Source organism: Dasypus novemcinctus, chromosome 1, assembly GCF_030445035.2.
Source record: "Dasypus novemcinctus isolate mDasNov1 chromosome 1, mDasNov1.1.hap2, whole genome shotgun sequence".
Classification (NCBI taxonomy): domain Eukaryota; kingdom Metazoa; phylum Chordata; class Mammalia; order Cingulata; family Dasypodidae; genus Dasypus; species Dasypus novemcinctus.
In genome coordinates, this window is record NC_080673.1 from 129273648 (window position 1) to 129716574 (window position 442927).

At 39.6% G+C, this 442927-nt stretch overlaps 7 protein-coding genes, 2 long non-coding RNA genes, 2 other non-coding genes and 3 pseudogenes across 22 annotated transcripts; 7 read left to right on the forward strand and 7 right to left on the reverse strand.

Annotated features, from left to right (window-relative positions):
• The first annotated feature begins 34025 nt into the window (after nucleotides 1-34025).
• Nucleotides 34026-126887, forward strand: SCARB2 (scavenger receptor class B member 2). Its single transcript, XM_004472584.4, has 12 exons — nucleotides 34026-34727; nucleotides 74616-74773; nucleotides 91579-91726; nucleotides 92778-92966; nucleotides 101520-101611; nucleotides 104325-104444; nucleotides 110231-110400; nucleotides 115008-115126; nucleotides 116587-116660; nucleotides 118150-118201; nucleotides 123130-123288; nucleotides 125038-126887. Exons 1-12 carry the CDS (start codon nucleotides 34611-34613, stop codon nucleotides 125074-125076), a joined length of 1437 nt encoding a protein of 478 aa, XP_004472641.1. The 5' UTR covers nucleotides 34026-34610; the 3' UTR covers nucleotides 125077-126887.
• Nucleotides 60487-63975, reverse strand: LOC139439255 (uncharacterized). Its single transcript, XR_011649151.1, has 2 exons — nucleotides 63658-63975; nucleotides 60487-62300 (listed from the first exon to the last, which is right to left on the reverse strand). It is a non-coding gene; the product is annotated as an uncharacterized lncRNA (long non-coding RNA).
• LOC131278466 (uncharacterized) lies at nucleotides 65952-69740 on the reverse strand. The gene is made up of 2 exons (XR_009185757.2): nucleotides 69379-69740; nucleotides 65952-67669 (listed from the first exon to the last, which is right to left on the reverse strand). It is a non-coding gene; the product is annotated as an uncharacterized lncRNA (long non-coding RNA).
• Nucleotides 98355-99591, reverse strand: LOC139439262 (ethanolaminephosphotransferase 1-like; annotated as a pseudogene).
• Nucleotides 125371-174116, reverse strand: LOC131278462 (uncharacterized). Of its 2 annotated transcripts, none has more exons than XM_058296756.2 (3): nucleotides 174017-174116; nucleotides 172675-172755; nucleotides 125371-139024 (listed from the first exon to the last, which is right to left on the reverse strand). In XM_058296756.2, exon 3 carries the CDS (start codon nucleotides 139022-139024, stop codon nucleotides 138059-138061), a length of 966 nt encoding a protein of 321 aa, XP_058152739.1. In that variant the 5' UTR covers nucleotides 172675-172755; nucleotides 174017-174116; the 3' UTR covers nucleotides 125371-138058. The 2 variants fall into 2 exon arrangements, with proteins under 2 accessions (XP_058152739.1, XP_058152736.1); XM_058296753.2 differs by having other exon boundaries at nucleotides 173911-174084.
• Nucleotides 174117-174202: 86 nt separating this feature from the next.
• On the forward strand, nucleotides 174203-229105 carry NUP54 (nucleoporin 54). The gene is made up of 12 exons (XM_004472581.5): nucleotides 174203-174317; nucleotides 178057-178140; nucleotides 178229-178387; nucleotides 192142-192368; nucleotides 194593-194780; nucleotides 196635-196831; nucleotides 198347-198401; nucleotides 198847-198940; nucleotides 214207-214314; nucleotides 216924-217043; nucleotides 217429-217539; nucleotides 228278-229105. The coding sequence occupies exons 1-12, from the start codon at nucleotides 174251-174253 to the stop codon at nucleotides 228404-228406; spliced, it is 1539 nt and encodes a 512-aa protein (XP_004472638.1). The 5' UTR covers nucleotides 174203-174250; the 3' UTR covers nucleotides 228407-229105.
• Nucleotides 181652-181754, reverse strand: LOC111758934 (U6 spliceosomal RNA). Its single transcript, XR_002793053.1, has one exon. It is a non-coding gene; the product is annotated as a U6 spliceosomal RNA (small nuclear RNA).
• Nucleotides 229106-230922: 1817 nt separating the features above from the next.
• ART3 (ADP-ribosyltransferase 3 (inactive)) lies at nucleotides 230923-415274 on the reverse strand. Of its 10 annotated transcripts, none has more exons than XM_058296721.2 (11): nucleotides 415172-415274; nucleotides 413901-413995; nucleotides 292253-292330; nucleotides 285863-286574; nucleotides 248085-248117; nucleotides 247133-247165; nucleotides 245949-245978; nucleotides 237033-237065; nucleotides 234272-234304; nucleotides 233017-233049; nucleotides 230923-231318 (listed from the first exon to the last, which is right to left on the reverse strand). In XM_058296721.2, exons 3-11 carry the CDS (start codon nucleotides 292319-292321, stop codon nucleotides 231164-231166), a joined length of 1131 nt encoding a protein of 376 aa, XP_058152704.1. In that variant the 5' UTR covers nucleotides 292322-292330; nucleotides 413901-413995; nucleotides 415172-415274; the 3' UTR covers nucleotides 230923-231163. The 10 variants fall into 10 exon arrangements, with proteins under 10 accessions (XP_058152704.1, XP_058152699.1, XP_071072081.1 ...); XM_058296716.2 differs by having other exon boundaries at nucleotides 292253-292335; XM_071215980.1 differs by lacking the exons at nucleotides 413901-413995; nucleotides 415172-415274 and adding an exon at nucleotides 340096-340227 and having other exon boundaries at nucleotides 292253-292335.
• On the forward strand, nucleotides 325188-325289 carry LOC111758927 (U6 spliceosomal RNA). The gene has a single exon (XR_002793048.1). It is a non-coding gene; the product is annotated as a U6 spliceosomal RNA (small nuclear RNA).
• Nucleotides 352754-354533, forward strand: CXCL11 (C-X-C motif chemokine ligand 11). The gene is made up of 4 exons (XM_004472579.4): nucleotides 352754-352847; nucleotides 353452-353578; nucleotides 353678-353750; nucleotides 353974-354533. The coding sequence occupies exons 1-4, from the start codon at nucleotides 352787-352789 to the stop codon at nucleotides 354013-354015; spliced, it is 303 nt and encodes a 100-aa protein (XP_004472636.1). The 5' UTR covers nucleotides 352754-352786; the 3' UTR covers nucleotides 354016-354533.
• CXCL10 (C-X-C motif chemokine ligand 10) lies at nucleotides 390269-392985 on the forward strand. The gene is made up of 4 exons (XM_004472578.4): nucleotides 390269-390390; nucleotides 390937-391063; nucleotides 391257-391346; nucleotides 392204-392985. Exons 1-4 carry the CDS (start codon nucleotides 390330-390332, stop codon nucleotides 392238-392240), a joined length of 315 nt encoding a protein of 104 aa, XP_004472635.1. The 5' UTR covers nucleotides 390269-390329; the 3' UTR covers nucleotides 392241-392985.
• A 1585-nt stretch (nucleotides 415275-416859) lies between the features above and the next one.
• CXCL9 (C-X-C motif chemokine ligand 9) lies at nucleotides 416860-420981 on the forward strand. 2 transcript variants are annotated; one of them, XM_004472577.5, is made up of 4 exons: nucleotides 416860-417001; nucleotides 418140-418266; nucleotides 419574-419658; nucleotides 420780-420981. In XM_004472577.5, exons 1-4 carry the CDS (start codon nucleotides 416938-416940, stop codon nucleotides 420882-420884), a joined length of 381 nt encoding a protein of 126 aa, XP_004472634.1. In that variant the 5' UTR covers nucleotides 416860-416937; the 3' UTR covers nucleotides 420885-420981. The 2 variants fall into 2 exon arrangements, with proteins under 2 accessions (XP_004472634.1, XP_058152761.1); XM_058296778.2 differs by lacking the exon at nucleotides 416860-417001 and adding an exon at nucleotides 417964-418030.
• A 4547-nt stretch (nucleotides 420982-425528) lies between these two features.
• Nucleotides 425529-425643, forward strand: LOC111758933 (U6 spliceosomal RNA; annotated as a pseudogene).
• Nucleotides 425644-436284: 10641 nt separating this feature from the next.
• On the reverse strand, nucleotides 436285-437381 carry LOC101447213 (disabled homolog 2 pseudogene; annotated as a pseudogene).
• Nucleotides 437382-442927: the final 5546 nt, after the last annotated feature.

The window sequence follows — 442927 nt, forward strand, 5'->3', positions numbered from 1 at the left end:
AGAATATATTTTATTTTATTATTTTTTTAAGATTTATTTTTTGTTTCTTTTTCTCCCCTCCCCCCACCCCCCAGTTGTCTGCTCTCTGTGTCCATTCACTGTGTGTTCTTCTGTGTCCACTTGTATTCTTGTCAGCAGCACCAGAAATCTGTGTCTCTTTTTGTTGCATCATCTTACTGCATCAGCTCTCCGCAGGTGCATTGCCACTCCTCAGTAGGCTGCGCTTTTTTCATGCAGGGAGGCTCTCCTTACAGGGTGCACTCCTTGCGCATGGGGCTCTCCTACGCAGGGGACACCCCAGTGTGGCATGGCACTCCTTGCGCACATCAGCACTGTGCGTGGGCCAGCTCACCACACGAGTCAGGAGGTCCTGGGTTTGAACTCTGGCCCTTCCATGTGGTAGGCAGACGCTCTATCTGTTGATCCAAATCTGCTTCCCAGCAATCAGAATTTATGAGCATCTGCTTAACATTGTATTACTTTCTAGGGACACAGATAAAAGTAAAGCTAATGTCTTGTTCTTATAAAATTCATACAGAAATAGAAAGCTCAAGCCTGGTAGTATTTAACCCCCAAAGTTGATTGCTTATTGAAAGCATAATGGATGAGGACAGGTATCTAGGAAGTACCATATATACCCCCTATACCATATATAGGGAGCAACTGAACAATACCAAGTACAAAGATGACGGTGACAATAAAATGTATCATACTTCCCTAACTGAAAACTGAACTCGTAAATTCTTCTCACCTTAGTTAAAGTTTTGACACTCAACTTTCAACAAATATCAAGAATCTACTGTGTTCCAGAAACTCTTCCAGGCACTGCAGATATAATCTCAAGGGTTGATTCTTCCTACGTCTAAGTTTCTCCATTTTTATACTGTGTCACACATATAACACAATGGATTTTCAATATTCTCTTCTGCTCAGTACTTGCTTTCAATTTCTGGGAGGAACCTCTGAGGACATTCAGCAAAGACCTTCATCTCATTTTCAGAATTCATAATATCTGGTATTACTAGTAACATGGTCTGTGCATGAATTCAAACTTATCTAATTCTATATCCAAGTTTGCCTAGTTTCTGGAAAGCCAATTAAGTGATATAGACCCTTTAGGCTTTGAATATTCAAAAAGGATGTAGACTGAATGTGTATTCAAACTTACATCCAGATGGAATGTGGGCGATATGTTAATTCAAACTTACCTGGAATGTGGGCGATATGTTAATTCAAGCTTAGCTGGTATTCAAACAAACCCCTAAACCCTAAAAAAACTAACAAAGTCTTTTTGACCCCTAAACCTCTCCTGGCCCTGCCCCAGGTGTCTCTTGTTTAAAAATAACCTAAAGGCCCTACTCTGGGCTCAGCTTTTTGGACAGGAGTCTGCCAGGCCTGGTCGGTCTTAATAAATCTTCCTTCGCGGAGAATTCCTGCATCCTAGCCTTTAATACATGATCACCAACTTCTCTCTGATGTCACAACACTAGTATCAAGGATTTTTGTTTTGCTCAAGATCTAGACAAATACTTTCTTTTTTCTTATACTATCACCATAAATGATTTTTTCCCCTATCTGGTTGTGTCATCATCTTTTTGGTGTATCGCTTTGCCCCATGGGGGCCTGTGCCTCACTGTACAGGTCTAGGATGCCTTTCTTCAGCTCAACTCCTTGAGCCACAGCCTCTTCCCACCATAAATGATTTTTAAAATTATCTTCACAGTGTCATTTGGAAAAATTTTAATAACCTTCTGAGTGAAAATAAATTTAGGAAAATGTCCAGAAGAAGGAAACAAATATTGGTAAGGCCATGAACTTGAATCCCAGTTCTACTATTATCTGTGATTAACTGATTCATTGTTATTATTATCCGTCTTTTATCACAGTAATTATGACCCATTGACTGGACACATGACACTTATTGACAAGAGCTTGGGCTTCACTGGGTATTTTTGTAGTTGTGATAGATGTCATCATGCTTTAAAGTCTTACTCAAATTAACTAGTTGCCTTTATCAGAAGCTATGTCTGTTATCTCTTAATGATGTGGGCTATGGGTGGGAGACACTTTGTCTCTTCAGAGATAACCTAAACTGTGACTTGTGGGTGTGGGATGATGAAAAGTTGCAGTCCTGCCCTTGGCGAGCAGGAGACAGTTTAACAATGCAAGGTCTATAAACTTTAAGTATTCAGGGGAAATGCAAAGCAAATATGCTAAAAGCTTACTAAGATGTGGAAATATATGCTAATTCAAGCCTATTGAGAACTGAAACAAAAGGACCATTTGGCCTTTCCTCTCTGTATAAAAGGGACTAAAAAATCTTGTTCGGGGCTCGGGATTCAAACAGAAAGTTCCCGAGTCCGGCCGGCAGTCAATAAACCATTTTTCCTTCTCAAAATCATTCCTGAGTCCTGGCCTCTCTATACTCAAGTAATTGAACTTCTCTCAAATTCTACAACATTTTTGGCGGCCGTCAATAAACCATTTTTCCTTCTCAAAATCATTCCTGAGTCCTGGCCTCTCTATACTCAAGTAATTGAACTTCTCTCAAATTCTACAACATTTTTGGCGACCACGGCAGGACAACAAACGAAGGCCAGAGACGGTAGCATTTTGCTGCCCCTTCCAAATCCCCGAGGAAGCCGGGAGGACTCGGGTGAACCCCAAATCTGGGTGCCCCTGGATTAAATTTAATCCAGAAAAGATGTGGGCTCCACCAGAATCTTCCCAACAAAAATCGAGGGCAATGGAAGGTCTGAAGAGAAAGATTCTGGGAACGAAAAAGAACTCCAAACATGGAAGAAGGTAAGACTCCCCAGGTGAGCACAGTCTGGAAGGCCTTAGCTTTAATTGCTAGGAAGGGGAGGCTGATCACCTCCCGAGAGAACCCTAGTAGCCCCAGAAAATTGAGGGGAAGCCGTTCTCTCTAGGCTTGGGAAAAGGAGAAAAACCGGGGAAAAGCCCTGGTGTTTTGGGTTTGTCTAACTGCATGTTAGAATCTGGTACTAGTGTTATATCCACTAAAGGAGTGGAGTCTTGATTTTAATAGGAAGGCCTGTTTATAGGTTCGAGTCCTAATGTCCTGGAGAAAAAACAGGAAAAAGCCCTGGTGTTTTGGGTTTGTCTAGTCTTATATCCACTAAAGGAGTGGAGTCTTGATTTTAGTAAAAAGGGCTATTTATAGGTTCAGGTCCTAATGTCCTGGAAATTGGTCTAGATTAAGAAAAACAAAACTTGGTTACAGGAAAATGGATCGGCTTTTCTGGTGGAGCTTGGTCTGGGTGTAAAGTTTAAACAGTGGAAAAAGTCTAGCTGAAATCTTTTGTTATGGTGCTAAATTGTGAATGAATTCGCTTTATACCAAATGTTAAGTGTTCTGAGGTTTGTGATGGCTGTGGGGGCAGCCATGGTGAAAATATATATAAACTTGTGGGTCAGATTAGTGACCTTTGTGCTTCTGTCTGTGTCAGCTCAATGCTAGTGTTGGAGTTGTGTCCTTATGTAGAGTGGAATTACAGCTGAGCTGGAGCCCTCCCTTGCCATTGGCAAGGGGGTGAAATGATTCTGGGGCAAAAGCTGAGGAGTCTGGATGTTTGCGGAGTCTAGATGTTTGTGCATGCTCTGCTGTCTTGTCTCTGGTCTGGCCCTTTGCCGGGGCTTGGAGGCCATCTGTGTCCGCGCCACGCACCCAAGTTTGTTGGGGATGTCCCAGTCAGGGTGGCTGGGTCCCCTGGAGAGTTGCTGAATTTGAGTAGGTTCTGTCTGCCCATTTTGGCCTGAAAGCTGGGAAGGGGGGAGCAGCTTGCCCCTTTCCAGTGAGTCCACACCTTCTATTCATAAGCTGCATTCCTGTTTGATTGTTGTGCACCCGACTGCCGGGAAGGGGGTAAAAAGCAGAATCAGAATAAATGCAGTAAAGTTCCCTCCCTAGGGTGTCAAAGCCAAAATACCTTTGCATTCTTCCCAGGTTCTTAGAAGGTACTGTAGTAACTTTAAGTAAGAGAATGTGTTCTGTGAAGGTAAAATTTGTCTTAAGGGTATAAATAATTATAAATGTTTTACAAAGCATTGTTTAAATTAAGGTATTTAAATGGCTAATTGCAGAAGGTCATTATTTAACAAAAACTGAATTGATAATAATAATAATAAAAGGCAATTTTATAACAAACTTATTTGGCAGCCAGTCTCCCCTGCCAACTTGCTTCCAAAAAAAACTGTTTCTGGTATTACATGCTACTAAGTATTTAAAGTGAAGAAAAGTTCATTATTTTAACAAGCTTGTTTAGTATTAATGGCAATTATATGTTGTAAGAAGTTTGCCTGGTAACTTAGTATGTGGGATATATGGAGTGTGTTTTTATTGTTAAGGAAACAGATGATTTTGTCCTAAGATAAAATGATTGATTATTGGAAAGAGTAGAGTGTGGGACAGAACCTAAATGAATACTGAAAGTGTAGAAGGTTTGTGGAAGGAAAATTTTTATGATTAAAATTGAGTAAGATCAATATACAAAGAAAATCTTTTACAAAATAGCTTCCTGTGCTTTAACCTCATCATTTCCTCAGTGTTTGAAGAAGAGTCTTACCTCTTTTAAAAGAACATTTATGTTCTAGAAATCAAATCCTGAAAAATAGCTTTTTATTTCAAACTAACTGCAAGAGATTTATTCTTTTACTTTAAAGGAAAAATTAAAGTAATGGTTAAGTTCATTTAATATGTTATAAGTCGAATGAAAGGTATTTAAAGGTGTTATAGGGAAACGGACTTTGGCCCAGTGGTTAGGGCGTCCGTCTACCATATAGGAGGTCCGCGGTTCAAACCCCGGGCCTCCTTGACCCGTGTGGAGCTGGCCATGCGCAGCGCTGATGCGCGCAAGGAGTGCCGTGCCACGCAAGGGTGTCCCCCGCGTGGGGGAGCCCCACGCGCAAGGAGTGCGCCCGTGAGGAGAGCCGCCCAGTGTGAAAAGAAAGAGCAGCCTGCCCAGTAATGGCGCCACCCACACTTCCCGTGCCGCTGACGACAACAGAAGCGGACAAAGAAACAAGACGCAGCAAATAGACACAGAGAACAGACAACCAGGGGAGGGGGGGAATTAAATAAATAAATAAATCTTTAAAAAAAATAAAATAAAAAAAATAAAGGTGTTATAAAATTAATAGGTTTTTAAAAAATTAATAAAAACTGTAACTAAGAGTTTAAATCATTTATAAATGCATTTATATTATAAAACAGTGGAAAGGTAATAACTGAAATTATAGCTGGGGCTAAATTATTAAGTGTAAACTCTAAACTTTACCTTTCCTTAGTATATGGTTACTTCAAGTCTAACCTCACCCCTTGCCTTTGCCTATGGTTATTTCATAATAGCTTCTGCCCCTATAGGCCAGAGAAGAGCTGGGACATCACTGTCTCCTCTCCTGGTATTAGTAACCCTTTCTCTCATGAATTCAAGTGTAAACTAAATAAATTGCTGCCTGCTGGAATAAGGTTAAATGACCACTGGAGTTTTATTATCTCCAAAATCAAAAAGGGGGGTGGAGGGGGAGAAGTCTCCTGCCTTGACGGTCAGTGTTCCTAAGAGTGGCAATTCATGAGAGAAAGCAGTCTGTCTCCCTGAGGCTTCAAATAGCCTCAGTAAATATATATAAAATTAATCTTGTTGCTTATCCAAAATTCTGCTAAATTCAAAGTAAAATATAAAGTTCTGAAACAAAGGAATAGCGCTAAAGCATTGAGAACATTTTGGTTACAATCCATTAAGAAAGAAAATTCTTGTGTAAAACTGCATAGTCATAGTATAAAACTGCACAGTCATAGTGCAAATTAAGAGTTTCAAGAGTCTTTGGAATGTTTTGCAGCCACACTTGTTTTGTAAGAATTAGAAGTTTAAAGTAACTAAAGTCATGTTGTTGTGTCAAACTATTCATGTCTGCCTATTTGCTCAAATTGTTGAGGTTAAATATGCAGTTATAAGTAAAATATATTTCGGGACCCCAAATTAAGCTAAACAGTATATAAAATAATGCAAATTATAAATAATATCAATGCGTTTTGTTTCTGTGTCTAACTCTTTGTGTCTGCCCATTTGCTCAGTGTATGTCTTCATATATCGGGATAATAATATCAAATTAACAAATGAAAATTCTTAAAAGAGCTCTATTCAAATTGTTAATTAAATATGCAGTTATATATGTAAATAAATATTCTTAAAGCCCAAATTAAACTAAGCAGGATGAAAAAGTCATAGAAATCTGATTATAGAAACAATTGGGAAAGGGCCTTCTCTTTGCAAGAGCTTTAAAGGCAAGACTAGGTGTAATAGATTAAACCTATCTACTAGGCTAGGGAATTAAGAATCAGTTTGCCTAGTAATTTCCCAGTTTAAACCTTTTGCCAGCCATAAAATGTAAAAAACAAAGATTAGGTTAATTTTCACATAAGAAAAATGTTGATGTAACCTGGTGGCCTGCTGCCTCAGTCTCCCACTCCCGGGTTGGACAGCAGTAGAGGAGACCAGTTTAGGCCAGTCCTATGGGCAGTGGAAGGATGCCCAAGAAGGAGCTAAATTGGTGCCATTTCAGCACTAAATTCTATTCTTTATTTGACAAAGGGGAGCAGGTAAAAACTAAAGTGGTTGGAATGTGATAGAGGAAGCAGTTAAATCACAAACTTTTGCATGGGAAAGTTAAATCTCAGATAAGCTGTAACTTCTGAAGTATCCAATCTATGGAAAAACAGAGGAAGAGCTTGCATGCTAGGCTTAGGGGTATAAATTGTGTCATTTTTCTTTGTTCGGGGCACCAGCCATATCTGGCTCTGCGCCCCTTCTTGCAAGATTGAAAATAAATTCTTTTCTTCTCCACAATCTGGTGAGCCTTATTTTCTTCCAGAAGATTTCTTTCCAACAAAATAAAGGTTATTAGTGGCTCTATTAACAAATTTCAGTAAGTAAAGGAAAGTCCATAAAAACTATGGAGAGATCTTTCCTGGGTTATGATTTTAAAAAATTAAGTAATTGTGTAATGTGTTTTAAAACCTGGTAGTCAGTATGCTTTTAAATTATTAATTTTCATAACTTAAGAAGTTTTTAGCTTCCTGTAAGGGAAAAAGAGAACATTCCTTGCATAAACTATTATGGTTTCAATTTTATTTAATTTGAGTGTAATCTCCCATAGTTAATTTATAAACTAAATTAACATTATATATACAAAATCTTTAGAGTAATGAAAATTGTAAGTTCACATTGGTGAAATTAGGCTAAAGGAAAAAGACTGTAGATATGCTCTCTTAAATAATAGAGTAAATTTCTTTGGTAATTGTAATTTAATAAGTTTATTTAAACATGAGGTGTCTAGTCAATGTGGTTATAGTCAATTATAAGGAGGTTGTAAAACATCTGCCAAACTGAAAATGTTTAAATAGTTCTAGTTCTAGAAGTCATTGTTAACTAAAACTTAGATGGGTATTGGTAGCAGAAATAACTTAATGATAATAAAACCTGTCTGAAGGCCACCGCAAAGTACATATATAAGTAAATGGTAATAAGTTATCTTGATTCTATTGGAAATCTTCTGCTTTCATTTTAACAATGAAAAATAATATTTTTCTTCTATTACTAAAGTACCTACTGTTATCTTCATAGTAAAATTGTGTAAGTGAACAGTCATTTGATATATGTGTTGCATTAAGTTGTTTAAAATATATATGAAAACAAGGAATAAACTTTAACATTGTCAAACTCTTGTGCATTCAAACCAGGCCTTGAATACATTACAGGTGGCCTCTCCATGTGAGTTATTGGCGAGACTGGTCACTGACCCCTCAATTAAAAATATTTGCTATCAGCCTCTGGTTCTGCTCCTGAAGTCGATGGAAACTACATTGCAGTTTCAAGCTCCTGCAGCAGCCAATAATGACTCGGTGCAGCCAAGTGTACAATGGATATCGCCTCCAGACTGGCACTGTTCCATAGTGCCAGAGAGCACTATGCACCAGGCTAGTAGAATACTGGAAATTCTCTCTAAGATCAAGGATGCTGCGACTTGCTCACTGCGTTGAAGAACATGCTAAGTGGAGCCATGATACCAGGATACAGTAAGTGAAACTTAAACACAATTGGCATTATGGCCTGCTCTCATGGAGAGATAACATGTAAAGTATTACAAACCTGAAACTCAAAACTAATAATTGCAACTCTGAATCCTTATGCATTAAGTAATACATTAGTTAATATTAAGTGCTGTACTTTTATCCTGTACTAAATATATGCCTAATAATTATAACATTATATTTTCTATTTTGGATCAAGTGCAGAAGTATATTAGACATGTTAAATTCCTGGTAAATTCATTTTCTAAACAGTTAAAAACATGTCTATAGAATAAGGTGGCAGTCTCAGTCAGTCTCAGTCAACTTCTATATTCCACTGTACTCTGCTGTGTAGCAAAGGTGAGGCTTGCTTGCTGATGGTGAGTCACCTATTGAACAAGTCAAAATTGCTAGAAATTGTACAATTAAAACCAAGGTATAAAAAAAAACAAACCTTTATACTGTAGTTCTGATCACTCCCACAGGTGAAAACAAAGAGAATTTCCAACTTAGTGTTCTAATCCTGAGTGAATCCAGTTGCCCAAGGAGTGCCAGTTGACCAGGAGCATCTGACAGAGCGAATGAGTGCCAATCATTGAACAGCTTGGAATGTGTCTTCAGACAAAGCTAAGTGTCTTGCAATTTCTCTCTAAAGATGAATAACTTAAAAAAGAATATATATGCTGTTCCCACCAGCTTTGAAGGAGTGCCATCTTTATAGGCACCTAACCTTGTCTACCTCTGTAATCCAATGTGTCCTCTTTTAAAAACAGGTATTCCAAATTTTTAATTAAGTTTGTTTCTTTCAGAGTGAACATCTTATTAACCATATGAAAACTTCATCCAACTTCGTACAGAATGCCAGATCCATCTTCCTCCAGTTAGAATAAATTAAGAGTTTTACACCTTATTAGGCAATGACTACAGCCCATGGCCAGCAGGAAGCAGTTACAGAAAAGAGATCCGTCTCCCTTCAGCACCCCTTTTAAATTAAAGGTGTAAACTCTTCAAGGGTAAAATAAAATTAATAAATGGATCTGGAACCTGACTGGAAATCCATGTGAGCACCGGTGGCCGCAGATGACTGCAGGAGGCCCCCGCCACAGGATTCTGCTGTCCAGAATGAAAAATTCTAAACTCTTAAAGAAACAGTCCTGGATGCTACACTAAAGATTAATAAATATCAATCAAAACAACAAACAGCCATCCACCTCATAGCTCCAACAATAATTATGCCAAAGCTTAGCAAGTTAAACTTTGGCAAAGGGGGGGAATGATGTGGGATATGGGTGGCAGGCTCTTTGTCTCCAGAGGTAATCTAAACTATCTGTGACTTGTGGGTGTGGGATGATGAAAGGTTGCAGCCCTGCCCTTGGTGAGCAGGAGACAGTTTAACAATGCAAGGTCTATAAACTTTAAGTATTCAGGGGAAATGCAAAGAAAGTATGCTAAAAGCTTATCGAATGCCTGAGGTCCATGCTAAAAGCTTACTAAGATGTGGAAATATATGCTAATTCAAGCCTATTGAGAACTGAAACAAAAGGACCATTTGGCCTTTCCTCTCTGTATAAAAGGGACTAAAAAATCTTGTTCGGGGCTTGGGATTCAAACAGAAAGTTCCCGAGTCCAGCCGGCCGTCAATAAACCATTTTTCCTTCTCAAAATCATTCCTGAGTCCTGGCCTCTCTATACTCAAGTAATTGAACTTCTCTCAAATTCTACAACATTTTTGGCGGCCGTCAATAAACCATTTTTCCTTCTCAAAATCATTCCTGAGTCCTGGCCTCTCTATACTCAAGTAATTGAACTTCTCTCAAATTCTACAACATTAACAGTACATTATTGATTAAACATAGCAAAAAAGGCCAGAAAGCACGGTGTGCCTCTGGCAACCACCCCTCGGGCATCTTGGGCTTCTGCAGGTTCTCTCTATCTCTGCCCTGTCCAGAGGTACTTGTCTGAATCAATTGAAGGAAACCCCACAGGGGTCGCTCTGGGTTCTTGCCTGGAGCAGATGAATTGGAGTCCCCACCAGGATGGTCATGAAAGAAAGCAGGTTTTATTAAACCCACCAAAGTACAGAAGACAGGGGTGTCTCATATCAGCCTTCTCTAAACCCAGTCAAGCAGAAATTTTTATGGATTCAGAGGAGAGTAGAGTGGTTACCATCACAAAGGCAAGTATACACAAAGGTGAGGCTAGATTTGAAATAACCATAAACAAAGGTAATTTCCGTCTAGAATTACCATCACAATAGTATGCATACACATGAGAGAAGCTAAACAGGGTGAGACTTGTTTAGAATGACCATCACAATAGCAGGTCTAGGCTAAATCAAGCCAGGTTCAGCAATTTCAGATAGTATCCTTTTGCTATTTTATAATATAAAGGCATCTATATAATGTTTTTGCAATCATAATTATTTGTTCATTCTTAACTTTCAGTTACAGTTTCTTCATTTTCACATCAAAACAAATTGGGCACTTCTGTTTATCAACTAAACAACTAAAAGTATTTTAATGTTAGGTTACAGAGGACAGGGCTATTTCAGCCACGACCTTGGTGTTGCAGGAACCAAAGTGGAGTTGGATTCAAATTACTGTAGTTCACCATCTACATCTTTCTTCCAGCTCACCTCCCCTTAGATTGCTCTCCTGCCTCTAAGACTTCTAAGTCCAATTAGACTCTGAAGGGAATGGTGGAGGGGTGGGGGAAATGTGTTGCATAGACCGCTCAGCTTCATAGAGACCTTGGGGAAAGAGTGGGCCACAAGGGTGGGAAAATAGTGCCCACTTTATAAAAAGGACATGGAGAAAATAAAAAGTTTAATTATTCTAACCCATAATTGTGAAGCGGGCTAGTAAGATAGGGAATCAAGAGATGGATCTGGAACCTGACAAGACGTCCACATGGACATCAGTAAACCCAAGATGGCTGCTGGAAGGCACTCCCCAAGATTCTACCACTCAGGAGAAGACTTCATTTGGAAGGGAGGAGAAGCCCAGGATATTCCCTAGGGACTTTATCATTGGACCTTCCTGGGAGATTGATGGGAGAAATAAGCAAAACAGTAAACAGCTGAACTCCACCCCTGCCATTAGCAAAGGGGTGGGATAATTGACAGTTCAAAAAGTGGCACCAGGCCTGAATTCTCTCTCTCCTGCTCTCTTCCCTCTGGACCTGGGCTCCAGCTGCCTTCTCCCCCACTTGGATCACTACACAAGTAAACCTGGGGATTTATAATCTATAATGGATATTTGTAATCTGTAAATCACCCCTCTTTTTTACTTTTCAGCCCTTTCCTCTCTACCTGTAACCCCTGATCTGTTATTTTCTCCCATTTCTCTTCCCTCCCTACCTGAATAAATTACTGGCCTAACTCACCCGACATGCTCTTGAAATTCTTTTCTGCCATATAGTCAAAGAACCTAAAAGAAATCCGGTAACAATTGGACTGGTATTGAGACCTTGCGGATAACAGGAGATGAAGGGAAATAGTACATGAAGAAGCAGAGTGGGAAACAGAAAAAAAAACCCTAAAACCCAGGGTATACTAGAGAGAAATTAGAATTCTGTTTACCAGGTCTGGGAATAAAAAATGATAGGGATGAGTGGGTATGATATAACAAATCTTAATTTGCATTGTTTATCCTATAATTCCCCAATTAAATTTTAACAGCCTTCAGATGAGAGTAATTAATAACCCAATGGTCAAATTTCAATAAGTAAATAATTTCCATGAAAGCTATGAAGATATTTTTCCAAATAATTAAAACAATATACTTTTGAGGTTACTTATAATTCTAAAGTGTTATGAAAATAGGTTTTTATCTATGGAAAACAAGAAAAAGAAAATATTTCTTATGTAAACTAACATTATTTTGATTTTATTCTACTTGGGTGTAATCTCCCTAGGTTTATATAGATACTAATAAAATAAGGTAGCATCAAGTCTGTTAAAAATATTTAAGATGATAAAAATAGTAAGTTTTTAGGTAAAAATAATTATTGTTTCACCCAAAGTGAAATGATTAGTTTTTCACAGAACAGAATGAGAATGTAAGTGAACTACAGCAATTGGAATCCAGTCCCACTTTGGTTTCTGCAAACACCAGGGTCTTGATTTAATTAGTCCTGTGCTCCATAACCTAACATTAAAATAGTTTTAGTTGCTTAGTTGATGAACAAAAGTGCCCAATTTGTTCTGATGTGAAAATGAAACCTGAAATCATAACTGAAAGTTAAGAATGAACAAATAATTATGATTACACAATCATTATAAAGATACCTTATATAATAGCAGAAGAATAATACCTGAAATTGCTGAACCTGGGTGGGTGTAGCCTAGGCCTGCTTATTGTGATGGTCATTCTAAACAGGTGTCTCACCCCCGTTTATGGATACTCTAGACTAACCTCAACCTTGTGTATACTTGTCATTTTGATGGTCATCACTTTACTCTCCACTGTTTGAATCCATAAAATCTCCTGCTCTGCTTGGTTTGGAGAAGGCTGACTTGAGACAACCTGCCTCCTGTCCTGCTGGCATGACTAAACCTGCCCTCTCTCATGAGCATCCCAGTGTGGGTTCTGATTCATCTGCTCTGGACAAGAACCCAGAGGGAGCCCTGTGGAGTTTCCTTCATAAGATGAAACTTAAGACAGGGGAAGAAGTAGAAGGTTTGTGAAAGTTTGTTTAAGAGAGCGTGTGTTGTCATAAAATCAGGGTAGAAATATGTAGGACAAGACTTGAATGGATATGGAAAGTTGTAGAAGGGGATGGTGGAAGTAAATTTTTCTTGTTGCTGGTAATGGGAAGTTTGGAAAAGCATTTTCTAAACTGAAAGATTACAGTATAAATGACTGATTCCAGGAAATCATTATTAGGTAAGAAATCCAGGACTTGATACTGAGAACAAAATGTAACTTTAGAGTAGAAAAACCTGTCAGATGCCACCTTTATCTATTATGATCTATGCTCACTAGGTATGTTGACCTTACTATATCCTTAATGGGTTTAAAAAATACAAAGCTGCTGCTATTTTGGAAGTTAAGTCTTATACAACTTATTTGTCACCGTGATAAATAGAGGCTTTTTAAAATATAATGTCCAAACCTGACAACTTTAATTGCAAACAGTTACAGAGGAATTTGTTCTTTTACCTTGTAAAAAGTGAGGTACTTAAATATATACATTTATGGAAAGTAACCTTATCAATATATTTATATTTTAAGTCACAAAGGAAAAGTATATTCCAAAACTGAAAAATATAATGCTTGTGTAAACTGTGGAAAATATTTGAATGGGATGTTATTTTAACAATGTTTTAAATTTTAGCCACATTTTATCTTGATCAGAATTTTTACATCTGTTGTTTTTATAACTGGCTTGTCATAAAATATTTTGCATAATCACAGTATTTATTTCCTTTTTTTGTCTTTATTTATTTTTTTAATATTAAATTCAAAAAATATGAGGTCCCCATATACCTCCACCCCCCTCACCTCACTTCTCCCCCCATAGCAACAATCTCCTCCATCATCATGAGACATTGATTGCATTTTATTTCCTAAGACTATTGTTAATGTGTACATTTATGGATTTATATTTACTAGTAAAGGAAATCACTTAATACTTGCCATTTACCACCCTGACAGTTTAAGAAATCACCCTCATTGTCGAAAGTAATATGTTCTTAGGGTCAGGATATTAATGTTCAAATAAGCAAGTAATTATATTGTTTGTTGTAACAGTGGTAATAGGAAGATAATCTTGATTCCATTGGGAATCTTAGCATTTTATAAAATTTACTAGAAAAATTGTTTTTTTCTGGTACTGCCAAAGTTTCTTTGTGTAGACAGTAACTTTCTAAAACAGAAAACATGAAGGAGAAATTAAATGCAATTTACTGGGAAGCAGACGTGGTTCAACTGATAGATGATAGAGCATCCGCGTCTGCCTACCACACGGAATGTCCAAGGTTCAAACCCCAGACCTCCTTGACTCATGTGGAGCTGGTCCATGCGCAGTTCTGATGCGCTCAAGGAGTGTCCTGCCACGCAGGGGTGTCCCTCGCGTGGGGGGGCCCCACACACAAGGAGTGTGCCCTGTAAGGAGAGCTGCCCAGCGCGAAAGAAAAGTCCAGCCTGCCCAGGAGTGGTGCCACACACACAGAGAGCTGACACAGCAAGATGATGCAACAAAAAAGAGACAGATTCCTGGTACCGCTGACAAGAATAGAAGCAGACACAGAAGAACACACAGCGAATGGACACAGAGAACAGACAACTGGGTGGGGGGGAGGGGAGATATTGAAAAACAAAATAAATAAAGACACTGGGAGAGAAGAATCCACTTTTGCTCCATATTGCTGATCTCTATCACCAACCATTTTCCACCAGCTCCTACAAATCTTTACCTGTGATGTTGAACAAATCTTAATCAAGGGAAGCGGACTTGGCCCAGTGGTCAGGGCATCCGTCTACCACATGGGAGGTCCGCGGTTCAAACCCCGGGCCTCCTTGACCCGTGTGGAGCTGGCCCATGTGCATTGCTGATGCCCGCAAGGAGTGCTGTGCCATGCAGGGGCGTCCCCCGCATAGGGGAGCCCCACGTGCAAGGAGTGCACCCTGTAAGGAGAGCCGCCCAGCATGAAAGAAAGTTCAGCCTGCCCAGGAATGGCGCCACCCACACGGAGAGCTGACACAACAAGATGATGCAACAAAAAGAAACACAGATTCCCGTGCTGCTGACAACAATGGAAGTGGACAAAGAAGACGCAGCAAATAGACACAGAACAGACAACCGGGGTGGGGCGGGGGAAGGGGAGAGAAATAAATAAATAAATAAATCTTTAAAATAAAAATCTTAATCAGCTCTGCTTTGAAGGAGTGCAAATTATTTTTAGTTTGGGGCACCCTCTTGTCTACATCTGACCCTTCCAGAAATCCAGTTTCCTCAGCTGGACCGTCCATTTCCGTGCATCCGCCTTCACCTGCATCCCTCCACACCTGTGTTTTTCTGAGCTTCAGTTTAGAACTCATTCCTAGCCAAGTCCTGCTTAGCTGGGGCTTAAAAGTCCTCCAAGGCAGGAATATAAGTAACCAGATAAGGTTTCCTTCCCCCTCAATCCAGCCCTTTAAAATATTATTAATGTATGTGTAAAGTCCTTAGAACAGGGCCTGGTATGTAGAAAGTAATATTTAACTTTTGATAAGACAAAATAAATAATTTTAGAAGTTCTCAACATTAGCAAGGAAAGGATGACTTTGTGCTATAGACTTCCCAAAGAATCTGAAGGACTTAATAACCCTCTCCATTGAGCAGGACTGGAGTGACCCCTCTAGACATGTTACCAGATTTCATTTAGGTTCTTTGACTATGCTGGAGAAATGAATTTCAAGAGCACATTGGGTAAGTTAGGCCAGTAATTTAATTTATTCAGGTAGGAAGGGAAGAGAAATGGGAGAAAATAAGAGAGCAGGGGTCCCAGGTAGAGAGGAAGGGCCTGAAAAGTGGTAGAGGGCTGATTTATAGGCTACAATTCCCCATTATAGGTTATAAATGCTCAGGTTTTACTTGCGTGGTGATGCAAGTGGAGGAGAAGCAGCAGGAGCCTGGGGCCAGAGGCCAGAGAGCACGAGAGAGACAACTTGGGCCTGGCACCGTTTTTTTTTTTTAAGATTTATTTATTTATTTATTTATTTACTTATTTATCCATCCCTCCCTCCGCCCCCGCCCCGGTTGTCTGTTCTCTGTATCTATTTGCTGCGTCGTCTTCTTTGTCCACTTCTGTTGTTGTCAGCGGCACGGGAATCCGTGTCTCTTTTTGTTGCGTCATCTTGCTGTGTCAGCTCTCCGTGTGGGCAGTGCCATTCTTAGGCAGGCTGCACTTTCTTTCGTGCTGAGCAGCTCTCCTTATGGGGCACACTCCTTGCATGTGGGGCTCCCCTATGTGGGGATACCCCTGCGTGGCACGGCACTCCTTGCGCGCATCAGCGTTGCGCGTGGGCCAGCTCCACATGGGTTGAGGAGGCCCAGGGTTTGAACCTCAGACCTCCCATGTGGTAGATGGACGCCCTAACCACTGGGCCAAGTCCGCTTCCCATGGCATCGCTTTTTTTTTTTTTTTTTTTTTGACTTTGTAATAATATTACATTAAAAATATATATGTGAGGTCCCATTCAGCCCCACCTCCCACCCCCCCTCGCCCCCCCCAACAACACTCGTTCCCATCATCATGACACATCCATTGGATTTGGTAAGTACATCTTTGGGTACCTCTGCACCTCATAGTCAATGGTCCACATCATGGTCCATACTCTCCTCCATTCCATCCAGTGGGCCCTGTGAGGATTTACAATGTCCGGTGATTACCTCTGAAGCACCATCCAGGGCAGCTCCATGTCCCAAAGACGCCTCCACCTCTCATCTCTTCCATGGCATCGCTTTTTAAACTGCTAATTATTCCACCCCTTTGCTAATGGCAGGGGAGGAGTTCCAGCTGCTCACAACTTTGTTTGCTTATTTCCCCCATCAATCTCCCACGCAGGCCCAATGATAAAGTCCTTGGGGTACACCTGGTTCTGGAGGAAGTCTTTTTCTGAGTGGCAGAATCTTGGGGAAGGGACTTCCAGCAGCCATCTTGGGGTTGCTGATGTCCACATGGGCTCTCTGCCAGGTTCCAGATCCATCTATTGATTCCCTATCTTACTGGCCTACTTCAGATAGAGCTGGGCAGAGGGAACAAAAAGATTTAAGGACACAGGAGGAGAGGAGATCCTCAGTTGTCCACAGGTAGACACTGCAAGTACTGGAGACAATTTAAAAAGTAATATTTTGCATTATCTAATATTAAATTTTTATTTCAGGTTAAAGATTGGGCTTGTCCAGCTTCCCAAAAATTCTAGGTAGAACTGTGGTATTATCTTATTTTTTTCCCCACACTTTATCCTCAATTCACTTCCCCGCCAGTTTAGATTTTATGATCCATTACTTCTCTTTTTCACAATATCAACCCTTTTGCTCCCAATGTCTTCTGTCACATTTGTTTGGCAAAATCCCAATCCTGGATAAACCCATCATTTAGCACCTGATCCTGTTGATTAGAAAATCTTACTTCTCTTCCCAAATATATTGGTGCAACCAAAGATCTAAAGCTTCAGTTGGGTTCTCAGTCCTGCTTGGGCTTGACTCCCCGCCACACCCCAGGTCTGGTTACCCCCTCTCCTATGCACTTCCCCAGCAACTGCATTTAACTATCACTTGTTCCACTGAATCGAAACTATTGGTTTAACCATCTGGCCTTCATTCTTAAATGCAATTTTTTGTTTTTGTTTTTGTTTTAGGTTTCAAACACAAGTATTAGCACGCCAGGTAGATCTTTCAGGATTGTCACCTATCATGCAAGAGTTGAGGGTAAACTCTACAACATTATGAAGCTTAGATGAAGGAAAGGGCTTTACTGAAGAGGAAAACTCAAGGTCAGGGTCAGTGAGGCAGTGGTCACCCAACATAACCATTAGGGTCAGGGCACAGCTGGTCAGTGTGTGAGCTCTACTCCAAAGGAGAATGGGGACTTGCTCTTAAAGGAATAAACTGATTGCACAGGGTGCTAAGCAGTCTGGATTTAGAGTGCTAGCGTCTTATAGAGGTTGCTTTAGAATACCAGTGTTGTAGCAGAGAGAAGTCTGGTGATTGTGGTACTGAAGGTCAGGACATGAGAAATCTCTAAGAAGGAAGATTTATTAACAGCTGGCCAGGCCCAGCCTACTTCTGTCCAAAAAAAAACAAAACAAAACTGAGCCTTGAATAGGATTTGTAGGTCCCTTTTATACAGAGGATGTAGGAGCAGGAGTCAAGTGGTACTTTTATGTAAAAAGGACTTTCTTTTTTAGTTTCTTAGAGTTTTAGGGGTTTGCTTGGATACCAGGTAGGTTTGAATTACCATATCGCCCACAATCCAGGTAAGCTTGAATTAACTTACCACCCACATTCCGTCTGGATGTAACTTTGAATACACATTCAGTCTGCCTCCTTCCTGAATATTCAAAGCCTATAGAGCCTATATCACTTAATTGGCTCTCCGGAAACTAGGCAAACTTGGATGTAGAATTAGATAAGTGAATTCATGCACAGGCCGTATTACCAGCTGCCTTGCGCCTGGGCACCTTGAGGCCTGTGAGATGTACTGTCACCAACGAGTCGTGGGAAAGGCGGAGAGGAAGCCTCCAGTCTCACAGGAAGCTGAGTGTGGGTGCTCTTCCTCCTGCTGAGAATGAGGTTGCCCCTGGGGTCCCAGCTGAACCTGTAAGAATTAACAAATGATAATGATTACTGAATCATTATATAGATGTCTTTTTTTCCTCATTTTTTTCCCAGCATATTATAGAATAGCCAAAAGTTAATACCTGAAATTACTGAAACTGACTATATCAGCTTCACCCGTGTGTATATTTACTATTGTGATGGTAATTCTAGACTGACTTCACCCTTGTTTACACTTACTTAGAAACTAGGCTCACCCTTGTATAGTGATGGTAATTCTAGAATGACCTTACCTTTGTTTATGGTTATTTCAAACTAGGCTCGCCCCTGTGTTTACCTACTATTGTGATGGTAACCACTCCACCTTCCCATGTTTGAATCCATAAAAACCCTAAAATCCTAAAAATCTGGGAGGCAGTTTTTGGTTATTAGGTCAGTACACTCCTTTACATGAGCAAACAAATCAACTCTTTTCTATATGAAACCAGGAATTGGTCTATAATGTGAATGGGATAGAAAGAAACTGCCATTGCTTGGTATCAACCCTAGCTGAGCACCCAGACCTATTCATGTATTTCCATGTACCTATTGTTGCCAGGGTGGACCACCAAAGACTTCAAGGACATGCCATAGGTTAAGCAAGTAAGTAAAGGGTTTAATGAGACAGGAAAGAAAGCAAGAGTACACACTTGGAGACTTAAGTGGGCCATGCTCAAGGAGGAAGCACGAGCTGGACTGTGAGCAGGAATTTTACACAGAACTGTTTTTTCCTTATCACCTTAGCACTTGCCTACCACACCCTTTTCCCCCCCAGGTCCGGGGTATTGTAGCCTGCCTCACTAATACTGGTTATCTTTTATTTTCTCTCTGAGGGAAAAAGGTGCCAGAATTTTCTAGAATTTTCTTCCCATTGCTGAATTTTTAAAAGATCATATTCTAAAAGTGGACCTCACTCAAATTAGAAAAGGCATATGATAAAGAAAAGAAATCTTGGAAACATTTGATACCTATATATCTCTTTATACCCTCCCATCTTCTTATAAATTCCCCTTGATTTGCATTTTTTACTGAGGTGAAATTCACATAATATAAAATTAACCATTTTAAAGTGTTCAAGTCAGTGCATTTAGTTCATTTCACATTGTTGTGCAACATTACCTCTATCTAGTTCTAAAACATTTCCTTCACCCCTAGAGAAAACCCCATACCTCAATCACTTCCTATTCCCTCCTTTTCCCTGCCCCTGGCAACTACCAATCTTTCTTCCCCCCTCCCCCCTCCATTTTCCTATTCTGTATATTTTATATAAATAGTATCACAGAATATGTGACCTTTTGAACCTGGCTTCTTTCACTTACCGTACTATTTTCAGGGTTCACCCATGGTGGAGCACATGTGTCAGAACTTCTTTCTTACTTATAGCTGAATAATTCATTGTATGTAGATACCACATCTGTTACCCATCCATCTGTGGATGGACATGTGGGTTGTTTCCACTGCTTGACTATTGTGAATAGTGCTGCTATTAGTATTTGTGTGCAAGTGTTTGTCGAGTACCTGTTTTCAATTCTTTGGGCTATATAGTTAGGAACTATAGTTCTATATATAGTTCTAACTATAGTTAGGTCCTATGGTAAGTCTATATTTAACTTATTGAGGAACTGTGACTTGCATTTTTATCTTTTCTGCTTTAATTCAGATGCAGAAAAACAGTGCTGCTCAATATAGATTGTTATGAACTTGGCACAACCATTACTCATGAATATTCTGAAATAGTCTTCATTGAGGCTAAAAAGAGATAGTACATGTTGTTTATCAAATATCTGAAAATTATTCTAACCAGTTGAGAAGTTAATCTTCCTTGAAGTTAGGTCATTTCGGGAGGCGTCAGGGTTGTTGGAAACTGAGTCATAGTGGTCTTGCAAAGAGAGACGTGTTGTTTCCATGGCTACGCTTTCAAGATAGGAATGCAGCAATTAAGCCTTTTGAGTCAACAAGATAAAGCTGTCTCAGGCAGGGAGAAATACGACGAAAACCACTTTGTAGTTTGAAAGGAATACTGAATCTTTGTACTCTAAGTTCTTTAATTTACGAGTATTGTTAATGTGTAGTTACACTGCTTGTTATCTTGATAGTCTGAGTATATATAAAGCCTCATGTAGAAAATAAAGTTGTCTGAGGAGTCATTACTCGCAGACTCCCTGATCCCAGCTCGTTAGTTCTTTCTCTTTGTTTCCTTCTCCCCCCCCCCCCCCCTTTCTTTTCTTTCATTCCCGACACCCTTTGGGTCCAAATCTCCAACACAGGGTAGTGATTTCAAAGTGGTGAGGGGTCAGCAGGCAGGTGGAGCCTACTTACAGGGGAGGTACAGGCCGTGGCAAAGCCAGCTTGTCCTTCCCATCTTATTTTTAGTCCTTTCATAGTCTAATACCTTACTCCCTTATCCGCCTATCCCTCCCCATCCTGGTCAAATACTTGCTTTCCACCACCCCTCCCACCCTCCACTGTGGCAGTTAGAGATTTTTTGTGTGTGAATCCTAAAAAAGAGAAAGATTATGTTTGTAAACTGGTCTGTTCTTCTGGGTGTGAAGCAGACTAGTAAGATAGGGAATCAATAGATGGATCTGGAAACTGGCAAGAAGTCCAAGTGGACATCGATACCCCCAAGATGGCTGCTGGAAGACCCTCCCCAAGATTCTGCCCTTAAGAGCAAGACTTCCTCTAGGAGCCGGGAGATGGGAGATGCCTGGGTATTCCCCAAGGACTTTATCATTGGGCCCTCATGGGGGATTGATGGGGGGCGGGGTAGTCAAAACAGCAAACAGCTGGGACTCCTAGGCCTCTAGCAAAGGGATGGAATAATTAACAGTTCAAAAAGCAGGCACAAGGTCTGAACTCAAGCTGCTCTTGCATTCGGACCCCTGTTCCTGCCTTCTGTGCCCTGCTCTCGCCGTTTTTCCCCGCCACCACCACGCAAGTAAAACCTGGGCATTTATAATCTATAATGGTGAATTGTAGTCAGTAAATCAGCCCGCTTTATCACTTTTCAACCCCTTTCTCTTTACCTGGGACCACTGACCTGTTATTTTCTATTTCTCGTCCCTCCCTGCCTGAATAAATTACTGGCCTGACTCACCCGACGTGTTCTTGAAAGTCATTTCTGCAGCACAATCAAGAACCTAGACAAAATTTGGTAACAGGTGTTATACTCTTTGATTGTATTAAATTCCTTATGATTGTATTAAATTCAAAGGTTTTTTAGGTTTGCTTGATAAAATCAATTTAGGGCTTTTGATTCGACTTCCTCAGTAAGGCAAGACTGGGGTTGAGTCTCTGCCCCCTTGGTGGGCTGATATAAATGGACACTCCCTCAAGAAGATGCACAAGAAGAGAGTGAGCGAGAGAGCTCTATCACGTTTGATCCTGGGGCGGCGGGGGGCCGGAATAGCCATTCTATTCACCTGATAGTTTGCAGCTGAAGAGAACAGAGCAGCTGAATAGACCCAGAAAGAAACAAGCCCCAAGCCAGAGACTGATGTAGGAAGCTCTGAGAGACCGACCAGGCAGGGATCACCTGCCATCTAGCTTCACCACGCGGCAGCTGACTTCAGGGAGAAAGTACCCCTTAGGGTACCTTGAGCTGAACTTTTCATGGCCTTGGGACTGTAAGCTTTTACCCAAATAAATACTCTTTATAAAAGCCAACAGATTTCTGGTACTTTGCATCAGCGCCCCTTTGGCTGGCTGATAGACCCGCCCAGGGCTGATAAGGACCGCCTTGCCCCTCAGGCTGTCCCTGGTTCCCTTCTCACCCGGCTTTCTCCCCTCACCCCACTGTTCCCTGAGGCCTTTTCTTCCAGAGGTAGATACTGAGTAAACTTGGCTTTCTCACTTATTAACTCTGCATGTGGAAGAAATCATTGAAGAATAACTGTAAACTCTTGTGTTGTTGACTTAGGCCCAATATTTCACAATGTGCAGAAATCTGACAGCCCTGATATTGCATAATATGCTGGCTTTGCAACAGAGTTGAACGGAGATCTCCATCCAAGCTGGGTATGTTTCTAGAAAGTACAGTCAAATTTCTTCAAGCAAGTAGAATACTTTTCAACCAGATGAGAATACCTTTCATGTCAGAATACCTACTGGAAATTCTTAGCCACCTGGAGATTGAGGGACACTGCAGTCCATTCCTGGCTCATGGTTCTAGTCCAACCCTCAAGTCCAAAATGCAAAGTTATTCTCTCTCTCAAACAACTAGTCCCAGCCCCATTCCCTCTCCTGGCCACCCACATCACTGAGAATGCTCCTGCTGTCCTGCTGCTGGGCTCCATTTCCACTGCTTCCCTTTATTTATTTATTTTAACATACATGCGAGTGTGTGTGTGTGTGTGTGTGTGTGTGTAAAGCAAGAGATTTTTTTGTAAGGAACTGGCTCATGTCATTGGGCAGGCCGCTGGTAAGCTGGAAATTCTGCGGAAGGTGGTGCTGGCAGAATTTCTCTGGAAAGCCTGCTTTGCTCTTCGGGCCTTCAACTGACTAGGTGAGGCCCACCCATATGGTCATGGATGATTTCCTTAGGGTCGGCTGATTGTAGATGTTAACGACATCCACAAAATAACATCCCAGCAGCACCTAGGCCAGCATTTGATTAAATAACTCGGTACTGTTGCCCTGCCAAGTAGACACAAACTAACCATCATGGTGGTGACCAGGCCCCTGGCAGGGAGATCCACAAGCTCTTGGAAACCATCCTTCCACCCCACATCCCAGAGCAGGCTGGGTAGAGAGCGTGCCCTCTGCAAGGCAGGTAAATCGTGGAGCAGCCTGTGTGACTGCCCACTTCTCCCTGGAACTCTGCTCTCCTGAAACTCTGCAGCAAGTCCCAGACCTCACACTTCCTTTCTCCCCCGGAGCCGGCCCTATGCATCTGCTTGCCCGGCTCCGCAGTCCAGACAGGCCTTGGCCAGGGGGCCCTAGAGAAGCTGGAGCAGCAGGGGCGGCTCTGCCCCCTCCACTGAAGCCAGGAAAGCCATCGCTGCAATGCCCGTGGGCCAGGCCCTTTAGGGCCCAGGTTCAAGGGAAACGCCATTCTGGGCAAGTTGAAACTTGGTCACATTAATGGACCCAGGGCTCCAAGAGTCATCCCTTATTCTTGAGGTAACCTATGAGCAAGCAGGAAAAAAACACCGACTGTGCTTGCCTAAGTAGCCCAGTGAGTGACTCACCAGCTCAAAGGACACTCCTGGGGAACCTCCAGGTCCAACAGCTTAGATGGGTGCCGCGTGGCCAGGCCTCCAGGCAGGCCATCATCAGAGTCCTCTCGGTGGGTCCAGGACAGCTCCCTGACTCGCGGGGGCACAGCCATGCCTCCCCTCTCCCACCCTGTCCCAGCTCTGCAGATGCCTTGGACCCTCTCCCTGGAAGAAGTGGTTGGGGGTGCACAGCCTCGGGATGCAGCCCACCCACCTGTCCACCAGCTGAGTCCGCGAAGTGCCAGAAGAGAGCAGGGGCACGGGGGCCTTGGGGAGTGTGGGAAAGCTGGGCCTTCTGCGTACCAGCTCTACAGCCCGCCCGGCCTTTCTTCATCTGTCTCATGGGGAGAACAAATACAGCTCCCCACAAGCACGGCCAGAAGTTTCAGTGAGAGGCTGGCTGAGGCACTGGCCTGTGCCTGGCCTGCTGGTGGCCAGGATGCTCAGGCACCTGCCTCTGGGTCCCTTGTGGGCTGCACTGGCTTGAGGTCCCCTCCCCCACTTAGGCTCAGTGGTGAGGTGCACTGGCCCAGGGTCCCATCCATGCACCTGGATCACCTGTGGAGATTTCCTGGACCGGGACAGTGCCCTACTTGGACTGGGTCCCAGCACAGGGTGGTGAGCAGGTCAGGGAGATGGCCTGAACAAGGGGCAGCTTCTGGGGTCCTTCTGAGTTTCAAAAAACACCCCCAGTTGTGCTTTCCAGCCTTTGGAACCTCTCCCCCAGCTTCACATTCTTTGGGGAGGTTAATTACATAGAACAGCAGGGCTGGACGCGATCCTGGGGACAGACAGTAGACGAGCAGCAACCAGACCCCAGTCCAGCCCCAGCCCCGACAATGGGGGCTGAGTCACAGGGCAGGGGCCCAGGGGCAGCAGCCTGGGTGCTGGGGAGATGTCCCATGCCCGTTCAGGTCTACTGAGCAGTTTGTAATAAGATAGAACACCACGATCCATTCAACACTGGACTGGGCACTGCAGTGATTAGAGGGCAGGGAGGGACAGGGTAAGGAGTAATGAATGTCCAGGGCAGAACCCTCCAGAAGACATGCCCCTTACCCCATGTGTCACAGGGAAAAGTCACATGAGCACCGTTGACTCAGATTAGAGGGGAGGAAGTGAGCCGGGGCCTCGGCATGAGGCCAGCACCAGAATGGAGGTTCAGACTCCTCAGTGAAACAAAGCCCTGCACCTGCTGCCTGGCACCACGGATGCCGGCAGGCAGCACAGGGGGTAGACAGCCGACCAGGGAAAGGAGACAGGCTTTTCTTGCTGGGGCCTCACCTTTATTCCCAGGACCCCTTCCCCCACTGCAAGGCCAGGAGGAGGCTGCGAGCTGGCCCTAGAACTGAGAGCCCCAGCTAGGAAGGACCTGAGTCACCCCGGCTGCGCTGGCCCCCGCTGCTCCTTCGCACCTTCCATTCCAGGCTGGCAGGTGCAGCACTGCCGGGACAGCCTCTGAGGACCACTGGGGCTGCTCTGGGAGTTACTCTGCCCCCCTTGCTGCTTTGGAAGGTAGGGAGGCAGCAAGGGGCTTTGGGAAACATGGGTGAAAGATGCCAGAGGCACACAGCGTATGCATGCAGTGTGCTCCAAGCACATTTTCTGGCACTGATGCAGAGTCTCCCATCACTGCCCGGAGCCTGCTGGGCATGGGACTGCCGCTGCCCCCCACAGGCCAGGCAGCCACAACGTCACCGTCCACTGCCTCCTTTTTGCGTCTTGCCTGGACTCATAGCTGAGGCTCATGGAAGGAGCCCGGGGAGGGCTAGGTGCACTCCTTGCGCGTGGAGCTCCCCTACATGGGGGACACCCCTGCGTGGCAGGGCACTCCTTGCACGCATCAGCACTGCGCATGGGCCAGCTCCACACAGGTCAAGGAGGCCCAAGGTTTGAACTGCGGACCTCCCATGTGGTAGACGGACGCTCTAACCACTGGGCCAAGTCCGCTACCCAGGTCCTACTTTTTATTTCAGCTACTATCCTTCCCACGATGGCGCCTCTACAAGATGCAGCAAGGGAGAAGAGCTTGTTTTGGATGTGATCTCATAGTACAGTGAGTCTGGGTATTTGATGGGGAACGAGATGCCACAGAGCTGTGCCTATGTCATCGTGGCTGAGGAAGTGCAGGCTGACTTCTCTGAGGGCATTGAGGGCATTACCTCTGTCATTCACACGGTTATCCGGTTATTGGTTCACATTTCCTTCCTTCATATTTGAACTTGAACTTTCATTTCCTCAGTTTCCAGCTGGGTGTGGATGCGTGGTAAGCATGATTGAATGAAGCTGTCTTCACTGCCTTCCTTTTGCTCTCAGAACATAAGTCCCAAGCAGTGATTAGGTTAGGAGCCTGGCATAGGTGTCTGACGAACTTGCATTTTAATACTAGCTTTGCTTCTCACTGGCCATGTGACGTTGAACTTCTTAGTCAACTTTTCTGTGCCTCAGTTTCCTCATTCTTAAAATAATGACAGAGTTTTAGTTCATAGGGTTTTGTGAGAGTTAAATGAAGTAATGCAGGTCCTGTGGCTAGCGTGGTGTTTATTATCACATGTGCAGGCAGCAGAAAATATTTTTTATATTAACCAATATTCCCCACTATTTCCTTTCTCCTCTTTGCCCTCTCCCCTACCACTCCGTTCCCACCCCATTTTACCAGTTAGGACAGACTATGCTCGTGACTTCCGAAGGGGACAGGGAACAAGGCAAATAGGTCATCTCTTCCTAGATTTTGTGTTTCAAGAGTCTGTGTCTGAGAAGTAGATGTGGCTCAAGTGATTGAGCTCCCACATACCACATGGGAGGTCCGGGTTTAGTTCCTGGTGCCTCCTAAAGAACACGAGCAAGACAGCAAGCTGACGCAATGGGCTGGCACAGCGAGCTGACACAAGATGATGACATGACAAGAGACACATGGAGGAAAACATAATGAAAGCACAAAGCAGGGAGTGGAGGCAGCTCCCTTCCACATGGGAGGTCCCAGTTTCAGTTTCCAGTGCCTCCTGAAAAAAAGACGACCAGCATATAACAAACAGACACGTCAAATGCAAACAATGAGAGGGGAGAAATAAATAAATAAAATAAATCTTTAAAACAAAAGTCTGTATCCCTAGAACCAAAAAAACAAAAAAGCATTGGGGAGGGATGTTTCTCATTTTCCCACAAACTAAACAAAATAAAAATAAAAACAAAAGCAAAAATAACTAGGAAAGACTCCTGTAGCTTGGGATACAAAAGATGATAGTGGGGAAGCCATGAGGTTTCCTGGTTGGAAGAGGCAGCAGGCAGGGCCACAGACAACTTCACAGAGCTCTTCCTGCCCTGGCATGGCGTGGGCGTGCCAGACTGATTCACAATACCCTGATCACAGCCTCCAAGTAGTGACGCCTGCAAGGTCTGATGACATCAGGGCCAGGGGTCGTACCAAGGCACACTGGCACTTTGTAAGCCCCATCCTCATCACAAAATTGAGAGAAAGAGGAAAGGATGGGGGCTCAAAATTGAAATAGAATTGTTATAGAAACAGAACTGGGCAATTAAATAAATGGATGGCAGACAGTGGGAGTGAGAGGTTACAGACCAACCAGGGGAGGAGGCTAGAATGATCCATGTAGTAAAGGATTAGAATAGAAGACAACAATAAGACCTCCTGTTTAGCTTAATATAGATGCAGATGTTTATATCTAGAAATATTCATAGGTATATTTACATGCATGAGTTAGTATATACACATATATGCTCTGTCAGCTGAGAGGGCCTAGAAGCTATGACACCCCAGTGGCAAGGAGCACATCTAGCACCAAGATCTTGGTTTCTAAGCCCAGTGTCCAAAGGATGAACCCAGGTATTCCTTGGAGAAATGACTGATTTTAGAACTGGAGGGTGAAATCAACACGATGAGCCTGGGAGCATTGTATAGTGCCAGAAAGTAAGGAAGTGTCCTCCAAACCCCCACAATGATGGGAGTATATTAAAGGGGCACAGAAGCCGCTGAAGGACCTCTCCATGGCCAAATTTGGAACAAATTGAGCAAACAAAATATAGTAGTATTGGATTGTGCCCCAAAGTATAAAATAAATGCCCATGAGTCTGATACTGATATACTAACATAAGTAAATATCAGATATAATACTGCTATATAAATGATTGGATATAACAATAGATGGAAGAGAACAGACCAGTCTATGTGGAAGAATTCCAAATAACTTGTATAGTTACTCTGCCCTCAAGGAGATGGAGAACAATTCTCCACTCTTGCTTTGTAAGCTGTGTAGAGTGGCTCCCATCCAGAGGGTACAGTATGAAAAGGAGGAAACACAGTTAAGTGTGCAGAGGAGAAACCTGATAAGCACTCAGGCTTGATCAACCAGGAGATCAAGATTAATAAATAAATTAATAAAGTGATAAGTCAGATTGATAATATGCATTCTTTATGATTCCATGACAATGAATGGCACTTTATCCATGTGGTCTTCCTCCTGAAAGCCCATAAAACCATCTAATTATGAGGAAAGCATCAGAAAACTGCACTGGGTCTGAGACATCAATGATGGTCTGTCATTCTCCAGAATCTTTCTCCTTGTGGCCTCTAAATACTTAGTAGTCTAAATCAAGCTTCTGACATGCCAGTTGAGGCCCAAGAAGGGAAAGGAAGGAGCTGCCATGCCACAGTTAACATCATACTCAACAGTGAGAGACATCATACTCAACAGATGACATGATCCTATATATAGACTATCCCAAAGAATCCATGAGAAAGCCACCAGTGCTAGTACATGAATTCAGCAAAGTGGCGGATACAAGTCCAACTCACAAAAATCAGTGGTGTTTCTATTCACTGGCAATGAACAATCTGAAAAGGAAATCAAGGACACAATTCCATTTATGATAGCAACTAAAAGAATAAAATATCTAGGAAAACACTTAACCAAGAATATAAAGTGCTTGTGCACAGAAAACTACAAATTACTGCTGAAAGAAATTAAAGAAGACCAAAATAAGTGGAAAGACGCTATGTGTACATGGCGTTCATGGATCGAAGACTTAATATTGTTAAGATGTCAATACTGGGAAAACGGACTTGGCCCAGTGGTTAGGGCGTCCGTCTACCACATGGGAGGTCCGCGGTTCAAACCCCGGGCCTCCTTGACCCGTGTGGAGCTGGCCATGTGCAGTGCTGATGCGCGCAAGGAGTGCCATGCCACACAGTGGTGTCCCCCGCGTAGGGGAGTCCCACGCACAAGGAGTGCACCCATAAGGAGAGCCGCCCAGCGTGAAAGAAAGTGCAGCCTGCCCAGGAATGGCGCCGCCCACACTTCCCATGCCGCTGACGACAACAGAAGCGGACAAAGAAACAAGACAGCGAAAAGACCCAGAGAACAGACAACAGGGGGAGAGGGGGGGAATTAAATAAATAAATAAATCTTTAAAAAAAAAAAAAAAGATGTCAATACTACCCAAAGGGATTTACAGACTCAACACAATCCTGTTCAAAATCCCAGCAGCCTTTTTTGTAGAAATGGAAAAGCCAATCATCAAATTCATATGAAATGGAAAATGGTCCCAAATAGCCAAAACCATCTTGAAAATGAAGAACGAAGTTGGAGGACTCAAATTCTCCTACATAAAAACTTACTACAAAACTAGAGTAATCAAAGTCTGGTGCTGGCTTGTACTAGTAAGGACAAACGTATAGGCCAATAGAATAAACCTGAGAGTTCAGATATTAGTGCTTACATCTTTGTCCAAATGATTTTTGACAAGGTTGCCCAGTCCACACAATAGGGAAAGAAGAGCCTCTTCAATAAATGATGCTGGGAAAACTGGATATCCACATGGAAAGGAATGAAATTGAACTTCTACCTCACACCATAAACAAAACTTAACTAAAATGGATCAACAACCTAAATATAAGAGCTAAAACTATAAATCTCTTAGAAGAAAACCTTCAGGACCTTGTATTAGGCAATGGATTCTTAGATATGATACTTCAGTGGCTTGGAGCTGTAGGTAACCCCCCAAAAAAACATGTTCTTAAATTTAATCCATTCTTGTTGGTGTGAACCCATTGAAAAAAGGACCTTTTGATGAGGTTACTTCAGTTAAGGTGTGGCTCACCTCAAACAAGATGGGTTTTAATCCTACTACTGGAGTCCTTTATAAGCAGAATGAAATTCAGACAAAGAAAAGAAAGCAACAGAGGGAGCAGACAAGCTGAACATCAACGAAATCTGGAAGGGATGGGAAAGACCAGGAGACACCACCATGTGCCTTGCCATGTGACAAGCTAAGGACCAAGGTTTGCTGTCAGCCAGCCCCAGAACACCACAGTCTTCAGGGAGAAAACATCACCTTGAACAAACCTTGATTTGTAATTTTTTTTTTTTGCCTCAAAACTGTGAGCTAACAAATTCCATTGCATAAGCCAACCCGTTGCTTCATAGTATTTGCTTGTGCAGCGAAGGAAACTAAAACAGACACCAAAAGCACAAGCAACAACAGAAAAAAAACAGATAAATTGGACTACAGCTAAATGAAAAACTTCCATACATCAAAGGACATTATCAAGAAAGTGAAAAAGGTAAGTTACAGAATGGGAGAAAATACTTGGAAATTATATGTCTGAAAAGGGCATAATATCCAGAATACACAAAGAACTCCTACAACTCAACCACAAATGACCCAGTTAAAAAATGGGCAAAGGACTTGAATAGACATTTCTCCAAAAAAGATATACAAATGGAAAACAGCCCATGAAAAGATGTTCAATATCATTACCTGTCAGGGAAATGAAAATAAAAACCACAATGACATACCACTTCACTAAGATAACTATTATTTAAAAACCAGAAAAAAACAAGTCTTGGCGGTGGACTTGGCCCAGTGGTTAGGGCGTCCGCCTACCACATGGGAGGTCTGCGGTTCAAACCCCGGGCCTCCTTGACCCGTGTGGAGCTGCCCATGAGAAGTGCTGATGCGCACAGGGAGTGCCCTGCCACGCAGGGGTGTCCCCCGCGTAGGGGAGCCCTACGCGCAAGGAGCGCGCCCCATAAGGAGAGCCACCCAGGGTGAAATGAAGTACAGCCTGCCCAGGAATGGTGCTGCACACACGGAGAGCTGACACAATAAGATGACACAACAAAAAGAAACAGATTCCCGTGCTGCTGACAACAACGGAAGCGGACAAAGAAGATGCAGCAAATAGACACAGAGAACAGACAACCAGGGTGGGGGTGGAAGGGGAGAGAAATAAATAAATAAATAAATAAATAAATAAATAAATAAATAAATAAATAAATAAATAAAAACAAGTCTTGGCCAGGATGCCGACAAATAGGAGGCATTGCTGGTGGGAATGCAACATGGTGCAGCTGTTGTGGAACAGTTTGGCAGTTCCTCAGAAAGTTAAATATAGAATGCCAAATGATCTGGGATTCCACTTCTAGGTATATACAAAAGCAACTCAAATAGATATTTATATACCAATGTTTATAGCAGCATTATTCACAGTAGACAAAAGGTTGACTCAATCCAGTGTCCAGTGTCCATCAACTGATGACTGGAGAAACAAAATGTAATAGTATATGCACGCAATGGAACATTATTCAGCATTAAAAATGAATGCAATCCTGATGCCTGAGACAACATGGATGAACCTTGAAGACACCACGTTGAATGAGTTAAGCCAGACACGAAGGAAGAATATTGTATATTCTCCCTTATATGAAATACATATAACATGCAAATTCATAGAGACAGAAAGTAGATTATAGGTTTCCAGGGGCTAGGGGTGGCAAATGGGGAGTTATTGTCTGATGTGTTCAGAGTTTCTGTTTGGAGATGAAAATGTTTGTTAATGCATGGTGGTGTTGGTAGTACAATACCAATTATATTAGTGAATATAATTAATATTACTGAATTGTATGCATGATAGTAGTAAAACAGGAAATTTTGTGTTGTATATATATTATCACAATTGAGAAAAAAGTAGGGGAAAAAAAAAGCTGCCAGACCTCACCAGTATCAGTTCCATCACCTTCTACTGGTCAGAGCAAGTCACAAGGGCAGCCCAGATTTACAGGAAGGAAAATATCCTCCGCCTTGATGTGAGGTGGACCTTGAGCTTACAGATATAGCAAGAATTGCTGGCAGTCTTATTTGGAGACTGTCTATCTATAGGGTTATAAAATTCTAAATGTTTGCATTTAACAAATTAACACTTAACATAATGGTAGAGAATAATTATATGATTAACTTTTTTGAGTATAGTATCCAGATTCTTAATTTAAATTGGGGCCCGAATAATCCTTCATGTTCCCCCATTGAAAGCCTATCAGAGTCAGGGAAAGAAGTGTTTTTTCTTTCTTTCTTTCTGAGTCCTGGATGACTGTGTACTTTGCAACAGGCACCAGCAGTTATTAACTCTTAAGTGTATTTGTTTTTCTTGGATGAAGTGTTCCTATTTCAGGTACAGAGAGGTCATCAGGAAAATTCCTGATTGTCTCTTGCCAGAGATTCAGCCTCCTCAGCTGGACAGCGGGAAAGTAACCTCTTCCCTTGATTGACTGACCCTCCAGACTGTGTTAGGGGCTTACTGGTCTATGTACCTGCCGTGCAGCAGCCACTCCTGTGTGAAGAGGGTGAGTCTTATCTGCAGTGCTGTCTGGGTGACCTTGGGCCCCAGATTATTGTATGGCACACACAAAAAAAAGACCCAATAATGCCAACTAGTGGTGGAGTGATGTACTCTATTGATCAGAAATGAGGAGGCAGTCCAAGGGGCTTTAGAAAGCATGTATCAGAATTTTAGGGCTTTGAGCCAGGCAGGCTGTCATGGAATGGAGAAGAGGATGGAAGTGAACAGAATAGCCAAGCCCAATACTAAAAAGTTCTGCTGGCCCCATGTGATAAGACAGAAATTACAGTTGGATCATAGACTGTGATTTTGGGGATACGAGTTCCTTTTTTAAAAAGCTATTTATATTTTCTGTAATTTGGTCCTCTTTGTTCTCTCAATGTTTAGCACACGTTTACAATTCTAGTCTGGTCAGCTGTGCTAAGAGGAACCAAGAAAGAGGTTTTTGTCCAGCTTGGACCAGAGTTTTAAAGGGGAAGTGGCTTACCAAGCGCCTGACATAGTGGAAAGAGTGGTGTTAGCAGAGTGAGAGAACCTCAAAGGGAAGGTAAACTGAGGGCAACAGAATTGGAAGTACTTGTCAGAAACTCCCCACACCCAGATAGGTTTCTCTGATCTGGCTCTGTCTCCATCCCCTGGTCTGTTATTACACTAGCTGGCCAGATAAGCATGAAGGGACCTCCCTCAACGTACAATGGGAAGGAAGAGGGCACTGGGATTGGTGACCCCAGCTGGAGTGGGTGGGTAACTACAGAGTTTGCTTTTAAGAATGGAGCCAGCAAACAGAAAACCTGGTTTAGTCATGGGAAGGAGGCAGTGTGTTAGTGTGAACATGAATCTCTGGGTACCGAGTACTCAGGGAAGCAGGTTACTCCATCTTTTTCTAGTTAGGGAAAAGGAGTACACACAGATTGCAGCAGGAACCCAATCCATTCCTGAAGAGTGAATAGTTGGTCGGCTGGCACCGCCCCACAAGCAGACTGGGGCACAGAGCAGACCTAAGTCAGAGAACTGGAATCTTAAAAAGAGGTAGAACCAGATGGACTGTAAGTAGATAGGAAAAGGGCCGCCCGTTAGGGGCACATGAGGAATTAGGGACCACCCTGGCACACTGGCCACAAGGCTTGGAACAGTTGAATCATTCCAGACCCCACCAGGTTCTAATTATGCCCAGGCTTGGTTCTCTGGGGCTGCTGCTTGAAGACCTGTGGTAGCTGCAGCTGGGTAGAGTTGGGGTGGGCCACCACTGTCATTGCCAGTGTCCAGACCATGACTGAGCACAACAGGGATACTGAGGCAGGCCCCTTCTGGGAGCCCCGGGACTCCTGGGGCAGACCAGTTTGTCTGGAGGACTCCCCCACAGCCTGGTTGAACTTTCTTAGAAGTGGGTTGCTTCCTTCCACCCAACCTCCTCTCCAGTCTTCTCCATTTTCCCTCTCAGGCGCTGTTCCTAATAAATCTTTTGCACAGGTACTCTTGTCTGGCGCTGCTTCCGGGAGGACTGGCAAAAACACAGCCACCTACCTACTCACAGGGTTTCTGTGGACATTAAATGAGTGGGTAAGTGTAAAGTCATCCCTTGCCTGGCACATTTCCATATCCCCAAACCCCAGTTCGCCTGTGGGGCCCAAGGTCACCCAGACACCGCAGCTTGTAGAAGCACTTGATACATTGTGCTATATTTGCTTGTAACAGTGTAGAGTCGAAGAAAGGTCCTATCCATCCTTGAATCCCCAGAGCTTGACGTATAAGGCCTGGGTAACTATCTGCAGAGTAGGTACTTGAATGAGCAACGAAGGAAGGCGTTTTTCCTGGAGTGATCGCAGGGACTGCGGCGGCGACACAGTAGGGAGGCGGCCGGGCCTAGCTCGGGTCGACGAGGGAGTCACCGTCTCCCTGGAGTCGCTCCGGCCGGGTCCCGACGCCCGCGAGCCGAATCGCCGCGGCGCCGCGGGGCACATGACCCGCGGCTCGGCCGCCCGCGCGCCCCGCCCGCCTCCCCGCGCCGAGGCCGCTCCCGCCTCCCGGGGTGCGGCGAGCGTCACGGCCTGCGCGCTCCCTCTCTCCGGAACTGAGCCGAGAGGGACGCCGCGGCTGCCTCTCGCGTGCCCCGCGGAGGAAAACGAAAACAAAGCCGGGGCTCTCCACCCCGCCCCCGCGGCCTGTGCGGTGCAGCAGGGGCCGCGCTCGCCCCGCCGCGGAGCCAGAGCCGCGCGCACGGCAGCGGCTGAGCGCGGCGAGAGCGCGGGCGCCGCGGGTCCCCAGGTCTTCGGGTCGCTGCTGCGGCGGAGACGGCGACAGCTGTTCCTCCCTCGTCCCTGCTCGTCGCCGGCGGGCGCGGCCCGGGGCTTGAGCGGCGCGCGGAATGGGCAGGTGCTGCTTCTACACGGTGGGGACGCTGTCCCTGCTCCTTCTGGTGACCAGCATCACGCTGCTGGTGGCGCGGGTCTTCCAGAAGACCGTGGACCAGGCGATTCAGAAGGTGAGTTGGTGGGCGCAGTGTGTGCGCGCGCAGGGTAGGGAGGGGGAGCTTGCAGCCCCCCTTCCCAAGGCTGTGCCTTGCACGGGCAAGTAGCTGCACTGGGCAAACCGTCCAGCCTAGAGCCTTGCTTCTTCCCTTTCCTTCTTGGGGTTGACGAATGTGGAGGGATGGAAATGACTCCGTTCACTTTATAATAATAAGACTATGGGTTTACACACAGACAAGAGCTTTCATTATGTTCTGTCGTTTGCATCACCGCTCCTGCCCCTCCGCCCCCCTACCCCGTATACGCCCCAATCTCTGTTGCGCCCAGACACACTTCCCTCCCACCTCATGAAGAAACAAAACTATGTGAAGGCACCATAGAAGAGAGAGGTTCTGTTGGCTGCTCGCTGTGGCGTCTGAAGCAGTAAGGGGCTGGGGATGAAAGCGGCTGTGTGGTCCATTGTGTTCTTGCCTTCCCCGGCTGGGCAGGGCAGGGCAGTTGGCAGCCAGTTAAGGCCTTTAGACTGGGGTGGCATTTCAATCCATCATAGTCGGTGTTTACCCTCCGTGGTTTCATACCGTGTATCGCAGTCTGTTACTTTGTCTCACCATCCATTCTCGCTCTTCATAAACAGCCATAATCTTCAGGCAAAGATGCCTTTAGCTGAATCTCTCTTATACCCCTTAGATGAGTGGACTGGGGAATAAGTCATTTCAGAATACTTCCTCATCTTTTGACCTCATTGGTTCTTTCTTCTGCCCTTTCACTGAGATCCAGCAAGCTTTGTGGAAGGAGGAACAAAAGAGAGTTCGTGGGATCACTTTTTCCATAAAACAAACAAACAACAACAAAAAACTTTGGAGTGGCTTTTCTCATTAGCTCCCTAACCACAAGTGTAATGTAACAACTTCTCCTGGACTGTACTGGGTGTTGGCCAGATTAAAAAGTCCAGGCCTAGTCCAGTTTGAGCACTACACTGTCCAGTTAGTAAATTTGTCCTTTTCCAGGTGGTAAGGGATGTATTCTTTTAACAGAAGTTTCCAGAAGCAAGCAATTACTCAAAATCTGGCAGTTAAAAGCAACTTAAAAAAAAAAAAAGCACCATGGCAAGGCATACTTTGAGTTTTAAAAAGTTTCCTTGTTGCCAAAGGAAAATAAGTCCTACCACCTAAGCTTATCAAAGATCAGTACTGACCTTGAGCACCCATGTTGAAAATAAAAACACACTGAATTCTTTCTCCATTTCTGTCCGTCTCCAAATCCACAGTGAGAGACTTCGAGGATGTATATGACTTTTTGTGTGTGAGTTTGAAAAGGTCTTTCCCAGTGCTCAGATGTAGCTGGCCCTCAGCTGTGCTCAGAGGCTGTGGGTCTCTTCCCAGGGTGAGAGGGAGGTGGTTGTAAGGTAGCTTGGCTGACGGCATCCGGGTTTGTATTGATATTTGGTGATCAGCTCTTACCAAGTGTTTTTTTCGATAAAGAATGAACTCTTTTCTGCCTGATAAATAATGTACACGGAAAGTGAACTTTCAGAATTGCCCAACTTCAGCTGAGTAACACGGCTGGTGTGGTATGTAAAACAGAATGACAGGACTAGGTTCAGTGAGCAGATTTGGGTACACTGTAAGTCAATCAAGTCACACATTACTGGTAGTTCTACTCTTTCCTGCAAGACCTGCAGGAACAGTAGGCAAGAGTAAGGACTTTGCAGGGAAACACTTTTTGGGCATGAATCCTGACTCCATCATGCTGAATGACCATGGGCTAGGTAGATAATGTTTCTTGATACTTGGCTGCCTCGTCTGTAAATGTGGGTCATAATGACTAATGTCTTGAGAAGTTTTAAGAATTTTTAGAGAAAATGAATATAATTTTCCTGGAATATAGTCATTGCTTAATAAATGATTATTTTATTTTTTTATTTTTTAGGAGGTACAAAGGTTTGAACCAAGGACCTTGTACGTGGGAAGCAGGTGCTCAAGCACTGAGCAACATCTGTTCCCACAGATTTATTTTTATTAGAAACCACAAAAACAAAGAAAAAGTACGAGATTTGGAATTAGACACGATGTTCAAATCTAGGCCTTGCCATTTACAAGCTCTGTGACTCAAGGCCAATTACCTAATTTCTCTGAGCAGTGGACACGTTAACGGTCTTGGGCAGGGTGGTGCATTCACCGCGAAGGGCCCCTCACTGACCCAGGTGCTTCCTTGAGCCTTGGAGGCCCTTCCCATCTTCTTAGGCAAAATTTTGTGTTCTTTTTCTTAGAGAAGGCCCCTTCAGATTATATAAGCTTCAGGACTCACAAAACCTGGATCTCCTCTCTGTGTGTGCTATTGTAGGACACAGAGAGGTAATTCATGTAAAGCCCTTAGGACAGTTATCAGGCACAGAGTAGGTGATCAATATTTGACAGCTGTCATTTCCACGATTATTATGGAACAATTAATTCAAACGGGGCTCCGATACTGCCAGTTCTTAGCTATTTCGTTTGAATATCATCCATCCCCCTGCTTGTCTGTGTTGAAAAAAGAAGAGAAAAAAGGGATGGAATTCAATGAGTACATTTGACTAATTATTGGAAACTTACTAAAATAGTTATTAGCAGAAGAATTTGTCTAAAGTGATCATTGTCCTTTAACCGTGCAGTGACCAAAGGTGATTGAAGGGAGATTTTTATTTTGGCCAGTGAATATAGTGAAAGGAACCAAGACAATTTGATTCATTCTTGACCTCACTTGAGTAAGACCTGTGATTTTTTTCTGCTTCAGTTTTCTTGTTTGCAAAAGAGACCTGGTCCTACCTCTCTCCTCTTTTTGCCCGCACCCAGCTGAGCATTAGTAAAGCCCTCTCTGTCAAGTGTTTTGACCTTCCTGAAAACAGCTATGCCGAGGCTCACCGTCAGGTTCCTCCTTTAGAGCCTGAAGGCCGTCTCTCTGCTGGGGCTCTCAGGCCTGGGTGGGGGACTAGCCCGGTGCTCGGTGAGGGGGTTGCTGGGAGAGGATGCAGCTAGGACTGCTTGAAGTGGCTACTGAGTTGTGACCCTTCCCCACACCCCCCAGAACCCTTGGACATGCCTTTTCAGACCTGATGAGAAGAGAAGACGGGGCGAGGCAGCACTGAAGTAGGCATCCTGCCAGCTGCCTGGAAGAGCAGCCCCTCACTACCGTTAAAGCAGTGGTACAAGGTGCTGTGCTAGCCGGCTTGTGCTGCGCTAGGAGAGCCAGGGCATTAGACCCTCTCTTTCCACTCTCTTTTTGAATAAGACCCTCTCAGAGGTTTTCACTCGGTCTAACGTGAAGCCACCCCTCCAAAGCCTTGGGAAAATAACTGTTTTGTATTAATATGCACATAAACCTTACTTTTTATTAACACCCCCCCCCCCCCCCCCCCCGCTTTCTGGCTTTCTTCTGTCTGCTCTCTGTGTCCATTTGCTGCGCGTTCTTCTGTGTCTGCTTATCTCCTTTTGTCGCATCATCTTGCTGCGCCAGCTCTCTGTGGGCACAGGCCATCAGCCCTCCACGGGTGTGGGCCAGCCCACCTTCACAAGGAGGCCCCGGGATGCGAACCCAGGGCCTCCCATATGGTAGACGGGGGCCCAACTGATTGAGCCACAGTCGCTTCCCTACACTTTATCTTTTAAGCGAGGGTAATGAGGGCTATCCCATCATATAAATTACCTTTTCCTACTGTATATATAAGAAAATGCAACCTTCCTTAACAAAATACAAAAAACTATTTGTTGAGCAGTAGGATGGAATGAGGATTACCAGGCTGCCCTCCTTTTGCCTCCTTAATATAGCACCACTGAGATACAACTGGAATCTTCAAAGAGGCTCAGCTAAAAGCTAAGGAATTAGGAAAGGGAAATGAACAAAGAACAGTATACGAATTAAAATAATCTGGTTAACTGGGAGGCTTGGTTTCCCTTCCAGAAAAGACTTGCATTATGGAAGCTCCTGGGAGAGGACCTAGGCTAGGGTGGGAAAGGCGTCTCAGAGTTAACATCTGAGCTGCCTTGAAGGACAATTGGCCAAGCACTGAGGGAAAGAAACAATTCACACTTTTTTGTTTCTTCTTCACTGGCAAAGGAGGGCCTATAGCATTCAACCTCAGGGATGAGATTCACAGCACAAATATACTTACTCTTTGCCGAACTTGGTTCTGGGCAAGTGAATACTAGCCAGTTTTTTGGGGGGAGCTTTAGCAACTTTGGAGCTGTTTTATTGATGCCTCAAGAAATAAAATATAAACTGTGATTATTTAACCAAATAGAATTGATTGGTGTTTAGTTTCCTGGTCTGTTTAAAACAAATATCATGAAATTATTTGGCTTGAACAATGGGAATGTATTAGTTTGCAGTTTTGAGACTAAGAAAATGTCCAGATGAAGGCATCATCAAGGCGAAGCTTTCTTCCAGGAGACTGGCTGCTGGTGATCCTTGGCTCCTTTGCCACATGGCAAGGTTTCATTGATTTCAGCTTCTTGCTTCCATGGTTCTCTCTCTCTCTGTCTCTCTTCATGCCATTTACGAAGGCCTCCAGTAATAGATTAAGACCCATCCTGAATGAGGTGGGTCACAGCTGAAGTAGTCTCATCAAAATGTCCTACCTACAATGGGTGCACACCCACAGGAGTGGATTACATTTAAGAACATGCTTTTCAGGGGTACAAACAGCTTCAAACCACCACAACTGGTGAATATGTGGGTCTTTTAAAAAAAATCAAATCAGTAAAATACTTTCATTGTCCTTTATGTAAATATGATCAGCTACCTATAGTCTCAGAAGCCTCCTTCTTGCCTATCTCCTTTCTTGAGTTGTCTCTATTCAAAGTTAAGAAAATTTAGAATAAGAAAAAACCTTAAAGATCACCTGTTCTGTTATTTTACAGTCAAAGAAACTGAGGCCCAAAGAAATTAAGTAACTTATCTAAGGCCAAATGGAAAGGGAAGGGCAGTTAGGACATGTAAGCTGGGTCTCCCGACTTCAAGTCCATTTTACACATAGCGAGGATGACCATATGTCCCTTTTGCCTGGGATCATTCTGGTGTATTTACGCCTGTTTTCCTGGCCTAATTACTAGCACCCTCTTGAACTCTCACAAGGTTCTTGGTTTGGACAATTAATTCTGTGGCCACCCTCCGACATTGCCTGTCGTCCTCTCTTTGGCATTAAGGAGAAGCAGTGCTCTTTAAGGAACTGATGTCCACTCAAGCTAGCTCAAGAAAAAATAGGATCTTTTTCTTTTTGTAAGCTAGAAGAGGAAGCTCATAGAAACCTGAGGGAGAGAACCACAGCACCAGAAGTTCTCCTGAGAGTACTGTAGAAACTGGTAGGTCATTAGGAACCACAATCAATCTTTGCCTCCCACTCTCTCCACTGCTTTCTCCAACCAGCTTCCTCTGCTTACTCACCCTGCCCAGGCGTTTTACTCATCTGAGGCATCCCTGGCCCTGACCCTGTGGGCCCTTCCAGCTCCTGAGCCTTCCATGAATATGTTTCATCTTTTAGCTTTTCTTTCCCAAATTGGTAAGAGAGCAACGTGACTAGCTCAGCACAAATAGAAATTGTACACAGAGGCAGTATCATTTATTTCCTTGCAAGATTCTTTAACTCCTAAGCAAAATTATCATCTTGCCTAGCTTTTAGAAACATGATCATGTGATATGTCTCTTTCGGCATCCTACTAATCCATGTTGACCACGAGTACATGCATTATTACTGATTAAGACAATGGAGTGGACCGGTAGTTCTCAGTGTAGGCAATGAACTTGAAGGAGATGCATCAAAATCACTTATGAAGATTTAAAAATACCAGACCCCCATCCCCAACCTGCTGAATCAGACTCTAGGAATGGCGCCAAGGAATCTGTGTTTTAAAAAGCTAGTTATGAAACCCATTCTGGTTTAGATAATGATTATCTTGGCCCATATCTTCATTTTTTGAGATAATAATTCTAGTTGAGTGTATTTCTATGAATAATTACTCCTCTTCTACAAGTTTCCATTAAAAGAAAGATTGAAGGGGATGATGGTTCTTGCCTGTGGGAAACATTTTGCTTTCTTGTTAAATAAAGTACAAGAATTCATTCTGTTGGGCCACAGCAAAGGCTCCATCTGTTCTGCCAGACATTTACTTGTTTCTCAGGGAAGAATCTGCAGGTGGGGAATATAAATTCATTAATGAAAACACAGGATGTCGATCGAATGACTAGGCATTTATGGCATATATCATCAAGGTGTATATTATAAATATATATTATATAAATGATATAGAAATCATTTTTTAAACAACTCAATTTTGTTGGTACATATTAATAAAGCATAAATCCATCCAAAGTGTACATTCAGTGGTATTTGGTATAATCACATAGTTGTACATTCATCACTTCAATCATTATTAGAACATTTTCATTATATTAATAGTAATAAACAAAAAACAGACAAACAAGAAAATTCTTCACTCTCAATCTCTCTGTGCTTCCCCTGCTATAGAGAGCTGCTATTTCTGGCTATTCTTGCACGATTATTTATTAAGCAGTATCACTGAGATATATTCACATACCATACCATCTATCAGAAGAGTGTAATCAATGGCTTGTAGTATAATCACAATGTTGTGCAGTCATCACCACAGAATATTTTAGAACAATTTCATTACTCCAGAAAGAAAAACTCCATACCCTTTTGTAGTCGTTCCCCAGCCCTACATAACCACTAATCTAATTTTATCTTCATAAATTGTTTTTTTTCACATTTTATACAAATGGAATCCTCCAATATGTAGTACTTTGTGTCTGGTTTCTTTGTCTTAGCGTAATTTGTTTTTTTGTCTGATATTAATATAAATTTGTTCAGTTTCAAAGAAAGATGGTCTTATAGATGCAATTTTACCCATATTCATATTTCACATACAGTTTTACTATACAGTCTCATGTTACATTTTTTTAGCTTTCCTTGTAGTAACATACATGACCTTAGACTTTCCCTTTTAATCACTTTCATATACCCACATAACAGTACTGCTAGTTATAAACATTACATAGGCCTTTCACTTTTTGTATTCCTTTTTGTATTCATTTTCGAAGGTTAACACACATCCTTTTTACCAATTCTTCACAAGTTAATCCTTAACTTTCCATTCTGTAACCTCATTCTCTTTTCTAGCAACCCATATTCAAGTTATTAACTCTGTGACATTACATAATATATTTAGTTCATAGTAGTGCAATCATACAGTATTTGTCCTTTTGTGTCTGGCTTGCTTCATTTAACATAATGCCATCCAGGTTCATCCATGTTGTTATATGCTTTATGACTTCTTCTTACAGCTGCAAAATATTCCATCATGTGAATACACCACAGTTTGTTTATCCAGTCATCAATTGATGGATACCTAGGTTGTCTCCAGCTTTTGGCAATTGTGAATAACACTGCTATGAACATAGGTGCGCAGATGTCTGTGGTACTGCTTTCAGCTCTTCTGGGTATATACCCAGTAGTGGTATTGTGAACTATGATGCTTGCTGTGGGTTTTTCATAGATGACTTTTATCATATTGAGAAATATTCCTTCTATTCCCATATATATATTTTATATATATATTTGGTACTGGGGCTGGGGATTGAACCTGGGACCTCATATGTGGGAAGCTGGTGCTCAACCACTGAGCAACATCAGATCCCCTGAGTTGGTTTCTTCATTTGCTGGCTTATTGTTTTCAGGAGGCACTGGGAACAGAACCTGGGGCCTCCCATGTGAGCAGGAGCTCAGCTTCTTGAGTCACATCCATTCCCTTGATTCCTATGTTTTGAAGTGTTTTTATCAAGAAAGGATACTGGATTTTGTCAAATGCCTTTTCTGCATTATTTGAGATGATCATGTACTTCTTTTCCCTTCAATTGGTTAATGTGGTGTATTATGTAAATTGGTTTTCTTAAGTGGAACCACCCTTGCATACTAGAATAAATCCTACTTGGTTGTGATTTATGTCTTTTGATACGCTGTTGGATTCTATTTGCAAGTATTTTGTATAGAATATTTGCCATCTATGCTTATTAGAGAGATGGGTCTGTAATTTGCTTTTCTTGCAGTGTCTTTATCTGGCTTGGTATTAGGGTGATACTGATTGCATAAACTGTGTTGGGTAATTTTCCCTCCTCTTTAATTTTTTGGAAGAGTTTAAACAGGATTGGTGTTAATTCTTGAAATGCTTGGTAGAATTCACCTGTGAAGCCATCTGTTCCTGGATGACATATTCCATCTCTTTAAATATGATTGCCTTAGGTTCTTGTATTTCTTGTAGCATAAGTGTAGGTTGTTTGTGCATTTCTAGGAATTTGTGCATTTCATTTAGGTTGTCTAGTTTGTTGGCATACAGTTTCTCATAATATCCTCTTATGATCCTTTTTATTTCTGTGGGGTCAGTTGTAACTTCACCCCTTTCATTTCTGATTTTATTTATTTGTATCTTCTCTTTCTTTTTCTCTGTTAGTCTAGCCAGAGGTTTGTCTATTTAATTCATCTCAGAGAATCAGCTTTTGGTTTCTGTTGATTTTTACTATTTTTTTTCTGTTCTCAATTTCATTTATTTCTGCTCTAATCTTTTATTTATTTTTATTTTATTTATTTTTTATTTCTCTTTCCCCCCTCCCCCCAGTTGTCTGTTCTCTGTGTCTATTTGCTGCATGTTCTTTGCCTGCTTCTGTTGTTGTCAGTGGCATGGGAATCTGTGTTTCTTTTTGTTGCATCATCTTGCTGTGTCAGCACGAAAGAAAGTGCAGCCTGCCCAGGAATGCCGGCTCTCCTTACCGGGCGCACTCCTTGCGCGTGGGGCTCTCCTTCGGTTTTGCCAGAGTCTGCCTCATGTGTTTTGGGACACCCTGGTCAGGTGCATAGATACTTATGACTTCCTGGTGGATTGTCCCTTTTATTAATAAATAATGGCCTCTGTATCTCATAACTTTTTTGCATTTAAAGTCTGTTATGTCTGATATTAGTAAAGCTACTCCTGCTCTTTTTTTTGTTATTATTTGTGTGGGAGTATCTTTTTCCAACCTTTCACTTTCAGCCAGTTTGTATCCCTGTGTCTATGGTGAGTGTCTGGTAGGTAGCATGTGGATGGCTCACATTTCTTTATCCATTCTGTCAGCCGATAACTTTGGGTTGGGGAGTTTAATCCATTCACATTCAATAATATCACTGTGAATGCATTATTTACTTCCACCACTTCAGTCAGCTATAGTTTTTCCTAATTGTTCATATCACTGTCTTATGGTTTCTGAAGAGTAAGCAGCACAGTCTTTTTTAAAAATTTTTATTTATTTCTCCCCACACCCTTATTATTTGCACTTGCTCTGTCTGTTCGTTGTGTGCTCATCTTCCTTTTAGGAGGCACCAGGAATTGAATCTGGGACCTCCCATGTGGGAGGGAGATACCTAATTGCTTGAGCCACCCCTGGGCCCTGCTTTGTTGTGTCTCTCATTATGTTTTCCTCCTTGTGTCTCTTGTTATGTCAGCTTGCTGTGCCAGCTGTTATGTGAGCTCACTGTCTTGCTTGTCTTCTTTAGGAGGCACTGGGAACTGAACCCAGGACCTCCCATGTGGTTGGTGGGAGCTCAACTGCTTAAGCCACATTTGCTTCCCTGCGCTAAGTCTTACTGGGGTCCCTTGTGTGTATATGTGAAAGTTTGCTTCTCTTTTTCTGTTCTCATAATTTTCTATCATTGGCGTTTGACATTCTGAGTAGTATGTGTCTTGGAGTAGGTCTATTCACATTCATTCTGATTGGAGTATGCTGTGTTACTTGGACATAATAGTTCATGTCTTTCATGAGAGTTGGGAAATTTTCAGCCATTATTTCCTCAGATATTCTTTCTGCCCCTTTTCTCTTCTCTTCTCTTTCTGGAATCCCCATACACATATGTTATTGTGTTTCATCTTATTTAACTACCTGAGCCCTGCTCTATTTTTTCCATTCTTTTCCCTCTGTGTTCTTTTCTCTCTTCAATTTCAGCTGTTTTGTCTTCTGTATCCCTTATTCTTTCTTCTATCATTTTGAGTCTGGTTTTATTCCTCTGTGTTTTTAAAAATAGATTTATTTATTTATTTCTCCCTCTTCCTCATTATTTTGCACTTGCTGTCTGCACTGTGTCCATTTGCTGTGTGTTCTTCTGTGTCTGCTTGTTTTCTCTTTAGGTGGCACCAGGAACTGATCCTGAGACCTTCTGGAGTGGGAGGTGCTCAATCTCTTGTGCCACCTCAGCTCCCTAGTCTCCTGCACCCTTATTGTCTCTTCTCCATGTCTCTTTTTTTTGTAACATCTTGCTGCACCAGCTTTCCTCTTGGGCCAGCACTCTGTGCAGGCCAGCCTTCTGCATGTGGGCCAGCATTCCATGTGGGCCAGATCTCCACTTGAGCCAGCTCACTGCATGGGCCAGCTTGCCTTCACTAGGACATCCCAGGAATTGAACCCTGGACCTCCTATATGGTAGACAGGAGCCCAATTGCTTGAGCCACATCTGCTTCCCCTAATGTGTTTTTGATCACACTGATCATGTCTTTCATTCCCATGAGCTCTGTAACTTTTCTGTTCAGGTTTTCAAATTCTTCTTTGTGCTCCTCAGGGACTTCTTGATGTTCTTTATCTCTTTAGCCATATTGTTTGTTTGTTTTTTAAAGAATTTATTTTATTTTATTTCTTTATTTCTCCTCATCCCCTAGTTGTTTGGATTTGCTGTGTCTGATTATCTTTCTTGTTTCTTTAGGAGGCACTGGAAGATGAACCCAGGACCTTCAATATGGGAGGGAGGTGCCTAATTGCTTGAACCATCTCTGCTTCCTGCTTTGTTGTGTCTCTCATTATGTTTTTCCTCACTGAGTCTCTTATTGTGTCATCTTATTGCATCAGCTTGCTGTGCCTGCCTATTGTATCTGTTCACTGTCTTCTTTAGGAGACTCTGGGAACCCCTGCTCCCTGCTTTGTTGTGTCTCTCATTGTGTTTTTTCTTCTTGTGTCTCTTGTTGTGTCATCCTGTGTCAGCTCACCCTGCCTGCCCATTGTGCCATCTCACTGTCTTCTTGAGAAGGCAGTGGGATCCGAACCAGCACCCTCCCATGTGGTAGGTGTGGTAGGTGTGGTGTGGGTCTGTTGCCACATCCACTTCCCAGCCACATCCTCTTCCCAGCCACATTGTCTTTCAGTTCATTATTTTGATTTTGGAAATTTGTGTGCATCTTGTGATTAGTTTCTCAAATCCTATGTCTCTTCTGGGGCTTTGAAATGTTCCTTTTCTTGGGTCATTTCTTCCATTTTCTTAGCATGTCTTGTAATTTTTTGCTGATGTCTAGGCATTTGATTAGGATGGTGATATTACTCGGATGTTCATTTCCTCTTTTTTATAGGGATTTAGTATCAGGAGGCTGTGTGTTACTGCTGTTCTTTCAATCTTGTTTCAACCAGTTCAGGATATTTAGGATTGTCCCTATTACTTGCTCAAATCTGTTCCCTAGACCCAGTAATGTGTTGCAGACCTGCTTCCAAGGGCCTTGTGGAGGGAGACTGTAAAGACTGGAAAAGCCTTTCTTACTTATTTAAGTTTCCAGAATAATAAATAAATAAAAATTTAAAAAAAGACTGTGCTGCTTACTCTTCAGGAACCATGGAAGCAAGAAGACAGTGATATGAAACAATTAGGAAAAACTGTAGCTGACTGAAGTAGTTTTGACCTTGTGGATACCATGAAAGGAGTTGTAGAGATCCCTGGGGGTGTTCAGTGTGGGAACTGCAGATCTAGTTTTCATCTAATTAATTATGTTAATTTAAAATAATTTAAAAATATATTAATATCCCTATTTTTTAATATCTCTGTAAGGCCATATTGGAAACTATGTCATTAATGCTTTCAAACCACCAAGATTCTGTTTACTGTTATTTATTTACTATGTTCTTTAGCCTCAGTGATACCAGGGTTAAGGACAGTAGTTTGAGCCATCGGTGATTCAGGCCCTGCTAAACTATCTTTCCAGTGTGCTGATAAATTAGACTAGAACATTTTTTTACATCTCTATAATTAAACTGCCCCATAATTCCCCTCTAGCTTCAACTGGCCAGAGATTTTTCATCCAAGTGACATGGTTTAGTATTTAAAGTTAGCTGGAAAGCTCTCTGAAGTAGAGGCCCTGTAATATTTAGCTTTGTCTTATCTTCCCATAATGTGAAATCCAATGCCTTATACAAAATAGATGATCAATAAATATTTGTTGGATGACTAGACGGAAACATCTCTTTGGGATGGCTTTTTTAAGCTATATTTTTATTACAGAAGTTATGAACTTACAAAACAATCATGCACGTGTGTTGAATTCCCATATATCCCTTCACCAACATACAACACCATAACACCATTGTGGAACATTGTTACAGATTATGAGATAATGTAATCAGATTATTACCACTAACTATGGTCCATGGTGTACATTTGATATATATTTTTCCATACCCCCCTATTATTAACACAGTTCATCTTTGGCATTGATGCAAGAATATTACTGTATTGCTGTTAACTATAGTCCTAGGTTACAGTAATTGTTTTTTTTCCCATGCTTCTACACATTCCCACCACTCTGCAATAGTGATGTACATCTCTTCTAGTTCACAGAAGAACATTCTTACATTTGTACTATTAACCACAATTCTCATTCATCTGGGGGTTCACTATGTTATTCAGTCCCTAGGTTATTTTTCTAGGTTTCTTTCAATTGACTTCTACATCCCTAGACTACCACCCTTTTCAGCCACAATCCCATTTATAAACCAGTTCCTACTCACTATAATGTGTTACCATCAACTAATTCCATTTCCGCACATTTTCAGCCATGTTAATTAAAATTTCTACATACATTAAGCATCAGTACTCCTTTGCAGCCCTCCTCTTATTTCCTAATAACATATACTCTAGGTTTTAACTCCATGTGTTTATTATTCATATTTAGTTCAAAATAATGAGACTGTGCATATTTGTCCTTTTGTGTCTGGCTTATTTCACTAAGCATAATGTCTTCAAGATTCATCCATATTGTATGTGCCCCAATTTCATTTCTTCTCACTGAAGGAAAGTGTTCCATCATATGTATATACCACATTTTGTTTATCCACTCATTGGATCATGGGCACCTGGGCTGTTTCCATCCAATTGTGAACACTGCTCCTATGAAAATTAGTGTACAAATGTCTGTTTGTGTCAGTTTTCAATTCTTCTGGATAGACAGTGGTACCTCAATATTCATTGACAATTGGTTCCAGGAGTCACAATGAGTACCAAAAATGACAAGTACCATACAACTTTTTTCTGTATGGAATAATGTAAATAAATTTAATTTGTTCCCAAACCAAAGACAATGTACATTTTTAAGGCAATATGCAAAAAGGTAGGGTTGTATATCATTACTTTACATGAGAGCTAAACTTAAAAATTAATGAATACTTAGATAAAATAAAATAAAATCTTCATTTTACCTGTACTGAAAAAAGTCCATGGCCTAGTGGGATGGTGGAAGGAGAGTAGTGATGAGGAGAGGTTAAATGGAGTGTTGCTTAGACGGAGAGTCCTCTTCAATAGAACATTGGGCGCTTGCACTTCAGGTGTCCTTTCTCTTTTCTGCCTTATTTCAACATGTACCACAGGCTCTGACAATTCTTTCTCACCTTTACTAAAAAACTTATCCATGAGGACTGCTTCTGTCTTCTTTTCAGAATGCCTCAGAAGTGTGAAATTGTTTGGTCACTCAATAAATTCACATTTCTGCTTGTCAGAGCTTTGTCCAGATGATACTTCTCCATAAAGATTTGAACTTCCGCCCATTTTGCAAACATTTCTTTTATCAAGGAAATGGGGCCATCCTACTTTATTTCCTCCTCACCTCAAGAAATCTCTTCAGCCACCTCTTATTTATTTATTTATTTATTTTAAACCAGTTAATTAATTAATTAATTTCTCCCCACCCCCTCATTGCTTGCACTTGCTGTGTTTGTTCATCTTCCTCATTTTACAGGAGACGCTGAACCTGGGACCTTCCACGTGGGAGGGAGGCCCCTAATTGCTTGAGCCACCTCTGCTCCTTGCTTTGTTATGTCTCTTATTACATATTTCTTCCTGTGTCTATTGTGTCATCTTTTTTTTTTTTTTTGAGATTTTAATTTAGGAGATTCTTCTTTTTTAATTTTTATTTTTGTCTTTTTTTTTTTAAAGATAAACAGATACACAAAACATTAAAAAAACATAAGAAGTTTCCATATACCCCACTCCTCCCACATCAACATCCCCTTTCATCAATAAGGCACATTCATTGCATTTGGTGAATACATCCTGGAGCGCTGCCACACTGCATGGACCATAGTTTACATTGTAGTTCACACTCTCCCCCAGTCCATCCAGTGGATTATGGCAGGATATACAATGTCCTGCATCTGTCCCTGCAATATCATTCAGGACAACTCCAAGTCCCAAAAATACCCCATATCACACATCTTCCTCCCTCTCCCTGCCCTCAGCAACTCCTGTGGTTACCATCTCCACATCAGTGATACGATTACTTCCATTACTAGATTCACAACAGTTCTGTAGTAGATTATCAGTAAGTCCACTCCAAACTGTATTATATTTCTCCATCCTGTGGACACTTGGATGGTGATGTTCACTCCACCTCTAAATTGAGAGGGGATTTAGATCCCACATGGCTGATGGATGTGATTCTCCTGCTTGTAGTTGTAGACACTCTCGGTTCCCTGGTGTGGTGGTTAAGCATTCTGGCCTCCCCATCAGCTGACCTGGGTAAGTCCAATGAACCAGTGAGTAGGTGTTACAATTCTTCTGAGGCTCAGGGCCCAGCTGGCACATAGACATTCAAGAGATTCAAGTCTCCTGAGCATACACAAACCACAGTGCCAATCACAGGTTCAGTAAAAGTGACAGAACAGGCATGTGTAGAGAGGTGACATCTGAGTCCAACTCCATCACAATCAGGAGCACAAATTTCAAAGTAGGGCCCACTGGCAAGGCACTGAACTCCAGAGCCATCTTCATGACTGTAGAACCTGTGTGTCTCCATAGCCCTCAGGAGCACCAGTACCTGGGGTTGTATCTACTTTGGCTGTCTCTGGGGTCCTGCTGAGATGTGTGTTAAGTGCAACCCCTCTGATGACCTCCTGACTAATTTTGAAGTCTCTTAGCCATATAAACTAATGTGTCTTTACCATTTCCCCCTTTTATTCAAGGTTTTTTTCTAGCTGCATCACCAGGTGGTGATGAAAGTAATCCCTTGGCACCAGGGAGGCTCATCCCCAGGAGTCATGTCCCATAATGGGGGGAAGGTAATGCATTTACATGCTGAGTTTGGCTTAGAGAGTGGCCACATTTGAGTAACATGGAGGCTCTCAGGAGGTAACTCTTAGGCACCCTGCAACCCTAGGCCTAGTTGAAATTTCAAGCACACAGGCACATAAGCTGTTATGTTATCTTATGTCAGTTCACTGCCCCTTACGCATTGCATCAGCTTGCTTGCTCGTTTTCTTTAGGGGGTATGGGAACTGAACCCTGGTCCTCCCACGTGATAGGTGGGAGCTCAGTTGCTTGAGCACTTCCACTTCCCTCTTCAGTCACCTCTTATTGCTGTTCCTTCTGTAATTCCTGCAGCTCCTCAATGCTCAGCATTTCATGATGTTCCTCCACTAACTCCTCAACATCAGCAGCATTGATTTCTAGACCAATGGATTGGTCCAAGGATATAATATCCTGCACAACTCTACCCTCTGTACCTGCAGGTTTGGGGTGGTCAGCCTCAAATCCCTCGAAGTCTCCCTGAGTCTAGCTTCTGGCCACAAATTCTTCCATGCTGATTTCAGGCCAGTCCTCTTTTTAAAAACGTCAACACTCTCAGCACTCTGTTTCAGTGTGTTTTCCAAAAGATGGGCATGTAACACTTTTGTTCTTTCATATATCATGGTTTCCGATACATGGTTGCCCACTAACTGCTTCTTGTTTACCCAAATTAATAACAGCTTTTCAACTTCCTGGAGTGTGGGGGAATGCTGTTTTGTCACTGATTTAACTCCTTTCATAACATCAGGCTTTTTATCACTTCTTTATTCTTAATGATGGTGAAGACCGTTGTTCTAGGCATACCATATTCCCTAGCAAGATCAGTAATGTGACTACTGCCCTCATATTTACCTGTTATTTCTTTTTTTTTCTCAATGGTGGCGTGAAGTAAATTTTCTTTTCTGCTTGGCGCTATCACTGCTCATTTTCTCAGGAGCCTTGAAGAAGGAAAAACAAAAAACAAAAAAGACACAAAATGACCACAGAAGCTAAGATAAGACCGCAGTGGGATGTGCACAGGGCAAGAGCTACTGTATGACTAATGCGTGACCCTTTGTTTTGGCTGGAAAGGGTAGTAAGTCATAAGGCAACCGACACTGACAAGTTCTAACTTGCAAATTGATTATCAAACTATGAGTACTAGAACAAAATTTTTACATCAAAATGTGCGGAGTACCAAATTTGACGAGTTTCAAAGCAGTAGAGTTCCAAGGTATGACTGTATTCCTAGTAGACTAATTGCTGGGTCGTAGGGCAGTTCTATATTTAGCTTCCTGAGGAACCACCAAATTGTCTTCCACAGAGACTGCACCATTTTAAAATCCCATGAACAATGAAGGAGTGATCTATTTCTCTACATCTCCTCCAGCACTTACTGTTTTCTGTTTTTTTTAATAATGGCATGTAAGATGATATCTCACTGTCATTTTGATTTGCATTTCCCTAATAGCTAGGGATATGGAACATTTTTTCATGTGCTTTTTGGCTGTTTGTATTTCCTTTTTGGAGAAATGTCTATTTAAATCTTTTGCTCATTTTTAAATTGGATTGCTTATTCTTTTATTGTTGAGTTGTATGATTTCTTTATATAAAATGGAAATCAAACCCTTATCAGATATGTGGTTTCCAAATATTTTCTCCCATTGAGTGGACTGCCTCTTCACATTCTTGATGAAGCCTTTGAATCGCAAATGTATTTAAGTTTGAGAAGGTCCCATTTATCCAAGTTTTCTTTCATTGCTTTTGCTTTTGGTGTAAGATTTAAGAATGCAGTACCTACCACCACATCTTCAAGTTGTTTTCCTACATTTTCTTTTAGGAGCTTTATGATTCCAGCTTTTACATTGAGGTCTTTGATCCATTTTGAGTTAAATTTTTTAAAAGTTGTGAGATAGGGGTCCTCTTTCTTCTACTTATGGATATCTAGTTCTCCCAGCATCATTTCTTGAATAGACTGTTCTTTCCCTGCTGGGTGGGTTTGACAGGATGTCAAAAGTCACTTGACCATAGATGTGAGGGTCTGTTTCTGAACCATTCATTTGGTTCCACTGATCTATGTGTCTATCTCTATGCCATTACCATGCTATTTTTACCACTGTAGCTAAGTAATAAGATTTAAAGTCCAGAAGTGAAAGTCCTCCAACTTTGCTTTTCCTTTTTAAGTATTTCTGGCTATCCAGGTCCCTTACCCTTCCAAATAAATTTGATAATTTGTTTTCCATTGTTTAAAAAATGCTGATGGATTAAAAACAACAGCTGGGGGGGTACTGGGCTCCTGGCCGGGGGGTCACTGTTGTGGGCCCTGGGAGAGCAGCGGCAATCCTCCAGGTGCAACGGCAAAAACCAGGAAGGAAGGAGGGCCCAACAGTGGGCTCTTGATACTAATGGCTACACTTTTGAGCCTATGCACCTGCAATAAGAACAAGGCCTAGAGTAGCATTGTGCCTGGGGGTTTCCTCCTGACAGCCTTCATGTTACTCAAATGTGGCCACTCTCACAGCCAAACTCAGCGTGTAGATGTGATGCATTCCCCCCAGTGTGGGACACGACACCCGGGGATGAGCCTCCCTGGCACCGAGGGATCACTACCACATACCAGCTGAAGAAGCAACTAGAAAATGACCTTGAATTAAAGATTCAATGTGGAACAGCAGAATATACCTATCTGCATATAATAACATGACTTCGGGAAGCGGTTTGACCTAATGTAAGGGGGAAATGGAAAGGAGAAATGAGATTATAAGGCTGTGAGTCTCTAAAAAAGAGTCTGGAGGTTGTCAGAAGGAATAGCCCTATGTACAACTGAACAGAGTCTAAGAGACAGATAAGGTAGATACAACCCCAGGTATTGGTTCTTTTGAGGGATAAAGAGACCCACGGGTTCTATGGTCATGGCAGAAGGGGTTCACTGCCATGACAGATGGCCCTTCTTTGGAGCTGGTGTTTCTGCGTGATGGAAATGGACTCAGAGGGGATCTCTTTTCACAAGACTTGCATGCTACTTTATTGGAATTGTAGTTGGTGCTGGGTTTAAGATATATGTAAGGGATTTGAATCTCTGGACTGATAATATGACACCCAGGCCCAGAGCCTCAACAGACTTCAGCTCCTACACTTTGACTTATTGGACTTACTCCACTCAGCTAACATGGAGTTGAAGAAGGTCAACCACCACAACATGGAGCCTAGAGTGTCTACAACTAGAAACGGGAAGAGTGCATCCAGTACCCAAGTGGAATCTAAGCCCTCACTTGACATAGGTGTGCAATGGACACAACCAATCCAATGTCCACAGAGAAAATGTGGAATGGGTGTGGGAATGGTAGCCATGGGGGCTGCTGGGTGTGGGGAACAGGAGGAAGAGATGAGATGTGGAGGCGTTTTCGGGATGTGGAGTTGTCCTGGATAGTGCTTCACGGACAATTACGGGACACTGTAGATCCCCCCAGGGCCCACTGGATGGAACGTGAGAGAGTCTGGGCTATGATGTGAACCATTGACTATGGGGTGCAGTGATGCTCAGAGATGAACTTACCAGGTGCAATGGATGTATCACGATGATGGGAGAGAGTGTTGCTGTGGGGGGAGTGGGGGGCGGGGGCGGTGGGGTTGAATGGGACCTCATATATTTTTTTTAATGTAATTAAAAAAATAATAAAAAAAAAATCACTTAAAAAAAAATGCTGATGGAGTATTTATCAGCAGTTGCATTGAATCTGTATATTAATTTGGGTGGAACTGACATCTTAATGGTATCTAGTCTTCCAGTCCATAAGCATGTAATGTTCTTCCAATTATTTAGGTCTTTTAAAATTTCTTTTAGCAATGCATTGTGGTTTTCTGAATACAATTGCTTTATATCCTTGGTTAAGTTTATTCCTAAATATTTAATTCTTTTAGTTGCCATTGTAAATGGAATTTTTTTCCTGACTTCCTCTTCAGATTGCACATTACTAGTTCATAGAAACACCACTGAGTTTTGCACATTGATCTTGTATCCTGACAGTCTACTGAAATAGTTTATTTGCTCTAGCAGCTTTGTTGTAGATTTTTTGGGACTTTCTAGGTATAGATCATATCATCTGCAAATACTGAAAGTTTTACTTCTTTCTTTCTGATTGGGACACCTTTTATTTCTTTTTCTTGCCTGATTGCTTTAGCTAGAACATCTATCACTATATTGAACAACAGTGGTGACAGTGGCATCTTTGCTTGTCCCTGATTTTAACAGGAAAGCTTTCAATCTTTCACTATTGAGTATAATGTTAGCTGTAGGTTTTTAATATATGGCCTTTATCATGTGGAAAAAGTTTCCTTCAATTTCTATCTTTTGTAGTATTTTTATGAAGCATGGGTGCCGTATTTTGTCAAATGTCTTTTCTTCATCAATCAAGATGATAATGTGATTTTTAAAAAAATTATTAATGTGGTGTATTATGCTGATTGACTTTCTTGTGTTGAAAGTCACCCTTGCATGCCTGGTATAAAGCCCACTTGATCATGATGAATAATTCTTTTAATATGTTGTTGGATATGATTTGCAAGTTTTTTTTTTGTTTTGAGAATTTTTGCATCTGTATTCATTAGGGAAATGGGTCTGTAGTATTTTTTTCATAATATCTTTACCTGGCTTTGGTATTAGTGTGATATTGGCTTCATAGAATGAGTTTGGTAGAGTTCCTTCCTGTTCAGTTTTTTGGAAGAGCTTGAGTAAGGTTAGTAGTAAATCTTTTTTGAATGCTTGGTAGAACTAACCTATGAAAAAAATCTGTTCCTCTACTTTTCATTTTGAAGAGTTGTTTGATGGACTGTTTCAATCTCTGTAGCAGTTTGAAGTCTCCAGATATTATTGTAGAGATGTCTCCTTTCAGTTTTGCCAGTGTTTGCCTCAGGTATCTTGGGGCATCCTGGTTAGGTGCATATACATTTATGATTGTTATTTCTTCATGGTGAATTGCCCCTTTTAATAATGTATAATGTCCTTCCTTGTCTGTAATAACAATTTTGTTTTTAAAGTCTATTTCATCCAATATATGTATAGCTCTCCAGATTTTTTTGCTGCATTCATGGAATATCTTTTTTCAGCTTTCACTTTCAATCTCTTGATATCCTTGGGTCTAAGATGAGTCTATTGTAGCCCCATATAGATGGTTCATATTTTTTTATCCATTCTGCCAGTCTATGTGTATTGATTGGGGAGTTTAATTTGTTAACATCCAATCTTATTACTATATAGGCCGTTCTTTTTTTCATGATTTTGACCTTTGAGTTTTATCTGTCATTTTATTTTCACCTCTCCTTTTACACTTGTAGTTAATTTTGTAATATAATCTTCATTTCTAGACTCACATTCAAGCCTTTCTCTCCTGTCTTTTCTTTTTTAGACTGTAGCACTCCCTTTATTATTTCCTGTAAAGCCTCTCTCAGTTTCTATATATTTGTGAATATTCTAAACTTGTCCTCATTTTTGAAAGATGAAATTGCTAGATATAGATTTTTGGCTGGCAGTTTTTCTCTTACAGTATGCTAAATATATCATACCACTGCCTCCTTGCTTCCTTGGTTTCTGATGAGAAATCAGCACTTAATCTTATTGGATATCCCTTATATGTTATGCATTGCTTTTCTTTTACTCCTCTCAGAATTCTCTCTTTGTCTTTGGTATTTGGCATTAGTATGTGTCTCGGAGTTTGTCTATTCATATTTACTCAGATGGGGGTATGTTGTGTTTCTTGGACACAGATATCTATGTCCTTTAATAGGCTTGGGAAAATTTCTACTATTATTTCTTCCAATATTTCTTCTGCCCCTTTTCTCTTCTCTTCTTCTGGGACACCCATGACAAATATGTTTGCACATCTCTTGCTGTCATTTAATTCCCTGAGACTTTGTTCAGTTTTTTCCATTCTTCATCTCTTCTTTTGTGTGTTTGCTTTTTGAGGTCATATCTTCAGGTTCACCAATATTTTCTTCTGCCTCCTCAAACCTGCTGTTTAATGCCTCCAGTGTATATTTTTTTCTTTAGGAGGCACTGGGAACCAAACCTGGGACCTCCTATATGGGAGGCAGGTGCTCAACTTCTTGAGCCACATCTGCTCCCTGCTCATTTGTTTTTGCTCCTTGTCTCCTTTTGTTTTTGCTTGATGTCTGCTTAGTTTTTTTCCCCCCTCAATGACTGCTTGTTGTTTGTCTTCTTTAAGAGGCATCAGGAACTGAAACTGGGACCTCCCATGTGGGAGGTACCAATGTATTTTTAATTTCATTTATTGCACCTTTCTTTCCCAATGGATGTGCTATTTCAATAGGTAGGCTTTCAAATTTTGTACTCATCCAGTGTCTTCTTAATATTCTTAATTCCTTTTGCCATCTCATTGAATTTTTAAGGAGATTTATTTGAACATCTATGATTAGTTTTCTTAACTCTTTTATGTCACGGGAGGCTTATCTTGCTCCTTTGACTGGGCCATATCTTCCTGTTTCTTGGTATGATTGTAATTTCTTCTTGGTGTCTTGGCATCTGGCTTACTAGATGTATTTATTCTGGGCACAGTTTCTCTCTTTACTTTAGGGCTTTCTTGCCCTTTCCCCTTTGCTGGTTGTGTAGTAGGCCCTGAGGATGTAGTTGGTGCTGTAAGCTGTGGAGGCTGAAGCTCCCACATTGCCCCAGGGACCGATGAAGCCTCTCCCATCTTTCTTCTCTGCCAGGGGCAGGGACAGAGCCGTAACCATGTGTAATAGCCAAGTCATGCAGGCCAAGACTGTCTGTCATTTCCCAGGGAGACTGATGAAACTTCATGCCCCTTCCTCCCCTGTTTGGGTTGGGATGGAGCTGCAGGTGTGGGCAATGACTGGTACCATGCAGGTCCAAAATGACTGCAATTGTCCGGGTAGACTGATGTAACACCAGTCCCTTCCTCACCTGTCTGGGGAAGGGATGGACCCTCTGGAATGCCCAACAATTTAATCCATGTGGGCCGAATGTGCCTGCAGTTGCCCTGAGAGGCTGAGGGAGTACTGTCCCTTTTGCTCTTTATGGGATAAGGATGGAATCACTGGCACCCAATTATTCAGTCCGTGTAGGCCAAGTGCCTGCCATTACCCAGAGAGGCTGAGGCAATACCAATCCCTTCCTATCCTATTGGGAGGTGGGGGATGGATCCACAGGCACCCAGCAGTTCAGTCTCTATAGTCCAGAAGTATGTGCAGTTGCCCAGAGAGACTGAGGAAACACCAGTCCCCCCCGCATCCTATTGGGGGTGGGGGTGTATCCACAGTTACCCAGCAGTCTAGGTTGTGTGGGCTCAAAGTGCCTGCTGTGGCCTGGAAAGCCTGAGGAAACACAGCTCCCCTCCAATCCTACTAGGGGGCAATGATAGGTATCCGACTATTCAGCCTGTGTGGGCTAAAATCACCTGCAGTTATCCAGAAAGGCTGAAGAAACACTAGCCGCCTCCTATCCTGTTGGGGTTGATGGGTAGAGATGGAATCAAAGGCACTCAAGAAACCAGTTTGAGCAGACTGAAAGCACCTGCATTTGCCCAGAGAGGCCAAGAAAACACAGCTCTTCTCTTATCCTATTGGAGTGCAGGGATGGAGCCTCCGGTTGTCTGACTATTCAGTCTGTGCCAGGTGAAAGTGCTTGCAGTTACCCAGAGAGACTGGTGCACATCCCCCCAGCTTCCTCCCCTCTGGAGGTGGGGGTGGAGTGTAGGCTAGAGCTGCAGTCCAACCTGGGTGGAAAGAAGCCAGTCCCTCCTGTCACTGTGATTTTCAGTCAGCCCCATTCCCCTCATGTTGGGAGGAGGGTAGAGTTAAAATGGCAGCTACTGGCCTCCTTTCAACTTGGACAGGTTCAAACTTTAGTTGTTTTTAGGGTTATACTTTAGCCCGCTGAATTTACTCATCAGTAGTAGCTGAAGTTGGTGACCAACCATCTCTTTTCCCATTTTTGGGAAATGGAGCATCCAACTCCAGCCAAGGAACAGCTCCTGAGGCTGCTTCTGCCACCTGTGGAGATGGGTGCTGGCCTCCCTGGCGTGAAATGATCTACTCAGGCGATTTCACTGCAGATGGGCAGTCTCCTCTTTCCATTCTTTCAAGGATGTTGCAGGATGCTCTTCAGTTGCCTGGGTCCCCCAGACAGGTGTTTTAGATAGCTCTGGATGATTACTAACTGCCCTGCAGGACTAGCTCTCTCTGCTGCCATCTTGCCCCTCCTCTTCTTTGGGGTGATTGTGCTTATGCACTGTTGTTCTTGTTGTTGTTGATTAGCTTCATATTCTGCCCTTTGGTCATGTGTTTGCCTCACAAGTAGTTTATACAATTTTGACCTACCGAGCTTTTAAACAGGAAATTGCACCCAACATTCCAGACTTCCAGCTTCTCTTGAAACATACAGATGCTCTGCCAGTGCTGGTCCCACTTAAGTGCTGTGAGGCTGTAGTCAAAGCCAAATAGTGGCTGCCCCTTTAGATGCCTTCCCAGTTCTCCTTCCCGCACACTCCTTGGTTTCCTGACTTAAGGCCCAGCCAAGGTTCCCCTTTGTCATTGTGCTTGCTCTTTTGTTTTTCTTACAGTAGAGAAATATTCCTCACTATCTGACCCTCTTTGTCAGAAGAACAAAAACAAAAGCCAGAGACAGTCTTGTGTTTAACAAAAAATAGAAGACATCCTATTTCTGTGGAGAAGTGAATACTATTACCCTGGTATGACATGCGAATAAATGCACACCTCCCGACCTGCTTCATGCATGGACCCACCCACCTGGCCCTTCAGCGTCTAAGCTTTACACTCTTCCTAGAGAGAGTGAGGCGGAATGCTTTTGTTACAATAATATAATCTTTATTGTAAATCCCCTTCTAATGAGGCAGGATAGATTAGGGATTTAAAGGAGGAGGGGCAGAAAACACAACGAGTTTCACAAACTCCACCTGGAAAGAAATCCTGAGGGACTGCCTTCAGCCTGTTAGCTCACTCAGGCAAGTTAACACAGCAAGTTATCATAAGGCAGCTAGCAGCTCCCACCCACAGCCCCCACCCAGCAGCTGCCTTATCAGAGTGTAACTTGCCACATTCTCACAGAGCAGGAAGAAGTAAAGCAGAAAGGCCCCCCGCCCTGCATACTTTTGTAAATCCCGTCGCATCAGCTCAGGGCTCTAGGACAGTAGCCAGGAGCCAATTACCATCAGGCAGAAACCCCTAGAAACCAAACCAGCCAATGAACTACCCCACCTCTTGTCCTTAATACTCCAATCAGTGTAAACCTTAACCCCCAGTGATTGCCAATAACCAGAAACCCCGAGAGAGGGGGCCGTGTCTCACCCTGTGGCACGGCCTACACCCATTTCTCAGGTGTGTAACTAGTTCTTATCTAATTTCTTAATAAACTCTTTACTCCCTTGCCTGCCCTATGGAGTGTCCTTAAATTCCTTTATGTGACATAGTCAAGAACCTAAACACCATCTCTGGCAACACTAAGGATGTGTTCTTTTAACACTATACTTCTGGTAATCAGCAGTAATGGAAGAAGAGCCATAGATATGAATAGGCAGGTGGTGGAGCATCATTTGTTTCTACTTTAAGAGACATAATCATACCCAAGTAGCATGTAAGTATAGAAAATGAGACTGCTGACTTTGTAAGTTAGACATAGAACCCAGTCATGCTTTCCATGGCCACATCTCATAGTTATTTATGCTTTAAAATATTTTTTCTCACTCATCCCTTCAATTGCTCCCACTACGTACACATATATTTCCCCGATTTTTACCTGGTTCTTATGATTAAGTTTCCATTTCTGGGGGCTGCTTCTTTGCCTTTTAAACCAGCAGTTCTCTACCTTGGCTGTACATTAGAATTATTTAGATACTTTTAAAAAACTACTGTAGTGGGTGTTTTGTAGCAGGAGGTTTCTCAGAAAAGCTTTTCTACCATATTGTCTTGTATGTAATTTGTAATCAGAGTAGTAGCTTACGTGTGAACTAACAGTTGTCTGAACTGTCAGATCTCATTAGCTGAAATTATCACAGTTGTAATTAAAATGAGTTAAACAACAATGACATAAAATAAAAGGAATGCTGTTCCATTTAATATTGAGTTAAAATAGGTCATGGAATAAGGAGAGAATGTCAGTTGCAGTTTATTTCTTTTAGCTCAACAAAAGAATAATGTTGAACAGTGCAACCATAAATTACTGCAAGAGTGTGGGTTGGGTCTGCTTAATTTCAGGGAGCAATTTAAAAACACAAAGTAAACAATTGTGCTTTTGCTTTTGTTAATAAACCTTTCATTTTGAAATAACTTCAACTTACAGGACAGTTGAAAAAATAATACAGAATCTATTCAGAGAACTCTGATATACATACCCCTATCCACATATTCATATTTACCAATTTTTAAAAAAAGATTTATTTATTTATTTATTTCTCTCCCCTCCACCCCCCACCCCGGTTGTCTGTTCTTTGTGTCTATTTGCTGCGTCTTCTTTTGTCCGTTTCTCTTGTCAGCAGCACGGGAATCTGTGTTTCTTTCTGTTGCATCATCTTGCTGTGTCAGCTCTCTGTGTGGGCGGCGCCATTCCTGGGCAGGCTGCACTTTCTTTCACGCTGGGCAGCTCTCCTTATGGGGCGCACACCTTGCGTGTGAGGCTCCCCTATGTGGGGACACCCCTGTGTGGCAGGGCACTCCTTGCACGCATCAGCACTGCGCATGGGCCAGCTCCACACGGGTCAAGGAGGCCCAGGGTTTGAACTGCGGACCTCCCATGTGGTAGACGGATGCCCCAGCCACTGGGCCAAGTCCGCCACTTTATTTACCAATTTTTAACAACCTGTCATGTCTGTTATATTATCTTTCTATCATCAATCATCTATCTACTTATCAATCTATTTTCTAAACATTTGAAAGTAGGTTGTAGAGATCAGGCTTTAAAAAAAAAATTTGAGCAATTGTACGTTTACAGAAAAATCATTCAGAAAGTACAGAGTTCCAAAATACACAGTTTTCCTTATTATTAATGTTTGGTGTTAGTGTGGTATCTTTGTTCCATTTGATGAAACTTTAATATTAAAATGTATATTAACCATTTTCTACAGTTTAAATTAGTGTTCACTCTGTGTAGTACAATTTTATGGGATTAAAAAGTTTTTATTGTGGTAGCATTTATACAACCAAAATTTTCCCATTTCAACCACTTTCAAGTATATAATACAGTGGTGCTAATTACATTCACAGTGTTTTGGTACCATTGCCACCATCCATTACCAAAACTTTTCCATCACCCCAAACAGAAACTCTGTACCAATTAAGCATTAACTCCCCATTCCCCATCTCTACCTCTGTCCCTGATAACCTATATTCTAATTAAAGACTCTAGGAATTTACATATTATAATTATTTCATATAAATGTGTTCATACAATTTTTGTCCTTTTGTTTCTGACTTTTTTCACTAAACATGATCTCTTCAAGGTTCATCCATATTGTAGCATGTGCTAGCACTTCATTTCTTTGTATGGCTGAATAATGTTCCATTGTTTCATTGTTCATCTGTACTACATTATGTTTATTCATTTTTCCAAATTGCAAACATCATGCTTTTTGTCTTGTCTTGTTTATATATATATATAACACTAAATATTTCCATGTATATTGATTAAGGACAAGGATTGTTTTTTTTTAGTTGTAGGAATTTTTTATATATTCTGATATGTAAAACCCTTAATATATATATAATATATATGGTTTCCAACTATTATCTACTATGCTGTAGGCTTTTTTCTATTATTGATAATGTCCTTTGATGCACAAAAATTTTAAATTTCGATGAAGTCCAATTGACCAACTCTATTGTTGCTCATGCTTTTGGTGTATCATATAAGAATCTTTTGCCTAATACAAGGTCCTGAAGATATTTCACTATGTTTTCTTCCAAGAGTTTTTTTCTTCTTCTTTTATTTTTATTTATTTTTTTCTTTTCCAAGAGTTTTATGTTTTAGTTTTTATATTTAGGTCTTTGATTCAGTTTGAGTTAATTTTTGTCAATGATGTGAGGTAGGGGCCCACTTTCATTGTTTGCTTGTGTATATCCCAGTACCATTTGTTGTAGAGTGGACTTGGCACTACTGAAAATCACTTGGTGTGGAACGGGTGTAGCACAGTGCTTGAGTGCCTGCTTGACAGTTCTGGGGTTCAATCCCTGATACCTCCTAAAGAAGAAAAGAAAAGGAAAAAAATCAATTGGCCATAGATGTGTGCCAATTGTTGTTTTGATATTTGGTGAGTTTTGTTAATCTGGAGTCTAATAAGAATCATTAATATACTAATTGGCCAGATTCTTAAAGTTGGTCTGCCATTATTTCTGGGTGAATTTGAACTGTATAGATGACAACATGGATGCTGATGCTGTTTAATTATTAAGTAGAACATTGTTGACTTTAAAGAACTATCAACAGTACTTTTTTTTTTTTAAGATTTATTATTTTTTATTTATTTCCTCTTCCCTCCGACCCCAGTTGTCTGCTCTCTGTGTCCATTCACTGTGTGTTCTTCTGTGACTGCTTCTATCCTTATCAGTGGCACCGGGAATCTGTGTTTCTTTTTGTTGCGTCATCTTGTTGTGTCAGCTCTGTGTGTGTGTGGTACCATTCCTGGGCAGGCTGCACTTTCCTTCGTGCTGGGCGGCTCTCGGTACAGGGTGCAATCCTTGCGCATGGGGCTCCCCTATGCGGGAGACACCCCTGTGTGGCATGGCACTCCTTGCGCACATCAGCATTGTGCATGGGCCAGCTCCACACGGGTCAAGGAGGCTGGGGATTTGAACCTCAGACCTCCCATGTGGTAGGCGGATTCCCTATCCATTGGGCCAAGTCTGCTTCCCTCAGCAGTACTTTTAAATCCTGAAAGTTTCCCTAAATGTATTACTTATTCCCATCAGAGCTTAATGCAAATCCCTGAATGCTTATTTTTATCATTTGGAAGTGGCTTATACTGGGACTGATTCAATGACTATTATAGAGTTACCTCTGCAAAAGATCACTGTCAGGCTGACCTGGATGAAATGTGTCATGTAGTTGTTTTCAGGTCATGTCAGCACCTAGCAGCAGAAGTTGATTCTGCCTGTGTCTCATTCATCAGTCCAGATCAGGTATCAGCCTGGTCTGTGACTCCATGCCCACTGCATAGTAAAGCACTGAGAGATAACTGTGCTTCTGGTCAGCTTTCTGGCCACTCAACTTTAAGAATTTATACTGGTTGAAGATCCTTTTTACCTTTGTTTAGAAATAATCTCATTTCATACATGGTAAAAAAAAATATTATGCTTCCCTAATGAGCCAGAAAAATACATGTTCAAACAACAAAATATTATTTTTCTATTATGAAATAAATATTTATAAAAATCAATAAAACCAGTATTGATGTGTGTATTAGTCACCCAAAGAGGTGCTGATGCAAAGTACCAGAAATCTTTTGTTTTCTCTAAAGGGTATTTGTCTGGGGTAAAAGTTTACAGTTATAAGGCCCTAAAGAATCTACCGTAATGTACCATAAGAGGTTCTTTCTCACCCAAGTCAGTTGCCGTGTGTTGAAGTAAGATGGTGGGCCTGGTGTCTCCTTCCTTCTTCCTCTTAAGGCTCCGAGAGCCCAGCTTCTTCTGATCTCAGCTGAAGGCTGGCATAGGGCTTGTTTCTTTCCAGGCTTCCTCAGCTCAGCTGCTCTTTGTCTTCAGCTGCAAACTATCAGGCAAATGGCTCATCTCTCTACCCAGGGCTTTAGCTGTTTGAGCCTTCTCCTTTCTGTCCCATGGCAGGACTGAAATGACCAAGTTCTTTCCTCTCCGTGTCTATGGAGCTCTTTTCTTTTCCGTGTATCTTCTGTGTGTCTTCTTGAGTGAGTGTCCGTTTATATAGTCCACCAAGGGGGCAGGGACTTAAATGAGTTACAACCTACTGACATGGTCAAATCAAGCCCTAATCATAACATAATTTAATCAAAGACATCTCAGCTGAATCTAACACAGGCAAAGGGGCTCATGCCCAGAGAAACAGACCAGTTTACAAACAAAATCTCTTTTTTTTGGAATTCATAAATAATCTCAAATTGCCACAGTGTAGTTATATTGAAATGGTTGCTTACACACTGCTTAGTGAAAGTAAGTCAGAAAAGAATTCTGTAAAGCAATTTGGCACTACTTAAAGGCTCATTACTGCCTGGAATATTTTGTTCTGACCGAATAATTCTAATTTTTACATAGTCCATGTAATATTTGGGAAATACACTAAAAAAATCTATTTGATCTGTAATTCAAATTTAACTGGGCATCTTGTATTTTCTGGCATGTCTACTCTGGGGACAAGGTGGGGTGGTAGCTTCTCGGTGGCAAAGCTTGGGTTTTGCAAACCCACAGACCAGTATTTGATCAGATTTTATTTGATTTACTGGCATTTTGAGCCTGGGAAAGCCAGTGCTGTCATTTCCTGATATGCAAAATGGAGATCTTAATTCTTATTTTGCGGGGTGGGTGTAAGGCTCAGAGATAATGTACACATAGCACCTGACTCCTAGTAGGCTTAGGGTAAATAGCAATTGGCTGGGTAGTAATGGTAATTGTCCTTCTCTTAGCCTCAAGTCAGGGGAAGGAGATAAAAATAAAGAAGCACCTGTTTTAGAAATATTGGCAACTGTGCTTATGAACTTCCTTCTCTTCTCTCCCTGTCTCCGTCCCTGCACATACACACACACACACAAAACACACACACACACAAACACACAGAGCTCTCGGATTTACAGTGGATTGCTTGAAAAACGCCCTGCCATGTGCAGTGGACTGTAGGAAAAGAGACACATTAAATTTGCAAGAACAGCCAAAACCCTTGAGAGCAAGATTTGAATTGAATAAAAGGGGCTTTGTGACTCAGCTAAGTGTCCTTGGAGAGAACTGTGATGGGTCCTCTAGGGGGGAGGATCTGAGGTTGTAACAGAATCTGCTATCAGCAGTGACCCTGGCAAAATGTCAAGGATTGTTTTTCTTGTTAATGTTAAGTTTATTTCCTTTGTTTAGTTAAGGAATCAAATCTACCAAGTGTTTATTTCTATCTTGTAAGTTCCTTAGTCAGCTTGAAATTTGGGGGAATACACTCAAGCCTGACTTATTTATCGATGTCAAAAGAGTGGATTTTTAAACCTCCCTTCTGAAAGGGGTTTTGCCTTCCTCGTTTCTGGAAACGTTTCCACTTGTCTTTGGACTCTTGGTTGTGTGAAAGCTGGATGCAAACCAGGCTCAAAATAAACTCAGGAGTTTAACCCTCTGTTCATTCCTACTCGCTGCCTCCTTCAGGGTTCATAATTCTGAGGTGCTTTTTTTCTTCTTCAGTAAATAAATGAGATCTCAAATCCTTTCTCACTATAAAATACTCTATATACTTGTTAGGGTTGCTTGTCAGGAAAAGTTCGGAATACAGAGCTAAAAGCTAAATCCAGGCTCCTGATAGTAATAGGAAAAGAAATGTAAAGCCCAGGGTGGCGGATGACTCTTCTCCGGGGCTTTTGTTTGTCAGCCTGCTGCAGCTGAGGCAGCGTCAGGCTTATCTTTGTTTTGCAAGGACAGAGGAAAAGCCAGGATGTGATTGGTTCTCTTTGTATATAAACATTTTCCCTTCCCTTACGGTCTCTGAATACCATTTTATAGAATTTGAGTTTCTTTCTTAGATTTTAATTTGTTTTAAAAAGATAAGAGAACAACGAAGTTTTTATTTCTGCTTACAAAAGTAATTTATGGGAGAAGTAGCTCAAGCGGTTGAGTGTCCGCTTCCCATGTACGTCGTCCTGGATTCATTCTCTGGCACCTACTTTAAAAGATATATATTTTTCTTGTTAAAAAATCGAAACCATGCAGAAAAACATAACAGAGAATGGAAGACCCTTCATAATCCTTTCCCATAGAGATAAGTGCTGGTCTTGTCCACACATATTTAAGGTTTACATTGTTTTCTTTTTCCATTTAACATAGATCATAGGTGTTTCTTATTTTTGTGTAGCCTTTCTGTTTATGATTTGAATGGTTGTTTTCTACCCCTACCTACGAATTACCAAAATTTCCTCTTACTCCTTTCCTGTTGCACATTTCTATTAATTCCAATTTTATGCTGATTCCTTGTTAGTTCAACCTAAATTGGATTAAACATAGGACTGGAAGAGAGAATCATGAATAAAGGCTTTGTGGGGTTTTTTGCTTTGTTTTGTTTTGTTTTTCTCTCTTTTAGTGCTTAACATTTGCTGGGTCGCCTGTGTTTGAGCAGATTTATGAGGGTGACATGATTCCTTTTTGCTTCAGATGAACCTCAAGAACCCTCTTACCCCAACCTAACTTGGGAGGTCACAGTCACCATTTGTTGAGCCCTTTGAGTGTACCCTGAGATAAACTCTTTGCTAAAATCTCATTTGATCCTTATAGTAATCCTATGCAGTGGTGTTTTCTTCATTATGAGGAAATAGACACACTGAGAACGAGCAATCAGTTCATTTCTTTTATAGGGACATGCCATTGGGAAGATCTTCAAGGTCATTTTTGCCTTTCCGTTTTCAGCACCTGTTGAGACCAGTCTGGTTAAGTCTCCTAACTCCAGTCTCTCTCCTCAACAAACCTTCCATTGCACTTTTTTTTTTTTTTAAGATTTATTTGTTTATCTCCCACCTCCCCCTCATTGTCTGCTCTCTTTTGTCCATTCGCTGTGTGTTCTTCTGTGTCCACTTGCATTCTCAGCAGCACCAGGAATCTGTGTCTCTTTTTGTTGTGTCATCTTGCTGTGTGGAGCTCCCCTATGTGTGAGGCTCCCCTGAGCAGCATGGCACTCTTTGCACATGGGCCAGCTCACCACATGTACCAAGAGGCCCTCCTATATGGTAGGCAGACACTATATCAGTTGAGCTACATCTGCTTCCCCCAGCATAGCCTTTTAAAATATTTCTTTCATTGTGTCAATTCAAAATAGGCAGCGTGTGACAATGTTAGGAGTACAGGTTGGAGCAGGTCTAGAGTCTGAGGCTAGTGCCTCCCCTACCATTGAAAGTAACCTTAGGCATTCTGCCCCCTACCCCGCTGCAGTTCTTTGAACTTTGCTCTCCTAAAGAGTAAAATGTGTAATAGTCAATAAATTTTATTATACTGTTCTGCAGCCCACAATCCTTTTATGGTTTCCTGTGTGAATCTGATAAAATCTAGATTCCAAAGATCCTAGTCTCCCTTTCCAAAAGAATCTCCCTTGTCCTTCTAAAACCAATCACATACCTAATACACTGTTCTGCCTCTGTGTCTTTTTTTTTTTTCTTTCCTCATTCTCTACACCTATGATCAAAATCAAGCTCCAGGAGAGATGGATGCAGAACAAGCAGGGAAGAAGGGATCCCTCTGGTGACCCAGCCAGGATGGCTGAATAAACCCTGGCTGTCCATTTGCTGCGTGTTCTTCTTTGTCTGCTTCTGTTGTTGTCAGCGGCACAGGAATCTGTGTTTCTTTTTGTTGTTGTTCTTGCGTCATCTTGTTGTGTCAGCTCAGCAATTGGACACAGAGAACAGACAACTGGGGCGGGGAGTGGGGGAGGAAGGGGAGAGAAATAAATAAAATAAATCTTTAAATAAAATAAAATAAAATAAGCCCTGGCTGTCCATAAGGCATCTACTTCTGCAGCCTCCTCTGCTTGCCAAATTTTTACTCCTTCCTGGCTCACACTAAGTACCACTTTTCCCCCTCTCAGTTCATAGAATTCGTTTTCTGACACTGTAGAATCTGTTCTCTGCTATACTCATTTGCCATCTATTTATATAGTTGGTTATCTTGCATGTGTGTATCAATATTCCCCTAGAGAGTAAGCTCCTGGAATGTAAAAACTTTTATCTATGTTGCTGGGTACCTCCCACAATGTCTAGTATATACCATAGTGCTTTGATGGTTTACGTGCATAGTTCTGTACTTTGCAAGAAAACCATTGATGGAGCATGGCTTAAACAGTTGTTAGGAAAAGGCGTCATGAAAAAACAAAGATTTCTCTTTTCAACCACAAAAGGAAGTGGCTGCATTTAGCTCTTTAGGGTGTGAATTACTGATAAGATACAGGAACTGATAGGTGCTATATCTCTGTATTCTGTGATTCTGATGAAGCTATTGCTTTATCCTTGTCTGAATGTGACCAAGTGGCCAGTGACCAGTCTGTTCTTCCGCCTCTGGGTACACTTTAAAGACCCTCCTTGGGGTTGTAGCTATAGAGCTGCTGTTATAAGGTCTGGCATCATGGCTTTGCCTTTCCTCCAAGATCTGCTATTTGATCACCACCTACCAAGTTATTTCCCCACCCCCACCCCCAGCTTCTTATTGACAAAACTGCATGGAAACTGGCTTGTGAAACTTTCTACTGCTGTATTCAGTTGATTCAACAAATATTTAACCATGAACTGCACTGCCCTAGGCACCGTGGGGAGTGGTAGGAGTGGTATAGGGGAAAAAAGCCTCCTCTTTTTCTTAGATCAGCACTTTCTGTTTTGAGAAGCCTCCTGTTAACTTAATATGTTGCTAGAATAGTCAGTAGCTAAGCTTTCATTTTCACTTAGTTGTGTTGTTCTGAGGAGACCTCCTACTTGCCTGGCTTGTATAAGTGAGGCTCTCCTTGGTTGATCAGGGTTTGGGAAATCTCAACAACCTGTTTATAAACTATCACTCACAAACCTTTGGATTGCTATTTTCATCTTCTTCATGTTGATGCCTGTTAACTTCAGTTTTAAAGAATATTTTCTGACCACTTTTTCCCTAAGAGCTTCCTATGTAATGAGTTCTGGGGTTCAAAGGAAGGAATTTTTACTTGTTGAAGGTGTATTCAAAGAAGTCATGGAAGAGGGGAAATTTATTACCCTGCCCCCTTCTGGAAATTTATGGATAAGAAAAAGAGGCCCCTATTTTAATGTAATTAGACAACTTTTTAAACATCTACATGTCTTAAAATCCTCTAGAAGACCTCCAGTTTTTCAAGAAGACAAAATCATTATTATTTGCATGTTAGATCCTCTAATGGTGAATGTATTACTTTTAGGTAGGCTAAATTTATCTTACTGAGCTGTTTTTAAGTGCTATAAGCCTAAAACAGAGACTCCTTGAATACCAAAATGGGTAGTATATTTATGCCCATTTAATAAAAACGTTGCACACAGAGGTAGGATGGTAGAGTGGAGAAAAGCTGTACAGGGTTGCAGACCAGTTCTGACATCAAGTAGTTGTACGACCTTGAGTAGGTCTCTTACCTTAAGTCTTAAAACTCGCTGGGCCCTCTGGCTTCTGTTGTTCTACTCTCTGAACGTGAGTTGGTCCTCGGTGATTGCTTCCCCACAAATAACTTAGATTCCTGTTTAAGGTAGAAGATGACAAAACTCTTAAATAACTGGGTGGTGAAGTACATACATGCTGCAGTCTGAAATGACTGATTAAGCTGCTCACAACTCAGGAGCAAGAGGACGGTTGGGGGCGGGGGAGGCGGGGCAGACTTCACAGAGCAGAGAGTGGTGAGTCAGACCCTGAAGGTTGGAGAAAGGGGCTTCCTGATTTATCTTTAAACTTTTCCATCTCATTCATCTGATCTCAGTTCAGCCACTGACTACTGATAGTACTAACCAAGAGTATTTCACTGATGTATTGTTTGGTTAGAAATCTGATGATAGAGCGTTCTTAGTGTATGCCAAGCTACAAACACTCCTCCGTCTGTGAAATGGTCAGCTGGTGGGGGTGAGTTTACTTCCAATCCTCCAGATGACTAGCTTTGACTCTACAGTCATTTATTCCAGAGCCACTTTCCCTCGTGGAGATTCTTGTTATTTTCTGTTTAATAATAGAACTATATCCTTAAGTTCCCTTGCAACATTGCACCCATGAAATTGGAGGCCTAGACTATTAAAATTTGGCATTCTGTTGTACGCTTTATCACTGTACATTTTTAGTGTGTGGTTTCTAACACGTTCTGAAGCTGGTCCCTTTGTGTGTTGTCGCTCAAAAGCATTGCCAGGGCAGTGACAGGGATCTGCATCACTTGCTATATATAGTTGTTATTCTTTCACTAGTGGCCTCATGTTGTCTGTTTTGGTAGACCGCATTTTCCTCCTTTAATTTTCTTTTTACAGTTCTCTCAATGTTAATTTTTTCCTGTTTGTTATAAAAATTCTCACCAATAAGAAAATAAAAATTATCCAGATTCCTCTACTCAGAGTTAATCACTGTTGATATTTCATACTTAGCTTGTTTATTCTACTTTGCACTTTTATCTTTCTTATGTTCTTTGGTCATCTTGGGGGGTTGTGGTCTTTTTTTCTTTTACTCTTGTTTTTATTAGAGAAGTTGTAGGTTTACTGAAAAATCATGTATAAAATAGAGTTCCCAAATACCCCCTATTATTAATACCTTGCATTTGTATGATATATTTCTTAAAATTGATGAAAGAACATTATTATAGTTGTACATTAACTGCAGTCCGTGGTTTACATTAGGGTTCACTGTTTGTTTTGTACAGTCCTATGGTTTGTTTTTTTTCAATTTTATTCTAGTAACATACATACAACCTAAAATTTCCTTTTTAATCATATTCATATATATAAATTCAGTGCTGTTAATTATAGAAATGGGTAAGGGAAGCAGATGTGGCTCAAGTGATTGAGCTCCTTCCTACCACATGGGAGGTTCTGGGTTTGGTTCCTGGTGCTTTCTAAAGAAGACGAGCAAGATAGCGAGCTGACATGATGGGCTGGTGTGGCAAGCTAATGCAGTGGGCTGGTGTGGTGATCTGACACAACAAGATGACGCAACAAGAGACACAAGGAAGAAAAGCCAATGAGAGACCCAATAAAGCAGGGAGCAGAGGTGGCTCAAGCAATTAGGCACCTTCCTCCTACATGGGAGGTCCCGGGTTCCCTTCCTGGTGCCTCTTAAAAAGAAGATGAGCACACAACAAATAGACATAGCAAGTGCAAACAACGAGGAGGGAGGGAGAAAAATTAAAAAAATTAATCTTTAAGAAAAAATGGGTTAAGATTAAGAATGTATTTTTCTGGGGTACATAACACCAAGTTACCACATATGGTTTCCAAATATTTTCTTTCTCTTTCTTGATAATCTCCTTTGAAGCACAAAAGTTTTCAATTTGAATTAAGTTCAGTTTTTTTCTATTTTTTCTTTTGTTGCTCGTACTTTTAGTGTAAAGTCTAAGAATCCATTGCCTAGTACAAGGACTTGAAGATATTTCCCTATGTTTTCTTCTAAGATTTTATGCTTTTAGCTCTTTTATTTTTAGGTTATTGTTCCATTGTAAGTTAAGTTTTATAAATGGTATGAGGTATGAGGTCCTTTATCATTCTTTTGAATATGGATAGCAAGTTTTCTCAGCATTATTTGCTGAAAAGACAGTTTTTCTCCATTGTTTGGACTTGACAACCTTATAAAAAATCTATTGGTCATATATATAGAGAGAGGTTTATTTCTGGACTCTAAAGAAGTAAGTAGAAATTTTATGAGTGCATTAAATCTGTAATTTGCTTTGGGTAGTATTGGTATCTTACTACAATAAGTCTTTCAATCCATGAATATGAAGTATGTTTCTATTTATTTAGGTCTTCTGTAATTTCTTTCAGTAATAATGTAGTTTTGTGCATATAAGTCATTTACATTCTTGGTTAAATTTATTCCTAGCTATTGCTATAGTAAATGGAATTGTATTCTTAATTTCCTTTCCAAATTGTTCCTTGCTGTTATATGGAAACACCACAGATTTTTTTAAGATTTATTTTATTTATCCCCCCTCATTGTTTGAGCTTGCTGTCTTCTGTCTGTGTCCATTCACTGTGTGCTCTCTGTGTCTGTTTGTCTTCTCTTTAGGAGGCACTGGGAACAAACCAGTGAGCTCTCACTTGGGAGAGAGGCACCCAATTGCTTGAGCTACCTCTACTCCCTGCTTTGTCTCTCTCACTGTTTCCTACTTGTGTTTCTTTTTGTGTCTTCTTGTTGCATGAGCCTGCTGCACCAGCTTGCTGTCTTGCTTATCTTCTCCAGGATGCCTGGAACTGAACTTGGGACCTCCCATGTGGTAGGTAGAACCTCAGTCACTTGAACCACATCCACTTCTGTCCCACAGACTTTTGTGTATTGATTGTGTACTCTTTCACTTTGCTGAAATAATTGATTAACTCTGGTACTTTTCTTGTAGATTCTTCGGGATTTTCTATATATGGGATCATGTTACCTGCAAATAGGGATAGTTTTGCTTCTTCCTTTCTGATCTGAATGCCTCTTACTTCTTGTCTAGTTGTTCTTGCTAGCACTTCTGTAAAATGTTGAAACAGTGGTGAAAGCTGGCATCCTTGTCTTGTTCCAGATCTTAGGGAAAAAGCTTTCAGTTTTTCACTGTTGAGTATGATATTAGCTATGGGTTTTTCATATATGCCCTTTATAATATTGAGAAAGTTCCCTTCTATCCCTAGTTTTCTGAGTGTTTTTTTTATCAAGAAAGGGTGCTGGATTTTGTCAATACTTTTTCTCTATCAACTGAGATGATCATATATTTTTTCTTTCATTCTATTAATATGGTGTTTTGCACAGATTGATTTTCCTTTGTTGAACCCTTGCATACTTGGGATAAATTCCACTTGATCATAGTATATAATCCTTTTAATGTGCAGTTGGATTTGGTTTGCTATATTGTGTTGAGGATTTTTGCATCTGTATTCATAAGAGATATTGGCCTGTACTTGAGATAACTCTAGCTGACTTTGGTATTAGGATAATGCTGGCCTCATAGAATGAATTAGGAAATGTTCCCTCTTCTTCAGTTTTTTGGAATAGTTTAAGAAGGACTGGTGTTAATTCTTCTTTGAATGTTGGGTAAGATTCGCCAGTGAAGTCATTTTGCCCTGGGCACTTCAATCATGTTTACTGTAAAAATGCAAAGGTTTTCTCCATTAACAGGTTGAGGACTGTTAGGGCTAGTAGGTATTAAGTTTCTTTATATTGGCTTGGGCACTGTATTATTCAGGCTTCTGTTGCAATGCCAAATGATAAACAACCCCCAAATTGCTGTAGTTTATAACAGTAATGTTATTTCACACTTAGAGGTCTGAAGATTGACTGTAGTTTGGCTGAGCTTAGATGACTCAGAGGGGCTAGGTTGGACTCAGGCTTCTGGCCAGCGTCATCTGGTCAGGACCTAGGCTGAAGGATCAACAGCTACCTGGGGCATGTTCTTTTCATGACAGAGGATGGAAGTTCCAAGATGGCTAGTGGAAACTTGCTGTGCCTCTTTTTTTTCAGATGTATTTACTTATTTATTCCTCCCGTTGTCTGCTGTGTCCTTTTCTGTGTGTTGTTCTGTGTCTGCTTGTCTTCTCTTTAGGCAGCACCAGGAACCGATCCTGGGACCTTCCAGAGTGGGAGAGAGGTGCTCAATCTCTTGCGCCATCTCAGCTGCCTGGTCTGCTGTGTCTCTTATTGTCTCCTCTGTGTCTCTTTGTTGCATCATCTTGCTGTGCCAGCTCTCCACTTGGGCCAGCTTGCTGTGTGGGCCAGCACTCTGCTTGAGCCAGCTCACCACTTGGGCCAGCACTCCACGTGAGCTAGCGCTCTGTATGAGCCAGCCTGCCTCCATTAGGAGGCCCTGGGAATTGAACCCTGGACCTCCCAGATGGTAGATGGGAGCCCAATCGCTTGAGCCACATGTTTCCCTGCCGTGCCTCTTAAGGCCTCAACTCCAAATCAGGGCATTGCTATTTTGCCCACATTCCATTGGCCAGAGCAAGTCACTTGCCCAAGACCAAAGCTAGTGGGGCTGGAAAGAATACTCCTCCTACAGGCGAGCCTTGGCAAGGGGAGGGAAAGTGAAGGAAGGATTGTGGACGAAGAATACAATCTAACATGGACACTTCACCTCAGAGAGGCTCAGCTTCTTCATCTTTGAACTAAAGACAGGCATCTCTGCTTAATGGTTTTTTTAGGGACTGAATGAGAAAATGCATGTAAAGCCCCTAGCAGGGATAGATGTGGTTCTACTTCCAGTGGAAGAACCAAAGCTGGCCTTCTCAGGCCTATCCCCCTGTTCCTTTCTTACCCAAACAAGCTTGGAATGCATGGTGCTTCACAGACTGGGCTAACTTCTACAGCAGCTGTACCTACCACCATTGGAATCTTCAATTATAACCAAGCCAATGACTTGTGGATACTCAGTCTATGGTCTTGGTTTTGGTAGCACCATGTCCCCACCCATGAGCTGTGCCTTTTGCATCCTTCCTTTACAAACAGATATTTATTGACGAACTTCTCTGGCTTAATAGAGTTTGGGGGAGGGAGTACTGGGGGCTTCATATTTATGTAAGACAAGGCCCTGCTCTCAGAGGACTGTAGTTGAATGCCTGTGAAACAGTTACAATGAAGGAGCTAAGAGATCTGCCTCCTTTGTTCAATGCAGACTGCCTTATATTTTTGTAAATCTCCTTTTGTTTTTCTCTCCTAGAATATTGTGTTAAAAAATGGTACTGAGACCTTTGATTCTTGGGAGAAGCCCCCTCTGACTGTATACACCCAGTTCTATTTCTTCAATGTCACCAATCCACAGGAGATCCTTGAGGGGGAGATTCCTCAGGTAAAAGAAGTGGGGCCGTACACCTACAGGTGAGTCCTGACTACCACCTTGTCATGCTGAAAATATGGAGTGACCCCACTGTGGCTGAGTCCTTGTCCCTTCCCAGAAGCCTTGAGAACCACTCTGTAAGCGGTGCTGGGAACACAGATTTTGTTACATTCTACCTGAAATGCTGCTACTCTTTAGCACACCTTTGTGATACACCTCAACAAAATGACTTTGTGGACCGGGCTAAGTCTCAGCTCGTTATGCTTAGAAATGCAGCTTCTTCCTCTTGAGTTGGCAGAAAGTGATTATTAAGCCATGAACATGGAGCTACTTTCCATCTCTGACCCTTTTAAGGTTGCCCCTTGATTCCCTTTGGTGACTTTTCACTCCCCCCATACCTCCTCCATATGCCAGGTTTAGACCAGTTTCCAGAATTAGTTGGTGACCTATAAGGAATCTCTTGCTGCTGTCGAGCCTCGGTCCCGGATGGCCTTTACGTCTCTTACCCACTCCTTTACCTCTCTGCTTCTGGGTACAAGAGAGAGTCAAGTTGTAGGGCTGGTTAGATTCTTTTCCCAATTTCAAACCTGGGGAGTTTAGGATAATTTCTTGTAAACATTAAAAAAAAAAAGATTAGGAGAAGAAGCAGACAGCAAGATCTTTCTCCTTGGAAACTACTGAATAGTAAAAATGCCTCACAATTCTGCCATCATCAATTACTCAATAGATGGTTCCTGACTCAATCATATATTATATTATGAATCAGTACTATTCTTCGTGCTGGGAAATCAGAGATAAAAATCTCAGTTCCTATGGGGGCGTGGTTTCTCACAGTCTGACTCTGGAGTCAGATGATCTGTTTTGAATACCACCACCACTTTACTATGTTTCTTTAGTTGTTGTTTTTTTTTTCAGGAGGAACTGGGGATTGAACTCAGGACCTTGTACATGGGAAGCCAGTGCTCACCACTTCAGCTACATTTTCTCCCCAATTTTACTAGCTTTCTGTTCCTTGATTTCCTTATCTATAAAATGGGTATAAAAATAGAACCTCCAGCGGAGCGGATGTGGGTCAAGTGATTGAGCACCTGCTTGCCATGTACAAGGTCCCAGGTTTGATCCCTGATACCTCCTAAAAACAATACAAAAACAAACAAACGAAAAAACCATCTCTCATTGGGGCGTGGATGTAACTTAGTGGTCTAGCGCCTGCTTCCCATGTATGAGGTCCTGAGATCAATCCCTGGTACCTCCTAAAAAAAATAGGACTTCTACCATAAGGGTGATGTAAAAATTAAATGAGTCAGTGAATGTATATTTATATAAAGTTCTCACACTAATGCCTAGCACATAATTGTTAATTAAATGTTGCTATTATTATTATTCATCTAAGTGAATTGTCTTAGTCTGTGTAAATTAGTATCTAAAATTACAAAGACGAACACAGTTGTTACATGAAGGAATTTTATTTTTTATTTAATTTCGCTCCCCTTCCCCGTCCCCAACCCCGCCAGTGTTGTCTGTTCTGCTCTCTGTGTCCATTCGCTGTGTGTTCTTCTGTGTCTGCTTGCATTCTTGTCAGTGGCACTTGGAATCTGTGTCTCTTTGTGTTGCTACGTCAGCTCTCCGTGTATGCGGCGCCACTCCTGGGCAGGCTGTGCCTTTTTCGTGTGGGGTGGCTCTCCTTACGGGGTGCACTCCTTGCGTGTGGGGCTGCCCTACGTGTGGGGATACCCCCATGTGGTACAGCACTCCTTGCGTGTGTCAGCATTGCGTGTGGGCCAGCTCATCACACAGGTCAGGAGGCCCTGGGTTTGAATCCTGGACTTCCTACATGGTAGGCAGATGTTCTATCAGTTGAACCAAATCTGCTTCCCTGAAGGAATTTTTAAAAACATGCAGGTCCTCATGTTTTTAAAATTTATTTATTTTTATTAGAGAAATTGTGGGTTTACAGAACAATCATGCATAAAATACATGATTCTCATATACCACCCTAGTATTAACATCTTGTATTATGTGGTACATTTTTATTTATTTATTTATTTATCTAATTTTTTAATGTGGTACATTTTTATAGTTGATGAAAGCACATTTTCATAATTGTACTATATTATGTATGTAGTTAATAAACTATATCCTTGGTTTAATTTAGGGTTCACTGTTTGTGTCCTGCAGTTTCATAATTTTTTAAAAAATGTTTCATTTTATTAGCATATGTATTAGTCAGCCAAAGGGGTGCTGATGCAAAATGCTGGAAATTGGTTGGTTTTTGTAAAGGGTATTTATTTGGGGTAGGAGCTTACAGATACCAGGCCATAAAGCATCAGTTACTTCCCTTACCAAAGTCTCTTTTCACGTGTTGGAGAAAGATGGCTGCCGACGTCTGCGAGGGTTCAGGCTTCCTGAACCCTCTGCTGCTGGGACACTGGTCTCTGGGGGGAGTAAATGGTCCTGCATTTTGATTTTCAATTTTTTGAGGTAAGAGATTTCCTGGAATTCCTTTGGGGTCACCCATTCCTTTCGGCTGGGTGTCTGTGTCTTGACTGTACACTTGGTCTAGGCAAGGCAGCGACATCCCCGATACAGTAATAAGCATGGCTCTTAGACCAGCTGGCCTGAACATTCCTCACAGGGAAGGAGGTCCCCAAATGCCATCCTATCAGCAACGGGTCCAAGATCACCAACTCCCCGGAAGGCACTTGGTGCTTGTTGAGTATAAGGAGCTCTTTCAGGATATTAGTTGAGCACACTTTCTTTCGCTTGTCCTTGATGTTCCAGATCAGGTCGTTCTGGGCCTTGGGGGCCTTTGCAAGCTTACTATCTTGTCTTTTTCTTTTTTAGATTTTATTTATTTATTTGTTTGTTCGTTTCTCCCCACCCCTCATTGTTTGCATTTCTGTGTCTGCTTGTTATGTGCTGGTCATCTTTTCAGGAGGCATTGAGAACTGAGCCCAGGTCCTCCAGAGTGGGAGGGAGGCGCCTAATTACCTGAGCCACATCTGCTCCCTTCTTTTCCTTTTTTAGATTTCTTATTGGCCACTTCATCAATTCCATCCACCTCATCACCTTTTCTTTTTCCTTCATTCTTTTTCTTTTTTTTTTTTTTTTAAGATTTATTTATATTGTTTATTTCTCTCACCCCTGGTTGTCTGTTCTCTGTGTCTATTCACTGTGTCTTCTTCTTTGTCCGCTTCTATTCTTGTCAGCAGCACTGGGAATCTATGTCTCTCTTTGTTGTGTCATCTTGCTGTGTCAGCTCTCTGTGTGTGTGGCACTTTATTTTGCTGTAGGTGGCTCTCCTTACGGGGCACACTCCTTGCACGTGGGGCTCCCCTACGTGGGGGACACCCCTGCATAGCATGGCACTCCTTGCGCACATCAGCACTGCTCATGGGCCAGCTCCACACGGGTCAAGGAGGCCCTGGGTTTGAACCCTGGACGTCCCATGTGGTAGGCAGATGCTCTATCAGTTGAGCCAAGTTCGCTTCCCTCCTTCATTCTTGACTCCCAGGAGCTCCTTCTTCAGGGCTTCTTTGTCCTCCAGAGTGAGGAGGCTGAAGCTCTGGAGCTGTCTGGTGCTATACTCAAGCCAGAAGCCCAGCTTTTCCTGCTGCTGACCAAGCAGTGTAGGTGGTACCAGCAGTTGGTGGTGCCAGTCTGTGGCTTCTCCACATCCAGCATCTTTTTGGACAGGCATTTCTGGCCCTTTTCTATCTTCTCCACACACCCTTTCACGTGGTTCTTTTGGACTTGGCAAACCCTGCTGCAGTCACCCAGTGTCTTCTCTGTCTTGCTGCCACTTCCTTCCTGGCTTTAGCACGTCATACCCCCTGATCTTCTTGATATTCTTCTGGTTATCTCACCAAGTCTCAGAGAACCTATCCACTTCAACATCAGGGTGCTGGATGGAGTGACCAACAATCCAGAAGCAGGAAAAGTGGTTCCAGTGTGGGACTTTCCTGCCAAAATGGTGGACTGCACCATCATGGCCATCCACAGTGAGGCCTTCGGGATGCTATTTCCACATTTCTTGGAGGAGGTGCACCCACTCTTGGCGTATTCCCCCCAGTAGAGCCTGTCTTGAGGCCTTGGCCATCCTCTTCCTTGTGCCACTACACTGGCTGCGCTGAGCACACTTCTGTTTCTTTTAGCAATGATTTGTAGTTTTCTGAATGCAGGTCCTTTATGTCCTTGGTTAAGTTTATTCCTAAATATTTGATTATTTTTGCTGCTATTATAAATGAAATTTATTTTCTGATTTCCTCCTCAAATTGCAAATCAGTAGTCTATAGAAATGCTAGTGATTTTTGCATATTAATCTTGTGTCCCACCACTTTGCTGAACTCATCTCTTAGTTCTAGTAGCTTTGTTATGGGTTTTTCATGATTTTCTAGATATAGGATCATATCAACAAATAGAGGAAGTTTTACTTCTTCCTTTCCTATCTGGGTGCCTTTATATGTCTTTGTCTAGCCTAATTACTCTAGCTAGGACTTCTAGCACGATGCTGAATAACAATGGTGACAGTGGGCATCCTTGTGTTGTTTCTGAACTCAGTGGGAAAGCTTTCAGTCTTTCTCTGTTGAGTATAATGCTAGCTTTAGGTTTCTCACTTATGTACTTTACCATATTCTTATCTATTCTTATCTTTTGGAGCGTTTTTTTTCAAGAAAGTGTGTTGTATTTTGTCAAATGCCTTTTCTGCCTCAATAGAGAGGATCATGTGATTTTTGTGTCTTCAATTAATCAATGTAGTTTATTATAGTTATAAATTTCTTGTGTTGAACCTTCCTTGCATTCCTGGAGTAAAGCCCACTGATCATGGTATGTAATTCTTTTAATGTGTTTTTGGATTCTGTTTGCAACTATTTTGTTGTGTATTTTTGCATCTATTTTCATTAAATATTGGTCTATAATTTTCTTTTTTCATAGTATCTTGATCTGGTTTTGGTATTGGGGTGATGTTTGCTTCATAGAATGAGTTTGGTAGCATTCTTTCCTGTTCAATTTTTTGGAAGAGCTTGAGCAAGATTGACATTAGATCATTTTTGAATAATTGTTTAATTCCCCTTGAAGCTGTCTGGTCCTGGGCTTTTCATCTTTGGGAGGTTTTTGATGACTGTTTCAATCTCCTCATTTGTGATTGTTGGGATCTATTTCTTCTAGGGTCTTAAGTGGTTCGTGTGTTTCTAAGAATTTGTCTAGTTTTTTGGCATACAGTGGTTCATAGTATCATCTTACCTCTGTTATTTCTGTGGGGTCAGTTGTAAAGTCCCCCCTTCCCCCCATTTCTGATTTTATTTATTTGAGTCTTCCCTCTTTTCTTTGTCAGTCTAGATAAGGGTTTTAGATTTTGTTGATGTTCTCAAAGAACTAACTTCTGGTTTTGTTGATTCTCTCTATGTTTTTTTTGTTCTTGATTTCATTTATTTCTGCTCTGATCTTTACTATTTTCTTCCTTTTGCTTGGTTTTGGATAAGTTTGCTGTTCTTTTTCTAGTTCCTCAAGGTATGCAATTAGAGCATCAATTTTACCTCTTCAGTGTAAGCATTGAGGGCCATAAATTTCCCTCTGAGCACTGCCTTTGCGGTGTCCCATAGGTTTAGATATGTTGTATTCGCATTTTCGTCTCAAGATACTTCCTAAGTTCTCTTGTAATTTCTTCTTTGACCCACTGATTATTTAAGAATGTGTTGTTTAGTCTCCATTTATTTATGAATTTTCCCTTTTTCCATCCATTATTGATTTCTAGCTTCATTCCGTTATGATTAGAAAAAGTGTTTTGAATAATTTCAATCTTTAAAAATTTATTTAGACTTGTCTTGTTACCCAACAAATGGTCTATCTTGGAGAAGGATCCATGAGTGTTTGGAAAGAATGTATATCCTGCTGTTTTGCAGTGTAGTGTTGTATAGATGTCTGTTAGGTCTAGTTCATTTATCATATTATTCAAGTTGTTTATTTATCCTCTGTCCAGATGTTCTGTCCATTACTGAGAGTAGTGTATTGAAGTCTCCCAACTACTATTGTAGAGACATCTATGTCTCCTTCAGCTTTGCCAGTGTTTGTTTCATGTATCTTGGGGCACTTAGATTATGTGCATAAATATTAGATATCGTTATTTCTTCCTAGTGAGTTGCCCCTTTTATTAATATATAATTACCTTCTTCATCCCTTATAAAAGTTTTTCATTTGTCTCAAGATATTTCCTAATTTCTCTTGTGATTTTTTCTTTAACTGATGGTTGTTCAAGAGTATGTTGCTTAATATCCACATTAATTGTGAATTCGCTCTCCTTCTGTTATTGATTTCTGGTTTCATTCTCTGTGGTTGAAGAAGTTACATTGTTTGATTTCAATACTTTTTAATAATATTGAGACCTGTTTTGTGACCTACGATATGGTCTGTCTTCTGGAGAACAATCCAGGTACAGAAGAATGTGTATTCTGTTGTGTGAAGTGTAAAGATGAACCCTTTTGTTACATGAAGGAATTTAAAAAATGGGTCCTCATATTAAGAATCATTTTCATATGCCTTTTTTTTCCCTTAAGAATCTTTGTTCGTAGGGTAGAGCATGCCTGCAGCTGAGTCTGTCTTGCTCAGGAATAATTAGAAGTTGAACCAGGAGGACACTGCTTTTTTTTTTCCTTTTTAAATTTTTAAACAGAATTCCTTAGGATGAATGGGGAGACTCTGCCGTCTTTCAGGGATGTTCCTGAGAACTAAAGAAAAATCCTAATTTTTCCTCTGGATCTCCTAGGCCTCTTCCTCTGGTCATTACCTTCATTGCCTGAGAAAAAGATGTGGGTTCCCTAATCATAACCTCAAGGAAACCTGATATTCTTCACCTAAAATGTCTTTTGGGTCATTATGTCACTGACCTAATGTATTTGCTTAGGAGTGGACCCTCACATCTGCAGTGCAAACCTGCTGAGAGTTTCCATCTGGGTTGAGTGGGTTGTGAGATCTGGGGTTTGTAGAAAATACAGCTGTTTAGGGAGACTTCAGTGCCTCTATTGGGCCTGTGGGTCTCTATATTTGCTTTTTCTCATTTATTGTATCTGATATCTGTCACTCATGACTTGTGAATAAAGAAGAACTTTTTAACAACATGAAAATAAGGATATCACAGCTTGAGAAATTCATGAATTGGGCAGCATCTCATCCAGAAAGTAGAAGAGCGCTCCACTGACTGGGGTAGAAAGGAGAAACTTAAATAGGGCAACAAGAAACAAGTGAGAAAGTGTTTTGATTGGCTGATGGTACGATTCCAGTTTACACAGGGGGTTCTTATAAAGTGGGAAGTAGATAATATACATTGGTTAGTATAGGATACTCATCCATCTTTAATAGACTATTTCTACCAGACTAAGACCAGCTAATCACTAAACGTTGCAAAAACTGTAACTCTTTGGGACTGCTCTGCTCTCTTAGAAAGTCCTGTCCTTGGTCAGCCCCTTCCCCGCACTCCCATGGCTCTGTCATCGGTTCGCTTGTTGTTTTCACTCATTTGTCTGCTTGCTCCTTGTTTGTTTGTTTTTTTTTTTTTTTCTTTAAGGAGTTGTTATGGGGATGTGAACCTGGGGCCTCCCACACAGGACGCCCAGGCTTAGCTGCTTGAGTCACATCCACTCCCTGCTCATTTTGGTTTTTGTTCATGAGTCACATCCACTCTCTGCTCATTTTGGTTTTTGTTCATTATCCGCTCATTGTTTTTGTTCATTGTCTGCTTGTTGTTTTGTTTGTCTGCTTTAGGAGGTATCAGGAACCAAACCCAGGACCTCCCTTGTGGGAGGCTGGCACTCAATTGCTTCAGTCACATCCATTCCCCTTGGTCAGTTTTCATCTTAAAAAAAAACACCTGCCATGTTTTAGAAAGGTGGCTGCTCCTGGCAACTCCCAGTGAGGTGGCCAGTTATTTTTATTTAATGGTTCATTATACTGTTGTTTAGGCTATACAAGAAAAACAAGATATTCCAGTACCAGTTCCCTCCCAGCCTAATTAGGGCCTTGGGGCAGAGGATGGGGAGGGCACGAGGTCAATCTTACTGTTAATATGGATTGGTCTGGTGGTGGGAAAATCTCTGAAATGGGGGTGGGGGGTGGAGACCAAGGCAGGCTGTGGAGGGCCTGATTAATCTGACACAAGAACAACCTAAGCCTCACAGTGGCATTTCCCAAAACTTCCACGTTTGTGGTGGCATGGTGAGTTCAGAATATTAATGCATTTAGAAAATGATGATTGCAATTCCACCTGTAGATAAAAACCAGTCAATTTAGTTTAAGGAGTGTAGTGCATTATTTACATGACTTTGAGCATGTCTGTTAAGCCAAAGGTTAACAGGCCTTATTTGCTTAGTAAGATATTTGCCTATAATGTGTATCAAATTTATATTTGATACTTCCAAAACGTTTGTGTGTGTGTGAGAGAGAGAGAGAGAGAGAGAGAGAGAGAGAGAGAGAGAGAGAGAGGATTTTAAAAAAAGTCAAAGGGTTCTTTCAACTAATTTTCATTGTTTCCATGATGTATATGTTAAATTTACAATATCCCATTAAATATCTCCATTTTGAATATAGTTTATTTTTATTGTTTTTCTTTAAAGATACATAGATCACACAAAATAGTTTATTTTTTATATTTTAGGAGGTACTGGGGATTGAAACCAGGACTTTGTACATGGGAAGCAGGCGCTCAGCCACTTGAGCAACATCTGCTTCCCTATTATTTTCACTATTTTGATTGTTCATTTCTATTTTAGGCTGGTATTACTACTTTGATTGTTTGAAAAAAGATGTGTGGGTTATATATCATAAGTGGTTTTTAAAAATATTTTTATTTTTTCTTTACCATAAGTGTTTTTTTAATTATTCATTGATCATTAAGTAATACTGGATTATGAAGTAGTAATCATATACAATATCATAATATGGCATTATCATAAAAATTTAAATTATAGTTTGTATTATAAAAGGACTATATAATCACTAAAGAAAACTCGAAAATGTAGTAAAATAAAAGAAGGAAAACCACAATGGTTTATTGTCTCAAAGATAACCAGTGCTAATATTTTAGTGGATGTTCTCCCAGGTATTTTTCCATGGGCGAATTTTATTTTTACGTTTTTATCATACTTTTTATGTATCTATATAGTGTAGATATTTTATTCACTTACTATTACTTCATAAATATTTTTCCATGTATGTCTTGGCGTTTATAAAAATAAAATTTAATGGTAGTGCTCAGTAGAGTGACATACTACTACTCGTTTTGGGCATGTATATCGATTCTCATTTTATCTTTTGATTACCACAAGGACTGAATGTTTTCCTCATGTTTGTGAACCAGTTGTGTTTCCAAATTTTCAGTCCATGTCCTTTGCCCATTTACCTGACCTGACATTCTGGTATGTTCACAGCACTCTGTGATCTGTATAAACAGTATAAATACGCTGTATAATAATGGTGTTAAACAGTTGTCACATTTGCAACAGCTGTTTTTCCAGTTTGCCTTTCTAATTTTTAAAATTTATGTGTAGTCGAGTGTACTCTTTTATGAACTTTTTTCTGTCCTTTCTGAACTTAACATGCCGTACTCTTCAGAATTTTGATAATCAAATGTTTTCTTATAGTGTCATTTTTTCACATTTCTTATCTAATTGGCAAAGGTGGGAACTTTGTTTATACTTTTCTGTCCTCTTAGCCTCTTGATGCTTAATTCATCTCTGAGTCAAGCTGTATGAATCTTTTTTAAAAAAATCAAAGAGATAATAGAAAATTCAGAAACACCATTATCCCTTTTTCTAACCCTGACTCATTTTCTTTGATAACGCCATTTAAATTGGTAGCTCAAAATGTATTTGTTTTCTTAAAATAAAAACGAAAGTCTGTAGATAACTTAGTTTTTAAAAATCCTTGAACTGCTCAAAGGAGACTAGGAGACGCATCCTCACACCTTTCCGATGCCTGTGGCAGCACCAGGTGAACCGCCTGCGGGTCCGGCTGCGGGTCGGCCCAGCCTGCGGGACGCGGAGCCACTTCACTTGCTCACCTCCCCAACGAAGGGGGCGAAGGCCTGCCCTGCTCCACTCACTCGTCTTCCTCAGGGTCCTGCTCTGGGCTCCGGGTTTTCAGTCCTCCGTTTAGTCGACTAGGCGGTGGTAACAGAAAGTTAATGAAACCTCAGCGCTCGCTCCTCGGCGCCCTGCCCTCTGGCTCTCCTCCCGCGCTCCGCTCTTCGCGGATGTTTCATCCCTCTGTGGCCCATTTCTCACTTCTCGGTCCCGCCCCGCCTCGCGGGAGCTGTAGTGTGGCTCCGCCCTACGCACAGCTTTCTCGCCCTGCGTTCCGGGCTTTCAGGCCTGGCTCTGTCAGGAAGGCCCCGGGACCCGCCTGCGCCGCGCGTTCCTCGGACGCCCTTTCCCGGGCCCTCCCCGCCGCCCTCCCCGCCGCCCTCCCCGCGCCCCGCTAGCCCTCGAGTCAGCCCAGCGCAGCGCGAGCCAGAGTGAGGTGGCCGGGTAAATGACGGCTCCCGTTCCCCCTGTGAATCCCCGAGGGCGGAAACCGCGTCTTAACACCTCTCCAAGCCCCTCATCGAGGTGTCAATGGCAAATGCTCCTGAGAATTTATTGCGTGCCAGATACGGTTCCAAGTATTTTATGTGGAGTAACGCATTTGATTTTCACAGCAGCCCTGTGAGATAGGTATATTGTCATCTCCTTTTTACAAATGAGGAAACTGAGGCACCGAGGCAATATGTAATTTGTCCTTAGTCGCAGAGCTAGTTAGTAACTGATGAAGCCAGGATACAATTCAAAGCCTGGCAGTCAGATCTCAACCCACCTCCTATCCACTGTACTCAATGTTATCAACAAAGAAGAATTGGACAAATGAACAAAGGAATGGAAATGACTGAAAAATAAGGTTATATGGTAGTGTTCTACGCATCCAATTTATCAAACATCTCTGAGGAATTAGGTATTGCATGAATGTTAATTTTATAGCTAATTGTGAAAGGATTCCTTTTGATCTCTGCTCTTTATCTTAGGTTGTTTTGGCTTCTATGATGTTGAAGTTTTGTTTTGTTTAAACATTTAAGAGTTAAAAAATTTTTTTTAAAATAACGTTTTTTTCCCTTGTAACAGAAATTATTTTAAAGAAAATATTTCTAAAATTAGTAATACTTTCCTGCCAGAATAAATGCATGGAACAAAACTCAGCGTTTTCATAATGACTGGGACCATCAAAACTTTATACTACAATCTGAGGCGGTAATGCTGGGGGCATTCAGCATCAACTATAATTTATGAGCATCTGCTGGGGACCATACCAGACCCTTTCAAATATAACCTTAATTGCCTAGACTCAAGATTTGCTTTGCTGTTTTCTTTCCCTCCCTCCTTCCCTCCCTTCCTGTTTCTATCTCTGGAATTCCTTTGGTCTTTTCAGATACTGTAAGACAATAACAGGTCGCTTCTGGCTCTCAGTCTGCTGTTCAGGGGACCTCCCTGCTTGAGGTTGACTGTTTTTTGGATCAGCTGTGGGGGAGATTTGGGTAACCAAGCTTACTGGTATTTTACTCTAACCCCATCTTCATGAACTGTGGCCTCCTTAGGGCTGCCGGAGTGACAGGAATGCTTGGGAGAAGAAACATTTTGGGCATCCTCTGACTATCCTATGTTGTTTTCAGAGGAAGGCCCCTTGCTGCTAGTCCATTTAGTGTTCTTTGTCTCTGCGGAGAGTGAGGCCGCTTCTCATAGCCTGGGAGCACTGCCTTCCTCTAGGGAGATCCACTCTGTAAAGGCCACTGGCCAGTTGTGACTTGGGGTGGTTGGTGACAGAGCCCAGGCTGCTGAGAGATACCATGTGTTTACTGTTGAGTGACACGATCAGCTATTTGAGAGAATTAAATTTATCCATTTAAAGTAAAAAATCTCCAAAGTCAGTAAATATAAATACAAATTAAGTAGGTCCTAGGTTTAGAATTATTCAGGCGTTTAGAGCCATGACCCCTAGGGCTTAGTTTTTAAAAAAAAGTTCTTGGCAGGGTCATCGTGAGAAAAATGTTGTCATTAGTGAGAAAATGTTGGGCAAAGTTCACCCCTGGGTTACTGGACCTATTTCAATCCCAGCACTAGGTTCTCCTTACCTGCCTTTCTTTGAGTGCAAATTGTTTTTCACCTTTTGGTTATTTTTTCTACTTCTAGTTCCTTAGTGGTTAGCTAGGTCAACTTGGGACCCTAAGCACACTCATACACAGCCACAGAGGGAAAGTTGTTTCTCCTTATCTTCTCTGCAGGGAGGCTTTCGGGGTAAGGTGAGTGAATAGGAATGGCACGTGTGTCCTCTGCAGGCACCAGCCTTTACTGAGGCCGGGATTTGTCTTTGAAATCTCTTCTCCTCCATCTTCTAGCAAATCAGGATTTTTAAAAAATTGTGGTAAAACATATGGTATAAATGTCTCCATTTTAACCATTTTAAAGTATACAGTTCAGTCACATTAATTACATTCATAATGTTGTGTTACCCTCATCACATCCTTTACCAAAACATTGTCATCACTCCAAACAGAAACTCTTTACCAATTAAGCAATACCTCCCCCTTTCTCCCCACCCCCAGTCCCTGATAACCTCTATTCTATTTACTGTTTCTATGAATTTGTTTATTCTAGATACTTCATCTAAGTGGAATCATACAATATCTGTCCTTTTCTGTCTGGTTCATTTCATTAATGTTCTGTTTTCACAGTTAATGTATCAGAACTTCATTCCTTTTTATGGCTGAATAATATTCCGTTGTGGTCATATACTACATTTTATTTATGCATTCATCTGTTAATGGACCCTTGGATAGTTTCATCCTTTTGGCCATTGTGAATAATGCAGCTGTGAATGTTGGTGTACCTGTACCTGTGTGAACAATTCATATTTGAATGAACTTCTCTGTAGAGTCAAAGACAACTATGGATGTGGAGTCAGGAGACCAGGATTCTAAACTGGTTCTGACACCATCTGGTTAGTCCTGGATTACTTTCTGAATCTCAGTGTTCTCATCTATAAAAAGGCAGGGTTTTGGTGTCTCTCAGTAGTTTTTGGTTACAAACAAATTTAAGTAAAAATTAAATTTGGTTAATATAAGTAAAAAGGGAATTTATTTGAAGGATTTAGAGTGGGTTACAGAATCAGAGGATGAGGCTTGAAAGAAAGGGGTATGGTCCAGGACAGTTTTAAAGATCCTGGCCAGAGGGACTTATTGATGACCACACCCTTTGCGCACCACAGGTTGGAATCTGATCCTCCCACGTGTTTTACATCATGAGTGCTCAGGATTGACAGGCCAAGGGAAAGGAAGTGGTTGAGCTCTGGTCCCACACCACTCCTTCATTGACAGTCCCACCACAGCTTCGGAGGAGAGGAAAGGGAATCAGGGACTATTACCAAGAGAAGGGGGAATGGATGCACAGCAACCAAAAGTGTACTGCAAACATCCTCGAACCCAAACTCTAAAGTGTTTTATTTATTTATTTATTTTTTAAATATTTATTTATTATTATTTTTTTAAATTACATTAAAAAAAATATATGAGGTCCCATTCAACCCCACCGCCCCCGCCCCCCACTCCCCCCACAGCAACACTCTATCCCATCATCGTGATACATCCATTGCACCTGGTAAGTTCATCTCTGAGCATCACTGCACCCCATAGTCAGTGGTCCACATCATAGCCCAGACTCTCTCACGTTCCATCCAGTGGGCCCTGGGGGGATCTACAGTGTCCCGTAATTGTCCGTGAAGCACTATCCAGGACAACTCCACGTCCCGAAAACGCCTCCACATCTCATCTCTTCCTCCCGTTCCCCACACCCAGCAGCCCCCATGGCTACCGTTCCCACACCCATTCCACATTTTCTCTGTGGACATTGGATTGGTTGTGTCCATTGCACACCTATGTCAAGTGAGGGCTTAGATTGCACATGGGTACTGGATGCACTCTTCCCGCTTCTAGTTGTAGACACTCTAGGCTCCATGTTGTGGTGGTTGACCTTCTTCAACTCCATGTTAGCTGAGTGGAGTAAGTCCAATAAGTCAAAGTGTAGGAGCTGAAGTCTGTTGAGGCTCTGGGCCTGGGTGTCATATTATCAGTCCAGAGATTCAAATCCCCTACATATATCTTAAACCCAGCACCAACTACAATTCCAATAAAGTAGCATGCAAGTCTTGTGAAAAGAGATCCCCTCTGAGTCCATTTCCATCACGCAGAAACACCAGCTCCAAAGAAGGGCCATCTGTCATGGCAGTGAACCCCTTCTGCCATGACCATAGAACCCGTGGGTCTCTTTATCCCTCAAAAGAACCAATACCTGGGGTTGTATCTACCTTATCTGTCTCTTAGACTCTGTTCAGTTGTACATAGGGGTATTCCTTCTGACAACCTCCAGACTCTTTTTTAGAGACTCACAGCCTTATAATCTCATTTCTCCTTTCCATTTCCCCCTTACATTAGGTCAAACCGCTTCCCGAAGTCATGTTATTATATGTAGACAGGTATATTCTGCTGTTCCGCATTGAATCTTTGATTCAAGGTCATTTTCTAGTTGCTTCTTCAGCTGGTATGTGGTAGTGATCCCTCGGTGGCAGGGAGGCTCATCCCCAGGTGTCGTGTCCCACGCTGGGGGGAATGCATCACATAAAGTGTTTTAACACAACATCTCTGTCATTTTTAATATACCCCTTTCTCCTAAACTGGAAGGGTGTGCAATTTTTTTCTCTCTCATAATTACGTAGGTTTGGTTTTTGTTGGAAGCATTCATTGATTTTACTCCATAGGCATTTATTAAATCCACAGGCTAGACAGGGAAGAAAGAGCACTATGCTCAAATTAGAAGGCTTGGGCTCAAGTTCTTGCTCTGCTAGTGCCCATCTGTGCCCTGTGTCCTGTGGGGCAGGAATATTTGCTCTCTCTCTACTCCAGGCTTGTTGTAAGGATTAAATGAGACAAAATTAAATCATGTCGGTTAAACCCTTTGAAGAGCTATGCAAAGGTCAGATATTATTACTGTGCATAACTTTGTGCTATAAGAGATACAAAGACATATCTGTTTTACACATCTGTATGTATGCATTTATTATTTGCTTGTCTGTTTTTATTTTAAAATTAAGGATTTAAGAGTTATAAAGAGGTATAACATACAAGTCTCTGCCATTAGTTTACTTTTGTTAGCTTCTTCAGGCCTGCTTACTTTAACTAGCTGTGGCAAAAGATAATCCCTTCACAATTTAATATCTTTTTATCACAATTTAATATTTTTTTTAACTAAGTGCCAAAAAAATGGTACATATACCAAATACCATTGATTGTACACTTTGGGTGAATTGTATGCTTTGTTAATATGTATCAATAAAGTTGATTTATTAAAAAAAATGGTACAGACAGTAAGCTCTAGGGGTCTTCAGGGATGGGAAGAATCCCCTTGTGCCATGGTCAGGAAAGGTTTAGGGAGGAGGTGGGAAGTCTAGCTTCCTAATACCTTCCTATGTCTGAATTATAAACTCTTAGATCAGTGTTTTCCAATAGAAATATGATGTGAGTCACATATGAAATTTTAAGTTTTCTAGACATCACATTAAAAAAACCAAAAAACTGGGAAGTGGATGTGGCTCAAGTGATTGGGCTCCCACCTACCACATGGGAGGTCCATGGTTCAGTTCCTGGTGCTCCTAAGAAGACAGTGAGCTGGCATAGCGGGCAGGTGCAGCAAGCTGATATAACAAGAGACACAAGAAGAAAAAAATAATGAGAGGCACAATTAATAGGGAGCAGAGATTTCCTGGTGCCTCCTAAAGAGGACAAGCAGAACAGCGAGCTGATGTGACAGGCTGAGTGAGCTGATACGACAAGATGATACAACAAGAGACATGAGGAAAACATGATGAGAGACTCAACAAAGCAGGGAACGAGGTGGCTTAAGCAATAACCCACCTCTCTCCTACATCAGAGGTCCCAGGTTCGGTTCCCATGCCTCCTAAAGACATAAAGAAGATGAACAGGGTGGCGAACTTGGCCCAGTGGTTAGGGCGTCTGGCTACCACATGGGAGGTCCATGGTTCAAACCCCGGGTCTCCTTGACCCGTGTGGAGCTGGCCCATGCGCAGTGCTGATGTGTGCACAAGGAGTGCCATGCCACGAAGGGGTGACCCCCTGTGTAGGGGAGCCCCGTGCACAAAGAGCGCGCCCCATAAGGAGAGCCGCCCAGCGTGAAAGAAAGTGCAGCCTGCCCAGGAATGGCGCTGCACAGACGGAGAGCTGACACAAGATGACGCAACAAAAAGAAACAGATTCCCGTGCCACTGACAACAGAAGCGGACAAAGAAGATGCAGCAAAATAGACACACAGAACAGACAACCGGGGTGGGGGGTGGGGAAGGGGAGAGAAATAAATAAATAAATAAATCTTAAAAAAAAAAAAGACGAATAGACACAGCAAGTGCAAAACAATGAGGGGGTGGGGAGAGATAAATACAGTAATAAATTTTTTTTCCAAAAAAACTAAAAAGAAACAGGTGAAATTAATTTTAATAATTTATTTTATCCAATATATTTTAAATAGCATTTCAACATGTAATTAATTAATCTTCAAAAGACATATTTACAAAGGGTTCACACACATAGGGATGTGGATTAAGATCAAGAACATGTGTTTGTTGGGGAACATAATTCAGTCCACCATGTTGTGGTGATAGTAGGAATATTATATTAAAAATAACTTAAAAAGTGCTGAAAGAAAGGAAAAGTCTTATTTGTTAAAGTGATGCCTATTTTCAAACAAAACCCTTCTCTTTCTTTTAGAGAGCTCAGAAGCAAAGCAAATATACAATTTGGAGATAATGGAACAATAGTATCTGCTGTTAGCAACAAGGCGTATATTTTTGAACAAGCTCTGTCTGTTGGAGACCCTAAAACTGACTTGATTAGAACATTAAATATTCCTGTAGTGGTAAGTAAGCATTTTAATATTATTATTGTGGATTTTAGAAAAAAAGGAAAATGCTAAGTTAAGGCAATTCTGATTTTTACATGTAGAAGCTATTAAATCATGTCAAAAATAAACATATAAAAAGAAAATGATATTTTCCCTTCCCTTCTTTAAAGTTCATCTTAGATTTTTCTCAAGGTCTATCCAAGTCTTTTTAAATGGTGACAAAATGCAACTTTTAGGAATTGTTGTCACAATATTTTGCTGCACATTCAAGACAGTGCTTGTAAAAATAATTATGTCCCTAGGATATTTTGGTAGCCAAAATATATATATATTTGCCCCTTGTTTTAGTTTAGAAACTCTAGCAGTAGAATTTGCATACCAGTTCTTAGTTCAGATTTTTATCTTGGATTTTAAAATTCTCAAAGTATGTATTGACTTTTCCGCCCTTTCCAAATAGCAGAGACTGGGCTGTTGATGGGGCTCTGTTTAGAACGGCAATCCCATTTAATAATCATGTCTACACTATACACTTGAGACTCAGGAAACATTATTTCTTATGTCCCTACAGCACTGCCCTCTGAGGTTCCCAACCTGACTCCTAGGTGACCGCTACAAATACAGCTGGACCCTGGTGATGGACCCGCGACCTGGAGGGTATTAGGCCCCATATTGGTCCACGCACTCCTGAATAGTGGTGGAAGGCTGTATTGAGCTCCCAGTCTCTAGTCCTGCTCAGAGGCTTATAGTGCCACCTTGTGGCCAAAAATGACAATGTATTTACAAGAACTCCTCCCTCTCCACGTGAGATATGTGATCTGAGGATAGCTTCTAGGGCCTGGAATTTGCAGATGCTAAGGTCACATTTACAAAATGTAATACCGAGAAAAAGACAATATCTGAAGGATTATATGCAGTCAGAGAGGCGCTCACTGACTTATTTTTTCAGTTATTTAATCTCAACCCTTACATTTACATTTTCAGCCACCTTTGCTGAAGGGATAGAAGAGAATGGGGTGGCTGTGCTTTGGAGGGGTCACTGCTCTCTGAATTTGCCTTTACTCCCCAGACTGCCATGGAATGGGCCCAAACTCCCTCCCTCACCATCTTCATCAAGGCCATGTTGAAAGCCTATAATCAGAAGCTGTTTGTGACTCACACTGTCCACGAATTGCTATGGGGCTACAAAGATGAGATCTTATCCCTTATCAGCACTTTAAGACCAGACATCTCTCCCTATTTTGGTTTATTCTATGGGGTAAGTTGATTTTTCTTTTCAAAGACTCTTTGTTTTGCTGTGATGGAGTTTCATCTTAATGTTGCTTTCTTTTGGGAGAAGTTTCCATGATTTCCAGATGTCTAGTACATGAAAAATAAGAGGGTGTTTTAGTGGGGGGAAAAAAAAACAAAACTAAAACAACTTGAGTTAAATGGATAGCTGGAAGGTTGCAAAAGACAAACATGACCTCAAAAAGAAAGTGTTAGATTTGGGTTGGAATCTGGGATTGTGCTGAGCTTGTTCATCTTTAAATTTGTTGGCTCTGCCTGTTCAATAATCACCTTCATCATCTAATCCTATAGCATTTCCGTTCCTCTGTGGAAAGGGCTCCCTTACCTTTAAGGTTATACAAAACTTAGAAGTTGTTCAAACAAAATTGTAGAAAGTCTATAATACTATCTGTGCAGAGGAGGGGGTCTGAGGAGCTGGGTTCCACCAAGGGAAAGGTCATATACCTTCACCTAGGTGAGCAGACTGGACAGCTGTTCCCTGAAAGGTCTCATCTCATGGGAACACAGCTTTCCACAGACCAGAAGAAAGACTGATTTCTTGTTAAGCTGGGATTAAATAATTTCAGTACAGCTTCTTAAAGAGGTACCAGGTTTCCCTTCAGACTCTTTTGGTCCCAGTGGCTTCCACATCTGACAAGTAGATCTTGTTCCTAATAATATCAGTATTTCCTAGTTAATTTTCATTGTATAGTTTGCTTGTTTTTTATATCATTGAACTTATCAGAATTACAAGCAATATCCTTATATATCTTCTAAAAATTTTAACCTACATTTACAGACTGGTTAAGAATTTGGCACTTGTTTTCCCAAGGCAAGGATGTGTTACTTTATTTACTTTCCGTCTCTGATCTTGCCCTTTTCCTATCCTTGCAATCACCACTCTATCTCTACAAGGCCCCATTAGTGAAAACTCCTTCAACATTTATTAGATAGGTAAGTACTTTGAATGGATTTCCTACATCTGAGAAAGAGCATGAGACTTAGATTCAGATGCTCTAGATTTGAGTTCCACAATTTTTTCACTTAAAACTATGGGACTTTACTGTACCTCAGTTTCATCATTGCATGTTGTGGCTAAACATACCCACACTTCATAGGTGGTTGTAAAAATTAATTGAGAAGAAGACCATAAAGCACTTTGCAATATACATTTAAGGAACGATTATTCTTTTTATCTTCCATGATTGGCTCAAAAAATTGAATTAAATGAATTCAATTAAATGAATTAAAATATATGACTGGTATATGCTTCCATTTTGGAGTCAAATAAACTCTGTAGTGTGGGTGGTAAAAGACAGTTTCATCTTTGTCCAGTTTTTCATCTGCTCTTTAGCCAGTAGCACAAAAGTTCACACTTGAGCCATTGTTCATTCAGAGACAAAATAGACGACAGGGTTGTGGCCTGATTCTGCCAGACCCTCACTGCATCTTCACTGGCATTCATTGCTTCTGCACCCACCCAAGCCCAGCCTCTAATCTTTTCTCAGTCTTACTGGCATTCTGCCCACTTTCCCCTCTGATGTTCTAGGCCTGTATCCCTATTCTACCTGGTTGCCTACACATTGCGATGAAGAAAGAAAACCTTAAGTTAACATGATGGGATATTTTTCCTTCAAAGATTTTAATGATGAAATATCCAGACAATTAATGGGTGAGGCAGGGTGTAGAAATGAGTAGGATGACAGGACCATATCGACAGAGTACTGACACCGAGCTCCTTAGAAAAACAGACTTGGCTAAATACCAGATGCTCTTTTTGTCATATTGCAATTCCAATCAGCATACTCTACGCCCATTGGTTATAGAGCACCTCCATTTTTCTTGGCATAAGAGAGTTCAGGCACCTCACCGAGAGTGGATTCTTAGGACTGAAAAAATTAGAGTTGAAAAGTATCTTTGAGAGGTCATCCAGTCTCCTGGGAGGATGGACTATGTTTAAATCATGCCAGTCATAGAAATGCTGTACAGTCTTATTCTTAGGTCTCTATATGAAAGACTATTTCTTACCTCCCTCAGTAATAAGTTCCCTGTATCTAATCCACATCCCTGCTTCAACAACACAAAACCCATTTATTCCTGCTTGTCCATAAATAACAAAAGTTCTAGCAAGTAACAGGGAAGAATTCATATTCAGCATTTGACTCTTGTGCAGATAACAGCACAAAAGGGGAGAACTCATTTTTAATTACTCTGAAACTTTTAAAATGCTTAACCACTTGGCTTAGCCGACATTTGACTGAATTACAGGACTTCAAAAAGCAACATGTATACATTTTTAAAATTTGTGGCTCAGCATTTTTTCTGCAGGCATTTGAATATACCTTTAATTGTTGTAATGTTCCCAAGCTACTCAAAGTAATATCTTAAAATAAGGTAAAATTTCATATGTGGAACATGACATGGTTATTTTGTTTGCAGACTATATTGATAGAGCTGTTGAAATATTGCTTAGTAAAAAAAAGAACCCCAAAGAGGGGAAAAAAAAAAAGACAAAAAGTCAATTCACAAAGGGTATGAACGTTCTTAAGGAAAATGGCTGAATTGCATGAAAAGAGTTCAACCTCAGTGAATAAAGAAATGCAAAAAGAAATAAGAAACCATATTTTGCCCATAGAATCAGCAAAGTTTGATAAAAGTCATTAGATTTGGTGCTGGGAGGGTGTCATGAGGCAGGTACTTTGAGGAATGTAAATTAATTTATTCACTGACTCTACCACTTACCAGCTAGGTGATGTTGAACAACTTGATGATATATATCAAAAACCTAAAAGATAATCATGCTGTTTTTCAAAATTACTAATAATAGACTTTTTAAATTATCAGTTTTAGATTTACAGGAAAATTGACCAGCCAGTACATAGAGTTCTCATATATTTCCCCACTATTAATATCTTACATTAGTGTGGTAAAAAGCTCCCCCAATTTAACCTTAATAGTACATACAAACTATGTTCCTATTCCCCCATCCCCACAGCATTTAGTTCTTGTCACAAATTACAAGTCTAAAACCACTGATTTATGATTATATCTTTATTTCTTCATGCAGCTTCCATCTATTGTCTCTCAAACGATAGAACTTTCTTTAGTATCTCTTGTGGGGCCAGTCTAGTGCTGGTGAAGTCTCTCAGATTTTCTCAGATCTGAGAATGTCTTAATTTCTCTCTCATTTTTTTGTCATTTTGTAAATATTTATATCAGTTCTTTTCTTAAAATACATATTAATCTCATTCTTGTGAACAAGGTAAAACAAAAGAGTAAAATGATCAGAAACTTTAAAACAAAGTTGTTTTTTTTTACTATCCCAAATTAACACTTAACGGTTCAGTATGATACTATCATAGATGACGGAGAACAAGGTAAACAAAAAATAGAGTTATCTTCATTTAATTGGTATGTTCTCTTACCTCCATGATGGTAATTTTTTTTACAAACATGGAGTTACTACGCCCTTTTTCCATTGGGCCAAGTCCACTTCCCCGCCCTTTTTCCTGCATTAGTTTTTCATCTATTTTCAGTGTTCACTTTTGTCTCAGAGAAAGTCACCAAATATACCTCAACCTTTACAAACCATTTTAAAATGAGTATGGAACTATGAGCTGGCATCTTGGCTCCTCATTTCTAATAACTTGGATGACAATGATTCTAATTTACAAATTTAAAAAATGAAATATCAATTATACAGTTATTTTTACAAAGCAGACTGAAATTCAACAAAGGAATATGCTATAGTTAAGTTTAACAATAGTCACAGTCATAGATAAATAATGGTTATGAATTTAATCACATATCAACATAGTAGTGCCTATTTTATGCACGCACAACCTGTCTGAAAAACAAGGGTTTTAAGATACACTCTTCATTCAAGCACAAATTTCTTTTGGTAGAAAATAGAAGAAAACCAGCAAGTAAATTTTTCACTGCTATTAAACTAAATAGAGACAAAGTTAAAAAGAAATAAAAGAAAATATCCACATTCATGAAAGGAAGTGAGCTATAAAGCTACCACATTAAAATCAAAGGGATTTTTCTGTTTCTCAGTAAACTTCAAAAATTACTCCAAGTTTTATTAAAGGGAGTTCATACTCAGTAAGGCATACATATCAAAAATTGTCTCAAGTCGGGCAAGTGGACAAATTGTGGAAGAGAGAATTTCTCTCTGCTTTATCCTGTATGGAAGTTAAAAAACAGTGCCTATTCCCCCCAACCACCACACCCAGACAAACGAGTTTTAAGGAAGAGCAAATTGAATCAGAGACTATTTTTGGTCATGAATTCCTAATTCCAAATTAATTTTCCCTTTTAAGGTACTTTATCTCCATTCCTTACAAGTAATTATCATAAGGCTGGGACTGTCATGTGCACTTACACAATCATGTTCCTCAGGCACCAAAGCTCAGCATACCTGCCATGGAAGGGGAAATGCCACATTAAAAAATGACCCATGCTACAGGTGGAGTTCTAATCACAACCCGTTGTCTATCAAGTTTCAATTTAATATTTTTCTCTAAAAGAAAATTAAACAATTTATCAAGATGTGTTCCATAATAGAGTGAGCCAGAATATTATTAGAGAATCCAAGTACATCTTAGCTCTCTTAGTACATGAGAACAAAAAGCATTTCCATGCAAGAGAAACCAGTATTTGGCAACTGTATTAAGGTTCTGTAATTATTTGATCTCTCTTGCTGAAGGTGACTTGCTCTTTCTTTTTCCCTGTGTTAGATCTGAGCAACGGATAACTTCATAGCTAAAGACTATTATACAGCACCAAATTTGAAAACATATTGTGGTTTTCTGAATGTTATCAGTGTTCCTAAAACAACTTTTGGGTTTTAAAAAATAAAAACAAAACATTTTTAACTCAAAATGAACCAAAACACTAAGGACACATGAAGTAAAAATCAATAGGAAGTACAGGTGTAGCTCAGTGGTTGAGCACTTGCTTTGCATATATGAGGTCCTAGGTTCAAATCTTGGTACCTCCTGAAAAGAAAAGGAAAGGAAAGGAAAGGAAAGGAAAGGAAGGAAGGAAGGAAGGAAAGAAGGAAGGAGGGAGGGAGGGAGGGAAGAAGGGAGGAAAATCAATAGAAACATTTTTCTAGTTTAATGTATTGTATGTGTAAACAAAATGCCACATGATTTTATAAAAAAATAAAATAAATTGGAAATAGGCCCCAAATTTTATAAGTTCAGTGCATGTTTCATTCCTGGTGTCCAAGTGCCACCAACGCTGAGGTCCCATGTCTGTCAAGCATATTAGTTTAGTTCAGTGGTGATGGATGAAATATTTACAAGCATCTTATTTACAGTACTTCTTTCTGTAGATTACAGGCCAATTTTTTCTCCTCCATTCCTAGTCAATCTGAGTTTGGTTTCCTCAGTGAGAAGGGGTAAATCTGAAAATGGCTGCTCAGCTGCTTTACTACTCCTAATGGATATGGGCCAGAGTAAAAGAGCTATTAATTTATGTAGAAGAATGTTCTCGATGTATGGGGCTACTTCTAAGTATATCACCACAACAAACAAGGATAGTGGAACAAGAAACCAATCCAAACTCAGGCACCAGGTACTGCTCATTTGACAGTCAGCTGGCATGTGATGTTGGCTAAAGCCTGTTCCAACCATAAAGTACAACACTCTAGGATGTATCTCTAAAATATCTGAAGGTGACAGAAAGATCCATGCTGTAGACAAAATGAAGAGCAAACATGGAGAAAAGAAGGGAACCATGGCTTCATAGACCAAATAGTGTTTCAAGGTGTTATTTTTATAGCTTCTTAAAATTAATAATTCATTGGTAGAGTCACGCATAATGTACCACCAATAATCATTGCAGTGAATGGGTCTTTATATAAGAAATTAAACAGGAAAGGTTCATACCAGGTCCTATAATCACAGTTACTAAGTAGACAAAAGAAATAGTCACCTGGCTATTGTCATATCACGATGGCAGGAAAAGAATCCCTATGCTGTGTTTCTCCCAGTGAGACAGGATGAAAGAAACAAAACTACCTATAATGGGAAATTAAGAACAAAAACAATGATCCCAATTGATCCCTGTCCAAAGATGGAATACACAGTTACAACATAGTAAACACATGACCAATTATCAAGGTCTTGGTCGAAAAGCTCCTCTAAGGGGGTGCTGGAATTGGTTCTGTCCAGTTCTTTCCATCCACACCATCAAGAGTATATGCTATGCCACTACAATCCAAATCCAGTCAGGTACATGCCTGTGTCCTGGCACTGAAGCATAAAAGTCAGGATCAAAGTATGTTGTAGGTAGGAAATTGAATATAACCAGCAGAAATCCAGAAACAGTTATCAGATTTGGAGCCAGCCAGGCAGGAAATACCTTTACTATAGTATTCTAAAATGGATGCATAGTAGCAGAGAAAGTAGATTGGTATCCATAGCACTGTACATGTTTCCTTCTGTACCAAAAACCAGTTGTCTTCCAGTTCCTTATTATGGAAAACTTCATTTTCCCTGCCTTTTCCTTTCAGCAGTTATTTTGTATAACTGCCAGGTTGCCAATATCACTCTCAGGTGTACCTGGTATTTATCAAAGCCAGCCAGCTGCTTCGGGCTCATGTATCTGTAGTCGACATCGTGAGGAGCTAAGAACCAAGCGACTCTCCGTGATGAGGCTGTGAAACACGAGTCATTCCCTTGTCCAGACCCTGATGCTGGATATAGAATTCTTGACTGGCAATTCTTTGCTCTCAGCACTTTAAATATGTCATCCCACTGTCTTGTCAATTTTCAGTGAAAAATTGGCATTTAATCATATTGACGCTCCTTTGTCCATGAAACATTGCTTCTTCTTGCAGCTTTCAGAATTCTCCATCTTTGGCATACAGCACTTTGATTATAATATATAGCAATGTGGGTCCTTCTGGGTTTATCCAGATGGTTGATCTTCCCATCTCAAAATCCTTAATTTAATCACATCTTCAAAGTTCCCTTTGCCATGAGAGATAATATAGCCATAGATTCTGGGTGTTAGGATGTTATTCTGTCTACCATCCCATGTTATTGGGTTATTGTGAGGATTTCATGAGATCATTCATATTACATAATAGTTCTGATGAGCTATAACAAGTATAAAATACTAATACAGGCTGTTAATAATCAGGTGGGTTGGGGGAAAATACACCAAATGTAAGATATTGGCTATAGGTAGTAGTAATATTTTAATGATGCTCTTTCTTAGTTTGCAACAATTGTTTCACAACAATGCAAGGTGCTGTTGGTGGGGTGATGTATGGGAGTTCCATATGATGATATGCATGTTTGTTTTGTAAGTTTACAACTTTTACTATACACTTATGGTTTATGTATATTCATGTATAAATGATAAACTTCCATTTAAAAAAAAAAAGAAGCTTAATAGAAAATGAGATTATATTAAAACCATTTTCTCGTATAGCCATAGATCAATTATGAATCATCAGGTCCTAGGCTTGGGCTTATACTTTTAAAAATTGAGATATAATTCACATACCATAAAATTCACTTTTTAAAGTGAATTCATTGTTTTTTTAGTATGTTCACAAGGCTATGCAACGATCCACCATTAATTCTAGAACATTTTCATCATTTCCCCCAAAAGAAGCCCTGTGTCCATCAGCAGTCACTCTCCACTTTTTCCTTGCCCCCCTACCCCATCCTTAGGAAATCACTAATCTTCTTTCTCTTTCTATAGATTTGCTTATTCTGGACATTTAATATAAATGGAATTATACAGTATGGGACCTTTCCTGTCTGGCTTCTTTCACTTAGTGTAATGTTTCAAGGTTCATGCATGTTGTACCATGTATCAGTACTTCATTCCTTTTTATTGCCAAAGAAATTACATTGTATGACTGCACCACATTTTGTTTATCCATTTATCGATTGATGGACAATTTCATAGTTTCTACTTTAGGGCTAATAGCTGCTCTGAACATTCATGCATAAATTTCATTTCTCTTGTGTACATAACTTGGGGTGGAACTGCTGAGTCATATGTTAACTCTGTGCTTAACAACCTGAGAACTCCTAAACTGTATCCACAGTGGCTGCACCCTTTTACATTCCCACCAGGCATGTATGAGGGTTCCAATTCTCCATAGCCTCTCAACACTTGTTATTGTCCTTTTTTATTACAGCCATCCTAGTGGGTGTGAGGTGTTCTCTCACTGTTGTTTTTAAAATAAATTTTGATACATTTTAATAAAGCATACAATTCTCATTGTTGTTTTGATTTACATTTCCCTAATGTCTAATGATTTTTGAGCATCTTTTCATGTTTTTATTGGTCATTTTGTATATCTTTTTTTGAAGAAATTGAAGTCCTTTCCCCATTTTCATAGGGTTATTGGGCTTATACTTTTTAAAACCATCAAATAACAATATGGTTTTTAACAAAATACTCTGTTCCATATTCCTGGTAGAGTCTCGAGTAGGAGGTAGGCCTACTAGGGCAGTTTCATTAAGGAGATTAAATTTGTTAATCTATCGTATTCACTTCTTTTCAGAAAAATGGGACAAACGATGGAGATTATGTTTTTCTAACTGGAGAAGATAATTACCTTAACTTTACAAAGATTTTGGAGTGGAATGGAAAAACGTAAGTTTTATTAGTGTAATTATTTAGTTTTTGGAAGAACAATTCTGTAAATGTATAAATATTCTTATAATTATTATATTATAAAGTAAGGTTTGGGTAATAGGACTTTATAAATTAAATTAAAATTTTTGATTTGTAGATTTTTGATTTTCAGATGGTCGGGCATGAATTATAAAGCAGTGAAAAGTCTCACTCTTCCTGCTTAGTAGTAGTCATTGAATAAGTTGTAGCTATAGTATTTGTTGTTTTTGTGTATGTATGTATTTTCCTCTTTTCAATTTAATTTACTGGTTGTGGGGTTTTGGTGTATTTTTCTTTAAGGATAAAATATATTTGATTTCAGTGTTATAGCATCTCAGAAATATTTTTTATTTTATACTTTAATGTGCAATTTATAAAAACTACTTCTAAAAAGGAAGTGAGGCAGTTTACAAAACTACATGTAAAACAAGATGATTTTTTAAGTCAGAGAAATTAGAAACCATGAAGCAAAAAAGAGGCTAATTCTTAATGGCCTCTCAGGTAAGAGGAGTTCTGTTCTAGAACATTAAATTTACTTCTAAGCTTCTCAACTATCCATGCAAAAATGGAAAGCACATTGGAGCTTTGTGTTTTATATTGCCTGTAGCATTTCAAGAAAAATAGACTTCATTGTAGCTTCAAATTCTTGGATCTTTTGTAAAAGAAATTTAGGGTAATGAAAAATTTCAAGCTCATTTATATATATGTAAATATAAATATTTCACATAGGCATTTCTGTTGGTCATAATCCATTGAAATATTCTGACAGAAAGCTTAGCTCATATCAGCTTCTTTCTGCTCACCCAAGTAGATGCAAAGGTAGATTCTACAAAACCTTTGAAATTAATGGTTAACTTGTCCCTTAAATAATTTCAAATACAGTTGTCTGGCTGGTAAAAAGAGCAAGAGAGCCTATCTCCAAGAAATATAAAGGGCAAAGTTCAAGGTGCAGAACAGCATGCCTAGTATACTACCCTTTTAAAATTATTTTTTTAAAAAAGCATGCCTACATACCTACATGTGTTGTGCTGAAAATAAAAGACTTAAAAAGAGCAGATATAGAGAAAGTTTATTGAGCTAAAGCTGCATTAATGCAGGAGCAGCACCAAAAGAGGTTTCTGCTCAAAAGGGTGAGCTGGGGAAACAGCTTATATGGCTGCTTGAAACAAAAGGAGGGGTGTGGGGGGTATGGGAGGGCTAAAGGGGGCATGATTTATGGTTACTACAGGAGCTATAGGAGCTATTTGGGCAAGGTGTCCTTTTTTTTTTTTTAAGGTAGATTTATCTTTTTTTTAAGATATGTTTTTAATTTTTTAAAAAGATACTTATATTACACAAAATGTTACATACAAAAAATTAGGGATTTCTATATGCCCCACTCCCCACACCTCCCACCCTTCCCCACATTAACAAGTTCTTTCATTAATGTGGTACATTCATTGCAATTAATGAACAGGTTTGGAGCATTGCCACTAAGCATGGATTATAGTTTACATTATAGTTTACACTCTCTCCCATGCAATTCTGTAGGTTATGGCAGGGTATATAATGGCCTGTGTCTGTCATTGTAATGTCATTCAGGATAATTCCAAGTCCCAAAAATGCCCCCATATTACACTTCTTTTCCCTTTCCCTACCTTCAGCACCTCCAGTGGCCACTGTCTCCACATCAATGATATAATTTCTTCCGTTGCTAGAATACCAATAAGTCTATAGTAGAATACCAGTAAGTCTACTCTAGTCCATATTTTATTCCCCAGTCCTGAGGATTCTGGGATGGTGATGCTCACTTCACCTCTAATTGAGAGGAGGCCGCAATCCCATATGGCTGATGGATGGGACTGTTTTGCTTGCAGTTGTAGACTCCCTTGGTTCCTTGGTATGGTGGTTGTCCATCCTCACCTCCTTGTCAGTTGTCCTGGGTGAGCGCAATGAACTGGAGAGTAGGTGTTGCAACTCCACTGAGGCTCAGTGCCCAACTGGCACATGGACAGCCCAACGATCCAAGTCTCTTGGACATACACCTATCAACTCCGGCACCAACTATAGGTTCAAATTGAAGGGACGGAAGAGGCAGGTGGAGAGAAGTCACATCTGAGTCCAACTCTGTCACACTCAGGAGCACAAACTCACTCAGAAGTAGGGGGCTCCCTGGTGAGGCACCAAACTCCAGAGCTATCTTGGGCAAGTTTGTTAATTAGCAAGCAGGATGTTGATATAAGATTGTGGCCATTCAGTGAAGCTTAGTAGGCCTTGCTTGTGTCAACTTGAACTCTTTGTTACAGTTCTTCCTCCCAAGCTGGAGCAGGGATTTTTATTAGCACCACAAAGGATAATTGGTATATCAGCCTGCTTCAAATAACTTCCATTTCTTCTGCCTGTGTGTTCACCATGAACAAGGTTATTATTAAGGCTAAATTGGATCACTGCTTTTAATAAATATGTATTTCTTATTCTCTGTGTAGGATATACTTTTTTTTTTTTTTTGAGAAAGGAAAGAGAATTTGCACTCCCCTCTGTCAAAATTGATGTGGGGGTTGGGAATCACTAACCAAGAGCTCCCTTGTGTCTATGCATGAAGAAGATGCTGGGGTAGCCAGCTCCCAGTTATGTTTTGAAAAGTCCTAACCATTTAAGAAAATCTAAAAGCAAATTTTATCAACTTTACCCTTTCTGTACTTATTAATTTTAGGTCACTTGACTGGTGGACAACAGAGAAGTGCAATATGATTAATGGGACAGATGGAGATTCTTTTCATCCACTAATAACTAAAGATGAAATCCTTTATGTCTTTGCATCTGATTTTTGCAGGTGAGAACTTTAAAAAGAAGTTGTTTAGTGCAAGACCACCAAAAGTGAGGAAGAGATGTAGCCACACTTACTAAGCATGGATATTTATGCTAATAAATGATAAATGCTGATGTCATAATATTGAGAGGCAGTATAGTGTAGTGGTTCACAGCATGAACTCCAGGTCTGTGTGCACTGGTTTGAATTCCACCACTTAAAGCTGTGAGACCTTGGGCAAGTTATTTTAACATTTATGGGTCTCACATTCCTAATCAGTAAAATAGGGATAGAGATAGTTACCTACTTTAAGGGTTGTTGTGAGAACAAGGAGTTACTATAAGTAAAACTCTCAGCACAAAGCTTGTCACACAGTAAGGAATATTTAGTGTTGGCTATTATTAAGATATGCTCTGTCAAGAATGAAATTTGACTTGGTCTTCTGCCTGAGAGCAAGTAACCTCTACATAGAGCATAATAAATCATCTATTGTCCATATTTCATAGTTCTAGGTATGTTATTATCTTTCCATTGATCATATCTACTATCACTTGCACTGTAATCTATCCCTGTATCCTGCCTACTCCCTCTCTACAAATGAACATGACTAAATCTCTGCTATATGAAGAAGGCATCCTTCTCTCAACCCTGATTCCCCTTTACCATGGTGCCACTGCTGCTTCTCATGTGCTTCACCTTCAAACTGGTTGAACAAGTGACTGATTCCTATGACCTCCAACACTCTTTTGCTTACTCATGAAACGCTGACTCCTTGCAGTCTGAATTATCTTCAGTTTTCTAGGAAACTTTTCTTCCAAGTCAGAAGTGACCTGGAAGCATTTGACACTGATGAGTCATTGTTCTCACACTTCTCCAAATTGCTCTTCTTTTACTGTTGCATATCTCACGTAAGTGCACCATCTTTCCAGTCACCCAAACCAGAAACATTGGTGACAGTATACATTCTGTCTCCTCACTTGTATTTAATTAGTCTCCAAATACTATCAATTTTTCCTCAAAAGTAGCTTTTGAATTAACCCCACCTCTCTATCCCCACTGTCTGTGCCACATATCCTTTCCATCTCTCATATAGACTATCCTAGCCACCTTCTAACTGGCTACCCTATTTAGTAAATATTTGTGGAAGGATTAGAGGAAGAAGGAAATATCAGGGAGAAAATGCAGTTAAGAAAAGTGACTGAAACAAGAGAACCTAGAAGGGCAACAGCTTTTTTTGTAAAAAGATTTGACATTCCTATCTGACATGATCACTTTGGAGAGCCATTTGACAATATTTAATAAAGCCAAAGATGTCCAAACTTGGGATTCTGCATTTTACTCCTACGAAGGTTTCCTGACCTGAAGAATTTTTGTATATGTATACACAAAGAGACGTATAAAGAAATTTTTATTACAATACTGTTTATAGGAGTGGAAAATTGGAAACAATCTAAATGCTTATAAAAAGAAGAATGGATATATAAATTGTGGTATATTCATATGATTAGTATTGTAGAGGAATTAAAATAAAAACCAGAGCCATGTACATTAATGTAATAAAACTCAACAATATAAATGTTAAATGAAGAAGCAAATTATAGAAAGAGCAAATGGAATTCTATATATATGGCTTTTAAAATTAGCAAATGCCACATATTATTTATGAATATGTTCACATGTAAAAGTATAAAGATCTGTATGGAAATGATAAACTCCAAATTCAGAGGTTACTTCTGGGAGGCAAAGAAGGAAATATAATCAGAAGAGTTATATAGGGAGTGGCAGTTGGTGGGTACAAAAGTATATTTGTAATACTATTTTCTCTACTTTTCTGCTTGCCTAAAATATTTCATTAAAAGTAGTGTAGGCAATAGATGAGATTAAAAATTACATTAGAGGCATATAAGAGCAGATTCGAATTGCTCAAAGACAGAATTAGTGATTTCAAAGACAGAACATTTGAACTGGAAAAGATAAGAATACAGAAAGAGAAGACAATGAAAAAAATGGAAAGAGTCTCAGGGAATTGAATAACGACACAAAACACACAAACATTTGCATTATCAGTGTCCCAGAAGAGAAGAGAATGGAAAAGGGGCAAAAAGAATATTTGAGGAAATAGTAACCCAAAACTTCCCAACCCTTATGAAAGACATAAATATCTTTATCCAAGAAGGACAGAATAAATCAGAATAGACCTAACCTGAGACACCTGCTATTCAGAATGACAAATATCAGAGATAAAGAGAGGATTCTGAAAGCAACAAGAGAAAACCAAAGCATTACATAAAATAAAAGGGAAACTCACTAAGATTAAGTGCTGACCTCTCACCAGAAACCATGGAGAAGAAAGTGGTATGATATATTTAAGTTACTGAAAGGAAAAAACTGCCAGCCAAGAATTCTGTTACCATCAAAACTGTCCTTCAAAAATAAGGGTAAGGGAAGTGGCTGTGGCTCAATCTGTTAGACTCCGGCCTCCTTGTGAAGGCAGGCTTGCCCATACTCTGCAGAGAGCAGCCGGCCCGGGTGCGTGGAGTGCCACCTGGCCCGCAAGTGCTGCAGAGTGCCACCGACCTGCAAGTGCCTCAGAGAGCTGACTCAGCAAGGTGACGCAACAAAAAGGGAGACAAGCAAAAACGCAGAAGAGCACGCAGTGAATGGACACAGAGAGCAGACAGCAAACAAGCAGCAAGGGCGGGTGGAAGTAAATAAAAGTAAATACAGACACAGAAGAATGCACAGCGAATGGACACAGCAGACAGCACACAAAAAAGCTGTGGGGTGGGGGGGATAAAAAAAATAAGGGTGAGTTCAGAGTCTTCACAGACAAACAAAAACTGATAGAATATATTACCAAAAGACCAGAATTACAAGAGATAATAAAGTAAGTGCTGAAACCTGAAAAGAAAAAAAACAAAGATAAGAGATTTGGAGAAGAGTTCAGAAATAAAGATTATTAGGAAGGGTAAACTAAAGGGTAAGAAGGCAAACAATAGAATGATATGACAACAAAGAGCCAAAGGACAAAATGGATGAAGTAAGTATTGCCTTTACAGTAATAACATTGAATGTTAGTGGCTTGAATGATCCAATCAAAAGACATAGACTGATAGAATTATAAAAAAAAATGAGCCATTTATATTTGTCTACAAGACACCAGACGTAAGGACACAAACAGGTTAAAATTGAAGAAAAGAAGTTGGAGGACTCATTTCTGTACTTTAAAGCATATTACTTAGCTACAATGGTAAAAACTGCATGGTACTGGCATAAAGACAGACACATTGACCAATGGAACCAAATGGAGAATTCAGAAATAGACCCTCACATCTACAGTCAAGAAATTTTTGACAAAGCAGTCAAGCTCTACTAGCAGGGCCAGAACACTCTATTCAACAATAAACTGGGAGAACTGGGTATCTTTATCCAAAAGAAAGAAAGAAGACCCCTAGCTCACACCTTAGGCAAAAATTAACTCAAACTGGATCAAGGACCTAAATATTAAAGTGGCAACCATAAAACTCGTAGATGAAATTGTAGGAAAATATTTTTAAGAACTTGTGGTAGGCAGGAGTTCTTAAACCCTACTTCTAAAGCATGAGCAACAAAAGAAAAAATAGACAAATAGGATCTCCTCAAAATTAAACACTTTTGCACCTCAAAGGACTTTGTCAAAAGGGCAAAAAGGCCGCCAACTCATTGGAAGAAAATATTTGGAAATCATGTATTCAACAAGGGTTTAATATCCATGATACACAAAAAGACCGTACAAGTCAATGATAAAAAGACAAACAGCTCAATTGAAAAATGACAATTGAAAAGACAATTGTCCAGAGAAGAAAAAAAAATGGTAAAGAAACACATGAAAAAATGTTTAACATCACTAGTGATTAGGGAAATGCAAATCAAAACTACAATGAGGTATCATTTCATACCTGTTAGACTGGCTACTATTAAAAAGTTGGAAAACTATATATGTTTGAGAGGATGTGGAGAGATAGGATAACTGTTCACTGTTGGTGGGAATGTAGAATGGTGCAGCCACTATGGAGGATGTTTGGCAGTTCCTAAGGAAGTTGAATATGGACTTGCCGTGGGACCCAGCAATACCATTACTAGCTATATACCCAGAAGAACTAAGAGCAGAGACACGAAGAGACCTCTGCACACCAATGTTCATAGTAGCATCATTTCTGCTTTCTAAGAGTTTTAAACAACTAGGCGTCCATCAACTGATGAATGGATAAACATATTGTGGTGTATACATATGATGGGATATTAAGCAGCTATAAGAAAAAATGAAGTAGTGAAGCATATGACAACATGGATGAACCTGGAGAACATTATGTTAAGTGAAGCATGCCAGATACAGAAGGACAAATACTGTAAGATTTCACTATTATGAACGAAATATATTGTTGTAAACTCATGGAGTTAATAATTAGAATATAGGCTACCGGAAAATAGAAGGCAGGTAGAGAATGGAAAGCTGAGGGTTAATCTGTGCAGAATTGGTAAAAAAGTTGTTTGTAAATCTTCAGAAATGAATAGAAATGGTAAAAGCATATCATGGTGTTTGTAACTAGCAGACCTATTATAAGGGTAACACAATGGTTGAAAGGGAAAGCCTAAAGGCATTTATATTACTAGAAGGAAAGTAGAAGGAAAGCTAAAAACTGGAACAAGGGACTGTATAAGATTGTAAAATCTCATGTAAAACATGAATATGGGTGATATTGCATATATAAGACTGCTTTTACAAATCATAAATGCAAATATACTAGAAAGAAGGAAAAAGAATAGCTATGTTCAGCAGGGGAAGCATAGAAAGATTGAGAGATGATAAGTTATTATTATTATTATTGGAGTAACGGAAGTGTTCTAAGAATGATTTAAGTGATGAGCACACAAATATGTGATTATACCAAATATCATTGATTTTATACTTTGGATGGATTTATGCCTTATTAATAGGTATCACTAAAATTGATTTGTTAAAAAAAATGGTGTAGGGGTGGGATGTGCAGTGGAAGGCAACTCCCATGTGCTTAGTAAGTATGCGAGAGAAGTATCGTTGCTTGTGGTTCAAAGATTTAAAAAAGTAAGGGTCAGAAAGCAGTTCCTCTTGGCCTTCAGAGGAAAGGCTGAAAAAATCAATTAAGACAGTATACATGAAAGTGCTTCATCCATCATTCATGTGCTATATATATGTAAAAGTTATTTACTATTTTATGGGACCGCTGTGAAACTTAGTAAGGACTAAAGCCAGAGTTATGTTGAGCACCATTGAAATAAACGACTCAGACTGACTATATAAACTAATTGTTTGTGTTTGGGGAAATGGATATTAAAGTATATATTTTAAACTAATATCTGTCCAAATTGGCACTTTTTAATCTACCAGGCTGAGCCCTTTGCTGCCTTTTCTGCTTTTACTTTGCCTTTGCCTTGCTTTTCTTTTCTTTGCTTCTGGTTCATCTGCTATGGGATGTTTCCATGCTGGTATGGAAGACTTAATTTCTTACATTAGTCTTCCTTCTAACATCAACTTAAATTTTCACCATACATTTGGTTTTCTCTTTGTCCTGTTTGGGTATTACCATAGCTGATACTTCTTAAACTTCTTTCATTAAAATTGATCTTCTTTATTACACTTTGAGTTGGGTGAGCTCCTTTGAAGCATTCTTTCGCATCTTCCTTTTCCACTTACACTGTAAGCTTTTGCCTGAGAACTGTTGTTAACTTACTGGTTCAGGGCAGATTATATGGAGTAGAGCTCACACTGGCTTTTTATTATTTCTTAACAGGTCAGTGTATATAACTTTCAGTGACTTTGAGAGTGTGCAGGGAATGTCAGCCTTTCGGTATAAGGTGCCTGCAGAAATACTAGCCAATTCCTCAGACAATGCCGGCTTCTGTATACCTGAAGGAAACTGCCTTGGCTCAGGAGTCTTGAATGTCAGCATTTGCAAGAATGGTAAGAACTTAAAAGAAGGAACAGAATTATCAGTGTCTAGAATGCAGAAGGATTAAGAGTTCTTCAACAAAGAATAAGTTGTCAACCCCGTAGAAAAAAAGACCTTTCAAGAGTAATGCTTTATAACATGGCTATTGAATAGTCAAAATTTATTGATTGGCTTTTCTGTAATGCTTTTTATTTCTAGAATGCCATGAAATTTTTCTGGGCAGTAGTTGAAAAGTTTGAATAGTAATAGCTAATGTTTACTGAGAGCTTAATATGTGGCAGTCACTGTTCTAAGTGCTTAACATATTTACATGTAGCGTATACATGTAAAGTATTAGCTGATTTTGTGCTTAAAACAATGCTAAAAGGGAAAATGGGAAACTCAGTTATAAGAAAGTACATATCTTGGCAAAGATTTCAATTATTTAGGACCAGGTTTAGTTTCGAACCTTGGCCACCAATTCCCCAGTGTTTCTTAATGTCTGAGCTACTATGCTCCTATCTGTGAATGAGGCTGAATTACCTTAGTGTTACAATAAATGTATTTCTTCATCTTAAAAACTAGTCAATTTTAACAATCATATATTGCATAATTATTCAGGATAGCCTTGCCAGATTCTGTAATTGTAGAATCAGAGCTTAAAGGGGACCATGGTTATTATAAAAATCCTCTTGGGAAGCAGATTTGGCCCAATGGATAGGACATCCTCCTACCACATGGGAGGTCCATGGTTCAAACCCCGGGCCTCCTTGACCTGTGTAGAGCTGGCCCATGCACAGTGCTGATGCGCGCAAGGAGTGCCGTGCCACGCAGGGGTGTCCCCCGCGTAGGGGAGCCCCATGTGCAAGGAATGCACCCCAGTGCAAAAGAAAGCACAGCCTTCCCAAGAATGGTACCCCACACACGAAGAGCTGACACAACAAGATGATGCAACAAAAAGAAACATAGATTCCCGGTGCTGCTGATAAGGATAGAAGCGGTCACAGAAGAACACACAGCAAATGGACACAGAGAGCAGACAGCTGGTGGGGAGAGAAATTTGAAAAAAAAAAAAAAATTCTCTATGAGTAAAGTCCCTGCTAGAACTTAGGGTCTTCTCATATGTGTATGGTGATTGTCTTCTTGAGCTGTAATTCCTCTTTAAAGGTTTTCTTTGAGATGTTCCTCTTTGTAACTCAGCTTTCAACTTAAAAAGTTGCCCTTTTCTCCTGAATAAAACATAATGTGCTTTTGCTTCCTTGTCTAATTTGTTTTACAATCTCTTTTGGGAGTAAGTCTGAGACCACTGGTCTACCTTTCTAGCCTTGTCTGGAGACCAGTGGCTCCCAACCTGGCCTTGTATCAGAATTATCTGTAAAGTTGTAAATACATGTCCCAGAGTCCCACCCAGATAGACTAGGGCCCAGAATTTTTTTTGTTTTTAACAAGGACTCCAGGTGATTCTAGTGAAGATAGTGTCTAGTTATTTGAAAACCACCTTGCCAGGGAATATGGTATCTTTTACCTGGAGATAAAGAACAAGGGTGACTGGTTCTGCAAGTGTCCCTGCCCGCTCAGCCAATGTACATCTGGCTCAAGGCACAAATGTAGATACATTTTTCATGTTGTTTTCATAACATTCTGCTTCCTCAAGAAGTTGGTGTCAGAATCAATAGAAAAATTCTACTTTGCAAGACTTCAACTTTTTGCTATAATTCTTTGCCTCTTATGTATCCCCAAAATTTGGACTGAAAAGTTAAACTCTAAAGGATTATCCTCAAGTTGTTTGAATTTTCAGGGGAATATTTTGTATAGTGGGATGAATGAATTTTTCTGTTGTCAGGCAGATTTGGGTTTGTGTTGTATTCTAATTGTTAGAAAATTGGCTGAATTGATGAAAGATTACAAATATCAGTCTCCTCGGCCATAAAATGAGGGTGATAACTTCCTTGGAAGGTTATGTGAGGGCTAGAGATTTATTAAGTCCTCAGTGTATTTTATTTTTTTTTAATTTTTTATTTAAAAAAAATTTTTTTTAAAGATTTATTTATTTATTTTAATCCCCCCCCCTCCCCCGGTTGTCTGTTCTCTGTGTTTATTTGCTGAATCTTGTTTCTTTGTCCACTTCTGTTGTCGTCAGTGGCATGGGAAGTGTGGGCGGCGCCATTCCTGGGCAGGCTGCACTTTCTTTCGCGCTGGGTGGCTCTCCTTACAGGGTGCACTCCTTGCGCATGGGGCTTCCCTACACGGGGGACACCCCTGCGTGGCAGGGCACTCCTTGAGCGCATCAGCACTGCGCATGGGCCAGCTCCACACGGGCCAGCTCCACACGGGTCAAGGAGGCCTGGGGTTTGAACCGCAGACCTACCGTGTGGTAGACGGATGCCCTAACCACTGGGCCAAGTCCGTTTCCCGAGTCCTCAGTGTACTTTAGAAATACATTTTAAAGGTCACTGTAGTTCAAAGAGAAGGAAACTGTGACTTTGTGGAACAGTTTAACAGTGAAAAGCAAAACAGTTTGACCGTTCCTCAAAAGTTGAAACAATTACCATATGACTCGGAAATTGCACTTCTAGGTACCTACACAAAAGAACTGAAAATTGAGGTGTGAACAGATATTTGTACATCAATACTTATAAACATCATACACAATAGTCAAAAGGTGGAAGTAATTCATGTGTCCATCAACAGATGAATGATAAACATAAGGTGCTATATAAATACAATGGAAATATTAAGTTATCAAAAAGGAATGAGATTCTGATGCATGCTACAGTGTGGATGAACTTTGAAGATATGTTGAGTAAAATAAGCCAGACATTTAAAAAAAACCACAAATACTGTATGATTCTACTTTTGTGAAATACCTAGAATAGGCAAATTCATAGAGATAGAAAATGGATTACAGGATACCAGGGACTAAGGGTGGGAAGGATACATCTGTTTTAGTTTCCTAAGCTGCTGAAAGCAGATACTATAAAATGGCCTCATCAAGGCAATGCTTTTTTCTCAGAGGCTGGCTGCCAGCGATCCTGGACTCCTCTGCCACATCACAAGGCACATAATGGAGTTTGCTGGTCCTTCCCCTCTCTTTCAGGCTTTGTTACTTTCAACTTCTTGCTTCCTTGGCTTTCTATCTCTTGGAATTACTTTCTCTGATAAAGGACTCCAGTCAGAGGATTAAGACTTACCCTGGGCCGTGCCTTAACTGAAGTAACCTTATCAAAAGGTCCTACTTACAATAGATTTACATCCATAAGAATATGATTTTCTACGGTACATATAGTTCCAAACCACCACAAATGGGGAGTTATTACTTGTTACCGTTTCTGTTTGGGGTGATGAAAACGTTTTGGTAATGGATGGTGGTGATGGTAGAACAATATTATGAATGTAATTCATATCAATGAATTGTACACATAAAAAGTGGTTAAAATGTAAAATTTTGTGCTGTGTATGTTACAGAGAGAGAGAGAGATCCACACACATACACAGTTGTACTTTTTCTCTGAGTTTGTGAGCTGTATGGAAAAGTAAGGCAGGAACTGTCAATGGTGTCATAACTATCACATGGAATGAGGCAGTCAGAGAATGAAACCAACACAGAGGGACTCAGAGTCAGGAGACGGAGAGAGATGAAGTTTTGATAACATCATTTGAACCTCTGGATCAATCCATGCCTAAAGCTAGACCCCCTCTTTGGTCAATTATGTGAACTAATAAAATATTTTTATTCCCTTAAAAATAAATATTTTATTCCCTTAAAAAAAACACAAATGCATATCTTGAGCCATGGACTGTTGGATATGTAAGCAAATTTTAAATACTTGCCGATGAGCTCATTTCTCCAAAAATATATTGGCAACAATTATTACATGCCTCTCACCTCTTCAATAGCAAGAGCTAGAATATGTTTCCTTTAATAACCTGTTAAAGGAAATATTTAGTTTTTAAAATGAACAGGAAAGTAAATAACAGCCATCAGAGTCTTCATGTGAGCCACTTTGATCTAGTCAGAAGCTGGGCATGTAGACTTAAATATTTCTGCATCAACATATTCAGGAAACCAAGGCCCAACTTTGGGAAAACAATAAAAACAGAAAAATGAGCAAAAAAAAAAAAAGACTCCATTTACTGGTCTAGGTTTGTAGTTGAAACAAGTGCTTTGAGGTGAGACAATCCTCATTCATCAGCATTCTGCCTCCATCACCTGATAGCTGGATGCTCTTGGGTAAATTTTTTAACTTCTCAAATCCTCAGTTTCCTCAAATATAAAATGAAATTATATTCTCATAGGACTGCTGGGAATATTACTTAAAATAATGTATAGATAGCTCTTGACACTTTCTAGGATCAGTAGGATCAGTAGATATTTGTTGAAGAATAATTTAGCCAGGCCTTCACTATTTATTATAGAATAAAATAATTTGGGTATGAATGAGATATCAGAAAATGAAGTATAGCTCCTGAACTAGGAAATACAGGATCATTTCTGCCTTCCTATACCTCAGCACCATGTTTAGTTACGTACAGCTATTTTTTTTCTTCTTAGGAACCAGGTGTGTGGTCAGGAACTTTTATTTATTTTAGACTTTCAAATCAGCACCAATAATTTCTCTTTGTTTTCCTTAAAACGCAGGTGTACCCATTATTATGTCTTTTCCGCACTTCTACCAAGCAGATGAGAAGTTTGTTTCAGCCATAGTAGGCATGCATCCAAATGAGGAATATCATGAGACATTTGTGGACATTAATCCTGTGAGTACACACGTCATCCTGGTGACAGAGCAGACATTTTATTCGGTGTCTCCAGTGTACATTGGTTTAGTCCTGAGCATTCTTAAGAAATAGACTATCTCCGTTTCATGTGTGTATTTAAGTGGGGAAAACTCAGCTCAGTGCAATGTGATGCAAAGCCCTTCAAGAGTCCTGTCATAGAAGGCTGATTGCCATAGCTCAAACGTGCAGCCATCCCAGCAATACCAGGTTCACAAAAAAGCAACAGTGAAAGTTCAGTTATTGGAAACAACAGATTGGACCCACGCATGCAATGTGGCCAGTCTTCTCTCCCAGCCTCGGACCCGAGTACATAAACATTTTCCCCACTGGGGCACAGAGTGGTAAGATAGATGATGGCATTCCTCTGCTTACTGAGAGAAATACTTTGGTTGACATTTAAACATATATATTAAAATATATACTCATGGCAAACCTCTTTCTACAGTTACTTTTGAGAGTTTATTATAGGATATTAATTTTTTAAAAGCATGAGATTAATGCATATACTTTAATCCTGTGGTCATTGAGGAGAAAGACTAAAATCATGCCAAAAAAAGATTTGAATATCATTTCAAGTGAAAGCCTTTTATTGTAGGAACCAAATTGAAGATCAGATATCTTCGTCCTTGGGCTTTTAAACACCATGCAACAATTTTAAAAAGTAATAACACTTTTTTAACACCAGATTTTATGGGCACTTCACTCTTAGCTACACCCATTGCCTGTGTATCTATGAAACCAATGGTCGTATCCTTTTGTGAATAAGATCAGGTATGGTGTCCTCCCTTTCCTCTCTTAGCCATCAATCAGTCAATTTGTTTTTATCAGCCAAACGTAGCAGGTGCTCTTAATTGCCAAGGGAGAAGCACAGTGCCAAAACCTTAGTGCAAAGATGGTGCCGTCGTGGGGAAGACAGCTCTTGGAGCTGTTCCTCCTGTGACCCGCTGGGTGGGCCTGAGCATACTTAAGCTCTGTTCCCAGGCAGTGCACACCGTCCCCGTCCAAGCTCTCTGGACATCGAACTGGATATCCAGACCTGGCAGGGTGTCTGTTGGGTCTTCCTCCTATTGGGGTTCTCTGGGGCCTTGCTATTCAGTGTGGCCTGCTGACTGCAGCATTCTGGAATCTTGTTAGAAACACAATCTAACCACCCTCCCCTCAACCCCCTTCTGACCTACTGAATCAGAAATCTGCTTTTTAACAAGATCCCTAGGCCCACAGGCAAATTATAAGTTGAAGAAGCCTCAGTCTACCAGGCATCTAAAACAACAGTTCCCATTTTGTTGTGGGGATTGGTTTTCCCCTGTTCCACTCTGCATATCAAACACTGTAATAGCCCCCCTTGTTCAGTAGAACTACACAGAAATGGTGCACTACTGAAAATACTGTTTGTGGTTTAATAAATTCTAACATTTTCTTTTCACTGGTCTGTTTTGCAGTTGACTGGAATTATCCTGAGAGCAGCTAAAAGGTTCCAAGTCAACGTTTATGTCAGAAAACTAGATGGCTTTGTGTAAGTTTTGCTTTTGTTCTACAGAGGCGGAGGGAGTTTTGCTACATTGACTTTCTGGTGGTTTTGGGGTCAGGAGGAATACAGCTCACTTCTAACTGCTCACCCCTGCCCTTCAGGAATGGGGCATGATCAGCATTTTCATAGGGAGCCTTGATATTGGAATTTACTTGTTTTATTTAACCAGATTCTTATAGAGGGCTTTCCATGAACCAGTGCTGTTCCAAGCAGTTTACTTGCATGAACTCATTTTTTCCTTACAACAATCCTGTATACCCCCAGTTGACAGATGAGGAAACTGAGGCACAGAGAGTTTAAGTAACTTGCTGGAGCTCACAGAGCTAGTAAAGTTGTACAGCTCCAGAGTCTTACTCATTTCAGTAGGCATCCCCTCAACATGGTTCCCGTCTTTCCTTTCTGTTCTCACTGCTCCCACCTGAGATAGCCATATGCTTTCCTCAGGATGGTTTAAATAGCCTCCTGACTACATTCTTCCATCCAGCCTTTCTCCCCCAACTCCATCTAAAAATCACTACTTAATCATGAGTCCTAAAATATAATCTCCCACTCAAAATTTTCAATGGGAATTTTTTAGATATGAGAAAATGATTATGTGACAAAACTGGACACAAAACTCTACATATGTAGAACAAAACTATATATATTATATATATGTATACACACATATATATAAAATACAGACACATATATATCTCTATATATACACATGCACACACACATACACACACACATACAGATAAACCTGGTGTATTCTTCAATCAGATTTGCCAGATTTAACTCTACCTGTCAGGAACCTTTCTAAGAAGCAAATGTGGTTTGCAAAAATGACTTTTGAAATCACTGTATGTATTCCTGAGATAGTATAACAATGAGTAAGAGCTGGGGCCGTAGAATCAAAATAGAGTTTTACTCCTGACTCCACCACTTATTCATGGTGATGCTGGGCAAATTACTTAGCCTCTGTGACCCATAACCTCCTCGTCTGCAAACCTGGGACAATAATACTTATTGCTGATGAGTTTTGTGAGAGTTGAATGAGGTAATGTCCACAAAACACCCAGTGTAGTGCTGGTATGTGCTAAGTGCTCCGAAATGACTGTTCCTGGCTGTTACTCTGAGGACGGTAACTAAGTGGGCTAGGCACAGAACATTCTGAGGAACAGCAGCACTGTTCTTGGGTGTGTAGCTTCCTCCAAGATGACTCTCATGACAAGTAATCATTTTGATGAATTTTTGCTTTCAGCATCTTGTGTTTTGATAGTTAACACTTTAAATACATGTGTAGGCTGAATATTGGAATCTTAACTTCTTACTTACATGTATTTGCAAAGATAATTAAGAAGTCGGCAGTAAAATCTGGGTACTTTATGAAATAGGTGTGCTGGAATTCCCATATAAACTTATCTCTCCAGATTAGTGTGCCATCATAATGACGATATCTACAACATAACTTTCTCTTTTATCTTTGTAGTGAAACAGGAAATATTAGAACTATGGTTTTCCCAGTGATGTATCTCAATGAGGTAAGTCCTGGGAGGGAACCATGGATATGTTTTTACTACCCAAGCTTGGAAAACTTCCATTGTAAGGTCTACTGTGTATATATGCTGATATCTACAGTTGATAAAGGGGGAAAGATGATTTTTTAAAACTTGCCTGTCCTCAGCAAATTGCTGTTTAAATGCTTACATGAACTTGCCTGTCTCAGATTTTATTTGGAAAAGTGGAAGAAAGAAATTTCCCTTCTCAACATTATTTGGGTGAAACTCCCTTCTAGGGAGCTAACTATGTTAGAAACAAAATGCAAACGTAGAATGAAACACTGTCAGACACTGCTAAAACAGGATAAATAGTCCACATCTAGGTGTCCAGGGTAAACCTTTTTTGGTTGAAACCCTTTTTTCAGAATCCTGCCAGCTTGTAAAACATTAATTTACTGTTCATTAATTGAGGAGGAGGAAAAGAGAGAAGAAAATTAAAGTCTTGGCAACACTGCATAAATTAAATAAATGTGATAGATGTCTACTAATATTAGTGATACATGGTTGCCTTATCCATCAGCATAAAATGTAATTTTTTCTACTACAGGCAAACATATAACATGAGTTACAGGAAACAGATCCTGCCTTTGTTCAAGCAATTTATTTCTCTGAAGCAGTACTTTTTCCCCTTAAAATTCCAATGGGTATTGCTTCAAAAGATACACAGCATTTCCACTGTATTTAACCTTATACATCTTTTAAAATCTTGAAAAACTTAAGCAATCTAAAAAGCACCTAGCAAGGTTAAGTCTACATAATGGAATTCTAGTCACTACAATATAAATTTTACTTTGGGAGAAGGTGGCTGAAACACTCACTATTACACAACATGCATAGACTATACTGACCTCCTTCACAACTATCACTTGACCACAGTTGTGCTTTACTATATTAGGAAAAGTTGTGGAGATCCAGAGGGTGGCAGAAAGAGGATCTGGCTTCAAGCATTGCACAAGATCAATAGGTTCAGATTAGTTAACTGCACTGATCCAATCTGAGGCAAAGTTTCATATGATATTAACAGCTTGAATCCTGGGTCGCTAGATTTCAAAACAGGCTAGACAAAAGAGAAAACAAGGCTCTCATCTTTGGTTGGTCCATCTTTCCTTTGCTCACATAAGCAGGGATCCAGTTAGTGTAATGCACTGCTTAACTTACTTCTGGTGTGCAATTACACCAATAGTACATGTGATAGAAGACAGAATAGGGCATAGCTGACATTTAAAGCGACAATGAGCACTCTTACAGTGGTGTGTTTGAGAAAACTTTATATACACAGAAAATAACTGCTTAATTAGTCTACCACAGTATGTTTTTAAAACTCAACTGTTCTTTCATTTTCATTTTATGATTAGAGGTTTGTGACCATCAAAGGGTCTTACGCTTTGAGGAATCAGCATCTTGGTAGGCACAAAGGTGGCAGGAAGGCACGGCAGACATGTCCCACTAACCTCTGGCTCCTGCTGACACCAGCATCTAATTAGCACAGCTGAGGCATGGGTGCTTTCTGGGTTAGAAGAGCTATATTACAAAATCGACCAGTTTCAGACCAGTCAACACAATATTCAAGTAACAAGGTGTTTAAATGGATAAGTGAAAAATATTTTTTTTATCTAACACTACACATATACACAAAATTAAATAAAACAAGCTTTTAATACACATGTAATACAATTTATATCTTTTAGAATTTCTAAACTAAAAGTTACACTATCATTTGTGAAGCCATACTTCTTTTCCCAATCTACGACAGAAATTTTACCCCTAAATGTTAAGTATAAATAGAAGTTTTATAAATCAAAGTGTATTCTGCAAGTTCCAAACATTCCATTAATTCTTTTAAATATTTATTTATTTATTTCTCCCAACCTCCCCCGTCCCCCCTTCTTGTTTTGTGCTTGCTGTCTGCTTTCTGTTAATCTTCTTTTTAGGAGGCACCAGGAACCGAACCTGAGACCTCCCATGTGGGAGGGAGGCATCCAATCATTTGAACCACCTCTGCTTCCTGTTTGTTGTGTCTCTCATTGTGTTTCTGCACTGTGTCACCTCATTGTGTCATCTTGCTGCATCATTTTGTTGCGTTAGTTGTCAGTTCGTCGTGCCAGCCCATCTTGTCAGCTCACTGTCTTGCTCATCTACTTTGGGAGGCACGAGGAACTGAACCTAGGACCTCCCATGTGGTAGGCAGGTGCCCAACTTCTTGAGCCACATCTGCTTCCCCATTATTTTTTTATTGTATTTATTTATTTTTGTTGTATATCTAATACAACATACCCATTATGTATGACACCCATGAGAAATTCTTTCCTAAATCACATATTATATACATAGTTACATATCCTCAGTTTCCCCTCATTCACCCACTTTTGAGGGAAAAATGTAGGGTATTATTCCTAAAGAAATTACTCATTGGTGGACTTGTTTTAACATTTTCTTAAAGCTTTTATTATTTTGTTCTCTAAAAATACTTGTTCTTTGTAGAAAATTTAATAACAGCAATTAGCAAAAAAGGAAAATTAAAATTTAATAACTTCACAAAATCTGAGTCTTACTGACATACTGTTTTTTAAAAATATTTTTAGCTTTTTTAAAAAAGATTTACTTTATTTCTCTCCTCCCCCTCATTGTTTGAGCTCACTGTCTGCTCTCTGTGTCTGTTTGTTGTGTGCTCTGCTTGCCTTCTTTTTAGGAGGCACTGGGAACTGAACCTGGGACCTCCCGTTTGGGAGGGAGGTGCCCAATCACTTGAGCCACCTCTGCTCCCTGCTTGTTGTGTCTCCCATTGTGTTTCCTCATTGTCTTCTTGTTGCATCATTCATTGCATCATCTTGTTGTGTCAGTTTGTCATGCCAGCCCATCATGCCAGCCTGTTGCATCAGCTTGCTGTCTTGCTCTTCCTCTTTATGAGGCACTGGAAACTGAACCCAGGACCTCCCATGTTGTAAGCAGGTGCCCAACTGCTTGAGCCCTATCTGCTTCCCATTGACATACTGTTTTTGTTTTATTTTATTCAATGTGTTCTAAAATTTTTCCTAATAACAATTTTTTAAAATATAATTTTGCATTTGTCATCTTGTAAAACTAACATGCTGTTTATAGAGAACTCTTAGGAAATTAAAAAACATTTAAAAAGTAAATCAGCATAATGAAATTGTTCTGAAATTTTTTGTGGTGATGAATTCACAATACTGTTATACTAAAAGCCATTGATTGTACACTTTGGATAGGTTATATGGTATGTGACTATATCTCAATAAAACTGCTTAAAAAAAAATAAACCACCAGTCAACTATCCTTCAGAGACAAATGCAGCAGACGTCTTCCCATGTTGCTTTCTAGTATTTTCCTGGTTTTGATATCACGTAGTTGAGATCACACTGTTGCAGTTTTGTATCTTGTCTTCATTTAATATTATAGTAATAGCCACATTTATAAACTTTTGAAGGGTTGTGATTATAACTCAAGATGAGGTTTTTATTGTTTCATAGGAAAGTATTTACCAGCTTGTAGTATACCTTTTCGTGATTGCTCCTGGATCGTCCTTGTTATTGTTTGTGGGGAGGGATATGAAAGCCAAGTTTTGTGAAAATGCAGAAGGTCCTGTTCTGCTGGCTCTGCTCATAGTAATGGCACATGTGAAGTCTCCTCAACTCCCAACTTTTGCTGTGCTTTTTTTTTTTAAAGATTTTTATTTAAATTTTTTTTTTATTTGGCCTCCCCCTGCCCCCTTGCAGCTTGCTTGCTGTCTGCTCTCGGTGTCCATTCACTGCACGTTCTTCTGTGTCTGCTTGTCTCTCTTTGCTGGGTCATCTTGCTGCGCCAGCTCTCCGCGGGTGTGGGCCATCAGCTCTCCGCAGGCACAGGCCAGTCTTGCCCTCACCAGGAGGCCCTGGGCATTGAACCCTGGACCTCCTGTATGGTAGATGGGAGCCCAAATGGTTGAGCCACATCCATTTCCCCTTCCACCTCTTTTTAAGAGGAGGAAACTCTGGTCCAGAGGAACCTTGGCCAGTTAGTGGAAGAATCAGCCTGAGAACCTAAATCCTCTGATTCAGTCCAATGCAAATTAAGTCTAAGTTAAGCCCAACCTCCCATTTGTGGCTCATAATTTCTTATAGGCTTATGTTCTTCAGCTATCTCACCCATGACGGTTTAAGGTAATTATACCTCTGCTCTGAGTAAAGAAAGTATTATTCTCATACATTCCCTTAGTTATCAACACCCTCTGGAATTCTGGTTAGCCTCACAACTTCTCTGAACATTTTCTGTCAAGATCTCTGGTCCTGATTACTCTATAGATCTAACTGAAAGGAAATTATACTTGCCACTTTTCATTATTGGAGCATTTCATGCATTCATTTGCTCAATCAACCAACATTAGTTGAACATCTACTGTGTTCTGGGTACTATACTCAGTTGTTTACTGAGATAAAAGTTGTTTGCTTCAGGGACCTCAAACAGTCAGGGGGAGACCAAAAGGCAATGCAGAATGTAAGGACAAGGTAGAAGATTTTAGAGAGGTGGATGGAAGTACAGAGAAGGAGCCTTTAACTAGGCCCTGGATGAGCAGGGAAAACATGGAAGTTATACTGAGCTGGATTTTGAACAGTGAGTTGGAGTGATCTGATAAAAAATAAAAGAGGCTATTATCTCAACATTTCCAGATACTCTTTCCCTCCTTTTCCCAAACTGTTTTGAGAGTAATAAATGCCACCATGAGAAAAGATACAATGTTAACAAATATATGACCCTCTGGTTATTCTAATTTATCAAAAAAGTTTCAGTGTATCTGGTTTGCTGATGGGAGGAGAAACCCAAATTGTGTTTAGTGATTTGGAAGAAACATACAGCAAAAAACATTACACTTGGATTTTTACTGATTAAGGGAATGCGTTTTCTTTCCCCTCCAGTCTGTGCTTATTGATGAAGAAACTGCAGGTCGATTGAAATCTGTGATTAACACTGCTTTAGTCATCACGTACATACCCTACATCATTATGGCTGTAGGTGTGTTCTTTGGTCTGATCTTCACCTGGTTAGCATGCAGAGGACAGGGATCCAGGGATGAGGTGAGTAGTGGCTGACGGAACTCCCATACTGCATAAATTTACCTGAGGAATTCCTCAACTGGGCTTCATTGAAAAGCTGTCAGCTGGTTCTGTAGGGTGGGTTCTGGGGTTTTATGCTGGGCACAGTAATTTCATGGCCATACTGCTGGGAAGGAAGGGAAATGTGTCAAAGAAGATGGTATGATGAATGGTGCCATTTAGTATTTGGGGCTCTCTTGGTGAGAAGAGAATCCCTGAATGTGTTCTCTGGGAGTCAGCTTTACCTCTTTGAAAACAATAACCTGAAAGAAGAGGAAGAATACATCAGGGAAACACCTAGGCTCTGGTGTCAGACTTCCTGGGTTCAAATCCCAGTTCTGCCATTTAACAGCTATGTGACCCTGGAAACTATGCCTCAGTTTCTTTATCTATAAAATGGGTAGGGGAGTGGCTGTAGCTCAAGTAGTTGAGTGCCTGCTTCCCTTGTATGAAGTCCCAGGTTTGATCCTAAAATCAAACAAACAAACAAATGAAGAAAACCTACTCTCATTGGGGAGCAGGTGTAGCTCAGTGGTTGAACACCTGCTTACCATGTACAAGGTCCCAGGTTCAATCCCCAGTACCTCCTAAAACAAAAGACAAAAGACAAAAACCTAACAAAACAAAAACCTGGTGTTAATAATAAAGCCTACCTAATGAGGTTTTTGTGAGAATTAGATTATGTAGTAAACATAAAGCACTCGGCCCAGTATAAGAATATTGTAAGACTGTAATAAACATTACTTGTTATTAAATATGATTAAAACAACTCCAAGATTATACAGCAAGGTAGCTAAAGACCTGCTTGGAAAGAATCCCTGATATATCAGAAGATAACTGTCCTTGAAACATCCTTGTAAAGTAAAGATTGGAGCATGGAAGTAGTTGATTTCCTACAGGGATGGGTATAACCAAAATGGATAGGGAAAACAGATTAGCCATCCTAAATGATGAGCAAGCCAAACCAGAGGTTCAAATCCCTTCAATGGGGCTAAATACCATCAACAAATATTCCTATAGAATCCTTTCTTAAATTCTCAGCAGCTTCACTTTTTGACAACAAAGACTTTTTTCCCCTAGCCACTTGAACAAGTATTGGAGGCAAATATGAAGTAGGAAATGAAGTAGGTTGAAACCATTTGAAGATATTAACTTGGATTTCCCTACTTTCCAGATTCTTCCAGTGTGCTTCTTACCCCATGCCAGTAACTTTAGCCTGAATGAAATATTTTGAATAAACTATTTTGCCACTTTTGTCTGTGTATGTTACTTCTAGTCCTACTTTGTACGATTACTGAGATTTCCATATGAACAGATGAAACCCTATGTAAATGCTACTACAATTAACCATATTCTTGTCTTTAACAAGCAAGTAATTATTGAGCACCTACCATCTCCCAGACATTGTTATCCAGTGGGTTTCAAGCCAGGAGGGAGAGAAATTCAGTAGGGTATAACAAGTATATAGCTTAGATACCAGACAAACACAGAGAAGGGGTACAACTCTGGTATTGGGGGCGGGGTGGTCAGGAAAGGCCCCCTTGAGAAGGTTAGGTCTGAATTATAAAGAAAGAGCAAGAAGAGACAGGCCAAGAGAGGAGGGCAGTGAGTGAGGACAAACTGCCTTTCCTCTTCCCACCACCACCACCACCACCACCTAAGTTTTCACATCTGGGGAAAAGTTTTTGACATGAAACCTAACTTTCCTGTCCTTTTTCTCCTGTGTCTCAGGGAACGGCAGATGAAAGAGCACCCCTCATACGAACTTAACCATCGAGCATGGCGAAGGAACCGTGTGCACTGTCCTATGCGGAATCATGGTGTACGGAAACCCTGAGCATCCTCACAGGCTTGTTGCCTGTTGTTGGGAGAAGGGAGAAGATCTGGTGCTGGCAAGTGTTGAGAGTATTCCAGCCAGCAGGTTAAAGAACAGGCTGGCATGCCTGGCCATCATGCTTTATAAAATCATATGGTCCCTGACAAATTGTTTTGTTTTTCATGTGTCTAGTAAGTATTTAATAAACACTTCTATAGGAATTTTTTTTTCCTGTTGGGTGCTGGTAGCTCCCAAAATGTATGGCCACTGTTGTGGTTATGATGTCTCTGCATCACTTGTTAATGCTACTTGGGCTAACCTTATTCAGTATGCTTTCTTCAACAGACTATGTGCTCAGAATACATATATACCATTTCATGTTGTGTTCCTCCATTCATTTCACACTAACCCAGAAATAAGCAGCTCGGAACCCAGGGTAAAATGGTAGCTTCATTCAGTACATCATTTAAGTGTATCTGATTTCCTCTTTTAAAAAGTCACGTATTTCATATTATGCTCATTTTCAGTTCATAATTCATCCAGGAAAACAACTCAGTCTTCTGGCTACTTTTATAATGGGTAGAAATCAAGAGGGGAAGAGGCTGGGTAAGGTGAGGGATAGGGTGGATGGTATAGGGGTCTATGAGTTGACATAAATACCTGAGGATTTTTTACTTGTACTTTTGTGTACTAAGAGAATGTACAAATAATGTTGGCAAGAAAAGTAAAGATGTTTCACATTGAGTAGAACTAAATGCTAGTTGTGGCACTTGTGAATCGTTAACTGTTTGAGTTAAAATGACCCTGATGTGGAAAGATGCTCCTGGGAAAATGTGATCAGTAATTGATCCCCCCTCTTCCCCCAATCCTTGCCAAATATAAAACTGTATTAACTAAAACACTATTGAGTGGTTATTTGTAAAATTATTTATGAATATAGGAAATTCTTCCATCCACTGCCTAAGTTACACATAAATTTCACAAAGTTTGACTATGAGGTATTTCTTTTGGGGCAGTCTTTAATTATTACATAAGGCAAACTACTTCTCAATAACTCTGAAGTTTTTTTTAGTAAGTATTCTCCTGAGATTCAGTTCCTTGCAGTGTTTTGTGGCTTGGTGTCACTCATCAAATAGAGAAAAATATACCCTATACTTCCTCTGACAATCATTTGATGACAGATGGAGGGGTTTTAAATTATTATGTGCAGAGTTCTTTAAAGAAAGGTCCCTTGGGATCACAAGCAGAACCACCTTTCTTCAGAAGCCCTCTTCACTTTACAGTATAATCTAACTCAGAGGGTTGGCAGCCATCTTATATCTAGTGTGCAGAATTCAAGCATAGTTCAGGGAATTTTCTTTGATTCTCAGAGTTTACCATTCATTTTTAATTAGGAACCTTACACAGTTATCTGGCAAAGGGTTTAGAGAATTTCTTAATTTATTTCTTCATGTTCTGAAAGATAACTAATAGTTAAATGGAACAAGTACTATACACCTAACCTCTATGGCAATTTTTACTTAAGGGAAGCTACTTTTTAATTTATATTGCTCGTGATATGAGTTCTGTGAAAGGGGACCCTCATACTTGACCCTCTGGGCTATTAACGGAATTAATTGCTTATGGTTATTAAAGAGAATCCTGATCAGAATGTTATTCATGTAGGTTACACATTGATTAATTTCATGTGATTCCTGACATGTTCTTTTCCTATCATTAATGCAAATAAAATGTTCCACTTAATAAAAAAAAACCTTATATAAAATTTCAGTGGAAATTGTGATGTTATCAGATGTCCAATTGCCTAAGGAGCGTCATCTGAAAAATGCTCTTTACTCTCTTCACAGATGCAGCCCTGAATAATACCCTTTGGGTAGCCTCTGATTTCAGCTCAGCTATGGTGGGCAATTACAGGCAGAATGGCAAGTCCCACTTTGAGCATGTCCCACACTCTTCTGCTTCAAGGGCTTTCTCTGGAGCCCTGGAAGCCCCCTCTGCCTTGACACAGGAACACAGGGGAGTTAATATCCATAGGGCAACCATCAATCAAAGGGGGCAGGAGCAAGCTGATAAATGCTCCAGTCCCCCAGAAGGATTGTGCCTTGATTGCCCACAGCGGTAACCTACGTTTTATTAGCTTTTCTTTATTCCTTGTCTCTTTCTTCTCCCTCACAGCCACTTTATCCAAAATACTTCACCTGCACTAACATCTTTAGCTAAGGTTCTGCTTCCAGGTGAACCCAAAAAAAGTACAAAAAAGTCCACCCAGAAGGCCTTGGTAGGAAAGAGAGCTATTACAGATGTACTGGGCTTTTTGTTTCTGGGAACACTTGGACTAAAGTGTTTAGTCCAAAAATTCAGATTACTTTTAAAAACTTTTCTATTCCATTAATGATTGCACCTTATTTCTGAAGTCAGAGTGAACCTAGTTCAGTCATAGAATGTCTAGTTCAATGTTACAAATGTCCTCATGTATAGGGACCCTTGATCCCTAGCCTAGGTCTTTCAGGGAATCCTAAATCTGATTTCTGCTCATACTTGTAACAAGGGAAGCTCCTTATATGTATTTAATACCCAAAAGTATATTGACACCTGGACATTTGTTACAAACGAAACCTAGTTTATTTCAAATCAGAGAGTAAGAAGAATCCAGAAAAGATTTTTTAAAGAATATTAATGAGAAGTGACATGTACTTCTGTCATTTAAAATATTAAGAAAGTATGGCACAGAATGAGTGGTACAGAATACACATAGCAGAAACGTATACACAATTAACACAAGATAGAGGTGGCATTCCCATTAATAACTGTATTCTCTTATTCAACTAATACATTTTTATTTAGTTATTTTTAAACAAGTCAATTTTATTGATACATATTAATAAAGCATACAATTCATCCAAAGTGTAAAACCAGTGGTATTTCATATAGTTGTGCATTCATCACTTCTGTCATTATTATTAGAGCATTTTCATTATTTCAGTAGTAAAAATAAATAACAAACAAGAAAATTCTTCACCTCTCAATATCTCTGTTTCCTCTGCCTGTACATAGCTGCTATTTCTGGCTATCCTTGCACAATTATTATTTATTAAGCAGTTTTATTGCATACTAAATGATCTATCCAATAGCTTTTAGAATAATCACAATGTTGTGCATTCACTGGTACAAAAAATTTTAAAACCATTTCATTACTCCAAAATGAGAAACTCCATACCCTTAGAATGCCTTCTCCAGCCCTACATAACCACTAATCTGATTTCATCTTCATAAATTGATTTATAAATCATTTACATTTTATATACTACTATTTGTGAACAATCTGAGGAGGATATCAGGGAAAAACATCCATTTACATAGCAAAAATAATAATAATAAGGGTTCAATACCTAGGAATCAAAAGAAGTACAGGACCTATATGCAGAAAGTCCTGAAGCAGAAAAAATCATACAATATGTTACACAATATATTTAGTTCATAGTAGCACAGTCATACAGTATTTGTCCTTTTGTGTCTGGCTTACTTTGCTCAACATGTCCTCCAGGTTGATCCATGCTGTCATATGCTTTACAACTTCATTTCTTCTTCCAGCTGCATAATATTCCCATTGTGTGAATACACCAGTTTGTTTATTCATTCATCAGTTGATTACCAACTTTTGGCAATCATGAATAACGCCACTGTGAACATTGGTGTGCAGATGTCTGTTCATGTCACTGTTCTCAGTTTTTCTGGGTATTTACCTAGTAATGGTATTGCAGAGTCACATGGCAACTCTATAGCCAACTTCTTTAGGAACTGCCAAACAGTCCTCCACAGTAGCTGTACCATCATTCTACATTCTCACCCACAGTGAATAAGTGTTCCTATCCCTCCAACACTTGTAATTCTAGGTCTTTTTAGTGGTGACCATTCTGATAGGTGTGAAATGATATCTCATTGTAGTTTTGATTGGCATTTCCTTAATCATTAGTGATGTTGGACATTTTTTCATATGTGTGTGTGTATGTGTGTTTTGCCATTTGTATTTCTTCTTTGGACAAATATCTATTCTTTTTTTTTTTTAAGATTTATTTTACTTTGTTTTATTTTATCCCCTAACCCCCCACAGATGGTTCTCTTGCCTGTCTACTCATTGTTTGCTTGCCTTCTGCAGAAGGCACTTGAAACTGAACCCGGAACCTCCCACATGGGAGGAGAATGCCCAGTGGCCTGAGCCACATCTGTTCCCTTCTATTCCAGTTTTTTGCCCATTTTTAAATCAGGTCATTTGTCTTTTTATTGTTGAGTTGTAACATCTCATATGTCATGGATATTAAATCTTTATTGGACATGTGATTTCCCAATATTTTCTCCCATTGAGTCAGCTGCGTTTTCACCCTTTGACAAACTCCTGTGAAGTGCAAAAGTGTTTAATTTTGAGGAGGTCCCATTTATTTTCTCTTCTGTTGCATGTACTTTAGGTGTAAGGTCCAAGAAAGAAACACCTACCAAAAGGTCTTTAAGATGTATCCCTGGGGGAGCAGATGTGGCCCAAGCAATTGGATGCCCATCTCCCACATGGGAGGTTCTGGGTTCAGTTCCCAGTACCTCCTAAAGATAGATGTGCATCTAGAAATATGCTGCAACTGCAACCATCTCAGGGTGGGGGAATAAAAAAAAAAAAAAAAAAAGATGTATCCCTACCTTTTCTCCTAGTAGTTTCAAGGTCCTGGCTTTTATTTTTAGATCTATCATCCATTTTGAGTTGATTTTTTTTTTTTTTACAGTTTTTTTTTTTGTCTTTAGTTTTTTAATATTACATTAAAAAAAATGAGGTCCCCATATACTCCCCACCCCCCTCACCCCACTCCTCCACCCATAACAACAATCTCCTCCATCATCATGAGACATTCGTTGCATTTGGTGAATACATCTCTGAGCACCGCTGCACCTCATGGTCAATGGTCCACATCATAGCCCACGCTCTCCCACAGGCAACCCTGTGGGCCACAGGAGGACATACAATGTCTGGTAACTGTCCCTGCAGCACCACCCAGGACAACTCTAAGTCCCAAAAATGCCCCCACATCTCATCTCTTCCTCCCATTCCCTACCCACAGCAGCCACCATGGCCACTTTCTCCACACCAATGCCACAATTTCTTTGATTACTAATCACAATAGTTCATGAATAGAATATCAGTAAGTCCACTCTAATCCATACTCTATTCCTCCATCCTGTGGACCTTGGAATGGTTATGTCCACTCCACATCTGTATCAAGAGGGGCCTTAGATTCCACATGGATGCTGGATGCAATCCTCCTGCTTTCAGTTGTAGGCACTCTTGGCTCCCTGGTGTGGTGGTTGACCTTCTTCAACTCCATGTTAGCTGAGTGGGGTAAGTCCAATAAACCAGAGTGTAGGAGCTGAAGTCTGTTGAGGCTCAGGGCCTGGCTATCACATGGTCAGTCCAGAGATTCAGGTCCCCTGGGTATATATTAAACCCCAGCACCAACTACAGTTCCGGTAAAAGTAACAGGAGAGATTTGTGAACAAAGATCACATCTGAGTCCAGCTCCATCACACAGAAACAAAAACTCCAAAGTAGGGCCAACTGACATGGCACTGAACTCCATTTGCCATGACCATAGAACCTGTGGGTCTCTGTAGCCCTCAGTAGAACCAATACCTGGGGTTGTATCTACTTTATCTGTCTCTGGGACTCTGCTGAGGTGTGCATAAGGGCAACCCCTCTGATAACCTCCTGGCTCTTTTTAGAGACTCATAGCCATATAAATTCATTGTCCTTTCCATTTCCCCCTTTGATTCAGGTCAAAAAGCATTTTTAACTCCTGGTATTATATGTAGATTGAGATATTCTGCTGGTCCAAATTGACCTTTTCATTCAAGGTCATTTTCTAGTTTCATCATCAGCTGGTACTTGGTAGTAATCCCTCAGCACCAGGGAGGCTCATCCCCAGGAGTCATGTCCCATGCTGGGGGGAAGGCAATGCATTTACATGCTGAGTTTGGCTTCGAGACTGGCCACATTTGATCAACACGGAGGCTCTCAGGAGGTAACTCTTAGGCACCCTGCAGCTCTAGGCCTTGTTCTTATTTTAGGTGCACAGGCTCATAAGCATAGTCATTAGTATCAAGGGCTCATTGTTGGACCTTCATTCTTTTTTGGTCTTTGCCGTTGCACTTGGGGGGATTGTTGCTGTTCCTTTAGGGACAGTGATAGAGCTCCCCTGGCTAAGAACTCAGCACTCCCTCAGTTGTTGTTTTTAATTGTATCCACTATGAAAATATCCAAACATTTTACGTACCCTGGATATATGCCCTGTAGGACTCCCTGCCAACCATGTGTCCCCTGTCAATAACATCCCACACCAGTATTCCTCCTCTGCCATTGTTGAACCTCTCTGTGATCCAAAACTTCTTGAAAAGTGAAGCCCAATATACTGCCAGGTTCCATTAATAGTAAAATGGAGTATAGTGATGAGTATAAAGGTTAGATATAGAATACATATTAATTTAGAAAAATTAAGGTAAAAATAAATGGGGGTATCAAAAAATTTAAAAATGCAAGAGCTTTGTTTTTGATGTTTGCCTTCCATCACTGCAATGAGTGTTGCCCTATATGCAAATTGGCAAGGCAACTACTTCTGTCTTTTCCTCAGTGTCTATGTCCTATTGAGTTGATTCTTATAGAGAGTGAGATAAGGGTCCGCTTTCATTCTTTTGGTTATATAAATCCACTTTTCCCAGCATCCTTTGTTGAAGAGAGTATTTTGTCCTGTTAACATGGACTTGGTAGATTTGTCTAAAACCAGTTGGTTGTAGAGGTGAGGGTCTATTTCTGGGCAATGAATTCTATTCCACTGATTGATGTGTCTATCTTTATGCCAGTATCATGCTGTTTTGAGCACTGTAGTTTTGTAATATGTTTCAAGGTCAGGCAGTGAAATTCCTCCCACATCACTTCTTTTTTAGAATGCTTTTGACTATTTGGGTGCACTTTCCTTTCCAAATGAATTTGGTAATTGCCTTTTCTACTTATATAAAATAAGCTATTGGATTTTTTATTGGTATTGCATTTAATAGACATCAGTTTGGGTAGGGCTTAAATCTTCATGATGATTAGTCTTCCAGTCCAAGAACATGGAATGTCTTTCCATTTGTTTAGGTCTTTACTGATTTCTTAGCATTGTTTTGCAGTTTTATGCATATAGGTCTTGTACTTCTTTGGTTAAGTTAATTCCTAGGTATTTGCATCCTTTTATTGCTATTGTAAATGGAATTTTTCTAATTTCTTCCTCAGATTGTTCTGTATGAGTGTACAAAAATACTGATTTTTACACATTGCTCTTGTATCCTGTCACTTTGCTGAACTCATTTATTAGCTCAAATAACTTTGTCAGAGACATTTCAGAATTTTCTAAACATAGGATCATGTCACCCACAAACAATGAGAGTTATACTTCCTCTTTTCCTATTTGGATGCCTTTAATTTTCTCTTCTTGACTAATTGATCTAGCTAGAACTTCTAGCACAATGTTGAGTAACAATGGTGATAGTGTGAATCCTTGTCTTGTTCCCAATCTTAAGAGGGAAATCTTTCAACCTTTCTTCATTGGGTATGGTGTTTGGTGCCTTTTTTTAAAAAAAAAACTTTAGTTGTTGTTTTCTTATTGTTGTTTGCACAATCTGTTTCTGTTTGTCTTCCTTGTTTCTTTAGGAGGTGCCAGGAACTGAACCCGGCCCTCCAATGTGGCAGGGAGGGGCCTAATTGCTTGAGCCACCTCTGTTCCCTGCTTTGTTGTGTCTCTCATTGTTTTTCTTTTTGTATCTCTTGTTGTGTTATCTTGTTGCATCAGCTTGCCATGCCTGCCCACCTTGCCAGCTCACTATCTTCTTTAGGAGGCACTGGGAACTGAACCAGGGACCACCCATGTAGTAGGCAGGAGCCCAATCGCTTGAACCACATATGCTTCCCTCATAGGCCTTTTATCATTTTGAGGAATTTTCCTTCTTATCTTTCCTTCTTTCCTATCTTTTATCAAGAAAGGATGCTGAATTTTGTCAAGTACCTTTTCTGCATTGATTGAGCTCATGTGGGTTTTTTCCTTCAATTTGTTAGTTTGGTATATTACATTGATTGATTTTCTTATGTTGAACCAGTCTTGCTTACCAGGAATAAATCTTACTTTGTAGTGATGTGTAAGTCTTTTGATATGCTGCTGGATTCGATTTCCAAGTATTTTGTTGAGAATTTTTTCACCCATATTCATTAAAGAACTTGGTGTGTAATTTTCTTTTCTTGTAGTGTTTTTTTCTGGCTCTGGTATTATGGGTATGTTGGGTAATTTTCCCTCCCTTTCGATTTTCTGGAAGAATTTAAACAGGATTGATGACAAATCTTTTCTAAATTCTTGGTAGAATTGACCCGTGAAGCCAACTGGTCCTGGACTTTTCTTATTGGGAGATTTTTGATAACAGTTCTTGTATTACTTGTAGCATCAGTGTAGGTGTTTGTGCATTTCTAGGAATTTGTCCATTTCCCCTAGGTTGTCCAGGTTGTTGGCACACAGTTTTTCATAATATCTTCTTATAATCCTTTTTGTTTCTGTGGAGTCAGTAGTAACTTTCCCCTGCATTTCTCATTGTACTTATTTACATCTTCCTCTTTTCTGTTAGTCTAGCTAGGGGTTTGTCAATTTTATTGATCTTCTCAATTTTGTTGATTTTCTCTTGTTTTTTTTGTGTGCTCAATTTCATTTATTTCTGTTCTAATCTTTATTATTTCTTTCCTTCTGTTTGTTTTGGGATTGGTTTGCTATTCTTTTTCTGGTTTCTCCAGTTGTTGTTAAAGCTTTGATTTTAGCTCTTCTTTTTTAATATAGGCATATAGGTCTATAAATTTCCCTCCTAAGACTGCCTTCCCTGTTTCCCATAAGTTTTGATAAGTTTTTCTCATTTTCACTTGTCTCAGTTACTTTACTGAGTTCACTTTGCAATTTCTTTTTTGACCCACTGATTATTTAAGAGTGTGTTGTTTAGCCTCCACACATTTGCAAATTTACCTCCTTCCTGTCTATTATTGATTTCCAGTTTCATTCCATTATGTTCTGAGAAGGTGCTTTGTATAATTTCATTTTTTAAAATATTTATTGAGAGCTGCATTGTGACCTAATATGTGGTCTATCCTAGAAAAAAATCAATGGGCACTTCAGAAGAATGTATAACCCATTGAGTTTGGGTGCAACATTCTATATATTTCTGTTAGGTCTAACTTGTTTATCATATTGTTCAAGTTCTCTGTTTTCTTGTTGATCTCCTGCCTAGTTGTTATACCTAATGATGTGAGTAGTGTGTTGATGTCTCCAGCTGTTACTGTAGAGATGCTTATTTCTCCCTTCAGTTCTGCCAGAGTTTGCCTCATGTATTTTGGGGAACCCTGGCTAAATGCATAGTTATTTATGACTGATATATCTTCTTGGTGTATTGTACCTTTTACTAATAAATAATGGCCTTCTGTATCTGATAACTTTTTTGATTTAAAGTCTGTTTTGTCTGCTCTTTTTTTGGTTACTGCTTGCGTGGACTATCTTTTTCCAACCTTCCACTTCCAGCTGGTGTGTATCCCTGGGTCTAAGGTGAGTCTCTTGTAAGCAGCATATAGGCTCATGTTTTTTTATCCATTCTGTCAGCCTACATCTTTTGATGGGGGAGTTTGGTCCATTCACATTCAATGATATTACTATAAATGCATTATTTATTTCCTCCATTTTATTGTTCAGTTTTCATATGTTATATCTTTTTTTGTCTTTCATATCTTTTTGTCTTTTTTACTCTTTTGGTTATCCTTTCTGCTAGTCTTTCTTCAATACTCTCCCCCCAAGTCCCTCTCTACTGTCTTTTTCTTTTAGGCTATAAGGCTTTCTTTAATATTTCCTGCAAAGGTGGATTCTTTCTGTGAACTCTCTCAGTTTGTTTGTTTGTAAATATTTTATATTTACCTTCATATTTGAAGGTCAATTTTGCTGGATAAAGAAGTCTTGGTTGCCAGTTTTTCTCTTTCAGTATCCTAATTATATCATACCACTGTCCTCTTGTCTCCATGGTTTCTGATGAATAGTCTGCACTCTTACTGGACATGCCTTGTATGTGATGGTTTGCTTCGCCCTTGCTGCTCTCAGTATTTCTTTATATCTTTGATGTTTGCCATTCTGAGTAGTATATTGCTTGGAGTAGGTCTATTTGCATTTATTGTGACTGGGTTATGTTGCACTCCTTGGACATATAAGTTCATTTCTTTCATGAAATGAAAGTTGGGAAATTTTAAGCTAGTAATTTCTTCAAATATTCTTTCTCCCCCTTTCCCTTCTCTTCTTCTGGAATGCCCATGACACATATGTTATTGCATTTCTTGTTGACATTCATGAAAAAATGAGTACCTGCTCAATTTTTTCCATTCTTTTCTTTCTTCAATTTCAGCTGTTCTATCTTTGGTATCACCTATGATTTCTTCTGTCATTTCAAGTCTGCTTTTGTATTCCTCTTATGTATTTTTTATCTCACCTATTGCATCTTTCATTCCTATGAGCTCTGTTACTTTTCTATTCGGGTTTGTCCTTGCTCAATGTCTTCTTTCTTTTTTTTTTAAGAATTTGTTTGTTTGTCTCACCTCCCCCCTGCCCCCCAGTTGTCTGCTCTCTGTGTCCATTCACTGTGTGTTCTTCTGTGTCCACTTGTATTCTTGTTAGCGGCACTGGGAATCTGTGTCTCTTTTTGTTGCATCATCTTGCTGGGTCAGCTCTCCGTGTGTGCAGACCCAATCCTGGGCAGGCTGTACATTTTTCCATGCAGGGCAGCTCTCCTTATGGGGCACATATGGGGGACACTCTTGTATGGCACAGCATTCCTTGCGTGCATCAGCACTGCACGTGTGTTGCACTGCTCCCGCTGGTTGCGGAGCTCAGCTGGCTCAGGGAGAGCTTCCGGGGGGCCGGGGGCCCTTTGAGCCGGCAGCAGGCTGCTCAAGGTGTGGTGGGAACACGCAGCGTGATAGAAGAACGCCACGGAGACGAGGACTGTGCGCAGGTCTGCTTTATTGAGGAAGTGCACTTGGTTATATAGTGTCGGGTGAGGGAGGGGTTAGTGCAGGGGTGGGCTAGCTACAGGGTGGCGGTGGATAGGTGGGTAAGGGCGGATGGCTATGAGGTAAGCAGTGGCTAAGGAGGGAGGCAGATTACATGTTGGCAATGTGGGCGGGAACAAAGGCTAGGAGGAGGGGTGAGGGGAGGCAGCAGCATAAGCTGCTGCTAAAGAGGGCTATGGTGTAAGGAGGTTACTAATGGCTAGCGGGCAGGGGAAGTGAGGTGGGGAACAATTGTTCCCTTTTTTGTTTTTGTGGGGAAGGGAATGGAGAGAGGAGGAGGTGATTTTGGCCGTGCACCGAGGTCAAAGGAGCCCTCGCAGTTGGGCAGGCATGACCAGTGAGGGGGGGCGGGTGGTACGGCCCAAGATCCCCTCTACACAGAGGGCGGTACACCCATGCCTGTGGGTCAGGCGGACGGCACTGGGCCCTAGTGCGTGTCCGTCTTTGCCATTCCCAGCGAACGGACTCCTGACTGGGTGGCTGGCGGGGCGATGGGAATATGGGGACAGTTGGGGAGGGGGCAGGGAGGCAAGGAGGGCGGCGACTGGGGTGTGGGCCGGTGTAGACAGGTGAGGTAACGATGGTGGTGGGCGGAGAAGGCCCGAACGGGCGCAGGCGGATGGCTAGGCGAGTCTGGAAGTGCTCTGGGTGGATTCTGAAAGACAAAGGAGAAGGGCACGGGGGGAAAGAGGAGGGGGTTTATAGGGGGGTGGTATGGGCTGCGCGGGTGCGGCCTGCACGACCCAGAGGGTTTTCGTTGGTGGCGAGGCGTTGGTAGTGAACTTGCACGAAGGAGCTGAAGACTGCGTTTGCTTGATCTTTGGCGAGACGGACTATCCTTCGGACAGCCCAAGGTCCCACTGTAAGGGCTAAAATGAGAACAATAAGCAGGCCTAAAAAGGGGAGAAGGTACGGGAGGAGAGTGTGGAAGAGATTAGGAAAATAGTTTGCATTTTCTCGCTTTCGGCGGCGCCTGTCAAGTCCCTCTTGGACCTTTTTTAGATTGTCTTCGGCCAGGCCGGTGGAATTGGCGTAAATGCAGCATTCTTCTCCAAGGGCGGCGCATAGGCCCCCTACTTTAATAAGGAGAAGGTCAAGGCCACGACGGTTTTGGAGGACTACTTCGGAGAGGGAGTTGAGGGAGTCTTTGAGGTATTTGACTGCATCTCGGAGGTAGGTGATGTCTTCATCAACGGCTTGTCTGAGCGAGGAAAAAGCAGAGGACTGTGTGGCGAGGGCAGCGATGCCAGTGCCTGCCCCTGCAAGGCCTAGGATGGTACCCACTGTAAGGATGGCAGTGATAGGCTCTCTTTTTTGGACATGGGTGGGAAGCTCGTGCCGTTGAAGAGAGGAGAAGAATTCGTCGTCACTATGGAAGAGGACTCGAGGGGCTAGGAAGATGAGTAGGCAAGTTTCATTAGTGGCGTTGAGCGTGGCGACGCTGAGGCAGGGGGTTAGTCTGGTGGAGGTGCAAAGCCATTGGGAAGTGTTATGTGGGATTAAAAATTTGGTGAGAACGTTGGGAGAGGAATAGTTGGAGCAGGCGCTTAGTAGGGGATGGGGACCTTGACGAGAATGTACACAGTGTCTGGTGGAGGAAACAGATTGAAAGGTCAAAGGGATAGAGGAGACATTCCAATTGCATTTGGTAGGGTTCTGATTGGCGGATTCGGTGAAGGAGAGGTTGGTAGCGATAGGTTCATAGAGAGGGAGAGAGGGGGAGAGACAGAGCCAACAGTTTCGAGTTAGGTTGGGGTGAGAGGCGTTTAGAGAGGTATATGCAGCGTTGATCAGTTTAATGAGGGGTTGGAGTATCGCACAGGGGGCAAGCGAGGCTTAGGGGCATGAGAGCTGAGGGAGGTGCTGGCAGGGGAGGTGCCAGATGGAGAGGGAGAGGGAAGTTGAGCCTTAGGGGAGTCGAGAACTCGATTTGGACCGATGGCAGAGGAACGTGTTGAGGTGGTTGTATGGCGCTTTTGTATAGTGAAGAGGCTGCCGTGGTGGTAACCATGTGCATATAGGCGAGCTCCCCACGTGCGGCCAGTCAACCATTGATCATCATTGGGATTTTTGATTGAAAACGTGATGCCGGCAGACAGGCTGGTTTGTAGGGGGGTGGTGCTTGAGAGAAAGAGATGGGGATCTTTGTTTGGGGCTCCGGACCAGCCGTAGGCTATTGTTTCACAGCCCCATGCGGGGCAGAAGAAATTTGTCGGATCTTGGCAGCCAAGGGTGGAAGCAGGGCAAATATAGAAACCAGTGGCGGATGAGACTATAGTTTCCTTGCGAGTGGGGCCAAGTTTTTCACAATTGACAAAGGAGCGCAGATTGGCTATTTGACGCTTGGGCTGGAAGCCGGGGAGCTGACAAAAGGGGAGGGTAAAGGAGGGGGCGCCTACAGTCACATTGAAGGAGATGAGTTTGTCAAACTGAGAGAGAGTCCAGTTGAAAGGTTGGTGATTCGGGTTGGCGGTAGTGGAGGAGGCGAGAGAAAGCATGATGATGAGGATGTGAAGGAGGATGGGAGTATTCTGGGCAGGGGGAGTGGTAGAGGATGCCTGGGCACGGGCGAGCCGGAAGAGGCGAAGTATTTGCGGCTGGAGGAGATCCTCAGGGCTATTGATGGTTAACTGGTGCATGCGATGGGCAAGGAGGCGGCAGCGGCGGCGTTCACGGCGGGTGAGCCGAGGAGTAGGCTCTGGGCTGGGCGCTGATGGGCGGTTAGGCGAATCTGAAGGCGAGGTGGTGGGCGGCATCTGCAAAGATAAGAAGAGGAGAATGGGGAGGGGAGGAGAAGGAGAGAGGAAAGGAGTTTGACTCTTATCTAAGGCATAGGGGCGTTGTTGGTGGGGTTGGGGTCTCCGGTTGGGAGATTAGCCGGACTGCGAGGAGTGAAGGGTTTGATAAGTCGGCTCGAGACCCAAATAGGTTGTGGCTCTGATTCCGGGAAGACACAGGTGAATCCACGTCCTTGGGTCAGGAGCGGTACAGGTCCGTTCCACTTATTTGTGAGCGGGTCGCGCCAAAGAACGAGGGGCGTGGGGGTGGGCCGAAAGGAAGGCCCCCAGTTCTTGTGGATAGGTGATAGTCCCTCAGAGTCAAAAGTCATTAAGTTGTGCTGGATGAGCATTTGTGTGACAGTCTCGTGGGGGGTGAGGCGAGGTTGCGTGTTTCTGATTTTCTGGATGAGGCTTTTGAGGGACTGATGGGCGCGTTCAACGAGCCCTTGTCCTTGTGGGTTGTATGAAATGCCGAAGTGATGGGTGATATTGTAAAGCTTAAGGAAGCTGGCAAAGGCGGTGCTCCGATAGGTGGGGCCGTTATCAGTTTTTAGGTCCCATGGAACACCCATGAAGAGGATGGCTTCCCTGAGCGCTTGGATGGAGTACTTGGCCGACTCTCCAGGGAGGGCAGTGGCATAACAAAGGTGTGAAAAGGTATCTATTGCAACGTGGAGGTATTTCCATCGGCCAAATTGTGGGACATGGGTAACGTCGAGTTGCCATCTGGAGTTAGGGCGCAGTCCACGGGGATTAACCCCTTGGGGCTGAAGCGGGCCCAGGGGCAACAAGGGGGCGCACAAGCGACACGCATGCACCAGATGCTTGCAGGTTTCAATAGACAGATCTGGAAGAAGTCGATGTAAGGCGGGCGCTCCAAAGTGGAAGCGCGCATGTAATGTTTTGGCTTGGTTGATAAGGTCCCCAGCTATCGTGGCCGGGGCCACTGCGTGAAGGGAGATTGTTTGGACTGCTTGGTCGGCTAGGTGATTGCCGTGGGCTAGAGGGCCGGGGAGGCCAGAGTGGCTCCTAATGTGGGCAATAAACCAGGGGTGTCGACGCTCTTCAAGCAGGCTTTGAAGGGTAAGGAGAGCCGTGTTGATGGAGTCTGGGTTGGAATTGATGGGTGCTAGGAACGCTGAGAAGGCGAGAACCTGGCAAACTTGCAGGCAATAAAGGCTGTCAGTGAAGATGTTTACCGGGCGGTCGGCAAGGAGGTGGAGGGCTAGGGTAATAGCTCGGAGCTCGGCGACCTGTACGGAGGACTGATGGGGATGAGCATGACAGCAGGGCCGAGGGTGGTTGGGGCAGTAAATGATCGCTGCAAATTTGCATTTGGAGGCATCTGTAAAAGCATCGGTAGCGTTGGGAAGAGGCTTTGAGGATGGGAATGGGAAGTGGTTAGGCGCTGCTATAGGGAGCAGGCGTAGGCCTTGGAGGAGCCGGTGTTGCGGGAAATGGTTGTCGAAAGTTCCTGAAAACATAAGGAGAAGTGCCTGCATGTCGGGGGATTCTCTGAGAAGGAGGCTAACTTGTTGGGCTGTGAGGGGCCAGACAACAGAGTCAGGCTGGCGGCCAAAGTGATGGGTGGCGCGCTCGACAAGAGCAGTGGCAAGCTGGATGAAGAGAAGCGACTGTGGACTGATTTTCCGAAGCTTGCTCTTGGCTAGATGGGCCCAGAGAAGCGGTCCATCCTGCCAGAGGAGGCCGGTGGGGGTACCTCGTGTGGGAAGGACTAGGCCCAGCATTGGCCTGTCGGGGTTGAATCGCTGTAACTCGCAATCCGAAGGGCATCGTTGATATATCCGATTGCGTCGCTTGCTTCCTGGGTGAGATGAATTCTTTTTGACGGCGCCTGCGAGGGAGGGCCAGTGGTGCATAGAAGTCTATATAAAGGCTGTAGCTGGTCAGTGGTAACTGGCAGAGCTGGGCGGAGCCAGTTAATTTGGCCGCAGAGCTGCTGGAGCTCATGGAGTGTTAAAGTCATTGGAACATTGATTACTGGCGCTTGAGGGGTTACAGTTTCTGAGATTTCGAAGCCCAGAAACTGGAATGGAGGGTGTGTAGCTACCTTCTCTTGGTTAACGGTGAGGCCAATGTGTTGGAGGTTTGTGAGTAATTGGTTGACGATAGAATGCAAGTTCGATTTTTCTGGGTGAGCTACAAGGAGATCGTCCATGTAATGAACAATGGTGGCTTGGGAGCAGAGAGGCTGTACTGCTGTATGTACAAACAGTTGGCAAATGGCCGGGCTGTTTTTCATGCCCTGGGGGAGGACTTTCCATTGAAATCGCTGGGCGGGCCTCTGGTGGTTGGGCTGGGGCACCGTGAACGCAAACTTTGGGCGGTCATCAGGGTGAAGAGGAATGGAGAAGAAACAGTCTTTGATGTCAAGGACGGCTATGTGCCAATGTCGCGGGATAGCTGAAGGGTGTGGCATACCTGGCTGCGGGGAGCCCATTGGCTTGATGTGTTTATTGAGCTCACGTAGGTCATGAAGGAGCCGTGGCTTGCCGGACTTCTTGATGATGAAGAAGATAGGAGTGTTGTATGGGCTGATGGAGTGCTCAATGTGACCAGCACGGAGCTGCTCATCTACGAGGCCTTGAAGAACAGCGAGCTTTGAGACAGTCAAAGGCCATTGCTCCACCCAAATGGGTTCCTCTGTGTCCCATTGCAGAGGAACGGGTGCGGGGGGTTGAACGCGAGCAATGGCCGAAACTATTGGGGGGACGGCGACGGCTGAGACGTGGAAAGGATAGCCCCTGTTTGGTGGAGAATGTCGCGGCCCCACAGGATTTGGGAAACTTCTTTAAGGATGAGTGGACGGAAGAAGCCTTGCTGTCCTTCAGTGTCTTGCCAAGAGATGTCTCTGGCTGCTTGCTTGGATGTGGACTGGCCGGTGGCCCCGATGACGAGAGGCCCGTCGACGAGTGGAATGCCTTCAGCCTGGTCTAGCGGTATGCAGGAGATTTCAGCACCGGTGTCTAGAAGTCCGGTCATCCATTTTCCATCCACGCAGACAGTGAGGAGAGGCTTTTCCGTGGGCGTGATGGGGACGGACCATTGGATGTTTACGGGCGTGGCTGGTGACGAGTTGGCACGCTGGCATTGGGTGGGGCCTCTTGGTTGCGGGGCTGAGGCTTGCCCCCATGTCCGTTTAAAGGCTGGCGATTGGGGTTGGTGGCACGGCAGTCGCGGGCCCAATGGTACCCTTTGCCACAGCGTGGGCAGGGGGTAGATGGCAGACGAGGGGCGCGCGTTGTGGCTGACGGGCCTGGAGGTTCGGGTACAGGGTGACTGACTGGACGGTTGGTGCACTGTCTAGCATAGTGGCCGAGTTCCCCGCAGCGGAAGCATTGGTTGGAGGCTTGAACTGCGGCGACAACAGCGGCGGCCATGGCAGAGGCTTGGCTGGAAACGCCGGAGCAGGCAAGGACCCAGTCGTGGAGGGGCTTATCGCACAGCGGGCGGATGATAGCTTTACATGCAGGGTTAGCGCCCTCTTGTAGGAGGTCTTTGATGAAAGATGTTTGGGCCTGAGCTCCGACGACCTTACGCTCGGCGGCTGCTTGCACCCGGGCAACAAAGTCATTGAAGGGCTCCTCAGGTTTCTGGAAAAGCTTAGTTAAGGGCTCCGGAGCGGAGGCAGCGCAGGAGCGGAAAGCTCTGAGTGCGCATTCCCGAAGCTGGACAAAGAAGCCGGGCAGAAGGCCTATGTAGGCCTGAGGCTGGGTGAAACGACCGTGGCCGAGGAAGGCGTTGGCCGGGAAGGTGATGCCGGCACGCGCGTTTTCGGCGATCTGTGTCTCGCAGAATGAGCCAAAATGAGCGTGCCAATCGACAAATTGGCCGGGCATTAGCGTGCCCCGAGCGAGGGTGATCCAATCATAGGGGACACAGCGGGGGACGGCCATGCGCTCAAGAATGTCTTGCGCATGAGGGCTGGCCAACCCATCTTCCTTAATGGCTGTTCTAAGGGCCTGCATATCTTTGGGTGAGAAGGGGATCCAAATCTGTGGGTTAGCTGGGCTCCGGACAGGGTTTAGAGGGAACATATCGGCAAGCGGGGCAGTAGGAGGGCGGAGAAAAGCACCGTCGGCGTCTGGCTGAGGCATGTTAGGGTGGTCGCTAGGATCATCATCGTCACCGGTAAAGGGGGGCTGAGGGGTAGCCCACGGGGAGAATGCTCCCGGATAGAGGTAAGATGGCGGCTGGCTAGCGTAAGATGGCGGCACGGCCGGAAAAGGAGGGCAGTTGTAAGGCGAGTTCCGAGAAGAAGCAGGAAGGGGTGGGGCGGTGGATTGGTCCCTTTTTCCGGCTGGAGCCGGCCAAGATGGCGGAGCAGTTGCATCATTTCCGGGTGCAGATAAAGATGGCGGCGCAGCCCTATCCGGTGGTGGAAAAGATGGCGCCGAAGGAGCTTCCGGCTTAGCGGAAGATGGCGGCCATGCATTTTCCGGGGCAGGACCGAATGTTGACTGAACAGGAAGAGGCGGGTAGAGGCGGGACGAGGGCATAGGCGAAGGAGGAAGTGCGCCATGTTTATCAGGCGCGGAGGGAGACTTCCTTTGTTTGGAGGAGGAAGAAGGCGGAAGTTCTACATCTTGCTCAGCGTCTGCGTCAGAGGCGGCGGGGGGGTCTAGCTCAAGGGCGGCCTCGAGCTGAGCGGAGAGAGAGCGGGTTTCGCAGTCATCGGGCGGGTCAGGGCCAGTGGGGGGGGGCTCCTCGGAGGGAGCGCAGACAAGCGACTCGGCGGGAGACGGGATGCCTTGCAGGCAGGCGCGGATAGCAACTAAGGCTGGGATGAGTCCGGGGGGAAATTGCTTACGCTCATGTTCCATGGCAGAGGTAACACGGGCAATAAGAGTCTCATAAGTCTTAGGGCTCCATAGAGTACAAGTGGCGAGCCACGGATTGAAAGGAAGAAGTAAGTCCCAGTACCGCTGCAGCTGCCGAACCGAAACTCGAACGTTATTGGTCTCTAGGAGGGCGGCGAGTGCGCGGACCTGGGGAACCTGCCGGGACGAGAGGGAGGCTCCCATCTTTGAGCGACGGGGGGGGGGTGAGAGATGCCGGAGAGTCCCTACCTTGAGCGGCGGCGTGGGGGGACGGCGATGGGCCCCACGTGTTGGGCGCCACACGTGGGCCAGCTTTACCACACGGGGCAGGAGGCCCTGGGTTTGAACTTTGGACCTCCCACATGGTAGGCAGATGCTCTATCCATTAAGCCAAATCTGCTTCCCTGCTCAATGTCTTCTTTTTTTTAAAAATTTATTTCTCTCCTTACTCACCCCACCCCCCAGTTGTCTGCTCTCTGTGTCCATTCACTGTGTGTTCTGTGTCCGCTTGTATTCTTGTCAGCAGCATGCGGAATCTGTGTCTCGTTTTTTGTTGTGTCATCTTGCTGCATCAGCTCTCCGTGTGTGCAGCACCATTCTTGGGCAGGCTGCACTTTTTCTCGCTGGGCAGCTCTCCTTACGGGGTGTACTCCTTGTGTATGGGGCTCCCCTGCGTGGGGGCACCCCTGGGTGGCACGGCACTCCTTGCGCGCAGAAGCACTGCGCATGGGCCAGCACATCACATGGGTCAGGAGGCCCTGGGTTTGAACCTTGGACCTCCCATGTGGTAAGCAGACACCCTATCTGTTGGGCCAAATCCACCTCCCTCAATGTCTTCTTGATGCCATTTATCTCTTTAGCCATATTGTCTTTCAACTCATCACTTTGATTTTGGACATTTGTGTGCATCTTGTTGAACAGTTGTCTCAAATCCTTTGTCTCTTCTGGGGATCTGATATATTCCTTTTCTTGGGCGATGACTTCCATTGTCTTAGTATGGCTTGTAACTTTTTGCTGATATCTAGGCATCTGATTAGGATGGTAGTTTACTCAGATGCTCAATTTCTCTTCCTTTCGTAAGGATTTAGTGGTGGGAGGCTGTGTGTTATTGCTGCTGTTTGATTCTTGGTTCAACCTGGATCTTAGGATTGTCTTGTTAGTTGCTCAAAACTGGATTTTGGACCCAGTAATGGGTTGCCAACCACCTCCTAGGAGCTTGAGGAGGGAGACTTTAAAGACTGGAAAAAGCCTCTCTTACTTTTAATTTCCTCACTTGCACTTCCTTGGTCTGCCAGCAGTTGGCACACATTGGCAGTGCCTGCTCAGAGTGTGTTTGTTGAAACACAGACTGGATCAATGTGATATACGTTCTGCCTGGAGGCTAAGAGCCTTGTAATTCAAACTTTCTCAGAGACAGTTCTCCAACCTCTGCTGACAGCCTCCTCCCTTTTCCTGGGAAGGACTGGTGGAACATATTGTGGGTCAAAAGCTGAGTCAGCCTTAGGCTGTGTTCCTCTTTGCCCTTTCCTGGGGAGGTGGATCCCTGGGGCCGCCTTTGTCTGTAGTCATGAGCCTTGAGGCCTGAGTATTCAAAAGTGTCTTTAGTGTGGACAGGGTGCCGACAGTAGCAGCTGCCGCTTTTTTATTCACAGTTTGCTGTTGCAACTCTTTTCCTCTGTGTCTCTCTCTTCTGGGCAGTGTCCAGCCTTCCCTTGATGTCCTAAACCAGAAGACTTCTTTCCAGTCCGTTTCTGCCGGTCCTCTAGCTATTTTTCTGGGAGAAAAGAGTCCCATGTGTTTCTAGTCCGCCATCTGCTGGACGTCTATATATTTTTACCTTTAAACAACTTTGTTGAACTATAATTTGTATTTCATAAAATTCATCAGTTTTCAATGATATGATTCAATGATTTTTATTAAATTTAGAGATGTATAACCATCACCATAATCCAGTTTTAGATCATTTTCAAGATCCTCCATGCCTGTTTACAGTTAATCCTGGTTCCCACCCCAGCCCCAGGCAACCAATAATCTACTTTGTCTCACAGATTTGCCTTTTCTGGATATTTCATAGAAATAGAATCATAGAATATGTGGTCTCTGGGGCCTGGTTTCTTTCTACATTATATCTTTGTATTCAACTAATTTTATTGAGCACTTATTTTATGCCAACCACTGTATGCTAACCTACTGGCAACCAAGAGGATACATACAGAGTTTATGATCTAGGGAGAAATCAGACAATAACAAATAATCATACAAATAAATGTAAAATTTTAAGTGTCATGATGCTTGGGAACATGACTGGGCATTCAGAGTTGGTTTGACTGAGAATGAAGAATAAGAGTTAATTGGGCAAAGGGCAAAGCATTTCAGACAGAGGGAATAGGATGATCTGCCTGGCAGGGGGTGGATTATGTTTAATACAAGTGATTAAGAAAATGTTTGGCTAGAGTTCAGAAAAGTTTTTATTCTAAGACCAAGGGACTGTCACAGTCTCCACTGCTAGGGTGAGGAAGGCACCAGTTTCATGAAAAGCTGAGTGTGATTACAGCCCCTCATCTAGAAGAGGGAAACCTGCAGTTCCAGCCAGCTCATTCTCCAGGTAACCCAAAATGAACTGCCAAGGTCTTAGACAGTTCAGCTTACTGCACTACAGGGCCTACTGCAGTAGTCTACACCAGGGGTTGGCAGATTTTTTCTATAAAGGGCCAGATAGTAAATAAGGGGTTGGCAGACTTTTTCTATAAAGGGCCAGATAGTAAATAGTTTCAGCTTTGAGAGCCATATGGTCTCTTTTGCAATTACTCAATTCTGCCCTTGTAGCATAAAATCAGTCATAGACAATATGTAAATAAATGAATGTAATTGTCTTCCAATATAACTGTATTTATTAAAACAGGCAGTGGGCAAGATTTGGCCCAGGAGCTATAGTTTGCCAACCCAGGGTTTAGGCAAGAGATGATGGAAATTTGTACCAGGGAGATGGCAGAGGAGATAAAAGTATTTTAGAAATGGGAAACAGACTTGGCCCAGTGGTTAGGGCGTCCATCTACCACATGGGAGGTCCGCAGTTCAAACCCTGGGCCTCCTTGACCCGTGTGGAGCTGGCCCATGCACAGTGCTGATGCACGCAAGGAGTGCCGCGCCACGCAGGGGTGTCCCCCGCGTAGGGGAGCCCCACGCGCAAGGAGTGCACCCGTAAGGAGAGCCGTCCAGCGCGAAAGAAAGCGCAGCCTGCCCAGGAATGGCACCGCCCACACTTCCCGTGCAGCTGACAACAGAAGCGGACAAAGAAACAAGACGCAGCAAATTGACACAGAGAACAGACAACCGGGGGAGGGGGGGATTTAAATAAATAAATCTTAAAAAAAAAAAAGTATTTTAGAAACATTTAAAAGATAAAATATTTAGGACCTGGAGGTAAATATGGGAAAAGTAAGGGAGAGGGACATGTGAAGGAACTCATTCATTCCACAATATTTAAGAAGGGCTTATTGTATGGGCAAGCACTTGCTAGCGTTGGGGATACAACCAGTAGCTAAAACAAAGTTTCCTGCCCTTGTGCAACTTTCATTTTAATGGGGGCACAGAAGTGCTAAGAATATTAAGGTGGCCACAGAGTGGCAAGAGTGGAATATACTGTCTTAGAAAGGGTGATCAGGGAAGGCTTTCTTAATGAAGAAATACGTGTTCATTCCTTTTCATATCCTGGCCATTCTCCCCTTCTTGAAACCCCATACTTAATGTCTGTGATTCTACTCTGTTGGTTCTTCTCCTAACTCTTTGGCCACTTATCTCAGACTTTCTTGAGGGCTCTCTACTCCTTTCTTGACTCCTGGTGCTAAGCCACACTCTTCTAACTGACAATTCCATTTACTTCCCTGATTTAAACTACAATCTAAACATGGACCTTTCTGTTCAACCTTAGTCCTGCATAACAAAACACTTACTGGATATTCCCAACCAAATTGCCCTCAAATACTGTAAAGGTAAAGAATTAAATTTTTTTCTTGTCTTCCCAAATTTCCATTACTGGGAAATCACAGTCTACTCATGCTGTACCAACCAGAGACCAAGATCTCAAGCAAGATTCCTCCTTTCCCTTCCCTCCACGTCCAATCAAACATCAAGTCCATCCACTTCTCACTTTCCATTACTGCTGCCCTCATCTGCATATCAGAGCCCTTGCTGGAACTCCTGCAATAATCACTATTAGCATTATTTAATTTTTAAAATAATGCATTTACATTTCAAAATTGAAAAAGCATAAAAGGGACTAATTTATAGTAAAAAGTCTTTCTCTACCCCTGTCCTCTAGCTCCCCAATTTCTCTTTCCAGAGGAAACCAATATTATTAGCTTTTTTTTTTAATGTCTCTTTCCCGGGATATTTTACACAAATATGTGTACATATTCTAGCTCTCTTTTTTTCACACAAACAGTAGCATAATGTACAGTGTTCTGCATTCTGCATTTTTTCATGTAATTTATCTTTAAGATTTTTTTTCAGTACATATAAGGTTTTCTCATTCCCAAATTACCAATGAAGAGTATTCTTTTATAAAATGTAACATGATTTATTTAACCAAGCCCATTTGTTTGCAATAATTTATTATTATAAACAATGCTATAATTAATAACCTTGTATTCCATTTTGCAACCTTGTTTGTAAAAGAAATGCCTGGAAGTAGATTTGCTGGGCCATTTGTAATTTTGATAGATACAATGTTTTTTTGTTCTTGTTCATGGTTTTTATTTTTAATCATTAATCAGTTATACACAAAGATCCTGTAATTCTAGAAAATATGTTGCTTCTTGAACACTCAGTTTTAGCATTATCCATTGACTTCTCATTATGATGTATATTTGGCTTTCTTTCCTATTCTCTGCCCCATTACGCAAAGGCATTCTTTCAATTCCTCAATCTTTCCAATATAGTTATGTCATAATTATGGTTGGATTGACATTCAGCATTTACATTATTGGGATTATGTAAAAACTATTAGCAAAGGAGCCAGGCAGTTAACTTTTATTACTTTCCCTTTCTTATTACTTTTTTTAGACTTTTTTGAGAAGTTGTATAGCAGTTTGATATAGTTATGAATTCCAAAAATAGATATTGGATTATGTTTGTAAACTGGTCTGTATCTGGGCATGATTAAATTATGATTAGGGCTTTGATTGGGCCATGTCAGTAGGGTGTTGAGTCCCCACCCCTTGGTGGGTGGGAACTCACAGATAAAAGACATGGCAAAAGAAGAGAGTTGAAGATTTTGATGTTGGAGTTTTGATTTGGAGTTTGATGCTGGAGTCTTGAGCTGGAGCCCTGGGAAGTAAGCACACAGAGGAAAGAGAAGCAAGCCCCAGGAAGAGAGGACCTGATCCAGGACGAAGAACACAGAGGAAAAGAGATGGCTCCTTAGACATAGCAGAAACCCCAAAGAGATAGAGCCATTAGTCTGATAGCCTACAGCTGACCTTGTGGAGAAAGGCAAAGCCTAGAGAGCCCTCATAGACCAAAGCTGACCTTGTGGAGAGAACAGAGGACCTGAGCCTGGAGAGAAGCAAGACCTGGGAAGAGATGAACCCAGGTAAGCCTGAACTCTCACAGACATTGGCAGCCATCTTGCTCCAACACATGGAAATAGACTTTGGTGAGGGAGTAACTTATGCTTTATGGCCTGGTATCTGTGAGCTCCTCCCCCAAATAAATACCCTTTACAAAAGCCAACAGATTTCTCATATTTTGCATCAGCACCCCTTTGGCTAACTAATTCAAGTTGTGAGCTTACAAAATAATCATGCATAATGTGCAGAATTCTCATACATCACCCCTCCACCAACACCTTACATAGTTGTGGAATATTTGTTACAGATTATTAAAGAACATAATCATACACTTACCACTAACTATGGTCCATATTGTACACCTGGTATATTTTTTCTGTATACCCACTATTATTAACACTATATATTAGTATTGTACATTTGTTACAGTTCATGAGAGAACACTCTCATATTTCTCCTGTTAACCACAGTCCATCTTCCACCATGTGGTGGAACCACATGGTTCTCTGTGTCATACAGTCCCATGCCTTGTACAGTGTACACTTGATGGTTCTCACTTTCATCACAAAGTTGTGCAGTCAGCCTCCAGTAATCCTTTGAATGTTTTCCTTAGTCCATAGGAAAAAATCCCATACCCCCCCCATTATTGACCCTTAGCATTAATATAGTATCTCCTTTGACAATGATGCAAGAATATTACTATAATGCTGTTAACTATAGTCCATAAATTACATGAATTATATTTTTCCCATCCATCACTATATTCTTACTGCCTTGTAATAGTGGCGTACAGTTATTCCAGTTCACAGGAGAAAATTCTTATATTTGTACATTCTTGTATTTTATTATTTTCATAGCTTAGTTTTTTTAAAAGATTTATTTTCCCCCTTTCACTTCCCCCTCCCCTTTCCCCCACCCTGTTTTTACTGTCTATGTCCATTCGTCATGTGATCTTCTGTATCTTTTTCTCTTTCTGTCTTCTCTTCTCATTTTTTCTCCTCTAGGATTCACCAGGATTCAATCCTGGGGACCTCTGAGGTTCCCTGTCAGCTGTGCCATCTCAGTTCCTGCTTTCTGCTGTACTTCACCTTGACTCTCCCCTTTGTCTCTCTTTTTTGCATAATCATCTTGCTGTGTGACTCACTTGCTCAGGCACTGGCTCACCATGTGGGCACTTGGCTCACCACACGGGAACTGGCTTGCCATGCAGGTACTCTCACAGGCACTCAGCTCACCACGCAGGCCCTCGGCTCACCACGCAGGCACTTGCACAGGCACTTGGCTCACTGGGTGGGCACTCAGCTCACTGCATGGACACTCGGCTCACCATGTGGGCACTCACATGGGAACTAGGCTCACTGCATGAGCTTTCACGCAGGCACTCAGCTTGCCACGTGGGCACTTGGCTCACCACACAGTCACAGGCTCGCCATGCAGGCAAGTTTTTTCTTCTTTTTTACAAGGAGGCCCCAGGGATTGAACCCAGGCCCTCCCATATGGTAGGCAGAAGGAAGCCCTATCACTTGAGCCACATACCCCCCCTTGTATTTGTACTTTTAACCACAATTCTCACCAACCCCAGGTTCACTGTTATTCAGTCCCTAGATTATAGTCTAGCTTTCAAATGACATTTACATCCATTATAAACCAGCCGTGTTACTTACACTCACTATAATGTGTTACTATCAACTCTATCCATTTCTGCACCTTAACAGTCAAGCTAAATGAACATTTTATTTATTTATTTATTTATATTATTATTTTTAATTACATTAAAAAATATATATGAGGTCCCATTCAACCCCACCGCCCCCGCCCCCCACTCCCCCCACAGCAACACTCTCTCCCATCATCGTGATACATCCATTGCACCTGGTAAGTTCATCTCTGAGCATCACTGCACCCCATAGTCAATGGTCCACATCATAGCCCAGACTCTCTCACGTTCTAAATGAACATTTTAAATTCATTAAGCATCAGTACCCCTCTCAGTCCTCATCTTATCTCCTAGTAACCTATAGTCTAGGTTTTAACTCTATGAGTTTATTCTTCATATTTAGTTCATTTTAGTGATACCATACAATATTTGTCCTTTTGTGTCTGGCTTATTTCACTTAGCATAATGTCATCAAGGTTTATCCATGTTATCATATGGTCCCAGTTTCATTTCTTCTTACAGCAGCACAGTATTCCATTGTACGTATATACCACATTTTGTTCCTTCACTTGTATTAGTCACCCAAAGGGGTGCTGATGCAAAGTACCAGAAATCTGTTGGCATTTATAAAGGGTACTTATTTGGGGGTAGAAGCTTACAGTCACAAGACCATAAATCATAAGTTACTTCCACCACCAAAGTCTATTGCCACGTGTTGGAGCAAGAAGGCTGCTGGTCTCTGCGAGGGTTCAGCCTTCCTCTTCCTCTTAAGGCCCCATGGTCCTAGTTCCTTCCATTCTCAGTTGTAGGTTGGAGGGCTCATCTCTCTCCTGGGGCTCGTTTCTTTCTGGGCTCAGCTGCTCCGCTTGCTTCAGCTGTGAACTATTAGACAAATGGCTCGTTTCTCTTCTTTGGGCCTCTGCCCTGTCTATTAGAGCTTTCTCTCTTTCTTCACATATCTGCTTCTGTGTGTGTTTATTTCCCAGGTTTCAGCTCAAAACTCCAACTCCCTCTTCTGCCATGTTGTTTTCTCTGTGAGTCCCCATCTCTTAGTCCTACTGACATGGCAATTCAAAGCCTTAATCATAATTTAATCAAGTAAAAGTGAAACATCTGAATCTAATAAAACCTAATGTGCCCAGGGGAACAGACTAATTTACAAACATAACCCAGTATCTATTTTTGGAATTCATAAATAATACCAAACTTCTGCACCATTTATCAGTTAATGGACACTTAGATTGTTTCCATCTTTTGGCAATTGTGAATAATGCTGCTCTGAACATCAGTGTGAAATCACCTGTTTTCAGTTCTCCTGGATATATTCCTAGTAAAGGGATTGCCAGACCATATAGCTGTTCTATATTTAGCTTCCTGAGGAACCTCCAAACACTCTTCCACAGATGGTGCACCATTCTACATTCCCACCAACATTGAATAAGTGTTCCTATTTCCTCACACTTCTCCAGCATTTATTGTTTTGTTTGTTTTGTTTTAAATAATGGCCATTCTATAAGGTGTGGGATGATATCTCATTGTTGTTTTGATTTGTATTTCCCTAATAATAGTGGTATTGAACATTTTTTTCACGTGCTTTTTTGCCATTTGTATTTCCTCTTGGGAGAAATGTCTAAGTCTTTTGCCTATATTTTAATAGGTTTGCTTACTCTTTTATTGTTGAGTTGTATGATCTCTTTATATAGCATAGAATTCAAACTCTTATTGGGTATGTGTTTTCCAAATATTTTCTCCCATTGAGTGGGTCGCCTTTTCATTTATTTGATGATATCCTTTGAAACACAAAAGTATTTTAAGTTTGAGGTCCCATTTTTCCATGTTTTTTTTTCATTGTTCTTGCTTTTGCTGTAAGGATTAGGAATGCAACACTAACCACCAGGTCTTGAAGATGTTTTCTATATTTTCTTCTAGACGCTGTATGGTTCTAGCTTTTATATTTAGGTCTTTGATCCATTTGAGTTAATTTTTGTATAAGGTGTGAGATAGGGGTCCTCTTTATTTGGCTATGGATATCCAGTTCTCCCAGCATCATTTGTTGAATAGACTATTCTTACTCAGCTGGGTGGGTTTGAAAGGATGTCAAAAATCACTTGACCGTAGACATAAGGGTCTGTTTCTGAACCATTCATTTGGTTCTGTTAGTCTATGTGTCTATCTTTATAATAGTACCATGCTGTTTTTACCATTGTAGCTAGATAAAATGATTTAATATCTGGAAGTGAGAGTCCTCCAACTTCGTTCTTCCTTTTTAAGATGTTTCTGGCTATCTGGGGCCCTTGCCCTTCCAAATAAATTTGGTAATTTGGTTTTCCATTCCTTTAAAAAATGCTACTGGAATTTTTATTGGGATGGCATTGACTCTGTATATCAATTTGGATAGAATTGGCATCTTAATGATATTCAGTCTTCACAGTCATGAACATATAATATTCCTCCATTTATTTAGGTCTTCTTTGATTTCTTTTAGCAATGCACTGTAGTTTTCTAAATACAAGTGCTCTACATCTTTGGTTAAGTTTATTCCTAAATATTTTATTCTTTTTGTCACTATTGTAAATGGAATTTTTTTTCCTGATCTCCTCCTCAGATTCTCCATTATTAGTGTATAGAAACAGACTGATTTTTGCATATTAATCTTGTATCTTGCCAATCTGCTGAATTCACTTACTAGCTCTAATAACTCTGTTGTAAACTTTTTTGGAATTTTCTAGGTATAGGATCAAATCATCTATGAATAGCAAAAGTTTTACTTCTACTGTTGCAATCTGGATGCCTGTTATTTATTTTTTCTTGCCTGACTGTTCTAGCCAGAACTTCTATCACTCTATTGAGCAACTATGGTGACAGTGGGCATCCTTGTCTTGTTCCAAATCTCAACAGGAAAGCTTTCAGTCTTTCCCATTGAATACAATGTTAGTTATGGGTTTTTCATATATGCTCTTTATCGTGTTGAGAAAGTTTCCTTTGATTCCTAATTTTTGGAGTGTTTTTATCAAGAAAGGATGCTAGATTTTGTCAAATGCCCTTTCTGTATCAATTGAGATGATCATGTGATTTTTTCTTCTTTGATTTATTAATGTGGTGTAATTATGCTAATTTTCTTGTGTTGTCTGCCCTTGCATGACTGGAATAAAACCCACTTGATCATGTTGAATAATCCTTTTAATGTGTTGTTGGATTCTGTTAGTATTTTTTTTTTATTGACTTTGTAATAATATTACATCAAAAATATATATGTGAGGTCCCATTCAACCCCGCTACCCCACCCCCCCTCTCCCCCCCCAACAACACTCGTTCCCATCATCATGACACATCCATTGGATTTGGTAAGTACATCTTTGGGCACCTCTGCACCTCATAGTCAATGGTCCACATTATGGCCCATACTCTCCTCCATTCCATCCAGTGGGCCCTGTGAGGATTTACAATGTCCGGTGATTGCCTCTGAAGCACCATCCAGGGCAGCTCCATGTCCCAAAGACACCTCCACCTCTCATCTCTTCCTGCCTTTCCCCATACCCATCGTCCACCATGTCCACTTTTCTCAATCCAATACCACCTCTTCTATGTGGACATTGGATTGGTTGTGTCCATTGCACCTCTATGTCAAGAGGAGGCTCAAATTCCACATGGATGCTGGATGCAATCCTCCCATTTTCAGTTGTAATCACTCTAGGCTCCATGGTGTGGTGATTGTCCTTCTTCAACTCCATCTTAGCTGAGTGTGGAAAGTCCAATAAATCAGATTGTAGGTGCTGGAGTCTTTTGAGGTTCAGGACCTGGCTATCACATTGTCAGTCCAGAGATTCAAATCCCCTAAATATATCTTAAATCCCAACGTTAACTGCACCTCCAGCACATTAGCATGAAAGTCTTATGAAGGGAGATCCCATCTGAGTCCAGATTCATCACACATAAACACCATTTCCAAAGAGGGGCCATCTGCCCTGGTATTTAACCCCATCGGCCATGGCCATAACTCTCATGGGTCTCTTTAGCCTTCAAAGGAACCAATATCTGGGGGTTGTATCTGCTTTATCTGTCTCTCTGACTCTGCTCAGTTGTGCATGAGGGCAATCCTTCTGCCAACCTCCAGACTCTTTTTTAGAAACTCGTAGCCATATAAACTCATTTCTCCTTTCCATTTCCCCCTTACTTTAGGTCAAACAGCATTTTACAGTCATGTTATTTTATGTAGACATGGATATTCTGCTGATCCGCATTGAACCTTCCGTATAAGGTCCTTTTCCAGTTGCATCATCAGTTGGTATTTGATAGTGGTCCCTCGTTGCCAGGGAGGCTCATCCCCGGGTGTCATGTCCCACGCTGGAGGGAAGGCATTGCATTTACATGCTGAGTTTGGCTTCGAGACTGGCCACATTTGAGTAACATGAAGGCTGACAGGAGGAAATTCCCAGGCACAATGTTGCTCTAGGCCTTGTTCTTATTTTAGGTTTATCAGCTCACAAGCATAGTCATTAGCATCAGGGGCTCACTGTTGAACCCTCACTCCCTCCAGGTCCCCGCCGCTGTACCTGGGAGACTGTCGCTGCTCCCCTAGGGACCGCGGCAGAGCACCACTGGCCAGGAACCCAGTACCCCTCCTGCTGTGGTTTTTAATTGTTGCCATTATGAGTATATCCAATCATTACCATGCCCCCTGGACATATGTTCTGTACAGCTCCCTGTCAGCCATATATCACCTGTCATTGGTATCCCATACCAGTATCCCTCCATTGCCATTGTTGAAACACTCTGTGGTCCAGAACTCCCCGAAATTTGAAGCCCAATATAATGTCATGGTCCCTTACTAGGGAATGGTATATAGCGATGGGTTTAAAGGATGGATAAAGAACTTGGATAAAGTTAGATAAAGAATTTAGATAAAGAATGTTGACTTGAAAAAATTCCACATCCTATCCTTTCCCCCCCCCCCCTAATTATTCAGCATTTCTTCACAGGAGTCCTAGACCACAGCAATGCATATATATAATATACAGCACTCCCATACATCCACCACAAAACCTTTTTCCTTCCACAGCGATACTCTTACACCCTTTTCACATCATATTTACTTAAGGTGATGTACAGAGTCTGAGATATTAGCTTTCTAACAAGGTAATATCTGTGCTTACATTATGGTGCATACTTTAGGATACACAGTTCTTTACATTTTTAGTTATCCTATGTTTTACATTATGGTTTACATTATCAGTCTGTCATCTCCTATATGTTATGGTGTAATATTACATGTTTTATATCCATCCTTGTGTACTCTCAAAAAACTCCTCTCTTGCCCCCCTTTTACTTTGGTTCCACACATTTAACGTCCATTTTCCCTTCCACCTTGGTGCCCACAGTGACAGCCAACCTTCGTTTCCTGAGGAGCCACTTCCAGAAATAGATGGAATAGTGTTCAGGGCCTAACTTGCTCAACTGCCCCAATGCCCTGGGAGCCACCCTTTCTCTCGAGGGATACAGTTCCCTCTATTTGGTGGCATTAGTCCTCCCCAGGATGTGGGTCCACCCCCACTCTCACTACTTGGGATTTTACCCCATGGTGTCACCCACTCTGGCAGAATGAGCATTTAGGCATTCCCCAGGAGCCCGTCCTGCATCAGACCCTCCCCTCCGAGCATTCTAAACAGGTAACCCTCTTTATTATATTTTGATATGATTTTCTTGGCATTTTACTCTCCACCACCTCCTGACCCTCTCCTGTGTTCGTATGCTCCCCCTCCCTCCCCCCACTTTTGGGCAACGTTACCCAACCATCCCTCCCCAGCCACCCTCAAACCCGTAAAGCCCCAACCAAAGGCAACCCCTTGCCCCCATTTTATCTCTTCTTTGTGTTCATACTTACCACCATCTCATCTTAAATTCCCCCCCTGCAGACATCGGCTCATATCCTTCCTCCACCCTCCGATTTCCTGTAAGCCTATCGTTCAGTCTCTTGCTATCTAGGGCAGCTTGTTTATTTCATATCATTGAGGTCATGTAGTATTTGTCCTTCAATGTCTGGGTTGCTTCACTCAACATAAGGTTCTCAAGATTCATCCATGTTATCACATGTGTTTGTAGTGTGTTTGTTCTTACAGCCGAGTAGTAGTCCATTGTGTGTATATACCACATTTTATTGATCCACTCATCTGTTGATGGGCATTTGGGTTGATTCCAACTTTTGGCAATAGTGAACAATGCTGCTATGAACATTGGTGTACATATATCGGTTTGTGTCCTTGTTTTCAGTTCTGCTGGGTATATACCCAGCAGTGGTATTGCTGGGTCATATGGCAAATCTATGGCTAGTTTTTTGAGAAACCGCCATACTGTCCTCCAGAATGGTTGGATCCTTCCGCATTCCCACCAGCAGTGGATGAGTGTTCCCCTTCCTTCACATCCTCTCCAGCACTTGTATTCTTCTGTTTTTTTCATAGCTGCCAATCTTATGGGTGTAAGATGGTATCTCATTGTAGTTTTGATTTGCATTTCCCTGATAGCTAGAGATTTGGAACATTTTTTCATGTGCTTTCTTGCCATTTGTATTTCTTCTTCGGAGAAGTGTCTGTTTAAGTCTTTTTCCCATTTTTTAAATGGGTTGTTTATCTTTTTATTTTCAAGATATAGGAGTTCTTTATATATGCAAGTTATAAGTTTCTTATCAGATATATGATTGCCAAATATTTTCTCCCACTGTGTGCGCTCCCTTTTTACTTTCTTGACAAACTCCTTTGAGGTGCAGAAAGCTTTAATTTTGAGGAAGTCCCATTTATCTATTAGTTCTTTTGCTGCTCGTGCTTTTGGTGAGATATTCATAAATCCATTTCCTATTACAAGGTCCTGTAGATGTTTCCCTACACTGCTTTCTAAGGTTTTAATGGTCTTGGCTCTTATATTTAGGTCTTTGATCCATCTTGAGTTGATCTTTGTATAAGGTGTGAGATGGTAACCTTCTTTCATTCTTCTACATATGGCTATCCAGTTCTCCAGACACCATTTGTTGAATAGGCCACTCTCTCCCAATTGAGAGGGTTTGGTGGCTTTATCGAATATTATGTGGCTGTATATGTGAGGTTCTATATCAGAGCTTTCAATTTGATTCCATTGGTCTATGTGTCTCTCCTTATGCCAATACCATGCTGTTTTCACCACCGTAGCTTTATAGTATGTTCTGAAGTCAGGTAGTGTGATTCCTCCAATTTCGTTTTTCTTTTTCAGTATGTCTTTGGCTATTCGGGGTCTCTTTCCTTTCCAAATAAATTTCATAGTTAGTTTTTCTAGTTCCTTAAAGAAGGCTGCGTTGATTTTTATTGGGATTGCATTGAATGTGTAGATCAGTTTTGGTAGGATAGACATCTTAATAATGTTCAGTCTTCCTATCCATGAACAAGGAATAGTCTTCCATTTATTTAGGTCTTCTTTGATTTCCTTGAACAATCTTGTATAATTCTTGTTGTATAAGTTCTTTACCTCTTTAGTTAAATTTATTCCTAAGTATTTGATTTTTTTATTTACTATTGTGAATGGTATTTGTTTCTTGATTTCCTCCTGATCTTGCTCATTATTGGTGTACAGAAATGCTACTGATTTTTGCGCATTGATCTTATATCCTGCGACTTTACTAAACTCATTTATGAGTTCTAGAATCTTCGTTGTAGATCTCTCAGGGTTTTCTATGTATAGGATCATGTCATCTGCAAATAATGAAATTTTGACTTCTTCCTTTCCAATTTGAATGCCTTTTATTTCTGGTTCTTGCCTCAGTGCTCGTGCAAGTACTTCTAAGACAATATTAAATAGAAGCGGAGACAGTGGGCATCCTTGTCTTGTTCCTGAGTTTAGAGGGAAGGAGTCTAGGATTTCTCCATTGTAAACAATATTGGCTTTAGGTTTTTCATATATACTCTTTATCATGTTCAAAAAATTCCCTTGTATTCCAATCTTTTGGAGTGTTTTTATCAAGAACGGGTGCTGTATTTTGTCAAATGCTTTTTCTGCATCAATAGATATAATCATGTGATTTTTTTCCTTCAATCTGTTTATATGGTGTATTGCGTTGATTGATTTTCTTATGTTGAACCATCCTTGCATACCTGGGATGAATCCCACTTGGTCGTGGTGTATAATACGTTTAATGTGTTGTTGAATACGATTAGCAAGTATTTTGTTAAGTATTTTTGCGTCTAGGTTCATTAGAGAAATTGGTCTGTAATTTTCCTTTCTTGTGATGTCTTTGTTTGGCTTTGGTACTAGGGTAATGTTGGCATCATAGAAGGAATTGGGTAATGTTCTTTCCATTTCAATGTTTTGGAATAGTTTCAGCAGGATTGGTGTCAGTTCTTTCCGGAATGTTTTGTAGAATTCACCTGTGAAGCCATCTGGCCCTGGGCTCTTCTTAGTTGGGAGATTTTTGATAACCAATTCTATCTCTCTGCTTGTGATTGGTTTGTTAAGATCATCAATTTCTTCTTTCGTCAATATGGGCTGCTTATGTGTTTCTAGGAATTTGTCCATTTCCTCTAGATTGTCATTTTTGTTGGAATATAGTTTTTCAAAATATCCTCTTATGATAGTCTTTATTTCTGTGGGGTCAGTGGTGATATCGCCTTTCTCATTTCTTATTTTGTGTATTTGCATCTTCTCTCTCTTTTTCTTTGTTAGTGTTGCTAAAGGTTTGTCAATTTTGTTAATCTTCTCAAAAAACCAGCTCTTGGTCTTGTTTATCTGTTCAAGTGCTTTCTTATTTTCTATTTCATTTAGTTCTGCTCTTATCTTTGTTATTTCCTTCCTTCTTCTTCCTGTTGGGCTTTGTTGTTGTTTTTCTAATTCCTTCAAATGTGCAGTTAGTTCTTCAATTTTTGCTCTTCTTTTTTGATATATGAATTTATGGCTATAAACTTCCCTCTCAGTACTGCTTTTGCTGCATCCCATAAATTTTGGTATGTTGTGTTATCATTATCATTTGTTTCAAGGTAGTCATTGATTTCTTTTGAGATTTCCTCTTTGACCCACTGTTTTTCTAAGAGTGTGCTGTTTAATTTCCAAATCGTGGTGTGAAATCTGGGCTTCTGTCCCTTGCAAATCTCCAGCTTGACTCCACTGTGGTCAGAGATAATGTTTTGTATGATTTCAATCTTTCTGAATTCGTTCAGCCTTTCTTTGTGGCCTAGCATATGATCTATCTTGGAGAATGATCCATGTGCGCTTGAGAAAAATGTATATCCTGCTGTGTTTGGGTGTAGCGATCTATATATGTCTATTAGATCGAGCTCCTCTAATATACTATTCAGATGTTTTGTTTCTTTGGTGATTCTCTTTTGAGATGTTCTGTCCAGAGTTGATAGTGGTGTATTAAAATCCCCCACTATAAGTGTAGATGTATCTATTCTTTCACTTAGTTTTTCCAGCGTTTGCCTGACGTATTTAGAGGCACCCTTGTTAGGGGCATAGATATTTATGATTGTTCGATCTTCTTGACAGATTTTCCCTTTCACTAAAATGTAGTATCCTTCTTTGTCTCTCACAATTGTTTCACATTTAAAGTCTATTTTGTCTGATATTAATATAGCTACTCCTGCCTTTTTTTGGTTATTGTTAGCTTGTATGATTGTTTTCCAGCCATTCACTTTCAATCTCCATGCGTCTCTGGGTCTAAGATGTGTCTCTTGTAGACAGCATATGGATGGGTCATATTTCCTTATCCAATGTCCCAGTCTGAATCTTTTGATAGGTGAGTTTAATCCGTTGACATTCAGTGTTATTACTATCAAGGAATTATTTGTGTTAGCCATATTTTGATTGGATTTGTGTTTGTCATATTTTGTTTGTATATATTTTTTTGTCTTTTTTGTTGTTGTTGTTGGTCTTATACTCTCCTCCAACTTTGCCTTTCCTGTTTTTTCCTTTCTTCCTGCAGAACTCCCTTTAGAATTTCTTGAAGGGGAGGTTTCTTGTTGGTATACTCTTTCAGTTTCTGTTTGTCTGTGAATATTTTGAACTCTCCTTCATGTTTGAATGCTAGTTTAGCTGGATAGAGTATTCTTGGTTGGAAGTTTTTTTCCTTTAGTACCTTGACTATATCATACCACTGTCTTCTTGCCTCCATGGTTTCAGAAGAGAAATCAGCACTTAATCTAATTGAGCTTCCCTTGTATGTGATGGTTTTCTTTTCTCTTGCTGCTTTTAGGATTTTCTCTTTGTCTTGAGCTTTGGATAATTTGATAAGTATATGTCTTGGGGTGGGCCTGTTGGGGTTTATGACTTGTGGAGTGCGCTGTGCTTCTTGGATATGTACATCTGTCTCTTTCAGTAGATTTGGGAAGTTTTCAGCCATTATTTCCTGCAACACTCCTTCTGACCCCTTTCCCTTCTCTTCACCTTCTGGAATGCCTATAATACGTATGTTTGAGCGTTTTGCATTGTCATTCAGGTCCCTAAATCCTAATTGGATTTTTTCTATCTTCTTATTGACCCCTTCTACTATCTGTTTGATTTCTGATGTACTGTCTTCCACATCACTAATTCTCTGCTCTGTCTCTTCTAGTCTGCTGATATTTGCTGCAAGTGTATTTTTGATTTCTTGAACTGTGGTGTTCATTCCCATCATATCTGTTATGTTTTTGCATATGTCTGCAATTTCCCCTCCAAGTGATGTCTTCATGTTGTTAACCTCTTTCATTACTGCATCAAATTTGTCGGTGATAAATGTTCTGAGTTCTTTCAGTGCTTGTGCCAAGTTTTGCTCCCCTTCGTGATTATTGGTTTGTTGACTGGATTCAATCATGTTTTCCTGATTATTGGTTTGGTTTGTAGATTTTTGTTGCTTTCTGGTCATCTCTTTATTTTGACGAATTTAATCAGTTCCTTAGCTTCTTTGTCTGCTTTTGGAGGTTAATTAGTTGTTATTTTTGCATAGGTGTTATATCTTCTCTTTGTCACTTTTTTCTTCTTATTCAAGTTACTTGTTGTTGGTTAAGTTCACTTTAGAAGAAAGTATTAGTGTTGGGGAAAGGCAATTGTGTCAGCAAGGGAAAAGTGTAAAGTAGTATTAGTAATGTATGTTAACAAAGCAAGAATATGAGATCTGGGAGGATGGAGGTTAGATTCATGTAGATTGTACAGAGTTATAGCTGTAGGTAGAGTACCTTTTATGAAGTAGATGACTGAATATGGGCGGAATATGGTATGAACTACAAAGCTATTGTTTTCATGAGAGAGGGAAAAAGAAAAGAAAGGTAATAGTTTCAAGAGTGGATAACAGACAGAAAACAGAGCAAAGGTATTAGAAATTAAGAGTTAGACACTTTGTGGATCAAAGAATGGGAGGTGGGGGTTGGAATATAGTAGAGACAGTAGATGATAGTGGATATCAAGATGCAGGGGAAGGGGGATAGTGTAGGTAACCTAAATCAGTTCACACAGAAATGAGGCAGTGGAGGATGGGAAAACCCAGCAAATGTGAGGTGTTCCCTGTAGCACCTATTGTGTACTTGAATTAAAATAAAATAAGTGGAAAATGAGGGACAAGAGGGAAAGAGAAAACTGAAAAAAAAAACTAATTATAATAAAGAAAAAAAGAAAGACAAGAAGAAAGGAAGAAAGAAAAAGAGGATAAGCAAACGGTGGGGAACAGATAGGGGGAAGAGTGATACAGGTATACACGTGTCACATTTGCAACACTATCTAAAACAACAACCAAAAAAACCCCTAAATAACTGTATATATAAAAAAAAAAAGGACTTTGGGGGACACGCTAGGAGAAAAGACTAGGGGATAATGCAATATTAGCAATCAGGGCATCAAAAAGAGTAAAAAATAAGATAAAGTGAAAATAAAAACAAAACAATATGAACCAATATAGATAAAACACAAACGTTAAGGTCCAAAGCACTCAAGGATCCCAGGTAGACCCCAGAGCGTGATGGATTCAGGGGTGGAAAGTCTGAGACACTGAAGACTCAAGAGGTGTGAGTCTGGGGTGTGGACCGCCAGAGTCCAGGGGACCCAGACCTGGGAACCTCAAATCTGGTCCACGGAAAGCTTAGGAGCCCCGCAGTGCAACACAGCCCTCAGGGATCCCCGTAGCTGGGTGCCAGCCCCGTGGGGGAAGCCAGATCCGCGAATTCTAAATTGAATGTCTAATCCCTGAAATTCACCTACTCCTCAGGGTATCAGCCTTTGGACAGCTCGCTCCCTGTGCTCCCATGCAACGGCCACTTGAGGGCGCCTCTACACCACGGCCCGTTCAATGACCCAGATCCCAAGCCCCACCGGGTGGGGTGGGCTTCAGCTGGAAACGCGGAAAACAGACTCTAAGATCCGAAATCCCAAACTTCGCAAAATATTCCCCAATCAGCTTCCAGACGTGTCCTCCTCCCTCACTGCACCCTACAACAGTCTCCCAATTGTGTCCCCTTATTGCTCAAAATCCAATTCCGTTGCAGATCGGCAGCCAGACCTGTGGGGATGGGGCTCCAGGCGGAAGCGCTTCCCCCCCTGTCCGGCGACTAAAACGTCCCCCGCTTCACAAGAAAACACCGTCTGTCTCCCCAAATCAATCCGCCAAGGAGTCTTGTCCCAACAATCCCCCACCAGCCAGCACAGTATCCGCGAATTTCTCAGCACCGCAAAGCCTCCAGGTAAAGGAAAAAAAAACAAAAACCCTGGCCGCCGCGGCTCCGGAGCTGCAAGAGCGCCCGCTACCGCGGCTCCGCCCACCCAAGGAGGGAACTTCCCGCGCCCCGCTGGGATCTCCGTTTATATATTATAGACGTATCCTCTCTGTTACCTTCCCACTGAATTGACGTCCAGACACCTTCCAACCAGCAAAAATCCCCGAAACAGCGCGGTCCTAAAGAGCCTTCAACGCTGCCCAGCCGCCCCCTGCAGAGACACTACCAGGCAAGCTCACGCAGCCACCATCTTGCCAGTCTCCCCACTGTTAGTATTTTGATGAGGATTTGGATCCATTTTCATTAGGGAAATGCTCTGTAATTTTATTTTTTCATAGTATCTTTATCTGGTTTTGCTATTAGGGTTATATTGGCTTCATAGAATGAGTTTGGTACTGTTCCTTCCTGTTCAATTTTTTGGAAGAGTTTGAGTAAGATTGGTATTAAATCTCCTTTGAATGCTTGGTAAAATTCATCTGTGAGGCCATCTGGTCCTGGGCTTTTTGTTTTGGGAATCTTTTATGACTGTTAATCTCTTTGCTCATGATTGGTGTGTTGAGATCTTTTCTAGGGTCAGTGTAGGTTGTATGTTCTCAGGAATTTTTCCATTTTATCTACATTGTTTAGTTTGTTGGCATATTGTTTTTGATAGTATTTCCAATTTCATTCCATTATGATCAGAGAAAGTGCTTTATGTAATTACAGCCTTTTAAGATGTACTGACATCTGCTTTGTTACCCAATATATGGTCTATTCTGGAGGAAGACCTGTGAGTATTTGAGAGGAATATATATCCTGATGTTTTGGGTGCAATGTTCTATCTATGTCTAATAGGTTTAGTGTGCTTATCAAATTATTCAAGCTGTTTCTTTTTTGATACATTGCCCAGATGATCTACACTAATAATAAGAGTGGTAGATGGAAGTCTCCAACTATTATTGTAGAGACTCTCTTTCCCCTTTTAGTTTTGCTAATGTTTGCCTCATGTATTTTGGGGCATCTTGGTTAGGTGCATATACATTTATGATTATTTCCTCCTGGAGAATTACCCTTTATTAGTATATAATAACCTTCTTTGTCTCTAACAAGAGCTTTGCTTTAAAGTCTATTTCATCTGATATAAGTATAGTTACCCTAGCTTTTTTTTTTATTACTGCATGTGTGTAGTATCTTTCCAACCTTTTGCTTTCAATCTATTTGTTCCCTTGAGTCTAAGGTGAGTTTCTTTCAGACAGCATATAAATTACTTATATTTTCTTATCCAATATGCCAGTCTGCATCTTTTGAATGGGGAGTTTAATCCATTAGCATTCAATGCTATTACTGTAAAAGCAGTTCTTAATTCACCTATTTTGATCTTTGGGTTTTTTCTGTCATATCTTGTTTTCACCACTCTTTTTGAAATTTTAGTTACTTTTAGTGTAAAATCTTCACTTCTAGACTCTCCTCCAAACCTCTCTCTCCTGTCTTTTCTTTTCAGGCTGTCATACTCCCTTCATTATTTCCTGCAAAGCCTGTCTCTTCATTACAAACTATCTCAGTTTCTGTTTATCTGTGAATATTTTAAATTCACCCTCATTTTTGAAAGACAGTCTTGCCAGATACAAGAGTCTTGGCTGGCAGTTATTCTCTTTCAATATCTTAAATATATTATACCACTGCCTTCTTGCCCCCATGGTTTCTGATGAGAAATCAACATTTAATCTTATTGGGCATCCCAGGTATGTGACAAATTGTTTTTCTCTTGCTGCTCTCAGGATTTTCTCTTTATCTTTGACATTTGACATTCTGATTAGTATGTGATCTCTTTGGATTTATTCAGATAGGAGTATGTTGTCCTTCTGAATATCTATTTCTTTCAATAGAGCTGGGAAATTTTTTACCATTATTTTCTCTATTTCATCTGCCCCTTTTCTCCTTTTCTTCTTCTATGATACCCAATGCATATGTTTCCTTGTCCTTTGCTGCCATTTTGTTCTGAGACCCTGTTCAATTTTTTCCACTCTTTTATCTGTTCTTTTGTATGTTTGCTTTTAGAGGCCCTGTCTTCAAGTTCACTGATTCTTTCTTCTGCCTATTCAAATATGCTGTTATGTCTCCAGTGTATTTTTTTAAAAGATTTATTTATTCCTCCCCACTCCCTTGTTGTTTTTCACTTGCCATGTCTGCTTGTCTTCCTTGTTCCTTTAGGAGGCACTGGGAGCTAAACCTGGGACCTTTGATGTGGGAGGGAGATGCCTAATTCTTTGAGCCTCCTCTGCTCCCTACTTTTGTTGTGTCTCTCAATGTTTTTCCTCCCCACATCACCTTGTTCTGCCAGCTTGCCATGCCTGTCTATCACATCACCCTGCTGTCTTCTTTTGGAGGAACTGGGAAACTCTGCTCCCTGCTTTGTTGTGTCTCTCATTGTGTTTTTTCTTTGTGAGTCTCTTGTTGTGTCAGCTTGCCATGCCTGCCTGTCATGCCAGCTCACTGTCTTCTTTAGGAGGCACCAGCATCCAAACCAGTGACCTCCCATGTGACTAGGAGCCCAGTTGTTTAAGTCACATTCGCTTCCCTGCAGTGTATTTTTTATTTCATTTATTATGCCCTCCGTTTCTGTAGAATCTGCTATTTTTATATGTATGCCTTCTTTGTGCTCACTCATTGTCTTCTTTTTTTTTTTTTTTTTTTAAAGATTTATTTATTTATTTAATTTCCCCCCCTCCCCTGGTTGTCTGTTCTTGGTGTCTATTTGCTGCGTCTTGTTTCTTTGTCCGCTTCTGTTGTCGTCAGCGGCATGGGAAGTGTGGGCGGCGCCATTCCTGGGCAGGCTTCACTTTCTTTTCACGCTGGGCAGCTCTCCTCACGGGCGCACTTCTTGCGCGTGGGGCTCCCCCACGTGGGGGACACCCTTGCGTGGCATGGCACTCCTTGTGCGCATCAGCACTGCACATGGCCAGCTCCACACGGGTCAAGGAGGCCTGGGGTTTGAACCGCGGGCCTCCCATGTGGTAGACGGACGCCCTAACCACTGGGCCAAAGTCCGTTTCCCTCATTGTCTTCTTGATGTCCTTAATCTCTTTAGCCATCTCATTAAATATATTATGAAGACTTGTTTGAATATCTGTGGTTAGTTGTCTCAACTTCTTTATGTTATCTAGAGGCTTAGTTTTTTCCTTGGCTGGGCCATATCTTCCCATTTCTTAGTATGGATTGTAATTTTTTGTTGGTGTCTCAGCATATGCTTTACTAGATGTATTTATTCTTGGCCCCTTTTCTCTCTTTAGTCTAGGGCTTTCTATTTGATTACCTTTGTGCTATAGCCCCTCTTTGATACTTGGTTCAACTTAATTTGGAACTTTATAGTGACTTGTGTTAGCCCATCTGAATTTTTGGAGGGTCTTTTTCCATCTGTTTCTTGCCCTTTGTCCCTTGCTGGTTGCAGAACAGGAGCCAAGGATGCATTTTTTAGTATAATCCAGGGAGGCTGAAGCTGCCCATGTGGCCCCAGGAATCACTGAAGCTTCTCCCACCATTCTAACCTGCCAGGGGTAGGGGTGGAGCCACAGTTGTGTTCAGTAATCCAAGCCATGTAGTTGGCCTGAGGGACAGATGAAGCTCCATTTCCTGTAATCCCCTTCCTTGGGTATGGGTGGAGCCGCAGGTGTGGGCAGTAAACTAGGTCATGTGGCATCAAACTGACAGCAGTTGCCCAGACAGACAGATGGACTGGCCCCCTTCCTCCCCTGCCAGGGGTAGGAATGGAGCCTCCAGTAAGCCTAACAATCTAGTCTGTGCAGGCCAAAAGTGACTGCCATTGTCCAGAGAGGGTGAGGGTGCACTGTCCCTCCTCCTGCTCTGTCAGGGATGGGGATTGAAACACAGATGTGACCAAAAATCTACTTCATGTGGGCCAAAAGTGGCTGCAGTTGACCAGAGAGGTTGAGGGAGCACTGACCCTTTTGCCCTGCCAGGGGCAAGGGTAGAACTACAGGAATGCCTAACACTCTAGTCTGTGTGGGCCAAAAGCATCTGTATTGCCTGGAGAGGTTGATGTAGGTCTCCCTAGCTTCCTCCCTGCTGGAGAAGGGCTGGGGCCTAGGCTAGGGCTACAATCTGAGCTGGGTAGAAAGAAGCTGGTCCCTACCATCACTGTGATTTTCAATCAGCCCTGCTTCCCCTCATGTGGGGTGGGGTTAAAATGGAGGCTACTGGCCTCTTTCTGACTTGGACAGGTTCAAACTTTAGCTGTTCTTAGGACTGGACTTTATCTAGCTGAATTTACTAATCAGTAGCTGAAATTGGTGCTTGACTGTCTCTTCCTCCACTTTTTTGGGAAATGAAGCTTCCAGGGAATAGCTCCCAAGGTAACTTGAGCTGTCAGGTAGAGATGGGCTCTGGCCTCTGTGGCATAGAGTGCCCTACTCGCGTATCTTCACTGCAGATGGCTGGTCTCCTCCTTCCTTTCTTCCAAGGATGTTGCAGGATGCTCTTATCTACTCGGCCCCCAAACAGGTGATTTATGTAGCTCTGATTACTAACTGCACTGTATGATGAGCTGACTCTTGGAACTCCTTACTCTGCCACCATCTTGCCTCATCCTTCTTTCTCATTACTTTTCCTTTCTCATACATTGATAATTGTTTCATTTGCTTAGTTTTCCATATAATTATCACTAATTCAGTCCCAAACTCACTTTTTGCTTTTTGTCTAAATCTCTCTCAAAATGTTCATTTTCATGGACAAGTTCCTTTCAGAACCTTTGACTTCCTAGTCTGATTGGTTATCCTCTAAGCATCACAACTGTCATCTTGGAGATTCCCTCCATCTCTCTCTCTCTCTCTCCTATGTGAAAGCTCCTCTATATCAGTCTTCTTCTTTCTTGGTTTATTGGAGCATGTCCTCCAGTAACTAACTGTCTGAGAAACAGTGCATGAGAGGGTTTATTGATTTTGGAAATTCTTTTTCTGAAAATGCCTTTACCTTCCCATCTGATGTATAACTTGGCTGGGAATAGAATTTTAGGTTGAAAATAACTTTTATTCAGACATTTGAAAGCATTTCTCTATTGCCTTCTTACTTCTAGTGCTGTTTTTGAGAAGTCCAAAGTCATTTTCATTCCTTATCTTTTGTTTGTGACCTGTTCTTCTCTCTTGAACCTTTCCTTTGCACTCAGGGTTCTGTTACCTTCAGAATGTGCCTGTGATGGCTTGGCGCCATATACCCCAGAAAACATGCTCCTAAACTTAATCCATTCCTATGGGTGTGAACCCTTGTCAATAGGACCTTTTGATCAGGTTACTTCCGTTTAGGTGTGGCATAGGACCGAAAAGTCAAAGACCAAGGATTACCAGCAACGAGCCCTAGAATGCCACAGTCTTCTAGGAGAAAGCACTGCTTTAATGATATCTTGATTCTGGACTTATCCTAGCCTCAAAACCATAAGCCAATAAATTTCTGTTGTTTAAGTCAGCCCCAATGCATGATATTAGTTTTAGTAGCCATTAATGAAAACATTGCCTTAGTGTTAAGTCTATTTCATCCACTATAATGAACATTTGGTGAGCCATTTCAGTCCAGAAACATGTCTTTCAAATGTGGGAAATTTTCTTAAATTCTTTCTTTCATGAGTTCCATCCCTCAACTGACCTCTTGAACACTCATCACAAGTGTTATTTGTTTAATATATGACTTTCCCTCACTAGACAGTAAGTGCATGAAGGCACAAACCATACCTCTCTAGTTTAGTGCTCAGAACAGTGCCAAGCACATAATAGGGAGGGCATAATAAATTCTGAATGAATGAAATGACACATAAGTAGAAGTAAATTCTTGAAGGACTTAAAGGACAGATGTTTTTGCATATACTTTTTCTGGAACTTTTATTATGCTGATGTTAGACCTTCTGAATAGTCCTCTAATTTTATTTTCCCTACTGTTTTCATCCCTTTGTCTTTTGTTCTACTTTCTGGGAGATTTCTTCATCTTTATCTTCCAACTCTTCCACTGCATTTTTCATTTCTGGTAATACATTTAAAATTTCCAAGTGCTCTTTTTTCTTTCTAAAGGATCCCTTTAAAAAAATACTTCCTTGTTATTATTTCATGGCTACAATATTTTACCTTTCTATAGATATGTTTGCTTTTAAAAAAGTTTCATTCTCCTTGCAGTCAGTTTCCTCCAGGTTGCTTTTCTTCCTACTTTATTTTTTACCTCTACACTTTATGTTAAAGGCTTTCCTCAGATGCCTGATATTCCTTGATTGTTTACTCATCTATATTTAAGGATGGAATTTAAAAGGTGATTGGGCAGTTCTACTCCTAGGTATATACCCTAAAGAACTGAAAACAGGTACTCAAAAACAGATACTTGTATGCTAATGTTCATAGTAGCATTATTGACAAAAGGCAAAAGGTAAAAACAACTTTAATGTCCATCAACAGGTGAATGGATCAACTGTAGTATACCATACAGAGGAATATTATTCAGCCATAAAAAAGACTGAAGTTCTGTTACAAACTACAACATGGATTAACATTGAAAACAATATGCTAAGTAAAATAAGGCAGACACAAAAGAACAGATGTATTTCATTTTCATAAAATATCTAAAATAGGTAAATTCATAGAAACAGAAAGTATATTAGAGTTTACCAAAGATTAGGGAGAAGGAGGAATGAAGAGTTAATAGTTTAATCGATAGTTTCTGTTTTAGGTGATGAAAAAACTTTAGAAAGATAGTGGTGATGGTTGTACAACATTATGAATGTAATTAATGCCACTCTAAACTGTATACTTAAAATGGCTAAAATAGGAAATTTTATGTTACATCTATTTTACTGCACACATACAAAAGCTGATTGGAAGTTGTACTAGTTTGAGTCATTTTTGGACCCCAGAAAATCCTGTTTTTATGTGAACCCATTCTTGTGCCTGTAAACCCATTGTAGACAGGAACTTTTTATGAGATTCAATTAAGGGACCTTTTGACAAAATCAAATTTGATTAGATCATTTTGACTGAGGGCCTTTAATTAGATTACAGGATAAAAAAAATTAGATTGCAGGACCCAGGGAAGGTCTTTTTTTTTTTTTATTTAAAGATTTCTTTTATATATTTCTCTCCCCTTCCCCCTGCCCCAGTTGTCTGTTCTCTGTGTTCATTTGCTGTGTGTTATTCTTTTTGTCTGCTTCTGTTGTTGTCAGTGGCATGGGAATTTGTGTCTCTTTTTGTTGCATCATCTTGCTGTGTCAACTCTCCGTGTGTGTGGCGCCATTCCTGGGCAGGCTGCACTTTCTTTCACGCTGGGCAGCTCTCCTTATGGGGCGCACTCATTGCGTGTGAGGCTCCCCTATGCGGGGGACAACCCTGCGTGGCAGGGCATTCCTTGCGCGCATCAGCACGGTGCATTGGCCAGCTCCACACCGGTCAAGGAGGCCCGGGGTTTGAACCACGGACCTCCCATGTGGTAGATGGATGCCCTAACCACTGGGCCAAATTCGCTTCCCTAGGGCAGGTCTTAATCCTCTAACTGGAGTCCTTTATAAAGAGAGAACTAAAAAGCTGCAAACAGCGATAAAGCTGCAGACAGAGAGAAGGAACTCAGGAGCTGAGAGAGGAAGCCAGGAAAGAGAAAAGCCTGACTGAGCAGCCAGAAGCAGAACTAGCAACAAGGTCTAGAGGAAAGGGGAGAGAAGTACTCCTTTCTGCTAGACTAGATTTTATTCTTTTTTGGGTTTGCTAAGTGCTTAACCACTAGACTATGTGCTTCCAAAATCTGGATACTGCTGCCTTCTTTCCCAATCTCCCCTGCTTTTAGGTTTATACATCAATTTTTAAAAATCCCTATATTGTGGTTTCAGTAATTTTGAAGGGGGAGCAAAAGGAATCCCTATATTAAGTCTGACATTTTTACTAGGGAGTTCAACAGCTTCTTAAGTCTCCTTATTGGAGCGCCATCTTTCACAATACTGACATACTGAGTTTTATAAAGCTGATTTGCTACTCCCTTGCTCAAATTCTTTAATCATTCTCAAAACTTACATGATCAAATCAAAGCTCCTTAGTATGTCATGCAAGGTCCTTCAAGAACTGGCTCATACCTACCTGCTATTCATTCATTCACTACTTTTTGAGCCCTATTATATGTCAGGTACTGTGCTGAGCATGGACATAGGATCATGGTTCCAGCCCTTATGGAATTTACATTCTTGTGAGGGAAGACTAGACATTACCAAATAGTAAACCTGTGATGAATAATGAAACAAGGCAGTGCAGTGGCTGTGAAATCCACTTAGTTTGCAAGGATATCTTAGTTTACCAGGCTGCTATCACAAGTATCATACAACAGATTGGCATAAACATCCGGAATTTACTGTCTCACAGTTTTGAAGGCTAGAAGGCTTGCTTCCTCCCAAGTTGGTGGCATTCTAGTGCTGGCTGATAGCAATTTTTGGCATTCCTTGGCTTATATCTCTGCTTCCTGTCCTCTCACGGCAATGCTTTCTCCTTTCTCTTCTGGGTTCCTATTGATTTCCAGCCTTCTTCCTGTGGCATTCTCCTTATAAGACCTCCAATTATCTGGATTAAGACCTACCCTCATTCAGCTAGGCAACACTTAACTACAATGGGTTCACAGGCACAGGAATGCAGATTAAGATTAAGGACATATCTAAATTGGGGTACATAGTTCAATCTACTACAAAGGATAGGACAATGACACCACCATTCATCCATTTGCTCAAGTTAGAAACCAGGGAGCTGTACTTGAGTCCTTACTCTTTATGTCCAAATCACCAGGAATTCCTACATATTCTATTTCTTAAATTTCTCTCAAATTTGCTCAGCTCATCCCATTTTCAGAACTATAAGTCACTACCATCTCTCACCTGTACAACTGTAATTGACTCCTAAAAGCTGTCTTCCCTCAGATATGCTGACCCCCTTCAATCCATTCTCCATATGGCAACCTGAGGGATTTAAAAATAAAATTGATGTCACTCCCCTAAAACTCCTCGTAGGCTTTTTTTTTTAAGGATCTATTTTATTTATCCCCCCCCCCCCCGCGTTGTTTGTTCTCTGTGTCCATTTGCTGTGTGTTCTTCTGCATCTGCTTGCATTATCCAGTGGCACTCGGAAACTACATCTCTTTTTTGTTGCGTCATCTTGCTGTGTCAGCTCTCTGTGTGCGGTGCCACTCATTGGCAGGCTGCGCTTTTTTCACGCTGGGCGGCTCTCTTTGCGGGGCGCACTCCTTGCGCATGGGGCACCCCTACGTGCACAGCGTGGCAGCCCTGCACTTGGGCCAGCTTACCACAAGGGTCAGGAGGCCCTGGGGATCCAACCCTGGACCCTCCATATGGTAGACGGATGCTCTATCAATTGAGACACGTCCGCTTCCCCACATAAGCTTTTCATTACTCTCAAGAAATGGTCCAAAATCCTTACCATACTCCACAAGTCAATATAACGTAACAGTATAAAAGAAAAATTGGAGCTCTTAAATGGGAGAAACTGGGGCTCAAAGACTAGTCTCTGGAATTTACCAGACAGTTGTCCTTGGGCAAGCTGCTTAGCAACTGTAAACCCAATCCTCCCATATCACCTGTAAAATGTTGTTAATAACAGAGTCTTTCTTATAAGCATTAAATGATACTGCTAGTAGAATAGGGCAAGCACTAAATTTAGTACTTATATGGTGCACTTGCCTTATAGAAGGCTACTTTTCTCAGCTCAGTGCTAACTAACAACTTAGGGGTTAAGAGCACAAATACTGGACTCAGCCCCTCCCTCTGAGCCTGTTTCCTCCCCAAAACGGGAATAATAAAAACCTATTTCACATGGTAGTTGGGAATTAAATTAAAATATGTAAAAGGGTTAAAACAGTGCCAAGCAGATAGTAAATACAACATAAGCGTTTGCTACTATTTCCATTATCTTTATATGCCATCTCTTTCCTTCCTCTGCTTCGTCAATTCATACTTCTAGACCGCGTTCAAACATCACTTATTCAGGGAGGCCTTCCCGACCCCAGTCCAGGTCCTCGTAGGTCTTGTCTTTAATTGGGCAGCATCTTCGACCCCTACGACTAAGACATGCACTACTGCAAGCTGCCCACCGCATACCCAGACTGCAACAATTTCAGCCTCTTGGTGCCTTTTTCAAGGAACGTCCTTACGCAGGTTTTAAAAGCTCGGGCGTTACGCGCTCGCGAGCCCCCCAGCCCATTACCATCGTCGCGAAAACTCGCGCGGCAGCGAAGCCTCAAAGCCCCCGGAAGCGGGCCGCACTGGAGGCGTTTCCTGTCGACCCTCCGCCCCTCTGCTTGTCTAACATTCGCGTCTCAAGATTGGGCGAGAAAGGAGGCGGAACGCATTGAGCCAGGTGGCGGTTTCTCCGCGGGACGGAAAAGCTAAGCGCACCGAGCGTCCGGGGAACGACGCGTTGGTCCCCGGCTCCCGCGACATGGCCTTCAACTTTGGGGCTCCTTCGGGCACTTCAGGCACCTCTACAGCCACCGCGGCCCCCGCGGGTGAGTGATCCCCCCCGACCTTCTTCCGGGGAGGAGACTAGACTTCTGCGCTTTCTTGCTTCCCACCCCCTAGGTCCTCTGCTCCCGGGCCTGGAGATTCTGGGGTCTCCTGCCGGTGCGGAGATTTGGGGGCGGGCGGCGGCGGAGGGGCTGAGGCGGCTCCTGAGGAGGCCGCCGAGGGGCTAGAGTCCCAACCCGGAGCTCGCGCCCCGAGCGTGGGTCCCCGCAGGGCCTGTTTTCCCAGAGTTCGCTTCCCGCCTTCGCGGAGTCCGATTCGGGGAGTCTGTTCTCTTCCCTTGACGGACGACACCCGCCCTCCCCTCCCCACCCTAGCTTCCGGGAGAGGCGGGAAAGCTCTGGCGGTAGCTCCGGCACCTGATGTGGGCGAGGATAGGTTTGGGGAGCCCCGGACGCTAAACTGCGGGTCCCCCAGTCTCAGCCCCGGAGAGGTGGGAGCCTTCGCCCCGGCGCCCTTGGTCGTTGCTACCGGTCTTCACGCTGCTGCTCCTTCTGCCTTTCCCCACCTCCTATCCTTTTTTAACCCATTTGGAGAAAAATCAGGTTAGTTTTTGTTCACTTCTGTGAAACCTGCTGATTCTTCTAATCCTTATCTTCTTTTTTCTTTTCTTTTTCTTCTTTCTTCTCCTCCCCCTTTAAATTTTTTTTTGTTTTTGTTTCTTTCTTTGCCTTCACGCCTATCAGGATTTGGTGGGCTTGAGACTGCCAACTCCACCGCCAGTGGGTTTAATTTTGGGGGTTTCGGACTAACTGCTAATCCTGCAGTGAACTTTAATATTGGGAATTTCGGTGTTTCTACTACCTCGGCGCCTCCGTTCAATTTTGGTAACAGTCTGGCAAGTGCAGGTAGATACTACGGGACGTATGTGTAACTACTGTTGAGAGCTGGAGTCCAAGAATGTTTCGTGGTTCGCAGAGATTGGAAAGAACAGTGATTTGTCTAGTAAGGAAAGGAAATTAATTTCTTAATGTCGAATCAAAAACATTTGTACCACTTTTTAACTATCTTAAAAAATGTGAATCTGGAAAGTTTCCTTGTTAAATTTGGATTTAATTGAACAGATATATCTTGCAAATGATAGGAATTTGGAATGGATTATTTTGAGTATATCTTTCGAATTTTTAGATGTATCTGCCAAAGTATAAACTCACCATTCAGGCCCATTTTCCAGAGATTCTTGGACTCCTGCAGTCATTTTTCATTTTTCCTGTGTCTTTCATTTGTCTGTTTCCCAAAAGAAACAAGTCTTATACGAACAGCAGTAACCTGTCTTGCTTTTTTTTAATTGCCTGATAATAATGTGTTTCTTTGGTCAACTCAGCAGACTAGGATATGTTTCTATAAGATGCCTAATTATAGAAAGAATACCCAATTCTTTACTGCATTTTTGGGAAGTAATCAGAACTATTTCATTTATTTTCATATAGTATTGAACCATACCTAAAAGGTAGGCTAGACATCTTTGCATTCTAAAAGGTAGTTTTGAAGATTTTTTTAATCTATTGGATTGTGTGATGCTTGTAAAAATGTTCAAAACACATATATATAATGTATATATGTAAATTTAAAATAGGTCTATGTATATTTTACATACAGTGACCCTATAGAAATATCTTGTTCCTCAGCTGCTCGTATATGAATTTACCATCCATAATCTCTACATTATACCACTTATGCCCATGCCAGTTGTATGCATTTAGCAAACATTATTCCGTAAATGTTATTGGGAAGTCTGCTCTTTTGAGCATTTACTTGTTACTGCAATCTGAATATCACCTTAGTATTTGAGTTAAAAAGAGTTTGAAGAATATTTAAAAATTGCAAAGATAAACTACATGATTATTGCTCAGATCTATTTGAAGTGATCATATGTCCCTCCCTGCCTTGTAGTATGTTTACCTTTTCCTGTTTGCTTAAAATTGGCACTGGGTAAAACGAAATACTTTGAAATTCGTGTTTCTGAGTAAAGCCACCAAGCTCATAATCAACATATATGAATAAATCTGTTGTTATTTGCTTAATTTCATTGTTCATTTGGTGTTATTTTTTGAGTTGTAACAATGAGACTGTTTCAACTACTCTTTTATATTTATTAAGTTAGCCTTCTGCAAAGGGCTGATAGAAATTCCCTGTTTATTTTTTTATTTTATACCCTTGCAGATCCACTATTACTAATAATGTTCTTGGTATTGTGGAGCATGATAAGATATTGACTAATATTTTTATTGTTAGTTCAGAATATATCTTGGTTATCCTGTGGAAGTGAGAAGCAATGTAAAAGATTAAGAACAAGGTTTACTACTTAAAGTGATTTTTATAAAAATATTTACAGTTTACAGCTCTGTAATAGGACCTGCTAGTAAATAGAATATTTGATTATGACTGTATGTATGTAGACATGTAGTCTACTGTTGAGTAATTTCCCAAATCAGAATTATATGATTTATCATCAGAGGGTTGTTTTTTTCTTCTTATATCTCTTATGTTACAATATTGATAAATCTCTGTCTTGTATTCCAGAAATATATGACATTAAGGTTAGAATCTCAAAAAACCTGCACCATAACTCAGAGAGTATTCATGATCCAAACATTTGTCTTTTTGGTACCACACTGCTAATCAGCCAAAGACTGACAAGAAGGGGAGAAAAGCCCATAAAACTGTTGTAGATTGACTAGCATCCCATTCATATGTAGCTGTCAATTTAGATATGGTAAGGTTAATTTCATCTCTAGATTTCTCTAAAAATGAAATTTTTCTGTCACAGTTCCTAAATTGTGGAAGAAGTTTGCTATAGCTCGTCTTACTTTCCTGCCACTGCCTTCCACTTGTGTGTATTTGTTCCCTTATCTCTTCCTTTAAGAAACACATTGTTCTTATATAGGGGTCAGTATATTGGTATATTTTCTTTGGAAAGTTGCTGTATCTCCATGGAGATGAAATAGGACTATGATCTAAAGTAGGTATAAATTAGTTCAACAAAAGCAAGGTTGGAAACTTGTAATTCATCCTGCTAATAAATGTTCACTTTACTATTGGTTAATTGGAACACTGTATTATAATGTTTTGATTTAGTTGTTAGAATTCAAATCAGTAGATTTCACATACAAAATTTAGATTTTCTATCTTTCCAGGGGAGGCAGGGAGGAATGGAAATATATGACACTACTAAATTAGCTTTCTCCTACAACAACAATCTGCAGGAATTTAGGAAGTGTTGCAATTTTTTGTTGTTCACTTTTTTTTTCCTTTTGTTTGTTTTTTGGCTACCATTTTTAAAAACAAGGTTATGCTGTTCATTTTGAGCAGTTCCATCAGTCAGTTTACTTCACTTACTAATGTTATTAGCCTCAAATCTTGTAGGCATGTGAATTTGCAACCCCTGCTTTAAAAGTTGTTTTAGAGTTTGCTAAAGATTATGTCAAAAGGCTGGACCTGTTTACCCAGCTTTAACTGTTAACCACCCCTTTAGTTGAAGGATATATATTGCATTGTGATATTTCTGCTTTAAGTACTTAGTTGCTTATTTCTTGCAACATATTGACTTCTTGATATGTAGTGTAGTTTTTTTTTTAGAAATTGGCATAGAAAAAGGAAAGATTAGAACAATATTTTTGGTTTTAAATGTAGCAATTACTTATAAAATAATTTGAAAAAGAAATTACATCTTATTTTACAAAGGATTCTTCCTTTCTATTTTATTTGTTTTTTTCTCATTAGGTGGGTTTGGAGGATTTGGGACAACATCTACAACAGCAGGTTCTGCATTCAGCTTTTCTGCTCCAACTAACACAGGCACTACTGGTAAGAGGCTATCCTAAATCTTTGGTAGAAATAAATGAGGCAGAGATCAGGTTTTCTTAAAACATGTAATTCTATTTTTCCTTCAAAGGACTCTTTGGTGGTACTCAGAACAAAGGTTTTGGATTTGGTGCTGGTTTTGGCACAACAACAGGAACTAGTGCTGGTTTAGGTACTGGTTTGGGAACTGGACTGGGATTTGGAGGATTTAATACACAGCAGCAGCAACAGCAGCAGCAGCAGCAAACTAGTAAGTATAAGCGGTTTTCATCTTACTCCAAATATAACACCATGGCAATAATGGCTAACATTATTGAGTGCCATCTGTGTTAAAGGCACTGTTCGAAACATTTTAGTGGATTAATTTTTTTCAAAAACAATTATAAATGTATTCCAAGGATTCTAAATGCTACTTTGCGTGTTTATATGTGATAATAGAGAGAACACTGATTGTCATCTTAAGGATGATATGGCTCCAGTGTTGGTATCATTCCATTAAAATTTTTTGTTTTTTAAAATAATGCAAATATGGAAAACTGCACAGAAGTACTTCTTAATTATGTTTAAGATGAACACCCTCGTAACCACAGCCTATGTCAGGAGATGGATCCTGGCCAGCCACCTCAGAAGCCTACCACGTTTCCCTCCCAATCACAATACTCTCCCTTCCCCTTCAGAGGAATTATCATCCTATCTTTTATATCAATCACTTCCTTACTTGTCTATAGTTTTATCACTCACGTTTGCAAACAATATTGTTTAGTTTATCCTGTCTTAAATATCACCATTAAGCTCTTTTACGGTTTTATTTCTTTGAATTTGTTGAAGAACTCAGATCATTTATCCTGTGTTTTTCACAACTAGGACTTTGCTGATTGCATTCCTATAGTATATTTTAACTTATTTCATTGTCCTCCATATTTTTCATGAACTGGGTTGCATCTAGGGACTGATTTGTATCTATATAGATAGATATGTATCTTTTTGCAAGGAGGTAAGTAATATCTTATCTCTCTTGTGATGTTAGCACTATTGATAATCATTAGCTAGATCCATAGTTCACAATGGGTTGCAAAATGGTCCTTTCTGAGCTCTACCATTCCTTTTCCGTGTATTTGGTGGAAAATTCCTATACAGAGAAACTTCAGCTCATCTGCTATTTGGTTGCTTCTTTCCCTTTATTACTAGTTTTCAAAACAAAGAGTTGGTTCCCTAGCGATCTCCATAGATGATCAACATTTTTTTTTAAAATGTCATTAAGAATGCAAATATTTAAACTGGTAATTTTTAGCCTACTGAAGGTGTTATCCTTATTGATGCTTAAATTGTTCCATCTTTGGTCAAGGGGAGCCTCTTCAGGTTGGCTCCCAAGTCTTGATAGCTTTCATTTTATGGATTGAGGAGGGGAAACAGAGATTGTAATTTATCCACAGACCTACCAAGAAAGAAGTAGAGGACCATAAAATCAACATCAAATCAAGTTTCTTGACTTTCCTATGTAATGTTCTTTTCAGTTTTTCACAGCTTACTACCTCTTAAAGTCTGTTTTGCTTCATTTTTCTTGGATAACTTGATTGATTGGCTAAAATTCATCTTATTTAGTCATTTATTGAACATTAGTTTCAAGGATTCCCTTAGCTAATAGTAATAAGATAATAGAATGGCAGTCTCAGAGTCATTCTTTCTAATGTCTCAATCATTTGTCTTTTCTACCACCCTCCTGCAAAAATGGAGAGTTTGATGTAATGTCCATGTAGTTAAGGAAAAGAAGTCAAAAGTGAAGTATTGGAAAAGAAGAAATAAAACTCTCATTGTTTGTGCATGACATAATCCTCTATTTAGAAAACTCTGAATTGTCTACAACAAAGCTACTTGAGCTAATAAATGAGTTCAGCAAAGTGGCAGGATACAAGATCAACATACAAAAACAAGTAATGTTTTGGTACACTAGTGTTGAAGAATCTGAGGAGGGAATCGGAAAAAATTCCCTTTATGATAGCAAGGAAAAGACTCAAATAGCTAGGAATCAAAAAAGTGAAGTGTTTTTTGTTTGTTTCTTTAAATAAAGTCTCTAACTATATTTGTAATTGTAATTGCACTTACCTTTGTTAGGAAAAATGGGAATTTGAGTTTGGTGCTATTCATTTTCAAATTGAAAAGGATCCATTCAGTTATAGCGGCTCTTCATTGAGTATATAAGGTTGAAAAGCATATCCCTCTCATGGTATAAGAGAAGATAGAATGAGAAGTATCCAGTTATTACAAACAAATGTGAAAGCACTAAAAGAACTATATGGGGAAGCAGCTGTGGTTCAATTGATTGGGCTCCCATCCACCATATGCAAGCCCGTGGGTTCGCTTCCCAGGGCCTCCTTTTGGAGGCAAGCAGGCCCACCCCCATGGAGAGCTGACAGCCTAGGCCTGCAAGGAGCTGGTGCAGCAGGATGATGCAACAAAGGGAGACAAGCAGACACAGAAGAACGTGCAGTGAATGGACACAGAGCAGACACAAGAAAGTGGCAAGGGGAGGGGGTAAATATAAAATAAATCTTAAAAGAAAGAACCATATGCAAATTGCTATAGAATATAGAAAAGCTCATTCTTGAAGGAATTAACAGTTGGATGAAGTCAGAAAACAGTACTGCAGAAAATGGATATAGCATTAACAAAGGCATGGATGCATGATGAATTTAGGACCTGCAGCTAAGTCTATATATGTAGCTGTGTACTCAGGAAACAATCATGCATAATGTGCAGAATTCCCATATCTCACTCTTCCACCAGCACCTTGCATTGTTGTGGAACATTTGTTACAGATTATGAAAGAACACCATCAAAATATTAGTACTAGTCATGGTCCATAGCTTATATTTGGTATATTTTTCCATTTACCTCCCCCTTGTTAATACCATGTATTAGTATTGTACATTTGTTGTAGTTCAGGAGAGAACATTCTTATATTTGTACTGTTTACCACAGTCTTTCGTCCATCACATAGTTCAGTTATACAGTCCCATGCCTTGTACATTTCATCCAAAGTATACACTCACTGGCTCTAACTTTCATTACAGAGTTGTGTAGTCATTGCCTCTGTAAAAATCTGAACCTTTCCTTAGTTGAAAAGAAAAAAGTCCCATACCTTCTGATTATTGACCCTTAAGTGTTGATACAGTACCTTCTTTGCCATTTATTCAAGTTATTATAATAGTGCTGTTAACTCAATAAGTTATATTAATTGTATTTTTCCCATGCTTCACCATATTCTTAACACCTTGTAACAGTGATGTACATTTGTTGTAGTTCATAGAAGAACATTCTTGTATTTGTACTATGAATTTTAATCCTTATCCACCCCCAGTTTCACTATTGTTATTCAGTGCTGAGATTTTTCTCTAACTTCCTTTCAATTGACATTTACATCTCTAAACTAACCCTTTCAGTCACAGTCCCATTTATAAACCACCTGTATTAGTTTTACTCACTATAATGTATTACCATTAACTTTATTTCCACAAAAAATATGGAATGCTTCATGAATTTGTGTATCATCTTTGAGCTGGGGCTATGCTGATCTTCTTTGTATCATTCCAATTTTAGTATATGTGCTGCTGAAGCAAGCAGTAAGTCAATACAGGTTTTGTTTTGTTTTTTTAGGAGGTACTATGAATTGAACCCAGGACCTCATATGTGGGAGGCAGACACTCAACCATTGTGCTGCATCCACTCCCTCAATACAGTTTTGTTTTTGTTTTTTTTAACTAGATTCATATTTTTTATTAGAAAAGTTATGAGCTTACAAAACAATCATGATTAGCATACAGGGCTCTCATGTATTACCCCACCACCAAAAGCCTGCATTGTTGTAGAACGTTTCTTACAAATGATGAAAGAAGATTGGCAGCAAATATTACTGCTAACTATAGTCCATAGCTTACATTTGGTGTATTTTCCCCAAGCCACCCTATTATTAACAGCATGTATTAGTATTTTATATTTATTATAGTCCACAAGAGATTGTTTTCATATTTTTACCATTAACCACAGACCACCTTCCACGACAGGGTTCACTGTGTATTACAGTAAATGCATTGTACGAACCATCTCCAACCACACTCAGTGGCTCTCATTTTCATCATAAATTTGTGCTATAGATACCTCAGTCAGTGTTAGAATGCTTGTTTTCATTACTCCAAAAGGAAAAATCCCTTACCCCCTTATACCTGTCTATTTTTGTCAATACAGTTTTAATGTATAAAATTCTTCAGGGTGCATGGTGAGAGTTGATGATGGAGAGAGAGATATGAACTGGCATGAGGGGCCTTCTATTTTTTTTTTTTTTTTAAGGAGGTACCGGAGGTTGAATCCAGGACCTCATACATGGGAAGCAGGTGCTTAACCACTGAGCCACTTCTGCTCCCCAGTGAGAGTTGGCTTTTACATGTGTTTGTTTTGCTTTTAGGAGATACCAGGGATTGAACCCAGGACCTCATGCTTGGGAAGCAGGTGCTCAACCACTTGAACCATAGCCACTCCCCAGGAGTTTTTAATTTTGTCTTTTCAACAGTTCTTAGCCTCTGGGGGATTTAAGCTAGACAGGGAAGTGATCAGATTTTTTAGCACATCAGAGAGTAGTAGAAGAATGGGATATAGCTAGGCTGGTTTGGAGGGAAGGAGACTGGCTCTGAAGATATTGCCATAATCTAAGCAAGAAATACTGAAGACCTGAGTAAAGGCACTGGCAGTCAAGAGTGGAGAGATAAAACAGAAGATGGATTCGAAAGAGATTTAAGTTGTAGGCTCAATAAAACTAATGACTGGATAAAACAGAGAGAAGAGACAGGTATCTTCGGCTCCTGAATGGTATGACTACATGATCCCCTAGCTTTTCATGAAGATACAGAATATCAAAGCGAGAGCAAGTGTTAGCATGGAGAGAATGAGTTTGAGGTGTCCTCTGGGTATTTGTATATGTGCCTATGAGCTCAGGAGAAACAGATATGACATCCTCAGAACTTAGATAATGTTGGAACAGTAGATTTGGATGAAGTCATTTAATAAGAGACTTGCTTCCAGAATAAGATAGAGAAGGCTACTGGAATAGAGCTCTTGGAAACACTAACATTAAAATGGGTAGTCCATGGAAGAGAAGCCCATCTCTTACTGCTCACTCCTAAACCCAAGCCAAGCAGAATATTGACCCCAAAATGCTGAGTGCCATGCTTAGGACCAACCACTGCATGCCTCTAAATTTCACCCATACCTATGAAGCACCGTGTGTGTTCATTTGCTCCCTTGTTTGGCAGTGGCAGTGAATCGAGGGAAACAACAAAACTAATCTCATATCTCACTTCAGCTACTACTCTGTGCTTCAGTCAAACTACTTGGATCAGTTATTGAAATAGAAATAAGAGGGAGATCTTATTCAACCTGCTTTCTGCTCTTTTCACTCTATCAAATAGTTAAGGTCATTAATCATCTCAGTACATTTAGTGAACACTTAATGTTTTTAATTATGAAAATTACAACAAACAGAAATAGAATAATAAAGTGAATCCTCTATATATGTTCATCAACTAGATTAAACAAAAGTCAGAATTTGCCATTTCCTTTACTGTCTACTCCTTTCCCCCTTGTGACTGTTTTTTTTAAAGTTTAGAAGAATAAGTTTTTTGAATAGATTTTATTGATACATGTTAAAAAAGCATACACTTCATACAAGTTTACAGCCAATGGTATTTTGTATAATCATATACTTGTACATTTATCACTTCAGTCATTATTAGAACATTTTTCTAATTTGAATAAAAAAAGACAAGAAAATTCTTAACCTCTCAATCTCTATGTTTCCCCTGTTGTACATAGCTGGTGTTTTTGATAATCTCCTTTAAGCCTCTCTCTCCTGTCTGTTTCTTTAAGGCTATAAGCCTTCCTTTAATATTTCCTACAAAGATGGATTCCTTTTTCACAGACTCTATTGGTTTCTGTTTGTTTTTGAATATTTTATTTTATTTTTTTTGAAGATTTATTTATTTATCTCTCTCCCCTTTTCCCCCCTCCCCCACCCCAGTTGTCTGTTCTCTGTGTCTATTTGCTGCATGTTCTTTGTCCACATCTGTTGTCATTGGCACGGGTATCTGTGTTTCCTTTTTTTTGTTGCATAATCTTGCTCAGCACTCTGTGTGGGTGGTGCTATTTCTGGGCAGGTTGAACTTTCTTTTGCCCTGGGCAGCTCTCCTTACCGGGGCACACTCCTTGTGCGTGGGGCTCCCCTGCGCGGGGACACCCCTGCGTTGCGGGACACTCCTTGTGTGAGTCAGCACTGTGTGTGGGCCAGCTCCACACGGGTCACGGAGGCTCAGGGTTTGAATCGCAGACCTCCCATGTGGTAGACGGACGCCCTAACCACTGGGCCAAGTCCGCTTCCCTGTTTTTGAATATTTTAAACTCACCTTTCTATTTGAAAGACAACTTTGCTAGCTAAAGAATTCTTGGTTGGCAGTTTTTTCTCTTTCAGTACCCTAATTGTATCATACCATAGTCTTCTTTCCTCCATGGTCTTGATATGAAATCAACATATAGACTTACTGGGTGTCGCTTGTATGTGAGGTTTATTTCTCCCTTGGTGCGCTCAGAATTTTCTTTCTTTGATGTTTGACATTCTGAGTAGTATGTGTGTTGGAATAGGTCTGTTCATGTTTATTCTGATTGGGGTATGCTGCACTTCTTGGGACATGTAAGTTCATTTCTTTCATGAGCATTGGGACATTTTCAGCTCTTGTTTCCTCAGATACTCTTTCTGCCCCTTTTCCCTTCTCTTCTTCTGGAACTCCGATGACACATATGTTGTTGCATTTCGTGTTACCATTCAGCACCTTGAGCCCCTGCTCAAATTTTTCCATTCTTTTCTCTCCGTTCTTTATACTATTTCAGCTATTCTGCTTCCTGTGTCATTTATTCTTCTATCAATTTTGAGTCTGCTATTGTATGCCTCTAATGTGTTTTTTATCTCAACTATCATGTCTTTTATTCCTATGAACTCTGTTACTTTTCAGGTTTTCACATTCTTCTTTGTGTTCTCTTATCTCTTTTATGTCATTTATCTCTTTTGCCATATTATCTTTCAACGCATTAATTTTATTTTGTAAATTTGTACGCATCTTGTTGATTAGTTGTCTCAACTAATCCTGTGTCTCTTCCGGGGCTTCGATACATTCCTTTTCTTGGGCCATGACTTCCATTTTCTTAGTATGGCGCATAATTTTTTTCTGATGTATAGGCATCTGATTAGAATGGTGAGTTTACTCAGATGTTCAATTTCTTTATTGTAGGGATTTAGTAGTGGGAGGCTGTGTGTTGCTGCGGCTCTTTGATTCTTGGTTTAACCTGTTCTGGATCTTTAGGATTGTCCCCGTTAGTTGTTCAAAACTGGGCTCTGGGCCCAGTAATGGCTTGCATACCTGCGTCCTAGGGCTTTGGGGAGGGAGGCTGTAAAGGCCAGAAAAAGCCTCTCACTTACTTATTTCCTCATATGCACTTCATTGGTCCACCAGCAGATGGCACTCTCTTGAAGCCCTTTCAGTTCAATGCCTGGTTGAAATTTGTTTGCTGCAACAAGGACCACATCAGTGTGATAGAGGATCCTGTCTGGAGGCTAAGAGCCTTGTAATTTGTACTTTCTTAGAAGTAGTTCTTCAGCCTTTGCTGACAGTCATCCCCCCTCCCCTGCCCCCTTTTCCTTGGTAGGAAATGATTCCACCCCCTCTGCATCCTGAACAACCAGTCCTAGTCAGTAGAGGGCAAGATTGAGAGGGTCAATCTCTTTAGTCCCTTGCCAGCTCCCAAGGTAACCAATTGCTCCGCCCCCCTACCCTGGAATGCTCATGGGACACAGCAGACCAAATTTGTGGGTCAAAAGCTTAGTCAGCCTTTGTTTGTGCCCCTCTCTCACCTTTCCTTGGAAAGTGGATCCCTGGGGCCCCCTTTGTCTGTAGCCTCTGGCACTGAGGGCTCAGAATTAAAAAGTTTCTATAGGGTGGGGGAGGGTGCCAGCCATTGCAGCTGATGTTTTTAACTCAAGCTTTGCCATAGTGATTCTTTGCCTTTCTCTCTTGTGGGTGGTGTCCAGCCTTCCCCTGATGTCCTAAACCCTAGAAAATTTTTTTCCAGGTCATTTCTGTCTGTCGTTCAGCTGTTTTTCTGAGAGAGAAGAGAGTCCCATGTCTTTCTGGTCTGCCATCTTCCCGGATGTCCCCCCTCTTATCTTTGTATGTACATGTGTTTGTGTATGTATGTGTGAAATTATCAAGCACTTTAAAGCATATTCAAACACATAATTTCACCCTCGTGCTTACTGTGTTTCTCTTTAAAAATATGGGTATTAATCTGACCCAACAATAATTTGTTTGTATCATTTAAGACCCAGTCTTTAATCAAATTTCTCTCTATATTTAAAAATATGTTCTGTTTTTTCAGTTGGTTTGAAAACATGATTCAAACAAGGTCAACACATTCATTTGCTGTTTATATCTCTTAAGTTTCTTTCTAATGTAGAGCATCCCACACGCTCCTTTTTTTCCTCATGCATTATTGAAGAAACTGGATCAGTTGTGCTGTGAAATGATCCTCACACTGGATTTGTCTATTTGATTCCTTGTGGTATCATTTCACTTTATGTCCCATAAATAACTACCATATTTCTGGTAAATGGATGTTAGCCTTATGGACTTGATTCAAGATTCAGGTTTGACTTTTTGGCAAGAATACTTTGCAGGTGGTGCTATTTGCTTCATATTGCATCACATTAGGAGTGCCACTTTTAGTGGTTTTAAGGTTAATCAGTGGGCACAGGTAGTGACAACCTGAAAAATTTCCCTAGTATAGTTCCCCATCAACATTTAACTTAATGGTTTCATTCATTGTTGATCACTGCCTCAATTATTTCATTAGGAGTTGCAAAATAGTTTGTCATTTCAACCTCCCTTCCATGTTGGAATCCTGTAAAAAGAACTTTTCCTTCTTTCCCTCAGACTACTTGGTTACTGCACTGTGTACAGTTTGTGTAGGAGAGGCAGGATAAATATTTTGTTATTAATGGACAATTTTTGTAGAAGTTGGTGGCTTGATTATTTTCAATGGTTTTTTTAGTTTTGGGTCTTTATATTTTAAAAATTATCATTTTTAATGCATGGGATTAATAAACTAAACGTGTTTCAATTAGTTATATTCATTATTCCTTTTGCTGCTCAAATTGTCACCGTTTTGGCCATTGGAAGTTGTTAACTTCTATGACATCCAGTCTATTTTTCTCTACCTCATGGTTCTCTTTTCGTCTATCTTTTCCTTCTCTTCATTACAGTGATTTTGTACAGGCTGTTCATCTTACTCATACCCCATGGATGATTACTTCCTTTAGGGCTCTGCTGAATTGCTAATGGGGCAGCCTTCTTGATACCCCCCGCAGGCTTGATTGGCTCCCTTATTTAGTATTCGCATAGCACCTGTCCTTCTCTGAGGCACTTATCACAATTGTTAATATTTGTTCGATATGCTCAGTTTGTTTAAAGTCTGTTTATATGACACCAAGACCCTTGGCTATCTTGTTAATTACTGCATTCTTAATGTAATATGAATGCAGACACCTAGTAGGTACTCAGTATTTGTTGAATGAATAAATGAAAGAATATATACATACACTGAAGTAGATTGTGTGCCAGACACGTCCTGGGTGCCTAGTAAGTGTTGAATGAATAAATGAAAGAGTGTATATATATATATATATATACATACTCAAGTAGGTTATGTGTTCAAAAGTGCTTAACAAAGGTTGAATATTTTCTTTGGGAGCTGAAGGAATAATAGCACAAGGGCTCTGAGAAGTTAGGAAAGTATGAGAAGTCTAATAAACTGAGACTTGAAAACATTTTAGTGGATTTTATAATTTTGAGGTCTTAACTGCCATCCAGGTAGTAAACTTTGAGTGGACTAATGTCATAATCCAATGTGAAGTGAAATGTAAAAAGGGAGATTGAATGTAAATCAGTATAGATCATAGTTTAATCATTTCATTTAAAAGATGAGGAAGATAAAGCCCAGGGATTTCTTGCCCAAGGCTGGAAAGTGAGCTTATAATGAACCAGAATTCAAATCTTTTGATTGGCAGTCCAGTTCTTTCCAATTTCATTTTTCTCCATTTTGGGAATTAACAATACTTTTTGGAAGGTAAAAAGATCCCTTCACTAGCCCTGTAGAAGCACCATGGATCTTGTAACACTCTAAATCTTCACAACTGGAAGAGAACTTAAATATTATCTAGTACAGTGTTAAAACTCAAGTCATTTTGGTACTGTCTTCATGATTTTTCCCTTAGTTACATACCATTTGTATTATTGTTAAATACCTTTCTTTAAATCAGTTTACTTTTTTTTTTTAAGATTTATTTATTTATATCTCTCCCTTCCCCTCCCCTCCCCCCAGGTTGTCTGCTCTTTGTGTCCATTCGCTGTGTGTTCTTCTGTGTCTACTTCTATTCTTGTCAGTGGCCCGGGAATCTATGTCTCTTTTTTTGTTGTGTCGTCTTGCTGCTTCAGCCCTCCGTGTGTGCGGCGCCACTCCTGGGCAGGCTGGACTTCTTTTGCGCTGGGCAGCTCTCCTTACGGGGTGCACTCCTTGTGCGTTTGCGGAGGGCACCCTTCGCCAGGGACACCCCTGTGTGGCATGGCACTCCCTGAGCACATCAGTACTGTGCATGGGCCAGCTCCACACGGGTTGAGGTCCTGGGTTTGAACTGCCGACCTCCCATGTGGTAGTTGAATGCTCTATCCATTGAGCCAAGTCTGCTTCCCATAAATCAGTTTACTTTTAAACATTTAATGCAGTTATTTTATATGTTGTAAATATATTTATTAGAGAAGGTATGAATTTATAGAACAATCATGCAGATGTGCAGAATTCCCATATACCTCTCCACCAACACATTACATTGTTGTGGAACATTTGTTACAGATTATCAGACTATTAACCATTAACTATTTGTTACAGATTATCAGACTATTACCATTAACTATGGTGTATAGTGTACATTTGGTATATATATATATATATTTTTAAGTTAGGCTAGTAATTTATTAAGGTAGGGCAGGAAGAGAAATGGGAGAAAATAACAGATCACGGGTCCCAGGTAGAGAGGATGGGGCTGAAGAGTGATAAAATGGGCTGATTTACAAACTGCAGTTTCCCTTTGTAGATTATAAATGCCCAGGTTTTACTTACATGGTAATCATGGCAGGGGGAAAATAGCGAGAGCAGGGTGCAGAAGGCAGGAACAGGTACTGGGACAGGGCGAAGGCAAGAGGATACCTCCCTTTTTTTTTTTAATTTTTAATTTTTTTCCACGCGTACAATCAGTGGCTTTTAGTATAATCACAATGTTATGCACTCATCATCACAAAAAATTTTAAACTACTTTATTACTCCAAAAAGAAAAACTCCATATCCCTTAATAGTCACCTCTTAATCCTGCTGTCCTTCCCCAGCCCTACTAACCACTGATCTAATTCCATCTTTATAAATTTATTTATATTTATATTTTATATAAATGGAATCACACAATATGTAGTACTGTGCCTGGTTTCTTTCACTTAGCGTAATATTTGTTTGTTTTGCCTGATATAAACATTGTGTAACAGTATATAAAACATTTTTCAGTTTCAAAGAAAAACTCTTACATATGCAATATTGCTCATTCATATTTCACACGAGGTTTTACTATGCTATACATTTCCATATTACATTTTTAACTTTTCCTTTTAGTAATATACTGACCTTTGACTTTCCCTTTCAAACACTGCCATACCCATATAATAGCACTGCTAGTTACAAACCTTATGTAGTGCTTTCACCTTCTTTATTCATTTCCAAAGATTAATGCAGAACCTTTTTACCAATTCTGTACCAGTTAACCCTCAGTTTTCCATTCTCATCTCATTCTACTTTCTGGTGACCCTTATTCTAGTTAGTAATTCCATGAGTTTACATAATGTATTTAATTCATGGTAGTATGTATAGTGTTTGTCCTTTTGTGTCTGGCTTGCTTCACTCAGCATAATGTCCTCCATGTTTATCCATGTTGCCATATGCTTCACAACTTCATTTCTTCTTACAGCTAAACTCCTATATTAAAGAAGAAATCTAAAATTAAAGATCTAACTGAACAACTAGAGAAACTAGAAAAAGACCAGCAAACTACTCCCAAAGCAAGCAGAAGGGAAGAAATAATAAAGATTAGAGCAGAAATAAATGAAATTGACAACAACAACAAAAAATCGAGAAAATCATCGAAGCTAAAAGCTGGTTCTTTGAGATCAATAAAATAAATGCACTTATTTTAAAAGAAATGTTTATATTGCTGTAAATGGAAAACCAGTATCATTTGCCGTAAATAAATGATAATCAAAATTAAGTACAAAGAAAATATAATGGTGTCAGTAAATTCTAGGTTCTGAGCTTTGACATCTCCCTTTATTAAAAAGTGGTATAAGCAATTATTACATGGCATTAAAGGCATACTAGCACCAAACTGGACTTTTTTTCTTGATATAATCAGATAATTGAAATAATTTTTTATGTGAATTGGTAATAAATGACTCAGCTGTCCATTGCTTGGCAGCTGTGTAATACCAGGTACTAGTGGTACTTAACTTTTCTCACACTGGAGAAATATTAATGTAATCTAATAACTTTGCCCTACTTTCTGTTATAGAAATTATAGCCTAGATAGATTAAGTGACATGCCTAAATCTATATAGCCAGCTAAAGTTTTAGCCTAGAATTCTGATGGTTAATCCATTTGTTCTTTTCACTATGTATTTCTTTATAATATATAATGAGAGAAGAAAAATTATGAAGCTTGATTAAGATTATTTCTTGTATATTCCCCAATTTATATTTATTATATAATTTTAACAGCAATAAATGTTTTTTTTTTGTTTTTAATTCTGCAACTTTAATAATACAAACTGTACTTTTCCAGGTCCAAAAACTTCCCCCTCATTTTTTTTTTTTTTTTTTTTGGCATAGGTCTAGTATTGAGGGTCCGATTCGTGTTCTGGTAATAGAATTAATTGTATTAAAAAGACATTAAAAAAGCAGGATTAACATTATAAGGTTTTGTCATAGTGTGTTAGTTTCCTATTGCAGCTGAAACAAACACCAACTTAAAAACCACAAAAATTTATTATAGCTTGAGATCAGAAATTCACAAGTGGTTTGACTGGTTTATAAATCAGGGTGTTGGTAAGGCTATATTACTCTGGAGACCCTAGTGGACAATCTGTTCCCTTTTCCAGCTTCTAGAGGCTTCCTGCACTTCTTTGCTTGTGGTGCCTTCTTCCCTCTTCAAAAACAGCAGCATAACATCTTCAAATCTCACACTGGGGGTGCAGATGTGGCTAAAGCAGTTGAGTGCCTGCCTCCCACATGGGAGGTCCTGCGTTCTAGTGCCTTCTAAAGAAGACAGACAGCAAGCAGAAACAGAGCTTGTGCAAAACCAAGCACTCAACAAGCAAAAACAACAAAAAACAAGCAGGAAACAGATGTGACTCAAGCAGTTGAGTGTCCGCCTCCCACATGGGAGGTCCTGGGTTTGGTTCCTAGTGTGTCCTAAAGAGAAAAAAGCAGACAAGGAGCACGGAGCAAAAAAAAAAAAAAGCAAACAGATGAGGAGCCATCTTGCAGGGGTGGGAATCTCACACTGACTCTGACCCTGTGCCTTCCTTTTCCACTTTTAAAAACCCTTATGATTGTATTGGACCACCTGGATAATCTAGGACAATTTCTATATATCAGGATCCTTATTTTAATCATATCTGCAAAGTCCCTTTTGTCATGTGTCATTCACAGATTCTGGGGATTAGGATACAAATGCTTTGGGGAACCATTATTTTGCCAAGAATTTGAACTAAGTTTTTTTTTTTTTTTTTAAATACTAATTTTTTGATACATTTTTAGCATTAGGTGGTCTCTTCAATCAACCTACACAAGCTCCTACCCAGTCCAACCAACTTATAAATACAGCAAGTGCCCTTTCTGCTCCAACATTATTGGGAGATGAGAGAGACGCTATTTTGGCAAAATGGAATCAACTGCAGGCCTTTTGGGGAACAGGAAAAGGATATTTCAACACTAACACTCAACCAGTGGAATTCACACAAGAAAATCCCTTTTGCCGATTTAAGGTATTATACTTGCTTTTGATCTTTTGAAAAGTAGAGGAAGGGGGAGGGAGGAGCATATGGTATTTAGATTAAAATAGTGAGAAAACAATTGACTTGGTTCTTTAGTACTCCTTAAACACAGTATGATTATGCATTAATTAAATATAAAATTAAAGTAATTTCTTACGTATGCGATTGAACGTGTGTGTGATATTTACCTCAGTTATAAATATCACTGAGGCGAAACTGTTAAAAAAAAAGAGGATTTGACTGCATAGACCCTATAAAGGAAAGACCCCAAACTAGAATTTAGGAGTATTCACCTAATGTTCAGGAAAGTCCCCCCTAATCAGCAGATGAGAATATCTGCTCTGCTTAGTATATATAACCTGTTGACACTCTTAGAGCTGGATTCCAAGATCATTAAGGCCATATAGTCCATTTTCTTTGTTCTGAATCCATGTGTACCAAACAAACGTCTCATTTGAATTTGAGTTCTTAGAGACTCTATTCATCAGCTAGTGATAGTATTGGCAGTATATTATTATTTTTTAAAACTTTTTCTTTTTAGATGCTTTCAGACATACAGGACAGTTACCCAAATAATACAACCACATACAGAGAGCTCCAACAGCCTGTATGTCATCTCTCTCTCTCTGTCCATCTGTCCTCTGTTCAACTATCAGTCCATTCTCTGAACAGTTGAATATAGGTTGTATCCTTTCTGCTTCTTAAACACTATTACTGCCATGTACATTTACTAAGAACAAGGGTGTTCACTTATGTAACCACCTTAAGTGCAGTTATCAAGTTTAAGAAATTTAACATTGATATAAAACTTAGTCTATTTTTCAATTTTTTATATGCCCCAATAATGTCCCATTTTGAGCCTTTTCTCTTCCCTTGTTAGATCCCATCCAGCATCATGTATTACATTTAATTGTCATTGTCTCTGTAGTTCTTCCTTTTTTAAAAATTGTGGGTGGCAGTGTATTTTTCATAGCAGATTAATGTATTGCAATGCCAGTTTATACTGAAGCTGCTTATGAGTTTTGTTGGCCTTTGTGAGTCTCTGGAGGCTAATCAATGTGTATATAACCTGTCTTTAGAGCTGCAAAGATGATCATACCCTTGGACATGGTTAAACAACAGAAAGTGGCTAGCCTATCTTGTTCAAGAACATCTTTATTTTATCACTCTGACCAAAAAAAAGATTATCTTTTGAGTTCATATAATTGAAATTTTAATACTTTTCTAAAGTTACTAAGAGGTGTAAAATAGCAGATTTAGGTTGAAATACAGCAATTTACAAACATATTCTTTTTTTCAAAAGATTGAGGTATAGCACACATGCTAAAATGCATAATGTATAATAATCTTAGAGTTCATTTAAATTCCTTTTGAAAAGTTGTGTGATAAGTGTCTTTGACATGGTGATGAGAGATAAAAAAGTCTTCTATCTAAAAGAGTAATTCTTTAGAAAAAAATGGTTGACCGTAATTGATATAATGTAATAAATATCTGTTTCATAAAGATTTGTAGAATATGAAATCATAAAATGATTTACACACTCTTGATAGTATTTGTAAATTGACAATTCAATTATTGTATCTTAAAAGTGTTTATTTGTAAATCATTTCTTTAGTTACCTAAAACCTAGTTTAAGATTCCAGGAGTCAGCTATAAAGTGAAAATTAATTTTGGTCTTTGGTTTTTGCAGTCATCGTAATAATGACATGAAGAATTTCAACAATGTTCAGAAACACTCAGCAATGTACATCAAAGTTTCTTGGGGGAGAATGCTCTTTATATATTCTCTGAGGAGATTTTTTTTTTCTCTTTCCCCTCACCCCCCCCCCCCCCCCACCCCACGTTGTCTTATCTCTGTCCATTCGCTGTGTTTTCTGTGACCGCTTCTATCCTTACCAGCGGCACCGGGAATTGAGGAGATTTTAATTGCACTGTATAAGTTTGTATAAGTTTATGTTCTCCTATAGATATGTTATTGTTTCTTTTTTATAATTTTGCCACCTCTAGAGGACAGTGGTGGGAAGAATCATTTTCCCTTTGTTCCAGACATTAAGCTGTTTTACCTGTTATAGCTGACATTAAGCTATTAATATTAAACACTTGATTGAAAATTTGTATATATATTTTTTATTGAAGTATATCATTCATACATGAACACACATAAACAATAAGTTTTGTATATATTTTTGATAGTGTTTATTTTGTCATAATACAGGCAGTAGGTTACAGTTGTATGCCTAATAATAAAGATGAAGATGGATTGGTGGTTTTAGTTTTCAACAAGAAAGAAACAGATATTCGAAGCCAGCAACAGCAGTTGGTAGAATCATTGCATAAAGTTTTGGGAGGAAACCAGACCCTTTCTGTAAATATAGAGGGTATTAAAACATTGCCAGATGATCAGTAAGTATACAATAATTATTTGTTTTTATATACCTTGATCCAAAGAGAGTGATCAATAGTGTTTTTGTTGCTGAGGCACCAGTTAAATCTCAGAACAGAATGCATTATCTCTCAACTAGTGCTTATTCAGTATTTATAGAAACATTTGTGTTAAAGCTTTTTTTCTTAATTTTGGATTTCTTAATTTATTTGATGCTAATAATTCCTTAGATTTTTCATTCAGGAAAAGAAATGTTTTATTCAGTAGGGAACATTTATTATGCCTCTGTGCAAATCAAGAGCCACAAAGATGTTATTGGTAAGTTTTGGGAGCTAGATTAATTACTCTTCATGTTCGTAAATGGGTAAATATGATACGTTTTCTTCCCTTATTCCATGTATAATTTTTCAGTCTTAATTGGCAAGACATTTATTCTAGGGCATTTAGAGTTCGAAGAATTATTATTAATGAGCTATAATGACTGAAACCAGATTTTATTTCTTGGTCTTTGTGGTGGTTTGAAGCTCTTTGCACCACAGAAAAACATGTTATTAAATCTAATCAAGTTCCTGTGGTTGTGAACCCATTGTAAGTAGGAAGTTCTGATGAGGTACCTTCAGTTAAGGTGTGGCCCACCTCAGTTAGGTTGGGTCTCAATCCTATTATTAGAGTCCCTTGTAAGTGGAATGAAATTCAGACAAAGAGAAAGCCACAGAGGAAGCAGCCATAAGCTGAACATCAGTGGAACCCAGAAGAGAAGGGAGAAACCAGGAAATGCTGCCACATGCCTTGCCATGTATATTAGTCAACCAAAGGGGTACTGATGCAAAATACCAGAAATCTGTTGTCTTTTATAAAGGTTATTTATTTGGGGTATAAGCTTATAGTTACCAGGCCATAACACATAAGTTACTTCCCTCACCAAAGTCTGTTGCTACATGTTGGGACAAGATGGCTGCCAACATCTGCCAAGAGTTCAGGCTTCTTGGGTTCCCCTCTTCCTGGGCCTCCATTTCACTCTGGGCTCAACTCCTCTGCTCTCTCCACAAGGGCAGCTGTAGACGGTCAGGCAAACTGCTCTGGCTCTGTCTCTCTCCCCAGGGCTTCTGCCATGTCTAGGAGCCATCTGTATTCCCCTGTGTTCTTCTTTGTGTTCATTTCCTGGGCTCCAGCTCAGAACTCCCAACTTGTTCTTTGCCTACCGCTGAGGCCCAATCAAAGTCCTAATCCTAATTTAATCAATTAAAAGTGATACTTCTGACAGACCAGTGTACAAACATAATCCAAAAACTATTTTTGGAATTCATAAACAATGCCAGACTGCTACACCAAGCTTAAGGACCAAGGATTGCCAGCAGCCAGCTCCAGAGTGCCAGTCTTCAGGGAGAGAACATTGCCTTGGTGATGCCTTGTTTTTGGGCATTTTCCTAACCTCAACACCATGAGCTAATTTAGTCTCTTGTTTAAGACAAACAATATTATTGGTATTTGCTTGAGCAGCCTAGGACGCTGAGACACTAATAGTCTTAATTGCTATGAAGAAACCCATTAACCTCAACAGTCCAAAGTTATTCTTGATTATAAGAAAAATTAATAATAAATCACATTTACGTAGAATTTTGCAATTGAGCAGACCCTAAATAATACCTTATTTACTTATCTCATTTAATTTTATCATTTCAGTCGATTTACCAGTGACTATAACATTAACAAAAGGTTTTTTCCCCAAGATACACGAAAATACGTTTTAACAAACTCTAGAACAACTATTTCTGAATTCACATTTGAACCCTTCCAAAATCACATGCTGTGTTGATATTTGTGGCTATGGATTTTGTGCTCAATATTTTATAACTTGGATATTTTCCCCCCAGGACAGAAGTTGTCATTTATGTTGTTGAACGTTCACCAAATGGTACTTCAAGAAGAGTTCCCACTACAACATTGTATGCTCATTTTGAACAAGCTAATATAAAAACACAGTTGCAGCAACTTGGTGTAACCCTTTCTATGACTAGAACAGAACTTTCTCCGGCACAGATCAAACAGCTTTTACAGAATCCCCCTGCTGGTATGTTTCTAGAGTCAGAGAATTGAGAAAATTAAAGAGTTAGAAATAAATGCTTCACCTAATTTGGGTGATGTTGATTTATTATTAATGTGAACAAAACCATTGTCAGCTTATCACATGTCAGCTTATTTGGTACATAGTTTTGGATCTTTTTATTGTATTCATTATGTCACTTAATTTTTTAATTATATGTTAAACTTGGAAAATGATGAACGAAAGAAAAATAACCCATAGACTATTTACCCAAATGGACTTCATTTTTAATATTTTGATTTTTTTTCTAGTTTATCTCATTTTAACTGAGTATTCAAGTGAATCTTTTTTTAAAAAAGATTTATTTATTTATTTCTCTCCCCTCCCCCACCCCAGTTGTTTTTTTCTCTGTGTCTATTTGCTACCTGTTCTTTGTGGGCTTCTGTTGTTGTCAGCTGCATGGAAATCTGTGGTTCTTTTTGTTGCGTCATCTTGTGTCAGCTCTCCGTGTGTGCGGCACCATTCCTGGGCAGGCTGCACTTTCTTTTGCACTGGGCGGCTCTCCTTACGGGGTGCACTCCTTGTGCGTGGGGCTCTCCTACGTGGAGGACACCCCTGTGTGGCATGGCACTTTTGCGTGCTTTAGCACTGCGCATGGGCCAGCTCCACACGAATCAAGGAGGCCCGGGGTTTGAACCGTGGACCTCCCATGTGGTAGACAGATGCCCTAACCACTGGGCCAAGTCCACTTCCCTCAAGTGAATCTTAAATGTGCTCTCATTGTAAAAGATTTTAGATAGCATAAATAGATTGACTGTGACTGATTCCTTTAACCACCTTTTGCTAGAACTATTATTTTATTGTATTTTATTAGTCCTTTATCTGTGATTTTAAAAACAAGCTTAAGTACCTGTAGGTCCTTCAAAAAGGGATAATGCCGTCTACATTTATTTTAACATGCCTTTCGACTTACAGTATTTCTTAGTGCTTTCCATGACAATCCATGAAGGTAAACCTTATTCTTTTTAAATACTACATAGTAGTCTATGGATGTGCCATAATTTCTTAACACCAAGTTGTTTCTACCTTTTCATTATTATAAACTATGATTAATATCCTTGTAAGTGTATCTAAGAATACTTGGTTACCTATTTCTTTAGAGCTCTAGTAATGAAATTTTTGAGTCAAAGATTTTGTATACTTTATTTATTATTAATGTTGCCAATTGCTCTTCAAAGTAAGTTCTCCCAGTTTATATTCATAACAGAAATGTGTGAGATTACTCATTTTGCTTCATTTTTGCCAACAGTGAGGATTATAGTCTTTTTTTATTTTTGCCATTCTGATGGCAAGAAACTAATAATTAACATTTTAATTTGCATTTCCCTGATTACTAGTAAAGTTGAGGTCTTTTCATATGTTTATTAGCTACTTGTTTGAATTTTTTGTGGATTACCTATTCATATCCTTTGCCTATTCTGAGTTTTGTGCCTTTCCCATGTAAATATTATGAAAGTAAAAAACATTTTTTCTTTGTTATAGGTGTTGATCCTATTATCTGGGAACAAGCCAAAGTGGATAACCCTGATTCTGAAAAGTAAGTGTATTTTAGTATTGTTTCTATTTGATATAAGAACTGTTATGTGCTACTAGGGAAGAAAATAAATGCAAGATAGTAATTATTATTATAATTGGGACAAGTTCATTTTCAGTTCATTTCTTTTTGGAAATTGTTGCCTATGGTAAGGCAGCGTAATGTGGTACAAACAATGCTGGGAATAAAGAAATCTGAATACCAGTTCCTTTATTGCTTTTAATTTAATAATACAATTTTTTGACTGGACTATATGTCCTTATCTGTACAATAGGGAGGTATAAAATCTCTGGTGTATCATTGCTGATTTCATAATCAGATCTGCTTTGGAACCCTAAAAATTTAATGTGAAATTACATGAATGTTTTTATTAAGAAAATCTTAACTTCTATTATATTTTATAGTAATAGGTTTAAGATCTGAAAATTGACTACTTGCATTTCTTCAGGTTAATTCCTGTACCAATGGTGGGTTTCAGAGAACTTCTTCGAAGACTGAAGGTTCAAGATCAGATGACTAAGCAACATCAGACCAGACTAGATGTAAGGATTAACTTTCCGATGTCTGGGGATAATAAAAGAGATTATCGACATTTGATTCTTTTTACTCTTGTGGTCTTATAAGGAAACAATATAGGGTACACTGTAAATTAGCAATTACAGTTTTATACAACTGCCTTCTTTATGACAGAGCCCCCCAAATCATGTAATTCAGATTTATTTTAGTGAGTTTAGAATTTTCAATTGTTGGCTTAAATTAGACTGCTGTTTCCAATTGTAGCCAGAGAATGTATATTATTTTCTTTACTAAATGCTTTTATTTATGAGGCCTTATAAAAATGAATGGTATAATTATAATTCTTTGTGTTGTGATAATATAATTATTTGTACTCACAGGCTGATGAAGCAGAATTATTGAATTATTAAATCTACTTAATATTCATTTTAGTTTACAAAGTAGAAGTTTATAATAAACTATTTAAAAGGTCTTAAAGGTTACCTCCAAGTTCTCTTGGAAGTATTTCTTAGTATAATACTAAGAAGTGTTTCTTAGAAATATGGAATTTCTGATAAGATATTCATTCAGACTCTGAGTAATGAAAATCTTACCATTTTATGAAGCAACCCATTTTATTGTTGGTACAAATTCTCTTAATTACATTGGTCCACTGACTGCATTTCTGTAATTTATACCCATTTTGTCTGGCATTGCTTTGTGAGTAATCACTGTGCTTCCTCTGATAGCTCTATATCATCCTCATTTGAACATCATGACTGTTCTTCTTTTTAGTTTTTTCTTCTTAGGCGAATGATTCCTAACCTGTTTTCTTATGTCACATGATTGCCAGACTCTTCATACATTGGGCTGGGCACACCAAATTTATCAGCATCACCCTTTTTTTCTTTTTTTTTAAATTAGTACTTTTAGGTTTTCAGAAAAGTTATGCATAAAATAGAGTTCCCATATACCACCGTGTTACCAACACCTTGCATTCGTGTGGTATATTTGTTATAATTCATGAAAGATTATTCATCAACATCACTATTAAAATGAATTACCCAGAGTACTCTTAAGTGGTGTGTGACCAAAGTTCTTCAATTGTCCTTTTACTTCTCTTTGTCTAAACACTGATCTTCTGTTACTGAAGGTTCGGATTTCATTATCTTCCATAAAATACTATTGACTGCTGAAGAACTTGTTTTTGTGTGATGTAAACTAATTGTCATTTTACTGGCCTTTTCTTTTGGTTATTTTTCCTTTGCTTTTTTTGGAGCATTCAATACTCTCTACTTCATTCATTCATATAACAAGCATTTATTTACCTAGTATATGTAGGTTATCTTTCTAAGCATGTTATAGATACAGAGATGAATAAAACAGAACCTGGCCTTTAAGCTCACAGTCTAGTAGGAAAAAATTTGTGTAAAGAGATTAGAGTACAGATAATTAATTATAGGTCTTAGATAAATAAATAGAAAGCCTAGGGAAGCAGATGTGGCTCAGGCAGTTGGGTATCCTCCTACCACATGAGAGGTCTGGGGTTCAGATCCCCGTGCCTCCTAAGGAAGACCAACAAGACAGCAAGCTGATGCAAAGGGCTGGCACGGTGAGCTGACACAATGAGCTGATGCAACGAGATGACACAAGGTGAAGACACAATAAGAGACACAAGGAGGGAGCAGATGTGGCTTAAGCACACATCTCCTATGTGGAAGGTCCCAGGTTTGGTCCTGGGACCTCCTAAAAAAAAGAAGACGAGCAGACGCAGAGAGCAGGCAGCAAGCAGCAAGTGCAAACAATAAAGGAGAGAGAGAGAAATAAATCTTAAAAAGGAAAGAAAAGAAAGCCTAAAAGGAAGGACTGTGTCTGGGAAAGATTTCTAGAAAAGACTGTTAAGCAGGGTCTTGAAGGATGAATCTGGAATTTGCGAAGTAGGAAAGTAGGTAGGGAGGATATACAGCATTCCTGAAGAAATAACAGCAGTTTTACAAAGGCATGAAGGCATAAACCAGTTTCCTACTAGACTACTAGACTATGGGTTTGGGGGAAGCTGCAAATAATTAAAATAGATCTGTAGTTCAGGCTGTGGTGGAATAGAACAGGAAATGAAGTCAGTGTAATAGGCAGGATCCAGATTATAGAAAACCTCTTAAGCCATTAACTAAAACTTACCTTTTCTCTGTGATCAGTGGGAAAGTACTGATTGTTCATTTAGGAGGGGTGAGACTGGAGGTAGTAAGACCATTAGAAAACTAATGCATGTGTCTATCTGAGAGGATGATGTGGATATGAGAAATGTTTGAGTTAGAATCACTAGCGTCTGTGATTAAGTACAGAGTTAAGAAGAAAGAAAGTGTCTAAGGTGATTCCATACTTTTAGACTGAGATATTTGGTAGACATCAAGATAAGAATATAGATGGAAGGAAGAGAAAGGACAGATCTGTGGAGGAAATTGACAACTTTCGTTGTAGTAATACTTTTTTTTTTTTTAAGATTTATTTATTTCTCTCCCCTTCCCCCCCACCCCGGTTGTCTGTTTTCTGTGTCTATTTGCTGCGTTATCGTCTTTGTCCACTTCTGTTGTTGTCAGCGGCATGGGGAATCTGTGGTTCTTTTTGTTGTGTCATCTTGTCGTGTCAGCTCTCCATGTGTGCAACACCATTTCTGGGCAGGCTGCACTTTCTTTTGCGCTGGGCGGCTCTCCTTATGGGGCGCACTCCTCGCGCGTGGGGCTCCCCTATGCGGGGGACACCCCTGCGTGGCAGGGCACTCCTTGCACGCATCAGCACTGTGCATGGGCCAGCTGCACGTGGGTCAAGGAGGCCCGGGGTTTGAACCGTGGACCTCCCATGTGGTAGGTGGAGCCCTAACCACTGGGCCAAGTCCACCGCCTTGCTGTGGTAATACTTTTTGAGATGTCTACAGAATGTCCAGGTGGAGGCATCCAATAGGAATATCAATGTGTAGGTTTGTGAGTACTGGAGGGAGGACTAGACAAAAGAAAGATATTTGGATTCTAAGAGGATATGCACTTTACTAGGGATAGTTTATAACAAGGAGAGAACCAAGGGCCAAGTTCCAATGAACTTGTAATAGGTAGAGAGGAAGAAAACAGCCCTTACAGCAGAGTATTCAAATGATAAAAGAACTGAAAAGTGGCCATTGGATTTGACTCTTGGCCTTCCTGTCTGCTTCCCTCCCTCCCTCCTTTATTCCCTCCCTCCTTCGTTCCCTCCCTCCCTTCCCGTGTATTTTATTATTTTTTTAAGTTTTATTTATTTCTCTCCCCTTCCCTCGCCCCAGTTGTTTGTTCTTCTGTGACCGCTTCTATCCTTATCAGCGACACTGGGAATCTGTTTCTTTTTGTTGCGTCATCTTGTGTCAGCTCTCCGTGCGTGCAGGGCAATTCTTGGGTAGGCTGCACTTTCTTTCATGCTGGGCGGCTCTCCTTACGGGGTGCACTCCTTGCACGTGGGACTCCCCTATGCGGGGGACACCCCTGTATGGCACGGCACTCCTTGCACACATCAGCACTGTGCATGGACCAGCTCCACATGGGTCAAGGAGGCCCGGGGTTTGAATCGCAGACCTCCCATGTGGTAGGCAGATGCCCTATCCGTTGGGCCAAGTCTGCTTCATACTTCCAGTATATTTTATATTTCAAACCATTCCTTCTTTACAGTCTTCCTTCCTTCCAATATAGTTTATGTTTCATTCTTTCATTAGACTCTTGGGTGATTTTAGTCCCTTTGCCTTCATCCCCTAACTCCACTCAGTTTTTCCCCTCCTGCAATCTCTAATATGTTTATATGTAATAAAGATATATATATATATTTAGACATAGAGAATTATATTTGTGTTAGCCAGTGTTTTAGTTTGCCAAAGAGCTGCCAATGCAAAGTACCAGAAATATGTTGGCTTTTATCAAGGGTATTTATTTGGGATAAAAGTTCACAGTTCCAAGGCTGTGAAAAGTCCAATTCAAGGTACCATGAGCTGCTTTCTCACCCAACTCAGCTGCCACATGTTGAAGCAAAATGGTGGATGATCTCTACCTGGTCTCTGCCTTCTCCTCTGGGCTTTATCATCTCCCTGAGCTCAGCTAAGGGCAACCAGGCATAGGACTTTCCTCTTATTGGGCCTCTTCTCCCAGGCTCAGCTGCCCAGCTTTCTTCCCAATTTCAGCTACAAGCTATCAGGCAAATGGCTTATCTCTCTTGGGGGCTCAGCTGTTTGAACCTTTCCTTTCTGTCGCATGGCAGGATCAAAAATGGCAGAGCTCTCTTTTCCTGTGTCTTTCTGTGTGAGTCTTTCTCTGTGCTTCCATTTATATGAGACCCAGCCAGGAGGCACAGACTCAACTTGAGTCATACCTCACTGATACACACTAATCAAAAGCCCTCAGGAAGTGGATGTGACTCAAGCGATTAGGCTCCCGTCTACCCATATGGTTGGTCCAGGGTTTGATTCCCAGGGCCTCCTGGTGAAGGCAAGCTGGCCAAAGCGGAGAGCTGCCCATGTCAAATGTTGGACCATACAGCGAGCTGGCCCACGCGGAGTGCTGGCCCGCACAGCAAGCTGGCCTGAGCGGCGCAGCAAGATGACATAACAAAAAAAGAGACAGAGGAGAGGCAATAAGAGACGCAGCAGACCAGGGAGTTGAGGTGGTACAAGAGATTGAGCACCTCCCTCCCATTCCGGAATGTCCCAGTCTCGGAAAGCAGACACAGGAGAATGCACAGCAAATGTACAGAGAGAGCAGACAATGGGGTGGGGGTGGGGAGGAAGAGTTAAATAAATAAAAATCTTTTTTTAAGAAAAACAACTAAAGTGATCTTAGCAAGTAATCTAATCAAAGGCCCTTCTGCTGAATTTAATGCAATCAAAGAGTATCATACGCAGAGGAATAGATTCATTTACAAACATACACTTTCTCTTTTTGGGATTCATAAAATAATTTTGTACTACCACACCCAGATTCTTCAAATGTTGTTTTACTTCGCTTTGTCATTTTTTCTTTTATATATCAACTGTTGTGATAATAAATTGTAGGCATGCTATGTCTTTACCCATAGTACTTCAAAATCAGGATATTAACATAGAGGAGTTTTCTAATCTACATTTGTATTCATGTTTTGCCAGTATCCCTGTAATGTTCTCTTTTTTTTTTTAAAGATTTATTTATTTCTCCCCCCCCCCATTGTCTGCTCTTTTGTGTCCATTTGCTGTGTGTTCTTCTGTGTCTGCTTGCATTCTTGGCGGCACCAGGAATCTGTGTCTCTTATTTTGTTGCGTCGTCTTGCTGTGTCACCTCTCCGTGTGTGCAGTGCCACTCCTGGGCGGTCTGCACTTTTTTCACTTGGGGCAGCTTCTCCTTGCAGGGAGCACTCCTTGTGCATGGGGCTCACCTACGTGGGGGACACCCCTGTGTGGCACAGCCCTCCTTGCACACAGCAGTACTACACGTGGGCCAGCTCACCACATGGGTCAGGAGGCCCTGGTTTCAAACCCTGGACCTCCTATATGGTAGGTGGACACGCTTATCAGTTGAGCCACTTCTGCTTCCCTGTAATGTTCTTTATAGCTTAAGAAAAAATCAGTTTTTATTCCAATCTGGGCTCATATGTTGTATTTAGTTATAATGTCTTTTTAGTCTCCCTTAATCTGAAATAGTTCTTTAGTCTTTTGTTTTTTGTGAGTTTAACATATTTGAAGAGTATAAGTCAGTTCTTTTGCACAATATCAAATTCTGGTTTGCCTGATGTTTCTTCACAACTAGATTCAGATTATGCAGTTTTTCAAGAATACCACAGATGTATTTAGTCATTCTCTGTGTTTTTCAAGATTACGATTAGTAATATGATTAGTTATTTATCTCATCACCTCATGTGAGATTAACATTGATGACTTGTTTAAAGTGATGTCTTGGATTCTCTACTGTAAGGACTATAAGGTTATTATTTTTTCTTTTTAATAAGTATCTTGTGGGGAGACAGTAAACATCCTGTTTCTCAACAAATTTTAACCCATTAGGTTTAGTATCCACTAATAAATCTTATCTGAAACTGTTTCCATGGAGATTGCCGGGTAGTGGTTGTCTAATTCCACCATTCCTTCTATGTTTTTATTAGTTGTTTTTCTCCTTTAAGAGCTTTCTCTTATTTATCTACTATTTTATCAGTATGGGTTTATGGAATCTTTCTTTATTTATGGGTTATAATCTATTACTACCATTATGTATTTTGATGCTCAAGTTGTCCCAGGTGCAGTCATTGGGAGCTTTTCCAAGCTGGCTTCTATTTCCTTTGACACATCTCCATCCTTCTTTAAGATTTCCTTGCTTGCTAGAAGAACAAAATATTTGAGACTTATTTTATCATTTCCCTGCCCCATCCCTGGAAGCAGCCATTTCTCTAAGGAGCCCTGTTTTTTGTCTGTGGAGAAGAATATTTAAGATCCAAGATCTAGGTGCCAGGTGTGCTTATTGCTACTGATGTGTCATTGAATCAAAGCCCTCCTAGCAGAAGAAACTAAGAAATACACACTAACATACAATGTCTACTTCTGTATATCTTTCTATATGTATTTAAGGCTATAAGCTTGTAGTGAAGAATATTTTTTAAAACTTTTATCATTTTTTAAAACTTTTCATTTCATATTATTTATGGATTCATAGGAAGTTACCTAAAACATGTACAGGGATCTCTATTTTTTAATTTTTTAAAAAGAGGTTTTAAATTACAGAAAAGTAACATTGAAAGTATGTGATTCCCATATACTCCATGCCCTCCCGCCCATCTTTCCCTGTTAATAACATCTTGTAAGTTTGTGGTACACTTTTTACAATTGATGGATACATATTGAAGCATTCCTGCTAACCAAGGTCAATGGTTTACATTGTGATTTACACTTAATTCCAATACCTTAAAAATGCCCTATGTTTTACCTACTTACTGTTCTTTTTCCCCTCTTTCTTTTCCCTCCCCTCAGACCTTTTAGTAACCATTATATTATGTCATTATTACATGTTCTTGTATCACTACAATATTAATAAATTTACTTTGTCCATGCTTGCCTCCACCCCCACTCCACCCTTAAGTTTATTTATTCCTCCACCTTGAGCATTTGGGGATTGTGATGCATACTTTGCCTCAGATTCAGAGGGGGCTTAGGCCTTATGGGGCAGATGGAAGGAACTGTTTTGCTTGCAGTTGTAGACACTGTTTTTTGGGATGAGGGTTGTCCATCATCATCATTTTGTTAGTTGTCCTGGGTGATTCCCCTGTACTGGAGAGTAGGTGTTGGCCGCAACTTTTCTGAGATTCAGGGCTCAACCGGCATATGAACAGACCTAAGTTTTAGGTTTCTGAGATATATATTTAACAGGTATAATGTTAATTATAAACTCAAAATAAAAGAGGTAGAAGAATCATGTGTAAGGAATTTATAAATTATTCATATTGTGTTATATACTCTTGTGTATCCATCACTCAGCCCCAGTGGTGACATCTTGGATAAATACAGTACAATATCAAAACCTGGAAATTGACATTGGTACAATCCACAGAACTTGATGAGATTTTGCCAGTTTTACAAACCCTCATCTGTGTGTGTGCATATGTGTAATTCTGTGCAATAAAAGCACATTTTTAAAAATACGTATATTGCTGTATCTGTTTTTTCTGTTGACTGAATAATATTCCCTCATTTGCATCTAAGATGTTTTACTACCCTTGTAAAAGACCTGGCATTGTCTTAAACTCCCTTGTCACAAATAATGCTGCAATGAATTTTCTCATCTCTGTCTGCTTATGGACCCATGGAGAGTTTTGCTGGGGCATATGTTTTTTCAATTGGGGTTATTGAGTTACTAGGTATTTGTGTATTTGTCTTCACAAAGTACTTAAGGATTGCTCTCTAGAATGGCTCTACCAATGTATACTCTTGTTAGCAGTACCTGACAGTTCCTGTTTTCCCCTATCTTTACTAGCACTTGATATTATCCAACTGTAATTTTTATCTTAAGATGGGTATAAAGAAGTATCTTGTTTACATTGCTTAAATTTGTAAATGATTTCTCTGCTAGTAAGATTGAGCATTTCTTTATAATACTTTTATGAATTTTTATATCTTATTGCATTGCCTGCTCATAACTTTTGGGTATGTATAAGACTTTTAACTTAATTTTTAATTTACATACAGTAAAATTTATTATTATTTTTTCTTTGATGTACAGGTCTTTAATTTTAACACATATATAGATTCATGTAACTATCACAACAATCAGATACAGGACAGTGGCATCACATCCAGAGCTCCCATGTACTATCCTTATCCCTTTGTGGCTGTACCCTCCTCTCATCCCTAATCCGTGGAAACCACTGATCTGTTCTTTCTTACTATAGTTTTGTCTTTTTAAGACTGACTTCTTTCACTCTGCATAATGCCTTTGAAATTCATTCAAGTTGTGTGTTCCTTTCTATTGCTGAATGGTATTCAGTTGTACAGATTTACCACTGTTTATTCACCCACTGAAAGACTGACCGTAGGGTTTTCAGTTATTGGCAGTTATGAATAGAGCTGCTATAAACATTCATGTACTGGTTTTTGTGTGACCATAAGTGTTCACTTCTTTGGGTAAAAATGTTTCTAGGAATAGGATTGCTAGTTCTATAGCACATACGTTTAAATTTATGAGAAACTTCCAAACTATTTTCCAGAGTGACTGTACTATTTTGAATTTCCAAGAACTAGTTTAAATAGTACTTCTAATTTCAGTTCCCATTTGTTTATGGCTAGTATCTAGAAGTATGATTGAGTTTTGCATTTGACCTTGTATCTTGTGGCTTTATTAAATTGACTTATTGGTTCTAGGAGCCAATTCTCTTAGATTCTCTTAGATTTTTCTATGTAAACAATCATGTCATCTGTGACTGAAGAGTTTATTTCTCCTTTCTGATCTATAACCACAGGACCTTGACAAGAATGGAGTTCCTTTTTCTTGCCTTCTTGGACTGTCTAGAAAGTCCAGTTTGATGTTGAATAAGAATATTGAGACATTCTTGCCTGTTCCTGATCTTAATGGGAAAGCATTCACCATTAAGTATGTTAGCTTTAGGTTTTTTTGTAGGTGCCTTTTATCTAGAGAAAATTCCCTTCTATTCCTAGTTTGATTAGTACTTTTATTATATATAAAATGTTTTTTTTTCCTGCATCAATTGTTATGCTAATGTGGCTCTCTTCTGTAGACCATTAATATGGTGGATTATACTTAATGATTTCTGAATATTGAGTCAGCCTTGTATTCAAGGGAGAAATACCACTCGCTTGTGGTGTATTATATTATTTTTATATATTGCTGGATTTGATTTGCTAATACTTTGAGAATTTTGGTGTCTATATTCATGAGGGAGGGATATTGGTCTATAGATTTCTTTTCTTGTACTACCTTTGGTTTTAGAATCAAGCTACAGTATTCTGTCCTTTTCTGTTTTATAGAAAAGATTGTGTACAACTGGTGTTATTTCTCCTTTAAAGATTTGTTTAAATTCAGCAGTGAAACCATCCACACTTGGAGATTACTTTTTCAGAAGGTTTTTAACTATAAATTCTATTTCTTAAGTAAATATGGAGCTATTGAGATCTTTTTCATTTTGGGTGAGTTTTGGTGGTTTGTGGTTTTCAAGGTATGGCCCATTTTAAATGAATTGTCAAAGTTATATGCACAGAGTTGTTCATACTATTTCCTTATTATCCTTTTAATGTCTGTGGAGCTTTTTAACATCTGTGATATAGATATGTAGTGATAATGACCTCTTTAATTCCAGTGGTGATAACATGTGCCTTCTATTTTTTTTCTTTATCAGTCTTGCTAGAGGCTTCTCAATTTTATTGCTCTTTCGAAGAATAAACTTTTGGTTTCATTGATTTTCTCTGTTTTTCTGTGTTTAATTTCATTAATTTTTTTCTCATTTTATTATTTCCTTTATTTTGCTTGCTTTGGGTTTATTTTGTTCTTTTTCTAGTTTTTAAGATAGCATCTTAGATTATTGATGAGGCCTTTCTTCTTTTCTAATATAAGCATTTAATACTATTAATTCTCTAAGCACTCTATTAGGTGAATCCCACAAATTTTGGTATATTTTCAGTTTTATTCCATTCAAAATATTTTCTAATATCCCTTGAGATTTAAATTTTTTATTTTTTATTTTTTAACTAATGTGTTTGTTGGAATATATTTCTAAATGTTTGGAGATTTTTCTGTCATTCCTGGTGATTTCTAGTCTAATCCTTTTATGATCAGAGAACATCCTTTGTATGATGTTCTTTCTTTTTGTTAAGGCTTATTTTATGACCCATGGGACGTTGACAAGAATGTAGGGTTTTCTGTTAGTGTCAGTGAGATCCGGTTGGTTGATTGTGTTGTTCAGTTTTTCTTTATTGTTGATTTTTCTTTTTTTAAAAAAATTAATTAATTTCTCTCCCCTTCTCCCCCACCCCCCTGCCCCCGTTGTCTGTTCTCTGTGTCTATTTGCTGCGTTGTCTTCTTTGTCCACTTCTGTTGTTGTCAGCGGCACGGGAATCTGTGTTTCTTTTTGTTGTGTCATCTTGTTGTGTCAGCTCTCCGTGTGGATGATGCCATTCTTAGGCAGGCTGCACTTTCTTTCGGCTGGGTGGCTCTCCTTATGGGGCACACTCCTTGCGCGTGGGGCTCCCCTATGCGGGACCACCCCTGCGTGGCACGGTACTCCTTGTGCACATCAACACTGCGCATGGGCCAGCTCCATACCGGTCAAGGAGGCCTGGGGTTTTAACTGCAGACCTCCCATGTGGTAGGCAGACGCCCTAACCACTGGGCCAAGTCTGCTTTCCTATTGTTGATTTTTCTGTCATCTAATTCTATTTATTTTATTGAGAGAGAAGAGTTGATGTCTCCAACTACTTGTGGATTTGTCTCTTTCTCCTTTTAGTTCTATCAGTTTTTGCTAAATGTATGTTGATGCTCTATTGTCTGGTATGTATGCATCTAGGATTATTAAAGTCTTCTTGAGAAATTTACTTTTTATTATTAGGTAATGTCCTTCTTTATTCCTGATAATTTTCTTTGCTCTGAAATCTACTTTATCTGATATTAACATAGCAACTGTAGCTTTCTTTTGATTTGTGTTTATGTGGTATGTCTTTTTCCACCCTTTCTCATTGAACCCAGGACTTTGTATGTGGGAAGCTAGCGCTCAGCCACTGAGCCATATCAGCTTCCCCAAGTTGTTTTTTGTTTGTTTGTTTGGTTTGGTTTTGGTTTTTTCATTTGTTTTGCTTGTTGGTTTTGTTTTTTCAGTAGGCACTGGGAACTGAGCCTGGGTGGGAGGTGGGTGCTCAACAGCTTGAGCCGCATCCACTCAAAAATCATTATATTTGAAGTACATTTTTTGTAGACAGTATAAAGTTTGGATTTAGAACTACCATTTTATTATTTGTTTTCTTTTGTTCCCTGTTTTTCTCCCTTTTTGCGTTCTTTTGGATTATTTGGACATTTTTAGCATTCCATTATTAATTTATTGTGGTTTCAGCCTCAGGCTTTTTAGTGGTTATTATAAGGCAGTAGTTCTCAGTGGGGGTTGATTTTGCCCCCCAGGGGACATTTCTCAATGTGTGGAGACATTTTTGGTTATTTCAAGTGGGGTAGCGCTACAGGTATCTAGTGGGTAGAGGCTTGGAATCTGCTGAACGTCTTATACTTGACAGGACAGTGCGCCATGACTGAGAATTATCTGGCCCAAAATTAATAGTGCTGAGGTTGAGAACCCTCCTTTAGTTATTTTCAATATACATAATTTTTACAGTGTCCTTAGAATTAATATTTTATCACTTCTAGTGGAATGTAGAAACCTTATCTACCATATAGATTACTTTATGTTGTGATTGTCTTACGTATTACATCTATATACATTGCAAACCCCATCAGACAAATGATGTTTTTTGCTGTCAAACATCAAACATATTTTAAAGAACTGAAGAGGAACCTTAATCTGTTTACCTAGATATTTATCATTTTTGTTCTTCCAGCATTCCTTATGTTCCAAATTTCTTCCTGATATTAATTATAAAGAATGTTTATTTTAGATCCGCTGACGCTGAATTTTCTTTTGTCCATCTGAGAATACCTTTATTTCACCCTCATTTTTGAATTCTGGGCTGACAGTTTGTTTGCTTTAGCACTTTAAAAATGTTTTTGGTCTCCATGAAAAATATGCTGTCATTTGAATAGTTCTCCTATAGGTAATGCATTGTTATTTGCCTTTGTTTTTAGCAGTTTGTGTATGGTATGTCTGTGCATGGATATTTTAGTGTTTATCCTGTTTAGGATTTGTTGAGATCTTTGAATTTGTAGGTTTATGTCCTTTGCCAAATTTGGAAAGTTTTCAGCCATTATGTTTTCAGATATTTTTTCTGTTCCATATTCTTTCTTCCCTTTTGGAACTCCAATGACCCGAATGTTATACCTTTTGGTATTATTCTACTCCTCCTCTCCCCAATCTTTTTTCTCTCTGTTGTTCAGATTGGATCATTTCTATTGATCTATCTTCAAGTTTACTGACTCTTTCCTCATCATCTTTCCTGAGCCCATACCTGCTTTTGAGCTCATTCAGGAAAATGTTTATTTTGGTTATTGTATTTTTTCAGTTCTAAAGTTTCCATTTGCTTCTTTTGTGTGTTTTTTGTTTCTTTACTGAGACTCAGTATTTCCTTTAAGAGCATTCACCATAACTTTTTCATAACAGCTGTTTCAAAGTCTTTTTTTTTTTTTTTTAAAGATTTTATTTATTTAATTAATTTTCCCCCCTCCCCTGGTTGTCTGTTCTTGGTGTCTGTTTGCTGCGTCTTGTTTCTTTGTCCGCTTCTGTTGTCGTCAGTGGCACGGGAAGTGTGGGCGGCGCCATTCCTGGGCAGGCTGCTCGCTCTTTTCACGCTGGGCGGCTTTCCTCACGGGCGCACTCCTTGCGCGTGGGGCTCCCTCACGCGGGGGACACCCTTGCGTGGCAGGGCACTCCTTGCGCGCATCAGCACTGCGCATGGGCCAGCTCCACACGGGTCAAGGAGGCCCGGGGTTTGAACCGCGGACCTCCCATGTGGTAGACGGACGCCCTAACCACTGGGCCAAAGTTCGTTTCCCTCAATGTCTTTATCAGATAATTTCAGCAGCTGCATCATCCCAGCATTGACTTCTATTGCTTGTCTTTTCCCATGTTTTAATATTTTCCTAGTTATTTGTGTGCTGAGTAATTTCATGTAAATGGACATTTTGAATATTATAGGGAATGTTGATATTTTTGTTCTTCCAGGCAGTTGATCCTGTTAAGTTCAGTTCCCTGGTTCCAACTAGCTTTCTGTGGTTTGTGGTTTCAGTATCAGTCCCATTTTTCAAAGCCTTTGCAGTGCTATTCAGATGTGTACCGTGTATGCTAGCCAGTAGCCAGTAGCCAGTCTGGGACCTAGGCAATGGTCTGTCTCCTACATCAGTTCTCAAAATCTGTGATGTGCTGTTTAGGGTTATATCTACACATGAGCAAGTTGGGAGTGAATGCAGGAGTTTAGAAACAACCATATGTGGTCACTTTCCTTTGCTCCTCCCTCAGTGTAATTTCCTCAGTACTCTCCAGTCCCTAGGGCTCCCTTTCTTGGTCCCTTAGAAGACTGGGGCTTTATTTTCCTTGCTCTTGTGTATACTTCCTGCAAGTATGCCTGTATCTAGCACCAAGTAGTGAGAGGATAGTAAAAGAAAGAAAAGCAAGGGAACTTTGCCGTACCCCCTTTGAACTATTCTTTCTCCAGTGAAGTAGGAAGTTTCCTCTGCTTCAGAATTTTAGCCTCCTGCAGGGGCCCCATGCTGTCCACCACAGAATTAGGGAACTGGGGCAAAAAAGAACAGAAAGTGAAACAAAAATAAGGGATTTTCCCTATTCTCTGAGCTTCAGGAATGCCCCCCACTATTACCCCCACCTTTATCTTTTCATACCAGAAATAGCAGCCTTCTCTTGGAACTCTTTTTCAATGTTGATTCTTCCAAGTTTTGTGCTGCATTGAAACCAGAGCAGGGAATGCCAGAAGGGAAAAAAATGGTGATCTTACTCCCATTTCAGTGGTATTTCAAATTCAGGTCTTCTTCCTCTCATCATTTTGCTACTATTTATTTTTCAGAGTCATTGAAAAGCTGCTGTTTGAGTTCTGGCCAGATTTTATAGCTGTATTCAGTGGCAGAGAGTGGCCAGTTGTCTGTCCTTAAGCTTGTTCCACTTTATTTTTACTCTTACCACATTGTAATTTATCTTAGTATCTGGTAGACTGAACCTCTAATCTTTGTTCTTCTTTTCAAAGCTTTCTTAGCTCTTTATGGATCTTTATTTTTTCACAGCAATTTTAGAGCCACTTGTCCAAAAGCTGTAATTTTTGTTTTTCTTTTTAAGTTATTACTGGTATAGAAATGTTCAGGAAATCCTGCTGAATTTTCAGAACTGCCATGTGGAGATTCTTAGGTTATATAGTATAAAGCATGATCATCTAATTTTTTCCCTTCAACATGGCCTAGGGTGGGAAAGTTTCCTTAAAAAGTGATATGGGCAGGCAGACATGCTGAAATATATCATGTGTAATCTTCCTATCCTCTTCTTAGAACATTTTAATAAGCCAGTAGCACCAGAATGATGAATTATGCTAGGAACCATTATGGGATTAATTCTGATTGGGAAACCTTAATGAAAAGATGAAAAGGAGGGGTTTTAAACTTAACCTTTAAGGTTATAACTTCATAATGCATTACAGTGGGATTTTCGGCCAGGGAAAGGATAAAAATGTATTGGGTTGTATAATTAATATCCTTCCTTTTCCTCTCCACCCTGGAAATTCCCTTCAAGTATTTCATAACAGTTAATATGGGACCATTCTTTCTGGCAGTGGTTAGATTCAGAGCTAATTGTCTCTTAAGGCCCCTTGAATGTCATCTTATAGATCTTAACTTCTCCCATTCATGGTCTAGTTGGTAACTGTATTCCATATTACCTCAAACTTCTTAATTTTTCTGAAATACTTTATTTTTCTATATTCTTTTCCAAATCTTTGAGTACTACTTTTAAACTTTTAGCTGTATTAAAATGGAGGAAATATAAAAGCAGATTTAAAGGAAAGATTTTTTATTTTGAGAGATAATCTCAGGTTTACCTTAGAATTTGATTTTGCATCTAGGTGTACCTGATAAATAGTTGAACCATTTATACTTGATTTACCTCAAAAAAAATTTTTTTTTAACAGATCATATCTGAAGATATTAGTGAGTTACAGAAAAATCAGACTACAACTATGGCCAAAATTGCACAATATAAGAGGAAACTCATGGATCTTTCCCATAGAACCTTACAGGTAATAATTTGGATTTTTTTTTTCAAAGTTTATTTAAAAATTTTTCAGCTCTAGAGAAAGGTTAACATTTTGCCACATTTGTTCTTTTTCTCTTTCTCTTTTTTCTTTTCTTTCCTTCCTTCCTCTTTGTGTGTGCCTCTTTCCTCTTGAAAATAAGTTGCAGACATTGTGACACTTTAAAATTCCATAATATCTATTATCTATTTCATATTCAGTTTCCCCCAATTGTCTTAAAAATGTCTTACGTAACTTTCTTGTTTTTTCTGACCAACGTTTATTTGAGTTTTAATGTTTGTGTAGTCTTTTTAAATCTGCAGGAGTCCCCTTTACGGTGTATCTGTGTGTGTTAATAGAATTTAGTTTTTCAAGAGTCTGGGCCTCTTATACAGTGCCTCCATTCTGGATTTGTCTGATTATTTTTTTCTTGTCATCTTTTAACTTTTTCCTCTACAGCCTCCTGAAAAGTGGAAATTAGGTCTGGAATTCATGTTAAACATATTTGGCAAGAATGTTTCATAGGTGTTAATATGTATTTCACACTGCATTACATCAGTAGGCACATAATTTTAGGATGTCCCCTATTAGCGGTGCCAAGTTTGATCACTTGGTTAAAGCAGCAATTGCTAGATGACTCCTTTGTAATTAGTAAGTTATCAGCAGGATAATACTTGGGCGCTATGAGAATATTCCTGTTCCCAAACAACCTTTCATTTAATGTCTTATATTTATATTGCTGAACATTGCTTGACTCAGTAGGAGTCACAGAGTGATTTTATAATTCTGAAAGCTTTCCTTTACTATGGAATAATTATGAAAGCAAGTATAACAGAATTAGAAGTTCATTCCATTTTACTTCACTTAAAAACAAGTAAGATTCATTCCAGCTATGCATGTTTAAAAGTTCTTGGCTTTTCTTTCCTATAGAGCTAGTTATTTGAATTTAAACCATTGGCCTAAGCAATGAATGGTATGCAGCATGAATACTCCTCTAAATGTTACCTGAACTGATTTTTGTTGGCATATCCTGTAGTTTATTCTGTCCCCAACTCCTATATATATACCTTTTCTTTCTTTTCTGTTTATCTTTTCTCAATTATATTACAAGTTTTATTTGGCTGTGTTTTTTCATCTTTTCCTTCCCTATGCCTTAGGCTCTCAGAAGCAGCCATGAGCAATATTTGCCTTACTGATAACATTCAAAGTTAAAAAGATTGCCTTGATTACTGAACTAGAGGCTAGTGTAATATTAGGGGGGAAATGCCTTACAATTGCAAACATCACATTGTCCTATTATTCTGATCTAAATGTTACTTGAATAGAACTTGCAAGCTAAGAAAAGGACATTGATATACAATATTGTCATTATTATTTATTTCTTGGAGGTGCATAAATGACATTGGAAAGGAGATTATACACATTGGAAAGGAGATTAAATGATTACCTTTTTTGCTGATATGATTGTATTTCCATAAATACACATTGGAAAGGAGATTAAATGATTTATACACATTGGAAAGGAGATTATACACATTGGAAAGGAGATTAAATGATTACCTTTTTTGCTGATGATATGATTGTATTTCCATAAAACTCAAGGGAATAAATATTATTTATGAATATGATGAGATGGCTGTATGAGATGTGTAAAAATCAGCTTTTATGTTATAAATGGAAATAGGAAAATATTCCATTCGCTACAATGAAAAACTGTAAAACCGTTAATAAATTTAGAGAAAAGCACAAAATCTTAGTGTAAGATTTATTAGGAAAGTAAAATGATTTCCACATTTTAAAAAATTGATAAATTCTTTGAGAGAGTAAATGTTTGAGACTAGCTTGGGAGAAGGGAGAGAGAAGAAATAGTGAGTTGGCTTACCTTACTTGATTTTAGAATCAAAGCTCATGTAATCATATTAATGTGGTATTGGCATGGGTTGGAGGTAATAGAGTCTGGACATAGATGCAAGTGTATGTGAAAATTTAGTATATAACAAAGATGTTTCAATTCAGTGCTTTTATTTAGTAATAATGCTAGCATACTTGGCTATCCATCCGGAAAAAAATTGATCATTGTATTACACCATATACTAAAATAAACTGGATTAAAGTATTAACTCTAAGAAACTTACATGGCTACATGTGCAACATGGGGATTGGGGAGACCTAGGGCCAGAAAGTCAGAAACTATAAAACAAAATTGGCTACATAATTATTAGAAAATTTTGTATAACAAATGATAGCAGAACCCATTTGTCAATAGTCATTTTTTGCTGTACTGCTAATATTGATAATGTGCAGAGATCCTATTATTTGGCAAGAAAACGTAGGAAGGTGGACCAAGGATGTATAAAGGCAGTTCACAAAAGAGCAAATGTTAATTACTTCTTAACCATAAAAAGATTCTCCTTTAACTTTTAAGTCAAGGTACTTAATTGATAAATTACCTTATTAATATTGACAAACATAATTCAAATCTTAAATTGCTAACTAAGCCCTTCTGTGGGGAGGGTAAGTGTAATATTATTCAGCTGATTTTAATAAAATTACTTACATAATTGAAAAGCAATGATTCTGTTGGTATTGGTGGGTTTTCTTTTGTGTTTGACTAGGTCCTGATCAAACAGGAAATTCAAAGGAAGAGTGGTTATGCCATCCAGGCTGATGAAGAACAGTTAAGAGTACAACTGGATACAATTCAGTGTGAACTAAATGCACCTACTCAGTTCAAGGTGAGTACTTAAAAGACCATAAAGTATAGAATTTGTTTCAAAACAATCTGCAGGAAAAAGTTAAATAGCCTTCAAAAAGGAATGAATCCTTTTTGTACATCTGTGTTTATAAGAGTATTCATTCTTTCATCAAAACTTCCTTTCTGTATAATAAAAAAAAATAAAAAAAATAAAATAAAATGTTTAAAAAAAAAAACAAAAACCTTCTTTTCTGAAGTAAACCTTAACCATAATGTTTTCAACTTATATATATTTGTTTCAAATAATGTTTAAAGGAAGAGTTGGACATTTTTACTAGAGTAGTGGCTACCTTTTTTTTTTTTTTTAATTCATGTAAAAGTGTTTGCAGTTGTTAGTAGTTGTATATAATTTGCCTTATTTTTAGGGCCGACTAAATGAATTGATGTCCCAAATCAGAATGCAGAATCACTTTGGAGCAGTCAAATCTGAAGAAAGATATTACATAGATGCAGATCTGTTACGAGAAATCAAGCAGGTAAGTTGTGTACTGGGGTGAATTCAGAGATACTATATGCACCAAAGTTCTCTAGACCCTGCTACTCCAAGTAGAGGAAGAAGTAGCAGCAGCTTCCCTGGGAGCTCTTAGCAGAAATGCATAATTTCAGACCCTGCTCTAGACCTATTGACTACATTTTACGAAGCTCACAAAATGATTTTTATGCACATTGACATTTGAGAAGCAGCTGCTCTAGTTCATATCTCCCAGCCTGTATACCACATACGAGTTATAAATATGTTGTTATTGATGCTCTCAGCCTGAGTGAAGGTTGGGGTAGCCATTTGTCTCTAAGGCTCATTGTGTATGAAAAAGATTGGGAAGCACTGCTGTGGCTTATTTTCATTAGTACAAATGTAGACTGGTTAATGAAAGCTGTCCTGTTACTAATTATATCTAAAGAAAATACGTTAAGATACTAAATTCTATTTATGGAATGTATAAGGTAGAACTGCTGGCACAGCAATGAGGATTTTAGATGGTTTTGCAGCATCAACAAATTCAATTTTATTATGTGAGGTAGAATGGATATTGCCATTTTTATGTAAAGTAATACTAGTTGACTCCTGGTTTTGTGGGTTTTTGTTTTTGTTTTGAAGGTAACATACTCTTTTTATTAACTCAATTGCCTGATAGACCTGCACATTATATGCATTTTGGGGGGGTGCATATTCTTGGATTGCCTATTCTATTCAGAATAGAAAGGCAACTTAGTACATACATTTCAGACCACATTTCTTCTCCACTGCTCACACTATTCCGTGTCATGCATCGTGGTTAGATGGTCTTTTTTGTGTGTTTGTGTGTTTTTTGTTTTTTAATAGGTTTTGATGAAATGTATAATGGCCTGTTTTCACCATTGCAAAATCATTCAGAACAATTCCAGTGCCTTAAAAATGTCCTATGGGGTGGGGGTGCGGGGGGATAGGCGGAGAAATAAACAGAATAAATCTTTAAAGAAATGAATGCCCTACATTCTACCTATTCTTGCCTCCCCCTCCCCTTAGAACCTCTGGTAACTACTATCCTTTATATCAACATTAGAAGTTCTTCCATTACTACAATAATAGTCTTTTTTTGGTTCATGATTACATTCCCTTCTTATGTTTGTTCATTCCTCAATCCTTAGATTTTGGGATGTTGATGCCAGCTTTGCTCCAGATTGAGAGGAGGCTTAGGTCTTATGAGACAGATGGAAGGAACTGTATTGCTTGCAGTTGTAGTCTTTCACTTTTTGGGATGGGGGTTATCCATCACCATCATTTGTTAGTTGTCCTAGGTAAGTCTGTTGAACTAGAGTGTGGGTGTTGGCTGCAACTTTGCTGAGATTCAGGGCTCAACCGGCATGTGAACAGGCCAAAGATTTAAGTCTCTGGGACATATATTTGACAGGTATAGTGCTAATTATAGGTTCAAATAAAAGGGGTGGAAGAATCATATGTAGGGAAATTGTAAATGAACCTAACTCTGTTGACAGTGAGGAAATAGGTTGTCATATATTCCAAAGTAAAGCCCACTGATAGGATGCTGATTTAATACAGTTATGTGCCTTGCCTATAGTGTTTAGATGTCTCTAGATCCTTAGGGAACATCCCTGTTTGAAGCTTTGTTTACTGTGGCAGTTAGTGAGATCTGTCTGAGACATGCATAAGCATAATCTCTGGAATGACCTCCTGACTCACTTTGAAAAAATCTTAGCCATAAAAACTCTTTCGTGTTTTTTTTTTTTTTCAAAGATTGGTTGGGTTTTTTTTTTTTAAATTATTTATTTATTTATTTTTTAATTACATTATGAAAAATATGAGGTCCCATTCAACCCCACCGCCCCCACCCCCCACTCCCCCCACAGCAACACTCTCTCCCATCATCATGACACGTCCATTGCACCTGGTAAATAAAAACTCTTTTGTATTTAAATTTTCCCCCTTTTGGTCAAGGTCTTTTTCCAAATGCATTGCTGGTTGGTGCTTGGTAGTAATCCCTTGGTGTCAGGGAGGCGCATCCCTGGGAGTCATGTCCCATGCTGAGGGTGGTGGTCAGGGGGAAGGTAGTGAGTTTATTTGCTGAGTTTGGCTTAGAGAGAGGCCACATTAGAGTAATAAGGAGGTAACTCTTAGGCAATAGATATTATTAGGCTAAGTTTCTATTTTACAAGAGTAAGGTTCATAAGTATAAGCATTAATATCAAGGGCTTGGTGTATTAGTCTGTTTTCTTTTATTAGGTACTATGTTTGTACTCTAGAGATTCTTGCCACTCTGAGAACATAGGAGGAGTCCTTATGGATGGGAATTTAATATTTTGTTATTGTGTGGGTCTTTACCCACTGAGATAACACCTTATGACCACATGAATACATTCATATTCCAAAGAGGCATGCCCCAGGTGCACCCTTCCCCACATATCCCCCCACCACCAACACCCTGCACCCAGTGATCCTCCTTTGTCGTAGTTGTTGAAAGAACACTCCAACAATTTTATTCTCAACAACGGTCCTCTGCCTACCCAAAATTTACCTGGTCCTTCTTCCAGTCTTCCCCATAGCTCTGTGGGTAGCCCATCCTATCCTCCCTGCAACCCTGCTCACACTCAGACTCTAGCATCTTTGATCCCATTCTCATCACTGCACCATCACCACTCATATTGACTGCCAAACCTCCTCCCCTCTACCCTATCATAGATTCTCCTGAAATTGAGCCTTGGATCACCATTCTCTACTCAGTTTCTATCCCTGATAACCTATCTTCCAGACTCTACTTCTGTCAGACTGCTCCGTATCCTTAGTTCATATCAGTGAGATCATGCAATATTTATCTAAACTTTGTGGCAGCCTTACTTCACTTAACAAGGCTTTCGAGATTCATCCATGTTGTTGCATGTGTACTCCTGGGTTCTTGAAAAGTATTAATACACTCAATTAGATTCCATTAAGTATTTGCAATAAAATTGAGAAAGAATCCAAGTTGTAATAAAGAGCTATATTGAAAGAGTTTTATGTATGAAAACTATAATAAAATTAGGAGTAATAGAAACACCTATGTTTCTAAAATAACGAAATTGCTTTGGGAATTGAATCATACCATATTTGTTTTGTTAGCCACAGTCCATTTTTCACCACAGGATTCATTGTGTTATACAGTCCAGTGCTTTGTACAGACCATTCAAAGGGTACACTCAGTGGCTCTTATATTCATCATAGAATTGTGCTGTCATCATCTCAGTCAATTTCGAAACATTTTTATTACTCCAAAAGGAAAGATCCCATATCCCCTCACACCCTGCCATTGTCCCTTAGAATTGATATGTCCTCTTTGCCACTACTGCAAAAATATTACAATATTACTGTTAAATATAAGCCATAAGTTATTTTAGTTGTAGTTTTCCCATTTATCACCATATACTTAACACTTTCTAAAGGAAGAGCATTCTTAATACTATTAACCACAGTTTTTCTCCACCATTTTATACACTCCACTATTTTATACAGTCCCTACCTTATTTTCTAGCTTCCTTTCAATTAAATTACTACATCCACAGACTAAGCCTTTTAGCCACAATCACATTAAGAAATCAGTAGTGTTAGTTTTACTTATATGACCATCAACTCTATTCATTTCCACACATTTACAATAAATCTTATTAAAAATTCTACATACATTAAGCATTAGCCCCCATTTTCAACCCACATTCAATGGCCTTATAACCTATACTCTAGTGTTTACCTCCATGAATTTACTCATCATTTTAGTTCATATTAGTGAAACCGTACAATATTTGTCGTGTCTGACTTATTTTACTCAACATAATGTCCTCAGGGTTCATCCATGTTGTCATATGCATCCCAATTTCATTTCTTCTTACAGCTGAATAGTATTCCATTGTATGTATATACCACATTTTGTTTATCTACTCATCACTTGATGGATACTTGGGCTATTTCCAAATTTTAGCAATCATGAATAATGCTGCTATGAACATCGGTGTGCAAATGTCAGTTCATGTCTTGCTTTCAGTTCTTCTGAATATATTCCTAGTAACAGGATTGCTGGATCATACGGCATGTCTAGATTTAGTTTCTTGAGGAACCGTTAAACAGTCACTCATAAAGGCTGCACTATCCTGTATTCCAACCAAAAGTGAAGGAGTGTTCCTATTTCTGTACATCCTCGCCAGCACTCAGAGTTTTCTGTTTTTGTAATGGCCATTCTGTGAGGTGAGAAATGATATCTTAGTGTAGTTTTGATCTGCATTTCCTAATAGCTAATGATGTTGAATATTTTTTCCTGTGCTTTTTGGCCTTTGTATTTCCCTTTTGGAGATATATCTATTCAAGTCTTTGGCCCAGTTTTTAAATGGTTTGCTTGTCTTTGCATTAATGGGTTGTATGATCTCATTATATAATATGGATATCAAATCCTTATCAGTTATGTGGTTTCCAAATATTTTCTCCCATTGAGTAGGCTGCCTTTTCACTTTCTTGACAAAGTCCTTGAAGTGCAAAATTATTTGTTTGAGATCCCATTTATACATTTTTTTCTTTCATTGCTTGTGCTTAGAGTGTAAAGTTTAAGAAACCACCACTTATCACATGTCTTGAAGATGTTTCCCTACATTTTCTTCTAGCAGTTTTATGGTCCTAGCTTTTATATTTAGGTCTTTGAGCCATTTTGAGTTAATTTTTGTATATGGCATGAGATAGGGGTCCTCTTTCTTTTGGATATGGATATCCAGTTTTCCCAGTAACATTTGTTGAATAGACTGTTGCTGGCTCAGCTGGGTTGGCAGCCTTGTCAAAAATCACTTTGCCATAAATTTGAAGATCTGTTTCTGAACATTCAATTCTGTTCCATTGGTCACCATATCCTTTTATGCCAGTGCCATGCTGTTTTTCCGCTAATATGCTTTAAAGTCAGGAAGTAAGACTTCTCCAACTTCCTTCTTCTTTTTACCGGTAGTCTTGGCTATTTGGGACCTATTACCCTTCCAAATAAATTTGGTAGTTGGCCTTTCCAATTCTGTAAAAAAGACTGTTGGAAGTTTTATTGGGATTGCCTTGAATCTGCAGGTAAATTTGGGTAGAACTGACATCTTAATGATATTTATTAAGATGTTCTTCCATTTATCTAGGTCCTCTTTGGTTTCTTTTAGCAATGTTTTGTAGGTCTTTGCATACAAGTCCTTTATGTCCTTGGTTAACTTTTTCCTGAATATTTGATTCTTTTGGTCTCTATTGTAAATGGGATTTTTTCCTCACTTCCTCCTCAGATTGCTCATTAGTAGTATATAGAAACACTACTGATTTCCGCATATTAAATTTGTATCCTGCGACTTGCTGAAGTTGTCTATTCTAGTAGGCTTGTTCTGGATTTTTCAGGATTTTCTAGATATAGGATCATGCCATCAGCAAATGGAGGAAGTTTTACTTCTTCCATTCCTATTTGGATACTTATTTCTTTTTCTTTCCTAATTGTTCAAGATACTTCTAGCACAATATTGAGTAACAGTGATAATAGTGGACATCTTGTCTTGCTTCCAATCTTAGCAGGAAAGCTTTGTCTCCATTGAGTACAATGTTAGCTGTGGGTTTTCATTATATGTACTTTATCATGTTAAGAAAGTTTCCGTCTATTCCTATCTTTTGCAGAGTTTTCATCAAGAAAGGAGGGATTTTGTCAAATACCTTGTCCATCAGTAGAGATGATCACATGATTTTCTTCCTCAATTTAGTAATGTGATGTATGACATTGATTTTCTTGTGTTGAACCACCCTTGCATACCTGGAATAAAACCCGTGTGATCACGATGTATAATTCCTTTAATGTGCTGTTGGATTCAATTAGCAAGTGTTTTGTAGGATTTTTTGCATCATAATCATTAGAGAAATTGGTGTGTAATATTTTTCATGTTATCTTTATCTGGCTTTGGTATTACGATGATGTTGGCTTCATGGATTGTTTGTTAGTGTTCCCTCCTGTTTTTTGTTTGTTTTGGGTTTTGGTTTGGGTTTTTCTGGAAGAGTTTGAACAAGATTGGTATTAATTCTTTGAAAGATTTATCTTTTCAAGGAATCAACTTCTGGTTTTTTGTTCTCATTTATTTCTGCTCCAAATTTGTTCTTTCCCTTTGCTTTCTCTGGAAATAGTTTGGTTCTTTTTCTGGTTCCTCCAGGTGTTTTAGATCTTTGATTTTTGCTCTTTTTAAATGTAACCATTCAGGGCTATATATTTCCCTCCCAGTACCACCTACACTGCATCCCTTAGGTTTTGATATGTTGTGTTCTCATTTTCATTCATCGCAAACTATTTACTGATCTCTATAATTTCTTCTTTGATCCACTGATTAAGAGTGTTGTTCACCCTCCATATATTTCTGAGTTGTACCTTTCTCAACCTGCTGATTTCCACCTTCATTCCATTACAATGATGGATAGTGCCTTGTATAATTTCGCTGTTTTTAAATTTATTGAGACTTGTTTTGTGACCCAGCATATGGTATATACTGGAGAAAGATCCATGTGCACTTGAGAAATATGTATATCCTGTTGTTTTGGGGTATAGTGTTCTATATACATCTGTGAGGTCTCATTTACATCTTACCCAAGTTCTGTCTTTCCTTACTGATCCTTGTCCAGTTACTTTATACAAAGACAAGAGTGTTGTATTGAAGTCTCCCACTATTATTTTAGAAACATGTATTTCTCTTCAGTTTTGCAAGTGTGTGCATCATGTATTTTGGGATACTGTTGTTAGGTGCATAAATATTGTTATTCTTGCTGAATTGCTCTTTTTATTATTATATAATGTCCTTCTTAATCTCTTATAGCATTTTTCAAAAATCCTTTTATCTTTTTTTAAAGATACATAGATTGCACAAAGTTTAGCAGTTTTAGTATTTAAAGTTTATTTTGTCCGATATTAGTATTCCTACTACACATCTTTTTTGATTACTGTTTGCAGGGAATATTATCTTTAGCCAACCTTTTACACTTTCATTCTCTTTGTGTTCTTGTAAGTTGAGCCTCTTGTAGACAGCATAAAGATGGCTGATACTTTTTTTATCCATTCTTTCAGTCTGTCTTTCAGTTGGGGAGTTCAGCCCATTAACATTTTTAAAAAAACTTTTTAAGATTTTTTCAGCCCCTCCGCCCGCCCCCCCCCCCCCCCCCATTGTCTGCTGTGTCCATTTGCTGTATGTTCTTGTGTCTGCTTGTATTCTCATTAGTTAGCTCCAGGAACGCAATCCTGGGACCTTCCAGAGAGAGAGACGCTCCTTCTCTTACATGACCTCAGCTCCCTAGTCTGTTGTGTCTTTTATTGTCTCTACTCTGTGTCTCTTTTTTGCTGTGTCATCTTGCTGTGCCAGCACTCTATGTGGGCCAGCACTCCTGCATGGGGTGGCACTCCACAAAGGACAACTCTCCACTCGGGCCAGCTTGCTGTGTGGGCCAGCTTGCCTTCACCAGGTGGCCCAGGGTATTGAATCCTAGGACTCCTTTATGGTAGACAGGAGCCCAACCACTGGAGCCACATCCGCTTCCCCCATTAACATATAACAATATCATTGTAAAGGCATTATTTACTTCATCCCTAATATATTTTGACTCTAACTGACCTATCTTACTGTTAGTCTTTGTATCCTTTTGTTACCCTGATAGTCTTCATTTTCTACATTCTTCTCCAATCCTCTCTCTCTCTCCTGTCTTTTTTCCTTTCAGGTTGCAGCACTGCCTTTCATATCTCCTGTAAATCCGATCTCTTGGTGATATACGCCTTTTGTTTTTGTTTATGTGTGAAGACTTTAAACTCAACTCTCAGTTTTGAAGGACAGTTTTTCCAGATTAAGAATTCTTGACTGGAAGTTTTTCTCTCAGAACCTTTAATAAATCATACCACTGCTTTCTTGCTTCCTTGATTTCCAATGAGAAATCAGTACTTAGTCTTACTGAGCATCCCTTGTATGTGATGAATTTTTTCTTTTGATGCTTTCAAAAGTCTCTATTTTTGGCATCCGATATTCTCAATAGTAGGTGTCTTTGTTTTTCATAAGGTGTCTTTGTTTTCATGGGAAATTTTCAGTCATTTCCTCAAATATTTTTTGCCATCCGGGATCAGTCTTTCAAATGGATTTTAAATGAGTTAAACTCAGGTTATTAAAATAGTGCTCATACATGGGAAGGACTTTTTATAAAGGTTAACAACTGTAGTTGTCATCATCACTACCATTGCTCTGTACTTTGTACTTCAAAACATGAGAATTCTCCATTTTCAGGACTGTTTGCTAGTTATCTATATTTGATGCCTTTGAATTGTTTTAATAGCATACCCTTGATTTTTATTAATCATACACTGAAAGGCTATCTAAAAAGATGTAACTGCATCTTCTGTAAAAATTGCTGTTAAAGATATTGCTTGTTTTATATTTGTCTGATTTTATTGCCCTTAAGAGTATGTCTTTTTTTTTTGTTTTTGTTTTTTATTGACTTTGTAATAATATTACATTAAAAATATATATGTGAGGTCCCATTCAACCCCACCCCCCCACCTCCCCTCTCCCCCCCCCCCCAACAACACTCGTTCCCATCATCATGACACATCCATTGGATTTGGTAAGTACATCTTTGGGCACCTCTGCACCTCATAGACAATGGTTCACATCATGGCCCATACTCTCCTCCATTCCATCCAGTGGGCCCTGTGAGGATTTACAATGTCCGGTGATTACCTCTGAAGCACCATCCAGGGCAGCTCCATGTCCCAAAGACGCCTCCACCTCTCATCTCTTCCTGCCTTTCCCCATACCCATCGTCCACCATGTCCACTTTTCCCAATCCAATGCCACCTCTTCTATGTGGACATTGGATTGGTTGTGTCCATTGCACCTCTATGTCAAGAGGAGGCTCAGATTCCACATGGATGCTGGATGCAATCCTCCCACTTTCAGTTGTAATCACTCTAGGCTCCATGGTGTGGTGGTTGTCCTTCTTCAACTCCATCTTAGCTGGGTGTGGTAAGTCCAATAGATCAGATTGTAGGTGCTGGAGTCTGTTGAGGTTCAGGACCTGGCTATCACATTGTCAGTCCAGAGATTCAAATCCCCTAAATATATCTTAAACCCCAACATTAACTGCACCTCCAGCACATTAGCATGAAAGTCTTAGGAAGGGAGATCCCATCTGAGTCCAGATTCATCACACATAAACACCATTTCCAAAGAGGGGCCATCTGCCCTGGTAGTTAACCCCATCGGCCATGACCATAACTCCCATGGGTCTCTTTAGCCTTCAAAGGAACCAATATCTGGGGGTTGTATCTGCTTTATCTGTCTCTCTGACTCTGCTCAGTTGTGCATGAGGGCAATCCTTCTGCCAGCCTCCAGACTCTTTTTTAGAAACTCGTAGCCATATAAACTAATTTCTCCTTTCCATTTCCCCTTTACTTTAGGTCAAACAGCATTTTAAAGTCATGGTATTTTATGTAGACGTGGCTATTCTGCTGATCCGCATTGAACCTTCCGTATAAGGTCATTTTCCAGTTGCATCATCAGTTGGTAGTTGATAGTGGTCCCTCGTTGCCAGGGAGGCTCATCCCCGGGTGTCATGTCCCACGCTGGGGGGAAGGCATTGCATTTACATGCTGAGTTTGGCTTCGAGACTGGCCACATTTGAGTAACATGAAGGCTGACAGGAGGAAATTCCCAGGCACAATGTTGCTCTAGGCCTTGTTCTTATTTTAGGTTTATCAGCTCACAAGCATAGTCATTAGCATCAGGGGCTCACTGTTGAACCCTCACTCCCTCCTGGTCCCCGCCACTGTACCTGGGAGACTGTTGCTGCTCCCCTAGGGACCACGACCGAGCACCACTGGCCAGGAACCCAGTACCCCCCCTGCTGTGGTTTTTAATTGTTGCCACTATGAGTATATCCAAACATTACCATGCACCCTGGACATATGTTCTGTACAGCTCCCTGTCAGCCATATATCACCTGTCATTGGTATCCCATACCAGTATCCCTCCATTGCCATTGTTGAAACACTCTGTGATCCAGAACTCCCCGAAATTTGAAGCCCAATATAATGTCATGGTCCCTTACTAGGGAATGGCATATAGCGATGGGTTTAAAGGATAGATAAAGAACTTGGATAAAGTTAGATAAAGAACTTAGATAAAGAATGTTGACTTGAAAAAATTCCACATCCTATCTCTTTCTCTTTTTTTTTTTCCCCCCCCCCCTAATTATTCAGCTTTTCTACACAGGAGTCCTAGACCACAGCAATGTATATATATAATATACAGCACTCCCACACATCCACCAGAAAACCTTTTCCCTTCCACAGTGATACTCTTACGCCCTATTCATATCATATTTACTTAAAGTGATGTACAGAGTCTGAGACATTAGCTTTCTAACAAGGTAACATCTGTGCTTACATTATGGTGCATACTTTAGGATACACAGTTCTTTACATTTTTAGTTATCCTATGTTTTACATTATGGTTTACATTATCAGTCTGTCATCTCCTATATGTCTTTTACTATAGGTCATCCAGGAGTTTTATTAGCAAAAAATACAGTTTAAATATGTGTGCCCACTATATATAGAACACATTTACTAGGTACTGTATTGCTAGTAAAAAAGTGAATAATAGAATCCTTTCCTGTAAGTCGCTTGCAACTTAATGGATTAATGTATTAATATGGTTTTCTTTAATTCATTCTAGCATTTGAAACAACAACAGGAAGGCCTTAGCCACTTGATTAGCATCATAAAAGATGATCTAGAAGATATTAAGTTGGTAGAACATGGATTGAATGAAAGCATCCACATCAGAGGTGGTGTCTTCAGTTGACAGACATGCATCCTCTTACTGCATCAGGCCTTCCTTAAGAATAAAACTGACAAAATGGAGGAAATAAAGAAAACAACCCTCTCCTGGCTTGGTTTCTGAGAACTTACTTAACAAATATTGTTCATCAAATCTGAAATAACATAAATTACCTCACAGCTCTTCAAAGATAGCCTTGGAAAGATTTGCATCTAAAAGCTGTATTTACTTTAAAAAGAAGTACATAATCATCAAGAGTATATGTACTATTGTACATTTTTACAACGGCATTTTTCTTAAAAGTAATCAGTGTTTAATGATTATTCTCCATCGAGTCTATATTGTGCTCTCCATAGCAAGTATATATGAACTGTCTCCTTTGCACATAGCAAAAACTATGTAATTACTTGGATATTGGAGATTTGTACTTCAGAGTGTAAGTGTACATCTGTTTTTATATTTGTGAATTCATCTGTGGGAAGAGTAAAGAAAATCCAAGAGTATTTAATGATTAATGTTGTTTTCTTTTCACTCTAAAAAGATTTGAAAATATATTTTTATATTGTTTTAGTTATTTGGAATTTACACAACATACCTAAGCAAATAAGATATATCAATACTACTCATCCTTGTTGCAACCTTTTTGTTTTTTAAAACCTTTTTATTTCTAAAAAAAAGATGAAAATATAAATAAACTCTTGATTTGTAATTACTTTTATATAATTTTGTCTGGTGTTTCGTTTTCTTGGCTTTTGGAGAATGACCATTTGTGTCCACATAAACAGTAAATCATAATCATAATTCAAGAAATTTAATCCTGTTTTGAATTTATTTTTCCCTCCCAAAAACTTTTGTCAATGCTCACATATTTTGACTAGGGTGATATATCAAATAAAACTTCAGATACCAACTAAGATAAAAATTCCCTAATAATAGATCATTAGTATCTGAAAATACTAGAAAATCTGAATTAGTATCCTAATATGAAATAGTGTTTCTTAATCAGATCATTTTAAACAAACTTTAAACTGCACACCTGAGCGTGCTTACCCTTCTTGAAATGCTTTATGTACTCCTGGTATGATATTTTGGCTTATATTGAAGGATGTTAAAACAGTTCCATTAATTTTGCCATTGTATTTACTAGAGGATAGTGATGAGTGTGATTTTATATATATAATATACATATATATATAAATATATAAAACATATATCCAGAATTCATCCTCTGAAGAAACCCTGAAAGTATTTTCTCCGAATTGCAGGCTAGCTAACAGCTGTATAGGAGACTGGGAACTTTAAAACTGATTATCTTTCCAAGTTGGCTGCTTGAAATTTGCCGCCACTTTTACCAAGCTTATGGTGTGCAGTTTCTTATACTACTCTATACTATCCTCTTTCATAATTCTTCCCTCCCCATTGTTGCACTTCCATCATTGTTGAAAAGGGATTTTCTTTTTCTCCTTTGCCCAAATGATAGGAATTTCAATCCTTCTTATCCACATAATAGAGTATGAAGGAATTTCTGTCCTTCTGCATACCTCTTTACAAGAGATGTTGATCTAATTGATAAGAACTGTTACTCATTGGGCCACATTCTCTAGAAGGCAGATCATTAATCATGAATACCATATTTACATCTCTAAACTTTTATTTTTTGTGTTCTGACATTGTTAGGTTTCTTGTCCTTCCTGGTTCTCCAGGTATGTACACCTAGACAGGGCCCAGGATCTGCCTTTTAAAGGCAGGCCTAGTGAACCTCCTAGGTTTCTATCCTGCTGGTGTCTGCAATGTGTAAAGCAGGCCTGTGACACTTGTTCATATATAATAGCTGGTTAGATAACTGGATTTGATCTGTCTTACAGATATGTTCCAAACAAGTGATAACCAAGTTCGAGATCTGAGTGGGAGGAAAATTTTGGCCTCAGGACTCAATTGTGATCTCCAACACCATTTACCAGTTTTGTATTTAGTCCTCAACTTAATAGTTCTTGTGGATAGTTTTCACTTAGAATGCTGAGCATGAAGAGAAGAGGTAGAATTAAAGCACACTGAACTTCTAGAACCTAATTTAGATTTTATTTAGCATCTCTGTAGCTTTAAAAGTGGCTTTAAATCCTTTTCGAAACATTGGTAAAGTATAAACAAGTGTTGGTTTCCCAAAGCCCATGCCTAAGTCTGTCACTGTTTATCCACCACAATGCCTCAGGACAAAAAGATACACTTTTGTATAATTTCATGTTACCCTGTTTGATATATACAGCACCCTGTCTACAGTCCCGAGTTATGAAATTCAAGTAAGATACTATGTAATGTGAAATACTTTTTAAACCGTTGTGTTTCTAGAAATAAAACTTCATATGTATGAGGGAAGATTAAGAGATTGAAGGATGATATTATCTGAAGTCAAAGTCTGATCTTTGAAAGTAATGAGTTGAAGATATTTTAAATTCTAAATTCAGGTATTAAATTCATGTTAACTACTAACGTAAGTATTGGGCATTTTAATATCTGGCAGTTCTAATGAAATTATATCTAAATAAACTTAAAGTCTTTTATTGAATTCAACTGAAATATACATTTTTATACAATCAGAATATAGAAATAACTGAAGTTAATTCTATGACAAATCATATCTGCACCAACTTTCTGAATTTGCAAAATGAATTAACAAGCTATTTTCTTGGTATCAAGTGACTTTGGCCAAAAAGTGAAAAATGCATCATTCCTTTTGATTTCCTGTAGAATCCCTGTAGTGTATTTCAAGTAATAAAGAATGTATCAAACTCTATAAGCAACAAGATTTAAAACAGAAGCACTGATTAAAATGATGAATTTTCCAAATGGTGGAAGAAGCATTTTGCCAGAGGATGCAGAGGGATGGGTTTTGGGACCTGGAACTGGAACCGGAACTGGAACTGGAACTGGACCTGGACCTATTAATGAGAACAAAGTCACTGACAGAAGTCATTTTTATATACAGCTATTCTCTGAACTCATTGTCCTTTACTTATAAAATATATATTTTACTTTACAGAAATTACTTTTAATATCAGGTATCATCTACATATATATGTATATATCCTGAATATCTAAACAAAGACATTCAAACTGAGTTAGAAACTGACTTGAAATACATCCAGCCAGCAATAATTTTCAAATAAATGTAGTTTATTACCTATTTCAGTCTATATTTCTTTATATATGATCAAGGCATGCTGATCCAGTCTTTATCTAGAATTTCACAGGCCTTTTAAACAAACTGAATCCAGATAACTAACAAAGTTCCTTTGGTGGTATGCTTTTATTTATATGGCTAAGACAATTACTTTTTGTTCAAGTTCTCTAGAATTTCTCAGCAATTTTCTTTTTCCATTTTCTGTATGTATGCAAGGTAAAGTTTAATTCTGTATCCTTTTTATGTCAAGTAGGACAAAATATATTTCATATGCCTATTAAAAAAGATACCAATATACATTTGTATATAGTTTTATTTTTAAACACAAAGCTCTGCAAGATTTTTTTTTTTTTTCTTTCCATACCTACACTGCTCTAGGAAAACTGCTTCCCTTTCAACTGTAATAGTGGAGAAAAGCAATGGTCCTTCCATCTCAGAATGATCTGTATCAAATTGCCCTTAACTCATGTAACTGAATTACTGCTATGTTTGTGTTTAAATAGGCTATATTGGGAGAGTGGTCTGAAAGTATTCAATGGGATCACCACTCAGATTTCATAGGGAAAGCCAAGAGAAAATAACTGGTAAATTTTATAAAAGCTTTCAATTCATAGTATCAATTTACTTGCCATAGTTATACACATGAAGTTATATGATGAGATGGACAGGCAGATGAACGTATGCATTAGTTTGTTAGTATAGACCAGTGATTTTCAAGCTAACAATTGTGCCCCCTAAAGAGGCAGTTTGGAAATCTGTCAGGGTATTTTTTGATTGTCACAACACTGGGGTGAAGGTAGAGGGCTAGATACCCTGCAACACTCAAGACAGTAATGAGCAAGTTAAAAACTTATTTATAATGATCAAGCCCAGAACCAAACTCAGTTTTACATATAAATGAAGTATTTTTGACAGCTTTAACATAAACTGAACATACTAGCTTTTATCTAGTGTCCACTGTTTCTCTTCCCTTTCATTGTCTTTTACTTCTGGTATGGAACAGCTTCCAATTTTCTCTTAAATCCAGATTTACTTGGTAAGTAAATATAAGCATCTGTCTACTTCGTTAAGTCTCCTAGTATAGTCTAAGCATTTTAATATTGAAATTTATGTAGTTTTATTATAAATTATAGAGGATTATATTGATTTTTTAAGTGGGTGCAGGTAGGTCTTATCTATGAATCTTATTACAGAATAATATGAGCTTTATAAAATGTTGGTTAAAAAGGAGCATTGAGTTGAAAGAATTGAGACCACTGCTCTAGACAGTACAGTCTCTAACCACAGTTGAAAATGCTGTGAAACAAAATCAAGTTGCCCCCACCCCACAGGCACATATATAAGCATTTGGACATGACAATATACTCAATTCTTACGATGATTTAAACTCTTATTTCTCACTTTTTCTATTGCAAAAACAGACATTTATCAACTGAGGAAATGAGATATTTCTTACTAGGACTGTCGATACTTCCTTGAATTCTGCCTTCTAAAATATAAACAGATTTTCAGTTAACTGCATTGTACATCTTTTTTATCCAGAAGAATATAAAAGATTAAGCAAACTTGGTTATTTCTAGGGGCACTTCTGAGAAGGATATTAGGTTTAGAAGTATGTGTGAGGTCTGGGAAGGTTTATTTTTTTTACTCATCTGTGCTCTTGGAATTTTTTTTTACCATGAATATGTTTTCCATTAAAATTGAAGTTAAAATGTTGTTTATTAGAAAGTATTGCCACACACTGTGCAAATGCTTTATGTACACTGTTGCCTTTATTTCTAACAGTCCTCTTATAAGGTAGGTGTAGTTATCTGTGAAATGTTTTGAGGGATGACACCCAAAATCACAGAGTTAATTAGTGATAGAAATGTCTGATTTCAAAAGCCTTTGCTCTTAATTACTATGCTATATTACCTCTAAGTGTGTTCTATGCATAGCCATGAAATATTACAATATAATCATATTTTGACAGTTTTGAAGAACGTATGCCAATTCTAGGTGTCCAGGATAGAGGTGTGTATCCTATAACTAAATCTGGCTGGATGACTGTCACATAACAGAAAGTGAAAAAACTTGAGTCCTAGTTTTGTCTTTCTAGCTTCCAACAGGTTATATAACCTTCCTATGTTCCATGTCCTCAGGTCTAAACTGGCAATAACAATGTTTATCTCATTGGATTAAATGATATCCTGCATAAATATGTTCTGACAACACCTTTAAGAGCCTTCACTACAAATAGCTCTCCAGGAGAAGGCACAAAACAACATTGTCCCAGCACAAAGAACATGTTTGAGGTCCTTCTGAAGAACCTGACTTGGAGGAGTACAGAATGTCTGGTTCCAAAATGATTATGCTGTAGGGTTCTTATTCACACCTCTTTGATGGTGCTATTCCTGTGACTACAGATTCCGTCACAGCAGCCTGCTCATCTCCGGAAGCTTCCTGTCCCGTTCTGGAATGGACAGAAGCAACTGGGAAGCCAACTGTTCCAGTTTCAGGTCAAGTACCTTTTTCTCTGTGTGGCCCAGAAAACCATAATAGCAGCCTGCTACTCCACCGAAAGGAGTTAAGATTTTCCCCATCTGGCTTGTAGTCTGGGGTATAAGAAGCTGTATAATCAGGTGTCTGCCCCAGACCCCTTAAGACTGAGCTAATTCGTAAAGGACTTGGAACCCCATGGTGCCTCTACCCCCAAAAAAAGGATTTATTACCAGGTTTTTCATCCACTTGTACCACTTTTATTCCTAAATGAGAAAAGAGATTTTCAGATAATGAAACAGCTACCATTTATTAGTTTTCTTTTTTACCAGAATTCATTTTGTCAGGTACTAATCTCATTAGGTCTTTAATCAATCCTACCAGACAAGTTTCCTCATTTTACAGATGTGGAAGTAGAGGCTCAGAAAAATGAAGTAATTTATACTAAGGTGTAGCAGTTTGATATTGTTTATGAATTCCAAAGATAGATACTAGACTATGTTTGGTTACTCTGGGCATATTAGATTGGATTCAGAGGTTTCACTTTTACTTAAATAATAAATGAGACTTTGATTGGGCCATGTTAGTAGGATGTTGAATCTCCGTCCTTTGGTGGGTGGGGACTAACAGAAACTGCACATCAGAGAAGGGAGTTTTGGGTTTTGAGCTGGAGTCCAGGAAGTAAACACCTGGTAGAGAGTAGAGCAGCTGAGCCTGGAAAGAAATGAGCCCTGGGAAGAGAGGAACACAGGAAGCCTGAACCCGTGCAGACATTGGCAGTCATCTTGCTCAAACACGTGGAAACAGACTTTGGTGAGGGAAGTAGCCTACACTTTATTGCCTGGTAACTGAAAGCTTCTACCCCAAAAAAATACCCTTTATAAAAGCCAACAGATTTCTGGTATTTTATCGGCACCCTTTTGGCTGACTAATAAAAAAGGCATCCAGAGGAAAGTGGGAGAGTAGAGACTTTCTGATGGTGGGACTGCCTGACTACAAACCCATGTTCAGCCCTCACATCCTGCTTGGCAGCTGCATTTCAAACAACCACAGGGTGCCTATGAAATGAATAAAGTCAGGTGCAGTGAGTTGAGGAGTTGTAGACACAAGCTGTGTCATCACTGTCACTAGAGGTTCCCTTCCCTGTTGTGGCCAAATAAATTCAAACGTACAAATGTGAAGAGCTGCAACAGGAACTTCCCTCTGAGCCTAAGTCTGTGCTTTGTGTAACTAACTGTAAACATGCTGTGTCTGTACACAGCAATATTAGCCAAAGCTCAGCACTGGGGCAATAAATGTAATTGTGGGTGCTAAAAATCTAATACTAAAAATCTAATTTCTTTAATATATGTTCATACCCATAATAACAAAACTTACTAAAAATTATTTTGAAAGCACTATATTACTAAGGAGAAAAGTGTTAGACATGGAGGGGGCTTTTTCCCTAAGATTTTGTGTTTTTATAGATAGTCCTTATGGATAACGCTGTGAGGTAAACATGACAAGTGCAAGCCACCTTCAAAAGAGGGAGAGAAATATCACTACTGTCTATAAAACGTCGACATGTAGGGCTAGGGCAGAGATCCTTAGATTTTCTCACTGTAGGCTTTCTGGTAAAAGATATCAAATCAGATCCGATTTTTTTTTTTTTTACTTCTTGTCTCGATGGGGGGGGGGAGCTTTTATTTTTCCCTTCCCCTATAAACCTAAATTTTGAGGTCCTTCTGAAGAACTTAACTGGAGTCACTGCTCAGTTTCTCTGGCCACAGCAGCTCTCAAGGCCTCCCATTAGCCTTGCCCTAAACTACAGCTTCACATTTTTAAATACCTATGTCATGGCTATATCTTAAAGGCAGGATAAATCTGTCATGGTAAATACACTGGAAAAACTCTTGAGGAATAACCAGCATTGAGGAAAGAGCATTTGACCATTAGTTAAGAGCCCGGAGTCCTTCACTCATTTATGTGATCTTTTGCAAAATACTTGGGCTCAGAGGGTCTCAGTTCCCTGCATGTTCAATGGAAACAATTATGCCTATACCCCTCATATTGGCAGCTTCCTCTCTGGCATGCCTCTGGCATGCTTACCAAGTAGTGAAAAAGATTCTGGAGTTTGCATTCCTAAATGAGAAAGAAGTTTTCCATGGCTTATAGGTTACTCCAGTGAGTACAATTTTTCAACTCTTGTCTAATGAGCTTAAGCGACACAAGTACCAAAGGTTCCACCGCACTGCACTGTAGTTTCACCAAGTTTAAAAAAATATATCTGGCTACATGAACCCTCACTGTGTAAATCCATGGCACCTCACTATGTCTGTATCCATACTAAAAACACTGGGTTTTGTTAATAGGGATCCCAGACATTGTGATGTTAGCCAAAGTTAATAGTCAGTTTTGTACATGAAGGTGAGGTTTCTATTAACTCCCAAAGCAGACGCTTTCCCTATAGAACTTGGAAGGTACTGGACTGTATGCATCCTGGTCCCAGCAGCCTTCCCCCTAGTCATATCTCCCAGCAGAGCTAACTTTCCTGCTCCAGAGGCAATGCTGCCTGTTCCATTCTGGAATGGACAGGAGCAGGTGGTAGCCAACTGTTTCAGTTTCAGTGCAAGCACCTTTTTCTCTGTATGGCCAGGAAGTCCTAATAGTGCCTGCTACACCAGCTGAAAGGAGTTAACATTCTCCCCACCTGGCTTGCAGTCTAGGGTATATGAAGCTGTATACCCTGGTGTCCTCCCCAGACCCCTTAAGACTGAGCTAATTGGTAAAGGACTTGGAACCCGAATGCTAGGGAGGAAAGGCATCTTCTCTATTCTCTTCCCCAGTTCAATCTTTGTAGAGTAACTGTCAGGCAGCTGCAGGGAAAATATTCATAAATAATAGTAAATATTCATGAAAAAGAGTACCATACAATATTTTCTTTAATGTCTGGGGGAATCCTTCTCACCTCATACTTAGGCCCAGAGAGTAAATACAAAGATGAAGATATCTTACCAGGTAATTGGGTAGGTTCATGGTTTTTCATAGCTAAAGGGAGAAATGAATACCAATTAGTGTTCGTAAGTTATCTTGCATTGTTAATACCCCCTTTTGTCTGTATCTCCTTCATATCCATCCCTAAAACAAACTAAAAACTTTTTAATGATTCTTCATTTTCTAACTGAACAAAGTCCAAGCTCCTTAGCCTAGAATCTAAGAACTTCAATAACACAAGCAATATCACTCCAACCTTATCTTCATAAGGCAGGTGAGTACACAGATTTTTAAAAAATAAAAACAGTACTGGATTCAGTTTTCTGCTTGGTTGGTCACTTATTAACTCTATGAGTTTGCGAAGGCTACTTAATCTCTGCGCTTCAATTCCTCATTTGTGCAAAATAAATACTTACCTTGAAGGTTTGAATTGAATGAGGCTCAAAGAATACTGCATACAAGTGTTTGGTACATTGCCTAGAATATAATGATTGACATCCCTCTGTTCTGGTTTAGTGCATTCCTCAAACTCTCCATGCCCAGTAATGTTCTCAGGCTTTCCTCTCCTCTTTCCTCCTAACCTTGTAGCTAGTCTCAGACTAAGTAAAAAGATGACTTAACATGTAAGACAGTGGGTCCCTGGCTTTTTATGCCTAAGGATGAGAATAAGAACTCTTTAGTGAAAAATGCAATCAGCTTGAAAATTAATTTAACTGTATACTTGGCTATTTACAGTAGAAAACTTTTTAAGAGATGGGAGGTAACAGAGTTGAAGGAGAGAAGGGAAGATTTAACCTACTAGAATCTGAATACCTGATGGTGAAATTATGGCTAGTGACCCAGAATCTCTCCTAGATTAAACAAACAGTTGTAGATGATTTTAGTTTTGCTTTGTTCTGAGGTTTGACCAAAGTCATGACAGACTTTTTAAAAAAAAACCCAAATCCTGATTACATAATACATTATAATTATAGATAATTTTGAAAAATATCAGAAACTATTAAAATTAAAAATCACTCATACCTCAGAGATCATCGTTTTTGATATTTTGGTGTATTTTTTTCACTCTTTTTGCTTTATATACACATATATGTACAGATATATTTTTAATAAAATTGATATGCTCTACTTTATATCTTATTTATATTTACCATTGTATTATGTGTACCTTCTCATATCATTAAATATTTTCCAAAAACATGATTTTTAAGTTGTTTAGTGTTTCATAATATAGGTAATATTTAATTTATTTAACAATATCTAACTGTTGGATGCCAAGGTTGTATCTAAATTTTTCCTACTATATAACGATAAACATTCTTATACATAAATCTCTGAGTTTCCCTCTAATTTCTGTAGGACAAATTAACCAAGAGTGTTATCACCAGGTCTATTAGTCAGGGTTCTCCAGAGAAACAGAACCAACAGGTGATTTTATACATACATACACAGGAATGTATATATGTAAATACTGAGAGACTTATTATAGGAATTGGCTCACACAACTGTGGGGACTGGCAAATTCGAGTTCTGTAAGACAGGCCACAAGTTGGAAACTCCACTGAAAGTTCAATGAATTCCCCAGGAGAAGATGACTGGCTAAAGTAAAGAGAGAAATTCTTTCTGACTGCTGAAATCATCAGTTCTCGCGTTAAGGCCTTTAACTGATTGGATGAGATTTCTCTTATTGCTGAAAGCAATCTCCTTTGTTGATTGTAGATAAAATCAGTCACAGATACAATCAACTCACTAATGATTTAAGTCAACGAAATACCTATACAGGAACAACCAGGCAAGTCAGTGCTTGCTTGACCAGACAACTGGACACAATAAAATAACCAAGTTGAAACATGAACTTAATCATTCCAGTCCATCACTTGTCAATTTGGCACCCAAACACATCTCCTTAAATCATACTTAATTTCTAAATAAAAACAGTTACAGCCATACTTTCACCTAACATAATTCAACTGTCCTGCATACAACCAAAAATGCACTCACACCCCAGGAGAGAATGAAACTCGTTGGGTAATGGTCACTCTTAACTCAATATCCTGTAATTTAAATACTATTACATAAGGCTTATGCAACTTATGTTAAATGATAAGAGTCTATAATACAGAGAAGAAAACAATAACATTTGTTTTATAGATATATACAAACATACTCATAATAGAAAAAGGAAGAAATATTTATAACCATTAAAGTCCTTGTTTCTGTAACTGGTCGTGTGGTTGTAGCATATTTTTATAACTACCTTCTTCCACTACCCATTCCATATTGCCTTTACCCTCAGGAAGCACATCAGATGGTCATAGTTCTTTGTCTGATGGGGTGACCCGATATTCCAGAAGGTTCTGGGCCATTAATAGTCCTGCCTGGATTGGGTTGTTGCAGATTTCCATTGACTTTAATCACAGGGCATGGTGGTTCTAAGAGACACTCTAAGGGCTCTCTTCTGTATTCCACGCAAAGTCTTCTTTACCTATATTGTATAGAAGCAGTTATATTTCCCCTGGATAATCACAATCAGTCACTACAGTGAGTTCAGTAATTTTCCTCTTTGCCTGCTGATTCAGAAGTATGAGGAGCCCAAAGTGGCAGAGTAGCTTGCTCTGCTGCCTGAACTTGTAGCAACACCTCCTCTTGTTCTGGTCCTCATTCAAAACTAGCAGTTCTTCAGGTCACTCAGTAAATGAGCCAGAATAACACACTTGAATGAGGAATATGTTGCCTCCAAAATCCAGAGAGACCAATCAGGTATTGTACCTCTTTTTTGGCTGTGGATGAGAGGCAGATCCTTCTCCTTAGGAAATAAATTCTTAACATGCCCATACCACCGGATGCCTAGAAATTTTGCCTAGAAATTTCACCAAAGTGGAAACCCCTGAATTTTTTGTTGGACTTATTTCTCACACTGTGATATCAAATGACTTAAAAATAAGTCAAGAGTAGTGCTCACTAGTTCCAATCAGCATGAATATAATGGACCAGTGTGCTGTCTTCTAGAAGGGAAAGATGATTAAGGTCCCCAAGGACTAGACTATGCCATTGGGCTGGAGAGTTAATATGGTCCCAAGCGGGAGAGTGAAGGTCTTGCCAGCTGAAAGCAAACTGTTTCTTGTGGTCCTTAACAGTTATTGAGAAGAAAGCATTTGTCAGATCAATAGCTGCTTATCAGGTACGAGGAAATGTGATTTGCTCAAGTAATGATACCACATCTGGAACAGTGGCTGGAAATGGAGACACCACTTGGTTAAGTTTGTGATACTCCACTATCACCCTCCAAATCCATCTGTTTTCTGCACAGGCCAAGTAGGAAAGTTGAATGGGGATGTGGTGGGAATCACCACACCTGCATCCTTCTTCAAGTCCTTGATGGTGGTATTAATTTCTGGAGTCCTTCAGGATGATAGTATTGCTTTTGGTTTATCATTTTGCTAGAGAGAAGTACTTCTAGAGGCCTCCACTTGGCCTTTCTGATCGTAATAGCTCTCACTCCATAAAACCATAACCAATGTGAGGATTCTGCCAGTTGCTGAGCATATCTATTCTAATTAAGTATTCAGATCTAGGGAAATAACTACAGAATAGGTCTGGGAACCCACTGGAAAGACTGAGACAGACCTGGGCTAAAACGCCATGATCACCTGACCTCTATATGCTCCTACTCTGGCTGGTGGACCACAGAGATATCTTGGGTCTCCTGGAATTAATGTCAGTTCCAAGCCAGTACCTAATAATCCTCAGAATGTCTTATTATTTCCTATTCCCCAATCCATAGTCACCCTGATAAAAGGTCAGAGGTCCCTTTGGGGTAAGCTAGGAGGAAGAGTAATAGTATAAATTTTGGGCAGTATAGAAGGGTCCTTCCCAAGGAGGACCAGCCCTCCCTTCATTCAAGGGGCTCTGGGCCTGTAAACTGTCTTAAGTCTTAGAACTGATTGAGGGGCAGTTACTCTCTGTGTTGTGATTCAATGCGGTCACCCCTCGGGCTGAAGTGTGGTTTGCTGGCCTGGCGGGGGAGCAGCCACGGCAGGCCAAGCCACTGCCCCCATAATAGGGTGGCTGGTCGGACTCACCGCCACCCCTGAAGGAAGCTCAGCATGGGCGCAGAGTGCCCTCTGGTCTCCCCTTCCCGGCAGCCACGCCTCCTCCCGGATGGCGCCACACGATGCCTTGTGGGGCGGCACCCTTCTTCTTCCTTCTCCCTGCACAGGCGCAGGGCGGAAAATTCCAGTCTGCCCTTTTCCCCTCCCCCGACAGCAGCAGCAGCCAGGCGTGGGCGGGAAACTCAAGTCTGCCCTCCACCCCAGCAACAGCAGCCACCAATCCCTAAACCCTGCCCCTTCCCCCAGCAACAGCGACAGCCAATCCCTAACCACCACCCCTCCCCCGTCCAGTACCGCCCACTGACCTTTCGCCGGCAACCAATCAGAACAGGGCGTGGCTTCGACCAATCAGCCTTCCCCAGCCCCTATAAAACTGTTGCCTCTCCCTCAATAAAGTTGGACTTGCGTGTTTACTTTGTCTCCGCGGTAGTTCTTCTGCCGTGCGCCCTCCAGTCCTGAGAGCCCCCGACAAGGGCCTGGCCTCCCTTGTCCCCAGTTCGTCGCCTACTTCTCCGGGCGACCCCTTCGTCGCCGGCTTCGCCGGGCGACCCCGTCAGCCGAACCGCGCAACCCCTGTGAGACCGATCCCTCGTCTGCTGCCGGACCGACCCCTCGTCCCAAGCGGGACCGACCCCTCGTCCCAAGCGGGACCAACCCCTCGTCCAGAGCTGGACTGACCCCTCGTCCGCAGCCAGACCCCACCTCTACCGACCGAGCAAGCTGCCGCAATTCAAGTTAGACTTTTGTTTACTTGGCCTAAACTCTTCTGGTTTTATAGATCAAGTAAGAAGTTAGCAGACATCCCCTCTCTTTTATTTCTAGGTATCCTGTGATCAACCAGCCAATGTCCTAGATCTCTACAAGTGAGACTATTCTGATTGCTACTCTGAGTGTGCTATCATGGTTGCCACGCTCACCTTGTCTTTGGCAATTAAGTGCTGCCACTTGGCTTCTGCCCACCCATAATCTGATCATACCTATTTTGTTTAAGAATCAAAATTCAGTCACTGAATTTCCCACAGTAATAGCTGACCTACCAGGAAGAGCAACCATAGAGTTCTTCAGGGATAATGGAGATACAAGTTTATTCCTTACAGTTGGGGTAAAAGCTATATCCTCTAGACATTCCTGGGATAAGTGAAAAGGATTTACAAGATAAACCTGCTCTAATACTCCAATCTCTCTAAGCCTTTGGATCCCCTCATTTACGTTATACAGTGCAGTTCTCGCATTTCAACTTCAGGTAATGCAGGCTACCTTTTGGTACCTGCTTTAGTCAACAATCTGAAAAACCTCTCAGAGCCCTTTCTAACCTCTCAAGCTACAACACTGAATTCAGAATCCAGGCTTCTTGGGCCCATATCAATAATTTCAGCCTGGTTCAACTTTACTTTCCTTACCCATTATTTCACACCCTTAATATCATTTCCACAAATGTCCCCAATTGCTGTCTACATAAATTTGAAACATTATGTAGTTCTCCTAGGGGGTAGCACATCTTCCTCATGGGTCACATTTTGTACCTCACCTTTTGAGGCCTGTTCAGATTTCAGTTTAGTTATAAGTCTGGAAGAGAAGAGGTGGTGGAGGTGGGTCCAGAGAGGAATTAGTGTCTTGCAAGCCAACAACTTCAGAATTTTCCATTACAGTTTCATTTAGTAAAACAGTGTTAATCTCCTCAGATAGAGATGAGAGGGTTGTTTCCTCAGGGAAGTGGTTACAGGTTTATCAGTCACAGCAGGAATTCTCAGGGGAGACCATTACAGGTTTATCTGGCAAAGAAGACTCAGCAGAATCTAGGGTTTCAATGTCCCCATGGTCATCATTATCAGCCTATATGTCCCCATTCCAGTTTTTAGAATCCCATTCCTTCCCAATCAATGTCCTCATTTTAATAGTTGACACCCTGCAAGGTTGAGAATTCAATTTACATTTTAAGTCAGCCACTTGCACAATGAGACTCTGTATCTGGTTTTCAGAAATTTCAAGTCTGCAGCTACAAGATATAACAATTTCTTTCAGGGCACACATAGAAACGTTCATGTCCTTCATGAGGTGCTTGAGCTGGGAATTTGAAGTCTTTCTTTAACAGCTGTATTCAGCAATTTATGAACAACAGCCAGCATCATTATCCATTTTAACTGCATCAAACTCTGTTAAGGCATCATTTAACAATGTCACCCAGAGCCTTGCCTCTTTTAAGTATTTGAATAGCAGTATCCAATGATAATATTCTGTGTATCTCTATTGCCAATTCATGCCACAGACTGTGAGTGCCATCTTGATCACTGGAAATGGAGTCACTGGTGCCTTTGATTCTAATCGGATTAGAGAGCCAATTTCAAAAACCTCAGAATCAACTCAGAAATCTCACCCTTGAGATTCTGTTTCTCTAGGACTATTAAGTTGGTGCAAAAGGAACTATGGTTTTGGAACGTGAATTTTAAATCATAACTAGGCGCAAACACATCTTTATTAATCAAAATAGGAACCATTAAAATCAACACATTTTTGCCAATGAGAAATAAGTTTGTTTATTCCTATAGCATAAAAATCCATACTTTGGGATTTGACCAACTATTGGAGAGCATTTTTTGCATCCTGCTGGTTGTGGAAGTGTTCTCCCTGCAAAAAATTGTTGAGATGCTTGAAGAGGTGGTAGTTGGTGGGCAAGAGGTCAGGTGAATATGGTGGACGAGGCAAAACTTTATAGCCCAATTCATTCAACTTTTGAAGCATTGGTTGTGTGACATATAGTCAGACGTTGTTGTGGAGAAGAACTGGGCCCTTTCTGTTGACCAGTGTCAGCTGCAGGCATTGCAGTTTTTGGTGCATCTCATCGATTTGTTGAACATACTTCTCAGATGTAAATGGTTTCGCCAGGATTCAGAAAGCTGTAGAGTATCAGATCGGCAGGAGACCACCAAACAGTGACCATGAACTTTTCTGGTACAAGTTTGGCTTTGGGAAGTGTTTTGGAGCTTCTTCTCAGTCCAAGCACAAGTTGGCTGTCACCATTTGTAGCATAAAATCCACTTTTCATTGCACACCACAATCCAATCAAGAAATGGTTCATTGTTTTTGAGTAGAATAAGAGAAGATGACACTTCAAAACTATGATTTTAAAAAAATTTTGGTCAGCTCATGAGGCACCCACTTATCAAGCTTTTTCACCTTTCCAATTTGCTTCAAATGCTGAATGACTGTAAAATGGTTAAAGGTGAGTTCTTTGGCAATTTCTCGTGTAGTTTAATAGGATCAGCTTCAATGATTGCTTTCAACTGGTCGTTGCCAACTTCCAATGGCCAGCCACTATGTTCCTGATCTTCAAGGCTCTCCTTCGCAAAACTTCTTAAACCACCACTGCACTGTATGTTCACTAGCAGTTCCTGGGCCAAGTGCATTGTTGATGTTGTGAGTTGTCTCTGCTGTTTTATGACCCATTTTGAACTCAAGTAAGAAAACCACTCAAATTTGTTTTTTGTCTAACATCATTTCCATAGTCTAAAATAAATATAAAATCAACAGCAAGTAATAAGTCATTAGCAAAATAAAGAAATGTACATTAAAATGATGTATAACATAACCACATTTATTTAAGAATGTATGCCAAAATCAAACAGTAAATTGCAACAATGCAAAACCACAATTACTTTTGCACCAATCTATTACTTGGTACCAAAATCTGTATTATCAGGATTCTCCAGAGCAATAGGAAAAAAACAGGATATATGCATATGTGCACACATGTACGTATGTATATAAATATTAAGAGATTTATGATAGGACTTGATTCTTTTGACCATGGGGATTGGCAATCTGAATTCTTTAGGGCAGGCCACAAATTGGGAACTTCAATGAAAGTTTCGACAAATTCCCCAGGAGAAGATGGCTGGCTGAAGTAGAGAAAGAAACTCTTATTTCTGACTGCTGAAATCATCAGTTCTCCCTTTAAGGTCTGTAGCTGTTTGGATGTGACTTCTCTTTTGCTAGAGGCAGTCTCCTTTGTTGATTACAGATGAAATCATCTACAGATGCAATCTACTCACTAATGATTTAAGTCCACAAAATACCCTCACAGAAACAATCAGGCCAGTGCTTCTTTGACAAACTGGTCACCATAACCTAGGCAAGATGACATATCAACTTAGCCATCACATGGGTCAAAAGGTATAACCATTTTAAGGCCAGCAACACATATGATTAAAACTTCCCTCCAGAAAATGTGTTCCATTTTATAATCTCACCATTAATTTAGGAGTGTTCTCCTGTCCCAACATTCTTGAGGACATTTGAGTGCTATCATTTAAAAAAACAAAACTTTAACAATCGGGAATGAGTTGTACTTTGGAATGTACTAGATACTCAAACGGATATAACTAATAGCATCTTTTAGACTGCTAGACGTAAAAATAAATACACAGACTTCATTTTAATTTAGAAATAAGCAATATCATGCCCCTTTCCAAGCAATGTCATGCCCCTTCCCAATACCTAGTTCACAAGAGTTTGTGGAAAAATTTGGTGACATCTTCCTTTATCCATTTAACAGGTGGATTAAAGTAGAAAATAAGATGTACTCTAAAACTAGTTCCTTATGTCCTCTCTCTAAGTGCTCCTCTGGGATGACCTAAAGAATGTCACAGAAGAAACACACAACTGTGTCATTCTTATAAAGAATTATATCTGAAACCCAGGAGAGTCTCAGACATATCAAACTAGTAAGTGAAGGTGGGCTTCTTACCATGGCAGTTCCACTTGCTCCCACCTCTAAGTGTAGCTGCTTTGCAATTGTAAACCCTCAGAATTTATGAAAATGTCTTACCGGGGTCTTCAATTTCCTGGGTTTCCTCACCTAAGTTACAAAAAGAAATTTATCAGTTTTAATGCTGGCACAAAAGAATTAGGAGCTACTTCAGCTGCAGCACAACTATGTTCAGGTAATATGGCCATAAGGAACTATTTGGCATGTCCAACAAACTATTGCTACTGAACATAAGTGTCAGCCATGGTCTAGACATACGTAAGCTAAAGGGCTGCAATCTTGCTCTGGATCCCTTTACTAAGAAAAATTGTCATATATAGCTAGTCTTTTTGAGATATAAAGGGGACAGAAAAGTGTCTATCATGAGGAAAGTGTTAGCTGATATCCCCATAAAGCAACCAACAGAACTTGTGGGCACAAAGTGACAATAAAAAGAGGGTCTAAGAAGGTCCTCAGAGGCATGAAATGTTTCACTTCTATCAGGATAGAAAATATCTTTCCAAATATCAACTAAATTGTATATTTAAGGAAAGTCCAGATCCTTTGCCCTCTTGAACAAAGAAATACTTATTGTAGCTATGTGGGCCAAACAAATAATAGGGAGCTTAAATTTAAAGAAGTGATTGGGTAATATCTCCATAAGCAGAATATAAATAAATGTAAATTATACATAATCACCCAGACATTTTACTTAAATGATACCAAACATCAGCATATTTGAGAGATGTAATTGACTAAATTTTCTATTTTTATATGGCTATTTGATGTTACTAAGGCTAATCTTTTTTTTTTAATTTTTTTTATTTTTAAAAATTATTTATTTTTTTAAATTACATTATGAAAAATATGAGGTCCCATTCAACCCCACCGCCCCCGCCCCCTCACTCCCCCCACAGCAACACTCTTCCATCATCATGACACATCCATTGCACCTGGTAAGTTCATCTCTGAATTCAGGCTAATCTTAACAACTGAATATAGTGATCCTGCCTAAGAAGCCCACAGAGCTTTTCAGAAAGTTTCTATATTGTTCAGATCTCCAGAAAGCCAATCTTTTCATTTATATGGAGGTAAACTGCCCCAGAATAGTTTTTTTGTTGTTTTTGTTATTCTTGTTTTGCTTTCTCATACCCACCAAGTCACTGCTTGTACTCTTTTCCTTCAGCTAAAAACTGAATTTGCTAAACAGGGAAGAGCTAAACATCCATGTAAGCATTATTTAAAATAAATTAGAGCATACTTACCAGGGTTGTAGACATAGATGGGTTGAAAATACTCTGAAGTACAAACATATTTTCATTACATTGTACATACTCAGATATAAATGCCAGGTGAAGCCCATTTTTATATGCTTATTAATAAAGATTTGAGTTGACTTAGACATTTAAGATACGTGCACAATATGGATATTTGGAGAAATATAAAATTTTAATCTTAAACACCAATGTGTATGAGTTCATTTTAATAAATGAAGAATTTATAGAAAAGCTAGCCAGGAAGACAGCTAGAAACTTGTTTTCAACCTTTTTAAAAGGGAAATTCTCAAAAGGATCCACCCAAAGCATGTTATTAGTCCAAAGCATTTTCTGGAAATATTGGTGCAAATCTGTTGGGCTTATATGATAATCCTGTTCCTGAATATGCTTAAAGTCACTTATTTTTCCAAATCTTTCCTACAAAACTCTAAGAAATATTTCTTTTGTTATATCCTATTATTTTTCTGAGTAACCTGAGACTGGCCATATTACCATTCTGACATCCCATCCATTCCTCTGGAGTCAACCTTACTTCATTTCTTCATTAGTTTCCCAAATGTTATTTTCTAAGACATCAAACATAAGGAGTATGAATCTAAGTCTCTGCATAGGAATCGTGGGAAATGGCTGAAGACGTAAGGGCGCTCAGAAGTCCTTAACTTCCTATAAAGATAGGCTAAGGTTAGAGAGGCATGGTCTCTGCGTGCCCAGGGCAAGGCAATGTAGGATATGAAAGAATAGCCATAGCAAGGCTGGGGAGGGGTGTAGCAGGTAAGAGAGGTTCCTGGGCTCTTCAAATGAAAAGGTAGTAACAGCAGCACAACTCTGCCTTGAGAAAATAATAGCCTGACAGTGTGCAGGGTGACTCTGCCTCATACCTGTGAGAAATAACACTGATAAAATGTCCATTTCAGAGATAATACTTCAAAGTATATCTTACCTATGTTCTCAACACAATTATCAGTTTTTAGTCCTGAAACACAAAGATAAGGTTTAATTAGTTAGACAATCGAACTGGCATTTGAAGCTTTTGTGAACCCCAGAAAATGATGTTAGGCAAACCCATTTCTGTGGGTGTAAAATTTATTGCAAATGGGACCTTTTGATTAGAGTCACTTAAGGGGTCTTCCTTTTGATTAGATCACTTCGGTAGGGCATGACCCAGGGTGGGCCTTAAGCCTCTTACTGGAGTCCTTTGTAAATGGAGGAAACCAGAGAGAAATGTCCATAAGCTGAGAGAGAAGGTCCCAGGAGCCAGAAGCTAAAATAGCAGACTCCACAGAAGCAGAGACCAGCAGATACCACTACTGCGCCCTGCCAGGTGTCTAATTATCCACAGCTGCAGCTCAGTGAGAAGGCATCTTCTGATAAAGTCTTGATTTGGACACTTTCACAGCCTCAGATCTGTAAGTTTTTAACTTAATAAATGCCCATTTTAAAAGCCACCCCATTTCTGGTATATTGCCTTGGTAGCCTTTAGCAAACTACAACAACTAGCAAAGATTTCAAAATGGTGTGTGGCTACTGGAACATAAGTACAGATTCAGCAGAGATCTAGAAAGATATGAAGATACCATGACCAGCTTTATATCAATAAACTTGAAAGATAAGAAAATGGAAAAATTCTTAGAACAATATAACTTTCTGAAACTTACTCAAGAATAAATAGAAACCTTGACTAGATTTATACCCATTAAGTAGTTTTAATCTTAATCCAATCCAGTTTTTTCCACAAAGAAAATACCAGGATGATGTGGTTTTCACAGACAACTTCTATCCTTCCTCCATGGAATAAAAGCTCTTTCCAAATGTATACAAATTATTCCAAAAAAAAAAAAAAAAGGAATATCCGTGATATAGTATTCAAATTTTATTACTTATTAATAAAAGAACTAGTATAAATAGTGTACCAGTTGAAAATGACATGGGAAAGTGGGAAGTTAAATACATAAAATTGCTAGTTAGCTAGACAACAACCTTCTTATTGTAGAAGGGTTAAGGTCCATGTCATGGAGAATTTAGAATCATCTTCAAACTGGAAACATTAGTCAAAATAAGAACTAATATATTTAGGAAACAATATTAAGGACGCAAATCCACTGCTATTATCACATGACAAGGAACCAATTAACACCCAGGTGCCAAATGCCCACTAATAAAGGTACCCACCAAATAGCATTCAGTTAAACAGAGCTATCTCTTCAGCAATTATCAGGAAGTTTCTACACCTTGCAATCAAATATGCTAAATGTAAATTGCTGAATTGACAAATTTTAGGATTAAATTTTTTTCAAACCCACCAACTCATTCTTTGAGTACAATATTACATTGATATCAAAACCTTACCAGGACTGTACCAGAAAGGAAGTTCATAGACATAGGTCCAAAACCATAAACAAAAGTATTTTTTAAAATGTACAAAAAAGAAAGTATATTTTGAATCAGCTAGAAGTACCATAGTAATCCAAGAGTGGTTTAACACTAGAAAATTGATATGAGACAAACAGGACTCATTTTCTTTCCCCTTTTGGTAGCTTAGCAAAAGCTGGCTCAGGAAATCTGAGTTAGCTCAACAGAAGAATAAGCTGATGCTAGGTACTTCTTAAGTACCGCCTTTCTAAAATGACCACTGCTTTGATCAGGGTGCTTCTACTCTTATGCAGGGCCCTCTGCTGAAACATTGGCTCCTGTGCACAGAAACCATAAATGCCACCTAAACAGTTGGATAATGAGAGTTCAAGAGTTCTATGCTCACCAGTTTCTCCCCAATGATTCATATAGTACACATGCACTTATGGCATTACTGGTGTGTCTGTGACTATCTTGTGAAACAGTTAACACTGCAAAGAACACTCTCTACTTGTCCCAGTGCTGTGTGTTTTCAGAAATAAAGGAGGGAAACAGATGTGCTTCAACCACTTGGGCTCCCATCTACCATATAGGAGGTCCAGACATCCTGGTGAGGGCAAGCAGCGAGCTAGCCCAGCAAGCAGAGTGCCCACCCACACGGGAATGTGGCCCTGCGCAGGAGAGCCGCCCTGTGTTGGAATGCCGCCTCAGGCGGGAAAAGCTGCCACGTGCAGGACTGCCAGCTGACACAGACAGCTGGCACAGCAAGATGACGCAACAAGAGACACAGAGGACAGAAAAAAAGAGGACATAGCAGAACACAGGAGCTGAGGTGGTAAAAGAGAGTAATCGCCTCTTTCTTACTCTGGAAGGTTCCAGGATCGGTTCCCGGAGCCACCTAATGAGAATACAAGCAGACACAGAAGAACACACAGCAAATGGACACAGAGATCAGACAACAGGAGGAATGGGGGGGTGAAATAAATAAAAAGAAATCTTAAAATAAATAAATAAATAAAGGAGTTAAATTGGGCCACCTAAGGAGTGAGCTGCTTTCCCTGCTAGGGCAATAGCAGGTCACCAGGAAGGTCTGTGAGTAAAGACACATTAACCTAGAAATTGGGAGGGTTTCATGGTGTCTATCACCCAAGGGTTCTCTAGGAAGGCTGCTGAAGAATCTGTTCTGAGCCAGGGATGGGTGAGATGGGGACCAACAGCCAGGTCTCTGGGACATCTGCTCCAGACCCAGGATGGTAGCAAGGAAGTCTGACAGCCTCAAAAGCTCAAAACAAGCAGGTCACTGAAACAGAGTTGAATTTACTATGAAAGTCTAAGATGAGTACTAAGATTGCTGGTAGCCAGAAGAAAGGAAGCCAGGTTCTTCAAAGCCCAAAAAGACAACAAAACAAAACAAAAAAAAACCTCTCTAGGAATGCTTAGTATGCATACAATTGAAGGCTGAAGCACAGAGAGAATTAACTGGTCAAGCAGAGCTCTAGCCAATATAGGGGGACAAAGAGACAGACTTATGCCAAAACCTAGGGGGAAACTTCAAAAAAACATGCATGAGCTGTTTTCTGGCCAAGATGGAATAACAGGAACTGGATTTACTCTCCTGCCAGAAACAACTACACAGGAGGTAGGGGTTAAATGTACCTATGTGGTTATAAGAGTCTCACTTAGTTATATGAAGTGCCACAGTTGAGTGAAGGAGATTAAACTGAGACCCCAGGGATATCAGTATTCACAGAAGAAAGTTCCAAAGAAAAGAGCGCTGCAATGACAGAGAACTCCAGAAATATGCAAAAGGTTTTCCTCGAAGTATTCATCAGAGTGCTGATCTGCTTGTACATGTGGGAAACTACCCAAGGGCAGGGAAATAACCCACAGATTAAGGTTAGTGCCTATTCTACAGTCAAACTGGAAAATCTTATATTAACAGGCACTGGGTAGAGTACTGAGAAGGGTATTGACTCAAAAGTGAGGAAAAATTAGTACTAGACTAAAATGAATCCAGACTTGCCTAACAAATTTCAATCCATTTTCAAGTAACTTAATGACATACCAGAACAAAGTTCAAGAATATAAATATATCCAGTACTCAACAAGGTAAAATTCATCATGTCTGGAATCCAGTCAAAAACTATCAGGCATGCAAAGAAGCAGGAAATTACAACTCAAAATGAGGAGAAAACTCAACTTACTGAAAACAACCCAGAACAGACACTAATGTTAGAATTGTCAGAAAAGGATATTTATATAGTCATTACAGTTGTATTCCCCATGTTCAAAAAGCTAGAGGAAAGGTGAAAGGTATTAAGAAGAGATAAGGAAGATATAAAAAGACTCAAATCAAATTTCCTAAGATAAAAAGTCTGACTAGAATTAATAACAGACTAGATATTGCAGAGAGATAAGTGAAATTTGAAAATACACTACAGTAGGCAGAATAATAGCTTCTCAAAGAGGTCTACATTCTGACCCTTGGGCGTGTGAAAAAGTTACATGGCAAAGGGAATTAGGATTGTGGATGCAATCTGCTATTTAGCAGACCCTGAGATTGGAAGATTATGCTGAATTATCCAGGTGGGCTTAATCTAATCACATGTACCTTCAGAAGTGGAAGAAGAACAGAAAGACAGAATGGAAGACATGCAATGTGAAGAGGGCTCAAAGCCTTGTTGCTGGTTTTGAAGATGAAGGAAGGAGACCACAATCCAAGCAATGATTAGCCTCTAAAGCTGTAAAAAGCAAGGAAACAGATTCTTTCCTAGAGTATACAGAAAGGAACACAGCCCTACCAAAACCTTGATTTAGCCCAGTGACACTCATGTTGAACTTCAGACCTAGAGAAATGAAAGCCAATAAATTTGTGTTGTTTTAAGCCAGTGAGTTTGTGGTAATTTGTTACAGTATTAATAGAAACAAGTCACTAGATTCAGCCCACACTCAAGGGGAGGAGATTTCACAAGGGTGTGACTACCAGGAGGTGGGATCACTGGGAGCCACATTAGAATTTGCCTACTATGATCACAACCCATTGTAGTCTGTCACTTCTCTTAGGGATGATTCAGATTACCTATCTTTTTTCCAGGATGAAGAGTTCTACAGTGGCCTCTGGAGTGAGTGCTAAGTAGCCACAGGACCACCTGAAGCAAATTCAGATAAGAACTATATACTTGGGACAATATATAAATCTGGTGAATGTCTGAACTGTACATGTGTGGGACAGAATCTAAACAGCCCTTTAATGCTAGGAGAACTTAATATTTCAACTACCTACCTCAGGAGAATCAAAGTTAACTTCCTGTCAAAATAAACAAATGAAAAATAAGTCAAGAGAAGTGATATCATCAACATGGCTACGTAAACCCTTGAAAAAGCCTCCCCCAGAGATTTAGAGAATAAAAGGACAAATCCCATTTGCTTAGAACTCTGGTAGATGGTAAAGACTGGAGAAGGACTCCACAAACTCTCAATCAGAGATACAAAAAAAAATCTAAGGTAGCAGTGTTCCATCCCAGATGCCAGTCAGATACTGTTCCCTTCCACATGACTTGGTCCCACATAGCTTGCAAGTCATACATAGCCTTAGCTCCTTCCCACTGCGGACTAAGACTATAGATTCACAGCAGCAACTGAGTGCACCATGCATATCCAGGTACAAGGACCTAAGTTCACAGAAATCCAAGACAGAACACAAGCCTCTGAGGATTGCTGCATACAAAAGAATCCCCAGCAGCACAAAAAGAAGGGAAGGAGGAGAGGAGGAGAGGAGAGGGGAGAAGGGCGAAAGGGGGAGGAAGGGGGAGGAGAGAAACCATAATAGAAAGGCTAATAAGAACTGTTGTACCCTCACCAATCCAGTTTCAATTAGCTGGACACAGATATTTTCTGAAGTAACCCACCTTTCCAGAAACAGAAAACCTGGCACACACACAAACACAAAATGACACAGGATGGGTCTCCAAACTAAAAATGGTAAGAAAAATGGGGAACTGAGTAAGGAAAAAGACTTAAGCAAATCACAGGAGCTGGGGAGAAAAATCTGCACAAAAATAGAACAGATCAAGATTCCCAGAGAAGGAACAGAAGAAAGAAAGCTTTCTGCTGGAGGTGAAACAACTGCACAAAAAGTACAATTGTAAAAATTACAACACTTATCTAGGTCAAGAATCAGATGAAGAGATAAAAAAATAGAATGGTTAAACAAGGGCTATTCTAAAGGTCTAGAATAAGTTAGACAAAGGGTCTAACGTAACACAAAGCCAATCAAAAATAAATCCCTAGGGAAGCGGATGTGGCTCAACTGATAGAATGCCCGCCTACCATATAGGAGGTCCAGGGTTCAAACCCAAGGCCTCCTGGCCCATTTGGTGAGCTGGCCCATGTGCAATACTGCCATGTGCAAGGAATGCCATACCACGCAGGGGTGTCCCCTGTGTAGGGGAGCCCCACGTGCAAGGAGTGTGCCCCACAAGGAGAGCCGCCCCACGCAAAAAAAGTGCAACCTGCCTAGGAATGGCACTGCATACATGGAAAGATGATGCAGCAAGATGATGCAACAAAGAGAGACACAGATTCCCAGTGCCACCAAGACTGCAAGTGGACACAGAAGAACACACAGCAAATAGACACAAGAGAGTAGACAATGGGGGAGGAGGGGAAAGGAAGAGAAATAAATAAAATAAATCTTAAAAAAAAAATCCCTAGATAAGAGAGAGAAACGAACCCTCAGAGTTACCACATCAAGATAATCAGATGCCTAGACATCAGCAAAAATTTACAAGCTATACTAAGAAACAGGAACAAATTAAAACTTTACAGGAGACTCAGAAGTTGAAACAACTAATCAAAGATGTTCAAGCAAATCTCCTAAATCAATTCAAGGATATGAAGGAAAATATGCATAAAAAGATAAAGGATATTAAGAAGAAAATGTGTGAGCATAAAAAAGAATTTGAAATACAAAATGAAATATAACAGAAATTATGAGGATGAAAGGCACAACAGTAGAGATTAAAAATACACTAGGGGGAAGTGGCTGTGGCCCAATCAGTTGGGCTCCCATCTACCATATGGGAGGCCTTGGGTTCACGTCCTGGGGCCTCCTTGTGAAGGCAGGCTCACCCGCAAGCTGTGGAGCACTGCTTGGCCTGCAAGTACCATGGAGCGCCTCCCGGTCCCCAGATGCTGCAGAGTATCACCCGGCCTACAAGCACTGCAGAGATCCAACTCAGCAAGGTGATGCAACAAAAAAAGGAGACAAGAAAAAACACAGAAGAGCATGCAGACATAGACAGCAGACATCTAGCAAGCTGCAAGGGGGGAGGGGAAATAAAAGAAATAAATACAGACACACGCATACCAAAAAAATACACTAGAGGCATACAAAAGTGGATTTGAACAAGCAGAAGAAAGAATCAGCAAACTAGAGGACAGAATCATACAGTCAGAAGAACAACTAGAGAAAAATAATAGATAAAAATTGAACAGTTATTCAGAGATTTGAGTGACAGCACAAAGCACACAATCATACATGTCATAAATGTTCCAGAAGGAGAAGAGAAGGGAAAAGATGAAGAAAGAATATTTGAGGAGATAATGGCTGAAAACTTCTTAACTCTTATGAAAGACATTAATACACATATCCAAGAAGCACAATATACTCCAAAAAGAATAAATCCTAATAGACCTACTCTGTAACACATACTAATCAGAATGTCAAATACCAAAATAGAGAGAGAGAATTCTGAAAGCAGCAGGAAAAAAGCAATACGTCACATACTAGGGATCTGCAATAAGATTAAGTCCCCCTTTCTCATCAGAAACCATGGAAATAAGAAGGCATTGGTGTGATATATTTAAGATACTAAAAGAAAATATTCCAGCCAAAAACTCTTTATCCAACAAAACTGTTCTTCAATAATGAGGGAAGAGTTTAAAATACTCACCAATAAACAGAAACTGAGAGAGTTCAACAAGAGACCTGCCCCATAAGAATTACTAACAGGAGTTCTGCAAATTGAAAGGAAAAGACAGGAGACAGTGGCTGAGAGTAGTGTGAAGAAATGAAGGATCATCAATTAGGGCTACTAAAAGGGTACATGCAAAATCCAAGAGTACTGTATCCTTGATATACAATTCTTTAACTCATATAAGAAACACAACTGAACAAGAAAAAGGTCTATTTCCTGATAACAGACATATAAAATATAAAGTGGCAAAGTGGGTAAAAAAACAAAGAAGGGAAACAGAGGGATATGGGAGCAGAGAGTGTGTATGCTATTGAAGCTATGTTGATCTTTTCAAATTAGTAGGTTGTAGACACAGATTGTGTAAAATAAAACCCAGGGGACCCACAAAAGAAGTATTTAAAAATAGAAAGAGATAGATATAAGGAAGGGATCAGATACATCACAAAAGATCAATTATACAGAAAAGGAGGTTACATTAAAGGAATAGAAAAGGAGAAAAAAAAAAGATATAATATAAAAAACCAAAAAACAAAATGCCTGAAGTAAGTACTGCAATTACAGTAATAATACTGAAGTCAATGGACTAAATTCCCCAATCAAAAGGCACAGTCTGGGAAAATGAATAAAAAAGCATGATCCAGGGAAAAGTACAACTGGTATGACCTGTGAACTGTGGTTAACAGCAATACTGTAATATTCTTGCATCAATGCCAAAGATGTATTGTGTTGATAATGGGAGAGGGGAGGGGTATGGAAAAAGTATGCCAAATGTACGCTATGGACCTTGGTTGGTGATAATAGTCTGATGATATTATCTTATAACCTGTAACAAATGTCCCACCATGGTGTGGTGTGTTGGTGAAGAGGTACACGGGATTTCTATACACATGCATGATTGTTTTGTAAGTTCACAACTTCTGTAATAAAACAATACTTAAAAAAGTAATAGGGTAGGTTGGGGGAAAATACACTAAATATAAGATATGGACTATAGTTAGTATTAATATTTTTACAATACCCTTTCATAATTTTTAACAAATATGTTTCATAGCAGTGTGGGGTGTTGGTGGTAGGGTGATGTCTGGGACCCCTGTAGGATGTTGTGCATGTTTGTATTGTAAGTTCACAACTTTTACTATACACTTATTATTTATGTATGTTCATGTATGAATGATATACTTCAATAAAATTTTTAAAAATTTAAAAAAACAAAAGCATGATCCAACTATATGTTATTCCCAACTGCCTCATCTTAGACCCAAAGACACAAACAGGTTGAAAGTGAAAGGATGGAAAAAGATATTCCATGCAAATACTAACCTAAAAAAGAGCTAGAATAGCTATAGAAATATTGGAAAAAACAGACACTAAGTCAAAAGCTGTTAGACAAAGAAAGACACTAAATAGCAATAAAAGGGAGCAATCCATCAAGAAGAAATAACAATCATACCTAATTATGCACTTAACCACAGTGCCCCAAAATACATGAGGCAAACACTGGCAAAATTGAAAGAAATAAACACCTCTACAGTAATAGTTGGAGATGTCAATATACCAATAAATATCCAATAGATAGAATATCTGGATGGAAAATCAATAAAGAAACAGAGAATATGAATAATACGATAAATGATCTAGACCGAACACATATATACATAATAATGCATCCCCAAACAGCAGGATATACACTTTTCTCAAATGCACATGGATCACTCCCCAGGACAAGACACATGTTGGGTCAGGAGAAAAGTCTCAATGAATTTAGAAAGATTGAAATCATACAAACCATCTTCTCTGACCATATGGAATGAGACTGGAAATCAAGAGCAAGTGGAAAACTTGAAAAACCACAAATATATGGAATTTAAATACTAAATTCTTAAATGATCAGTGTGTCAGAGAAGAAAATGCAAGAGAAATCAAGTAAATATCTTGACATGAAGGAAAACAAGAACACAACATATGAAAACTTGTGGGATGCAGCAAAGGCAGTGCTGGGAGGAAAATTTATAGCTCAATTGCTTACATTTTAAAAAAGAAGAAAGAGCTAAAATCAAAGGCCTAACTATACATATGGAAGAATTAGAAGAACAACAGCAGACTAACCCCAAAGCAAGCAGAAGTAACAAGAAATAACAAAGATTGGAGTAGAAATTTATGAAACTGAGAATTAATAAAACAATAGAGAGAACTAACAAAAATAAATGTTGATTCTTTGAAAATATGAATAAAATTGATAAACTCTTAGCTAGAGTGACAAAGAAAAAAAGATGCAAATAAAATCAGAAATGAGAGGATGAACATTACCATTAACAAACAAATAAAAAGGATCATAAGAAGATACTATGAACAACTGTCTTACAACAAATTAGACAACCTAGATGAAATGGACAAATTCCCAGAAACACAAACAACCTACACTGACTCTTCAAGAAATGGAAGATCTGAACATAACCTCCCAACAAAGAAAAGCCCAGGACCAGATGCTGCACAGATTAATTCTACCAATTATCCAAGAAGAATTAATACTAATCTTGCTCAAACTCTTCCCCCCAAAAATGAAGAGGAGGGAACATAACCTAAAACTCATTCTATGAAGACATCATCATTCTACCACCAAAACCAGATAAAGATACTATAAGAAAAGAAATGTACAGACCAATTTCTCTTATGTTTAGATATAAAAATCCTCAGCAAAATATTGCAAATCAAATCCAACAGTACATTAAAATGATTATATACCATGATCAAGTGGTATGCAAGAGTAGTTCAACATAAGAAAATCAATTAATGTAATACATCACACATCAGCGAAACAAAGAGAAAAAACATACATGATCATCTCAAAGGCACTTGACAAAATTCAGCATTCTTTTTTTTTTTAAAGATTTATTTATTTCTCTCCCCTTCGCCCTACCCCAGTTGTCTGTTCTATTTGCTGCATCTTCTTCTTTGTCCGCTTCTGTTGTTGTCAGTAGCACGGGAATCTGTGTTTCTTTTTTTGTTGCATCATCTCGTTGTGTCAGCTCTCCGTGTGTGTGGCTCCATTCCTGGGCAGGCTGAACTTTCTTTTGCACTGGGCAGCTCTCCTTACAGGGTGCACTCCTTGCACATGGGACTCCCCCATGCAGGGACACCCCTGTGTGACACGGCATTCCTTGTGTGCATCAGCACTGCACATGGGTCAGCTCCACACGGGTCAAGGAGGCCCAGGGTTTGAACCGCGGACCTCCCATGTGGTAGATGGACGCCCTAACCACTGGGCCAAGTCCGCTTCCCTCAGCATCCTTTCTTGATAAAAATACTTAGCAAAAAAGGAATAAAAGGAAACTTCCTCAACATAATAAAGGGCATATATGACAAACCCACAGCTAATGTCATACTCAATGATGGAAGACAATGTTTTCCCTTTGAGAACTAGAACAAGAAAAGGATGCTCACTGTCACCACTGTTATTCAACATGTACTGAAGTTCTAGCCAGAGTAATTAGGCAAGAAAAGGAAATAAGGCATCTAAATTAGAAAGGAAGAAATAAAGTATTCTCTAGTTGAAATGAAATGATCCTATATATAAAGTCCTGAAAAATTGACAACAAAGCTACTAGAGTTAATAAACAAATTCAGCAAAGTGATGGGATACAAGATCAACATGCAAAAGTACAGTAGTATTTCTATACACTAATAATGAGCAAGCTAAGGAGGAAATCGAGGTAAAAGCTCCATTTACAATAGCAACTAAATGAATCAAATATTTAGGAATAAATTAACCAAGGTTGTAAAGGACTTGTACACAAAAAAACTACAAAATATTGCTAAAAGAAATTAAAGACAACCTAAATAAATAGAAGAACATTTTGTGCTCATGGATTGGAAGATTAAATATCATTAAGATGCCAGTTCTACCCAAAATGATTTACAGATTCAATACAATCCCAATCAAAATTCCAACTTTGCAGAAATGGAAAACAGCCCACTCTGTAGAAATGGAAAATTTTCAAATTCATTTGGAAGGGTAAGGGACCCCAAATAGCTGAAAACATCTTTTATTTTATTTTTTTGAAGATTTATTTATTTATTTCTCTCCCCTTCCCTCTGCCCAGGGTGTCTGTTCTCTGTGTCTATTTACTGCGTCTTCTTCTTTGTCCATTTCTGTTGTTGTCAGCAGCATGGGAATCTGTGTTTCTTTTTGTTGCATCATCTTGTTGTGACAGCTCTCCGTGTGGGCAGTGCCATTCTTAGGCAGGCTGCACTTTCTTTTTGCGCTGGGTGGCTCTCCTTATGGGGTGCACTCCTTGTGTGTGGGGCTCCCCTATATGGGGGACACCCCTGCGTGGCACAGCGCTCCTTGCGTGCATCAGCACTGTGCATGGGCCAGCTCCACACGGGTCAAGGAGGCCCGGGGTTTGAACCGTGGACCTCCCATGTGGTAGACGGATGCCCTAACCACTGGGCCAAGTCTGCTTCCCCAAAAACATCTTGAAAATGAAGAACGAAGTTGGAAGATTCATATTTCCTGACTTTAAAGCATATTACAAAGCTACACTGGTCAAAACAGCATGGTACTGGTGCAAGGCTAGATATATCCACCAATAGAATTGAACTGAGAGTTCAAAAATCGACCCTTATATCTATGGCCAATTGCTTTCTGACAAGGCTGGCAAGTCCACTCAACTGGGAAAGAATACTTTCTTCAACAAATAGTGCTGGGAGAACTGGATATCCATATGCAAAGGAATGAAAGAGGGCCCGTATCTCACACTATATATAAAGATAAACTCAAAATGAATCAAAGCACTAAATATAAGAGCCAGGACCATAAAACTCCTAGAAGAAAATGTAGGGAAGCATCTTCAGGACCTTACGTTAGGCAATGGTTTCTTAGACTTTACACACAAAGCACAAATAATGAAAGAAAAAAAACAGATAAATGGGACCTCCTCAAAATTAAAAACTTTTGGGCATCAAAGGACTTTGTCATGAAAGAATAGACAATCTACTCAATGGGATAAAATATTTGAAAACCACATATCTGATAAGGCTTTCAAATCCAGAATATAAAAAAAGTATTATACTTCAAGAAAAAAAAGATAACTCAATTTAAAAATGGGCTAAAGATTAGAATAGACATTTCTCCATAGAGGATACACAAATGACTAACAAGCACATGAAAAGATGCTTAACATCACTTATGCAACCACAATGAAATATCATTTCCCACCTACCAGGATGTCTACTATTAAACAAGCAGAAAATTAAGTGTTCAGTAGGATATGGGGAAATAGAAGACTCATTCATCACTGGTAGAAATGTAAAATGGTGTAGCCACTGTGGAAGATAGGTTCCTCAGGCAGCTAAATATAGAATTACATTCAATCCAGCAATCCTGCTACTAGGTATAGACCCAGAAGAATTGAAAACAGGGGTTCAAACAGATATTTGCACACCAATGTTCATAACAGCATTACTCACAATTGCCAAAAAATGGAAGCAACCCAAGTCTCCATCAACTGATGAATGGATAAACAAAATGTAGAAAAAAACATACCATGGAAAATTATTCAGCTGTAAAAAGGAATGAAGTCCTGATGCATGCAAGAACATGGATGGACCTTGAAGACATTATGCTGAGTGAAATAAGCCAGGCACAAAAGGACAAATATTGTGCGCTCTCACCGATATGAACTAATTATAATATGCAAACTCACAGAGTTAGAATCTAGAACATAGCAATCAAGGGATAGACTGGGGTAGAGAATGGGGGAGCTGATGCTTAATCTGTACAGAATTTCTGTTTATGTTGATTGTAAAGGTTTAGAAATGGGTGATGATGATGGTACATTATTGTGAGTGTAATAACCACTGTATTATGTATGTTATTGTGGTTTAATGGGGGAAGTTTTGAGTTGTAGATTTTACTAGAATGAAAATTAGAAGATAAAACATGGAACTGTATAACACAGTGAACCCTGCTGTGAACAATGGACTAGGGTTAACAGTCCAGATAAAATAATGTTCTTTAATGAATTATAACAAATGTACAATAATAATATAAGTAAGGATTAGAGTGGACTTACTGATATTCTATTCATGAACTACTGTGGTTAGTAATCGAGAAAATGTGGCATTGGTGTGGAAAAAGTGGCCATGGTGGCTGCTGGGTGTGGGGAATGGGAGGAAGAGATGAGATGTGGAGGCATTTTCGGGACTTGGAGTTGTCCTGGGTGGTGCTGCAGGGACAATTACTGGACATTGTAGATCCTCCCATGGCCCACTGGATGGAATGTGGGAGAGTATGGGCTATGATGTGGACCATTGACCAGAGGTGCAGTGATGCCCAGAGATGAACTCACCAAATGCAATGGATGTGTCATAATGATGGGGGAGAGTGTTGCTGTGGGGGGAGTGGTGGAGTGGGGGCGGGGGGGGTGAATGGGGACCTCATATTTTTTGAATGTAACATTTTTAAAAAATGAATTAAAAAAAATAATATAAGGTGCTAATAATGGGTAATATATGGGAAAAAATACACCTAACATAAACTCTGGATGATAATTACTAGTACTATTTTAATAATTTTTCATCAATGTAACAAAGGTAATTGCTGTTAAAAAATAGTACAATTTGGGAAGCAGAGTTGGTCCAATGGATAGGGTGTCCACCTACCATATGGGAGTTCCAAAGTTCAAACCCAGGGCCTCCTGACCCATGTGGTGAGCTGGCCCATGCACAGTGCTGATGCGCGCAAGGAGTGCCGTGCCATGCAGGGGTGTCCCCCACGCAGGGGAACTCCACGCGCAAAGAATGCGCCCCTTAAGGAGAGCTGCCCGGCGCGAAAAAAAGTGCAGCCTGCCCAGGAATGGCGCCGCACACAAGGAGAACTGACGCAGATGATGATGCAACAACAAAAAAAACGCGACACAGATTCCGGGTGCCGCTGACAAGAATACAAGCGAACACAGAAGAACGCACAGCAAATGGACACAGAGAGCAGACAACTGGGGTGGGGAGGGCGGGGAAGGGAAGAGAAATAAATAAAAAACAAATCTAAAAAAAAAAAAAGTACAATTAGAAAAAAGCGCTATAATCAATTATAACAAATGTTGATACCAATACAAGGTGTTGGTAGTGGGGTAGTGTATGGGACTCCTGTATTGCAATATACAGTCTATATTCTGTATCCTGATAGTGAAACTGGTTTCACAGATATATACAACTATCTAAACTTTCTGAACTGTATACTTTTTAAGTATGGAGTTTATATTGTACATAAATTATATAGCTCAATAAATTTGATTAAATAAGAATGAAAGTAAAATAAAGACATTTTCAGAGAAATGAAAATTAAGTGAATTTGTTGCCAGCAAGACCTGTACTAAAAGAAAAACTAAAGAAAGTTATTCAGGCAGAAGGGAAATAATACAAACAGAAACTTGAATCTAATGGAAGGAATGAAGAGCACTGGAAATGGTAAATATGTGAGTAAGTAATAAAAGGCTGTTTTCCTTTATTAATTTCCTTAAACTACATAGGACTATTTAAAACAAAAATTACAACATTTTTGTGTGGTGTTCATAATATATGTAGATGTAACACATATGGCATCATCAACAGTTCAAGGAACTGTAAGGAGAAGATAAATATATCTAAGTTTTTATAAGATTCTCATATTTATTTGAAGTGATAGAATAACTCTAAGTAGACTGTGAAAAGTGAAGGATATATGTTGTAATCCATACAGAAATCACTAAAATCTAATGCAAAGAGATACATGAAAATGCCAGTAGGTAAATTAAAAGGGAATTTTAAAAAATATTAAATTCATCCAAAAGAAGACAGGAAAAAAGAAACAGGAACAAAACCAGAGGGAACAAACAGGAAAAACAAAAAACAAAAAACCACACGGTAGAATAAAAGACCTAAATACAACTTTATCAATAATTACATTAAATCTAACGAACTTCCACTTCCGATTGTGCTGTAATAACTGGAACTGGATTTACCATCCTGCCTTAAGCCAATAGAAAACTAGATAAAACAAATGAATCAACAGCTTGTATTCACTAGACAATAGGTTATACAGAACAAATAAGGTGAACCCTGCTAAATATAGCTCAACTGATGCAGAAAAAGGATTTGACAAAATTCCCAGCTCAACCAGGCTGCAGCATAGAGGAAGGGAACAAAAGAGTCCAGCAGTCCTACAGACTTAAGGAATTCAGAATTTGGATAAGTGAATGCAGACAAGAATCTGAAACCAAAAGCTAGTCCTTTGAAAATATCAATGAAACTGAAACACATCTAGCTAGATAGACCAAGAAACAGAGAAAATGCAAGTACAAATAACAGGAATAAGAGAGGGGACCTCACTACACAGATCCTGTAGTGACGAAAAGATAATGATGAAATACTGTTGTGGTGGCTTAGAGTTAAGTACCCCAGAAAACAGGTTCTTAATCTTATTCTATTCCTATGAGTGTGAACCCATTATAAAAAGGACCGTTTTATTTTAATGAGGTTACTTCAATTAAGGTGTTGTCCATGTGAATCAGGCTGGGGTTTATTCCAATTTCCAGAGGGCTTATAGAAAAGGCCACTGAGAAAGAAGCCATGGAGTCAAGCAAGAAACTGGAAATCAATGGAATCTGGAAGAAAAAGAAGACATTACTGTGTGCACTGCCACGTAAAAGAAAATCCAAGGACCAAGGATTGTTTCAGCCAGTCCCAGAGAGCCACAGTCTTTGGGCAGAAAGCATTGCCTTGCTAACGTCTCAGTTTTGGTCTACTCCTAAATCAAAATCAGGAACCAATACATTCTTGTTGCTTAAGACTATCCATTGTTTGGTAATTGCTTTAGCAGCTAAGAAACTTAAAAATTTTGAATAATGTTATGATAATAAATTTGGTAAGTGGAATAACTTGGACAAATTCCTTCACTGTTACAAATAACCAAAGCTCTCTCTTGAAGAAATAGATCACCTCAATAGCCTTAGAATAGCCCTATATCTTTTAGAGATATTGAATTTTAGCTAATACCATCCCACAAAAGGAAACTCTTGCCCTACAAGGTTTCACTAGTAAATTTTACCCAACATGCAAGGAAGAAAAAATAGTAATTTTACACAAACTCTTCCAGAAAATAGAAGAGGGAATACTTTCTCTGCTTGTATTATGAGGTCAGCATTACCTTGATACCAAGTCCTGAGAAAGACATTACAAGGAGAGAAAACTACAGTCCAGGAGATATAGACACAAAAATATTAAAATTTTAGCAAATCAAAAATAGACAAAAGGTTTAACAATATAGAAAAGCATAATACAGCATGAAAAGTAGGGTTGATCAACAGGAATGCAAGGAATTCAAGGTAACATTCAAAAATCAATCAACATATATACAAATATTAAATATGTAAGTCAACATATTAACATAAAACAAAACATAGCTCAATTGATGCAGAAAATGAATTTGACAAAATTCAATATTTATTAACGATAAAAAACAAAAAAAAACCCCATAACTCCGGAAAACTAGTAATAGATTTTTAATGACATTTTAATGAAAAAAAAAAAAAAAAAAGCCGTACAGCTATGCCAGGAACAAGACAAGGCTGTCTGCTCTACCACTCTCTTCAACATTGTACTGGAAGTTCTACACAGTGCAAAACAACAACAACAACAACAACAAAAAGGTTAGAGATTAGAAGAAAAACTGCCTTTATTTGTAGCTATTATTGTTGTCTATGTAGAGAATCCTAGGGAATCTTTCAAATAACTAGAATTATAAGTGAATTTAGCAAGAGTGGAGAATACGAGGTCAATATGCAAAAAATCAACTGTATTCCTATATACAAACAATAAATGATTGGAACATCATTTATAAAAGGATCAAAAATACAGGAAATTAGTTGGGATAAATTTGACAAAAGATGTACAAGATCTGTACAATGAAAATTACCAAAGATTTCTAAGATGAGTAGACCTTATTCATGCATAAGAAGACTTTCTATAGTTAAAATACCAATAACAAAATATTGGAATTAATCCAAATGTCTATGGACTTTGTTCAAACAAGGGAATATCATAAAGCATTAAAATGACTGAACTCCAATCACACATAGCAGTATTGCTAAGGTTTCTGCTGTTAAGTTGGTTGGTAGGTTCATCACCACTCTTTTTATTATTATGTGTGAAAACCTATATATGTTAGTTGTATTTTTTCTAGATCAAATATTACACACAGTCTTTATAGATAAGTAACAGAAGTTCACACAATTTCATAGGTAGAAAGATCATCTAGCTCAACCTTGTTATTCTACAGGTGAAAAAGTCTATGGTTTAATAACTAAGTCACATAACTATTAAAATGCAATAAGGGTAAGTGGATGTGGCTCAACTGATAGACTGTCCATCTACCATATGGAGGATGCAGGGTTTGATCCCCAGGCCCTCACGACCTGTGTGGTAAGCTGGCCCATGCACAAGGAGTGCTGTACCACGTAGGGTGGGTGCCCTGCAAGGAGAACTGCCCCGCATGAAAAAAGCACAGCCTGCCCAGGAGTGGCGCTGCACGCACGGAGAACTGACGCAGCAAGATGACACAACAAAAAAGAGATGCAGTTTCCCAGTGCTGCCAGATAATGCAAGCAGACACAGAAGAGGACACAGTGAATGGACATAGAAAGCAGACAACGGGGCGGGGGGGGGGGGGGGGAAGGGGAGAGAAATAAACAAAATAAATCTTTAAAAAATAAATAAATAAAATAAAATTCAGTAAGAGGAGACAATCAGCAAAATGGCAGTGGAGTAAGGAGCTCCTGGAGTCAGCTCCTGCTACAGGGCAGTTAGTAAACACCCAGAGCTCTCCGAAGGTAGCTGAAGCACCTGTTTGGGGGTTCCAGGAGACCAGAAGAGCATCCTGCAATATCCTTGAAGGAATGGAAGGAGGAGACTGCAAATCTCCGGAGAAGACTCTTAAGTAGAGCGCTCCACACCACAGAGGCCGGAGCCCATCCTCCACCGGAGGCACAAGCCACCTGGGGAGCTGTTCCATGACTCAAACTGAAAGCTCCACTTCCCAAAAATGGCGGAGGAAGAGACGGCTGGACACCAATGTCAGCTACTGATGAGTAAATTTGGCGGGCTAAAGTATAATCCTGAAAAAAGCTAAAGTTTGAACCTGTCCAAGTTGGAAAGATGCCCGTAGCTGCCATCTTAACTCCACGTCGGACACGAGGGGAAGCAGGATGGAATGAAAATCACAGTGCTGGTGGGGACTTCCACCCAGGTCAGACTGCAGCTCTAGACTAAGCTCCAACCCCACCTCCGGCAGGGAGGAAGCTAGGGGGGACCTGTGCCAGCCTTTCTGGGAAATTACCAGCCAAGCCATGGAGGGGGGTGATTATCCTACTTTAGCAGCACAAGGCACCCCAAGAGTTATTCTGTGGCTGGAATTTGTAGCTCCATTTCCCAAAAACAGAGGAGGAAGAGATGGTTGGCCATTGATTTCAGCTACTTATTAGTAAATTTGGCTGGCTAAAATATAACCCTAAGAACAATTAAAGTTTGAGTCTGTCCAAGTAAGTTGGAAAGAGGCTGGTAGTCGCCATTTTGACTCTGCCTCCAGCCTGAGAGGAAGCTGGACTGACTGCAAATCACAGCGATGGTAGGCACTGGTTTCTTTCACCCAGATCATCCTGCAGCCCTAACCTAGGCTTCAGCCCTACCTCTGGCCAGGAGGTGGCTGGTGGGCCCTGCACCAGCCTATACAGGTAACTGCAGGTACATTCGGTGCACAGACTGAATAATCAGTTGTAAGTCTATTGGGGCAACTGTGGACACCTTAGATCTGCACTACATAGATGGTTGCCCTTACCTGCAGCTCCGTGCCCACACCTGCAGCTCCGTCCCCACCCTAGGCAGGGGAGAAAGGGGTGTGAAGTTTCTTCAGTCTCTCTGGGCAGTTACAGTCTAGGTCTGCACAACTTGGATTATTCCACACACCTGTGACTCTGTCCCTACACACCCCCCCCCCCCTGCAAAGGAGAAAATTGGAAGAAGCTTCATTGGTCCCTGGGGCAATGAGGGCAGCTTGAGCCTCCAGAGCTTATAGCACTACCTCCATCCTTGGCTCCTACTGCACAACCAGCAAGGTAGAAAGGGTGGGAAGCCCTAAACTAAAGAGAAAAACTGTACCCAGAAAAAATAATCTAGTAAGCCAGATGCCAAGACACCAACAAAAATTGACAATCCATACCAGGAAACAGGAAGATATGGCCCAGTTAAAGGAACAAGATAAAGCCTCCAGTTGGCATAAAGGAGTTGAGACAACTAATCACAGATGTTCAAACAAATCTTCTTAAATGACTAAATGACTAAAGAGATTAAAGGTATTAAGAAGACACTGGATGAGCACAAAGAAGAACTTGAAAGCATACACAGAAAAATAGCAGACCTTATGGGAATGAAAGGCACAATAAATGAAATTTTAAAAGCAATTGGAATCATATAATAGCAGATTTGAGGAGGCAGAAGAAAGGATTGGTGAGCTTGAAGAAACAGCCTCTGAAAGTGACATTCAAAAGAACAGATGAAGAATGGAAAACATTGAACAAGGTCTCAGGGAACTAAATGACAGTGAAAGATGTGCAAACATACATGTCTGGGAGTCCCAGAAAGAGAAGAGAAGGGAAAAGGGACAGAAGGAATATTTGAAGAAATAATGGTAAAAATTTCCCAACCCTATTGAAGGATGTAGATATCTATGTCCAAGAAGCACAACGTACTTCCATCTGAAAAAATCTGAATAGACCAACTCTGAGACATACTCATCAGAATGTCAAATACCAAAGACAAAGAAGAGAATTCTGAGAACAGCAAGAGAAAAGCTATGCATAACATTTAAGGGCTATCCAATAAGATTAAGTGCTGATTTCTCACCAGAAACCATGGAGGCAAGAAGACAGTGGTATGATATATTTAAGATACTACAAGAGAAAAACCTCCAGCCAAGAATCTTATATCTGGCAAGATTGTCTTTCAAAAATGAAGGTGAGTTTAGAATATTCACAGATAAACAGAAACTGAGAGAACGTCTAACCAAGAGATCAGATTTTCAGGAAATATTAAAGGGTGTGCTAGAGCCTGAAAAGAAAAGACAGGAGAAAGAAGCCTGGAGAGTCTAGAAATGAAGATTATATCAATAAAAGTAACTAAAGGTGTCAAAAGAGTGGGGAAATAAAATATGGCAGATAAAACTCAAATTGTCAGGGATAAACTTAACCAATGATGCAAAGCACTTGTATTCAGAAAATTGCAATTCAGTGTTAAAAGAAATTTTAAGAAGCCTAAATAACTGGAAGAATAGTCCATGCTCATGGATTGGAAGACTAAATATCATTAAGATGTAAATTCTACTAAAACTGATATACAGATTTGGCACAATCCCGATAAAAATTCTACCAGCACTTTTTTAAAAAAACTGGAAACACAATTATCAAATCAAATTTATTTGGAAGGGTAAGAGGTCCTGAGTAACTAGAAACATCTTGAAAAGGGAAAGTGAACTCTCATCTCCATACTTTAAATCATATTAGCTATAGTGGTAAAAACAGCATGGTAGTGGCATAAAGTCAGACACATAAATCAATGGAACCAAACTGATAACTCAGAAACAAACCCTCACTTGTATGGTCAAGTGATTTTTGACTAGCCTGTCAAACTCACACAATTCAGGCAGAATAGTCCATTCAACAAATGTGCTAAAAGAACTAGATATTCATAGCCTAAAAAGGAAAGAGGAACCCCTATCTCACACCTTATCGAAAAATTAACTCAAAATGGATAAAAAAAACTAAAAATAAAAGCAAGAACGATAAAGCTTCTAGAATAAACTGCAGGAAAGTATCTTCAAGACCTAGAGGTAGGTGGTGGATTCTTAAAGGAGGTAAGAGGAGGACTGAGATGGACTACTGATGTTTAACGTATAGAGAAGTTTTAATTAGCATTACTGTAAAAGTGTGGACATGTATAGAGTGGATGGGGACATATAGTGAGTTACAGCCAGTTTATAAATGGGGATGTGGCTGAAAATGGTAGTCTAGGTATGTGAGTGCCAATTGACAGAATGCTAGAGAATAATCTATGAACTTAATAGCAAAGAAAACCAAGAGGTGGATAAGAACTGTGGTTGATGGTACAGATGCAAGAGAGTCCTCTGTTAGGCTAGAGCAAATGTACATCACTATTGCAGGGTGAAGGGAATGTGGAGAAGCATGTGAAAAATACAACTGGAGTGACCTATGGACTGTGATTAACAATAATAATGTAATATTCTTGCATCTATGCCAAAGATGTATTGTGTTAAAAATGGGGCAGAATGGAAAATGTGTGCCAAATGTACACTATGCATGTGGTTAACAATCAGCTTATATTATTTATCTGTAACAAATGTTTCACTGCAGTGTGGTGTGTTGATAGAGGGGTGTTATTTGGGAATTCTGCACATGTGCAAGATTGTTTTATAAGTTCACAACTTCTGTCATAAAATATATATTTAAAAAAAAATAATAAGGTGGGTTGAAGGAAAATACACCAAATGTAAGATAAGGACTATAATTAGTAAGTTTTTTTTGTACTTTATATTTTTATTTACGTCCTCCTCCCTGCTTGCAACTTGCTTGCTGTCTGCTCTCATGCCCATTTGCTGTGCACTCTTCTGCGTGATTTTGTTTTGTTTTTTTTTGCTTGTCTCCCTTTTTTGTTGCATCACCTTGCTGAGTTGGCTCTCTGTGGTGCTTGCGGGCCGGCAGCACTCTGCAGCGCGTGTGGGACAGTGGCTCTCCACAGCATGCAGGTGAGCCTGCCTTCACAAGGAGGCCCCGGGACATGAACCCAGGGCCTCCCACATGGTAGACAAGAGCCCAATTGATTGAGCCACAGCCGCTTCCCAGTAGTTAAGATTTTGACAATATTCTTTCATAATTCGTAACGTATGTCTCACGACAATGCAAGGCATCGGTGAAAGGTTGATGTATGGGATCCCTGTATGATGTTATGCATATTTGGTTTGTAAGTTCATAACTTTTACTGCATACTTATTATTTATGTATGTTCACATATAAATGATATAAAGATAAAAATAACAGGGTAAGTTGGAGGGGAAATACTTTGGTTAGTAGTAATATTTTGACAATGCTCTTTAATCATTAGTTAAAAATGTTTAACAACAATGCAAGGTATTGGTGGCAGGGTAAGGTACAAGAGTCCTGTATGATGTTATATGTTTGTTTTGTAAGTTCACAACTATTAGTATACACTTATTGTTTACGTATGTTTATGTGTGAGTAAGATACTTCAAATAAATTTTTCTTAAAAAGGCAGTAAGAGGGGAAGCAGATGTGGCTCAAGTGATTGAACCTACCACATGAGAGGTCCCAAGTTCAGTTTCTGATGCCTCCTGGAGAAGACAAGCAAGACAGTGAGCTGGCACAACAGGCAGGTATGGTAAGCTGATGCGACAAAGGAGATACAAAGAGGAAAATGAGCAACACACCTCAGGGAGCTGAGGTGGCTCAAGCTATTGAGTGCTTCCCTTCCACATGGGCGGTCCCAGGATCAGTTCCCAATGCCTCCTAAAGAGAAGATAAGTAGACACAAAGAGCACACAACAAACGGATACACAAAGCACACAGTAAAGGACCCAGAAAGCAGACAGTGAGTGCAAACAATGGGGATAAATATTTTTTTCAAAAAAAAAAAAAGGCAGTAAGAGGATATGATCTAGGCCTTCAGACTCTGTACCGTTTTTTTTCTCCCCATTTCCCTCACACTATTTCCGTGTGTCTAAATCAGTCAGTCCTTTAAAGTAGAGAGCATTCCTTGAAAACATTCAGGCCAAAAGTTCTCTTACATAATCTGTACCTCAGGATTTCCTTGAACTGTAGGCACAGAGCCTAAAGAACTGAATTCTTGATAAAGTACAGATCCATCAAAAAAGGAAATTAGACTTAATCTGCAAGTAATTGGAGGGCTTTAAGATTCTCGGTAATCTAAGTTCAGAAGTTGGTACAGTAAATGTGATCAGACGTTTGAAGAATCAGATACAGTTATATCTGTCAGATAACAATCATACCGAAAGGGAATTCTAGCTAATACGGCAGTCTGAATATTCGTTTTTTATTTCTGCTTCCTCGTGAAACATCACTAAATTACGGCAGAGGGATAAATATGGTATTAATTCACAAGGATAAAGAGAAATGAGAGAGAAAGCATCAGCTGGCAAACAATGTCAAATTAAGTTTGGGAGATGGAAATCAAATGTAATTGTGGATAACTGACTTTAAATGGAGCCTTCCAGGGAGGAAGCCAACAATAAAGAAGTGGATTTTCCTGACTCAGAATTCTTTAAAGACTCAGCAATCGGTACACTAGGCAGGCTGGGGCTGCAAACAGGAAGAATGCTTGAAATTCTGTGTAAGGAGCAATTCATCTCAAAACTCTTTTTCCTTCACCCTGGTAGGAGACCGGAATAAAGTGTATTCTTTGGAGGCAACCAATCAGCACAGCTGAAGGCAGAAAAACAGTGCAGAAGAAAATGAGGGTTTGCATAAAGATCCTTCTTCCTCCAGATCCTTCCTCCTCTAAATTCCCAGAATATCAGAGACCAGGCATTTTCTCCAACCAGATAAAACCAAAAGCTTTCTCTCTGAGGAAATAGGTAGCCCAAGAGAAAAAGACTACAGATACTGACATTCAGAAGTACTCCAAACAAAGCAGTCAACAAATCTACTTCCTCTTCTTCCTGTTCCCCTGACAATATAATTCAACCCAATGTATACAGTCATTTCAGCCTCTAGACGGTATAAAACATTTATGAATGGGGTATTTTATACTCTTCTATTCGTCCCACTGCGTGTTACACTAACAGTGCACATCGGATGTACTCGCCGCGCTGCATGGGCTCAGGCCTGGGGAGGTGGCTGGTGACTATGTGCTGGACAATGCAGGCTTGGGAGGACCCGGCTCCATCAGTGGGGGCCCGGCGGCAGGGCTGGGAGGCTTGTGGGGGCCACCACGGAGAAGCCAGGAGCGTCGGAGGGAAGCTTTCCGCCTGACCCCTCCTGCAAGCGGCCCAAGCGCGGCTCTGGACCCACCCAGAGCCCTGTACTCCAGTCGCCGGGGCCCGGCTGCCGAGGCCCCTGCTCCCAGGGCCTCCCCGCCTTGCTCCTCGCGGGAGAGCCCCCTGCCCACGGGTGGAGATGCCTCCGCGGCTGCTCCATGAACCCCAGGTACGCACCGGGCCCAGGGTCCCTGCGGAACACGCCGAGGGCTGCCAGCCGCCCACTCACACCCACGCCACATGACCACACGCCCTGCATAGTTTCTTATCAAACTAAACCTGAATTGACAGGCAAGACTCTCCAGACACTTGAGAATATTAATAACAGATTAAAACCAGAGAACAAAAGGAATTAAGCAAAAAACAGACAACTGAAGAAGAAAACATATACACATAAAACACCTAAGCCATAGCTGATATCATTAGAAATATAAGATACTATGTATATTGTTGTAGAATTTGAGAGAGGTTCAATTATTTGCGTATAGAAAGGCCAGGACTCAGGAATGATTTTGAGAAGGAAAAATGGTTTATTGACAGCGGGCCGGACCTGGGAGCTTTCTGTTTCAAGCACTGAGCCCCGAACAAGATTTTTGAGTTCTTTTTATAGAGAGGAAAGGCCAAATGGTCTTTTTGTTTCAGTTCTCAATAGGCTTGAATTAGCATATATCTTCCACTTCCTAGGTAAGCTTTTAGCATGGACTTCATACATTCTAGATAAGCTTTTAGCACATTTGGTTTGCATTTTCCCTGAATATTTAAAGTTTATAGAGTTTGCATTGATAAACTGTTTCCTGGGACTGGAGTCATTGCCTTGGTCACCAAGGGCAGGGCTGCAGCGTCTCACCATCCTACACCCACAAGTCAGGACAAACAGCTTAAGTTAAGGTTATCTCCAAAGAGACACAAAGAGCCTCTCACCCATAGCCCACATCAATATGAAACACAAATAGGAAGCTATAAAAAGTGAACACTCAAGCAGCAAGAATATTAAAATCAAATATGTGATGCATATTTTTAAAAACTCTAATGATGTACTGGAAAATAAAGATGAGGAAATTTCACAGAAAGTAGAAAAAAATACAAAGAGAAGGAACTTAAGGGAGAACATTTCAGAAATCAAGCTAAGTATCACTCAACTTAATGTTCCAGGGAAAAGAGAGAAAATAAAGAATTATCAAAGACAAAACTTTCCAAGTACTTAAGAAAATGAGGTTCCAAGATTGATTGGGACCATGGGTATCCTAAATAATGAATGATAAAGCATCCACACCACACCCATTCCACTTGACCACAATGTCTTAAATCGAGTTCAGTTACAGCTAGACAATCAAACTCATCCAACCATAAAGGTCCTATGTCCCCTGTTCTCACCCTGCCTTTCGCTTCCTTACACTTTGCCCGCCTGTTCCTCGTAACCTCCCTGTATTATGGCCCTTCTCAGCAGCAGTTTATGCTGCTGCCTCCCTCCGCCCCTCCTCCCAGCCACTGTTATCTTCCCCCTCCCAGCCGATCGCTGTTCTCCCCGCCTCATTTCAACCGCCCTCATCCCGTATCCGCCCCGGCACAACCTCGGAAACAACCCCCTCTGCCATCAATGGCTTACGTCATAAACCGCAGGTCCGCCCTTGCCTCTGCAGCCAATCCTCAGCTGCCCTGCGGACATGCCCCTCCCACAACCTCCCCACCTCCATGACACTATAAAACCCCATGTACTTCCCGAATAAAATCAGACCTGCGCATAGACCTCGTCTCCGTGGTTTTTCCTCCATCGAACCGCGCGTCCCCACCAAGCCTTGAGCCGCCCGCTGCCGCCCCGGTCAGGCCGTGGCGTAGGCCCGATCCCCGGCAGCGACTCGCCTGCAGTGACCCGCCTGCAGTGCCGCAGCGGAGGCCAACAGTCCTATATAATTTAGAGTGACACAGGCCAGGGAATAAATACAGTGGGCTATCCAAGCAGCTGCAGATGCATCTCTTCAGTGGAAGTCCTCATAATTCTGACTTCGCAAGTGATAGCTCATATTTGGGGTAAATGCGGGAGCCACCCTGGCTAATTAGAAGCCCCAGATAGGAAATATTATTTCTTTTAACAGCCATGGACATAGCTTCTAGATTTCAGCAAGGGAAACATCTGGCTACCACACTCAGGGAAACCCAAAGCTACGTCTTCTCACCACATGTTTATAATTCATCCACAGTCCTCCCAATCTAGGTACAGTTTTCCAGTATGGGATAATTTTTAACCACAATAAAGTAGCTTGATTACACAGCTGACATTCCACTTTTATCAAGTTTTCTAAGAAAACAGAATAGAAAAAGGCTGGCCTAATTTTTCCAAGAAGGAGAAAGTGTTTTGTTTTACTCACAGAACTATTTTCTTTTTAGCCTGCAAGTTTTTGTAAAGTCCACAATACACTTTTATCTTGGAAATCACAGGAACATTTAAAACAGTAACAATGGAGAGTGCTTAGCACACTAAATATAGCGCAATATATATTTTTTACTCCTTTTGTTTTTTTTACATTCAGAGGCACAGTCATATCCAGTCACAAGAGAACAAGGTCAGGGCTCTGGTTTGGGCTTCTAAAACCCCTGGTCATTTTCCTTCATAGTGTTTCAAACAGCCTGTCTTTAATGTTCCCTTTAGGGAGGTTCTGACATTACCATTAAGGGCAGCAGAGGACACTGGTTGGACTCCAGCCTAGAGCTAAATCTACGAACAATGCAGACTTCATCAGAACCATCCACAAAAGGTACATGTGAACTGCCACAAAGGCCTTCTGCTTTGAATATTACGCTGCTGTGTAGCTTTGCCTGACCTTGCAGGGAGGCCCCCAGCAGGGTGCCTATTCCCTTCTCCTTTTTCCCACTCTTGACTCATATTTAAATCTTTAAGCCAGTCAGAACTCAGGCTCATTCAGAATAAATCCAGTGATTCCAATCCTTTTGTTCTATTACAATCTTATTCACGAACATGGACTCCAGTGCCCACCTCTGCCTGTGCTTGATTTGACCTATAACCGCTGCAGATAGGGCTTTTTTATTGCCAGTGCCTCCACAAATGGCATTTGGCCAAATCAAGAGCACCACAAGTGATAGCACTTCCAACAGCCCAGCTGCAATGGGATTTCTGGCAGTAAAGTGCCGCTGAAGTTCAACAGCCTTTCCAGGAAAAAAAAAAAGGCCTGATGTGTAGTGTTTGCTGATTTCCATGGTTTGAATACTCTCAACCACAGCCAATTTCAAGCCACTGACATGACATCATTGAGCAAGGAATTGGAAAAAAGATGCACACCCACAATCAGCTTCCTTGAGCTTGGATGAGTTGACTCCAGCTATCATAGTTTTGGGTCAGGTCCAACATATGGTTGATGAGGGGAATGAGCAGCTCTTCTCTTGGCACAATTTACAAACTCTAGCTTTCATTTGCTTCCTCTAGGAAAACAGTTATTCCCATTCACATGCTAAGCAGGGCCAGGACTAGGGTAAGCACAAAATTTAAGGAGGCACTCACTTTCAGGATCATGCCAAATGCAGGGCGGTGCAAGTGTACAAACTCACAGTGAGGATCTCCTTAAATTTTACACTTGATGCGCTTCCAATGAGCCTTAGCTTGGAATTTATGCTCCCTAGTGTGAGAGAGTTGGATTCATTTGTGGTTTCCCTACACATGGTTCTTCTGCCCCTTCTATTTGAACCTATAGTTAGTACTAGAGTTGATACGTATATGTCCAAGAGACTTAAATCTTCAGTCTGTCCATGTGCCAGTTGGGCCCTGAATCTCCACAGAGTTGCAACACTACTCTCCAGTTCATTGGACTCACCCAGGACAACTAACAAAGTGATGATGATGGCAATGCCCATCCTGAGGAACAGAGGGAGTATGCAACTGCAAGCAAGACAGTTCCATCCATCTGTCCAAAGGGATCTAAGTCCCCTCTCAATTAGAGATGGAGTGGGCATCACCATCCCCAATTGGGGAATGAACGAACAATGGACTAAAGAAGACTTATTATTATTCTACTATAGACTTAACTGTTATTCTAGCAATGGAAGAACTTTTATCATTGATGTGGAGGCAGTGGCCACCAGAGGTTCTGAGAGGAGAAAGAGGGAAAAATAGGTGTAACATGGGGGCATTTTTGGGACACTGGAATTGTCCTGCATGATGTTGCAATGATGGATACAGGCCATTGTATATTTTGTCATAACTTATAAAATTGCATGGGACAGAATGTAAACTATAATTTGTGGTTAGTAGCAATGTTTCAATATGTATTCATCAATTATAACAAATGTACCACACTAATGAAGGATGTTGTTAATGTGGGGAAGTGTGGGAGCATATGGGAATCCCCTGTGTTTTTTATGTAACAGTTATGTAATCTAAAAGTTTCTTTTAAAACAAATAAAGTTTTTTAAAAATTTTGTACCCGAGATCTATCTCTGGCCTCACTGAGGCTTCACCCTAGTCCTGCTTCTGTGCCACATGTCTTCTGCCATCAAATTATAAGCAGATCAGGCCCCCATCCAGGAGTCAATGTCTCACCAGCACTTCCCTACCCTTCCTTTTAATCTCATAGTTCCTTGGCCATACTGAGTCAGTGTGAAAGCCTATACCGCTTAGCCCCACTGTAATACTCACTCTGCCTAATCAGCAGCCATGGTTTGGGGTTCAACTAGACGATCCACACTCACAAGACTCAAGAAAGGTTCACTTTAAACAGTTTACTCAGTTTTGCAGAAGAATACAAGGCTAGGAATAAAACATACTGCTTAGCAGCAGGGCAGCACAGCTATCCACATTGGTATTTAATTCCCCCAAATCACAGCTCAGGTACAAGGAAACAAGCTTACACAGATGGATGCAGGAGCTACCTTGGCTTAGTAGCCTAGTGCCATATATAGAAGCCAACAGCTCTGTACCATTCTACAGGAGGCCTTCCCAGGACTCAACAAGGAGAACATGGAGATAAGTCATACCAAATTTAGGGAAGCCCAAAGGTATGGTGTGGAGATATGGCTGGAGGTTAAAATGTTTCCATAATGTAAATGAGGGTACCAACCTTAGAACATCAGGTCCTTTCAGGACAGAACATTGTCCCTAACAACCCTTAATTGTTTGCAGAAAGAAACATTTAAACCTTGCACGGCATAGATGGGAAAAATGTGGACAAGATTACTCTGGCAAAATGTTATCTAAAAGAATAAAAAGTAACTATACTCCCATTCTTGAGATACTCAATAAATATGATGTAGAAGCTTGGGTTGAGGCTCTTAGTCCTTGAGACTCTTGAGTCCCCTGTTCCCATCTTTTCCTACTTCTTGTATCTCTTAAGTTCTGCGAAGCCTCCAGTTCGAGCTGTTCCTTATGTTGAGCTGGTCTCAATATCTGGTGCCCAATGTGGGGCAGCTCGAGAAGGAGAAGGATTGCCAGAGGGAAACTGAAAATTGATATATCATCGCAGAGCCCGAGTGGTTGCAACGGTCCTGAAGCCTTCAATTGGTAAGGACACTCTCAAATATTTTATACAGGGTTACAATGGGAAATGTAGATAGTACAACCAAGTATCATCCTTACGTCTGTCTCCTGAAACAGGTCCTCAAGCAGGGGGAGCTAAAGCTAGTGAGTCCCATATTATTGAACTTTTACAGGTTGTCATTGTTCATGGTTCCCAACATTGGGCAGTTTAGAATGAACTGATTGGGAACGAGTTGGTAAGGTTAAAAAAATTACATGTTCGAGGGGCTTCCATTCCTGTTACTATCTGGCCTACGTGGACTATTATTAAGTCCATCCTAGAACCTTTACAAACAGAGGATGAAGAAAATGAAGGAAAGGTCCATGATGACCTTTCCCCTATAAAAATTTCTAAAGGTTTTGATTCTAAACTATCTTTGCCTATGGCCCCTCCATTAATTAATTTTGAGGATGCTCATATACCTTCTCTTCCTCTATCCCTTACACCTGTGCCTGGAAATACCCAGCCTAAATTATCCTCTTTACAGAAGGGAATCTTGTAGGCTAGAATAGAGGGAAATCATGTTGAGCTGCTTGTGCACAGAAAAGTTAAACTCACAAATACAGCATCCCACACAGGCAAAAGTGCTGAATAATGCCCTTATTAGTGAAATCATGCTTGTAAAAAAAACTGTGTTAAAGTGTTGACTAAGATAAGGAAAATATTCTGTCAGCAACTGTGCAAACCCCCTGCTGCCTACATGATGTGGCTGTGGGCTAGTGGGGGGCTGATAGAATTAAACCTCTGGAAGAGGAGGAATACATGGCAACATTGGTGTTCTCTGTTTTGTTTCCATGCTGATTCTGATTGGGCCTATTTGACCAAATTAATAAAATTAGTACAAAATTTTTATCAAGGTCTTAAAAGGAATTTTCTGTTTTGAATCAATAGCTTACTCCTGAACTTCAAGTCTCAGTGTAGTCTTAAAGAGTAGTAATCCAAAAAATGTATGTTAAGTATCTGTCTAAACTACTAAATAAAAGCTTAACTGCATTGATCCTGCTCAGGTTATCCTAACTGGTTCCTGATTACTAATAAAAGGGTTTCCAAGAACAAGCTTGCATGTTACAGGCAACATGAATTCCAGAAGAAATCTTAAAAGCAGTAAAATCAAAGATGTGAAATGATGGAGGGCTTGGAAACAGCTATACCAAAAAAGTAAGAATTACGGGTCAAATTAGTAAGCTTTATGTTTCTGTTGGTGTGTTGTAATTGTTTTTTGTGTTTGACTGTTTGTTCAATGTCAGTGTATATTTTGATACCTCCAAATGGTAATATAAATAAATAAAAATTTCTAAAAGAGCTCTATTCAAATGGCCAAAAATTAAATAAGTGCTTATATTAATACATAAGTTTAAATGTTAATAAGATTTCTGCAATGATAAAAACTGTAAAAGTCTTGATTAATGAAATTACAATAAGTCTTTTCATAAAAAATAGTTTTTGCCTAAATTGAACTGAATAATTTATTTTTCTTTGCAGGATAAAATGAAGGATGTAAAACTTAAATGAATATTTAAAAAGGCAAAAAGTTTGTGGGAGTGCTGACTGAAATTTAATAGGTTTGTTAAAAAAAAAATGTGTTTTGTCCTAAAATAAGATGGCTAGTTTTCATAAAATCAAAATAGAAATGTGCAGGACAAAACTTGAATGCATATGGCAAGTTGTAGAAGGTATTGTGGTAATCTTAAGTAAGGGAATGTGTTCTGAGAAGGTGAAATAAGAAGAAGTTTGTGGAAGCATTGAATTAAAGTGTTTAAATGGCTAATTCCAAGAAGTCATTATTAAACAAAAACTGAATTGATAATAACAAAAATTTTATGTAACAGGAAAACTTGTTGGCAGCCAGCCTCCCATGCCAACTTGTTTCTAAAAGAATGTTTGTAGTATTGCATGCTACTAGGTATTTAAAATAAAGAAAAGTTATATTTGCATATAACCAAGCTGAGTCATTATTTTAACAAGTTTATTTAGTGTTAATGGCAATTGTATGTTGTAAAAGGTTTGATTGGAGACAGTTTCCAAAATCATTTTGGTAACTTATGTATGGAGGGTGTATAGAATGTGTTTTTATCCTTACGGAAACAGAAAATAATTTCGTCCTAAGATAAAATGATTGGCTATTAAGAAAAAGTAAAATTTGAGGCAAAACCTGAATACAGAAAGTGTAGAAAGTGTGCGGAAAAGAGATTTTTATGGTTAAAGTTGAGTAAAATTTGATGGGTCTATCTTTAAGATTTAAAAACTTTAATAGCAAAGGCTATACAAATACAAAGTTAAACTTAATTATTTCTCAAGGTTTCTCAAGTCATTAGTCTGTTTTAGTAAAAGTTTATAAAATTTTTCTCAATAATCAGTATACAAAAAAGTCTGTTTTATCAAAAGAGCTTCTTGTACTTTAACCTTATCATTTACTTGTTTTTTTTTAAAGAAACGAGTCTTACCACTTTTAAAGTAACATAATGCTCAAACTTACTTTCTCAAAGTCAAATTCTGAGAAGTATCTTTTTATTTCAAACTATTGCAAAAGATTTGTTCTTTTACCTTGAAAAAATTAAAGTAATAGAATAGTTAAGTTCCTTTAATATGTTTTAAGTTGAATAGAAAGTGTTTAAAAGTGTTATAAAATTAAAAGGATTCTTTAACCCTCTGTTAATTAAAGCTGAGTGAGTAAAAAGTTCATATGAATACTTAAAGAGTGTATAAAACTCCTGGAAATTTACCAATGTTTCAGCATAATATTAGACAAAAGTACAATGTTAATCATGGTTGTAATTATTTAAAAAAAAAATAGTATGTGTCACAGAAACAACCTCTTATTGTAAATTAAAGTAAAACCACTGTAGTATGCAGCAGTCCCAAATACTGCTAGTTTGTTGCAAGAAATTAATATCCAACTGTGTCACTATCACTTTGTTTTAAAACTTGCTAAGACTTTTTTTAGTATTTCCTTAGGCAAGTCAAGCCAGCCCGCATTCCCCTACCTGTGGAAAAGCCAACAATGGACTTTTGCAGTACTTCCCAAAGCTGTCTGAATAACCCAACCATCAGCCCCCGCTTGGTGGAAAATAGTCTTGACTGTCTAGAAGAACCCTCTGGCAATAACCCTATTGATGATATTATGTTAATGAGTAATCTTTTTTTTTTTTTAGAATTAAAAGAAACATCAGAGACAATAGTATCTTATTTTAAGAGCCTGGGATAGGTAAAAAATTGGGACAAGCTGCAAGTTCCCTGCTGCTCTATCAAATTCTTAAATATTGTTTGGTTGGGTAAGACAAAACTATACCCTCTTCTGTAACTGATAAAGTACAATGTTTTCTCATGTTAATGGACTTTGTAATATTGTTGGAATACTAAAAATCATTCATCCCTCACTTAGCTCAAATATTAAAACCATTGTACGTGTTACTTGGGAAAGGTCCTTCATGGGAGTTAGAGGACCTCCAGCAGTCTGTTTTAAAAAATAAAAAAATTTTAAAAAAAGGGAGGGAGAAGGTGAACACTGACTTAGCCTGTGAATTGGATATTGTCAGCGCCAATACTGGCTTTGGGTGGGATTTGTGGCAGAGGCAACATTCTAAACAAATACCTCTTGGGTTTTAGTCACAATTGTGGGAAGGGGCCAAATATAAAAAATATATTATAATTATATTTTATATTATAAATATAAAAAAGCAACTGTGTGCAGCATAGGAAGCCCTGCTGAAAGTGAAAGATTTAACCCAACAGTGTCCAGTTACTCTGAAGACTGCCATCCCTATCTAGGGGTAGATTGCAAATACTAAAAAACAAGACAGAAACAATGGACTATTGTGAATCACCTTCTATGGGGGAGAGATCTGTGGAAGAATATCTGGGATGCCTGCCAACAGTGACAGGTAACTGTCTGTTATGTCCCTGCCCACTCCTCCAATATCCCTTTCAGGACTGTTGAGGCAGATGCTTTCATGAAGATCCAGAGCCATACCACTGAGACCTGAAAAGAAGCAAAGTGGCTCCACCAGAAAAGTGGACATCATGGATACCAGACCTTGTGGTACCTAGCTCAGCAGTTCCAGCTACCTGTCACTCGCTAACAGCTTGTGAATATCACCCATGAGTGTCCTTAATGCTCACTTCAGTAACTGTGACATCAGTCCCCTCTTGCTCTTGGAAGGGGCAAAGTATATTTTCACTGCAACAAATACTGCACTGGGACTCTTATAACAAGCTATCTATTATCTTCCATCTAAAGAATGAATCCTTACAACAATGGACTAAGTTTAAATTCAACACTGAGTTGTGGCCCCAGGTCCAGTGAAGATGCTAAGAGAAGGACCAACGAAGGCACTGAAATTATGAGATAAACTTCCAGCTGCCCCACAGTCCAAAATGGGGGAGTTATAATAATTTGTCGCTGCCTATGGTTTAAACTATACAAACTGGGGGAATTAAGGTCATTTTGGATTAAATACTGGCCTATAGCCTTGCTGATGGGGATTCTTAAGCCCATGAGAAATGAAAGTCTATTCATTAAATGTCTGCCAATTGGAAGTCTTATTGTTTGTTGTTGTATAATATACTGCAGTTATAGATTATGTATAAAATGCTGTTCTAAGCTTGGAAGAAGAATTACAAACTGTAAATATGTGTTTACACCTACAATGTGATTAGAATATATCTAGTTTTTGTGTGACTCCCTATGTATATAATAGCAGTGATATTCCTTAGGAATCAGTGAAACATCATTTGCATGGCCATAGAGACAATTTAAGCTTAGATATTTCTCAATTATAAGCCCAAGTAACAAGCATTCAACATACTCATTTGCAATTGCTTCCTGCCTGACAATCTATGACAGGAATTGCAGATGGATTAAGATCCCTGAACCCTATGATATGGCTTAAGAGTTGGGGAGGGCTGGGAAGTGGACTTGGCCCAGTGGTTAGGGCGTCCATCTACCACATGGGAGGTCCACGGTTCAAACCCCGGGCCCTAGGCCTCCTTGACCTGTGTGGAGCTGGCCCATGCGCAGTGCTGATGCGTGTAAAGAGTGCCATCAGACTCCCGTGCCGCTGACAACAACAGAAGCAGACAAAGAAGATGACGCAGCAAATAGACCCAGAGAATAGACAACTGGGGTGGGGAAGGGGAGAGAAATAAATAAGTAAGTAAGTAAGTAAAAGAGTTGGGGAGGGGTCTTTTAGGAGGTATATTAGTTATCTATTCCTGTCTGTTTTGTATGAGTTTAGTCCTCAGATGCACACTACAAACCCTCCAGGGATTAATTAAACAAGAAACTGCCCGAGGCTGTATTCATTACTTTGCAAAAACAAAAAGGGGGAAATTGGGAGATATGGCCAGAGGTTAAAATGTTTCCATAACGCATATGAGGGTATGGACCTTAGACATCAGGTCTTTTCGGGAGAGAACACTGTCCCGAACAACCCGTAATTGTTTGCAGAAAGAAATATTTAAACCTTGCATGGCATACATGGGAAAAATGTGGACAAGATTGCTCCGGCAAAATGTTATCTAAAAGAATAAAAAGTAACTACACTCCCATTCTTGAGATATTCAATAATTATGATGTGGAAAATTGGGTCGAGGCTCTTGCTCTTAGTCCTTGAGACTCTGAGTCCCCTGTTCCCATCTTTTTCTACTTCTTGTGTCTCTGCTAAGTTCTGTGATGCCTCCCGTTTGAGCTGTTCCTTATGTTGAGCTGGTCTCAACAGTATGGCTTCTCTTCCTGTATTTAGAGTTCATTCACAATCCTCATCCTCCCAGTTTAGACGCACTTTATGAATTAAGGGTTATATTAACCATAGGTAATGTGGCATGGTTACACAGCTGAAATTCCAACATTTGAAGATTACAGAGAAATAGTGCTGGGAGAAGGTCAGTAAGAGGACATTCCCTCAGGAGGAAGCAAAAAGGGTTTTGTTAGCCCTTTACGCATATATATCAAGGCACATCATTACAAAATTTCAGAATGCTGGGGATAAAGAAAACATCCTAAAAGCTTCCAGAGAGAAAACCAGGTTTCATTCAAAGTTTTAGTCATTAAAATGGCTTAACACTTTTCAACAGTAGCTTCACAAACTAGAAGTCATTGGAGGAACATCTTAAAAATTCCAAGGGAAAATAATTTCCAAAACAGACCTACAAATATACATAAACTCTTATTCAAACTTAAGGTTGATTTTTTCAGGCATGCAAAGTCTTAGAAAATTTGTCTCAATGTCCCTTTTCTCAGAAAACTTCTAGAGAATGCCACTCCCCAAGCCCCTGCCAAATAAAGGATTAATTCAAAAAGAGGATGATGTGAAATCTAAGAAACTGCGGGTCCCTCACAGGGGGAGAAGCAAAGGAGTCTTAGAATGGCAGTGAGGAAAAGATTTCAGGATGTTCAGCAGGCTTAAAGAGCAAAAATGATGAGAGAAGGTGGAAGGGGTATATCCAGAAAAAAAAATAAAAAACAGAAATGAGAGAATATGTGAAATGTTTAAATGTATTAAGTGGAGATTTATATTTCCATGGAAAGGTTTGGAGTGAATTAGTGATAGGATATACAGCTAATGATCTTGGTGTAAAAGAGGTACTTAGGAAAGAAACTATCACTCTGACTCAGCTATAACCAGGGGAAAGGCACATATGTTAGAGAAGATGATGGTTGTCAGATATTTTTGGTTTATGAACCAAACAGTCATTTTTAACTTCCTTCTCCCTTCCCTACTGACAAAACAGAATCTTCTGTTGTAGCTTTGGGCAAGCAAGTAACTGAAGTGATCAAAGATCTGTAAGAACTTTACTAAAGGTTTCTGGGAAAGCTTTTATTTTCCTGACTAAAAAGACAGATTTGGCTGCAGCACCCCTTCTATATGTCTCGAACATAGATTGATTCCTAGAGCTGTAAAAGTCACACTGCAAACAGGAGCAACGAACTAACATGCTAAGGATGATAGAACAGAAAGAAAGAGCATGAGCTACTGGTGATGCAGTTAAGCTACTGCACCAACTCTGGAGAGCCTACCTCCAGACTTATTAAATGAAAACCATCTGTCAAAATTTCTGTTATAGCTAAAAGCAATAAAGGATTCCTAACTAATGCATTGATATATGAGATCTAAATACTAGTCCTCTGTAGTGGGAGTCAATAGATGATGTCTAAAACTTTAAAAAAGAAGAAATAACTGGTTTAAGCATTTAACTTAGAAACATTACAGTAAGTACCAAGAAAGTGTAGCTAAAAGAATGAAAAATGGATGCCACTGAATAGTAGGAATTGGGAGCAGGGAGGGACGGGTCAGGGAACTGCTATTTTTCTTTATAAATCTTACAGTAGGGTTTCTCAACTTCCACACTACTGACATTTTGAGCCAATTAATTCTTTGTTGTGGGGAGCTGTCCTGTGCATTGTTTAGCAGTGTCCCTGGTCTCTACCTGCTAGATGCCAGTAGCAACCTCCCTCCCTAATTGGGAAAACCCAAACTGTTTCCAGACATTGTCAAAATGTCCCCTGGGAGGTGCAAAATTGCCCCTGGTTGAGACCACTGCCTTAAGTGCTATTTTTTTTTTTAATTCTGTAAAGGTATTTTTTTATGAAATTAAATTATGGGCAAAGAAACAAAGTAAAAAGGCCCTGGACTGGACACTACCAATATAATTTCTCCTTTCAAACACCTCTCATTCTCCTCATCAGAAATCACTCTCTGTGCCTAAGAATCTCATTCTAGCACTCCCAAACAAGCACAGACAGAACAGAGACACTTACCACCTAGAAACGCACACTCGTAATGGCTGCAGGTCTTGTTTGTGCTTTGAAGGATAAGGTTATTGCCAGTCCCTTCTGGTAACACATGAAATACTTCACTCAGAGGTATTAAAACCATTCTTTCACTTTCTTTTTCAAAAAACTTTTCAATGGAAACTCCAAAGCATGTGTAGATGGTTAATAAAATGTGTCGGTCATTTGTAGCTTGAGGTTCACCTGAATATGCCAAAGCGAAGTGGCCAAACCTAGCTCGATTTAGCTCTCCAAATGTAAACGAAGTATCCTGGCTTATTATATACACCGCATTTTTGTAACTGTCCTCACAAGATTTTCTCAGCAACTGCAGGGCTTTTGTCAGGTAAAAATGAAAAGCTTTGAACTGGAAGCCATAGATATAATCTTTTCGAGATTGGCCAGCCAACTTCACAGCTTCATTGAACAGGTTGTAAAAGGGAGTTTGCTCTTGAGCTTGAGAAATATATGCCATCAGGGCTATTCCATGGTTATCCTTAAAATTTACAGGGAGAAAAAGGTGAGTCTTACGGGCTTCCCACTTGGCTTTTGCATTTTCCCACACAGTCTCCAAGAGCTGATGGTTTGCTTTTTCCTCCTTGAGCAGTTGGGGAATATATTTGCTTTCCATCCTGTCAGTACATTTCAGGTATTCATCATCAAATGCATTATCTGCCATGTCTAACATTTCAGCCTTCACCTTCAAAAGGAAAGGAAATTAATACTCCAAATAAGGTACTTGGTACATATAATTTTTTCTCAAATTACTGCCCACTACCCTCTCATCCCTTGCCAAGAATCTTTCCTTACTTATTATAACCAACTCTAAATATGTTCTTACATAAGTAAATTCCATTGTATTATTAAATTTTTTCAGCTGTGACATATTTTTTTGAAATTTTTTCATATTTTTATGAAAGAATATATGAAAGAATATATGTTAGGGTGAAGGTTGTACTGGTAACTCATTCATTTTAACATTGTGCTACACAGGAAAAGAGCAATGAATGTATAACTGAAGAATCAGGTAGAAATTCTGGTATTGCCCACTTTCCTTAGAGAGGACTGATTCTGTATCCCCAGACCCAAAAATAAGTAGGTGATCCAGGTCTAGCACTCCCAGAAAAAAAATGGGCTCTTTCCTTCTCTAAAATCATAAGCTGTAAGGTTGCTAATGATGTGCTGCTGCCAGCATTTGTCTTTTTGGTCCCATGGAGAATTTTTTCTTAAAATAAAACCAACAAAGAAAGGACTGCAGATCTGTGAGGTGGAGAGAGAGATTAAGTCCCTTATAATATTACTTGAGGCCCAGAATCTAGCTGTGCCTGAAAACACTGTTTTACCCTCAAATTTTGTTTGAAGACATAAGAATCAATAAATATCCTATTTGCTTAAGCTAGTTTGAATTGTTTCCATTACATAAACTGAGAAAAGTCTAAGTAATACATATGTATACAAGCCATTAGAAAGAAGATGGTAAAATGTAAGCCAGACAGATCTGGGTTCAAATCCAATTCTGTTACTAGGTACTAACTAGGTGTGGGAAAGTTACTTGACTTTTTTGAGCCTCAATTTTCTCATACAAAAAAAGATGATATAGGGAAGGAAATAATATCTACCCTGAAGGATTGTAAGGATTAAATTACATAATGAATATATGCAAAGCCCTTGGGTCCCATCCCTGGTATATATCAAATCTTCAGTAAGAGGTGGTTATTTTTATTATTCCATGATAGGAATATATGTTTTATACTGTAAGTTCCTCAAGGGAAGGACTTGTATCATATTCATCTCAAGTCCCAAGCACCTAGTATAATACCTGGCAAAATATCCAAGTGAACTAAATATTAAGAACTCTATGCTCTGGCTCATGGATCAAAGGAATAGGATAAGCAAAAGCGTACAGTGACACCCTTTGTGAGTTTCTACAAGTAAAATGATAACGGATCCATTCCATCCTCTCTTTCTACTGTTCTATACTGGTATGGTTCATGTTTGCAAAAGTCAGCAGATGGAGGCTTTATTAGAAATTTAGGAGTTGTTGAAGTTTTTATGTGAAAGATTCTTAAAATGTGTGTAAGTGTGCATATACATGCACATAAGAAAGGAAGGGAGACAGAGATAGGGAGAGAGAACACAGAATGAGGCAACTTAAGAAAATTACTTGATCCCATATCTCACTCTTTCCTACTATCTCTCTTCTCTTCTTCATAGCCAAAAAGAAATGCCTATCTTTGCCTTCTTTTCATTTCCCATTCATCCCTCCATTCCCTCAAATGTAGTTTCCTATCCCCACACCACTGCCAAAACAGCTCTCACTAAAGGAACATTATTTCTAAGACTCCTTTGCTGATCCAGCATAACCTAACTGATCATTAAACGTTGGGATTCCTCAAGTCTAGTTGTTGTTTTTTTAACTCTCAACTCTATTCCTAGCCAATTATACACATGCCCACAGTTTCGATTATAATCTAAACATCTCTGAACTCTCCGGTAAGTGCCTGGCATACATACCAACTGCCTACTTGATATTTCCACTTGAATTTCTTAGAGACCCTTCAAATGTAACATGTCCAAGACCAAACTAACGATCTTACCACCTATAACCATCACCACCAACAACAACCTGGTTTTTACTTAAGACCATCTATCCATTTGTGAGGTTTTCTTAGATACCTCCTTCTCAGTTGCCCTCTGTAGGCAATCCATCACTAAGGCCTAACAAACTTCTCTAAAGTGCTTTCTAATTGTCAGGCACTAGATACTTTACATATATTAACTCATGTAATCCTCGGGGTCAGCCTATGAGGTAAGTACTATTATTATTATTATATATATAAATATATATAAATGAGAGAATTAAGATACAGAAAGACTGAGTAACTTGCCTGGAATTGGATTTGAACCCAGGCAATCTGGCTCCAGAGTCTGTCACTGTAACTAAAATGCTTTGCTGCCTCTAAGGAATGAGAATGTTTCCAATGACAAAGACTGCTGATATTTACACAGCATTTTAACTTTTCAAAGGGTTTAATTCTGTCTTAATAACAACCTTTATGAAAGGTTAGGCAGACAATTATTAATGCCATTTTACAAATGAGGCAACCGTGCCAGCACCAAAAACTGTCTTGATTATCAACCACACAGTATTCAGACAGGGACAGCATTAGGATCCCTGCACTCCTGGGTCTGCAGGTCAGTTCCTTGATGTGGAAATATGAGCTTCATCATATTTTGAGATCAAATAACTGGCATCTCCAAGCCAAGAAATGCAATCTCTTCTGCAGCACAGAATGTACCATAGTGCAGCTTGGGCAACAGAGGCAATGCCTGGTTTGTCTTATTTAAGACTTCAACATAGTTATAAGACATCATATCCTGAAACCACCTTCCAAACTCCTCACATCATATCAGAGTTGATCCAGTAAGTTCTTGTCTTTTCCCTGTGCTTCTCTAGCCAGACTCTACATGTCTAATTTTAGACATCAAGGCTTTCTGGCCAAATGCCATAGCTGATTTTGTGTTCTGTACAGTGAGTGCCTTGAGCAGTTATAAAGTTTAAAAATGCAACCCCCATTCAGGGACAGCAACTGAATAGACACTAAGGAACAAGTACAAAAGACTATATGAACAGCCTGATTATATTTTCTTCCTGTTTAACCCACTGAAATGTAAGTCCATACTGATAAAATCCAATTACCCAAAATGTACTACAAAAATGTGGACATGACCTAAATGTTCAAGAAGAGGGATTGGTTAAACAATTATGGAATATTCACAGAACAAACACATTTAAATTACATTGCAAAAGAATATTAAAAGTGCAAATCAAAACCACAATGGGGTATTACCTCATATCCACTATGATGAGTGTAATTTTTTTAAAAAAGGAAAATAGCAAGTGTTGGCAAGGATTTTTAAAGAAATTGGAACTCTCATACATGGCTGGTAGGAATGTAAAATAGTGTGACTGCTGTGAAAAATAGAAAGGCAGTTCCTCAAATAGTTAAACACAGAGTTACCGTATACACAATTCTACTCCTACATGGAATTTTAGTTAAAAGATGTAGCAGTTTGGTATTGTTTATAAATTCTAAAAATAGATACAGGATGATGTTTGTAAACTGGTCTGTTCCTCTGGGCATATTAGATTGTATTAGAATTCAGAGGTTTCACTGTTATTTGATTAAATTATGATTAAAGCCTTGATTCAGCCAGATCAGTAGGACGTGGTGGGCGGGGACTCACAGACAAAACGACACAGCAGCGGATAGAGTTGGAGTAGTGATGCTGGAGCCACAGGAAGTAAATACACAGAGAAGCAGGTATGTGAGTAAAGAAAGAAGGCTCCATTTTTAGACAGAACAGAGGCCTTGGGAAGAGAATGAGCCTGATAGTCTACAGTGACCTTGTGGATAGAGCAGAGCAGGTTAACCATGGAAAGAAACAAGCTCCCAGGGAGTGAGACAAGCCTTATGCTAAGCTACAGCTGAGAAGAGGAGGAGCTGGGGCCATGGAGCCTTAGGAGGAAGGGGAAGGCTGAACCCTTGCAGAGACCGGAAGCCATCTTGCTTTAACATGTGGCAACAGATTTTGGTAACAGAAGTAACTTTCGCTTTATGGCCTTGTAACTGTAAGTTTCTACCCCCAAAAATACCCTTTATAAATGTCAACAGATTTCTGGTACTTTGCATCAGCACCCCTTTGGCTGACTAATACACAAGAGTACTGAAAACATGTTCACACAAGAACTTGTACGCAAATTTTCATAGCAGCATTATTCATAAAAGCCAAAATGTGGAAACAACACAAATGTCTGTCAATTGATAAACAGATAAACAAAATGTGGTATAGACATACAATGGAAAATTGCTGCAAAAAAGAATGAATTACTGTTACACGTTGCAACACGGATGAATCCTGAAAACATAGACTAATGGAAAGAAATAAGACACAAAAAGCCACATATTGTATAATTCCATTTGGATGAATTGTCCAAAATAGGCAAATCCACAGAGACAGAAAGCAGACACTGGAGGGGGATGGGAGAATTGGGACTGATTGCTAATAGGTACAGGGTATCTTTCTGGGGTGATGGAAATGTTCTGCAATTAGATAGCAGTGACAGTTGTACAACAGTTAAACTAAAACCCAACTAAATTGTACCCTTTAAAATACTGAATTTTATGTTACATGAATTATATTTCAAAAAGCTTACTGTGGTACTGGCAACAGAATAAATGATTCTACAGAAAATGGATCAGAATATTAAATTGAAAATGAATAAAACTGTACAAATTTAACATATTTTAAGGAAAGCATTTCAAATAGTGGACAAATACTTACTCAGTAGTAATGTGACAGCTAACAATTTCGAAGGAAAAAAACTAAGAGAGATACCAGTCTCATATTCTACATAAAAATATGTACAGAATGTTTAAAGAGGGAAACGGACTTGGCCCAGTGGTTAGGGCATCTGTCTACCACATGGGAGGTCCACGGTTCAAACCCCGGGCCTCCTTGACCCGTGTGGAGATGGCCCATGCACAGTGCTGATGCGCGCAAAGAGTGCCGTGCCATGCAGGGGTGTCCCCTGCATAGGGGAGCCCCATGCACGAGCAAGGAGTGTACCCCATAAGGAGAGCCGCCCAGCGCGAAAGAAAGTGCAGCCTGCCCAGGAATGGTGCCGCCCACACTTCCCGTGCTGCTGACAACAGAAGCGGACAAAGAAACAAGACGCAGCAAATAGACACAGAGAACAGACAACCGGGGGGGGGGGGGGGGGGGCGGATTAAATAAATAAAAAATAAATCTTGGAAAAAAAAAAAAAAAGAATGTTTAAAGATTTAACTGCAAAAAATAAAACCATAAAAGTTCTATCAGAAAAAGAGAATATTTACTGTGAAAAAATGGTCATTATATAACCCAATAAAAATGATGTAACTAACAAATGCAGTGGGATCTTATTGGAGAAAAACATGGTATTTTCACAATATCATGACATAGAGAGACATTTGTAGCACAGTAGTATCTTAGAAAACAAGGTAAAAAATAGTATGTATACTGTGAACCCATTTTTGCAAATTAAACATACATACACAGAAAAAAGCCAAGGAAGCTATACATCAACAAGTTAAAAGTCCTTCCCTTTAAGTAAAAATGGATGATTTTTACTTTCTTTTTTGCTTAATTTTAATTTTTCAATTTTCTATAGTTAACATGTATCATATTTGTAAAATGAAAAGCTGCTTCTAAAAAATTTATTTACCCATTCTACCTGCCCTCATTTCCCATCACCAGCCCACACAGATGCTTCAGGCAATGTGATATCAAGAGTTCTCATTCCAATGACCACATGCTTCCCATTCCCATCATTACCTGGAAGATGTCCATTAGGATCACAGCTGCCAGTAGCATGGTGACCATTTCAAAATGTCCTGTCTTCATTTTTCTCTTCTAAACTGAAGTGAACAAATTTCAATTTAGTAGACTTGTAAGAGGCGTAGTGGAACAGAGCAGGATGGCACTGTATATATTTTCATTCTTGGTGAGAATGGATATTATTATGGTCAAGAAACAATTGTCATTAAATTTCCAAATTGGAAGGGCCATTAGTGTTTGTCTAACGGTCTCATACCCTCATTCTTCATCTGAAAAAACAAAAGCTCAAAGAACTTAAGCAAATTGTTGAAGATTAAATCTATCCATTTCCATATTCCTCCAGACATGTCACCTCTCCCACCATATAGTCACTGGTAGTCATATTTTCTTTCTATCTTTAAACCTCTCCTGAGTATATACAGCATATAACACAAACTAAAAAAGTTGTCTTAAATTGGTTCTCTTAGCTCCTAGTTTCTAAGATTTCCCCGAGAAGTTATTATCTGTGCATATCATCCATTCTATCTTCTTTGCCAACCAAGTCATGCTCATTTCATTGGAAAGGAGGAGATACTGAAGTCAATAGTGGTATAAAGCAGTAGGTTATCTGAGGGAGCTTCCTTCCTCTCAAATATTCAAATCAAGAAAAGTCCAAGTCAAACAAATATCTTGCATAACTTCCTGAAGATGGGAATATGAGAGTAAGAAGGAACCGGGCAGGCAGCAATTCTAAGATTATACAACTCTATTGACTGAATGCCCAAAATTCATTTCAATGTTCATGAGACTAAAGGGGTTAAACAGGATGCAAAGAGGTCCTCAAGGGCTGAAGCTGTCCCACAGCCTTTAATCAATTCAATTACAGGCTGGGCTACCATTACTTCCACATATCTCCAATACGGTTTACATTACTTGAAAATGAAATCTCTATTTTATCCCACCAATCACCAATCTCTGGCACCTCATAATGGGAATGAATACCACAGAAGAAGGGAGATAGCTTTCCCTCTTATAGTTCATCTTGGCTCCAGATTCCCATCTTCCTTCAGAAACTATTTCTTTCACTGAGTTATAAAAATACAGTACCAAAGGGCCACTTCTTTGTTAACTTCCATTTCCAGAAGAGGAACTGGCATCTAAGACTTGACAGATACTTTACATATCATAAGGCAATGTTTGCCAGGCACACTCGGGATCAGGGTAGTTCTGGATATTCTTTACTTCTATATTCTGAAGAAAGAGGATCTGGCATATAAGACCTAACAGATACTTGTACCTGTCACAAGGCAATGTTTGCCAAGCACACTCTGGATCAGGTTATTTCTGAAAATTCTTTACTTCTATATTCCGAAGAAAAAGGATCTGGCATATAAGACCTGACAGATACCTGTACCTGTCACAAGGCAATGTTTGCCAAGCACACTCAGGATCAGGGAATTCCTGAAAATTCTTCACTTCTATATTCTGAGTGGAAATAAGTTAAAATTTTTACCTGACTTTTCTGCCTTTGGAGGATGTTTAAATGATGCTAGGTCTCAAACTTATTCCCCACTCTCTCAGTTATGCTGAATGTGTCTTCAGGATGGGACGTTGTTAGTGAGAGCTGAGAAGGGAATGCTTTTCTTTTTATAAACACCCACAGAAGTAGTCTGGCAGTGGCACATTGCCCCAGCTATTTATATCTGGCCCCCACACTATCCCTTGGAATCACTGCTGTTAACACATTAAATCTCTAAGAGGCTTATAAAGCTATGACAATTCCCTCTAACTGCATAGCATGGTCCGTTATGGGTCCTCAGTTCTCAGCTTCTCAGAAAGAAAATACTTTCCATTACTAACTATTTGACTCTGAAATGTCAAATTAAAGCATGGGTTTTACTCTAGCTAGAAGGTCCTCATGACTAAGGGAACTTGCTACATTAATCACCGGCAAAGGAGATGGCTATCACCATTCACTCAACAAGCTTACTGTATTTCAGGTACTGTACCAGGAGCAGGGATACCCAAGCATGTAAAACAAAGTACTGAAAGGCAGTCACAATCTAAAAAATCTGATATGAAGAAGACTAACCAGAATACAATACGTTAAGAATCCTAGGTACAGACAAAAGCCAGTAAGAACACTAAGGAGAGAAGAATCTAATAATACTTGCAACTATCTCTCTCATTTGAGAAGGGTACACATAGTAAATATATTGGCTACAATGCTGAAGGACATTTAAGGTTCACCAACCATGGCTAAAAATTCTTGAAATATCCTAAGAAATCCATGCATAGGTACAAACTGGAAACCATTCAAATTCCCTTTAAGAGCAGAATGGGTAAATTGTTATGTATGCATACAATGGGATTTTATATCATGTTGCAAATGAACAAACTACAGACATAAAAAAATAAAATAAAACGAAATAAAATGAAAAACACTATAAATATATTTAACAATGTTATTAAATCTCACAAACAAATTTGGGGCAAAATAAGTCAGAAACAAAAATGTATATATTGTATGATTTAATTGATACAGAATACAAAATCATGCAAAACAAATCTTAAAGTATAAGGAGTCAGAACAGTGGTTACCTTGGGTGGGGATTAGTGACTGGAAGGGACAAAAGGGGAGCATCTGGGATGCTGATTTTGTGAAAATTCATCAAACCACAAACTTATGACATGCATATTTTCCTGTATGTGTGTATGTATAAAACTATACTTCAGTGAAACATTTTAAAAGATCAAGAAATACACTCACATTTACAAAACCCATCTCTACTTTTCAGATCTTTTCAAAACTTCTAATCTCTCCCCATCCTGTTGGCTAAGTAATCTAAGATTAAAGAAACTGAGTAGATTTCCAAAAACAGTATTAAAAAAACCAATAGTTTGGGAAGCAGTCATGGCTCAATCCTTTGGGCTCCCATCACCATAAGGTAGGCCCTGGGTTTGTGTCCCAGGGCCTCCTTGTGAAGGCAGGCTCGCTGCACGCTGTGGAGAGCTGCTGGCCCCCAAGTGCCGCAGACAGAGTGCTGCCTGTCCCGCAAGCGCCGCAGGGTGACACTGGCCAGCAAGCAACCACAGAGAGCCTACTAAGCAAGGTGATGCAACAAAAAGGGAGACCAGTAAAAAAAACAAACACAGAAGAGCGTGCAGTGAATGGACACAGAGAGCAGATAACAAGCAAGCCACAAGGGGGGGGGGATAAATAAAAAAAATACAGACACACAGAAGAACACACAGCAAATGGACACAGAGAGCAGACAGCAAGCAAGCCACAAAGGGGGGGGGGCGGGATTAAAAAACAACAACAACCAATAATTTGGTTAGAAAGGAAAGAGACCTACTTTTAAGTTCCAGGTATGTGGAACTACAGGGAATGAAGTAATGAGTTCTCCTGTCCCTGGCCCCTAAAACCTGCTAGAGTCATTTATGCACCACATAAGAGATTACGTCCGCCAAGAAGTACATAACAAACATTGGGTGAAGTTGAAGGCAAGTTTGACCTTATTCATTCCCAATATGTTTATTGCTCCATTCCTGTTTTGTTCCAGTTCTGAACTCCTGATTCCACTCATTCATAAATATATTCATACACCAAATGTGTGAGTGCTTACAATGTGCCAAGTGCTGTTTTAGGTATTGAGGGTATATCAGTGAACAAAATAGATAAAAGTCTCGCCCTTGTGAAGGCAGTCAAATATAAACTAAATAAAATAAATAAATTGTGAAAATATGTTAGAATCTAGTAAGTAATATGGTGCTTTTTTTTTAAGTAGCATAAAGGAGACTGGAGGAGCATGGAGAGTTTACAATTCAAACTGATTCGTTAAGGAGGATCGCTCACTGGGAAGGTGAAGATCAAGGAGATGAGTCATGGGGATTGTGAGTAGTCAGGAAGAGGGAACAGCAAGTGCTAAAACAGTGAGGCAAGAGTGTACCTAATTTTGTTTGAGGAAGAGCAAGAAAGCCAATATGGCTGGAGAAGAGTGAATAAAGGAAAGTTTTGCAAAAATGACTTTGCATTTTCTCCCCCAACACCACTTCTTCTTTCCCCTTCCAGTTGCAGCAACATTAAATTCCTAAATAGTTAAAAGGCTAGCTTTGGGAACTGGCTGTGAACTCATGACTGATCAGTAAATCTTTTTTTTTTTTTGAGTTAGGCCAGTAATTTATTCAGGTAGGGAGGGAAGAGTAATGGGAGAAAACAACAGAAAATAAGAGAGCAGGGGTCCCAGGTAGTGAGAAGGGGATGAAAAGGGATGAAGAGGTCTAGTTTACAAGCTACAATTCCCCATTATAGATTATAAATCCCCAGGGTTACTTGCGTGGCCACATGGCAGAGGAAAAATGGTGACAGCGACACACAGAGGACAGGACAGTTCCACCGGCAAGAGTAGAGCAAGTGAGCCAATAAATCTTGTATCACTGCATTCTGTAAAAGGCATGCTTTCCCTCACATGCTTTACCCATCTACACATAAACATACATATTATGCATACTATGTATTACTCTCTCATTTGTGGTGAGATGCAGATAATCAAGCTTGGAACAGTTGTCCCTCCTTCTGCGGCTGAGGACAAGGACTCCACGTAAGACTCCTAAAAAATGCTCATGTACTCACCAAGCTGGACTTGTCTGAGTTGTTCTTTGGTTTGAAATATCCCTCTTAATTCAGTAGGAAGCTGTCATTTTATACAGCTCCTCACTATATTCAGAACAATTGGTGTAGCTGGCAGGATTCATTTTGACTCCTAATGCTGTAGATTTGTTTTCCACAGGGGAAATTCCAGGGTGGCCAGTTGCTTCCATGTGGGGTGGGGCTGCCTACTTGCTTGACTGTTGTGGACCTCTGCGTGAGTACAGGGATACCCCGAAAACACCAGAGGGAACAGAGCACATGTTGCAGGAAGATTATGCAGAAGATTATGAAATTCAGTTAAGACGGTAAGTACACCGGCATAGTATTTGGGTGGCCATTACTATGGGTGGTGTGATTAGCAACAGTAGATTGTCTCATGAAAGACAAAGAAATTCATCATTTGCTTTTTCCCTCTCTCTTACTGGGACCCATAATCTGTTACTTTTTCCCATTTCTCTTCTCTCATTTTCTAAATAAACTATTGGCCTAACTGAAGGAGAAAAAAGTCCATCATTTGAGGGAGGTATTGCAATTAGAAAAAGATATATGGACTTCCACCTTCGCTTTAGTGACAGGACTCTCTGAACAACAAAATAAAACGGAGAAGATGGTGAGGCATTAGTCTGTCATTTCTTAAAATTGGAGGGTTGTAAAAAACATGACCAATAGTTTGGGTTATGTTAGCTAGAAAAGGTTGGGATCCAAAAACATAAAACCCTGGGGAAGAAGAGGATAGCTGCACTGATTAGAAGGTAGTGAAGAGAACCAGAATCCTTGGATCCAGCCCCTTAGATAGAGGAAAACTAAATCCCAGATACAATGTCTATCACAAGCAGGAGTGCTAAATGATGGACCTACCTTTTAATAAAACAATTAGTGTTAGAGAATATTCTGCCAAAGAAATTACTGAATCAGGAAAAAGTTTCTGCAACAACCCAGGGAATCCCAATAATCTGGATGATATGGTTATGGGACAGCAAGGCTGATGGGATCAACCTAACAGCTGGAAAAGCAGAAAAACTGAGTAATATCACCACCGATCCTGCCTTAAGGCAAAAATTGCATAATTTGCAGACTGTCCCAGGGATGCATTCCCTCATAGACTGGCTGATTCTCACATATGGATGACACTGGGAGAAATCCCAAACCCACCCACTGGGAAAAGAACAACTGAAGAGGGCCAAGCTGCATTAAATGAATTGTGTGTGGGAGATTCCATTTATGACCAAACTTTTATGAGACCCTTCAATAAAATTTTTTACCAGAGTAATGAGAAAGGAACTAAAAAAATTCTGGGCCCAGAGAATTGTATGGTGTCCTAGTCACTTTCCTAAGTGCCATGGTCACATATGAGATATATGCCATAGGGGAGGCTATGGCCAAGCTCAGTGACCTTGACAAAAACAGAGATAGAAATAGAAAATATTAAAGTGGCAGAAAGCAGGAGGAATGAAAGAAAAGCATCCTCCGGGAATTTTAGGGCCAAGGGCCAAAAGTCCAACAGCTACAGGCCCGGTAAAAGTAACCTGCAAACAAATGTGGGCCAACTAATTGAGAGTAGGCATTGCCCCAGAGAGCACTGACAAAAAACCAAATGTGATATTAGTTGGCCTAGGTAGAGCATTAAAACCTGACAACAATTTATCAAAATTCCAATGTTTGATGATGAGGTATGTAGTGCCTCACAACCTCCAACAGAAGGATCTGGTTGGGTAGACTCCCCCAGAACCCCTCTTCTGACTGTAAGGCCAAGGTTGTCTACATTCCAAGCCCTACAAGGTGACCAGAGGCCACATGTGGAGCTCACTATTTACTGGACACTCTGTAACAGACAAAAAAACAAGGGCAATGGGTCACAGTGGACAGTCAGAGGCTGGGCACTATATATCCTGCCATAACCCACTGAACAGACTGGAGGAGAGTGTAAACTACAATGTAAACTATAATCCATGCAGTACAGCAGTGCTCCAAAATGTATTCACCAATTGCAGTGAATATGCCACAAAGATGAAAGAGGTTGTTGATATGGGAGGAGTTGGGGGGGCGGTATATGGGAACCTCTTATATTTTTTAATGTAACATATTTTGTATCTATGTATCTTTAACAAAAAAAGAGTTAAAAAATAAAAATAAAAATAAAAAAATCTTGAAAAAAAACCTCTGCCATAAGATGGACACGTCTTATTCTTGGGGTGGGTAACTATCCTCCCCTCAGGGAATATGTAGTGCATATATCTCCCTTATAAAGAAAATATCCTCTATTCGATGTTTTGATGGCCTGCACTTTTCATACCACAGTTAGAGAATCCCACCTATAGATGCAAGTGGTCAAAGCTGCTTTCCGAGATTGGGCTAAATGGAAACTAGTCATTCTAACTCCACTGCAGCGCATTGTGCACATAAAACAATACCACTTACCAGCAGACCTCGGGAAATAACTGACACAATAGAAGAAATGGGTACAGTACAAATTATATGACTAGCCCAATGTCCTTTCAATAGCCCTGTACAGTGAAAAAGCCAGATGGCACTTGGAGACTTGACAGTGGACTACCAAGAATTATCCCATCAATACAAGCGGCAGTTTCCAATAGAGCCAAATTACTTACAGCTAACTGTAGACTGGGAACTGCTCAAGCGTATTAGATCTTGCAAATGCTTCCTCAGCATTCCTTAGACTCACATTCCCAGGAAGAATATTCACATAGTTCCACCATCTGCGAGGGGATGGTGGCCTGGGCTCTTTCAACAATTGTCATGTCATCAACTGGTACCTTATTTCATTACAATGATGACTTTAAGTTAACCTCTGATTTTTTTTTGCAGACTTAGAAAAAGCTTTGGCTATTGCACTGAACGGGTTATAAAACAGAGGATGGGAAGTCAATCCCAATGAGATTCAAGGGCCCGGGGTAGCATTAAAATCCTTGTGCATGAAATAGCAGGGCTTCTGAGGGCTCTGGAGACATCCAGACACTATAGTCAGGGTAGATAGCTCAGGAGTTTAGTGCCTTGACAGTGGGCACTACTTTGGAATTTATGCTCCCTAGGGTAATGGAGCTGGATTCAGCTGTGGTTTCCCTACACATGGCTCTTCTGTTCTTCTATTTGAACCTATAATTAGTCCTAGAGTTGGTAGGTGCACATCCAAGAGACTTAAGTCTTTGGGCTGTCCATGTGCCAGCTGGGCCCCAAATCTCAATGGAGTTGCAACACCTACTCTTCAATTCATTGGTCTCACCCCAGGACAACTAGCAAGGAGATGATTATGGACAACGATCATCCCAAGGAACCGAGAGTCTACAACTGCAAGCAAGAGAGTCCCATCCATCAGCCCTAATTGATCACAGCCGCCTCTCAATTAGAGGTGGGTGGACGTCACCATCCCAGAATGCTCAGGATTGGGGAATGAACTATGGACTAAAGTAGACTTACTGATATTCTACTATAGACTTATTGTGATTCTAGCAATAGAAGGAAAAATATCATTGATGTGGAGGCAGTGGTCACTGGAGGTTCTGAGGGCAGGGAGAGGGAGAAACAGGTGTAATATGGGGGAATTTTCAGGACTTTGGAATTGTCCTGAATGACACTGCCATGACAGATACAGGCTATTATATATCTTGCCATAACCTACAGAATTGGGTGGGAGAGAGTGTCATCTACAACGTAAACTTTAATCCATGCTTAGGGCAATGCTCCAAAATGTGTTCATCAATTGCAATGAATGTATCACACTAATGAAGGATGTTGTTAATGTGGGAAAATGTGGGAGGTGTAGGGAACAGGGCATATGGGAATCCTCTATATTTTTTATGTAATATTTATGTAACCTTAAGTATCTTTAAAAAGGTATAAGATGGTGGCATTTTGGGGACATTGGAGTTGTCCTGAATGTTGTTGTAGTGACAAATACAGGTCACTATTTATCTTGCCATAACTTACAAAAATGTGTTGGAGAGAGTGTAAACCACAATGTAAACTTTAATCCATGCTTAGTGGCAATGCTCCAATATGTGTTCATCAAGTGTAACAAATGTGCCACACTAATGAAGGATGTTGTTAATGTGGGAAAGTATGGGGAGAGGTAGGGAGTGAGGCATATGGGAATCCCGTACATTTAAAAAAAATTTTTTTTTTTATTTCTCTTCCCTCCCCCCCCACCCAGTTGTCTATTCTCTGTGTCTATTTGCTGCATCTTCTTCTTTGTCTGCTTCTTCTGTTGTTGTCAGTGGCACAGGGATCTGTGTTTCTTTTTGTTGTGTCATCTTGTTGCATCAGCTCTCCGTGTGTGTGGCGCCATTCCTGGGCAGGCTGCACTTTCTTTCACGCTGGGCGGCTCTCCTTATGGGACGCACTCCTTGTGCGTGGGGCTCCCCTACACGGGGGACACCCCTGCATGGCACAGCACTCCTTGCACGCATCAGCACTGCGTATGGGACAGCTCCATACGGGTCAAGGAGGCCTGGGGTTTGAACCACGGACCTCCCATGTGGTAGACGGACGCCCTAACCAATGGGCCAAGTCCGCCGCCTCCCATACGTTTTTTACATAATATTTATGTAATCTAAGTTATCTTTAAAAAAAATAAAAATAAAACAAAAATAAAGATAAATCCTTGTGCGTTACCTGGTCAGGTAAGACCCATAACATGCCAGTTAAAGCAATAGAAACAAATTTGCAGCAACTTGTTCCTACATAGTTCAAAAGCTGCACGTTTTCATAGGACTCCTAGGTTACTGGAGGATATTTATACCACATTTAGCCCAAAGTCCTCAGGCCTTTACACACTCTCTTAAAACTCGGGATTAGGGAAATGAAAAGCAAAAGACATTCAAGTAAGCCAGGCTCCTGATCTCACAGGCCAAGGCCCTTTGTTCTTCCCTGCCCCAATACACATATATTAGAAGTAACTAGAAGTACTGAAGGTATGAGTTGAAATCTATGGCAAAAACAACTCTCAGACACAATACCCCTAGGATTTTGATCACAGACATAGAAGGGAGTAGAAGCTAAATACATCATTATGAAACAACTGCTGACTGTATATAAAGCCCTCCAACAAGCTGAGTTTATCACAGGAGCAGAGACTGTAACTGTAAAAACAACCTATCCCATAAAAGATTGGACAGAAGGGCTACTAACTAAGCCCCAGTCAGGGGTGCCTCAGTTGCAGACTTCACAGAAATGGTAAGCTTATCTGCAGCAGAGGGGAGTAAAGGCAACTCACTCTCTTAGTCAGGCTTTACAAGTCCTCAGGCCTATATTATTCAAGCAACCAGACTGTCCTCCCAAGATAGAGAGGCTCCTGCCTCCATCCTACCCACAGTACATGAGGGAAGTTCTCCAATATCTGAAAATACTTGGTACACTGATGGGTCCAGCAAAGGAAATACTCAAAACTTGGTGCCCATGGCCATACAGATGCAAATCATAGCATTTGGCTCTATTTCAGCTTAGCTTAGAGTTGTCAATGGGCTGATTTAAGGGCCGCATGGATGGTAATTATTAGAGACACATGGCCCTTCACTCTGCACTGACAGCTGAGTCAGATATTGGAGCCTCACTTTATGGATAAATCAAGGGAATAAAGATAACTGGAAAGTGATGCAATGACCATCTTGGGGTACTACCCTATGGCAAAAGATTTACAATCACCTCAAAGAATCAAAGGTATTCATTACAGTTTATCATGTCCCTACACATCACAAACCTTCCTGCCTGAGTAATAAAAACATTTTAAAATTGACTGAGGTGATGACAGTACAGCTATATGATGAAAAATGACAGCTACTGATTGTATACTTTGAATGGTTTGTACAGAGTATGGTACTGTATAACACAGGGAATCCAGTGGTGGTAGGACTGTGATTAATAGAACAAATATAAGAATGCTCCCTAATAAACACTACAACAAATATATGTAATACTAATCCAGGGTGTAATAATCAGGTAGGTTGGGGGAAAATATGCCTAACATAAGAAATGGGTTATATTTAGTAGTAATATTTTGATGATGCTCTTTCATAGTTTGTAACAAATGTTTCAAAACAATGCAAGGTGTTGGTGGTAGGGTGATGCATGGAACCTCTGAATGATGACATGCAAGTTTGTTTTGTAAATTCACAACTTCAACTTGTTTATTTTTAACAAATCAGTTTTATTGATCCATACTAATAAAGCATACAATTCATCTAAGGTGTATAATCAGTGGCATTTTGTATAATCACATAGTTGTGCATTCATCACCTCAATCATCATTAGAGCATTTTCATTATTTCAATAATAATAATAATAATAATAATAATAATAAACAAAAACTAATTAATAAGAAAATTTTTCACCCTTCAATCTCTCTATGCTTCCCCTGCTGTACACAGCTGCTATTTCTGGCTATTCTTCCACAATTATGTATTTATTAAGCAGTTTTATGGAGATATATTTATATACCATACAATCTATCCAAAGTGTATAATCAATGGCTTTTGGTATATCCAATGTTGTGCATTTATCACAACAAAATTTTAGAATAATTTCATTACCGCAGAAAGAAAAACTCCACACCCCTTGACAGTCCATTCCCATCCCTATAGAACCACTAATCTAACTCCACCTTTATAAATTGATTTATATTTACATTTCATATAAATGGGATCATACAATATATAGTACTTTGTGTCTGATTTCCTTCACTTAGACTAATGATTTTTGTCTGATATTAATATCGTACAGTATTTATATTTGTTCAATTTCAAAGAAAAAGTCATATATGTAATTTTACCCATATTCATATTTCATATGCAGTTTTACTGTAGTATACAGTTTCATGTTACATTTTCTTATCTTTTAGTACTAAACATGACCTAGACATTCCCTTTAATCCCTTGTCATACCCACTGAGAGTTACAGACGTTACATTGGGCTTTCACATTTTCTATTCACTTCCATAGATTAACACAAATCCTTTTTATCAATTCTGCACAAGTTAACCCTCACCTTTCCATTCTCTAGCCTCATTCTATTTTCTGGTGACCTATATTCAAGTTATTAACTCCATGAGATTACACGCTTTATTTAGTTCATAGTAGCTCAGTCATACAGTATTTGTCCTTTTGTGTCTGTCTGGTTTGCTTCACTCAACATAGTGTCCTTCAGGTTCATCCATTCTTTACGATTTCATTTCTTCTTTTTTATTTTTATTTTTATTTTTTATTTTTTTAGGCAGCCAGGAAGTCATTTATTGGAGGGCAAGGGTCAGGTGAGGGCAGTGCTGGCAAAGCCCTCATGAGTGTAGGACCCACCACTTGTCCAAGGGGCCATGGTTGGGGATGTATTTCACCCCACAGCCATCTGGGATGAGGCGTTTCTCGGCCACCATGTCTTCGAATTTGTCAGCATTGAACTTGGTGAAGCCCCACTTCTTGGAGATGTGGATTTTCTGGTGGCCGGGGAACTTGAACTTGGCCCTGCACAGCGCCTCAATCACATGCTCCTTGTTCTGCAGCTTGATATGGATGTATATGATGACCTGGCCGATGTGGACAGGGGCCACTGTCCCTGGAGGCTTTCCAAAGGCACCTCGCATACCTGTCTGGAGCCTGTAAGCCCCAGCACAGGACAACATCTTGTTGATGCGGATGGCATGGAAGGGGTGGAGCTGCACTCAGATGTGAAAGCCATCTTTGCCACAACTTTTCACCATGTACTTGTTGGCAGCCTCCAGGGCTTTGGAGGACAGCTATTATTTATTTCTCTCCCCTCCCCACCGTTTGCTGTCTGTCCATTCACTGTGTGTTCGTCTGTGTCTGCTTGCACCCTCCACAGCACCCAGAAACTGCATCTCTTTTTTGTTGCGTCATCTTGCTGCATCAGCTCTCCATGTGTGTGGCACCACTCCTGGGCAGGCTGCGCTTTTTTTTTGCACAGGACTGCTCTCCTTGCAGGGCACATACTTTGAGCATGGGGCACCCCCAACGGGGGGATACCCCTGCACGGCACAGTACTCCTTGTGTGCGGCAGTTCTGCGTGTGGGCCAGCTCATCATGCGGGCCAGGAGGCCCTGGGTCTTGAGCCCTGGACCCTCCCATATAGTAGGCAGACACTCTATCAGTTGAGCCACATCTGCTTCCCAACTTCATTTCTTCTGACAGCTACATAATATTCCATCATGTGTGTATGCCACAATTTGTTTATCCATTCATCAGTTGATGGACACCTGGGTTGTTTCCATCTTTTGGCAACCATGAATAATACCACTAAGAACATTGGTGCCAATGTCTGTATATGTCACTGATTTCAGTTCTTCTGGGTATGTATCTAACAGTGGTTTTGCCAGATCATGTGGCAAGTCTATATTCAATTGCCTTAGGAACTGCCAAACAGTCCTCGACAGTGGCTCTGCCATTCTACATGCCACCAACAGTGAATAAGTATCCTTAACTCTCCACATCCTCTCTAGCACTTGCAGTCTTGTCTTAATAGTGGCCATTCTAATAGACGTAAAATGATATCTCATTGTAGTTTTGATTTGCATTTCCCTAATTGCTAACGACACTGACAATTTTTTCATGTGTACTTTTTTTTTCATTTCTATTTCTTGTTCGGCCAAATGTCTATTCAAGTCTTCTACCCATTTTTAATTGGGTTGTCTTTTTATTTTTGAGTTGTAGCATCTCCCTATATATTATAGACATTAAATCCTTATTGGGAAATGCGATTTCCAATTATATTCTTATTCTCCCATTGGGTTGGCTCCCTTTTCACCCCTTTTTTTTTTTAAGATTTATTTATTCATTTTTCCCCCTTCTCTCCATCCCTGAGTTGTCTGCTCTCTGTGCCCATTCACTGTATGTTCTTCTGTGACCTCTTCTATCCTTATCAGTGGCACCAGGAATCTGTGTTTCTTTTTGTTGTGTCATCTTGCTGTGTTAGCTCTCCGTGTGTGCAGTGCCATTCCTGGGCAGGTCGCACTTACTTTCGCACTGGGCGGCTTTCCTAATGGGGTGCACTCCTTGTGCGTGGACCTCCCCTACATGGGGGACACCCCTGCGTGTCAGGGTACTCCTTGCACGCATCAGCACTGTGCATGGGCCAGCTCCACACTGGTCCAGGAGGCCCAGGGTTTGAACCGCGGACCTCCCATGTGGTAGGTGGACGCCCTATCCATTGGGCCAAGTCCACTTCCCCTTTTCACCCTTTTGACAAAGTCCTGTGAGGTGCAAAAGTGTTTAATTTTGAGGAGGTCTCATTTATCTATTTTTTGTTTTTTTGCTTGTACTTTGGGTGTAAAGTTCAAGAAACCAACCACCTACCACAACATCTTTAAAATGTTCCATATATTTTCTTCTGGTAGCTCTATGGTCCTGGCTTTTACATTTAGGTCTTTGATCCATTTTGAGTTTATTCTTGGGTAGAGAATGAGATGGGGGGAGGGCGGTCATCTTTCATTCTTTTGGTTATGGATATCCAATTCTCCCAACTCTATTTGTTGAAGAGACTGTTTTGTCCCATTAACATGGCTTTGGTAGTTTAGTCAAATACCAGTTGGCTATAGAGGTGTGGGTTTATTTCTGGATTTTCACTTTTATTCCCACTGATCAATATATCTATCTTATGCCAATACCATGCTGTTTTGACCACTGCAGCTTTGTAATATGTTTCAAGGTCAGGCAGTGGAATTCCTCCCACACTGCTCTTCTTTCTTAGAATGCTTTTGGATATTTGGGTGTACTTTCCCTTCCAAATGAATTTGATAACTGCCTTTTATATATCTGTAAAGTAGGATGTTGGAATGTTGATTGGTATTGAATTGAATCTGTAAATTAAGTATAAATTAGTTTGGGTAGGATTGATACCTTAATGATAATCTTGGAATCCATGAACAAGGAAGGTCTTTCCATTTGTTTGTCTTTTTAAAGCTTTTTTCTAGCATTGTTTTGTAGTTTTCGGTATATAGGTCCGATATTTCTGTGGTTAAATTTATTCCTAGGTATTTCAGTCTTTTTGTTGCTATTGTAAATGGAATTTTCCCCCAATTTCCTTCTCAGATTGTTCAATAATAGTGTACAAAAACATTACTAATTTTTGCACATTGATCTTATATCCTGCCACTTTGCTGAACTTATTTATTAGTTCATTAGTTTTGAGAAATTGCTTTGCCACAGGCATTTCAGAATTTTCTAAATTATTGGTTCATATCATCCACAAATAGTGAGAATTTTACTTCCTCTTTTCCTATTTGGATCCCTTTTTTTCCCCTTGTCTAATTGCTCTAGCTATACCTTCTAGCACAATGTTGAATAACAATGGTGATAGTGGGAATCCTTAACTTGTTTCAGAGGGAAAGCTTTCCACCTTTCCCCATTGAGTACAATGTTGGCAGTGGGTTTTCATATATGCCTTTTATCATATTGAGGAATTTTCCTTCTATTCCTATCTTTCAAAGTGTTTTTATCAAGAAAGGATGCTGGGGGAGGGGGATGAATGTGGTTCAACCATTGAGCTCCCGCCTACGACACAGGAAATCCCTGATTTGGTTGCCAGTGCCTCCTAAGGAAGACAGCAAGCTGGTATGATGGGCAGGCATGGCAAGGTGCTGCAACAAGAGACACAAGAAGAAAAACATGAGTGACACAACAAAGCAGGGAGCAGAGACTACTAGTGCCTCCTAAAGAAGACAAATAAGGCATTGAGCTGACTCAATGGATAGACACAGCAAGCTGATGCAATGAGTTGATGCAATAAGAGACACAAAAAAAGTATAATGAAAGACACAACAAAGCAGGGAAGGGAGGTGGCTCAGGCATGTGGGTGGCTCCCTCCCACATCAGAGGTCCCAGATTTGGTTCCCGGTGCTTTCTAAAGAAATAAGGAAGATGAACAGACACAGCAAGTGCAAACAATGACGGGGTGGGGAGAAATAAATAAAAATAAATCTTTAAACAAAAAAAAAAAGGATGCTGGATTTTGTCAATTGCCTTTTCGATGACAAATTCAATCTCTTTAAATGTGACTGGTTTGCATCGATTGACATGCTCATGTGGTTTTTTCCTTCAATTTGCTAATGTGGTGTATTACATTAATCGATTTTATGTTGAATCAGCCTTGAATACCAGGAATAAATCCCACTTGGTCATGATGTATAAGTTTTTTAATATGCTCTTGGATTCTACTGGCAAATATTTTGTTGAGAATTTTTGCAACAATGTTCATTAGAGAGATTGGTCTGTAGTTTTTTTTTTCTTGTGTCTTTATCTGGCTTTGGTATCAGGGTGATGTTGGCTTCATAAAATGTGTTGGGTAATTTTCCTTCCTCTTCAATTTATTGGAAGAGTTTAAACAGGATTGGTGTTAACTCTTCTCAAAATACTTGCTAGAATTCACCTGTGATGCCATCTGGTCCTGGACTTTTCTGTTGGGAGGTTTTCTTTTTCTATCTGGTTGAGTCAAAGTCTTTTTGGTGAGTCGCTTCATCATGTGGGGGGCCTGCGCCTCTCTGTACTGCACAGGTCTGGGGCAGCCTTTTTTTTTTTTTACCAGGAGGTCCTGGGGATCGAACCTGGGTCCTCCATATGGTAAATGGGGGCTCAATTGCTTGAGCCATGGTCGATTCCCTGTTGGGAGATTTCTGATGACAGATTAAATCTCTTTAAATGTGATTGGTTTTGTTAATTTCTCGTATTTCTATTAGTATTAGTATGGTTGTTTTTGCATTTCTATGAATTTGTCCATTTCATCTAGGTTGTCTAGTTGGTTGGTTTACAGTTTCTCATAATATCCTCTTATGATTCTTTTTATTTCTGTGGGGTCAGTCAAAAAGTTACCCCCTTCATTTTTTTTCCTTTATTTTTAATTTTATTTTTTTGAAGACACATAGATCACAAAAAATGTTACATTAAAAAATATAAGAGGTACCCATATACCCCACACCCCACCCCACCCCCACTCCTCCCACATCAACAACCGCTTTCATCATTGTGGCACATTCATTGCATTTGGTGAATACATTTTGGAGCACTGCTGCACTGCATGGATAATTGTTTACTTTGTAGTTTACACCCTCCCCCAGTATATTGAATGGGTTATGGCAGGACATACAATGTCCAGCATCTGTCCCTCAATATCATTTTGGACAACTCCTAGTCCCGAAAATGCCCCCACATGACATCTTTTCTTCCTTCTCCCTGCCCTCAGCAATTACCATGGCCACTTTGTACAAATCAGTACTACAATTTCTTCCATTGCTAGACTCACAATAATTCTTTTTTTTTTTTTTAAGATCTATTTCTTTCTTTCTCTCCCCTCCCCCTTTGCCCTAGTTGTCGTTCTCTGTGTCTATTTGCTGTGTCTTTTTCTTTGTCTGATTCTGTTGTTGTCAGCAGCATGGGAATCTGTGCTTCTTTTTGTTGCATCATCTTGTTGTGTCAGCTCTCCATGTGGGTGGCACTACTCTTAGGCAGGCTGCACTTTCTTTCACGCTGGGCGGCTCTCCTTTTGGGGCACACTCCTTGCCGTGGGGCACTCCTTGCGCGCATCAGCACTGCGCATGGGCCAGCTCCACACGAGTCAAGGAGGCCCGGGGTTTGAACCATGGACCTCCCATGTGGTAGACGGACGCCCTAACCACTGGGCCAAGTCTGCTTCCCTACAACAGTTCTATAGTAGAATACTAGTAAGTCCATTCTAATCCATATTTTATTCCTCCATCCTGTGGACACTGGGATGGTGATGTCCACACCACCTCTAAATCGAGAGGGGGCTTAGATTCCACATGGTTGATGGATGGGATTCTCCTGCTTGCAGTTGCGATGGTTTGCTCGGTCAGTAGAGGTGGGGTCTGGCTGCGGACGAGGGGTCGGTCCAGCTTTGGACGAGGGGTCGGTCCCGCTTGGGATGAGGGGTCGGTCCCACTTGGGACGAGGGGTTGGTCCGGCAGCAGACGAGGGGTCGGTCTCACAGGGGTTGCGCGGTTCGGCTGACGGGGTCGCCCGGCGAAGCCGGCGACGAGGGGGTCGCCCGGAGAAGCAGGCGACGAACTGGGGACAAGGGAGGCCAGGCCCTTGTTGGGGGCTCTCAGGACTGGAGGGCGCATGGCAGAAGAACTACCGCGGAGACAAGGTAAACACGCAAGTCCACTTTATTGAGGGAGAGGCAACAGTTTTATAGGGGCTGGGGAAGGCTGATTGGTTGAAGCCAAGCCCTGTTGTGATTGGTTGCCAGAGAAAGGTCAGTGGGAGGTACTGGACGGGGGAGGGGTGGTGATTAGGGATTGGCTGTTGCTGTTGCTGGGGGAAGTGGCAGGGTTTAGTGACTGGTGGCTACTGTTGCTGGGGTAGAGGGCAGACTTGAGCCTGGCTGTTGCTGCTGTCGGGGGGAGGGAAAAGGGCAGACTGGATTTTTCCGCCCTGCGCCTGCGCAGGGAGAAAGAAGAAGAAGGTATCGTGTGGCACTATCTGGGAGGAGGGGCGGCCATGGAAGCATGGCTGCCGAGAAGGGGAGACCCGAGGGCACTCTGCGCCCAAGCCGAGCTTCCTTCAGGGGTGGCGGTGGGCCCGACCAACCACCCCATTACAGGGGCAGCGGTTTGGAATAGGCCTACCGCGGCCGCCGCCCCCCGCCAGGTCAGCAAACCACACTTCAGCCCGAGGGGCGACCGCAGCAGTTGTAGATATTCTTGGTTCCCTGGTGTATGGCTGACCACCTTCACTTCCCTGTTAGCTGACCTGGGTCCAATGACCTGGGTCCAATGAACTGGAGAGTAGGAGTTGCAACTCTGCTGAGGCTCAGGGCTCAGCTGGCACATGGCCAGTCCAGAGATTCAAGTCTCCTGAGCATACACCAAGTGCAGTGCCAACCACAGGTTCAGTAAAAGTGACAGAAGAGGCATGTGTAGAAAGGTCACATCTGAGTCCAACCCCATCACACTGAGGAACACAAATTCCAAAGTAGGGCCCACTGACAAGGCACTGAATTCCAGAGCCATCTGTCATGACAACAGAACCTGTGTGTCTCCATAGCCCTCAGAAACACCAGTACGTGGGCTGTATCTACTTTGGCATCTCTGGGATCCCCCTGAGGCGTGCGTAAGCATGACACCTCTAATGACCTCCCAACTCTTTTTTGAAGACTCTTAGCCATATAAACTCATCTGTCTTGGCCATTTTCCCCTTTTATTAAAGGTCTTTTTCTAGTTGCATCACCAGTTAGTGATTGGTAGTAATCCCTCAGTGCCAGGGAGGCTCATCCCTGGGAGTCATGTCCCACACTTGGGGGAAGGTAATGCATTTACATGCCGAGTTTAGCTTAGAGAGCAACATAGAGGCTCTCAGGAGGTAATTCTTAGGCATCCTGCAGCTCTAGGCCTAGTTGAAATTTCAGACATACAGGTTTATAAGCATAGTCATCAGTATGAAGGACTCATCATTGGACCATCCTTCTTCACTGGTCTTTGCCTTGCACTTGGGGGATTGTTGCTGTTCCATTGGGGAATGTGACAGAGCTCCCCTGGCTAGGAGCTCAGCACTCCCTCAGTTGTCATTTGTAACTGTAATTACTACGAAAACACCCTACGAATATACAAACATTTTTATATACCCTATAAACATGCCCTAGAGAACTCCCTTCCAACCCTGTGTCCCCCATCAATAACACCCCACATCAGTGTTCCTCCCCTGCCATAGTTGAACCCCTCTGTGGTCCAAAACTTCTTCAAAAAAGCCTAATTATTGCCAAATTCAATTAGTAGGAAAATGAAATAGTAATGACAGGTTTAAGGATTAGAAATAGAATACATACTAATTTAGAAAAACTAAAGTAAAAAATAAATTGGGGTATTAAATGAAAAATATCATAAAACTTTGTTTTTGACGTTTTGCCTTTCATCACTGTAATAGGTGTTGTCCTATATGTACAGTGGCAAGGCAAATTTCTTTTATTCCTTCCTCAGTGTCCACATCCATTTTTTAATTTTATTTTTAATTTTTTCTTCAAAAAAGTTTTAGGTAATAGGAAAGTCACATATACAATATAGGGGATTCCCATAAATTGAACATCAAGCCCTTTTCCCCCTTCCCTAGCAATAATCTTTTTACATGTTCATGTTATATTTGCTGTAGCTGATGTACAAATACTGAAACATAGCTACCAAACATGGCTCCATTTTGATTTACATTATGGTTTATATTTTAGACTGTATAATTTTCTAAACCAAATTACATGATAGTTTACATTATGGTTTACATTTTAGCCTATAGACTTTGATACATTTTTGGTGAAACTTAACATGTCCGATATCCATCATTGCACAGTCTTGTGGAACACTTCCATTGCCTCCCAGTTACCATACTTCCATCTATTCTATTCTCTCCCCCTCCCTTCAGGGCCCACAGTGACAACGAAGTTTCATTGCTTAAAGGAGCAGATTCACAGATACTTGCAACAATGCTGAGAGCTTGACACACTAGCCTGTCCTACCCCATTGGGAGCCACCAATTCTCTCAAAAGACACAATTTCCTATGTTTGAGACTATCAGGCCTCCCCAGGATGGGGGTACACCTTCCCATACACTGTATGGGTCTCCACTCACCCCTTCGTTTCTAACTTTATTTGCATCTTTCCTCATTCTTAATTTGTTAGTCTAGCTAAAGGTTTATCAATTTTACTGATCTCCTCCAAGAACCTGCTTTTGGTTTTGTTGATTATCTCCACTGTTTTTTTTTTGTTCTCAATTTCATTTATTTCTGGTCTAATCTTTATTATTTCTTTCCTTCTGCTTGCTGTTCTTCTTCTAGTTTCTCCAGTTGTTTAGTTAGAGATTTGATTTTAGCTCTCTCTTCTTTATTAATATAGACATTTAAGGCTATAAATTTCCTTCTGAGGACTGCCTTCACTGTATCCTATAAGTTTTGATAAGTTGTGTTCTCATTTTCATTCATCTCAATATATTTACTAATTTCCCTTCCAATGTCTTTTGTGTTTTTTTTAAAGATTTATTTATTTATTTCTCTCCCCTTCCTCCCCCACGTGTTCTTCTTTGTCTACTTCTGTTGTTGTCAGTGGCATGGGAATCTGTGTTTCTTTTTGTTGCGTCATCTTGTGTGTCAGCTCTCTGTGTGTGCGGTGCCATTCCTGGGCAGGCTGCACTTTCTTTCACACTGGGCGGCTCTCCTTATGGGGTGCACTCCTTGCACGTTGGGCTCCCCTACGTGGGGACACCCCTGCGTGGCACAGCACTCCTTGTGCGCATCAGCACCACACGGGTCAAGGAGGCCCGGGGTTTGAACCGCAGACCTCTCATGTGGTAGATGGATGCCCTAACCATTGGGCCAAGTTAGCTTCCCTCCAATGTCTTCTTTGATTCACTGATTATTTAGGAGTGTGTTGTTCAACTTCCACATATTCGCGAATTTACCTCTTCCGGCCTACTACTGATTTCTAGTTTAATTCATTATGGTCCAAGAAGGTGCTTTGCACAATTTCAATCTTTTTATATTTACTGAGCCTTGCATTTTAACCTAACATGTGGTCTATCCTAGAGAAAGATCCATGAGTACTTGAGAAGAATGTATAACCTGCTGAGTTTGGGTATAACATTCTGTATCCATCTATCAGGTCTAACTTGTTTATTATATTGTTCTAGTTGCCTGTTTACTTGTTGATCTTCTGTCTAGTTGTTCTATCAAATGACGTAAGTGCTATGCTGAAGTAACCAATTATTATTGTAGAGATGTCTATTTCTCACTTCAGTTTTGCCAGAGTTAGCCTCATATATTTTGGGGCACTCTAGTTAGGTGCACAGATATTTATGACCGTTATTTCTTCCTGGTGGATTGTCCCTTTTATTAATATATAATGGCCTTTTATATCTCTTATAACTTTTTTTTGCATTTAAAGTTTGTTTTGTCTGATATTAGTGTAACTACTTCTGCTTTTTTTTTTTGTTACTGTTTGCACAGAATATATTTTTCCAACCTTTCACTTTCAGCCAGTTTGTATTCCTGGGTCTAAGGTGAGTCTCTTGTAGGAAGCATGTGGATGGCTCATGCTTTTTCATCCACTCTGTCAGCCTACATCTTTTAATTGGGAAGTTTAATCCAGTCACATTCAATGATATTACTGTAAATGCATTGTTGACTTCCACTATTTTATTCTTTGGTTTTCATATGTCATATCTTATTTTCATCTGTCTTTTTATTCTTTTGGTTATCCTTTCTGTTATTCTTTCTTCTATACTCTCTTCCAAGTCACTCTCTCCTGTCTTTTTGCTTCAGGCTGTAAGGCTTCCATTTCCTGCAAAGGTGGATTCTTTCTTTACAAACTCTGTTTTACTTTCTGCTTGTTTCTCAATATTTTAAACTCACCTTCATATGTGAAGGACAATTTTGTTGGATGAAGAATTCTCAGCTGGGGAAGCGGATATGGCTCAAGAGACAGAGCTTCTGCCTACCATATGGGAGGACCTGAGTTTGATCTCTGGGGCCTCCTGGTGAAAAAGAAGACAAGGAAGCGTGACTGTGTGGCAAGCAAGGACCTATGTGAGTGCCTGTGTGGTGAGCCAGTGCCCCGCACAAGTGAGTCATGCAGCAAGATGATGACATATCACAAGAGAGACAAGGGGAGAGCCAAGGTGAAGCACAGCAGAAACCAGGAAATGAGGTGGTGCAATTGACAGGGAACCTCTCTCCCCATCAGAGGTCAAATCCCAGTGAATTCTAGAGGACAGAAAATGAGAAGAAAAGACAACAACACAGACAGCAAAAGCAGCAGGGTGGGAGAAGGGGAAGGGGGAAAATAATTAAAATTTTAAAAAAAAGAATTCTCAGCTGGCAGTTTTTGTCTTGGTATTATTATCTTCTCAACTCCATGGTTTCTGATGCGAAATCTGCACTAAGTATTACTGGGTATCCCTTGTATGTGATGGTTTTCTTCTCCCTTGCTGCTTTCAGAATTTTCTCTTTACCTCTGACAGTCGACATTCTGAGTAATATGTCTTAGAGCAGGGTTATTTGCATTTTTTTTTAAAGATTTATTTATTTATTTAATTTCCCCCCCTCCCCTGGTTGTCTGTTCTTGGTGTCTATTTGCTGCATCTTGTTTCTTTGTCCGCTTCTGTAGTCGTCAGCGGCACGGAAAGTGTGGGCGGCGCCATTCCTGGGCAGGCTGCACTTTCTTTTCACGCTGGGCGGCTTTCCTCACGGGCACTCCTTGCGCGCATCAGCACCGCGCATGGCCAGCTCCACACGGGTCAAGGAGGCCCGGGGTCTGAACCGCGGACCTCCCATATGGTAGACGGACGCCCTAACCACTGGGCCAAAGTCTGTTTCCCTGCATTTTTTTCTGATTAGGGTATTGTGCACTTCATGGACAAGTAAGTTCATTTCTTTCATGAGAGTTGGGAAATTTTCAGCCATTATTTCCTCAAATACTCTTTCTGCCCCTTCTCCCTTCTCTTCTTCTGGAATTCCCATGACACATATGTTGTTGTGTTTCATGTTATTCAACTCCCTGAGGCCCTGCTCAGTTTTTTCCATTCTTTTCTCTCTTCAATTTCAGCTGTTCTGCTTCAGTATCACTTATTATTTTCTATCATTTCAGGTCAGCTGTTGAATGTCTCTAATGTGTTTTTGATCTCACCTATTGTGTCTTTCATTCCTATGTACTCTGTTACTTTTCTATTCAGGTTTTCAAATTCTTCCTTGTGCTTGCTCATTGCCTTTTTGATGTCATTTATCTCTTTTGCCATATTGTCTTTCAATTCATTAATTTGGTTTTAGAAATCTGTGCACATCTAGCTGATTAGTTGTCTTAAATCCTGCATCTCTTCTGGGAATCTGATATACTCCTTTTCTTGGGCTATGACTTCCATTTTCTTATTATGGCTCATAATTTTTTGCTGATGTCTAGACATCTGATTAGAATGGTTAAGTTTACTCAGATACTCTATTTCTCACCCTATTGTAGGGATTTAGTGGTGGGAGGCTGCGTGTTACTGCTGTTCTTTGATTCTTGGTTCAGTCTATTCTGGGTCTTTAGGATTGTTCCTGTTAAGGTGCTCAAAATTAGGTTCTGGACCCAGTATGGGCTGTAGACCCACCTCCTAGGGCCTTGGGGGAGGAGGATGTAAAGACCAGAAAAATCTTATTTACTTTTCATTTACGCATGTGCACTTCCTTGGTCCACCAGCAGGTGGTGCACTTTGGCAGCCCTCTCATTTCAATGCCAGTTTGGAATGTGTTTGCTGCAACACAGACCAACAGGCCACATTAGTGTGATAGAGGTTCCTACCTGGAAACTTAAAGCCTCACATTTAAAAATTTCTCAGAGGTAGTTTTCCAATCTTTGCTAGCCACCCCCTCTCTTATCCTGGAAGGAAATAATTCCACTCCCCTCTACGTCTTCCACAATCTGTCCTGGGCAGTAAGAGATTGAGAGGGTCATATCTCTTCAGTCTTGAGCTGGTGCCCAAGGCAAACAATAGTGCAGCCTTGGCCTGGCCTGGCCTGGAAGGGCTCATGAGACACAGCAGACCAAATCTGTGAGTCAAAAGCCAAGTTATCCTTAGGCTGTGTCCTTCTCTCTCCCCTTTCCTGGGGAGGTAGATCCCTGGGGCCCCTTTGTCTTTTGTTGCCAGCCCCAAGGCCTGAGAATTCAGAAATGTCTAAAGTATGGGGAAGGTTGCCAGCAGTAGCAGCTGCCACTTTTAACTCACAGTGTTGTTGTCCTATTTTTTTTTTCTTTTTGTCCCTCTCTCTTCTGGATGGTGTCCACCTTCCCCTAATGTCCTAAATGCTAGAAGGTTTTTTCCAAGGCTCTTTCTGCGTGTCCTCTATTTTTCTGGGAGAGACTGGAGTCCATGCCTTTCTAGTCCATCATCTTCCTGGAAGTCTTCCACTTAATGTTTATGTATGTTCACTTATGATTGATATACTTTGGTAATATTTTACGTACATATATATTAAAAACCTCCCTGCCCAGGGACCAAGAGATGAATCCTTTATTTCAAATTCATCTGATCTGCCTTATGCCTGCTGACAAAGCAGCACTATGGCTACACAAAAAGAGCAGCCGTAGAGGAGCTGCTTCAGCATGGCAGATGGTTAAGATACTAGGCATTCCCATTAAATATTCTGAACTGGTTCATACCATAAAAGACTATGAGGGATGTTCTCGGCATTGGGTACGAATGGTGCCTTACAGCAGTGGTACACATATCCTTACAGGACCAGCAAACAGAATATATAGGACCCTTGCCTGTCAGTGTTGGTAAATGCTACACATTAACCTGTGTGCATAACATGGGCCCTCTATAAGCCTTTCTGGCAAAACAGGCTACCCAACAAAACACCATCAAAGGGATAAAATTGCCTAGTGGTCTATACAGTATACCACTTTGCATAGATAGTAACCAAGGAATGCATTTTACCAGGCATGATGTGCAACAATGGGCTGAAGAAGAAGATAAAGATTGATGTTTTCACCTGCCCTATAAACCTACAGGTTTGGGACGGTAAGAATGGAAGAATGGCTTGCCAAAGCAACAAATAAGGCAACTCAATAAAAACCACACATTGTGGAGTTGGTCCTTGGTGTTGAATGACTCTCATGTGCATTTAAACTAGGCCCTCACTACCACACATATTTGAGTAATTTGAGTAATTGGCACAGCCAGTTAAAAAGGCCCTTAAAACAATGAAAGTATCTGCTACCTCAACTGGCCACACCCCAGAAGTGGATGGAAACACACTGCTGATGAAGACTCCTGTGTTGCTCAGTCTCTTTAGCCCTACAGTGGATATTACCTCCAGAGTGGCTGTTTCATAATGCCACAGGGCACTATGCAACAGGCCAGTGGAACACTAAAGCCAACCTTCCTGTTCTCAGGAGTACCAATGGTACAATATACATCAACTGCACAAAAGGAATACCAAGATGGGCAATAATTGCCAGAGTAATGTGGGTAGAACCTAAAGAAACACAATTGGCATTACGGCCTGCTCCTATGGAGGGTCAACATGTGTGGTACTGTAAGCCTGGATCTTTGCCCACTCTCAGCAAATGTCCTAGGGCCTATGGGAGAAAGTTCTGTTGTTATTTTATTCACCAGAGAAGACTTCTCCATCCAGGTACCTACCAAACATTTGTACTTGCACCCTTAGGCTTCTCTTCCTGATTCACCTGACTTCATCTAATGCCTTCCTTGACTAGGCTGCCACCATAGCTATAAACCCACAATCAATCAGACTGCTGGGTGTGCAAATACATGCCAGCATCTGGCAGTTCTGGTTTCCCCTGGAATATTCTTCCCTTATTTTTGACAGATTGGAGTAATTGGCTAAAGACAAAATAAATGCCTCCCTTCTAGGTAGCAACTCCCAGAAATTACTGATACTTATAATTATTCTGCCTCTGTTTATTATTTATCTTGTTGTTGTTTGTATTGTAGGTGTGGTCTCCTATCCCAATATGGCTGACTCTAAGATTTACCCCCCTCATCGTTCAAGGATCTATGCAAAAGAGGTGGTGGAAAGATTATAAGAGTTGTGGAACAGGACAGACTGTGGTATACATGACTTTGCATTTTCCCCCCAACCCTTCCAGTTTTTTCCCCTTCCAGTCACGGCAACATTCCATTCCTAAAAAGTTAAGAGGCCATTATGCTGACAGTGGTGTGTAGGCCAGGTTACAGGTTATTATAATAATATAACCTGTAGCCTAGTATAATATAATAACCAGAGATTATGGTGACTTGACTCAAGGTGATGGGAGTAAAATGGTAAGAAGTGAATGTGTATATACACATAAACAAGATGTGCATGTGCTTGTGTGTGTGACATAGGTCATCTTAATTTCCCTTTGTTAAAAATCCAACTTTTCAAGATTAAATTAAAGACAATCTTTCCAGATATGATAATGCAAAGTATTTGGGGGCCTTAAAAACCGATCTATTTTCAAATCTGTAGTAACATACCAAAAAGTAACTGGAAATGATCTATAGTGATACAAAATTACTAAAACATAATAAAAACATTTGTACTTAACTTCAGGATATATTTTGGAGTTTGAGGCCATAGGATGCACTGATAGAATGTGATTTGATGTGAAATGAAAGAGAACAAGAAGAATAAAGGATAATCGTAAAGGTTTTTAGCTGGAGTAACTGGAAGAATGGAGTTATTAACTGAAATGGGACAGGCTGTGTGTGGAACAAGTGTTCTGGAAGTCAAATTAAGAAAATATTTTTAGGAGGAAGGAAAGATCAAGTGTCAAATGTTTCTGATAGGTCAAGAGGCAGACTGAAATGGACCAATGGATTTAGTAACATGTGGACATCAATAGCCTTGATAAAGGCAATCGTGATGGAATAGTGGGGATGAAAGCCTAGTTGGAATGGTCTAACAGAGAACTGAAAGAAGAATTAGAGACAATTAGTAAACTCAACTCTTTCAAGGGACTTTTCTGTAAAGAGGAGAAAAGAAACGAGGTAATAGTTTGGTGGTAGGGTTTTTGGGAAAGATAAAGAAGAGGGTTCAAGAGAAGATTTTTTTTTTAAGATGGAAAAATAAAAGCCTGTCTATATAATGATCCAAAAGAGAGGTAGAAATTCATGCTATAAGAGAGAGAGGTGAGAATTAATGAAACGATGTCCTGGAGCAGGCAAAACGGGAAGGAACCTACAAGTGAATGAGATGGTCTTAGATAAGTGGAGGGAAGGTGCAGTATATTGGCAGATACTACAAAGTGATGTGATGGTGGAAATTCTTTTCTAATTGCTTCAATTTTCTAAATAATTAGTAAGAAAAGATGAAGATTGAGAGGGCAGAGATTTGAAGACATTGGAGAACGTAAAGAGACATCTAGATGGCTAAGAGTCTTCAAAAAAAGGTTGGGAGGTCATCACAGGTGTTGCATTTACACACGTCTCAGCAGGATCCCAGAGACAGCCAAAGTAGATAAAACCCCAGGTACTGTTGTTCCTGAGGGCTATGGAGACACACAGGTTCTACTGTCATGGCAGATGGCTCTGGAGTTCAGTGCCTTGTCAGTGGGCCCTACTTTGGAATTTGTGTTCCTCAGTGTGATGGGGTTGGACTCAGATGTGACCTTTCTACCCATGCCTCTTCTGTCACTTTTACTGAACCTGTGGTTGGCGCTGCACTTGGTGTATGCTCAGGAGACTTGAATCTCTGGACTGGCCATGTGCCAGCTGAGCCCTGAGCCTCAGAAGAGTTGCAACTCCTACTCTCCAGTTTGCTGGACTTACCCAGGTCAGCTAACAGGGAGGTGAAGATGGTTAACCACCCCACCAGGAAAACAAGAGTGTCTGTAACTCCAAGCAAGAGAATTCCATCCATCAACCATGTGGGATCTAAGCCCCCTCTCAATTTAGAGGTGGTGTGGACATCACCATCCCAGTGTCCACAGGATGGAGGAATAAAATATGGATTAGAATGGACTTACTGGTATTTTACTATAGAACTGTTGTGACTCTAGCAATGGAAGAAATTATAGCACTGATGTGGACAAAGTGGCCTTGGTAGTTGCTGAGGGCAGGGAGAGGGAAGAAGAGATGTGATGTGGGGGCATTTTCGAGACTGGGAGTTGTCCTAAATGATATTGAGGGACAGATGCTGGACATTATATATCCTGCCATAACCCAAAGAATGTACTGGGGAAAGAGTGTAAACAACAATGTAAAGTATTATCCACACGGTGCAGCAGTGCTCCAAAATGTATTCACCAAATGCAATGAATGTGCCACAATGATGGAAGAGTTTGTTGATCGGGGAGGAGTGGGGTGGGGTGTAGTGTGGGGTATATGGGAACCTCTTATATTTTTCAATGTAACATTTTTTTGTGATATATGTATCTTACAAAAAAAGCAATTGAATAAAAAAATTTGAAGTAAAAAAAAAAAATATATATATATATACTTATATGAAAGCCCCCAAAAAAAGACATCTAGAAAGGTGGATGGGCTTTTTTCTGTCTAGAGGAGGCTGCACTATATCTTGGTATGTATTTCCATCTTTCTCTTCCATTTCTCAGCAAGCTCTGTTCTTTCCTCCTTTTCACAAATAAATTCTTTTCACTGGCATAACTAAACTGGCATGTTCTTAAATTCATTTATGCAACATAGCCAAGATCCTAGAGGAATCCAACATTTACCCATCTTCACTTGGAGAACCGTTGCCACGAGAAATACAAGTGAGTGGTGCTCCCCGACCCCCGGCAGACTGGTGAGTTTTAAGATCTATCTGTGCCCTCTTTTGGTTCAGCCATTTTAAAGGTGGTTAATGGCTAAGGGGTTCCTGCATAAGCTCCCAAAATTCGGTCTGCCCAGACATCTGGCTCCCTCTCTGGAGGTGGTAGGGGTTAGTCCCCACACCGTGTAGACCCAAGGAAGCTGGCTGGAGGATGAAACTGCCCTTGAGACCTGACTAGGCACATCGCCTAAGTCGAGCAGAAGTTTGCTTGGAGTTTACCAAGTCCTCTCTGTAAATTCAGAATGGCTATTTCCCATTGTATTGTTAGCTAACTCCTTTTAATTAAGTGCCTTTGATCTTCCAACCACTGCTATCCTTATTTTAAGTCTGTGAGATGCTTCAGAAGGTCACAGAAACTAAAAATCCATGTGTGAGAGCCAGGCATAAGCCCCACCTTTAGCAGTGCCCTGAGGCTTTGCTCCCTCTCTACCCTAGAGAGGTGGATTGATTGTCTGGGGTGGGTGGATGGTCCCTGAGAGTGTGTGCCAGCAAGTCACAGGACAATTAGTCTCTAGGTTTTTTTGGACTTTTAATATTAGGTTTAGCTGAGGAATTCTGCCCCTGTGAGTAGCTAAAGGGTGAGCTCACTAACAGCCAGCTCATAAGACTGCTGCAAAGTAGGCAAAAGTGTTTAAAGGTCCCTAGCCAGCCCCTTTCCTAGCAGGAAAGCCTGGCTTGAGGGTTAAGGTCTGGGACCCAAACCCAGACACCCAAGACCTCTAAGGCTCTGGGGACACCCAGAGACAAAGTTCCTGATCCCCGGAATGTAGGACAGGGAGCAGGGCTCCCCGATTTCCAGGATGCTGGCACAGCAAGCAATTCATTCAATTACATCTAGTGGTGGGATGCCCCAGACTAATGAACACATTATCCTCCTCTAGGATAATGGGTGGCTCTTAAATTGGGACAGCCTGCCTAGTCTAATCTTTTCCTGCCACACCACACGGCTGCAGTATGGCTGAGAGTGGGCTCTGTTTGGGACCCTGAATCCCAGTTAAACATGTGTGAGAGAGGAGAGGACAGATCTGAGGGCCAAAGGCCACGTGGTCGTGTCTCCTTAAAGCAGGAGTTCTTAACAAGGGGTCCATGGGAAAAAAAACAACGGTTAATATCCCCTGCCTTAAAGGGATGAGGAAACACTCTCTACTTACTAAACCTCTCCCCTGTAGAATAAGGAACTTCCTTAAGTGCCATCAATTGCAATTAAAAGGTTCCTGGCTTTCCTTGCTCCCTGCGTACTTCCTTGTAACACTCCAATCCTTCTAGTGGAAAAAGCTTGCAGGGTTTTACCCCTTATGGGAAGTACCTAATGGGATACAGTCCCCAGAGCAGCCCCAATTCATGTCTTGTTGGGAACAGGGCTTCCCTGGACCCCTTGGCTCCGTACCTAGGCAGCTCCCCAGGGATTTTACTGGAGGAATGAAGCTGGAGGGTCCTACACGAAGTTTCAGCCATGGACAGACACTGGGAGCTTTGTGTCTAGGTGATTCTAAAGTCAAGTTTTTTCCTACACTAAGTGAGTAAAATTCTCTCTTCTGTTCTAATCTGTGCTTGCTTTAACTTTGTTAGTCTGCTTGTGCCTAGGAACTCATAAATCAGATATGGGGCTCCCCTACTACAAATTGGATAATGGTGAAAGGTAACCTAAAAAAATGAGTCTTCAAATGTCATTATCATCTTGCAATTAAATTTGATGTATAAAGAAATCACAATTGGAATTAATTCAGCTGTGGAAAAAGAAAAATTTAGCAAAGTTGTTACTAATAAAATTGTTTTAGTTGCTTAATGAACAGAAGTGCTCAAACTGCTTTTAAATGAAAACTTACTAGACATTGTAACTAAGAGTTAAGATCATTATATAGATGCCTTTACATTATAAAACAGCACAAGGATAAGATCTGAAATTATTATAACTGGGTGGATACAGCCTAGCCTTCAGCTATTGTAAGGGTAATCTTAAACTAATCTTATCTTTGATTATGGTTAATTTTATAACTAACTTCACCTAGTCCTTAGACTTCAGCTATTGTGATGGCAATTATAAACTGAGTTTGCCTTTGTTTATAGTTACTTCACGTCTAGCCTCACCCCTTGCCTTTGCTTATGGTTATTTCATGACAACTTCTGCCCCCTATGGCTCAGGGGAAGGCAAAATTAAGAGACCTCTATCTCCTCTCCTTCCACTGGTGCTAATAATCCTGCTTCTCTCATGACTTGAAGTGTGGACTAAATTGCTGCCTGGTGGAATTCTCAACCCTCAGTGATGAACATCTACTCTTCCAGTCCAGTGGCTGATGGAGTCCTGTTATCTCTGAGGACTGGGGAGGCAGACCCCCCATCTCCGAATGTTGGGATTCCTAAAAGCATCAATTCATGAGAGGAACCAGTTTCCCTGAGGCTTCAATGACCTCAGTTGAGTATAGACTGGAATTAGTCTTTCTATCCAAGGTCTGCCAAAGTCAAAATGGGAAATAAGCAAAGCTCTAAAGTAAAGGAAAATGTTGTAAACTGTATTTTAAAGCATTGGGGACTTTTTGGATATAAGCCAATAATTAAAAGGAAGGAAATTCTCATGCAAAACTGCTTGGTCACAGTGCAGATTAGACTAATTAGAGATAGCCTTCAAAGAAATCTTTCAAATGTTATCTTACAGCTAAACTTATTTGGAAAAAAGGAAAGAAAAAAAAAGTGGATGAGTGAATGGAGTATGATTGCTGAACAGCATTAAGGGCCCAATTGAATTTAAAATGAGACTACTTAGGATGGTTTGTATTTTTCTCCAGCTATATGCAGTTCCATGGGTAGATGCAGAATAAGCAAAATTGGATTGAATCAAGGTTGTAGCTTTTCCAAGCAGAAAAAGGATTATAAAGATTGACTGTGAGCAAAATATTTGAATTGACACTTAACTAAGGAAGATATATGAATGCCAAACAAGCAGGAAAAGATGCTCAGCATCATTAGTCATCAGAGAAATGCAAACTGAAACCACTGTACATTCACCAGAGTGGCTAAAATGAAAAATACTGACAACATTAAATGTTGGGGATATGGAACAACAGAAACTCTCATATATTGCTGGTGGGAATGCAAACACTTTTGAAAACAAATGATCAGCATTTTATGAAGTTAAACATATACTTACAAAAGCCCAAGCAGTAACATCCTAGGTAGTTAGTTACCCAAGAAAAATTAAAGTCTGCTCACATACAAACTTGTATTCAAATGTTCCTAGTAACTTGATTCATGGTAGTCAAAAACTAAAAAGAATCCAAATGTCCATTAACTGGTAAATGGACAAACGAAATATGTAGCAAAAAATGAGCAAACTTCATCAAAATGAGGCAGGCTAGTAAGATAGGGAATCAATAGATGGATCTGGAACCTGGCAAGAAGTCCACGTGGACATCAATAACTCCCAAGATGGCTACTGAAAGACCCTCCCCAAGATTCTGCTATTCTGTACAGGATTTCCTCCAGAAGCCAGGAGATGCCCCAGATATTCCCCAAGGACTTTATCATTGGGCCCTCATGGGGGATTGATTGGGGGGGGGGGGTAATCAATCAAAACAGCAAACAGCTGGAACTCCTCCCCTGCCATTAGCAAAGGGGTGGAATAATTAACAGTTCAAAAAGCAGGCACAAGGCCTGAAAGTGCTCTCTCTTGCCTTTGGATCCCTGTTCCTGCCTTCTGCACCCTGCTCTTGCCGTTTTTCCTCTACCATGATGGGCATGCAAGTAAAACCTGGGCATTTATAATCTATAATGGGGAATTACAGTCTGTAAATCAGCCTGCTTTATCACTTTTCAGTCCCTTCCTCTTCACCTGTTACCCATGGTCTGTTATTTTCTCCTATTTCTTGTCCCTCCCTGCCTGAATAAATTACTAGCCTAACTCACCCAATGTGCTTTTGAAATTCATTTCTGTAGCATAATCAAGAACCTAAACAAAATCCAGTAACAAAAACACTAAACGTACAGCTTCCACATGACCTAGCAATTCTACTCCTAGGTATACACTCAAAAGAAATGAAAACAGTGCTCACTTCGGCAGCATATACTCTAAAATTGAAACAGAGAAGATTAGCATGGCCCCTGTGCAACAATGACAAGCAAATTTGTGAAGCATTCCATATTTTTTTCACTTGAAAGAAAGCTAGGGAATAATCTAGGAACTGAATCACATAGTGAACCCAGAGGTGGATGAGAATTGTGGTTAACAGCACAAATACAAGAATGTCCTATGAATTAGAATAAATGTACATCACTATTGCAAGGTGATAAGAATGTCGAGAAGCATGGGAAAAATACAATTAATGTAACCTATGGACTACAGTTAACAGCAATACTGTAATATTCTTGCCTCAATACCAATGTCTTAATAATAGTGGGGTATGGAGAAAAATATACCAAATATACACTATAGACCATAGTGGTAACAGTCTGATAATCTATAACAAATGTTCCATGACAATGTAGGTTATTGGTGGAGGGGTGTTGTATAGGAATTCCTCACATGTGCATGATTGTTTTGTAAGTTCACAACTTCTCTAATAAAAATATATTTTAAAAAAGAAATCAAAATATATATCATTATAAAAACTTATACATAAATGTCCACAGCAGCATTTATATTAGCCAAAAAGTGGGACCAACCCAAATATCCATCAATTGATGAATGGATAAGCAAACTGTGGTATAGCCATACAATGGAATGTTATTTGGACATAAAAAGGAAATAAATACTGATACATCTACATTTATATGAAATGTCCAGAATAGGCAAATCTATAGAGACAGAAAATACATTTATGGTTGTCTAGGGCTCAAGGTATATAAGGAAAATGGGGAACGACTGCTAATGAGTATGGAGTTTATTTTGGGGATCATGAAAATATTCTAAAACAGACTACAGTGATGGTTGCACAACTCTGTGAATATACTAAAAACCACTGAACTCTACTCTTTAAATGGGTGACTTTTATGGAATGTGAACTACAGCACAATAAAACCTTAAAAAATGAACTGATAGATATATACAATATAGATAAATTTCAAAAAGACTATGTTAAGAAGCCAGTCACAAAGAATATATATCATACGATAATACTTAAATGATATTCTTAAAAAGGCAAAACTACAGTGACAGAAAGAAAATCAGTGATTAATAGGGTCTTTAGTGTAAAGGAAGGTGAATGACTGCAAAGGACATGTAGGATCTTTTTTTGAGTAAAAAAAAATTTTATTATGATTGTAATGGTGGTTATATGATGAACTACATTTGTCAAAACTCATAGAATTGTACACTTAAAATTGATGAAATTTATGTAAATCATATCTCAATACAACTGTCTTTAAAATAAAGAATAAACAACAAAAACTACCTTGCCCACATACTCCCTGAAATGGCTCATGTATCCCAAGAGAAATGCATATCCCAATTTGAAGACCACTACAGTAAAGCACCTATAATGGTTCAATGATCCATGGAAGAGGCTTAGAGAGACATGAATCATGTATCTCAAAGACCAGCCCAAAGCGGGACACCACAGCAGTGAAGGCAAATGACCAAGCAGGATCAGACAACTCATTGGAAGACAGTGACCATTAGAGGTCAGCACAGAACAAGAAACCTCTACCCCCAGTAGCAGGATTTATAGATTGCTCTTAGGAAGGAAAGGATAGGAAGAAAAAAGACCTCTGAATTTAACTAAATGTTTACTCAAAGAAGACTATTTAATCCAGAATAGACTAAATTTTAATTGGCAATATTAATGTTTCTACCATTAGTGGAAATGGGGGGCTTGTGAACTAAGTTAATTTCCAATAGAGAGAAATAGTTTCCTTTTTTGCACATGGTTTTCCATGTAAACTGTGGTACTCTGCTACTGGGAAAATTGTAGTCTGGTTTCTGCCAGATCTAGCTGCTAATTTCATATAAATATAAATATTTACATCATATTTAATTGCTGGCTCAGTACCCACATATTTTATGACATTTGGGAGCCCAGGTAGTAAATTCCCCATCACAGCCCCCTCAAACTGGATTTTCTAAAAAAAAGGAACAATTGGTATTTTAAGTTAATTTTCTAGTTTGTCTAAAAGAATTCAGCACTTTTTGTATTTTCTCTTCTCTTTTTAGGAATCGTGTGTTCCTTCCTAATAGATTGTAAGCTTCTTTTGCACTCCTCATTTCTCTCCCCACTACTCCCAGTTCAACACAGTATATAGTACAGAGATTTGGTTGACATAATGCTTTTAATTCTGTCTGGAATATATCTATAATCTAGTATTTACTAATTAATAATTTCAGTAAGATTTAATAATGAGTCATTGATTCAGTAAATTTAATCCACAAATATTTATTGAGAACCTACTATATGCCAAGCATTATTCTGGGTTTTGAAATATATCGGTGAACAAAAAAAACACCTCTGCCTTCCGAAAACATATCTAGCTGACAGAAGAGGAAGGAAGGGAGACAATAAACAATGAAAATAAGAAATAGGCAGATTATATAGTGTTTTCTAAGGTTACGTAAGTGTTATGAAAATTAATGAAATAAATAGAGCAAGCAGGATTAGAAGCATTGGCACATGGGGACTTGGGCAGGTTGTATTAAAATAGAGTGATCAGGTAGGTCTCATTGAGAAGATGAAATCTGAGCAAAAACTTAAAGGAGGTTGAAGTTAGCCAAATGGTTATCTGAAAGAAGATCGTTCCTTACAGAGGGAATACCTAGAACTGCATTGTCCCAAAGCCACTCTCCACATGTGGCTGCTGAGCACACTGTGGCTTGGTGACTAAAGAACTTAATTATTGGGAAGCGGACTTGGCCCAATGGATAGGGCGTCCACCTACCACATGGGAGGTCCGCGGTTCAAACCCTGGGCCTCCTTGACCCGTGTGGAGCTGGCTCATGCACAGTGCTGATATGCGCAAGAAGTGCCCTGCCATGCACAGGTGTCCTCCGCATAGGGGAGCCCCATGCGCAAGGAGTGCACCCCTAAAGGAGAGCCGTCCAGCATGAAAGAAAGTGCAGCCAGCTCGAGAATGGCACCACACACACGGAGAGCTGACACAACAACAAGATGATACAACAAAAAGAAACACAAATTCCTGGTCCTGCTGATAAAGATAGAAGTGGTCAGAGAAGAACACACAGTGAATGGACACAGAGCAGACAACTGGGGGCGGGGGGGAAGGTGAGAGAAATAAAATAAATAAATAAAAAAGAACTTATTAACTGTATCTCATTTTAGTCAACTTAAATTTAAATTCAAAACTGATACAATTCAACTACTGAAAAAAATGTCAGTATGCTTAGAATAACTCCAGTATGTGAATCTACTTTTCAACTGTAAATTTTCTAGAATCTAAATATAGATCAAGTATTTCTGATGATTTAGTGTCCAAACTAAACTGCAAAATGCTGTCAGTGTAAAATATAGGATTTCAAAGACATAGTAAAAAAAAACACAAGTAAAACATCTCATTTAGATAGACTGGGTTAAATAAGATATATTACTAAAACTAACTCTACATCATTTAATGTGGCTACTAGAAAATTTAAAATTTACATATGTGGCTTGCATTATGTTTCTTTTGGACAGTGCTGAGCCAGAACAGTAAGCTTGCCTGCTACGTCTGAGGAAGACTAGGGCAGTGCAGAAGTGTGGCTGATGCCAACTAAGTGAAGGGTGTAGCAGAAGCTGAGGTCAACGAGTAAAGGATCTATATCATGTAGATCCTCACAGGCATTTAAAAATATGTCTATGATCTGGAATTGCAAGGTAAGTGGTGGAACTGAGATCTGAAACACTACCTCTGTTGTCAGAAATTTCTGGGAAACTGTTTGTGTTTCCTACCCTGTGCCCCTACCATGCTGATACACCGTAACATGACACGAGGTAGGAGAAAGTCAGCAAAAGGATTACAATTAAGTCTCATGAAAATACTGGCAGTAAGCAGAACTGGACAACCTTCAAAGAGAAGGCTAACCCATTTTCATGCTGCCAGGCCTGGAGATAGTGACTCTAATAGTGTCAAGCCAGATCCGGTCCAACATTTCATTTTTCATGTATTCACCTCTCTCTTCTATGACTCCCCGGGAATCCAAGATTGCTTCTCTTAATGTAGTAAGGAAACAGCTGTCTGTATTTCCTTCTTTATGCCACAAATCATTTAATCATCATCATCATTCATGCAATAGCCATACTTTTGTCTGCATTTTCTTTTCCATATAATACAAAATTGATTAACTGATTAACATGAATTTGGGAAAGGAAAAAAAAAAGAATTTAAGTGGTAGGGAAAACAGCAGTTGCCATTCATTTGTTTACCAGCTATGAAGTGCACAAAATCACATAAAATCTTGTGGATTGAGGACACAAAACAAGAGTAAATAGGATCTGATTTACTTGGAAAGTCCCTGTACAAATTATGCCTTCCTAAGTAAGAGAGAAAAAGGAAGAATAATTTTTACTTTTAGCCCTATGCATTTCCTTTTTAACTGCATGAAAGTGGCACTGTTTCAAAGGTGAGCATTTTATATAATAGGAAGAACAGAATTTTTTTCTTATTTTTTAAGTTTAATTATTGACTCTTTTCTCAAGGCTGGAAACCCCCATGAAGCAACTGTTTTTGGAACATCATTCAGACTTAAAAGAAAACTGAAGATAACTTACTGCTTTTTAATTTAAGTTTACTCCCTTCTAGAGCAGAAATCTTAGCTTAAAAAAAAAAAAAAAAGCAAAACCAAAAGGGATAATCCTTTTTGCAGTTGAGAGAAGTGGATGTTTACACAAGTGAGTCTGGTTTCTTTCTTACATGTGTCTTCCCACCCATAATGGCTTTCTCTCTGGGGAAGTAACTCTTCAATGAACTCCTGTCTTACTACATCAAATACCAAATTCAAATGCTCTCTTGCTAGCTTTCACATAAAATTGAAAAAGAGAGTATTTTTAACCTATCCCAGAAACATTGCTGCATTATAAGGTATCCAGGGAAACTAAAAATTCACGTGGAAACCTACCTCCATGAATCACAGGCCTTATTCTTTGGCACTCTCCTCATTCACTCTTTAACCCAACATTTACTAAGCTCCACTAACTGACAGGTATTTTAACAGCTTTAAGGGATATAACATGAAAAACAACAACAACTACAACAAAACAAACTCCTGTCCTCAAGGAACTGAGAGTTTATAGGGGGAGGCTAACATGTAAAAAGTAACAATACTGTGAGGTAAATGCTATGTCAGAAATTTGCACGGGGCACTTTGGGTCCACAGAGGAGGGTCCCTACCTCAACCTAGTGAAGACTGAGGGAGAAAGAGGGAAAGAAGAAAAGGAGGGCACTCCAAGCAGATGTAAAAATACGTACAACGGCACTGATGGCATAAAAGGGTAGCACATATTAAAGAAAATGTAAGAAATTCAGTCTAGCTAGACGTCATGATAGGTGTTAACAAGCAGAGAAATTCAAAGCTGGGGACAGAAAATAATCTGCATATCATGCTTAGACACGGAATTTTACTGAAGTGGCAGTGGGAAAGAATGAAGTAGAGGAGAAACATGATCAGATTTCAGAAAGGTTATAGAACAGACGGATGAATTAGCATGTTTTAACTAGAGGCAGAAAAATGTTTTGGGAGATTATTTGAGAAATCCATGTGAGAAGTGATGGGGGCCTGACCTACAGCAATAGTAATGGACCTAGAACCAAAAAGGTTTGGTGGCAAATTAAGTGAGGTAGGAACATGTTAGGAATAGCATATGAGAAAGGAGGGAGTTCTTGCTGATTACCAAATTTCTGGCTAAAGCATCTGAACAGACAGGAACAACATCAATCAAGACAAGCAAGAGAAGCAAGTTTTAGGGAAAGAGAAGTACTGTTTTCTACTTAATGAGTTTGAGGTCCCTGTGGGATATCAAAGAGATTTCCAAGTAGGAAATGGTTCAGAGAGAGAAATCTGAGATGGTATTTCAAATATAAGAGCCATTCACTGTATTAGTATTCTTTTGTTGCCGTAACAAATTATCACAAACAGTGAGTTAAAAAACACAAATTTATTATCTTAAAGGTTCCTATGTTAGAAATCTGACACAGGTCTTCTCAGGCTAAAATCAAGGTGTTGGCAGGGCTGAGTTCCTTTCCAGAGGCTCTGGGGAAGAATTTCATTGCTCATTCAGGTTGCTGGCAGAACTCAGCTTCTTCAGACATAGGACTGAGATTCTTGTTCCTCATTGGCAGTCAGCTTCAGGCCAGTCCCAGATTTTAGAGGACACCTACATTTCCTTGGTTTATAGCCACCATTTTCCATTTTCAAAGCCAGCAACAGCAAGTGGAAATTCTCTTACCTTGATTATGTCCTGTCTCTTCTGTCACATTTCTCTGACTGTTCTGCCTTTCTCTTTCAAGTGCTTATGTGATTACATTGATTCACCCAGATAATACAGGATAACCTTCCTATCTTTTTTAAAAACTTTTAAATATTGGAATACTTTCAAAATTACAGGAAAAGTTACAAAAATAATACAAACCTCATATAGAGAATTCAATATATCCTTATCCCACCAGATTCCCAGATCCACCAATTTTACCATTTACCCAAATTTGTCATATTATTCTATCTACCTACCCATCTATTTATCTATCACCTCATTTTCTGAACACTTGAGCGTAGGTTAGATACATTATGATCCTTGAACACTTAATACAGCCATGTACATTTCCCAAGAACAAGGTAAATCACTTATATAACCACCTTAAGTGCAAGTATCATATTCAAGAAACTTAACACTGAAGAAAAGCTTACAGTCTACATTTCAATTCTTTCATATGTTCCAATAATTCCTTTTTCAATATTCTTCCTCCATTATTAGAGGCCATCCAGGACCACATATTGTATTTAACTGTCACTGTCTCTTTAGTTGCTCTTTCTTTTTCTACTTCTGGAAACAAATATTTAACAAAAACTTTCCTATCTTAACCACTCCCAAACATACCACTCAGTGGGATTAATTACATGCACAATGTCGCAGTACCCTTATCAACTTCCATTGCTAAAACTTTCCCACCTCCCCAAATAGAAACCCTATACCCATTATGCATTAACGTCCCATTTCCTCTGCCCCCTACTCCCGGCAACCTTTCTGCCTCTATGAGCTTGCATATTCTCCAATATTTTCTTGTAGTTACCATGGGACTTAAATTTAACATCCTAAATCTACAACAATCTTGGCTTGCTTTGATACCAACCCAACTTCATTAGTACACCCAAACTATGTTCCTACACCTCTTTATCCCCCAAACCACACTCCAAGCTGTTCCTGTAATTAACTACATGCTTATGTAGTTCTTGTCTCAAATTACATGTTTATACAATCTGAGTCCAAAACCACTGACCTATCACTAGATTCCATACATCTGCCTTTTAGAAGCTATAGGAAATTAAAAGTGGAGTTACAAATCAAAACTACAACAGTACTGGCATTGCACTCATATTTACCCATGTTGTTTCCCTCACTGGAGATCCTTAACTGTCCACACAGCTTCAAGCCACTGTCTACTGTTCTTTACCTTCAACCTACAGAATTCTCTTTAGCTTCTCCTATCGGGGAAGTTCAGTGGTAAACTCCCTCAGTCCTTGTCCCTCCAGGAACGATTCAATCTCTCCCTCATTCCCAAAAAACAGCTTTGCCAAAAACAGAATTCTTGATTGGCGATTTTTTGCTTTCCGCACTTTAAACATGTCATCCCATTACCTTCTTTTCTGGCCTTTATGGTTTCCAATCAGAAATCAGCACTTAAGCTTATTGAAGCTCACCAATGTGTGACACATTGCTTTTCTCTTGTGGGCCCCACAATTCTCTCCTAATCTCTGTCATTCAACAGTGTGATCATAATATATTGTGGTACAGATCTATTTCTGTTTATCCTGTTTGGAGCTCATTGAGTGTCTTGGATGTGTCTATTCATGTCTTTCCTTAAATCTGGGAAGTTACCAGCCATTATTCCTTCAAATGTTCTCTCTTACTCTTTCTTTCATCTCCCTCTGGGACTCCCACCATGTGCATATCAGCATGCTTGATGGTGTCCCATGGATTCCTTAGGTTTTGTTCACTTTCCTTTATTATGTCCTTTTTCTTCTCATACTGGATGATTTCACTGACCTTACCTTCAAGTTCACTGATTCTTTCTTCTGCTGGTTCCAATCTGCTATTGAACCCCTTAGAGAATTTTAATTCCTGTTACTGTGGTCTTCAGCTATGTTTGGTTCCTTTCCATAATTTCCATCTCTTAACTGATATATTTGTGTTCATCTATAATTTTCTTGATTTCTTTTAGTTTTTTGTCCACATCTTCCTTTAGCTCTTTAAGCATACTTAGGACCATTTTTCAAAAGTCTTTGACATGTCCCAGGTCTGGTCCTCCTTGTTAATGGTTTCTAATGCTCTAATGTTCTCCTTTGCCTGGGCCATCATTTCCTGTTATTTTGTGTGTGTGTTGTAAACTTTTGTTGAAACCTGGACATTTTGATGTCCACTGGAATTTAGACTCTGAGGCATTGTTCCTTAAGCTTGTATCCTGCTAGTGTTATGAGAGAGCTTTTTTTGAATTCCAGGATGAGAAATAAGAGGCAGAGAGAGAGAGAGAAGGAAAAATTAAAACCCCTTTCCCAGTCTTTGCAGACTGACCTGTGCAAGTGCTCTCTTTCATACAATGAGTTTAAAGAAAGCTCTAGGATCCTTTCTACACATGTGTCTTATATTGCGCAAGAGCAGGCAGCCCTTATAATCCCCCTGTTTACACAGATATGAATGTACCCTTTTCTTTAAGAAATAGTTTCCTCATGATCCCAGGCACTGCACTGTATGTCCTACAGCCAGCAACCCCTTGCTCCAGGCAGCCATGCCTTGGCTGCTCTCCCACAGCATTCTGTAGGAGACCACTGTAAGCTGCAAGTTCCGGGACAGCAAGCCTGCAACAAGTGTCCTGGTTCAGTCCCTCAGGTTTCCAACAGACTGGACCAGATGTAAACGCTCCCAGTATGTGTATTAAGGTTACTTTACTCCCAACAATTCTGAAAGATGTTATTATTATATAATATTTAAGTTCTAAAGTACTATTGGGCTTGACATTTAGGTACTTTATACATTAACTAGATTTGATAAGTCAGGAACTATGTAAATATATCTATTAAGACTTCACCTTATGCAAGGCAAATTGGAGAAGATAAAAGATAAATTAGACAATTTAGATAAAAGATAAATTAGACACCCCCTAAGTTTAACAATCACCATCACCATTTTGACCCCTATAGGAAAGTAGGGTCTGATTTCCTAAGCTATGACTCTTCTTGAACATCATCCCACTTACACTCCTTCTGCTAATTTTATAAGTTTTAGCACTACATGTTTAACTAATATTCTGTATCCCTTATTTTACTTTGTCAGATATGTACAAATCCGGTAGTTCTCCAACTCATGTTTTATGTGCTTTACTTGTTTTTGTTTTTCTCTTAAATAAATTCCCCTGCCCTGAATGCTACTAAACTTCACTAATTAATTTCTCTAAGTGGTCAAAGTCACTTGGTAGTTCAGTTTAGTTGTCAACACAATTTGGGATTGCCTGAATATGTGATGAGAGTACTGAATGAAAGGTAAAAGAAATTTCTTTTTCATTTGAGGTACCTACCAGGGGATAAATCAATAGAGAACATGTATAAGCAAAAAAACACCCACTTACTTTTGGTATTTTAGTTAGAGAAACAAAAAGGATTAACTCACAAGTTTAAAAATTTAAGACCAAGAAGCAACCTTTTAAAAATAAATCTTACGGATATTTTTAAAAAATTCAATTCCAGATTTTAGTCATTTAAAAAGTAAGGATGGAGAAAAGGAGAAAGCAATTGGGGATATAAACAAAGACTGAAAAAAAGCAAAAGAAACTGAAGTGGAAACAGTAAGAATACTAAGAGAACTTTGGCCTTGAACCTTCCAAACAAATATCTACTATAGATTCTTTCTCTGCACCATGAATCCACAGGCAAGAGAAAAGAAATCACTATCACTATTTTCAAATTTTAATTCAATGCATAGAAGAAGTGTTCTTAACCATGGAAAAGAAGACAAACAAATTGCTCCTACAGCAAAGACTACATGCTTGCTGTGTTTGTGTGTGTAAATAGGTAGGAAAATTTTGGTTTCTTTTCTCACCTTTTAAATAATAAGTTCTTTTTTTCTTTCTTTCTTCCTTTTTATCCTTCCAGGAAAACAGAAAGATAGAAATGAATTTCTCTAATCATATGACTTGGTAGTGATTAATTCCTACACTTTGAAACTTACTGAGTGTAACTGTTAATATACATATTTAACCAACTTTCTATCTGACTCAAATACAGAGAGTCTTTATTCAGAGCAGTCTGTATCTTGTGGAATACATATCTATCTCTACAGTTTAAAGGAAGCTCAGCTAACCAGTCTCAAGTAATTCATTCAGATTCCCAAAGTAATCCACGTCATAATGTATTTTTCATTTTAAAGAGTACAAATAAAGTCACCGCTATAATAGCTGCCAGGATTTTAAAAATAAATATATAGGTAACCTCAATATGAGATATAGATGAAAAGACATTTATACTGATCAAAGTACCCCAGAGAGTAACAGAAGAACTTCTTGGCTAAATTTTAAAGAAAGTCTGATTCTACTTAATCTTAATGTACAGGCTGCACATAGTAGTTATGAACAATTAGCACTTTATCCAGTAAAGGTTTATTGTCCAACTAAGATGGGATTTCCTAGTTTCCACTGCAGTTGCTATCTGCAATAGCCAGCATGCCATGAAAAGATTCTGACAAGAGAACAGAACACATTTTGAATATCATAAAAAAATAATAATAATAAAGTAGACTGCTGTCCATGTTTAATTCTTTTCTGAAGGATATAAAACAAAAACGAACAAAAAAAAACTAATAACAGATTGCCTCATGAAAAGGGTATGTCTGTATTGTGTTTTTTTGTTTTTTGTTTTTTCCTTCCATGAGATGGCTCCCTCATCTGTTTGCTCATTGTTTTTGCTTGTTACTTTGTGTGGTTTTTGTTTTTGCTTGTTGTCTGCTCATTGTTTTTCTCATTGTTTTTGCTTGTTGCTTTGTGTGGTTTTTGTTTTTGCTTGTTGTCTGCTCATTGATTTTCTCATGTCTTGCTCATTGTTTATTCTCATTGTCTGCTCATTGTCTGCTTGATTTTTTTTTTGCTCATTGTTTTTGCTTGTCTGCTCATTGTTTTTGCTCAGTTTTTGGTCAAAGTCTGCTCATTGTCTGCTCATTGTTTGTCTTCAAGAGGCACCATGAACTGAACCCAGGACCTCCCATGTGGGAAGCTTGCACTCAACTGCTTGAGCCACATCCGCTCCCTGGATTGTTTTTGAACCATGTATATATACAGCACATTGAGAAGCAGTACGGTGTAATAAACCTCTGGATCTAGAATGCCTGAGTTCAAATCCCATCTCAGTCACTTTCTAGTTATGTGACTGTGATGGTTAGGCTAATGTGTCAACTCAGCCAGATGCTTGGTCAAACAAGCACTGGGCTAACTGTAATAAAATGGCATTTCATGGGGTTTACTCATGAGTTGATTGCATATATGGCCAATTACATCTACAATCAATTGAGGAGATTGCCATCAGTTGAAGGCCTTAAAAGGAGAAGTGATTTCAACATTCAGAGAGAGAATCTCCATCACTACTTCACACAGCAAGCATCTCCTGGGGAATTAAATGAGGACCTTCATCTGAGTCCCTGGTTTGCAGCCTCCCCTACAAAATTTGGACTTGTGCATCCCTATAGTAATGCAAGACAATTTTATAAATGTCATACTATTTACAGATATCTCCTGTTGGTTCTGTTTCCCTGAAGAACCCTAACACAGTGACCATTTAATAGTCATCTAACACTGGGCATATCTCTTACCTCTTGGTATCCCAATTTCCTCATCTGTCAAATGGGAATAATAATAATTTCCCTTAGAAGGTTAGTGAGAAGAATAAAACAGTTAATAGATGCAGAGACTGGCATATGATAGGCACTATGAAAATATTAGGTATAATGTGTTTTTAAATTTTTCATTCCAAGTTAATTTTAAACTTACCAAAAAAAGCAAAAGTACTCCAAAGAATATATCCTAATCTTCCTCACCTTTCCCCCTAATATTAAAATCTTACATAACTACAGTAGAATTATCAAGAATAGAAAATGAACATTGGTACAATATTGTAAACTAAATACAGTCCTTTCCTGAATTTCATCAATTTTCCCACAAATGTTCTTTTTCTAGGATCCCATCCAGAACTACACTGCATTTAATTATTTCCTTTTAGTCTCTCCCAATCTGTAACAGTTTCTTCATGGTGGACACAACTTAACCAAATGATCAAAATAAACATCACTAGTAATAGACATGCCAACATCATGTCTTGATGTGGTACACTGAAAAGGACATAATATCATTAATGTGGGATTCTTATAAAAAATTTATAATTTCATTCCAATTATGAGAAAATATCAGACAAACCCAAACTGAGGGACATTCTACAAAGTAACTGATTAATGCTCTTCAAAAATGTCATTATTTTTTAACTTTTTAAAATATAAGACTATATTGTTTTATTTATGGATATCTCTTAGCCATGGTAAGATCCCAAGGCTAGCTTTTCTTTAATTCTAATTGACAAGTGGTTCCCCACTTATATATGTAACCTAATTTAAAAATCTCTTGAAGATCCATTGTTTTCCAAGATAAAGTTTTTCATGAAAGAATCTATATTTCAAATTCATTATGAGGTATATCTATTTTGGTTGGCTAGCCTAGAAATCTAACTAACCTATTAATATGTATCATTTTTCTAGGATGTAATGTCTTGGGTCTTACCTTGAAATGTCAGGAATACATCTCTTCCACTTATTCACTTCCTTTCCACCTGATGGGCCACAGGAACTCTGCCTCATTCCTGGTCTCTTTAAACACATCCAACTCCCCATTACTCTGCTGCTGCTGCTGCTGCTAAACAATAATGCTTGTTCTTGTCAATTTCCAGGCTGGCTCCCTCCTTACTCCAAACCTGCTACTCTTTCCTGTTCCCTATTCCTTGGATTCCTAGCTTTTGAAGCCTATTTATGGAGGCCCTGATTGTGGCAATATGTTTACATGCTTTCTGTTTCTCCATACTCAATGCAAGGCTCTACACATTATTCAGATTTTGGAAACACCCCACAGGTTTAGGGGTCTTCATTAATTTCACCTTTATAGAACTCCATCCACCTGCTGGGATGATCTCTGGCATCCCTCCAAAGATGTAAATTTGAACTTCAAGTTACCACCTAGGATAAGGATTCTGGAAAGAAAGGGGCCTGGGATGGGGAGAAAAATAACAAGTAGAGCTACTGGAACTCTACAGATTTAGAATACGGACTAGATTAAAGGCAACAGGTAGGAGAATGAAGGATTGGGAATGAGGGAGCAGATTGCTACCAAAATCCTAAAGCAGTTTCACTGCCTTCTTCTTTATCATTTTCTGTTTTCCCTGAAAGGACACAAGGCCTTCATCTTGGTGTAAGTTCCTAGGGAGACAGGCTGACCTGCTGATGCCTATTGCACTAACATCAGCGACGCCTTCAGACCAGAATCCCTGCCCACCCTAGCTAACTGTAGAACACACACACATATTTCCCTTTTCTTGAATTCCTGGACTAAGAATCAGCTGTTCTGAGGTTTCCTGAGGGTTATTACTGCTGGTCTGATGGGGAAGCAGAGGATAAACATTACTAATAAAGGGCAAGTTTTAAAAGTCTCACAATAATCATTCTCCTGGCATTCAATGAACTATTAACTAAATGGAACTCTCAATCTGTAATAGTTCTTCATGGCAGACACAACTTGACCAAATGACTCTCTTAATAGCCTTTTCACCAGGACCCACAGATTCTGTTTACCCCAAATTGTTCCATATTTAATCTTCTTTTGCATTTTATATTTTCCAGAGAGGCCTAGGTCTGGAGTTATACAGTCAGACCTCTGAAGTTTCCTTTCATTCCCCTGTTTTTTCACAGAAGGGAAGTAGAATGTAATTTTTCACTGCTGCTATCCCCTTACTCTGACACTTACTAAATGGGTTAAAGGATTTTGGTGAGAGTTGTATAATCTCTTCAAAGTATCATTTTCTTCTTTAAAAAGAGCATAATGGTGTCCTTAATTACAAAATTACTGTGAAGACCAGGGAGATACTATGAACAAAACCTGGTACATGGAAAACAGTCAACAAATGATGGCCATTATTATGGTCTCCATTACCTACTCTGTTACCACCATAATACTCAGTCACCAACAGGTAGAGATGCCAGGTGAGAGGAGAGAAAGAACATTTCACTAACCACACCTCTCAGTATTGCTTAGGTACCCATACATTAAAAGTAAGAATAAGGAAGCAAAAAACATAAAATCAACTATGTTGTGGATGCTTCTAAGAAGTAACCAGGAGTTTAGGGAAGTCTTAGAAATAGGAAAATAACCAAAATATTCAGTTGGCTTTTTATTAAAAAGGAAAATAGCCTTCAGCATAATACGCCAAGTAAATTAATATATAGCCTATCTAAATATTGAAAATACGTTTTTATTTTGAATACAAAATAGTTTATTTTAGTATTAAGATAATATAATAAAAACTTAAGAAAATAGCATTATTATTACTATTAGCAACAACAAAAAATGCCCTTCTAGTCCTCTTTCTTATATTACTCACCAAATTTCGTATTTAAAAAATTACTTTAGTTAATCCTTAGTTTAAACTGGCAAACCATATGTCCTGAAATGTTTCTTACAAATGGCCACTTTACTTACACCCTGCAAAAAAGACATACATAAATCCAAAGCAGCTTCATACCTTGCAAACATAGCTTCTCTAACATTCATGTGCTGGACTCATCTCTCCATACTAGATCCTTTTATGCAATAATATTCACTTTCCAACAAGACTGATATGGTACTAATCCGATCTATTTTCCCCTCCCCTCCAGGTTCTCTGAGTAGCAGTAGCAATAAACTAATGGTAAGTGAAGCTATTGCACAATTTTCCCTCTTACTGAATCAAGCTTCCTTCGGTTAGTTGTTTGTAAAATTGCTCATTGCTAATCTCACATGTTTCTATCCCCTAACAATAAGCATGTTGTTTCCCAACTTGGAAAATTAACATGAACATCCACATTGACCTGGCAGTTGTCAATTGCAGGCATTTTCCAGGCAGCCAACTGAAGGCCAGGAACAGAGCTGCTTTTGTTATGAGAAAAACAATTTCTCTGAAGTTTATAGTGATATTGAAGCTATTTTGTACAACCCACTGCTCCTGGCTCAAATACATGCTTATGGAAGCAAACATTCTAGAGGACAAGGAAAAGAGGGTTAGTCTATTCAGTGAGGTAACAGAACTTGACAGTTTTCTCTTCTGGGCTCTAAATTTTAATATATGACATTTTAAAATTTTACTTACAATTCTAAAAGAAAGTAATCAGTTTCAAGTATATGTTCTTTTATCCTTCTGAATTACTACTATGAAAATATATAAAGCAGCTTCTCTTTGACACTTATTACATTATAACAAAGTCAGCATGCCAACAGACTTGGATGCATCTTCAAGACAAGTAAATACAGTTCTTGATAAAAACAAACAATATTTACATACTCTGCTTTTATCAGATTAAAGAAGCAAATAATGATTATTTGACAACCCTTCTTCCAAAAAGTAGATGTTGTTTTCATTTTAGAAGAAGAATGGAATAGTCAACTCTTAATCAACCAATTTCCAAGGGAAAAAACTATAAATTAATAAATCACCTATACCTTAGCTGTTCTAGGAAGTTCTCTCCTGGGCAATAAATTTAATTAGGGTAATGGAAAATCATCCAACTGCAGAACAAACACAGAGAGCCTGTATTTGAACAGCATGAACAGGTATGGTTAAAAACGCAAATTAAGACATCCCATGTTCATGGATTGGAAAATGTAATACTGTTAAGATGTCAGTACCACCAAAAGTGATCTACGGATTCAACACAATGTCCATCAAAATTCCAACAACATTTTTTGCAGAAATGGAAATGCTAATCCTCAAATTCATATGGAACTGTAAGGGGCCTAGAATAGCCAAAACAGCCTTGGAAAAGAAGAACAAATTTGGAAGTCTCACATTTTCTAATTTCAAAATTTATGACAAAGCCACAATAATTGAAACAGTGTGGTACTGGCATAAGGATACACTTATAGACCAAAAAAATAGAATGAAGAGTCTAAAAACTTAAAAAAAAAAAAAAAAAAAAAAGAGCCTAGACATGAACCCACACACACCTATGGTCACCTGATTTTCAATAAGAATATCACGTACATTAAAATAGTCTCTTAGGGAAGCAGACATGGCTCAACTGATAGAGCATCTTTCTACCATATGGAGGGTCCAGGGTTCAATCCCCAGGGCCTCCTGACCCATGTGGTAAGCTGGCCCATGAGTAGTGCTGCTGCACGCAAGGAGTGCCCTGTCACACATAAGGAGTGTGCCCCACAAGTAGAGCTGCCCCACATGAAAAAAGCGCAGCCTGCCCAGGAGTGGCGCCACACACACGGAGAGATGACTCAGCAAGACGACGCTACAAAAAGAGATGCTGGTGCCACCGGATAATGCAAGCGGAAGCAGAAGAACACACAGCGAATCGACAGAGAAAGCAGAAAATGAGGGATAAGGAGAGATAAATAAATAAAATAAATTAAAAAAAAAAAGTCTCTTCAACAAACGGTGCTGGGAAAACTGGATATACACATGTGAAAGATGAAGCTGGACCCTTTCCTCACACCACATACAAAACATAAATCAAAACATAGGAAGGACCTAAACATAAGAGCTAAAATCATAAAACTCTTAGAAGAAAACATAGGGTAACTTTCATGACTTGAATTTGGAATAATTTCTTAGATTTGATACCAAAAGCACAAGAAACAAAAGGAAAACAGACCAACTATACTTCAACAAAATTTAAAACCTTTATGCATCAAAGCACATTATCAAGAAAGTAAAAAAGCAACCTACAGAATGGGAGAAAATAGCATAGATGCCAACCATATGTATGATATGGGTTTACTATCCAGAGTATATAAAGAAATCTTACATCTCAACAACAGAAGACAAACAACTGATTTAAAATGTGCAAGGGAATTAAATAGACATTTCTCCAAAGAAGATATACAAATGGCAAGTAAGCACATTAAAAGAGGCTCAACATCATGGATAAATCTTGAGGACCTTACGTTGAGTGAAGCAAGCCAGGCATTGAAGGACAAATACTACATGACTCTCTGATATGAAATAAGCAAACCAAGCTGTCTCAGAGAGCTAGAGACTGGATGATAGGCTTACAGGAAATTGGGGGGAGAGGAAGGCTGTGAGCTAATGCCTATATGGGTGAAATCTATGATAAAATGGAGGTAAGCATTTGTACAGGGAAGGGATAAGACAGGGGCATAGGGATATTATTGGGTGGGGCTTTGCAGGATTGAGGGGGGCTAGGTATGGGAGGATAGATCAGATGGCCCAAGGAACTGGGGGGAGTGTTAGGGGGAACAGTTGAACATGGGAGATTGTTGGGTGTGGTTGAAACTATAATGTTGAGAAAACTCTTTAGAAAATATAATAGGGAAAGATTACCTGTTTAAGGTGCTTAAGGGGGGGGCATCTGGCATAGGGGCAGGCTTCTAGGGAGTGAGTTCTCATCTTGTCACAATGTGTTATATCACTGGGTGGAGACACACAGAATGAGTGGGAAAGTATACCCACATCCTGGGGAGGCCTTACGTTCTCAAACAGAGGGAATTGTGTCTCTTGAGAGAATTGGTGGTTCCCAATAGGGGAGGACAGTCTGGTATGTCAAGAACTCAGCATTGTTGCAAGTATCTGTGAATCTGCTCCTTCAAGCAGTGAAGAATGGTTGTCACTGTGGGCCCTGAGGGGAGATGGAAAGAGAAATAGAATAGATGGAAGCATGGTAACTAGGGGGCAATGGAAGTGTTAAGAGGATCGTGCAATCATGGATATAGGACATGTTAAATTTCACCAAAAATGTATAGAAGTCTATAGGCTAAAATGTAAATCATAATATAAAACATAATGTAACTAAAAATGTAGAAAATTGTACAGTCTAAGATGTGAACCATAATGTAAACCAAAATGGAACCATGTTTGATGGCTGTGTTTCAATGTCTGTACATCAGCTGTGGCAAATGTGACATGAGCATGTGGAAAGATCACTGCTGGGAAAGGGGGAAGGGGGTTTGATGTTGGATGTATGGGAGTCCCCTATATTTATATGTGACTTTACTGTGACCTGGGGCTTTCTTGAAGACAAAATTAGAAATTAGAAAAAAAAAAAAAGGATGTAGACACTGGGGAAGAAATGAGAGAAATTGCCTTGCCACTGCACATGCAGGGCAACACCTACTATAGTAATGAAAGGCAAAATACCAAAAACAAAGTTTTTGATATTTTTCATTTTTTAATACCCCAATTTATTTTTACTTTATTTTAGTTTTTCTAAATTAGTATGTATTCTACTTCTAATCTTTAAACCTGTCATTCCTATTTCATTTTCCTGCTAATTGAATTTAGCAATATATTAGGTTTCATTTTTGAAGAAGTTTTGGACCACAGAGCAGTTCAACTATGGCAGAGAAGGAACTGATGTGGGGTGTTATTGATGGGGGACACAGGGTTGGGAGGGAATTCTCCAGGGCATGTGTATAGGGTATATAAAAATGTTTGGATATTCACTGGGCGTTTTTTGAAGTAGTTACAGTTACGAACAACAACTGAGGGAATGATGAGTTTCTAGCCAGGGGAGTTCTGTCACATTCCCCAATGGAACAGCACCAATCCCCCAAGTGCAAGGACAAAGACTAGTAAAGAAGGATGGTCCAATGATGAGCCCTTCATACTGATGACTATGCTTATAAACCTGTGTGCCTGAAATTTCAACTAGGCCTAGAGCTCCAGGTGCCTAAGAATTACCTCCTGAGAGCCTCCATGTTGCTCTCTAAGCCAAACATAGCATGTAAATTGCATTACCTTCCCCCCAGCTTGGGACATGACTCTCAGGGAAGAGCCTCCCTGGCACCGAGGGATTATTACCAATCACTAACTGGTGAAACTACTAGAAAAAGAGCTTGAATAAAAGGGGGAAATGGTCAAGACAAATGAGTTTATATGGCTAAGAATCTTCAAAAAAGAGTTGGGAGGTCATCAGACGGGTCGCACTTATGCACATTTCAGCAGGATCCCAAAGATAGCCAAAGTAGATACAACCCCAGGTACCAGTGCTCCTGAGGGCTATAGAGACACACAGGTTCGATGGTTACGGCAGTTAGCTCTGGAGTTCAATGCCTTGTCAGTGGACCCTACTTTGGAATTTGTGTTCCTGAGTGTGGTGGAATTGGACTCAGACGTGACCTTTCTACACGTGCCTCTTCTGTCACTTTTACTGAACCTGTGGCTGGCATTGCATTTGGTGTATGCCCAGGAGACTTGAATCTCTGGACTGGCCATGTGACAGCTGGGCCCTGAGCCTCAGCAGAGTTGCAACTCCTACTCTCTGGTTCATTGGACTTACCTAGGTCAACTAACAGGGAGGTGAAGATGGCCAACCACCACACCAGGGAACCAAGAGTGCCTACAACTGCAAGCAGGAGAATCCCATCCATCAACCATGTGGAATCTAAGCCCCCTCTCGGTACAGAGGTGGAATGGACATCACCATCCCAGGGTCCACAGGATTGAGGAATAAAATATTGATTAGAGTGAATTACTGGTATTCTACTATAGAACTTCTGTGACTAATAATAGAAGAAACTAGCTTTGATCTGGAGAAAGTGGCCATGGTACTTGCTGAGGGCAGGGAAAGGGAAGAACAGAAGGGATATGGGGAATTTTCGGGACTTGGAGTTGTCCTACATGAAACTGCAGGGACATATGCTGGACATCATATATCCTGCCACAACCCACTGAATGGACTGGGGGAGAGTGTAAACTACAATATAGACTATAATTAATGTGGTGCAGTGGTGCTCCAAAATGTATTCACCAAATTCAAAGAACGTGCAACAAAGATGAGTCTGTTGATGTGGGAGAAGTGGGGGTGGGGTGGGGTATGGGGTATATGGGAACCTCTTATATTTTTTAGCATAACATTTTTTGTGATCTATGTATCTTTAAGAAAAAAAGACAATTCAATAAAAAAATTTTTAAATAAAAGAGGCTCAACATCATTAACCATTAGAAAATTTACATCAGAACCACAAGATGTACCACTTCATACTCAGTACAATGGCTAATATATAAAAATGGAAAATAAGAAGAGCAGGCAAGGGTACAAAGCAATAGGAATCCTTGTCCATTGTTGGTGGGAATGCAAAATGGTACATTTGCTGTGGAAAACACTTTGGTTGATCCTCAAAATGTTAAACATACAATTACAATATGAGCTGGCAATCCCACTTCTAGGGTCATACCACAAAGAACGGAAAGAAGGGACTCAAACAGCCATTTATATACCAATGTTCATAACAGCATTATTTACAATAGCCAAAAGGTGGAAGTAACCCAAGTGTCCATCATGAGATGAACAAAATATAGTATACCCATACAACAAAATATTAGTCAGCCATAATAAGCAATGAGGATGAATCTTGAAGATATATTGAGTGAAACAGGCCAGACACAAAAGGATACACTATTTAGTTTCACTCATAGGAAATATCTAAAATAAGAAAAATCAGAGAGGCAGAGTAGATTACAGGTTACCAGGGGCTGGGAGAAGAGGGAATTGGGGAGTTACTGCAAATTTCTGTTTGAGGCCATGAAAAAGTTTAGGAATGAATGGCAATATTGGTACCACAATATTGTGAATGTAAATAATTCCATTGAAGTGCACATTTAAAAATGGCTAAAATGGGACTTTTATGTTGTATATATGTTACCACAATTTTAAAAAATTAAAAAGCAAAGCAAATTGAACTGTTAATAACTATTTTCAAAATTTTCAATCACTGGAAACTAAAAGCTTATTTCTTCTCTTGCATTCTTCTTTTAAAGTACAGATAACTGCCTTTCTTTCAGTATCAGAAATTTGATATATAGAGTCCAGTAATCTTTCAAACAATGTGAGCTCTGATTACATTCCTCCTGGCATGCTGACAAGGAGAGGGGAGGTCTATAGATGGCTAGCCATAGTTCTCTCAAGCACAGGAAAGGCAGCATGGTAGTACTAGCCACTGAAAACTGTCCAAATCTTTACACATGCATTTGAGTCTGCAATGTTTGGAGTAACACATACCGAGGATGAAATAATCCTTAAAATATGAACGCTGGTACATCTCAATCTCAAATTCTACATTGCTAGCAGAATAGAGCTTTTAAAACTAACTTGCAAAAAAAATAATAAATAAAAATAAACAAAAAATTTTTAAAAAATAGAAAACTAACTTGCTAACTCTATTTCATTGTGAAAATGTCAAAGTCCCAGAAAAAGATCAAGAAAAGGTTAAGAAATATTATTTTTTTCTGAATTCACTGTCATTTTAGAGCTCTTTCTAATAACAATAAAATATGCGCCACTCCTAAATGTTTTAAAATTGCTTATACAACTTTTTCATAGCATTTTGGGGAAAAGGATAGAATCTTTCTCAGTGCCTAATGGTTTTTTTCAATACAGCCTGCAGGATCTGTCTGCTTTCTGGGAAGAGTATTTTCATAATGTTGTAAGAATATCACAGAAGTAGTATTCTATTAAGAGCAGTTCCCTAAAAGCAGTTCCCTAAATGCTTTAATCCCTTTACAAAAGAACATCAGGCACTGTACTTTTAAGAGTTAAGGATTCTACATTAACCTGTTCCATCTATTCATGTCAGCGTGGCAGCCTTTTTCCTAGGAGTGAATCATCTGCTTCTCTAAACAACAGGATCCCGTTGTCATAGTGATTTCTAATTAGTAGAAATGTTTACATTTCTAACCCATTTTTCACTAATTTAAATGGAAAAATATCCTTGATATTAACTTTGGGTTTTTGTGTTTTTTTCTCTTTTCTTTCTAGGCAATATACTATTCAGAGAATTAGTGAATGTTGAGCTGGGAATTGTCTTTAAATACTTTGCATTACTATGGACCAAAGTAGGCTCATTATTATTCTAGCAATGAAAGAACTTGAAACATTGATAAAAGATAGTGGTCACCAGAGGTTCTGAGGGAAGGGAGAGGGAGAATAGGTACAGTATGGGGCATTTTGGGGACACTGGAATTGTTCTTCATGATACTGCAATGACAGACACAGGCCATTACGTATTTTGTCAAGACCTGAAAAAGAAAACACACAGGAAAAGACCATATCTCATGATGTCTGACAGGCAAGACTGTGGGTAGTGGTGGAGAAATCTGAAATGGACAAAGTTAGACAAGAGAGTACGGGCTATTGAAGCCAAGAGAGGATGAAGTCACTCTGTAATGAAGAAGGTTTCAGAAGGCTTTCAGGACTCAAAGAAAGGATTTATGAAAGGAGAGGAAAGTGCATTCCATGATAGAGGAGCCATATTACATACACAGAAAGAACAGGGCTGTTTTAGGGCACATGATATACTTAGGACAGTATTTCAGTGAGAACAAACCATTGACCTACATGGAAGACACACTTGATGCCAAACATCTATAGAGCAATCAGAAATCAGATTGTCTTGTACAATAAATTAGGAGGCCAAAAACTTTGCAGGATGCAAACTGTTTTATCTCTAAAACTCAGGAGAGTGCCAGACATGCGATAGATACTTAAAATAAATGTTTAATGAATGAATAGGCCCATGAACTTCTGTAGAAAGGAATGGTGCTTTCCAGGAAACTGTAAGGCAGGAAGACTGGAAGGAAAAGGGAATAAAGGAGAGAGACCAAGGAGTATTAGGGATGGAGAGAGTATCCATATAAGTGACTAACAAGGCCGAATTAGGTTTAATTTTTGTATTGTTCAGGGAAATTAGGTGACAAGGCTAGACCACAAAACCAGTCGTCTTTCCAACTCTATGTAATTCTGGACCTTGTACCTGAAGATTTTAAATGAGAACTAAATAAGCCTTCTTCAGTATACAAAGTACGATTTAGCTCTAAAGAAAAGCAGAAATGCTATATCCACATGGTTAGGGATAGCTCCCCTCCTCTAGGGTCAGATGCCAGCAGCAGTAATACCCTCCCTATAGACTGGGTGGTCCCACCACAGAGGAAGAGGAAGGATTTCTATTTTGTTTTGCTCTCCCTGTCTTCTCTGCCTTCCCTTCTGAGAGTATTTAGAATTTACACCCTGATACACAGAAAAGAAAAGGGTCTAACATCGTCTAGTATGGAAATTGCCTATTTGAAATAGTATAACATAAAATAATTTCTTAATTAATTAATGCTGTTTAAGGGGTTGTCTTACATCAAAGCTACATGACAGTACAATTTTAGCCGGTAACATATAGTTACCATTTCTTGTCTACATTTTATGAACCATGCTGTTGTGTTAGTGTATTACACTTCTTCTGTAAATTAGTTTCATGATTAATGTGTGATTTAAAAATTCACAGCTATTATAATTACAATATTTTTCATACTCTATAACACTGTCATCCAATCTTTTGTTAAGTAGTTGTGCTTATGCTAACGCTGAAAAACATTCCAAAATAAGCTATATGTGGTGGGCCAATTTAGGAAAGAACACTTAAAATAATAGAGATAATAACAACAGCTATCACTTTTTGAGTGCTTACTATATGCTGGGCACTATTATAAATGATTTATTTGCAACACCTCTTTGAATGCTTAGCTTATAGTAGCTCTAACATAGAAAGTGCCATCATTATCTCCATTCTGTAGTTGAGAAAAATGAGGCTAAAGGAGTTAGTTAACTTGTTTAGAATCACTGAGGAATATGAATTTGAACATAAGTGAACTCCAGTGCCTTCTCTGTTAATAATCATGCTCTACTGCATTTCTAATACTGAGAAAATGAAAAATAACATTAAAGAAAAAACAATAGGTAAGGATTTATGAACTTCCAAGAACATATCCTTTTCACATTACCTATATTCATGTGGAAAAATAAGTATTAAATTATTTATGATTAATGAATGAATGAGAAAGAAAGAGTATTTCAGCTACTTAGGGATTAAACTATAGAGTTTAAGAGGTTTTAAAGGCTGACAGTGGTTGTAAAAATAATTTAAATGCAGAGTATTGTCTAAATAAATACATATGATTTCAGGAGAGAAGGCAAATGACAATTCTGAAAAGAGAAACTGACAATATAAAATAATCTCAAAATAATAAATTAGCTATCAAATCTCAGATTATGCTAACAAAACTAGGAAACAGAAGGAAATGTTGGAAAGGAGGTTACAATAATTTTTCTCATTTTACAAAAGGAGGAGCCAAGAGATACCATTTTATCATTTATGCAAATAATTTAAAAATTCAGGTTAAAATTTTTTTAGAATTTTAAAGGTTACTAGCAAAATGTAAAACAGTATTTTTTTAAAATCACAAAAGAAAAAACTTGAGGAAAATATTCTTAAAGATTTTTTTTTAATTAAAGAAAACATAGTTAAAGACAGAAGAAATCTCAAGGAAGCATTTAAAAAGATGGCTTGTTATCCAGTGTAGCAGTTTGATATGGTTATGAATTCCAAAAATAGATACTGGGGGAAGAACCAGCAAGATGGCAGCGGAGTAAGGAGCTCTTAGAGTCAGCTTCTGCTACAGGGCAGTTAGCAAACACCCAGAGCTCTCTGGAGCTAGCTGAAGCACCTGTTTGGGGGCTCCAGGAGAGCAGAAGAGCATCCTGCAACATCCTTGAAGGAACAGAAGGAGGAGACTGCCCATCTGCAGAGAAGACTCATAAGTAGAGCACTTCATGCCCCAGAGGCCGGTGCCTATCCTCCATTGAAGGCACAAGCCACCTTGGGAGCTGTTCCGCGGCTGGAACTGAAAGCTCCACTTGGCGGCGCACTTGGTCCAGTGGTTAGGGCGTCCGTCTACCACATGGAAGGTCCACGGTTCAAACCCTGGGCCTCCCTGACGCATGTGGAGCTGGCCCATGTGCAGTGCTGATGTGCACAAGGAGTGCCCTGCCATGCAGGGGTGTCCCCCACGTAGGGGAGCCCCACACGCAAGGAGCGTGCCCCGTAAGGAAAGCTGCCCAGTGCGAAAGAAAGTGCAGCCTGTCCAAGAATGGTGCTGCACACACGGAGAGGGGACACAACAAGATGATGCAACAAAAAGAAACACAGATTCCCATACCCCTGACAACAACAGAAGGGGACAAAGAAGAAGATGCAGCAAATAGACACAGAGAACAGACAACCAGGGTGGGGGAGTGGGGGAGGGAGAGAAATAAATAAATAAATAAATCTTAAAAAAAAGAAAAAGAAAAAGAAGAAGAAGAAAGCTCCACTTCCCCAAAACAGGGGAGGAAGAGATGGTTAGGCACCAATTTCAACTACTGATGAGTAAATTCAGCAGGCTACAGTATAATCCTAGAACAGCTAAAGTTTGAGCCTGTCCAAGTCAGAAAGAGTCCAGGAGCCGCCATCTTAACTCCGTGCCTGGCGTGAGGGGAAGCGGAGCGGACTGAAAAATCCCAGTGCTGGTGGGGACCAGCTTCTTTCCATCCAGATCATATTGCCCCTCTAGCCTAGGCCCCAGTGCCACCTCAGGTAGGAAGCTACAGAGAACTGCGCCAGCCTCTCCGGGAAGACTACATATCATTGAGTCAATTCTACTCAAACTGATATACAGATTTAATGCAATTCTGATAAAAATTCCACCAGCATTAAAGAAAAAATTGAAAACATGATCATTAAATTATTGGTGGTGGTGTGAGTTATGAGAGTCTTGTATGATGTTATATGTTTGTTTTGTAAGTTCACGACTATTATTATATACTTATTGTTTATGTAAGTTTATGTATGAGTGACACACTTCAATAAATTTTTTAAAAGTGAAAATTAAAAAGCAAAAAAAAAAAGATATTGGATTATGTTTGTAATCTGGTCTGTAACTGGGCATGATTGAGTTATGATTAGAGCTTTGATTGAGCCACGTCATTAGGGTATTGAGGCCCCATCCCTTGGTGAGTGGGGACTCATAGATAAAAGGCATGACAAAGAACAGAGTTGAGGTTTCTGATGTTGGAGTTTGATACTGAAGTCTTAAGCTGGAGCCAGGAGAAGAACATGGAGGATTAGAGACAACTCATTAGACATGGCAGAAACCCTAGGGAGAGAGACAGAGCCATTTGCCAGATAGTCTACAGCTGATCTTGTGGAGAGAGGCAAGGTCTAGAGAGCCTCATTGTCTACAGCTGACCTTGTGAAGAAAACAGAGGCACTGAGCCCTGAGGAACCCAGGAAGTCTGAACCCTTACAGACATCGGCAGCCATCTTGCTCCAACATGTGGAAATAAGACTTTGGTGAGAGAAGTAACTTATGCTTATGGCCTGCTATCTGTAAGCTCCTACCCCAAATAAATGCCCTTTATAAAAACCAACCAATTTCTGGTATATTGCATTAGCACCCATTTGGCTGACTAAAACATCCACTAAATACATTTATTATACTCTGCCGTTAAAAAGGGTCTTGGATATGAGTTTTTAAAGTGTCCACATGTGACATTTAAAACAGATAGACTAAGAAAGCTTAAGAGGAAAAGGTGAAAAAAAATGAAAGCAGGGGTAGATTCCAAGAGATAGAAACATCACAGGAGAAAAGAGTATCTTTTTTTTCAATCCAAAGCACAACTCATATAACTCTATGTACTAAATAAAAATGCTAAAAGTGTATATAAAGTAAGAAATGTTTAAAAATGCAAGAAGAAAATTATACAAACACAGGATTATTAGGAGACTTCTTTAGACATGTAAAAATAGAAATAAAGTTAAGTAAAGGTCAATATGTGTCAAATAATGTAGGTCTTATATGGGATAAGAAAGAGTTTGGACTTAAAAGCAAAAGCGAGATAAGGATCAAAATTGTTATTTAGAGTGTTCTTTTATAGTTATGTGAAGGATGGTGGGTGAAAGGACTGAAGCCAAGAAGACAGTTTTCCTGACTGACAATCTATAAATGAATGAGTGAAGAATTGCAACCAGGATTCCAGTGCAGAGTAGGCCAGCAATAAATTAGATGTACTTACAGGAAATGCTACCTTAGGAAGTCTGGTCCCCACATAGGTGTATCTTATTCTATATTCACACAACCCTTTACTGCTTATAAAATGCTCTCACACCCATATCACTTTCAATACTGCAACAAATAGGAACAGACAGTGACAGATAAGAACAAAATAGAAACTCTTGGAAGCAATAAATGAGCATGACTCAAGGAAGGAAATTCCCTGATGCCATAAAAGAATTATGGGTGAATAAAATACCCTATATATACCAAGAAAGAATTGGTATATATATGTTCAGTATTTCCACTCCCTTCAAGAAGAGCATCAAAACTGAAGCAGCAGCAGCAACAGACAAACATGACTGTGAAGGGCACGGCTATAGCCTTGGCTGTGCTATTTTGTGCTACAGTTGTTCAAGGTATGCAGTACTTTTTACTTAGCCTATAAATTTTTAATGCCTCAAATCTCTTTTTTTCTACTTTTATCGTAAAAAACTTGGTAATATTTATTTTTTAACCTCCATGTTAGAAATTTCTACAGCTTTGAAAGTGTTGGAAATATTTAAGGTACTAGAGATGATCATTGAAACTACAGACAATAAATTTCATGAAATTTTTTATTTGGCTACAAATTTTCTACTTGACGTGCTTTTTAACAATAGTTATAAAAGTCTGTCAAGAAGATTTTGTATGAGATAATGTTATTAACTTCCTGGAAAAACTCTTGAGCATAAAAGCAAGAGGCAAATAAGCTTCACGGCCAATATAAAGCAAGCAAATAATGCACAAATTTTCTTCAGGCTACTCTCTATTCTTTACTGATTTGCTTACAAATTTACAGAGGAAATAATCAACATCTTGCTTAAACATCTTTTCCAGTAACATTGGTGTCAAGTGCTATCTGACAAATTACTATTTTCATCACCAGTGAAAATTCAGCTCATACTCATCACCAGGATTATAAACTGTATCCTTCTGCCACAATCAAATGCATGTAGTAACTAGTGCTATGATCTGTTCTAGGCTTCCCCATGTTCAAAGGAGGACGCTGTCTTTGCATAGGGCCTGGAGTAAAAGCAGTGAAAGTGCCCGATATTGAGAAGGCTTCCATAATTTACCCAAGTAATAACTGTGACAAAGTAGAAGTGATGTAAGTAATGAACTTACTGAAGATGAAAATGCCTTAAGCTTTTTGTTTGTTTTGTTTTCCACCCATATTTTAAGAGTCTTTTGGATCTTCCCTTAACAGTATCACTCTGAAAGCAAACAAAGGACAACGATGCCTAAATCCCAGATCGAAGCAAGCAAATCTTATAATCAAGGTAGGACATCAAATTACTGACACATTATACTCTGTCTTATCCAAGACAGATCTTTTGAAAAACAGAAAATAAAGTAGACAACTGCAGAATAATTTTGCTATGTTCCTGTGTGAAGTGTGCTGAAAAGGAATCCTTGGTTTCTGCTACATGTTTTACATATCAACTAAGGCACTGGGAAAACAAAAACAGTCCAAGTAACCAAACTCTCTTTTGCTCATTACAGAAAGTTCAAAGAATGAATTTTTTAAAATATCAAAATGTGTGAAGTCATGGAAAAGAGGATTTGAAAACCAAGAACAAGTTTTACTATGACTACTGAAATGATATACATGCTGCAACAGGAAACTTTCTCCTGCCTACTGTAATATACATTCATATAGTTCCAGGTTAGAGGATCTTCCAGGAGTTTTGATGCTTATAACTATTCTGCATAGAATGCATCTGTGACTACATAAACATTTCAGTTTCAAGAAATTATCTGCACTTGATCTATATTCCATGTTATAATCTGTAATTACAAAGGAGAAATTAACATTGTTCCTGGAGAGAGGCAAAAGCATCCATGTGTGTAGCAAAACATTCCTGAAATCATTTTCCAGGCAAATCTACGTTTCTTTTCCCAAAATAATGTAACATTTATATATGTAGAAAAAGTTCTTATACATCTTGTTTATTTTATAAAAAGACTTTAATTCAAGAAAAGTATTTTGAAAAAACTTATAAACCAAGACAAACTACTGACAGCTAATGTATTTCATAATTAAATTAATAGCTGTGGTCTTATTTTGATTTTTTTTTAACTTTTTTTTTCCAGTGAGATGTTTTTAAGCAATTGGTATATGTGTGTTTCTGTATATGTTCCTTTTATCTGTTCTTATAAATGACACCAGAAATATCTTGGACATATTTTAAATATGAAATGTTTTCATCTACCAAAGAAAAATTTGAGGAAATAAATAAATATATATGCATATCTAGGCAACTGTCTTTACCTTTTGTGATTCTTTTTCTTAGAAAAATACATAACCTAATCAATTTCTTTAGCTATGCCAATGCTATAAAATTTAGGGTAACCTAAGACCAGTTTATTTTTAAAAGAATCAAAATCATGTTTCTCTAATAAGCCACTGCAAACCTTTTTTTTTTTTTTAAGATTTATTTTATTTATTTATTTAATTCCTCCCCCTCCCCCGGTTGTCTGTTCTCTGTGTCTATTTGCTGCGTCTTGTTTCTTTGTCCGCTTCTGTTGTTGTCAGCAGCACGGGAAGTGTGGGTGGCGCCATTCCTGGGCAGGCTGCACTTTCTTTTCGTGCTGGGCGGCTCTCCCTCCTTACGGGCGCACCCCTTGCGCGTGGGGCTCCCCTACGCCGGGGACACCGCTGCGTGGCACGGCACTCCTTGCGCGCATCAGCACTGCGCATGGGCCAGCTCCACACGGGTCAGTGAGGCCCAGGGTTTGTACCGCGGACCTCCCATGTGGTAGACGGACGCCCTAACCACTGGGTCAAGTCTGTTTCCCCTGCAAACCTTCTTAAAAATAGAAACAGTCATATGATTTCCAGAACATACAATATCACCTTATATTCCAAGAAGCATACAGCTAACAGTTATTACACACAACTGTTTAAAAATATACTTTGGAGAGCATTTGTGGCAAAATTCATTTTTTCTTTTTTCTTTTGGGAAGTCTTCCTGGCCCAAACTTCTTTCCTACTTGGGCCAAATCTCATATTATGTGAGTCCTGGTGGGAGGCCAAAAGAAAGAAGCCAAATCCTGGCCACTAAAACAAGGATTCAGTCAGGCTGCTTCTACCCTAGACTTTGAACTCTAGCAAGCACAAACCACAAAGGTGTTATGAGTAAGAAAATTATTTTAAAAATCAATGCAGGGCAGCGGACTTGGCCCAATGGTTAGGGCGTCCATCTAACACATGGGAGGTTCAAACCCCGGGCCTCCTTGACCCGTTTGGAGATGGCCCATGTGCAGTGCTGATGCGCGCAAGGAGTGCCCTGCCACGCAGGGGTGTCCCCCGCATAGGGGAGCCCCACGCGCAAGGAGTGCAACCCATAAGGAGAGACGCCCAGCGTGAAAGAAAGTGCAGCCTGCCCAGGAATGGGGCCACACACAGGGAGAACTGACACAAAAAGATGACGCAGCAAAAAGAAACACAGATTCCCGTGCCGCTGACAACAACAGAAGCGGACAAAGACGATGCAGCAAATACATACACAGAGAACAGACAACCGGGGTGGGGGGGAAGGGGAGAGAAATAAATAAATAAATACATTTTTAAAAAATCAATGCAGCAGCAAGAGTTAGTAATAGCTTCTTAATGCATATTCCTGTGGTGTTTCTTTGGCAAGGCCTTCCTGCCACCTTGCTCTTTTAGGTTCTTGTCCATTTTCTAAGCCTCATTCTCCATTCTTCCTGTGGATTCTTCAACTACCCAAAATATTTCTAATAAAATTCCTTCTCTGTTTAAGTTAGTCAGAGTTGGTTTCTCTGCATGTAACCAAAAATTTTGACTGATATAGCACTCTTTATAGAGCACTTATATGTACGAAAAAATGAAAATACCTGTCACAGAATTACTAAAAATATAATCAGGTCTTTCTGTTTATTTAACCAAAGAGGGAAGCAGATTTGGCCCAACAGATAGGGCATCTGCCTACCACATAAGAGGTCCAAGGTTCAAACCTAGGGCCTCCAGAGCTGTGTGATGAGCTGGCCCATGTGCAGTGCTGATGTGCGCAAGGAGTACCGTGCCACACAGGGGTGTCCCCCGCGTAGGGGAGCCCCACGAGCAAGGAGTGCGCCCCATAAGGAGAGCCACCCAGTGTGAAAAAAAGTGCAGTCTGCCCAGGAATGGCACCGCAAACATGGAGAGCTGATGCAGCAAGATGACACAACAAAACAAGACACAGATTCTGGGTGCCACTGACAAGAATACAAGCAGACACTGAAGAACACACAGCGAATGGACACAGAGAGCAGACAACTGGGAGGGGGGGGAGGGGGAAGTGGAGAGAAATAAATGAAAGAAAAATTTTTAAAAATTAAAAAATAAAAACAGAAGAATAATCTGAATGTATGTAGGATGTTTAATAAGGTTGAATGTAAATATGTAGAAATGGATAGAGTTGATGGTAACACATTATGAGTTTAACAATGCTGATTTATAAATATGATTATGGCTGAACGGAGTATTCTAGTCTAGAGAGGTTAATGCTTCAATAATTGAAAGGCAGCTGGAGGATAATCTAGGGAAGGTATAACAATTTCAGTGGTAGATGAGGATTGCAGTTAATAATACTGTATACAAGAATGTTCCTCTATTATAAGGTGTTAAGAATATGGTGATACATGGGATAAACACAATTAATGTAACTTATAGACTATAGTTAACAATAATATTGTAGTAATTTTGTAGCAAGTGCAAAGAAGGTACTATATCAATGTTAAATGTAAAAAAAAGAATATGGGATTTAGTTCTATGAGATGTGAGTATTATTGAGCATTTTTTTTCCTTTTTTCCATTAACAAGGAGACCTTGGTCATGTCATTTAACCAATCTGTGCTCATTTATTCATCTTTCTGAAAAATAGAGAAACAAGTCAGTTTGTTTCTAGGATTAAATAAGATACATATTCACGGACAGGAGTTTTTAAAGTAATCCTTCCATAATTTGTAAAATATGCCTTTTATCTGTTATTTTGTTTTTTGAAGTTGAAATAAGTAAATACAAAGAATAATCTTAATGTATCTTTCGTGTACTTTTCTCATTGATATAAAAGAGCCAAATATAAAACAGATTAGAGAATAGACAGGAAAGTAAAGAGCAGGGGAAGGTGCCTGGACCCTACCAGAGCCTCCTGTTGGTTTTTTCACTGGCAATAATCAGAAGCCAAAATCCCATCCAGAAAATGTCTATATATATATATCTATACAATACATTGATACCATATAAATCTATACAAATTTCTATATAGAAATAGGAGGTAGATATTGTCCATCCATCCCCTAGATAGTTTTAAGATCTGAATCTAATCTTTGGCTATTTACAGTGATTTTTTTCAGTTTCTTTAAAAATAAAAATGCATTGAGGGAAGCGGATTCGGCTCAACAGATAAAGCATCCGCCTACCACATGGGAGGCCCAGGGTTCAAACCCAGGACCTACTGACCTGTGTGATGAGCTGGCCCATGCACAGTGCTGATGCGTGCAAGGAGTACCGTGCCACATAGGGGTATCCCCTGTGTGGGGGAGCCCCACACGCAAGGAGTGTGCCCCGTAAGGAGAGCTGCCCAGCGTGAAAAAAGTGCAGCCTGCCCAGGAATGGCAACATACACGGAGAGCTGACACAGCAAGATGATGCAAGAAGAAGAGACACAGGTCCCTGGTGCCGCTGACAAGAATATAAGCGGACACAGAAGAACACACAGAGAATGGACACAGAGAGCAGACAACCAGGAGGGGGGAGAGAAATAAATAAAAAATAAATCTTAAAAAAAAAAATCTTAAAAGTAGATTAAGTATTACAGAAGAAAACATGTACCTAAATTTCTATATGGCAAAATAAACATATGAAAGTATCAACATACTCTAGCCAAGAGCTTTCCCATCTTAGTGCCTTTGCACATACTTTTTCCTCTGCCCAATTCTTTTTTTTTTTTTAAGATTTATTTATTTATTTCTCTCCCCTTCCCCCCCACCTTGGTTGTCTGTTCTCTGTGTCCATTTGCTACGCCTTCTTTGTTCGCTACTGTTGTTGTCAGCCTTCTGACCAATTCTTTACCAAATCAATATCTATTAATTAATTAGGACTCAAGTGTTACTTTCTCCAACAGGTCTCCTTTGAAACAATGCCTTCAACTATAAACTAGATTAGGTCTCCTGTTGGTTTCTAAACAAACTGTACTTTTCCATCACACTACTTATTGCAATTATAACTAAAGAATTATTCCAGTGCATAATGTCTGCTCTCCCACAAGTATGAGCTCAATGACAAAGCCAGACCCCCTTTCTTTATGGCAGTAGCCCCAGCCCATAGTACAGTAACTGTCATATATTAAAATTCTCAATAAATACTGTGGATGAACCATTATAGAAATTAAGGAGAACAGGATTTAAGTCAGAGAAATGGCATGAGAGAATGCACAGTGGTAGGAAAGTATAAGGTGATTTTTGTATATTTTATATAAAATTTTACATATTTTCTATAATTAGATCAGTTTGATTGGGTAAGATGAAGGACATCCAACACCTAAACAACCTTGAATTTTGCTCTATATACAATGGATATACATTAAGAGTTTGTAAATAATTGAGACAAGCTATAGACCGGAAAAAATTATTTGCAAATCATATAACTGATAAAGGACTTGTATCCAAAATATAGAGGTTTAACTCTTAAAAAGCAACAATAAGAAAACAACCAACCCAAATAAAAAATGAGCAAAAGATCTGAACAGATACCTCACCAAAGAAGATATATATATGGTAAATAAGCATATGAAAAGGTGTTCAACATCATACATTGTTAGGGAATTATAAATTAAAACAACAATGGGATACCACTACATACGTATAAGAATGGCTAAAATACAAAACACTGACAAGATCAAATGTTGACAAGGATGTGGCACAACAGGAACTCTTATTCACTGCTGCTGGAAATGCAAAATTGTACAGCCACTTTGGAAAACAGACTGGCCATTTCTCACAAAGCTAAACACAGGCTCACTGTACTGTTTGGCAATCATGGTCCTAGGTAAATTTTTACACAACTAATTTGAAAACTTATGTCCACACAAAAACCTGCATACAAATATTTATAGCAGCTTTATTAATAATATGTCTTTCAATTGGTAAGTGGATAAATAAACTGGTATATCTACACAATGGAATATTATTCAACAGTGAAAAGAAATGAGCTATCAAGTCATGAAAAGACATGAAAGAATTTAAATTCATATTGATAAATGAAAGAAGCCAGTCTGAAAAGACTACATACAGTATGGTCTAAGGATATGACATTTTGGAAAAGGCAAACCTCTAGAAATAGTGAAAAAAAAAAATCAGTGATTGCTACTGATTTGGGGAAATGGGGTAGGAGGAACAGATGGCACACTGGAGGATTCTGGGGCAGTGTAACAATTCTGAATGATATTGTTATAGTGGATACATGACATTATACACCTGTATACCACAAAAAGTGAACCCTAATGTAAACTATGACCCTTAGTTGATAATAACATACCAATACTGGCTCATCAATTGTAACAAATGTTCCATACTCATGCAAGATGCTAATGGAGAAATTGTTGGCGGGGGAGGGTATACAGGAACTCTGTGTATTTTCTGCTCAATTTTTTTATAAACCTAAAACTTCTTAAAAAAATAGTCTCTTAATTAAAACTTTTAAGTTCATAAATTAAGAGTGAACTAATCAATTTATACTTTAATAAGATTATTCAGGAAATGGCACAGAGAATTGACTAGAATTGGATAAGACTAAGGTGAATATAATGCAATAGCTCATAGATGTATTTCCCAAACTTTAAGTCATTCCCAAAGAGCCCTTTTTTTTTTTTACCATATCTCTGTTCAGTCTTTGTTTTATTTTACAAAACATGTCACTTTTCTTTACTGACATTTGCATGAAAAGCAAACTTTCACCACAGTACAAGCTGAATCAGTATGAATTGCAATAAAAATAAAGTGTAACCATAAAAGGCAATACAGTGAAAAAAACCACCAAGTTCCACTAGATACTTTCCTATGACAAAGGTTCTAAGCCTGGAGACTGCTATATATATATATATTTTTTTTTTGTTTAACATTTTAAATTTTTTTTAAAGATACTTAGATTACACAAAATGTTACACAAAAAGATATAAGGGATTCCCATGTGCCCCACTCCCACCCTTCCCCACATTATGCTACATATTTTTAAAAGGGAATTTATCATAATTGAAGAGGTGTTGAAAAGCTATCATAATACAAAATTGAGATCTCTCTGATTTAATCAGATGGATTGACCTAGAAGTTAAAAAGACAGTAATTCACTATATTAAATGTTATTATCTCTTACCCCAAGGATTAAGTCTACCATGTTTGTAGAAGTCCTCCCAAAACATGACACCCTTTTTCAAGGTGTGCTATCCACCTTTGCTCTCCCCTCCAACTCCACCCCTACTCTGACTATAAGCTTCTCTTCAAAAAGGCCATAGGCCTATGATAGCCCACCTTGGATTCATCACACACATGCACATATGTTCCTTTCAGCACTTTAAAGACAATAACAGGAAGTAAAGCAAGGATTAGGAATCTCTTGCCATTCGTATTCAGCATGACATTACCTGAAAGTGTAATCCATTTCACAACAAATTTCTCCAGTTCATCCCCTTCTCCCATCTCTGAGGTTGCAGCTTTATTCAAGCATTAATTACCTCTTATCCAGACCACTGTAAGAGCCTACTTAAAAATTTCCATCCCTCAGACTATCACCCTCCAACTCTGCTCCAAAGGAACCTTCTAAAATGCCAATCTGATGTTACTCTCTTTTTTAAATCCTTGAATACCTCTTCATTGCCTTCAGAATAAAGTCCACATTGCTAAGCCTGTTATGTCTTATCTCTCTGAACACTGCTGCTGCCACCTACTTGCACTTTCTACTCCATTCATATTCAATTACCTGTATTTGCAATTTCTGTGCTATTTTTATCTGCTTTTTTTATCTGAAATGACCTTCTCTTTTCTTACATTTGTCCAATACCTACTCATCTTTCAATACTCAGCTCAAGATTAACCCTGTCATAATCCTTTCCTAGAGCATCCCTAATTTAAAATGTAGAAATGATCACCTTCCCCTTAGTACTTCTTCTGTGCTTATGTTTTAGCACTTGTAACAACATCATTCCTCTCAATTGTTTAGTGTCTCTCTTTCCCAGGATATCTCAAGACTCCTTTCAGCAGTCTCGGGATCTCTTGGGCAGTCTCTGAGCCTCCATAGCTAGTATTCATTCAATGATTGTCTTACAATACTCGCTTCCACAGATTTAGACCATGTCATACTTACTTGTACTCCTCCAGCACCCATGGTACAATACCTCTGTTCAATACTTACTGGTATTTCTCCAGGTTCTGAAAAGTATTACCAGCCGAAAGTGATCTTCCAGAAAGTATTGAACACTTGCAATATACAAGGTATTATTGTACCATGGGTGCTAGAGGAGTATATGTATGACATGGTCTAAATCTGTAGAAGTGAGTATTTCCACGAGGAAACTCTTTATAAGGAAGAGAGAATATTTGTATTCGTGTAAACAGGGAAATTCCTAGGCCTACACATGCATGCCTAAGAAAAGAGGTATTGGAAATGCTCAGGGAGCCCCAATACTTTAGTTTGGTGTTATTACAAACTCATTGTATGGATGAACCCAGAAGCTGAGCGTTTGCACAGGTCAATCTGCAAAGACTGGGAAAGGTGTTTTCTTTATTACCTTTTTTCTTTTTTTTCTTTTTTAATAATACCAACTGGATATAAACTTAAGGAACAGACATCTCAGAGTTTGAATTCCAGCAACAACAGATCAAAATATAAAAATGCCCAGGTTTCAACCATAGATTACAAAACATAAAAAGCAACAAGAAGTGATGATCCAGGCAATGGAGAACATTAAAGTACGAGAAACTGTAATGAGAGAGATAAGACCTAGGACATGGCAAAAAAAAAACAGTTTAAAAAAAAATCATCCTAACTGTGCCCAAAATACTAAAGGAAAACCTGGACAAAGAAATAAAGGAAAGCAACAGATGAACACAAAGTTATCAATAAAGAGATGGAAATTATGAAAGGGAACCAAATAGAGCCAAAGGCCACAGTAAAAGAAATTTCCTAGAGGGGTTCAACAGCAGATTGGAGCTGGCTGAAGAAATAATCAGTGAATCTGAAGATAATTGAAAACATCCAGCCTTAAGAGCAGAAAGAGGAAATAATGAAGAAAAGTGAACAGAGAAGACAATGGGAACATGGCCAGTGGGGCAGACAGATAAAATTTAGCTCTTACTAAAACAACTGAGAGGAGTCTAGGGCTACCTTGGTGACGAGCTTAGGGGTACAGGGGACCACAACACTGCTTCACAACTAACAGGAGAGTCGGGGACAGAGAGGAGGAAGCCGAAACAGCAAACTGTGAGTTATTGATCCTCCTGGCCACTGGGAAGGACTCTCCAATCCCATCCCTGAGACCTCAGGTGAGAGTTAAACTCCTGGCAAATAGCTTCTGACTAAGAGAACAGGTTTCTTCCTCCCTGCCAGCACCTCTAGATATATAGAAAGAGTGGGGGCGGAGGGGGGGCGGAGGGGGATGACTTCTGGGTCATCTAGGAGGGTGCTAGAAAGAAAAGGAAACCGGCAAAAAAATCTTGAGTTTCTTCCTCCTGTGGGGGGAGGAGGGGGAGGAAGGGGGAGAGAGAGAGATAGAGAGAGACAGAGAGAGAGAGAGAGAGAGAGAGAGACAGAGATCTCTTCAAGGTTATTTAGTCAGCTGAGCCCCCCTTGAGAGTCGGAAGGGACCCTAACCATCACAGGTGTAGGGGAGGGGATCTCCTCAGGCAGGCTGCCACACCAGTAGCCTAGGTAAAGAGAGGAATTACAGCAGAGAGGAGACAGTGATCTCCTGAGACAGCCAGCCATCCCTAACAGCCTAAAGAGGAATTTACACCAGAAAGGAGGCAGAGATAACAGGGAGGGAACAAGAGCTGACAGGTTTCTGAAAAGCCTTGCTAACCTTAGAAGGCACATTCCTTCAGTGGAAGAGAGCCTGCCTAATATATACAAGGTCCCTGGTTTGCTCCCTGGCTCCTCTCTAAGAAGTGGTACAAGGTTATCAAGCACTTGAGAACCTTTATGACAGGGATCATTTTCACATCCTCTTTGTATTGGCTTTTATTGGGTCTCTTATTTTTTTTCCAAAAAAAAAATAATTCCTTTTTTACTTTCCTTATTTTATTCCCTAAAACCTGGCTTAAAATCTGCAGAGGACAGGCTGCAGGGTGATGGATTGTTGAATAACAACAGCCTGAGCTGATAACTAGAGGTTCAAGAGAAAAGGCTGTTTTTCTGCGTTTACCTTAACTTTGATCCTTTTCTCGCCTTCTACTTCTTTTTCTTTTCTCTTAAAAAAACAAAAACAAAACAAAAAAGAGAAGTTGCTATCTTGATTTCTTGTTGTATTCCCATTCCTTTGTTTCTGTTTGTCTATTAGTTTTTTCTCTCTTTCATTTCCCAGTTTTCTCTACCAATGCTGTATCTTTTCCCGCTTTCATCCTTATATTTTCTGTTTCCTGTTGTTTTTCTTTCATTCCACCTCTTTGGGTTTGGTCTTGAATTTCTCTTTGTACACATTTCTCTATCTCTCCTACTTTCTCTGTTTTCTCTTTTTAAATTTTTTTTCTTTCCTTTTCTCTTCTACTTTTTCTTCCCCCCTCTTCTCATCATTCTGGGCTTTTAATTCTTTCTATATTTTTCTCCATTCTGTTTCATGTTTCATTGTTTCTATTCCACTTTTCCAATCTTATTCTTCTGTACTTCTTACTCAGGTTACTTATTCAATTGCCTATGTCTTGTACAGTCCCTCTTCTACCTATTACTTTTATCACTACTATTACTTAGTTTCTCTTCCTATTTCTTTGGTACTAACATTTTTTTCAAGGGAATGTAGACATCAGCAAGGAAAAAGAATAAGAGAAATGAAGTGTCAAAGTGAAGCCTTACCACACTCAAAAACAACAAAATAAAACCACAGAGCAAAGAAAGAAGCCAATCAACTGAATAAATACACCAAGATAAGCAGATGACTACATACCAACAAACAATACTAAGAAACAGGAAGGCATGACCCAGTCCAAAAACAAACAAAAAACCAAGGGTAGATGCATTACATGGAACAACTAATCAGAGCTATCCAAACAAATATCATGAATCAACTTAACAAAGAGAAGGAAGAGATTAAGGCTATTAAGACACTGGGAGAACATACTAAAAGAAATTATAAACATAATAAAAGGATAATGGATATGATAGTGATGAATGGCACAATCCAAGAAATCAAAAATATAATGGAAGTACACAACAGCAAATCTGAACAGGCAGAGGAAAGAATTAGCAATGTGGAAGATAATACATCTGAAATCAAACGGATCAGAGAACGGGTAGATAAAAAAAAATCGAGCAGGGACTCAGGGACTTGAATGACAACATGAAACACACATACACTTTATAGGCATCCCAGAGGGAGAAGAGAAGGGAAAGGGGACAGCAGGTGTGTTGGAGGAAAAAAATGGATGAAAACTTCTGAACCCTATTGAAGGAGATGGATGTCCATATCCAAGAAGAATAGCATACCCCAACAGTATAAATCCCAACAGGTCTACTCTAAGACATATACTTGTCAAACTGTTCAATATTCAAGCCAAAGAAAGAATTCTGAGAACAGCAAGAGAAAAGAGAACGATCACATTTAAGGGAAGCCTAATAAGATTAACAGCTGATTTCTCATCTGAAACAACAGAGGCAAGAAGGCAAAGATATGACATAGTTAAGTCACTAAAAGAAAAAACGTCCAGCCAAGAATTCTCTATTAAGCAAAAGTGGCATTCAAAAAATGAAGGAGAGGCGGCAGACTTGGCCCAGTGGTTAGGGTGTCCGTCTACCACATGGGAGGTCCACGGTTCAAACCCCGGGCCTCCTTGACCCATGTGGAACTGGCCCATGCACAGTGCTGATGCATGCAAGGAGTGCCCTACCACGCAGGGGTGTCCCCCATGTAGGGGAGCCCCACGCGCAAGGAGTGCGCCCTGTAAGGAGAGTCGCCCAGTGCGAAAGAAAGTGCAGCCCGCCCAGGAATGGTGCCGCACACACGGAGACGTGACACAACGAGATGACGCAACAAAAAGAAACACAGATTCCCGTGCCGCTGACAACAACAGAAGCGGACAAAGAAGACGCAGCAAACAGACACAGAGAACAGACAACCGGGGTGGGGGTGGAAAGGGAGAGAAATAAATAAATAAATCTTAAAAAAAAAATGAAAGAGAGTGGGAAGTGGATTTGGTTCAATGGATAGAGTATCTGCCTACCACATGGGAGGTCCAGGGTTCAACCCAGGGCCTCCTGATCCGTGTGATAAGCTGGCCCACGCGCAGGACTGATGCGTGCAAGGAGTGCTGTGCCACGCAGGGGTGGCCCTGTGCAGGGGAGCCCTATACGCAAGGAGTGCACCCCGTAAGGAGAGCCACCCAGTATGAAAAAAGTGCGGCCTGGCCAGGAGTGGTGCCACACACACAGAGAGTTGACACAACAAGATGACGCAACAAAACGAGACACAGATTCTGGGTACCACTGACAAGAATACAAGAGGACAGAGAAGAACACACAGCAAATGGACACAGAGAGCAGACAACTGGGGGGGCGGGGAAGGGGAGAGAAATAAATAAATCTTTTTTTTAAAAAATGAAGGAGAGTTCAAAATATTCAGACAAACAGAACCTAAGAGAGTATATTAATAAGAAACCTACACTTGAAGAAATACTAAAGGTAGTGCTACAGGTTAAGAGTAAAAAAGCAGGAGAAAGAGAATTGGAGAGTGTAAGAGCAACTAAAAAGACAAAAAGTAATAAAAACAATATATGACATACATAAATCCAAAGAAAATATGGCTAATATAAGTAATTCCATGACAATAACAACACTGAATGTTAATGGACTAAACTCACCAGTCAAGAGATAGAGACTGGCAAAATGGATAAGGAAATATGACCCATCTATATGCTCTGTACAAGAAACCCATCTTAGACCCAAGGATTCAAGAAGGTTGAAAGTGAATGGTTGGAAAACAATTTTAAACGCAAACAATAACCAAAAAAGGGTGGAGTAGCTATACTAATATTGGACAAAACCAACTTTAAATGCAAAATTATTGGAAGAGACAAAGAAGAACCCTACATATTAACAAAAGGGTAATCTTTCAAGAAGAAAGAACAATCAAAAACACTCTTGCACCTAACCAGGTGCCTCAAAATACATGAGGCAAACACTGAAAAACTAAGAGGAGAAATAGATGCCTCTAGAATTATAGTGGGGGATTTTAATACACATTACCACCATTAGACAGACTATCTCAACAGAGAATCAATAAAGAAAAAAAGACTGAATAATACATTAGAGCATCTGGACCTAACAGACATACACAGAACACTACATCCAAATACAGCAGGATATAGATTCTTCTTGAGTGCAGATGGATCAATGCTAGTCTACAGAACAACTCTCAATGAACTCAGAAACACTGAAATTACACAAAGTAATTTCTCTGACCACGATGGAATGAAGCTGGAAATCAGTAAGGGCCAGAGAACCAGATTAGGCACAAAATACGCAAGTTAAACAACACACTTTTAGATAAACAGTGGGTCAATGAGGAAATCACAAAAGAAATCCATAGCTATCTTGAAACAAATGAAAATGACAGCACAAAATATCAAAACATATGGGATGCAGCGAAAGTGGTACTGAGAGGAAAATTCATAGCCATAAATGCATATATCAAAAAAGAAAAAAGACTAAAATGACATCACTGCGTACCTGGACGTATTAGAAAAAGAACAATAAACGAACCCCAAAGGAAGTATAAAGAAGGAAATAACAAAGATTAGAGCAGAACTAAATAAATTGAAAATAAGAAAGCAACAGAAAAACAAAACCAAAAGCTGGTTCTTCAAGAAGATCAATAAAATTGACAAACAGCTAGCTAGGCTAACAAAGAAAAAAAGAGAGAAGATGGCAAATACACAAAATAAGAAATGAGGAAGGGGCATCACCACTGACCCCACAGAAGTAAAGAGTATCATAACAGGGTACTTTGAAAAATTATATGCCAACAAGATGAATAATTTAGAGGAAATGGGAAAATTCCTAGAAACACATAAGCAGCCTACTTGATGAAAGAAGAAACTGATGAGTTCAACAGATCAATCACAAATAGTAAGATAGAATCAGTCATCAAAAACCTTCCAATTAAGAAGAGCCCAGGACCAGATGGCATCACAGATGAATTCTATCAAACATTCCAGAAATAACTAACACCAATCCTGCTTAAACTCTTCCAAAAAACAGAAGTGGAAACAACATTGCCTAACTCATTCTATGACACCAAAATCACCCTAACACCAAAGCCAAAGACACCACAAGAAAGGAAAACTATAGATCAATATCCCTAATGAACCTAGATGCTAAAATCCTCAACAAAATACTTGCTAACTGTATTCAACAACACATCAAATTATACACCATGACCAAGTGGGCTTCATCCCTGGTATGCAAGGATGGTTCAATATAAGAAAATCAATCAATGTTATATACCACATAAACAGATTGAAAGAAAAAAATCACATCATCATCTCCATAGATGCAGAAAAAGCATGCGACAAAATACAGTACTGTTTCCTGATAAAAACACTACAAAAGATAGGGATAGAAGGAAAATTCCCCAATATGATAAAGAATATATATACAAAACTCAGAGTGAATATTGTATACAATGGTGAAATCCTGAAAGCTTTCCTCTAAGATCAGGAACCAGACAAGGATGCCCACTATCACTGCTCCTATTTAACACTGTGTTAGAAGTACTTGCTCAAGCACTTAGGCAAGAAAAAGATATAAAAGGTATCCAAATTGGAAAGAAAGAAGTAAAAACTTCACTATTTGCAGACAACATGATACTATACATAGAAAGCCCTGAGAAATATACAACAAAGCTACCAGAGCTTATAAATGAGTTCAGTAAAGCCACAGGTTATATGACCAATGCCAAAAATCAGTAGCATTTCTATACACCAATAATGAGCAGTCTGAGGAGGAAATCAGGAAAAAAATACTATTTACAATAGCAACTAAAAGAAACAAATACATAGGAACAAATTTAACTAAAGATGTAAATTACTTATATGCAGAAAACTACACAAGACTGCTAAAGGAAATCAAAGAAGACTTAAGGAAATTATACTCCTTGTTCATGGATAAGAAGACTAAACCTCATTAAGATGTCTTCCTACCAAAACTTATATAAAGTTTTAATGCAATCCTAATAAAAATCAGCACAGCATTTTTCACTGAATTGGAAAAACTAACTATGAAATTTATTTGGAAGGGCAAGAGGCCCCGAACAGCTAAAGACATATTGAAAAAGAAAAATGAAATCATAAAGAATCACATTATCTGATTTCAAAACATTCTACAAAGCTACAGTGGTCAAAACTGCATGATATTGGCAAAGAGACAGACATACTGACCAATGGAACTGAATCAAGAGTTCTGATACAGATCCTTGCATACTAAGTCCACTCAACTGAGAGAATGGCCTTTCAAAAAATGGTGTTCAGAGAACTTGATATCCATATCCAAAAGAATGAGAGAGGAACACCATCGCACACCTTACACAAACATTAACTCAAGATGGATCCAAGATCTAAATATAAAAGCCAAGACCATAAAGACCTAGGAAGATAATGTAGAAAAACATCTACAGGACCTTGCTATAGGAAATGATTTCATGAACTTCACATCCAAAGCAAGAGCAGTGAAAGAAAACATATACAAATGGGACTTCCTCAAAATTAAAAACTTTTGCAAGTAAAGGAATTTGTAAAGAAAGTAAAAGGCAACCTACCCAATGAGAAAAAGTATTTGGTAATTATATATCTGACAGGAGTCTATTATCTATTATATATAAAGAAATCCTACACCTTGAAAATAAAAAGACAAACAACCCATTTAAAAAATAGGCAAGTGATTTTAATAGACATTTCTCCAAAGAAGTAATACAAATGGCTAAAAAGCACATGAAAAGATGTTCAACCTCATTGGCTATTAAGGAAATGCAAATCAAAACTACAATGAGGTACCATCTTACACCCATTAGACTGAAGGACAAATATTATATGACCTCACTGATATAAATTAAGCAAACTGAGTAGACTCACAGAGCTAGAGTCTGGAAGATAGATTTACAGGAAATAGAAAGGGAGAAGAAGGTTTTGAGCCAAAGCCTATACAGGCAAAATCTATGACAAGGTAGAAGCATGTAGTTGTGCAGTGAAGGAGCAAGATAAGGGTATAGTGATAATATTGGGTTGGGTGGTGCAGGTTTGACAGGGGGATAGGGTGAGGAGGGTGGGTTGGATGGTCCATGGAACTGGGAAGAGGTTTGGGGGAAGGAGCAGGAGAACACTAGGGATTGGTGGGTATGTGATTGAAATTACAATGTTGGGAATGCTCATTTGGCAATATGACAAGGAAAGGTTATTGGTTTAGGGTGCTGGATGGGGGCATTCAGGCCAGGGCACACCTGGGGCAGGCTTCTAGGGAGCGTGTGCGTGATCATTTTGGCATAGCGTGTTGCATCAGTGGGTAGAGACCCACATAATAAGCAGGAAGATGTTGGACTCCCATTCTAGGGAGGCCTGCTATGTTCTCAGAGAGAGGGACAGGAGTCACTTGAGATCACTGGCAGTGCCTAATAGGAGAAGATAGGCCAGTGTGAAAATGCAAGTAACTCAATCTTGTCCTTCAAGGAGTAAAGCCTGGTGGTCGCCATGGGCTCAAAGGGGAGGGGAAGGGAGGAATAAAATAGATGAAGAGGGGACATTTTGGGGGTGATGGACGTGTTCTGCATGAACTTGCAATGACGGATACAGGCCACATTAAATTTTATCAGATCTTATGAAAATGTGTGGCCCAAGGTGTAGACTATGATGTGAAACACTGACAATGGTTAGAAGCTGTATTTCAATATTCGGGCATCAATTGTAATGGATGTACCATCCACATGTAAAATGTTATTGAAAGGGGAGGGGGGGAATGGAGGGAGAGTGTTGGGTATATGAGAATCCCTTGTATTCTGTACGTGACTCTACTGTGACTTAAAACTTCTTTGAAGAAAAAATGAAAAAAAAAAAGAAGACACTGAGGGAATAAATGGCGGAAAATGCCACTGCACATACAGGCTGACAGTCTTACAGTGATGAAAGGTAAAATGAAAAAAAAATGTTTTTTTCTTCAAGTAATTTTTCATTATTTTTAATATTCCAATTTTTAAAAATATTTTTTTACTTTTTATTAACTTTTTCTGTATTTTACATTTTATGTATAAAACTATCATTGCTATTTCATTTTCTTATTAATTGGATGTGACTATTTTATTGGCTTCATTTTTGAAGAGATTTTGAATCGCAGAAGGGTTACAGCTGTGGCAGGGGAGGATCACTGGTGTGGGGTGTCAGTGAGGGGGAAAAAATGGGAGGAAATTCACCTGGATATACATGTAAGGCATACAAATGTATTCAAATGTTCTTGGGGCATTGCCACAGTGGGTGGAGATTCACACAATAACCAAAAGAATATCAAATTCCCATGAAGGGGAGCTCTCCCACATTCTCTAGTAAAACAACAAGAATGTCCCCAGTACAGGGACAATGACTTGTGAAGGAGGATGGTCCCTTAAAGGACCCTTGATATTGATGACTATGCTTATGAACCTTTGCTCTTGAAATTGAAACTTATCCTAGCAATATAGGGTGCCTAAGAGTTACCTACTGGGAGCCTCCTTGTTGCTCAAATGTGGCCTCTCTCTGAGACAAACTCAGCATATAAAGGCCGTAATTTCCCCTCAGCATGGACATGATTCCCAGGGATCAGCCACCCTGGCACTGAGGAATTGCTATGCTACCAAGTATCAACAAGCAAGACATCTGGGGAAAATAAAGAAATAAAAATTTAAAAGACCTTGAACAAAAGAGGGAAGCTAAAGACAAATGTGTTTGTATGGGTAAGAGACTTCAAAGTGAGTTGTGAGGCCATCCCAGAGGTACTGCTTATACACATCAACAGAATCTCACTGAGAGCCAAAGAAGATACTACCCCACACAGTGAAGCTCCTTAGGGATATTGAGACATCCAGACACTATAGTAAGGACAGATAGCTCAGGAAATTGGCCTCTTGCCAGGGGGCCCTAACCTGGTATTTATGCTCCCCAGTGTGACTAAGACTCAGCAGTGGTTTCCCTATGCATGACTCTTCTGTCCTTCTATTTGAACCTAATATTCATACTAGAGTTGGTAGCTGTACATTCAAGAGACTTGGATTTTTGGGCTGTCCATGTACCAGGTGAGCCTTGAATCTCAATGGAGTTGCAGTGCCTATTCTCCAGTTCAATGGACCCATCCAGGACAACTAACAGGGAGGAGATGATGGACAAAAAACATACCAAGGAACTGAGAGTGCCCACAACTGCAAGCAAGAAGAGTCCCATCCATCAGATGTATGGGGTCAAAGCCCCCCTCAATAAATGGTAGAGTGGGCATTACCATCCCAGAATCCTTGGGATTAGGAAAAGAACTATGGACTAAACTAAACTTACTAGTATTCTACTGTAGACTTATTGTGATCCAGCAGTGGAAGAAATACCATTGTTGTGGAGGCAGTGACCCATGGATGTTCTGGGGTTAGGGAGAGGGAAAAATATGTGTAATAGGGGGGCATTTTCAGGACTTGGGAATCATCCTGAATGACATTACAATTACAGATACAAGTCATTATATATCTGACCATAACCTACAGAGTCAAATGGGAGCAAATGTGGACTACAGTTCATGCTTAGTGTCAATACTCCAAAGTGTGTTTATCAATTGCAATGAATGCACCACACTGATGAGGGATGCTGCTAATGTGGGAAAGATTAGGGATGTGGGGAGCAGGGCATACGGAAATCCTCTGTATATTCCCTGTAACATTTATGTGATCAAAGTATCTTTTAAAAAATAAAAAAGTGAAGGAAAAAAAGACAAAAGGAAATAAAAGAAAAAATTGCCCCAACAACAACAAAAAGTGACCATAGCCTGAGGAACTGTGGGACACCATCAAGCATACCAATATATGTGTCAAGAGAGACCCAGAAGGAGACAAAAGAAAGGGTCAGAGAGACTATTCAAAGAAATAGTGGCTGACAACTTCCCAGATTTGATGAAAGACATGAATATAGACACCCAAGACACTCAATGAACTCCAAAAAGGATAAATCCAAATAGACCCACATTGTGCCTTGTTATAATCAAACTCTAGTATATGAAAGATTAAGAGAGAATCCTGAAAGCCACAAGAGAGAAGCAACATGTCACATACAAGGGAACCTCAACAAGATTAAATACCAATTTCTTGTCAGAATCCACAGAGGCAAGAGGGCAATGGAAAGACATATTTAAAGTGCTGGAAGCAAAAAATTGCCAACAAAGAATTCTATATCCAGGAAAACTATCTTTCAAAAAATGTAAGAGGAATTAAGACATTTCCAGTTAAACAAAAACTGAGTTACTACTACTAGACCAGCCCTGCAAGAAATACCAAAGGGAGATCTGCAGGTAGAAAAGAAAGGATACTAGAAAATTGACTGACACCACATGAATATATAAAGATTTCCAGTAACGACAGTGACATGGGTAAATATAAATACCAGTATAATTCTATTTTAATTTGTAAAATAAAACAAATACTTTTTACTTCCTACAGGAAAAGACAAATGTATAAAATGTAATGAATCAATGGTTTTGGACTCAATGTATAAAGTTGTAATTTGTGACAAGTAGTACATAAAGGTGGGGGAATTGAGGAGTATGGGAACATAGTTAATGTATACTTCTGAAGTTGTTAAACTGGTACCAGGGAAGCAGATATGGCTCGACTGATAGAGCTTCCGCCTACCATACAGGAGATCCAGGGTTCAATACCTAGGGCCTCCTGGCCCACATGGCAAGCTGGCCCACATGGAGTGCTGCCACGCACAAGGAGTGTTGCCATGTGCAAGGAGTGTTGCCATGTGCAAAGAGTGTCACCCTGCACAGGGGTGCCCCCCCCCCCGGCTCAAGGAATGCAGCCCCACGCAGGAGTGCAGCTCTCCCCCCCAGGAGTGGTGCTGCCTACACAGAGAGCTGACGCAGCAAGATGATGCAACAAAAAAGAGACACAGAGAAGAGACAATATGAGATGCGGTGAACTAGGGAGCTTAGGTGGAGCAAGAGAATGATCACCTCTCTCCCACTCCGGAAGGTCCCAGGATGGGTTCCCAGAGTCGCAGGGTGTGGGGGCTCAACATTCTATTGATATGGCCCCATCAAAGCCCTAATCATAATTTAATCATGCCCCTGGTATGGACTAGGTTACAAACATAATCCAATACCTATTTTTGGAATTCATAAACCATATCAAACTGCTATAGGAGAGAAGGAAAATTATAGTAATGAATGTGCAGAGGGTACTGAAACATTGTGAATGTGATTAATCCCACCAATGGTATGCCTGGGAGGAGTGAGGATGGGAAAATTTATGTTGTATATTTGTTTCCACAATGATAATGAAAAAAAAAGAAAGAAGGGGAGAGAAGGGGAAAAGAAAGGAGGGAGAGAGGGAGGGAGGGAGGGAAAGGAATGAGAAATGAAAGAGATAATAACAATTAAATGCAATAATTAATACGGGATAGGATATAAGAATGGAGGAGAAAAGGCTCAAAGGACATCACTGGCACACAAGGAAAAACTGGAATGTAGAATGTAAGCTTTAAAGCAATGTTAAATTTCTTAAACTTGGTAACTGCACTTAAGGTGGTTACATAGTGAATATCCTTGTTCATAAGAAATTCATATGAAAATATTATGTGTTCTAGGACTATGATGTATGCCACCTGCTCTCAAAAGTTAAGATGGATGGATGGATGGATATAGTTAATAGACATATACAAGATAAAGATAAATAGATAAGAGAATGATACAGCAAAAGTGAGAAAATGTTAAAATTGGTGGACCTGGGTGTCTGGAGGTAAGAGTTTTTATTATTTTTGCAGCTATCCTGTAGGTTTCAAATTATTTCAAAATAAAAGTTAAAAAAAAAAAAACTCATGGAGATTGATGACAAAAGTAACTCACAGAGGCAGTATTGTAAAATGGTTGGGAGACTAGACACTCTGCCCAAATGAGAATCTTGCTATGTCATCCAGTTTTAACTTATTATAAAATAGGTATACGTCACAGAGTAGTCACTAAGATTAAAAGAGCTAATTTATTTTTTCAAATTCTACTCAATTTATTCATTTTTTAAAAAATATTACATTCAAAAAATATGAGGTCCCCATTCACCCCCACCGCCCCCACCCCACCACTCCCCCCACAATAACACTCTCCCCCATCATCATGACAAATCCATTGCATCTGGTGAGTACATCTCTGGGCATCGCTGCACCCCATGGTCTGTGGTCCACACCATAGCCCACACTCTCCCACGTTCCATCCAGTGGGCCATGGGAGGACATACAATGTCCAGTAATTGTCCCTACAGCACCATCCAGGACAACTCCAAGTCCCGAAAATGCCTCCATATCTCATCAAAATAGCTAATTTAAATAAAACACTTAGCACAGCCTCGCAAAAAAAGACAGCCTAGCACAGAAGAAAGCATTCAGTATTAGTTTTAATATAATTAATGAAATAATTTCCAATACTAAGCAGTTTACACTTAATACGGAAACCAGCCATTCATCAGACTCTTTATACTAAGAAACATGTATGTCTTGAGACTCTTCAGATTGGGTTTGTGAATGCAGTTAATCCACAGTCTTCCTGCCATACTGGAGTCATGTTAAAAAATAATAAAGAACAAAAATTAGTTCTTATTTCCTGCTCTTCTCTGCCTAACCTCTGGTTTTACTCCTACCTTCTCATCTATTCACTTTAATTTACTAACCATAATCTTTCAAGCTTTCCTTCCTCAGTTCTTTGATCTCTGGATTTACAACAATTCATAGACCCTCTCTGCACGGTATGCCGATTTACATCCCTCCATCACTTGGTTAAGCTAATATATTGCTGCAATCGAATAAAGTAGAGAATCTTGGAAACTTTCCAATATTTAAGATATGAAATGACTCAGAAAAGTGCCAACATAAGTACGCCTTATTTCTTTGGCTCCTATCCACAAGGAACCTGGGATCTAAAATTTACTCTTGCTATTTCCCCGAAATGAGGATTTTGTAGTAAATTAATTTGTAATGGATCTCCAGTACAGATATTTGGATTAAACATAGTTTTTAGAGGAAGAAACAAAACACTGCCATACCTAATCCATGCATGGCCCTCTTCCAGTGATTTTATTTATATATTTGCGTTATAGTGAAAACCCATGAACTTGCCACCTGAATCAAGAATTAGAACATTAACAACTTAAATATAGCTATGTGCCTTCTTCCCTATCATTTCCCCTGCTTCCTCCAACCCCAAGATAATCACTACCTTGAAACTTGTGTTTATTGCTCCTTTGCTTTTTAAAAATTGTTTTATCACTATATACCTAAACAAAATTTTACTTTAGTTTTGCTGAATTTTATCAATACAATTATCTGTGTGTAATCTAAACATTAAAATCTCCAACTGACAGTTCATTTATCTATCCTATTATTTTTAAAACCGTAAATTCTTTAATGTTTTCAATGCAGACAATCTTATAATCTGCAAAATTTTATTTCTTCTCTTCCAATCCTTATGGCTTTAATTTTTTCATTTGTTTGTTTTATTGTTCAGGCTAGGACCTGCAGTAAAATGAAAAGAGGTAAAGTGGTTATCCTTGCCATGTTTTATAAATTCACTATTTTTATTTATCTGCAGGTAAGCCAGATTACCTAAATAAACTCTTTCTTATGAGTAGATGCTAGCATGATTCTATCCCTCAGTTGTAATAGAAGATTCATGCCTATGCATGTTGTACACTAAAAATACATCTGACCACCCTTTAATTTCATCATCCAAACAAAGAATGCTTTCATGGCACCTAAGAGATAAGCTGAAACTTGACCAGAGAGCTGCTGTATTTCTGAAATGCTGGCTGGTGAAAAATTCATTTAGACTGTTAAAATACCATTTTATCTCCAGTCATCTTTAGAATAACCCAAAAGATGAATGGGTTAGGAATTATAATCTGCATTTGAATATAAGAAAACTGAATGAAACAGAGACAGATCTATTTGTCCAAGATCTCAGAGCTAATGGAGGACTATATGTCTGTCTCTAGATTCCACCCCATCCCATCATACTATTAAGTATGAGGAAAGAAAAATACTGCATGGTTTAAAAATGCATCCAAACAGAAGCTATTTCCAGACATGATGACTGGAGAGGCCTAATGTCTCTACCTTAGCCTCTGTCCTATGCTTTGGCAGACTGTAAATGACACATGCCTACACAAAAGAGTGTAACCAGATTGCCAGACAATGCCAGCTAAGGGAATATGTGGAGACTCAGAGTCAAAACTAGGAAAGGGACTGCTTTGTCCTCCTCTCCCATACTTTGCAAGAAGTGTTCTACACCAGCTGAGGGGATCCCCAGTATACAAAAACAACGGAAGTCCTCCTGCTCATTTTTTAGGAAATTTCTTATAAGCACATCCATTTCTCAGAAAGAATTATTTTCTGGGTTTGTATTCACAAGTCTCTCAGAGCAGCAGAGTGTTCCTTTGGCCTGATGCCATAATTAGACCAACAGCAGTTAAAACCGAAACTAAGCATGAGGTATTTCCTTAACTCTCATTTTCTTTCAAAGCTAGACTCAGATCATTGAATACTAAGAAAGTGAATATATAAAAAACTTTGTAAAAATTGGGAGAACTATAATACAAAAAGATTTATCATTTAGATTTTATTCAAATGCTCCACACAGGGGTGACAATGAATGAAACAAGTAATAGTGGGTTTGTTATTGTCTATAAAAGATTGATTTCTTTCTGAATTATTTTCCACATTGATCACATTTATAAGATTTCTCCCCTCAGCAGAACCCCTGTGAAGCAAACAGAGAAGGGCTCCTGGTTTGATCCTATGGGTTTACCAGGTAACATTCTGATTATTAATTCAACACCCCAGGTACTCTGATCCTGGAAAAGGGTTAACTTGGGTAACAGACCCAACTATTCCAGTCACTGGGAAGGTCCTCATTAAAAATGAATACATTGTCATTGTAACTTGCATCTTAGTCTCTTGCAAATTAGCAGAATTAAGTGCCTAAGCACATGCTCACTCTAAATGATTTTTTAAAATGGGAGCTTCTGGAGTTGTAAAACTGAGGACCAGATCCTATGGAATCCTAAACAAGTTACAACCATCCTTGGGAGACCCTACCAATTTTCCTGACTGGTTGGCTGACCCCCTCTGTACCCATTTTTTTTTTTGGCTTTTTAAAAAATATTTATTTCTAAAAAGTTTTAGATTACAGAAAAGTTATGTCATAAATATAGGGAATTTGCATATACTCCCCCTCCCCTTCTTACAATTTTTCCTGTTAATAATATCCGGATCTTAGAAGGACATTTTTCTGTATTTCATCATTAAGTATGTTGTTGGTGGAGTTCTTTTCATATATGCTCTTTATCATGTTGTAAAACTTTTCCTCTATCTCTATTTTTCTAACTGCTTTTCAAGAAAGGATACTAGACGTTGTCAAATGCCTTTTCTGTATCAATTGAGAGTATCATATGTTTTTCCCCTTTTTATGTTATTGTGTTCTGTTATATTGGTTGTTTTTCTTAATGTTGAATCATCCTTACATACCTGGAATGAAGCCCACTTGATCATGGTGTATAATTCTTTAAAAAAATAATAATAATAATATCTTTAATTAGTGTGGTACATTTGTTACAATTGATGAACAAATACTGAAGCATTGGTAGAACCATGGTCTATAGTTTGCCTTACATTAGCTTTGAGATAACAGAAATCCAAGTGGAGACGTCAATTAAAGAACTAAGGATTCAGGTCCTTCAAATTATTAGTTTATATACTTTGGTATTGCTTGAAACTTATACAGTGAGCATGCACTATTTTCATATTTTTTAAAATCTTAAAATGTATACATTTTTAAAGTTTTCTTTTAAAAAATTTGATCCCTTCATATCTTTGTGAGGAATTTTTTAATATCTTTTCCCTATCACTGTTTCAGGTTGTGTTACAATCAGTGGAAAAGGCCAAACATCCTTAAGACTCATCCTTCAGTCCAGTCATAAAAATTCCAGGATATGAAATGCTCACTATAATCTCTAACAAAATCCAACCAAACATGATGGTCTGGCTTAAGCAAGAAAACCACCTTTTAAAAATAATATAAATGAGTAATAAATATGTATTCATGTGATAATTTATTGGGTAAAACATGTGTACGATTAACACACATACACGCATATATATATATAACATTATACATATCACAGAGTTTTTCATTTTAGTGTGAAATTCAGTATATGGCAGACCTGTGTTAAATCTCTTATACGTGTTTAATTACTGAGGTACTAAAATCTCAAGATGGCTTCACTCGATTAGACAGATAGAATGAAAATCAGAAATCCCACTCAAGACTAATGTTCTCTCTGGAAAGGCAAGACAGCAAAGTGGATGAAACCACAGATTCTGGAGCTAGAGTGCCTGGGTCAAAAACCTGGCTTTGCCACTTACTGGTGACATTAAGCAAGTTATTATCCTCTCTTGACCCCAGCTTTCTCATTTATAAAATATAGACTATAATATCCCTGGGATGTTATGGGTAGAAAATAAGTCAAAATTCATAAAGCACTTCAAGCAATGTCTGGCATATAATTAATGCTATGAACGCATTTTTAAAATAAAAATTAAATAAGTAAGAAACATTTTCTCCCTAATAACAGACTTTTAGCCCAGTAACAGATATATGCCTCAATTTTCGTCTTTACCTTTCTCTATACAGAGGGCATCTTATCTGAGAACCTAGATAATAAGAAAAGTAAAACTTCCACTACGGGTATTTTTTGTTTCCTTTTGTTATCTCAACTGCTAGTGCTTAACAAATAACAAGCTTAAGGAGAGGAGGAGACAGAGGGAAGTATCAGATACTGAGGTAGATTTCTGGGCAGATTTAAAATCTTTCAATGTTGATAGCAAAATTATTCATAAAGTCTTCTTTTAGGTCAATATGAACCGTGTCTTAGTTTGCCAAAGGGCTGCCAATGCAAAGCTATCAGGCATACGGTAGGGCTTGTCTCCTGATCCTTAAGCTGCTCCTTAGGCCCAGTCCCTTGGGGGCTTCTTTCAGTGCCTCTGTGCTTTCCTGATTCCAGACCCCAGGACTTCTCTCAGCCCTTGGGGCTTCTTTTGTTTTTCTGCAGTCCTCTCTCTCTCTCACATGGCAGGATCAATAAGGCAGCTTCCTTTTTCTCTGTCTCTGCCTCTCTCTCTCTCTCTTTGTCTCTATTTACATCAGACACAGAGAGAGGGCGTAGACCCAATCTGAGTCATATTTCACAGATGTCGGATCAAAACAGTCTCACACCCACAGGAATGGATTTGTTCAAAAACATATAATCTTTTTCTTTTTGGGATTCATAAAAGAACTTCAAACTGTCACAAACAGATTTCCCTTGACAGTTTTCACTAATTCTTGTAAAATTCAACTAAGTTCTTTCACCTATCAAGCTAAATGAAAAAACAGAGGGGGAGCAAAACAAATTTTCCTAGTATATAAGTGTGTTAGAAATAGTTGGTTTTCTTTTACTTTCATATATATTTTTTAGTATCCACAGTTAAGGTTTTTATTAAGGACATTAATTTCTGACTTTCAAAAGTTCATAGTTTGGGAAGCGGACTTGGTTCAATGGATAGAGCATCCACCTATCACATGGGAGGTCCCCGATTCAAACCCAGGACCCCCTTGACCCATGTGGAGCTGGCCCACACACAGTGCTGATACGCCCAAGGACTGCCATGCCACACAGGAATGCCCCCCGTGTAGGGGAGCCCCAAGCGCAGGGAGTACGCCCCATAAGGAGAGCCACCCAGAGCGAAAGAAAGTGCAGCCTGCCCAGGAGTGGCGTCGCACACACAGAGAGCTGATGCAGCAAGATGCTGCAACAAAAAGAGACACAGATTCCCATGCAGCTGACAAGAATACAAGCAGACACAGAAGAATACACAGTGAATGGACACAGAAAGCAGCCAACTGGGGGGGGGAGGGGAAATAAATAAATTAAAAATCTTTCTAAAAAAGTTCATAGTTTATAAATGATCAAGATACATGTACAAAGTTTCAGATACTCTTGGAAACATTTTAAAATATAGTACAAGTGAAACATATAATATTTCTTTTGGGTGTTCCTTTTCCTTTTGAGATACTGAAGAAAACTCTCATACTAATAATTTCGCCTTTAAAAAGTATGACTTGAAAAGATCACAAAGCTGGAATTTTCCAAGTTTTCTCAATAGGCTTCCAGTCCAAATAACTCAATCACATTTTGTGTCCTAAGTTAGACATTTTACTTATTTTTTCTCATTGTATAAGTTAATATTAGTGGGCTTTTTATTGGTAGTTTGTCTTTAATCCTGAATTATTCTTACAAAACCACCTGAAACAGTGACACAAATAAGAAAGATCTATTTCTGCCAATGCAAGGAAAATAATCTGGATCAATAACAAAATCAAGGGAAACGGACTTTGGCCCAGTGGTTAGGGCGTCCGTCTACCATATGGGAGGTCCGCGGTTCAAACCCCGGGCCTCCTTGACCCGTGTGGAGCTGGCCCACGTGCAGTGCTGATGCGCGCAAGGAGTGCCGTGCCACGCAAGGGTGTCCCCCACGTGGGGGAGCCCCACGCGCAAGGAGTGCGCCCGTGAGGAAAGCCGCCCAGCGTGAAAAGAAAGAGCAGCCTGCCCAGGAATGGCGCCGCCCACACTTCCCGTGCCGCTGACGACAACAGAAGCGGACAAAGAAACAAGACGCAGCAAATAGACACCAAGAACAGACAACCAGGGGAGGGGGGGGAATTAAATAAATAAATAAATCTTTAAAAAAATAATAATAATAACAAAATCAAAGGCACAAATGTTTCAGGACATTCTTGAAAACAGGTTTCAAAAGTCCTAAGATCCTTTTTTTTTTAAAAAAAAAACTATTTCTTTTTCATAATTGCCCAGTCACAGCCCTATTATTCTCTTTTATTTTTCAAAACAAAAACTTCTTTTTGAAGATCAGAGTTTTCATTGGCATAGAACTACTTGAAATTTACCTAAAAGATAGTGGAAGGTAACTTTTAATAGCATATAACTTCTTTCTATCAATAATGTCATCATAGTCAAGTTCTTCAGTAAGACAAATGACAACCATAAGTGGAAAAGCTCTTTGATAAAAGCCAAATGATCAGATAAGGGCTGTGGGAAGATGGGGGAATAGGGAACTCTAATCAGTCCTTCCACTAAGGCAGCTATTAAGCAGAGAAGAACTGTCTGAAACAACTATTCTCAAACTCCAGAGGCCAGAAGAACATAGTATAGCAGCTGGGGAAGAGTGGGAAGTAAAGAATGATGAACTACAGTAGAGAACAGTGAGTTGCTCTCTCCATGCTGTGGTTGCCGGTGCCCATCCCCACTCTTGTGCCAGGCCACGAGATCCAGTCCCTGGCTAGCTTGCTGGTGACAGAAGGGGACACAGGGATCCTCTTCCTCAAGAATAGGGGTTGGCATGGCCAATCACTGATCAAAACCAATTGATTAGTAAATTTGAATTGCAGGTCCCATTTCTAAGCTATTGTTTCAACCTGCCCCAGACAAAGGAAGCAGCAGCCATTGTTTCAACCCCACCCAGAAAAGAGGCAGAGGGGGTTCAGATTTAAAGACACCGTGCTTTCTCACAGAGTTAGCAAAGGGGACTTCATTTTCTGGGCAGGCCAGGAAAGCTCAGGTTGGGGAGTCATCTGGGAGGGTTTCTTATTCCTTCCCCAGAGCAGTTTGGAGCCAGTCTGTGCCCCTTTTATCGTTCCCTGGCACTGTTTTGGATCAGAAATAATGACTTGGGAAAGTCCTCCTTAGGGTGACCCTCCTCCCAGAATCTGTCCTCCAGGCAAAAGTAGCTAGAGACAATGAAAGGAGTGTAAAAAAAGATAGAGACAAAACTAAAACAAACAGATCAAGATCCACGGGGAAAGGAACAGAGGAAAGAAGCTTAACCCCAGAGATGAAACAAGTGCACAAAAAGTGCAACCTTAAAAACTGTATAGTATATGCAGGATAAGAATCAAATGAAGAAGAGGTGAAAAATCTCATCAATCAAACACAGGTTATTCTAAAGGATGAGAATAAGGTGAACTAAGCATCAAAGAAGATGCTACCATGTAGGAGGTCCAGGGTTCAATACCCAGGACCCCCTGGCCCATATGGCAAGCTGGCCCACATGCAGTGCTGCCGCATGCAAGGGGTGCCACTCCACACAGAGGCACCCCCCGTGTAGAAGTACTGCCCCACGCAGGGGTGCAGCCCATCCAAGAGTGGTGCCACCCACATCGAGAGCTGATGCAGCAAGATGACACACCAAAAAAAGAGACACAGAGAAGAGACAATATGAGACCCAACGAACTAGGGACCTACTCCAGAAGGTCCCAGGATGGGTTCCTGGAGCCACCTAATGAGAATACGACAGACAGAGAAGAATGCACAGCGAAAGGACACAGAGCAGACAATGGGGGGGGGGGGGGTTAGGGGACACAGGAGAGACATAAAAAAAAAAAATTAAAAAAACAAATAATCATAAGTATTTATGCACCCAACCATGGTGCCTCCAAAATACATGAGGTAAACACCAGTAAAACTGAAGGGAAAAACAGATGTCTCAACAACAACAGATGGAGACATCAATGGACCGCTCTCATCAACTGATTGAACATATAGACAGAGAATCAATAAGGAAACAGAGAACTTGAACAATATAATAAGTGAACTAAACCTAATAGACATATACAGGACACTGCACCCCAAAACAGCAGGATATACATTTTTCTCAAGTGTGCAAGAATCAATCTTCAGGGCTGATCACATTTTGCATCACAAAAACAAGTCTCAAATAAATTAACAAAGACTGAAAATATACAAAGCACTTTCTCTGACCACAATGAAATGAAGCTGACAATCAGTAACAGGCAGAGAAATGGAGAATTAATACAGGGACGTTAAATACCACACTTTTAAACAATCAGTGGGTCAAAGAGGAAATTGCACAGCAATTTTGTTGCTCATATTTAGGTATAAGTTTTAAGAGACTCCTACTTACTACAAGGTCTTGTAGATGTTTCCCTACAGTCTCTTCTAGTGGTTTTATGGTCCTGGCTTTTACACTTAGGTCTTTGATTCATTTTGAGTTGAGTCTTGTATAGGGAGTGAGATAGGGGTCCTCTTTTATTCTTTTGGACATAGACATAGTTCTCCCAGCACCATTTATTGAGGAGATTGTTCTGCCCCAGAAAAGAGAGACTTGGTAGGCTTATTGAAAACAATTGACCATAGAGGTTAGGGTCTATTACTGAACTCTGAATTTGATTCATTTGAGCAAAGTGTTTATCTTTACACCAGTACTATGCTACTTTGACCTCTGTCCCTTTATAATATACTTCAAGGTCAGGGAGCATGAACCCTCTGACTTTGCTCTTCTTTTTAGGAGGTTTTTGGCTATTTGAGACCCCTTTCCCTTCCAAATAAATTTAGTAATTGCCTCTCCTATTTCTGTAAAGGAGGCTTTTGGAGTTTGATTGGTATTGCGGTCAATCTATAAATCAATTTGGGTAGAATTGACATCTTCACAATGTTTAGTCTTCTAATCCATGAACATGGAATGTCCTTCCAATTGCTTAGGTCTTTTTTTATTTCTTTTAATAATGTTTTGGAGTTTTCTGAGTAGAGATCCCTTATATTCCTGGTCAAATTAATTCTCAGATATTTGAGTCCTTTTGTTGCTATTGTAAGTGGAATTTTTTTCTCGATTTCCTCTTCAGCTTGCTCATTACTAGTGTATAGAAACGCTACTGATTTTTGCATGTTGAACTTGTATCATACCACTTTGCTGAACTCATTTATTAGCTCAAGTGGTTTTGTTGTAGACGTCTCAGGATTTTCTAAATATAGGATCATGTCATCTGTGAATAGTGAGAATTTTACTTTCTCTTTTCCAATTTGGATGCCTTTTATTTTTTTACCTAATTGCTCTAGCTATTCTAGCACAATGTTGAACAACATTGGTGACAGCGGACATCCTTGTCTTGTTCCTGATATTAGAGGGAAACTTTTCAACCTCTCCCCATTGAATACAATGTTGGCTGCAGGATTTTCATAAATGCCATTTATTATGTTGAGGACCTTTCTTTCTATATCTATCTTTTGAAGTGTTTTTATCAAGAAAGAATGTTGGATTTTGTCAGATAACTTTTCTGCATCAATTGAGATGTTCATGTGATTTTTCCCCAGGATTTGTTAATGTGGTATATTACTTTGTTTTTCTTGGGTTGAACCACCTTGTATACCAGGAATAAAACCCATTTGATTGTGATTGATGTATAATTCTTTTACTATGCTGTTGGATTCGATTTCCTGAGAATTTTTGCATATATATTCATTAGGGAAGTTGGTCTGTAATTTTCTTTCCTTATAGTATCTTTGTCTGGTTTTAGTATAATGGGATGTTGGCTTCATAATGTTGGGTAATTTTTCCTCCTTTTCAAATTTTTGGAAGAGTTTAAAGAGGACTGGTATTAATTCTTCTTGAAATGTTTGGTAGAATTCACCTGTGAAGCATCTGGTCCTGGACTTTTCTTTGTTGGAGGATTTTGATGACTGATTCAATCTCTTTAAGAAATGTTTCAGTTTGTTGAGTCTCTGTATTTCTTGTAGATTGTATATTTCTAGGAATTTGTCTATTTCATTAGGCTATCTAGTTTGTTGGCATACAGTTTCTCATAATATCTTCTTATGATCCTTTTTATTTCTGTGAAGTCAGTCATAACTTCCCCCCTTCCATTTCTAATTTTATTGATTTGCATATTTTTGTTGTTGTTAGTTTAGCTAAAGGTTTGTCAAAAACAGATTTTGGTTTTGTTGATTTTGTCTTGCTTTGTTCTCAATTTCTTTTTATCTGCTCTAATTTCAGGCTCTCAGGGAAAACAGTGTTGCAGCCCAACCTTGTTTGGAAGCGTGTGACCCCTCCAATGAAGCAGACCAAGTTTGTTGGCCATAATCTGTATTTGCTGGGATGGGTCCCCTTCCTCTCCCCTTTCTTGGGGGAGAGGACCCCGTCCACAGTTGCTGCAGTCCATAGACTATCTGCTTCGTAGGTGGGGCAAAGGGCACCTGCTGCTGATTTTGCAGCTCACAGGATTTTTCAGTCAGCTGAAGCTCCTTTCCCTCATCCCTCTCTCTTCTGGGTGGTGTCTTACCTTCCACTGGTGTCCTGAGCCCCAAAGCAGCCATCTAGCTATTTTTTTTCTGGGAAAGAAGTGATGCCTCCACCTCTCTAATCCTCCATCTTCCCCAAGTCCTACAGTCTACATACTGGTTTTATGACCAAATGTTTGCTTTATTCAAGGGTGGTTCCACATAAGAAAATCAATTAATGTAATACATATTAACAAAATGAAGAGGGAAAACCACATTATCTTAATTGATGCAGAAAAGGTATTTGACAAAATTCAGCATCTTTTCTTGATGAAAGCAATTTGAAAAATAGGAACAAAAGGAAACTTCCTCAACATGATAAAGAGCATATATGAAAAACCCTCAGCTAACATCATACTTAATGGTAAAAGACTGGCCTGGGTGCTTCTCAGGGTTGGGACTATTTGCTTTCTGGCTCTGCCATTGGCTGGGCCTTCTCCTCCTCATGCTGTGGAGGTCCCACTGCCAGAAGAGTTTGGTAATGGCTTTCAACTCCTGCTGTCTATCTCCATCTGCAGAAGGCTGCTCGCATCTGGCATCACATCCACCTGCAGGTCACTCCTACTTCACACAATTCAGACAGCACATAAAAAATATAGGGGATTCTCACATGCCCTGCTCTCAACCCCTACCATATTAGCGACATCCATTAGTGTGATACATTTGTTACAATTGGTAAACACATTTTGGAGCATAGCCACTAAGCGTGGATTATAGTTTACACTGTAGTTTATACTCTCTCCTACACAATTTTGCAAGTCAGGACAAGATAAACAATGGCTTGTATCTGTCCTTGCAACATCATTCAGGACAATTCTCAAATCCCAAATATGTCCCCATATTACACCTGTTTTTCCCTCCTCCCTTCCTCAGAACCTCCAGCAGCCACTGCCTCCACCTCAGTGATAAAAGTTCTTTCATCCTAGAATCATAGTAAGTCTATACTAGAATACCAGCAAGTCTACTCTAGTCCATTGTTCATTCCCCAATCCTGAGGATTCTGGGATGGTGATGCCCACTCCACTTCTTATTGAGAGGGGGCTTAGACCCCATGGGGCATATGGATAGGACTATCTTGTTTGCAGTTGCAGACTCTGTTCCTTGGGATGGTTATTGTCCTGCTCATTTCCTTGTTAGCTGTCCTGGGTGAGTCCAATGAACTGTAGAGTAGGTGAGCACAGACATTTTGGAAATGGCACAAGCTGCAATTGGTTGGATAAAAAAAAAAATGGGTGGAGGGGAATTCCATACTAGGAAGCCAAAATAAGTACCTTCCAATCTGTAACATGGGACTTAACCAAGGGATGTGTTTGCAGTAAGATCAGAGGGACCACCATGTATATTTTTTTAAACAAATCAATTTTATTGATATATATTATAAAGCATAAATCCATCTGAAGTGTACAATCAATGGTATCTGGTATAATTATATAGTTGTGCATTCATCACTTCAATCGTTATAAGAGCATTTTCATTATTCCAATAATAAAAAAGACAAAAAACCCCACAACTCATCACCTCTCAATTTTCCTATGCTTCCCCTGCTGTACACAGCTGCTATTTTGTTTCCATCTCTCTAGTTTACTTGTATTTATATTTTGTAAGAAGTCTTATATATGCAGTATTATCCATACTCATATTTCACATGAGGTTTCACTGCACCATGTATATTTTTTAATTATTTAATTTTGTACTATCTAGGGCCTCTTACATCTATCGTATTAGATATTACTCTAGAAATTTTTGCATTTTTATTCACAGTACAAATTTTACTCTGCACTAACAGCTATGGGAAGGTCATTCCATATCACCATGTCTCACATGCCATTACTTCATCAGGAGGAAAGCATCTTTGCTGGGTGAAGGTCAATGGGCTCTAACGTCAGACCCTGCCTCACTTCCCTTCCATTTGTCTGTTTCCCACAGTTAATCCACTGACATACCCACTTAAAGACTTACCTCTGTTCAGCACTAAAGCGATTCCTACATGCCCCAAACAACAACTCACTTTTTGTTCTGACAGAAGGAGCTCCCACATTAGAGGTTCCAAGTCATACATTCCAGTTTACAAATAAAGGCGTTTATCTTGGCCTGTGATGACAAGCTTTGAGCCAGTACTTGTCAGGTACACTAGCTCAGTCCTAGAATGCCTGCCTTTCCCCAGCCTATCCCCATATTGTTGTAGCCTAGCTGACTATTTAAAGGTATTTCCCTGGGATCCAAGTAGCACCTACATCAGATTTCCCATTTCAAAATGACATGCATCTAGAATAGTTTTTCACCTTCGATCCCCTGTTGTCAATCACTTGCAAAGAAGACAATCAAAGATCACTATAACTTTTGGATACTGTCGAACTTCTATTGTCAGGCTAACCTAAAATCATCCATCTGAAATTGTGCTAATTTCAGTTATCACTGATACCAGCTCAATAACTAAGACTTTTTTTTTCCTTTGCTTTGACAGTCTTCTTTGAACCATACCCTACTACACTGGTATTAAGTTGTATGTACATCAGAAAAACATGTTTGTCAAGTTAATCCATTTGTGTGGGTATGAAGCCATTGTAAGTAGGACCTTTTGATGAGGTTACTTCAGTTAAGGTATAACCCATTTCAATCAGGATGGGTTTTAATCCTATTACTGGAGTCCTTTATAAGTTGAATGAAAATCAGACAGAGAGAGAAAAAGGCATAGGGAACAGCCAGAAACTGAAATTCAACGGAACCAGAAGAGAACAGAGAAGCCACCATATGCCTTGCCATGTGACAAAGGAGCCAACGATGGCCAGCAGCCAACCCAGAACATCAGTCTTCAATGAGAGAGCATTGCCTTGATGATGCCTTGATTTGGACTTCCTTTTAACCTAAAACCTATAAGCTAATAAATTCCCATGTTTAAGCCAACCTACTCCATGGTATTTGCTTGAACAGCCTGGGAAACTAAAGCATCCATTTTAAATCAGCTTCTTTGTCTCTCTCCTGTCTCAAGCTGTTCTTCCAAGGTCTGTCCATAGTTATATTCCTCTTTTAAATTCATTTCCTCAGAAAGCATCTTTTGATTTTTTCCCCCAATAACTCTGAAAGAGCTAAGAATCCTTTTCTCACCCATTCAGGATGTCATCCCTTATGATATTTTCATTCAAGGACTGATTTAAGACATGATCCTTGTTCATTAACACACCAGAAATAATATATCCAAATAAATAGTGTTTTGCCTCAGAATAGTTAGTTTGGAAACTATTCACTCATCCTAACGATGTTATGAATAATCAAAGCCTTTTTTAAAATTCTTTCTAAGTTTCCCAGTTCCTTTATCTTTTACTGTGTCTCAGACTAACCTTATTATTTTATAGTTAATACCATGTATTTGATCAAAGAGAGTGCTTGTGCTGATCATCAAATAGAACTGCTGCTTCCAAAGTGAGATTAATGACAAAGTATGAAAAATTCTATCACTAAGGATATGTAAAATTAAGTACTTAGCCTCTGAAGTAATTGCAGACATTTTAAATAGAGAAAAAAGTTTAATACTTACAATACATGGATGACAGCCTTTGTGTAACCTAAAACAACAATCTAACATCTAGAATGGCATTATTCTTCCATCTGTAAAATGAAGGTAGTAACAAGCTTCCTATCTTAACAGAGTTATTGTAGGGATGAAATGAGAAAGTATATGACACCTCTGAGGCCTGAAATCCATAAAGTAAATAAATATAAGATATTCCTATTCATACCTTACTGCAGCAAATTAAAATGGATGCAAAATACAATGTTAAGGCATACACATTTTAAAAAGCCCTCTGAATTAAGGGTTGAGTTGATATTTTTATTTTACAGGATGTGAAAGAGAATCAAAGTTCCATTATAAAACATTATTTATATGTACAAGAAAGTTCTGGTTTTCAAGAAACTGTTCCTATCTTAGAAAGTGAAACCTAACTCACGCTTGTTGGGAAAAAAAAAGATGGAGGGAAATTCCATAATTAGGAAGCCACAATAAATACACAATAAATACTTTCAATTCTGTAACATGGGACTTCCCCAAAGTACAGATAGCTTTTGCTGAGTCAAACATAATATTATCCAATCAGAGTTAAGGAGGGAAAGTGCCTTTACAAATAAATGCTGCATGCTAGCCCCACGTTGTCTGAGACACTCCTACACTGCTCATACACAGATCGAGCCTACAGTAGAGGAACCTCTGGCCTCAGCACCATGGACCAAAGTTCTGTTCTTATTTTCTGTCTTGTCTTTCTGACTCTGAGTGGCACTCAAGGTAAGGAACATCAACAGATATTTAATTTGTAAAGTGAGAAAAAGAACTATGTATATATTCAGAAATACAGAAAGTGTGTTTGTAAAAGTTTCACAGCCTGCCAATGAATAAGAGGTAAATTAGCAGAGATTCCCTCTGGTTACACAGTTTATTATATAAATGGTTCAAGTCAGAGAAGCAAGTAGAATAAAAGAAAAAGATAAGGAGAAAGGGGAGACGGCAGGAGGGGAAGGAGAAGGATAGAGAAAATATGAGGGAATAAGGAGAGGGTGAGATATAGAGTCCTTTTTAGTTAACTCAGTTTAAAGAGGCACAAGAACCGTGTTCAAGTATGATTTTACAGTTAACAAGTTACAACTGCATGCTTTCAGATCATCAGCTGATTAATCACTCAGAGCTATATTTTAGTGGGATACATTCCTTTACAGATTGACTCTGCAATGACACAGGCATAAATGTTCTGCTAAGTACTACCCAAACCAGTTAAATGTCTAACATGAAAAACTGCACTAATATGCCCTGCTGTACCTGTTTCTTTTCCCACAGGAATACCTCTTTCTAGATCTACACGCTGTGCTTGCATCAAGATTACTGACCGATCTATTCATCCAAAGTTATTAGAAAAACTTGAACTGATTCCTGCAAGTCTGTCTTGCCCACATGTTGAGATTATGTGAGTAAAATCCCATTTGATGATACCTCTCTGGATGTAATCATATATTATCTGATGATCATAAAAGATCAGTAAAGAGTCACTGATGATTCTAATACTTATGAAACTTAAACTTATGACTTCAGAACTGGAGGTTGCATTTACTTTACTGGCCCAACAGTGTTTTCAATACTTTTCACTCCTACTTTTATAGTGCCACAATGAAAAAAACTGGGGAGAAGAGATGTCTGAATCCAGAGTCTAAGAGCATCAAGAATTTACTGAAAGCTATTAGCAAGGAAAGGTAGGTTTGCTGTTGCTTGTAGAACTGCTTTTTAGGAAATGGCACTCTTGGGAAGTTAGAAATACTTGCACTGGGTTTTGCTGTGGGATCCCTGGCTTGTAAGTGTGTTACCTCCTTGCTCTCCTCTATCCCCTTTCATTTATGTACTCAGGTGCCATCTTGTGTGGTAAGCACCTTTTTTTTTTTTTTTTTTTAAAGATTTATTTTTATTTATTTAATTCCCCTCCCCTCCCCCGTTTGTCTGTTTTCTGTGTCTTTTTGCTGCGTCTTGTTTCTTTGTCCACTTCTGTTGTCATCAGCGGCACAGGAAGTGTGGGCGGCGCCATTCCTAGGCAGGCTGCTCCCTCCTTCGCGCTGGGCGGCTCTCCTTGTGGGTGCACTCCTTGCGCATGGGGCTCCCCTACGCGGGGGACACCCCTGTGTGGCACAGCACTCCTTGCGCGCATCAGCACTGCGCATGGGCCAGCTCCACAAGGGGTCAAGGAGGCCCGGGGCTTGAACCACGGACCTCCCATGTGGTAGACGGACGCCCTAACCACTGGGCCAAAGTCCGTTTCCTTGTGTGGTAAGCACCTTAAGTTACTCTGATTATCTGTCCAAAAGTGTCAGCAGGTCACTTCATTCTTGAGGCAAAGTTACACCTACCCAAGAAAAGCTGCCAAAATTCCTTCAGACTTCTTCCTTTAAAAATCACCTCCAGTAACCCAGGATGATCATGTAGCAGCAGGAAAGCTCACCACACCATTCTCCTGAGGATCTGTGGGTTATATATGAACTCAGTATGCTCCTAGGCAGAAGCCAGACTGACACCAGAGTTAAGATGATCACATGTTTACACTCCATTTCTCTTCTTATAGGTCTAAAAGATCTCCTCGGAACCAGAGAGAAGCATAATCACTGCACTGCTGACAAGGATGGATCAGAGAGAGGCTGTCTTGGCCATCACTTCTCTACATAGGGTGTATATTAAGCCCAAATTGTCCCTGGTTTACAGTTCTGCTAAAAGGTGATCAACTATAGTCACCAAATTAGCTGCTACCACTGCTGCAGGAAGGTAGATGGTGCATCATCCTGAGCTATTCAAGTAGTAAGTGCCCTGGCACTAAACCATAAGCTATATGCTGAGGTGCTACATACTTAGTGAATATGCCGAGTCCTAGCCTTGCTACTGATACTTCTCCCACTTTCCTATATCCTAGGAGTAAAGAGATGTGTCAGCCTCTGGGTTTATAGAGTTCTTAGTATTAAATAATGAAAAGGTATGTAATCAAAGCAATAATATTAATGCAACCAACTTCTTAACTCCATGGACTTCTACTATCATCCTCCCCAAGGGCCTACATTCTTTCATTAGCTGTACACATATAATTCCAAATACAGAGAGGAAGCAAAAAAATGTCTGGAAATACATGTGTAAATGTTATTTAATGAGAGACTGTACAAGTAGTAGAATTTTAGATGTATATGTTTCTTATGTTTTTTCAGTGTTTTGTGAAATAATTTGTATAATTAAGTACTGCATGAATATGAAAAACATGTGCTGGATAGTTTTCAAAATAAAAATGTTGTGTTCTGAGAACAGTAAAAAAGATTATCTGACTATCATTACACCAAAATGTAATAAAGTCATTGTAACTAAGATGAAATGTCTTGTGGGTCATTTGTCTGGGGCCTAGAATAAAAGTCAGAATGGTCAAAGGACAATTGAGTTTGAGAAATACCGTACTCCTTCCAACTATAATCTGAAAGGCCCATCATACAGGATTACTACAGGACTGATATAGCTTAGAGCTTGGTATATGCTTCAGATTCTTAGAGTTAACTTTCTAAAAAACATCGGCACCTAGATATCCCATAAGAAATTCAAACTCTAAAATATCCTAAATTAATTCCCCTCTTCCCCAGATCTGTTTCTCCTCTTCTATTCTATATCCTAGCACCATCATCTACTCAGTTCCCCAAACCAGAAACCTGGGAATAATTCTATACTCCTCCTCCTTCCTCACCTTCACGTCCAATAGCGACTAAGAAGATATGTGCAATACATTTAATTAAATTATTAGTATGCAGAAGATATAAAGAACGCCTATGAATAAAAAAGGGAACAGACATAACTAGTTGGAAAAAGGGAAACAAGTGAACAGGAATTTCACAAAAGAAAAAAGCACAATACATTAAAATAACTGTGTGTTCAACCTTTTTAATAATCAGGGAGGTACACATTTAAATCATTGTGAGATACAATTTCACACCACAAAATCGGAGAAAGTTTTTAAGTCAAATATTATCAAGTGTCAGCAAGGAAGTATAGTGGTGAAGAATGCCCACTGATGGAAGAAATATAACTATGACTACTTTGGAAAACAGTTTGGCATTACCTTACAGAGTTGAACAGGTACAGACTATGTCCCAGCAATTCTACTGGTAGGTATATGCCATAAATAAATCCTTGCATAGGACATTTATGAGAATGTTGCACACATTCCTAACAGCAAAAAAAACTGGAACTAATCCAAATGTCCATAAATAGAAATAATAAGTAAATAGGGGTATAATTATTCAATAGACTATTATATGGCAGTGAAAATAAATGTAGTACAACTACACACATCAACATGGGTGAATCTCAAAATTAATCTTGTACAAAAGAGGCAGGTCACAGAAGAGTACATGCAGTATGATTCCATTTACTGTAAAATTTTTTTGTTTGTTCTTTGTTTTTTAAAGGCAAACATTTTATTTTACTTAGGAATAAAAACAAGGCGAAAACAAAAAAGCAAGAGGATAATTCAGGACGGTGGTTACTTCTGAGAAGAAAAAAGAATGCAAACAAGGAGAGGCACATAGGAGGCTTCTGGACTATGGTAAGTTTCTGTTTTTTTACCTAGGTGATGGGTACATGGGAGCTTGCTCTTTAATCCAAACCTATACACTTTCCTTATTTTAAACACATGCTCTATTTTACATTAAATATATTAAAAAAGGGAAGCAGCTGTGGCCTAATTAGTTGGGCTCCCGTCTACCATATGCGAGGCCCTGGGTTTGCGTCCTGGGGCCTCCTTGTGAAGCAGGCTCACGCGCACACTGTGGAGAGCCGCTAGTCCAGGTGCCGCTGAGTGCCACCTGACCCGCCAGCACCGCGAAGAGCTGACTCAGCAAGGTGACGCAACAAAAAGGGAGACAAGCAAAAAACACAGAAGAGCACGCAGTGAGTGGACACAGAGAGCAGAGAGCAAGCAAAAAGCCATGGGGGGAGGGAATAAAAAAATTAAAATAAAATAAAACAAAATTTTAAAAAAGATTTAAAAAATTACAAAGAAGCAAAAAACACAAAATGTTAACAAGTGATATGTGATATGTTTCACAATCAAGCAACCTCACATAGCAAAATGGAATAAGAGAGAGATCATATTCTGATATATGACCAAAAAAAAAATACAGCATATGACAATTACTATGGGAGCCTTAATTGGATCACAGTAAAACTGAACTTAGAAGTTTCTTTCCTGTTCTCTCATTTTTCTTTTCTTCCTGACACCTTAAACCTATAGGAAGGCTACCTATCTTACTCTTAGCAGTCAACTAATTTTCAGTAAAGCTTTAACCAATGTAAGTTTAAATTGCTCTCTGTCCAAAGGCAGGGCATTCATTTTTTTAAAAAAATTTATTTATGCCCACTATATACCAGGTGTATTAGTCAGCCAAAGGGGTGCTGATGCAAAATACCAGAAATTGGTTGGTTTTTATAAAGGGTATTTATTTGGGGTAGGAGCTTACAGATACCAAGCCTGAAAGCATAAGTCACTTCCCTCACTAAAGTCTTTCACATGTTGGAGCAAGATGGCTGCAGACATTTGTGAGGGTTCAGGCTTTCTGGGTTCCTCTGGGCTCAGCTCCTCTGTTTTCTCCTCAAGGTCAGCTGTAGACTATGAGGCTCTCTAGGCTTTGCCTCTCTCCACAAGGTCAGGTAAACAGCTCTGACTCTTTCCCTGGGGCTTCAGCATCAAAACTCCAACATGAAGAACCCTCACATCAAAAAGCTTCAACTCTGTTCTTTGCTATGCCTTTTATATGTGAGTACCCACCCACCAAGGGGTAGGGTCTCAACACCCTAATGATGTGGCCCAATCAAAGCCCTAATTAAAACTTAATCATGCCCAGATACAGACCAGATTACAAACATAATCCAATTATCTATTTTTGGAATTCATAACTACATCAAACTGCTACACCAGATTATAAGAAATTACTAAATCATGAGTTTATAATTAACTATTAAAGACAAATATAAAAGTAAATAAACCATTCCATAGACTGGTTAAAAACAAAAAACTCAATGTGCACAGAAAATAGAGAAAATCAGGGAGGCCTTTACTGAGAAATTGACGCCTGACCCGGATTTTGAAAGATGTGTATGTATCTAACAGATTGAAGGAGAAAACTTTAATTCTAGTAGAGAAAAAAGAATGCATAAAGGCACAAAAGTGTGAGACAGTGTGGTGCATGTTCAATCTGGTAGAATGTGAGTAAAACGTTATTGTGGGAAATGATGCTGGAGAGAGAAATTGGAATTGGATCATGAAAGCCTTCCTATGCCATGGTGGGTATGTCATTCGCCATCAATATACTTATTTATTTATAAGTTAAATAAATGTTCTAAAATACACACAAAAACAATATACATTACTAGACTGCACTATAATAACAAAATTCCCAATGTATTAATGACTTAACACAACAAAAATTTTCTTGCTCACACAAAGTTCTAGGTAGGTTGACAGACCCTCTTCTCTAACTCAGGAATATAGTCTCTCTCTGTCTTTCTCCCTCAATCCAGGGTTGCTGTGACAGAAAAAGAGAAGGATGAACGTGGAATACCAGCTCTGAAAATCCTGAGTCCACATTACATTGTCTCAGATAGGTCACTCTGCCCCACCTAACCACAATGAGGGGTAGGAACTTCAGGGAAAGTATACTATCTCTGCTACAAATCGAGAGTTTTTAAAATGAGGTTTTAAAACATAATAATATAAGCCAAAAAACAAAGATCATACAGAAATCAAGCTCAGAGAGAGAGAAGTCTAGATAGACATTCTTTAAAAAAATTTTTTTTAAAGTGTAGCACAAGATACTAAACAAGTCATGAAAGCTTGCTTCGGCCTGTATTTTCTCATCAATAAAGAAGCAGAAATAGCAATCTTTCAGAAATCTTGCTAAGAGAAATAACTGTGAAGAGTTCATTAAAATACTATTTCTGTGTGAATGGATTATAGATTATTTTTACTTTTCTTTATTATTTCTGGGTGAATGGAATATAACGTTTTATTTTTACTTTATTTTCAAAATTTTTTACAAATATTTATTATTTTTAATGTATTTTTCTTTTTAAAAGATATGTAGATCACATTTTTTACTTTTTAAAATCAGAAATAAGTTTTAGCAACTGAAGCAATTTTTCAGTCACCGGATTATAAACGTTCATCTTGAAGGGTTGGGATTTATGTTCTCAGTGACCTTCATAAAAATGTTCATGTCTGAGAAAGATCTAAACTGAAAGCAGAATAAGTAATATATGTACCAGAATTTCTTTCTCCATTCTAGACTAAAATTTAATGACTTGTGTTAAAAACCAATGCATTATTTATTTATTTTTTAGGCAGTAAAAACAATTTATTAGGGAAATGGGGGAAAGAAAAGCGCTTTCTGAGAAATGGGAGAGAAAGAAATAATCATCAAGATTTAGTGTGACCTCCTCTAGGCAGAAAGCGAGCTCTGCCTTATACGATTACCTTTTAAACTTCCTAAGAATAAGGGGATGGGCCCCAGCTTTTATTGGTTACCCCACCAATGGTGAGACCAATGGTGAGGACTGTTTGGAATATCCAGGGCCAAAGGGAGGTCCCAGAAAAAGAAACTGGGACCTCAACATTACACTCAAGGTCCTAGCAAGGTCTTGCAGCCATTTTGTCTGCCAACCATGTTGTCTGCCAGCCATGTTGCAGGTCCTCTTCTTCTCCATTACTCTGTACTAACCTGCCTCAACTACCCTCTCAGAGAGTTCATGCCCTTATTCTTAAAGGGATGCTGAGGGACAATGGTCATTCATTTGCAGTTATTTCCTTCTAGTTAGGGCAGATTCCCTATCTGACAGAGTATAAGCTTCCCTGGCTATTCTATTGAGGTTGAGGGAAGATGGGTTCAACACTGTGTTTGGAACTGACTGAAATCCCTGTGTGACTTGTTTTGGAAGGCATTCATTCTAGAAGAAATAAACTTGGTTAGAATTTTGAAGATACATGGCCATACTAAAGGAATAAAGATGGTGGTAAGTGGGTCCAAAAGGGGGGCCACATGTGACATACTGGAGCATGAGAGAAAGGCCAGGTGCCTTTAGATGCTGCATCCCCCTGAAGTTGGTGGGCTTCACCTTGCAGGTTTTAAATGCTGTTTAGGACTATTTTGGAGCAATTTATAAAAACAGCATTTTTCCTTGAGAAATAGTCAAGTCCCCCACCCTGTGCTGCTGTTAGCATGTTCAGGGATCTTCAGTTTCACAGTTCCACAGGAGCAAGAAAGTCCATTTGCTGTCTAAGAGCTTCTAAGGCATGGCTGGTTTCTTTTATGCTGTTCGTTACCTCTATGGAGGGATTGTAATAGACAAGGGGGTTTGGTATAAATTGCCAATCCCAGTCTTCAATAGTGATGATTATGTTTAAGACAGCTAAGAAGGGGATGAGAAGAGACATCTCCCTTTTAGTTTTTGAATAGGGAGAAACTACAGGAAATGAAGAGATACCATTTCTTAAGGGGTGTCTCACTTGCCTTCCCCTTAGCAATACGTGTTTGGGCTAAAGTTAGAGGGAACAGCTGTGTTTGACACAGACATTACTTAGTTTTATCTCTTGAAGAGGTATTTCAGGTCATCCAATGACTGGTACATGTACATCCCATCAAGTGCTTCACGTAAGCTGGCATTTCCTTGGACAACTGGCTTCACTTGGGATAAGCACACCCAGTTGGCAATCTCTTTAACAACTGTGGGAGTGGTCAGAATCACAGAGCATGGTCCCTTCCATTTTGGCTCTGATTGAGAGTGAGGTCTGTTCTCCCGCCAGGTTTTGATCAAAACCTGGTTTCCAGGTCCTGAGTGAGGAAAGGCTGCCCATAGACCACCTCGAAGAGGCTAAGCTGAAGCAGGTCCTAGTCACCTCACTTGCCATTTTTCTACTTGTAGGAAAATGCCTAGCCCTGGCAGGATGGCATGTGGGTCTTCCAGTCCTCCCCAGGTTATGAGTGGAACAGATTCTGGAATAAGGACTAGGAGGGTGATCTGGGTTAAGCACATCTTTCACCTGGTGTGGGCTGAAGACTGTGAAAGGTCACCCCCAAGTTAATTTGGTGGTTTTATAATTAAAAGGGCTATTGCCCCCACTGCTCTCAGGCAAGGTGGCCATTCATTTATCTTGTAGGCACATTCATTAACTACTTAGAAAATGAAGTTTACCAGACTTTTAACACGTTCACTATCTCTCTGCATATGATCAAGAATAGAAAAAATATGACCTTAATCATCAGTCATATATTTGGAATAGGAGAGCAATAGGTACAGTACTTAATACTAATCAATGTACTACCCAATGTATAAGTTTCTCTTTGGGCTGCAGTTAAATAGATCTAAGCTTCAGGTTTGCAAAACTATACATGTTATCTCTCCATGGGAGCAGGCCATATGCCCATTGTGTTTACATTCTACTTACATCACTTTGGTGATCACTGCTCTACTTGGTATGCCCTTCACAAAGCCAGCATGCTGCAGCGTCACTGACCCTAGAAAGAAGCTAGGAAGGTAGACTCTACCATCCTACCAGCCTGGTGCATAGCGCCCTTTGGCACTATGAAACAGTGCCAGTCTGGAGGCAATATTCACTGTACATCTGAAAATATTGAGCCATTTCTGGTTGCTGCAGGAATTTGAAACTGCATCATACTTTCCATCCACTTCAAGAGCATAACCAGAGAGGTAGTAGATAACTTTATTTTTTTAGGGGTCAGGGACTAACCTAGTCAATAACTCAAAGGAGAGACAATCTGCTGTACACTGAAGGCCTAGTTTGAATATACAAGAGAAATTCATGATAGTTGAGTATATCTCTTTTTATTTTTATACACTTTTTAAATACCTCCACTGCAGTTATAACATATCAAATAAGCTTAATATTTTAATACTTTGCTTTTTACTTCTACACCTTTACCATGGTGACATTAATTACACAGGTATTTTATTTTAGTAGAAAAGGAAAAACTGCTTTTTCAATTATTTTATGAAAACTGAAGATTCCCAATGGAATCAAGATTATCTTTCCTTACTATCACTTTAATATGCATATTGAGGTGGCCTCTGACAGGTTTCCCTGTTACGAAATTACTTGTTATTAATATTAATTCAGATTTTTAATAAATGGCTTCCCAGAATTAGCCATTTAAACACCCAGGGTAGAAGATGCTTTCATAAACTCCTTATAACTAACTGTAACCACAGAGACTGCTTATCTTATCTTAATATGAGCTTATTAAATTACAGTTAGCAACTAATAAAATGTACTTTATCCATTTAAGAGAGGACAGATCTACATTTCTCTCTTTAACTTGATTTCATTAAACATAAACTTACAATTTTCATCACCTTAAAGATTAATATATATAATGTTAATTTACTTACTTGGAAGTCTATAAACCAGAGAGATAACACACAAGCTAAATAAAATTGAAACCATTAGTTTATGCAAGGAATGTTCTTTTTCCTTCCTTACAGGAGGCTGAAAACCTCTTTTCTTCAATAAAATTCTAAAACTGCAAAAATTTCAAAAGCATATTGACTGCTAAGTTTTGGAATATGTTACAATTGTTTAATTTGTTTTAATCATAATTTCGAAAAAATCTTTTCATAACTTCTTTAAGGACTTTTCCTATACTTACTGAAATTTGTTAATAGAATTATTAACCACCCTTATTATAGGGCTGGTAAAAGGTTTAAAGTGGGGAATTACAGAGCAAACTGATTCTTAATTCCCAGTACCTAGAAGAGTTTTAATCTGCCACACTTAGCCCCTCCCTCAGAACTTTTGCAGAGAGAAGGCCCTGGGGCTGGGTAGGTCAAAGAGCTCAGGAAAATCTTTTTCCCTTTCTCAATAGTCCTTATATTCAGATTTCTATATGACCTTTTCATCCTGCTTAGACTAATTTGGGCTCCAGGAATGTCTGATTTTACACTTAGAATACAGCTCTTTTAAGAATTTTCATGTGTTAATTTGATATTACCATCCTGATGTATGAATGAAGCAGGTTAGTTAGGGAATCAATAGATGAATTTGGAACCTGGCAGAAAAAACCCGGCCATTAAACACACATCCTTCAATATCCCCAAGATGGCTGCTGTAAGTACCTGTGAGATTCCCCCATTTGGAAAGAGAAACCAGGAAAAGTCCCAGATATTCTCCAGGGGTCTTATCATTGGGCCCTCCCAGGGGATTGATGGGGGGGAGAGGGGAGGCTAATCACTCAAAACAACAAACAGCAGTGACTCCTCCCCTGTCATTAGCAAAGGGAGAGAGTACATAATGGCTTAAAAAGCAAGTACAGGGAAGCGGTCTTGGCTCAGTGGTTAGGGCCTACCACATGGGAGGTCCGCGGTTCAAACCCCAGGCCTCCTTGACCCATGTGGAGCTGGCCCATGCATAGTGCTGATGCGCGCAAGGAGTGCCCTGCCATGCAGGGGTGTCCCCCGCATAGGGGAACCCCACGTGCAAGAAGGGCACCCCATAAGGAAAGAAGCATGAAAGAAAGTGCAGCCTGGCCAGGAATAGCGTCGCCCACACGGAGAGCTGACACAACAAGATGACACAACCAAAACACAAAAGAAACACATATTCCCCTGCCGCTGACAACAGAAGCGGGCAAATAGACACAGAGAACAGACAACCAGAGCGGGGGTGGGTGGGTGGAAATAAATAAATAAATGTTTAAAAAAAAAAAAGAGGCAAGTACAAAGGCCGAATCAGCCCTCCTCTTGCCTTTCCCCCCATTTTTGCTTTCTACTCCCAGTTCTTGCCTTCTTCTCCCCTGCCTGGAACAAAATGCAAGTAAAACCTGGGCATTTTTAATTGATCATTTCTTGTAGCTTAGCCAAGAACCTAGAAAAAAATCTAACAACATAATGATATACACTGAGCAAACAGGCAGGCATGAATAGTGTTTGACATAAAAACACAGCAAAACACAACTTAAAGTTATTTAAAATTTTCATTGTTTTACAAAATAATTTTAACTGTAAAATAACGTTTGAAAAGATTTCTTTGAAGGCTATTTTTAACTAATCTAATACATACTATGACCATGCACTTTTGCACAAGAATTTCATTACCTTTAATTATGGCTTACAACCAAAAAATTTCCCAATGCTTTAAGGTACAATTTACATTTCCTTTATTTCAGAGCTTTGCTTATTTCCCATTTTGACTCTGACAGATCTTGGATGAGCAAGACTAATTCCAATATAGAGTCACTGAGATCATTGAAGCCTCAGGGAAACTGGTTTCTCTCATGAACTGCTTTTAGGAATTTTAACACTAGGTGCAGGAGGCCTGCTTCTTCAGTCCTCAGAGATAATAGGACTCTGGTGGCTGCTGGACTGGAAGAGTGGATGTTCAACACTGAGAGGTGAGAATTTCAATGGGCAATAATTTAGTCTACACTTGGAGCCACAAGAGAAAGCAGGGTTACTAATACTGAAGCTGGCAAGTAAAATAGAGAATCAAAAAATGGATCTGGAACCTGGCAAAAAGTCCACGTGCACATCGAAATTGCCAAGATGGCTGTTGGAAGACCCCTGCCCACAAGATTCTGACATTCAGAACAAGATTTCCTCCAGAAGCCAGGAGAAGCCCTGGATATTCCCCAAGGACTTTATCATTGGGCCTCCATGGGGATTGATGGGTAGGGTAATCAATCAAAACAGCAAACAGCTGGAACTCCTCCCCTACCATTAGCAAAGGGGTGAAATAATGGTTCAAAAAGCAGGTGCAAGGCCTCAAGCCTTTGGACCCCAATTCTGGTTGCCTTCTTCCCCACTCTGGTCACCACACAAGTAAAACCTGGACATTTATAATCTATAATGGGAAATTGTAGTCTGTAAATCAGCCCTCTTTATAATTTTTCAGCCCATTCCTCTTCACCTGGGACCCATGGTCTGTTATTTTCTCCCATTTTTCTTCCCCCCTATTTTAATAAATTACTGGCCTAACTCACCCAACATGCTCTAGAAATTCATTTCTGCAGCACAGTCAAGAACCTAGACAAAATTCAGTAACAGTACTAGTGGAAGGACAGGAGACGGTGTTTCTCAAGTTTGCTTTTCCCAGAGCCATTGGGGGAAGAAACTGTCATAAAATAACCATAAGCAAATCAAGGAGTGTGGCTACACTTGAAGTAACCACAAACAAAGGCAAACACAGTTTATAATTACCACCACAATAGCTAAAGTTTAATGGCTAGGTGAAGTTAAGTTACGAAATAACCATTAACAAAGCTAAATTAAGATTATCATTGCAATAAGTGAAGTCTAGGCTACATCCACCCAGTTATAATAATGTCAGTTACTACCCTTCCACTGTTTTATAGCATAAAGGCATCTATATAATGATCTCAACTCTTTCTTACAGTTTTTAGTATGATTTCACTTAAAAACAATTTAACACATTTGTTCTAATCATTAAGTGTCTAAAAACAATTAGTTTTAGTAACTTTCCAACTTTTTCTGCTTTCCTTGCAGTTGAATTAATTCCACTTATGATTTTTTTCTTTTTCTAAAGATTTATTTTTTATTTATTTCTCTCCTCATCTCCCCCCGCCCCCAGTTGTCTGCTCTCTGTGTCCATTCACTGTGTGTTCTTCTGTGACCGCTTCTATCCTTAGCAGCAGCACCAGGAAACTGTCTTTCTTTTTGTTGCGTCATCTTGTTGTGAGAGCTCTCAGGCTGTGCGGCACCATTCTTGGGCAGGCTGCACTTTTCTTTCGCGCTGGGCGGCTCTCCTTAAGGGGCACACTCCTTGCATGTGGGGCTCCCCTACGCGGGGGATACTGCTGCGTGGCATGGCACTCCTTGCGTGCATCAGCACTGAGCATGGGCCAGCTCATCACATGGGTCAAGGAGGCCTGGGGTTTGAACCATGGACCTCCCATGTGGTAGGCGAATGCCCTATCCATTGGGCCAAGTCCGCTTCTCACTTATGATTTCTTTATACATCAGTTTTAGTTGCAAGATGGCCCAATGCATTATTAATGGATATCTCTCTGGTCACCATATATAGAGTGGATTTGTCATTTTTAGACTCCCTGCTTTCCTTCCTGTTACAGTCTGTTATCTACACATAAAAATATAATGTTTGTTTTTTTCCTTATTTCTTCCCCCTTACCCCCACCCCTTCATTGTCTGCTCTCTGTGTCCATTTGTTGTGTGTTCTTCTTTGTCTGTTGTATTCTCTTTAGGTGGCTCTGGGAACCCATCCTGGGACCTTCCTGAGTGGGAGAGTGGTGATCATTCTCTTGCTACACCTCAGCTCCCTAGTTTGCTGTGTCTCATATTGTCTCTTCTCTGTGTCCCTTTTTTGTTGCATCAGCTCTCCATGTGGGCGGCTCCACTCCTGGGCAGTCTGCCCTCCTGAGTGGGGCTGCACTCCTTGCACAGGGACCACTCCTTGTGCTGGGGGTACCCACTGTGCAGGGCGACACTCCTTGCACATGCCAGCACTCCACATGGGCCAGCTCACCTCATGGGCCAGGAGGCCCTGGGTATTGAACCCTGGACCTCCTATACGGTAGGCAGAAGCTCTATCCATTGAGCTATATCTGCTTCCCAATTTACATATACTTAAAACTTAAATCTCCCCACTCTCATCCTTCCAACAGCATCCTATCACACTTACAATGAAATCTAAGATCTCATATTCTAAAGCTCTACATAATTCTCCTACCTCATTCCTACCACTCTGCCTCTCCATCTCTATACATGAGCCTCTCAAGTCTCCTGTTGTTTCACAAACAAGCAATCATATTCCTATCACTTCCATAGCCACTCCCTCCCTTTATTCAGGTCTTTGCTCAAATGTCCTCTTTTCAGAGGGGGTTTTCCTCACTACTCTATTAAAATAGCACCATTTCCAGTCAATCTCTTTATCTTCCTTTGTTTCTAGTCCTTATTACTACCTGTAATCATACATTTATTTCTCCATTTATTCTTTCTCCACAAAACTCTTTAAGAGCAGGGACTACACCAGTCTTATTTACCACTGTGTCCCCTGTACCTACAAAAGCACATAGTAGGTGCTCAATACTTACTGACTGAATGAACAAATGAATTACAATTACCCCAACCAGACTCCTATGGTAATCTGTGTTTGCTTCAAGCACAGGGCATTTTTCCAAAGACTTTTGCTACTTCTTAAATCTTAGGAGAAAGTAAACTTGGAAATAAAGAGGAGCTTGTTAAGTTTCATTAAATCATCCAAGAGGCATAGGAGGACTGATGACCTTCTCCACAACAATATCCAACATGTCTACCTGAAAACTGCTTACTAGACTATGCAAGCACCTACATGGAAAAAGAATTCAGTTTTAAACAAGAACTTACATGATTTTCAAAAATAAAAATGTTTCAAATCTGAGTTTTAAACAGCAGCAAGAGCTGATAAGAAGAGGTGCAATCCATACTCCCAGAGTTTCATTTCAAGGACACTTCTTCAAAAAAAAATAGCTTCCCTTATTTTCACTTGTGATCAAGTCATGCATTTTGTTTCCATATTATGCAACATTTCCCACTCAAATCTAATTTCCCACTCAAATCTAATTAGAGCCAGAATAACAAGACCATCTCATTTCCTAGGCTCAAATGCTAGAGAGAAACTCCATTATAAAATTTTAGAAAGGAAAGGAGATAAAAGAAAAACAGAAATTGAAAGAAGTTTGACAACAATCTGAACTTGAAAAGGTTAGAGTTTATGCAATGCCATCAAATGCAGATCAGATTTTTATTGAGATGTATGGTTTTTGAGGCTTAACAATCTCTCTGAAATTATATGCAAAATGTTATATAAATGTGCACATATCCATAGCTTTATCAGATTCTCACAGAGTTCTATAATCCCAAAAAGGTTAACAACTGAGTCTGTTCTAATTTTACACCGGATCTTGAACAAGCTGTGTCAATTTACAAAGCATTCACTGTAGGCCATAGGGACACCAATAACCTATAGTTTTAGAGCTGCGATGTGTGTGAATGTATATGTATGTTTGAGTAATCTTATACCAAATGTACTGGAAATACTTGGCTAGTTTATAGATTTTTAAAATTAACCAAGATTGACCTAAAAGATCTGGGCCTTAGAGACATTAAAGGTTCTTATTTTTAAGATATGTCTAGAATTTCCAAGACTATCTGGACTTTTTAAATTTACCATGACAGTCTTTTTTTAACCTCTAGACCCAGGGCACAAATCTGCATTTTTGCTAGAATGTAAAGGCCTCCTTCAAATTACTGTATTATGGATATGAAAGGGAAAGATTTCTGGAGTATTCTCTATTCAGTCAAATTCAACTTAATAAATATTTACTGTGCACATACAACTTCAAGATCCAGTGGGGCAAACAAAGACAATTAAGACATGGTACCTGACTCGAAAATTATTAGAATCTGGCTTAGAAAACAAAGTCAAATATGAACGAGATCACTAACAATAAAATGTAGCATATACTAACTTTCAGGTAAGTGCTATTTGTAAGGTAGTGTTAATCAAAAAGGAAATCTATTCAATTGGAAGAGACAGAGATACCTATCTTAATTATAGATGGTAAAATATAATCTGCTAAATCAGAGGAACAAATGAATATCACCAAGGCTCTGTACAGATGCAAAATAAAAGATAAATTCTTTAAGATAAAATCAAAGAATGCTCAGGTTCTTATAATCAGAAGAGTCAGATCAAAATTATAATTTGACTAAATGGAATAAAGGATAAAAGTAAAACAAATCATAGATGAAACACTCTAAATTGCCTAGGTAATTGGACCTCTCACTTTGTTAATGAAGTTTTATTAATAAAAGTCCAATATAAATCAAATAAACCATAAAAAGGGGAGAACAATACCAATATAAATCAAATAAACCATAAAAAGGGGAGAACAATACATAGTCTGCTAAGCCCCACCTTAGCACAAGTTACAGGGAGGAGTTTGGAAACCATGTGTATAATAAGCAAGGATAACCCCACAAAAGATCTTAGATTACAGTTAAGGGATCATAATAAGCATAAATGGCAGAAAAATTAAATCTCATACTAACTGGTGGTCAATGTAAATAAATTAAATGCATGTGGATCCCTGTTGCCTTAACTTATTCTTACTGACGCTATCATTACACAGAAGGAATGCTAAAGGAAGTAGAATTAAGAGTCAACATTATAAATGCTAAAATATAAGTGTAAGACTTATCCAGTATTTGACAAAGGAAATGGAATTTGAAGTAGTTATCTGCTCAAAGTAGTTTAATTCTAAGTGAAACTCTCATTGTTGAGGAGCATGCAGAAATTCAGCATGACTAGAGAGTAAAATCAAAGAACTGGCATTTCAGTCACACAAGATCCATACACACAAAGAGACCTCAGTAAATAACTCAGTATACCTCTGGGACTAAGTAAAACAATTATTTAGGTTGGCAAGAAAGTGTGGGTGGACATAGTAAAGACCAAAAATCACAGATCCTTAGATATTGAAGTGCCCTGTATGTTTTCTGGAGTACAACAAAAATGTTTATAATTAAGAATTATATATTTCTTTTTAAAAAATGGAATTATGGATAATGGCATGTCTACATCTAGCTAAATCTTTCAAAATAAAAATTTTTATTTTAAATAGCAACAAATGAAGTTTCATAAATGACATGTGTAAGTAGCTATAAAGTAACAAATACAACAACGCCAGAGGAAGAAATTAAGAAAGCAAGAATCAAAGAGAATATACCACAATGTCAGACATCGTAACATGATTTGAATATGTTAGAGACAATTTTCAAATGGGAGCACTACCATCATTCCTACCAGAGAAGTACATTTGAATCTTGGGATGAGAGGCAAATGTAGTTTGAAAATGCATATTCAATTTTATAATTTGGTAAACAAAAGAGTAACAACTATTATTTTTATAAAATAAACTACAGAAAATAAAATATTACACAATCTTTTTGTCTGGTGTAGATTCTCAGAAGATAGAATGAAAAAGGTTTTAGAGCAAGCTTTATTAATAATGGTAAGTTTGTTTGCTACAAACATAATAGGCATTTTCAGTTTCAGAGGAAGTATATGTTTTATTTTTAAATCAAGTCTGATTTTTGTGGTTACTATAGTATAATACACAAAGGGGCCTTGAGTTACCCAAAGCTAACTTTTGTTACAACCACTATTTTCTCTATCTCATGACTTGCAGATCCTCGACACTACAAGATAAAAAATAGAGCATTTTCCAAAAAACACCATTTAGATTTTACTTGTGGCACCATTAATTGGTGAGATTTAGAAGGGAGTGGTTATTAAATTGTAAACAAAGATATATAAGAACAAGGAATAAAATTTTTACTTATTTCAGGTTTAAGAAGTTGCATGTATTGCAAAAGATGGTATTCAACTTTCTCATTTTAACAAAAGGGTCCCAAAAACTTGGAATCTGACTTTGATTCAGGTTTCAAAGATAACTTTCTGAAATTGACTTGGATAAATTGTTACCCTAATGCACAAGAGCAAGCTTTGTGTGTCGCCCCAATTCTACTGACATATATTTATAAAGATGTGTTTTCTACCTTTCTGATAGTACTACAAGGTCAATATTTAAAGTGTTCAGCACTACACTTTCCTCCACTATACCACCTATATTTTTAAAAAATTTCTGTGAACAAGATAAGGCTCACATTGTTATCAAATCAAACTAATAAATATGTACTAGTACCTTTTTTTGTCTGGTTTGGTTTTACTTGATTTTTCTATTTGTACTAGTATCTTTTAAGGTAAAAAATATTTTTCTTCTAAACTTTTCTTTTAAAGATGAAAGAGTTTATAAGAGGATAAATGATTTTAAAATTATGAAAGGACTAGGTTAAGTCTATTTTTTAAAAGTAATCTAAAAATTACCAATGACTATGAGATTATTTTCTATCTACTGACCATATATATATACACATATTTTTTAAAGATTTATTTTTAAATTTCTCTCCCTTTCCACCTCCCCCCCCCCGACCCCAGTTGTCTGCTCTCTGTGTCCATTCCCTGCGTGTTCTTCTGTGACCACTTCTATCCATGGCACCAGGAATCTGTGTTTCTTTTTGTTGCGTCATCTTGTTGGGTCAGCTCTCCATGTATGTGGCGCCATTCTTGGGCAGGCTGCACTTTCTTTCGCGCTGGGCGGCTCTCCTTACGGGGCACACTCCTTGCGCATGGGGCTCCCCTACGTGGGGGACACCCCTGCATGGCACAGCACTCCTTGCGCGCATCAGCACTGCGCATGAGCCAGCTCCACATGGGTCAAGGAGGCAGGGGATTTGAACCGCAGACCTCCCATGTGGTAGGCGGACGCCTTATCCATTGGGCTAAGTCCGCTTCCCTATATTTTTAAATTCCAAAAAACATCCACAGCATCAATTACATTCCTTGTATTAGAAGTATACAGCAAGAAAATATAATAGAAATAGAAAGAAATTATATTCATAAATCTGCCAAACAATTTCTAAACACACAATCTAGTATGTGATATTCAAGACCTATTTATCGAATACTCTAAAACCTAGTGAGGTTACATTAAATTTAATAACTTCTGGTCATCAAAATGAACCATTTAAAAAGTGAAAAGTGAAGCCATAAATTAGAAGTTTTGCAACTCATAAAACTAACAAAGGCTTAGTATCCAGAATATATAAAGAATTCTTACAAATAAACTTTTGAAAAAGCACAAATAGCCCAAGAGTAAAAAATGGTCAAAACCTGAAATATAAGGACAATATATAAAAAGATTAAACTTCTTTAGTAATTAGGGAAATGCAGATTTAGAACCACAGTGAACTATTAGATTATATCTTAACTACACTAACAAAAATTTTGATCAAACCCAAAACTAGAGAGACGTATATGATAACAGCAAATACTTGAAAGAGGTTCAAAAGAGAACCTTATTATACATTGCTGGTAGAAGTGTACATTGGAACAGTCAGTTTGGAAAACAATTTGTTACTATCTTATAGCATTTCACATTGATACTTTATGATCAGCAATTTTAATTCTATTCCTAAATATATACCCCTAAGAAACTCATTTATGCGTCCAGGAACATGTACAAGAATGTTCATAGCAGCACACTACTTCATAACCAAAAAAAAAAAGGGGGGGGACTTAAATGTTCATCAATAAGAGATGAACTTACATAATATTATCTTATATATTACACCTTATATAAGATGAACTTATATATTATATAAGCAGTGAAAAATAATGGCACCAATGCAACAACATGCATGAAGAACACTATGATGGTTGAAAAAACAAGTCCCAGGGTACTTCTAAGGCATGATAAAGCTCCCAAAAAAGATAGCAAGGATAAATCTTTTTCAAAATAAAAAGAAAGGAAACAGTGACTACAAAATCCAGGTTACCTGGGATAGGGATGTAATAGAACGCAGGGCAGGAATGATGTACTACAGAAGGAATATAGAAATAGATACAAAGACTGGTACTAGGATTGCAGGGATTCATTATTATTACTATATTTTATAATTTACAAAATTCTTTTGTGTGTATATATATATTTTTAAATGGTTAGCTGATTATGGAAAAAATAAATAAAAGGAATTTTCCTATGAGTCACGAGACATGCCCAGTTTGCAGTTCTGCCTTAAGAACATAACGCTGAACTTCTGCCCCCAGGTTGAAACTAGTGGTTCCTTATCCTTGTTTTCTCCCAGGTAAGACTAAATGACTCAATGTGCCCACAAAAAGTCAAAGGAGGCAAAAGGCATAACTGAAACTTTGGATCACATTAATCAATATCAATACACAAGAGGAAAGTCCAGTGTTGACCTCTATCCCATATAACAGTGGTTCTCAAAGTGTGGTCTGGGGACAGCTTCCAAGGGATACCTGAGACTGAAATTATTTCCAAATACTATTTTTCTTTTCACAAAGGGGTTATGAAATCAAAAATTTTAAGAACTACTGACCTATACTACACTTTCATTTGTATTTTTATTTTTTTAATTTATTTTCTCCCCTTTCCCCCTCCCCCCTCCCCCCACCCCGGTTGTCTGTTCTCTGTGTCTCTCTTTGCTGCATTGTCTTCTTTGTCTGCTTCTGCTGTTGTCAGTGGCACGGGAATCTGTGTTTCTTTCTGTTGCATTATCTTGTGTGTCAGCTCTCCGTGTGGGCGGCGCCATTCTTGGGCAGGCTGCACTTTCTTTTGCGCTGGGCGACTCTCTTTATGGGGTGCACTCCTTTGCACGTGGGGCTCCCCTACATGGGGGGCAACCCTGCGTGGCACGGCACTCCTTGCACGCATCAGCCCTGCGCATGGGCCAGCTCCACACAGGTCAAGGAGGCCCGGGGTTTGAACCGCGGACCTCCCATGTGGTAGGTGTACGCCCTAACCACTGGGCCAAGTCCACTTCCCTATACTATACTTTTAGACATGTGCCGATCAACCAAAAAGTCCAGAGGAGCTTAGCATGATGGCAAGAGGAAAAGTAACCAGGCCTCAGAAGGTTGGAGGAACTCAAGTCTTTTCAGGCTCAAGAAGGCTAGACACAGGGTTACAGAGTCACATCTGCAAATAAAATGGGTAGTCCCTGAAGTAGTAAAAGACCACTCAAAAGCTCCAGAGGCTAGAACTGGATCAGCATGGGTAGTCAGTATACAGAATTTTCAGACCTTCAGATAAAATCTGTAATCACAGGAAAAAGTGAGCTCTTACAACACTGGAATTGAGAAAGAAAATTGAAAGAAAAAAGACAAAACAGCTGACTTAGTCAATAAAGCAGAAGAAAATACTGAACATATCTTTCCTCAAGCTACCAAAGAAACTAAAGAAAAGCTAGTCTCTTTTTTTATAAAAGAGACATATGAGTACACAAAGACAGAAAACAAGTGGAGAAGAAAAAGATATTTTTAAAGTAATGGGACATATATAAAACAAACTTGGAAAGCAAACAAATTATCTTTTCCTGAGTATAAAACAAAATACAACAAAGATATACTTGTAATACATAGTTTTAAAGCAGACAGTATATTTTATAGGCCATGCAAATTGATAATAAAATGTTTTAGGGAAACAAACAGCAAGCATTTTGAGGAAACATTTTTAAATAATATCATACTTTCACTAAAATCTTTTTCCCTTTTTTTTTTCCTTCTTTCTTTTTTCTTGTTTTGTTTTTATTTATTTCATCTTAGTCTTTTAAAATAAATTAGGGGGAGCAGATACAGCTCAAGCAGTTGAATGCCCACCTCCCACATGGGAGGTCCTGGGTTCAGTTCCTGATGCCTCCTAAAAAAGACAAACAAACAACAAGCAAACAACAAGCAGGCATTGGGCAAAAACAATGAGCAAATAACAAGCAGACAATGAGTTTAAAAAAGTGGAAAAAAAAAAATGAGCAGGGAGTGAATGTGGCTCAAGTAGTACTGAGTGTCTGCCACCCACATGGGAGGTACCATGTTTGATTCCCGCTGCCTCCTAAAGAAAAAAAAACAGACAAGCAGACAACATGCAAAAACTAAGAGCAGCAACAAGCAAAAAATTAATTAAAATTATACAGTTACAGTCATCAAAACAATAGATTTTCAAACGTTGTTCAAAAGTATATCTGAACCTCATGTGTGATGAGTACCAAAATAACATAGAAAAAACACTAACAAATTTTGGTGGGAAGGTTAATATATTAATTTGGATATCAAGTAACTTAAATCCACACTTACACACAGCTGGCAATAATTCATAGAAAGTAAAATCTTTTAATAAATAATAACAGCACTGTTTTATTACTGTAATATTAGGAACAACTGAAATAACCAGCATTCAGAGAATAAACAATGTAGATAAAAAGAACTGTTTCTATAAATATAAAATAAGATTAATTAAAAGATACTGTTTAGTGACAAGGTAAGGCATGTACGTGTATGAGTTAATCTCTTGGGTTAAATTCTTCAATGTCGGGAAGCAGATTTGGCTCAATGGATAGAGCATCTGCCTACCACATGGGAGGTCCAGGGTTCAAACCCAGGGCCCCCTGCCCCATGTGATGAGCTGGCCCATGTGCAGTGCTGATGTGTGCAAGGAGTACGTGCCATACAGGGGTGTCCCCCACGTAGGGGAGCCCCACGCACAAGAAGGGCACCCCATAAAGAGAGCCACCCTGGGCAAAAAAAGTGCAACCTGCCCAGGAGTGGCTCTGCACACTCGGGGAGCTGATGCAGCAAGATGACGCAACAAAAAGAGACACAGATTCCCAACGCTGCTGACGAGAATACAAGCGGACACAGAAGAACACACAGTGAATGGACACAGAGAGCAGACAACTGGGGGTGGAGGAAGGGGAGAGAAATAAATAATAAATTTAAAAAAAAACAAAAAAAACTTCAGTGTCTCCTCACCACATAAGGATTTACAAGGCCCTTCATCCCCTCGTTCTGCCACATGTCTAGCCTCATCTCTCACCATTCTCCCATTATTACCCTACCCTCCACCCTTGCAATTTCCCAAATTTGGCATAGTTTCTCATGCTCCCTTCTCAAAATGCCTTTCCCCCACCTTGTTCTGATAACAAACTTCCAACTTCCAATCAACTTCTCCCTTCCAGACCTAATTCAAATGGCTCCTCTGGGGAGACCTCCCAGCAGATCAACCAAAGCTGCTGACTCCTCTATGCCTACAATAACTTTGTAGGATTCTTTATCATACTACTTCTCTTACAGTAATTGTTAATTTACATGCTGCATTCCCCAACCAAACTGAGGGCAGAGATTATTCCTATTTGTGCCCCCAGAATCTACAATAATAATAAATAGCTGATAAATAAACTGAATGAATGGTAAATAGCAAACGTTTTAAAAATGTAGATTTTTTTTGTAAAGTTACTTTAATATTTTAAATAAATATGGATATTTAAACTAATTTATTGACCTTTTCTCCCTTTTCAGGATAAATTTTCTTTAAGCTAGGCAGCAGCCTCTTAATGATCAGGTTACATGTCATCAGTCTATGAGAGGACTTGCCAAAAGTTACGGAGCAAAAATGTTGAGTTACTGCTAGCATTTAGCCACAGCTGTCCTTTAAGTGATGTCCTGACATTCCCTCTCAGGATAATTTATTCACAGATTTAACCTTTAGATGGGAAATACACTTTAGATGGGAAATACAAACCAGGAGGTAATATAGTAAGATCAGTGAAGGAAGTATGAGTTCCTTTCTCTTAGTTACCTGAGACGTAGACAGGACAATGAACTTCCCACAACTTTGATTTGCTTGCCGACAGCTGAATAAATTATAATACTTTGGAAGTAAGGAACAACTCCCTGTATAAAGGAAAAAGAGAAAAATAAGAATTTTAAATAGGGATTTCTGAGACTTTCAAGAAATAAACCCTTTTTCAAGTAAGTGTCTTCTAACACTAGCAGCAGCTGCAGAGAGAAGGGGAAGTCCATACTAAAAAAATTTCAACCAGCCTGGGGTTTTACTATGAGAGAAACTTCCCTCTCACGAGTAAAAGTTAAACTTTTACTTTCATTGTGACAGGGCAGTTCACACTTTGTACATAATTAAACAAACCATTCTGACTCCATAACTAAAAAGATAGAAGGGGAGGTCCAGGGACACATGTGAAAACTAAGAATAGGCCCAAGGTTTTCCGGGGTCACATCAGTATTTGGTTCTCCTGGGACACAAAACTGTAATTTTTTAAGGCAAAGGATGTTGAAACTCTTGTCCAAAGAGAAACTTGGATAATACATGGATGTCAAAAGTCATAAACTTTGGCTCCTTTTCCCGGGACTGTGAGAAATGTCTGCCAACAGGCTCTCATCAAGTTTCTGTTTCTCCTAAAAGCCCTGTCTAGCCATAAACTCAAAAGTCAGTGGATTTTCTTCTTCCTCTGCCGTGTCAGGAACTTGTCTTCTCTGAGAATTTGCCTAACAACTTTCCAAAAGGAGGCCTGGGAAAACAAGCGTCTGAACAGACCTAAACTGAGGGCAACTGCCCCAGATTTAATTTCTACAGGCCGAGCCTGCTCAGAGGTGCCCTAGCAAGCAAGGTCCAACAACGGGCTAGGCAGATCCAGAGGAGCCCTCAGATTCCGCTTGTTAAGAGAGACATTTTGCTCCTCTGGAAAATAAATAAGACCCGGCCTTGAGCGACTCCTAACTGACCACGCCACCTCCTTTCTCTACGCCAAGGGGCCTCTGCCCCAGCCGCGGGCGCCCACTGTCGAAAGATTCCCCGGCCCCGCCGCCCCCTCCAGGCTTGCCTGTGGCTTTCGCCCCAGTAACCATACCCTTCTGGGATCGTTCCCTGCGGGCCCAAACCCCGCCTGCCTGCTGCTGCCACCCACGCCGCCTGACGAACCTCGGAAACCACCCTTCGTTCCTGGCGTCCCGCCTGCGAGGCCCCCGGGGACGCAAGACCCCCAAGGGAGCAGGACCCTCTAGGCCCACCGGGCGCCTGGAAGGAGAGAGGCTGAGGGACACAACCACTACCTTTCCCAGTTGGGCTTCTCCTCTTCGGCCGGATCAGCGCCGGCGGTAGACAGCCGGTCGCAACAGCACGGAGAACAGCGGCTGCAACCTCCCCACAGAAGGTTCTGGAAGCCTGTCCACTGGGCATGCGCAGTGCACGCGCCTCAGCCCGCGGGGAGGGTACTGGTCCTCAGGCTTTGGCCAACCGCCAGGCTCACGAGCCAGGCACAGCGTTTTCGTGCACTCACTGTCTCCTTCACTCGCTCAGCTACACGTCTTTATTGATCACTTACTGTATGCTAGGCACTGTGCTCAGCCCTGTGTTCTGAATGGACCTTCACAGTGGTAGCGATGGAGGGAGATGTTAACAGTAGAATCAGGGATAAATCTAACATGGCCATGGCTAACGGCTTAGTGAGGAGAGGCACGTAGTGCCATGAGAGCATATGGCGGGGAACCTGACCAGGGTGGATATCAAGGAAATCTTTCCTGGGAAAATGATGCTTGTGCTGGCAAAATTTAAGGTGGATAAGATCTGGGGCAATAGGGTGGGGTAGAGTAGAGTGAGTAGCAGCCACAGCATTCCCGGCAGGTAAACTGCATGAGCATTGGGAAGGAGCATTGTCCCTTTGAGAAACAGAGAAGGCAGGGTGTTAGGGACAGAGAGTTACGCAAAAGAGACTGGAATTGTGTCAGGGACAGACCATGCTGAGCCTTAAGTCTTTATCTTAAGAAGTGTGCATCCTTTTCTCTTTGCTACAAAAAATAACCACTTAAATCTGTGATGCTTTGCAGTTATCAACGCATTCCTGCCATGCATTTATCTTAAAAATAACCTGTGAGATTAGTAATATTTTTCTCAGATGAGAGAAGTGAGGCCCACAGAAGTGAAGTTATTTTGCACACAGTCATTAAGTAGCAAAGCTGGGACCTGAACTCAGTTCCACCATATGCATGGCCACAGTCATTATAAAACTTAAGGAAAACCAAATGAATAATGTTCATCAACAGTCACCACAAGTTTTCGTTAAAAAAGAATTCTGTACTTTTCTATTTAGACATTAGTAATTCATGTAGAAACCAGATCAAAAATGAGCATCCTATGGCAGAAACTGCTAATATCCGCTCTCCCTTTTTTCATCAGCATGCATTTTCGAGGGGAGGGGGTCTCTATTACTGCTGTCAAGTTCTTATTGTGACTAATAAAACCATTTAAAAATAATAAACTGTAGCAACAATTACATAAATAAAAAGAACTTACCTCTATTAGAAAATAACCTGCTCCCTGAGGAAATTAAGATGCTTTAAGTTGCTGAGTGGGCAAATACAAGAAAAAGATGAATGTAGCTATATAGGATACAGAAGGATATTAAGAGGATCTGAAAGTGTATTAGATATCTGGACTTTAATATTTCCCATCTGGAAACCACATCTCCAACTCTTGTGTGGCATGACACAATTGTATTCATTACATAACCTATTTTTCACCCAGGTAAGCAGCTATGAGTGTGCTAAAGGCTGTCAGTGATGCTAGTTTCACATCCCTTACTATAAACCACCCATTTATATGAAATGGAAATAGAAGATGAAGAAATTCCCTTGGATCTGAGAGTAGGGTTTCCCCCAACACAAGTTTGTGGTCAATTTAAGCTTATCCAGCCAATCACAGATTAGGAGGGAAATGGATTTCCTAAATAAATATGATTCCTGGGGACATACTCTCTAAAGAATTTCTTAGGCTTGAAATCCAGTACAGGAGTGATTCAGTAGACCTCTGTACCCCCACTATGAAGAAAAGTGGTGCTTCTCTCTTCTTGGGAATCATCTTCCTGGTTCTGAGTGGAGTTCAAGGTAAGGGGTTCTGGTTATATTAGGTTATATAAAGTCAGAGATGTGAATCACTATAAAAGCCTCTTGGTTCATCCTATAGAGATGTTCTGCTTGCATCAGAAAGTGACGTGAGTCATTCATAAAAGCTCCTCAGTGATGTATGTGATCGATTATCCAGAGTTTATAACTTGTACCTACCAAGTCAAATACAAGTCTTCTCAGTCTATGGGTGTGAATTCCTGGCACATAGTGGGTGTTCAATAAATATTTGTTGAACTGAGTGATAATGAGATTAAAGATTCTTTCTCCTCAATTTCATGACCCTGATGTTACTTCTTGATAAATGTGTCTGTGGTTAGCTGCTTAAGGATCTAATAATGAAAGAGGGTGTCCCTAATCTATTTAGTAGTTACCTTTGTTACCTTGGAAAAGTTACTTTTCTTCTCTTTAAAATGGAGATTTTCCATTATATCTGTTCGACCTACCACACCATGAGTGGCGTATAGTAATCACTGAGTGAGTAGATGTCAAATGAATAAAAGAATGAAGGAATGAAGATAATGTAATTTAAAGGGTTTTGGAAAATGAAAGCACTATACAAAAGCAAGGCAGGGGGATCAGGGAAGTGTGCAGATGGTGGTGATAATTGGTTATAAGCAGAACTTTCTGCTCAAACCAACACCAACTCCATTCTACAAAGTGCAGATAAGAATAATGAATAAATGAGTAATCAGGGCTTTGGGAATTGTTTAAAAAACTGTGGCCCGCATATCACAAATGAATTTGCACGTTAGGTATCTTTGTGCCTATTATTTAGGTGTTCATTAAATATTGTGAAAGTCTCTTTTCGTGTTAATGTTGTAAGTTATGCCAGTTAATAAATAGCAAGATCTTTGGACTCAGAGACACTTAAACTAAACTCTGACCCAGTCCCCTAAAAGCTGTATGACTTTGTTATTTACTTAATTTTTCTGAACCTTACCTTCTTTATCTATAAAATGAAGATAATACCTACTTTAAAAGTTTGTGGGGATCATTTGCCAAAACTCAGTAAATGATAGCAGTAATTGTTATTTAGTCAAATGGATCATTTTGGTGGATCTCCTAAATTAAGACATTCTCTTAAACCAATATCTTCTACCCTTTCTCTTTTCATTAGGAACTCTAATAAGGAAGAATGGACGCTGTTCCTGCATCAACGCTGGGCAAGTAATGATCCACCGGCAATCTTTGAAAGATCTTAAACAATTTGCCCCAAGCCCTTCCTGTGAGAAAGCTGAAATTATGTAAGTAAAAACCCACCCATCATGCACATGCCAAATTGGAAAGGGCATTAAATTTTGGATGAATATTAACTTTGGAATCCTTACCCATGTATCTACTTAAAAGTCAGATTAATCCCTTTACAAATCTGGTCTTTCTTTTCTTCTCCTAAAAAACAAAGAACTTTTTTGATAGAAACCAGAAATTACAGATGATATATTGCAAAGTAATAAATGCTCATTGTAAAAAATCATTAATACAGATAAACCAAAAAATAAAATATAAATCACTTATAATCCTACCATCAGAAACAAATTCTGTTAACCCCTTCCAAATCTTCCAAATATATATACACATGCAAAAGAAAGCTATACTCTGTAAACTTTTTTATAATCTGCTTTTCATTTAACATTATCCTTAACATTAACATCTCAAACTACTTTTTTTTTTTTTTTTTTTTTTTTGAGGTACTGGGCCAGGGATGGAACCCAGGACCTCACATACGGGAAGCAGGCACTTAACCACTTGAGTCACATCCACTCCCCTCAAATATTTTCTTATGTTGTAACTCTTCTCTCATAATATCATTTTCCCCTAATAACATCATTTTAAGGGCCAAATTGTGTTCTATCATGCGGATGTACACTACAAAATTTATATGACCAACCTACTATTTTTAGAAAATGTAAGTTATTTCCAAGTTTTTCCTACTGAAATCATCTGTTATTGTAGCAATATTGTATCTTCAATTTTTTCCTATTACTTTGATAGAGATAGAATTGCTAGTTTAAAGGATATTCATATTAAGTCCTTTGATATCTAAATCAAGGATGACTTATAGATTGGCTACTCTTACAATCAGTCCCTACAGAGAAATTAAGGAAAAAAATCTATAAATTGTCTTGGAAGTACTGATGTAGGTAATATTTAAAGTTCAGCCAGTTTATTGTATTTTAAGTATTTTCACTGGAAAAATTCAGGAGAATTCATGCTGATTTTCATTATTTCTGCCAAAATGTGGATACATTGACGACTTTTCTATTCTGCTTCTTCACTTGAATATAAATAATAGTTTCCAGCAGTATAGAACAATATATTAATATAAGTTTCTCCCATGGTATTAACCTGCTGGAATTTAAAAATTTGTGCTATACAAGCAATTCATTTGTCTACACAGTCACTTAGAAAATAACAAGGCAGGAAGAAGACTGGAAGTCTCAGATATTTGTAGTGATAATATAAATACATTCTAGTTGGGAGGTTGAGTTCTCGGGTAGAGATGAAGCAATTACAAGGGAAAAAAAAAATCATGTTGCTATTTCCTTGGCAGTGCTACATTGAAGAACGGGGATCAAACATGTCTGAACCCAGATTCAACATATGTGAAGAAATTGATGAAAGACTGGGAGGAACAGGTTGGTGAAAAGGATTTTTTCTTTCTTTTAGAAATCAACTTTGGAAGACAAAGAATTTGTACAGCTCCTTTAAGAATACATTTTTCATTCATATTATTGTGCTTCTGTTTAATTCCTGGAATGATGTCACCATACCGTTGTAAAATTGTATCCCTGCATATCACTTACCTCTCTCTCCCACTAGAATGTGTATTCCATGAGGGTGGAGAACTTGTCTTTCATATTCAATACAATAAATACGTATTGAATTGAATGTTAGACACTGAGGAGACAAAGGTAATAGGATATGGTCCCTTTGCTCTGTAGTAAGTAGAAACAAATATGCTAACAGTTATGGTATAATATGAGATATATAAAATAAAGATATGTACAAGAATCCTGAAGGTTACACAGAGGAAGTAGTAATGAACTTTGCCTAAAATGCAGGGTGAGTATTAAGGAAAGCTTCTCCGATCAGGTGACATTTGGTTTGGGTCTTGAAAAATAAGTAGTTAACCAAAAGGGTAAAGACAGAATGAACAAAAGTATAGATTGAAACAAAAGCTTTTTGTGTTCAGGGAGCCACTGCTCATGTGACTAGAGTTTGTGTGGAGGGAGTGAAGGGATTGAAGTAAAAAAGTAGACCAGACCAGCATGGGAAGAATCCTGTATGATATGCTAAAGAGTTGGACTTGAAGGGCCATAGAGTGTGTGGTTTAGGGATTTAGATTCTGGAGTCTAACAGACTAGTCATTCTGCCACACACTAGCAGTGAAACTTTGGGCAAGCACCCTCCCTCTCTAAGCCTCAGTTTCATTACATGTAAAAAATGAATGGTAACTTGTACCTACCTCAAAGGGTTGTAATAGGGGCAGGTGGGTGGTAAGCGGGGCAGGGTGATATAGTAATGATCCAGGAGACACTGGAAAACTAGTGTATTAGAAGGTGTTTCCTCCTTCTCAGAGCGAAGTAGAGACTCAGAAGTAGCCTCTTGGAGAGAGAAGTAACTTTAAACAAGTTTTGAGGATCAAGAAAGACAGGAGATTCCAAAATAATATAAGGAAGGAAAATTGATAATATAATACAAGGAAGGAAAATGAGAAGATAAAGAAACATTATCTACTTTTTCCCTCTCTTTACAGTTCAGGCAAAAGAAAAAGCAAAAGAAAGGGAAAAAACATCAAAAAATCAAGAGGCTTCTGAAAGTTAAAAAATCTCAACATCCTCATCAAAAGAAGACTACCTAAGAGGTTACTTTACCAAGTGTTCTGTATTGAAGTTTGTTGTTTTGTTGTGTGTGTTTTTTTTGTAATGAAATAATTCCATAAGGGGAAGGTGTCTTAATATGTAAGCGTGTTGGTTTGACTAAAAAAGTTAGAGCATTATTGTGAAATTATAACTAAAGCTAGAAAGTTGCTTTTAAAATTCAAATACTAAGAATTGTTAGAGCCTATAGTTTTCATTGTTTTTCTACTGAGTTTTATCATACATAAGACCACAATCTTAGTAACACCCACACCTGGACAAATGCTTACACAACCACATTCCACAGCTGCTGGGAGAGTAGCCCTAGGCTCTTGGGACACTAAATGCAGCCTCCAGAGAGCATTCAGGACAGCCAGCAAACCTCAAATCTGTCAGCCTGCCCGTAAACCTCGCATCTTGGAATTGAGCAGGAACTCGCCAAGCTCCCTGGCTGTCGGCATCAGCATTTGAGTCAGTCTACAAACTTCCAACACACTGTGTCTGAGCTATCCATGCTGGTTGTTTCTGGGAGATAACCAATGCTTGTCTTTCAGAACCTTCTATCTGGGTTTCTAGGTCCTCCATAACGTGATTCCATCCTGCCCAAGCCGACCACTTTATTTCTTACTATTCACCTTTGCTTCCGTCAAGCCAGTTCCTCACCCTCATACCACATTTCAATGTCTGTCTCCTCTCAGCTACACATGTCATACTCTCTCATTCTCCTTCAGTTACTCTTTTCTCACCCTTTCCCCAGCAGGCCATGGCATGTCTTCTTTTCCCCACTCATTCTCACTTGATCCAGTCTTCAAGGTTCGGCTCAGGTCCTGAGTCTTAAATAAAACCTTTCTGGACACTTGAATTATCTTAAAACTCCAACTTCACTTATTTTCAGTACCACATGGGTGAGCACTTGTTATCTAATTAATTTTTATGTGTTTATTCTGTCTCTCGAAGCAGATTGTCAGCACCTTGAGAACAGGAAGTGTATATTCCCATGAATCTGCCACAATGCCTACTATACTGTGTAAATAAGTTCTGATTAATTTCTTAAATGCACTTGTTATGGGGAAGAGGACAGCCTGACCCATCACCTCAGAGCAAGGACTAGTTGTTTACTGATTGCTCCCTGCTGTCTAATCGCTGATAACATCTTTTACTCATTATTTTCAGCCCACTATCACTGCAGGGGCAGGGAATGAAGTAATATCCTCATTCTATGAAAACAGGATGTTAACTTGGCCTCTCCAGCAAATAAGCACATGTTTTAAACACTTGTGTATATTCTGAGATGTTTTCTTAAACAGGACACATAAAATCATGGAATCTTTCCATGGGAAGGGGCTTTGGAGATCAGCTAGTGTACAACCTTTCCCGAGCCAATACAAAAATTCCTTCAATCCCATTCGTTACAAACCTCAGCTTCATATGATCTGACAAAATTATTACCCAGATTCTTGTAAAAACTCATTTTAGGCAAATATGAATTTCACTGTCAGTTTAACTTGTTTCAGAGTTTGTAAAGTATTATGATTATTAATTTCCACACCAGCTCTCATGAAGAAAGGGGGCAGTAAGATACCAAGAGCTCGAGGAAGCAGCAAATGCTGTTAGATGGAGGTACAGATGGTACCCAGTTAGCCCCTGCAGGGCTTGGAAATCCCTAAGGGTTCAGTGATATGTGTAGGAGAGGATGTCTTTGGCCAGAATTTAACTTCCACACGTTCTAAAATTTTGTCACTCCTCACACAGATTACTTTGAGTGTTAACCTAAGCAACCTTTATCTAATTATGAGACTCTCTAGCTCCTTCTGTGTAACCACCTGGAAAAGTAATGTTCCATTATTGGAGAGTCTGCAACCCAGTTACCATACAACTCACAGGTAAAGTGGACATTGTATAACTGATAACCAAAGACCATATGTTTTGACTAAATAGCTATGATAAATATATATACACACATAATCATTCATCATGTATACACACATCTGTATTTTCTAGCAAATAATTAAGTTCAAAGAAATATTGACATATATACCTTGTACTTTGAAATATTTTATTTGTTAAAAGGCAATAGTATCAATAAATAGACTATTCCTCAGAAAACAAATCTTGGGGTTTTTTTTTTTTTCTTTTTTTGTCTCAACTATTGCATGTTTAACAGTAATTTTCAGGAAGCAGATATGGTTCAACTGATAGAGCGTCCACCTACCATATAGGAGGTCCAGAGTTCAAATCCAGGGCCTCCTGGTCTGTGTGGTGAGCTGGCCCATGCGCAATGCCGCTGCATGCAAGGAGTGCCATGCCACATAAGGGTGTCACCCACGTAGGGGAGCCCCACATGCAAGGAATGGACACTGCAAGGAGAGCCACCCCATGCAAAAAAAAGCGCAGCCTGCCCAGGATTGGCACCACACATACGGAGAGCTGATGCAGCAAGATAATGCAACAAAGAGACACAGATTCCCAGTACTGCCAAGAATGCAAGCAGACACAGAACACACAGCAAATGGACACAAGAGAGCAGACAGTGGGAGGGGAGGGGGAGAAATAAGTAAAAGAGAAAAAAACCCACAATAATTCTCATTCATTTGCCTTTTAGTTTTCCTTTCAGACAAGAAGCAGCATTAATTAAGATAAAGATATGGAAGCTCTCTAAAGGGCTGTTTGGGAAAAGAAAAAACCTATGGAAAATATGACAACACTGCTTTTTAACAACATTGACTTATCAGGGTTATGTAGAATGCACTTTATTTCCTAATTCTCAAGAATAATGTTTTTCCCAATAAAATATACATCTAGGAATTTTTAAATGTCCTAACTCATATCTACTAAAATTACACATTTAAATATTAGAAAGCCTCAAGAAAATGTGGAGAACTGAACATTGGACAAGTGGTATAAGAATCCAGGAAATTTGGGCTGGAGATATTATGCAGTGTGGGGTCTCCACAAGTCTTGAAATTGGATAAAGAACATCAGCCTTCTACATTTGAGATAACTGGGCCAGGAAAGTATGATGTTTGGGCAGGTAAAACCACTGAGAGGCAGTAGGGTGCTGTAGGAAAAGCTAAGTTTCTGGATTCTGAGATATCTGGGTTAGGGGTCAGGTCAGAGGCACGCCGTTTATTAGCTGTGTGAGTTTGGTTCCTGTACACTGTTTAACTTCCCTATGCTTCAGTTTTCTCATTCGGGCTGGTCATGAGGAATATGACCAGCATAGATGTGGGCACATAGAAAGTACTCAATGTTAGTCCCAACCCATCCCCACCAGTTACAACAGAAGATGTTCACATTTCATACACAAATGTTTCCGCGACTGAAAAGACGTTATATAGATGAAACCAAAAGCCTGCCTAACCTACATTTTTATTATCCTGGTCCAGGTCACCCTTGTCTCTTTCTTGGACTACCTCAATAGCCTCTTATTTTCCCTGCTGCCAATTTTTCTCAACTTTTCTCTTGCTCCCTAACATCCATTCTCCACGTGACAGCCAGAATGATCCTTTTAAAGCTTAACTCATAGAATACCACTGCCTGGTTTAAAGTCCTGCAATTAGAATTAAGCCAAAAATTTTGGCCTACCAAGTCCTACCTCTCTGATTGTGTCTTCCTCTCCCTTGCCCCGTTCCCCCTCATTGATTAAGCTTCAGCCTCTCCTTTCTGTCTCTTGAACACACCAAGCTCATTTCCTTCTCAGGGCCTTTGTATATACTGTTCATTGTTGGTTAAACTGGGAACTATGTTCTCCAAAATCCCCTATCTTATGTGGTTCCGGATTAGAGTTAGCTAAAAGAGTTTTGTGAGATTTGAAAGGCAGAAGTGAAGCAGAGGCCATTACTCAAGTAAATATCATGACAGACAGACACAGCAGTATTCAGCTTGTCTTTGCTATCCTCTGCGCCCAGCTCATCTTCCCAACTGTTGGCCTCCTGACCATCAGGGTTCCCAAGTCTTTCACCAGATATGTAGCAATGGACCACAGAGGCAGTAGTTACACAGAGGTAATAGCTTCCCATAGACCCCCAGCCATCTCAATTTGTCAGTTGGATAGGCTTGGTTTCCAATCCTCCCTTGTTGTATAAGACGTGATTCCTATAATGAATCCTTTATTCCTATAATAGTCATTGTAGTTCTGCTTCCCTGAGAGATAGTCTTCTTTGCATACCTGTCCCTTCCTCATCATTTGAGTTTCAACTTAAACGTCACCTCACAGAGTTTCCTTCTCTTAGAACTCTTAGTAAAATAACCACCATTTTCTGAGGCTTACTCTATTATAATAGGATATGTGCACCTTAAGGGGTGGATGAAATAAAATATTTAGCATGTATATTTTTGTCTAAAACAATAAGAAAGAACTACATATTTACTATAAATCTTAACCCAACAATTGACACTGGCATCTTCCCTCAATGCATGTCAGGTGGCTGTATGTCACATGCTGATTTCCTGAGGAAAAGTGAGACTTCCACAAGTAGGAGGGGTTGGCATATGCCCTCAAGTCAATCACTTTCTGCCTCTTGTAACAATGGGTTACCATTTATGTGTGCATAGTTAAGTGAATTTAAGGATTATAAGATACAGTACTAACCTTTACAAAATGAGCACATGGCTTTAAAAGATTCCTGCTAAGAAATTCATACTGAGTATTCGCTTTGGCAGCACATATACTAAAATTGGAACGATACAGAGAAGATTAGCATGGCCCCTGTGCAAGGATGACATGCAAAATTCATGAAGCTTAAATAGAGAAAAATTTAAAAATAAAAATGCATACTGAGGATAATACTAGTAACGCAAACATTAATGACAAGAATAAAAGATGCAATATACGAAATGCGTGTTCTAATTTTACCTAGAAGGTACACAATTTAAAAATTCTGGTGGTTATAGCCTGTTGCATTTTCTCTTAAGCTTCATTACAATCTGAAATTATTGTATTTATGACATTATTTCCTCCGTTTGTCTTTCTCATGCCTCTCACATATGTAAGTTCCTTGACAGCAGAAACTTTGTTCTGTTCACTACTACATCCTTAGTGCCTGGAGCAGTGCTTGGCATGGAGGAGGCTCCTATATGCATGTTGTTTGAGTTATATATGCTTCACCCAATTTTTTCTTCCAGCTTTTTCCCAAATCAATCACAACTACCCTTATTATGGTCATCTAACATTATCATGCTCATTTATGCCTTTAACTTTGCTCATGCTCTTTTGCCCCCAATGTCTGACTCCCACCCATACATGATTCAAATCCCTCTTCTCTATAACTTAATCCTAGGGTAGTACTGGCCACACAGAAATTCTCCCTTCTGACTGCCCTGTCTTAAAAGACTTGAAATAATAAGAATTGTTTACTGATTAAAATTTTAAGTTATACTTTACTATACCAGAAAATAGTTTGGATCTTATCAAAGTTTGTATAAGAGTAATTGATAAAATAATTTTTAATGTATTTAATCTTTAAGCTGTACTTTTGAATTTAAATGCCAGTGATCTCTTGGCCAGTTAACTGAGAGAAAGCTATTTATGTTTTCTTTATCCTTCCTGGAAAATGGAAAGATGCTTTCTTATTGAAAGACAGCTAAAGAAAGATATTGTCATGACAGATGTTTCCAAATATTGTCACTTTCTTTTTTGGTCTGTAAAGACAGAGGATGAAATCAAATAAGAAGGAAAGTCAGGCAAACTTCCTTACTGATAGGAAGTTAACTATAAGTCAGACCAAGAAGTAACTTGAGGCACTTTGATACCAAGTTAGTTTAAAGTTCCCAGGAAGGTTTTTGACCTTACATTTTAAGGAAGTGAGCAAATTAAACACACACACACACAAAACCTAATTTAAGTTTGTGAATAAGTTTATGAATTGGAGCAAATGGATAACTATATAAGTTGGAAAGGGATCTGTTAGCTTTCTTTAAGTGTTTGCTGTACAGATGAATAAATCTCATCCTTTCATATAGTATTTAATTATGCTATTTCAAGTGAACTGTTTTAATAAAGAACTTCTTTAACTAAAAAGAGGAAAGAATTTCTGGTCTCTCTTTCACCAGAGAACTAGATCTTGGCCTCTGCCTTCTCTACTTAGATATAGACAGACACTGTCAGCTTTTCTTAACCACTAGAGTAGATGATCAAATAGCCTTGGGAATGAGTAACTAAAAACCAGAATCTAAAAGATTAGAGGAGAAATACCAAAATAAATCGTAGAACAGGAAAGGGAAAAAATGTTATTTAAAGCAATGTCATGGGAAGCAGATTTGACCCAACAAATAGGGCGTGTGCCTACCACATGGGAGGTCCAAGGTTCAAACCCAGGGCCTCCTGACCCATGTGATGAGCTGACCCATGCGCAGTGCTGATGCGCGCAAGGAGTGCCCTGCCACGCAGGGGTGTCCCCCACATAGGGGAGCCCCACGTGCAAGGAGTGTGCCCCATAAGGAGAGCCGCAAAGCATGTAAAAAGTGCAGCCTGCCCAGGAATGGTGCCGCACACGGAGAGCGGACGCAGCAACATGACATAACAAAACGAGACACAGATTCTGGGTGCCACTGACAAGAATATAGTGGACACAGAATAACAGGCAGCGAATGGACATAGAAAGCAGACAACTGGGAGGGGGTGGGGTGGAGAAGGGAAGAGAAATTTAAAAAATAAATAAATCTCTTAAAAATAAATAAATAAATAATGTCAGCAACCACTTCTAAAATATTGAAAGCAACAGACTTACCTCAGGATAGATGTCCCTTTTGTTTGGGGCCTTTGATTAGTTCAGACTGGTCTAGGAAATTTTTTTGTTTGCTTTTGAAGTGCTGGGGCCAGGGTTTGAAACCAGGACCTCGTAAGTGGGGAGCCAGCACTCAATTACCAAGCCATATTTGATGGCTTATTGTTTGTCTTTGTTTTTAGGAGGCACTAGGAACCAAACCCAGGACCTCCTCTTTGGGAAGAAGTGCTCAACTGCTTGAGCCACTTCCCTTCCCTGGTCTAATGGTGAACTTGTGAAAATGGCAACAAACTAGGGCTTGAAGGTAAAGATTACCAGTAATAAATTTTCTGTGGTGGGGACGACCAACCCTAAAACAGTGCTGTGTAATATCCAATGTTTTTCTATTTTTCATTAGAGAAATTCTAGGTTTACAGAAAAATCATGCAGAAAGTTCAGAATTCCCATATACCTCCTTACACAGAGTTTTTCCTATTCCTCTCAACAAAAAATTACAAAACATGAAAAGAAACAGAAAAGTATAACCTATTCACAGGACAAAAAGAATTTGCCAGAATCCATTCATAAGGAAACTCATACACTGGTACTATTAGTCAAAGATTGAAATATGTTCAATGAGCCAAAGTAATCCATATGCAGAGAACCAAAGAAAATGAGGAAAACATTGTCTGAAAAATATAAGAGGGAAACTATAAAAGTGAACCAAACAAATTTTGTTTATTTTTGTTTTTATTCTTTTTTATTTCTTCCAAACAAATTTTGGAGCTATAAACTGAAAAACTAAATACAGTAAGTGAATAAAAACCTCACTAGAGGGATTCAACACCACATTTGCACAGGCAGAAGAAAAGATCAGTGAACTTGAAGATAAGACTATTGAAATTATCCCATGTGAGGAGAAGGAAATATAATGATGAAAATGAACAGGGCCTAAGGGACCCATGAAATACCATCAAGTGTAACAACATATGCATCATTGGAGTCCCCAAAAGAAAAGAGATAGAGAAAGGGGCGAAAAAAGCATTTGAAAAAATAATGGACAAAAACTCCCCAAACCTGATGAAAGACCTGAGTATACATGTCCAATGAACTCCAAGCAGGATAGACTCCAAGAGATTTATAATACATTTAAATTGTCAAAATCCAGAGACAAAGAGAATATTGAAAACAGCAAGAGAGAAGCAACTTAACACATACAAGGCATCCCCAATAAAACTAACAGCAGATTTCTCATTAGAAATGGAAAAATCATCCTTCATAAATGAAGACAAAATAAAGACATTTATGGATAATCAAACCCTGAATGAGTTCATTACCAGAAGATATGCTATACAAGAAATGCTAAAGGGAACCCTTCGGGCTGCAATAAGAGGATACCAGACAGTAAATTGAAGCCATAAGAAGAAATAAACAACACTGATAAAGGTAACTACATAATCTAAATACAAAATCCTCTGTTATTGTACTTCAGGTTTGTAACTGCTTTTTTCCTCCTATATGACTTAACAGACAAATGTGTAAAATGATAATTAAAATCTATGTTGATGACCATGCAATATATAAAGATGTAATCTGAGATAATAACAATATAAAGGGGGAGGAATGGAGATATATAAAAGTAAAGAGTCTGTATACTACTGAAGCTAGGTTGGCAGTAGACTAACTAGGTTGTTATTAGTTTAACATGTTAATTGTAATTACAAAGGTAACCACTAAGAAAAAATAAAACTAAAAAATATAGAGAAAGGAAAGATGAAGGGACTCAAAATGATACACTACCAGAAAAGTAACTATATTCAAAAAGAAAAAAAAAAGGAATAATGGGGTAATTAAGGAACCAAGCCAAACAAGTCATGCATACAGAAAACAAATAGCTAAAAAACAAAAGTAAGCCTTCCTTCTCAGTTTTTAAAAATCAATGGATTAAAACTCCCCTATTAAAAGGCAGAGGTTGGCAGAGTAAATGAAAAGTCATGGTCCATCTTATATGAAGCCTATAAGAGACTTACTTCAGTTACAAAAACACAAAGATGTTGAAAATAAAAGGGTGGTAAAAGATGTGCAATGCAAACAATAATTAATCAAAAGAGAGCTAGAGTGGCTCTTTTCATTGTCAGACAAAATAGACTTTAAGTCAAAGAAGATTACAAGAGAGAAAAAAGATTATTATATATTGATAAAAGGTTCAATCCAGTGAGAAGAGATACATATATGCACTTAACAGCAGAGCCCCAAAATATGAGGCAAATATTGACAGAATGAAGGAAGAAATAGGCAGTTCTACAATAATAGTTGGAGACTTCAGTATTTCACATTCAATAATTGATAGAACTTTTAAACAGAAGATTAATAAGGAAAAAGAGGACTTGAACAACCCTATTAACCAATAGATCTAAAAGAGTTATATAGAACACTTCACCCAACAACACAGAATGCATATTCTTTCAAATGTACATGGATCATTTTCCAGGATAGACCTTACAATAGACCACAAATCAAATCTTAATACATTTAAATATACTAAAATCATATACAGTATCTTCTCATACCACAATGGAATAAGCTAGAAATCAACAAAAGGGAACCTGGAAAAGTTACAAGTAAGGCATACCTTGTTTTATTGTGCTTTGCTTTATTGCACTTTGCAGATGTTGCATTTTTTACGAATTGGAAATTTGTGGCAACCCTGTGTCAAGCAAGTACATTGGTGCCGTTTTTTTCCAACATTATGCCACATTTTGATAATTCTGGTAATATTTCTAACTTTTTATTATTATTATATCTATTACGGTAATCTGTGATCTTTATGTTACTATTGTAATTGTTTTGGGGCACCATCAACCATGCCCAGATAAGACAGCGAACTCATTAGATAAATGTTATGTGTGTTCTGACTGCTCCACCGACAAGTCATCTCTCTCCCTCTCCTCAGGTCCCCTTATTCATTGGAACACAACAATATTGAATTTAGGCCAATTAATAACCTACAATAACCTCTAAGTGTTCAAGCAAAAAGAAGAGTCGTATATCTCTCATTAAACCAAAAGCTAGAAATGATTAAGTTTACCAAGGAAGGCAGGTCAAAAGCCAAGCTAGGGAGGTAGGTATGGCTCAAGCGATTGGGCTCCCACCTGCCACATGGGAGGTCCTGGTGCCTTCTGGAGAAGACAAGCAAGATAGCAAACTGGCACAATGGGCAGGTATGGTGAGCCGACACAATAAGATGACACAACAATGAGACACAAAGAGGAGGGACAATGAGAGATACAACAAGGCAGGGAGCTGAGTTGGCTCAGGCAATTGAGCACCTCTCTCCCATGTGGAAGATCCCAGTTTTGGTTTCCAGTGCCTCCAAGGAAGGGGATGGGCAGACAAAGAGAGCACACAGCGAATGGACACAGAGAGTGGACAGCAAAACAATGAGGGGGGAACAAATAAATTAAAAATAAAAATAAATTTTTTAAAAAGCCAAGCTAGACCAAAAGCTAGGCCTCTTACACCAAATACTCACTTTATGAATGCAAAGGGAATTAAAAATGCTACTCCAGTAAAGAGATGAATGATAAGAAAGCAAAACAGCCTCATTGCTGATATGGAGAAAGTTTTAGTGGTCTGAATAGAACATCAAACCAGCCACAACATTTCCTTAAGCCAAAGTCTAATCTAGAGCAAGGTCCTAACTCTCTTCAATTCTGTTAAGGCTGAGAGAGGTGAAGAAGCTGGAGGAAAAAAAGTCTGAAGCTTGCTGAGGTTAGTTCATGAGGTTTAAGGAAAGAAACCATCTCCATAATATAAAAGTAGAAGGTAAGGCAGCAAGTGCTGATATAGTAGATGTAGCAGGTTATCCAGAAGATCTACATAAGGTCATTGATGAAGGTGGCTCTACTAAACAATAGATTTCCAGGGTAGTTGAATCAGCCTTCTATTGAAAGAGGGTGCTATCTAGGACTTTCCTAGCTGGAGAGAAGTCAATGCCTGGTTTCAAATCCTCAAATGATAGGCTGGCTCTCTTATTAGGGGTGACTTTTAGTTGAAGCCAATGCTCTTTTACCATTCTGAAAATACTAGGGCCCTTAAGAATTATGCTAAATCTTCTCTGCCTGTGCTCTATAAATGGAACAACAAGCCTGAATGACAGCACATCTGTTCACAACATGGTTTACTGAATATTTTAAGCCTACTGTTGAGACCTATGCTCAGAAAAAAAAGATTGCTTTCAAAATATTACTTCTCATTGACAGTGCATATCGTCACCCAAGAAATCTAATGGAAATGCACAATGAGCTTCATGTTGTTTTCAGCCAGTAAGGAACCGAAGTCCTCAGCCCAACAATCTGCAAGTAACAGAGGCCTGTCAATGACCACATGAGTGAGCATGGAATCAGATTCTGCAGCCCCAGGCAAACCTTAAAGCCCTGAAGCCCCAGCTAACAGCTTGATTGCAACCACATAAGAGAACATGAACCAGAACCATATATCTAAGCTAACTGCAGATTCCTGACCCTTAGAAACTGTAAGATAAACGTTTGGTGTTTTAAGATGCTAAGTTTTGGGATAATTTATTACACAGCAACAGATAACTAGTATACACCCATCTCAATAGATGAAGTAGATGCTCAGTCTAGTACATTAAGAATTAGATGACTGGCCAACAGCAAAGGGCAGAAATATTGTCCTTTATCTGTTGACATGATGCCACCAACCTTCTGCCAAAGGAGCTGATTCAGAAGAGAGGCATGTTTGAGGTTGACAGTCAGGAACAGATGATGACCTTGAGTTGATCCAAGAGAAAGGATTAAGATGGACAGTCAGATATGGATGCTGAGTCGTGCTCTGTACTAAGCACTTCTACCATAAAAAGGTCTTGCTCTGATTCCTATTTATTCGGTATAGCCTTATGGTTCCTATATTCTATTATTTTATTCAGTATGTCATCTCATACAATATTTTTAATTAAGATATGCCCACAGTTATTTTATGTGTAATGCTATTGTACATTTAATAGACTATAGTATAAACATAACTTTCATGTGCACTGGGAAACCAAAAAATTTGTGACTCGCTTTATTATGATATTTACTTTATTGCAGTGGTCTGGAACCAAACCCATAATATCTCCAAGGTAGAAATTAAATAACACATTATTAAATAACCAATGGGTCAAAGAAGAAATCACAAGAGAAATTAGGAAATATCTTGAGACAAATGAAAATGAGAACACAAAATACCAAAATTTATGGGATGCAGCGAAGGTAGTGCCCAGAGGGATTTTTTTTTCTTTCATTCAAGTTTATAAAAATGAGTAAATTTATAGATTTGTATACAGAAAAGTGCCCAAGAGAAAATAAGAACACGCAAAACAGCTGTGTGGCTGAACATCACTTTCAAATATTCAATTACCTAGAAATAGTTGCCTCCAGTTTAGCACTTTCAGATTTTGGACATATAAAACATTACGTCAAGGGGAGTGGATGTGGCTTAAGCAGTTGGGCACCACCTCCCACATGGGACATCCTGGATTCAGTTCCCAGTGCCTCCTAAAGAAGATGAGCTGATACAATGAGCTGACAAATGAGCAGAGAGCGATTGTGGCTCAAGGAGTTGGGCACCCACCTCCCAATGGGAGGTGCTTGGTTCTGTTCCCAGTGTCTCCTAAAGAAGACATGCAGACAACAAGCAGACACAATGAGCGGACAACAAATGGACAAAATGAGCAGACACAGAGAGCAGAAAATGAGCAGACAGACAAGGGAGCCATCGGGGGGCAGGAGTTCAAAAAAATGTTGAAAAACAACAACACTATGTCAAGTTTGTGTTTAAAATGACTGAGTAGGGGGAAGTGGATTTGGCCCAACAGATAGGGCATCCACCTACCACCTGGGAGGTCCAGGGTTCAAACCCAGGGCCTCCTGACCCCTGTGATGAGCTGGCCCATGCGCAGTGCTGATGCACACAAGGAGTGCCATGCCACTCAGGGGTGTCCCCCGCACAGGGGAGCCCCACATGGAAAGAGTGCACCCCAGAAGGAGAGCCGCCCAGTGCAATAAAAGCACAGCCTGCCCAGGAATGGCACCGCACACACAGAGAGCTGAAGCAGCAAGATGACACAACAAAACAAGACACGGATTCCAGGTGCCGCTGACAAGAATACAGGCGGACATAGAAGAACACGCAGCGAATGGACACAGAGAGCAGACAACTGGGGAGGGGGGGCACAGGGAAGGGGAGAGAAATAAATTAAAAAGAAATCTTAAGGGAAACGGACTTGGCCCAGTGGTTAGGGCATCCGTCTACCACATGGGAGGTCCGCAGTTCAAACCCCGGGCCTCCTTGACCCGTGTGGAGCTGGCCCACGCGCAGTGCTGATGTGCGCAAGGAGTGCCCTGCCACGCAGGGGTGTCCCCCGTGTAGGGGAGCCCCACGCGCAAGGAGTGCGCCCAGTAAGGAGAGCTGCCCAGCGCAAAAGAAAGTGCAGCCTGCCCAGGAATGGCGCCGCCCACACTTCCCGTGCCGCTGACGGCAACAGAAGCGGACAAAGAAACAAGACGCAGCAATTAGACACAGAGAACAGACAACCGGGGAAGGGGCGGGCGGGGTGGGGTGGGGTGGTGGAATTAAATAAATAAATAAATATTAAAAAAAAAAAAAGAAATCTTAAAAAGAAAAAATGACTGAGTAGGAAGCCAGATGGAAAATTATGCCGTACATGTTCAGTTCTTACCATTAAACATTTAACCACAGGACTTTAGCTTGGACTACTTTGAGCTAATCCATAGAGGTTCATGAGTCACCATCTTGCTTAGATCCCTAACAGTCATCCTCTTCTTCCTAAAAGTTAACATTATATGTGGCCGATTAACACCCACAAGAAACTGAGCATTAAGGGTTAAGAGACAACATTTAGAACACACTCTTTAGAACTGTGCTAACAATAGGATGGAAAATGAACGGGGAAAGTTTCCACACTTATGAAGGGGAAAATATTGTTGATATTAGATTCAAGTGACAATAACAAATACTTGCTATACCACTTTTTCCACTTGTCTACCTACCAACTACAAGACTGTAACTTTAAGAAAAATTTCCAGTTACTTGATAAAGGGCTAGTATGACCCCCACATAAGCACCTAATATGTTTGGCACACTCACATTTAGTTTTGTAATAGGTTGCTCTTCAGAATATAGTCAGTCCTTCATTGCTGAGTTGAATTCAGTTGCTACTCAACATTAACTGCTGTTTTAGAACTTCGGCTCAAGATGACCTACTATTCCACAGAAAGGATAAAGGTTGTGTTCATTTGCAATTCTAATTACTGAGAAGGTAGAGAGGCTTCAGATCTGCAAATCCTTAAGAGTACCCTCTCCAGCCACCCCTACCCTACCCCCATCCTAGAACCCTCTAGCATGTGGAAGGTAGGTAATGCTATACGAGCTCAGGAGCAAAGTTGACGGAAAAGAGAATCAGAGGGTAAAGGAGAGAGGAGGTACACGTTTTTCCCCCATTTGCAATAGCTAGCAAGAGGTGAGAAAAGGCCACTTCTGCCCTGGAGAGAAATTTGAGCTTTGGAAAGAAGAGAAGCTGCATCTGTTAGATTTAAAGTGCCTAAAGAGAAGCTAGACTTGTTTCAGTTTTACTTTAAGAATTCTCTGTGATGGTCTAAAGCAAGATTTTTAAAAGGTGCTTTGTTCTACTACAATCTTTAGATTTTATACTCTAAAAGAGAACCCCAAACAACTTTGAATGGTAAGGATTTGAAATTTTTTTTCAAAACTGTGTGATCTGAGGGGTTTGTGGTAGCTAGAGCTCCCAATCAGAGGGTAAATGCAGAGTTATCTAGAAGGAACACAATAGGCAAGGGTTCAAGTAAGGAAACTACTTCATTTACATTTAGGCTAGAGAGCTTAGCTTCTTAATGTAAAGCCATGGACTCAGTTTAGCTTTAATGTACACAGAAAGCAGAAGGCATTTTACAAGTGGAAGGGGCAGCAAGAAATAAATAAGGCAACAGATAATATGTCAAAGCTGGAATAAGAGCAGAGGTCAAGACATATCTGGCTTTGTCCTTGACTACTACAAAAGTCAAACTTTTTGTCCCTCTGTATCATCAGCATACAAAGTTCAGAAATTGTGCACGTGGATTTCCAAAAGGACCCCTATGTACATCAGGAACTATGGGTTGAGGAACCATATGGGCTTGTGATGATGAACTGAAAGAACCTTTAGAGAAAGGGTTCTCAAATGCAGTGTCAGCAGATTTGATAACTGTCAGGGAACCTTGTATGGGAGCTGGCTTTGGCTGTTCATTGATCTTGCTCAACAATTGGTTACCATCAAAGTTATCATGGTCTATGTTATCTTGAGGAATGCCAATTTTCTGATGAAAATAATTGGAGAAGGCACTGGAAGTCCCTGAATTTCTCTGCCTTCCCTTCCTTGGAGGTAAACAGGTGACTGCTGCAGTCCTTAAACATTTATTTCGCTTTCTTAACTTCTTCGTCCCCCATTGGGCTCTAAGGCAGTAAAGGCATCATTGGAGAATCTTGTGCAGTAGCAGTTCTGAGATGTGGCTGAAGTGAAGCAACCAAGATAGAGAAGAGTTTAGAAGGGAACTGGGCTGACACAGCAGGAGATAGAATATTGCTCTGACAAAGCATTTCCCAAGGACCTCATTGGTGGTCAAGCATTAGCTGCCAGGAATGCTAAAGGACCCAAAACAGTAGGCGCTAGAGGGGAAGGTGAAGCTGCAAAGGATGAAGGCTGGTTCCAACCTAGAACAACTGGACTTGTGCCAAAAATGAATGGCTGACCAAATCCTGAAGATTGACCACCTATAATATCTCCTGGGACCATTGAAGGGGGCTGATTGAAGACTAAAGATGGTGGGTGATTCCATGGTCTTGCTTGAGGAGATGTGACTAATATACCACCTAGACCCACAAGGGGCCCCATTGGGGCAGAAATACTTGCTTTGAAGAGATCCAGAGGGTTGGTCTGTTGAATTGCAGGCTGTCCTGTAGATGAAGTATGGCTTGGAGATTCTGAGACAGGAAGAGCAAAAAGGTGTGAGGGAAGCAAATCACTGACTGAAGATGTTGGGTTACTTAGGTCATGTATACATATCCCCAAACAAATCCATCTGGTCAACACCCAATTTCAAATTGGTAGCTTGGTCATCAAGATCAGGAAGTTCTCATTCCCATTCTCTACTGATTTGTTGGCTTCTTCAGTCTTTTTCTTTTCTTCTTCCTTTTTCTTTACATTATAGATAAATTGGAAAGGGTCTTTAAGATTAACAACTAATGGCTTAGCCTGTTGCCCTGTTTTTATGATAAAAAAAAACTGGTGCTGGCTTTCTCCTCCCCAAACATAACTGAATGCCCAGTTGTCTGTCACATCATGGGGAATGAAAGAAATTTTATTCACTGACTGTTCAAGTTCTATTACCCCAGGTTTCTGATCAATTTATTTTATCCCAGAAAGTGAAGTGTTGACCCTGAGATTTGTTTTTTTTTTCCTTGAGACTGAGCAGCTGCTACCATTCCCTTTAGTTTCATCACAGAATCTTGACTCATTTTATCCCCTCTTGCATCTAGCACATGATCGATGCCAAGTAGCTTGGCCTTGTATTTCATATCATCACTTTTGACCTTGATCAAGAGATATTCATCTGTCCTTTCAGAGCCTTTCTTCTTTTCTTTGTCTGAAGGTGCCTTTGGTGCAGGTTGTTGGTCAGACTGACCTTTAGCTGCACTTGTCTCTACTTCGTTCAACATAGCAGGAAGTCAGGCAGCAAACCCTCGTTCCAGCAGACACTTAGTGAAACCAGGTGATGTTTAGAAGTCTCAAATTAACATAACTTATAAACACGTGCAAGCTAGTACCTCTGCGATACCAGCATGACTTCCATATCTCCAGAGCTTCCAGGCTGACAGGGCTGGCCTAGCTTAAATGCCCAGTGGTATTTAAGATATAGTTCTGATCCTCAAATAGAATTTTATAGCTCTAAATGCCTACATAAAACACGAAGAAAGATTACAAATCAATAACCTAACTTCACATCTAGAGAAACTAGAAAAAGAGAGCACACTAAACCCAAAGTGGAAGGAAGGAAATAATAATGATTACAGCAGAGATAAATGAAATAGAGAATAGAAAAACAATAAAGACAATCAGTAAAATCAAAACTTCAAAAAAAAAAAAAAAAGCTTAATTAAATTGACAAACTTTTAGCCAGACGGACAAAGAAAAAGAGTGAGGGGGCACAAATAGTGAAAATCAGGAACGATGGTTAGGACATCACTACTGACCTTACAGAAATAACTATGAACAATTATATGCCAACAAATTAGAAAACCTAGATGAAATAGACACATTTCTAGAAACATTCGAATTATCTAATCTGACACAAGAATGAATATGAAATCTCAATGGACCTACACAAGTACAGAGATTGAATCATAATAAAAAATCTCCCAACCAAGAAAAGTCCAGGACCAGATATCTTCATTGCTGAATCCTACCATTTAAAGATTTAACACCAATCCTTTTTAAACTCCCCCAAAAATTAGAGGAAGGAAAAGTTCTAAACTCATTCTATGAAGCCAGCATTATCTTGATACCAAAGCCAGATAAAGACAGCACAAGAAAAGATACAGACCAATATCCTTTATGAAAATAGACACAAACATCTTCAACAAAATATTGGCAAAATGAATCCAACAGTATATTAAAAGGATTATACATCATGATCAAGTGGGATTAGTCCCAGGAATGTAAGGATTGTTCAATATGACAAAATCAATCAAGGTAATTATGTTAGTCAGACAAAGAGGTGCAGATGCAAAATACCAGAAATCTGTTGGCTTTTAAAAAGGGTATTTATTTGGGGTAGACACTTACAGTCAGAAGGTCCTAAAGAGTCCAACTCAAAGTTACTTTCTCACCCAAAGTCTGTTGCCACGTGTTGAAACAATATGGTGGGTGATGTCCACAATGGTTCAGAGTTTCCTCTTCCCTGTTAAGGCTTCATGGGTCCATCTTCTTCCAATCTCAGCTGTAAATTGGCATAAGGCTTATTTCTCTTCCTAGGGCTCATTTCTCTCCGGGTTCAGCTGCTCTGCTGTCTCCACAAGGCCAGATGAAAACTATCAGGTGAAGGCTTCGGCTCTTCCCCTGGGGCTCCAGCATCAAAAAACTAGAACTCTCTCCTCTGCCCTGTCATTTTTTTTATGAGTCCCCACCCACCAAGGGGCAAGAACTCAAAGTCCCACTGATGTGGCTGAATCAAAGCCCTAATCATAATTTAGTCAAGTAAAAGTGAAACCTCTGAATTTAATGCAATCTCATATGCCCAGAGTAACAGAGCAGTTTACAAACACAATCCAGTATCTATTTTTGGAATTCATAAACAATGCCAAACTGCTACAGTCATACACTACATAAATAGAATGAAGGAAAAAACCACATATCAGTGTGGTTCTGATCAGTTGATGCAGAAAATACATTTGACAAAATCCAAAATCCTTTCATGATAAAAACACTCAGAAAACTAGAATTATAGGAGAGAAATTTTTCAAAATGATAGAAGGATTTATGAAAACCCCACAGCAAACATCATACTCAATGGTGAAAGACTGAGAACTTTCCCCTTAAGATCAGGAACAAGACAAGGAGGCCCATTATCACCACTGTTATTCAACATTGTCCTGCAAGTTCCAGCCAGAGCAGGCAAGTGAAAGGAATAAAGGCATCCACATTGGGAAGGAAGAAACAAAATGATGGGAGCAGATGCGGCTCAAGCAGTTGAGCCCCACTTCCTACATGGGAAGTCCCGGGTTCAGTTTCTACTGCTTCCTGAAAGAACAAGAACAAACAACAAGCAAAACAAATGAAAAATAATTCAGGGAAACTGATGTGGCTCAGTGGTTGAATGCCAGCTTTCCACATACGAGGTCCTGGATTCATTCCCCAGCCCCCAGTACCTCAAAAGAAAAATTATACCTATTTGCAGATGACATAATCCTATATATATATATCAATGGATTTTTAGATTTTACACTAAAGCCACAAGCAAAAAAAGAAAAAAAATAGATAAAATGGACTTCATCAAAATTTAAAACTTCTGTGCATCAAAGGACATTATCAAGAAAGTGAGAAGACGACCTAACAAATGGGAATAAATATTTAGAAGCCATATACTCATAAGAGCTTAATATCCAGAGTATGTTAAAAACCTCTACAACATAACAACAAGAAGGCAAACAACCCAATTCAAAAATGGGCCGAGGATTTGAATAGATATTTCTCCAAAGAAGAAATTCAAATGGCAAGAAGTATATGAAAAGATGCTCATTATTATCCATTAGAGAAATGTAATTTAACTTTGAAGGTGAGACATTTAAAGAGATATCAACCCACTCCAGTACAGGTGTCGGGATTGCCAGCAAAAGTACGACTCACACAGGCTCTGATAGACGTTTTACTCACATAGAGAAGAGACAGAGCAAGGTCAGCTTTACCAGTGGGTGTTGGCTCCCCATAGTCAGTGGGTCTCAATCTGATGTCAATGCAAGGGAACGTTCTACACACAGCACCCTTCTCTTGTGTTTGTGTGCTGCACTAGAGGGACCCTGCCCCCTCCCTGCCAGGAATAAATATACAACTGGGATATTAACAGAATTTCATAAAACATGGCCACCAGAGTCAGACTGTCTCTAGAGAATGTTTACATATGTTCAGGACAAGGACAATAGGTCCTGAGCATAAGCTCTATCTGTGGGTACCAAGGAAAGGTGGCAGGACATGTTACGACTGTCCCCTACTCCTAAACTAAATTGCCACGAGGATGGCAATTTTTAAAGAACTGAAAGTAACAAATGGTGTCAAGGATGCAAAGAAATAGGAAACCTTACACATTTTTGGTGGGAATGTATTATGGAAAAGAGTTTGGCAGTTCCACAGAAAGTTAAACATAGAATTCCAATGTGACTTGGCAATTCCACTCCTAGATATATACCCAAAAGAATACCCAAAAGACTTGGACAGACACTTGTACACCAGTGTTCTTTGTAGCATTATTCACAATAGCCAAAAAATGAAAGCAATCCCAGTGTTCATCAAAAGATAAATGGATAAGCAAAATGTGGCATATTTATACAATAAAATATTATTCAGCCGTAAAAAGAAGTGCTGTTACATGCTCAACATGGATGAACCTTAAAGACATTATGTTGTAAAATAAGCCAGACAGAAAAGGACAAATATGTATGATTTCTCTTATATGAAGTGCTTAGAATAAGCATATGCATAGAGACAGAAAGCAGAATGGTGGTTATCAGGGCTGAGAGGAGAGGGAATGGAGTTATTGCTAAAGGAGTATGAGTTTTGGTTTTGGATGATAAAGATAGTCTGGGATAGATAGTGGTATAAGTTATGTAGCATTGGCAATGTACTTAATGTCAAAGAATTGTCCACTCAAAATGGTTAAAATGATTTTTATGTTATGCATATTTTTTATTTTAAAAAATTGATTGGCCATAGATGTGAAGATTTATTTTTGAACTCTTAATTTAATGCAATTGGTCTATATGTCTGTCCTTGTGCCAGTACTATGCTGTTTTGATTACTGTAGCTTTGTAATAAGTTTTAAAATTGGGAAGTGTGAGTCCTCCAGTTTTGTTCTTTTTCAAGATGATTTTGGCTGTTGAGGGTCCCTTACCCTTCCATATAAATTTGAAGACTGGCCTTCCATCTCTGCAAAGAAGGCTGTTGAAATTTCTATTAGGATTTCATTGACTCTGTAAATTGCTTTGGGTAGATCTGATATCTTAATGACATTTAGTCTTCCAATCCATGAACATAGAAATGTCCTTTCATTTATTTAGGTTTTCTTTTATCTTTTTTCAGCAATGTTTCATGGTTCTCCATGGGTATGTCCTTACATCCTTGGTTAAATTTATCCTAGATATTTGATTCTTTTAGTTGCAAATGTAAATGGAATTTTTATTTCTTGATTTCCTCTTCAAATTATTCATTACTAGTTTATGGGAAAACTATGATTTTTCCATATTGATCTTGTACCCTGCCATTTTGCCAAATTCATTTATTAACTCTAATAGCTTGTCGTGGATTTGTAATATTCAATATTAACATGTAAGCATTCCTAGGGCTCTCTGGGAGTATCGGGAAAGGCTTTGAACTTCTATTAATTGAAGAAAAAGGGCTCAAGTCACTTTACTGTATTTGGATATTGAAGGTGACACCATAATGCTAAAAAACTTGAGGACCTTTGGGTTCTGTGGAAGCCACACAGGTATATGCTTGGATTTGTTTAATAAAGGGATTGTTGTTTACCTTTACCTTCAGGATCGTCCTCAGCTTTTGAGCTGAAGTGATGCTCTGACTAGGTGCATTCCAGCCAATGACTAAGTACAGAAGGAATCCTTGAGGCTGGCCGTATCAGCCCAAAGCAGGCTCTCTGATAGGCAATATTTAATTGGGAGCTTCCCATTGAATTGGCTGAAACTTTGTCAGATAAACCTCACTGTTTGAGGTTCTCACTACCCAATCCTACTTCCTCCACTTTTATTTATTTTGCTTTTAAATCAGTTTGTGTTTTATTAGCCAGACCAGTATCTTCACTCAATTGTAATATAGAATATACATTCTTATAAGATATATTATTTATTCAGACTGACGGTAATGCTTATACCAATTTCTTTTAATAACCCCAGGACCTTGCAGAATTTCAAAAATCTATGTTTTGGGATGTGGACTTGGCCCAGTGGTTAGAGCGTCTGTCTACCACATGGGAGGTCCATGGTTCAAACCCCGGGCCTCCTTGACTCATGTGGAGCTGGCCTATGCACAGTGCTGATGTGCGCAAGGAGTGCCCTGCCACACAGGGGTGTCCCCACGTAGAGGAGCCCCATGTGCAAGGAGTGCACCCCATAAGGAGAGCCACCCTGCGCAAAAAGAAAGTGCAGCCTGCCTAAGAATGGCGCCGCCCACATGGAGAGCTGACACAACAAGATGACGCAACAAAAAGAGACAGATTCCCATGCCGCTGACAACAACAGAAGCGGACAAAAGAAGAACATGCAGCAAATAGACACAGAGAACAGACAACTTGGGCAGGGAGGAAGGGGAGAGAAATAAATAAATAAATCTTGAAAAAAAAAAGTAATCCTGGTAAGAAGAAACTTTAAAAAAAAAATCTATATTTTATCTCTCACTCATGTAGATTGAGGCTTGGGTGTGTGTCCAGAAACTACCTGTTCATGCATGGAGGTCTGTAGGTTTAAATTAAATCAGTTGTATC

What these genes read in the sequence shown, in the direction of transcription:
- SCARB2 (XM_004472584.4), top strand. Translation starts at nt 34,611, where the DNA reads ATGGGCAGGTGCTGCTTCTACACGGTGGGGACGCTGTCCCTGCTCCTT. An exon ending in GTGGGGCCGTACACCTACAG is followed by an intron (nt 74,774 to 91,578) that starts GTGAGTCCTGAC and finishes TCTTTCTTTTAG; the next exon opens with AGAGCTCAGAAGCAAAGCAA. An exon ending in CAGTGATGTATCTCAATGAG is followed by an intron (nt 118,202 to 123,129) that starts GTAAGTCCTGGG and finishes TTTCCCCTCCAG; the next exon opens with TCTGTGCTTATTGATGAAGA.
- LOC131278462 (XM_058296756.2), bottom strand. Translation starts at nt 139,024, where the DNA reads ATGCCGCCCACCACCTCGCCTTCAGATTCGCCTAACCGCCCATCAGCG.
- NUP54 (XM_004472581.5), top strand. Translation starts at nt 174,251, where the DNA reads ATGGCCTTCAACTTTGGGGCTCCTTCGGGCACTTCAGGCACCTCTACA. An exon ending in TTTACAGAATCCCCCTGCTG is followed by an intron (nt 196,832 to 198,346) that starts GTATGTTTCTAG and finishes TCTTTGTTATAG; the next exon opens with GTGTTGATCCTATTATCTGG. An exon ending in AACATCAGACCAGACTAGAT is followed by an intron (nt 198,941 to 214,206) that starts GTAAGGATTAAC and finishes TTTTTTTAACAG; the next exon opens with ATCATATCTGAAGATATTAG.
- ART3 (XM_058296721.2), bottom strand. Translation starts at nt 292,321, where the DNA reads ATGAAGACAGGACATTTTGAAATGGTCACCATGCTACTGGCAGCTGTG. An exon ending in CATCTATGTCTACAACCCTG is followed by an intron (nt 245,979 to 247,132) that starts GTAAGTATGCTC and finishes TTTGTAACTTAG; the next exon opens with GTGAGGAAACCCAGGAAATT. An exon ending in AGGAAGTATCGACAGTCCTA is followed by an intron (nt 231,319 to 233,016) that starts GTAAGAAATATC and finishes TCTCATTAATAG; the next exon opens with GTCCAGGTCCAGTTCCAGTT.
- CXCL11 (XM_004472579.4), top strand. Translation starts at nt 352,787, where the DNA reads ATGACTGTGAAGGGCACGGCTATAGCCTTGGCTGTGCTATTTTGTGCT. An exon ending in TGTGACAAAGTAGAAGTGAT is followed by an intron (nt 353,579 to 353,677) that starts GTAAGTAATGAA and finishes TTCCCTTAACAG; the next exon opens with TATCACTCTGAAAGCAAACA. An exon ending in AAGCAAATCTTATAATCAAG is followed by an intron (nt 353,751 to 353,973) that starts GTAGGACATCAA and finishes TGCTCATTACAG; the next exon opens with AAAGTTCAAAGAATGAATTT.
- CXCL10 (XM_004472578.4), top strand. Translation starts at nt 390,330, where the DNA reads ATGGACCAAAGTTCTGTTCTTATTTTCTGTCTTGTCTTTCTGACTCTG. An exon ending in GACTCTGAGTGGCACTCAAG is followed by an intron (nt 390,391 to 390,936) that starts GTAAGGAACATC and finishes CTTTTCCCACAG; the next exon opens with GAATACCTCTTTCTAGATCT. An exon ending in TGCCCACATGTTGAGATTAT is followed by an intron (nt 391,064 to 391,256) that starts GTGAGTAAAATC and finishes CTACTTTTATAG; the next exon opens with TGCCACAATGAAAAAAACTG.
- CXCL9 (XM_004472577.5), top strand. Translation starts at nt 416,938, where the DNA reads ATGAAGAAAAGTGGTGCTTCTCTCTTCTTGGGAATCATCTTCCTGGTT. An exon ending in TGTGAGAAAGCTGAAATTAT is followed by an intron (nt 418,267 to 419,573) that starts GTAAGTAAAAAC and finishes TTTCCTTGGCAG; the next exon opens with TGCTACATTGAAGAACGGGG. An exon ending in TGAAAGACTGGGAGGAACAG is followed by an intron (nt 419,659 to 420,779) that starts GTTGGTGAAAAG and finishes CTCTCTTTACAG; the next exon opens with TTCAGGCAAAAGAAAAAGCA.